This window comes from Macaca mulatta, chromosome 14, assembly GCF_049350105.2.
Source record: "Macaca mulatta isolate MMU2019108-1 chromosome 14, T2T-MMU8v2.0, whole genome shotgun sequence".
NCBI classification, from domain to species: Eukaryota; Metazoa; Chordata; class Mammalia; order Primates; family Cercopithecidae; genus Macaca; species Macaca mulatta.
The window spans coordinates 47,745,129-48,255,531 of NC_133419.1; the positions used below are offsets into that span (position 1 = coordinate 47,745,129).

The following is a 510,403-nucleotide window of genomic DNA, read 5'->3' on the forward strand; positions in this document are numbered from 1 at the left end:
AGTCGTCCGTTGTGGCAAAGGAGCAGAGAGAGCCGTCGGGGCCCGTCAGGTCTACGTCGCGGAGCGGTGGCGACAGTAGCTCCATATCCTGGCGGTGGCGCGGCACCGTCCTGGCTTCGCCCAACCCAAGCGGCAGAGAGTGGCCGGAATTTTCTGCCGCTCGGGAGCCCTGGCTGTTGATAGTAAAGTGCTGGAAGTGTGAATGACCACCCACTGTCCCCCACCCCTCCCTGTCCTGTCCCGCCCGATTTGTGGTTAAGGAAAACGGCGGCAGCGCCCTAGGGCTTCCTCACCCCTAGCTTCGCGCCAGGCGCCCTGGGCTATTTATCCGTGGTAGCCTAAACGCCCCGGAGCCCAGGCGGGCAGCTAGGGGCGGGGGAGCCCGAGGCCAATAGGAACACAGCGGGGCGGGGCTTGGGGAGTCCCCTGGGTGGCCGCAGGGGCCCGCAGAGTGGCCAGCCAGCCCGCCCCTCCACACTGGCGCGCGCTCTCGGTTCCCTACCGGGCAGGGAGGGAGGGAGCGACTGGTAGCCTTAGGCGGCTGCACTTGGCTCTCCGGCACGCCCTTTCCAAACCTCTCCAACACCCGACTGCTGTGTCCGCGGGAAACGCTGGCTGTGCGCGCTCACCTCTGAGCTGACTTTTAATACTCCTCTGCCCCTGATTTTTGGGGAACCCATGGGTAGAGCAGCTGTAGAAATCAGGTCGTGAGTTATTTGGAGAGAGGCAAGGGATTGGGGGCATAGAGCTGAGAGAGTGAGACTGTGAAAGAGGGACCGAAAGAGGTTGAGAGACACGCAGAAAGCAGAAAGCTTAGAGTGTCAGGGGCAAAGAAACGCACGAGTGCAACAACAGGCAGAGAAACCCCGATAGTTGAAGTGGGAGAGCTCGAGACAAACGGGTCGTAGAGGCTGTGATATTCCACCAGTCCCCGACCTGGGAGTTGCTCAGGAGGTCGTGGGCCCAGTCCTTCTTCCCTAGACGCTTAGAAACCCCGCCATGGTTGTACAGGAATCAGAGATTGCTGCTAAAGCTTCGCGCCAATCTCTCCAAACTCGGATCCTGCCCAGGTGAGGAATCCCGTCCATCTAAATCTGCATGTTTCCACAGCAGGGTTGTCCAGTGCCATGCCTGGGGTCTAGGCTGAGCTGCCTCTTCAGCTGGGAAGAAAACCCTTCTCCTCCGTTCTTGGCCCTGCCTCACCCGCGGTGCTGAGTCAAGGAAAGTGCATTTGGCCAAGGTCGCAAACTTCAGGACCTGGCCTGAGAATCTCACCTCATCTCACCTGAAGTCTCTGAGAGTGTGATTTGCAGACCAGTTGAATCCAGACTTCAGAGTGTCCCCACTGTGTGATTTTGTGGAAGTCCTGTCTCCTTCCTTAGCCTCAGTTTCCAGTTATAGATTTGGGAATGACAGTAATTTCTTGGAGTAATTGTGGTGGGGATGAGAGTCTGAAGAGACCAAGGATGTGGAAGCCCTCAGGCAGTGATGTAGAGTTATTCGAGCAAGGGGCTTTCAGAGTTGGATGCTACGTCCCCAAGGCTTACAACTCGTCCATGGCACCATGCCCTGACAGAGTCCCACGTAGTCTCCAGGCCTCAGCTCTGTCTCTTTCCTGCAGCCTCACTGGAAAGGCTGGAAACAGGAGGAGGCAACCACCCCATGGAATGTGGGAACTCTGGCTCCCATACAAGCCTCAGCATACCGGCCACCCCCGTGGGGGCCTCTCAACCTCTTCCTGAATATGCAGTTCACACAGTCCTCTCAGCACTCTGGCTAGGAATCTCTGTTGGCCATACATCCCTGCCTGGATCTCCCCTCCTGGAAACCAGAAATTTAAGCAGGAGTGATCTTTGTGCCTTTCCCACTAACTTCTGGAAGGCTTCCTAGCTGGCGGTTCTGGACCTTAAGAAGTCCTCCCCACAAAACCTGGAGGGCTCTTTTGGGGTCCTACCTTCTTCACTTCTCTGCTGCTGGTAGTGGTGCTGAAGGTCTCCCTTCATGAAGTACTCACCTCGCTTTACTCCATAGGACCACCTGTATTTGTTCATTCAGTAACGTCTACGTCACGGAGCAGCAGTGATGATAACTCTAAATCCTGGCAAGGGCAGCAAAGTCCTGGCCTCACCCCACCCAAGCCGCAGGGGGTCACCCAGAAATCCACATATTGTTAGGTATCCATTATATGCCAGTTACAGTCCAAGTGTGGGGCTAGAGCAATGAACAAAACCAAGACTCTGGCACTTACATTGTCAATGTAAGCAGGGTGACAGACAATGAACAAATAACAAGGAAGTATGTGATGCCAGGAGTTTAGAAGCTTATGAAGAAAAAGCAAGGCAGGGGGACACAGTGACGAAGATTATGGAGTGATCAGAGAAGGCCTCTCTGCTACATTTTAGCAGAGACCTGAATTAAGAGAATTGGAAGCAGATACCTGGAGATATATAGGGCCAGACAGAGGGATAAGCGCGTGCAAAGTTCCTGAGGCAGGACTCTGTTTGGCAGTTTCAAAGTATGGCAAGGAGGCTCATATGTCTGCAGCAGGGTGATTAAAAGGGATAGTGGGAAATGAGGTGAGAGAGAGAGAGAAAAGGGATTATATTCTGAGATGGAAAGCCACTGGATGGCTTGAGCAGAAGAGAAGAATATCACCATCTGATTTACATTTTAACAGGAGCAGGCTGGTTACTGGAGGGAAAGGGCAGAAGGAGGGAGACCAATTAGGAGGCTATTGCTATAATTCCAGTGAGTGGAGCTGGTGACAAGTGGTGGTTGAATTCTAGATATATGTTTTCAAGATGGAGCTAGCAATATTTACTCATGATTGCATGTGGGCAGTGAGATAAGCAAGGAGCTAAGGATGATTCCTGCAAGAATGGAGCTGGGAAGACTAGGTTTGTGGGTGGTAGATTAAGTGTCCAGGTTTGGGCAAAATTTGAAATGCATATTGGATATCCAGATGGAAGTGTGGATTAGGCAGGGGGATTTTTGAGGCTGGAGTTCCTGAGGAGAAGTCTGGGTATGAGGAAGAGCTGTCCACTCTACCTCTAAGACCTGTCTCAAGTCTGTCCATCCCTAGTGTCACCATCCTGGACTAAACTGTCACACTGCTGCTCTGGATGACCACAATAACCTGGCTGCCCTCCTCACTTCCTCTCTAGTCTCAATATAATCCATTGGTTACATAGCAGCCCGAGTAGACCTTTACAGTGTAAATGGGATTATGCCATCCTTCTGCTTCAAATTCCCCAGCAGCTTCTTGCATTTAGAGTAAAATCTCATCTCAATCCCCTGGTTTATCAGGCCCTGCATGAGCTAGCCTCAGCCTGTGACTCCTACACCTGGAGCCACCATCCTTTTTGATTGCTCTACTCCAGTTAGTCTGACCTCCTTTCTCGTCTTCTAACACTCTAAACAGGATCCTGCCTTGGGGCCTTGTCCTTGCTGCTCTAAACTCATAGCATTATGCCCTGGGTTTTCCCCAGGATTGACTGCATTTTATATAATAGATTGTCTTGCCTCCTTGGGACATCGCTGACCATTCCCTCTAAGATAACTGCCTCCCATACTCTGGGTCACGCCACCCTGTTCATTTCCTTCCAGGCACTGCCACTCTTTATAATCTTCTTCATTAGTTTCGTCTTGACTGACTTAGCCCCATGAAGCCAAGGACATTTTGTTCACAATGACATTTCCAGAAACCATCACAGTGGCAGTCACACAGTAGGCACCTGATAAATGTCCAATGAATGAATGAGTGGCCTCATGCCCTTTGGATCTCTGTGCATATATTTCAACTTCTTGAACTGTGACATCAATGAAGATGGTTGAATTTCTTCAAAACTTGGCAGTCACATACATGATTAGACATCCATGTTCTATTACACTTGCTTTTCCCAGGAAAGGCTCAGACCCCATATGCCTGGGGCATGTTCTCTTACATTGGGCATTATACATGGCATGCTGCAATATTGTAGTGGTATACTATAGAGAGATTTGGCATCTACGATGTGTCTTCTTATTGTTTTTTCACTATACTCACAATGAGGAATGTAAGTAATTGTTATATTGATGATTTAGAAACAAATACTTCTTCCTACTTGCTCAAGGCTCAGCAGAAAGCCTGGTGCATAGTAGGCACTCAATAAATATTTCTTGGGCAAATGAATGAATGAGTCTACTTAATTGAAGAGTACTCTGAGATTCCCAGGTGAGCTATTCAAACCACTTATCTATGCAAATCTAGATTTTTCCCAAATCTGAATAAGCTAGAAACTACAAAATAAATTGGATGCTGAGACAAGTGATTACAACTTTGCTTTTTGTGCTTTGTGTTTATAAAAACTTCTTCAGGACTGTCATCAAGTTGTCTTTACAATAAATAAGTAAATGTTATATGTTTGAACTTACCAAACACATTTAATATTTTATCACTTGTGGCTTATAAATCTAAACTGCTCTGACAGTTTTAAGCTTGATTTGTAGTTACATCTTCTTCCATAATTAGGAAGTGCTGTTTTAAAGCACACAGACATTCTAGTGGTAAAATGTCATTTTTATATTAGGCTTTCAAGTGGGATTTTTGTTTGCTACCAGGTTTCTGTTGCTCAAAAGAAGATTGGAACTTACTGAACTCAGTGACCATTTCAGACCTCTCCAGGCCTGGCATCCACACCTGCCTGGAATCACCCTTCTGGTTCTGTCTCCTCTTTGGAGAGAGGTTTGTCAACACCATCATCTCATCCCTGCTGCCCACAGAGCAGGGAGAAGTATGTTCAACCTCGAACATGTTGTCCTTTTAGTACCAGTGCTGGGTTGGGGGCAGAGGGAAAAAGGATACCAAGTTTGGAAGCTGAAAAAATTCAAACTCTTAAACTGCAGAGTCTAGTCAACGGTGCCCTTTGTCCACAGGTGCTGGACTTGTTCTGTGAGGGGCCACTAGCAATGGGCTGAGGGATTTTGAGGGGGTCCCCTGGCAGCCCCCTCACCCCTCAACGCAGGCCTGACCAGAATGATAGGCTCTGTGCCTGGGGGCAAGTGCACACCTCACCCTGGGCTTGGTTTCTGCTGTCTTCATGATGAGGGGCTCCTTTGGTGGGGAGTGGGGAGGGAGTGCTGCCTGGGCTGCTCCTTCTCCCTCTGCCCTTTCCAGTCCTCCCCACTCAGCTCCCTTGGCTGGCCTGCCCAGGGGCTATAAATGGAGAGCTGGCTTCTGGAAAGGAATGTGGGCCTGGCTGGGCCCCCACAGTGTTGTGCCCTCAGGGAGCGGCCCTGGGGCTCCCGGCAGCCTTTATATATATAGCCTCTGGAAACCCAATCCAGCCTGCACCTGCCCCAGTCTTCACGCACCCTGCCCCTGCCCAGGCTGGGCCTGTGGCTCTGCACTTGGGCCGACACAGGCTGCGTATCTGACCGGGAGGTGGGGGCGCCAAAGGGCTAGAAGGTAAAAGCATGAGTGGGCCTGGTGGGGCAGGGCCAGATCCAGGTCCCCTCTCTGTCCCCAGCCTTTCCCTTCCTGTTCCTGGGTCCACCCTGAGTGCCCCTGCTCCCCTCTGTCCCCTGCCAACCTTGCTCCCTGGGAAAGCCTAAATCTGCCCTCTACGTGGGTATAGATCCTTCTCTGGGCCCAGTCTGGGTTGGTCAGGAGGGACTGAGATATTGCCAGGATATAGACATGGTCCCAGATTAGGGACAGGGTCCCAGAGATTCCCCACAGATGGCCACATTTCCCGCTTTGGGGGTACTCTCCGGCCTCTCACAGACAAGCAGGGCTTGGGAGTCTGGCAGCTGAGCTGGGAGTTGAAGAACAGGAGTCCGCACTGTGGAGGGAGGGAACAGGAAGACCACCAACAGCATGTGCCCTTCCCTCCCAGTGTGCAGGGTGTGGGGGCAGGGCACAACTGGGGGGGTGGGGATAGTCCCACTCTCAGTTGTCCAGTCTATGATTCATTCACTTATACAACAAACATTTATTCAGGTGCTGGGAATGTGGTGGAGAACGAAACAGACCATGTTCCTTGTCCCTGTGGAATTGACACGCTGGCGGAGCAAGGCAGACAATAAGCAATACACATAATCATAACTAAAATATATAAATGTTAGAAGGCGATACAGGCAGAAAAATATTACAAGCAGAACAAGATGAGCAGGATTGAGGTGCCAGGGTGAGGCCAGCTATAGTGTTAAATAGAGTGGTCAGGTTGACAAGGTAACATTTGAGCAAAGAGTTGAAAGAGGCTTAGGAGTTAGCCGTGTGGCCATCGGGGAAGAATGCTCCCCGCAGAGAGAACAAAATAATTATTGAGCACCTTCTATGGGACAATCGCCTCTGCTAGGAGCAGAGGATTCTGTGGGTACAGATAGGCATGGCTCCTGCCCTCCCAGGATGGATGCCTGGTGCTGTGGGGGCTGCGGGTGGGGCATGGGGGTGGCATGAGATAAAGTTTGGGGATGGGGTTTGATGGGCAATTTGTTACTTCTCCTTCTTCTTTTTTTTTTTTTTTTTAATTGAGTCAGAATCTCACTCTGTCCCCCAGGCTGGAGTGCTGTGGCAGGATCTTGGCTCACTGCAACCTCCACTGCTGGGGTTCAAGAGATTCACGTGCTTCAGCCTCCTGAATAGGTGGGACGACAGGCACGTGCCACCATGCCTGGCTAATTGTTTTGTATTTTTATTACAGAGGGAGTTTCACCATGTTGGCCAGGCAGGTCTCGAACTCTTGACCTCAGGTGATCCACCCGCCTTGGCCTCCCAAAGTGCTGGGATTATAGGCATGAGCCACCCGCACCTGGCCAATTTGTTACTTCTAATGAAAGAATATCTTACAAACCAAGAGATTCTTGAAGAACTAGGTATAATAGGCTAGAGCTGTTTATTCCCCTCTTTAAGAGGTTTATTAAAACTCCCTCCAAAACTGACGTAGTCCTTAAATTTAAGAGGGAATTCTCTAGATGTGATTTTTAAATTTAATTATAAATTCATCTAGAACTAAGCTTTAGCCCAATTCAGGATGTGAGGTGAAGGTGGGCTACTACCCAGGGAAGAGGCTGAAGGGCCCTGGATGTGACCCATGTGAGCGTGGAGTTGTGGGGGGACCCTCCCTGCAACCTGCCCAGCTCTTTCCCCTACCAGGCTCCACATGCCACGTGCACCTCACATTCCATGCAGCCCTCACAATGTCTGTCGCTCCGGGTTCTTTCCCGGGTAATAGGAAGCCAGGTGAGTGAAAATAGCAGGAGTTGAGACTGCTCAGCAGGTAGGGGAAGCTGAGGCCAGGCTTAAGAACCCACTGATGCCTGGGCTTTTGGAAAGACCTGAGGCGTTCATTCATTCATCCAGTCTCTCTCCTTCAAGCTTATTCTTCATGTAATTAAAGCCTTTCCATGCCTCAGAGGTGAGCCCTGTGGTCTTTGTGGGGCTGGATTCCTGGGGTTGGAAATACACACTCGCTGTTTACTAAACAACACAAATAAGGTGACAATAACTTAATGACTAGAAGTGTTCAAGCAGGCAGGGCTCATGAAGGTGCTAATTATTCTTCCAGCCTAAAGACATTAGGCTCCTGGGGTGAGGAGGTCTATATGAAAGGAGAGTTCACTACCTTCACATTTGAAAGCACCAAAAAAAAAAAAAAAAAAAAAAAAAAAAAAAAAAAAAAGAATTCAATTTGCAGCATGAGGGATTTAAGTCAGCTGTAAAAACAATATTACCAACCTATGATCTTCCTCAAAGAGCACATTGTCCTTGAGTTCTTTGAGGAAGGCAGCCTCTCAAAGCTGCCTTCTCCTTTATGCACAAAAGGACTCCTGAAAAGCCAGAGGATGTCCCTCTGTCTCCTCTGCCTATGACACTACACAGGAGGTTGTGCCATGGGTCCAGCATGTGAATCCAGGACAGAGCTGACAGGCACATTTTCTTGGAAGGACAATCTGTCCTCACCTGCATTCTTCCATATGCCTTTGTGGTGTCATAGCTATGTGCACCTGATAAACTGCAGACAAGTCACATACAGTGCTCACCTTACACTGGGCACAACTCTCACAGAATGTACAGTGCATGCTCCCTGCACACCTCTCTGATAATGTACACCTCATGCTCCCTGCACACCTCTCACACAATGCACACCTCACACTCCCTGCACTCCTCTCACAGAATGCACACCTCACGCTCCCTGCACTCCTCTCACAGAATGCACACCTCACACTCCCTGCACTCCTCTCACAGAATGCACACCTCATGCTCCCTGCACTCCTCTCACAGAATGCACACCTCATGCTCCCTGCACTCCTCTCACAGAATGCACACCTCATGCTCCCTGCACTCCTCTCACAGAATGCACGCAACACACCCCCTGCACGCCTCTCACAGAATGCACGCCTCTCACAGAATGCATGTAACACGCTCCCTCGACGCCTCGTACAGAATACATGCCACACACTCACTGCATGCCTCTCACAGAATGCACACCATGTGCTCCCTGCACGCTTCTCACAGAATGTACACCACATGCTCCCTGCATGCCTCTCTCATAATGTACATCTTTCACATAATGTATACCTCTCACATAATGTACACCTCACAATTCCTGTATGCGTCTCACAGAATGTACAGCTCACACTCCCTGTATGCCTCTCACATAATGTACACCTTATGCTCCACCTACCTCTCTCATAATGTGCATCTTTCACATACTGTACACCTCTCACATACCGTACACCTCTCACCTACCATACACCTCTCACATACTGTACACCTCTCACATACTGTATACCTCACATACTGTACACCTCTCACATACCATACACTTCTCACATACCGTACACCTCTCACATACCGTACACTTCTCACATACCGTACACCTCTCACATACTGTACACTTCACATACCATACACCTCTCACATACCGTACACCTCTCACATACCGTACACATCTCACATACTGTACACCTCACATACTGTACACCTCACATACTGTACACCTCTCACATACCGTACCCTTCTCACATACCGTACACCTCTCACATACTGTACACATCTCACATACTGTACACCTCACATACTGTACACCTCTCACATACTGTACACCTCTCACATACCGTACCCTTCTCACATACCGTACACCTCTCACATACTGTACACATCTCACATACTGTACACCTCACATACTGTACACCTCTCACATACTGTACACCTCTCACATAATGTACAGTTCACTCTCTCTGTCCACCTCACATACCACATATATCTCAAGCACTATGTATGTCTGTCATGTGCCATATCTACCTCACACTCCACAAATATGTTACACACTGGGTACATCTCTTACATTGTGTACATATCCCACTCCATGTACACCTCACACACACACACACATTTCACACTCCGTGTTACCTCACATACTATGTACAAGTCTCACATGGTTTATACATTACATGCCATGTACACATAATACTCCAGATACACTTGACACTCTATGTAAACTCATATGCCGTGTAAACCTCCAACATCAGTATGTCCCACATATGGGACATTTCCTCTCTCACACCATGTGCATATTACACATATTACACCTCATATACTGTGCGTGCTTCATACTCCATGCACACCTCACACATGTGTATACCTTCCATGCTGTACACTCCTCATCTACAGAACACACACACTTCACATGCCATGTGCACGCCACAGATGTGTCCCACCTGTCCATATTCCTGCGCATATACCTAAGTCAGGTACGTTCACAGCTCGGTCCCAGTGTGAATGTTTGTCTCCACCTATGTGCCTAAACATCCCCTGGCCCATCCAGAAAGAAGACACAAAGGGGCATATATGCCATGACATTCATCTCTTCTTCGTATTTTCCAGTTTGAACTTTTCAAGCTGAATCTTCCTACCTCAAGGAGGTCAGACCTCCCTCTAAGGGCTGAGGGAGGAGCAGCTCAGGGCTGAGGGGAGAGCTGGTGATGAGGACATGGTGATGGGGTGGCACATGTAGCAAGATCCAGAGGGTGGCCGTGGGGACCTGGAGAGGGGGCTAGGCTCTCCACCCCTCTCCTGTTGCCTCCTTTCTGCCTCATCAGCCCACCTGCCAGCCTGGGGGGCACCAAGGGACTGGGATTAAGGCACACACAGCCGTTGGGCTCTGGGACAGACACCAGCTGCAGCCCCCAGCAGCTGCCCCAGCCACATGCCTCTGAGTGGAGACCGGATGCCTTGGAGAAGCCTGATTCCCCCGGCTCCAAAACCTGCTCATCCCTGGCCAAAAGCACCCAGGACAGGGGTTTTCTGGCAGAAGAACAGAGGGCAGAGGGTCTCATGACTGATGTCCTGGCTGCCTGCGAGTCTGTGGTCTGCCTCCGTCCTACATCCCGTCCTGCCACCTCCGTGAAGCTCTCCTGGATTGCTGCTTTCCCCCTGGCTTGGGAAGGTGATTTATGGTCCATGTGCCTCAACAGACCTAACCTCCCCCAACCCCTCAAGCATTCCCCAGACACCCACTCTGTTTCTAGGCCCCAGGCTAGGTGCAGCAAGATCTAAGGATGATTCAGACAGTGTCCCCAGCCTCAGAGAGCTCTGTCTACTGGGGAAAGAGCAATCCATAAATGAATAATCAAAACACCCTGCAGGACCACCCAGAGGGACCAATGAACTCTCCTGTGGACACCCGAGGAGAGTTCCCCAAGGAGGAAATACTGCTATCCTTCTTCTAGGTTACTGAAGGATGAGTAGGAGTGCCCAAGAGGGGTGGGGGTGGGGGGCTGCTGTAGGGAAAGGCTTTCCGGGCTTAGAGAACAGCATGGGTGAAGGCCTGAAGGTATGACAACATGTGTTGGGATGTTCCTCAGGTGGCTGACACTGGATCCAGGGTTCCTTGGATCATTTAAGACCTCTTGCTTCAGACCCCCCAAGGTGTGTCATGGCAGGGGTAGAGGACTGCAGTGAGAGGCTAGAGACTACATACAGTGGAGAGAGCCCGGACCAGAGCAAGAAGACCAGGGTTTTCACCTCCCTGTGCTGCACCCTGCTGCATGACCCTCTCTCAGCTCTGTCCCCTCCTGGGTCCCACTTCTTCACATGTAGGATGGAGGCATTGGATGCCTGACTCCATATATACTCAGGAACCAGGGGGTCTTGCAGAGTGCCTGCTTCTCCCTGTCTTCTCAGCCTCCCTCTTGGGCATCCCTTCTCTGGGCAGGAGGGCAGCCGCCCATCCTCTGACTCCATCCACGTGGCCCACATAGGGCTGGGTACACCACACAGGCCAGCCCTGGGGTGAAGCAGAAGCTGTGTGAGGCGAGGGCCCAGCATGAGATCAGAAGCCTGTTCCCCAGACTGGAAAGCAGTTAACTTGGGAGTCCCCACAAAGGAGCACTGGGGGACCATGAATATCATAGTCTTTTCTTCTCCCAAATATGGAGCACAACTTGCCTGGGTCCATCTGAATTTGGCCTAAGAGAATATGGTGCTGAGCTTGCCCAACATGGAGACTGGACCACCAGTGCTGCGGCTATGTTCCTCAGGTATCTCCACTGGACTTAGGAGTCTAATACATCTGGATTCAAATGCTGTGTCTGCTCCTTACTTACCTTAAAGGGTAAGTAACTTCCCCTCTCCATGTCTCATTTTCCTTCAGCTGTCAAATGTGACTGGGTTCTAGCACCTACGTAGGAGGATGTAAGGGTTCAGTTGCCAAGGCATACACAGTGCTTGCATCACGCCTGTCTCAGGGCACACAGTAGGAGCTTGGGAATTATTCTTGCTTTGCTTGATCTCTCTTTGGATGGAAGCTATGGGGATGGAAGTTATGGGCAAGCAGTGGGTGGGGTGGGGATGAGGATGTTGGCAGCCTGTCCTGGTTATTTTGAACTCTGGACCTCTTGGAACTGGGGGTCATGGTGGGGTTGGGGGCAGCTGGAAGTGCGGGTGATGATGCAGCCTGTGAAGTGTAGCCTGCAGCAGCAGGCGTCACTGTCTCCACCATGCACACGGGCAGCCTGCCAGCCACCCCCAAACAAAGCCTGACCAAAGGGGAGCAGAGCAGGCTGATGACAGATGCAGAGAGGCTGGTGCAGGCAGGGCCAGGACCAGGGGTTGGGGGAGGCCCGAGGATGCAGTTCTTTGCTAAGGCATGCCCAGAGAAGGCTGAGGTCCAGCAGAGTTCACATTTAAGCAGCTAGTCTCCCCGCCCTGCCCCAACACCAGTGGCATTTATCATCGTTGCATGGTGTTGGAACCTGAGGCCCAGAGAGGGTAAGCCACTTGCCTAGGGTTCACATATGCTTAGATATGGAGGTTCTGGGACAGAAACACTTATCTCTTGCTTCTACATATCTGGTTAACTCTGAATCCCAGATCTTGGAAACAGGGAATGGGCTTCCTCAGGCCCCTTTATGCCCAGGAATCTCTGAAGGAACAAGGATGAACTTCCGCCACCTCATGCCTTTGAAGCAGGGACATCCCCACCAATGGTGGACAAAGGCAGGCACAGGACCCCAGGGGTTGGCACTGATTTGGTTTCTCCGTGATCAAGTGGTGGCTGTTTCTGCCCTGACCTCTGACCTCTGGCCCATTTGACTCAGGGGTCTTGGATCTCTGTTCCTCCTTAGCTATCATGGGATGGGAGCTCGGAGTGGGCTTGTCCCAGGAACTTGGGAGAGGCAGGGAGGTGGGGAGAACATGGGGAGAAAGAAACATCTGGTCTTGGGGCCTTGCTACTCTCCATCCTTTCAGGCCTTTCCTTGCCTCTTCTTCCATCCCAAGCCAAAGCTTTTCCACTCTTTCTTATGAATAATTTTGAACATAGACAGAAATAGACACAATAATACTATGAACCCCATTACCATTTCCCATAACCATTAGTCCATGTCCAAACCCGACCTGTCAATGCCCTGCCTACTTCTTCCCCTAGTATAATTTTGAAGCAAATTTCAGACATCCCATAATTTCATTTGTATATATTTGATTATGTATGTCTAAAACATAAGGACTTCTTTTTAAAACATAAGCACAATATCATTAGCATACTAGAAAAATTAATAGTAATTCCTTATGCCAGCAAATATCCAGCCAGATTTCCATTTGTCTCATAAATTTTGGTTGTTTGTTTGAATCAGGATCCAAATTGGGTCTGCACTGCAATTGTGATTGGTTGATCTGTCTTTTTACATATAAGTTTCCCTCCATATCTTTTTTCCCCTTGCAATTTGTTTATTTTTAAAAAACTGGGAAACTGGGTTGTTTGTTCTGCAGTTTGTTATAGTCTGGGATTTTTAGATTGCATCCCTATGGTGTGTTTTAACAGGTTCACCTGTTCTCTGTATTTTCTGTAAACTGCTGGTTGGATAGAGGCTTGGTCAGATGCAGATTTGATTTGTTTGGGTAAGACTGCTCTGTAGGAGATGTTGTGTTCTTCCCTTACGGGCGCATAATGCCTAGGTATCTTCAACCAAGTTTCTAGAGCATCTCCACTCGCTGGCTACTCCTCCTCTTCTCCTGCTTTCACATTCACTTGCTAAAGACAGGGAAGTGGATGAGACATCTATTCATCAAAACAGCTACCAACAACCTTATTATTGCTGGGGGGACATTTCTCCCTCCTTGCCTTATAGGATGCCCTTTAAAGTCACTGATGACTATGTCCTGTTGCTCATAATGTTCCATTCCCTTAGTTTCCAAGACAACATCCTCTCTGGTTCTGCTTTGACCGTTGACCATTCTTTTGAAGCCTACTTCCCAGTCTTCCCATGTTCCATCTGCCACTGAAGTGATCATGCTCCCTCCAGGTTCTGACCTTTGGCCATACTTCCTTCACTGTCTGTGGACTCATTATTCATTTCCAAGACATATCCACCACCTGAACACAGACAAATTTATTCACATCCATTTCCCTAGCAACCCTTCACCTGCAAGCCTCAGACTCATGTATCCAACCGTCTATTTCACATCTCCACCTGAATATCTCACAAGCTCCTTTAATTCATCATGTCCCCAAATGTGCTCACTGCCTTCCCCTGGAATCCAGCCTGTCCTCAGGAAATTTTTCTCTCTCATTCAATAGCACCACTACCTCCTCTGTCACCCAATGTAAGAACCTAGGCATAATCTCCCACCTCTTCTCCCTTGTACCTTCATTTAATCGGCCACTAAGTCTTACTGATTTCATCTCTTAAATATCTCTTGAAGTCATCTTCATCTCTCTGCTTCAATTACCCTGTCATAGGGTGGCCCCTAACAGCCTTCATCTCCACTATTGTGGCAACCTCACAGCTGGTGTCTCTGCCTTGTCTCTCAGTCTCCTTTAAGTTGGTCCCAACACTACCCCTGGACTGATGACTCTACAATAGAAATCTAGCAGTGTCCCCCTTGCATAACCCTTTCACAGCTCCCCACTGACTCCAGAATAAAGTCCTAGTGTCCTGGCATAGCATTCAAGGCCTTTCAGAATGCATCTCTACTTATCTTCTGGCCACATGGCTCAGTGTTCCCTGGGAAGTAATATGGGTTCCTCCAACAGGATGACTTACGTGGCCAAAATTCTGCTCTTGCCATTTATTTCCTTCTTCCAGGAATTTCCCCTCTCCTTTCATGGCCCACTCTGTCACTTGTCCTTGAAGATTCAGTTCAGAATGTCTCCATAAGGAAGATTTTCTAATAGCCTGGCCCCAGATCTCTGGCTTCCAGGCTGATTCAGTGCCCTCTCTCTGTCCTCGTGTCTCAGTTTCCTCATCTGTAAGGATGTATTGTATGAATGAAATACATAAACATAAGTAAAGAATGTAAAACAGCAAACACAGTAAGTGACTCCATAATGTTATTATTATTGCTTCTAACATGACATTTTCCATATTAGATTAACACTATTTTCTGGTCAGTCCTCCATCCTATGCTGTGATTTCTCCACATGGAGCATGCATCACTCATTCATTTGTTTGGTTAGAGACACAACAGAGACAGCCAGTTGTCCCCCAATATCCATACCTCACTTTTTTAACATAATGATATAATTTTTACTTGGAAACGTGGTATATTAGTCAACTTGGGCAGCCCGTAACAAAATACTACAGACTGGGTGGCTTCAATCTAGAAATTTATTTTATCACAGTTCTGGAGTCTGGAAGACCAAGGTCAAGGTGCTAGCAAGGTTATTTCGCCTGAGGCCTCTCTCCATGGCTTGCAGACAGCCACCTTCTCACTGTGTACTCACATGACCTTTTCTCTGTGCATGCACATCCTTGGTGTCTCTGTTCTTATTAGGACACCTGTCATATTGGATTAGGGCCCCACTTTCACAATTTTAATTAACTTTAATGACCTCCTTAAAGACCCTATCTCCAGATACAGTAACATTGGGGATTATGGCTTCAACCTATGAGTTTTCAGGGCAGGATACAGTTTAGTCCATAACACACGGCCATCTAGCAGAAGACTACATTTCTCAGATGCCCTTGCAGCTAGCTGTGACCATGTGACTAAGTTGTAGCCAATGGGGTATGAGTGGGAGTAATTTGTGTGCAACTTCTTAGTTACGACTTTTGAGGGGAAGGAGTTGGCCTTCTTTCCCTCTCCCCATTGGTTGGTATGTGGGTGATTAGCTGGAGCTGGAGTGGCCATCTGGTAGACAGAGGAATGGCTCTTCCTCAAAATGTGCACATCCTAATCCCTAGAACCTGTGAAAACATTATGTTACATGGCAAAAAGGACTTTGCAGATGTGAATAAATTCAGGGTCTCGAGATGGGAAGATTATACTGGATTCCTGAGGTGGGCCCAGTGTATTCACAGGAGTCCTTATAAGGGAAAGAAGGAGGCAGGTAAGTTAGAGTCAGAGGAAAATGTAACTATGGAAGCAGAGGTTGGAGTGATGTGGCCATGAGCCAAGGAATGCAGGTAGCTTCTAGAAGCCAGAAAAGGCAAGGAATGAATTCTCTTCTAGAGCCTTCAGAAGGAGCACTGCTCTGCCAACCTTGATCTTAGCTCCCTAAGAATCAATTCAGACTTCTGACTCCAGAATTGTAAGATAATAAATCTGAATTGCTTTAAGCCACTAAGTTTGTAGCAATTTGTTTGAGCAGCAATGGGAAGCTAATATACCACCTTAGATCATGTGATGGAAGTTGCAGATTGAAGATCCACAGAGCAATGAGAAAGAAAGAGAATCTGGGTGTCTGGTATTGTCAAGCTGCCACATAAGTCTTTAACTACCTACCTGGAATTTTATGTAAGCAAAGAATAGACTGAAATTTTTAGGTCTTTTTGTAATCACAGTCATCTAATCTGTATCCTACTGATATGTCTACCTATGATGGGTCTGGCAACGACATGCGCCCTAGGCAGTAAGGTGTATATTGTATGTGGTAAGTGAGGTGGCTGGGATATGCCCAGGAAATTATGTGAACACAAAAAAGGAGGCAAGGAGTATTTGTTTTACTAAGCTGACTACTGCTAGGTAAATAAGAAGTGTTCTTCTCATTTTGCAGATAAGGCCAAGAGGCTGGGTGGCTGTCTCCCAGGGAGACACATGGCATGTTCCTGAGGAGGAAGTAGAGGTTCTGGGGTAACCTCTAGGGAAGATGAGAAGTGAGTGCCCCTTGCAGGGAAGTGGTGGGAGTCAAGTGGGCTGTGGTGTCACACTGCCTAGGGTGTACTCATGACTCTGCCACTGACTGTGTGACTTCGATAAGTCCCTCAGTCTCTCTGAGCTTCCATTTCCACATATGAAAGGTGGAAATATTAACTTACATTTTTAAAAGTGCTGTTGTGTGACCAGGCGTGGTGGCTTATGTCTGTAATCCCAGTACTTTGGTAGGCTGAGGCTAGTGGATCTCTTAAGCCCAGGAGTTCGAGACCAGCCTGTACAAGATGGTGAAACCCCACCTCTACAAAAAATACAAAAACATTAGCTGGCCATGGGGGCATGTGTCTGTAGTTCCACTTGGGAGGCTGAGAAGTGGGAGGATCACTTGAGCCCAGGAGGTTGAGGCTGCAGTGAGCTGTGATCATGCCACTGCCCTCCAGCCTGGGTGACAGAGCAAGCCCCTGTGTCAAAATAAAATAAAACAAAATAAAATAAAATAAAATAAAAAGTGCTGTTGTGGATATGAAATAGGAGAATGCAGGAAAAGTGTATCTAAAGCACAGAGCTAGGAACATAGTGAGTACTCAGTCAGCAGCTACTGGCTGGGCATGGTGACTCACACCTGGAATCCCAGCATTTCAGGAGGCCAAGGTGGGAGGATTGCTTGAGGTGATCCAGCTTGAGTTTGAGAGCAGCCTGGTCTTGAGTCTGGGCTTGAGTTTGAGTACAGCCTGGAAACATAGTGAGACCCCATCTTTACTAAAAATAAAAATATCAACTGGGCATGGCAGTAAGCACCTGTAGTCTCATCCACTTAGAAGGCTGAAGTGGGAGGATGACTTGAGCCTGGGTTGAGGCTGCAGTGAGCTGTGATAGTGCCACTGCACTCCAGCCTGGGTGACAGAGTAAGACTCTCTCTCTCTCTCTGCCTCTCTCTCTCTCTCCTCTCAATAAATAAATAAATAACCAAACAAACCCAGCAGCTACTGTTAGGTCTTACCTGCCCAAAACTCAATGATCAGACCTACCTACTGAATGTTGGAGAGATCTAACACCCATCAGCCTCTGTGAATTCCCAATATTTAAGCCCAGGTCTCACACACACAAGCTTCTACAATACTTATAGCTGCAATTTTATAGTCTATGCCCAAGTAAGAGAGGAAGAGGTGAAAGGGTTTGCCCTGCTGCCCCTCCTTCCATCTCCCTCTCTTTTGTCCTAAAAAGATGAAGGCCACATGCTGCATGAGTCCAACTATAGGACATTCTGGAAAAGGCCAAACTATGGAGACAATAAAAAGATCAGTGGTTACTAGGGGCTGAGGGGATGGAGGGTTGAATAAGCAGAGTGCAGATAATTTTTAGGGCAGCAAAACTATTTTGTATGATACTGTAATGGTGGATACATGTCATTATCACTTTGTCAAAGCCCATAGAATGTACAACACAAAGAGTAAACCCTAACGTAAATTGTGCACTCTGGGTAATGATGATATGTAGTTTCATCAATGTTGGTTTATGGATTATAACAAATGTCTCACTCTGGTGCAGGATGTTGACACTGGGGGAGGCTGTGCATGTGTAGGTGCAGGGGTATATGGGAACTGTCTGTGCTTTCTGCTCAATTTTACTGTGAACCTGAAACTGCGCTGAAAAATAAAGTCTATTTTTTTAATGGCATGTATCTGTTATCTATTACCATGATAATTATGTGTAATAAAGCACTCTCCAAAATCCAATGGCTTCAAATAATAAACCTTTAGTTTCTGAGTCTGCAGGTTGGCTATTTAGATTGGGCTGTTTTCCTAGGCTCTACTGGGCTCACTCACATGCTGTACTTGACTGGCTCAGGCTGGTCTTGGCTGAGGAACTGGGCGACTCAGCTGTGCTCCACAGGCCTCACCTCCAGCAGGCTTGCCTAGGCATGTTTTCATGGTAATGGTAGTGGTGCAACAGTGCAAGCAGAAACACATTTCCCAAACCTCGGCCTGATTCATATATGTTCATATCTCATGGGTCAAAACAAGATACATGGCTGAACTCAGAACTGAGACGTGGAGAAATACACAATATGCCTCCAGATATGAAGAGCTGCAAAATCATAAGGCAAAGGGTATGAATACAAGGAGGAGTGAAGAACTAAGTTCATTAATGTAATTGGTCCACCATATGGAGATAATAGTACACCCATCCTGAGGGGTGCTGCAAGGGTTAGATATGGTCAAATATATGTGTTTAATATAGTGCCTGGCCCATAACAGGAACTTATAAAGTGGTTCATTCCTCCTTACCTACAGGAATCTTTGGATATATATGGGACTTTTCAGGTGGAGTAGAAGGTATTGAGAATGACTGGCACCACAGGAGCAAGGGTTAGCACATGATTTGTGCTTTGCTCAGTAGAGGTACCAGTGGGAGCCTCCGTCATGTATCTGCTATAGCTGTTTCTTGGGGTAGGTCTTCAACCATAACAAGCATGATGCCACTGGCTGGCAGATACTCCCTTATCATTTACACAGTCATATTCATCAGAATAGATTTCCTGCCAAGTGAGAGGAGTCACTGAAATCCTTTCAGACCATTAGTTTCCCTCCTGCTATACAAACATAAGTCCCCAGACAAATGAAAATGGATTCTCCTGCTTTTTGAGCAATACGATGATGACAATAACAGCAATAATATTAACAGCTCCCACCCACTAAGCAGGAAAACAGATTTTGATTCTGACATTAGCTCGCCAAGGTAAGTACTATTACTACCCCAGTTTTACAGAGGAGGAAACAGAGGCTCAGGCAAGCTATTCAGCTGGTAGGTGGCAGAGTTGGGATTTGAACCCATGCCTCTCCAAGGCCAAAACACTACTCCACCTTTTCTTCCTGACTCGACTTATGCTTATTCTGCTGATCTCAAGTCAGAGGTCCCTTGTCATTTGTGTTACTTTTTGCTAGCTCACTTCAGCCACCCTACCCAGGTTTCATGTCACATGCTGACAGGGACTGAAGATCCGCGATGAGAGGGTCATGGCTGCAGGGAATTTTTCCAGGTCTGGGCAGGTGAGGCAGAGACCCCAATTTCAGGACCAACCCCTCCCAGAGTTACACTTGAAACCTTCCCCTTCCCCGGAAGGCCAATGCCTGCTGGGCATTTCTGGGATAGCCTGAGGGCTTGGCCAAAGCCAAGGCCTGGAACTGGCCCTCTTCCCAGGGCCCTGACCTCTCACGGCTTGTACGTGGGGGTCAGCGAGAAGCAGGACTCCAGGAAGGAAGACAAGGCCCCAAACCTCAGGACTCAGTTGGAGAAACCAGAGAAGGCCCCAGAACAGCTGACTCTGGGCGCCACGTATTGGAGGCGGTCACCCCTCCCCCACACTGGCTGTGCTGTGAGTCACGGGTTTTAAGCTGAGCACTCTGGGAGATTAACCAGCTTTGTGACCAGCTGCTGGAGGAGGATACTTGGCCGAAAGAAGCAGGATAAAGTTACCCTCTCAGAAGTTTACAGGAAGGCCCATAAATGCCCCCAACTGCTGTGGGGCCCATGTTCTGGGGCGTTCCTGGGTGTTACCCCTGGGCAGACCCTCAGTGGCAGTGCTCATCCGCCCTGCTCCTTGCCCACCAAGTAGGTTCTACTAATCTGGCACTCACTGGGGATATCTGCCACTTGGGGCCCCATGGTTCCAAGAGGGGTGTTGGGCCATGGGCCTTCCTTGCCCAGATGACAGATATTAGGAATAGAGCCTATCCTGGAGTCAGTGGGAGGAAACTGGCTCCTGCCTGGCTTAGGTTTGGGGCAGAGGCTGGTGGGAAATGCCTGAGCGAGATGGCGGCCCCTGGCACACAGGCTGTCCCAGCCAGGGTGAAAGGGACAGGAAGAACCCCATCCCAGGGCCCTAGAATGCAACATATGGAGGGGCCTCGGAGGGCCTCGGAGAGGGAACTGGGAGGCCTGGCTTCTAGCCCGGCTCTGCCTCTGACCCTTTGGCCTTAGTGTCCTCATCCACCAAAAGGAGAACTTGTCATTTTCAAACTGTGTTCTCTGGAGTCCTGGGCCATTCAGAAGTGCTATAGGGATTCCACAAATGTTGGATTAGAATTTTGGACCAGAAGTATCCACCAATCATCATACATACCTACCCCCTTATTTCACAGATTTGTATTAACCAAAATAGGCTCATTTTTTCCTCCACCGATTGACCATTCATTCAACAATTCTTTCACGAGTGCCTACCGTGTGCCAGGCTCTTTTGTAGCTGGTGAGTAGAGCATACTTTATAAGAAATAACAGTAATCCACGTGAACTTCTAAATTAATTTATGGCAACAAAATGGCCACTCTGTCTGCTTTACATATTGGGGTTTCACCTAAGAATTTATCTGAAGACAAGACTCTGCTCCTAAATAAGTTTGGCTTGGGATGATCTCCTGGGTGCCTTCCTGTCCATCTGGCTCCATTCTCAAAGCACTAAGCTGCCAGTCCCTTGGGGGAAGATCTAGAAGAGGTGAAGATGAGGCACTTCAGCCCCAGGGTACCCACTGGCGTGGGGGTTTCTCCACATAGTGGAGAGGCCACCGTCTGAGTGAGGCCTTGTGTGTCCTCTGTACAAGGGCCTGAATGGTACACGGGCAAAAGGGGGACATTGGGTGAAGACTCTGCCTCTGGATCCCAAAATGGGGCATTCAGGAGAGCCCAACCTGGCTCTACCCCCACCCCATTATCCTACCAACAGCCCAGCCCCAGCTAGTGCTACTACTGATGCCAACGTCTGCTCTGTGCCAGGCACTTTACATACATCCCCTTAATCTTGGCAGGTGGGTATTTTTAGTCATATTTTATAGATGAGGAAGGGAAGGACCTACTATAGGCAAGCTGTGTGCTGAGTGCTGGGGATACAAGCAGAGAGAGGGCCCATTCTAGTGTAGTGGGAGATACTAAGAGTCATATCTAACACATGCACTACTTACTATAGGACAGGAACTTTTCCTAAGTCAATCTCCTCAATACCAGCATATTATTATCCAGCCCATTTTATAGATGAGGAAACTGAGACAGAAATACTAGTGTCCTAAGGTCACAGAGCAAGTAAGAGCTAAGATTTGAACCCCAGCACTTGGGCTCCTGAGCCCATGTGTGTAACTACCCTTCTGTGCCCTCTAACAGCCAAGGTAATATTCCTCAAGCATTCCTTCATTCCTTCACTGGGGCCATTGAGAGGACAGGACAGTCCTTGCTATCCCACAGCTCCCATGCTAATGTGGGAGGCAGAGGTATAACAGAGAGTCACCACCTAGGGTGAGAAGAGCAGCACCTGGGGTCAGCGCTGGAGGACAAGGACATGGAAAGATGTGGGGTGTGAATCTTGGCTCTGCCACTGACCAGTCAGGTGACCTCGGACAATGGATTTAGCCTCTCTGAATTTCTACTGCCTCATCAGAAAGATGAGGATGGTAATACCTATGTTTCAGGATTGATTTAGATTAAATAGTCAATGCACATACAGTGTCAAATACTGTGCAAAGGAAGACAATAAGTGCTTAGTAAACGGTAGCTATATTTATTAACAAAACTAAAGAGTGGGTGGGGAAAAGGAGGACGAAGAGGATTCTGGAACTTGTTTCTCTATGAGCTCTGTTCTTGGCCAGAGGCTGGCCTTCTGTGCCCAGCCCCCTCTCCATCCCCAAGCCTGTCCGGGCACCTGCTGTGGGTCCTGGCATCCCCAGGCAGGGCCAGGAAAGGGCCAGGGTGAGGCCAGGAGGGCGGGTGAGGACAGCCCAGCCCAGCTCCTCACTGCTGGGGAGCCTGGTGTGGGGGCAGGGCTGCTCTTGGCAGCTATGTGTTCCCTGGATGGAGAGAAGGCCTGTGTGTCTATGGGGGAGTGAGTAGAGGCAGAGGCAGCCAGACCCTCCTGCCTCTTAGAAATGAAGGTTCTAGCAGCCTCTCTCTAGGGGTTCATGGTAGGGGCAAGGGCGATGGCTCTGCCTGCCCAGTGCCTCAGCTCAGTGCACATATCCCTGCTGCTTATGCCTCCAGACCTCGTCTGGGCCCTGCCTTTGTTCTCATGCAGCAACTATCTCCAGGAGATGGAGATGTCATTGGAATAGCCGGAGCCAGGTGTGATCCAAGGTTCTGCAAGGAAAAGGAAGAATGGTGTGGAGTGGGTTGCTGCAGGGAAGGCTTCCCAGTGGAGGTGGCTCCTGAGCTCTAGGGAAAGGGAAGTGGGTGTCCTTCCAGGCAGAAGGAACAGCAGGTGCAAAGGCCTGGGGGCTCATCTACAAGATTAGATAAAACGTCTCAGTTCCAACACAAATTTTGTTCAGATCCAATTATTTTAGTAGGAAAGGGGACATGTTAAAGCATGTCTGGGGGCCCTGAGTTAGGCCTGGGATGAGGATGGGCTTAGGGAGTAGGCCTCGGTTTAAGGAGGGCAGGAAGCCAGGTGCCAGAACTTAGGCACAGTCTCCATCTCAGCACCAGAGGTCTGAGGCCCTGCGGGATGGATGGCTGAGACATTGCTGCTGGGAAGGAGCTTGTAGGGGGTCTTGCGCCCTAAAGGTGTGTCTGCAAAAGGAACTTGAGCAGCAGGTCCCAATGAAGGTGGAAGCTCTTCCCAATACCCCTATACACACTCAGAATATGGAGGTGTCCCATAGACACTCTGGTTACAGAGATACTCCGAACATGGGCTAAGGTCCTGGACAGTGACACACGGTCCACATAGGGTGATAACAGGGATTGTCATATCAGAGAGGCACCCTCAGTTAGACCGCCGGGACCACACCATCACACAGTGACAAGAGCTCACAGGGCACACAATCAAGTGTCCCCTCGCCCCCGCTGCCCCTGGGGCAGCCTCACTCCTGGGACCTCCTGGAGCTGGGCGCAGCCAGTGGCCATCAGCGCCAGCCGCAGGGCCCCCCGCAGCACACGTGCACTCGCCGCCCGCAGCCGCATCCCGCGCACACGCCGGCGGGGCTAACGAGCCCACAGCCCTCCAGGGCGGGATGAAGCCAGTTGTCGGGCGGGGCCGCGGCGGTCACACAGCATTAGCCCTGCGGCCGCCCCGCCAGGTGCGGCCACTGCCCCTAATCCCTCGCCCCGGCCCCGCTAAGCCGGGCCTGAACGACGCCACAGCTGGGGGCGGCCGGCCACGCGCCTCCCCTCACCGCAGCCCCAGCCCGGCCCCGGCCCCGGCCCCGGCCCGGCCCCTCCCTGCGGCCGCGCGCCCGCTGCGGGACCCCTCCCCACGCTCTAGCGCGGCTCCCACCTCCTCGCCCGGCCCGGCGCTCTCCAGTCCCTCCCCGCCCTCTGACCCTGTGCTCGCACCCCCGTCTCTCGCCAGCACCCCCACGGCCCTGCCCCAGATCCTCCCCGCTTTGCCCACCGGCCTCCATCTCTGTCCTCAGGCCCGCGGGAGTCACAAGCCCCATCCCAGACTCTCCAACGCTGAACGTGCAGCGCCCAGCCCTGCCCTGGTGCCACCACCTGCCAGCTCTGTGCCTGCCCCTCCACTAGATCATGACTTGGACTCCAGCTCCCTCACTCTCCATGCCTCTCACTTGCGGGCTGTGCCCTGCTCAGCTGGCCAGACTTTGGCTCCCTCCCTACCTGGATTTGTGAAGCCCCAAGGTTCATCTCCTCCCTCACCACACTTACCCACAGCCTCCACCTGCTGACATACCCAGGCAAGACTCCCGTCCCCTTCAGGCAGCCAAACTTCAGTTAGAATCTTCTAGCTCTTACCAGACCCCTGATGAATCCCAGGATCTTCGCAGGTGATCCCAGGGCCTCCTTGAATCACAGTTGTACTTATCTGAAAAATAAAGAAGTGTAATTTAGATGACCTCTGAGGACCCTCTTGCCTTTCCTACCCCAAAACACTAGCAAGGTCATGTACTTCCCTTCATCTGAATATTAAAGACAGATGAATATGGAAGAACAGCCACTGGCCATGTGTCCCCACCAGAACCCTTCACATCCCTTAGCTCTCAGGGTCTGAGCTAGCCAAGGCAGCTTTTAGCCTCTGGCGTAGGGTGGGTAATAGGGAACAGGGTGGAACCTGGTTGCTTAGGTCTGGGCCAGGACTTGGTGTCTCTGCCACCTTGGGATGGATGTCTCCTAGAAGGGTGTGTCTCTGAGGCTGGCCTGCTGGGGGTCCTGGCCTCAGGCACTGCCAGCATTAGTGCTGATGGACAGCCTCAGCAGGTGGGAGCCGGCTAGTCCCCCCCGACAGCCCTGCCCACCTGTCACCCTCTTTGCTCGGGTGACCGGCTGCCTGACCCACTGACCAACTTCTTGTTGCTTCCCAGCACCCTGGGCACTGTTCTCAGTGCCCCACTCCTCTCCCTTCAGCTTTTCCTGGCAACCTCCTGACTCAGAGCACACGGCACACACGTATCATGCATATGCACATTCACACTGCACACATAGTCACATGCTAATATAGAGCTGCATGCATGCACACCCCACATCTGAGCCTGCTTCATGCTCATGCAGTCTGAGCCAAATTGCTTCTTTCCAGGTGGAGAATTTTGGCATTGACATCTCTGTGGCAATAGGGCCACATGGTTAAAGCAAAGGCATTAAGTCTGGATCACCGGATGCCTGTCCTGGCTCTCTGATACCCTAATGTGTAATCTTGTCAAGTTACTTAAATTTCCTGCACCTGATGTTCCTTATCTGTCAAATGGAGCTGATTATATCTCATAGGATTTTGAGACTCAAATGAGAAGATCCATGGAAAGTGCTTAGAACAGTTATCAGTACCATGGAAATTTACAATACATGTTAACTGTTAGTAGTAGTATCCAGGAGGGGCTGAGGGTCTCCTGGGAATACCTTGATAATATTCCTTTAGTCATCTCTGGCCATAACTATTCAAATGGTTACAAACAATCCTGATCATATTTTTCTTCCACTTATGAAGGCTGTATCAATTGCCCAGATGAAACCAGGACATGCCATTTTCACAGCCTTATCTTTATCTTGATAATGATTGTTGATTCTTTGCTGTTTAAAAGTCAAGAAAACAGGTAAGGGTGGGCCTAAGTTGTTTAGAGAACTCTGGGCTGGGTCCTGGAGCTCACACATCATCCCTTTGGAATCTGTTCTAGACCCTCTCCTCAGATCAACATCAGCATCCTGGTCTGTGTGTCTTGGGATCCACCTTATTCTTTCTGGAAATGAAGGCAATGTCTGCCTCCTCTCATCCCCCAGATCTCAAAGGTCACCAGCAACTTCCATTTCGCCTCATGTGCTCCCAGGACTCAAGGTGGGATTTCTCAGGCCTAAAGAGAAGAATGTACTTGGCAGAGCTCTGAGCTCTAGGACAATCTCTCCCCACGTCTCCTTCTTCATTCTGCTCCAACCAAACCTAATTCCATTCTTGGCCACATTTGAGAAAGGAATGCAACAGCTTGAGGCTCATGGACCCTATGGAGACAATAGCTGCAGATGAAGCTGGAGAGTTCTGCTTCTCTTCTACCCTCGGCCCCAACAGAAGCCTTCTTTGTTGCATTTCTTACCCTGAGCAAAACTCAAGAAATCCTTTTCTGCTGCCATTAGTATTTTCCTAAGTCTCACTCCATTGGGTCCTTTCCTTTCCTGCTCCCGTTTCAGAAGCCATCTCTTCGGTTCAGCTTCAGGCGTTTGTCCTATCTCTGATTTTGGTGTATAGTCTCTATATATTATTTATTGTAACTATTAGAGAGTATTATAATCTCTTTTATAATCTTTCCTATGTTAATCATCTATTACTGTTTAAATTTAGCAGCTTAAAACAACACATTTATAGTTGCACAGTTTCTATGGGTCAGGAATCCAGGAGCAATTGAGCTGCAGTCTGGCTCAGGTCCCTCACAAGGCTGCAGTGAAGGTGTTGGCTGGGGTTGCAGTCATCTCAAGGCTTGACCAGGGGAGGATCCATGTCTAGCTCATTCACGTGGCTTTTGGCTGGAGCTGATGCTCCTTGCCATGTGGGCTTCTCCATGGGGTGACTCCCAACATGGCAAATGACTTCTCTTAGAGTGAGTGAACTGAGAGCGTGCACCCTAAACAGAGCTGCATCTATTTATAACCTAATCGTGGAAGTGACAACCCACTACTTCTGCTGATACTCATACTCAGAGGGAAGTGATTACAGTGTGTCCGGAGGCAAGGATGACTGGGGACCATCGCAGAGGCTGCCTACCGCATTTCCTACCTGGCTTCTCCCTGTACTCTTGTGCCTAGCACAGTGCTCTCAGTAGATGGTTAGCACTCAGTACATATTTGCTGAAAGAATGAATGCGAGCATCAAAGGACACTCTGCAGAGTTTATATAATTCTATATTGTTCTCTCAGGCTACTATCCCCCCTACCCCTGGCTTGTCCCACACTTTTCTTTTTTTCTGGGAATCATTTGCATTTAAATTTTAAACTTATTTTACCCTTGAATAGCACATTTGCTCACAGGAGCCTATTTACCTTCTCCCCCCACTTTTTGAGAGTTGCCTTCCAAAAATGGGGACATGCTTGGCATATATCTCATGTGGATAACCCCTATGGTGAGCACCTATGGATAACCCCTATGAATAACACCTATGGATAACCCCTATTGTGAGCACAAACTCAGAAATGACTGGGCTACTTTCTTTATCTAACTGGTCAGAAGAAACCTGTCTTCATCTAACCTGTCTTCATCTAACTGGTTGAAAGAAACCATTCCCCATGTCACATCCTCCCATGTGTTCACACCATGTGCACTTACCTTCCCTCTTATGGCTTTCAGCCTCTTGAGCTTCCTGGGTTTTGTATGGGTCTGCCTTCCTGGTAAACAATGAATGACCCCTCACAGGGTAGGAACAATTTAGCAAATATTCAATGAGCACTCACTGAAGCATGCATTATGTGCTAGCACTGGCCTGGGGACCATGGAGACAAAGGAGTAACTCATGGAACCTCCAGCATGTGGATGGAACAGGTGCTTGGGAATGCTTACTCCTTCCGGGAGATCAAATTGTTAGCAAGTCTACCCAAAATAATTCTCAGATGCTGTAACGGCAGAATTTCTAGGAATGGCTCCCAAGACTCCACAATCACTGGAACCTGTAAATGTGATACTCCCCTGACCGTGCTATGTTGTATGGTACAGTTGACCTTAGAGAGGGGAGATTATCTGAGGGAGTCTAATCTAATCTCTTGAGTCACCAACAGCAAAGAACTCTCTTAGGCTGGTGGCAGAAGGGGAAGTCAGAGAGATTCAGAGCATAAGAAGGACTCGACGTGCTGCTGCTGGTTTGAAAAAGAGAGGGCCATATAAGAAGGAATGCAGGTAGTCTTAAAGTGCTGAGAGACAGCTAGCCAGTGAGGAATACAGACCTCAGTCCTATGACCACAAGGACAGTAATCTACCCACAAAGTGAATGAGTTTGGAAGCAGATTCTTGCAATATGTCTCATGCCTACCCCACAACACCTTGATTTCAGTCTTGTGAGACCTTGAAATTAGAACTCAGTCAAGCCCTCCCAGACTCCTGACTTACAGAAATGTGAGCTAATAAATGGGCATTTTTTTTAAGTGGACAATTCAGTGTTTTTAAAAATATAGCGATAAAATTATACAACCTTCATTTCTATATAATTCCAGAACATTTTCATTGCCCCTGCCCTCAAACAAAGCCCATACTTATTAAGTAATCACTCTACATTCCCCTAGCCCCAGAAATCAGTAATCTACTTTCTGTCTCTATGCATTTGCCTATTCTGGATATTTCACATAAATGGTGTCGTACAATATGTGGCTTTTTGTGTCTGAATTCTTTTGCTTAGCACGTTTTCAAGGTTCATCCAAGTTGTAGCGTGGATCAGTGCTTCAATTCTTTTTATGATTGAATAAATTCCATTGTATGGATATACTACATTGTATTTCTCCATTCATCAGTTAAGGGACATTTGGTTTGGGCTGTTTCTACTTTTTGGCTATTATGCATAAAGCTGCTATGAATATTTATGAGAAGTTTTTGGGTAGTCACATGTTTTCAATTCCCTTGGGTATATACCCAGAAGTGGAATGGCTGGGTCACATGGTAACTCTGTGTCCAACTTTTTGAGGAAGGGTCAGATTGTTTTCCAAAGTGACTTCATTGGTTTAAGCTCCCACCAGGAGTGTACAGTGGGAATACATCCACACCAACACTTGCTATATCTGTCCTTTTTATTAGAACTATGCTAGTGGGTATAAAGTAGAATCACATCATGGTTTTGATTTACATTTCCTTAATGACAATTGATGTTTTGTGGGTATCATTTTAGGCCACCAAATTTGTGGTAGTATGTTACAAAGCAATAGAAAACTCATCTAGGTGACTTCTTTTACTGAGGTGGTAAAAATGGAAATGGAGCAAAACTTGATTTAAAAAAAAATAAGCCATTTGAGTTGAGTGGCCAAAGAAGACAATAAATGACATTTTCATAAGGCAGACCTGGACTGCTGCGAGTGTGAGGACAGCATCCAAAGTTAGGGCACAGGGCTAAGTCAAGAACCAGGGCAGTTTACTCAGCTATGAAGGTACGAACAGCGCAGCAGACATGGAGTGAGCCAGATGAATATTGGTAATAAGCTGCTTCTGGTGTTTTGCCAGTTTCCATTTGATCAGCAATAAGTATGGTTGTATTAAAGGTGCCTCTAGGTCTGAGATATGTTTGATATTCAGCCACAAGTCCCTTGTAGCAGGACATCCAGATATATGGAGACCCCATCACTTCTTAAAATACATTTCTGGGCAAGCCCTAGGACATGTTTCAATATCTCAAACTCCATTTCTCTGATGTGCCCAGGGGAGCTTTAGAGGACATTCCTCTCCACTTTACAACTTTGATTGATTGACTCCATTCATTCATGAATGGGCCAAGTTCTGTTCTTGGCCCTGAGGATACAGCAGTGAACAACATACAGATCCTAAGAGGCTTACGTTTTAGGTGGCAGAGTGGTCAACAAGCATAAAGTCAATACAACAGTGAATTATATACTTGAAGAGTGTTGGTGTTAAGCAATTTAAAAAGAAAAGAAAAAGCAAACCAGGGTAAAGGAGCTCAGGATCCAGAAGGTGGGAAGGTTCAACTGCAGTGAAAGTGTGGTCAGGGAAGGCCTGCTGAGATTTGAGCAGACTTGAAGACAGTGAGGAGTTGGGAATGGTGGATATCTGGTAGAAGAACATTCATGGCAGAGAGAAAAGTTACAACAAAGGTCCTAAGGCATGATCGTGTCTGTCAGGCTTGAGACACAGCGAGGAGGTTGGTGCACCTGGAGCAGAGCAAGGAGGAGAGTAGAGATGAGGTCTGAGTGTTAGTGGAGCCAGACCATGCAGAGCCTTGCAGTCATTGCCAGGACCTTGGCTTTAGGTTAAGAAATGGGGGCCTTTGAAGACTTTGAGCAAAGGGTTACGAGCCCTAACTTAGATTTTTAAAAGGAGTCCTCTAGCTACTGTGCTGAGAATAGATGGGGTGGGGGTGTGAGATTGGGGCAAGGGCAGAGGCAAAAGGACTTGTAGAGATGGGTTGTACTACACTAACCCAGCTAGCTGCAAGACAGCCATAGCTTGGTTGACCATAGTGACAGGGGCGGGAGTAGGAAGTAGTCAGCTTTTCGATATAGTATTTGAAAGCAGAGCTAATAGAATCTCATGACAGATTAGATGTGTTAGGAGTAGAGAGGGGAGACAAAGAAAAGATTAAGACATAGTGCCAAAGGTTTTACCTGAGCCACATGAATGATGGAGTTACCCATAAGCTGAGATGGGAAAGGCTGTATATATAGTGGATTTGTGGGCAATCAGGAATTTAGTTTTGAATAGGTTAAATTTGAGAGGTCTATTGGATATCCAAGTGATGATACCACATAGGCTGATAGATATGAGTTTGGAGTTTGATTGAGAGATCTGGCCTGAGGATAGCTGTTTGACAGTCATCAGCATATAAATGATACTTAAAGCAAACCCAAAACACAATCCTTGGTGTTTTTGACATATAGGATTGTTTCCCTTCCCCTGAACAAATTCATTTTCTTTGTGCCCATGAAAATTTCTATGTTGTTTCTGAGGAGCAAGTCTTATCCTACTACATCTTGGTTAAGTTGGAAAGGTGCATTGACTTTGCTGACTTAAAATCTCAAGCCCTGGGGATTTATCATTCTACTCTAATCTCTGTCACTACATTGTTCATCAGCCTCTTCTCCAGGTGACATCTCTGAAAAACAGGGCAGCATCCCCACATTGCCCTTCTTTCTGAGTCATACTTGTGGATGCTATGCCAGAGTTATTTGGCCATCTTTCTCCCTCTTCCTCCGTTTTCAGTTTGTTGATAGTTTGGAGTCAGATCGGAAAGCTCTTGGTGTGGGCCCCAGCATACCATCTGTATAGGGAGTGTTAGATGGTGTTTTCAATTCAGAGAGTTATAGGATTTTAGGCCAGTCCTGTAGACCATGCTCTCAGGGGCAGGAGGTGAGGCTAGCTGCCAGAGATGCCTCTGCTGCCCAGCCCCTCAACACAGGGATTTGGGATGGGCCCCTGGGTGAGGTGTTCCTGACCCTTGTCGGCTGGCTATTCTCTGCCCATTTCAGGAATGGAGACACAACAGTCTGGGGTGGGTGCGGCATGTGAAATAGACGGGATTGGAAGTCAGGTCGTAATAAGAAACTGACATCTGGGCCCCCTGTCCTGTATCACTCTGGAGTAGAGATTTGGGGTCTCCCAGAGTCACAGTAAAAGTGATTGAGCTGGAACACCCCTAGGAGCCTGGCCTGGTTCCTCTCTATAAGCCCCGTGCCCTTTCCCTCCTCTGGGTTCTTGCTTCCTTCTTCCCGCAGGCCTGATTGTCCTGGCCTCCTCCTCCCCTGCTTCAGGAGGAGAGGGGCCAATTCAGGGCCCTGTGACTCAGGCGCGGGTTGGGGAGGATGTTTTGGATGCCGCTCTGCTGACGCTGGTGCCCTCTGTTCTTACATCCTCCTTAATTTACTGCCTGAGGAGGGGGCCAGGGCTCTGGAGAGGGGATTAGATGGTCCACACTGATCTGAGGCAACAGCTGCTGGGCTGGCGGCCGAGGAGTGAGCAGTGAGCAGGCGGTGGGGGAGGCTCATGCCTACATCAGGGCCGGAAGGGAACTAGGCAGGCATCCGGATGGTGCCCTTAGGTAAGAGTGGCTCTGGAGAAGGCTGCCCTTGGTCTGAGGGGTGGGGCTGCAAGGCCTGTCTGGCCAATAAGGTCAAATCCAAGTGTCACAGAAAGAAGGCCTAGAAGGCCAACTGGTCAACCATCTTGCCAGCTTTCTGGAGAATATTGGGAAGCATTTTCTTTAGCCTCCTGAAACCCAGAAAGGAGACTATTGACTCTGGGGCCCTGGTCCAAAGAGAAATCTTGCCAAGCTCTAAGCTGTCATGCAGTCGCATGAGAGGCCCCCTAGAGTCAAAGCTGTTCCACAGCAGTTGGAGCGATCTCGTCCACCATGCTGGTACCCTCCTCTCATTCACTCTCCACTCACAAGGCGGAAGGCAGACTACACAGTGGCATTTCCATTTGACAGATGGGGCAACTGAGACCCACAGAAGTGGAGTGACTTGTCTCAGGTCACACTTGGGGTTGGTAGGATGGATATGATTACAGCCCAATGCTCCTAACTAAACTGCTCTGCTTCTTGAATAGCAGTGCAACACATTGATATTTGGCACTGAAGGCCAGCATCTCTTCTTCCTTCTAGTTCATAATTCCAGGTGATAGCTTTGTCTAACAGAAAATGGCCCAAACATGGGAGCCATAAGCCTGAACTCTTTGAATCAATTAATGTTCCCTTTTGGAGACTTGGTTTTCCCATCTGTATTATGGATAATATCTTGAATAGCGCTATGACTGTCCTCAAAAGCGTAACAATCTTGTCTTAATCACTCAAAGGACAGGAAAGACGTTGGGGATCATTAAAAACATTGCAGCCAAGATTTGGGCTCTGGAGTCAAAATATCTAGGATCAAGTAAAATCTCTGCCACTTACTAACTTTATTTTACCTAATGAGTTTCTTCCCCTCTTTGAGCTCAATTACGTCATTTTCTGTAGACAAGAGATAATAACACCTATCACACGTGACTGCTATGAGGATTAAAAGACAATGAATGCTAAAGGCCTAGCATAGTAAATGCTAAATAAATTATAGAAAGACTAGTGGTAATAGTACTTCTTGCTTATTGATACATGGAGCCACTGAGATTGAGTCAAGAACTCCTGGGCTAGTGGATAGTTTAGAGCAATGCTTCTCACTCCTGCTGACCAGTCAGGATCATTGCATTGGAGACTGATGCTTAACAAGGTTCCTAGGTGACCCTCAGGATCTCCCGAGGTTGGTAATCACTATCATAGAGGACCTGCTTTGATGGTCAGATAATTGCTGTATCAGTTGTTTGTAGGTAAACAGGTGCTCAGACATTTAATAGTTTAAACACTTTCCCTGATTGGCACTTTCACTACTAATTAACTCCTGAAGAGTTCTTCCTTTTCTGGGTCATGAGCAGGAATTCCCCACTGGGGGTTCCCAATTAATGAAGTTTACTCAGCTTGGGGGCCTCTGGGAAGCAGGCAGGACTAATTATTCTCTACCACCCTCCTGCGCCGAAAAAAACCCTGGCCAAATCCTCTCCCTATCCTTCATCAATCTTGTCCTAGCTTCCAGCTGGCTTGCATTAGCTCTGGTTTTTGAGCCCCAGAGCTGCGGCTGTAGTGGAGGGGTTGAGCCAGTCCAGGCTGGATGGATCTGTTACCTGATCCTGGGTCTGTGCCGCAGCCAGTTCTGGAATCTGGGGCAATGTGATCCTGCCCTGCGGGAGCCCCTAGCCAGGCCAGGGATGCCATGGTGGGGCTCAGAACATCCTGGCTGTCCAGAGACCTCTGTTTAAGCCCACAAGGATAACATCCACAGACTCTCAGAGCACCTCCTGTCTAAGCCCCTCACCTTAAAGAAAAGAAAGTTGGAGCCCAGATTGGTGAGGCACCTGCCTAAGGTCACATGCTTGTTCACAGCAGAGCCCTGGTCTCTCTCCTCCTAGTGCAGGACTCTTTTCCTGGCTTCTCTTGGAGAAGTTTGTCTGCAGACCTATTGTCTGCATGATGGGATTGGATATGGAGGCTCCTGCTTAACCCTAGACACCCAAAGCAGAGGAGGTCAGGGGAAGGAGGGTTTTGGACTAAAGCACATGATTCTTTGACCCAGATTAAATAAGTCAAATTTCAGGTCATTTAAAGGATAAATTTGGAGAGTTACAAGAATGGAAATATGGAAACAATTGAGATAAGGGTGACAAATAAGTTTTTAAAATACCTTTTGTAGATACTGTCATTTTTTAGTGCAATCCAAGAACACAGATGTTTTGGCTGTGAAACATGGAGACACTCTCCTCTGGAATCTGAGTTTGCTTTTTACCATGTCCTACTTGCTTCACCCAGCAGTAAGGAAACCCAGACCACGAAACAAACTTTTATAGAGGAAAGTTTCATTTTGTTCTTCAGTTGTTGAGGGAAAGGTCAAGATAGTTCTCCAAAGACTGCGCTTTTCCACATCATTCCATTTTTCAATGCCTGGACTTTTTTGTATCTCACTCAGACCTACTTCTCCTGTACCTTCTAAATGGTTTGAGCCAAATCTCTAGGACAAGAAATGGTTCTGTTAGAGTTCTGAGGGCGAGGACAGCGGGGGCCATATCGCTATCTGGTCTTGGTCTTGAAAGTATTGAGATGCCAGGCAGCTCTTATCTAGAGAAGGTGAAATGGCCACCTTCCCTTGGGGCAGCCTGGAGCTCAGAGCTGGCTCCTGGCATGAGTCTTTGAGGGTGTGAAAATGTGCCTGCCCTTTAGTAAGAGTGGTCATTTGTTGAGAAAGGACCTACCATGTCCCAAGGGCTTTGCAGACAATTATTTTGTAAGGTAAGTATTTTAATCCCTATTACACACTTGAGGAAATGGAGGCTTAGGGCAGTCAGGTGACATGTCTAAGGCTACTAACCTACCAAGTGGCAGAGTCAGGGTTTGCACCCAAGTTTATAGGATTCAAAAGTCAGTAGGTATTTCTTCAATGCCTTTTGGGTAGAAGTGTGGAATAACATATACCCCAGTTTGGGTGAGGTACATTGGTTCCTGTTTCTTCCTCCCTTTGAGTTTATTTCCCTATTGTTCTCTCTCAGAGTTCAGAAAATTGTTTAGGAAGGTTCTGTTGAGTTTGTGTAGCTTCTGGTGTTGCATCACAAGCCCCTGGCCTGCCCCTGATTTTAGCCACAGCGGTAGTGGACAGTTCTGCGCGAGCTTGGACTCAGTCTCAATGTCCTACCGCAAGCAGGAGCCAGAGTCTTTCCAGATTCTGATTTGAGGTCTTCCATGCCACAGAAGCTTGCTTACAACCTGCAAATGCTGCCCAGAGGCACAAGGCAGTTAACTTCCCTAGAAACAATTTTCAACCAATAAGGGAGGGGAGATGGTGGATAAAGACTCCAGGTATCACCTGCCAGGTGCACACTGCTGGAGGCATTCTATAAACTTTTCAGAGATTCCAGAAGAATTGAGCCCCTACACCTATAGACATGATTCCAAGGAAACACCCTCATCTTAGATTTTCCTACCTCCCTGTCTCACTCTCGCTACTCCTATCTATCTGTGTCCTCAGATCACCTTCCAAGTAGATCACATACAGCAAGTCCTTGTCTCAGGCTCTGCCTTCTGGGCAACTCAAACCAAGATGGTGTGCCTATGCCAAGAAGGCTATTTGAATTGGGGGGCAGCACCATGAAGGGTGGAGGGAGTGACACCCAGTGACATCAGTAGGAAAAATCTTTTCTACTGGTAAGGTAAATTCTAAGGATTGCAGCAGGTGGGGCCTCCTTTCCTTCTCTGGAGATTCTCCACATATCAAACTCCTGGAGCTCCTGAAGTTTCTTTCCAAGAGGGAGGCATCCCATGGTTTGTGGGCCTGAAGTGATGTGATTTCTTGACATTTGTGGCAGTAGGTGGGATCCTCACTCAATATGGTGATTTAGGAGGGGGTTAGAAACGCCTCTAGGCTCTTGGTAATGGCTTCCCCGGGCTGCCAGTTGACTAGTGCGACTGTCTCAGGAAGTGACTATCAGCAAGGCTGTCCCGGGATGACAACTGACTGCGGTTTCAGTTAGTCAGTTTCAGTGGTCACAGAGCCTGGATCTTGCATGACATGGGACAGGAGGCTGTTTTACCTGGTAGTATCTTTGGACCTGATATCCAGTCTCATCCTAAGCCTCTGTATAAAAACAAAGCGGGGGAATTTAACCAGGCGGAAAAATCAATTTGAATGCTTACAGAGAAACAGTAAGGCCCAACACTGCTGCCTCATTTTCACGAGGTGAGTCACTCAAACCGTTGACCTCATGGCTGATCTATGAGCAAAGGCGCGCTGGCAGTTGCTGCTGGCAAGGGAGTGGCTTCAGACCTGTTTCCTGGAACCCTGGCGCCAGGCAGAGCCCAGAGTGGCCTTTTGCCATTAGGTCAGATCACCTCTCCGAGGAGCAAGTTCCCAACACAGAGATGCAGGCTTTCTTGTGACTAAGTGATTGGTCAGTTTCACTGAATAATCCCCTTTTCTCAGTTATTGACTGGCCAGTTTAATCACCCATCTGTCACAATATGTAGCTCTCATTGGTCAGGTCCACCATATGCTCTCCAAAGCCCTTGCTCTCTGATTGGTAAGTCCTACCATCCAGTCAGCTGAAATGACTCTCTGCTTGGTCAGCTCTCATAAACCTTCCATCCAGTTTCTAGGCTAGTTCCTGCTATGATCATCTGAATCCATGCTGCTCTCATAGATCTAATGTGAGCATTCCTATTTCATTCCTTTTCCCTGTCCTGTGGGTTTAGAAACAAAGGTTTGCAGGTGAAAAAGACCTGGGTTTGAATCCTAGCCCAGCCACTTATTAGTTTCATAACTGTAGACAAACTATTTAACTTTTCTGTGCTCCAATTATAATAGCTAAGAGCTCTGGAGTTAGATGGGTTCAAATCACAGCTTTATTATTTGTGGGTCGTGTGATTTCAGATGGGTTACTTAACTTCTCTGAGCCTCACAGTTTTTGGCTATAAAATAAGGATATCAGTAGTACATACCTCAAGGACTTGTTGTGAGGATGAAATGAAATAATGATTGTAAAGTATTTGGCACATAATAAGTTCTCAATAAATGTTAACTATTTTTCCTGTGTGTTTAGAAGGAAGGAAACTTGAAGACCAATAAAGAGCCAGCCTCATCCTCAGGTAGCTAAATATTCAGTTCCAAAGGTTAACCAATGTGCAGACCTGGATGATGGTCAGGACAGCCCCAGCATCAGGTCCCACCTGGGCTTGTCCCTGACAAGGGGCAGGCAGACATTCCAGGTGTGAGCCAGAGGCCCAAGAGGGGCAGCAGGATATATAAGAACATTGCATTAAGACCAGTGACTCTGCAAGACCCACATGAGTCAGAGCGGGCAATACTATGGGCTATTAATTATGCTAAAGCACTCAATAATTAGCATGAAAGCATTAGCAAAGAAACAAACACCCACTTACATAGGATTCAGATATAGGATCTGGATTCAAGCAACACATGACTGCAGAATCAGGATGTGTAACAATTATTACAACAAAGGAGGTAAGATCTAAGGTACCTTTTTTGTTTGTTTGTTTGTTTTTTGAGACCGAGTCTTTCTCTGTCACCAGGCAGGAGTGCAGTGGCATGATCTTGGCTCACTGTAACCTCCTGGGTTCAAGCGATTCCCCTGCCTTAGCCTCCTGAGTAGCTGGGACTACAGGTGTGCACCACCACGCCAGGCTAACTTTTTGTATTTTTTAGTAGAGATGGGGTTTCACCACATTGGCCAGGATGGTCTCGATCTCCTGACCTCGTAATCTGCCCACCTTGGCCTCTCAAAGTGCCAGGATTACAGGCGTGAGTTCTAAGGTATCTTAAAACGCATCTTTGCACTGTTCTATTAATATGATTATCTGCCAGTTGCCCAATAACACTTAATTGCCATCCTACTAGTCTTTAATTGGTTAAGCAGTGACAAGACCAAAATATATTATACTGATAAAGATAAAAGCATCAGTGGGTTTACAAAAAGGGCACAAGAAATAGTTATATTGGTCAAAATCAGCTTTTGGAATTCAGACTTGATTTTGACAAAGAACGTTTCCTTTGCACTTGTTACTCTAAAATATTTGGATTAGGCTATAACAATATAGCCTGTTTTTATGTGCAAATAATAATATTTTGTGTGCCTTTAATAATATAGCCTGTATTATTTTTATGTGCAAAAATAATATATATATATCTGGTCAGTATATTGTGAGGCGCTGTGAAAACTGGTTCTCGCCTGCCCTTTGCCAGAAGAATCTGAATGTTTGTATGAGTATTAGCAAGGACAAATGCTATAGTAGTTGCTAGCCCTTTGAGACTTGGCTGTTTGTTACCTGAAAGTATATCGAAAACTTTGTCAGAACTGTATGGCAAGGATCATCTACAACTTAAACAATAAACCCTCCTGATACATGTTTTCTATTCTAAGTGGTTTGGGTTTATACCCTACAGCATTTCTTTTTCTTTTTTCTTTTTGACACAGAGTCTTACTCTGTCACCCAGGCTAAAGTGCAGTGGCACAATCTCAGCTCACTGCAGCCTCTGCTTCCCAGGTTCAAGGGATTCCTTGTGCCTCAGTCTCCCAAATAGCTGAGATTATAGGCAGATGCCATCATGCCCGGTTAATCTTTTTTTTTTTTTTTTGTATTTTTAGTAGAGATGGGTTTCACCATGTTGGCCAGGCTGGTCTCGAACTCCTGACCTCAAGTGATCCACCTGCCTTGGCCTCCCAAAGTGCTAGGACTACAGGCGTGAGCCACTGCGCCCAGCCTCAGTCCTATAGTATTTCTCCCATTAACTTTCAGGCTGTTGGGCTGAAGTAGGAAAGGAAGAAGAGATGATGTAAGGGAAGTCCCTTTAGACAGAAGGGGAAGCAGAGAGCTCTTCCTGAAAGGATAAAATAAGATCAGGATGCTGCCTTAGTCCAGGCATACAGGTGAGATGAGAGAGGATGGATGCCCTGATAAAACCACACACTCCCAAGTTTGAGGAAATGCTACAAGAGTTTGTGCTGTGGTTGCATTTTCTCCCTGCCCCACTCATATGCTGCACATTGTGTCTAGACTGATAGCCCGAAGCAGCCTTCACATGCTTTGAAAGAGATCCAGAAGCATCTGCATGGCTGCGGCAAGCAGAAAAGGTGACGAGAATTAAGAATCGGCAGGCCTGTCTAAAGATTGCCATGGTGTGGAAGTCCAAGGACCTCCATGGCTTGGAAGTCGGAAGACTCCCATTATAAGAGGCTGGGAATAGGTGGTCCAAAGCTGGGGTTTAGGTGGGAGCTGTTGCTGAGTTTCAGAGGGTCAGTAGCTTGAGCAGGAGCCGAATAGCAAAATGAGATGGCTATCTTTCAGAATGTAATCACTGAGTCATTTGCCGGTGCTGAGGGCACAGACTGAGACTGGTCAGCAATGGATAAGGGAAGGCGGAGGTTCACTTCTAGAGACTAGGTAGACTGATCTATCCCTTTCCCCCAGGTGAGCAGGCGCCATATGGCTTAGACCACAGGTCCTCCTCCATGCCATTGTGGTATGAGGCACTCCCTTTTCTTGTCAGTGCCTCTATAGCGTTCAAGGGGAAGAGAGGAAGGAGTGAGTGATGAGTACCTTGAAGACCTGAAGTACTCACCAAAAGAGTCTGCATTTACTCCAAGGCTATTTTAACTTGAAGAGTTGGAGTGTACAATTCTTCCCCCACCTTCAGTTCATTTGGAGACTTTAAAACAAGTTGAAAACATATAGAGAACAATAATGTATTTTCTAGCATAGTTGAGTTGTAATGCATGAGTTATAATCCTGTTACAAAATGTACAGTGGACAACATCCTTGTCCTAAAGGCTATGTAACAACCAACTGTTTTAAATCACACTTCCCACATCGTAAAACTCTCTTGTTTGAAAGGATAGTACTTTATATCTTTTTTTGTCATATGCTCCAAAGCATGGATGGTTCTCTGATCTGCAGATTCTTTGGGGGGAAAGGATTATAGTCCATCATTTTTCATCCTGTAATTGATACAGCAACTGCCCATTGAGACACAGGGTTTCAGAGGCCAAATACAGCTACTGGCTTTGTTTGCATTTCACCAATCCCATTAAAAGATGGGAGAAAAATCCAGTGTGGCAGACATACCAAAGGAATAAAAACAATTCTCAAGTAACCCTCCAGAATTATGATCAATGCTGCTCTGTGCAAAATCATAAAAAAGGCAAACGGAAAAAATTAAAATTGAATTTGCCAAGAGAGTTACTTTGAAATATTACAACCCGAGTACCTGCATTTCTGTTGTGTGTTCTGCAGTTTCAACAATTCCTAACACTTTTGATTTTGGCAGAATGTTCTTTCTCCAAATTAAAAATAAAGACCCTTTGACCAGGCGTGGTGGCTCATGCCTGTAATCCCAGCACTTTGGGAGGCTGAGGTGGGTGGACCACCTAAGGTCAGGAGTTCAAGACCAGCCTGACCAATATGATGAAACCCTGCCTCTACTGAAAAATACAAAAATTAACCAGGCATGGTGTCATGTGCCTGTAGTCCCAGCTACTTGGTAGGCTGAAGCAGGAGAATTGCTTGAACCTGGGAGGCGGAGGTTTCGCCACTGCACTCCAGCCTGAGCGACAGAGCATGACTCCGTCTCAAAGAAAAACAAACAAACAAACACAAACAAACAAAAAACACCTTTAAGGAACAATAGGAGGCAGCACTCAACTTGTGAGGGTAGCACAGTTTAATGAAAAGGCTCAAAAAGCTGGAACCTCCGCCTCTCTCCCAACAGGAATTGCAAAATCAAAGCATACTCTTTGTCATTTGTATAAAGCTCTTCATAGCAAGATAATATTGTTTGATTGTTATATTTTTTATATTTGTTTTACTTTTTTTTTTTTTTTAAGGAAGCGTATTTTGTTTTCAGCAGTGAACCAATGCAATCATTGGTGGTTAGTAATGTGCCCAGTTATTATACTAAGCTCTCCATATTGTGCTCAGTGCTGGATGGAGGTATGGCGAACATCACATTGTGGTCTGTTCCTCCTGCCAGAAGGTCTTGTTATTCCTCAAACGTCTGCTTGGAACTCCCACCCTTGTAGTCCTGTGGGCTAAGGACTTCATAAAATGTGCTCACCTGCACAGTGCAAGCAACACAAGAAAGACGTAGACAGGAGAGGAAGGTATGAGACAGCCACAGATAGAGAGAAAAACACTCACTGAGAATGTGCTGGGCACTGTGCTGAGCTCTTTATAAGCATATCGTTGCTATTTAAAAAGAACCTGTTTTATTGAAGTATAATACACACAGAGAAAATGCACATAAATGTACAGCTTGATATATTTTCACAAAATGAGCACAGCTGTGTAATTTAGCTCCCAAATTGGGAAACAGGCCATAACAACACACACAGAAGCCTGAAAGTGTCCCCTTCCAACACTTCTGACTCTACCAAGGGTACTACTATCCTGACTTCTAGCACTTCAAATTAATTGTGTCTGGTTTCTTTCAAAAAAAAATTTTATATTTTGAAATTATGTTAGACTTACAAGAAGTTGCAAAAGTTGTACAGAATGTTCTTGTGTACACTTTACCCAGCTTCCCCCAATGATATATTACAAATTTTTTCAAAATTTATTTTTTATTTTTTTGAAATGCAGTCTCACTCACTGTCACCCAGGCGGGAGTGCAGTGGCATGGCCTCAGCTTACTGCAACCTCCGCTTCCTGCCTCAGTCTCCCCAGTAGCTGGGATACAGGCACCTGCTGCCATGCCCAGCTAATTTCTATGTCTTTAGTAGAGACGTGATTTCGCCATGTTGGCCAGACTGGTCTCGAACTCCTGACCTCAGGTGATCTGCCCACCTCGGCCTCCCAAAGTGCTGGGATTATAGGCATGAGCCACAGTGCCCAGCCTATATTATAAAATTATAGTATATCATCAGACAGGAAATTGATGTTGATACAATACTACTAACTTTGCTACAGACTGTATTCAATTTTCACCAGTTTTTACATGCACTCATTGTTTTCAGGGTACAGTTCCATGAAATTTTATAACATGTATAGATTCATGTAAATTACCCACCACGATCAGAATATAGAAATATTCCATTACCACAAAGAATTGTGCCTGGTTTTGAGCTTTATCTAAATGGTACCATACAGTATAACTTGATTCTTAGGGTAGGCACAAGTTTATCTTGGATAAATACCACAAATGAGTTTTCCAAGGTGGTTATACTGACTTATATTCCCAGTAGCAGTTTACGGAGTCCTGGTTTCTACATCCTTAGCAAATCTTGATATTTTCTATCTTTTTTCTAGCCATTTAGTGATATTGAATGTGGCATTGTGTGGTGGTTTAATTTGCATTTCCCTGATGAGTAGTGAAGTTGAGTACAATTTCACACATTTATTGGCTACTTTGATATTATTTGATATTAATTTTTTGAGAAGTGCCTGTTCAAGTCTTTTGCCATTTTTTATTGTGTTGTCTTTTTTATTTCCATTATTGATTTGCAAGAGTTTGGATATGAGTGCTGATATGGTTTAGATTTGTATCCCCACCCAAATCTCATGTCAAACTGTAATCTCCAGTGTTGGAGGAGGGGCCTGGTAGGAGGTGATTGGACACAGAAGTGGATTTCCCACTTGCTGTTCTTACGATAGTGAGTTAGTTCTCGTAGATCTGCTTGTTTAAAAGTGTGTAGCACCTCTCCCTCTTCTCCCTCCTTCTCTGATCATGTAAGATGTGCCTGCTTCCTCTTCACTTTTGGCCATGATTTTAAGTTTCCTGAGGCCTCCCCAGCCATGCTTCCTGTACAGTCCGTGGAACTGAGTCAACTAAACCTCTGTTCTTTATAAATTACCCAGTCTCAGGTAGTTCTTTATAGCAATGTGAGAACAGATTAATACAAATGTTTTGTTGAACACAATATCTTCTCCCACTCTGTGCTGCTATTTTAAAAATAGACTATTTTAAAGAGCATTTTTAGGTTTACAGAAAAACTGAGCAGAAAGTAGAGAGTTTTCATATAGCCCCAGCCTGACACATGGCCAGCCTCTCTCCCAGTGTCAACACTCTGCACCAAAATGATACATTTGTTACAATAAATGAACCCACATTGACACATCAATATTGCCCAAGGTCTGTAGTTCACATTAGGGTTCACTTTTTGGGTTGTACATTCTGTGGGCTTTCAGATGTATAATTACTTGTATCCTCCCATTATAGCATCATACTGAATAGTTTAACTGCCCAAAAAATCCTCTGTGCTTTACTTTTTCGTCTCTCTCTCTCCCCAATTGCTGGAAACCATTGATCATTTCACTGTCTTCATAGCTTTGCCTTTTCCAGAATGCCACATAGTTGAAGTTGTACAGTATGTAGCCTTTTCAGATTGCTGCCTATCACTTAGTAATATGTGTTTACAGTTTCTTCATGTCTTTTCATGGCTTGATAGCTCATTTCTTTTTAGTTCTGAATAATATTTTATTGTCTATTTATCCATTCACCTACTGAAGGACATGTTACTTCCAAGTTCTTGAAATTAAGAATAAAGCTGCTATAAACATCCATGTGCAATTTTTGTGTGGACATAAGTTTTTAACTCATTTTAGTAAATACTAAGAAGTGTAATTACTGGATCATATGGTAAAAGTATGTTTAGTTTTGTAAGCAACTACCAAGCTGTATTCCAAAGTGGCTGTACTATTTTGCATTCCCATCAGCAATGAATAAGAGTTCCTGTTGCTCCACATCCTCACCAACATTTGGTGTTGTCAGTATTTTGGACTGTGGCCATTCAAATAGACGTGTAGTATTATCTCACTGTTTTAATTTGCAATTCCATAATTGCATAAGGACATATGATGTTGAGAATATTTTCCTATGCTTACTTGCCATCCTTGTGCTTTCTTTGGTGAAGTGTCTGTTCATATCTTCTGCCCATTTTTTTAATTGGGTTGTTCATTTTCTTATTATTGAGTTTTAAGAGTGCTTTGTATGTTTTGGATAACAGTCCTTTATCAGCTAGATCTTTTGCAAATATTTTCTCCCAGTATGTGGCTTGTCTTCTCATTCTCTGGATGTGTTGCCTTTTCACTCTTTCAATGGTATCTTTTGATGAAAACACATTCTTACTCTTAATATGGTCAAATTTTATATTCTATTCAAGAAAATTTTACCTACACCAAAGTCACAAAGATGTTCCATACTTTACTTAAGAAGTGTTACTATTTTACCTTTCATATTTCAAATTGTAATCCAACTGACATTGATTTTTGTGTATGGTGTGAGGTGGGGCAGGGTAGGGGGTGCGGTCAACGTTCTCTCCTTTCCCTGTGGACATCCAGTTGACCCAGCACCATTTATTGAAAACATCATCATTTCCTTATTGCACTGCACTGGTATATTTGTCATAAGCCAGGTATCCATATATGTGTGAGTTTGTTTATTATAGATCTTTTATTCTTCACAACAATTCTTTGTAAGAGGTGAGGGCTCAGGATTCAGGGCACCTGTCTTCCTGATCTGCTCAACAGAGACCTTGCCCAAGACTGCCTGGAAGCTGGGGAACTTCTGTGATTGCAGTTAATTTTGTAAGCTTTGGAATCCTTGTTGTGTGGCTTTGAACAGGTTGGTTGACTTCTCTGAGCCTGTTTCTATAGGTGTAAAATGAAGATAAAAAATAACAGTGTGACCTGATACTTGGGAAGTTTAGACAATTAAATGTATATTATTGTTGCCTGTTATCTTAAGAATGATAACAACAAGGACAGAGTGCTTCCACTGCATCCTCTAAGTGTCTTAGTGCCCTACCTCCCTTGTCCCTAAGCTAATGTTCTTGTGAGGACAGAAGAATGAAGAAGGTTTGAAGGGCTGCCTCCTAGGGAGAATCCGCTGCTTCCCATCCTCCGGGCTTCTACTTTCGCTGCATATTCTTTTCCCACAACCTCTGCTCCTTCCTGAGACCATCTCTAACCTCCCCTCTTAAGACTTTGTTAAGTGTTGGCATTTCCAAGGCAGGCATGGGATGCAGGAGCAAAAGTAAGGTGTGGCAGTCAGAAAATCCTAGTTCTTAGGCTCGGCTTAGCAGTTAATCTGAGCCAAGATTGTCTAAGATAATCTTAGATAAACTGCTCCCCTTCCCTGACACATAGATTATCACACACAGTGAAGTGGGATCATTCCATCCTGTTCTCAAGCCTCCTTGGTGCTCATATTCTATAACTTCTTGATGAGACACATCATTTACCCTGGTTTCTGGTAAGTTCCAGGGTAAGTTCCCAGAGAAGATGCAGAGGAGCTTATCCCATGCAAGGGGGCCTATCACTTTCTAGAAAAGAGCCAGGCAGCCTGATTGCTTTCTTTCTTATTTGTCCCAAAGAAAGAATAAAAAACACAGACATATCTTTATGCACTATGATGTTCACCACACCATTGCTTATGCCAGTGAAAACACTCAGTTTGGAAATAATTGCCTTGCCTTATTGCTCCATCCAAGGCCAGCCAGGCTGGTCCTCAGGATCCCAGATTCAGTACAGATAAATAAATCTAATATTGACTTGGCTTCAAGAAGGCAGTCACAATACCTGATATAAAATCATTCAGTCGTTCATCAAATATTTTTCTGTCACCCATTGTGTTCTATGCCCTGGGCTAAGAAGTGGCTATAGAAAGATGACTCAGACACTGTTTCTGCCCTTAAGGAGTTCACAGACTAACCAAGGAAGAAGAAATATAAGGGGTGAAGTAAAAGTCAATGTAAGTGCTGCCCTAGGGACATGTGCAAGGTGTCCTGAGAGCCCAGGGAAAAGAGAGAGTTATTTTCCTTGGGGAATAAGGGAAGACTTCCAGGAGGAAGTGGCATCTGGGTTTTCCAGATGAGAAACTGGAAAGTAATTTCAGGCAGTGAAAGCAAAGGTGTAGAGAGGGATTCTGTCTGTGCAGTTGAATTGTAGGGTGCATAAGCGTGGCAAAGTGCAGAAGAGGGAGGAGAGCAATTAGGACAGTAAACTGGGGTCACATGTGGAGGGTCCCGAATACCAGGGTATGGAGTGTGGGCTGCATCCCATAAGCTGAATGGGCTGGGGAAGGGGGCAGTAGGATAGCAAGAGAATGATGATTCAGAAATGTTTTTGAAAGACAGATTGGGGAAGGTCAAGTATGGAGACTGAGGAATCAGGTGGGAGCTGCTTGTAGTTTTCCAGAAGAGGAAGGAAGAGGCGTGGGGACCTAAGGGCTGAGGATGGAGGGAAGAAGAGTCCGAGTGCCATTTAAGAGGTAGAATCCAAAGGCCCTGTGGGCCAAGAGGATGTGAGAGGTGTGATAAGTCGCAGGTTTCTGACTCTGGCAATTGCGTGTCCTTTACTGAGACGGGAAAAGCAGGAGGAGGAGAAGCTAGGGGGATAAGGGCTGTGGTTCGGATCGCGTTGAGTTTTAGGTGCCTAAGAAGAGATATCAGGAGGCCCATGAGTGGATGGGTCAGGGCTCAGAGAGAGATGGAGGCTGTGAGCTTGTTTTGGGCCTCATCAGTCCAGAGTTGGTGTTCAAAGCCTTTGGAGGAGAAGAAATGTGTATTGAAAGAAAGGACCTAAGGACAGAACCAAGAGGAGCCCCTATTTTTAAGGAAGGGAAAGAAAAGCAATGAAAAAGCAAAAGGGGAAAAGCCAGTGAAAGAGGCAGAGAAAGAACCATCCAAAGAGATGAGGAGAGAATGGTGTTCTAGGATGAGGAAGGAGGAAAGAGCAGGAAGGCAGGAGATGTCACTACGTCCTATAATGCTGAGAGGTCCAGGCAGCTGAGGACCGGGAAGTGTCCATTACATGCAGGAATGAAGTGGTCAGAGCAGGGTAGTTTCCACAGGGTGTGGAGAGTGGAATTCAGACGGCAAGATGTTGAGTGGGAACTGGGGAAGTGGAGGACGGTGAACGGAGACAGTGTCTTTGAGGAGCTGGACTAGAAAGAGAAGGGAAGAGATGGGCAGTGATGACAGTGATCAGGCATGACAGAGGGTTGAAGGAAGCTGTGAAGCATGATGGTGGTCACCATCCTCTTCCCACCCACTGCCAGCCAGGGATCTCTCTCCTCTTGCTGGGCTCCCCACAGAAGAAAGTGCCTGGGTCAAATGTCTGTCGCTTTCCCTTTGGGTGTGTGAGTGTTTGTAGTGTGTGCATGCCTGTGTGCAGACAGCTGTAGTACGGAACATTTGGGTCAGAGCTCGGACTCCCCACCTGGTCTGGAGGCAGCCCTGGTCAGCCCCAAGATTCTCAAGAGAATATGCCTGCTTCTTTTTCTCTAAGATGAGGACAAGGAGCTGGAGGCAGGCTGCGGACCATCAAAATCTGTCAGCAGCCCCTGTAAGTCTGCCCACCATCTGGGCCCTATCAGACGAGTGGGGCTTTTCCTACATTAATCTCTGATGAGCTTGGCCCGGCTTTCATTTCAAAAGGCTCCACTTTGTTTTCTGTCTTCCACCCAGCCCCTTCTTTATGCCCCCTCCCCAGAACAGGACTAAAAATTATGCTTTCTCCCTTCCTTGGTTTCCCAATGCAGCTGGGGCCAGAGAAAGCTTTGAAATTGGAGCAAGGCTCAGGATGAGGAAAGAGGGGATGCTGAGTAGGGGTGGGGAGGGGCTGGAAGTGGAAATGGCCAACAGAGCCCCTGAGGGAGGGGCAGAGAGCAGAAATCTTTTTGGTGACCAATTCTGACCCCTCAGGATCTCCGATCTTTTTCTTCTCATCTGCCACCAAATATCCATCCATCACCCCAGTCCTTCCTCTCTTTGTCCCACATCCCTGGAAACAATTTCCTGGAACTTCTACTCCTCCCATCCCCATGTGTGTCTGCAGACCAGGCCAACTCTCTTTGTGTGTCAGGGAGTGAGTCTGGGCAAAAGCTGACCTGTTATGCTTGAAATCAGGGGCTTTCAAGGCCATGAGCCAGGGGTTCTTGAGCTTGTTCTTCTATCTTCCTCCTTCCACATTCATTGTACAGTACAGGAGACCAGTGTTGAATGACTCTGTGCCAAATGCAAAATAGGGTGTTGGCTTAACCAGTGGACAGAGTTTGATGTATCTCAGAGTCCAGGTATCCCGGAAGGTCAGAGCTAGGAGACACCTTGGAACATGTAGTACAGCCCAATTACTGTATGTAAAGGAGTGCTATGGCCCAGGGAGGAAAGAGTGATCACAGAGGGAGTTGGTGGCTGGGCCAGGATGAGAACCTGGCAGTGACACTCCCATTCCTGCATCTGTCTAGTGTGGGTCAAGCTACAGGCATAAAAGATGCTCCACGGGTCATAATTCAAGGACCGAGTTGTATCCACAGTCAAAGGGGGCCAGGGTTGTTGTGAAGATGTCTCATGATAGATCTGGATTCCACAGATTGGAGATGAGGGGTGGGTTGGAGCCAAAGCCAAGGACCAGTTTGTAAGAGGATTGGGGAATGACTGGAGGATAAATGGCTCAAAATAAAAGATAGCACGGGACTGTAAATGACCTCCCAGTTCCCAAACTACTTTTGAGACTCTGTGAATCTTGTTAAATGGTTGCACCTGAGTTTTCATGAGATTTGACTATATGGCTATCATTTATGCTACAGTGGACCCTCTTGGTTTCTACCCAGTTCTATCAACCCTCTCCTTCACAAAGAGAAACCCAATTTTATGCAGATATCCACCTGTCCTCTGCGTAGTCATGGGCTTCAGAGAAAGTTGAACTCACCCCCAACATCAGGGGTAGATCCTAATTAGTCTAAGCCAGGGATTGGCAAACTTTTTCTTAAAGGACTAAACAGTAAATATTTTAGGCTTTGAAGACTTAAAGACAACATGAAAGCTATTACATGGGTAATTATATAACCATTACACTGTAGCCATTTAAAAATGCAAAAACCATTCTTAGCTTATGTCCTGACTTCGTTGGTCCATGAGCTATGGTTTGCCAACCTCTGGTCTAAGTAAATAAGCATAGGGTTCTTCTGGTAACTATTATTGGTCCAGAAATGGGCATGTAACCTAAAGTTGCCCAATAAGACTCAAGAGAAAGATGTATATTCCATAGTGGGGGAGAAATTATTTTTCTCTTTCCCATTAAACTGAATAAATGAAAAAAAAACTTTCTGCTGGCAGCTACAACTAAGAGGTAACCACATTATTAAATGGAGTAAGGCAAAGCTGAGTAACAGAAAGAAGCTGAATCCTTGGTGACATGATTGTATTTGTATTTTTAATAGAGACAGAGTTTCACCATGTTGCTCAGGCTGGTCTCCAACTCCTGGGCTCAAGCAATCCACATGCCTCCCAAAGTGCTGGGATTTCAGGCATGAGCTACTGCACCCGGATGAAATTGACATCTTAATGATACTGAGTCTTCCAATCCAAAACCACATTTATTTTGTTCTTCCTTGATTTCTTTCATTAGCATTTTGTAGTTTTATACATATACATCTTGCACATATTTTGTAAGCTTTACACTAAGTATTTCATGCTTTTTGATGCTCTTGTAAATGGTACTTGCTGTCGACTAAACTACATCCCCCCTCACCCCAAATTCATATGTTGGAACCCTAATCCCCAAAGTGACTCTATGTGGAGATGGGGTCTTTAGGAGATACTTAAGGTTAAAACAGGTCCTATAGGACTGTGGGCTTAGAAAAAGAGAAAGCTCTCTCCCTCTGTCTTCTCCACTCCCACCCTTTCCACTTGCCCCATGTAAGGACACAGAGAGAAGGCAGTTTTCTGTAAGCCAGGAAGACAGCTGCCAACTGGAACCAAATTGGTTTTCCCTTTGATCTTGGGCTTTTCAGCCTTCAGAACTGTGAGAAAGTAAATTTTGTCTTTTAAGCCACCTGATCTATGATATTTTATTATGGAAGCTTGAACTAATACAGTACTTATTTTAAATTCTATTTTCAAAATATTTATTGATAATATATTGATGTATCCTACAATCTTGCTAAACTCACTTATTAGTTCTATAGTTTCTTTGTCTATTCTTTAGAATTTTCTTCAGAGGCAACCAGGTCATCTGTGAATTAGAGATGGTTTTTATTTTTTATTTTTCTTTTCAATCTGTATACCTTTTATTTCTTTTTCTTGATGTTCTTCACTGTCTAGAACTTCCAGTACAATGTTGAATAGAAGTGGTGAGAAAAGACATCCTAACTTTGTTCTCGAATTTAAAGGGAAAGCATTCAGTCTCTCATTAAGGGTGATGCTACCTTTAGGGTTTTTTTCAGATGCCCCTTATTGGATTGAGAAAGATTTTGTCTATTCTTAATTTACTGAGACTTTGTATCATAAATAAATGTTGAATTTTGTCTCATGCCTTTTCTGCATTTATTGAGGTAATGTTATGGTTTTCTTATTCTTCTGTTGATGGCAAATTACAATGATTTTCAAATGTTGAACTAACCTTCCATACTGGGACCCCACTTGGTGATGATATACTACTCTTTTTCTTTACTACCAGATTTTATTTTCCAGTATTTTCTTGAGGGTTTTTATAACTATGTTTGTGAAGAATATTGGTTTGCAGTTTGTTTTGCTCATAAAATTTTCTTGTGGTTTTAGAATGAGGATAATGCCTGCCACATAAAATGAGTTGGGAAGTATTCTTTCGTCTTTAATCGTCTAGAAGCGTTTGCATATAATTGTTACTATCTCTTCCTGAATATTTCATAGAATTTGCCAGTGAAGCTATCTAGTCCTGGAGTTTTCTTTGTTGGAAAGTGTTAAACTATTAAATAAATTTCTTTAATAGAAAGTGTTATTCAGATTGTCTAATTTTTCTTGAATAACATTTAGTTGTTCATATGTTTCAAGAAATTTTTGTATTGCTTTTAAGTGGTTAAATTTATGGACATTATATTCTCACAATAATGCTTTATTCTCCTTTAGTGTCTGTGGGATCTGTAGTGATGTCCCTTCATTCATTTGTGATATTGATCATTTGTATCATCTGTCTATTATTGATCTGACTGGCTAGAAGTTTATCAATTTTATTGCTCTTCTCAAAGAACCAGCTTTGGATTTCCTTAATTTTTTTCTATACTGTTTTCTTTTTAAATTCCATTGATTTCTGTTATTATCTTTATGATTTCCCTCTTTCTACTTGCTTTGATTTAATTTATTCTTTTTTTTTTCTATTTTTTTAAGGTGAAAACTTAGAAAATTGATTTAAGGTCTTCCTTTTTAAAAAACATAGGCGTTTAATGCTATAAATATTAATTACACTGTACTTTACCTGCACCCCACAAATTTCAGCATATTGTGTTTTGATTTTCATTCAATTAAAAATAACTACTAATTTGTCTTACAATTTCCTCTCCGACCCTCTTTGACAATAAATGCATTGATTAATTTACAAATATTTGTGGATTTCCCAGATATTTTGTTATTAATTTCTAGTTTAATTCTGTATTTTAGGAGATTTGACTTTATATAATTTAAATTTTTTTTTTTTTTTTTTTTTTTTTGAGACGGAGTCTCGCTCTGCCGCCCAGGCTGGAGTGCAGTGGCCGGATCTCAGCTCACTGCAAGCTCCGCCTCCCGGGTTCACGCCATTCTCCTGCCTCAGCCTCCCGAGTAGTTGGGACTACAGGCGCCCGCCACCGCGCCCGGCTAGTTTTTTTTTGTATTTTTTTAGTAGAGACGGGGTTTCACCGTGTTAGCCAGGATGGTCTCGATCTCCTGACCTCGTGATCCGCCCGTCTCGGCCTCCCAAAGTGCTGGGATTACAGGCTTGAGCCACCGCGCCCGGCCTATAATTTAAATTTTTAAAGCAATTTCTTGAAGTTTTTAATGACTAAGAATATATTCTCTCCTGGTGACTATTTCATTTGCACTTGAGAAGAATGAATATTCTGCTGTTGTTGGGTTGAGTTTTCTTTAAATGTCATTTAGGTCGATTTGATTGGTAGTGATCAGATCTTCTATATCTTTACTGATTTGCTGTCTACTTATTGTATTGATTACTGAGAGAGGAGTTTTGATGTCTCCAACTATAATGATTGATTTGTCTATTTCTATTTTAAATTCCATTTTCATTTCATCCAAGTTGTTAAATTTGTGGACATTATGTTTTTCACAATCGTATTTTATTCTTCTTTAGTGTCTATAGAATTTGTATTGATGTCCCTTCATTAATGGCTGATGTTCCTCTCTCCCTTTTGTTCTAGATTAGTTATGCTCCAGGAAAGTCAATTTTATCAAGCTTCTTAAAAAACAAAATTTTGTTTTTATTGGTTTTTCTCTATTGTTTTTCCATTTTTATTTCATTAATTCTGACTTTATTATTTTATCTTTTTTATGCTTACTTTGGACTTAATTTTATTTCCTTTTTCTAGCCACACAGAGTGGAAGATGAGATCAATGATTTAAGATTTTCTTCTTTTTTAATACAGGCAATTAGTGTTATAATGCTAGATGTATCCCACAAATTTTGACATGTTGTGTTTTAATTTACAATTACTTACAATTTTCTTTTTAATTTCTTCTTTGATCCATGGTATCTTAAAGGTGTGTTGTTCTATTTCTGAGTATTTTGAGGCTTTCCAGAAATCTTTCTATTAATGGTTTCTAACTTAATTCCATTGTGGTAAGAGAAAATGTGGTATCATAAAAAGATAGTATTCTTTTAAACTTACGTAGACTTGATTTATGGCTTAGAATATAGTTTATCTTTGCAAATATTCCATGTCCATTTGTAAAGAATAAGTATTCTGCTATTGTTTGATGGCATGTTCTATGAATGTAAATTAGTCCAGTTGGTTGATAGTGTTGTTCTGATATCCTGCCTACTTGGTCTATGAATTATTGGTAGAGGAGTGCTGAAATCTTCAACTATAATGATAATTATTTTTTACTTCATGTTTGTTGAAGCTCTGTTATTATGTACATGCAAATTATTGATTGTAGGTTTTCTTGATTTATTGACTCTCTCATCATGAGATAACCTTTTAAAAAAATCTCTGAGAATATTCTTTGCCCTGAAGTCTGCTCTGATATTAATATATTAATATATCTACTTTCTTATGATTAGCATTTGCATGAAATTTCTTTTTCTACTCTTTCATTTTTAACTGACATGTGTCTTTATATTTAAACTGTTTCTTGTGTCAGATATAATTCGACCATTTTTTAAAAGCCCAATTTTAATCTCTTTTTATTGGATTATTTAGACCATTTATTTTAAACATAATATAACACTGTAATATAATACTATGATAACTGGGTTTTAATCTATCATCTGGCTATGTGTTTTGTATTTGTTCTATTACTCTGTTTTTTTTTTCTTATTTACCTTGTCTCCTGCTTTCATTTAGAGGAATTATTGTTTATGATTCTCTTTCATCCCCACCATTTGTTTATTAGCTATAGTTCTTTTGTTTAAGTGATTGCAAAACAGTTTAAAATAAGCATCTTTAACTTATCTTTATCATATCACATTCTACCTTCAAATACTGTTGGAGGTATATAATTTATATATTATATATAATATATAATTTGTATGTAAATATATCATAGTATAAGTACAGAATTAAATGAAGTATGTAATAATGGCTCATAAAATATTTGCAAATATACTTCAATTAAGTTCAAATTGAAGTATATTATACCTTCATATAATATTCCCCATTGACTATTAAACCATTGTATGTATAATGGGCAACAATATACATTATACAACCTTACAACAGTATATCTCCATTCCATCCTGTGTGTTATTGTAATCATACATTTTACTTCTTCCTATATAAATTACCATATGGAACATTGTTGCTTTTGTTTTAAAGTGGGTTATTTTTTAAAAAACATATTTTCACTGAGGTATAATTTAGATAATATAAAATTTACCCTTTTTAAGTTTATGGTTCAATGACTCTTAGTAAGTTTACATAGTTCTGCAATCATTGCCACAATCAATTCTAGAACAATTATATTACCCACCCATCCCCAAGTGTTCCTCCTGTCCATTTGCAACCAATTCTATTCTCATCCCAAGCATCAGGTACCCACTGATCTGATTTTTGTCACTATACGTTTGAATTTTCTATAAATCTCATATAAATGGAATAATACTGTATGTAGTCTTTGGTATGCAGCACCTCATGCTTAGCACAATGTTTTTCAGTCTCATCCATGTTGTTGCATGTATTAATAGTTCATTTCTTGTTTATTCTTGAGTAGTAATCCATTGTATGTGTGTATCATATTTGTTTGTTTATTCATCTGTTAATGGAGATTTGTGTTGTTTCCAATAAGGACACATTATTATGTATAATGCCCCCTTGAAATTTTGCATGCAAGTCTTTGGGGGACACAAATTTCCATTTCTCTTGTGTATCTACTTAGGGGTGGAATTTCTGGGTCCTATGGAAAGATATGTATCACTTTTTAGGAAATGTTTAAAATGGCTGTACTATTTAAATTCTTACCAGCACTATATGAGAGTTCCATTTATCCACATTCTCACCAAAACTTGCTAGGTCAGTCTTTTAGACATTTTTATAGACATTCTAGAGGGTGCACAGTGTTACCTCCTTGTGGTTTTATTTGGAATCTCCCTAATAACCAGTGATGCTGGGAATCTTTTCATGTGCATTCATATGCTTAGTTGCTATCATACAGTCAGGTGCTGCACAGCAATGTTTCAGTAAATGATGGACTGTATATACAAATGGTGGTCCCATAAGATTGTAATGGAGGTGAAAAATTCCTATCGCTTAGTGATGTTGTAGCTGTCATAATGTCATAGTGCAACACATTATTCACATGTTTGTGGTGATGCTGGTGTAAACAAACCTACTGTGCTGCCAGTCTTATGGAAGTATAGCATACACAGTTATGTATAGTGCATAACACTTGACAATGACAATAAATGATTATGTTACTGGTTTATGTATTCACTACATTGTATTTTTATGATTATTTTAGAGTATACTCCTCTACTTATATATTTAAAAATTAACTATAAAATAGCCTTAGGCAGGTCCTTTAGGAGATATTGCAGAAGGAGGCATGGCTATCATAGGAGATGATGCTCCATGTGTATTATTGCCCCTGAATACCTCCAGTGGGACAAGATGTGGAGGTGAAAGTGATATTGATTATCCTGCCCCAGTATAGGTCTAGGCCAGTGTGCATGTTTGCGTTTTAGCTTTTAATTTAAAAGTTTTTTAAGTAAAATATAAAAAAAACTTTCAAATGGAAAAAAAGTATAACTTAAGGATATAAAGTTAGAAAATATTTTGTACAGTGTGTTTGTGTTTTAAGCTTAGTGTTTTCACAAAAGTCAAAAAGTTAAAAAAGTTTATAAAGTAAAAAAAAGTTACAGTAAGCTAAGGTTAATTTATTAAATAAAGAAATATTTTAAAATAAACTTAGTGTAGTATAAGTGTACAGTGTTTATAAAGTCCACAGTAGTATACAGTGATGTCCTAGGCCTTCACATTCACTCATCACTCACTCATTGACTCACTCAGAGCAACTTCCAGTCTTGCAAGCACCATTCATGTAAATGTCTTTTACAGCTTTTAGATGTACCATTTTTTGTCTTGTATACTGTAGTTTTGCTGAATCTTTTCTATGTTTAGATATGTTTAGATACATAAAAATGTACCATTGTGTTACAATTGCCTACAGTATTCAGTACGGTTATACTCCGTACAGGTTTGTAGCCTAGGAGGAATAGACTATACCATATAGTCTAGGTGTGTAATAGGTTATAATATCTAAGTTTGTGAATACACTCTAAGATGTTTGCACAACAAAATCACCTAACAATGTGTTTCTCCGAATGAAACCCCATCATTAAGAGATGTATGACTGTATCGTGTTTGGTGAAGTGTCATTTCAAATTTTTGCTCATGTTCTTATTAGTTTCTTGACTTATTATTATTGTATGGGTGTATTTATGGACTCTTTATTCTAGTCCATTGACCTTTATGTACATTCTTAGGCCCACACCATGCTGTCTTGATTAATGTAGCTTTATAATAAGTTTTGAATAAAGTAGTTTAAGTTCTCCAGCTTTGTTCTTTAGGTATTCTAGATCCTTTACATTTTCATATACATTTTAGGATCAGCTTGTCACTTTCTACCAAACAAGCTTGCTGGGATTTTGATGAGGATTTAGATTGAATATACAGATAAATTGAGGAGAACTGCCAACTTAACAATACTGAGTCTTCCAATCCATGTACAAGGTATCTCTCTCTAGTCATTCACATCTTTTAAAAAGTCTCTCAGCAATGCTTTGTAATTTTCAGCGTATAAGTCTTACATGTTTGTTAAATGTATTCCAAAATATTTTATTCTTTTTTATACTATTGTGATTGCAATTATTTTCATAATTTAACTTTTAGGTTGTTTGTTGCTATCATATAGAAATGCATTGCATCATAAAGACACATACATGTGTATGTTCATTGCAGCACTATTCACAATATCAAAGACCTGGAATCAGCCTATCAGTGGTAGACTGGATAAAGAAAATGTGGTACATATACACCATGGAACATTATGTACCCATAAAAATGAATGAGATCATGTCCTTTGCAGGAACATGGATGGAGCTGGAGGCCATTATCCTTAGCAAAGTAACACGGGAACAGAAAACCAAATACCAACCACATATTCTCACTTACAAATGGGAGCTAAATGATGAGAAAACATGTACACATAGAGGGGAACAACAGACACTGAGGCTTACTGGAAGGTGGAGGAGGGAGAGGATCAGGAAAAATAACTAATGGGTACTAGGCTTAATACCTGGGTGATGAAATAATCTGTACAATGAATCCCCATGACATAAGTTTACCTACATAAGAAATATGCACATGTATCCCTGAACTTAAAAGTTAAAAGAAAAACAGAAATACAATTAATTTTTGCTTATTGAGGTTGTATTGCATTACCCTACTAAGTAGGTAGCTTTCTAGTCATAGTTCTAATAGCTTTTTGTGTTGTAATTTCCTTATAATTTTATACATAGACAATCCTCTAATTTCTAAATAAAGATAGTTTTTACTTTTGTCATTCCACTCTATGCCTTTAGTTTTTTTTTTTTCTTACTTTATTGACTGGTAGAACTTCCTGTATGATATTTAATAGAAGTGACAAGCCATAAATCCTGTTAAGTTTACAAGCTTTCTGGATAAATATTTAGTCTTTGGTTATTAAGTGTGATATTAGTTGGAAGTTTTTTGTAGATGCCTTTTGTTTGGTTGAGGACATTTCCTTCTATTCCTCGTTCTTTGAGAGGTTTTTGTTTTCATCAATGAATGCTGGATTTTGTCAATGCTTTTTCTGTGCATATTGAGATGATGATGTAGAATTTGCTCTTCATTTTGTTAATATGGTGTATTACTTGATTGTTTATTACTTGATTTTTAGATGTTAAACCACTAAGACGCATCACTAAGATAAATCTCACTTGGTCATAGTGTACAATCTCTTTTATACATTGCTGGATTTTGTTTGCTAATATTTTGCTAAGGAGTTTTATATCCATGTTCATGAGGAATATTAGAATGTTGTTTTGTTTCTTGTCATGTCTTTGTCCAACTTTATAAAATAAGTTGAGAAGCATTCCTTCCTTCTGTCTCTTCTGGGAGAGTTTATGTAAGATTTGTGTTATTTATTCCTTGAATGTTAGATAGAATTCACCAGCGAAGGCATCTGGGCCTGGGGTTTACTTTGAGATAATTTTAATTATTAATTCAATGTCTTTGTTTGATGTATGTCTTTTCATGTTTTCTATTCTTTCTTGAGTCAGTTTTGGTCATTTATATCTTTCTTATAATGTTTTCACTTCATTTAACTTGTCTAATTTGTTGGCATGAAGTTATTCATAGTATGCTCATCTAATTCTGTAGGGTCTGTTTTGATGTTCCCTCCTTTAATCCTGAGTTTAATAATTTGCATATTTCCTCTTCCATTTTTGGTCAGTCTGGCTAAAAGCTTATCAATTTTGTTGATTTTTTATTTTTTGAGACAGGGTCTGGCTCTGTCATCCAGCCTGTAGTGCAATGGCACCTTTTCAGCTAACTGCAACCTCCACCTCCAAGGTTCAAGCAATACTTCCACCTCAGCCTCCAGAGTAGCTGGGACCACAGGCATGCACCACCACGCCTGGCTAATTTTTGTATTTTTGATACAGACAGGGTTTCACCATGTTTCTCAGGTTGGTCTCCAACTCCAGGGCTCAAGCAATCCTCCCACCTCAGCCTCCCAAAGCGCTGGGATTACAGGCATGAGCCACCACACCCAGCCTGTTGACTTTCAAACAGTATATTTTTATTTTCATTTATTTTTCTATTACTTTTCTGTTTTCTATTTTATCAGTTTCTGCTTTGATGTTTACTAACTTCTTTCTGCTTAGGATTTGATTCAGCCTTCATTTTATGGCCTTCTGGAGTGAGAAGCTTAGATTATTGATTTTGAATCTTTCTTTCTAATGTGTGTTTAAAACTATACATTTTCCCCTAAGAACTACTTTACCTGCATTCCGTAATTTTTGGTATATTTTGGTTACATTTTCTTCCAGTTTAACATATTTTCTAGTTTTACTTGTAATTTTTCCTTATTTTACTTTGAATGAATTTTCTTACTTTATTTTATTTAAAAATGTGTGTTAATTTTCAAGTATCTGGAGACTTCCAAGATTTTTTTCTTTGGTTGATGTTTTACTTAATTCCATGATGATTGGGGAACATACTTTGTATGATAACATTCCTTCAAAATATATTGAGACTTATTTAATAGTCTCAATAAAAGTGTTATTGAACACTTGAAATGTGTTTATTTTGCTGTTGTTGAGTGGTGTGATCAATATATATTATTTAGGTCAAATTGGTTAACAGGGTTGTTTAAGTCCACTATATCATTGCTGATTTTCTGTCTAGTTTTTCTACTACTTTCTGGTAGGAATACTAACATTTTCAACTACAACTATTGAATTATCTATTTCTTCTTTCAATTATGTTAGGTTTTCCTTCATATACTTTGGGGCTGTGGTGCAAAATGCTTTTACATATATAATTGTTGTACTTTCTTAATGCATATTATCATTATGAAACATCCTTCTTTGTCTCCAGGAATATTTCTTGTCTTAAAGTCTACTTTTGCCTATGTTACTATATCATCTACAGCTTTCTCTTGGTTACTATGTGCAGAATATAAAAATTTGTACTCTTTCCTTTCAAATTATTTGTTTCTGGTTCCTGTCTCTTGCATTCAGCATATACATAGCTCTTATTTTTCTTATCCAGTCTGACATTTGCTGCATATATATGTATATGTAAAATAACTGTATATATCAGTTTTACTGCAGTATAATTTGCATCTCACACAATTCACCCTTTTAAAGCATACCTATGGTTTTTATTATACATTTTTTATTATATTCATAGGATTGTGCAATCATCATCACAATCAACTGTTGAACATTTTTATCACCCCAAAAGAAGCCCAGTACACATTAGTAGTCACCCTCCATTTCCCGCAACACGCCCAAGCTCCAAGCAACCACCAATCAGTTTTCAGTTTCTACAGGTTTACCAATTATGGAAAATTTATATAAATGGAATCATGAAATATGTGGTCTTTTGTGACCGACTTATTTTACTTAGCATGATGTTTTCAAGGTTTATCCATATTGTAGTATTTATCAGTATAGCATTCCATTTTATGGCTGAACAATATTTCATTGTGTGGAATTACATTTATGCATTCATCAGATGGTAGACATTGAGGTTGTTTATACTTTTGCTATTATGAATAATGCTGTTGTGAACATTCATATGCAGTTTTTGTGTGGACATATATTTCTAATTATTTTTGGTCTATACTAGGAGTGAAATTACTGGATCATGTGGTAACCTATGTTTAACATTTTGAGAAACTGCTAGATTGTTTCCCAAAGTATCTGCATCATTTTACATTGTCACCAGCAATGTATGAGGGTTTCAGTTTCTCCATATCCTCTTCAACATTCGTTATTATCTGACTTTTTGATTACAGCCATCCTAGTGGATGTGAAGTGACATCTCACTGTGGTTTTTATTTGCATTTATCTGATGACTGATGATGGTGATCCTCTTTTCCTGTGCTTCTTGGACATATGTTCATCTTCTCTGAAGAAATGCATAGTCAGATCCTTTGCCCATTTTTAAAAACTGGGTTATTTTTTGTTGTTTATTATTGATTTGTAAGAGTTCTTTATATGTTAGGGATATAAGTCCCTTATCAGACATAATAATTAGCAAATATTTTCTCCCATTCTGTGAGTTATCTTTTTACTTCCTTTATGTTGTCCTTTGAAGCACAAAAGCTTTCACTCTGATGAGATTAGAAGTACCTATTTTTCTTTTGTCAGTTGGGCTTTTAGTGTCATATCTAGGAAAGCTTTATTTAACCCAAGGTCATGAAAATTTACTCCTATAGTTTCATCCAATAGTTTTATTGTTTTGTCTCTGACACGTAGGCCAACAATTTATTTGGAGTTGATTTTTGTATATTGTGTAAGAAACAGATCCAACTTCATTCTTTTTCATGTAAATATCCAGTTTTTCCATTTGTTGAAAAGACTGTTCTTTTTCCCAGTGAATTGTATTAGCACACTTTTTGACAATCAATTTACCATAAATGTGAGAATTTATTTCTGGGCTTTCAATTTTATTCCATTGATCTATATGTTTACCTTTTTGTCTGGCATGGCTACAATTTGAGGTGCACTGGTCAACCCACATATAGGCTGATGGGCAGAGTGTGAAACCTTGTGAGTTTTGAAATGGTTAGGAATAACTTCTATCCAAATTGTTGGGTGACCACTAAGCTAAGCTACTCTAAGTACATCATATAAGTGGAATCGTACAGTATTTGTCTTTGTGATTGACTTATTTCATTTAGCATAAAGTCTTAAATTTGCATCCAAAGAGTAGCATGTGTCAGAAAACTTCTTCCTATTTAAGAATGAATAATATTCCATTGTATGTGCCTACCACATTTAGTTTATCAATTCATCCATTGATTGATGCCTGGGTAGTTTTCATCTTTTGGCTATTGCCAATAATGCTGCTATAAACATGGTGTACAAATATGTGTTTATGTCTCTGCTTTCAAGTCTTTTGAGCATATGCCCAGAAATGCAATTACAGGATCATATGATAATTCTATTTTTAATTTTAGGGAAACTACTATCCTGTTTTCCATAGCAGCTGCACCATTTTACATTCCCACCAGCAGTAAACAAGGTTGCCAAATTCTTCATATTCTCACTGACACTTGTTTTCTAATTTTTGTTTGTTTAAATAATAAACATCCTAATGGGTGTAAAGTGGTATGTCTTTGTGATTTTGATTTGCATTTACCTAGTGATTACTGATGCTAAGCATCTTTTCATATACTTACTACTTGTATATCTTCTTTAGAGAAATGTGTATTCCAGTCTTTTGGTCATTTTTTAATTGTGTTGTTTGTTTTTGGTTGTTATTGTTGAGCTTTAGGAGTTATCTAGATATTCTGGAATCAGTTATTATTTCTTAGGATACTTTTTCTTTCCCTTCTGTCCTTTGGGATTTAAATTTATGGAGTTTAGAGCTCTTCGTATTGTTTTATAGGTCACTAAGGGTCTGTTCATTTTTTTTTTTTCAGTTTTTCTTTTACTCTGTAATTCATTTTGTGTTTTTTTGTTTTTGTTTTTTTGTTTTGTTTTGTTTTTACCTTATTTTTGAAACAGAGTCTCACTCTGTCGCCCAGGCTGGAGTGCAGTGGCACCATCTCGGTTCACTGCAACTTCAGCCTCCTGGGCTCAAACAATTCTCCTGCCTTGGACTCCCAAGTAGCTGGTATTACAGGTGTCCACCACAACACTCAGCTAATCTTTGTATTTTTGGTAGAGACAGGGTTTTGCCATGTTGCCCAGGTTGATCTTGAAGTCCTGACCTCAAGTGATCCATCCACCTCAGCTTCCCAAAGAGTTGGGATTACAGGTGTGAGCCACCTGTTCTTGGTCATCACTCTGTAATTCTTTTTTTTTTTTTTTTTTTCAAGATGGAGTCTCACTCTGTCACCTAGGATGGAGTGAGTACAGTGGTGCCATCTTGGCTCATTGCAACCTCCGCTTCCCAGGTTCATGTGATTATCCTGCCTCAGCCTCCCCAGTAGCTGGGATTACAAGTGTGTGCCACCACGCCTGGCTACTTTTTGTATTTTCAGTAGAGACAGAGTTTCGTCATGTTGGCCAGGCTGGTCTTGAACTCCCGACCTCAAGTGATCCACCCACCTTGGCCTCCCAAAGTGCTGGGATTACAGGCATGAGCCACCATGCCTGGCCCCTGTAATTCATTTTGGAAAGTTCCTCTTGTTACGTCTTCAAGTTCACTGATCTTTTATTTGGCACTCTTTAATCTGTTATTAATCTCATTTCATTTAAAACTTTATATTTTCATCTCTAGACTTCCTATTTTATTTTTAAAAATATCTCCCATTTCTGTCTTCATCATGCTTATGTTTTTCTTTACATTCTTAAGCATATGTATAATAGCTACTTAAAAGCCCCTGTTTGCTAATACTGTCATCTTTGTCATTTCTAGGTCTGTTTCTATTGACTGTTTTTTTTCTCCTTGTTATGGGTCACGTTTTCCAGATTCTTTGCATGTCTAGTAATTTTTAATTGGATTCTAGACATTATTAATACTATGCTGCTGAATGTCTGAATTTTTTCCCTTAAAGAATATTTAGACTTTCTTACGTCTTATAGCTACTGTGTATCAGCATGGTCAATTTGAGGCTTTTTTCAAAGCTTAATTAGGGCTTCTTTAGGGTAGCCTTTACTCTAGGTGTAGTTTAATCCTTCTTCGAAATTATGACCATTTCTGGAGGCTAAATGAAGTCCTGGGATGTTCAGTGAGGTCTCTTTACTTTGGATGGTAAGATATGTAATGTCTCTCAGCTATGCAAAAGCTCCAAGAATTGCTCAGTTTACAGTTATCCACTGGTTCTTTGCCTATCTTTACGGATATTCAGCCTACACATGTGCAACTTAATGTTCAGCCACAGCCTTAATATATGCAACTTTCCGGAGTTCTTTTTCTACATGGCTCCCTCATCTGTGGTATTCTGCCCTACAAATTTCAGTTGCCTCAGACTTCCTGAATTTGATCTGTCTTCAACTCAGTGAGACCACCCTGCTCTGCTGGACATGCCCTTCCCTGTTTCTTGTTCCAGAAAATGATCCAGGCAGAATTTGGAACTTTCTAGTAAGATTTATTAATACTTAACTTATTTCCCTTCTCTGTGGGATCCTAGCCTTGCACTGCCTGTTGCTCACATCTGAAAACATGTATGTCATGTATTTTCACCAATTTTCTAGTTGTTTACAATTGCAGGGTAGGTTGAGTACCAGGTACTCTTTGTGGTGGAAGCAGAAGTTATATATGGTTTTAATTTCTAGAAACTTTTTTTCTGATGGTACTTTAACATATTAGCCTCCTATTTTTTAGATACAGTATCCTCATGGATCATCCTGGGAATATTAATTAGAATACTGTTCATGCTTTTCCTTTTCCTTGAATTGATTGACTTTTCATTGAGGGTAAGTTACCCTGCCATTTCAACTTGGGCACCATTTTGCCATTGTCCATTCTTTTCAAATAGATAATGAGTTTTAACTGGCTGGTAATATGTATAATAAAATTCTGGATTAATTAGAATTGGTACTGTGAGGGTTTTCTTAGCAGCTATGTAGGCAAGTGGCTGGAGGAGACATACCATAACCATTCACTCACAGGTGATGGTGGTTTCTGTGGTCATGGTCCTCTGATGGTGGGATCACAGGGATATTTACCAAAACTGATCTCCTCTAATCTTCATGTATTTCTCACAATTATTGTAATTACTGTTCCAACTTCACAGTTGAGGAAACTGAAATTCAGGGAGGTTCGGTAATTTGTTAACATCACAGAACTCATGAGTAAAGCAACCAGGATTAGAGTCTGGACATCTTTCTACCTATACACTATGCTGCCTCCCATTTGCTTTATAACTTCCAGAAATTTCATATTTCTGACCTATTTGTGGAACTGCTTCATGTTTTCCAGTACAGGTGCAGATATTTTCTAGTGTTAAAATTTCTTTCGTTTTTTCATCTGGCTTTTGTGAGTATTTTGAGAGTATTCATGACATTAGTTTGTGTTTTCTCTTAATCTTGAGCCCACATTCTTTCCATATTATAAACTGTTTCCTTAAGTTAAATTCCTCTTTAAGTTAAAGTCCTCAGTGAGATGACTGAGAAAAAGGAAAAGATATTTTTGAGGGACTTAATATATACTTTGTAAAATAAAATTAAATGTTCATAAATTTTATGAACCATAAATGTATGAACCAATACATTCCTATCAACAGTGCATCAAAATGCCAGCTACTCCATGGGGTGTAGTTTTTAATTGGTGTCTCTGGAAGACCCAGACTTTTAAGATGTTTAATGGTGGAATTTGAGGCACAGTGACACATGGGCAGAGGAGATATTTTTGGGAGCAATTTCTGCCCTGTACCTCCCAAATCCCTCACAGACCCCCTTTCTCCTCAGGCAGCCCCTCCTGCACATGCTGGGGGCAGGGCTTGGGCTTGGGGCACCTCTGCCAGGATCCCACTGATCTATGTTCTTGCTTGACACTCAGCAGCTGTCGTGGAGGCGTGGGCTGCAGGCGCTGTTCCCCATGGGCCGTGTGCAGGCCGCAGGCCGGGGAGCCTTTCCCGCCTAATCCGAGGGGCACTGGCAGTGGGGAGGGAGACAGCTGGGTGTAACTGATCTGCAAAGGAATGGAATGGTGCAGGCCCCCCAGCACTGGGCTGGGCCGTCTGCAGCCTGCCTGTCCCAGCTGCTGAGCCTTAACCCTTCCCTCTCTTATTTCTTTCTCCCCTCCATTGGGAAGTTGATGTCACCCAGCTTAGCCAAGTCCCAGGAAGCCCCTTGAGAAGTAAGCTTCCCTAGCTGAGTCTGTACACCTTGGAAAGGATCCAGCTAGGTGATAGTTACCGTCAGGGGGCTTGGGTCCTACCTGGGAACTTCCTGTCTCAGATAGAGACGGGGCTTTTGGAAGACCTAGTGGGCGACTCAGATAGTAGAGGCTACAAGGTCAGCACAGGGAGGCCCACCCTAGGTTGGAGCTCAGGGAAGACTCTCTGGCAGAAGCAATGGAAGGGGCATTCGGTTTGGAGTCTGGTGCTGCCTCCACCATTGCTCACTTTGCAGTGAGAACCTGGGTAAGTCACTGTCACTTCCTGGTATCAGTTTCCTAATCCCGAAAATGAGGAGTTTAAAGATATTCCTCAAGGTTTAGGAAAGAAGGTTCATGGTGGAAACAATAGCTCTATTTATTAAATGCCTACCATAGGCCAGGACTCTATCTATAAACATTCTCACCATCACTTTGCCAGACTCTCATTTCCATTTTAGTGATGAGGAAACTAAGACTTAGAAAGTGTAAATCATACAGCTGTTCAGAGATAGAGCCTACTCCACAATCCAGGCCCTTTACTAGATCCCAAAGATCAGCTCCAAGGATCCATAAATGGTGACCTGCTTCAGTCAAACAGAGGCAAGATGGCACATCTGGATAGGGCTCACAGAGGCAAAAGTTTAGCAGTGAGCCCTGAGTCTGCTGGATGGAGGGTGGGCTAGGACTGGGTCCGGCTCTTTGTGCCTGCTTTTCTCTTGCCCTGGGTCCAGCTGGGCTGGGATTCCCTGGCTCAGCCCAGCAGCCTCACATATTAGCATAGCCTCTGCAGTTGTCCAGTCCTTTCCCATCCATGATCTCACTTGACCCTCTTGCCAACCCTGTCGCAGAACTTATTGCTCCTCCTCACGATGGGGAACTGAGGCTTAAAATTTGCCAATGTTCTACAACTGCTAACTGACCAAAGAGACTAGGACCTTCTTTCCACTGCTCCCTCTGGCTTCCAGGAAGAAGGAGCCTGGAGTAAGAGGGAATAAGAGCTCCCAGGCACCCAGCAGTCTTCTTAGTCTCTTTCTGGGCTGAGAAAGTGTGAGTGTGGGCTCTGGAGTTAAACAGGTGTGAGTTTGAGTCCTAATTCCTCCACTCTTAAGCTGTGCAAGTCGCTTACCTTCTCTGCGCCTTAGTAGCCTCATCTGTTGTGAATGAATGTTGGGGGAATAAATTAATGACGGCTGGAGCCAGATCTGCATCTCCCCTCCCTGAGCAGAGCGCAGACACTGGTTGGCATGGGAAGCCCCAGTCAAGCAGAAACTAGGACTTGGGGGCTAGAGGCCAAAGGGAGGACTCCTAGGGGCTGCTGTGTTGTAGCTGCTCTCCAGGCTAGGCAGGAGCTGCCGAGGGAGAGGAGAAAAAGGGCACTCCAGGTAAGGCAAAGACATAGAGGCAGGAATGGACATGGCATGGGAGGACCAGCTACAAGGTTTGGGTTTGGCTGGCTTGGGAGAGGTGGGGTCTTCATGGCCAGTGAGAAGCAAACCTAGAGAATGGTTTATCTCTAGAGAACGAGTTGTCCAAGGGTGCAGGGGCTGGATCAGTTACCCAGCATGCTGCCTGCCCATCTCCACCCACCCCCACCCAATCCCTGGGGTGCTGTGTTCTCTGGGCAAAGGGCTGGAGACATCAGGGAGGTGGCAGAGGGAGGGGGAAGCATGCAATCCCAGCTCTGGAGAGACAGCTGTGCAGGCCTCCTGCCTGCTGCAGGGGATTAACTGGCACCGCACAGTATGTTGGGGAGCACCTGGCTCCCCGGCTCTGCCCACCCCTGCACCCTTTAACTCTTTGCTGTCTGGGCTCCACACCCTCAGGCTTAGAGGTATGTTCACACTTATTCTCCAGTGTCCTCAGTGTTCCATGCTGGGAACACAGAGATAAAGAAAGACCTAAGGCGGGGTCTGCCCAGCCAGAGGTATCTGTGTCATCACTGTCCCTCCTCATGCCAGCTGTGGCCCTCTGAGACCCTGGCTTCTCTCCACAGCAAAGCCTTTCTCTTTCCACTGGCTTCTCCAGGGCATATGGTCAAATCACTGCCTTCTTCAAGTCCTCCCCTAACTCATGCGCTATCTCTTCTTTTCCAGCCACACTTCCTAGTGTTGTCCTCCTCACTCTCTCCACTTCCTCACAGAGACAGCACTGCCCACCAGACCCATCTTCCTGGGCACACAGCTGGACTACATTCCCCAGCCTTTCTTGCACTGAGATGTGACCATACAAGCCAGTTCAGGCCAGTGGAACCCGAATGGAAGGGAGTGAGGCACTTTCAGTCCTGGGCCCTGCAAGCTTCCAGCACATGCTCTCCCTGCACCTCGGCTGGCTGACGCCTGAGACCATAGAGACTCTGGGAGGTCCGTACTGAAAGTGGTAGAACCTCAAGACAGAGGAGCCAGGATCCCTAAATCATTCTGGACACAAAGCTCTAGCTACCCACTTATTTTGGGTGTTTTCTTTAATAAGAGGAAGGAATAAGCTTCTATCATGTGTGAGCCTCAGAAAAGATCTGACTTGCTGTGTGTGAAAAAAATAAGTGAGGAATTTGGTCTCCTCTCCTCTACCTCCCCATGTGGGACAACCCAGAAAAGCAGGGAAGAGGGATCTGGAACTCGGAAAAGGGGTTGGAAGGGGAACAGCTCTGGTGAGGGGAGAGGAACAGGGTGTTATCAACGAAGCTGAAGTTAGACATGTAGCGTTTGACTTCTAATTTGAAGTTGTTTCGGAACCTGTCGTCTGCCTTCCCCAAGCCACTATGACAAGTGTGCAAGACTCCAAGGCCTTGTGTGGTCAGAGCCTTGGGAAAATGTAAATGAAAGGACCACACATGGGTGAGGAGGCCAGGGGGACCTGGGCCTGGGGAGGGGGCCTGTGCAGACAGTGCCTACCAGAGTGACAAGGAAAGGGTTAAGGGGTCTGTGAGCAGGATTGGCTCTCCTCACAGTAAGGGTAGTAAAATCAGCATGTCGCCTCCAATTTGCTCCGGCCTGACCTTGAACGTGAATCATTCCATCACAATGTCCTTATTGATTTCCACAGGAAGAGGATTAAGCCCAGAAAATCGGGGCGGGAACTTGAGCCTGCACCACGGAGAATGGGATGGTTCTGCAGCTCAAAACTCCTCGTGTTTGCAAATACGTCACAGGGGGTTGCAGGCTGGGCAGCCGCCCTGCTCGGCCACCGATCTCTCAGTGGCTCCGCTGGTCCTGGGCTTCTGTTTCCTCACCTGTGTGTGGCCGCTGGGGTTGCCTCAAGCTTTAAGTAATGCACAGAGTGTGGGAAGAAATAGGAATGAGGGAGATGCCACAGATGTCCCTAGGGCCTTCAGTCTGTTCTAGGCTCTTCTGAGGATCTCCTGGGATCCAAAAAGGCTATTCTAGGACCAAAGTTGCCACTGAACCAGCTGGTGGCTCACCAGCCAGGAAGGACCTTCCTCAATCCTGAAAATTGTTGAAGGGAATGAGACCTGTGTGTGTGTGTGTGTGTGTGTGTGTGTGTTGTGTGTGTTGTGTGTGTGTATTACCCACACAGATGCATAAAGGAGGGATCATTCTGTGTGAACCAACCCACAATTTCCTGTCATCATTTAACATATCCTGGAGAGCCCAGCAAGTCAGTACCCAAAAGGGTTACATAATATTTGCGAGCATGGTTGTACCAGGTTGCTTGATCCTTCCCTACTGACAGGCATTTGCAGTTGTTACTAATTTTTAACACTCAGGACAATGCTGCAATAAACATCCTGGCGCATGCCTCTGTAGGAAGTCTTTCTTTGGTGCTATCTGTTTCCTATTGCTCCTGTAACAAATTGCCACACATTTAGTGGCTTAAAACACACACGTTTATTCTCTTACAGTTGTAGAGGTCAGAAGTATGAAATCAGCTTCACTGAGCTAAAATCAAGGGGCCAGCAGGCCTATATGCCTTCTGGGGGCTCTAAGAGAGAATCCAGTTCCCTGATTTTCCAGCTTCCAGAGGCTGCCTGGATTTCTTGGCCAGTGGCCCCTTATGCCAACTTCAAAGTACATCACTTCAACCTCGCTTCTGTCACCCCGTCTTTTCTCTCTGACTCTGACCTGCCTGCCTCTCTTTTATAAGGACCCTTGTGATTACACTGGGCCCACCTGGATGACCCAGGATAATCCTCTTATCTCAAGATCCTTAATCACATCTGCAAAGTCCCTTTTACCATGTAATGTAATATAAATATTCGCAAGATACAGGAATTAGGACGTGGACATCTATCTTTGGAGGACCACTATTCAGCCTTCCATAGCTGCCTAGAAATAGGATGACTTAGTTAAAGGAGATGTATATTTTACATTTAAATCACCATCTACAAATCGTATCTATTTGATATGAACACTCACATCAACACTGCTGGCACTGGCTTTTTGGAGGGCAGTGAACAACACTAATTAAGGTTCAAAGTCTTCACTGTTTCCTGCCTTCCCCACATTGGAAGGCAGGGTTGGAGATTTTCCTCTCCTTAATCTTTCACTAAATTGTCTTACCCTGAAAGAAAAAGTCAGTCTCCCCAGGAGAGATCTAGGAGACTAGGACTGGGAATTTTGACCAAAAGTTTAGAGTGAGAAGTTGGCTTCCAGTAGAAGGCAGGAGGGGTTGCCTGAGTGGGAGTGGAGGTGAGGTGGCCAGGGGGAATATCCAGGCATGCTGGGACTCCAACAGTAGGATGTGATCACCAGGAGCTATGGCCATCTGAGAGGACACAGTGGGAGTACAGCAAGAGGGCTGAGAACTGCTGCCAACTGGAGCCAAGGAGGGCCAGGTTACTGAAACTAGGTCACCAAAAATGGGTCGGATGTGGGGAACAGGCATCTGAAAGCCTGGAACCACCCTCCCGAATCGAGACTGCAGGAAGACGTTTAGGCCAAGGCTGGCTGACTTAACCTGGTGCCCTCTGCCTCTGTCTACGCAACAGCTGATGAAGAGTGGCCTGTTCAAAAGCTGCTTTCCCATAACTGGACATAAACAGATGGGAAGGGTCATGAGGTGAGGAATGAACAGCCAGGAACACTATATAGCCAGCAATGGCTATAAAAACTTCCTTATGTCTCAGCCAAAACATCTTGCCATATAATGGAACCAGGATTTTAAAACCAGTTCACTTTAACAGCCATGTTCTGTTTAAAGTCATGGTCTGTTGAAATCAGAGTTCAAAACTCTGAAAACTATTGATTTAGGGAGTGTGTGTAGCTAAGGAGATAACCGACTACAAGCCATGGATCATCGTCCCTTATAGAGAAATTTGGAAGCCTTGTCCCACCCATCTCTGGCTGTAATGATGAGAAATTAAGAAGTGTGATGTGTGCATTTAAGGCTATAAATGTTTCTCTAAGTACTGCTTTAGCTGCATCTCACAAGTTAATGTGTCATAATTTCAAAATTACACAGATCAAAATGTTGTCCAATTTCCATTCTGATTTCTTATTTGATCCATTGATTATTTAGTAATGTGCTGCTTACAAAGCCATAAAGCTTCATTAGGAAAATTCATTTTCATTAGGAAAAGACTCAGGGTCCATGTTAGCAGACAGATGTACCATAAGAAGAGCTTACTTATGAAATAAAAGCCAAGCCTTCAAAGTGTTCTTTCAAAAAAAGATGTTCTACCCTCTCTAGGCAGGGTGAAGCTCTTGCACTGTAAGCACTGACTCCTCTACGAGTTTTTTCTATTATTGAGGGGTGCTTTCCTAGCCCCCTCCTTCTCCTTCCCACATGGGACAACCCAGGAAAGCACCCTCCCATTTTCTCCTTAGGTGTCCCAATGGTCCTTCACAGGTGAAGTGTCACTGAGAGCCTGTCCCTGGGTGCTCCTTAATCCTACCACAGCTGACATGGTTGCAAAAACGTACTGAGCTCATTGGGAGAACAACAAGGAAAGAAATACAGAAATGTTAAGAGGCCAATATGAAACCTACTCTCTGGGTCTGCCTCATCCACATCTCCTGTGAGAAGCATCTGTCTCTGGGCCCACAGAACCAGGATCACTCCTCAGTCCCTCGCCTGGGTGCCAGCTCCCCAGCTCCCAATGTCCTCATCTTTCTCCTCATCCCCTTCCTCTAGAAGCCAGTCTCCAGTCCATTCAATTCCAACCAGCAAACACCCACCAATGGTTCTGCTGTGAGTGGGGCATGGTGCTGGGATGGATGGGGCAGAAGTGGTGCTGATGTCCAGGGCCATAAAATAGAGTCGTCTCTTCGCAGTGGATACTCCTCCAAGTTCAAAGTAAACCTGGCTCCCTCAGAGATGCTCAGAAGCCTGAAGTCTTCCTGTGGTTTATTGATACATAAACAGAACACAAATATGCGCACAAAGAGGCTTGGAAACAGCAGGGGGCCATCCTGGCACAGCCTCCTCACCTCAAGGGGCGTCCAGCCACATCTTCGGACACACAGGGCAGTGCTGGAGCCTGTACAACGTCATGTTCATGCTCTTGGGATCCACATGGCACAAAGTGGCACAGGGGTGGGAGACTTGCAGAGTAGGGTGTGGAAAGGGGCTCTGGCCCTGCTTTAGGGGACACTCTGGTTCAGTGACAAGGCTCTCACAAGTGCTCAGGGAGGCTGGGGCTGTGTTTTCCACTGACACCAACAGACACTCTCTTGCTAAACAGTCCCGTGGAGCACAGAGGCTGGCATGGGCTGAGCCACAAAACCCATAATCAGGCTCCTCTGAGCCCGACTCTGTCATGGCCTTGGAGAAAAGGTGCACTGCAAAGCCTGGAGCTGCATTTGCAGGCTAAAGGTACCCCCTCAGCAACCTAGGGTCTCAGAGGCATGGGCCGTCAACCAGCATCCTAAATAAGCAGTGCTGGACCCTCGCTGAGGGTTTCACTCCCCCACCACCACCTCACAAGGCCGGCCTGCCTGCTGGGAAGGTTGCCTTGGGGTAAGGGTACAGGCTTGGGTCTTCCAAATCCTTTCCTGAATTACCATCTCAATACCAGGACACCAGGCACCTTTCTTTGGACTACAGGGGACATGAAGGTCACTGAGCTCACTCTGACTTCACAGATCTTGGTGAGACAACCTGGGCCCTGGAATCCACCATCTTTGCTTTTGGGAACTCCTTCTGGGCAGCTATCTGCAAGCCTGAGTGTTGCAGGTATAACCCTCTTTCCTTTTACTGTGTCTGGTTTCTTCTGTAGTCAAAAAGGCCAAGAGAATGGGCCACTGCATCCTGCCCCTGTGCTTGGTCTTGGGTCCAGCTGTGGTTCCCATGTGAGCACCATGCACCATCCCACCTTCCCACAGCTCTCACCACCCCCCACCAAGAGCTGTGGCCAGGGTCACAGAGGTTCAGAGGGTGCTGCTCCTGCACCTAAAGCCCATTTTCCATCTCAAGCCAGGGACAAAGGTGAGCTCCCTAAGCCCTCAGATATGGCATTTTCCCACATGTGGAAAATGGGGAGCCCAGAAAGGGAGCCAGGATGGGAAGGGGTGACCCTTTCTGGTTACTCCTGTGACCTCTTCCCACCATTCCATGCTCAGCATGTACCAGATTTCTACCACCTTTAATACCCCCATTCACATTGGGCCAGCTGGAAACACGAAGTGGGGCCGGCAGAGGTGGTCCAGCTAGCCCAGGCCCCCAGGCCTCAGGACCACTGGCAGGCACAGTCGGTGGGCTCCTGCACGGTGTAGGGCACCCAGGTGGCATTGGTGGCACAGAAGAGCTGCACAGAGCGCCGCTGCAGGCCCACCTCGCGGCAGCACTTGCAGAAGCGGGCATAGGTGTTGATGTTGTAGTTGTAGATGCTGGCGGATGGGCACCTCCCATCACAGGACACTAGGTTCACCTGGAAAGGGGAGGCCAGTGAGGTAGTCTGTGGCGCTCACACCCCCAAATCCCCTCCATCCCCATCTTTTGCTGCCCCACTGCCTTGTGGGCACCACGCACAGGGGTGTGGCTCCTGCATTCGTTCTTGCGGATGGTCATGCGGATGGTCACCTTCTTGCAGGAGCGCCCATCCTCCTTACCTGGGGGGACAAGGGGATAAGGGAGCTGTGGCCAAGACCAGGCTTCTTAGGGGCAGTAGGATGGGCCAGCCCCAGGCAGTTAGTGTCATGCTGGAGGGTCTCTCTTCCTGCGTTAGCACCCATGCATTAGTACCCCTCCCCTTCCAGGGAAAGCCTTTTAACCCAATGCCCTGGAAGGAGGCGGAGTTAGGAAGGCACAGACAGAGCAGTGTGAGCAGGTGAGACAGGAAGGCCAGCAGGGCCCCCTTGAGGACTCTGTGCTAGGGCAGAGGAGCATCTGGAGACAAGTGAGGTATATATTTTTATACTTGTTATTCTGTATCTCCCACTAAATGTCAGCTCCACAAGGCTCTAAAGTGCCTAGAACAGTGCCTGGCACATAGTTGGAGCTCCACTAATATTTTCCAGGTACATGCACTCACTCTGTAACCCCAGGAATCCCTCTAGAAATGGAATGGAATCTTTTCTTCTGGTCTCTGAGCCTCACCACAGAGGTTTCCTACTACACCAGCTAGATGGCTTCTGGCCAGAGCTAAGTCCACTTTGTCTTCCCTCTCTGCTCCAGGAGGCAGGAGAACTAAGGGCTGTCCTGACATGGCCCTCTGGGTCCTGGACTGAGACTGGCTGAGTGACCAGCAAGAGCAAAGCAGTGGCGGTCTGGGACGTTGGTGGGCGCCAGGTGAGCGGGCCCTGCTGAAGCTTTCCCATGCAAGCCCAGCGAATACAGCTCACTACCCAGCATGCACTGCAGGCCCAATGGCCTGTGCCAGAGGTGGGGAGCAGGGGCCCACCCCCTCCCTTGCCCCCAGAGCTCGGGCCACCTAGCAGAAGGGACATTGCTGGACATAGCAACGCGGCTGCCTGCCTCCAGTCCAGTGGGCTTCCGAGAGGAGTACCTGAGCGACAGTGGACACTAACCCGTGGAGGAGAGGCGGGACTAACGGGGACCACGGGAAACAGGGTCCCCGGGAAACCTGGGGAGAGGGACATGGGGTGCAGGTCACATGGGGGCACACGGGACATTCAGGGAACATGAGTTTGTGGGTCAGGGATCAGCCGATGAGGCCTCAAGTCCGACTTTCTTGGAGTATATGAAATGCACATAACAGGGCCCCAAGTTCTACTGCCTTCTGGAGATGGGGTCTGAGCACCCTAGGAGGAGGGCAGGCACAGGGGAAAGATATGGGTGGGGGATTGAAGGTGGTGCAAAGCAGAGGCTGACTGGGATGTGCATATGCACATGGTTGGGGGCTACAGTTCTGGGTGGTCAGGGCTCCAGGAGCCAGGTATCAGGACAGGTGCACAGAGCTCACACTCAGACTGTCAGGGACACTGGAAGGTCTGAATCCCACCCAGGAGGCTCCTCCAAGACCAGGGCGTCTGACCACGGGAGAATTCATGTGGGAGCATCTGGGCTGGGAGCCTTGGCAGGGGCAGGAGAAGGCAAAGTAACTGGTGAACTACTGACCTCCTGAATGCTATGCCCCAATGTCCTCTGGCTCTGACAAGGAGCAGAGGCTTTGTATGAGAACAAGGACACAAACATGGCTTCCAGCCTTCTGCATATTTGCGCTAGTGCCATGAGCCCCATGGTGGGGATGTTATCCCTTCATCTACTCAGCCCAGAAGAGCTATCATTTTAGGTTCCAGGCCAGGAACCTGGTCCTCTGTCCCCTGACATGACACCCTGTGCCCCCATCAAAGCCCCCCACCCCTGGGCCCCCACCGTGCTCACTCACAGGTCCTGCAGCATCCTTCCAAGGAAGGTACCACGGAGCCCCCAACCTAGAGAGAGGAAGTCGGGAGAGGTAGGTGTGGAGACACCTGTCCAGGCCAGGAACCAAGATCCCAGAAACAGGCAGAGTACAGGAGTCTTGACTCTTCTCTCCCTGTGATGCCCCAGGGCAGGAGCACAGGCCCCTTGCCAGGCCATGGGAGAGCCACAGGGGCTAAGCTGGCACTAAGGCTGCACGTGGCCCCCTTGGGGCAGGAGCCCGGGTCAAGATGGTGCAGGGCCTCCCATCTTTCCTGGGGCAGCTACCCTCATGCCTTCCACTGCCTACCCCACTGCCAGTGCTTCCCAGCACAAAGGGTCAGGGAGAGGAGGGGTGCAGGGGTCACCCACTTGGGTCAGTGGCCTGGGCTCTACCTCAGCCCTGGACAAATCATCCTTTTCCTCTAGGCTTAGTTTTCCCATCTCTAAAATGGGGGCAAGTATCCCTTAAAGCCCTCCTCCTCTATAGTGAAATGGGTAAAACAATGGATGGGACAGTTCTTTCTACATAAGTGTATGTTGGGGGGCGGGTCTCAGTATGTGTGTGCGATTTTGTGAGCATATACATGAGTATCTGTGTGTACATGTGCGATTTTGCACGTGTGGGTGTGTGTATGAGAGTATCATTGAATGTCTGTGTATATTTGTTTTCTAGAGAAGAGTCAGAAATCTTCAAATGTCCACTGTTAATCTTAGGGACTTTAATAATTCAACAATAACCCCAAGCCTTCCAGAAAATCCTTTTCTCTGAGGTGTGCCCATACTGACAGCTGCCCATGCTAGTGCTGGACATCCACCAGCCATCAGAGGACTGAACTGCATCTGCGTGGCATGTGTGTGCAAGAGTGTGCTTATATGAGTGCTTTGAGGTGTGATGATGCGTGGTGTGTGCATTGGCATGCCGATGTGAATGTCCCTGGAGGGTGTGGTGTGTGAGTGGCTGGTGGCCTGTGTTGGTGTCTGGCTGAATGTGCCTAGAACATGTAACAGTGTGTGTTTGTGCACACCTGCATGTGGTCACGTGATGTGTGAAGAGGCAGGGTGTGATGTGGTCAGAGCAAAAAGAAATGCAGAGAGAGATGTGGATTTGGGGTGGCAGTGCAGGCATAGGCTCCAGGGAGCCCTTCCTCTTGCACTCCTGCTCACAGGACCCCCACCCCACTGCCAGCGAGACAGCTGATGCCCCTGGCCTACAGCCTCAGTGGAGAAGGAGGGACTAACCTTGGCACACTCGGTCTCATTGAGCGGTGGGCAACTGATGGGAGAGCGGACGAGCACGGCACCCAGGGGAGTGCTGCTGCAGTGGTGGCGAGCGCAGTCTGCAATCCAGGATGCCCCAGGCTGGAGGGCACAGAAGTGGGTGATGGGGGCTGTGGCCAGATGGACAGCCTGAGCAAACCCATAGGGTCTGGGAGCCTGTTTGTACCCAGCCCTGGCCTGGGAGCCAGAGAGGGCCCTAGTCCTGGTGTCCCCTCCTGGGACACCCTCCTAGGTGGGCAGCGAGGGGGCTGCTTACCAAGAACAGGGAGGTGGTGCCATTGGGGAAGGTGAAGAGACAGGACACATTCCTGCAGGAGCCACAGCAGGCAGCGAGGTCCCGCGGGTGCTGGTACTCTTGGTTCTACAGGCCAGGGCGGGGTGCGCCTCAGCCAGTTGCCCACCTCCACCCTGGCTCTTCCACTGCCTGCTTATCTATGAGGGACCCCAGAGTCCGGAAGGGCCCTTTGTAGGTACTCGGGAAGAGGAGCTCCCAACCTCCTTCTGTCACAGTCAGCTAATCATCCCTGTATCTACCCTGAGCCTCCCTTACAGCAAAGGGCATCTCCACCCTTTCCGAGACATTTCTGCTAAGTAGGATGCCAGTTTTCATTCCAGACAGACCTCCATTTGAGTCTCAGTTCCTGTAGGACTTTTGACAAATGACAGAGTCTCCCTAAGTCTCAGTTGTCTCCTCTGAAAAATGGGAATAATTCTAACCCCCTTTATCCAACTCATATTTTTTAGCCCTTACTAGAAGCCAGTCACCATCCTAAGTACTGGGCATGAAGAAGTGCTCACCAAATAGTAGCAATACAAGCATGCAAACCAAAGGGACAGGGAATGTGCCAGGCATTCCATAGGTACCTAATAAGTGTGTGCTCTCTCTGTCAACACCCACCCTTGCCAGGCACTAAATCTGTCCCTTACTGTCCTCCTCCTGGCCTCTCCCAACCCAGTCCCTTTCTTGGCACTTTCTACAGAGGTCTCTGAGGGCCCCTCTGACTTGTCTTGGAGGCTTAGGGCAGCTTCAAGGGCCCCTCTGATTCCTGGAGCACACAGGGTCTGCCAGGCTAGCTCTCCTGACACCACCCACCCCACCCTGGGCGACACCCTACCGCCTCGCAGTGGATGTCACACAGCACGGAAGTGGTGTTGATCTGGTAGAAGCTGGTGAGAGGGTCGAGCACGGCGGTGCAGCGGGAGGTGTGGCACACGCCGTCTGCTGAGAGTTCCACCACTGTCTGGCCGGGTTGCATCACGCCCAGCTCGTGGCTCAGACACACTGGGGCCTTCACTGGATGGGCATGCAGGGTGGCAACGGTCATCTAGAGCCCAGGCACCCATGCCCCCCCTGCCTGGCTCTGCCCCGAGGCTTCCCCCACTCACCACACTCGTACTTGGCGCAGCCACACACATTGTCCACGCTGTGCATGAACTCCTCGTCCAGCTGGGATTTCTCCCACTGGGTGGGGCAGAGGCAGTCAGCACCCTGGAGTGGGGGCCAGCCTGGCCCTCAGGAGCAGTCTGCCACCTGGGCCCCTCTCTATGTCAGTCCCTCCCTGTGGTGGGCAGGAGGGGGCTGGCAGGCCTGGGGCCCTGCAGCATCCTAGAAGCTCAGTCCAGTGTGACTCCCAGGCCTCCCCGATGAGGAGCACTGTCCAGTGTCCCCCCCTTTCTCAGTGAGGGACAGAGCCCTGGGTGGCTCACAGTACTTCTCACCTTTCTTCAGCAATTTTAAGGAAGGGGGAATGGGGGTCAGAGTGAGAGGAAATGTGTGCTGGGGTGTGAGGGTTACATATAATTCAGAAAAGGACTGTAAACATGACTTCACATTTCTTAAAGTATTTTCACTTCCCTCAGTGGCCACGCAGCCTGGTGGCTAAGGGCATTGTCTCTGGAGACAGATTTCCTGGGTGTCAGCTCTGGCTCTGTGATATACTAGCTTCATGACCTTAACCTTAGCTTCCTTGTTTGTAGGATTGAGAAAACAACAGAATCAACCTCACAGGTTGTTGTGAGAATAAATAATACACATGAAAGGTCTAGGAAAGTTCCTGGCACTTAGTAAGCTCTCAATAACATTAGCTACCATCATGACTGTCATCATCATCATCATCGCCATTATCATCTTCACCACATCATCATCCTCACCATCCCCACCACCACCATCGTCATTGCATTATCATCACCACCACCATCGTCATTCATTATCACCATCACCATCACCCTCACTGTCCCCACCACCACTGTCACCATTGCACTATCACCATCACCACCACCGTCATCATCATGGCATTATCACCATCACCACCACCATCATCCTCACCACCACCACCACCATCACCATTGCATTATCACCACCACCACCACCACCACCACTACCACAACCACCATCATCCTCACCATCCCCACCACCACCATCGACATTGCATTATCACCACCTCCAACACTACCACAACCACCACCATCCTCACCATCCCCACCACCACCATCGACATTGCATTATCACCACTACCACCACCCTCATCCTCACCATCCCCATCACCACCACCATCACTGCATTATCACCATTGTCACCACCACCATCATCACTGTCCCCACCACCATCCCCACCATCATCCTCACCATCACCACCATCATTGTCATTGAATTATCACCATTGTCACCACCACCACCATCCTCACCGTCCCCACCACCACTATTGTCATAGCATTATCACCATCGTCACCATCACCACCATCCTCACCAACCCAACACCACCATCATCATTGCATTGTCGCCATCATCACTGCACTATCACTATCATAGCCACCACCATCCTCCTCACTGTCCCCACTATCATTGCCACCATCAGCATCATCACTATCATCTTCATGATAATTTTCATCATCATTGTAGTGAATCCTTACCACAACTCTAAAGCATGATTATGTCCATTTTACAAAGGAGGGCACCATACCCGGAAAGCCAGTGGCAGAGCTTGGGACAAGAATGCTAACTTGCAACCATGGGTTCCTTGCACTAGATTAAAGGAGCAGGTTCTCTAGAGGAGGGGATACAGAGGAAAGGAAAAGGGAGCAGACCAGGGGGTGTTGGGGGAAAAGGGTCTCCATACCAGATGGCACCGGGGCACCGGGATTGTGTCACAGTCACACTCTGAAAAACACAAGGGGCCAGGCCCCACTTCATTAGGGATGTTCAAGTAGAAATCCCCTGGATACCCTGGACCTCTCACTGCTGGCACAACCCGTCTTCTGAAGACCCAGCTTCAAGGCTTGGGAGAGAAGAGAAAGAGGCCCAAATCTCAGCTTCCTTCCATCCCTGGGGGCAGGAGGAGGCCTGCAGCTCCTCTGGTTAGGCAGGTGGGCAGTGATGGATTCGGAACACCAAGCTCTCCACTGGGTGTGGAGCAAGGATAAATAGGCAGATGGGCCAATCACAGGTTTCCTTTTGTCACCTGGATTAATCCCTCCACCTGGTCCAGAGCCTATTCTTTTATTTTATTTTTATTTTTATTTCAGATGGAGTTTCACTCTGTCGCCCAGGCTGGAGTGCAGTGGCGCTATCTTGGCTTGTTGCAACCTCCACCTCCTTACAGGCACCTGCCACTGTGCCCAGCTGATTTTTTTTTTTTGTATTTTCAGTAGAGACAGGGTTTCACTATCTTGGCCAAGCTAGTCTTGAACTCCTGACCTCATGATCCACCTGCCTGGGCCTCTCAAAGTGCTGGGATTACAGGTGTGAGCCAACGCGCCCTGCCACAGTAAGGACTTTTTAAGATGGAAACCCTCTTTGGAATGAGAAACTTGATTTTTCCTTCTTTTACCCTGGAGAGAAAAGGCTATAGGAACGTTCAGCACTTGGAGTGCGGATGCAGGAGGAAGCTGATTCTTGTGGCTTCTTCTAGAGACCCTGCAGGGGACGGATCTGAGAGGAGTGGACAGTGGTAGGCCAGGCTCCCCCAACCCCTCCTCAGCAGGGCCACTGGATCTCCCAGTGGGGAGGCTGTCCTGACCACGGACTCACCACAGGATTTGTAGGGGCAGCAGCGGTCAGGGCTCCACACCTCCACCAGGGCAGTGCCCGGGCCACACTGCACTTGGGGACAGCGGAAGCTCTCACACACTGTGGGGGAGGAGAGGCAGGCAACATATCAGTCACAGGCACCTGGGGGTGTGAATCCTAAGAAGGGCAACACTGGCTAAGGAGGGGCTACCCCCAGCTACTCCTTAGTGACCCCCACTGTCCTCGGAGCCCCAGGGAAGAGTCTGGGCACCCAAAGTCTCCCCAGGGAGCTACTTCAGGTCGTGGTGCTGTGCCTGTGAGGCACTGGTGACATGACAGGGTCAGAACCTCAAGCTCATTAAATTGGGCCTCCCCAGTCTGCAGTCACCCTGCAAGAGGTGGTCCAAGGAAAGCCAGCCACTAGGGTAAGGTCTGCTGACAGGGAACATCCCGCTCTGTCTAACACAACCTTTCCCACCCTGTGGAAACTTCATCCACTTGGGGCCCACCTGAGCCTGCCCTGCTTCAGCTGATGCTACCCTGCAGGGCCCACACTTCCTTTCTTCCTTGTCTTCAGGCTGACTTTTCTCAGTTCAGGATTCCTCAGCCATTCTCATTTGCTGAGAGAACAAGGCAAGGGGTGAGGGAACTCCCTGGGTGCAACACTTTGGTGGATAGGGGAGGGGCAAAGGTCAGCACGGAAGGTGAGGATCTGAAAACTCTAAGAGCCACTTGATTTACTAATAAAGTTATTGTCACAATCAAGGATTATCAAATGATGTTCCAAAAATTATGAGGAAGGGCATTTTTATGGTGTCAAAGGAATAGGTTATCTTCTGGTTGGAAGAGGAAAAATGTAAGATGGAGAGATCTTAGGATTACAGTATCACCCTAATCTGGGCCAATGTTAACATCGATTCTAGTGGCTCAGCCAGATAGTGTGTGGCACCCGATGTGATGTGCTATGAAGCTTATGCACGCACTGTCTAGCCCCAAATTTTTAACTTGAACCCATCAAGCCTTAGATGGAAATTTCAGTTTTAGGAAGCACAGAGGCCCAGGGAACAAGGAAAGCAGCTCCAAAAGACAGCAACTGGCGAAGTCCAGAAGCGGGGACTCTGCAGGGTCATGGCCTGGACTCTACAGTGGGAGGTCACACAGGAAAAGGGACCTGTGCTAGGTTAAGAGAGATGTGAGGCACATCATTATAATGCATTGTCCGGGACTGAATCCTGGACTGGACAAACAGGAAGAAACATGGACTGGGCATGAGACAAGTTGAAAACGTATTAACGTGGAAAGGTAGAGATTGTTCACTGAAAACAGCCAGTTAAAAAAAGAGTATGTCCAGGATGAGATGATTTTGGTAAACCACATCTACATAAAGCCATAGAGAGAATCTGGAAGGATATGTATCCACTAAAGCATTGGCAGTGGAATTATCTAGCAGGTAGGAAGGTGGTATTTCATTTTCTTGCATTTAGTTGGAATTTGTACTTTCTACAAGGCATATACAGTGCTTTTGTAACAGTAAAAGTATGATGAAGACTGGGAGAAAGTGATAATATCAACAGCCTCTGTTTTTGAGCACCTACTGCATACCAAGGACCATTAGGTCCTTCACATAAATTATCTCTAATTTCCACAACAGCCCCTCAAGGCAGATACTAGCATCACCATTTTACAAATGAGCAACCTTGGCTCAGAGAGTAAGGCACTTGCCCTGGGCCGTACAGCTGGTAGACAGCCTAACTGAGGTTCGGAAACCAACTGACTATGCCCATACTCCATCCACCGGACTAGGCTGCCTCCCGAGAAACATGGGAAGAAACGTGAAGAGAAGGAGAAAAGATAGTGAATCTCTCCTCACGTCTGTCTGGCAAATACCGTGGCAAGTGGGCCAACCAGCTCCTGGTCAGGTGCAGCCAGGTAATCTGGGTAACTCTCAGGGGATGGGAGCCTACATTGTTTCGGAGGTGGCTCTTGACATTGAACCAATCAGGGTAGCCCTTGGGTGTCCTGGTGGAGGCCCCTCTCCTACTCTGTGTAAGAAAAAACCTCATGCTTCTCCTATTATCAGTGTGCAAAGCAATTTTTGTAAATTGAATAAAATCTAAATCGAACCATTTTGTTCATTTTCATCCATTAGATTTACTTACAGTCCATAATGCTGGCTGCACTATGCTTAACAAGTTACTACTGAGGTACTATGTACACAGTGCACTCTATATCAAGGTACTATGAACACAGTACATGATATGCACATACTACCCATGTCTACGTGTATGTATAATATCATATATACAGGTACCAGGCCCTAGAAAAATACTGGGAAAAGTATACTTTTATTTGTCATTACAAAATAACAGAGCTTCAGAGGCTTTGCAACACAGGGCCTTCTGTGATACAGCCTCCAGGAGCGGGCACTATGGTGACACAGTGGCGAAAGGGACCCTGAAGGGGGGCCTTGGGTGAGTCAGGGAATGAAGACTTCTTATCAGTGCTGTGGGGGATGAAGGGACCCAAGTATTTGCCTTCAACCCAAGCCTCTGTCTGGTCCTTGGGGGCCTCCATGGAGGGGACAGACCTGGACCTCCCACCCTCCAGCCTGACAGTGTGACCTGGCTTCTTCAGGTGGGCCTGCACTCGTCCTGGCTTCAGCTGCTCGGCCCTCCACAGCTCACCACCTGGGAGCACTCTGTTGCTCCCTGTCAACCCCCATTAGTCCCAGGGTGGGGACTCTGTGAAGGGTCCTTCCCGCCACAGCCAGCCATGTGCCCAGCCAGGACTCACCACACTGGTACAGAGGGCAGCAGAGCTCTGTGGTGTTCCTGTGCACGGTGAGCGCCTCCCCTTCTTGACATTCGGGGATGGGGTCTGGACAGTCGCCACAGGCTGAGGGGGAAGAGGGCCAATGCTGTCACAGCAGTCCCCTCATAGGAGCTTGGCACACAGCACGTTGCTGGGGGTGGGAGCTCCTCAACAACCCAGGTGTGGTAGGAGCTAACTAATGGCAGCATCACATGGTCTCATGTGACTCATTCTGGAATCAGAATCTGGAAGTTCTCATGTCCACCCAAACATTTACACGGAACAAGCACCTGTTTCCTCTTGCTCAGTAATCTAGGAGGAACACAGGGTCAGTGTTCTCTTCCTCCCACCCTGTTTCCTGGACAGTGAGCTTGTCCTTCTCCCTTCTCCCACCCCATTTGAAGACCCCCAGCTTTCCTGCCAGCTACCCAAGGACACAAGGGTGAGGCTAGCAAACTGTGATCCGGCTGTGTGCACTGGCGTCTAGTGGTGGCGACCCACCGCAGAAGTAGGAGGTGCAGCAGGAGTCCCCCAGGCGGCCAGCGATCAGGGTCTGGTCCTGTCGGCAGCTGGGGACAAGCTCTGCCTCACAGAGATGTGGGTCACACTCTGGGGAAAAGGCCGGATTTAGGTGCTGGGAGAGGAACCTGCCTGGCCACACCTGAGCCCCTGCTCCCAGAGCTGTCCTCCCCACACTGCCCTCAGTCCATCCCCCACCTTCCCCGCCCCAGGCCTCTCACCACAGCTGTAGCTGGGGCAGCAGGAGTCCTCCTGGAAGTGGGTGAGGAGGCGGTGGCCTGGGTGGCAGGTAGGGGCGAGGCCCTCACACAGGGTCTGGTTACACACTGGCCCCGGGGACCACAGGGCCTGTCACCTCAGGGCCGGATGTCCCCACTGCTCTCCAGTGGAGAGCACTGAACAACTGCCCAAACCCTGGATGCCTGGCCCACTCCTCCCCCGACTGCTCCTCCCAGCCCCCAGGACCCACACTCCTAGATGAGGCCTTTGAGGGTCACACGAGGGTTCAGGGCTGGGACAGAAGATTAGCAAGAGCTGATATCCATTGACACGTGCCCCATCTCACAGCAACCCCAAAGATGGGCCCGATCATCAGCTCATGTTCTGGGAGAATGAAAGAAGGCACAGAGGATGTGAAATGATTTGCCTGAGGCCACAAGGCTACAGGTGGGGAAGGAAGAGTGGCCAGGCTGCCTGGCTCCACAGCACTCCCTGCACTGACTCCTGCACCTCTGCCCCTGCCCCCAGGCAGGGCTCTCCCCTCCTCCCAGCTCACCCCCTACAAGACATTTGGCTTTTCCTAGGCCTTGTCCTATCTATCAGGGTTGGTGTGCAGGGCTGATGGATAGCTGTTTTACAGCTGTTTTAACTGTTTTACAGTTGAGATCCAAGGAAGTAAAGGCGGACACTCACCACAGACAGTCCTCAGGCAGCAGGGGTCCTTGGTAGGCAGGAGCAAGGCCACCTCCCCAAATCGCGGGCAGCTCTCAGGGCGGGGATCAGGGCAGCCCAGATCCACCGGGATGATGGTGTCTGGGGCTTGGCACTGGTGCTGGCAGCAGCCGCTGAGGGAGCTGTTCCAGGTCTCCCCCAGGGCCCTCGGCACCCCCATGCTGTCAGTGCAGGCTGCAGAGGGGAATGGAAGGGTTCGAGGTGAGGAAGGTGAGCCCAGACCTTCCCAGGCTAGACTCTCCCTGGGATACTGACCACCCCTAAGCAGACCTGAAAGGATGCAGATGGGCCTCAGCTATGGGTAACAGGTGGTGAGACCAAGGCTGGCTTTGGAGGCCCCTGCTCAGGGAGGGGAGGAACCTACCACACTTGGCCTCTGGGATGCAGAGTGCAGAGTGGCGCCGGTGCAAGATGGTGCCCTCGGAGCAGACGCAGCCCTCGCCCAGCACCTGGCAGCGCTCTGGGTCCAGAGGCCCTAGTATCCCATCCTGGCATGTCTTGGGTGGCTCACAGGCCGTCACACATGCCTGGTATGTGGAGTCGCTGGAGCACAGGAAGGCTGCAGGGGCACAGTGGGCACCAGGCCTACCTCAGACCCCAGGCAGGGCTCCCCACTGAGGGCCGAAAGAACAGGAGGGGATGAGGAGGGGGCTCAGAGTGTCATCAGCACCTCAGCAGAGAGTACATAAGTCAAAGGGCTTGGTGACATCACCTCCTTCCTTAGATCAGGACTCAGCAAAGTACAGCCCACAGCCTAAACCCAGCCCACTGTCTGTTTTCACAAATAAAGTTTTATTGGAACACAGCCATGCCTGTTCATTTATATTCTTTCTAAGGCTGTTTTTGTACTAAAAAGGTAGAGTTGAGGACTTATGACTGAGACCATATGGCACACAAGGCATCAAATACTTACTTTCTGGCTCTTTACAGAAAAGGTTTGCCAATCTCTTGCTCTAGATCAGTGTTTTCAAACTTTCTGGATTGTAAAAAGTAGATTTTACATTGTGGCCCAATACACACAAGCATGTAGGACAGTGGTCCTCAAACTCGACTACAAAAGAATCCCTAGGGAGTTTTTGAGGTATCATTGTGGGGACCCCACCCCAGGCCAATTGAATCTCTGATTGTGAGGCCCATGCCTTTTCAAGTTCCCTGAGTGATTTCAAAGGGTATTTAGGATTGAAAATCGCTTCTATATAAAATAAAAAATCTCTTTTACAAAATAATACTAAACTTTCTATGAGCAATACACACTGGTATTTTCTATTCTATTCTATTGTATTTTTTAAAATGCTGGTGCTGACCCTCTAAATTGATTTCATACCCGCTGAGTTGGGATCCACACTTTGAAGAACACAACCCAAGAGGACTTTTGTCTTTTCCTCTTTTACCTGTCATATTGTGGGTGTGACCTTCCTGTGAGCCAATCCCAGCCTTTCTGGATGTGTTTACATTTATAAATCAAGCTACTCTAGCCCAGGCCACCCCAGTGGACCCCACCAGTCAAACCTAATTGGCGGAGGAGGAAGCAGATCTCATTTCCTTCCTGCAGGAAGGAGGGGAAAGACTGGAAGAAGAGAAAGGTGAGCAAAAAGGAGGCAGAGGGAACTAAGATGTGCAGGACGGTGTCCGTGGGGCAGGTCTGTGTGAGCACTTGGCACACATTCCCCCACATCCTCAAAACCACCCTGGGCGGGGGCGATGGTTACAGTCTCCACTTACAGAGAAGAGACTCAAAGAAAGCAAATACTAAAATAACAATACAATTACTATGTGTTAATATATTCATAGGACTCATAATAAATATGTGTTCATTACTATGAAATGTATTTTTATACAATATAAAAATTAAATGTAAATTAAACATATAAAATATTTATAAATTTACTAATGTACATATATCCATGAATGATTAAAGCTAGAAAGCATACATGAACTTGGGTCTGGGAGCCTTTTCCCACTTTAACAGGGGATGGGAGCAACAGTCACAATGGAGGGTCCCCCTGCCCCGCAAACTCACGGCAGTAGTCAGAGCGCCGCCATTCGATGCACACGTGAAATTTGTGGCACATGGCCACGTACACAGTCAGGGCCACGCAGGGCTGCTGCACGTACTTGGTGTCCCGGATCCACAGCTCACAGAATGACTCCGGAGGCACCTGGGCATATGCATCAGGCAGTGCTGCTTACTCGGATGTCACACATCCCAGTGCCCAGCTCCTCCCCTCCCTGCCTAGAAGGAACAATGAGCCTCTGCAGGTAGGTGTTGCCATCCCCCGACAGCCCAGGAGGTGTCCCCAATGCTGGACCCAGCTGGCACATACAAAGCGGTGGCAGGCACTGAAGGTGCGGTTGGACACCATGCGAAGGCAGGGCGAGCAGTCAGTTGTGGCGCAGCTGTCTGGGCGGAAGCGGGTCTGGCCCACTGCGGTCAGGGAGCTGGGCACCTGCCAGCTGTCCAGAAAGGGAGCAGGGTCCTCAGCCCCACCCACCACCGAGCCATCCTTCAGGGTGAGGTCATTGGCTGCATCTCCATCACAGATACCTGAAAGAGGCCAAACAATCCCACCAGCCACGATCATCACTACCACTCCCATGTCGTCAGCTCTCACTTTTTGTATTCTTCACAGTTCTTTGAGGTCAATAATACCATTATCCCCATTTTATAGGTGAGGGAAATTATGTGAAAGGAAACTAGGAAACCTGCTACAAAAGAAAATGTCTTTGTACTTAGGAAATATACATGTATTTAGGGGTAAAAGGATACAATGTCTTGAAGTTATTTTCTAATGGTTCTGAAAAATGTGTATATATATATATGGATTGCATGTGCATATAAAAATGTATACACACACATACAGAGAGAGAGAGAGAGAGAGAGAGAGAGAAGGAGAGAAGGAAATGGGGCAAAATGTGAACCCTGGTAAATCCGGGTAAAAGGTGTACACTACCTTACGCTATCTTTGCAGATTCTAAATTTTTATAAGTTTTGCTATATTACAGCAAAATAAAAAGCTACTCCCCAAAAAATCTGCTTTACCAGTGATTGCTAGCTAATTATAACAACAGTTTCCTCTTTTTCCTGGGCAGTCAGTGTATTTTTCCCAGACACCCTTGCAGCTGGGTGAGATCATATGATTGAGTCCCAGCCAATGGCATGTGAGTGAAGGTGACGAGTACCACCTCCAGGCCTAGTCCATAAAACCTTCCCACCTGTCTCCTCTCCTGTGAACTTGGAAACTCATGTTGACATGGCAGAACCAGAAGATGGAAGGAATCTGGGTCTCTGAATCATTGCTATCCATTTGGGAACTTACGTACGCAGGAAATAAGCTTCTGTTGTGTTAAGGCACTGAGATGGGGGCAAGGGTGAAGTTTATCGGTCCTAGCTTTTAATGTGACCTAAACTTCTGGTTTCATCTCCCACCTACCATCTATATGCTCCAGACACACACTTTCCTGCCCACAACTTTGCTCAAGCTGCTCCCTCTGTCTGAAATACTTTCTCAGATGTCCTTCCTTCAAGGATGCCTCAGATGCACCATCCATGACATTCCAAAATCTGTGTAACAGTCACTGGCTTGCAGGTCAGCCTTTCATAAAAGATTGTAGCTCTCTGAGTGCAAAGACTCATTTTCTTTTAGATTCTCATTTGTCTCAGCAACCCTCAAGTTTGTCTAGCAGGATGCCCAGGTGTCAAATGTTCATTCAAATAAAATGGAGATATAAATGATCCGACTTCTGTTCTAACACCACTCTGTGAATATAGAGCATGATTAAAGGCAAACTCTTATTAATATATTATTAATGGTTCCCATGGTCACACTTTGGGTCTTGGCTTTAAGTCAGTGAGGGATGACACAAAGGTATCCCAGGGAGGAGTCAGCTCACCAGGCTACTGCTGACCACAGTGCTCTTTGCTGGGAATGAACAGAGGAGAAGGAAGAAATGATGAGAAAAAGATGGTGGTAGTGATGGTGATGGTGGTGGTGGTGGTGGTGATGGTGGCATGAGTGTAAGAAGTGTTTGTGTTAAGAACAGAAGCACCATAAAACAGGGATTTTGTCTGTTTCGTTCACTGTTTTCTCCCCAGTGACTAGTACATGGCAAATATGTGTTGCACAAAGAATGAGCATAGAGCTGAACTGCATGTGTTAGTGCATGTGTGGAGGGCATTTGGATGCAGAGAGGCATGAATGTGAATGTGTGAATGATCACCAGGGGTGCAGGTGGAGGATGGAGGGTGTACGTGTGTGTGTGTGTGTGTGTTATAAGTGTTTTTTATCTCACCCATTATCACAATCATGGTGGTCTGTCATGGAGTGCCCCATGAGTGTCCATGTGCTTATGCCCCCACAATCAGCAGCAGCCCACATCCAGGCTTGTCTGATACCTCTTTTCCTTATGAGAATACTTCAATCCCTTAGGGCATGCTCTGCAATTATGCTATGGTCTGAAGAGCGTTAGTTCTGTGTATTGTGGCAGCTTTGCTGTGTGCCCTTAGGTAAGCCCCTTAATCTCTCTGAGTCCCCTTTCTTCTTTAGTTCAGTGGGGATACTAATGGCCATCTCTCAGTGCTGTTGTGTGGATGACCAGGAATAAATAAGATTAGAATGTGAAAGTGCTTTGTGAAATGCTCAGGCTCATGCAGATGGAAAGGATTATCCGACATTAGAAGGCTGTGAGGGAAGCTGACAGACAATCCCGGCTGAAGTGACAACTTGCTGAGTCCAGAGCCCTCTTATATCTCCCTATTGGCAGCTTTGGCCCCAGGACACAAGACATTAGGCCTCCCTGCCCTGGCAGCTCTGCTGCTTCCACCTCTGGCCTGGTATTCTGTCCCAGCCTTTCCTGCTCCAGGAGGAATTATGTCTGGGGGCAGAGGCGGAAGTGGGAATCATTCCCTTCCCCCAAGCTGGGTCCCACCTCACCGCACAGGCCATGGCCTTGGGCGCTGCTGGCTTTGCTGGCCTCCATGATCATGAGTCCTGAGCTGTGGAGCCACTGGATCTGGAGGTGTGAGGGAGTCAGGATCATGTACATGTGGCCTGTGTCCTCAATTCTGAACCCATATCTGCTCACAGGTGGCCACACAGGCTGTGAGTCCACAGTCACCTTGGGAGGGAATTCAGTGTGAGCACAGCTTGTCCATCCATCCATCCATCCATCCATCCATCCATCCATCCATCCATCTGTTCATCCATCCATCCACCCATCATCTGACAAAAATTTATTAGGCATTGCTATGTGCCAGGCTCTGTTTCAGGCACAGGCAGCCAAATCACAGTCCAAAGTGGCATGGGAGGATTCTAAAAATATTTTTATTGGAAAAATATAATGAAACAAGAAATGCAACAACAGGAGGCAAGCTGCATCTTAATGCCCAAATAAACACAAATCCTGAGCCCTTCCAATCACTCTCTTCTTTCCTGATTCTGTTCAGATCATTTCTTCTGGAAGTCTTTCTTGATCCTGTTCAGATCATTTCTTCTGGGAGATTCTCCCTAAATTCCCAGCCTTGGGGTTACATACCCCTACTCTGGGCTTTCCTCATCTCTGTGCTGACCATTAAGACAGAAATCTATCTGTTTCCACATCAAGATCTCCAGTGAACTGAGTTTCTTAAGGGTAGATACTATGTCTGATTCACCTTTGAATCCCCAACACCTGCCTTTGGGCCTGACGTAAATTGGGGCTCACTCAATATTTGTTAAACATGCAACACACTCTAATTCTCATGAACACTTTAAATTCAAGGCTACAACCTCTTCTGCATATTAAGAAGGTTAAATTTGGATGTACCATAGGTTATTATAATAGTTTTACACTGAAAAAAATGGGATATAAGAAGATTAAGATTTTAAAGTATTTGTAATGAATTAATCTCCTCCCTTCAAGAATAGACTGTTTTATATGCTCCTGAATGTCATGTGGGTCAATAAAGAAATTATGAAAAAAACTGAAACATTTCTTGAAACAAATGATAATGGAAACACAACATACTAAAACCTACAGGATACAGCAAAAGCAGTACTAAGAGGGAACTTTATAGCTATTAGTGCCTATATCAAAAAAGAAGAAAAACTTCAAATAAATAATGTAACAATGTATCTTAAAGAACTAAAAAAGCAAAAGCAAACCAAATCCAAAATTAGTAGAAGAAAAGAAATAATAAAGATCAGAACAGAAATACATTTGAAATGAAAAAAATACAAAAGATCAATGAAACTAAAAGTTTGTTTGAAAAGATAAACAAAATTTACAAATCTTTAGCCTAACTAAGAAAAAAGAAAGAAGACTCTAACAAAATCAGAGATGAAAAAGGAGGCATCACAACTGATACTACAGAAATTCAAAGGATCATTAGCAACTACTATGAGCAGCTATATGCCAGTAGAAGAGAAAATCTAGAGGAAATGGATAAATTTCTAAACCTACCAAATTGAACCACAAAGAAATACAAAATCTGAAAACGCTAATAACAAGTAACGAGATAGAAGCTGTAATAAAAAGTCTCCCAGTAAAAAAAAGCCTGGGATCCGATGGCTTCACTGCTGACTTCTACCAAACATTTGAAGAAGAGCTAATACCAATCCTACTCACACTATTCTGAAAAATAGAGGAGGAGGGAATACTTCCAAACTCATACTATGAGGCCAGTGTTACCCTGATACAAAAACCAGACCAGCACATATCAAAAAAAGACTACAAGTCATTATTTCTGATAAATATTGATGCAAAAATCCTCAAAAAAATACTAGCAAGATGAATTGAACAATATATTAAAAAGATCATTAGTTGCGACCAAGTGGGATTCAACATATGCAAAACAATCAAAGTGATACATCATATCAACAGAATAAAGGATAAAAAAACCATATGATCATTTCAAATGATGCTGAAGATGCATTCAATAAAATTCAACATCCCTTCATAATAAAAATCCTAAAAAAAAAACTGAGCATAAAAGGAACATATCTCAACATAATAAAAGCCATATAAGTCAGGAAACAACAGGTGTTGGAGAGGATGTGGAGAAACAGGAACACTTTTACACTGTTGGTGGGATTGTAAACTAGTTCAACCATTATGGAAAACAGTATGGCGATTCCTCAAGGATCTAGAACTAGATGTACCATATGACCCAGCCATCCCATTACTGGGTATATACCCAAAGGATTATAAATGATGCTGCTATAAAGACACATGCACATGTGTGTTTATTGCGGCACTATTCACAATAGCAAAGACTTGGAATCAACCCAAATGTCCATCAGTGACAGACTGGATTAAGAAAATGTGGTACATACACACCATGGAATACTATGCAGCCATAAAAAAGGATGAGTTTATGTCCTTTGTAGGGACATGGATGCAGCTGGAAACCATCATTCTTAGCAAACTATCACAAGAACAGAAAACCAAACACCGCATGTTCTCACTCATAGGTGGGAACTGAACAATGAGATCACTTGGACTCGGGAAGGGGAACATCACACACCGGGGCCTATCATGGGGAGGGTGGAGGGGGGAGGGATTGCACTGGGAGTTATACCTGATGTAAATGACAAGTTGATGGGTGCTGACGAGTTGATGGGGCAGCACACCAACATGGCACAAGTATACATATGTAACAAACCTGCACATTATGCACATGTACCCTAGAACTTAAAGTATAATAATAATAATAATAATTAATAAATTTTTAAAAAAAGGGGAAAAAAAAAAAAAACAAGTTGCTACAACAATACATCCCAAAACAAAACCAAAAAAAGCCATATATGACAGAACCACAGCTAGTATCATATTGAATGGGGGAAAATGAAAAGTCTTTCCTCTAAGATCTGGAACACGACAAAGATGCCCACTTTCACCACTGTTATTCAACATAGTATTAGAAGTCCTACCTAGAGCAATCAGACAAGAGAAAGAAATAAAGGGCATCAAAATTTGAATGGAAGAAGTCAAATTATCCTGTTTGCAGATGACATAATCTTATATTTGGAAAAAAGCTAAAGATTCCACCAAAAACCTATTAGAACTGATTTTAAAATTCAGTAAAGTTTCAGATTACAAAATCAACATACAAAAATCAGTAACATTTCTGTATGCCAACAGTGAACAATCTGAAAAATAAATAAAAAAAGTAATCTCATTTACAATAGCCACAAGAAAAATTAAATTATCTAAGAATTAACTTAACCGAAGAAGTGAAAGAGCTTTACAATGAAAATGATAAAACACTGCTGAAAGAAATTGAATAAGTCACAAATGGAAAGATAGTCCATGCTCATGGATTAGAAGAATCAATGTTGTTAAAATGTCCATATTACCCAAAGCAACCTACAGATTCAATGCAATCCCTATGGAAATATTAACGACATTCTTCACAGAAATAGAAAAAACAACCCTAAAATATACATGGAACCATAAAAGACCCAGAATAGCCAAAACTATTCTGAGCAAAAAGAACAAAACTAGAAGAATCACATTACCTGACTTCAAATTATACTACAGAGCTATAGTAACCAAAGCAGTATGGTACTGGCATAAAAATAGGCATATAGGCTGGGTGCAGTGGCTCATGCCTATAATCCCAGCACTTTAGGAGGCCAAGGTGGGCAGATCTCCTGAGGTCAGGAGTTTGAGACCAGCCTGGCCAACATGGTGAAACCCTGTCTCTTCTAAAAATACAAAAATTAGCCAGGTGTGATGGTGCACACCTGTAACCCCAGCTACTTGGCAGGCTGAGGCAGGAGAATCACCTGAACCTGGGAGACAGACGTAGCAGTGAGCCAAGATCTCCAGCCTGGGAGACAGAGTAAGACTCTGAAAAACAAAAACAAACAAAGAAACAGACATATAGACTAAATGGAACAGAATAGAGAACCCAGAAACAAATTCACACAACTTCAGTGAACTCATTTTTGACAAAAGTGCTAAGAACATACACTGGGGAAAAGACAGTCTCTTCAATAAATGGTGCTGGGGAAACTGGATATCTGTATGCAGAAGAATGAAACTAGACCCCTGTCTCTCACCATATACAAAAATCAAATCAAAATGGATTAAAGACTTAAATCTAAAACCTCAAACTATAAAACCACTACAAGAAAACATTGGAGAAACTCTCCAGGACTTTGGTTTAGGCAAAAATTTCTTGAATAATACCCCACAATCACAGGCAACCAAAGCAAAATGGACAAATAGGATCACATCAAGTTAAAAAGCTTCTGCACAGCAAAGAAAACAATCAACAAAGTGAAGAGACAACCCATAGAATGGGAGAAAATATTAGCAAACTATCCATCTGATGAGGGATTAATAATTAGAATATGTAAGGCGCTCAAACAACTCTATAGGAAAAAATCTAATAATCTGATTTAAAACTGTGCAAAAAATTTGAAATAGACATTTCTCAAAAGAAGACATAATTGATGAACATCGATGCAAAAATCCTCAATAAAATATTGGCAAACTGGATCCAGCAGCATATCAAAATCTTATCCACTACGATCAAGTAGGCTTTATCTCTAGGAGGCAATAGGAGGAGTTGAATATATACAAATCAATAAATGTAATTCATCACATAAACAGAACTAAAGACGAAAACCAATTATTATCTCAATAGGTGCAGAAAAGGCTTTTGGTAAAACTCAACACCCCTTCAGATTTAAAACTCTCAATAAACTACGTATTAAAGGAACATATCTCAAAATAATAAGAGCCATCTATGACAAACCCACAGCCAACATCACACTGAATGGACAAAACCTGGAAGTATTCCCCCTGAAAACTGGCACAAGACAAGGATACCCGCTGTCACCACTCCTATTCAACACAGTATTGGAAGTCCTGGCCAGAGCAATCAGGCAAGAGAAAGAAATAAAGGACCTCCAAACAGGGAGAGAGGAAGTCAAACTATCTGTTTGCAGGTAACATGATCTTATATCTAGAAAACCCCATAGTTCTAGCCCAGAAGCTCCTTCAGCTGATAAACAACTTAGCAAACTCTCAAGATACAAAATAAATGTATAGAAATCACTAGTATTCCTATACACCAACAATAGCCAAGCTGAGAGTCAAATCAGGAAGGCAATCCCATTCACAATTGCCACAAAAATATACAATACCTAGGAATACAGCTAACCAGGGAGGTGAAAGATCTTTACAAGGAGAATTACAAAACACTGTTCAAAGAAATCAGAGGTAACACAAACAAACAGAAAAACATTCCATGCTCATTGATAGGGAGAATCAATATTGTTAAAATGGTCATACTGCCCAAAGCAATTTGTACATTCAATGCTCTTCCTATCAAACTACCGATGACATTCTTCACAGAACTAGAAAAAAAACTATTCTAAAATTCATACGTAACCAAAAATGAGCCCGAATAGCCAAGACAATCCTAAGCAAAAAGAACAAAGCTGGAGGCATCATGCTACTCACTTCAAACTATACTTCATGGCTCCAGTAACTAAAACAGCATAGCACTGGTACAAAAACAGATACATAGACCAATGGAACAGAATACAGAGCCCAGAAGTAAGGCCACACACCTACAACTGTCTGATCTTCTACAAAATCACCAAAAACAAGCAATAGGGAAAGTACTCTCTATTCAATAAATGGTACTGGGATAAATGGCTAGCCATATGCAGAAGATTGAAATGAGACCCCTTCCTTACACCATATACAAAAATTAACTTAAGATAGATTAAAGACTTAAATGTAAAAGCCAAAACCAAAAACCATGGAAGATAACTTAGGCAATACCATTCTGGACACAGAAACGGCAAAGATTTCATGGCAACGATGCCAAAAGAAATTGCAACAAAAGCAAAAATTGACAAATGGGATCTAATTAAACTAAAGAGCTTCTGCACAGCAAAAGAAACTATCAACAGAGTAAACAGACAACCTACAGAATGGGAAAAATTTTTGCAAACTATACAACTGACAAAGGTCTTACATCCAGTATCTATAAGGAACTTAAAGAAATTTACAAGAAAACAACAACAAACAAAGTACCCCATTAAAAACTGGGCAAAGGACATGAACAGACACTTCTCAAAAGAAGACTTACATTTAGCCAATAAGCATATGAAAAAGGCTCAACATCACTGATCATTAGAAAAACGCAAATCAAAACAGCAATGAGATACCATCTCACACCAGTCAGAATGATTATGATTAAAAAGCAAAAAAATAACAGGTTCTAGCAAGGTTGTAGAGAAAAAGGAACACTTATACATTGTTGGTGAGAGTGCAAATTAGTTCAACCATTGTGGAAAACAGTGTGGTGATTCCTCAAAGACCTTAAACACAACTACCATTTGATCCAGCAATCCCATTACTGGGTATATACCCAGAGGAATATACATCATTCTATCATAAACACACCTGCACACATATGTTCATTGTAGCACTATTCACAATAGCAAAGACATGGAATTAACCTAAATGTCCATCAATGGTAGACTGGATAAAGAAAATGTAGTATATACACGCCATGCAATACTATGCAGCCATAAAGAAGAATGAGATCATGTCCTCTGCAGGAACATGGATGGACCTGGAGGCCATTATCCTTAGCAAACTAATGCAGAAACAGAAAACCAAATACTGCATGTTCTCACTGATAAATGGGAACTAAATGATGAGAACACATGGACACATAGAGGGGAGCAACAGATACTGGAGCCTACTAGAGGGTGGCGGGTGGGAGGAATGAGAGCACAAAAAAATAACTAATGAGTTATTACCTGGATGACAAAATAATCTGTACAACAAACCCCTGCGATATGAGTTTATCTATATAAGAAACCTACACATGTAACCCTGAACTTAAAAGTTATAAAATAAAATAAAAAATAAGACATCCAAATGGCAAACAGGCACATGAAAATGTTCTTAACATCATAGATCATCAGAGAAATGCAAATCAAAACTATAATGAGAAATCATCTCACTCCAGTTAAAATGGCTTTTATCCAAGAGACAGGAAATAACGAATGCTGGTGAGGATGTGGAGAAAAGGGAACCCTCACACTTTTGGTGGGAATGTAAATTAGTACAACCACTATGGAGAACAGTTTGGAGGTTCCTCAAAAAACTAAAAATAGAGCTACCATATGATCCAGCAATCTGGGTATATACCCAAAAGAAAGGAAATCCATATATTGAAGTGATATCTGCACTCCCATGTTTGTTGCAGCACTGTTCATGATAGTTAAGATTTGGAAGCAACCTAAGTGTCCATCAGCAGATGAATGAATAAAGAAAATGTGGTACTTATACACAGTGGAGTACTCTTCAGTGATAATAATATGAGATTCTGTCATTTACAACAACATGGATGAAAATGGAGGTCATTATGTTGAATGAAATAAGCAGGCACAGAAGGACAAACCTAACATATTCTCATTTATGTGTGGGATCTAAAAACCAAGACAATTGAATTCATGGCCATAGGGGAAGGGTAGTGGAGGGGTTGAGGGAGAGATGGGAATGATTAATGAGTAAAAAGAAAAATTATAAAGAATGAGTAAGACTTAGTGTTTGACAGCACAACAGGATGACTACAGTCAATAATAATTTAATTATGTATTTAAAAATAACTAAAAGATTATATAATTAGATTGTTTATAACACAAAGGATAAATGCTTGAGGGCATGGGTATCCCATTTTACATGATGTGATTATTACACATTGAATGTCTGTGTCAAAATCTCTTATGTACCCCATAAATATATGGGGTACAACTACCATCTACCATCTACCCATAGAAATTAAAAATTAAAAAGGATTAGACTGTTTTATGCAGCAAATTATGCAGCACATGAACTATTATGTAGAGGGAGCCTCAGCCCAGCAGTCACAAAGAAAACTTTGTGACCCTAGGAAAGCCCCTGGCTCTCCTAGCCTGAGCCTTCCTATTCGTAGAGACAGGGGATTGGGCTTCATGATCCATGAGCACTCTCTGAGTTCTGGGAGTAAACATACATATCTGAAGCCCAAGAGAGGAGCCTCGCCTGCATTCACAGGACTTGAAGTCCAGGCAAGGACAAAGAATAAAAGGTTAAAAACTAAGGACTTAAGCCTCCATTTCTGACGAAGGTGGAGTAATAGGAACTGGATTTACTCTCTTGCCTTAAATGATCAAACAAATTGACTAAATATACAAAACAACAGTTTTCCAATGTGAACAGTTGGCAATGCAGGAGAGTGATCCCTGAAAACAAAAAATGGAAACAAATGAGGCAAGCCTTATTATTGCCAAAGGTTATTACTTAGAGAGTTTAGAGGCTGCAGTGCAGGGAGCAGGAACCCAGGCAGAGCCTGGTGGTTTCCTAGAGTTTAGAAGACAAGAGATGGACGTTCATAAAGGCCAAGGTAGCTAGAGTTTGCATGGCAGAGAGAGAGAGAGAAAGAGAGAGAGGGAGCTCTGAAGCTTTGCAGAATCCCCCTCCAACCCTGTCCTGACCCTGTCCTGAATTTTCAGCTGAATATTGATCAATGTATGCAGGTGAGAAAATTACCTGAGACTAGAAAAAGAACCACCTGAAAGGAACAGACAGAAAAATCCACAGAACTAGAACCACCTGAAAGGAACAGACAGAAAAATCCACAGAGCTAACACAGGGCTGAGAATAGTTGGGGCTACCACCAGCTAGAATAGAAAAACCTCCTAATATGTAGAGTATAAGGTAGGGTATGCAGAAGGGTATTGCTTTAGTAGCAGGGAATTGGTATGTAGGATAAAGAATAAAATCACACTCAGAATAAAGGCTACTTTGGCTTTACCTAACAAAGCTTAAAGGAAAGCCTCAGAAGGATCAAACTGTTTCCAAGTAGCATAACTACTACAAAGCTCAAGAATATTTTCAAAAATAAAATGAAAGAATATCCAGCATCCAACAAGGCAAAACTCACAATGTCTGGAATTCAATTTTAAAAAATTGTCAGGCATGCAAAGAAGCAGGAAAATACAACCTATAATGAAAGAAAATATCAATGACACACATGGTAGATAAGGAAATATAAAGTTATTTTTAAAATTGTTTTAACTATACATGCTGAAGAAACTAGAGGAAAACAGAAGAAAGTGAGATGTTCATGATATGAAAAGACCCAAATCAAACTTGTGCAGATGAAAAACATCATGTCTGAGATGAAAACCACTGAATGGAATTAATATGCTTAGACACTATAAATGAAAAGATTAATGAACTTAAAGATAGAGCAATAAATACTATCTGAAATGAAGCACAGACTAATAAAAGACCCAAGAAAATGATGAACAGAGAGCATAAGTGATCTGTGGATCAACTTCAAGTATCCTAATACACATGTCATTGAAGTCCCCAAAAGAGAACTGAATTACCAGGCCTATCATAACCAAATTGCTTAGAAACAGTGATAAAAGGAAAATCATAAAAGCAGCAAAAAGGGGTAGAAAAAAACTACATTATGTATGAAGGAACAAAGAATGACAGCAGATATCTTATCAGAAATAAGCAAGATAAAAGATAGTGGAACTTCATAACAGCACTATTCAAAATAACCAAAAATATGGAAACAGCTTAAATGTCCATAATAAATGAATGGATAAACAAACTGTGGTATATACATACAATGGAATATTATTCCAGCCATAAAAATGAATGAAGCATTGATACATGCTTCAATGTGGATGAACCCCCAAAACATGGAGTTCAGTGAAAGAAGCTAGACACAAAAGGACAGATATTGTCTGACTCCACTTATATGAAATATTCAGAATACGTAGATCCAGAGACAAAAGGCAGATTGGCAGTTCATGGATGGTGAGGAGAGGTGAATAGGAAGAAACTGCTTAATGGGTATGGGGTTGCCTTTTGGGGTGATGAAAATGTTTTGGAGCTATACAGAGGCAATGGTTGCACAATATTGTGAATGTACTAAATGCCATTGAATTGTTCACTTTAAAATGCTTAATTTTATGTTATGTCAATTTCTCCTCAATAAAAAAAAGACAGGAGCAAAGTCTTGTAAAGTACTGAAAGAAAAAATTATCAGTCTATAATTCTATACCCAGTGAAAGTATTTCTTAAAAATGAAGGAAAGACCAAGACTTCTTCCAACATACAAAAGCTGAAAGAATTTATCACCAGTAGATCGGTACTACATGAGTGTCAAAGGAAGTCTTTCAAGCAGGAGAAAAATGATACCAGATGCAAATCTAGATTTACACAAAGGAATAAAAAGCACAAAATGGTAAATACGTGGGTAAATATAAACTTTCCTTGCTTTAAAAATCTCTTTAGAAGATAAATTAAATGCTTAAGGAAAAACAATAACAATTTACTGTGTAGTTTATAATAAATATAGAAGTAAATTTTATGACAATAACACAAAGGCTTGATGAAAGGAATTAGCAGTATACTGTTATAAAGTTCTTATGGTGTATGTGATGCAATATAATATTATTTGTAGCTAGTCTGTGACAAAGTAAAATTACATACTGTAATATCTAAAGCAACCATTAAAGGAGAAAAAAAAGTACAGACAATAATCCAACATTGGAGATGAAATGGAGTCATTAAAAACAATCCAAAGTAGGCAAAAAAAGGAAGAAGGAGGGCACAAAGAACAGATGTCACAAACAGAAAACAAATAGCAACAATATATAAACATCACCATGTTGAGGACCAAATTAAACATAAATGGTATAAACATCCCCAATTAAAAGGCAGAGATTGTCAGATTGGATCTTTAAAAACTGAAGGCTCAACTATTTACCCCCCGCAAAAATCCCACTTTTGTTTGTTTGTTTGTTTGTTTGTTTGTTGAGACAGGACTTCACTCCTGTCACCCAGGCTGGAGTGCAGTGGTGCAATCATGGCTCACTGCAGCCTCAACTTCCTGGGCTCAGGTGATTCTCCCACCTCAGCCTCCTGCATATCTGGAACTACAGGTATGTGCCACCATGCTTGGATAATTTTTTAATATATATATTTTTAGTAGAGATTGTGTTTTGCCATATTGCCCAGGCTGGTCTCGAACTCCTGGGCTCAAGCAATCCACCCGCTTCAACCTCCCAAAGTGAGATTATAGGCATGAGCCTACATGCCGGCCAAAAATTCCACTTTAAATAAAAAGCCACAAATAGGTTAAAGTAAAAGGATGAAAAAAGATACATCTTAGATATACATATTAGGTATACGTGCTAACACCAATCAAAAGAAAGCTGGAGAAGCTATTACAGGCAAGTCAGACAAAGTGTAATTCAGAACAAAGACTTTTTACCAAGACAAAATGGCCATTTCCTAAGAAGAAAAGAGTTAATTCATCAAAAGGACACAACAATCCTGAATGCTATGTACCTAAATAACAGAATTTCAATATATGTACGTAAAAACTGATAAAACTCCAAGGAGAAATAGACAAATAAACAATTATAGTCAGATATTTCAACAATCTCTCAATAACTGGGAATAAACAGGTAGAAAATTAGTAAGAATTTAGAATACTTGAACAACACTATCAGCCAACTTGACCTAATTAACATTCATAGAACACTCCACCCAATAATAAAATACACATTTACTTGGAGTATATTCTTGGGCGTAAAATAAATCTTACTAAATGTAAAAGAATTTAAGCTAGATAAATTATGTCTTATGAACACAATGAAATTAAATTAGAAATCTATAACAGAAAGGCATCCGAAAAATTATAAAATATTTGAAGATTAAATAAAACACTTAAAATAATTCATGGGTCAAATAAAAATCAAAAGGGATATTTAAAAGTATTTTGAACTGATTGAAAAAGAAAACACAGCATACCAAAACTTGTAGGATGCAGCTAAATCAATACCTACAGGGAAAATTGTAGCACTAAATGCTTACATTAGAAAAAGAGGCCGAGCACGGTGGCTCACAACTGTAATCCCAACATTTTGGGAGGCCGAGGCAGGTGGATCACGAGGTCAGGAGATTGAGACCATCCTGGCTAACACGGTGAAACCCCGTCTCTACTAAAAATACAAAAAACTAGGTGGTGCCTGTAGTCCCAGCTACTCGGGAGGCTGAAGCAGGAGAATGGCGTGAACCTGGGAGGCAGAGCCTGAAGTAAGCCGAGACTATACCACCACACTCCAGCCTGGGCAACAGAGTGAGACTCAGTCTCAAAAAAAAAAAAAAAATAGAAGAAGAAGAAGAAATGTCTCAAATTAATGACATAGGCCTCTACCTTAACAAACTAGAAAAGAAGAGTAAATTAAACCTAAAGTAAGCAGAAGAAAGGATATAATAAAGATAGCAGAAATCAATGAAATAGAAAACATAAAAATAATAGAGAAAACCAATAAAGCCATTCTTTGAGAAGGACAATAAATTTGATAAGCCTCTAGCCAGGCTTGTCAGGGAAAAGAGAGAAGACATAAATAACTAATGTCAGGAATTAGATACGGCACATAGATTCAGATCCTACAGAAATTAAATGTATAGCAAGAATATATGATGGACAACTTAATGTTTATAAATTTGACAACTTGGATGAAATGGACAAATTCTGTGAAAGATGCAAACTACTCAAACTTACCAAAGAAGAAATATATAACCAATATAGCTCTACATCTACTAAAGAAATTGAACGTGTGTTTTAAAATCTCCCCAGAGAAAAATCCAGGCTCAGATGGCTTCACTGTTGAATTCTACCAAATGTTTAAGGAATAAATACTACCGAGTCTATATACTTTTCCAGAGACTTAAAAAGGGGAGAATACTTTCCAACTCATTATATGAGGCCAGTATTACTCTGCTACCAATAGTAAACTATCATATTACAAGAAAAGAAAATTTAGACTAACACCCATCATAAGGATATAAAAATGTATAAAAAGGGTAATATAACAAATGAAGTTAATTTCAGGAAGGCAAGACTGGGTTAACATTCAAATATCAATGTAATTCATCAAATTAATAATCTTAAAAAGAAAAACAATGTGATTATCCAAATAGGTATGGAAAAAAGCATTTGACAAAATTCAACATCTACTCCTGGTAATAAAAAACTCTCAGAAAACTAGGAATAAAAGAAAATGTTCTTAACCTGATGAAGGACATCTGTGAAAAGCCTACAACTAACATCATGCCTTACAGTGAAAGATTGAATGCCTTCTCCCTAAGATCAGACAAGGATGACTGCTCTCAACCTTTCTTATTCAGCATCACACTAGAGGTCCTAGCCAGTGCAACAGGTGAGAGAAAATAAATTAAAAGCATACCCATTGGAAAGGAAAAAATAAAACTGTCTATATTTGGAGAGGACATAATTGCCTATGTAGAAAAACCCAAAGAATATAAGAACTAATAACTGAGTTTAGTAACATTGCAAGATACAAGCTCAATGTGCAAAAATAAGTTGCATTTGCATTAGTAATCAGCAGTTGGAAAGAAAAACAAAAACAACAGAATTACTTACAATAGCACCAAAAAATATAAACTATTTAGGAATAAGTCTATCAAAGTATGTGTAGGATCCTCACACTGAAAACTGCAAAACACAAATAAAAACATCAAAGAAGCCATAAAAAAATAGAGATGAACCATGTTCATGGACTGGAAGACTCACCAATGTTAAGAATTATTCTTCTCCCAAATAATCTATATATTGAATGAAACTCAAAATCCCAGGAAGACATTTGGTAGAAATAAAAAAGCTGATTCTAAATTTCTACGAAAAGTTAAAGGCATTAGAATAGCTAGGCCAGGCACGGTGGCTCACACCTGTAATCCCAGCACTTCGGGAGGCTGAAGCAAGAGGATCCCTTGAGGCCAGGAATTTGAGACCAGCCTGGGCAACATAGTGAGACCCCATCTCTATACAAAATTTAAAAATTAGCTAGCCATGGTGGCTACATTTGTTGTCCTGTACTTGGGAGACTGAGGTACGGGGATTACTGAGCCCAGGAGGTCAAGGCTGCAGTGAGCTATCATTGCACCACTGTACTCTAGTCTAGATGATAGGGCAGGACCCTGTCTCTAAAAAAAAAGACAAAACAATACCACCTAATTTTAAGGGTAATCAAGACAGTGTAGCATCAGTGAAAGGACAGATTAATAGGACAAAATAAAAAGTATATAAATACTCCCAAACATTAATTTTTTTTTTTTTTTTTTTTTTTTTTTTGAGGCAGAGTTTCACTCTTGTTACCCAGGCTGGAGTACAATGGTGCAATCTCAGCTCACTGCAACCTCTGCCTCCCGGGTTTAAGTGATTTTCCTGCCTCAGCCTCCTGAGTAGCAGTAGCTGGGATTATAGGTGTGTGCCACCATGCCCAGTTTATTTTGTATTTTTAGTAGAGAAGGGGCTTCTCCATGTTGACCAGGCTGGTCTCGAACTCCCGACCTCATGATCTGCCCACCTCAGCCTCCCAAAGTGCTGAGATTACAGGCATGAGCCACTGTCCCTGGCCAACTGGTTTTTAAATAAACGTTCAAAGACAGTTCAATGGAGACAGAATAGTCTCTTCAAAATGGTGCTGGAAAAATTGAGTATTCACATTTGAAAAATGTATCTCAACTCATACTTTGCACCACTTACAAAAATTAACCTTAAATGCAACATACACATAAATACCTAAAACTATAAAACTTCTAGAAGAAAACATAAGAGATTCTGTGTGACTTTGGGCCAGGTTCATTAGGTACAACACCAGTATTATGATTCATAAAAGCAAAACTGATAAACTGGACACCATCAAAATAAAAAACCTTCGGTCTTTTGAAAGACACTAATAGGTGAATAGAAAACCACTGGAAAATTAGATTTATATCTGATAAAGGGATCATATCCAAAATACACAGGAAAAGTTCTCAAAACTCAATACAACAACATGATCTTTAAAATGTGCAAAAGACTGGAACAGATACTTCACCAAAGAGCATATACCATGGAAAATAAACCCATGGAAAGATGCTCAACATCTTCAGTAAGCAGAAAAATGCAAATTAAAGCCAAAATGAGGTTCTATTTGACACTTATTAGAATGACTAAACAAACAAACAAACACAAACCACCAAGTGCTGGCAAGGATGCGAAGCTCCTGGAGCTCTCATCCATTGCTGATGAGAATGCTAAGTACCCGCTCTGGAATACAGTTTGGCAAGTATTGAAAAGCTAAATACGTCCTTCCTGTTCAACCCAGAAATCTACTCCTGGGGGCTTTATCTACACAAAACCTGTATGTAAATGTTTACAGCCACTTTTTTTGTTATTGTCCCAAACTGGAAACAACTCAAATATCTTTCAACTGGTTAATGGATAAACTATGGTACATCCATAAAATGGAATACTATTCATCAAGAAAAAGGATTAATATACTGATCTGTGCAACAATGTGGATGAATGTCACCATATACTCTGGTCAATTTATACGACATTCTGGAAAAGGCATAACTATAGGGGCAGCAGACAATGGTTGTCAGCAGGTGTGGGAGGGGTTGACAACAAAGAGGCAGGAGGTAGTGTTTGGGATGATAAAACTGTTCTATATCATGGTTGGAGGTGGTAGTTACGTGACTGTAAGTGCTTGTTACAACTTGTAGAATTGTATACTAAATAGGGTAAATTTTACTGCATGTAGAGTATATGTTAATTTTTTAATGGAAAAATTTTATAAACTAAGAAATGAAACTCAGGGAGTTTTCTGTTCAAGCCTCCATCCCATGGGAAATCTACTGTCTGAAACCCCATTCCTAAGAGTGCCACAAATGTGCCGCACCCTGTGTTCAAGGGCAGATTCCAAAAGGAAGGCTGCAGATTGAGGCTCAGGAAGTGGGGAGTTACAACTCTGGGACCTGAGGAGGAGATAGATCAGTTCCCCTTGCCCACCTGTTGGGAGGAGCAAAGGTGGCCCTCTGAAGAGGATGCCCGTATGAAGGTGGGCTGTTGTTGGATACCCCGGCCTCCTTGACAAAGGTGGACTTAGTGAGGCCAATGAAGCTTAAATTCAGGGCTCCTCACTTCTTGGTAGGGGCCCTGGTAGTAATGTGCTCATGTGGCCATAGGTTTTTGTAAAAATTGCAAAAGTGAGATATTTTAGCCACAAATATTTAAACCCACTGTCTCTTGCCTTTCCGACTTTTTCTCTGTCACAACAATATCCCATCCCTCCTGGTATACTTCCTCCCCTGACATTGGAGTGGCCACAAGCATTCTAATTATAATCACTTCCAAATATACCTAATTTTGCATTATTTTTTAAAAAAAGGTCCCCTCCCCATCCCTGCCCTGAATCATGACTCAGCCTCACAGCCCCTCCACCCCTGGATGCCCTGCCCCTCAGCTGACTGTGGCCCTGCCCTGGAGGCTGGCTGTTTGATGCACTCACCTTTCGGTTGAAGCGATCAATAGTGACCTGATGGGCCAAGTGAGTCACGTTCAACATCACCAGACAGAATGGGGGCCAGTTCAGGTGTCCCTGCAGAGAGAACCCAGCCCTCATCAACCTAGAGCCCTGTCCTCTGCCCCCCTCCAAGTAAGTGGGCACAGCAAATGTGAGTACAGTCTCCCCTGACTCCCCCCTGCACTATGCCAGGGGCTTCCATCAGGCTGGGCAGATGGTGCCCAGGATCCCATGGAACAGTTCTGGTTCCATTTGACCTCATGCAAGTCCAGACCAAAACAGAAAAAAGGAAGGAAGGGAGGGAGGGAGGGAGGAAGGGTGGCCAGAAAGGGAGGGAAAGAAGAGAGAAGAAAGAAAGAAAGAAAGAAAGAAAGAAAGAAAGAAAGAAAGAAAGAAAGAAAGAAAGAAAGAAAGAAAGAAAGAAAGAAAGAAAGAAAGAAAGAAAGAAAGAAAGAAAGGAGGGAGGAAGGGAGGGAGGGAGGGAGGGAGGGAGGGAGGGAGGGAGGAAGGAAGGAAGGAGGGAAAGAAGGAAGGAAGGAAAGAAGGAAAGAAAGAAAGAGAAAAAGAAAGAAAGGAAGGAAGGGGAGACAAGAGAGAAGAGAAGAGGAGAAGAGAAGAGAAGAGAAGAGAAGAGGAAGAGGAAGAGGAAGAGAAAAGAAGCTACTTCTTTCCACCTGGCTTATGGGGACATCCTAGTAGGAGTTCCCTGCAGCCAGCACCTATGACCTCGGTCCACACCATTGGAGTGACATCCCAGTTCCTCTGCACTTCCGTACCATCCCTCCTACATGGCAGGAAGCTGGCACAAACTGGGAATGGAACAGGCTGGGACCAGGAGGCAGCACACTCCACTCAATTATTCCCCCAGCCTCCCAGGGAGCTGTCACCTGGGAGGCCCTGCCCATTCCTGGAGACAGAGGGAGCTCAGGGGGGCTTCCACATCTGTCTTTGCCTCTGGAACCCTGGCTCACTGCTCCATCTCCCCTCTTATCCTAGTCCAGTTCCTAGTCCCCAGCAGGGAGGGAGGTATGGGGCAGGCACCAGGTTGGCACTTTTGCAGTCCAGTACATGGACGGTGACCATTTCATCTGGGCTCTGGCTGAGGACGTAGATGGCCTCCTTGAACAGAGCTACGTGGCTCCCATCGAAGGTCACGAAGCTCAGGTCAGGGAAGATTGAGCACCGGCCTGGGGGAGGGACAGGGCACAAGAAGAATCGGTGGATGTCTCCAAGACCAAGGCCGCCTAGGAAGATGGGGCAGGTTCCTGGTCCTCTTCCTGGATGGATGCAGAGGCCTGGAGTCTGGAGGGTGGCTCAGACCAGGCATTACACAGATCAGAGGTCACAAGCGTAGGAAATCTGCCAGGTCGGGGTCCCACAGGAGGGGAGTCTGGGGCACATAGATCAGGGGTGGCGGTCATGCTGGGGTAAGGATACAGGGAGGATGCAGGAGGCTCCGCTGATCCCATTGACTCACAGGCACACTCCCAGAGTGGGCAGCAGCGGTCCCCACCCACCCGCACGGCGAGGCCCAGGATCCCACAGCGAGGGGGAGCAGCGCCTTGGGGACAGTGCTGGGACTGATTCACGCGGATCAGCTGGCCCTCCAGGCAGATGTGGCGGACGCAGTCCTGCTCGGCAATTGGCTGGGTACAGAGTGGAGGAAGTGTGAGTGCCCATCGAGGAGCTACAGCCCACCCTGCAAGCCATAAGGGCACCCAATCCTTCCCACATATAGGCCCTAGTGGAGCAAGGGACCTTCTAGGGAAAGATGCCCTCACCCCCCACCCACTGACAAGCCATCTGGGGCCTGGCGCTGTGCTTAGTGTGAGCTCGGAGGTCAGGGAATGATTCTTGGAGACCTCTACAGATCTGCGTGGCCTGCGCTGAGAGGTCTGGGTACACAGGCATGCATATACACTAGTTCACACTCACAGAAACCCTAGCATACCTGCGCAAGCCTGCGCGCGCACACGCGCACACACACACACATACAGATTCTCACAAAGGCACAAAGATGCACATGAGGATGTCTCAAACACCATTCATCACACACACAAGAACACATGCAGACACACAAGCGCTCATACTGTCTCACACATGTGAACACAAACGCACACAGCAGACTCACAAAAGGCACACACCAGCACACACATTGTCACCTGGGCATCACACTAGGCCATCCAATCAGCCCCCCAGGGCCTAGATAGGCCAGGCGGAACCCTGCTATGGCATTGGGGCCAACAGGAGACTGGATAATTTTTCAGGGACCAGGAGCTTGGGGCAGGAATGAGGATAGCAACTAAAACTCCATCTAGCAGGGAAGGGGGAAGGGATGAAGGGTGGGGTCACATAAGGGGGAACAGAACCCTGACAAATCACTCACAACACAGGTGGTGGATGTATTGGCCTCAGTGGTGGTTGCCAAAGCCTCCGCCAAACCCTCTACGATGCTCAGGGCTGGGGCTGAGCGCCCAGATGGTTCTGTGATGGCCTCGTCCACGGGCTCTGCTGCGAGGTGAGCCCCTGCCGAGGTTCCATGGGCCTCAGCCAGCTGAGGCAACAGAACCAGCGTGCTGTCTTGGGGGGCCGTCCTGGCAGAGACGCGGCTCAGGGGATAGGATGTGGGCACTGGCAGAGCTGTGCCTGCCTGGGCTCCCTCGGGCTCAGTCACCAAGGGGGTGAGAGGGTGGCTCGTGGCAGGCATGAGCTCTGTGGGCCCACCCTGGGCAGAGCCATAGATGGAGGTGGGCAGAGACACTTGCTGGGATAGGATGGCCACCTTCCCTGTGGTGCTCTTTCGTGAGACAACAGATACCGTGGAGGCCATGCCCTCAGTCACAGGCAAGACTCCAGAGGTTGGCAACGTGGCTCCCAGCAGCAGGCCTGGAGCTGTGCCCGCTGCCGAGGGTGCTATGTGGGCAGGTGGGTATGCCTGGGTCATTGCTGCGGGAGTGAAAGGCGGTGCTGGGCTAAGTGTCTGAGCAGGCAGAGTCATGGCCTGTGACTGGAGTGGAGTGGTGATGACAGAGGCTTTGGGGCCAGGGGTGGCCACTGGGGCAGATGTGCCCACCTTGGCCAGGGGCAAGCTGGTGTCGGGAGGCAGGCCAGAGAGGAACTGGGATGGACCAATTGACTCTAGGGACACGAAGGGTGTGGCTCCCAGCCCATGAGCAGCTGTCGACAGGCTGGCGGCAGTTGGGGTCTCTGGGGGCAGAACTGGAGACCTGGTGGCCGTGGTGGTATGCTGGGCTGTGCGGGGTGGTGCAGTGGGGAGTGGGTGTGGCTGTGGGGAGGCAGGCGAGCCCATGGGCTGGCTGTGCCCGGCTTCGCCCTTCTCTGTGGACAGCACCATCTCCGCGCTCCTGGTTGTGAGGGGACTGACAGGAACCTGTTCTGCTGCTGTTCTAGCCACAGTTAGAGGGGTGCTGGGACTTGAAGCACTCTGGGCCTGGGTAGGCTGGGGGACCCCTGTCCTGCTTATGACCTTAGTTACTGCAGGTGTCAGCACAGCCTTGTGGGATTCTGAGGAGGTGGGGGACCTGGAGATGGCTCCAGGGGAAGCCACAGGTCTGGAGGAGGGACTTGCTGTCAAGGAGGGCTGTAGGGGTGTCGTCCTGACAGGCAAGGAGCCATGGCCTCGGACTGTCACAGCCTTGGTCATGAGCGGGAAGCGAGGGGCAGGGGGTGAACGGGAGGAGACTGTGATGTTGGGGCTTCCTGCAAAGATCACAGTCACCCTTGTTGTCTCCACGGCACCTGACACCGTGCCGGGTGTGGGTGTCTGCAGTGCAACAGGGAGGGATGAGGACTCTGGTGTGTGGGGGACGGCCAGGAGGCTGGCAGTCACTCCCTTGCTGGCTGGGGCCTCTGTGGGGCGGGCAGGGAGTTGAGAGGCAGTGAGCCCCAGTGGCTGCTGCAGGGTGGACTGGGTGGGGCCTGGATACACCACTGGCTCTTCAGTGGCTGCCACTGGTGGGTTCAGGGCTGTGGGGAGTGGGGCAGCTGGGGCCAGGGCTGGCCTGTGGGTGGGGCTCCCGGGGCTTTCCTGTGACAGCTGTGGCTCCTCGTCATTGGGAGTGGGCAGCCCTTGACTGGGAGGGAGGGTCTCATTGCCAAGGGCCTCTGTGGGAACCCAAACTGCTGGCTCCACACCTGTGGAGACAAGAGAAGAGGCTCAGAAGGCGGGGTGACTGCTGCCCCAGGGGGTCATCGCTGGGCAGGGCTGTGGTGTGGGGCTTGAGGACTGGCACCCTTGGTGATGGGGTGAGGGCAGCTTCTGACGGCCAGAAGAAGTCAGCAGGTCTGAACTCTGCCCGACCTCAGACCCTGACCCCAGAGCCAAGAGACCTCAGGTCTAAGTCTGGCTGCACCACCTTCTCACCATGTGACCCCACTCTGCGCCTCATTTCTCCTCTCTGTGAAACGAGGCGAATAGACCAGATGAGGCCTGTGCCTCCCCTCTGCCTGTATCTCTTTCCAAAGGTCCCTGTGCTGATCTTGCTTCTCTGGGACCTGGGAGCTTTGAGGCATGACTGCTCAATGAGACCCTAGGGACTTAGAGGAAATCTGAGGGAAGGACGAGAAGTCCGGGCCACTTACAGTCCTCCAAGTAGACACATCTCTGTGTGACTTCATCCAGGACCTTGGGGGCAGGACACACAGGGACACAGCCTTCTACCCTGAGGACAGAGCAGGGAGCAGGTTAGTGGCCTGGAATACAGGGAGAGCCACCTCTTTTTCCCTCGACTGAGCACAGGCCTTATCCTTTCTTATGACACGCATGTGTGCACACATGTGCTTATTACATGTAGACACACATGACCCTCCTTAGAGATGCTGTCACACATGTACAGGAGCACACACACCCAGTATGTATGCAGCACACTCCTGCACACTTCTACCCCTCAGACCGAGAGGGAAACACACACACAAGCAAGGTACACTTCTGCACACACTCATGTACATGTTCACATGTGTCTCGGCCTGGGCACATTCTCACGTGGTCTCATGTACCCCCTCCATCCTTGCAGGACACCTAAATTTTTACACATACATGCAAACACACCCACAGAGACTCCCACAAACATCAGTGAATACGCCCTCACACATGCACACAGCTGCACACAACACCTGCATACATGCAACTGTGTACAATGAATGCATAGTTGTAGTAGTACACACACAAACACACACAAGGCTCTGCTGCACGCACATCATGCACAAATAGATACTCACATATGCTCACATATGTGCATATATGGAAAGACAGTCACCCTGGTACACACATCCCCATACACTCAACATGTGAAACACTCATACACAAGTGTATGTGAGTGCACACACACACTGGTGCACGCACCTTGACTCCATGCCCACGGCCCCTGACATCTCACCTGGGTACATCCCGGCAGCTGGCTGCCCATGGGTCCCGGCAGGTTTGGAAGCAGGAGCTGGCACAGGCATCATAGCGCCACTCGCAGACGGGATAGGCAGCCCCCGAGGGCTTGGCATCTAGAAAGTGAGATGGGGTAGCAACTCTGGGTCAGGTGAAGACACAGAGGAAGTCCCAGAGCTTAGCCCTGTCGCCCCATTCTGTGGAGGGGATAAATGGAGCCATGCAGGGAAAGTGAATGGGGAAAAAACCACGCTAAGGAGAAACTGTGTTCACCGTGGTTGGTGTGAGTGCCTGGGGTATCCTGGGGACGGGGCTCTGGGAACTGAATGCAGGACTGAGGACAGGGAAGGACTGAGGACAGGGAAGGACTGAGGACAGGGAAGGACTGAGGACAGGGAAGCTCTGGCCCTGGCAGTTGGAGTGAGGCTTCGAAAGGTGGCCAAAGAAGAGGCCTGGACCCCTGATCTCTCCCTTGGGATGCCCTGCCACCCACCCTGCCCCTCTGGGACCTTGGTGCCCAGGCTCTCCCCGCATCCCAGGACACAGTAACCTCCTCCTTGCCCTGCCTCTAGCAGAGCTATTGTAGACCTCCATGGAGGCAAGAGGCCCTCCTTTGCGGGGTGAGGGAAGGCACTGGGGGATCCCTTCCCCTCTAGCCCAAGGCCTTCCTCGGCACCTGGCCCCCGAGAGCTTGCAAGGGAGGTGGTTTTCCCCAGGCTCCGCCCTCTCTGTTCCCAGAGGGCCCCCTGAAGAGCCTCTTAGGGTCTGAGGGTGCAGGTCGTTAGAGCACCGCCCTCACTGCCCCTGCAGCTGGGCTAACTCTTAAACAGCACTGGGTGCTACCCGAAATATCTCACACGGATTTACTCATTCAACCTTACCATCGTCCTATGAGGTAGGTGCTATTATTACCCCCACTTTAGAGAAGAGGAAACCCAGGCACAGATGATGCTGGGAAAATGACAGGTTTTCAGAGGAGATGTTCTCAAAAGAGGCCCTGTGACTAGCACCTTGACAAATGAGGGAAAAGTCTGCAGCCTATGGGGGGCTTGGAGGCAGACAAGTAGACCCCAGGCTACCTCGGCACAAGTGACCAGTTTCTGAACACACAGCCTGAGCAGGGAGGTGTGGGTAGGCTCCGAAGCAGGCTCCAGGGAGCAGCCCCCACCAGCAGCTCCTCCAGATGCCCTAACCTGAACACTGCTGCCAGCTGTGAAGAAACCTGCTTTTCCAAAAGCCTGGAGAGTGTAACTTACATTTGGGGAGCACCTACTATGTGCCAGGCCCTGGGCAAAGCCCACGAGACACAGCCAGTCCTCACAGCACACTTAGACAAATATCCCCATTCCACAGGTGAAGAAACCAAGTCAAGGAGATAGGGGTTCTCCTCCAAGTGTCTAGGACCGGGGTCAGGATTTGAACCCAAGGCTGTCCAGCTTCAAAGTCTGGGCTCATGCCCCAGTGTCTTCCAGAAAGGGACACAAATATTCCCATCATGAGCAAGTCTTGTCATCATGGCCGGTGATAAACCTGTCCCACGTCAAGTTCAAGGGCGGACTCGCTAACCGCTGAAGGGAAGAATGAGCTCACCCAGCCTTGGCTTGGGTGGGGTGGGTGATGAAATGAGGAGGCTGGCTGAAAACACATTTCCATATGTGTACATGCAAATGGATCCATCCACAGACACAAGTACCCCCAAGCCCCATGCAAGACAGAGAAAACAGTAAAGAAACTCCAGGGTTTAGGCAGAGAACAATATTTTGGGGACAGACACAGCTGGCAGGGCAGGCCCTGGACCCCCTTGGCCTCGGTGGAAGTTCGGGGAGTCACCCCACCCCTGTCCAGGGGCTTGGGCCTTCCATTCAGAGATGAGGCTGCTGGTCCCCAGACCTATCCCCCTTGTGACAGTCCTTGAACTCATGGGGCAGGCATGTGACCCCAACAGCAAGAAAACTGAGCCAGCGGCTACGCGTGCTGCAGCCAGAATCACACCTCCCCTCACTTCCACAAAGGCTGCTATATTTTTAGACCGTGTAAATGGCCTGTGGCAGCAGGCAGGACCCAGGACATTGGCTGGACCCCAAGCACACTGTCCGTGGCTCCCTAGGCCGTTAACATGGAGGCCGGGCCACCTCTCGTGTCAGGGTGGCACCCATGTGGCCCCCTGTGCCAAGAGAAGGAGGATTCTGCCTCTTAGGGGCAATTGGAAGGGTGAGGTGGGGACAGGGTGGGAAGAGCAGTGGACTGAGAGGGCCAAGGGGCCGAGGGCAATGGCAGGGGGTCACCTACCCAGAAGGCGGAAGAGCGTGCCCCGGCGGAACACCTCTGTGTGTTCGTACAGCCGCAGGGCCAGCACCGGGCCCGATGCACAGAGGAAGGAGCTGGGCTTGGCCAGGGACTCCAGGGCCACCAGGCCTGCCTGCCATGTGCCCCGGTGCAGCAAGAAGGAGGCATGCTGTTGGAAGGCGTCACGGCCCTGCCACTTAGCCAGTTCCAGAGACCCGTTGGCTGTGACGTGAAGGAAGAAGTTGGGTCTGTCTGCTGCCTCCAGGGATACCACATCTGGGTCTGCAGAGAACCACACGGAGAGGGTCAGTGCAGGCAGAAGTCCAGACTGGTGGGCTGCGGGGACAGCATCCTGGCACACATCTGCTCTCTCAACAACTCTGGACGGCAGCACGCCTGAAGACCAGCGGGCCTTGCCGCCTACGCCGGCCCCCGGCCCACCTACTCTGTCTGCCAGCTGTCCCTCTGCTCACACTGTCTCTGCCTGAGGGCGAGTGGAGGCTTAGAGATCCCCCAACTGCTGAGCCTCGGGAAGGTAACTGAACTATCTCCTTCTGTCCCCCTTGCACCCCTCTTTCCATTCTTCCCTCCTTCTGCAAACATGTTTGAGTGCCCTCAATGTGCCAGGCACCATTCTAGATACCCAGGATCCAGCAGCGAATACAACAGAGGCAGCTGCCCTGATGGTTGCATTGTATTGGACATGTGGGGCAGGCTGGGGGTTGGTGATTTGTCAGGCTATAGGGTCCCTGGCTTGGTCTTGCTTCTCACAGGATCCCAGAGGGCCAGCATTGGCAGCCCTTCGTCCAACCCACAGATAGGGAGAGAGTCCCAGAGAGAGCTTGCCTAGAGACCCAAAGCTCGTCTCTGTCCTCCCTCTCCGGTCTCCATAACTGCCCAGTTCTAGGGCATGCGGCTTGATGCCCAGTGGGCAGTTTCCCCTGCACAGGGCCTTATGGGTCTCCTCAAGTCCCAAATCCACAAGCAGGCGCAGGGGGTGAGCACGGGGCCGGAATTCCAGCTTACCACCCTGGCTGTGATGTGGGCAAGCACATTCATGCCTGGGCTGTTGGAGGGATCATCAATGAGGTGTGTGTGAAGCACCTGGCACAGCATGGTGCTGGGCGGGTGCATCTTCAGCCCCTCCCATGTGTCCCCTGTGTCCCCAGGAGGGACGACAGTGTCCCTGTTACACCTCCCTGGGCAGCTGCGAGAAGATGGCAGGTAACGGAGACAGGCTTCATTATTCATGTTAATAATCACAGCTGCTGTTTACACATGACTTACTACGTGCCAGGCACTGTGCTAAGCAAGCCATTTGCCTGCAGGTTATAAAATTCCTACGAGAACCCTGTGAAGTGAAAAATTCCCTCATTCAGCAGCAAATATTTACTGAGTACCTGCTGTGGGCCAGGCCATGTTCTAGGCACTGAGGCCACAACAGGGAGCAAAATGATGAAAATTCTTGCCCTCATGGAGCTTGCCATCCTGGCAGCTGTGGGGTGGGGAGAGAATACATTGCTGTGAGAGGTTAAAAGGTGGTGATATTACTATTCCCACTTTACAGAGGAGGGAAGAGAGGCCCAGAGTCACACTGACAGTGGATGAGGGAGGCAGGGCTGGACGCAGGCAGGCCGAGGCCAGAGCCCAGCATCTTCACCGCCACAGGGCCAGCCCCACCCATGGGATGCAGGCGCCGGCATGGGCAGCCCAGCGTGGTAGGGCACTGAGTGCTAGCCCCAGCCTGCTCTACGGGATGCGTGACCTCAGGCAAGTCACTTCTCCTCCCTGGGCCTTGGCTTCCTCCTTCATGAAGACAGGGTTGACCTGGATCAAGGCTTCTCCACTGTTTTCCCTGCTGTCCTCCTAACAGGGCAGAGACCTTGAGGTGCAGAGTCCGGGGCTGTACTGTAAATATTCGATTGACTTCGCCTGCCATCCTCTGTATTTCTTCTTTAATGCCTCGGTTTGGAAGGCAGTATGGCAGAGGAGTTTGAATGAAAGACTCTGGAGCCAAACGGCTGGCACCTGTCACTAACAAGCACTGCGCCCTAGGTAAATCACCTAACCTCTCCGGGCCTCAGCTCCCTCATCTGTAGATTGGGAAAATAATAGTCCCTACCTCCTAAGATTGTCATGAGGATTAAATGAGTTGCTACACATGAAGCACTTAGAACAGTGCCGATACATGAGAAGTCCTACAGAAGGGCAACATATGATTATTAATAAATAAGTAACCTCCCCCCCAAAAAAATCTTCAGGTAACACTAGCACCGCAGGGACCTCTGTCAGGCTGTGGTGGTGACTCCCCAGAGTGGGAAGCCTGGGCCTCGGTGACTGCTGAGTCCTCCCCTCCGTGACATTTCCTGCTCTCCACTTCTTCGCATAACCATCTTTCCATCCTTTAAGGGACACCTCCTCCATGCAGCCACCCTAGGTCCCACCTGGAAGGCACCTTTCTTGGCTGCCCAGGACCCTGGGTACAGCCCAGGAGAAGCAGTATGGGATGGGAGAGGGAGGAGCTTGGGTCCCCACTGGGCCCATGAGACCCACGCCTGACTCTGAGATGGAGCCTGGACTGGAGTGCCTCTGGGATCCTGCCCCCAGTGACATCCTCTAAAGCCAGGTGACTCCAGGGACCTGCTTAGCATGCCCATAAACCTAGTGGAAAGGCAACACCCCCTCTGGACTACACATAACCTACTAGACTAACATACTGGATGGAGAACAGAAAAGCCTCACTAAGCAGATGGCCTGCCACATCTGGAAGGTGGTGACACCTTTGTCAGGCAGGAACGCACGGATCTGGGGATCAGAAATGTGTAGGGAGGAAGTGCTGTCTTTGGGGGTGGTGCTTCTGGCTCTCCTGTGGCCCAGTCCCTGATTCCTCACTCCCAGGCTTTCTTATGCAGCTACATGATTCTGCCAGGTACCACCTACCTCCCCCAGGCTCACACCGCCATGAACATCACCTACAGCTAGGGATGTTGGCCATGCCTGGGGCTGGGCAGGAGCCAGGATGTCCCCTCCCCTCCTCAAAGCCCTTCCATGGCTCCCCATTGCCCTCAGGATAAAGTCCCAACTCCTGAGCTTAGCTTACTAAGTAAGGAAGAAGTTTCCCTTCCAGACTCCTTCTTGCTCTCAGGGGAACACCCTGTATTTTAAGAAGCCTCTCCTGACTCTAAGACTGAGTTGGGGGCCCCTCCCCAGTGTTCTCACAGGTGCTGTGACTGCCTTTGGGCATGTCTGTCTCCCTGATGGGACTGTGGGCTTCTGATGCGCAGGGACTGTGTCTCTTGTATCCCTGATTTCCCAGTACCCGGCTCTGTGCTTGGCATGGGATTAGGGTTCAGTGAAAGGGAGAGAGGCAAGAAGAGACATTGAGAGAGAAAGGGAAGAGAGGAGGGAAGAAGGGAGAGATGGGGGGAGGGTGAGAGCGGAAGGAGGAAGGAGGAGGAGGAGCATGAGGAGGGACAGCTGCTGCTTGGCTTTTCTGGAACAGCTATTGCATACAGCAAGGTATAGAGGCACACCTGGGCCTTGGCTGCCCTGGAGGTTAGGGGAGCAGATGGAGAGTGTCTGCAGAGAAGAAGCTGACCTAGAAGAAACATCTCAACTGGGAGAGGGGCACTTGTCAGAGCCCCCATTTCCCCTGCCACTACAGATATTTAGGGCCTCAGCACTCACCCCTCCTCCAGCACCCTCCTCCCTCCCAGAAGAGCTGGAGTGGGACTGAGGTGGGCCTTACCGTGGGCCTTGGCCTTGTACAGAGCAGCTGTCAGCAGGAAGCTCACAATGTCCCCTGGCGCCACATCCTTTGTCCTCACTAGAACTATGTCTTCGCCCACCGCCTTCATGGCCACCAGGGCACCACCGGCTGCCAAGCTGGAGAGCTGATAGGGGCCCTTACCTAGCACTGGAGAGAAGAGGCCCCGTGAGCAGCCTGGCCCCCCTGCCTGCCCACCTCCCATACCTCCTGCCCCACCCCTTGGCAGCAGTGGGGTGGGAGAGCAAGCTACCAAGGAGGAACTCTTGATGGCGTCCTTCATCCCAGAGCTCAGGGACCTTGATGACCCTGAGAAGGAAGGGACAGGATTCCCAGGCTGCCAGCCCCTGAAAGGAACTGACCCACTGCACAGTGCCTGAATCACTTCACAGAGAGCCAGGGAAGAAGGCCACCCACAGGGAGCACCTGGGCCCCCAGTGTCTCTCCACAGCCTTCCCACTGCCTGAAACTTCACCATTACAGCCACTGCTCTATTCAAGGTGCCCTCGGGAAGAAGACAGCAGACCAGGTTTCTGCCCACCCCAGGCCTGAGGGACGATAAACATGTTAGTGTTTATCTAATTATTTCAAACACGTATCACTTTTGAGTCTTTATCATTCCTGTGGTTGTCAGTATAGGTTGGCACAGAACATGGGCTTCCTGGACAATCACCTTGTAGGGATCTTCCTGCCTCTGCTGTGTCCCCGCTCTCCAATGCCTCCTCCCTACGGCTGCTGAGCTGCCCTCCCAGCCATGCCCCCTGCTGGGGTGCACCAGTGACTCTCCATGGCCCTCAGGACACAATCTAAAGAGCCCAGCTTGAATTCAGAAGCCCTTTAGCTCTCAGCCCCTGCCCACCTCCCCACTCCCCCCACGCCCTGGCTCCTGCCATGCTGAACTTCTCTTGCTCTTTCTGGAAGGAGCAGTGGTGTTATTTCCCAGCTCACATCTCATCACACCGTTCCACCCACTCAGAGTAGTCCTCCCCGTTTTGTGCCTGGCAAACGCCTACTCAACCTCTGCGGCCCAGCTCAAATGTCACCTCCTTGTGACGCTCTCCCTGCACCCTCTCCTGCCACACGGCAAATGTTGTCCCTCCTCCTCTGTGTCCCACCAGCTCTTAGAGTATGGCACATACTAGTTACAGCTCTTCGGATGAGGATCTGGATGGGAGGTCCACATCTGTCACCCCCACTAGACAAGCAGTGCTGTGCTGGCAAATGGCTAACAACGAGCTCTCAAACAAACAAACAAAAAAAAGTGGTTTGTAGGTTTTCGGATTTCGATGGCGTAAACACTCCCACGAGGGGTCAACTGGAAACTACCAACTGAATGAGGAGTTAGGAACACAATGGGTGCTAGAGAGGCGGCGTGAGCCCGCTCCGCACACCGCTGTGGCAGGACTCAGGGACCACTGACTTCCCAGCACCCAGCGGGCCAGGACCAGACCAAATGCTAGTAGAAGAACGGAGCAAGGATGGGTGAGTGGGTGGGTGGGTAGGTGGAAGATGCTAGAAACAGCTTGTCCTTTGCCAGTTACTGCCACCCAAAATGCCACGGAAGAGAGAAAACGGAGCAGCTTCATCTTGCTGAAATGTCTTGCCTGATGTCAGACAGATCCTGTCTCTCCCAGGGACCACAGATCCCCCATTGCAGGCTCATCCCTTTACCAGTTGAAGTTCTGGGGCCATCAAGAGCCCCTGGGCACTAGTATTTTGGCAGAACTGCAGTCCTGTGGATGCTCATGCTACACCCTGGTCTGGGCCTCATCTCACAGGTCCCCAGATGGTATCCTGTCTCCAGTCTCTCTCTTCCACTTCACCCACCACGCTCAAGCCAAAATCTCATAATGCAGGCAACTGAGGACAAAGCCCTGGGCCTCTGCCCACATAGGCCTGCTCCTGGCAGCACAGTCCCTGGAGGAGGGTCGGGGAGTGGAAGTCAAAGGCGAACAGCACGGAGGACCAGATGAGCATTTCACTCTGCCAAGGTCTGACCCTGGCCCAACTGGATGAAGTTCAGTGCTAAAAACTACTCCTGGGCAGCCCTTCTCTATCCCACCTACCCAATCCTGGTGATTAAATTGATGAATTGGCTCTAAACTGGACATTAACCTCCCCTGGGTCTTTGGTTATGACCTGTGTTTGCACCCTCGTTAATCTAAATGTCAGAGCGTCTGCCGGAATCCTGCGACCTTGGTTGAGTTTGAAGATGAATATGTCGGGCCACATGTTTTGTTCCACTCATACTCAGAAAGGGCAGTTTGTGTCTGCTTTTGCCAAAAGCAAATCTTCGGGGAACCCAAGGTGATGTTCTGTGGCTCTGATGAGCTAGATTATGAAGGTGGAGGAGCTGGCGAGTTGGTGGGAATGGGGTTTTTCCTTCCTGGTGGGGCTGCCCTGCCGAGCACAGTCCCTGGGAGCCGGCCTGCCTGGGCCCGGGACAGGGGCTGCAGGAACTGCTGAGGACAGAGGTGCAGGATACCCCTGGGCCCTGCACTGTCAGGGCTCTCTCTGCATGATGGGGGCCCTCCCAGCGCGGGTCAGGGCTCTTCCAGGGCCAGCAGCGCCTTGGGATGGCTGATGCTGTGTGGCATCAGGACAGGGCTGGCAGTGCCTGGGCCCCTTAGACTCTGCGTGGGGAGGAGGGTCTTACCTTTGTTAAAGAAGTCACAGTCATACGCTGAAAGAGAGAGAACAGGGACGTCCTGAGAGCCAGCCCAGAGCCTGGAACAGACAGACAGAGCCAAGGCCCCCAGCATCCCAGCCTCCCTTCTTCCCCAAGTGCTGGGCCTGGCCTGCCTCCCACATGTCAAGATTTGGGGATGGTCATGGATGCAAATGTCTTAAGTGAAGTAAATAGAATGGCTCCTCTCTGGGCCGACAGCATGAGGCTCAAAGACTGGCCCACAGTAGGCACCTCAGCGATGTGTCAGGTAAATGAACAAATGAATGAATGTTGGAAAGAAGCAGGTGTATTTTGTGTGGTGCCAAAGAGCAGGATTAGAACCAAGGGGTGGGAGTTTTAATCAGAAATGTTGCAGAAGGCCCCCAGAGGGATGCAAGCACAAGACGGAGGTTGGTCTTCCAAGAGCCTTGGGTGGGAAGGGGACCAGGAGCCGCCAGCATCACCGGCTTCTTCAAGCCGCTTGCACTGCAGAGGCGCTTCCACCAGCCAAGCTGTAAGAAGCTCCTGCAAGCGTGGGCTCAGCGCGCCCTCTAGTGGTCATCTCCAGCACCACACCCTGTTCCCCGGCCCCTCAGCTGCAGATGCTCAGTCCACTGGGGAGTGCCCAGGACCTTGCGGGAGACCCCTAAAGCCAGCAGCAAAGCCATGAAGAGTCAGGCAGATAGACCTGGGATAAAGCTTAGGAGCAGCATGCTTCACACGTAGGCATGGTCTGAAGAGAGCCACCGACTCACTCCACACCCCAGACCACAAGGTCAATGCATCTGGGGTCACCCTCCAGAAAGAGCACGTAGAGTCAGGAGACAGGCCCGCCGTGTGGCTGCGGGCATGTGCCTGCCTCTCCCTCCATCTGCAGACTCAGAAGGCTGAACCAGAAAATTAGAAAATTGCCAAGTTTCTGGTTTCCAGGGTGTACCCAGTCAAGGAGTGGTAGCCAACAAGAGTCATTAAAAAGCCAGCTCTCTAGAGTTAGACCTGAGTTCAAATCCCACGTCCCTCACTCATCAACTGTGCATACTGAACCAAGTCACTTAACGTCAGTGAAATTTAGTGCCCTCCTCTAAGGTGGGATGGCTACTGGCATCTGCCCCATAGATCTGCCAGGGCCTGGACCAGAGTAAGGCAAAGTGCTCATCTTGGATGTGAAATTTAACGGGCTACCAAAAATCTCAGTAATCAAGATAAATACTATTTTAATGCAATATTTTAAGACATCAAAATTAATGCAAAAAAACCACATGATAAATAAAATATCAAAATTTAAAAATAAAGACAAGATCATTAACAGTCTCCCACTGAGTCTCCCACTGAGCCAGAGTAGAGACTGAGACCAAAGGAAACATTAATACTATTGAGCCTTTGAAAGTTTGTTCACCACAGTATTTTTGCAGCAATTTTTATTTTACAGAAATATTACATCAAAATATTATTTCTCTTGATTACTGCATTTTTGGTGCCCCCTCAAACCTTGTACCCCAGGTAAGCACCTCAATCACCTCCCCCTAGTCTTGAATATTAAATGAAGTAATGCACATAGGCACAAGGCCTGGCACGCAGTGGACCCTCAGCAAGTGTGCTTCTGCTCCACCTTCTTCCTTTGGCATCTTGCCTGCAGGCGTCAGGGCTCAGGACATGTCAGTACCCAGGTGTCCATGAAAAAATGACAACCTCCGCATTAGCATAGGTCACTGTGCCAAGTGCTGTACACACAATGCCTTGTTTAAACCTCACAGCACCCTACAAGGTAGATGCAGCTATCTTCACCCCTCTATTACAGGTGAAGAGACTCCCAGGCCAACTCGGTGGAGCTGGGTCTGAACTCAATCAGTCTGACCCCAGAGAACAAGGCTGTGTAATGGCCATCACACCGCAAGGCGCGGTGCTTGCACCAGGAAAATCCTTTGGTGTGCGCGAATAAATAAAAAATAAGAAATGAAGAATTTAGCCTTCTTTATGTTTTCTTTCACCTTTTAAATATTAATTTTTAAATATGTCTACGTATTTTACATGAAGAGTATATCTATGGATGCATATCTATGTATGCATATGTATGTGCACAAAATGATTTTACTTGATGGGGTATGCAATGAAAAGCATTTGCAGACCACCATTGCTCTGAATAAACTGATCATCTGTGCTGCCTCTGATGGGACCTGCGAATCTCAGCTGACAAAGGACTTCTATATTCATCACCCCATTTGGTCCTCAGAGTCAACCTGGGGGCAGGCCTATTCCTGTTTCTCAGACGAGAAAATTGAGCCCCAGAGAGGTTGGGTGACTTGTTTGAAGTCACACAGCTTACAAGTGGTAGCTCTGGGTCTAGGCTCCTGACTCTTCTAACAAAGTGGCTATGAGCACGGGTTCGCATTGGACTCTCTAGGGATGAACCTTGGCTCCACCACTAACCTTCAGCAGGTTACTTGATCTCTCTCTCTAAGCTGTTTCTTCAACTAAAATAGGAAATACATAGCCCTGTTTCAAAGGGTAGTTGTAAGAATTCAATGAATAACATGCCCAAAGCAGTTGGTGCTTGGTACATTCTAAGTACTCAGTAAATGCTAGACAGACTGCCAGTACCCCTAAGGTATGCCCACAGGGGACACTCTGTCCCTCGGGTGATTGTCTGGGACACTCACGGCAGAGGCGGGGGGTTCGCCAGTCAACAGCCACCCCGTGCTGGCAACACTGGTGGGCATAAGCAGAGACGCTGGCACAGAAGCACTCACAGTCACCACCCTGGCTGCAGCCACATGTGTCCGTCAGGCAGTTTGAGTAAAACCAAGTGACATCAACCTGGAGAAGGTCAGAAGTCAGAGGTCAAAGGACAGATCCCAAATGTCAGATCCGCAGCTTGTCAGCTGATGGCTACCAGCACCAACATGAAGGGACCACAGGACAGGGTGAGTTGTCCTGTCTCATGAGATGTGAAGGGAGAAGTACAAGGAAACGAGAACTCCATGGTCCAGGCAGATGCCCACTTTTGAGAACTAAGCTCTCTTCTCTCCTGAGTCTGGCCTGTTTGATCCAGGAGCCGAGAGTGGCTGAACAGGGGTAGAGCCTGAACTGCCTAGCCAGGGCCAGAGACAGCCAAGGCCAATCTGACGGCAGCCTTCAAGGCTTGCAGGGTGCCATGCAATGCTGAGCCCCAGCCTCCTCTGCATGCACCGAAGCAGAACAGGCAATAGGTGGTGCCTCAGCATGAGGGCTTTGGGTCCACCATTTAGAAGAACTTCATGATAAGGAGGAAGGGCCAGATCAAGATGAGCTTGAAAAGGGCACAAGCTCTGTTTGCCTGGTTGTCTGTGCCTGGTCATCTGGGGAAATATGACGGACTCATCTGAGCCGACTGGAGGCAGTGGAACAGCAGAGGCAGATCTTCTCTGGAGATTTGAGCTGTCTCCTCTGAGACATGGGGGAGTCTGAGAGCTGAAGGGATCCCAGGAAGGTGGAGGGGGTGCTCGGGAGGAGCCGAGGCTGGGGTCCACTCACCACAGGGTGGCAGATCTCAAACACCTCACTGAGCAGGATGCTGCACTCCTTCTTGGCAAATGGTTCTCGGAGAGGATTCAGGACACATGTATCCCGAGGATCGAGGGTGTCTGGGCACTGAGGGGCAAAGGCAGGGCTGTTGACCTCCCTATTTGCCAAATGCCTGTTGCCTGACATGACACATAGATTTTAGGGTGGCCGCCATGATCCTTGCCTCCTGATATTCATGTTCTTGTAAAATCCCCTTCCCTTGAGTGTAGAAGGGACCTATGCCTTGCCTCAAACCAACAGAATATGGCTCAGGTGATGGGATGGACATGGCCATGTGTATGTGATCACACAATTCCCAACATGAGATCCCAGAGCCCATCTTGCTGGAGTCTCTCCCTTGCTGGCTGTGAGGAAGCAAGCAGCCATGCTGGGGGACCCCACATGGATGGAAGTGTCAGTGGTCTCTTGTTGCTGAGGGTGGTCTCTGGCCAAAAGCTGGCCCCAAAATAATGGAACCTTTAGTCCTACAGTTGCAAGGAGCTGAATGTAATCAACAACCATGTGAGCAGGTGAGGATGCAGTTCCTTCCCCAGTGGAGCCTCCAGATGAGAGCCCAGCCCTGACTGACACCTTGATTGCAGCCTTGTGAGACACTAAGCAGGGAACCAAGTCAGGCCGTGTCCTAACTTCCTGGCCCACAGAAACTGAAATAATACATGAGTGTTGTTTAATGCCACTAGGTCTCATAAAATTGTTACATAGCAGTAGATAACTAATACAGATGTGTCCGATGTCTGCTGAATCTCTTTCCTTAGACTACATTTTCACTAGAGAACCCCATGGTATGCCGAATAGGATTAGCAAGAGAGAAATATGATGTGTATGGGGGTGTGGGGACAATAAGGGTTAGTCACCCACTGAGCTTCTCTAAAATGGGGGTGTGTTAGGGTGCACTTTTCAGAGGCTGTGGGAACAGCCTTGTCCCACCTCAGGATTTCAGAGTCTGTGAAAACAGCCCTGTCCCACCTGGAACAGTTGAGCTCCAGGACATGCCCAACTGCTCCCCCTACCCCAGTCTACATAAGCTCATCTCCGTGTACTTCCCAGCAGGGCATTAAGATCACTAAGTCTAGGAAAGGCAAATATATAACACTCACATCACCACTCTCCCCTGCTGCTCTCATGGCAGACATAAATAATCGATCACAGTCCTCCTTCCAGCTGAGCTTGACACAGATCTTGGATGTTTCTCAATATAGCTCCCAAGCAGCCTCTTTTGACCAATCAGAGTTGTCACATGAAGTGAAATCTATTCATCAGCTCTCTCTTGGCCCAGTCCCCTCTCTTTGCAGAGGATTGCAGAGATGGGATGTACTCAAGGTCACCCAGAAAGTCAATAGATGACCCAACAAGAACCCAGGTCTCCTGCTCTCAACTCAGAGCTGTTTCCCCCACAGCTCACAGATTGACAGCCTCAGTTGGACATCTCTCAGATTGTCCCTTGGGGCAGACCCCCTCATTTCTATCTATGCTAGTGTTGCCCTTCCTCTCAGAGATCTTATCTCTGATATATTCATCTATTTAAGCATGGCCCAAACTTTAAGTGCCAGCACCAGTCTCATCTCCTTCAGGAAGACTTCCCTGATTGCCTCAACCCTCCTCAGTCTCTCTTGGTCTCTTCTCTGTGTCAGACCTAGTTCCAGGCACCGGGGGGCATCATGATGAGTGACCATCTCTCCTGGGACAGACTTTATCACCTGCTCAACCTTCCACCACCCTGCCAGGGCTTGGTCCAGGGTAGGGTGGGCAGCTGGATTTGTGAGACAAGATGATGCATGATCTTTGGGCCATAGGACAGAGTCTAGGGTTAGGGATGCAGTCAGAGGCTGAGAGAATATTGCAGGAGAAACCTCACACCAGCATCCCTCTTCCCTGACCTGGGGCCAGGTTCAGTGCTGGCAGTGCCCATCTGAGTGAGGGGCATAAGCCAGCCTGGAGGAGAGGCTTTACCTCAACTGCAACCCAACTGCTGCCAAACTCCTGGGGGTTAGTTAGCTCTAGGTTCTCCGGGGTCCTCATCTCATTGATGGTTTTTAAGTCAAAGTTCCCACAGAGGCCTGCCAGCTGGCCCTGAAAAGAGAGAGGACACCATGGTCAGTTGCAGGCATGCCAGGGGTGAGCCACAGGCAGAGGGATCCCCATGAGCCCAGGAGTCTATCATGGACCTAGAAGTCACTGCTGAGGTCACAGTTTGAAGAGGGATGGAGCAATGTCAGAGGAGAAGGGGCCCAGAGCAGGGTGGAGGAGAGAACAGAGGCATGCTCTTCTTGGCTCCTCAGAGAGGGTACAGCTCACCCAAGGACACCCAGGGCTTGGCTCAGCCCCAAGCAGGAGCAGAGGGTCACTGTTCATGTAAGTACCTGCCACTGAGGCCCAGCCTGGATGTGCACTGTGGTTCTCTGGTCCCACAAGAGGGTGATGTGTTCCCGTGGGAAATGCACCAGTGTGAAAAATCCCACTCGCCATGTGTGGACCTCCTGCTTGTCATCCAGGAAGCTCTCTGGACTCTAGAGGGACAGAGATGGTCACTCCTGAGCCCAAGTGCCTCCCAGTGCCCAGGTCAGCTATGCCTGCAGCCAGGACCTCACCAATGCCTCTGCCTCCCTCATACCCTGCCATTGGCCTCTGTGTTCCCGACCCTGGCCAAGAGGAATTCAGTCTGGGCTCCTAACTCAGTGGCTCTCCAAGAGAAACTGCTGTGGTAAGGAAGCCAGTCCTCAGCCCTCTTCTGCCCCAACCCCTGGTAACCTGTAAATTGTCTACACAACCTTCACAGGCACTGGGCCTTACAGGATTTCCAGAGTCATCATCAAAGACAATGAGTGAGCTCCCAACGTTGATAGAAATAAATTTCCTGCAGATCATGCCGGAGCTGTAGCAGTTCACATTCTCTACAATCACAGAGAAGCTGACATCTGACATGCTCTGAGGAGAGAATAAGCGAGTCCAATAAAACAAGGGAGAAAAGAGATCCTGCCGAGAGGTACAGAGGTGGAGGAACACGCACTCCGGAGCGGCTTTCAATCTACTTCTACTTTGTGTTTGCTGAGCTGTGTGACTTTGGGCAACTTCTGTTCTCTGAAGCTGTTCTGGTTTTGGATGCCTAGTGTAGTGCTTAACATGTAGTGACTCCCCAAAATATCTGACGAATTTATGTATTAACAAATATACAATAGGGATGATTGTGTTGATAGGGTATGGGGAAGAGGCACTGTCTCACATACATCCTTGATGCTAGTGTAAGCTTTTTGAAGGGGAATTTGCTGGCATCGAATATTTTAAATGTACATAGCTTTTTATACAGCAATTCCACTGCCAAGAACCTGGGGATACATCCACACAGGTATTCACTGCAGCATTTAAATATTGGAGACAACCTAAATGTCCATCGATGGGGAAAAAATAAAACAAACTAGAGGGCGGTATTCTGTAGAATTCTACACAGCTGTTCAAAAGAAAAAAGTGTGTACAAACTATATGAAATCAAGTCCAAGGTATCCTATTAAGTGAAAAAAGCACATTGTAGAATCCTATTCACATAAACTAAACAAACTGTGTGTGTGTGTGTGTGCGCGTGTGTGTGTGTGTCCATGTCTCACAGAAAAATGGTCTTGCAGGATTCATCCCCGACTGGAGTGGTTATTCAACAGGAGACAGGAACAGAAGAAATGGGAAGGGGAATATTTGTTTTTAATATACACTGCAGTAACCTTTAGAACTTTTTAAATAAAATGAGGTCAATAATCTTTATCTCGTGGGGATTTACTGCAGTTATGTGAAAGACCCCAGTACAGTGCCTGCCCTGTAGATAGGATTCCTTCCATAAAAGGTTTTGGCATTGTTATTATTATATGTTATTTTTATTATTGATGTCACTCTTATAAGATGAGATAGGCTATTAGCAAAACCAAGGTCCCCTGGGTGTGTCTGTGACACTCCTCCACCATGGCAGTGCCCCTTCCTCCTGGGGTAGGGATCCTGCCTTCACTGTGCCCCCAACATCACCAGTTTTCTTCCTCCAGGTGAGCTGAAAATTATAACCTGTGACTCCTTTAAGCACACCAACTCTCCAGTCAGATTTCTTGGTCAAACTTGACCCCAGCTCTACCACTGACTGATGGGGGACCTTGGGCAAGTTACCTGACTTCCCTTAGCCTGAATTGTTACATCTATACCATGGGATCCATAAACTTTACCTTGCAGAGCTCCTGTGATATTTAAGTGAAATAATCCACAAAATATGGCCCAATAGACCCCTAGGTATATAATAAAAGCTCAAAAAGCATTGGCTCTTGCTATTATAGACAGAAAAAAGCACTGGGACCCAATACAGCAAGATTATAACAGTGAGCAGACCGGCAGTGTGGTACCTCGGGACTGGTGAACTCCATCCAGCCTTGAGCTTGCATCTCAGCACTTCTTCTAGTCTCTAGACAGCCCCAACTCAGGGCTTAGATTCCCAACCACCCAATTCTGCATCGGACTGGAGTCCAGAGCACCACGGTGCCCTGACAGGTCTGCATGGAGCCAGCTGGGCAGAAACATCTGGGAACTCACCTTGACCAGGTGCACTTTGCATGCCCCCACGAAGTCAAACGGGAGCCCATCAAATGTGCGGTAATGCCGGTCGCCATAGGCAGTGCAGGTGGAGGCGCAAGGGTGGAGGGTGCACTGGAATGAGCCCCGCTGGCACACACTGAAACACACAGGCCCAGACCAGCTCGTAGAGCACACCCACCCCATACCTGAATACTCATGACAGAGCCATGGCCTATCGAATGCACGCGCACTGTCTCCCTTGGCAAAGGGGTCAACAAACACCAACCTATAACAGGAGTCTCAAGGGCAAGATTGTGATTTCATGCAGGAGACACCAGGGCTCAGAGAGGTTACAAGACACAGCCAATAAGTAATGGACCTGATATTTAACCCAGATCTATTTAACTCCAAAGTCCATATTCCCTTTACCACTCCGTTCATTCACTTACCAATTCATTCAACAAATATTAGGTGCCTACCATATCCCAGGCATTATTCCAAAATTTTGTGATACATCAATGAATAAAACAGCAAAAAAAGAAAACCGTCTGCCTCTGGGAATGTTTATTCTAGAGGAAGAAGAGATACACTAAATAAAAAGTAATAAGGCAGTGCGAGTATGTACTATAGTGCATTAGAAGGCAATGAGTGTTATGCGAGAGCAGGATACAGGTCACTGGGAATGTGGGTGGAGTGGGTTACAATTTTAAATAGGGTGGTTGGGGCACATGTGAGTAGAGATGTAAAGGAGGTGACAGAGTTAGTTTCATGGGCATCTGGAAGAAGGTTGTTCCAAACAAAGGATACAGCCTCTCCAAAGGCTCTGGGGAACACTTGGGAGACAACATGGCTAAAATGGAGAGTGTACGGGCAAGAGAGTAGAAGAGGAATTCAGAGGGGCAATGGAGGGTCAGGTGACATGGGTCCAATAGGGCCACTATAGGAAGGTTAGCTCCTGCTAGGAATGGGAGCAGGGGGTGGGCATTGGAAGACTTGATCATGGGAATGACACTATGTGATTTATGTTCCACTCTGGCTACCGTACTGAGCCTAAGCTCAAGGGGGTCAAGGGGAAGCAGAAAGACCAGTTGAGTGGCTACTGCAGCACATCAGGGAAGAGATGATGGCAGCCTGGAGTAGGGTAACAGCAGTGGAGAGACTGAGAAGTTGTCAGATTCTGGGTGTATTATGAAGGTAAAACCAAAGGGATTTGTGGACAGGTTGGATATAGGTAGTGAGAGACAAGACACGAGGTTGACTCCAGCTTTTTTTGGCCTGAGCAACTAGAAGAACGAAGTCTTCATCAACTCAGATAGGGGAGGCTGAGGGAGAAGCAGGTTTGAAGGGGAAGATCAGATGTGCTGTTCTGGATATGTTAAGTTGAGACCTCCATTAGACATACATATGGTGATGTCAGGTAGGCAGTTGGATGTGTGAACCTAGAGTTGAGAAGCATGGATTGGACTACAGGTAGAAATCTGGTAGTCCTCTGCCTATGGATGGGCCTTGTAGCCATGAGATTGGGTGAGTTCACTAAGAGAGTGAGTATAAATACAGAGGAGGAGAGTTCCCTTGGGTTGCTCCAATATCAAGATGTTGGAGAAGAGGAAGAACCAATGAAGGAAGCCGAGAAGGAACAGGAAGAGAGGTCAGAGAAAAAGCAAGAGGAGGTAGTGTCCCAAAAGCCACACGAATGAAAGTATCAAGAAGGAGGGAATAATGGACAAGTGATCAACTGTGTCAAATGTTGCCCACGGGTCTAGGAAGGTGAGGACTGAGAAAAGAAAACTGGATATGGCAATATGGAAGTTACTGGTGACCTTAGTAGGAATAGTTTCGATGGAATGATGGAGAAAATGCCTGACTGAAAGGGCTTAAAGGGGAATGGGAGAACAGGAAGTTGAAGCAGCAAGTATAGAAAAAGTGTTCAGGGAGTTTTGCAATAAAAGGCGAGCAGAGAAATGGAGCAGTTTCTAGGAGGTTGGAATTTTTTCAAACAATATATTTTTATGCAATAGGGATGAGCCAGTAGAGAATGTAAATTGCTTATATGGGAGAAAAGAGGGAGAGATGCTGCAGTGATGCCCTTGGGTGGGCAAGTGAGGAGCTAGGACCCAGAGGACAAGGGAAGAAATTGGCTTTAGATAGGAACACGGACACTTAGTTCATCTGTTGTACAGGCAAAATACTTGGGTATAGAGCTTGGAAAGTTCTCTTCTCATGGCTTTAATTTTCTCAGGGAAATAGGAAGCAGGATCATCAGCTGAGAATGAGAGGGAAGGAGGTGTCAGGGCTTTAAGGAGAGAAGAGAAGGAGTGGAATAGTTATCTAGCGGGATGAAAGAGCAAAGGAGACCCAGGAAATACAGTCCGAGAGCCCATCAGCTTTAAGGGCCTTTTCCACCCTTCTGAGCCCATCAATTTAAAATGAGAGCTGGCAGTGGGGTTTTGCGCATCCCTCCAGTCACATTCAGCTGCATGGATGCAGGTACAAAGGAAGTAAAGGTGTGGATGTCACCAGGGTTGTGGTTTTGCCAAACAAGTAGGGCAAAGCAGGAGGAGGAAGAGAAGTGGGGCTGCATTCAAGGAAGTAATATGGTTCCGGACCACAGGTTGAGGTAAAAGGGAAGGGGAGACATTGAGGGGGTGAGAGGCAGCAGAGAGGTGGTAGGGACCATGGATGAGAAATCCCTGTGGGGTTGCAGGATTGAGGGAGTCAGAGAGGGAGTGGAGTAGAAAGACAGAAGGTGAGGTGAGACTCACTGGGATATGGGCTGGGTGAGTTGTTGGGAATGGCAACATCTACAAGATGACCCCTCACTCCACTAGGATGGAGAAAGATCTTTGCAAGAGAGGATGAAGAATCTGAGATGTCGGAAGATACTAGAAGCACCTCTAAATGGATACCAAAATCTCCAAGAAGTAAGGAAGGAGTAGAGTTGGCAAGAGTCACAGAGCTCAGTGCCAAAATATTTGGAAGTAAAGGGGCATGACCCTGGGCTCCGTGTCTGACAGCAACAATGAGGGGTAGGCTTTCTCCAATCACGTGCCATAGACACACTCAGTCATGCACTGAGTCCATGCGGCTTCCTGAGTATGTGTATCCATCCTGTCATTCACCTACCTACATGACCTACGACTCAGCCATAAATGCATAAATGCTGGAAATACTCCCACTGTGGCTGACCATGCTGCAGACCATGGCGACATGGAACGCAGAGCTGGGAAGAGATGGGCAGCCGGGCTCCCTCCTGGTAAAGAGATCACAGCAAATGCTCAAGTCACACCAGCGCAACACATCTCCAGCACCCACCTCCCCATGGGAGAGCAGCTGGAATCTGGGCCACAGTGGCAGGTCCTTCGAGAGCAAATGTCGAGGTTTGTCCGTGTATTAGGAGGTAGAACTTTTACAACTGAGTTAAAAAGTAAAAACTTGCCCGTCTATCTCCTAGTTTTCCATGGAAGAGAGGACACCCATCCTATGGCCAGTCAGCCTCTCCTATGAAGGCATATGCCTCTTCGAGTCAGGGTTCCAAATTCTAAATAATCCCAGCTCTTCGGCCTTGGCTCCAGACTCCTCACCACCTCTGCCTTGGTTCTGATTTATGAGCACAATGCACTCACAGGAGAGGATTCAACGTAACTCAGCTATCCCCTGCCTGAGGGTGAGGGTGCTGCTACAGTGTCTGGAGTCTAGTGAAGTGATGGAAGCGAATCCATCTCAGGGCCTGAGCACCCCTGGGCAAATCCAGGCCAGCCATCCCCAGTCTCTCACCTGATGTGCCTGGCATACCTGGTCTGCTCTGGCTCACCACAGTCACAAAATCCCAAGAAAAAAAAAACGAGCACACAGCCTGTGCAGAGGTCTGTGTCTTAACATTATACCCAGGGACTTCTGGGGTCAGACAGCCAGGGCTCCGACCCTACAAGTGCACTCTGATGTATCTGAGGAAACCAGTCTTGGAGCAGATGGGCTTGACCGTGACCCTGCTTCTAACACAGAAAGAAACACTATGGCCTTCCTCTAGGCCAGAGGAACAGGGTGGTTTCAATCCCAGCACGGGACAGGGACTGGGGGCCATGCTCCAGCTACCCAGATGGGTCTCTGAGATAGAACCTCTCTGAGCTTCTCTGCTGGGCCCTGGAGTTCCAGTGCCAGGGGCTTCCTGCTCACCTCAGGCCACCCCTAGCTGGTTCTCGAAATTGGAACAGTGACTGGTTTTACTCTCCAGCATCAGGGCACATTTATAATTTCTCATCCCCTCCCCCAGCATTCTCTCTATCAGAAAGCTGAGTCTATCTACTGCCTACCCACCGCTGTGTGTCCCAGAACAGGCCCTGCAGAACCAGCCCCGAGTCTGTTTCCATAGAATCCAATCCAGGTGCACACAATCCCACATACACATACTTACATTACTAAACAAATACCCTCACACATACTTTCATACACAAGAATGTATCTATTCACAAGCAAACACAATGCACACTTACATAGATATTTACACTTACATGTGAATACAAATACGTATAGCCATTTTACACATATAGCCACACTTTTCACATACATGTGCACACATTTTTAAATGCCTCCATATGCACAAAAGTATATATAAACACACCTGTCTACATATACAAATTTCTAATTGTATATATTCACTGACATATTGAGTTTGTGAATGCCCGTCTTTTTATATACATCCATGCACATGCATGTTCACATATGCACATATGCATTTTGGATTTGCACTCACACTCATATGTTCATATAAATATGCGAACAAATTGTCATGGTTACAAATATGCATGTATACACATTCACATACATGACTGAGCAAACATATTTATGTAAAAACAAAAATATTCCTTTGTATGCATATACTCCTATGTGTACACAAACCCCTATACCACACACAACACACAAACACACAACATGAATACAAACATAACGAAAGGGGAATGCTAGACTATACTCTTGATCATGCACCCATATCCATGCCCCCTCCCAGCAAAAAAGCAAAGCCTGCTTGGGACCCTCACTTACCAGGTATGGCAAGGAGACATCACCTGGTCCCCAGGGAAATACTCCTTTCCCTTCCAAGTGCAGGGGCACTCCTCTGGCAGGAAACATGCATCCCCGTGTCTGAGCAGACTGTAGGGACACAGTAAGCAGGCGGTCAGGAGAGCTCCCTGCCCATAGCTGCCATCTGTGGAGGACCCTGCCTCAACCTGGATGCTCGGAGGTGGCTTCCAGCATTTACCCTAGAAGAGACTGACTGTGTATTCACTGCCCATCCTGCTGCTGCCCAATGAGGTTCAGAGGGACCTCAGTAATTGGAAAAACCAGTAACGGACTAGGTCCAGCCTGAAAGTCTCTGTCATCCATCAAGAAGCGAGGTTTATCTCTACCAGCCATAGCCCTAGTGGCCAAGTGGATGCCAGCTGATCCTTAGGCACTAGTTGTATACTAATGAACAGGCCATGGATATGGGTGCTGACCCTCCTACCCAGGTTGTTCATGGAGCTCTCAGATCACAGGCCCCAAAGCTGCAGCACTGCCATCTTCTAGTCTGGTTTCCATGAAATCTGACCACTCCCAGGCCGGAGCCAAGGGTGCCTCAGGGCATTTATTAAAGCTCTCAGGCCACAGCATCATGCTAGATCCAGGCATCAACAGGATACAGCCTGGGGCAGGGCTAAGAACACAAACTTTGACAATAAATAATTTTTCATTCAAATCCAGGATCTACCTGAAACAAGTTACTTAACCTTCCTATTTTATTTTTCAAAAGAATACAAGCACATGGGTTAAGGAGGTAAAAAGAAAGGGTGCTATAGGCATTATACTGAAAGGAGTCCCTTGTTAGTTGCTCCTGTATCCAGATTTTCTGCCTGGAGGCACTTTCTGGACTACAGTACAGGATGATGGAATCCAAGCACAGCACGATGTCTCACTGAGAAGAGCAGACAGAAAATGGGGTTCAGGGCTTCTGAAGTGGCCAGAACGTCCAGGTCAGGATATACAATGGAAGGGATTAAAATCAAAGTTCTAAATTAGAAATGCAAGAGCAAACTAAATCCAAAGTAAGTAGTAAAATAAATGAAGATAAGAGTAGAAATTAGTGAAATAGAAAACAGAACAATAGAGACAAATCAATGAAACCAGATGCTGGTTATTTGAAAAGACCAATAAAATTGACAAACTCCTGTGTAAACTGAATGATAAAAAGAGGGACAGGAATACTCAAATTACCAATATCTAGAACAAACAGGAGACAATGCTACAGACTCTACAGATAGTAAAGGGAAAATAAGAAAATATTATGTACAATGTTAAGTGAATAAATTTGACAACTTAGATGGGATGGACAAATTCCTTAAAAGACGCAAACTATAAATATTCAGCCAAGAAGGAACAGGTAAACTGAATTAGCCCAATACCTTGAAAGAAATTCAGTTTGAAGTTAAAAATCTTCCAAGACTGGTAAATTCCACCAGGCATTTAAGGAAGAAATAAATACAAGTTTTAAACAAACTCTTCCAAAAACTGAAAAGGAAAGCATACTTCCCAACTCATTTTCTAAGACCAGCGTTAATCTGATAACAAAATCAGACAAAAACATTGCAAGTATGGAAAACCACAGACCATAGAATATTAAATAACACATCAGTCACAACTGGGGTTTATTCCAGGAATGTAAGACTGGTTTAAGACTTTAAAAATCAACCAATGTAATTTGCCACATTTATAAAATAAAGGGAAAATATCCTATGATATTCCAATAAATAAAATCAATTGACAGGCTTGGTGAGGTAGCTCATGCTTATAATCCCAACACTTTGGGAGGCCAAGGTGGGAGAATTATTTGAGGCCAGGAGTTCAAGACCATCCTGGCCAACATGGTGAACCCCCTTCTCTACTAAAAATACAAAAATTAGCCAGATGTGATGGCCCATGCCTGTAATCTCAGCTACCCTGGAGGTTTAGGCATAAAAGTCACTTGGACCTGGAGGTTGCAGTGAGCCAAGATCACAGCACTGTGCTCCAGTCTGGGCGACAGAGTGAGACTCTGTCTCAGAAAAAAATAAAAAATAAATAAAAAATCAATTGACAATTCAGCACCCATTTATTATTTTTTAAAAAAATTGCAGCATAATAGAAATAAAAAGAAACTTCCCTAATCTGATAAAGATCATTTGCAAAAAAAAAACTACAGCAAATGTTAGAATTAACGGTAGAAGACTGACTGCTTTACCCAAAACAAGACAAAGGCAATGATTTTTACTTCCATCACTTCTATTCAAAAGTGTATTGTAAGTCCAATACAGCACGATAAGGCAAGAAACATATGAGCTGTAAAAATTTAAAACAAAGAAGTAAAACTGTTTATTCACAGATGACACGATCACTTACTGAAATCCTAAAGAATCTGCCCAAGAAAAGCCACTAGAACTCATAAATGAATTTAGCAAGATTGCAGAATACAAGTTCAATATGTGCAAATCGACCGTATTTCTATATTGTGGCAATTAAAAAATGGAAAATTAATAAAATAATACAGTTTATAACATCAACAAAAACAGCAAATACCTATGAAAACTTCAATGAAAAATGTGTAAACCTTTACATGAAAACTATGAGATATTGCTGAGAGAAGTTAATGAAGACCAATAAACAAGAAAATAATACCATATTTGTGGTTTGGAGTACTTACTGGTGCTAAGATGCCAATTCTCCCCAAATTGATCTATAAATTCAACACAGTTTCATTCAAAATCTCAGGCGCTTTTTTTTTTTTTTTTGGTAGAAATTGATAAGGTGATCCTAAATTTACTTGGAAATGCAAAGACCTAAACAACTTTTTGAAAGAAAAGTAAAAAGTTGAAGAACTCTCACTTCCTGATTTCCAGGCTTACTATAAAGCTTCATAAATCAAGAGAGTGGATATTGGCATAAAGACAGACAAATAGATCAATTGAACAGAAAATAGTTCTGAAATAGACCCACGTGTATACAGCCAATTAATTTTTCACAAAAATGCCAAAGCAATTACATGGGGAGATGAAAGTCTTTTTTAAAAAATGGGGCTACAACCACTGGATGTCCATCAAAAAATAAAATAAAATAGACCTTGACCCCATTTTGCAACATGTGTAAAATATAATAATTTTAAATAGGTCATAGGCTTAAATGTAAAAGCTAAAATTGTAAAACTGGCCAGTTGCAGTGGTTCCCACCTGTAATCTTAGCATTTTGGGAGGATTTCTTGAGGTCAGGAGTTTGAGACCAGCCTGGACAACACAGCAAAACCTCCATCTCTACAAAAAATTTAAAAAATTAGCCAGGTATAGTGGTGCACACCTGTAGTCCTAGCTAGTCAGGAGGCTGGGGCAGGAGAATCGCTTGAGCTAAGGAGTTCAAGGCTGCTGTGAGCTGCGATGGCACCACTGCACTCCTGCCTGAGCAGCAGAGCAAGACCTTGTCTGTAAAAATAATAATAATAATAAATTAATGATTTAATCCATCACATTTAACTGTAAAACTCCTAGAAGAAAACATAGGAGAATATCTTTGCAACCTTGAGGACTAACTATAAAGAAAAAAATGATAAATTAGACATCATCAGAAATGAAGGAGATTTTTAAAAGAAAAAAATTAGACATTATCCAAATTAAAAACTTCTCATCAGGAGTTTTTAGATACTTCAAGGCATGTTAAGTAAATAAATAGGCAGACTCACACTGGGAAAAAACATTTGCAATACATATGCCTGACAAAGGACTTGTATCTAAAATATATAAAAAATTTTTACAACTCAATCAAATGAAAAAGACCAAATTAAAAAATGGACAAAAGACCAGAACAGACACTTCACAAAGAAAGATACACAAATGGCCAATAAGCATATGAAAAAGTACTCATAGTCATTAGGGAAATACAAATCAAAGCCATAATGAGGTAGGACCATGTACTTGCTGAAATAACAAAAATGGAGAAGACTGAAAACACCAAGTGTTAGTGAGGATGTGGAACAGCCAGATTCTCACACACTGGAAGAGGATGTGGAACAGCCGGATTCGCAAACACTGGAAGAGGATGTGGAACAGTCAGATTCTCATACACTGGAAGAGGATGTGGAACAGCCAGATTCTCAAACACTGGAAGAGGATGTGGAACAGTCAGATTCTCAAACACTGGAAGAGGATGTGGAACAGTCAGATTCTCACACTGGAAGTGTAAAATTGTCCAATCACTTTGAAAAACAGCTTGACAGTTTCTTATATAAATATGAATCTATCCTAGGACCCAGCATTTCCACCCTGAAATGTTCATCCAAAGGAAATAAATAGCAACCTTAGTCAAAATAGTCCCAAACTGAAAACAATCCAGATGTCCATCAATGTTTGAGCAGATAAATAATTGTTTTCTTTTTTGAATCTTGAAAATTTTATTGCTGAGCTAAAGAATCCAGATCCAAAAAAGTTTGTGAGTGTGTATGTGTGTGTGTTTGTATATATGTGGATCTTTTTACATAAAGTTCTAGAACAGAAATAACTACTGTATGTGACAAAAAGCCAGTGTCTGCCTAGCACTAACAGGGGTAGGATTGACTACAAAGGAGTATGAGGGAAACTTTGTTGGTGATAGAAATGTTATATATCTTAATTGTGATGATATATACCTAGATGTCAAAATTCATCAAACCATACACTAAAAATAGGTACATTTTATTATATATAAAGCCTTTGCAGATAAATAATTGTGCATCCATATAATGGAATTCTACTGGAATAGAAAAAGGAACACAGTACTGATAGATGCAACAATGTAGATCAACCTCAAGAGTTAAGGAAAAGAAGCCAGGCCCAAATGGGTATATAGTGTATGATTCTATTTACATGAAGTTCTAGAACAGGCAGAACCTGTCTATGCTGATGTGAAGCAGAGCAATGCTGGTGGGGGCGGAACTGGCTGGAAAGGACTGACAAAAGTCTTGTATCTAGAATAGATAAACATTATATATTCTACATTAGGGAATATATAGGGCACCAACATTAGGGAATTTTCTGAGTGACAGAAATGTTCTATATCTTCACAGGAGTGTGGGTTATAAGCAGGTATCAATTTGTCAAAGCCTAACACACGGTATACTTAGGATCTGTGTAATTTACTGTATATAAATTATGCATCACTTCCTAAAAAAAAAAAAAAAAAGAGTGAGGCACCAAAAGCTGACTGGAGGCTCCTTATTTAAGGAGGACCCACCATTTTGTTGAGAAACCCCCAAAATGTCAGTTTCTGTTGTGTCGTTCTATTGGCCCAGCCAATTTTCAAGAGAAGAAATCTCTTTCATCTCTGGGCTGGGAGGCAAAAGTCTCCATTTGCTGGGATTCCACTTGTTTTCACTGAATCTCCCTGTTTCCACGATGCATCTCACCCCTCCTGGTGCCTCCAAGACCAAAGTCTCTGATTTGGTTTCTCTTGATACTCTCCTTTCTCCTGCTGGATGGGGCTGGGGTAGTGGTGTGACCCCAGTGGAAGCAGTAGGGGATCTGGAGGCTGAACTCCTCCTTGCACAGACTTGCAACCCAATCTCCTGTCTCCCTCCCCCCACGCTCCCTTCTATTTATTCCTCTTGGATGAACACTTCAGGGTGAACTGCTGGGTGCTCTGGTAGATTCATGTTTATATAAGAAACTGCCAAACTATTTTGCAAAATGCATGTACAATTTGTTTCTCCTTGGCCTTCCCCTCTGGAAGGCCAGTTTCTACACATCCACCCACATTCCTTCTTCAAAAACTACTGACCTCTCCACTCTTCTCTCTTTGTCCCTTGGGATTTATACCTTTTAACCCCATTATCATTTCACTGTGGTTGTGGGAGGAAGCAGGAAAGAAAAAAAGCACGTGCTTAATTCACTACGTTTTACCTGAAGCCACTGTAACCTTTCTAAGCCTCTTTTTTTTTAAGCTTAAAACAGGAATAATGACAGCTTCCTCCGAAGGTCATTATGAGAATCTTACAGGCCTGGGCACACTGCCTATCACCTAGTAGAAACACAATATGTATTGGTCTCTTGCCCCTCTCTCCCCCATAATTGCATCAGATACCAGTGAAGGGCTGGCTCACTGCCTTCCTCCTTCAGCCCCAAGCCCTGTCTCCAGACACTCCCTGAGGGGTCTTCCCTCAGGAAGAGAACCTGGGTTTCCTCTCCAGTGGTCTCCAACCCACTGCAGCGCCCAGCGTGCCAGATACCCCAATCAGTGCTTCCACTGCGTGAGCTCATTGATTCCTCACAGCGGCCTGTTGCCCACCACCCATTACTCCCTCCTTGCCCTTAGCAGACCTGTCTGCATCTCTGAGCACCTGCTGTGTGCCCATAATGGGGAAGACTCAAGGCTTTGGCCTCGGTCCTCAAGGAGCCTTCAATTTGCAAAGTACCCTCTCTTTACCTTGTAGGGGACCTTCTCACTCCAGGTACCCCTCAGGGAGGTTATTTGCAAATGCATGGGATCTAGATGAGAAGAAACAATGCTATCTGCTCACATAGTGTTTACTCTGTGCCATTTTACAAATGAAGGAACTGAGATTCAGGGTAATTAATTAACTCAGTCAGGAAGTGGTAGAGCCAGGGTTCAAGCCTGACTCCAGAGTCTGTGCTCATTGTGCCTCACTGCCTAGTGGCCCCAGGGCCCTTGGCTCAGACCCCAGATGCAAAGAAATATAGAGGTGCACAGACAGCCACAGACCGTTCTTTGGAGATTCTTAGATACATTATGGAGAAGGGCATGGCGGCCGGACAGTCGGAACTCTCATACACAGAGGTGATCATGGTTACCAAGGGTCCTGGGTAGGGATTGTTAAGGATGGTTGGGCATCTTTGGGAGCCCTATCCCAGCAAGAGGATGTTCCAGGATGGTAGGAAATGCCTGCCCTTCCCTTACAAATTGAGACTGTACCAATTTCACCTTGACAAGCCCCTGAGGCATGTGTGTAAGCTCCTTAGAGAGCCTTTGATACGGCACACAATGGGTCATCGGCCAAACTGAGCCCAGAGCCTGGTCTCCCAGTCTCCATTCCGGCCCCCCTTCCACTGTGCCTCTGTGGCCTTGCCACCACTCTTGGCAGTGAGTGACCCTCGGTTCCTGACCGCAGACACCCTGGCTTTTCCTGACCTCAGGCCGAGAGGCAGGCTGTGCACACAGGATGGTGTCACAAGGGGCCTTCAGCGACAAAGATACTCCTCACATGCCACTCTGCGGCCCAAGTGGCAGCAGGTGGTCAGGCCTAGGGTCGCTTGCAGGTTCTCTTTCAGGCACTCTTGCCTGAAAGGGGCAGGCTCACAACCCACATTATGATCTCTGCGTAGGGGACCAGATCCTGGACCTCATGTGCTCTGGGCCAGCGACTGGGCTTGGAGTAAGGAGATTTGGGTTTGAGTCGTGGTTATTTGAGCACCACTTCCCTAAACCCTTCCCCTGGCCTCAATTTCTTCATCTGCACAATGGGAATCATGGTCCTCCCTACCTCTTTATCATGGATGCTCTGAGACTGAAGGAGTAACATCAAAGTGTCTTAGAAGCAGTAAAACTCCAACTGACTGTCCCCTTCCCTTCCTACCCTAGAAGCCCTGACCTCCATCTCATTTTCCTTGGCTGCCAGGCCTGGGCCACAACTCCCAGGCCACTAATCTCTGCATAGGCTGAAGGGCACAGTCTGGTGTTGCCGAGGCACGGGATGAGGTGCCAGCTGTCTTCTCAGCCCAGACCTGGGAATGAGAACGGGCAGAGCTGGGTGCAGGCCCTGGGCCACCTCAGTGTACACAGCCCACGCAAGGCACGCCCACAGAGCCTGACTCATGCAGCTCTCACAGCTTTAATGGCAGGGTTTGGGGGACCTGGGAATGAGACAGTTTTCTCTGGGTGGGGTCTTCTTTTCTGAGTATTTTAGGGGCATCACCCTCCTCCTGAGGTCTCTGATCACAACTGTGCAGAGGAAGAAGTTGAGAGCTGAACCTGGGTTTCCTCTCCAGTGGTCTCCAACCCACTGCAGCACCCAGCGTGCCAGATACCCCACTCAGTGCTTCCACTGAATGAGCTCATTGATTCCTCACAGCAGCCTGTTACGGTGGCAGGCGTGATGATGGTTCCATTTCACAGATGAGCGGCCAGGGCTCTCTCCTCCAGGTCACGCTCCAGGCTGGATCACCAGCCCCTCCTCTTTCCCAGACTCCTCTCTGGCCATTATGGCTGTGGCTGGCCAGCCCGGGCCAGTGCCTTCCTACAAGGCCATGTGAGATTTTCCCTGCCCCTACTCCACCCTGTGACCCTTGGTTCTGCCACCCTTCAGAGTTGCGGGCCCACGACACCATGGGTACCTACCCATGGGGACAGGCGCAGCCCGAGAGGCAGGGGCCACGGGTTGACACGCTCAGGTTCAGCAGCTGCTGCTCACACGTCCTCTCCCTGCTCAGCTCCAGGTCTGTGTGCAGGTCGCTGCAGTTCACGAAGACCTGGCCTGCTGGGCAGGCAGCAGCTGGAAGAGAAGAAGATGGGAGCGGAGGCCCTGGGGCCTCTGTATGGGCTCCTGGGCTACAGGGACAGCAGCGGGAGGATGAAGGGAAAGATGGGCTCAGAAGCCTCCTCCCGCCCTGGCTGCTGCTGGACATTGCTTGGTTTCCCAGGTACGCCTCACAGAGGGAGGGATGGATCTGTGCTGTCTGTCACACAATGGGACCACGGTCACCAGGACCCATCGCTGCACGTCCCCCATACCAGGTTGCTCCAGGCGCTTCCCCCGCATCATTATATTGAATCCTGCAACAACTCTAGGAAGTAGTATCGTCTCCCATTTTTCCAAATAAAGGAGTGAAGCCACTTCTCCTCCTCCCCAAAGTCATCATAAAGTGAGAAGTGCCCCAGAGGGACAAGGAGAGGGGCTAGAAAGAGGATGACCAGTCTGGCAGGGGGGCCAGAGGACTCTGAATGACAAAGACAGTCACAGTCCTTTTACCACTATTTCTGTGACATGAACACGCCCTCTCTCCCTGAGCCGTCAGTAAGATCTGCCCTGCACATTCATACTGTGTGAGTGATCTTTTTTATGAAAATTAATAAAACGGAGCTGAGTTCCATGCCCAGACTGCGATGAACCAGAGAGAAAGGCATAGGCACAGGAGGTGAGATAAAAGTTCCAAAGAGCCAGAAATCCAAAGCCAGAAGTGACCAAAGGAAAAGCGCTTCCAGGATTATGCACAAAACACGGGGAGGATGCAGGAATCCAGGTTATATGCCAAAGAGGAAATGAAGGCCCAGAGAAGTAAAGTGGGTTGCCCAGGGCTGTACAGTAAGTGAGTGCTGGGGAAGATGTGGACCCAGGCTGGATGATTCCGGAGGCCCTGCTCCTAACCACCTACTGTATGATTATTCTCCGATCCCTTCCTCTATCCTAGGAAGCCCTCCCTGAATGCTCCAGCCCCCAGGCCCTACCCCACCTCCCAGCCTCTCAAAGGTTGACCCCCGACTGTTCCACCCCATCCCTATCTCTGTTGCCTAGGAGGGTCTCAAAAGCCCAGGCTGTCCTGCCCACCTCTGTGACCCCACACCCAGCACTGTCCTGGGCAGAGTCCACCTCAGTAGATACATGACAGCTCAGACAGAGAAAATTGGGACCCAAAGGAAGTCAAGAAACTGCCCAGATACTCAACGTGGTTGCCCCAGGTGGTTGCCCTGAAGGAAGACAAAGTCTCCGCCTCTCCTCTGCAAGCAGCAGGGACAGCCACTAGGGTTGGGCTGAGGCTGGGACAGGGTTTCAGGTGCCACGCTCCAAACTGGAGTCTTTGCCAAGAGGGCAAGGAATACAGAAGTCCCAGTGTAGGGCGAAACCTGGAGTGGGCTCGCGACAGCCTGATCAGTGCTCCACTCCCCACTCTCTTTCACCATGTGGAGCCCCTAGAAGGGCCTCACCCCTCCAGCCACCCTTACCTGGGGCTCTGCTATCACAGCTCATGACTCCATCTTTGCAGTGGCTGCAGAGAGAGAGAGAGGCCCCGGGGTTAGCTGACTGAGTCACTGCAGGATCCAGACACCCCATGTCACTGCACTCGGGTCACTGCAGAGTTCAGACAGACATCCTCACTCACTTCCCCCTCCCTGCACAGAGCAGGGCTGGGTGTCCCTTCACAGACTCAGCTGCACTGTCTTCAGTCAGCAGCCTCCCTTTAAAGAGAGGACAAGAAGACTGCTCCCTACGGAGCTCACCAATGGCCCAGGGATGGGATGTCACTGTCTCCGGGGGAATAGTCCACTCCCTGGAAGTGGCAGGAGCACTGGTTCCTAGAAAACAATGGGAGCGAAGCAAGGTGAGCAGTCTCAGGAGCTGGGGCAGGGACTGCTAAGGACAGGGACCCCACCTTCAGCCAACCAGGGGCATAAGGACACAGGGAAAAGTAATGGTATCTACAGTGACATGTGACACATCTCCAGCGAGCGGAAAAGCCAGTCTGGCACCAGGGATAGAGGTCATGGATGGGTCCCAGATTCAAGCTTTGACAAGGACAGTCACTGGTCTCCAGACACTCCTGCAGTCAGCCTCATTTGGACTGAGGAAGGGAGGGGCAGTAAGAACAGGAGCACAGCTCCTGAGCCCAAGCCATGTCAGGAACGGGGCAGATATTCAGCTGGTGCTGCCTCCTGGCGCAGGTGTCCTGGTTACTCACGCCCAGCATCTATTCCAGTTGCTCAGTGCTGTACTGGTTGTTAAGTACATTGACCTCTGGCCAGGGACACCCAGCCAGGCCCTCCGCATATATTATCTCATTGATTCTTTGCAGGGATTCTACGAGGTAGGGATTCTTATGCTGTCTTGCTTCTTTTGTGCAGGTCATCTAAGGGCAAAGGCTGTTTCCTCCTCACACAGCTCCCACAGAACCTGCCGATTACAGGCATGTGCAGGTCTTGGAGCACGGCAGTGAGTCACGGACGGGACGCCGGAACTCCCCAGCTCCAGTGCTGCTCAACAACCACCTCCCTCTCCCTACGTAAGCCACACAGACCCCCTTTGTTGGCAACACTCAACATCAAGGGGTGAGAGCCGCCAGGGACATGTCTGGATCTCAAGGGAGGATTCTGTAGTTTGGGAAGGCCTATGAGTGATTCCTATTTACCCTAAAGGGGCCTCTCTCCAGCCCTGCCACCATTTGAAGACCACCAATTGAATATGTATCATTTTACAGATGGAGAAACAGAGGCCTGGAGGGGACCAAGGACCTTGCCAGTCACCCCAGGATGATATGGGGTTGCTGCCTCCCACTATCCTCCTCCTGCTCTGCCGTCCAGCCACACTGAGAACAAGCTGGGCCTTGGGCCACCCCCTCTTCCTGGAGCCCCCTTCCTCACTCTCTCAGGTCTCTGCTCAGACCTCACCTCAGCAGAAAGGCTTTGCTTCCAGGCCTACCTCAATTAACACACCAGGAACGGGACTCCCTGCTCTTACTCTGCCTTACTTGGCTCAACAGCTCTTGTTGCCACCTGTCCATTAAGTGTCTGTTCATTTATGTGTCTGTCTTGCAACCCTAGAATGTGAGCTCCATGAGGGCTGGACTCTGCTTTGTTCATTGCTGAATTCCCAAGTCCTAGAAATGTCTGGAACATACCGGAAAGTAAATAGATTCTGTGGAAGGAGAGGGGAATGAGGAGAGAGAGGGCCCTTGGGCTCTGTGGGGTTGTTGTGTCTTGTGACGAAGCTGCTAGAATGGCCCAAAGGCCAAGGCTGAGGAGAGATCTGGGAGGCAGGCCCCAAGAAGGCAGCCCAACCACCTTACCCACCAAGGTCTGGCCTGCAACCGTGAGGGAAAGCAGGGACACGAGAAGCCCAGCCAAGTTCCCCAGTCTCAGATGCCCTGGAGTCCCCCAGCCTCACCTGCCCACCCAACTCAGAGGTCAAGCTGGCCCACTCACCGGGGGACACAGAGGTCAGCCTGGGTGTCCAGATAGGTGTCCAGTGGGCAAGCACAGCCCTCCACACACTCGTCCCTGCTCAGGTCATCGCCACCATCAACCCCACAGGCCTCAGGGCTGGCCAGGTCCTGGCAGGTTTGTCCACAAAGGGCCACGCAGGGGCTATACTCCTTGGTGGCCTCACAGGACAATGCTGCAGTGGCGGGGGGGGGGGACATGCTTTGTCTCCCTCATCCCCACAGTTGTGTGGAGTGGGGCTGTCATTCTGATGAGGAGAATGGAGATCCAGAGAAGTTAAGACATTTGTCTGAGGTCACACAGCAGGTCAAGGTCAGAGGCGGGCTCTGAACCCAGATCTGACTCCAGAGTCCCACTGCCTACCAATACGCTGGAATGGCAAAGCAGCGGGTGGGCCCTTCTACAAAGTTCAGCCTGGAAGACCACTGGCAGGTCCTTTCCTCCAAAAGGCATTCCTCTGAGGTAGTGATATTGGGGAAGGGGTGGAGATTACCACCCGCTAAGGCCCTGCACCCACCCCCGTAACTCACGCATAGACACACGCACGAGCCCAGGTGTGTGGACACACACACACACGCTCCCACCCCCTCACTCCCCTGGCTGTGTCACACACAGGTTGTGGAAGTCAACCGTGCTCCCTCTAGCAGCCTGTTTTGCTCCCTTTGTCCCAAGACTCAGGACTGCCCTCTCCTTGTGTGGCCACCGTCCCACTCCTCCCAGAGTCTCCTACACATTGTGGGATCCAGTAGATCTACTGAGACCATCAAGTTCAGCTGTTCTCAACCCAGGCTGCACATCAAAGCCACCTGGGGAGCTTCTGAAGATGCTGATGCCTGGGCCCCACTGCCAGATATGTTGTCTTCATTGATACTCCATGTGGCCCAAATGTGTGAATCTTTTGAAAGTTCCTGTGGTAACTCTAATATGCAACCAGGGTTAAGAACCAGTGGGCCTGTCCAATCCCTTCTGGGGAGACTTTGGTTCAGAGAGAATCAGGGCTCTGCCCGGGGACACACCGCAAGTCACCTGCAGGGCTAGAACAGAACTCAGGCCTCCTGACTCCCAGTACAGTGCCTTTTTCGTTTATTCAACAAACATTTGCTAAAAGCTTACTGAGAGTCAGGCTTTGTGCTAGAGCTGGGGGCACAGAGGTGACAAAGACATGGGAAGGAGCATAGCCCAGAGTCAGGGTAGGGACAGGTAGGGGCTGGCTCATTACACTGAAGTCGTGTGTGTACTCAAACCCCAGGGCAACAGCCAGTGGTCTTTCAAAAGGTGCAGTGCAAGGTGGCTCTGACCAGAGTGGTGGAGGTGGTGACAAGTGGGTGAATTTGGGATTAGCAGGACTGACAGGACTTGAGATGGACTGGAAGTAGGGGTGACAGACGCAGTCTTAAGTCACAGGTCACAGGTGTTATGCCTCAGTGACGGAGGGGATGGGGGCCATTGGCAGAGACAGAGGGCACAGGAGGAGAAGCAGGCTCTGGGTGCCGTCAGGCTGGAGGAGACTGGAGGGCATCCCAGTGGAGAGTTTCGGGGGCAGGGGACACTCAAGTCTGGAGCTCTGGCTCCTCCAGGCCAGTCTCACATGGGTGGGGCACTCACCACAGGCTGGCAGGCGGGTGCGGAAGTCAACGGGGAGCCCGTGGCGCCGGCACAGGTGGGCGTAGTGGGCCAGCGTGGCACACAGGCAGGGCTGCCCGCAGCGGCAGGCGTCCCTGCGGCACTGCTCAAAGTAGGGCACTGGGCTCAGGAACGCAGAGCAGGGCGCAAACAGCTCTCCTGTGAGCACGCTGCAGGCCTGTACTGAGTAGGAGGCTGGGGCAGGAGGAATAGGAGCCAGGCGGTCAGGGGTCAGTCTACCTGGTGTCCCAGGATTTAGCCTCTCTCTCTCCCCAGGGCTCAGGGGAGTGTGTGTGTGTGTGTGTGTGTGTGTGTGTGTGTGTGTGTATGCATGCACGTGCAGTATGGATGCAGGCAGCTACTTCAGTGTACAGCTGGCTGGGAAAGTATGGGTGTGGTTTAGTACACCTGAGTGTGAATATGCGGCTTGACAAAAATTTCTGGAGCTTACATTCTGGTCAAAGCAGACAGTCACTAAAAAATTCATACAGAAACTTCAAAGGTGAAGAAGCTAAGGAGGGAGAGAAAGCTAAGAAGCAGCATGGGGAGTGTGAGGCGAGGCAGGAGGAGCAACTGCAATTTGAATTCAGGCAGTCAGGAAGGCCTCAGTGAGGGGGTGAGGTTTGAGCACAAATCTGAAAGAAGTAAGGAACTGAGGCATGTGTGTGTCTACAGAAAGAACATTCCAGGAGAGGCAACTGCAAGTGCACAGGCCCAGAGAGAAGAGCAGTCCTGACTGTAGAAAGAACAAGAAGGAGGCCAGGGCAGCTGGGGCATGGCAGAGGGCAGTGGGAGTAGGAGGTGAGAAAGGAGAGATGGGGGGGCATGGGCAAAAAGGGTGGGGCCTGGTGGGGCCACGGGCCGACTTCTGCTTTTGCCCTGAGATGGAGAAGCCAGTATAAAGGTGTGTGTGTTTATCTGATAGTGGAAGAATATGAGGCTTCCTGCCTGCCTGGCCCTCACTGTCTCTCCTTTCCCCTCCCTGCTGCTCCTCCTTTTCTTATCACTCCTACAAATTTGGCCAGCACCCTCCTGTCTGGAGTTCCCTTTTCATCTCTCTTAAAGCAGTCCTCCCCAGCCCACTCACTCATGCCTTTCCTCTTCCTCCACCAACTCACCGGCTTGCAGGTGCACATCGCAGGGGTCCAGTGGGGAGCCAGGGATCAGCGGGGAGCAAGCAGAAAGCGTTTTCCAGGAATTGCCAAAAAGTTGTGGGGTGCTCTCAGGTACACCCACCGGAGACCTGAAGCCATGACATAGCCATATTCACACACTTGCCCATGTGGACCGAGGGGCACAAATAGCATAGATCCAGGTCAGCACCTACTTGCTCATATACACACACATAGTCATAATCTACACATCCATATACACACCCTCAGAGGAGCACATGTATTCATCCAAATACATAACATGTATATGCACACACTCTCAACACACACACAGAGCACAAATATATGCCAGACATGCATATAGCCAAGGTGATCCACACACAGCCACATTCAAACACATAGAGTTATGGATGTACACATGCACATGCACATGCACACGGCACACACACACACACACACACACACACACACACAACATTTAACAGGCCCCAAAAGGGCTCAAATTGGGCTAGGACCATACACTTGGGGCGGGGAATGAATATGGCTTCATTCCCCACCCCCAACTCTTCAGGTCAGAAAAAGAAACAGGGACATCATGAAGAGTATCAAACCCCATGGGGGTAAGACTTTTTTCCTCCCCCCTCCTCCATGGGCAGTTCCTGAAAACTCCTTGGCTCGCCCTTCGGCTCTCTCAGTAGGAAATTGTCACACAAGGGACAGTGAAGGGAGGAAGGGGGAGGAGCATGTTTCCTAGACATCACAAGTCTCCAAGAGTCACCAAACCCAGGTGTAGGTGTTGAGTGGAGGGAGGTCATGGTCTCTATGGGGCTCAGGTTCTGTCTGGCACCCATGCCCATATATTGTTCCAGGGCAATGAGTACACCCATATTAGGTAGGGCAATATTCTTACCCAGAAGTCACATTTAGGAAAGTGGCAAACAGCATACACACTAAACCAAGGTCTCCTCCTGCTATTTGGCCAGCTACCCTAACATCAGCCTTACCAGGCAAAGCACAGTAAGAATGCCACAGTTTTAAATGTATATGCATTGAAAAGCTCTGAGCTTTATTTTGTTCTTGTTCTTCACAGCAAATCTGAATTCTCTTTTTTGGCTAAAGAATGCCTCCCCTGTTTCTTCTGCATTCCCTAATACATGTAACTCGAAGGACTGGCTAGAAACTCCAGCCTTTAAAATCAACCCTTTGTTCTCCTTTCGAGGAAACTTCCCAAGTTCCTAACCTATGTCTGTGCCCAAATATGTCAGCTCACAGTAAACAGCCTTTCCCTGAATATTGGGAGGCTCACGGGGTGCAAACTCAAGAGCCTTCAAGTACCAGATAGGAAAGGTATATGGGTTATACTTGCCTGGTGGGTTAGAAAGTGGGAATGTTAGTGTCCTTGGCTCACTAGGGGCTTACGCTCATCTAAAGGTGGTGTCAACCTCAATTAAAACAAACAAAACCATGAGCCAAATCAAAGTCCATCCGAGGTACTCGGTTTTAAGACCTCATTCTAAAACAGCATTCCTCAAGGTATGGCCCATAGATCTCCCATACTGGAATCTTAGGGGTGCTTATCAAAAATAGGATTCCTGAGTCCACCCTAAATCTTGACGAGCAGGACTCAGGAATCAGTGTTTTAACAAGCTCCTGAGGTGATTCCACACATAGAGGACTGTAAACCGCTGCTTTAAAGAAACATACTCAAATGTAAATGTAGAGAAATAAATAACTAATGGTGCATGCTGGGCACAGTGAAGGCCCATGGGAGAGACATTTAAGCAGTGCCTCTAGATACCCAGCCCTAAGGGGCCCATTTCCCCTCTTCTTCCGGTTCCATGGCAGGGCTACGTACAGGAAGTCGTCCTGCGTGTTGCCATTGAAGGTGCCGCAGAGGCCCACGGTGTCCTCCACCCATCGCTGGTCCACCTGCAGGTACAGTCGGAGTCCTTCACGGTCGTAGAGGACCCGCACGCCCACATTCGTCCTCACCCGCAGGAACACGGAGGACAGCCTACGGATCTCAAAGGCGTCTGGGCACAGAATCCAAAAGGGGAGAGTGGGAGGGCAGCCAGTACACACCCCGCCCACCACCACCACCTGCCTGGCGCGCTCAGACTCCCACACCTGGCCCAGTCTTCGCCCCCACTGAAGCCATGCCTGCCATGAAGCTAGTTTGGGGAGGCTTGAGGAAACCCTGTTCAGTGATGAAATCAGGACCCAGAGATAACTTCCCATGGCAGCCTGGGCTGAGAAATTTTTTTTAGCATCAAGTGCCAATTAAAGCTTTGCTCCCACGAAGGAACTGGTACACGTTTCCTCCTCTAGCAGAAGGAGGATTCTGTAACTACCCATTCTCTTCACAGTGGCTACAACACAGTTTTATTATGGAAGCTTATGATACAATTTTAGATTCAAGTGTAACAAATTTAAATTTTAGATTTTATTGTAGAACATTTTATACCCTTTATGGTTTATATTTATTTCCGCAGCCTGTTGACACCCAGTGCATCCCCACTCCTCCCAACCTTGAGCCCCTGTTGTTTTCTTTCTTTCTGGTGCTAGGTTTTTATTTCTTAATCGTTTTGCCATTTTTGTTACATGCGTTTCTTATGAGCTACACATAAATTCCTTGTGGAATCAGACAGTATAACAAGTAGTTAATAAACAAATTATAAGAGTCAGGATGGGAAACACCCACGCATATGCTCATGTTAGGAGAAGCCATCATACTACTAGGAAGCCCACTGTCCTGTTGAGGTGGGAGAAAGACACATTTTTGGAGTCCACATTTTTGCAACCAAAGTGTCCCCTATCCTGATCTACCCAGTACTAGAATATGAGTTTTTGCCAGTGTAGCAGTCCTTTTAGCCAGCGGAGCCTGGGAAGAAAGGTCCAAACCCTCAGTTCCCAACTAGGTCTGTTGTCTACCCCAAACTGTACCATCTGTGTATGGCGGGATGATCTTGTACTGGTCAAACAGAAGGATATCCCCTGCCTGGGTCAGGGTCACCTGCCTCCGAGGGTCCTGGTGCAGAATCACTGACACTGACTGGACACAGGCTCCATCTTGGTTCTGGAGAGATAGAAAGGTCAATGGGGCAGTATTGGTCTGACCATCCTGCTGGATACAACAGAGCCCTCTAGGGACAGAGACCCCAGCCCAGCTTGAGAGACAGTTTCCTCAGAATGACAGACAGAGCCCCAGGGATATCAGGGATCATCCAACCAAATGCCCTCGTCTGGGAATGAGCAGGCAGAGGCTCAGGTTGGAGAAGGTTAGTGGCAGAATGTGATAACACTAATAAAAATGATAGTCAACTCTCAGGTTATCTGAAGACACAGAGCAGAGATGGAACCCAGATGGCCCAGAGTCCAGCCTGAGAAACACTGGCCTCCCCCACCTCATCACAACCCAGAACTTTAATTTCATTGCTTTATGGGTATTTTTATAATTCATTTCATGTGTCACATCCTGCATTCCACTGACAGGCAGGCAGGAAATGAGGTAATATTCTCTGGCCTCAGGTTCTCTATCTCTAAAATGGCCACACATTGGGCCCCTTTTATACCTCCCTCCACAGGAAAACATCCACACGATCATTCATTTAAACACTTAACTGAGCACCAAATATGTGCAAGTCATACTGTATCAGACTTTATGGATTCAGTGATAAGACTAAGTTTCTGTCCTCATGGAAATTACATACTGTGTGGCACACAGACATTAAATAAGTAATTACAAAGTTGATTATTCAATTATAATTGTGATCAGTGCTATAAGCAGGTGTAGAGTGTTAGAAAAGCATATGACTGAACCAGACTTAGTCTGCAGAGGTAGGAAAGGCCTTCCTAGGGAATGATAATAACATAAAATTATCATAATAATAAAAGCCATAATAATACCACAATATTATTAGGATATTACAACCAACAATTAACTTTCATATGGAATTAGTATGTGCAGGTGCTGTTCAAATCTGTTTATATATATTCACTTGCTGAACTCTCATAACAATCTGATTAAGAAAGTATTACTAACATCCCCATTTTGCAGATTAGAATACCAAGGCTCATAAAACGGTGACATTTGAGTTGAAATCTGAAGGATGCATGGAAGCTAGCTGGGCAAAGAGAGAAGAGGAGGAAGGAGACATCCAGGCAAAAGGAACAACTTATACAAAAGCTCTGTTATGGGAAGTCGTTTAATGCATTCAAGGGCATAAAGAAGACCAAAGGGACCAGAACCCATCAGGCAAAGTGGTTTAAGATAAGGTTAAAGGCTGGGCACAGTGGTTCACCCCTATAACTCCAGCCCTTTGGGAGGCTGAGGCGGGAGGATGGCTCGAGCCCAGGAGTTCAAGACCAGCGTGCTCAACATAGAGAGACCCTGTCTCTACAAAAATAAAAAATAAAAATAATTTTTAAAAAGGTTCAAGAGGTAGGTAAAGGCCAGCTTAGGCAGAGCCTTGAAATATTTTTAGACTTTATCTTAAGTCCAACAGCCAACCAGAGAAAGTGAACCAGGAGAGTGACACAGTGAAGTGACAGAACGATCAGGGCTTGAAACTTTAAAGAAAGACATTGTGGCCGGGCGCGGTGGCTCACGCCTGTAATCCCAGCACTTTGGGAGGCCGAGGCGGGCGGATCACAAGGTCAGGAGATCGAGACCACGGTGAAACCCCGTCTCTACTAAAAATACAAAAAATTAGCCGGGCGCGGTTGTGGGCGCCTGTAGTCCCAGCTACTTGGGAGGCTGAGGCAGGAGAATGGCGTGAACCCGGGAGGCGGAGCTTGCAGTGAGCCGAGATCGCGCCACTGCACTCCAGCCTGGGCTGGGCGACAGAGCGAGACTCCGTCTCAAAAAAAAAAAAAAAAAAAAAGAAAGACATTGTGCAACAAGCCACAAGCATCCTTCTGAGTTCCTGCCCAGGAGGACAGGAAATCCCTGAAACAGTTCAAAATCATTGTGTCTAAAACATCATCTTCTTTGTTCAACCCACTCATCCTCTAGTCCCCTCTGGACATGTCACCTGTGTGGGAATAAAGCCCACACCCTTTAGTCAAAAGTTTCAGGTTCAAATCCTAATGTAACTGAAAGCTGTGAGACCTTAAAGAAGTCACTTAAATTCTCCAGATCTCAGTTCTCTCCTCTGCAAAATAGAGATACAACAACACTTGGTTGTACCCAATCCTACCCAGTTGGGTACAGATTTTTAAATGTGCATAAAATATTTTGGAGGTTGCATTTACCTGCAAAAGCCCACAGAACTTTACTAAGAGTGAAACTTGCTGTAGGCAAATTCTCACAACCATGTAGGAGGGGATCCCAGCATGAAATGTAGATGACAACAAAATAATCTAACTGCATTACAAATGTATGAAACAAAACTCAGTGAAAAGAGTGGGAGGAAAGGTGTTGACATAAGTAACTTTGTAAATAAGTGGAATTTATAAGACTAAAGGCAAAAGAAACTGTGCACGAAAACTGTACTTTAGTTGATACAGTTATTTCCTATAGAGATATACATTAATAATAGGAATATACATGTATACTGGAATTGAACAATTAGGTAAATGGATGGTGTATGGTGAAGGCCAGGTTTCTTACTGTTAGTGTGAGTATTTACAGATAAGCAAGAGGAGGAAGCTAGAATGATCCATGTGGAATGGATTAGAATTGGATGATCAGTATGAAGTCATGTTTAGCACATATAGAGACAGATGGTTATATAGAGAAATATTTATAGTTATGGGTATATACAAAGATAAACATGGTTATGCATATACAGTCAGCTGTCCATATCCAGGGGTTCTGCATCCATGGATTCAACCAACCACGGATTGAAAATATTTGGAAAAAAATATGGATGTTCACGTCTGTACTGAACATGTACAGACTTTTCTTACCATTATTCCCGAAAAATATAGCATAACAACTATTTATATTAGCATTTACATTGTATTAGGTATTATAAGTAATCTAGAGATGATTTAAAGTATACAGGAGGATTAGCATAGGTTATATGCAAATACTATATACCACGTTACATAAGGGATTTGAGCATCTGTGGATTTTGGTATCTGTGGGGAGTGGGGTGCTAGAACCAGTCCCCCACAGATAATGAGGATATTTCCTTTCTCTGTCAGCTAAGAAGGCTTAAAAGAAGTCATACCCCAGTAACAATGAGCACATCTCATACCCAGATCTTGATTCTAATACCATTGTCCAATAAAAGGAACCAGGAGAGCCTAGTAATATTTTTGGAGAAATGGATGATACTAGGACTGGGACGGAAACTATACATGATAGGCCTGGTGCATCTAATAGGCCCAGAAAGTAAAGATGTGAATGCACACACAGACACTCAAGCTCCACCACCACCAGCATATACACACACAATGATGAAGGTATGTCAAAGGGACACAGGAGTCAACTGAATGATCTCCCAGTGCCCAAAGCTGGAACAATTCAAGTAAGAGCATAAAGGTGTAGTGGATTATAACTCAAAGTATAAAATAAATAGCCATAAGTCTATGCTGATATAAATAAGTAAATGGGAGAAAAGAGACAAATCTCCCTGGCAGAAAAGTTCTAAACAATGTATGTAGATTCTCTGCCTTCAAGGAGGGGGAGCATAACTTCCCACTCTGTAAGTGTGGGCTGCCCATAGTGACTTCCTTCCAAAGAGAACAGTATGGAAAGCGGGGAAAAGGAATAAGTCTACAGTGGAGAAACCTGAAAAATACTACCTACACCAGATGATCAAGGTCATAATCAACAGTGATAAACCGTGTTGATCGTACATACCATGGATAAGATGTGATGAACATGGCACTTTACCTCTGTGATCTTCCTCCCAAAAAACCATAACCCCAGTCTAACCATGAGAAAAAAAAAATCAGACAAATTCCAATAGAGGGCCATTCTCCAAAACACCTGACCAGCATTCTTCAAGCTTTCAAGATGATCATAAGCAAGGGAAATCTGAGGAACTGTAACATCTATGAAGGGCCTAAGGAGACATGATGACTATATGTAACCTGGTACCCTGGATCAGAAAAACGACATTAGGTAAAAAACTATAGAAATCTAAATAAGGTATGCAGTTTGGCTAATGGTAATCTATTAACATCGTTTCATTATTTTTAACAAATGTACCCTACTAATGTAGGATGTCAAGGGAAACTGGTTGTAGGATAGACAGGAACTCTAGGTACTATCTTGGCAATATTTCTGTAAAGCTAAAGATGTTTTAAAACATAAAGTCTACTTTAAAAAAACCTTTGAGGACTGCAAACACTGCATAGATTCTGGGGTGGATGTGTTAAAACGCTGTGATAACTTCCAACCCTAGGTCAGGCTCAGCTCTGCCTCCTGCTGGCTGTGGATTCTCAGAAATGCCCCAAGCCTCTGTCAACCTGTCTCATTATATTTAAAATGGGGAGAATGATAACTACAACATGGGGTATGTTAAGACTTAAATCACATGTTGTTTGCAAAGTAATTAGTCAAAGTTCAAGGCACTGTGTAAATACTTTATCATTGTCATTATCATCCTCTCTGTGAATGTCCCCGCGCCACTCCATGCTGGTCACCCAAGACTGCAGTCATAGCTTCATCTTTAACTTCTCTCCCACACACTCCCCACTTCACCAGACACAGTCAGTCAGTTGCCAAGTCCTTCTGCATCTGCTTTAATGGATCCTGGAATATTCCAACCTTGTTGTTTTTCTCATATAATCTAATCAACCCTTGGAGTGCCCTCCCTCTCCTTACCCAGGCAAACTGATTTCTATGAATATTTTTAGGCTCACTTTTTAGGTCCCTCAGACCAAATGCCACTTCTATCGTGAGGTTTTTTCTGATCCTTTTTTCTGACCTGCAGGACTGTTCCTTCCATAAAGCTCCCCTGTGACGGCACTGATCGTGTTGTAGATTATATGGAAGCTGTCTAAAGACTCCCTACAGACCACAAGAGCCTGGAGATAGGATCAGGGTCTGATTACTCTGCGTAACCTCATCATGCCCAGCACAGAGCTGGCACAGGGCTGGCCCTCCATTGGCCCATCACATGGGTGAAGTCACAAGGAGGAGAGCTGGCCCAAGGTAAAAAGAACCTGCTATCAAGAGGCACTGTCCCGCAAAGAAGAGGGTTGCCTCAGGCCAAGGCTGGCCCACCACCTATCAGAGACCTGGTAGAGAGAAGGGCTGATGGCCAGGCGTGGTGGCTCACATCTATAACCCCAACACTGGGAGGCTGAAGCAAGTGAATCCCATGAGCCCAGGAGTTCAAGACGAGTCTGGGCCACATGATGAAGCTCCAACTCTACCAAAAAAAAAAAAAAAACAAAAACTAGCCAGGCGTGGTGGTATGTGCCTGTGGTACCAACTACTTGGGAGGCTGAGGTGGGAAGGGACACTGAGTCTAGGAGGTTGAGGCTGCAGTGAGCTGAGACTGCGCCACTGCATTCCAGCCTGGGTAACAGAGTGAGATCCTGTCTTCAAAAAAAAAAGAAGGGGATACTGAGTAAGGGACCCTGAGGCCCAATAGCCCCCAGGATTCTGTGAGTGGGAAGGAGCCGCTGGGCTGTGCCTGTGTGTCCTGTCTTGTCTTATGCCACCCTCAGGATGTGATGGGAATGACCCCACTTTTGAGGAAGAGCAGCCTCCTGACTCAGAGAGCAGCCAAGCCAGGGCCGGGCCATTCTCTAGCAGAAAGAAGGTAGGGGGACACTTAGGCCAAAAGGAGAAGAAAGCCCAGTCCTCTGCCTCATCCAGTTCAGTCTGTGTCCCCAGGGCCATGGAGTGACACCTTCAGCTGATGCCTGCTCACATTCAGGGTCCTCAGTGCTAGGGGCTGGAGCAAGGCCAGCAGGGAGGCAGGACTGTGGGGCAGCTGCCCTGGCTGTGGGTGTGAGCTCCTGCTGTGATGCACAGGGAGGAGCTTGGGCACAGCCCAGACTGGGGCTTCCAGGGTTGGCTGAGCATGATCAGCCCAGGGACAACAGAGTCTCTGCTGAGAAACAAACAAACCCCCATCTACCCCAGACTTGCACGTTGGCCATTTTCTCAGTTATGTTCACAGGTGACTGACACAGCTCATGAGTCATGTCCTCCAGGAAGCCCTTCTGGATCCACTTCACACCTCTGTCACCCAGTGCCCAAGTAAAACAACAACAACAAGGAGTTCCCCCGTGGAGATCCACCCTGTGCCCTCCATGTTCTCACAGCTGGCTATAGCCCAGTTACAACAGTTCACTTGCCTGCCTTGCTCACCAAACTATAGGGCCCAGGGAGGTGGAGCCATGTCTAATTCATCCCAGTCTCCAAGACCCAGCTCAGCTTCTGGCGCAAATAGGTATTCAATGTTTGCAGAAGGAAGGACAAAAGAATGGAAGGAAAGAAGCAAGGAAGGAAGGAAGAGAGGGACGAATGTTGAAGATGCAATCCAACGAAGCAGAGAAGATAAAAGTTGAATTAAACCAATTTTAGAGATTTTTTTTTAAAAAAACACTGAGGTCCACTCCATGATCAGAAATTCCAGTTAATAATTTATAAGGAAGAGATTTTTGTGTGCCATTCACACTGGTCTTTCTAACATTGTTTTGAGCTTATTTCAGTAAATATTTTGGGATTTTTTTTTTGTAAAATGAGTGTAATTTTCCTAATACAAGTGTGCAACAACAAAAGAAGTTGCCTGCATGCCAGTTCAAATTGTTCGGTATAAGGGTGCTCTTTAAAGACACAGAGTTATCCTAGAAACTTCGTTCTTTTTTATTTGAAATTTTAAGTCAAGTCCTTTATAAAGACCATAGCAGTGCAAAATGGTGTACTTGTAAAAAAATTGTGGAATGTAAAATGTTTGAAAATTAATTTTCTTTGTGTGTGAAGACACGTAAAGTATGGAAGGAAACCAACCATCAAAACTAACTTTTTGTAGATAACCATTACATTTCTTTGTGTGTGTGTGTGTGTGTGTGTGTTTTGTTGTTGTTGTTGTTGTTTGAGACGGAGTCTCACTCTGTTGCCCAGGCTGGAGTGCAGTGGTGTGATCTCGGCTCACTGCAAGCTCCACTTACTGTTTCAATGCCAGCAGGTATTCTAAAGGGATTTGTTTCATAAATTAATTGATTTAAAAGTAGTGCCAGTGTTACACTTTCATATGTACATATATATACACATGAATATAATATATATATTTAGGTAGTAAAATCCTAAAACAAAAGCCAAAAACCCACTGAGGCCCGGGAAAGGGAAGTGACTCAGTCAGCAGAGGTGCTTGGGCTGGAACCCAGTCTTCTCCCCAGAGAGAAGAGGCAGAAGGTGGGGGCCGTGGGAAGACCTGAGCCCTGTCCTAAGTCCCAGTCTCTCTCGGGGGCAGTAGGCAGGAGTAGCTGGGTGGATCGGGCCTGGGGAACCCCAGCTCTTACCAGGCCACATGGGGCGTTCTGCAATGTCACGGTGAAGGTGCCCGAAGAGCGGCTCTTGGCCAGGATGTACTGACACGTGGCGGGGAACGTGTACCGGCGGCCGTCAAAGGTTGTGAAGTGAATGTCACCAGTCACTGAGCACTCAGCTGAGAGGTAAAGAAAGACCATTGAGCCACGGGAGCTGCCCCAGGGGAACTCTGCCCTGCAAGCTCCAAGCATGAGGAGGACACAGCACCCCGCCCTCCAGAATAAGAGCAGTGTAAGGAATGAGGCCTGGCCTCTGAGAGCCCTGGGCAGTGGGAGACGCAGGTCTGTTCCCAGAGAACTCTCTGAAGACAGGCACAGCCCTGCCCTGGGGATCTCCCTCGGAGGGGAGACCAGGGCCTGGCCTTGAGGACCAGCCTTAGTCCAAGTCCTCCTAGCTCAGGAAGGTCCTTAGATATACGGAACCCATGGAAAAGCCTTCTCCTTTTGGAAAACCCTTCCTGGCAGGGGCTGGAGCCAGACCTTAATCCGGCAAAGTGATTCTGAGGAAACAGGGGCCCGGGCTTAGCCAATGGAACTGAGTGACACCCCCACCCACAGCAAGCCTGGCCCCCAGAGATTCCTTGCCCAAACACCAGACTGGTGGAAGGGAGTCTAGTACAAGGTGGGGGTCAGACATACCTGGGCAGACAGCTGTGCTGCACTCCCACTTGCCTGCGGTGCATGTGCTAAAACACAGAGACCGTGGAGGCAAAGGTCACCCCTCGAGGCCTGGGCTAGATGCTGGGAAACTGCAGGGCCCACAGCCCTCAGTCTTCCCATCTCTAAAATGGGTGGTAGAGATTTCCCCCATGGATTGGATCTCACGAGATTCCCCTGGGACTCAAAGGTACTGAGTGAGTGCCCTGACGCCAGCCATTAGCACTCCTAGACCCCAGATGGGCAGCCCTCGTGGAAAGTGTCAGTGGCCATGCCCCACACCCCACTTCCCAGCAGCAGACACAGACCAAGCATTGCAGTCTTCCTTCACCACAGAGCCAGGTGGGTACAGAGTCCCATGAAACTCACAGGGACACTCAGCTGGTGCCACGCAGCCCCCATCCTCGAAGATGAGCCCTAGAGTGACAGCAAAGGGCCAATTAACTCACCTCTGCCCCTGTTCACAAACCATTTGTGGCTCCCCAGGGCCTGCGATAAAGATCCCCTTGTCTAACTTCTTTCATCTCCGAACCCACTTCCAAACTTTCTCCTCCATGAATCCTTGGCTCAGGCCAGAAGTGAGCACCTGATGAAAGAATCCCACCTCTAGACCTTTGCTCAGAGAACTGCCCACAACCCCATTCCCAACCTGCACACGAGCTTCTCTTTACCACCTCTCAAAAGCCTGTCACCACATCGAAAACAGCTTAGGTACCAGGCACCACCTCCTCCAGGAATGACTTCCCTGACAACCTCTCCCCATTCTGAATTCCTGTAATTCTTCTTGTCTGAACCCCTGAGCTGGCCTTCACCACATCATACCCTAGACTGGTCATATGAGTGTCATATCTCTGAAACCAGATTCTGGTTCCCAAAGTCAATGCTTTTATCTTTATATTTTTTATCTCAACCATCCTCCTAGCCAAGTGAGTTGCACACTGTAGATGTGCTGCAAATTTATATACTGAAAAACAGATACAGTCCCCATACATAGACCAATGCTTAAACCAATGTATATGTATATATAAACCAATGACCTGTTCTCATACACACCTTAAGAAGCGCAGTTCTGATTAATTTAAATATCCCTATGAAATCAAATGTCTTGACGAATCTCTCAAGAGGCTGCAGTTCTGTCCCCACCCTCACTTCCCTTAAATCATTTATTCATTTGTTGTTTGCTCCCCCCTTCCCTTCCCTTCCCTTCCCTTTCCTTTCCTTCCTTCCTTCTTTTTCTTCCTTCCTTCCTCCCTCCCTCCCTCTCTCCCTTCCTTCCTTCCTTCCTTCCTCCCTCCCTCCCTCTCTCCCTTCCTTCCTTCCTTCCTTCCTTCCTTCCTTCCTTCCTTCCTTCCTTCCTTCTTCCCTTTCTTCCTTCCTCCCTTCCTCCCTCCCTCCTTTCCTTCCTTCCTTCCACAAACAGGCATCTTCTGAACTCCTGTTTGATGACCATCTGTGCCAGGCCAGAAAGATGGTGCCAGGCACCTACGTCTGCCCCTAGCATACCATTGGGGCAATAGCAGCCATCCACACAGGCGATCTCACTGTCCACGCAGGATGCCCGGGGCTGGCAGGAGGCAGGGCAGCAGGCGATGCACTCATTGTAGGTAAAGGCCTTCTCCTTGCAGTGCACAGCTTGGGAAGGAGGGAGTCCATGGTTTGTCAGTTACTGGCCCCGGCTCTGCCAGGACCCAGCTCCTACCCAAGGCTGTGTGGTGGGGATGGGATGCAGGGCTTTGATTTTCATGACTCCCTAGTCCCAGAGGGAGCACTGGGTGCCCAGGAAGTTGACAAGGAGAAGGAATTACAAGGGGAGGCTCTGAGAATCACCCAGGCTAGTCCCTCCCACTCTGAGCCTCAGTTTTTTCATCTGTCACATGGTAATAAAACCTTGGGGCTGAGAGTTCTGACAACTGTGATTCTGAGCAGGACAAGACATTGAGCTGAGGCCTGAGAATGCCACCCACAGCCTGAAGCCCTCCCTGCCCCACTACTGGGCTGCACCTACTGCATTGCCGGAGCTGGGTCCTCCAGCCCTGCAGGGGCCGCCCTGCCTGGGCACACGCCCGGGCATACTCTGCAAGTGCCCGGCACCAGGTGGCTTCATCGCCCATTGATCTGTGCAGAGAAACCAAGGGTCTCACTGGAACAAAACCCAAAGTGCCACCAGCCCGCCACCATCCCATAGAGACTGCCAGGGCTTCAGGGCACCTCTCCTCTCCACCCAACTGGGAAAGGCTGCCCAGGAAGGCATCTAGGTGAACAGATGCCTAGACTTGAGCCACAAATCCTGGATTCTAGTCCCAGCATTGCCACTAACTTGTTGTGTGATCCTAATGGGGTCTGGCCCCATTTCCAGGCTTCAGTTGAATGGGATGACTCTGTCCCACTTAGGCAGATAAGAATTTCAGAGCCTTGGGAAGCAGATCTGGCAGTGTCTGGGATCACCCAGCTTGGTGGCCCATGTGCTGAGCACTCACCCCAATACAAGAGGGTTCCCCATAGCCCACACCACCCCTACTCACTGGCAGAGATCACTGGTACAACTGGCTGTGAAGGGCAGAGGGCTGACATAGGCATGGCAGGCATCAAACGGGGGCCGCAGTAGAGCCTCACACTGCTCATACACGCCCTAGAGCAAGGGACCAGGAGCCAGGGCTGGGGGCTGGCAAAGCCACATACAGCCCCACAGAGAACCCCAACTCAAACTGGAGAAAAAGGGAGAGGAGGGCAGCGAAGAGAGGGATAGGGCCAAGGGCACCAGCCAGTCAGGTCCCACAGCCAGTGGCTTTTGAAGAATTGGAGAGCACGTCAGGCTCTAGGGTGGCGGAGTCTTTCCCCAAGCTCCAGACCTGCATGGTTCCTGGGTTCTGCTGCAGGCACGGTGGGCGAGGCAGGGAGGAGGTTGTGGGCCCTGGAGGCTGGTTAGGGGCCTGCTCCTGCCAGCTGTGCACAAACTCAACCACGTCGTCAGTCAGCTTCCCTGGAGGAGGGAACTGACATCATGGTGGGGCAGCGATGGGGTTGGGTGTACAGGAGGGACAGAAGGCTCTAAGGGAAAGCAGATCCCAAGGGATGGGTAAGGAGTTTTGAAGAATCCGGTCTCCTGAGCTCCCATCCCAATCAGGCTTTCCCAACTGAGCCATTCTCCTGAAAAAGCTATTTGGTAGTAATAGCCAAGAATGCTCAGGAACCTGTAGTAGCTCCCTATGGCTCCAAACTCAGGGGATGCAGCACCACGCACTGGAAAGAGAACTGGTGTGTTAGCCTGAACAAGTTCCTGTGTGTCTCTGAGCCTCATATTTGCCATAGGGAACATAATCCCCCAGTGAGATTGATGCAAGGACTACTTGAGATGATGCATGTAAAGTGTTTAGTATGGTGTAGGTGTTCAAAAGGGGTCACGACCCTTCTGGCCAGAGCCACCATGATTTGGCCCTGAACGCTTCACTCACTTCCTACCACTCCTCCATAGGTGTCTTTAGCTGGGCCAATTCTCTCCCTGGCTGTCTCTAGCCCTCTGCTCCCTGCCTACCCACCCCATCCCCCACATTGCAGGGTCAATCCCACCTGCAAAGTGTCCATTAGATACCTACACAACCCTAGTGGGAATTCTTATTATGACTATTTTTGCAGATGAGGAACCTGAGGTTGACAGTAGTTTAAGAACATGCCCAAGGACACACATTTGTTAGGAAGGGGCCCTTGGGCTTCCACGGGGTCTTTAATACCATGACCATGACCCCAGGGCTCTGTTCCAAGTCCCCTCCAACTCCTCCCAGCCTGACCTGTCCCCCAATCCCCACCAACACCTCTCAGAGGCCACCTGTCTGCGCCTCACCATAGCTGGTCACCAGATCATCCTGGGGGTCAGCATTGTTGTTCCCACACAGCCCATGGGTCCAGCCCAGGAACTCTGGACTCATCTTGATGTAGACAGCTGAGGCACCGTCCCAGGCCAGCGTGAAGGCTGACTGATGCCGCACGATGACGTAGCCAGCAAGCCGCTGCAGACGCACGCTCCCCATTACATGAGGCAATTGGACCCTGCAGGGCACATCCCAGAGCTTCAGGGTATCCACAACACCTCCACTAACCCAGTCTCTTCACCGAAGGAACACCCAGTCCCTAACCCTTGATCCAATGCTCCCACTTCCCTTCCCCATGAATTCCCAGAATTCCCAGGTGCCTGGAAGTATACCAGTAGACATGGATTCCTTTGTCTTTAGACGTTTTTTAAAATGGCAATTTCCCAGGCAGGAATAAATCTTAGAGTGAGTGACTCCAAGTTCCTTTCTCCCAGACAGGACAGAATATAAGCAAACATCTGCTTTATTTTTTTGGTGGGGAGCAGGAACCAAGTGGAAACAGAAGCCAAGAGAGGAGGAAAACTAGGAGTGCAAGAAAAGATGGTGGGCTCCAGCAGGCTTGACCACTTTCCCAGTTTTTCTGGTACAGGGACCGCTAGCCAATCTGGAATTTGGCAACCTTCAACTCAGCAAAATATCAGGAAAGGGAAACAAAAGTAGTGTCTAACTAGCCACAAGACCCATTTACCAACTCTTCATTCACAGGATAAACCTATAGGCCATCAATTTTACACTCAGCCCCAGAACAATTGGTTGGTTATCCAGTTTCCAGATCTGAAGCAGGAGATGAGGACAGGGAGAAGTGTCATTACAGGAAGACCCCATGACAGCAACAAGAAGTGACAGTGGACATCAAGGAAAGGAAAGAACAGTGAGGAAGAGATGCAAGAAAGATTTCACAAAGGACCACAGTTGTGGCAATTTAGTGTGGGAGCAAGGGGTTCCCACTCCTCTGGTGGTCCCCCAGTCATCCCTGATGGCCCAGCAAGATAACTGACATTCACAATGACCCTGTGTCATCAGAAATGGGTAAAAGTGTGCTCAGAATCTGCTGATAGAAGGTAGAAATTGCATGATCCATTTGGGAAGATTTGGGGAGGGAAAAGTAAGCGTGCTTATCATGACAAACTCTCAACTCGCTGGAAAACTCTATTTTCCTGAAAGCCTGCTGTCTGGAAATCCGCAAGATCTGAGAGTTCCAGGGAAAAAAAAATCATTCTGCAGACCCCACTGGCAAGAAACCCAGTGACCTGCCCATATGCTTCCGCCCTGATGGTGGAAATTGCTGTTTGTCCCCAGAAAGCAATTTCCTTTGGGCTTGAGAAGAGCGGATGCTCACCCATCCACCACCACCAGTGTCAGAGATAGGACAACTTGATGTGGAAGGTGTTAGAGTTACCTTGCGCCTCCATGGGTGACTTCCTTGGCCAGATGGATCTCCTGCTCACCCGCAAAGAAGAGGCTGACAGCCTTGGAGCAGGTGTAGGGGGAAGAGCCGCACTGCGGGTCATTGTGCACCTGAGTAGGGAGTTCAGAGGCTGGTTTGCAGGCTTCTGCTACCGGCCTGACCCTGAGATTCACACCTTGTTGAGTTTCCATTAATGCTGATGGCCTGTCCCCTGCATATCAACCACCTTTCCTCTGTGATTTTGCTCAGTCCCTATATATCACAGAGGGGAGGCAATGGATTCACACAGAGGTGAAGTGACTAGGGCCACACACACAGAGAACTAGGAAATCGCAGAGCCAGGATTCTAGCCCAGATCTGGATGGCTCAGATCCCAGGGCTCTTCCCAGTCAATCATTCCATCTCTCTATGCCTATTTCTGAACTTTTTTGTTTATTCTACCCAGGATATCCCATCAGATTGAAGCCCAACAGACGTACTCCACCATCTCACACTCATACAGAACACAAACACACACATCTATACACACTCCATAAATTTCTCACATGACACTCTCAGTGTGCACACTATACACACACTCCCCTTTCCCCATGCCCCTGGCAGGTACAGATTGTAGCTTTCCCCTACACCTATAGGCACACATCTCACTCCTGAGCTGCTGTCACACACACACACACACACACACACACACACACACACACACACATCTCCTCTGCCCCCGTTCAGACAGAACCCAGACTTCAAAGGCCATAGACCTAAAGGACAGGGTGGGGTAGAGGGAAGAGTTTCCCAGGGCTTATCCCTGCCAAGTGTGGAAACCCTTCCCAGGAACGCATCTTCCACCAGATTACTGTTCAATGTGATTAAGCAGGCTGGAGCCACTTCAACTACAAGTGGGAACTGCGAAAGCTACCCCATGGTCTAACTAAAGGGTTTTCAAGCTTTTGTGACCACGACCCACAATAAGAAATACACATATAACTAAAAGTTTTACAAAATAATACTAATCCCTATTATGCATAATGCATTCTTACAATATTTTCTATTTTATTTGCCTCATTTTTTTAATGATGGTTGTGATTCTTTAAGTTGATTTTGTAACCCATGAATGTATGGCAATCCATTGGTCTAAGTAATTGTCACATGATGGATCATGAAAATCCTTGCTATGTGATAGGCCGAGGCAGAGAAAGGAAAATTGGTGGCAGTTCCCCACCCATCCAGGGCATGGTCCCTAGGGCAGGCTCATAGGTCCATGCCTGAGACAGAAGGCTCACAAATGGCTAGCAGAGGGGAGACACTGAACACTGGGGTCTCCCCATACCCCCAACCCCTTGACCCTAACTCAGTACTGACCAAGGTGCCCTCCAACAGAGCTGGTTCTCCAAAGAGACTTTCCTCCAGGTGGAGGGGTATTGAGCTGTGGCTGAAGGTGGCTCCCGGTTTAGCACATGGACTAGGAATGAAAATCAGGCCTGCCTGACAGTGGCTTTCACACATGTGTTCCCTTACTTCACAAACCTTTACTGAGCACCAATCCAGGCACAGAAAGACATGGCCCCTGGCCTAGAAAGCTCAAAGCTGGTAGAGAAAACCAACCCAAAACCAGACCTTTGTAAGAGAAATACAATGACAGGGTCATAATGTGGAACTTTGAGTTACCCAGTGAGGAGCTCCTCAGCCAGCTTGGAAGGTCAGGAGATCCAGGAGGGCTTCTTAGAGGAGGTGACTCTAAACTGAGTCATCCAGGACCTCCCTCATTTTTCTGAGGCACTCTTCTTTCTTAGCACCCAATGATGTTTTTCCCCAGAATGTTCTCAAGTCTGCCCACACTCTCCTACTCTTCACTTGGCTAACTCCAATTCATTCCTTAGATTCCACTTAAATGTCACTTTTGCCAGGCACGGTGGCTCACGCCTGTAATCCCAGCACTTTGGGAGGCTGAGTAGGGTGGATCACGAGGTCAGGAGATCAAGACCATCCTGGCTAACACAGTGAAACCCCGTCTCTACTAAAAATACAAAAAGAAATTAGCGGGGCGTGGTGATGGGCGCCTGTAGTCCCAGCTACTCAGGAGGCTGAGGCAGGAGAATGGTGTGAACCCGGGAGGCGGAGCGTGCAGTGAGCCGAGATCGCGCCACTGCACTCCAGCCTGGGTGACAGAGCGAGACTCCATCTCCAAAAAAAAAAAAAAAAAAAAAAAAGTCACTTTCTCCAGGAAGCTTTCCCAGGTCACCATCCTTCCCAATAAACAAGATTGGGTTTTCAGGACTTGTTCATTTAGCATTTGGCATTTCTCCTCGGTAGCATTCAGTTGCACTTGAAATGAGTCATCTGATTTGATGTCTTTCTTCATTAGACTATAAGTTCTGTGAGGACAAAGACTATATCTGTGTTGTTGTCTACAGGGCCTCCCACCACCAAACCTTATGCCAGAAGAGAGTACAGTATGCACTTAGTAAATGCTTGATGAATGAGTGGCTCAATGAATGAATGGCCAGAGTGAGTGGGTGAGGAAGAGCTGTGGAGCCCCTAGGTCCTTCCAGGTGCAGACTGCCTAGGTGGGAGCTGGGGGGCGATGCAAGGAGGAAGGTGCCAGTCTCTCTAACTATGACAAGTAGAGCCCAGGCCAGCGCAGCCTTCAGAGCCTAGGGAAACCTTCCTGAACAGACATGGCAGGGGAAGCCTCACCTGGATGGAGAAGCTCTGTCCCTCAGGCTCATGGCGCCCCACCAGCGTGTAGCTGCCCTTCCCAGACAGGTAGTAGTAGAGCCCATCAAATGTCTCCACGTGGTGCTGCCCCCACGCCCGGCAAATGCTGTCCCTCTCAGGGCCGGCATTGTACACTGAGGGAGAGAAAAGGGAACCTCTCTGTGTAGCTACAGTGGGCACCAAGCCAGAGGCCAGTGGGGTCCAGCCCTGGAAGTGCTGCCCCTTTTCCCCCTAGCTTTCCTTGCACCCGTGGTCCCTTCCCAGGGGTGGGGTGGAGGCCAGACCCACCCATCTGGCAGCGTGGTCCAGTGGCATTGAAGCGTCTGCAGTCACAGAAGGCCGGGTGCACACACTCGCCTCCATTGAAGCAGGAGAACAAGTCTGCACAGGGGACACAGAGGCATTGCCCCATCAAGCTGAGATTGCCAGAACCCAGGGAGGCAGCCCTCTCAGGCTTCACAGGACCCAGACCCCCATGATAGGCAGCCCCAGCCCCAACATTCCTCAGCAGCTAGCACAAGCTGGTGCCTCAGACCACAGCCCTGCCCGCTCCCTGGCAGGCAGGCGGGGTGGGGTTGCAGGGCATCTGCCTTCGATGTGCATCAAGTGGGCCCCAGGCCAGCTGCACCTGGGCCTTCAGTTCCTAGAGCTGTTCCTGGTTAGCAAGCCAGGCAGGCGGAACTGAGAATGGGGAGCATGTGGGGTGAGCAGGGGGACTGCCCAGAGATCTGCAGCTGCTGCTCCTCCTCACTCCACACACTCAGGGAAGAGGCCACGGGGATAACCAGGCAACAGAGGAGAGGCCTGTAGTAAGAACAACCATAGATGAAGAGAAGACAAAAGCAGAGCAGAGGGCGGCGAGGGAAGGAGCCATGATGTGAGAGGACAGGTGGGGGACACAGGACAGGTGGGAGACACAGGACAGGTGAGGGACACAGGACAGGTGAGGGACACAGGACAGGTGGGGGACATAGGACAGGTGAGGGACACAGGACAGGTGAGGGACACAGGACAGGTGAGGGACACAGGACAGGTGGGGGACATAGGACAGGTGGGAGACACAGGACAGGTGAGGGACACAGGACAGGTGGGGGACATAGGACAGGTGAGGGACACAGGACAGGTGAGGGACACAGGACAGGTGGGGGACATAGGACAGGTGGGGGACATAGGACAGGTGAGGGACACAGGACAGGTGAGGGACACAGGACAGGTGGGGGACACAGGACAGGTGAGGGACACAGGACAGGTGAGGGACACAGGACAGGTGAGGGACACAGGACAGGTGGGGGACATAGGACAGGTGGGAGACACAGGACAGGTGAGGGACACAGGACAGGTGGGGGACACAGGACAGGTGAGGGACACAGGACAGGTGAGGGACACAGGACAGGTGGGGGACATAGGACAGGTGGGGGACACAGGACAGGTGAGGGACACAGGACAGGTGGGGGACACAGGACAGGTGGGGGACACAGGACAGGTGAGGGACACAGGACAGGTGAGGGACACAGGACAGGTGGGGGACACAGGACAGGTGGGAGACACAGGACAGGTGGGGGACACAGGACAGGTGAGGGACACAGGACAGGTGGGGGACACAGGACAGGTGGGGGACACAGGACAGGTGAGGGACACAGGACAGGTGGGGGACATAGGACAGGTGAGGGACACAGGACAGGTGGGGGACACAGGACAGGTGGGGGACACAGGACAGGTGGGGGACATAGGACAGGTGAGGGACACAGGACAGGTGGGGGACACAGGACAGGTGGGGGACACAGGACAGGTGAGGGACACAGGACAGGTGGGGGACACAGGACAGGTGAGGGACACAGGACAGGTGAGGGACACAGGACAGGTGGGGGACACAGGACAGGTGGGAGACACAGGACAGGTGAGGGACACAGGACAGGTGGGGGACATAGGACAGGTGAGGGACACAGGACAGGTGAGGGACACAGGACAGGTGGGGGACATAGGACAGGTGGGGGACATAGGACAGGTGAGGGACACAGGACAGGTGAGGGACACAGGACAGGTGGGGGACATAGGACAGGTGAGGGACACAGGACAGGTGAGGGACACAGGACAGGTGAGGGACATAGGACAGGTGGGGGACATAGGACAGGTGGGAGACACAGGACAGGTGAGGGACACAGGACAGGTGGGGGACATAGGACAGGTGAGGGACACAGGACAGGTGAGGGACACAGGACAGGTGGGGGACATAGGACAGGTGGGGGACATAGGACAGGTGAGGGACACAGGACAGGTGAGGGACACAGGACAGGTGGGGGACATAGGACAGGTGAGGGACACAGGACAGGTGAGGGACACAGGACAGGTGAGGGACACAGGACAGGTGGGGGACATAGGACAGGTGAGGGACACAGGACAGGTGAAGGAGGTAGGAACAGACACAGGACAGGTGGGAGGAGAGGCCACAGACCTAGGACAGGTGAGGTGGGCCATGGACACATGACAGGGAGTAGGGTCTACAGAAAACACAAGATGAAGGGCAATGCCACAGGAAGTAGAAAGAAGCCACAGAACCAGGGTGAGATGGAGGGGGAAACGACCACTAAATAATGAAGCACAGTCTCACTGGAGTCAGCCTGTGAGAGGGGAGTCCTGGGCCACGGTCATAGGAACCGGACTATAGAGAGGAAGCTCTCCTCAGGCAGGGAGGAGAGTGCAGAATGGCATGGTGGCCGGGGCCGGGGTGGGTGGAAGGAGACGCCAAGCAGGAAAAAGGGGTCATGGAGGCCTGAGGGAAGCCCCACTGCCCTCTGCCCTTTCAGGCCTCTGCCAGGGCCCACCCATGGGCCACAATGAAGGTGCCACTTACAGGATGGTGCACACTTGGCCCGATGGAGCCGCCTTTCCCAGGAAGACATGGCCACAGAGTCTGGGGCTTCAGCCTGCTTGTGAAGACAGGAGGAAGAGAACACATTGAGGGCTGACCTCAGGTCGGGTTCCCGGGCAGGGTTCCTGGTGACCACAGCCCTCCTTGTTCATCTTCTAGAGGGAGGAGCCCCTGCCCCTCAGTGCCCCAGCCACTCCTCGCCTGGCCCGAGGGGCAGAGGAGAAGGTTTAGGCCTGCCCTGGGCTCAGAGGAACAAAGGCTCAGCTCTTACCTTCCCAAGTGGCATCTCTGTGGCAGACCATGAGGCCCGTAGCTAGAATACATCCCCTCCCCTCCGTGCCCCAATACCTGCCAGCCTCCTCTTCTTCCCTTTCTCCCAGTAAACCCTCGTGTCCTCCACAGCCTCACACACCATCCCCTTGTCTGGATAAGGAGCATGAGGCAGAGCTAAGGAACAAAGGCAGCCCCTCACCCCAGGTCAGGTGAACATCTCACTCTCACAGCCACCCCCACCCCAAACTTCCTTTGGGGCTCTTCCAAGAACAGCAAAACCAGCAGCCTACAGACCAACACCCCCTGTCCTCACAACTCAGCTCCCACAGACCAACACCCGCTGTCCTCACAACTCAGTTCCCACATATCAACACCCACTGTACTCACAACTCAGTTCCCACAGACCAGCACCCACTGTCCTCACAACTCAGCTCCCACAGACCAACACCCGCTGTCCTTACAACTCAGTTCCCACATATCAACACCCCCTGTCCTCACAACTCAGCTCCCACAGACCAACACCCGCTGTCCTCACAACTCAGTTCCCACATATCAACACCCACTGTACTCACAACTCAGTTCCCACAGACCAGCACCCACTGTCCTCACAACTCAGCTCCCACAGACCAGCACCCGCTGTCCTCACAACTCGGCTCCCACAGACCAACACTCGCTGTCCCCACAACTCAGCTCCCACAGACCAGCACCCGCTGTCCTCACAACTCGGCTCCCACAGACCAACACCCGCTGTCCCCACAACTCAGCTCCCACAGACCAACACCCGCTGTCCTCACAACTCAGCTCCCACAGACCAACACCCCCTGTCCTCACAACTCAGTTCCCACAGACCAACACCCGCTCTCCTCACACCTCAGTTCCCACAGACCAACACCCGCTGTCCCCACACCTCAGTTCCCACAGACCAACACCCCCTGTCCTCACAACTCAGCTCCCACAGACCAACACCCGCTGTCCTCACAACTCAGTTCCCACAGACCAACACCCGCTGTCCCCACACCTCAGCTCCCACAGACCAACACCCGCTGTCCTCACAACTCAGCTCCCACAGACCAACACCCGCTGTCCCCACACCTCAGTTCCCACAGACCAACACCCGCTGTCCTCACAACTCAGTTCCCACAGACCAACATCCCCTGTCCCCACAACTCAGTTCCCACAGACCAACACCCCCTGTCCTCACACCTCAGTTCCCACAGACCAACACCCGCTGTCCTCACAACTCAGTTCCCACAGACCAACACCCCCTGTCCTCACAACTCAGTTCCCACAGACCAACACCCCCTGTCCTCACACCTCAGTTCCCACAGACCAACACCCGCTGTCCTCACAACTCAGCTCCCACAGACCAACACCCCCTGTCCTCACAACTCAGCTCCCACAGACCAACACCCACTGTCCCCATACCTCAGTTCCCACAGACCAACAGCCGCTGTCCTCACACCTCAGCTCCCACAGACCAACAGCCGCTGTCCTCACAACTCAGCTCCCACAGACCAACACCCCCTGTCCTCACAACTCAGCTCCCACAGACCAACACCCGCTGTCCTCACAACTCAGCTCCCACAGACCAACATCCCCTGTCCTCACAACTCAGTTCCCACAGACCAACACCCGCTGTCCTCACAACTCAGTTCCCACAGACCAACACCCGCTGTCCTCACAACTCAGTTCCCACAGACCAACACCCCCTGTCCTCACAACTCAGTTCCCACAGACTAACACCCCCTGTCCTCACAACTCAGCTCCCAGTCAGGACTCCTGCCCTGACACCTCAGGTCTAAGGAGGAGACAGGCCAAGTGTGGCTAAGAAGCCCTATTTTCCAGACAGAACTCCCAGAGCATGGTCCTCCAGACATAAACCGCCTGAAATCAGGACTGTCTAACAACATGGGTGTTCAGTCACCACATGGCTAGATGACTTAGACACTGGCCCTTGGGAACTCCAGTCCAAGGTGTCTGATGTCACCTGGTACAGGCATCCTGGGCACAGTTGGCTCCTCCTCCCTCAGAGGCTCAGCCTCATTTGTACGACATCCCCAGAACCATGTGCCAAGCATCGTGTTAGGTGCAGTGAACAGGGCAGAGTCCCTGCCCTCGTGGAGCTCATGTGCTTGTTCACAGGGCCAACAAGCCACAAATCTCACTGTAGGTACTTACCTCACATGTCATCCTCCCTCGTTGTCATCCGGCAAAGGACTTGAACGTAGGAAATATTCAGACCCTTGTTGCCTAGAGCTAACCTCAGCTCTTGACCTTACCCTGGCAGGCACAGCCTGGCCACCTCGTCCCTGACGCTCACACCCTTCATCTTCAAGATCTTTCTGACATCTTAGCCAGATTTCGGTGTCTTCACCTACATTGGTCACTGGTTCCTGGATTCTCCCTAGCAATCCTTACCCAGCCGACCCAGGCCCAGCCCCAGGAGTCAGGCTTCCCACCCGGGTACTAACCTATCTTACGGGGCCCTCAGAGACGACAGGAAATAGGAGAGGGCAGGGTCACAGGAAATAACCCACATCCTGTAGCCACCAGAGAGCTGTAATTAAACTCAGTCTTCGTGTCTTCAGTCTGCACTCCCACTTCAGATGTGGCCTCTCAGATAAATGAGTTATGAGGATGAGACAACCCCAGATGCAAAGAGTCAAAGCCATTTTCTAAAGGATTCCTTAAATCCTGTCCAAATGATTAGCCTTCAGGGGCTAATCAATCAGGTACTCTTAATCATTTTCATGCCATGAACCCCTTTGATAATCCAGTGAACCTATGTGGACACCTTCTCAGGATAATGCTTTTAAAAACACAAAATAAAGGATAAGGTTACAAAGGAAATCACTTATATCGCATGTCATTTTATGAAAATATTTTATAAAATGTGTAATTTAGTGATATTTGTGCTTCTTTAATAACTCATTAAATAAAAGATCTAGCAGTGGGCCTTATCCCTGCCAAAATTTTGAAGTAATAATGAACATAAATGATATCTTGAGATAGCAACAACTATAAGTGGTTGGAAAATATCTATGATGTCTATTGGTGACAGTCAAAAACACTGCAAATACTCTTGTGGTTTGTAGACTATAATAATAACTGAAAGGGATGCTGAATTTCAGTTGGATTGAGGTTTCTGTAAGTAACAATGGGTTTTTATTTTCCCCCACCCAAGTTCATGGACCCTGTCTACAAGAATTCTCTAGAAAATGGTTGAGCTCTGTAGAAGCAGGACAGCACTGAAGTGAAGATTGGCTGCCTACTGGTCTGCGGCCCACCCCCACTTCTTGAAGAGGGCATTCCAAACAGGAGCCGTTGAAGTATCCCTGGTACATGGGCCTCAGTCCCCCACCCCCCAACTCCTGTCACCTTAGAGGGAGGCCATTTTAATTCCTTGTTGCTCTAAGGAGCAGTGTGAGAAACCTCCCCAGGTTGCCTCATCCACTCACTTATGACCCTTCCCCAAGGAAAAGGGGGGATGCCTACCCTGGAAACCAGCACGGGAGGATGCCTGCCGGGAACTGAAGTGTTGGAGAAGGGTCATCTCCCCCACTAAAACACAGGGATTCCTGAAGTCCTGTGTGTGCGGCCTGGCTCTGCCAGGAGACTGCTCCACCAGCTCATTGTGAGGCCCCCGCAAGTCATCCACCCACCTCAGTTTCCCTACCTACAAAAAAAATGACTCCATTACCTTCCAACTCAAATGGTATTTGACTGTGATTCTAAATCTTAGGGCCTGAAGAGAGGGCAAAGAAGAAGTAAAAGACCCAGGAAATCCACATCAGAGAAGAAGCACGCCCAAACCATCCCCCCTCACTCCATCTTGGGGCCTTCATGTCTACTTCCAAAGGGCAGGAGTTGGGACTCATTGCTGTTATAAACGATTCTCCCCAACCTGCTGGCTCAAGGGGCTCCCCAGAGCTGACCACTGGGGCTGGGGCACTTGAGCAGAGGCTCAGTTGCTTTGGGAGACCTAACTGCCGGTGGGTGGAATTTATAGTCCATCTGTAGTTATAGAAAGAGGGAGACAAATGTGGGCCAGGATTAGAAAGTAGACCTGAGTCACCTGATCCAGAGACCAAAGAAGTTTGCCAAAGGGAGAAAACAAAACTGCCGCCTCTTCCACAAACACAGAGGACCCTGGGAAGATGGGCAATGGAATGGTCAAGACTCAAAGCATAGAGGCCGGGCTCAGTGGCTCATGCCTAATCCCAGCACTTTGGGAGGCTGACACAGAAGGATCATTTGAGGCCAGGAGTTCAAGACCAGCCTGGGCAACATAGTGAGACTCTGTCTCTACCCAAAATACTGAAAGTCAACCAGGCCTGGTGGCACACACCTATAGTCCTGGCTACTCAAGTAACTGAGGCAAGAGGATCACTTGAACCCAGGAAGTCGAAGCTGCAGCGAGCTATGATTATGCCACTGCACTCCAGCCTGTGTCACAGAGCAAGACCCCGACTCAAGAAAAAAAAAAAAAAAAGGAAATAAAAAGGCTCAAAGGATAAGAGTTCAGGGCTCTGCTTCTCAACCAAACCTTCCTTGCACCTTCCACCAGGTGGCCTAGTTTTCGTCTTGCCTGCATTCCTGAGGCTCTGCTCAGGGTATGGAGAGGGGCCTCTGACACGGTTGAGGGCCTTCGCAGGTCAGTCAGGGAAAAGAGAACTCTATACTTCTAAACGTTCATCTTTCTAGTTTTACCTGCCAGAAGGGAGAGCTCAGCTCTCTCCTGAAAGAGCCCTGGTGCCCACCTCTCCCAAAATAAAAAAATAAAATAAAAAAAGAGTGGGCCACAGACCCCCAAGAGATTAAAAAGAATAGAAGGGATTTATGAACTTGCACACCTCAGACACATACCAGGAACCTGTTTGTTCCCTTCTGAACAACTCCAGAGACCCCTCCTGTAATCTGCAGAGCTCCCTGCCAGCCTCAAATCCAGACAGACGTGAGCTCCTGCCCAATGAAGCCCCCTCCCCAGACCCCCCTTACCTGGTCTCCCATGGCAAGGGTCACCTCCTGGTGGCTGCTGCTGGAGGCAAAACAAGTCTGGCATGGATCACGAGCTAGGATGGATTATGCCCCCCTGCAGTCCCCAGGCCTATCCCACCTTAAGTGCTAAAGCCCTGGGGTGGCTGATGCCAGAAATACAGATGGGAGCTGTGGGTGGGGCCGCCACAGCTCAACCTACTCACCTGGGTTCCCCGGCTGGCTCTGGCTGCGGCTCTGCACTGCCCCATGGAGCGGGTGCTGCGGCTGGGTAGGGGGATTATTCTCCACTCAAATTGTGCTTCTCTTTGTTGGGGCCTCCCATCATCTGGCTGCACTGCTAGAAAGCCTCTCCCACACTACTGGGCATTCCCCCACTCTCCCTCCCTGCAGCCTTCTCAAATCCTTCCTCTCCCTTCCTGATGACCCTTCTCCAGCCAGGATCTCCCCCTTTCCTCTCACTCTTTGGCCCCTAGCACTCTCTAGTTCCCCATCTCAGGTCTCTTCCACCCAGCCTCGCTTGAGAATCTCCCCTCAAGGTCATAGGCCTGCCTCTGTTGGCTTCGGGGTCCCTCCTACCCTGACCGCTCCTCCTGGGGGTCCCTCTGCTGTCCCTCAAACCTCTCTTTCCTCCCTCTCTCCAACCTGCCCCGGCCCATTCCTCATTCCTTTAACATTTCTCATTCCTCGAGCCCCCAACCTCCCTGAGTCCACAACCCTCTCACCGAGACGCTGCACCCGCAGGGACTCGGCTGCCAGCTCACCCCAGGGCAGCCAGACACAAAGCAGCCAGCAGAGCACAGACGCCAGGACTCCCATAGGGACGTGAGGGGATCAGGGGACTTGAGCGCAGGGCCAGCCTCCCGAGGTGCCTCCCCGGGCCAAGGCAGGGTCACACCTCCACTCTGCAGCTGAGGTCCCTCTTGCTCTCATGCCCCAGAGCTCCCTCAGCCCCTCCTCCCAGGCTCTCAGCTCCTCCCCGAACTATAGAGTGACAGGAGTGCCCAGCTTATTACCATAATTTAGGCTCCTGTCCATAACCCAGCCTCTGCTCTTCTTGGCCTGTGGCTACGCCTCCCCAGGGGAGGTTGGATTCAAATTATTCAGCCCTAAATTCTCTAGGGGAGCAAAGAGGTAGCCTGTGCAAACTCCAGCTCCCCTTACCTGGGTCCTGGAAGCCCAATACCAGAGACCCAAGATGCGGGTATGAGTCTGACCCTATCCTCTCCTTTTACAGAGGGCCATGCTGCGGCCCTGGGACATGCCACTCAGGGGTCAGTGGTCAATAGCAGAGCCTGTGGAGTCCTAGCCTATGTCCCACCACGCCCCACCTCAACTTCCACCTGGGTCTCCACATCCCTATCCTATGACCAGTTTTGAGCACCTCTAAGGAATGAATCATGCCTTAGTCCTCTGAATGCCCAGCACAATCTCCTGCCCTAGCTCAGGAAATGACGACTGAATAATAAATGTGTTTCATACTCCTATGTTGTTGCCACCATCAAGGCCAAACTTTGACAAAACAACTTTATATGTGTGAACAAGGTCCACTGTCTGCCCAGGAGGAATTTTAAAATGGTGAAAACATGGGACTGAGCACCTGGGGAACCTGTACATCGTTCACTTCATCAGCACTTAGGGAACACCAACTAAATGCCAGGTCTTACATAGGATGATGATGTTGGTGGTGGTGGTGGTGGTATTGGCCCCAGTAGACTCCTAGGCAAGGGCATAGATTTGAGATGCATTCATTCATTCATTCATTCATTCATTCATTCACTCAACAAATTTGTTTGGCATTGATTCCATGTCATGCATTGTTCTAGGCATATAGTGGTAAAGAAAGCACACATAGCTATCTTCACACAGGAGGAAGCTAGGGGCACAGATAGGAAGATGAAGAGGAAAGAGCTAAGGATGCAGCCTTAAGGAACACTGGTTAAGAAATAGGCAAAAGCTGATTGTCTCCAAGGAAGCTTGAAAAAAAAAATTCATGGAAAGGAGAACTAGGTCTCAATGCTATTCTCAAAACAAAGCAGGGGGCATTTTAAGGTGGAGGGAGTCTGTGGGGGTGATGACCAATGTAAAATAAGGATTGGGGTGGCAGGTGAACAGCATTCTCCTGGGTAAGAACATTCACTCACCTCTGCCAGGATTCTAAATACAAAATAAACAGCCATATGACATTCTTTTTCAATGTAGAGAATCAATGAAGTAAGTCAGAGGGCAATGCATTTTGTGTGGCCTTTTCTGGACCATTCAAAAATCCCACAAGTCTTTCCCTTTTATCACTGACTTAATAGTTAATACTAAGGTGAGAAAACAGATCATATTTTAAGGCTCTTCTTCAAGAGGGATTTACATCTTAAACTAGGCAATAATTTAGCCCAAACAAAAATAGTGTGCTTGTAAAACTTCAGCTATTGGGGAAAGGGATGCAGAGGGGTGTTTAGGTGCCCCAAAGTTACAATTTTAAGTGGTTACCTGATGTAAGCTGCTGTCCATCTCCCTGCCCCTGCGCTTGACAGGGTGCAAAGGGCGCAGGTGCCTCCCTGGGTTAAGTTCAGGCACAAGCCCCATACTTAACAGCCCCTGATTTACACGTTTTTATCACCCCTCTCCTAGCCCCTCTTTCCTTTCATTCCTTTCCAGGCCTGGTTCATCCTTGTCTTTGCACCCAGCACCAGACCTAGGAGTTAAGCAAATGTTGACCAAATTGAATTAAATGAACCAGAGGGTCTGGGCCCTGGGTGAAGGTCAGCCATAGATCAAAATGTCACTGCCAGGCTCCGCCAGGCTTCGATGGATATGGGAGTGTGTTGGGTTTGGGTTTTGTTTTGTCTTGTTTTGTTGGGAGTGGAGGTGTTAGGGAAGGTGGGAGGGGAAATCACTTGAGAGGGCCATTCCCATACCCACTGGTTCAGACCCCTGCGGCCCACAGTAAAACCTGGCCCTGCCCCCAAGGAATTCACAGAGCAAGGATTGATTTCTCCCTGGTGGAAAAGTGCAGGAGGAAGCTAGGACAGAAGGTACGTTGAAGGTGAAGGCGTAGCAAGGGCTGACAGTCCAGGAGGGCCATGAGCCCTCCGGAGTATCCAGAGAAGATGGACTAGATTGCCCCGCCCCCTGCCCACCCGTGTGAATAGTTTCCGGATCTCTCTATTCCAGTCATCACAAAAAGTCCCAAACCTCCTCCCTACATCTCCACGATCTTCTTCCTCAAACGCATGTGATCAGGTACCACGTCAAGAGAAATACCAGCTTGAAGCCCAGCTACTGCCACCACAGGCCCATAGGCACACTGGGTCCATTTGCTCCCAGGCTTCAGGGGGAGGCGACGATTGAGCACCTGCAACTCTAGCCTCGCAGCGGCCCCGCCCCACAGCGGCCCGGCCCCGCCCCTCCGCGCTCAGGCCGCGTCCCCAGCTCGGAGGGCGGCTGGCCGGGTCGCGGTCGCGGTTCCTTCCAGCTCCTGGCAGCCGGGCACCCGAAGGAACCGGTCGTTCAACGACACAGCTGGACCTGGCCCAGCCATGGACCGAAAAGTGGCCCGAGAATTCCGGCATAAGGTCAGAGCTGTGGGGCGCCCCAGGCTTCTGGGACTCCGGAGTCCTGGGCGCGGTGGGTAAGGGGTGGACACCCCGGCACTGCCCCTCCCTTTTCCGGCCCCACCTGATGGCTCTGGGTGGGCTGGGACACCCGAAGGTCGTTTGACTGGCAGCAGGGATCCCCAGTAAAGTGAGGGAGGGAACACGGGGACTCCGGGCTCAGGTACTGCTAAACAGATCGATCTTCTGCCAAGCTTTCTCCCTCTGCCTTCCAGGGGCGGGGACGTCTCGGGGGTTTGAATTCCTTCCAGTCTTGGCCGCTTCTCTGAGGTGCCCCCTTTGTGGGCAAGTCCCTCTCCTTCCTAGTGCCCCCAGCTCAGGGCTGATGAGGCTTGTGGAGAGAGTCTGGGGCAGTATCTGAGAGGTGAGTGTTGGGAGAAGGGAAACTAGACGTCTCTCTCTCTGCCTTTTGACCTCAGAACATGAGTTAGAAGCATTTCAGCCCTGCCTGCCTAAGGGCGTTTCTTAGGGCCTGAGAAGTAGCTGAGGAGCTGGTGCTGACCCGGGTGCGGTGGGGAGGAAGGGAGGAGGTATTGAGGGCGTGGGAGCTGGGCTCTGGCCAGCCAGATCCTTCAGGCAGAGCCGGGTCCACCCTGGCGTGTCCCAGTGAGGGGCCTTACTGGTGGTCTGGGATCCGAAAGGACCATCACTGGAAGCGGCTGGATTTTACACAGGGCATTTCCAGAACAATTCACAAAGCTATGCAGAATCTGCTGAGGCCCTGAGACCAGAGAGGGTCATCAAAGATATCCAGCCGACCTCTTCACCAGGCCTTAGGATGCCTCTGAGTCTGGGGATGAAGCCACGGAGGGTTGGGGGAGTGGGGGTGGAATCTGGATCTCCCCACAGGCCCTGCCTAAGGGGCAGGTAACTATTAACAACTGTGTGACCCAAGGCTCTCCCAAAGACCCCAGGGGGGCAGTGTCTTTAGACCAAGCCAAACCTCTTCCTGGTCTGAGGACTGAGCTCAGGTAGGGAAGGTCAGGGTCCTTAACCCCTTCCTTCCCATAGAGAGGCCCATAGGAGCCCAAGGAGCCAGCCAGAGTAGGGGCCGCAGGGGCTTGGGGCCAAGGGCCCAGGGTCAATTATTCATTTAATAATCATGTTTTGAGCATCCTCTCAGCGATACCCAGTCTGTGCCCTCAAATTGCTGGTGGTGTAGGTGGGAAGCAGACTCTACTCTGGTAATTACCCATGTCTGGGTGCTGCCTGTTGGGGCCAAGCTTTTGTAGGGGCACAAAGGGACAGCTCAAACTGGCAGAAGGCTCCTGAAAACATGGTCTTGGGCATCCCTGGTCCTGCTCCCACGGGTGGGCGATAGCTGGAAGTTCAGTAGGAATTTAGGGGCTGGCGAATGCCAAGGGGAGCTTGAGACAGCATTCACCGGTACATCCTGTTGCAAAGAGACATGTCGGAAGAAATTTCAGCCGCTAAGGACATTTTGTGAGTGTAGATTTCAGGCAACCCAGTTTGAAGGAGCTCAACCTTCCGTCCCCCAACCCAAGACTCAGGGTTGAATTTCACTTTCCTGCCCCTGGCCTGAAATAATGTCAGGTCTTCTGCCTTCACTCTGTGGGGTACCTACTCTGTCTCTTTTGCAAGAATCGTCTCCTGGGTCCCTGGTGTCTGATGCAGACCCTGGGTTTGCCCTGTTCCTCTTCCCCAGGTCCCACAGGCTTCAAAGGGCCTCCGACCTCCATGTTTCCTCTGCCCTACTCTTCCTCATCACAAGAGTCATTACTTATTAATATCCCTGTGTGCTGGCAGGGCAGGCGCCATGTGCTAGGCAAGGCCCAGGCTGGACTTTGTGCCTTGCTGCCTTGGAGACAGCCACAGCCTTCCCCTCCCAGGCTGGGGATCATCCAGGAACTGGGAGAGAGGATGAAGCAGCAGGGGATAGAGAGGAGGCACTCAGATATGCTGGGAGAAATTTACAGCTTGCTGTTGTTTGCTTTGTAGGGGTACCTTCCTTAGTGTTTTGGAGGAAATGGTTTATGATCTAAATCCTTGGTTGTTGGAGGTAATATTTAAGGTAGTGTGTTATAATGGAAAATGCTGTGTGACCTTGAGCAACTCAATTAATCTCTCTGTGCCTCAGTGCTCTTATTTGTGAAAAGAGATAACAATATTTAACTAATAAGGTTATCATGAATGTTGAATGAGATCTACATGTGTGTGGGGAGCTTAAACAGACCCTAGCACTTAGGGAGCCCTCAATAAATGTCCACTGTTATTTATTATCTGGAGTTAGCAGAACTGGGACCATATCTTAGCCCTGTTACTGTCAGGAAGACCTTGGCCAAGCCACCCACTCTCCCTGAGTTTTAGTTTCTTCAGCTGTGAGATGGAGTTTGTGGTACTTACCTCACAAGACAGACAAGACTGACTAGCAATTAAAGTACTGGCTGCTCTGGGCCCACAGTAACCACACTTTTTCCAACTGATACCTGCAGAGTGTCCAGTGTGAGCCAACAGACTCCAGGCATCAACTCCTTTTGATTTGTGAAGTTACCCCAAGGTTGCCAGGAGCACTTGCATGCCCTTCCAATAACTAGTAGCAACCTTGGGCCAGGATTTGGGGGAGCAGGGCTTGGTCAGAGACTGTTTTCTCCCTCAGAGAAGCAGCTTTCAAAAGGAGACTGCTCCTCTGTTCGCAGCACCAGCACATGGCAGGAACTTGGTTACTCATTTGCTTAAAAGTATTTATTGCCTCTTCAGCAGTCACACATTTATGAGCATAGCTGTGTACTCTGCCTGAGGCCAGGCATTGGACGACCTGGTGGGATGAATAAGAAGATCAGAAACAGCCACCACTCTCTAGGAATTTGCTAATCATTCATTCATTCACATAGGCAATAAATATTGACTGAGTTCTCAATATATGCCAGGCAGTACTCTAAGCACTGAAAAACAAAATAATGCCCTTGCTCTCTTAGACAGTACATTCTAGTGGGGAGGACAGACAGTTAAAAGGAAATCGACAAAAGTATCGTGTAATGCCAGGTAGTGATAAATTATATGAAGAAATAAACTAAGATGGGGAGAGAGATAATAAGTAACAAGGTGGGCAGTCAGGAAGGCCTCTCTGAAGAGGTGACGTCTGAGCAGAGACCTGGAATAAGTGAGGAGAGGAGCCACGGGGATACATGTAGAAGAGCGTTCCCCAAAGTGGAAGCAGCAAGTGCGAAGGCGCTGAGGCCAGCAGATGCCTGCCTGTATGGAACAGCAAGTAGGACAGCGTGTCCCAGAGGAATCATTTGTAGATAATGGTGAGAAATGGGTCAGAGGGGTGATAGGGGCCTGATAGGCCATGGTTAGGTTGGGATTTTCTTATAGTGTGAATGATTTACATTTAAAAGGAATTTTCTGGCTGCCCTGTAGAGAATCCACTGAGGGGCCCAAGAGTAGAAGGGGGACCTCAGTCAGGAGGCTCCTGCAGGACCCCAGGCCAGAGGCAGGGGGTCAGACTCGGGTGAGAATGGGTCAGATTCAGGATACATGTTTTTGCTGATGGACTGGCTGTGAGTGTAGAAAGAGAGGCATCAAGGGTGAATTCACATTTGGGGGAGAAGCAGCAGGTTGGTGGAGACAGAGCAGGAGGTGGTGGAAACCTAACATTCCACTTTGAATGCTGTAAGTTTGAGACACCTACTAGAGGTGACTGAGAAGGCTGTAGGTCTGGCCTGGAGATAAACATCAGTAGGTCCTTGGGGGTGTAAGTGGTATTTAAACCCCTGAGACGGATGAGTTCACTTAGAGAGATGGTGCAGATGGAGAGGAGACCCAGGACAGAGCCTGGGGCACCACAACTTTTGGAGGAGAAGGAGCAGCAAGTGAGGGAGAACAAGAAGAAGCAGGGCATGATTGCTGTGCCAGGCACTGGGCAAAATACTACAAACTAGCTGACAGGTCAAGAGCCTCTGAAAAGATGAAGGGCACCGTTTATGGCCTTGATGGTGGTGATGCTTTCACACGTGCACGTCTATCCCCAAACTCATCAGGTTGTATACACTAAATATATACGGCATTTTACATGTCAGGCATACCTCAATAAAGTGGTTCCAGAAAAAGAAAAGAAGTCAGGTGCAGTGGCTCACACCTATAATCCCAGCATTTTGGGAGGCTGAGGTGGGAGGATTACTTGAACCCAGGAGTCTGAGACCAGCCTGGGTAACATAGCCATACCCCATCTCTACAAAAAATACAAAAATTGACTAAGTGTGGTGTTGTGCACCTGTAGTCCCAGCTACTTGAGGGGCTGAAGCAGGAGAATCAATTGAGTCTAGAGGCTGAGATTGCAGTGAGCTGTGGTCACACCACTGCACTCCAGCTTGGATGACAGAGTGAGACCTGGTCTCAAAAAAAAAGAAAAAGAAAGAAAGAAAGAAAAAGAAAAGAGAGAGAAAGAAAGAGAAGAGAAGAGAAGAGAAGAGAAGATGGATAATAAGAAAACAAGAGTTAAATAAAGCCTGGTACCACTGGGATGCACACTCTGAAGGCCTGGGAAGAAGTGTGGCTGGATCTATTCATCCCACTAACATCTACAGAGGGCCACTAGCTACCCACTGCTGTGGATATGGAATTTATATCCACTTATTCTCACTTAGTTTTATGTAACAAACACAGGACTTACTACTTGCCAGGCACTGTTCTAAACTCTTCATAATTATTAACTCATTAAATTAATACTAAAAAACAATTATTAGTCTCTCTTAGTGATTAAATCCCATTTTAAAAAGAGATGTTTGTACCCATTTTACAGATAAGGAAACTAAGGCACAGAGCGGTGCAGACCCAGTTGGGGAAGGGGTTCTTTGGCTCCACCACCACACTCACAACCCAGGCCTGCGTCTGGGCCACACACAGGCTTGTGGGGAGACAGGGGGGTAAAAGGAGAAAGTTCAGCACAGCTTAGAGAGTCCCATGGGGACAAAGAGTTGTTTGTGTGCACAGAGAAAGATGTGGCCAGCTTTGTGGGGGAGCCTAAAGAAAGACTTGACCAAGAAGAGGTGACATTTGAAGTGAATCTTAAAGGTAGAGGAGGAGTCCACAGAAAAGAAATACTGCTAGTACCACCACTGTTAATGGTTAACCAGGGTGGCAGCAGGGAGCAGGTGGCTCGTCCAAGGGGGAAGCCAAGAAATCTTTATGAAGAGTTTCTGCAGAAAAGGGCAGGATTAAATGACCCAACAGGCTGCACCCTGGGGCCAGATCCAGGAGGCCAGCACCCCTGAAGGGGCCAGGAGAGGGAAGGTTACCAGAACAGGTGAGAACCAGGACTGCCAGAGAGGCCCAGACAGGAGCTGCAGCCTTGGGCGGAGGAACCTGCCTAACTGTGGCCCAGCAGCCAGCCCCCAGGGACTAAGAGCCTCAGTTCCTGTCTCCCCATTCCTCTCATCTCCTGCTTGTACCTCCTGATGGCTGAACAAAGCAGGAAACCAGAGGGGAGGGGAGCCCAGACAGAGCCCCCTGGACAAAGGGCAAGATAGAGATGGCTGGAGGCATGAAAGGAAAAGATCTAGCACACATTTTGGAGACCTTGAAATGTCCCAGGCATTGTTATACATACTTTACATTTACTCACTCATTTAATCCCCACTACAGCCCAAGGAGACTTCATCAAGTGGAACAACATGCATTATTTAATTTGTTCTGACTCTCTTTCTCCCTGTTTGGCTGGGTGCATACCTAAAGTTGAATTTGCCTGAGTTAAATGTCCCATGGTTCCCCTCTGCAGCTATCCTGAAGCGTCAGTCCATATGGGGGAATACTGGGGGATGAGACTGGAGGGCACCACATGGCCAAACCGAGCTTTTGCCTCCAATATCCTAGACAAGCGGCCTGAAGATTGTGAGGGTGGAGAAGCTCCCTGTCCCCTCCTCCCATACAGACCGATAGCACAGTGCCAGAGGAACATCAGTCTTCAAACGCTCATCTAGGCAGGGCCTGCGGCGGGGGTCAGGGGAGCAGGGATGATAATAGAGATCCCCAACAGCTATTTGTAGACGGTGAGCTCCTTTAGGGCTTCTGTGCTCAATATCAAGAGAGATCCGAGAAAAGGAAAGGCTTTCTAAATCTAGTCGGAGAAAGAAGACTGGTGTCTTTCCCATAGTAGGTGTTCAATAAATGTGTAATGGACAAGTGCAAAACAAAGGAGTTATATTTGGTAAATGGATACCATGTGGTAGTTTGAAAAACAGCAGAGGTTTTGGAGCCAGCAGGCGTAGGTTGGAGTCTCAGTTCTGTCACTTCTCTGAGCCTCTATTTCCTCATCTGTAAAATGGGGATGATAATGTTCACCTCAGAGGGTTGTTAGGAGATTAAAGATAATACACGTAAAGTTCCTCAGGCAGTGGACAGTCAGTAGGGAGAGGCTGGCTGGGATAAGTGAGCCAGACAGGAAGAGCCTTAGGCTGGGAGGCAGGTGAGGAAGCTCTGGACTCTAGAAGAGGGGACTTGGGCCTCATCTGAAATGAAGGCAGGGTTCACATGAGAGGAGGGAAGCCATCCATTGTGGATAGATGGAATCGCTGGGACATACATTTTTGTGATGAATTGGAAGTGAACTAAGGGGAGGCAGACCCAGAATATATGTGCTGAGGACCAATGGAAAGGTGGTGACCCAGGCCTGGGCCAACAGGTCAGAAAAAAGGCTCTAGACTAGAGCAAATAGAGTTCACGTTTCATCAACAGACGCCACTGGGCACCGTGCGCCTGTGTGCATGACATGGTTCTGGGTTCCACAGGGAAATGAAGAACATGTTTGGAAGGAAGGGAGAAAGGAGTGTGGGAGACTGACCTACTGCGTGCCTGGCGCTTTGTATGTACCTGAGCGCAGGGTACTGGGAGAATGGTACAAAGCACCCTAGAGCAGGGGCTCCCCAAAGCTGACCCCCGGGTTGGTGCTGGCAGCATTCCAGAAGAGAGGACACTATATAATTTTTTAATATTGGAAAAGTAATTTGATTTGGACCACAGGGAAGATTACAAAGAAAAAGGAATTTAAGTAATGGTGGTATTGTTACTGCACGTTCAGGCTTTAGAGAAACTTCCATCTTTCTCAGTTTTCTTTCTTGGTGCCTTTTGCCTGAAGAGTGAGGTGCGAGTGTGTGTTTTCATTCAGGTGTGGTCAGAGAACAAAGCAGTGCTCTTCTCTCTGAGTCTCTCTAAAATATTTCTGGGTGGAGAATGATCCCTCCCTTTGCAGGATCTCCTGTGTAACTAGTTTTCAAGTTTTTGATGATTTATCACTTAGATTCATATGTAAAGAGTATTCTGCATAAACCAGATCTATTTTCCCTGTTAGCTATTATGGTCTATAGAGAATTGTTCAAATGGACAAGTCAGACATGGTGGTAGATGGAATGTTCTGAGTGAGGACAAGGAGATTTCAGTGTATCAGGGGAAGGATCTGTTCCACTGCAGCTGAGTCCCACTTGGGATGTGGTGGAGGTGACCCTGGAGAAGTGAGCAAGGGCAGAACTGAGGACAGGGTTTGACTGACCTAACCAGTGACAGTGGGTAGACATGAGGCTGAAGAGCTGAGCTCTGCAGCTGTCTCGGGAGACAGGTAGGATGAGACCTCTGGGAGCAGTGGTCAGTGCTGGAGGGCTGCTGACAAGGGCCAGGAGCCTGGGACCTGCAGACACAGGCTCCTTTCCACCAAGACCGTCTCCAAATGATCTGTACTTGCCCCAGGGAAGGGAGAAAAACAGAACCCTAGACCCTAACATTGCAAGTTACCTTACTCTTCTACCTCAATTTTCCACCTAATGCACAATAAACATGGTCTAAGGAGGACAGTTCCTCACTACTGAAATCTAATGCTACAGTAAGATACATTTCTGCAGAGGGATAAGAGAGAACTTCAGTCCTAAGGCCTCAGTCAGTAAGAGATTCCCTCTCCCATCTTCTTTCTTGTGTCACTACCCGGGGTTAGAATTGCGCTAGAAGTCTTTGGTCAAGGTGTCCTCACTCCAGCCAAAGCAGATGGGATTTTTATGCTCCCCTTAGAAAGTAGAACACTTGGGTTCAAAGAGTCCTTCAAAAGATGCCTCATTTTCTCACTCATTATAGACCAACCCAAAGGTATTTTCTTAACAGTGCAGAGGAGAGAGATTGGGCTTAGAGATAGGAAAGGAGTTCTTGAAAGCAAAGGGTGTGAAATGTTGGCCTAAAGGGACCTTGGGAGTTATTTTCCCCTACCAGGCCTGAGTCACAATCAATGGTCGTGGCATAGCAGAAAGAACATGGGCTTTGGAGTCAGACTTGGGTTCCCATCCCGGCTCTGCTTATTAGCTGTGGGACACTGGGTGAGTTGACTTAACGTCTCTGATCCTCAGTTCCCTCAACTGCAACATGATGTGAGAATATTGGCCCCAATGTGATAAACAAATGGAATAAAGCCCATGAAAAGTTCCTGGTGCCACCGCATGGGGGTTATGGGGGCAACATCGTTTCCCTTCTCCTGCTGTTCCCATGGTTACCTCCCTCCCACCTGAACCATGTGAGCACACCAGGAGGCAGGCAGAGAAATTCATTCAATACTTCTTTATTGAGTGCTTACTATGTGGTAGGCACGAGGAATTTATAACAAAATAGACCTCATCTTTCTCCTCATGGGATTTTTCTGTCCAGCAAAGGAGACAGAGGAAACAATTCACAGAGAAAATAAACCTTAAATTACAAATTGTCATCGATCTTTGACGGAATTGAAACATCTCCAGGGTGCAGGAGTGGGTTCTGTCCAGGTAGGTGAGCAGGGAAGACCTCTCTGGAAAGGAGGCAGCCAGGCAGGGAAGTGGGGGAAGCAATCCAGGCAGAGGGAACAGCACACGCCAAGGCTCTGAGGCTGGAGAGCGTTCGGCTTGTGGAAAGAACTGAAAGGAGGCCTTTGTAGCCAGGAAGACTGGTAGGAAAGGAGATTTGGCTTTGATAAGTCAAGGTAAGGAGTTTGGATTTAGGTTTGGTTTGGGGTACAAGAAACTATTGAACAAGCAAGCGACATGATTTAATTTATAAAGATATTTCTGGCCCCTGCTGCTAGGAGTGTTCAGACTCCTCCATCACAGCCCAGTGTGGGCAGCCCAGGCCTGTCTCAGGGAGCCACCCCCACCCCACAGGCCTAAGCAGAGTGGGTGAGAGAATCCATGCTATGTAGAGAGATGGGCTTTCAGAGGTGGTGCATGCAAGAGGCCAGCCTCCCACCCTAAGATTTAGTACCACCCACTCAAGCAGATGCTTCCATCTCCTGTCAACTAGCTGGGAGCTCCATTTTTTTTTTTTTTTTTTTTTTGGAGACAGAGTTTCGCTCTGTCACCCAGGCTGGAGTGCAGTGGCGCTATCTTGGCTCACTGCAATCTCTGCCTCCCGAGTTCAAGTGATTCTCCTGCCTTGGCCTCCCAAGTAGCTGGGATTACAAGGGCACACCACCACGCCCAGCTAATTTTTGTATTTTAATAGAGACAGGGTTTCACCATGTTAGCCAGGCTGGTCTCAAACTCTTGACCTCAGGTGATCCACCCACCTCAGCCTTCCAAAGTGCTGGGATTATAGGTGTGAGCCACCGCGCCTAGCCCTAGCTGGGAACTCCTTGCACTGAGGTAGGGAGAAAGCAAGGGTGCCCTTTTGGAGCAGATGGGCTGAACTTATGTAGCAACTGAAACCCAAGCTGTGAGTCAAGCCTCCTAAGTTATTCTCACCTTTAATGAAATGCTCAGCCTGATTTTATAGGGAAGGAAGTACTGCCAGATCCAGGCCAGAAATTTGCATTCTGTAGCGCCTGTTCAGGCCAGAAATCCCAAGGGCTAGGCCCAGCATGTCCCCTCTGTGGTGGGACAGACAGACTGCCCTGGTCTTCCAGAACCCTTGGGATACCCACAGAAAGAGGTAAAGCTGCTCTGGCCCTCTTCTGAGGACCAGTCAGTGGAGAGCATGCAACTTCCAGCAGCAGCCTCTCTATGAAGGGCTGAGGCCCTGGGCCCGGAGGCTGGAGGAGAGAGGGACCCAGTGACCCCTCAAGCTTCCATCTTGCTCTGTTACCCATTCTGGGGCTGAAGAGAGACCCAAAGATACAGGGTAGAGATTCACACTGAGGTAACTCAGGGAGTGGAATTCAGGGCCTCCTACTGGGATGGAAGTACTAATGACACAACTCCTGAACCTGACCTTAGAGTCCCAGCCATTGACGTCAACAAAGTTGAAATGATGTAACCTGACTCCCCCTGCAGGGCTTGTGCAGGGGCCTGGGAAGAGGGAAGGAGTGGCCAGGAAACTGACTAGTGGACAGAACTCAGGGCAACCCAACTAAGGTCAGGACAAGACAGAGTGAAGGTCTCCTGGCATTGATGTTACAGAAGAATTCGGTGGTAAGGGGCTTCTGGCGGGTGGCATGTGCTATCTGAGCGAGTGGCCCAAATCCTTCCTGAAAGCATTTATCCGGCACTACAGCCACCATCAGGTAAGACAGTGGGCTTCTTCTGGCCACGGATGACACAGCCATGGGGGTGAGCAGCAGCACTGCCATGGCAGCGTGTCGTGTCACATGGGGATTCACATATGTACATATGTGTGTGCATCCCTGTGTGTGCACATATTGCCCCACCTGGGGACGAGGGGTGCCTGGCCACATCTGGAGGGGCAGCAGTACTCCTGTGGCCACGTTGGGGTGGTCTGCATAGGTCTGATGCATTGGGGTCAGAGGGGCAGTCTGGCCTGTGGCTTCTCTCCTCTCCTCACAACTCTAGCCCTGAAAAGATGCTGGGGAGGCCGCTGGGGGTGACCTCTCCTCCCTGGGGTCTGCTATGGAGGGTGCTGAGCCTGGAACTGTGATTCTCCTGTTGGATTTTTCAGGTGGATTTTCTGATTGAAAATGATGCAGAGAAGGACTATCTCTATGATGTGCTGCGAATGTACCACCAGTAAGTGTGCTGGGTCCAGCTCCTGTGGACCACTCGGGTTCCTCTGTCTTCAGGGAGTCCTGGGATGGGTTGTTCTGAGACAGAGGAGCTCAGAGGGTGGATGCTGACTGCTCCTGGAAATCAAATGGACATAGCATTCACTCATTTCAGCAACTATTTATACAAGTACTTTGTACTTGGCTTTGTACTAGGGGCTGGGGTATACTTGTGAGCAAGAGAGATTGGTCTCTGTTCTCAGGTTGCTTACAGTCTGATGGAGTAGGCTGTCTAGTAGCCAGATAGATTCAATAGAGAGTGATTGTTGGAACAGAACAAGAAATGCCAACTGGTCACAGCCCTTGCATCAGATGTCTCTGATCACCCACTTGCTTTTTGATTCATTTTGTATACTTTATAAGCTCCTGCCACTGCTGGGCACTATGCAAAATCTGGAAATGAATTAGATCCTCTTTCTTTCCTTGAGTAACTTGTGGTCTGGTGAGGGGAGATGAATATACACTACAAATGCAAAGAACTCTAATGTAAGTTATATCAAATAACTGCTAAGTAGAGGTAAAAGCAGAAATGTGAAGAAAGGAGTTTTCCTTTCCAACTGAGAGGGAAGAGAAAGGACCAGGAAGGCTTGAGCAAGGCTTTGAAGGATAAGAAAGATTTGGGGCCAGGCACGGTGGCTCATGCTTGTAATCCCAGAACTTTGGGAAGCTGAGGCAGGAGGATTACTTGAGCCCAGGAATTAGAGACCAGCCTGGGCAACATGGTAAAATCCCATCTCTACAAAAAAATACAAAAAATTAGCTGGGTATGGTGGTGCGTGCCTGTAGTCCCAGCTACTTAGGAGGCTGAGGTGGGAAGATCACCTGAACCCAGGAGGTCAAGGCTGCAGTGAGCCATGATCGCATCACTGCACTCCAGCCTGGGCAAGACAGCAAGACCCTGTCTCAAAAAAATAAAAAAAAAGATTTGGGTAGGTGGAATATCAGAGAAGGGCATTCCAGAATGAGGGATCAGCATTAGCCGAAGTGTGGAGGCATGAAAGCAAGGGTGTGAATGGGGATAAGTAACCTGGGGGAGTAGGACTTGGGAGGACACAGAGATCGTAAAAAGCCACAAGGCTGGAGAAGCTCCACGGGACAGGTCATGGAGGGCCCTGAGCGTGCTGAAAAGAGTGGACTTTGTCCTCTGGGCAGTAAGGAGCCATCAAAGGGTTTTAAGCCAGGGAGTGCCTTACACTGAGAAAAGATGAAATGACAGTGAGTATGTGGGCAGGCAGCTGGAGTCGAAGGTCTGAACAGCGTGAGGGAGGAGGCACGTGAACTGTGGTGAGGTGAAACTGATAGAGCTTAGCAGTAGATACAAGTGGAGATGATGAGTATGTGAGGAGTCCTTAGCATCTCACATAGAGCTTTCCCCTCTGGAAAGATCCCAACATCAGAGATAGTTTGAAATCCTGGCTTCATTTCATCTGCAAAATGGGTCAACAATCCCTAGCGGGCTGGTTTCCTGGGGGCATTTTTATGAGAGAACAAAGCCTTCTCAGGCACTGGCCCAGTGTGAAGGGCTCTGGGCTTTTCAGGAGTGGTCTCCTCCATTCCTAAGCCTGGGCCCAGTGGCTGAAATGGCTTCCTCTTGGAATCCCTGGGTCCCTGAGGTCATGGCCAGGGGTGAGGCTCCAGGCATTCCCGGCATCTCCACAGGACCATGGACGTGGCCGTGCTCGTGGGAGACCTGAAGCTGGTCATCAATGAACCCAGCCGCCTGCCTCTGTTTGATGCCATTCGGCCCCTGATCCCACTGAAGCACCAGGTGGAATATGATCAGCTGACCCCCCGGCGCTCCAGGTGCAGTGGAAGCCACCAGGCTGGAGGCAGGGGGTGGAGAGGTCACCCTGGGATGGACAGAGTTCCTTGCTAGTGGGCGGGGCAGTGCTGGCAGCCAGGCTGCACCATCACCGACCTCTCCTGTGTGGCAGGAAGCTGAAGGAGGTGCGTCTGGACCGTCTGCACCCCGAAGGCCTCGGCTTGAGCGTGCGTGGTGGCCTGGAGTTTGGCTGTGGGCTCTTCATCTCCCACCTCATCAAAGGCGGTCAGGCAGACAGTGTCGGGCTCCAGGTGAGCAAGCAGAGTCCAGAGGGAGGGGAAGCGAGGGCCTCAGACCTCCTGCCTCCCCCTCACTCATCCACTAGGCTGTGTGGCACAATGTGGTCACCCACTTTTCCGAGCCTTTGGGTGAGGAAGACGCTGGCGCATCCTGACGGGTGTTCTTAGACTCATAGAAATCAGGCCGCAGGCAATTGCCTGTTTTCTTGAGTGAAGCTGGAAACCTGGCTGCTGCCTCCTTGCAGCTGCTGCCTCCTTCCAACTGCTGCCGCTGCACTTCCCCCCACCTCCCCTATTCCCCAAGAGAGGAACATGGTGACACCAGCACATGAAGTTTTGGACATGTTGCCTTTTACCAGCAGGGGGAAAGAAAGCCTGGTGCAGTGTGATGCCAAAGAGCACAGACTCTGAAGTAGGGCTAGCCGGGTTCAGTTCTGGCTTTTCTCTTCATTAGGCTGTGTGACTTGGTGGAATGACTTAACCCTGTACCTCAATTTCCTCATCTATAAAATGAGTTGCTGATAGTACTGTCTACCTCGTCAGGTTGTATGAGTAAATGAATTAATAGTACAAAGTGCTTATAGCAGGGCCTGGCACACAAATGCTGTGAGTCTGGTAAGTGAACAGACAGAGGGAGATTTAAGAAATGCCTGGAATGTGCCAGGTCACATTCTCACAAGCAGTCCTTGCTATATGCATTGAATGGATCTTTCCCATGTTACAGAATTACCGATAGAGGCTGAGAGACCAGTAAGTGGCAAAGCCAGGATTAGAAACTGGGTCTCCTGACGGCCAAGCCCAGAAATCTCTCTTCAGCAACCCAGGTGCCTCTCCTTTGGGGTCCCCACACCTCAGGGCCTGAGCAGAGATGGGCAGACCTCCAGGTCTCACTCCTACCTGAGCCCAGGGCCGTGTTTTTGTGTGTTGAGACAAAGGAGGCCCTCCCACTGTCACCAAGAGCTTCCAGCGGGTTTGTTATCAACACCCCAATCCGGGCTGCCAAGCTGGGGCTTCAAGGGGCTCAAAGGCTAATGGTACAAGACACTGGGGCGTAGGGGGTGGAAACAGGGAGCTGACAGACACTGCTTTGTTCTAAATCCCTGTCTCACGGCTCGCTGGTGGTGTCTGAAATTTCAGCCCCTTCATTATTTCTTTCCTCTGCGGCACATTTTCCAGCTCAGAAACCCAGCCAGAGAAAACACATAATGAGCTCCTCTCTTGGCGTCAGCTGAGGCCGCCTTTTTTCCAGGGCGAGCTCTCCTAGGACAAGCAGTTCTCAATGCTGCCTCGATGACTGGGGGCGTTGGGGTATTTTAATGAGACCTAGAGTTTTACCTTCCTGGATCTTTCTCAGGCTTATGAATTATCAGCCCTTTCTCTAGCTGACGGGTTCATCTCTCCTTTGTGCTGCTGTCCCTCAGATCGTTATATCATCGTGGCCCTTGCACAAAGGGCCCTTTACAGGGTTTCACACACGGCAAGAGGGGAAGGAAAGTTGATCCTGCAACCTGAGCCAAGGGCTGTGTGGGAATCATTCCGACTGAGGTTCTGGGCAAATTCCCTTTAGGAATAAGACAGGGAACTTCACTCAGAGGAGCTTGGGGGAAAATGGCTGCATCCATTGACCTGTCTGGGGTTCATGTTTCTGAGGAGATCTCATGCCTGAGGGCAGCTGGGAGAAGATGCTGGAAGGCAGGGGAGGGCAGGTTCAGATACAGCCTGGCTGGGCTAAAGACCTGTGCTGATTTGACCCGTGAGGCTGGGTCCCCAGTGGTGGACTTGGACCCTCCCACAGGACCTAGTCCTGGGGATCCACCCCTCTGCCCTTATCCCCTGCTGGAGATACTTGAAGGTTTTTTTTGTTTTTTGTTTTTTGTTTTTTCAAGAATATCCTAACTTGACCTACGTCCTCTGCCTTGCACAGGGCAGCGTGTACCATACAACTTGCTGTATATTCCAGGCCTAGAAAATTATTCTGTGTGCCTTGGTTGTCCCTGTCATAACATGGACAGTGTAATGCCTGCCTTTGTGTGGGACTTGAGGGCTCTGACAGGTGGCAAGGATCCAGAGAGGGCAGGATGCAGGGAATTGCAGCCAGGCTTGGCCGGGTGCCCGTCTTTTCTGCTTCCAGACACCTAGGAAACACCACTTGTCTATCAGGGAGACCTGACTTCAAACCCCACGACACTGTTTACTAGTGGGGTAACCTTGAGCAAGTCACTTTACCTCTCTGAGTCTCCGTTTTCTCATCTGATTAACAGAGATACAAATTCCTGACCTGCAGGGTTATCGTGAAAAATAGGTGGAAGGAGTTAGTCTGGCCACTGTCCTTGAATTAGATGTTCCCAGAAACCTAGAGGGTTCTTTAGTGTGCCCCCACTCTGGTGCCATTTTGAGCCCTTGGCCACTCCTGTCAGGTCCCTGAGAAGACTGGGGTCTGTGTCCCAGAGTGGGAAGGAAGCGTTCCTTGGAACAGTGAGAAAGTGACTCTGTGGGAGTGCTGTAGAAGGCAGGAGTTACCCTAGAGGACCCCTCGGAGGCTGTATGTCCACCCAGCCCCTACCTATCTCGGTCCACAGGGAGTCCAGCTTTCGTCCCTCACGTATGCCAGCAAGTCTCCAAAGGGTGAGCATGTGTGTTTTGAGTTAAGCCCCCAGCTGACCTGCACTGGCCTCAGACAGGAACCTCTCCAGGAGCCAGTCTCTGTTTTGCAGCTACTGGCTGTGTGACCTTGGACAAAACCTCACTTCCTTGGGCCTCAGTTTCAGCTGACATCTGAGAGTCCCTCCTGCTCTGTGGTTATTAAATGAGGAGCTCCAGAATTGATCCCCAGGGCCAGGGTGCCTGGAGGAGCCGGCAGTGTCCAGCAGGGGGCAACCTCACCACAGCGCTGTATCCAGGGCTGGCTGCCCAGGGCCGAGTCCCTATCTCACAATCCGCTGTGGCCTAAGCCCTGAGAAGAGAGATCTGAGCTGAGTATTCAGGGATCAGGACTAACTCATGATAACAATAACACTCATGTATTGAGTGCTTACTGTGTGCCAGGCACTAGCTGGCTTTACATGCACAAGTTCACTTAATTCTCACAGCAACCTTGGTATTCCTCATTTTACAGACGAGGAAAACAGGTTCAGAGAGTTCAAGAGACTTGCTCAAGGTCACATAGCTAATAATAATAAAAGAAGGGATTTGAACCCAGCACATCTGATGCCAAAGCCCTGTGCTCATCCACTGTTCTTTGCTTGCTCCCAAAATAGGAATTGAGAGGTCAGGGCCACGGCAGAGTTAAAATGTTCATCAAGTTTCCATATGGTGGGGAAAAAAAAATCGTGTGTGTGTGTGTGTGTGTGTCGGTGATGTGAGCTTGGGTCAGGAGTCACAGAAGGTCCCCACCCTGACTCACTTACAGTGTTGTAGCAATTAGCAGAAAAAGGGAGCCAACTTCCTAGGGGCGGGTTGGGACAAAGTCCCGGTAAGAACAGCTTAAAGCTGAGTGAAAGGTCACCCTTTGCATAGAATCCAGAATCTGATGGTGCCCCAGTGGAGTGAAAGGGGCACCAGGGTGAGGGTGCAGAGAGTTCTGAGATCTTCTCCCAGCTCTGCTGCACACCTGCTGTGCCCCTCACCTCTGTCTTGGTCTCTCCATCTGCAAAATGGGGCGGCAAGACTGCTTGGACATGCCACCTGAACCTGGGATCCCCCAGGCTGATGGAGGGTGGGTTGGTTGAGATCAAGGCTTATTCCAGGGGATGGCATGGCCACCCTTCCCTTTTCCGGATAGCAGTCTGGGAGCATCTGGTGGTGAGTCTGCCCCACTGCCTGATGCTCCCTCCAGCCAGTGCTCCCTGCCTCTCTCTGTGGTCAAGGTAGGGGACGAGATCGTCCGGATCAATGGATATTCCATCTCCTCCTGTACCCATGAGGAGGTCATCAACCTCATCCGAACCAAGAAAACTGTGTCCATCAAAGTGAGACGTGAGTGAGACTAGAGCAGGACAGGGCTCCATGATGGTGGGAGGGAGGGAGGGTGGAGGAGCTGTCCTAACCCCTGTGCCTTTCTCCCACAGACATTGGCCTGATCCCCGTGAAGAGGTGAGAGGCCCCTCCTCTGCAGGCCGACTCTTCCCTGTGGGCCCGGGGTCCTGGTACAGCCCTGGGGTCCAGCACTCACCATGCCAGCCCTGCTCCTGGGCCAGTGGAGGCTGGAGGTTGTAGACATGGTGGATCTGGATTTGGGGCCTGGTTCGTCAAACGTCTCTCGCTAACCACCCTTCCATCTATTTTCCCTTCCCATCAGCTCTCCTGATGAGCCCCTCAAGTGGCAGTATGTGGATCAGTTTGTGTCAGAATCTGGGGTAAGGGCCAGACCTCCTGTGATGGGGTTTGGGTGGGGTCATCTTCAAGGATGGGCGGCCAGTCCTAAAGGGAGGGCTTGCTCTAGAGATGCACTCTCAGGGACTTCACACAGGCCCCCAGGGCAGCCAGCACACTGCTGTGGGGCAGTGGCCCTCAGCCAGGCCAGGCTGGTGCAGACACATCCCCAGGGACAGAATGATGATCTGGCTGGTGTGAGTTCAGCAGTGCTCGCCCTGCAGGTCCCACGAGCTCAAGAGGCCGCTTGCACGCATGTGGACACTCAGAGATTCTGCTTCTATCTCCCTTTCAGGGGGGGCGAGGCAGCCTGGGCTCCCCTGGAAATCGGGAAAACAAGGAGAAGAAGGTCTTCATCAGCCTGGTGGGCTCCCGGGGCCTTGGCTGCAGGTGGGTGGTGGGCATGCCCCGGGGTCATTCGTGGCCAGTGCACCCCAGCAGGCCCCTATTACCCTCCCCTTCCTCACTGCTGCTTCTGAGGAAACCTTGCCCACCAGGGGTGTGACTTGTCCATGGGTGATGGTATTTTTTTGTTAGAGACAGGGTCTGGCTCTGTCACCTGGGCTGGAGTGCAATGGCGTGATCATAGCTCACTGTAGCCTCGACCTCCCCAGCTCAAGCAATCCTCCCACCTCAGCCTCCTGAGTAGCTGGGTCTACAGAAACACACCATGACACCCAGCTAACTTTTAATTTTTTTGTAGAGAAGGAGTTTTGTTATGTTGCCAAGGCTGGTCTCAAATTCCTGGGCTCAAATGATCCTCCCACCTCAGCCTCCCGGAGTGCTGGGATTAGAGGCATGAAGCACCGCGCCCAGCCTTGGTGATGACACTTCCTGGTGCCTGATTTCCCCTCTGAATTTCACGACAGGCCTGTAGGGCCCGAGGGGCATCTCTAATAGATCCCAGTTTACGGATAAAGAAATTGAGGCCTAGAGGCAGAACCATGTTACCTTGTAGGTCCTTGAGTCACTGCAAAAGGAGCCTGTTCAGCTGGTCATCTCTGTCACAGTTCTCTTATCACTTATTACCTTGTCGGCTTCGTTAAGAGGCAGACGGGGAATCCAAACAGATACTGGGCCACACGGGGCTCAAGCGTGCAGGTTCCACCGTTACTCAGATCCCAGTTCCAGCCCTGCTTTCCTACTTAAGAGCTCTGGAACCTTGGGCCAGTTACTTAACCACTTGGAGCCTCAGTTTCTCCCTCTATAAATTGATGATAATAATTCCCACATCACAGGGTGATTGTGGAGAAAGTAAAGTACCAAGCTTAGTACCTGCTAAACAGTAAGCAGTTGGTAAATACTAGCTGTTATGATTTGAGTTATTCCTCTTCTTTCCCTTCATTCACATTTATTCCATGTTTTGTGCCAAGCATAAGTGATAAAGAGTCCCTCCCTTCTGGGAGACAAGAGCCTAATCTAGAAGCCAACCACATAAACAGTTATAATATAGGGTGATAGGGACTCAAATGGAACTACATTCTGTGTCCGGGATGGCAAATAGGTGCCATCTCTAATCAATTAGTAGGAGCTCCCTGGAGTGCTGCTTTGAAAAGGATTCTAAAGCTATATCCAGGCTTGAGGGAAAGAGTGCTGTGATCAGTGAGTGATTTCTGCCACCAATCTAGGAAGGAATAATAACAGTACATGTGCCATTCCTGTCGTAAATGTCATAGGAGCACTGAGAACCGAGCAAATAGCTTGGTCTTGGGATAGAATAAGGGATCTGAGCCAGGCATGGTGGTGTGCACCTGTAGTCGTAGCTAGTCAAGAGGTTGAGGTGGGAGGATTGCTTGAGCCCAGGAGTTGGAGGCTGTGGAGAGCTATGATCACACCACTGCACTCCAACCTGGGTGACAGAGCAAGACCCTGTCTCTAAAAAATAAATTTTTTAAAAAAGAGGATCTGCTGAAAACCTTATAGAAGGGATAGCATTTGGTTCTTAAGGAATGGACAGGAAAGCGTTAGAAAGAAAAAAGAAACAACATATGAGGTATATTAGGTGAGAGATTGGGTAGGAAGAATTACAAGGAGTTTTCTGTGGCTGTTGCCCAGGGTAGCAGTAGAAATCAGGCTGGACGGGGAGACAGAGGCTGAAGAGGTAGGCAGCCGAGGGCCTTCAGTCCTGAGTTCATGAGTGACCTGTATCCTAAGCACACATTTCCCACCTCCCACAGCATTTCCAGCGGCCCCATCCAGAAGCCTGGCATCTTCATCAGCCACGTGAAACCTGGCTCCCTGTCTGCTGAGGTGGGATTGGAGGTGAGTGACGCTGGGCCGGCCCCAGTGGGGGCCCACTGGAAACTGGGTCAGACTGTGATCCCGCGGTGACAGGGGCAGGTGCCTTTCCACATGGCCCTCTTTCGGCGGTCACTGATCAGGAGGAGCCCTACCCACCCTGCAGAGAAGGCTTCACAGAGTGGGGACATTTGACCCTTCTGCAGCCTTCCATAGCTCTGATGGTTGTTGGTCGTGAGCTTGGGAATGTCATAATGATAATCAAAGAGCGGACCTTCAGGGTCCACTTGCATCGGACATTGTTCCACGCCCTTTACACTTCACAAGAACGCTGAGGATTAAGTGCCACCATTATCCCCACTTTACATATGAGGAAACTGAGACCCAGAGAAAGTATATGATTTTTCTGAAATCATGTACCTAGCATGGTAGGACTGGAATTCAAACCTAGGTGGTCTCATCCCAAAGCAGGAACCCTTAACCTCTTCTTTGGACAAGTTACTTCATGTCTCTGTGCTTCAGTTTCCTTACCTATAAGATGGGGATAATAAAGCCTTTCTTCCAAGGTTGTTGTGTGGGTTAAAGTAGTTAATATGTATACTAGAACTGTGCCAAGCACACTGTAAGTGATCAGTGAATGTTAGCTATTCTGTTATGATGATTCAACACAGCCTCTGCTAAATGAGAAGCTCAAAAGTTTCCGCATCTACAAACTGTGATTTCTAAAGCAAGTGTCATCAAATTTAGCCAAAAAAAGAACATGTAATGGTATAATATTTGATAGTTGATAAGGTAGTTATGAAGTAGGGGAGTGCCAGGGTCAGCTTTAAGCCCTCCCAGAGCTCCACCAGAGCTTTCCAACTGCTCCATTCATCAGGAGGAACTGAGGTACAGCCACTTGAAGACCCAGCATCTGACCCAGAACCCCTGGGGGCGCCCATCCTGCAGATGAACGAGTGTACAGATAGCGTAAACACACTAATCTTTTTCCACTTCCCCACCAGACAGGGGACCAGATTGTCGAAGTGAATGGCATCGACTTCTCTAACCTGGACCACAAGGAGGTGAGATGTAGGGGTCTTCACCTGCTGGCCTTTGTCATCTCCACACCCCACTTCTCACCCCCACCACCCTGAAGCCTGGGGCCTTCTGTGCTCTCTGCCTGGACTGCTCTGGTCTGTCAGGCCTCGATCCACTGTCCTTCTGTCCCCACAGGCTGTGAACGTGCTGAAGAGTAGCCGCAGCCTGACCATCTCCATCGTAGCTGGAGCTGTAAGTCCAGAACGAGCTGGTGGGAGCCCCTTGACCCTCATCCCCAGCCCCTCTGACCTTTGATCTCTGCCACACACTCCCAGGGTGGCAGGTCTCCTTCCCTGAAGCTCTGACAGAGCAGACGGAGGGAGAGGACTTCTGCCCAGCAACAAGTTTGGGTCAGGGATTGCAGGAGCCACTGTGCCTGATGGTGCTGAGAAGACCACCTGCATCTCGGCCCCCAAGGGTGTGGCAGGGGATCCCCAGGGGCTGAGCAAGGGGCCTCTTTTCTCCCACGAGGGCCGGGAGCTGTTCATGACAGACCGGGAGCGGCTGGCAGAGGCGCGGCAGCGTGAGCTGCAGCGGCAAGAGCTCCTCATGCAGAAGCGGCTGGCGATGGAGTCCAACAAGATCCTCCAGGAGCAGCAGGAGATGGAGCGGCAGTGAGTGCAGCCAGCCCTGGGTGCCCTGCCCCACCATACAACCCCACCTAGCTTGTGTCCTGCCTGCTGTGTCCCCAGCTAATTTCCTCCTCCTCCCTGGAGGCCAGTCCTCAGACCAGATGAGTTTGGTGGTGGGTCAGTGTATCCATCCTTGGCCCCTTCCTCCTTGCTGAGCAGAGACCCCTGACTTCCAAGATTCCAAGAATGTGGAAAATAAGCATCCTACTAGCAGTAGGCTCTAGCTAGCTAGGATTAGCTACTAGCTAACATTTGTCAAGTACCTCTATAAGGCTGGCGTTGTATTAGGGCCTTGTTTATGTTTCTTAATTCCTACAATAGCCCTGGGAGGTAGAGGTAGAGAGTATTAACCCCATTTTACAGGTGTGGAGACTGACACTCAGAGAGGTGAAGCCACTTGTGTCCAAAGTCACACGTGGCCAAGCTGGGATCACCCCCAGGCAATCTGGCAAGTCCCCACAGGGCTGCCCTGCCTATAGTGATAAAGCTCGTCCCTGTCCAGGACGATTGAAATGATGACCTAAGAGAATAAATGGGGTGATCAATTCATAAATCAAAAACTACTGTCAAGATCCAAACCCAAATACATTCTAGGCATTTAAAAGTATTTCATGGCTAGACGTGGTGGCTCACACCCTGTAATCCCAGCACTTTGGGAGGTCAAGGCCAGCAGATCATTCGAGGTCAGGAGTTCGAGACCAGCCTGGCCAACATGGTGAAATCGTGTCTCTACTAAAAATACAAAAAAATTAGCTGGACATGGTGGCATGCGACTGTAATCCCAGCTTCTCAGGAGGCTGAGGCACAAGCATCACTTGAACCTGGGAGGCAGAGGTTGCAGTGAGCCGAGATCGCACCACTGAACTCCTGGGTGCAAAGTGAGACTTTGTCTCAATCAATCAATGTATTTTGAAAAGGAAAGAGGAAAGGCTGTCCCCATCTCCCCCATCACAGAGTTAGCTGGGAGTATTCCGCCTGGCTAGGAGCCCCTGCTTTGCTCCTGGGGTCAGTCCAGGCCCCGCCTGTCATCGGTCACCTTACCTAAGTATTTGGAGGAGGGAGCATGAAGTGTGGCCTTCACGTGGATCTGCTTCCCTGCTCCCACAGCCCAGCATCTCTGCTCAGCCATGCCAGACAAAACCATACAAGAGCACGGGGCCTAGACTTTGTTAGATAACGTCCCCCAAAACCAAAGCTTGTCCAGGCCTCCTAGGAAGGAAGCCTGGAGAAAAATCATTTCGAAGTTTTCTCAAAGCAAGAATTCACAGTAAGGAAGAGTTCATTTCTCTTGCATAGGGCCAAACATGCCAGTCTGCATTTGTGTTTCAGAAGGAGAAAAGAAATTGCCCAGAAGGCAGCAGAGGAAAATGAGAGATACCGGAAGGAGATGGAACAGTGAGTACCTCGGCCCCATGCGTGTCTGTGCATGAACATTAGTATGCTCGGGGGAGTGTGGTCAGCCAGAGGCTGCCTCGAGAACCAGTTTACCTGGTTCTCTATCCCCTGGTGGGTCCTCCTTTATTTGTAGTAAAGCCTGTCATATTATAGTAACTGGAACATAGTCTCATATAATTGCCAAGGTGGGGTTCACACTCAATTTAGAATACAAGCTCCGGGACTTTGCTTGATTCACCACAGCTAGAACCAAGGGCTTCCCCTGGGCTCGTTGGGGCTCTCCGAAATGCAAGAGATGGGCCTATGAAGGTTCTGACTCCAGTAACAGGCATGGGGGTCTCATTTCAGGATTGTGGAGGAGGAAGAGAAGTTTAAGAAGCAATGGGAAGAAGACTGGGGCTCAAAGGAACAGCTACTCTTGCCTAAAACCATCACTGCTGAGGTGCACCCAGTACCCCTTCGCAAGCCAAAGTGTAAGTTTCATGAGCCGGGGGAGAGGCTAAGGGGACTAGACAGAAATGCTGGCCCTCCCTCCCCTCACCACCACCCCCAGGTGGATAGCCCTTGGTGCTCTGGGCTGCGGTTCCTTTATGGAGGGGCAGCTGTGGGTCAGAGACCATCTGCCCCAGCATCAAGGTAGGAGGGATCTGTCTGCTCCGCTTGTTCACAGGCCAGCTCCACATACCCAGCTCCCAGGTCCCACACAACACTGATGCGGGCAGGCTGTCAGGCTGCTGAAGAGGGAATAAGGGCCATGGCAAAAGTGGGCTAGCTCATGGGATTACCGTCCTAGTGTTTTGGGTGTCGGGTCCTCCTCCTACTTTGTTCTGAACAGGGACTGGGGTGAAGCCAGCAGCAAAAAAGAGAGGAAGGAGCTCACATCAGAGAAGGGCTCTGATGGTCCAAGGTTGATTCATAACTGTGGGAGAAGCTTACTAAGTATCTCCAGCCCCTATATCCCTGTACGTGGACCACTGTCACGCCACTCCAAGGATGGAGGCAGAAACAGGACTAGGAAGCTTCTTCCAGACACCCAGCTGTGGGCTGCGGCTGTGCTATTCTGGAGCCTCAGCTCATATTCACCTTACCATCTCCTCTCTTCATCTGTCCCACATCCTCACCTCCAGTTTCAGTCTAGGCCTCTACCACCTGCTCCCTGACCACCTTCTCAACCCCCGTTTCCAGATGCCTCTTTAAGAGGCAGCCCACACTGCCAGAGGAAAACGGAGGTCATGACAACCACAAGTCCAGGATTGCTGGTTGGGTCCTTACTCCTGCCTTCCAGCTGTTTTGACTTATAGTTGACACAGGACAGGTCTTACTCCAGCTGATTGTGCTCAGCTGACCTGGGAACCTCCAGCTAGGGGCGAATCTGGACTCAAGAGCCCAGGTTCCCCATCTCTGCTGTGGGGCAGTCATTTGGCATGTTGTGATGGGGTCTCAACAGCTCTGTCCCCAACTTTGGGTCACATCTGAGACCTATGGGAATGTCAACCTGCCAACACAGGCCATTTGCACCAAGGAAGAGGTGCAGGGTATCTGGATGGTTCCATTTCACCCCTCCCTGGTACAGGCAAGCAGCTCCCAACACATTTCTTCCTGGCAGCAGGGCAGTGTCATCTCCTGGTCCTCTCCGAAGGACAAAGCACCCTCTCATCGGCCTCCCCCATGACATTCAGTATCGGTTGAGGATGTAGCCAGAGCTAAGCTCCCAATGAACGATCCCTGTTTTAGTCGGGCAGCTAATTTGCTCTTATGAGTGAAACAGGAGCTTCAGGAGAGAAATCGATTTTAATTGCTTCTCATGGAAGTAATCCTAGTCAATTTGGTACCTTCCAAGAAACTGGGCCTCAGCTTCACAGCAAACACACCCTCTTAGGAACAAAAGAAAATAAAAACCCTTTCACTAGCTGGTTTTTTATTTAGTGCTTTTTAACCAAATCAAGCTCCTTGAATAAAAAGACGAAGAATTTTGCATTTGCTCAAGGTAAATGTAATCCTAGGCAGCTCCACAAAGCACAGGATGGATGACCCCCGCCGGCCTGCTGAGCTGGGACAGCTGCTGCCTCTATCTGTCTCCGTATGTGCCAGCAATTTAATTCTCATTTGGACCTAAGGCAGGAAATGCAGTGAGGTCCCTGAACCAGCTCACCTGCTGCCTCACTCCCTGTTCCCCAGGGGCTAGCATGGTCTAGCAGGCCTGGGCCCCAGCCAGCTCCTACCCAACCACCCTTCAACTCAGGGACCCAGTTTGCAATGGGTTATACCTGCCTCAGGTTTCCATGCCTGCAAGGGGTGGGCCCTGCTTTTTTTTTTTTTTTTTTTTTTTCTTGAGACGGAGTTTCGCTCTTGTTGCCCAGGCTGGAGTACAATGGCATGATCTCAGCTCACCGCAGCCTCTGCTTCCCAGGTTCAAGCAATTCTCCTGCCTCAGCCTCCCAAGTAGCTGGGACTACAGGCATGCGCCACCATGTCCGGCTAATTTTGTATTTTTAGTAGAGAGGGGGTTTCACCATGTTGGTCAGGCTGGTCTTGAACTCCCGACCTCAGGTGATCTGCCCATCTCCGCCTCCCAAAGTGCTGGAATTACAGGCAAGAGCCACCGCGCCTGACCCCGGGCCCTACAGTTTTTTAAAATAAAAGAACATGGGGCATCCCTTACCTAGAAAATGAAGTCACTCATCCTAATGATGTGCCTGGGACTGACTGCCCCCCAACCTGCCCCAGGGGGCTCTTAAAATTGCTGCAGCCCACCTACCCATGGCTGATCCAGCAGACCCCCAACATTTTGCCAAGCCCTGAAGGCTGGGACACCACCACGGAGGCTCCAAACAGACCTTCCCTTAGCTTAGGCAATAGGTGGTTACCTGGGACTTGAGGGGGCAGCCTTGGCTAAGGATCCAGTAGCTGAGGGATTCTTGAAAGAGGGAGATGTTTAAGAGATCTCCAACCTTCTCTCCCTACCCAAGGCCCCATCAACTATCTCCCTCACCTCCACCACAAGAGACCCCATGATTTGGAAGTTGAGGTTATTTTCCTAACAAACTATTAAATAATCATTTGTGTTCCATTGTTTTATTAAGTAGCCCTTGTTAGTAAGGGAGCATCAGGGTTCCACTGTTGGGTAAATGTAATTTGAGCCAAGAGCCAAAGAACTTAACAGCCTTTGCATAGGCCAATGGGCAAGTTCTGTTAAGCTTTTAAAATATTAAAAAGCAGCTCACAAACAAACTGGTACACTACCTTCCAGAGTCCTAGGGAGGCCAGAGTCCAAGCTGGAAACACTGGAATGGAGGGTCTGCTCTTCTCTCCACATTATGTCAAAATTCAGGTCTTCCTAACTGCAGGTGCCCCTTTTACCTTTTGGGATGTCCCCACCTCCTCAGGACCTTCAGCCTCCATCTGCTGCCCACACTGTTCAGACATCCCCTGGGGACCCAGAGCTCCAAGGCAAGGGTGATAAGCAGAAGGCAGGAGGGTCTTTCTCCCATTGCAGCCCCTTGCCCTCAAATGTGTGCGATTCTCAGATATTCCCATCCTCCTCGCTGCACTTCCCAGCCTTCAGCCCAACATCCTACAAAATGGTTCTCACGCTGCCCTCAGATCTGAGTTTCCTGTTGCTAGCCCTTTGTACAGACAGATAAACTAAAGCTACTAAGGTTGAAAGCACTGTATACACCAGCTCAGAGCAAAAAACCTTTGCTCTGCGCTCCTGAACTCTGTCCCTGCCCCTGACCTCACAACTCCCCTGGAGGAAGCTGATCACAGGTCTCCACACTCCTGAGAAGCTTCTCCAGCCTCTTGGTCTCCCAAGTCCCTTTTGGTTCATCAGCTTCCTCCTCTTTTCCCCGGTAGATCAGGGAGTGGAGCCTGAGCTCGAGCCCACAGATGACCCGGATGGAGGCACGGAGGAGCAGGGAGAGCAGGTTCGCGCCCCCGCTTTGCTCCCTGGCCTGGCTGCTCTGCTTGCCCTGCCCGCCTCCTCCTGACCACAGTGCAGACACCCAGCTTCAGGGGACCAGCATGTATGGGGGCCACTAGAGTCTGTAAAGCTCCTCCAAGCCCTAGCTTGGCCCAAGCACTGTACACAAAGCGTAGAGGACAGGACTCAACCCCGAGGGTGGTAGATCAGCTGTCGCACACCGGTACCACTGAACTGCTGGCTCGAATATTTAGATATTGCCAAATTCCTCCTCTGCTGCTCTGGCCCCTCCCCCAGGACCCCCTAGACCACTCCCAAATCCAGCAACTAAGGAGGTAGTGTCTGGTCCAGCAGGGGGTCTTCAGCATCCTGTTCCAGCACTCAGGCTGGTCCGGGGTGGGTAATTCAGCCATCGCTCTTGGCCCCAGGGAGCTTCAGATTAGGGTTATTACTCTGTGGAGCTGTGGCCTAGGGAAGGAAGGGGGCTGGTGCACTGGTTATCTGGCCTGGATGAGGATATGTTTTCTGGGGGCACATCTCCTGCTCACTCCTGCTGGAGCTGTCCTTCCCAGAGCTGTCCCAGCCACTGCCTTCTCTTTCAATGTTGAAAGTGGAGGACTTGGCCTGCACTATGAGACAAGCCAGTTTTGTTGTGTCGAACAACAGTTCTAGGCAGACACCCAGGCTCCCTTTTGTCTTGAGCCATTTCTTGTATGGAGGGACCAGACATGGGTTAGAAAAGGCCTTGTTCTCTTTCAACAAGGCTTGGTATGTGAAGACTGTGATTTGGAAAAGCTCGTCCTTCCACAAGGGGTTTTCTCTTTGATGTTCTGGCCCTGACTTCTGAAGCCAGTGTCCTGGGGAGAGGCATTTGAGAGTGACCCAGGGCCTGGGAACTGGGGCTTTTCTCAGGTGGTCTTAGGCCTGTTCTGCAACCAACGCGAGGCCAGGTAAGCAGAGTTGGACAAAGCGTGCAGTTTTGCTGTTGGATCGGCCAGTGCTGTTCATCTCACAAAGCCATGCATTGCTTGGGAACCCAGCTCCCATCTGCTGCCCATGGATGCTCTGGCTGAGCGGAACTGTGTCTCATCATTTTGTTATCTGTGTTCTTATAGCTTTTGGGTGGTTTTATCGTTACGATGGCAAATTCCCAACCATCCGGAAGGTAGGACAGGGTTGGGTGCTATGCTGGTGTGCTGCTGAGTTTGCTGTGGGTTTTGGCTTTTCCCAAACATTCCTTGTCCTGTCAACACTAAATGGTGTGACTTGGCCTGTTCACTTGGAAGGCTAACCCCATCTGCATCTCTGTGTCAGGCTGACATCAAATGGCAGGGTGCCATTGCAAAGGCAACATCGGGGGAAGGATCCATGGTGTGAGACCTACCCAAGTACCATCTGGCACTGTGTGCATCAGCGCCGGCCCTGATGGGCACAGGAAAGGGGCAGGATGCTTCTCCTTGTTTCTCTGTCAAGTAGAACTAGAGACCAAGGCCAGAAGCTTGGGGTCAGACAGAGCGAATTATCAGGGTGGGTGTACCTAGTGCATGTTATGAGACCGGCTGTGCCAGATGCAGCCTGCCTGACAAGGTGGAGATTTGCTGCCTCAGGTCGGGACAGAGACCCACTCCAAGCACAGCCCTCTCCTAGGAATATCTCTGCATGTGCCCAGGATAATGCATTTTTCCAATCTCTAGGACCTTTAATTTTCTCTCTAAATCTTATTACAATATCTCCAGGCCTTGTAAAACTCTCTTGTCCTTGTCTTTCTAAATCACATTGACATTTGATTGTGAAAACATTGCTGTTAACGTCTGTAATTGGACATTCGAGATGACTTGGTATTTGGAAGTCAGGCAACAGCATAAATCTGGGTGAGCTAAATTGGATGTTATCACTTGACCAGCGCTTTCTGGCAAGATGTCAGTCCCCCAGAAACCAGAGCTCTGGCAGCTGAGTGACCTTGAGGATAAATAACTTCTCCCTGCCTGTAAAATGGGAATATTAACTGTGCCAGGAAAATCTACCCCCTTCCTCCAGCACATTGCTATTAAAATAACAAACAGTAATATTTTTCCTGACAGAGGTAAATGCCTCTATCTAGGAAAATAGATCATGATTTGTACAGCACTGAATAAACTTGGAACAGAGTTCCTCAGGGAATTCCTTCCCACATTGTCCTGGTCTCAGAAAGGCCTTGGTCTCATAAGACTATCTGTTTCACTTGACAGGCTGACTTCGGTGGCTTAGGATGCCTCATTGGGTTAGATTTCTAATTCTTCTCTATATACTGCCTCTACTAGAACTCAGCTAGAGAGGACAAAACACACACACACACACACACACACACACACACACACACGCACACGTAGAATTTTACCCGCCCCCAAAAAAATAAAGGAGACAGATATGTCAAATCTTTTTCAGACACTAATAACATGTAAACATAAAAGAACTAGAATCTTCCCCATATACCACCTCCCATCAGAAATCATGTCCTTGAAAGTGCTGTTGATAAAGAATTAGGGCTGCCTTTCCCCTATTCCTTAATCTACTTATTCCAGAAACAGCTGGCATTTTGGTTTTCATTTTCACTTCCAAAAAAAAAGAAAAATTGCTTCTGGGTAAAATCAATAGCACAGTTGCCCCATCTGCCTCCCCTCTCAGTCTGGACCAAAAGGAATGTTGTAACTGACAGGCCATGGATGTAACTGACAGGCCATGGATGTAACTGACAGCTGAAAGGACAACAGAACCATGCCCCTCGTCCTGGCTCTGAAAACCCATCATCATTTTTTCTAGAGCCGTGACAGACTCTTTGTCTCCCAGCAGCTGGAACGCCAAGTCCCCAGGAAATGCAAGTGGGCATCTATGGCCATGATCATCTGTGCATAAATTCCCCTTATTAAAAAATAGAAAGATTCAGCTCATGCCTATAATCCCAGCACTGTGGGAGGCTGAGACAGGTGAATCACCTGAGGTTGGGAGTTCAAGACCAGCCTGGCCAACAGGGTGAAACCCTGTCTCTGTTAAAAATTCAAAAATTAGCCGGGTGTGGTGGCACATGCCTGTAATCCCAGCTACTCGGGAGGCTGAGGCAGGAGAATCACTTGAACCCTGGAGGTGGAGGCTGCAGTGAGCCAAGGTTGCACCACTGCACTCCAGCCTGGGTGACAGAGCAGGACCCTGTTTCAAGAAAATAATAATAATAATATAAAAATTCAGTGTCTTCTATTTCCACCTTGACAGTAAATCCCTCTAGGGCTCAAGATTCCCAGGCCTTTGGTCCCACAGAATTTATGCCGGGGCCTGAAGGATTCATGATTCTGACTAAGCCCTTTCATCAGAATTGCTTAAGTCACTCATACAGACCAGCCCTACTTGCAGGAGCCCACCGTCTGGCAGGGAAGGCAGATTCACACACAGCTAAGTAACCTGTGGGGGGTTAGTCTGAGATCAGTGGGAAATGCCATGGGGCAACCTGCCCTCTGCATCTGTACAGATGTGACTTTCTTGGGCATGAGACAGAAACTGACTACTACCCCGCCCAGAAGCCCTGACTCTATAATCTTAGCACTGGTAGTTTTCCTCTTTAAAAGCAACAGAATGGCCATTCTCCTCATGGTGGTCCTGGAGGAGGCCAGGCTCTTACTCTAGCAAGCTACCATTAGGCCATGTTTCTGTCTTCTCTCGGGAAATTGCTGTCTGAATCTCTACTACGATGGCAGGGATTCATCTGTCAACTGAGTCTAGTGAACAAGGTAGGCAAGGAACCAAACAGCACTCTGAAGCAGTGAGAACCATTTTCTCGAGAGGCTCATACACTGCTCTGGAGGTGGGTCCCAGAGGTGACCATTTCCAGAGCACATTAGCAGTGCACGGAGGTGTGTGTCTTTAGAAGAGGAGCTAGGAAGAGTCCTCAGAGGTCCATAATGGCCCACCAAGTCCCTCCAGCTGTGGATGAATGTTGTGTGTCCATTGCTAGGGAGCTCAGTTCCTCATTCCTGGCCTTGGAGGCTACGATGATTCAGGAAATTCAAGAGCAGATCCCCAGAAGGCTCGTTGGGGGCATGAGTGAGCTCAGTGAACAGGGGGTTTCCTCTTTGCCCCAGAAATTGCCCAGGGTGTGGGCCGTCTCTGCTGCCCCTCTCCTGAGTGTTCGCTGTGTCCTCCACGCTATGCATGATGGGGGCTGACCCTCCCTCCTGCCATGTTTCCCTTGCCCCCAGCTCATCAGGGCACCATAGAAAAACTGGGGCCTCGAAGACTCGGGTCCAAATCCTGGCACCATCACTTACAAGATGTCTGACATTGAACAAGGGACTTTACCTCTCTGAGCCTCAGCTCCTTCACCAAAGAATGAGGATAAACCTACATAGGAGATCATTGGTGTAAATCCCTTGGCACATAGGCAGTTCATAAATGATCATTCTCTTCCTGCCTTAGTCCCTGGCTTCCCTGCAACCCCATGAGAGAAGCAGCCAGGAATGCAGGCTCGGTGGGTCTAATTCCTACAGGAAAAATAAGGAGTCTATTTGCCTTTCATGTCCCTCCCCAAATCCTCTAGAACCCTGATGGTGAGTATAAAGCAGTTAAGCCATTCTCTCCGTTCTCTGCCTCCCAGTCCTGCAGTTTCCAGCTAGCCCTCAGTAAAGGGGCCCAGTTCAGAGGACACTGTGGGTCTAGACTTTCCAGGGTGAAACAGTTCAGAGTTTAAGCATGCGAGTAAAATCTGATGTCCCTGGCTCTGAGCCTCCAGGTCTGAGTGTGACTCCCACCACCTCTAGCTTAGGACAGGACCTCTACAGATGAGGCTTGCCAGCCCTCCCAGATTTTCTCTGGAATCTCCCAGGATGCATCTGTGAATCTGAACATGAGATGATGCAGAAGGCATGTGCCAGATACTGGAAAATCAACACAATGTCCTTTATTTATATAGCACTTATTTATTTTTATTTTATATTTTTATTTATATAAAATTTTTACAAAGTTCTTTCATAGATGCTATTTCATTGGCACTGGGTGGCAAGCTTGTGGGGGAGGTATTTTTACCATTTTGGAGATGAGGCAAATCAGGCCCAGAGAGGTTAAGGAACTTAGCCAAGGCCACACAGTTAGTTAGTGAACTAATAAGCCAGTCTTTCTGGCTGGTAAAGAGAATGTGTCTCCCACTCTGCAGTAGGTAACAGTGGCCTTCCTGTCCTAAACCTGAGGTCTGATGTCCAGTATGGTGAGACAGAGCTGGGGGAGGGGCTCACCATGGGATGGCTGTGTTATCTGAGGACTGGATGCCCTGTGTGCCGTGCTGTCGACACTATTTGTAATCCTTGTCATATAAACAATGCCACATCTACTCAGAAAGGAAAAGATAAGAAGAAAGCCAAGTATGACAGCCTGCAGGACTTGAGAAAGAATAAGAAAGAACTGGAGTTTGAGCAAAAGCTTTACAAAGAGAAAGAGGAAATGCTGGAGAAGGAAAAGCAGCTAAAGATCAACCGGCTGGCCCAGGAGGTACGTGTCCTGCCTGCAGGCCAGGCAAGCATCCCTAGGACACAATGTGGTCGTTTCCCATGTGCTCCCAGAGGACCAGCTGGAGTTGTTCTCCCCAAATGGCATACCAGGGTGGAGTGAGCCCTTCCCTGCTCCCCAGCCTGGAGAGAGAGATCGTGCCACCTGCTCAGGGCCATCTGAGGTTAGCTCCTGGCTTAGGAATTGAAATCAGCCTCCTTGCTCGGGAGGTGTGAGTCTGAGGCTAGCCTTTCTGACCAGATGGTAGGTCTCAGGTTAGCCCTTGATACACCTGGCTTAGAGGCTTGAGTCTGTCCTCTTCACTTTACCCCACCAGAGTCTAAGGCTAGGCCTCTCCATCTTAGGTATGGCTCTGAGGCTACTCAGAGTATGGTCTGAGGCTAACCCTTCTGCCTTGCTTATAGCTTTGAAGTTATGCTTCCACTGACCTGTCTACAAATCTGAATCATTCTGGCCTCCCTTCCCAGGTTATTGTAAGACCAGACCCCCCCACCCAACTTAGCTTGGCTCTGAGAATATGGGTCTGAGACTAACCCCTTTGTGCAGGTGGTAGGTCTGAGGCTATCTCCCAATTAATCAGGCTATGAGTCTAAGGCTGCTCCCATCAACATAGGGTGTGTCTGAGGCTCGACCTCATCATCCTGGGAATATATCTGAGGCTGTTCCCCTGAAGACATGTCCAAAGCAACCTTCCACCATGAATAATTCCTATGCTAGGTGAGATGGGTAACCTTAACTCCCCGGCTGTAGGAGGTATCATTGTTTCTGCTTCTCTTTAACGCATCCATGAATCAGAATGCCAATTTGATTAGATTATAAAACCAGAGAAGTCCTGGAAAATGTGAAATTCATTAGGTCTGACATTATGAACAAATTAGCTACAAAATTAAAAATAAGATTGTGCTTCTGAGGGCAAGGCAGAATGGAGCAGGAAAAAAAAGAGTCAAGTTAAACTCTTGGAATGTGCTGGGGGAGGCTAAAAAACACCATTCTGGGAAAATCATAAGAGCCTCAGGGTTCGTGGGGATCTGGGATCCAGCTAATCCCTCACAATACATAAGCCCCTTTTCTGATTTTGCCTACAAGTTCTGCTTAGTGAACTTGACACCCCGCCACTTTCTTCTCCCTTGCCACCTCCTTGAGGGCCAGTTGGAACAAGCCCAGGTCTCTTTCTAGATAGCTGATGCACCTCACAGTACTCTGGAGTTTTTAAAGGAGTGCTTTCATGCTATTTCTGTCCACATGTTATTCAAATGTGCCCTTTGTCCTCTCCTTTCTGCGCCGATCCTGGGTCCCAGGTGTCTGAGACAGAGCGGGAAGACCTTGAAGAATCGGAAAAGATTCAATATTGGGTGGAGAGGCTCTGTCAAACGCGCCTCGAGCAGATTTCCTCTGCTGATAATGAGATTTCAGAGGTAACAGAGCCCTTCTTTCCACACAGACCCTCCTGCTGCCTTCAGAATGATTCACTGGGGGACAGTGGGAGGTGAGATGGCAACTAGCAAATGCCACTAGCCTCACAGGTGCCCATCCATTGTCCAGGCCCACCCCTACCAGCCCACTCCCCTCTTGGGGAGGAGAGATATGTCTGTATTTCTGGGTATACTCCCAGAGTGACACTAAGTCCCAGCTCATCTGAGATAGTCCCAGTTAGGCCTGTTGTCCTGGCATCATCACTAAGAGTCCCCCTTACACTCTCAAGGGCAGTCCAGTTTAGAGGATGAACTATGTGAACACCTTACCACCCACAGATGGCATAACTTGGGGCTCTCCTGCATTTGGGTACTCTCTACCAGCAGCCTAGTATGGGCTCAGCTGGGCATCCAGGTGGCAGAGGACTGGCACCCCATTGTTCTGGTTTAAGGGTAGTGGGTCTCCAGTAGCAAGAGAAACAGAGTAGAAGAGCATAGTGCTCGATGTATTGCGAAGTGGAGCGCTAATCAGAGTCACAATTACAGAACTTCCTTGCAATCCCCCCAGATGACCACAGGGCCCCCACCTCCTCTGCCTTCTGTGTCTCCCCTGGCCCCACCCTTGAGACGCTTCGCAGGCGGACTGCACCTGCACACCACTGACCTGGACGACATCCCTTTGGACATGTTCTACTATCCCCCCAAGACTTCCTCTGCCTTGCCTGTGATGCCCCACCCTCTACCCTCCAACCCACCCCACAAGGTCCCAGCGCCCCCTGTCCTTCCCTCATCTGGCCATGTGAGTGCCTCGTCTTCCCCATGGGTGCAGCGCACTCCACCCCCCATTCCCATCCCTCCCCCTCCATCCATTCCCACCCAAGACCTCACTCCCACCCGCCCACTGCCCTCGGCACTGGAAGAAGCACTGGGCAACCACCCCTTCCGCACTGGGGACACAGGCAATCCAGTGGAGGACTGGGAGGCAAAGAACCACAGTGGGAAGCCCACCAACTCCCCTGTCCCTGAACGGAGCTTCCCACCCACCCCAAAGGTACTCTCCCTGTTCTGCATGCTATGTTTGGAAGTAGGAAGAGTGGGGAGAACTGCTGTTTCCCATGTCCTCCACTGCTCCTGGGAGTGGAGACAGAAAGAAACATCATCTCACCCCATTTTCCAGGAATGTCCCCTCCGTGTGCATGTGTGGACATCCTGCATGTATATGGTTCCCACTGATTTTGAAGTGCTGTATTGTATGATGAATGGCCTGGGACCTTTGGGGTAAGCAACAGTGTGTCCATTTGATATTCATTGCTCTCTCTTGGCTCTTCTTTGCTAGTGTAGGCTGGTAACTTTCAATGCAGGACTTGGAAGGCTATGTTAATGAATAGCCAGCACTCTGTCACATCCAGTCATTTCCTGATAGTATCCCAGAAAGCCTTGAATATGGGAAATGACTCCTGATCTAGCAGGAGAAAAGGGAGGGGAGGAGGAAGCAGGGCACGGGTAACGCTGTACCATCAAATGCAGTGTTAGGACACTCCAGTGCCGTTTTCTACGGTACTGGCCAACTGCACTGCTTGAAGTGTAACACCCAGAAATTTCTGGCCAATTTCCCGCTATAGAAAAAAATGAAGAGAGAGTTCCTAGAAATAATTTACTATTAAAAGAATAGGAATGTTTTTCTTGGATGTTAGGAAGATGAACAATGTCTTTCTGAAAAAGACATATTTCTTATTAATTATTCATAATCCAAAGACTATTTTGAAACATGCAATCTCTGAGGAAGACACGGAGCTTGGATCCCATGAAGGGAAAAGCAAAATATTATTCCGCTCCCGTAGCCATGAGGCCAGGCTTAAGTCAGTGCAAAAGCATCTCATGTCAGCTGACGGTAGCAGGGTTGCTGAGGGAGGGCATAGTCAATAGCACCTGACCAGTGGTTTTTATTAACCGTCCCTGCATGGATTTGAGTTCCTGCATGGAGAATGGGACAAGTATCTCAGAGCACTCAGGAGAGCTTACAAGGAAGGTGGGAGTGAAGAAAGTGCCAGATGCCAGCAAGGCTGCAGCTTCCAGCGGGAGACTCTCAGAGGGACCCTTTCCGGACCTCTGGTTGGGATTGTGAGCCCTGCAGCTTCGATAGGAAGAAATCTGCCTGTTCTGGGGACATCTTCCCCCAGAGCCCAGCCAGGAGCTGGTTTCTAGGGCTGAGTTAGCCTTGCACATTTTTCTCTGTAAGTGGCCTCCATCAAGATGAGCAGGCTTTTCCTCAACAAATTTGATTCCACATTGATTAAGTACCTGCCTGGGGCCTCTCTCTGTGAGGGGAAAAGGGGAGCAGTGCTGAAGAGGATATGGAGGAGATTGACATGCCTGTGCTTTCCAGGACTTTGCCATCTGAAGGATGAGCTGCTGCCCAGGCAAGCTTCTGCTATAAAATATGCATAAGCCATGTGCTATGGGAGGGATTCATTCTAACTGAAGGTTGAAGACACCTCTGTGGAGTAGAGGGCTTACGAGCTGAGCCTTGAGGGGTGGCAACACGTGGAGGATGGGAGCAAGGGCATTGTAAGTGCAGGGAACATAAATATGGCAAGTTGGAGTAGCAGGGAGTCGGACTGCCTGGGTTTGAATCCTGGCTCTGCCACTTACTAGCTAGATGACTTTGAACACATGCTACTTCATCTATCTGAGCCTGGGCATCCCTGTCCAAAAATAGGAATGTTAACGGCAGCTACCTATTCGAATCAAATAAGTTAATATATGAACACATTCTAAGTTAAGAATGGCAAGAGAGGCAGGCACATCGTGCATGTTCAGTAGACATTAACTATGGTTATTGATAGTCCAGAGTACAAGAAAATTTGGGTGAAGCTACAAACCTGGGATCTTAGCAATCTCAGTTAGTCTCAGCAAAACTTTGAGTCAGGGTCAAGATTCAAGACGGAGTTCAGATTTCTCAGATTCTTCAAGGCATCACGAAGTTCCCACTGTTAGTTCCTGATCAGAGCCCAGGGAAGGCAAAAAGCCCCCAACATAAGGAGCCTCTGAAGAACTGGACCGTAAATGTCGTAAGCGACATCAAAGCCAGGGTTGTCCCAGCCTCAAAGGCCAGGGGGTTGTTGTTTGGTTGGCTTCATCTGGCCCACCTCTCACCCTTGTACCACCCACCCTCTTCCTCCCTGCATGCCCCTGGCAAAGTGTCATCAGTGCTGCAGCAGGAAGTGTGAGTGACCACACGCCCACACAGTCGGCCCAGCCACCAGCAGGCCCCAAGTCATGGAAACAAACGCCTGTGTTGGCTTGACACTTGTGCCTGCCACATCAGCACCTGCCATAGGGGGGTTTTCAGGGCCAGATCTGTCCACAGGCACTGTCCCATGTGCTCACCATACTATTTAATCATTCATTTATTCATTCAACACATGCTTATTGAGCACCTACTATATGCCAAGGCACTATGCAGGGCACTGGGAGCCCCTGCTAGATAGACAGCTGTAGTCTCCCTTCTCAAGACAGTCTGGTGGGAAACAAAGAAAAGTAGGCACCCGCCACACCATCAGGGTGGAGATGGAGGAAGCACAGGTGCTATAATAAGGAAGAGGGGTGGAGGAGAGGAAAGCTCAAGGGAGGCTTCCAGAAGGCAGTGATGCCCAACCTAAGACCTGGGAGGTAAAGCGGAAGAAGGAAAGAGCACATGTAAAGGCCTCAAGGCAAGAAAGCCTGGCATTTTTTTGAGGTTAAAGCTAGGCAGTGTGAGGAGGGTGGTGAGGAGTGAGAGATGAGGCTGAAAAGGAAGATAGAGAAGCTCATGAAAGGCCTTGGGGGTCAGGCCAATGAGCTCAGTAGTGGATGGGGACTCTTGGGAGGGCTTGGGGCAGGGTTGTGAACTGATTTGATACATATTGCCCAAGGAGATCAAGTGGGTTAGAGCCAAGCAGACAGGTTGCATCAGCTCCCCTGGATGCTACTCTTACTGGTCCTTACTCCATGGCCTCTAGAGACTATGTGCCTACCCACTAGGAACAGCAGATGCTTCACACTGTGGTCCAGGGACTGGAGCTGTGGCCAAAGAGACAGCCCTTAAAGACAAGGGACACTGGATAGCACCCATGACCACTGAGAGAGGGGTCTGAAAGTGTGTCTCCTGGGTGACACTGGCTGCAGGCAACCCCAAGCCAGGCTCTAGCTCAAGCATCTGATTTCTTAGAGCCACTCAGTAGTTTCTGTGGTCTCAGCCCACACTGTGGCCAATGGACTTCTCATCTCTCTGCGAAGATCACAGCCCCAGGACCTCCAGCAGGTTGAATGAACCAGGCTGGCTTCGCATGTGCATGGGTGTAGATTTGCATGTGTGTAGAAGTAGCATGGCTGGCCTTGGCCACCCCACCATGACCTCACCTGGGTCCCTGTTAAACTAACTCCTATAGACATTTTGCCCAAGCCCACAGCCTCCACGAGGCCCTGGCGTGTCCACCATCTCCAAACCTGTCATGGTCCACCAGGAGCCCAATTTCATCTACAGGCCAGCTGTGAAATCTGAAGTTCTGGTAAGCCCCTTGGGTCCCCTCCAGGTTGTCTCTAGAGGAGCAGACCAGGGCTACCTCCCCTGGGCTCTGCTGTCTCTGGAGTGGAGGGCAAGTGAGGTGGGACAAAAATGCAGATCACAGATGCCATCTCTTAACCTTCTTATTGGCCAAGAGATGAGGCCACATGGGTGTAAGTGGATGTTGGCATGACCAATGGAATTTCTGTTTCCCACTTGATGGAACAGCCTGGAGCTCTGTCTAAAAGTAATAATATTCACTAAGACCTGTGAAGAGCCTACTATGTGCCAGGCTCTGCATGGCCTCAATTAATTCTCACAGCAGAACTGTGGGATGGTTCCTGTGGTCATCCTGTTTAACACTCGAGGAAAGGGAGATTTAGAGAGGTTACCAGAGGGGGACCAGGTGCCCCAGGCAGAGCCTGGACTTAATACTTACCCTCATGCCTTTCATGCTCCAAAGCCCACACTCTTACCCTCATTGCCATCTTGCCAAAACCTACAGAGATTCCAGGTGCCCTGGCCCCTGCCCTAAGGCCTGTTGTGGCCTGGCAAGAAACACCCTTGGATGGAGAACTGGCCAGAGCAGGTTCACTCCCCTTCTCCAACTTACTTCTTACCTCTCACTGGGACTGGGAGTCTGAGGTGTGGTCCTGGGGAAGTGGGAAATGTCCACCAGCCTCAGTTACTGACAGCTAAGGGAGCTGGGATTCGTGTGCACCTCCCAGAGGTGCCGACCACTGGCTGGCCTCCCATGCACAGTGAGAAGATAGTCATGTCAAAATTTTAACTTCCCTTTCAAGGAAACTCTATCCAAATGTCAAGGCAGGACAGCTGAGATATTTATTTTGGGCCTTAGCTGTCCCATCAGCTCCCCAGAGAGCTAAGTTTTTGCTCCTGGGACAGCCTGCGGATGCATCCATGTCATGGTCTCTGGCTAATGTCAAGGGGTGGTGTCTGCTTGACGACAACTGGGTAGCATCTTTGGGCATTGAGCAGGCCCTTAACATAAGCCAGACTGTCTGCTCGGGGAGGACATTGGCAGGGCAGCCCCAGGCTGGCAGGCCCGAGGCCTGGCACCAGGGGGCAGACAAGACCTATTGGTAACATCCAGTGTGGAACTTTTTTTTTTTTTCCTCTGGCAGCCACAGGAGATGTTGAAGAGGATGGTGGTTTATCAGACAGCATTCAGACAAGTAAACTGATACTCACTGTGTGTCTGGGGGTCTCCCCACCACCCCGCATCCCTCCCACTCTGTGCCACTTCTTTGTCTCTGGGAGTACCTGGTCAGGTCCACAGTGGCCCCATCTGCCACCAAGCGTCAGGCCAGAGCTGTGTCCTCCATTTCCTGTGCAGGGGTTGGGGAGGATTTCATATCAGATGGGGACCCAGGGCTTGTTAGACCCCATGCATGAGCTGAGAAAAAGCAGCAGGATCCCTGGGCACTCACCTCTTCTGCTGCTGTTTGTCCAGAGAGGAGCAGGGCAGGAGGAACCCTCAGAGGCCCACAGAGGCTAAGATGGGCCCTCGCTCCAGCCCTAGGAGAGAGGGAAGGGGCTGCTTAGGTGTCTCCCTGTACCTTCCCCTCTTCTCCTCCGGGCAGATCACAGCTTCACCAACCCTGCCTGACACTGAACCAGCGTCAGGGAAGAGATGGTAGCTGAGGTCCTCCCTGTGCCTAGGGTACTCCTATGCACAGGGGCATGGAAGTCCTTGCTGGTCCTCTGAGCGGCATTAGGCAGGCAGCCACCTACCCACCTGCCTCCCGGGGTACCTCCACAGAGCCAACCATTGGATTGGCTGTTTCATCACCAATGAAAGAAACCCCAGGACAGAGGGAGATCTTGCAGCCAGCCCAGGCTTTTCCAGCCTCCTCACTGATAACCCACCATCAGAACACAGGCTGATTTGACTACAGGCAGGGAGCAGAGGGACGGTATCAACTGTGCAGTGAGACACAGGTGTCAGCAAAAGAGGCTGCTCCCAGCCCAGGGATTTGTCGATTTAATCTTTCCAGCAACCCTGGGTGGTAAGTGCTATTCTCATACCCATTTTCTCTATGAGAAACTGAAGAAGAGAGATTTGAAAATGTGCCCACAATGGCACAGCTAATGTCAATCCCTGGATTTGAATCCAGGAGGTTGGTCTCTGCAGCCTGTGCTCTTAAACACTGCGCCATCCTGCCTTAAAGCACTGTCGTCACAAAAGAGGCCTTCCAGGACCTGGCGGTTTAGGGCACAAACAGCCCTCCCAGGGAGAGAGGCAGGGAAGTGCAGAGTCTAGGCTCCAGAGTTGGAGTCAAACCCTTGCTCCCCTGCCCACTGACTGGGTGACCTTGGGCATGAATATCACCTCTCTGGGCCTCAGTTTCTTCCTCTGTTGAATGCGGGGCTGGGCTGCCTCTTTAAGGGCTGACCAGCTGCTGTGACTTATGAGTCTCTGATCTAAATTCACACAAAACACAAGTACCTGCCATCTGGCTCATCCCTGAGAGCTTGTTCTCAGGATCATGGAGCAAGGAGGCCAGAGCCAGCAGTGCTCAGCCTTCCAGGAGAAACAGCCAGAGCAAGTAGGGCCCTCAAAGTCACAGAGCATCGACTCCACACCCTGCCCAATGATCCCGCTTGCCCGTGCATTCGCTGTGCCCCCTCCTCTGTCTGCTGCCCACACACTGACCTGGATGTAGCCTCCAAGCTGAGCTAAGCTCATGGCCTCTTGGGGTTGAGCCTGGGTGATTAAGGCAAGTGAGGAGGGATGCCAGGCAGATGCTTAGGGATCTGTCTGCTGATATTTGGTGCTCGTCTTGTGCCTGGAACTTAGTTGGTGCATTCTGAGGATGGAGGAGTCTGTGGCCTCCCCGCCATGCAGACCATGGGCCCCAGGGGACACTTGGTGTGGTCTAGGGACCTGCATGCTGCGGGTGCCTCCACTCAGACAGCGAGGCCTGCCATGGGGCTCTCCTCCGCTCCCACCTTCCATGGGAACCAGCTGTGGCTCTGCTGCCCTTGTGCTTAGCATCCTGGCCCCTCAGCCTGGGGGTGCCCCTGGCTCCCATTCGCTGCGTATGACTCCCAAGGAAGGCCACCTAGTTCAGGCACTACCTCACTATGTGTTCAGGTGCCACCTCACTGTCTTGTTTCTACAGCCTGGAGCCATTGTCCCCACAGCATTCCCCCATCAAGCCAGGTCCCCTGAGCTGTGTGTCCTCCCTTCTCCCCTAGCTAAAGGGCCAACCTGCGCTCCCCAGAATCTGGGGAGGCCTCTTGCCTTCTAGGTGAGCATTACATGAGAACACTGCCAAGCCCCAGGCAAGCACAGCTTCTTGACACCACCTGCTTTCCTCTTGGTGTCCATGGCCTCCCTCCACCATCTTATGGCTGATTTCCAGGAACAGCCTTCTCTTGAGCTGCATGGTCCCCTCCTGTGGGGTCAGAGCACTGGGTGGAGACATCCTGGGCTTCATCCCCCAGGATCTGGGCCTGCTCCAGTGGAGACTTGGAAGAGATGAGGTGGGGCCTAAAGGACTTGAGGCTGGGCTGAGACTTTCAGCAAGGCAGACGCTGCCTCTCCAGACCATCTAGAGGTCACTGGTGCCCCTGCAGCCCCTGACGCTTGTGCTGCTGAAGCAGGGCAGGGTCAAGATCCTCTAAAGTCTTCCTCAGCCTCCTGCTTGTCCCTGCACAGGAGTGCCCTGGCTGCTGGGGCTGCCAGCCTCCTGTCTGCATCCCCCACCCTGGCCCCGCCTTCCCCGGCCCTGCCCCTCACTTCTGACCCTTGGATTCTGACCATTCACCCTCCTCCTCCTTGGCCCTGACCCTCAAGGGCCTCTGCTCTGTTGCCCTAAGGCCCTCCCTTTGCTTCCAGGATTTCCGGAAATATGAGGAAGGCTTCGACCCCTACTCCATGGTAAGAGATGACTCTTCTCTCCTAGGGGAGAAACCCCAGGAACAGGGCAGGGTGGGGTTAGAGTGTTTGATAGTGGTGCATTCCGGGCCCTGGGGTCCTGGGATGAGGTGGGGCACAGAGGAGCCCAGTGATGCCCCAGCTGCTCTTCCCACTAAGGTTCCTTCCAAAGGGCATTCCAGTGTGAACTGTATGGTGCACACACACGTGTGTGTGTCCACTGTCCCCATGGGGCCTGGAACCCCCAGTTGAAGACCAGTATGGGTGGGGCTGGGCACGGTCCCCTTGCCCATGTGCTCTGTGGGGCCCAGTGTCCCATAGGTGCCTGGATTCCTCTTCCAGCCCTACCCCCGGCACCATCCTTCAGGCCAGCTCAAAGCTTCCCACTGTCTTTTTCCCTGTAGTTCACCCCAGAGCAGATCATGGGGAAGGACGTCCGGCTCCTACGCATTAAGAAGGTACCTGGGCATGTGGGGGCCGGTGGGCCGCCATCCCTCTCTGCGCCTGCCCCTCCTGCCTTGGTTCCCTGCTTCTACTCTCAAGGTCACTCCCGGGTGGCCTCTCAGGTCCCCACTGTCCTCCCCTCTCTTATGGAGATGCCCCTCTGTTGTAGGGCCACATACCCAGGCCCCATTTGGCCACTCCTGATGGCACTGCTGGTGGCCCCATGGCTTCTCCCGCTCTTACTGTGGCTCTGTCAAGAGACTCCTTGGTGCCCAGGGGTCCACAGGCTGCTGTCTGCTTGGCTCCCTAAGGTCTGTTTTCCTCTAACCAGGAGGGATCCTTAGACCTGGCCCTGGAAGGTGGTGTGGACTCCCCCATTGGGAAGGTGGTCGTTTCTGCTGTGTACGAGGGGGGAGCTGCGGAGCGGCACGGTGAGTGGGGACCAGCCACACCCAGGTGTGGGGATGATACTTTCCTCTTGGTGTCCGCGGCCTCCCTCCACCATCTTGTGACTGATTTCCAGGAATAGCTTTCTGTTCCTGGAACAGAGATTAGACGAGGCCCTCCAGGAAAGCAAACAGGTGACCACTTGGAGTGGGCTGACGGTGCTGGAGAGACGCCCTCCCACTCAGGTCCATTCATCCAACTGCCTGTCCAATCCCTGGGGATATGGGATGGTGCCGGGACCTGTGAGTACACAGCCAAGCCAGATGCTACCATGCCCTCAGCAGTCCCCAGCCAGGGTTGGAGACAGGCTCAGAATTGCCACATACTGAAAGTCACAGCATGGTCTGCTAAGGGCTGATGGGGAACTCAGAGCGGAGGGAAGCTGTGGGGACTCTGAGGGGCCCCTAACCCACCAAGAGGAAGTGGGAGGCCAGGAGCACTCCTCAGAAGGGTGAACTGTGAGCTGAGCGTTAGTCAATGTCAGCCTCACGAAGGAGAGAAAGGGCTTTTGAGGAAGAGGAGCAGTATGTGGAAACCCCTAAAACCTTACCTGTCCTTTCAGTGGTGGTAAGAGCCAAACATTTGGCCAGAACTAGCCGGAAGCTATTTGTGCCAGAAAATATTCATCTGGCTCACAGCCCTGTGTCTGAGCGTTTCATGGATATTAACTCACTTAATCCTCACAACAACCCTGAAAGCAGGTTCTGTTATTATTCTTATTTTACAGCTGAGGAAACTGAGGCTCAGAGAGGTTAAAGTATTTGTTCATGGACCCACAGCCAGGAGAAGGCGGAGGCAGGATTTAATTCGGGCAGTTTGGTCATTTTGCTTTACTGTCCAGCACAAGTGCCACCTCTGTCGGAGGTCTTCTGCAGCCTTGTCCCTTCCCAGAGGGCCAGAGGCCCCCATACCCTGTGTCTTTCTTCTCACTTTGTTTTGTTCTTTTTCCCTTATCTACAAAAACACCCTCTGCTGATGAGTGAAACCTTTGCAGACCCCAGGCACAGTCTCTTGCTTCAAACCATCACCCCTTCACCTGTCAGTGTCTGAAACCCCTCCATTGGTGATTTCTTCTTCTGTGTCAAGGAAGCTCCTGAGTCCTTTGTGGCCATTTGTGGAGATGTAGGTGCCCTTGGAGGAGGAGCCCCAGGCCTCTTACCTTCCCAGGCCAGAGTGGGGGATCCTATGAGCAGATCCCTTCCAGGCAGTCCTAGGCTGGAGCCAGGCTGTACCACAAGCTGTAGGAGGTAGAATGGAGGTGGTAAGAGGTAAGGGGCAGGAAACAGGGGAAAAGGCCCTTGGGGGCTGGCATCCAGGCCTCTGTGGGTTACTAAGGTGAAGTATGGGCATTGGGAGCCCTGGGTACAAGTCCAACTCAGCACCTATGCCCTCAGTGACTTCACACTCTAAGCTTTCATTTCAGTCATAGAAGGGGGTCCTGCCCAGCTGGGCAGCTGCCCCAACCCATCAGTGCTCACCCAGGCCCCCCCTTCTTCTTCTGTCTTCATCTCTTTGTCACCTGGTGACATTTCTGTGATACCTGCCTGCTGTGTCTAGCAGAGAGAGGAGACCAGGATAGATGGGTGACTCTCCTGGGTCCTTCCCACTTACAAAGCCCCAACCCAACCACTGCCTTATTACCCCTGAGACTCTGTCTTGGATTTGTACAAAATGAAAAGGTGAAAGTCACCCATCCCCACTTGCCCTGCACAGAGGCAACTGCTTTCTATGGTTTGGTCTTGCACCGCTTTGAACATAACCAGTCACTGATGACTTTCCTAGGAGCATGTGTTTTAAGCCTCCATGGCCGCCATTGTCAGTATCATACACCACATTCCTGTGGGCCTTCATGCCCACAAGTCTCCTGGATGATCTATTTCAATGTGACCTGGAGAATGTTCTGTGGACATCAGGACCGGGAGAAATTCCTCCAAAAAGGGCTCTGATGTCGAAGAGGTGTGGAAAACGACACACAATCTGTCTACCTGTTGGAAAGCCGCAGTGCATGTTAGCACATTAAAGACTGACAAATCCTGCAGTGGGTAGCTCTGTTCAGCTTATAACTCAGCTTTCCCCAAAAGTATTAGATCCCAGGCATCTCTTCCAGGAGCACCTTATTACAGCATTCATTCATTCAGCAAGTATCTACTGAGGTCCTATTTTGTGTCGGGCATTATGTTAAGTGCTGGGGATACTATGGTGAACCAGAAAGACAATCCCTGCCCACATGGAGCTGACAGCATGGTGGGAGAGACCATCAGTAAACAAGTAAACAAACAGATTAATGATTACAAATTGTGGAAAATGCCAAATAAGAAAAGACTGGGATGCTATGAGAGAACAGGCAAGATCTACATTTGACTGAGTGGGGGTCAGAGAAGCCCCTTCTGACATTTCCTCTCAGACCTAGAAGAAGAGAAAGCAAGGTGGGGAACAGCGACATGAAGTCTCTGCCGCAGGAGACAGCAGTGGCAGCTCAGGGACCTGAAGAGGCCAGCGTGACTGGGCAACGGGGAGGGCCGGCTGGCAGAATTGACTCAGGCCTCTTACTGTGCTGGAAATGCAGGTCTGTCTCCCTCTGTGGTAACAGAGGCTCATCATCAATGATGTCCCGGTTCTCCAGAGCTTGGGTAAGGGGATGTAGATGGGATAGGGATGAAATGCACTTTGACTAGCCACTAAGCAGGTAGCTAGTTTCCCCTCATGCTTTCTGAGTCCACATGACCTTTCAGAACCCAGGTTCAGGTCTCTTCTGCGGTCCGGCAATGACCCCTCTTTGCCTAGCCCTGGGCCAGGCATGCGTCACATACAGCCCTGTTGGCCAATCAGCCTCATCTGCCTGCAGGTGGCATTGTGAAAGGGGACGAGATCATGGCAGTCAACGGCAAGACTGTGACAGACTACACCCTGGCGGAGGCTGAGGCTGCCCTGCAGAAGGCCTGGAATCAGGGTGGGGTAAGAATAAGCCCCCTCCGTCCTTTCCTCCCTCACCTGCCTGCCTCAAACCCTGGGCTCTGCAGCCAGGCCTCACAATCAGGTGCCGCATCCCAGGGCAGGCATCTGGGGTCCAGGCAACACTTTGGTGACACCCACATACCCCATCCAGCCAGTGGTTTAAATCTGACAAGATGGGATTCAGAAAAATAAATGTCAATTCCTGACCTTGGAACCAAAAAGCCAGTGGCTCAAACAGACTCCAGAAGCCAGGGCATGACAGGTCACCCAAGAAAAACACTTAAGGTATTTTCTAAGTGCACACTGAACAAGAATCAAGAGAATTCTGGGGGCTACCAGAAAGCATTAACAAAAGCAGAGAACCCAGGATGAAGGAGGGGCTGGTGGGAATCTGCTCTGCGATCATTAGACACCCACCTGGGTCAGAGCCACTGCATAAGGTTGCCCAGGCTGTGCACTGCACAGCCTGCACAGCCTGAGGGGGTGCCCTTTTACAGACTGTAGTGTGAATGGTGCCTGCTCACGTTGTGCAATGCAAAACCTGTGCAACTGTATGCAGGCAGCCGAGCCTGAGGTATTAAGTTCAGTGCTGAGGAAGCTAACCAGATGGTCCTGGGACCCACAGGAAGGGATGTGGAGAAGAGAAGACTCACGGGTAACATGATGACTATCTTTGATTATCTGAAGGTCTGCATTAGGGCAGAGGGAGCATAAGTGTTCTCTCTGATTCTTGAGGGAAGACCTGGATTGGATGGAGGGAAGTCCTGAGGGGGAGAGAGAGAGATTTCAGCTCAATATTAGGAACTAGCTCATGGTAGAGGGGCCCAGTAATATTTCTGATACTTTTCAGGGGATACATCCAAGCCAAGGAGGGAATGAGGGGCAAGGATGGCAGTAAAAGGGATTCAGGTGTTAGAATCAAAAAGCTGGTCCAGAAGTCCCCCACTTGGTTGTGCATCAGAAAGTGCATCGGAATTACCTAGAGAGGTTGTTAAAAGTACTATTTCCCAGGACTCACCCCTGACTTCTAGGGGCCAAGTCTGTAAGTCTACACTTTTAAGAAGTTCCCCCAAGTGATTCTGAGGTTGCTGCCTGTCCCCGGTCCATAGATCGACATTTGGGAGCTGAGTGTCATTCGAGCACCTTGCAGCCCTGGCCTCTATAGTCCCGAAGCCTCAGAGACTAGAAACATCCTCAGACCATGGCAGTCCACAGTGGGGCCCACGTGTGCCCATGGGAAGAAGGTGCAGGCTGGCTGATCCTGGACCATGGGGCCCAGAAATGGGGACGGAGTGCCAGAGCAGACACACCATCCAACTGAGTGTGCCCCAGAGTCACACAGCTTCTCCCCACAGGACTGGATCGACCTTGTGGTTGCCGTCTGCCCCCCAAAGGAGTATGATGATGAGCTGTAAGTATGTGCAGCCACCTAGCCTGAAACCTCCTCTTCCTTTTCCAGAATCTCAGCCACCTTTCTCCAGCCCACCCCCAGCCTTCTCCCAGCCTGAAGGAATGGCCCAAGCACACAGCTTCTCATAGCCAGAGCTCCTAGAAAACTCCTGGACTAGAGCTTAGTCATTGTCCTTAAGCAGTGTCTGAGCTGCCTCCCGGGCAGTCTTGTCCAAATTCTTCTCTACTCTGGGGAACTGAGGCGTGAGGTCTTAGACCGAATAAGTAGTGATGTTGGGACAAAGACTCAGGATTGTTATTCCCCACTCAGAACTCTATCCCCTACCCCATTAGTAGATGGTTAGAAGGTGTCTGTGTTCATCCTTCACTCTCTGGAAGGTCTTCCTGATGTCTAACTGCATTCACTCATACTGTGCCTCTAGGCAGCCAGGGCCACAGGCTTTTGTCCCCACCTTGTGGGATCTCCAGGGAGCTTTCGCCTAGTCTGTCTCTCTGTGATTCCCTGTGTGTCTGTCTCTGTCCTGTGGATCTCTCTGTCTTCTCTTCTCCTCCCTCTCTGTCCTTCTGTCTTTTGCCCTCTCCTTCCTTCCTGTCAACCTCTTATCGGCCCCCCTCTTTCCCCTTCATCCCAGTCCCCTTTCTCTCTTACTGTCTCCTATTCTTTCTTCCTGTTTCTCTCCATCCCTGTCTCTGAGTCCCTGCTCCTCTGTCCTTGTCGTTCTGCATCCATTCTTATCTGTCTGCCTTTCTCTGTTTCTCTGCCTCTGTGTGGTGTCTCAACTCCATCCTCACCTCATCCCATCACCTCCCCAGCCCTCACCCACCCACCACTCACCCACTCACTGACCATGCCCTGCTTCGCTGTCATGGCTGGGCCTGCTTGCTCCCCGTGGCCAGCCGAGTCTGAGCTCTACACGTGTCTTGGAGAAACCAGGGTCCGGCAGCTCCTAATTCTGGAACCCAAGGGCTAGGCAGAACCCGAGGCAGGAACCCAGTGAAAGGAGAGGCCCCAGGGAGCTCTGCCTGGGAGTAACCAAGCCTGTTTTGTGTTTCTTGCTCTGCTCTGTGTGTATAGTGCTTCTCTTCCCTCCTCCGCAGCAGAAAGCCCCCAGCCAGTCCGAAAGCTCCTTGAAGACCGTGCTGCCGTGCACAGACACGGGTTCCTCCTGCAGCTGGAGCCCACGGTGAATAGGCAGGCAGGCCAGAGGGCCCTGTCTGTCCCGGCTGTGTGCAGTGGCCATCTGCTGCCCACGCTGTCAGCAGGTTCTTTGGACTGGTGTCTGGAGAGTACACAAGGCGCCATTCCTGAAGTGCTGCCCAGGGTCTGCTATTGGCCACAGTGGAATTCCTCAGACTCAAAGCCCTCCCCTCCCTCTACAGAGCCCAGTCTGTAGTACTTGCTTGGGACGCAGGTGTCCTGACTCATCACGGCCCTGGGACCTGCTTTGGGTCCCAAGCAGCACCCAAATGAGCAGGATGAAGCCCTGGGCACCATTCTCTGTGGGACACAGACAATGCCTCGAACCAGGCATGTGGGGCTGAAGGAACCCACAGGAAGCTTGGCTGGAATTGCCCCCAAGAGATGTCCTCAACAGAATGTGAAAATTCCCCTTCTTGTGAATGCCAACCGGCTGGGAGCTCCTGCTCCACCCTGGCCCCCACACTTGGCCAGAACCAGGGCTATTAAGAGGTTTTGAAGGCTGGTCCAAAGAACCCGGGTTGGTGGATTAGAGTTGCTCATGTCCTGTTGTGCCCTGTCATGGCCTGAGCCGTGCTCAGAACAAACTGTCTTCTCTGCCTTTTCCCTTACTTGGCTGTGGGCTCTATCTGTGGGATATACCGCGGAGCCCAGCTGTGGGATGTGTTTCTCACCCTGTGATAGGGGTGTGCCCGTGGACAGAGCTGGCAGGTGGCTGTGAAACTGGTGTTTGGTGTGGCCTGAAGCCACAGATGGCAGCATCTGGGGCAGACCCAAGCCTGGACTTGACTTTTCTGTTACAACTTTCCTTAAACATTAGGGCCTCATGCTCCCAAGACAGATGGCCAGCTAGACCATGGCTTCTGGGGTGGCCCGCGTGGCCCTATGTTTTCTGTCACTTGCCTTTTGCAAGGGACTGTTGTCCCTGTTCCTCCTAGTCTCCTCCTCCCCCCATCCCAGGTGTCCCTCCCGCTTTCTCCCTGGCCTCCTGTGTGCTGTGGCTGTGGCTGGTGTGTAGCCACTTGGGGCCTGCACCCAGAGGGGTCTCCAAAGGTTGGCAGAGCCTCATACTGCCAGGGTGGGTGCTCCCCGTTGTGGAGCCTTGCTCTGGCTGGGCTGAATGTGCACCCACAAGGCCTGCACCCACCTGGGATGTTTCTTCTTCCCTACAGGACCTTCTTCTGAAGTCCAAAAGGGGAAACCAAGTTCACCCCTAGAAAACAGTGAGCTCCGGCCCCACCTCCTAAACACAAAGCCTTGAGACCAGCCTTGAGAGAGGCCATACTGCACACACCAGACGGCATCCCTGGGACCTGACCCTAGCACCCAGGAATCTCAAACTCTCTTTGGCCCTGAACCAGAGCCAGATAAGGAACAGCTTGGGCCACTCTAATGAAGGCCAACATGGAGGAGAGGGAGCAGCCAGCCGTTTGGGAGAAGATCTCAGGGATCCAGACTCTCATTCCTTTCCTCTGGCCCAGTGAATTCGGTCTCTCCCAGCCCTGGGGGACTCCTTCCTTGAACCCTAATAAGACCCCACTGGAGTCTCTCTCTCTCCATCCCTCTCCTCTGGCCTCTGCTCTAATTGCTGATAGGATTGTCACTGCATACCTTACTCTGAGCTCATTAATAAAATAAACATTTCTTTTCCAGCTTATAGGAGTGAGTATGGATTTGGGCAGCAGATTCAAGGCTGCAAATCAAAAAACCATAAAGTTTGTGGCCCCTATTCAAGGGTGATAGACAGATCCCAGTGCTGTGATCTGGGTCTGACATGAAGGATGTGATCAGATGGCCAGGGCTGGCTCGGAGCAGAGGGTTGAGAAAGCAGGAGATGGGCTGGACTGGGCTTCAGTGTCTTCTCAGCAGAGATGGTAGGAGATGAAGTCTGTGTGGCAGGGATTTTGCTCAATTCCAGAAAGCAGAGCTGAAGGCAGGAGCCCCGAAGGGTCACCTCAAGATATGGGGCGCCCCAGCTTCTTTCAAGAACATCACGGCCACCAATGCTTCTCCTGAGGTCACCACGACAACATGTGAGGGAGGGAGATGGCGGGGTCCACTCCCTCCGTGAAAGTGCATCCCACAGAAGCTCGTAGGAGATGCAAGGGCTTGAGGCAGGAAGGCTTCGAGGGCCCAGCAGGCGGAACATCAAAATTCTTCTGGTGACAGGAACCAGGGCTGCTAACTCTGAGGAAGAGAGTGGGGCTGTGTCAGCAAGTCTCGCCTGACCCCATCTCTGTTTCCCCATTCCACATTCCTGTAGTAGAATCTGATCAGGCCAAATCACCTGAGTGGGCGACCCTTGAGTTAGGGACCAGTCCAATCAACTGTGGCCGGGGGTGGGGTCACATCCCACCCAACATGGCTGCTGAGGCAGCAAGGACTGTGGGCAGCAAGTCATGATCACCACCCCTACCAGAGGATGACTACGACGTCCCTCGTGCCCCACCAAACCCTGGGTATGGAAAGGAGGTGGACTGGGGTCCCAAGAGAAGGCAGTCTGAGGGAGAGTGCCTCTGTGTAAGGGGACCACAGGAAACCCCTTCCTGAGGTAGGACACTGCAGAGAGCCCCTCGGGGACACACCCACTGCCCATCCCCCAGGTTCAGCACTATGTTCAGCTGAATCCCCCACCTCCTCCCACAGTGGATGCAAACCAAGCTGGATCCCGAGGACTTGGTGATAAAACAGACAGACTTCCAACACCTCCCAGAATCATGGCAGGGGAGAGTGGCTCAGACCAAAATGCAGTGACTACCATGTGGGACTGAAAGAAATCAGTGGGTAGGGACAGAGAGAGGGAGCAGAGAAACTGCCAGGCTTTCTGATGTGCTTGATGAAGACAAAGCCACAGTGACCTTCAAATTGCTGGCACTCAGAGACAGCAGCCACACAGACGAGTTCCCTGTGTTTTCCTGTCTAGCACCTAACCTGGCTCTGGAGAAAATTCTGAAACCCAGGTAAGAGGAGGGAGCTCCTCTTTGCTGACACCCATGTGCCTGGCGTAGGCTAGACCCTTGTTTGCCCTTTCAAACTGCAACACCTGGGCTTCATGCCTGGCCCTCTCAGGGGCCTGGTGATAGCAGCCCACACTCAGATGGCATTGACTAAGTGCCAGGTATTATTCTAAGCACTCAGCTCATACATCTCATCAACAACTCCATAAGGCAGATACTCTTATTATCAACAACCTCATTTTATTAAGAGACAGTTGATATACAAAGAGGTGAGGTCACTTGCCCCAGGTCACACGGTGAGGAAGTAGTAGAGCTGTGATTCCAGCCAGGCACTCTGGTCCCAAAGACTATGCGCTCCCATTTCCACCATATGCTCTAGAGGGCAAGGCAGCTCCCATCGGAATGTCTCAAATTCCAGACTGTTGGCAGAACACTTCTCCCCACCACTGAAGAACAGTGAATGTTCTGCTGTTAGGTGGTGGCCACCTCCTCTTGTGACCTGCAAAAACTTCTACTGAGGCCTTCAGCTGGTCAGTGCCTGGAATCTTACCATTAGAAACTCACCTGCTGCTGGAGTGAATGAGTTTATCAGCGCTTATTGGGACGTGGTGAGTGAGACGATAAAGAGGCTTTGAGCTCCTGATTAGAGGAGAAGGGCAGGGAGGATAAGCACTGGGCAGGGCAGAAAGGGGGACTGAGAGGAGGTGGGGAAGGTAGATGGCATAGCCCTGAGCCAGGAGGTCACCCAGGGCTGGCAAAATGTGTAGACTATGATGGGCTTCAGCTTCCTTTTTTATGACGCTTTCTTCATTGTCATCAAGGAAATGAACTCTCATTAGAAAGTTGTCCCACATTGAACCCAGAGTGCATAGTTCTCTCCAGCAGACACTCACATTTACCAGGTAAGAAGGGAAAGAGCCAAAGAATTTGTATAGAGAATCTAAATCAGCTCCTGACTCGCTTTGGGAGCTGCAGGAAAACTGCTGGGGCCGGAGTCCGTGGGAGGACTAGACCAGACATCAGGATTCACTTCAGTGACCAAGACTGAGCATTTTAGGGCTAAAACTAGGGCAAGAACAGCCCATGGGCCAGCACTGTCTAACCAGCCAGCGAGGCAGCCACTTACCACTCATCAAATCTGACCTACAAGATGAGCCTTGTTTGCCACCCTAGACCCGCAACCCCCCATCACTGGATGCTCAGGAAAATTGAACCCAAGGAGGGAATGATTTGTTAGGATCCCCCTAAGTTGGTGGCAGAGGTGCCCTTTCTCTGCACCACCCAGTGGAAACACAAACCTAAAAAGCCTGGGAATCCGAGGATGCCCTTTAACTCTGAACTTTTGGCATTCTACGCATCTCACTGAAGTTGCTTTCCACAGCTAGTCCCCAGGGTTTGCCGAGCTGGCTTTGAGCCTCTCGCCTCCGTATCTGGGAGTCAGAGGGGAAAGGGCTGAGTTTATGGCCTCTGTGCTTCTGTGACTCTCTTTGGGCCTGTGTGGCTGGGAAGCTTGTTCTCACCCAGTTCCAGCCTAATTCCCAAGACCAAGATGTGGATAAGAATCTCTTTCCAGAGCTGAGAGCCCTGTTCTTTCCAGTCGCTGCAATGACAATTCCAGCTCTCTGGAGGCCAGGCTGGCCATGGCTCTGTGAGAACTACAGCGGGCAAGAGCAGCCACCTGGGGAAGGCAGGTGGGGCTGCCTGATGCAGGGAGAGGGTAGAGGGCTGCAATTGTCTTTCTGGGGCCTGGGGTTTGCAGCCCAGGAACCTGCCACTGGCCTTCGTAGGAATAAGATTGTTACTAACTACTAGGTGCTTACTGCTTGTTAAGCACTATGCTGAACTCTAAATGTGTGGTGACTCATTTAGTCATTACATGGAATCCTTTGAGGTAGACAATGCTGTTATCTTCATTGGGGAAACTGAGGCCCCAAGGCGTTAAGTAACATACCTGAGGTTAAATAGTAAGTAGTATAGACCAGGCAGGGCTGCTCCAGAATCCATGTCATTAACCACAGTGCTATACTGCTTCAAGTAGATGAGAAAGGAAGGATGTACAGAATCTGATTTCGTGTGCCCCTCAGCCTGGCATTCAAAGTTCTATATCCTCTGGCCCCCAGAGCATTTCTCCAGCCCCGGTTCTTGCCAAATAACTTCCTCTGCTTCTGCCACATCAATCTCTCTGGTTTCCTTGGCCTGCCATGCTCCATCGCTTCTCTGTGTCTTTGCACGTGTTCACTCTACCCTGTCCTCCTCATGCCTATGTGAACTCCTATGCACGCTTTAAGGCCTAGGTCACCTGTCCAAGGAGGGCACTGAGCCCCGCATAGACGAGATTTCAGTCAATGTGAGCACACCCTCTTGAAATGGACCCTTTGGGTTCCAAGTGACAGAAACCCAATTGAAGAGGACCAGTTAAATGAAAAACCCAGGAGTATATGATGTCAGGTTTGGCTGGATCAAGATATTAAAATGATGTATCTATTCTGGCCATCTGTGTTAGTCAGGGGTCTCCAGAGAAATTGAAGCAAGAGAGAGATTTTTATTTTAAGGAATTGGCTCACACAATCGTGGAGGCCAGCAGGGCCAAACCCTGCAAGGCAGGCCAGCAAGCTGGAGGCAAGGGAAGAGCTGATATTGCAGCTCCGGGCCAAAGCCAGTGCATTGGCAGAATGCTCTCTTCCTAGGAGGACATCAGCCTTTTTTCTTTTAAAGCTGTCAGCTGATTGGATGAGGCCCACCCACATGATGGAGGATAAGTCTACTGATTTAAATGTTAATCTTATCTAGAAAATGCCTTCACAGCAACATCTAGATGTGTTTGACCAAATATCTGGGTACTGCGGCCCAGCCAAATTGACACATAAGATTAACCAGTGTGCTGTCTCTGGACTCCTCTGTTTGGCTTCATTCCCAGATGGGCTCTTTTCACATGATGCCAAGATGGCCTCTGCTATTCTAAACGTATTCTACCAAGTAGTGCAACCCCAGGGAGAAAAGCACGCTTTTTCCTAATAGTTCCAGCTAAATCCTGAGGATTTACTCTGATTAGTTCAACATGGGGGTGTAGCCATCCCTGATTAGCCAGACCTGGGTCACACACCCACCCATGTAGCCAGGGTTTAGAGTAAGCCCATCCAGTACCACATGGACTAGGTAAAGGGGAAGGGTGGGTTCCAAAAGGAAAATTGGGGGCTGTTGCCAAAGAAGGAGAAACAGATCTAAGGCAGACACAGAGGGGTGTTCCCTGAGAACCCTTGTCCCCAGAAGTGCCCTTTCTCCTCCTTTTCACCTGTTCTTCCCCTTTCCTCTCCCTGTGACCTACACGGAAAGGGGCCTGTGGCCAAGACACCAGGGGTTCATTCCCTTGGTATGTGGAACCCTCACCAACTCCCAGCTGTCAGGGCTGGGTAGTTGGCCAACAGTTGGGAGTGAAAAATGGTATGTGATCTTGTATGACCACAGGACCCCCAAGGCTAAGATATGAGGGTTCCAGTACTTGTTCCCCAAATGTCCAGGGGTGAGAACTGAAATCTGACCTTAGTCACATTTGTTAAATCTCATTTTGGTTTCTTCAACTATAAAGGAGGTATAAATAGAACTTATTTCATGGAATTGTGAGGATCAAAGGAAATACAGATAAACTGCTTAGAAATAGTTCTTGGCCCTGAAATTAATATTAACTTAAAATCTGGGATGAATGCTATAGAAAGAGCAGCTTGGGGCACATCTCACTCCTGAGGATGGAGCTTCCTAAGGGGAGGCTCTGAGGCATAGGGTTGTTCTTTACTGTGCCCCAGCACTTACTCCTGTAGCACTTATACCTGTAGCAATTTCTCCTCTCTGCTGGAAGTCCTCTAATCTCTTTTCCTTTCTGTAGGGACCCCCAATAGACCACCAGCTGAAAGCATGCGTGTGGGCACGTACATAAGTACATGTTGGGGTTTTAGTATTCATCTTTAGTAATTTTATCCTCAGTGCATACAGGAGGTAGAACAGACAGATTTCTTGTCAGTTATCTTACAGTAAATAAGTGTGTCAGCTTCTCTTGACCCAGACCTTATCCCTGCATGATGTGTTGAAACCCTACAGGAAAAAATCTCCTCCCTCAGTGGCAGGATACTTGGTGAGAGACCAAAAACAATGGTTTTCTCCATTTATGTACAGAAGTTAGACAGCCCTCCCTGCCTCCTCTCCTGAAAGGTGAAGGGAAAAAATATAAAAACCTTTGCTTCTTTGAGAAGGAATAGAAAAAATCTTGGATCTTCACTCTAACTTTTTTGAATGTAAATACTTAGGGAAAAAAATGCTGGCGAGGATGTGAAGAAAAGAGAACCCTCATACACTGTTGGTGGGAATATCAATTAGTACAGCCTCTATGGAGAACAGTTTGGAGGTTTCCTCAAAAAACTAAAAATACAGCTAGCATATGATCCAGCAATCCCACTGCTGGGTATATATCCAAAAGAAAGGAAATTTGTGGCCAGGCGCCGTGGCTCACGCCTGTAATCCCAGCACTCTGGGAGGCCAAGGCGGGCGGATCACGAGGTCAGGAGATCCAGACCATCCTGGCTAACACAGTGAAACCCCGTCTCTACTAAAAATTACAAAAAATTAGCCAGGTGGCCGGCGCCTGTAGTCCCAGCTACTCCGGAGGCTGAGGCAGAAGAAGGGCGTAAACCCGGGAGGCGGAGCTTGCCGTGAGCGGAGATCGCGCCACTGCACACCAGCCTGGGCGACAGAGCGAGACTCCGTCTCAAAAAAAAAAAAAGAAAAAAGGAGATCGAGACCATCCTGGCCACCACCCTTCTCTACTAAAAACACACACACACACACACACACAAAATTAGCTGAGTGTGATGGCGCATGTCTGTATTCCCAGCTACACGGGAGACTGAGGCAGAAGAATCACTTGAACCCGGGAGGCGGAGGTTGCAGTGAGCCGAGATCGCGCCACTGCACTCCAGCCTGGCGACAGAGTGAGATTCCGTCTCAAAAAAAAAAACAAAACCCAAGAAATTAGTATCTGTAAGATATATCAGATATATCTACACTCCGGTGTTTGCTGCAGCACTCTCACAATAGTCAAGATTTGGAAGCAACCTAAGTGTCCATCCACAGATGAAGAAAAAAAGGTGGTTCATATACACAATGGAGTACTATTCAGCAATAAAAAAGAATGAGATCCTGTCATTTGCAACATGAATGGAACTGGAGGCCATTATGTTAAGGGAAATAAGCCAGGCACAGAAAGACAAACATCACAGGTTCTCACTTGTTGGTGGGATCTAAAAATCAAAACAATTGAACTCATGGAGATAAGAGAGTAGACGGATGGTTACCAGAGACTGGGAAGAGTAATGGGAGGCTGTGGAGGGAGATGGAGGTGGTTAATAGGTACACACACACAAAAAAGTAGTTAGAAAGAATGAATAAGACCAGGTATTTGACAGCACAACAGGGTGACTATAGTCAATAATTTAATTGTACATTAAAAGAGTATAATGGATTGTAACTCAAAGGATAAATGCTTGAGAGCCATGGATACCCCATTTTACATGATGCGATTATTTCACATTGCATTTCAGTATCAAACCATCTCCCATACCCCATAAATATATACACCTACTATGTACCCACAAAAATTAAAATAAAGAAATGCCTCGGGATTTAGGTAGGGAGAGAGCATTCTAGTCTTCCTGGCACCTTGGGACCTTAGCCTGGGGACCTAGCCCTTGCTGTAACCTTTTGGCCCCCTTGGGGAGATAAGAATTTTTTTATCCTTTAAAAAAATTGTGGTACAATACACACACATAACATAAAACTTAGCATCATAACCATTTTTAAGTACAGTTGAGTTATATTAAGTACATTCACACTGTTGTGCAACCATCACCACCACCCATCTCCAGAACTCTTTTCATCTTGCAAAACTGAACTCTGTACCCATTAAATAATAACTCCCATTCTCCCCTCCCCGTCGCCCCTGGTAATCATCATTCTACTTTCCATCTCTATGAATCTGACTATTCCAGGAACCTCATATGAGTAGACACATTTTATTATCCTTTTAGAACAGACACGTTAACTAGACACATAGCTACAGATCTGATTCTCATGCTTATATGAAGGGCAGAATGCTTCTAAGGAAGGTGAAAGCACAAATTCTTTTCCTTTATGTCATATACATTTTCAAGACTCAGGAGGCCAGGGCTTTTTACAGGAGCACTGAGAAATTCAAGGAAATGTTATTTCCCCACAGTCCACGTGTACAAACAGTATGACGGTTGCAGGCTGGCCGATGATAGCAGGTTCTCGGCAAGCACAGAAGGCAGCCACCTCCAAGGAAGCAGAGTCTCTCCCTCTCTGCCTGTATGTGGCACAGTTGACCACTCTGGCCACAGACTTTTCATTGGTCAAGGGTGATCCTGAGACCAGTGAGCCAGCTCAGACTACTGTGCAAGCCCCATCACTTACCTGACAGGTACCAAGGAGCAAAATCTTGTCTTGTATGATTCCAGAGCCTCGACACAGTCCAACAGCCATCCAGCTGGCAGCTACCTCAGGCCTGCAGCTCCTGACTCTGAGTCCATAAGTGGATTTAGGAAGGGGGACGCAGGGGAGAGGACTTTAAGCCAGCCCACCTCAGGGAAGGACCAGGAAAGTGACTATGGAAAGTGACCAGGAAGTGACTATGGAGCCCAGTGCTGAAAGCTGAGAAGCAGGTTGTCAGATAGCTGGGGGATTTGGAGGTGCCGTCCCCAAGAGGGAACAGCACAGCCTCTGGGAAGACCTGCTTTTAGCTTCCATTGCCCTGTTCTGGGCACACACAGCAGATGCTTCATAAATAAAGATTGTCAAATGAATGATGGCTGCCTATAGGAGCAGAAGCTATGTGAGGAACTCCTTGGCTGAAAGTTCTGAAGCACTAACAATCCAGTCCCCCTTCACCCCGTTATTTTCCATGACTCCCCTCAGCCTGCACCCCATCCTAGAAAGACTCATTAGTTCATTCATTGCATCTGGAAAACTGTAGCTCAGTGGCCCCTCCTTTGCACACACTGGCATACCCTTCCCAACCAGGCTGACTTCTTCACCTGTGCAGACTGGGCCAACCCTCAAGGCCATCATTTCCCCTAAAGCTTCTAGGAAGCACCCTTTCCAAGCCCAGCCAACTTTTTGTTTTTAAATAAATATATATTTCTTTTGTTTTCCCGGCCATGTGGTAAACCCCTGAGGGCAGGGACCATCAGTTATTATTCCTTAACTGGAGACAATGTGGTGGAGAGAAATGGTTCTCAAACTTTAGCATGCATCAGAGTCACCTGGAGGACTTGTTAAAGCAGACGTTTGGACTAGAGTTTCAGATTCAGTAGGTTAGGGGCTGGCCTGAGAATTTGCATTTCTAACAAATTCCCATGTAATTCCCATCTGCTGGTCCCAAGGACCACACTTTTTGAGAACCATCAGTACAGAAAGCACATGGGTTCCAGACCCAGCTTAACCTGGGTTCCAATCTAGGCTCCAAATCTTACTGCACTGTGTGAGCTAGGACAAGTCCCTTAGCCTGTCTGGGCCTCAGTTTCCTAAGGACACAATAATGCTGATTTCACAGACTTACAGAGGAACCCAGCTGGCATGGCAGGTGCTTAATAAATGCCTAGTACTGACTGTCTCAGTTACACATTGGTGCACCCACGGACTGAGCCAGGGAATTTCCCCAGTTAGGGGAATGAGCAACACCTCAACACCCTCCTCCCCTACTCCATCCCACCAGGGAACCAGTCTCTGGGGCAGCAGAGGAATTTTACATGATTTCTCTGGCTTCAGTGGAAAAGGTGATGCTTCTCTCCAAACCACTGGGGTTGCTCTTCTAAACAGAACTTCTGTAGTCTCTGTCCTCTGCCCAAGCCTCAGAGCACTCGCATCATTAAATAATTACCTCCTCAATGACACACTGGATAAAAACAATCTGCAAATTTAATATATTCACCAATTTGAAATTTTAGTGTACAAATTTTAGCTAAAAAATAGCTTTTGGCTCAACATGGGGCATGAGGAGACACTTTGGCAATGTCGTCTTACAGCAGGTAAATGCTAGGTACTGGCTGTGAGTCTGTCTCTATGTTTCTCTCACTCCTAACTCTCTCTCTCACACTCTCTCTCCATTTCAGGTTTCTGATTGCCCTGAGTGAGAGGTTCTTCTCTGGCCAAGTACCAGAGAAGGGTCTTCTACAGAATCACAGTCTCACATGTAGCCACACTTGCCTCCATTTATACAGCAAGTTTTCATCAGTGAACAAGTGGTTTAGTTTGTTTGTGCTGCTCTAACAAAATACCATAGATTGGGTGACTTATAAACAACAGACATTTATTCCTCCTAGTTCTGGATGCTGGGAAGTTCAAGATCAAGGCACTAACAGAATTGGTGTCTGGTAAGGACTCGCCTCCTCATAGGTGGCCATCTTCTCACTACAAACTGATGTGGTGGAAGGGGCAAATGAGGTCTCTGGGGCCTCTTTCATAAGGGTACTAATCCCACTCATGAGGACTCTGCCCTCATGATGTAATAATCTCTGGATGGCCCCACCCCCTAACATCATCACCTTGGGGATTAGGATTTGGGAGTGGGGGGTACATAAACACTCAGTCCATTGCAACAAGGAAGTCAACTATATACATTATGTATGGACATGCACTCAACCAGCCAAGTCTAAGAACAGGGGATTGATCATCAGAGAAATGCAAATCAAAACTACAATGAGATATTATCTTACCCCAGTTAAAATGGCTTATATCCAAAAGACAGGCAATAACAAATGCTGGGGAGGACATGGAGAAAAAGGAACCCTCGGACACTGTTGGTGGAAATGTACATTCGTACAACCACTACGGAGAACAGTTAGAAGGTTCCTCAAAAAACTAAAACTAGAGCTACCCTGTGATCCAGCAATTTCACTGCTGTGTATATACCCAAAAGAAAGGACATCAGTATATTGAAGAGATATCTGCACTACCATGTTTGTTGCAACACTGTTCACAGTAGCCAAGATATGGAAGCAACCTAAGTGTCCATCCACAGATGAATGGATAAAGAAAATGTGGTACTTATACACAGTGGAGTACTATACAGCCATAAAAAATGAGATCCTGTCATTTGCAACAACATGGGTGGAACTGGAGATCATTATGTTAAGCAAAATAAGCCAGGCACAGAAAAACAAATTTCACTTGCTCTCACTTATTTGTGAGAGCTAAAAATGAAAACAATTGAAGTCATCAAGATAGAGAGTAGAAGTACCAGAAGCTAGGAAGGGTGGAGGAGGGGGGTAAGGGAGGAATGGTTAATGGGTACAAAATTATAGTTAGATAGAATGAATAGGATCCAGTATTTAGATAGCACAACAGGGTGACTACAATCAGCAATAATTTATTGGTACATTTTAAAATAACTCAAAGAGGGCCCAGGCACAGTGGTTCACACCTGTAATCCCAGCAATTTGGGAGGCCGAGGGAGGTGGATCACCTGAGGTCAGAGTTCAAGACGAGCCTGGCCAACATGGTGAAACCCCATCTCTACTAAAAATACAAAAAAATTAGCCGGATGTGGTGGTGTGGGCCTGTAATCCCAGCTACTCGGGAGGCTGAGACAGGAGAATCACTTGAATCCAGGAGGCAAAAGTTGCAATGAGCTGAGATCGTGCCACTGCACTCCAGCCTGGGTGACAGAGTGAGACTCCGTCTCAAAAAATAAAATAAAATAATTCAAAGAGTATAACTGGATTATTTATAACACAAAGAAAAGATAAATGCTTGAGGTGATGGATACCCCCTTTATTCTGATGTGATTATTATACATTATCAAAAGATCTCATGTACCTCATAAATATATCCACCTACTCTGTATCCACAAAGATTAAAAAAATAATAATAATTAATAAATAAATAAGAACAGGGGGCTTGCTCTGCAGACACTGCATCCAGACAAGTCCCGCCTCCCACCACATCACACCCCCTTCCAAATGGATAGCTTCCACTCCCGCTTTTGTCTTCTTCATTTATCCCACCCCTGCCTAAGCCCATCCCTGTATCTCAGAAGGCTGCCCCTATAGGAGCCTGGACTCTGCCACCTTCTTTGCTGGATGACCTTGGGCAACCAAGGTTTTCTCTCTGCCTTATTCTCAACTTGGTAATAGCAAGCATACTACCTGCTTTAAAGAGAGATGGTGACTAAACCAGACAATGTAATAAATGACTTGGCACTAGGCAGGAACTCAATCAATTATTTAAAAAAAAAAAATCCGTGAGTATCTTGGGATTTCAGACAAGAAGCCCTCGGCTGACCTGAAAGTGGAAAAGCTTGACTCGAGTGTCTCCTGTGTGCTAGGTTTTCTCACACACACTCTCCATAAGAGAGAGATTATTCTTCCTATTTGACAGCTGAGGCTCAGGGAGGCTGACTGGCCCAAGGTCACACAGCTGGTCAGGGATAACGCCAGGACCTAAACCTCCCCACTACAGAGTTTGGGTTTAGGCAGGCTCTGCTCAGGGGACAGGAGCTGAAGTCCATCTGTGGAGAGGGGAGGAACATACAGGAAATGGGAAGTTACTGAGCAGTGCCCTCGCATCACCTGGCCTCAGCCCCAGCTCTAGCAGGACCCTCCAGGCCCAGACCGCTGAGGGCGTGCTGTGCCAGCCAGAGGCATCTGTCAAGGTCCTGGCTGGGCCAGAGAGCAGAGTCCTCTTTGGCTGAACCCTGAGGGACAGTCTGCAGCAGTGTGGCCCTGGGCAGGGAGCGGGTTCAGTCAGCACACCTTATGGGATTCCACAGCATTGGGTCAGACCCAGAGCTGTCCCCATGCTGTTCACACACATTTCCTTCCGTCAGCAGTGGCAGCTGTCTCCAGAGCAAATCACTGCAGGGTCATTTGTGTGCCTGCTTCACCCACAGGGGTAAGGCCCCAGGAAGCAGGGCCCCCTCACCCTCGAATCTTCTCATCTGACTCCGGACGGATGCCAGTGACAGAACTAGGCCTTTCTTTCGGGTTCTAACACAGAGAATAGGCAAAAGGCACAGATACACAGGTTTCCCCAAAGGTCTGTTCTTTGGGCCTTGCACTCCCTCCTCAGGAGTCAAAGTCTCAGAGGCAGAAAAATCCTTGGTACCCCCAGGATCCCTTTGGGAAGTGGTTAACAGCACAGGCTTTGAAGCCAGGCCTTGCTGAGTTTGTCTGTTTTCTCCACCAACTCCCCCAGCTGTGTGACTAGGGAATGGGACTTAACCTCTCTGAGCCTCAGTTCTCCCGATAGTTGTAACTACTAGGCAGGGTTACTGTGAGATTTAAAACACGTAAAGTGGTTGGCATGTACTAAGCACTCAACAACTGTTGGTGAAACAAAAAGGAGAAAATCTTATCACCCCTGCCCCCTCAATAATCTTCCCAGAAAGAGAGCAGGTTTGGGGATGACCAGCAGCTTGGGAAGGGAGCGAGGCTTGCTTGAGAAGCCCTAAGTGGGTAAGCAAGCTGAAGGCAAATACTGACTTGCTCTGGGTCACAAGGGGCATGTTTTTTAAAAAAAGATACTGTGTGGAAGAAAGGAAGAGGAGATATGAGATACACACAAAGGAGAAGACCACTGGGGGTACAGGAGAAATGGGGGATTTTACAAAGTTTCTGCTGTGAGTTGTGTGAATTACACCTCTTCCAGCTCTCTGTAAAGAGCTCAGTAAAGATTTCATTTTTTAAAATCAACGGACTGGGAGTTGGCTCTTTTAGAGGATGCAAGGAGATGCTGAGTTTGACCTTAAGTGGCCTCAAGGGTATAGAGCAACCAGGACATCCGTGGGAGTTATCCTTCTGAGTTATGTTACTGTGGTGAGGGTGATCTTGGACCAAAACTTAAGTGGGCAAGAACAAGAATGTTATTTAATTTCTATATCAAGTCTCCATCCCACTAGGCTGGCAGAAAACATTAACCTTGGGCCTTCTTGGATTTCCTTCCCCACCTCCCCACTTATGTGGTGCCAAGAGACTGGGGAGGGTTCATCTTGTTCCTGCCTTACCCTTCCCATTCAAATATGGCTGAGGGTCCCCTGCCTCTGTCATCTAGAGGCCCTGCCCTGGGACAAGAAGACTTTTCTTCAAAACAACCCTTGTATGTGAGCCAGGCACAGTGGCTCACACTTGTAATCCCAACACTCTGAGAGGCCAAGGTGCAGGGGAGGGGATCCCTTGAGGCCAGGAGCTCGAGACCAGCCTGGGCAACACAGTAAGACCCCCATCTCTACAGAAAAGTAATTCTTAAAAACCTAAAAAGCCCCTGTATGGATTTTCTGACACAGTCTACACACAGCCTGTCCTTTCTGGTGGCTGTCCCCCAGCCACCCCTACAACAGACAGGCAGGGAGGCTGGGCACAAGCTCCCTCTCAAAAGAACTTCTCTACTTCCCTCCTCCTGACATGGGGCAGGATGGAGATGAGACAGGAGATCACTTCTCCCTCCCAGGTTTCAGTTAAGACATTTTGTCTCTACATCAGTCCTCTCTTTTACCGGTTCTACAGTTTTCCATGTTCCCCTGTGGACACAGGCTTTGAGCACCTGAAGGAGATGGAAAAGGACCCATCTTTCTCAGTCAGTGATGGTCGCCTGAACTTAGGCTCTGTACTTGTTCCCCACTATTCCATAGTATAGATCACACCATGAGTTTTGCTTTTGTCTGTTTTTAACCAGCCCACTGTTGATTGTGATTTTTGAAAGAGTTCATTTCTTAAACTATCACCCCACTCCATTATGTCACCATTGTCATTGTAATGACCCTCTCTGCCAAGGTCACTGGAACACTGGCACACCTAGTCAGCCAGATAGAAACAAAGGCACTAAGGCCAGAACAACATCAGAGCTGGAAGGGACATTTTTTTTTTTTTTTTTTGAGACAGGGTCTCGCTCTGTTGCCCAGGCTGGAGGGCAGTGGCCTGATCATGTCTCATTGCAGCCTTAACCCCGCTGGCTCAAGGGATCTGGAAAGGACTTTTCTGAAGCTCTGCGCCAGTCCCTTTGCTACACCCTGTCTGAGGCCACACCCACCCAGTAGCCGGTGAGTGTGAGAATCCAATCCCGGAAATCCAGCCCTAGTTTTCATTTTGCCAGGAGAATGGCTGGGAATTCTCAGAGGGGGGTTACCCTTGCTCAAAGCAAGCTCCCAGAGTCTGACCTTCTTCCAGCCCCTAGCAAGAGAAGCAGGAGGCATCGCTGGAGGTGGGGAAGCACCAGAGACCCAGCACCTCCCCCACAGAGGCAAGCATAACCCTGTTACAGACATAAATGATTTTGTATGCGACACACTGCTCTGCGTCTGTGTCTTGGACATCTTCCCCTGCCAGTAAGCATAACTCTATTCTCTGCGCTTGCTCCATAGTATCCCATAGTACAGGCAATATCTGGTTTTTGTCTGTTTGGGTTTTGTCTGTTTGAACCAGCCCCATATTGATGAGCATTTGGGCTGATTCCAGGATTACAACCCATATATTACAAAGGAAGTCCTTTCATGCCCCCGTGCACACCTGACTCCACACTTTTCAGAGTAATTCTTCCACCCACACGGTGGGCAGTGTGGTGCATGTCCTCAATGTAGAGCTAGGTGCAGGGAAAGATGGAATTTGTCCACAGTCACAAGTAAGTTTGTGCTGGAGATGGCAAACACGGGTCCCCAAGACTCCAGACTTAACACTTTCTTAGTCCCAGGTGATGCTCCCTTAATACCAGACTTGTTGTTTATTTTAAATGACCCGGAATAAGCAAGTGTGAGTGTTGCACCAGGCAATGTGGGGTGAGGGAGAGGCCATTAAATAACCCTGATTGATCGAGGGGCTGTCGTGTGTGGTCACCCAGGGGATGAAGCAGCTGGGACCATCTCCCCAACTTGCAAAGCACATTCACACCCATGATCTCATCTTAATCCTCTGGGGTCCATATTATTATCTTTTCCACTTAGAAATAAGGAAACTGAAGTGCAGAATGGTAACTTGCCCCCAAATCACACAACTAGTAGTGGTAGAGCCAGGACTAGGAACCCCGTTCTTTGAAAGTGAATATATTATTACTGCTAAAAAGAAAGATAGCATTGCTGAAAGTGTGAAAAACTGATATTGTAACTACAAAACAAAATAACAACATTGCAGAAAATATATTTTTAAAAAAACTTGAAAGCAAGAAAAATAAACTAAAAGAAAAAATCTTGCTGGGTGACCATGGGCCGGTCATCTCATCTCTCTGAACCTCAGCTGTCTCATTTTTTAAAAAAAGGAATGATGATAAGCACAGCGACGGCAGCTAATACATACCGAGCACTGCCTTACCATATTTCCAAGTCTGACCTTTCCCTTACAGGCTTCACACAACCATACATATTTCTTTTTTTTTTTTTTTTTTTTTTTTTTTTTTTGAGACGGAGTCTCGCTCTGCCGCCCAGGCTGGAGTGCAGTGGCCAGATCTCGGCTCACTGCAAGCTCCACATCCCGGGTTCACGCCATTCTCCTGCCTCAGCCTCCCGAGTATCTGGGACTACAGGTGCCCGCCACCTCGCCCGGCTAGTTTTTTGTATTTTTTAGTAGAGACGGGGTTTCACCGTGTCAGCCAGGATGGTCTCGATCTCCTGACCTCATGATCCGCCCGTCTCGGCCTCCCAAAGTGCTGGGATTACAGGCTTGAGCCACCGCGCCCGGCCAACCATACATATTTCATACGGCTATAATCATGGGAAGCACAATTTTGTTTGCCGTTTTTCACCTGACACTATCTCGTAAACTTTTTCTATTGACTACACAGACTCAGCTAGCACCGTTCCAGCGGCTGCATTTTCCCAGGTTAATTAACCCCTGTCCCTGGTGCAGGATATTTACTGCCACCAAGTTTTCACTATTTTGGCTGATGCTGCAAGAAACATCTTTCGGCTTCAGAGAAATTCTCCAAAGTCAGAGACTGAGGCTTTCAGACCCTGGACCCTGCTCTCCCAAGGCTGTTCACCTAACCCCATCTGCCCTCTGCCTCAGGGCCTGGGCAGAGCCTCGGCCTTGCTGAAGCGTGCTGGAGGGGCTCACCAGGTTCAGCAGCCTCAGGGCAGTCTCAGTGAAGCTTGTAGGCAAAGGAGCTGAAGGGGTCTTCCTTTGGTTTCCCCTGACCCTTCCTGAGAACATGCTCATTTATGCTTCATACCCTATCTAGGAAAGTTCTTCTTAAATCTAACCCCCAAATCCCATTTTCTGTTTTTTCTACATACGATATAAACTTCTTTGGGGCACAGTCTCATGAGAATCTCTCCAGAACGTATAGGAAGGCATAACGTTGTCTGTACAATTTCATGGTGTCCTCCAAATGTTAAGCCTGTTCCAGGTCAGGTTAAGAATTTCAGTCTCCCTCCACTACCTCGCATCCGTCTGGCCAGATGCGTTTCTAAAGCTCCTCTTTTTCAGCCTGGGGCCGTCACCCATTCTACCCACTGGTCTGCCAGTCGCTGTAGGGTTGTCATGTACCAGAGGCATGAGTACAAATGATGGGGGTGGGGACGGGGGACCTGAGCAGCTGGGGTCAAGCTATGCTTCCCTGCTTGCTGGAACTGAGACCTTGGGGAAGTCATGTTACTGTTCTCCCTTCAGCTCCCTCGCAGTTTGGTTTTCCTCATCAGAAAAATGGAAGTGATTAGAACCTGTACCTAGCAAGAGTGCTGGGAGATCCTCGTGTGAAAGTGCCCGATAAGCTGTAAAGTAGTACCTAGGATTGCCCCACCTGGGACCACTTTTGAAAACGCCCAAGCCCCACCCCCCACCACCACCAACACAAGGTAACATTCTGCCCCACTTTTCTCATCCATGTGGGGCGGAGACTTGCGCCACTCTGCCCCCGTCCCTCGGCTCTCTACATCCACCGCACCACGCTCAGGTGAACTCACGCTCGGGACCCTGAACCCGCCCACTCCAGGCCATGTGGACCCTTCTCTCCTCTTCTGCACGCCCCACCCTCCTTTCCTACCCAGACTCCAGTGTGCCCACACCCCACTCCCCATCTCCGCCTGCCCTTCCCCTCGCCCCCAGCGCACGCGCGCATCGGGGCACTCACGAAGCGACCCCGGCAACATCTGGGAGCACGCGCCTCCATATCTGCAAGGCGGGCGCAGGCGTGGCAGGGCGGGTCGGGTTCCTCGCGGTCCCCACGGTCCCGCAGGTGGTGGTGCAGGGCGGGGTGCGGGAGAGGGAGGCCGGCGGGGCGGGGCGGGGCCCGGGAGGGCGGGGGCCTGAGGGCCGGGCAGGGCGGCGGAGCTGCGAGGGACAGAGGCTCGGGAGGCGCGCGGAGCCAGCGGAGCCCGAGCCCGAGCCCGCGCCGCCATGCCCCTGGCCTTCTGCGGCAGCGAGAACCACTCGGCCGCCTACCGGGTGGACCAGGGCGTCCTCAACAACGGCTGCTTTGTGGACGCGCTCAACGTGGTGCCGCACGTTTTCCTACTCTTCATCACCTTCCCCATCCTCTTCATCGGTGAGTGCGCGCGGCGAGCAGCGGAGGAGGGGACGGGAGAGCAGGGAGGGAGGAGGGGGAGGCGCTGCGCGCCGCACCGCTCGGCGTCCCCTTCCGGCCCATGACAGCCTCGTTCCCGGGGTCCCCTGTCCTGTGTCCTGCCCGCCGGTCCCTGCATTCGCACACCAGCTCATCCCTTCACTCCCCCGGTGCCTCCGATCCCGCGCCAAACACAGCTGACGTTTGTGACCCACGGGATCGCCAAGTTTTGCTTCTGCAGGGCCAAGAGCTGGGATGGGGGAAAGGGAAAGAGGAGGTCTCTGCACGCGGTGGGGAAGTGGAGAGGGGTCGGGCCTCATCCTCCGTGGCGCAGCTTAGGGAGCCGGGTCACCCCTCCCGCAAGGCACCCTCCCACTCAGCCGCAGCTGGGCCTAGGGAGGAGGGAAGCCTGTGCTTCGGAGCCTGGGATGGAGGCCCCGCTAACCACTATGCTTTCACCGGGCTGAGCCGCGCAGTGGTCCGTGATCTTTGACAGTCCCGGGCCCGCGCTCTGGGCAAGGAGAAGCGAGAGCTAGGGACTTGGATTCCCTTCCCCCGCCACCCCACCCAGGCATGTGTCTCCAGAGCGCAACTTCTCAGGCTCTGCGCAAAGTAGCTCAGACTTGCCGACCCAGCGACCCCGGCGCCCTTGCTTGCAAAGTTGGGGGCCACGGCTGGGACAATCGTGCGTGCGTGCCTCTCCACTGAGGTCCCCCCGCCCCCATCTCTCTCCAAGACTTTGGCTCTTCCAGACCAGTCAAGTCTATCAACTCATAGGGTGTCCCCTGCCTCCCCAAAACGTGTTCATTCACTTTAAGAAAAAAAGCAAATCTTAAAATTCATGTACAGCTTTGGGGAAGAAAGGAAAGATTGTCACAAAATTAGATTTACAAGAGGTTGCTGCAGAAGCAGAGTTGCTAGTTATTAACAAACACAGTTAGACAGAAATAGAAAGAAAACATACAAAATATGTGCTCGTATGTGCATCAAAAATAAAAAAAAGAACAGCATTTTCACTTCTGTTCTCAACCAAATGGTTTATTAACCTGATGACTTGTCACACAAGAAGTTAACGTGTATAATGGGGTACCTTGGCAGGGCACAGTGGCTCACGGCTGTAATTCCAGCACTTTGGTGGGCTGTGACAGGAAGATTGCTTGAGTCCAGGAGTTTGAGACCAGCTTAGGCAACATAATGAGACCCCCCTCTTTCTACAAAAAATTAAAAATTAGCTGAACATGGTGATGTGCACCTGTAGTCCCAGCTACTCAGGAGGCTGGAGGATCACTTTAGCCTAGGAGATCAAGGCTGCAGTGAGCAGGGGTCGTGGCACTGCACTCCAGCAGAGGCAACAGAGCAAGACCCTCTCTCGAAAAGAAAAAAAGGTGTGGTGGGGGGAGGTACCAGCATAGGACCAGGCTGAATGAGTTGGACGTTTAGTTTGTGTGCACCAGCCTTGGGGATTCTCATGTGTAGGTGTCACCCCCACCATGGTCCCAATGCCCAAGCAACCTTCTGGGGTTCATGCACCCTCCTCCTCCTCCAAGTGGGCAGGCATCCTGCCTCTGACTGTCTTTCCCTGCAGGATGGGGCAGTCAGAGCTCCAAGGTGCACATCCATCACAGCACGTGGCTTCATTTCCCTGGGCACAACCTGCGGTGGATCCTGACTTTCATGCTGCTCTTCGTCCTGGTGTGTGAGATTGCAGAGGGCATCCTGTCTGATGGGTGAGTGACTGTCTGAGGACTCAGGAAAGTGAATCTGCTACAGGGTACTTCCTGAAAGGCCGAAGGAGACGCTAGCTCACCTGCATTCCACAAGCCCATATCTTTTGTTACTACATCCAGCAACTCAATGTCTCCTATGTGCCAACCTCTCTGAGCTGGGCATTGGACACAAGTGAGTCCCAGGCCCTGCCATCAGTCCAGGAGAGTGGAGGGAACATGGATCTGCATGCTAAGTCCCAGTGTAATAATGCTAGAGCCTATTAGAATGCCACAATTCCAGTGGAAAATGCCAGGTCTCTTCTACAAGCTGCCGGAGTTACCTTCTTGGAAGAAAAAAAAAAATCTAAGCATGCCACCCACTCTTGCATAAGACCTTTCCTTGATTCTCAGCTGTTTCGAAGATGTGGTCTCAGATCCTCAGCCCACCATCCAAGGTCTTCACAGTCAGCCCCACCTGTCTCTGGCCTCATTCCCTATGCCTACCTTCCCTTTGGGTCTCACAGCACACTCCTCCCACCTCTGGTACAGCACGGATCATACTGTATGTTAAAGTTTATGTCTATTTGCAAAGCTGTCTTCTGAGTCAGAAAGGCCTAAGAGTTAGAATCTGAGTCTTGTTCATCTTTGTATTCACAGTGCAAGGCATGTGATAAACATAAACATTATTCAGTCCATAAACATTTATTGGGTCCTTAGGAGAATAAATGAAACTGTGTTACAAATAAATACTCTGGGAGGCAAGAGGAAGGCAGAGTTGGGCAAGTTCCGTGGTTGAGAGGGCTTTGGAGCGGAGTCTGGAAGGGTGACTAGGTTTCTGACACACAGAGGAGGAAGGAGAGAGAGAGCTTGTGGTGCCTGAGGGAAGAGAAAAGGCACCAAAGAGAAAAGCAGGTAGGGCTAGGGAGCAGCACAGGGGCTGGAGCATTAAACACAGGCTAGGGAGCGATGGAGGCTGAGGCTGGGAACCCAGGTTGGGGCATCTCAGGAGGACTGTGAATCCCAGACTGCATGTTTGGGTTGGATTTGGTCAGCAGTTTGGAAAAGAAGAGGGATGTCATCAGCATAACACTTTTAGGTGAGAACCTGAGGAGGTGTTCAGCGCAGGCTGGAGGCAGGGAGAAGCTAGAGGTATAATAGAAGTGGCACTTAGCATTGATTGCAGTAGTCTAGGTGAGCGATAACTGCAGACAGAAATGGTGTGTCCGCAGTCGAGGACAGAAGAGGAGCTGGAGCAGCCATCTCACTAAGGAAGAATCCAGTAAGCAGCAAGAATGAGAGACTGCCAGGAGAGGGAGTGATGGAGGAGAGGGATATTTGGCTTGAGTATCTGAGGTCCAGCGCCCCCTGAGCTGGAATCAGACTATCCAGACTGCACTCCTACAGCACTGCCTGGCTCCTGTAGTTGGATGGCAGGGGATAGGCTCCCTCATCCTCCCTCCCGTTCCCCACCTTCCCTCCCCCAGTGTCCCTGCATCCTGGCTTCAGCAGTGATCTCTGTAATACCTGCTTGCCTTGGAGGCAGCAGCTCTCCCTGCTTATCAAAGTCCCCAGACCAGCAAGAAGACCAGAAGGCATACTGCTACACAAGCAGGTGACAAGTCCGCCTCCACCCCCACCCCTACACCCCTTCCAAAGTAGCACAAATGCCACAGCGAGCCCTCAGATGTTAAATACTCACCAGATGGTGACAGAGGAAGACACCCCGCCCTTGGAGAAGGAAGACCTGGGTCTTTAGAAAGCACTTCTGCTGTGTACCAGTTATGGGACTTTGAACAAGTCGTTCAGGCTTTCTGGGCCTCATAAGCATTTATAAATATACGATAAAACATTTTAGATGCCAACTTAAAAATGTGTGAGAAAGTATAAGGTGTTTCAAAATTATTTCAAGGAGTAAAGAGGCAAGAGTTTTGAAGACCCGTGGGCAGAGTGGTGGCTGTTCCCAGTGTGACCATTCATGACTGCTCTCTGGCCTTGTGAAACAAGCATCATGGTCCCTGGCTTGGCTGCTTCATGGGGCTGTGGAGGATGAACTTTGAGCACGGACAGGGTGCAGAGCCGGGAGTGGCAGAGCACTGGGCAGACTGTGTATTCCCAGGATGTGGGAAACTGGAATGAATGAGTCCAGGGACGCCTTCCTGCTGGCTGTCAGCAGCCCCTCCTGTGTGTGGCTGCTCTGCTTTAGCTCAGTGCAAAGGGCCATCTCCCCCCAGGGCACAGATCAGCTTGAGCTGAGTAATTGTCATTTGGTCTTTGTGAGCTCCTACCCCTAGGGATGGCAAGCTTGAGTGAGGGCAGGAAAAGAGCAGACAGGAGAAGTCACAGACCCTTGTGATACCCCTAGTCTAATCCAGCCTGGGTTTTCAGAGCTGTCTGGAAATTTAGGGGGCAGGTGGGAGTGGAGGCTGATTAAGGCTGCCCTGATTTGATTTAGAGTGAGCCTCATTTAGTGAATAATTAAGCCATCTTAAACCTGTAGCACTTCTCCTCTTCCTTTGGGTATTATTTCTGTGCGTGATGCTCTGAATTCAGAACAATCAAAGCAGGATAAGTTAGTGAAGAAGATTTTTTAAAATAACTACAATATTTTCCCAGACCACCATACACTGGATAAAGCCCGTATATAAAACTTTACCTAATTTCTTAACTAATTCAGTTTGTATTATTTAACAAAGCAGCTAAAAACTATTCTATGAAGCCGTGCCATGAAATATTTAGTTCAATTATGGTTAATCCTCATCTTATTTTGTCTTATAAAATTTTAGCATTTCTCCCTCCTATTGCAAAAAAAAAAAAAAGCACTTATATCAACATATGATAAAACATGTTTAGATGTCAGCTTAAAAATGTGTGAGAGAGTAGAGGGTGTTTCAAAATTATTTCAAGGAGTAAAGAGGCAAGAGTTTTGAAGATCCCCAGGAAGGGCGTTGGCTGTGCCCAGTGTTGCCATTCATGACTGCTCTCTAGCCTTGTCTCTCTTGTACTTTCTATATTACTTTGAAGACCTTTTGTGGAGAATATCCACTAAAGAATATCAATATTTACCATTTCATTAAACAAGAAATGTGGAGTTTGCCTTTTCAAGTTGGTTTGGTGCTCATTGATGTTTTCAGGGACACAGTCTCTTCCCGTCTTTCCACACCATCCTCTGTGTGTCAGCCTATCTTCCCCATGGTCACAAGGTGGCTGCCTAGCTCCGGGAATTGCTTAGCATGAGCAGACAGGGCATTCTCCCGACATGCCTCTCCTTTATGAGGGAGATTATTCTTTCCTTGACATCTCACTGGCCAGAATATGTGGACCAACACCGGCAAAGGTGTATAGAATTGTATGACTGCTTAAACCAATCGCCATCCATTCCCCCTGGGGCTGGGTACATTGCTGCTGGAGCAAACCTGTGGTCCTCCTGGCACAGAATAAGGGGAAGATGCTCTTTGGTGGAGAGCCCACATTGCCTTTACACTTGCACCTCAGTCCCACCAGACCCACTGAGGTCACAGGATGGCTCTCCTCATGTCCTTCCTCCTTCTCTGTTGAACTCTTATGTATCCTTCAAAGTCCAACCTGGTGCCACCTCCTCTAGGAAGCTGTCCTTGGTTGCCCACCCCCTCCTTTGTCCTCTCTCAGCCTCTGTCCATTGGCGGTATCATTTCCCTAGCCTGCTGACTCTAAGAGTTAGCTCTGAGCATGGCAGCCCCCCCCTACCATCAGCGTCTCAAGGGCAGGGACCCTTGGCACACTGGATAGAAGTAGCCTGGTGGGCAACAGCAGCACTGAGGCATCAGGCTGTAGCAGGCCATCTGGGAGTGGAGTGAGTCCCACAGGGCTGGAGCAGAAAGGGCAGGCTGGGCAGCTCTGGTAAAGTGGCTGGAGGCCACATAGCCTGGGCCTTTCGTTCCAGGCTGAGCAGAGTGGGTTTTGCTGTCTGCAGGAGAGAGCTGTGGAAGGGCATGATCTTGACTAAGTAAAGTGACCCTCTTCACCAGGCACAGGGAAGACTGAGGCCTGGGAGGAGGCTCTGGCTGCTTCTGGGTCTCACCCCCAGACCAGGGTCCACCCACCTAGAGGCCTCTGTGAGTTAAAGTGAAAAGAATATGAGCTGATATTGACTGCCGCATTCCCCATCCTGAGGGAGAAGGCAAAGTCAGGACCTTGGAAATGCCTCTTCGTGCCTCAGTTTCCTCAACCATAAAATGGGAGACTAAGAGTACCCACTTGATGGGGTTTAATGAAGTTTAAGTGGGTTAATATATATCGCATGCTTAGAACAGTGCCTGGCACAGGGTAAATGTTCCATAAATATTGACTCTCATCAGTTTGTTATCACAGCCCCTGGGGAGGGTGCCAATGCTGACTTATGCTGTTCATGTTAAATGGGACTGTCACTGGGTGAGTTGTGGCATACAGGCCCCTGCACTGCTCAAGAGATCCCAGCGACCCTTGTGCTTAGGGCTCAGCACACAGTAAGACCTCCAGATCAAATATCCAGCTCTACTCCACGTACTGGCAGCTCTGCCCAGCCTATACTCCAAATATGCCCACTAACTAAAGGGCCCTGCAGCCTATACAGTGATGCTATAAAGGTTAAGTGTTCGGCCTTCGGAATTCAAGGCCTGGGCTGCTCTGTTGCAGTACTTAGAACGTCCCCATCCTGTCTATTTCTCTCTCCCATCTCAGGGTGACCGAATCCCGCCACCTCCACCTGTACATGCCAGCCGGGATGGCATTCATGGCTGCTGTCACCTCTGTGGTCTACTATCACAACATCGAGACTTCCAACTTCCCCAAGCTGCTAATTGGTAAGTGAGGTATAGGAGGGAGGGGCATTTCTTCAGATAATGTTTCATTCATTTCTTCAGATAATGTTTACTGAGGACTCACTATGTGCCAGGTACTGCTCTAGACAGTAGAGATTCGGAATCGAAGAAGAAAAAATATCTCTGTCTTCATGGAGCTTACAGTCTGGTGAAGGAGGACAGACGGGCAAATACAGTGAATAAACAAACAAACAAATAGGTAGTGGTGATGCTATGAAGAAAATCAAGCTGAGTAAGGGGTAGGGGCAATGGCCATGTTGCTATCTACACAGGATGGTCAGGGAAGGGCTTTGGTAAATGTGGGTGTGCAGGTATTTGGGGGAAAGTGTTCCCTGCAAGGGGAGTGACAAGTGCAAAGTCCTCTGATAGGGATAGATTTGGCAAAGATGTCACTGTGGGCAAAGCCAAATGAGCAAGGGGAAGAGTGGGAGGTGAGGGCTGGCGCCAGGAGAGGAGCAAGGAAGAGTCACAGGCTCTGGGCCTGAGCACCTGGGTGAACTGTGGCATCAATAACTGATGTGGCAGAGGAGGGGAAGGTGGGCTGTGGTGGGATCAAGTTTTCTATTGGGGGCATATCGAGCTTGAGATGTCACAGAGACAGCCAACTCAAGTGTCAAGTTGGGCTTTCATGGGGAGGTCAGGCAGGGTAAGAGCTACACTTTCAGGAGGTGGGCCTTGTAGATGGCATCTAAAGGCTGAGCCTGGGGCTGGGTGCCTTGGCTCACACCTGTAATCCCAGCACTTTGGGAGGCCAAGGTGGACGGATCACCTGAGGTCAGCAGTTTGAGACCAGCCTGGCCAACATGAGAAACCCCCACCCCTACTAAAAATACAAAAATTAGCTTGGCGTGGTGGCACACACTGGTGGTCCCAGCTACTCAGGAGACTGAGGCAGGTGAATCACTTGAATCCAGGAGGCAGAAGTTGTAGTGAGCTGAGATCGCGCCACTGCAGTCCAGCCTGGGTGACAGAGCAAGACTCGTCAAGAAAGAAAGAAAGAAAAGAAAGAAAAGAAGAAAAGAGAAGAGAAGAGAAAAGAAAAGAAAAAAGAAAGGGAGAAAGAAAACTTGAGACTGGAAGAGGTCACCTGGGGAGAGAAGAGAAAGGCTCTGGGACCAGAACTTCAGGTTTGCTAACATTTAGAGAGACTCAGGAAGGAGTGCCCACTTAGAGCTTCTGAAATGTTAAATACTGCAGGACTGGGGTCCCAGGCAGAAGCAACAGGATGATGGTTGACGTTTACTGAGTATGTGCTGTGGGGCAGGCTCCGTGCCATGTTCCTTATATTCATTGTCCCACAGGCTAATTCCCCCAGCCTCCTTATTGGTATTGTTAATATCCCCATTTTCCAATGTGGACCCTGAAACTGAGAGGTTAAAAATAATAACGGCAAATACTCACTTTGTACTTACTGTATGCCAGGCCCCATCCTACCTATGTGATATATATTAACTCATTTAATCCTTTCAACAACTCTATGAGGTAGGTACCTTTATTATTTTCCCTTTACATATCAGAAAACTGAGGCTCAGCGGTTAAATAACTAGCACTAATCTAGCTCGTCAAGGGGCACAGCCGGGAATCTAGCATCCGTGCAATCTCCTAATCATTTCTGACACTGTGTGTCTAAGGGCCCTCAGACTCTGTCCTTGGGGCAAAGGTATCAATCTGCAGGTCGGCCTCTGTATTGGGGTTCAGCCTGTGTGTCTAAGGCTGGGGCTGTACATCTGGCAGTTAGACTGTGTTTACACTGTGTCATTAAGTCAGACTGATTTTTAGGAATCACAGCATCGAATTGACATTTGGAGTCTGGCACGCTCTGTGCTAAGCCAGTGACACTGTTGTGTTCAGGGAGTACAGGGTGTTTCTTGCACTAATCACAGGTCTGCCTTTCTGTAGAAGGTGGGATCTGAGCTCCATCAGGATTATCCAGGTGATCCCCCTACCCCTAACCCAGGGCCCCCCACGTGAGTATGAATGGAAGCTGGGGGAAGCAGGTTGAGAGGGGAGATGTTAAATACAGGCTTCAGAGAGCCACCCTGCTTCCATTTCTGAAGCAGCTCCTCATCTGTAGAGAATCCTTCACTAACCACCAGGGCCTGGCTGACCAGTGCCCTCTGGAAACACCCTGTGTGGACATCCGAGGAGTTCATTTTCTCATTCTCCAGTAAAAACATAATGTTCTCTCTTTAAAGCACAAGCTATCACCCATGGATGGATTTGTCCTTTTCTAAGGAACAAAGACTAACTCCCTCCATTCCCCTTGTTAGAGTTATCTTCCCTTGAAAGGAGGCTCCACAGAGCCAGGAATTCTAGAACAGGGAAAAGTGGAAGGGACGCGCCTGTGAGCTGCAGGGACAGAGGGCAATGCATATTGGGAGAATGGCTGGCCCTCTGAGGAGGCTGATGTCTGACCTGGGTATGGAGTCCCACAGAAAGGGGACCTGTGGTGCAGCTTACATTTTTCCATGAAGGAACCATGATCCTGGAACCCAGATGAAGCCAAGGAAATGTTCTCTGAAAGTCATATTTGAGCTGAGAACTGAAGACACTAACTGGAAGAAGGGAGGAAAGAGTGCTTCAGGTAGAGGGAACAGCATGTGCGAAGGCCCCAAGGCAGAAGGAACAAAACACATTAGAAAATTCAGAAGAGGCCGGGCGCGGTGGCTCAAGCCTGTAATCCCAGCACTTTGGGAGGCCGAGATAGGCGGATCACGAGGTCAGGAGATCGAGACCATCCTAGCTAACATGGTAAAACCCCATCTCTACTAAAAAAAAATACAAAAAACTAGCCGGGCGAGGTGGCAGGCACCTGTAGTCCCAGCTACTCAGGAGGCTGAGGCAGGAGAATGGTGTGAACCCAGGATGCAGAGCTTGCAGTGAGCTGAGATCCGGCCACTGCACTCCAGCCTGGGCGATAGAGCGAGACTCCGTCTCAAAAAAAAAAAAAAAAGAAAAAAGAAAAAGAAAATTCAGAAGAAAAAGAGTGGCAGGGGTGCAAAGTGGAGGGGAGCTGGACTTTGGGTTTTGTTTGCTTGTGCCCAGGCTGAAGTATAGTGGCACCACCTTGGGTCACTACAACCTCCACCTCCTAGGTTCAAGCAGATTCTCGTGCCTCAGCCTGCTGAGTAGCTGGGAATACAGGCATGCACCACTACACTCGGATAATTTTTTGTGTTTTTAGAAGAGTTGGGATTTCACCCTGTTGACCAGGCTGGTCTTGAACTCCTGGCCTTAAATGATTAAGTCTGAACTTTCCAAAGTGTTGAGATTACTGCCGTGAGCCACCGCACCCAGCTGGAAGGTCGTACCACAGATGTTGGCCTTTATCCCAACAGCAATGGGAAGTTTGTGTGTGTGTGTGTCTGTGTGGTTTAACATAAAATTTATCATCTTAACCATTTTTAAGTATAGTGTTCTGTGACATTAAGTATATTCACAGCCGGGCATGGTGCCTCATGCCTGTAATCCCAGCACCTTGGGAGGCCAAGGCAGGTCGATTGCTTGAGCTCAGAAGTTCAAGACCAGCCTGGCCAACCTGGCAAAACCCCATCTCTACAAAAAACATAAAAATTAGCTGGGCATGGCAATGTACACCTGTAGTCCCAACTACTTGGGAGGCTGAGGTGGGAGGATCGTGGGAGGCTGAGGAGGGAGGATCACTTGAGACTGGGAAGTGGAGGCTACAATGAGCCAAGATTGTGCCATTGCACTCCAGCCAAGATTGTGCCACTGCAGCACACCAACATGGCACATGTATACATATGTAACAAACCTGCACATTGTGCACATGTACCCTAGAACATCAAGTATAATAAAAAAAGAAAAAAAATATATATATGCACCAATAAAAATTAGAAAAAAAAGAAAAAAAAAAAGGATTGTGCCACTGCACTCCAGCCTAGACAACAGAGTGAGACCCTGTCTCAAAAAAAGAAAAAAAAAGTATATTCACATTGCTGTGTAGCCATCACCACTATCCATCTTCAGAACTTTTTCATCTTCCCAAGTTGAAACTCTGTACCTATTAAACGATAACTTCCCACTTCTCCCTCCTTACAGCCCCTGGCAACCACCATTCTACTTTCTATGAATTAGGGTACTCTAGGTACCTCATCTAAGCGGCATCATACACTATTTGTCTTTTTTTTTTTTTTTTTTTTTTTTTTGAGACAGAGTCTTGCTCTGTTGCCCAGATTGGAGTGCAGTAGTGTGATCTCGACTCACTGCAACCTCTGCTTCCCTGGTTCAAGCGATTCTCCTGCCTCAGCCTCCTGAGTAGCTGGGATTACAGGCGCTCGCCACCATGCCTGGCTAATTTTTGTATTTTTAGTAGAGATGGGGTTTCACCATGTTGGCCAGGCTGGTCTTGAACTCCTGATCTTGTGATCCACCCACCTCAGCCTCCCAAAATGCTGGGATTACAGGTGTGAGCCACCATGCCCGGCCTATTTGTCTTTTTATGACTTATTTCACTGAGCATAATGTCCTCAAGGTTCATCCATGTTGTAGCATGTATTGAAATTTTTTTCCTTCCTTTTTAAGGCTAATATTCCACTGTATGGATATGCCACTAATATTCCACTGTATGGATATGCCACTAATATTCCACTGTATGGATATGCCACTAATATTCCACTGTATGGATATGCCACATTTTGTTTATCTATTCATCTGTCGGGTTGCTTTCACCTCTTGACTCTTGTAAATAGCACTGCTATGAACATGGGTGCATTGAGGGGTTTTCAACATAATCATAATAATTGCTTTATGGAGACCAGCTTGGAGGAGAACAAGATGGGGAGGAAGTGGGGAAACCAATGAGAAGGCTCTCAGGGTGCAGCGGGAATCCAGAGGAGACATGATGATGCCTGGACTTAGGTGGTATACCACAGGGATGGAGAGAAGTAGATAGATTCAAGATATTTAGGAGGTGAAATAGACAGCATTTGTTAATGGGAGAGGCATGGGGTAAGGGAGAAGAGTGGAGGGAGAAGGAGGAGTAATGGGAGCTCACCAGCAGTCCCCATGTTATGCCTCTTTCCTTCCTTTTCCCTCTTCTCTCATCAGGCATTCAGCTTTTGCTGAGTGCTGCTGTGTCTGGCAACAGGCTGAGCACTCAGCACTCAGGACAGGACTGTGCAAAAAAACCTCTGGGCCTAGTCCTGGGTCCACTGCTAATTCCCTGTGTGACCTTGCACAAGACATCCAAGTTCTCTGAGCCTCCAATTCCCCACCTGGGCAGGAAGAAGAATAAGTCCCTGCCTAAGTCATACGGTTATAATGAAGAGCAAATCAGACCATATCTGTTAAGTGTTAGGGACAAGACAGGCATGAGGCATATTTTCAAGTCAGCTCCAGTAGGCAGCTCTCACTAAGGGCTAAAGGGCTTCTGAGGCCTGGGATAGAATCTGTCCAAGAGTGGAGTGGAGGCAGGGGGACAGCCCTCAGCTGTGGAATTCCTCGAGACCTAGAGACCAGCCTGAGCTGGGGGACGTTATTCCAGTCCTGAGGCATGGGACCAGAAGGCAGATGCTTCTGCCCCCATCCTAATGTCCTCATGCAGGGACCCAAGGTGGATGGCATTGATCCCCTGGGTGAGCTCAGCCCTGGGCACAGGGTGGGGCCCAACATCTCAACCTGTTTCCTAACCCTGAGCCAGGCAGGACAGATCCCAGATTTGTCCCCAAGTGATGCTCTGGCTTCCATGCCCAGGCCCACATAGGGATAGAGGGCAGGGTGAAAGTCTTTCTCCCTCACTCAAGTCCTCTGGAGAGGGGCTCTGTGGCATGAGGCTGACCTTATCCGCATTTGGTCTAAGAGGGAGGAGGAAAGAACTGCCCGTGCTAAAATCTCCCCCACCCTCAAAGGGGGACTTCACAGGTTATTGCTGGTTTTGGTTGTTGGACGCTGACAGTGATTTACTGGCGGATTGAAGTGGGCATATGTGTGAGAATTTAGGATAGAATCTACTGATAGCTTCTGAGGTTTACCTGCCCCAGGTCTTAAATCTAGAGATAATAAAAAAATAACAGCTAATGTCCAAAGAGCACCGGCTGCATGTGAGGCTCACTGCACTAAATGCTTTCCATACATTTCTCACAAGAACCTTCTAGGTAGCACTACTATGATTCCCACTTAATGGATGAGGAAACTAAGCTCTAGAGGGCTAAGTGACTAATCCAAGGTCACACAGCTATTATCTCACCGGCTCTGAGCCCAGGTGTATCTGGCTGCGGGACCACCACCACTAACCCCTGTATAACACTGCCTCACGGAACAATGGCTGGCTTTTTCCATGTCTCCCTTGGCCCTGCTCCATCATCAGACTGTGGTGGGCTCTGGACTGTGAGGACAGGGACCCAGGCTTTCACCCTCTCTCTGTCCCTGGCTGCCAGTGCACTTGGGCAAGGTTGCATCCTGTCTCTGGGCCTCAGTTTCCTCATCTGTAAAATGAAAGGCTGGATTGAATGACCTTTAAGATTTCTCTCACTTGGAAATTCCACAAGGAAGTCATTATAGCATGGAGCTTGCATGCATGGGCTCCAGCGTCAGGCCAGCCCAGCTCTGCCAGTTAATGGGTGTGTGGCCTTGGATCAGTTATCTCGTCTTTCTGAGCCTCATTTCCTTTGTCTGAGCAATTGGGGGTGACGGCAGTGCACTTTCTTTGAAAAGTGATGGTGAGGAATAAATGAGCTCATGTATTTAAAGTGCTTATTTGGCACAGTGCCTGTAACTTAGTTAAATTCAAGAAATAAATTTCTTATTCTTCCCATGATCACTTCTTGTTAAGGGACATTTGTCTGACCAGTTTGATTTATGAGATTATTGGTGTTTTTCATAAATGTTAAGACGAATGTGCGTCATCTTAGAGTCGCACACTCTGATATATTCACACGTGCACATCCCTTTACTCGGAAGTGTACACACCCGGGCATGCTCATTCTGTCTCCTTCTCTGCCACATACTTGCACATATTACGTGAGTGTACACACATGATGCACACACGTCTCCATGATCTTCCATCTCTCCTCGGCAGCCCTTCTGGTGTATTGGACCCTGGCCTTCATCACCAAGACCATCAAGTTTGTCAAGTTCTTGGACCACGCCATTGGCTTCTCGCAGCTACGCTTCTGCCTCACGGGGCTGCTGGTGATCCTCTATGGGATGCTGCTCCTCGTGGAGGTCAATGTCATCAGGGTGAGGGTAAGCAGGCCACTGAGGATGCACCTGGGCCAGGGCAGGGTGGGGAGCAGAGGCTGTGGCCTCTGTCCTGCCCTGGGTTCGGCCCCCCACCCTGCTTCTCAGCCAAGCTGAGAGGGGGTCAACTTGTTTTACCTGCCCCCGTAAAGGGGAGTGGGGCCATGGCGGGGGAAGTTTCAGGAGAAACACTGCATCTGGCCCAGGTGTGCTCTACCCCAGGCTCCCAGAGGGAGGGGGGTGACAGGTGTGTTTGCTGAGGTTGGCGAATGACTTTCCATAGAGAGGGAAGATAAGCATCAGACACTGGCCTCTCCTTTCTTTCTTCGGTGGTGGGGGACTTGTCTTTGCTTTAATGTATTCATATCGTCACATGCATACATGAATGAGTGTTTTGTTTTCCCTTCTGTTTGCTCCCGCCTCCCTCTCTCTTTCCCACCCCAGACTCCAACCTTCCCCTTCCCCTGCCCCTACCTCCCCAGGTAGCCCAGACTAATGAACTCATTTGTCTTTCCCATGCTTTGTTTTTATTAGTATAAAACCATATGTGTCTATCTAAATAAATATCTATTCAGGTTTTTTCCTCTCAACACAAGTGAATATGTAGGTTTCCCCCTCAGTATTTATCTTGTAAGAATGGGATCATATTATGCACTGTTTTCTGCACTGTGCTTTTCTCACCCAACAAATATCTCTTGGGACTCCCTCCAAGCCATCTGATATAGCTAATTCTGTTTTCTTAATGGCTGCATAATTTTCCATCGTATGGATGAGCCATAATGTATTCAGCTATTTCTCTATGGATGGGCATTGACTTTGTTGCCAAGTTCTTGCCTTCATGAATAATGGTGTATCGAGCATACTCACATTTATGTATTGCTGCTTTTATTTCTGTGGGAGAGAGTCCAAGGAATGGCGTTGCGGGATCAAAGGGTCTGTGTATTTTAAATTTTGATCAGTGTTACATATTGCCCTCCAGAAAGATTGTAATCTGCCAGCGATAAGTGAGAAAACCCTTTCCCTGCCTTCCAGCCAGCAGTGAGGGCTTTAGCCCTTTCAAATTTGGACTGCTTGCATTTCTCTGACTCTTCTGCTTTTAGTTGGTGATCTGAAGGGCACAAGGCTCCTTATGTGTCCCCCCACCCTCCAGTGACCCTCACAGGAACCCTGTGATGCAAGCACCGTCCCCTTTATAGATGAGGAAACCTTTTAGATGAGGCTTGTCCAAAAACACCTTGCTGGTAAGTGGAGAAGCCAGGATTCGAAACCAGGTCTACATGACTTGGAGTTCTGTGAACTGTATATGAAACATGGTGGTATCCTTAGATCTGTGGAGAAGATAGTACATGAGAGATTCCTGCTCCTCCCCAGCCCAACCTAAACCCAACCCAGCCTAGCCATGGGGGATTCAAAGTCAACCTCAATGAGCAGTTACAAAGTCAGGAGGCTCTCACATTGGTGGCCAGGAAGTGTTGGGGAATCCTTTTCCTGGTAATAATTACAGGTGAAAGATGGCCCCATCTGTTAGAGATCAAGTGTGGAATATCACAAACCCAAATCCTTGCTGGGGCAAGGTAGGGAGTGGTGAGAAGTTGCACTTACCCGTCCCCCATGGCCCATGTGCCCCACAGAGATACATCTTCTTCAAGACACCGAGGGAGGTGAAGCCACCGGAGGACCTGCAGGACCTAGGGGTGCGCTTCCTGCAGCCCTTCGTGAATCTGCTGTCCAAAGGTACCTACTGGTGGATGAACACCTTCATCAAGACTGCCCACAAGAAGCCCATCGACTTGCGAGCCATTGGGAAGCTGCCCATCGCCATGAGGGCCCTCACCAACTACCAGCGGCTCCGCGAGGCCTTTGACGCCCAGGTGGTCAGTGGGGGCACAGCCACACCATCTATTCCTTGCCTTCTGGTTTAGGGTCACAGAGAGGGACCTCAAAGGGCATTAGGTCAAAATCCTGGTGGGACAAGTGGGGAAACTGAGGCTGGTGAGGGGAAGAAGCTTGCCTTAAGTCACACAGTGAACCAGGGACAGGTGCAGGGCTGAAGAGTCATAGGACAGGCACAGTTGGAATGGCCCTTACCGTTTAGGTCATCTAGTCCAATGTCCTCATCCAGATGGGGAAACTGAGGCTCTGAGAAGGGAAGTGACCCCACTGGACTCTCACGCCCCTGTACTCTTTCCTCTGGAGCTTACTGACTATAAAGGTTGGAATGTTCACTTGATTTGGAGAGCAGGGGTATTAGTGGTCTGATCCTTGTGGTAACTCTATGAATAGAGCCAGGCAGGAATCTCCCCATGTCACTGAGGAGCAAATTGAGGCCCTGAGAAAGGCCGTGACCTGCCCAGAGCTGGCCCACAGCTGGCAGGCAGCAGAGCCAGTCTCCTGACTCCCAGTCCAGTGCTCCTTCACTGCCTCTGTCCTCGCACCGGGGCAGTTGCTGAGGCAGACACAGTGGCAGGTGGTAATGAGTGAGTGTGCCACATGGCCACTTCCTCATTCCAGTGCTGTGTTCATCACATAGTCCCTGACCAGCTGTGTGACCTCGAGCAATCATCTGGCCTCAGTTTGCCCATCTAGACCATGTTGGCGTTGATAGGGCCCTCCCAATTGTGCACTTGCTGATTCCATGATCTCTTCCTGGAGTTCACCTGCTTGCAGAGGATGTGGCCACTGGGTTTCCCCAGGCAACAGGAGCAAGGGGCATCCTGGGAGGCTAGGCCCAGCCCTGAATGAGCCCTCAGCCACCCTGACCTGGCCATGGTCTCTCTGGGCAGAGGAAGGACGTGCAGGGCACTCAAGGTGCCCGGGCCATCTGGCAGGCACTCAGCCATGCCTTCGGGAGGCGCCTGGTCCTCAGCAGCACTTTCCGCATCTTGGCCGACCTGCTGGGCTTCGCCGGGCCACTGTGCATCTTTGGGATCGTGGACCACCTTGGGAAGGAAAACGACGTCTTCCAGCCCAAGGTAGGCAGCCCCAGCAGTAGGGTAAGGCACCCTCTAGATGGTTTTCAGTTGTTTCTGAGAGTGCAACAGGCCAGAGCATGTGAGCCATGGCCACACTGGAGTGGCTCCTCACACATGCACAAAGCCTATAGCAGTATCCCCACCACAGAATACTCTGCATCTGGTCAACAGAAATGCCAGGGGGCAAGCCTGTGCCCCAAGGGTGTCCTACTCTCCTCTCACCATCGCTACCATAATACCTCTTCCGGTAGTCAGGTCAGTCCAAAAACTGCAGGAGGTGCTTTTGTTTGTCCAACGTCTAGAGCTTCTGTGGCTTGGATTTGTTGGCTTTCAGTTTATGTCATCTTAGTAAACTTTAAAAATTTTGAACATCTGTCTTCTTCAGTCCTGTAAATGCTGGCACTTGAGCTTCTGCAGGGGCATCTTGGGAGCTGCTGTCAGAGCAGAGAGAAGTGGGAAACCCTCATGAGTGGAGTTTTGTCTCTCCCCACTCCAAATTTCATTCAAAGTTGCCCGAGTTTTATTAATATGTTGGACTTTTCTATTAAAATTTCTTTTTTAATGAAAGTTTCCATGGCTTAAAAACACTGGAAACTTGTTAGACTTGATTATATCCAATGGCCTTTGCAGTTGTAAAGATTCTACAAACTGAAATTTGTTGGAGCTAGAAAACCCTTCCTGGGGGTTATTTTCCCTGCGTGGGGCCATAGCATCCACTTCGGGGGCTGGGGAGACTGTGTTCTATAGTCTGTTTCTTTGCAGCCGTTTAGGTTTAAATGGCCACAAAATGAAAAACTTTTTACCCCTAATAAGTTTCAGAGTTTTAGTTGCCAAGTGAGGATGTCATTATAACATTTTAACCACAATCTGAAAATAATACGGAGAATTGGGAATTAGGGTTTTTAATAATTTATGACACTCTGCGTAACATTTTTTCATCTCATGAGCTCTAAAATCGCAGCTAGCAGTTAATCCTCAGGAGGTTTATGTTCATTTTTCTGGAAATATAATTAGTCAGCTGAACAGTGTTGGCCACAGATATGAGCTACGTCGAATCTGATTTACGCAGCAAACATTTATTGAACACTGTGCTGTGTGCCAGGCCTGGGTTGGGCTGTGGGAATATGAAAGCAATAGTTATGACAAGGATGATTAACAATATTAACAGCCACTTATTGACCACATAATACATACCTGGCTAGGTACACAAGTTATCCATATGTGATTTAATCCCTAAAACTACCCTTTGGTATGACTATATTTTGCAACAGCTTTACTGTGATATACCTCAAATATTGTACAGTTTATGAGATGATAGGTATTCTTATCCACATTTTACAGATGAGAAAGTTGAGGCTCAGAAAGGTTAAGTAACTTTCCCCAGGGTCTCTCAGCTAGTTAGTAACAGAGGCAGAATTTGAATATAAGACTCTTTCACTCCACAGTCTGGACATTTACAACCAGGAAGCTAAATTTACTATTATTATCAAGCCATCACCTCAGGCTCCAAGGATTATGAAACCCAATGGTGAGGAGAGAAATCGAAATAAATTACTTCTATGCTACATGTTACATATGACTCTTAGGAGGTATATTCAGGGAATTGTGGGAAAAGAGAGTGATTAACTTAGCCAGTGGTCATGAACAGCTTCATAGAGGAGGGGATGTTTGAATGGGGTCTTGACGGACGAGTAGCAATTTGCCAGGCTGCCATGGGAAGATTTCTTGCTCAATCAAGAATGCAAGGACCACTTTTGCTTACTTAAACTTTGATAGTTTTTGAAGCCATCTCTGGCTTTTTGAGCCTCTCTACTTTATCTGGCCCATAAAAGAGAGGGGAAGTGGCTGCTTCTCTTGTCTACAGGAGTGTCACCTTCAACGCTAGCCTGACCATAGGCTACCCCAGAATACCCTCCATTGGCAATCCTGAAGCAGCATGGAGCCAGTTGTTAATATTAGGGGGAAATGACACAAGCCAGAGCCCTTATCAGAGTGTCCACACCACTCTCTTCTTCCTGTGTTTCCCAAAACCCTTCTGGGATTCTGCTAAGGAGAGAACTCGGAGGCAGGATGTGCCAAAGAGATGGTGAGAACACTTAGAACTTTAGTTCATCTGAACTTTATCATTGCCCTTTTTTTTCTCTTTGTTTATACACAAACCCTGGGGTTTATTACCCTCTCATTGGAATGCTCTTGTCCCAGTTACTGAGCACACAAATCCCGGAGACAGATGGCCCTGCCTCAGTGGCAGTGGGCCTTATCAGATTTAATATTTGTTCCCTGCAGCCCAAACACAATCAGCAAATTTCCGACACAGAAACGAGAGTTGAAAGTAAATATAGTCTCCAGTGTCCGCAACAAAGAACTCTCCATCATGTGGTTGCCTGGGATGTGGCTTAATTCTCATTTGGGCTTCTGAGCTCGGAGAAAATGGGGGAAAGGGATCATTTACTGAGATCATTTGGTTCATCTCCCAGCCCCCAAGCCATTCTAATCCCGAGAGAACTGAGTGCTATTCTGGTCTTTATGAATGACAAAGAAGGAAGCTCCTTAGCTACATGTTGCAATGTTTCACAATCTGGGAGAGGAAGCCCTTTTTTCTGCCCAGCCTTGATCCATCCTGCAGCAGTCGGCACAGCGGGGCACCTATGGTTTATTCATCATTACTCTTCCTTCCTAAGATTCTCAGAGTTGGCAAGAAACATATCAACCTTGGTATCCACAAGGACAAACATTTCTGATGTCCTCTTTAGTTACTGAAAGTGTCTGTGACTTGCCAGATCTTTGATGCTCCTGTCACCCCACTGCCACTCCCCAGGGAAAGCTGGGACCCAGTTTGGGCTCTGCCTATGATCCATAACTCTTTCCCCCCTCCTCCTCTCCAGCCCAACCTCTACTCCCAATCTGTCACCTGCCATGGATGCCACAGATCTGTCTGGAGGGCAAGAGAATTGGATTCATAATGAGCTGCTGGTGTCTGAAACCTGCCAGCACTGCCCTGGGCTATCAGCTGAGCCAAAGGAAGAAGGAACAGTCTGGGTTTGATCGAAGGGCTAAAGCTTCAAACAGCCTTTAAATCTCAGTAGGAAAACGTGTAGGTTTGGTAGTGTGTATGTGTTTCTGAATGAGTTCCCCTAAGAACTGCTTATGGTTCTGTATGTGTATTCTGTTTGTCCCTATGTCTTTTGGTGTGTCTTTCTGCGTGTGTGTGTGTGTGTGTGTGTGCCCCTGTTTGGATGGCCATATTTGTGGCTATCATTATGAGTGACTTAATGAGTGTGTATGCCTTGGTGTTTCTGTGACTTTGTGGTTTTAGTATGTGGGCTGGCCTCTCTTCATAACCATGTCCATGCAGCTGGTCTGGCCTGGAGTACCTGCCTTCAATTCACTAGCTCCTTCTTAGCCACCAAGACTCTGCTCAAATGTCATCTGCTCCAGGAAAACTTCACCTGGTTGAATTAGATGCCCCTCCTCTGTGCTCACATAGCATCCTATCAAAGTGCTCTGTCTCTTTCCCCGACTTGATCCTCTGTCCCCCATCGTCCGACCTCTGTGTGCCCAGCACTCAGCCCCCTCCCTGCCTGACACCCAGGAGCTGCATAGGAAATGGTTCTGCAATGAAGGAATAATGCAGCAGTTACTATATATTGAGTGCTTACGCTTACTGTTTTTCCTGTGCACTGTTACATTGACTTCTCATAACAACTCTCTGAAGTCCCTTTGTAGCCTCATCTTACAGATGAGGAAACTGAAGCTAAGAGAGGTTGAGGAACTTACCTAAGGACACAGTGGCTAATATATTATGAGTCAGGACCTCTAAGTCCAGGCTCTTAACCACCATGTCAAACAGTCTTGGATGAATGGGTAGGTGTGTTGGTCTCTGGGTGGCCAAAGATAGTTTTATTCTTTACCCAGGGCCTCCCAGGGCTGGGACCTATGGACAACTCACCTTTTGGCACCTGCCAAAATAAGAAGCAAGAGCCCAAGTGATCCTCTCTCCTTTAAGCACCAGAGAACATGTGAAGGGGACCTTTCCAATCACACCTCCGGCCTGGCAGAGACAATGGGGGTCCAAACTGTAGAGTTGGGAATGCTGGGTTCTAGTCCTACCTCTGCAGTTAACTCTCTTTATCCTCCTCAGCAGTCACATTTTGCAAGCCTCAACTACAAAATGTGTAATAACTTCTGTAGAAAGTACATGGGGGCATGAAGATCATTGGCTTGATTACTTTTAAAAAATGTATATTGAGGACTACCGGGGAAATCCCTGGAAACAAACACAATTCTTCCCTGAGAGCTTGTGAAAGTGCAAGACTAGGGCCTATGATTTTCCAAAGCATTTTCTTCCACCGAGTGTCAGGTTGTAGGTCCTTAGTCTTTTCTCTCTTGCCTTGGTACCTGCAGGGTGCTGGCCAGTGCCATCATACCCAGGACCCTCTTCTAGGTAGACTCCACCAGGGCCTGCCTTCCTTGGGCAGCATGGCAGGCCTCTTGGCTAGTCTAGTACCCAATAATTTTTTTTGTTTGTTTGTTTGGTGGAGGGCGGAGTCTCACTCTGTCTCCCAGGCTGGAGTGCATTGGCGCAATCTCAGCTCACTGCAACCTCTGCCTCCTAGGTTCAAGCGATTCTCCTGGCCCAGCCTCCTGAGTAGTTGGGATTACAGGCATGCATCACCATTCCCGGCTATTTTTTTGTATTTTTAGTAGAAACACTGCTTCAGCATGTTGGCCAGGCTGGTCTCAAACTCCTAACCTCAGGTGATCCGCCTACCTCAGCCTCCCAAAGTACTGGGATTACAGGCATGACCCACCAGGCCTAGCCAGGTACCCACTTCTTAACTGAAACTTAGCTATTCCAGGTTCCATCCCTTTTAAACCAACTCTTTGAAGAGCGATCTAATAATGACCCAATGACTTATAGCTGCAGTGAGATTTTTATTTTAACAGGTCACAAAATTCTCAATCTACAAAAATCATTTTCTGACCCTAGGGTATGTTTGTTGGGGGCAGGGAGGGAGTTAAAGTTTTGCCTTTAGAGCTGCAAAACTAGAATTTGTTGTTTTGTTAAAAATGCACAAATACTGACTAGTATATTTAAGTAACACCCACAGTCTAATGAACAAACATGATCAGTTGGCTTTTCCAGCCATCATTCTCCAGCCTGTGTGTTTTCTGCTCATCGTAACACAGCATGTGTGTGGCAGTCCATGTTTCTCCAGAACTTTCATGAGAATCAGTGGTCTTGGGTGCATAGTGTTCCCAGGAGTATCATAATTACATAATCATTCCCTGTGGTTGGACATTTATGTGGGTTTTTGCATTCTCCTCTTGCTCTGGCCCCAAAATAAATGTCTGTGTTCATACAGCCATTACCTTATGTGAAATTATTTTCTTTGGGATAAATTCTCATGATGTATTGTTGCTTTAAAATCATGGACTCCAGTCTCCAGAGCTGCGTCCCTGCAGAGGACAGTGAGACAGAAGAATCCCAGGCCATGTTAAACAGGACCGAGTCTTCCTAACCCCCACATGCCTATATTTCTGACCCAGTACCAGCCAGGGGTGCATGTTTCCATCCCTGACAAGTCACAAGCCTGTAACTGACACTAGGACACTTAAGGTCAAAGGCCTGGACGAGGCCTAGACACTGGGTCTGGGATAGTGTTTTGGACATCATCCAGGTTCATGTTCATATGTTGTCCCCTTACCAGCGTGTGACCTTGGGCCAGCCACTAACCCTACTGAAACTCCTTTTTTCATGTCTGAAATGGGGCTAATAATGGTACCCTCCTCAGTAGGGTATTGTGAGGATAGAGTTTTGCAACTGATAAATGTTGTCTCCTGCCCCTTCCTCCCCGGAAGGTCAGGTCTCTCCCTGCAGCCTAATTTTAAGGCCCATTTTTCTGCTTCCAGCCCACCCCCGCCCTTCTACCTTCAACTTCCTCCCTCTACATCTCCCTCTGGTACACTGGCAAATGGGACAGAGACCCTGGGTAGGGCCTTCCTCTTAGAGTTTTTCATGCATCCCTCAGTGGTCTCCCTGTGGCTGCTTCCTGCTGCCCCCAACAGATGTAGACCCCTGTCGCACACAGCACGGGAGAGACAGTGGTGAGCAGGACCAGACAACTCCAGGGAGCAGTGAGGGCTGACTTAGAGAACCTCTGTTAAACTGAGAGGCCACCATCAGGAAGCTCTGATCCAAGATCCAGGAATTGCTGACTCTAGGGAAAGGCCTCCTGAGAGCCTGGGCCCTCTCTGCCTGATCCTGGTTGTGGATGTGCCCTCAAACTCCTTTTCATCACTTTGTTCCCATCCCTCTTTACCCTGCAGCAGCTCCCACACCCTGCCAAACAGCACGCACAGTCCAGGGCAGTGTCTGAGAAAGAGCAGAGTTCTGTCTTCATGGAAATATTGATGTGGCTCTGCTGGGGAGCAATGGATTTATCAAGATCAAAGTTTTCCTGGGAGTTATTGATGCTTAATTTGGAAATAGACACACTGTTGTTCCCTGGTATCTTTAGCAACAAAGTTAAAATGTTTGTTTTTCTTCACTGGTTGCCATCTGAGATCTTGCTGGAAGTACACAAGAGAACCTTAAATTTAACAGGAGGCCCTGGGAGCCCATCAGGCTGGCGGGCTTGCGTCTGAAATCTTTTCAGTCTCTTATAAGTGATGAGTTCCCATTCTCTCCCAAGAGCTCTACGGTGCCATGTTTTCCAGTGGCCTTTTCTGCTCCGTAATTGCTACAGTACAAGCTGTTGGTGAGTTTGGAACAAGGGAGCTGCTGATTCCATTTCTGTAGCAGAGAACATGCACCATGAGACTTGCTATGCCAGTTCAGGTTTTAGCTGCTCTATTTATTCTTGCCCCGTTCAGAATGCTCTCCCCTGGGCCTGTGGCCACAATGTTGAGAGTCATATTTGTGGGCCTGCGGTTGTAATTGGGCCCCATTCTGTTCCCTCAAGTGGAAAGATGAACAGGGTGTAAGCAACCTTCCCTGTAGTTAGAAGAACGTTTATTTGGATTTATCAGTCTGATTTTTCACTCAGAAACAATTGCATAAGACTTTGCAGGCACGGAGGGTCTTGTAATAATCATGGCAATGGTCCATTATGGCACAGTGATGTGTTCTACAGTGGTCATTTTGCTGGCAGTGACAGTCACCTCTGAACTTCTCTTTCCAACAGACACAATTTCTCGGAGTTTACTTTGTCTCATCCCAAGAGTTCCTTGCCAATGCCTACGTCTTAGCCGTGCTTCTGTTCCTTGCCCTCCTACTGCAAAGGACATTTCTGCAAGCATCCTACTATGTGGCCATTGAAACTGGAATTAACTTGAGAGGAGCAATACAGGTACTTGGATGATTATTTTTTCACTTCACCATAAGAACTATTATTAGGAATAATGTCCACGAGTGTTATTCATCCTCATGAACACTCAAGAATAATTCTGCTGTGAATTTATTTTTTGTTGCCCATTAACAATGTTTTAAAACAGTAACCATTGACAAGGCAGTGTGGGATAGTGGAAAATGTCTTGGGCTGAACTTGGGAGGCAGAGTAGCTCTGGCTCTGGTTCTGCCTTGGACTAGGTCTGAAAAGCCAACTGCTCAGCCCTTGGCTTGAAAGTGGCAGACATCACCAATTGATCACAGCACTCTTTCTGACCAAGGGTAAATGCAACCTTGGAATCCTCTCTACATGGCTATTCCAGAGTTCTGCTACCAGACCGTCTTCTTTGGGTGTGAAAAAAGGAATGTGCTTGACATACTATGTCTAGATAGCCTCTAAGACAGGGTGCCCTCTAAGATGGGATATTGGTCCATGGCCTGTTAGGAACTGAGCCACACAGCAGGAGGTAAGCAGTGGAAGCAAGCATTACTACCTGAGCTCTGCCTCCTGTCAGATCAGCGGCTACATTAGACTCTCATAGGAGTACGAACCCTATTGTGAACTGTGCAGGCAAGGGTCTAGGTTGTGTGTTCCTTATGAGAATCTAATGCCTGATGATATGAAGTGGAACAGTTTCATCCTGAAACCATCCCTCTCCCCCAGGTCCATGGAAAAATTGTCTTCCACAAAACCAGTCACTGGTGCCAAAAAGGTTGAGGACAACTGCTCTAAGGTCTATTTGAACTCTGAAATCTTGCCCACTGAGAGTGACCTATTTGGTCTGTTGGGTCACATAAGTCTAGGCTCTTGGTCCTGCCTTCTGTGGCTTCCCTGTTAGAGATTCTTGGAAAGATGATCAAAGCCAGGGAGTATTCAGGGCCCCTTTGAAGAAGGTGATGATGAGAGTTGTCCAAGTCCCAGAGTCTTCACTAGGATTTTGGTTCAGCTATCAAACTAGAGAGACGTCCTGTTTGAGAATAGTTTAAATGGGAGAGAAGTTTGTTTATTCTTCAGATAGAGTCAGGGCTGACACAGGAGCTACTCAATGATCAGAGACCTGGCTTCTTGTGTCATGTTGCTCTGCCAGCCTTCTTTTGTGACTTTCATCTCAATAGCCATGGTGGCTATTGAAACTGCCACTATATTTACATTTAAACCAGCCAGAAGAAGGGACAAGAGGAGGGGACGCATCTTCCTTTTAAAATCATAATGCTTAATTTGCACATACTCTCTTGCATCCCATTGGTGAGAAATTGGCCAAATGACCATATCTAGAGAGGCTAGAAAGAGCTTGATCTTTATTCTTGACAGCTATATATGCACTGCTAGAAATTCTCTGTGCAAAGAGGAGAATGGGCATTGGGAATAACTAGATTCAGCTATGCCTAGTGATGTCCATGAAGTTGTGGTAAAATCCTGAAGCTACCTCATTCTTCAGAAATGTTCCTCAGAATCATTAACATTGGTCATGTGGAAGCCAGGATAAGAAGCTCTGCAGAAAAGGGACCAAGAGGACAAAGATATAGCTTGGGCTGGGGACAATGTCAGAGTCCAAACTCTGGCTATCTTAGAATAGTCTGTGTGAACGGTGCCCTCCCAAGTTGTGCAGTGCACAACCTATGCAGCTGTATGTGGCAACACTGCCCATCCCCAGTGGTTTCTCATTGGGAAAGCAGAGTATTTCCTCAGGGATATCATTATGTGACAATAGTGGAAAGATCCCAGGAAAATCTAAGACCTTCTAAGACTCATGGGGTCCCAGAGCTGGGAGAAACCAAACTGTTGCTCAGTTCAGAAAACCTCACCAGAAATCCCAGCCTCTCCTCAGACCCCTCCAGTGACAGGCAGATTTGCACCACCACAAAACACAGCCACTTTTGTGGTTGGACAGTTTTGTAATTAAATATACTTACTGTGTGTATGTCATAAATTACATTTTCCAATTACACCAAAAGATCCAAAAATGGTTTTTTAATGTGTTAGCATATAATCGTTTTCATCAAATTGTTTGAATCTTTCGTGTTAATAAGAGAGATTCATTACTATGCCACAGAAAGGAAAGACTGGTTTTAATTATAGAAACAAATTAGGGGGGCGGAGTGCAATGGCTCATGACTGTAATCCCAGCACTTTGGGAGGCCGAGGCGGGTGGATCACAAGGTCAGGAGTTTGAGACCAGCCTGACCAACATAGTGAAACCCCATCTCTACTAAAAATACAAAAATTAGTCAGGCATGTTGGCATGCACCTGTAGTCCCAGCTACTCAGGAGGCTGAGGCAGGAGAATCTCTTGAACCCGGCAGGTGGAGGTTGCAGTGAGCCGAGATCATGCCACTGTACTCCAGCTTGGGCAACACAGTGAGACTTCATCTCAAAAAAAAAAAAAGTGGCTCTTGCCTGTAATCCCAGCACTTTGGGAGGCCGAGGTGGGCAGATCATGAGTTCAGGAGATCGAGACCATCCTGGCTAACACGGTGAAACCCCGTCTCTACTAAAAATACAAAAAAATTATCTGGGCGTGGTGGCGGGTGCCTGTAGTCCCAGCTGCTTGGGAGGCTGAGGCAGGGGAATGGCCTGAACCTGGGAGGAGGAGCTTGCAGTGAGCCAAGATAGCGCCACTGCACTCAAGCCTGGGCGACAGAGCAAGACTCTGAGAAAGAAAGAAAGAAAAGAAAGAAAGAAAGAGAGAGAGAGAGAAAGAAAGAGAAAGAAAGAAAAGAAAGAAAGAAATTAAGGAGAAAAAAAAACCTTTCTTTCTTTCTTTTGGAGATTTCCAGAAAATGTACCCTTACAGATGAGAGTCTGTCTTCATGGGTTAGAGAATAACCACACTTTGTGCATAAAAAGTTATTAAGCACAATTCCTGAATTATACATAATTACTAGCTATGAGTCAGTTGTGCATTTCTGTGTATGCTGGTCTTCACTTAATAAGGCTTTATTTCACAGATCACTTGGTGTCCCTACTTCACTGAAACTAGGTGATTATCTTTTAAAGTCTCATTTCACATAACCTAGGAGGTATATAGATTTATTTAAAAATGTCATTGCCATTATTTTAAACCTTACCCACGGTATATATCTCACAGAAAGACATAGAATAGGTTCATTATTTTAAATCTTGCCCATGGTGTGTATTAGCTCACAGAAAGACATAGAGTAGGTTCCTGCCTTAAGAAAACCTGACCCACAAAAAAGCCTGGGTTTGCACAAGAGGAATTAAGGGCAGGGAACCGACCTTACAACAGAATGTATAATAGAATTTTATCTGAGAGCAGGCATCCTGAGGACATTTAAGACCCAGATGCATTTTTCCTTGTTTAAGAGCACATATCCAAAAATTGCAGTCTTTCTGGGAGGCATGATCACTCTGCACGTAAAGCTTTTAGGTTCAGAGCTCGGGGAGGCCATTACCACGGCTGCTCTCCATCTGCCCTGTGAGGGTCCTTGGGGCGGCTGCGCTCTGGGGATGGTGCTGGGGCTGACTGACTCACACAGTCGTGTAACACATCAGACCTTCCAAAGTCGAACCCTTATTTTGTTTCAAGGCTGAATTATGACAGGACTTGGTCTCAGAGCACATCTCCTCCCCAGGCTGGAGATGGCCACTTTAAAACAGATGGCCTGCCCCACTTCATCATTTTTATGGCTCTGATCTGTGTTCTCCACTGGCCTCTGGTGAATCAAGAATACAACTGGACTTGAATATCTGCTTTTAAAAATAAAGAACAGACCGAGTGCGGTGTCTCATGCCTGTAATCTCAGCACTTGGGAGGCCGAGGTGGGTGGATCGCCTGAGGTCAGGAGTTCAAGACCAGACTGGCAAACGTGGCGAAACCCTGTCTCTACTAAAAATACAAAAATTAGCTGGGCATGGTAGGCGCGTGCCTGTAATTCCAGCTACTCTGGAGGCTGAGGCACGAGAATTGTTTGAACCCGGAAGGTGGAGGCTGTAGTGAGCTGAGATCATGCCACTGTACTCCAGCCTGGGCGACAGAGCAAGACTTTGTCTCTAAATAAATTAATTAATTAAATAAAATTAAAATAAAGAGCCAAGTAAGTCCTGTCCACAGGAAAAGGCCTTACTTGCTGGGGAAGTCGCCGGCTGTGCTGGAGTAGACTTGTAAGTTGGAATGGTGATACAGTACCACCTTACAGAGCTGCTCTAGGGCACCATAGGGACTGTCTGAGAAGGCCCTGGCACACTAACAGATGGCATCTGGGGTGGTGATGATGACAAGAATGATGATGAATGTGAAACACTCTGCTCTTATTTCTAGACCAAGATTTACAATAAAATTATGCACCTGTCCACCTCCAACCTGTCCATGGGAGAAATGACTGCTGGGCAGATCTGTAATCTGGTTGCCATCGACACCAATCAGCTCATGTGGTTTTTCTTCTTGTGCCCAAACCTCTGGGCTATGCCAGTACAGGTACCAGATGGGCTGAGGGGAAGGGAGGGGGACAGCAGGACACACAACCAGAATCTGCTAGTTCATGGCCAGTGACTAGGAGTGCACTGTCTTCCACTCCATGCTTGCCTATACCTTTCACACACCTGGCTGTACCACAGGCTGTACCTCTGGGTCCCTCATGCCCCATACTCTGCAAGCACTGACCATCTCTATTAATGACCAGAGATGGCAGTATCATTAAGACTTTAAAAATGGAGCCAACTTTATAAACGATAGAAAAATCAAGCCGGGTGCGGTGGCTCACACCTGTAATCCCAGCACTTTGGGAGGCTGAGGCAGGAGGATCACATGAGCACAGGAGTTCAAGACCGGCCCAGGCAACGCAGTGAGACCCCCATCTATACAGACAAAAAAGAAGAAAGAAAATAAAAATCATATGTGGAGTGCTCACAGATCTTAAAAGCTATGTTGTAGCAAAATACTTAATTACATTGAAAAGTGTTAATCATGTATTTTTAAGCAAAAAAAGTAAGTTACGAATAGTATATGTTATATGCTTACTACTAAACTGTTATGTATACATTTGTACATATTCACACATGAAAAAGAATTGGAAAACCACATGGTGGGATTATAAGTGATTTTTATTTTCTTTATGTGTTTCTAAATTCTCTAATAAGCATGTATTGGTTTTGGAAATCAACAACGTGATATTTTTAGCCTAGGCAACAAAGTGAGACCCTGTCTGTACAAAAAATTAGCTGGGAGTGGTGGCTCACAACTATAGCCCCAGCTGAGGTGGGAAGATTACCTAAAGTCCAGGAGGCGGAGGTTGCAGTGAGCTACAACCACACCACTGCACTCCAGCCTGGGTGACAGAGTGACACCTTGTCTCAAAAACAAACAAACAAAACCTGGCGTTTTTTAACCAGATGTGGTGGTGTGCCCCTTTAGTCCCAGCTACCTGGGAGTCCGAGATGGGAGGACTGCTTGACCCCAGGAGTTCAAGGCTGCAGTGAGCAGTGATCACGCCCCTGCACTTCAGGCTGGACAACAGAGAAAGACTCCTGTCTCTTAAAAAAATAATAAAAACTTTAAAACGTGATATTTTTTTAAAGCAAGACAACCTTTGGTGCTGGCTCAGGAAGAGGTACATTACCCCCCAATAATCAGAGGAGAATCGTCAGCGTGGTTGATCTGACCTCGGGCTTCATGTGCCCCGTCTCCCATCTGGAGCTCTTCCACCAGTGTCTGATCTTGTCCTATACCTGGGAGTAAATCTACACACTGGTGCTCAGACCAGAAACCAAAATCCCAGACCCATTCCCAGAGAGGGGCAGGTTCACCAGGAGAGCTTGATGTGGCAGAAAATATCTGACTTGGGTGAGACAGGCTGATTCAAATACTTAACCTCTCTGAGCCTTGGTTTCTTCATCTATGAAATGGGAAAGATGCCTACCCTCTGGAGTTGCTATGGCAATTCAGTTAGATAATGTAAGTAACACACCACGCAGAGTGCCCCGCAGAGTCTTCACTTGGTAAATATCAGATCCCTCTAACTTGCACGTTTGGTGTGAGTGAGACGTTACCAATCCAGAATCCATTGCTTCTTGGGATAAAGATTCCGTAAACCTTCATCTCCAGTGATTTGTATTGGTCCTCCTCACTTGCAAAGCTTAGAGTTAAAAAATATTAAAAGAAAAAAAGGGGAGAGGCTCCCACAGGGACACAGCTAGACAAGATGGGATTCAGGGAATCTGATGTTCTTTTTTATGGGAACAGTCATATACGCCATCCCCCATCACCACCTACCCACACCCAGACTGCCCCCGCTCCATTCTGCCAAGACAGATCAATGACTATAAAAGCTACAAAAGGGCCTGGAGATCTCATCTAGTTCAGTTACCAACCAACCTTTTATGCACAAGACTCTAAGCTGCGTGGGGTGGCTCATGCCTGCAGTCTCAGTCACTCAAAAGGCTGAGGTAGGAGGATGGCTTGAGCCCAAGAGTTCAAGTCCAGCCTGGGCAACATAGAGAGACCTCATCTCTAATACAATTTTTTTTTTTGAAACATGAAAAATGAAGATTTCTGACCATGGTTCTCTCATTAGTTAACACTTTGGGCGGTGAGGGCCTGGTGCAGAAAGACACAGCCTGGGAGGATCCTAACATGTACACGGCACTCAAAAGGCTACACAACACTTTCTGTTGTGTCCCCCTGAACAAGCAGTTTGTAAGATTTTGTTGGCTGGGCACGGTGGGTCACTCCTGTAATCCCAGCACTTTGGGAGGCCGAGGCGGGTGATTCACCTGAGGTCAGGAGTTCAAGACCAGCCTGACCAATATGGTGAAACCTCATCTCTACTAAACATACAAAAATTAGCCGGGCATGACGGCGTGCACCTGTAGTCCCAGCTACTCCGGAGGCTGAGACGGGAGAATTGCTTGAGCCCAGGAGGCGGAGGTTGCAGTGAGCTGAGATCGCATCACTGCGTTCCAACCTGGGTGACAGAGCGAGACTCCGTCTAAAAAAAAAAAAAAAAATCAGATTTTGTCTACTAAACCTGCCACATGGTTACCATTACTAGTATTTACAGTGTTGCGCATGCATCATTGCTAAGAGTGCTAACTAATATTAACAGCCCTTGCCCCATGCCTGGCCCTGTCCCAGCCCCTCTCCCTTACGTAATTTAATCCTTGCACTGGGGGTAGGGATTTTTATCTCTACTGATTTCTTACCTTTGTTCATTTATCATGAAGTGTCCTTTGGTTTTCTGTTTTTCTATATACCTTTACCACTTATGGATTTGACCAGCACTCAAGAACCAGTGTTACTCCTGGGAGTTGATACAATCCCAGCCCCATGGCAAAGAAACTCATGTGGTTAGGATTCTGTGTGCAGCCTGGTTAGCCACAGGGCACACACGGCTTTTTATAATATTGACATTAGTGCCGAAACCCCGTTTCCATGTAAGCCCTGAGGGCTCTTGTTGCTTCATAATCTTTTTTTGGTCACATGCACACAGCTTTATTGAGATATAACTCGCTCATTTAAAGCATACAACTCAGTGGGTTTTAGTATACTATATTCACAGAGTCGTGCAGCCATCATCACAAATGTGGAAGTTTTCATTTCCCCCAAAAGAAACCCATACCCATTGGCAGTCACTCCTCATCTTTGCCCCCAGCCCTTGGCCACCGTTAATCTCCACATACCTTTGAAAGGCTAGTGAAACTTTCTCAGAAGAATAAATGCTTGCTCATTTTGGCTATAATTTCAGGGCCTTCATGGGTGCCCCCTGACATTTATCAAGAACACCAGGCTAAGGAATTTAGCTATACGGGAGGTCTCTGTGTTTCCCAATCTCCTGGGTATCAGAGGCCCAGAGATACCTCCTGGGTATGTGGGCCACACAGTGAACCAGTGTAAGCTGCGTGGCGCCATACTCACATATCTCTCTTCTGTGGTTCCCCTGTGACAGAGTTCCTATGAAGCTTTTTCGTTTATTTTCTGAGAGGAGGGTAAGCCACCTTGTATTGATCTCCAACTATATGCCCGCCACAATTCTAGGTGCTTATCATAGAGGTTCATTTAATCTTCACAATAGTCCTGCAGAACGAACAGAGTCCTTCAGAGTGGGCATTATAATCACCATTTTAAAAATGAAGAAACTGAAAATCAGAGAGATTAAGTAACTCACCCAAGACTGCACAGCAAAGGGCTGGGGTCTTCAAACTCAGGGCTACAGACTCTAAAGACTATGTCTTCCCCGCTACACTAGGTTGTTTTCCTAACCTGTAAATAGGAGACATAATAATCCTTTTATTTCTCACAGTTGCTTTGCACACTCAGACTCCATGATTTCTTCCCCATGAGGGCCATTCAGACCTGTCCAGAAGAGAGGAATGGACCAAGGAGTCTTGGGAGCACCAAAGAGGAGGGGATGGGGGAGCATGAGGAGGAGCCAGGGAATAGCAGCAGCTGCAGCCCCAGCTCCCACCCCAGTCGCTGCCAGTCCCTTGGAGGTGGTGTGGGTGCAGACACCAGCTCATAAGGTGCCCTGTTAGTGAGCTTGGGGTGCCACGGGAGCCTTCTTGTTGTCTTGCCTAACCCACACTGGCTGAAGAACACCCTGATGGCCTCCCTTTGAGCACAGCTAATGAAGGACCGGATGCCAGAGATAAGTCCAGGAGGGTGATGCTGCAGGGCAGGCCGGGGAAGAGGGTACTTCATCTCCTAACATGGTCCTCTGCCCATCTGTGCCAGCATCTAACACCTGTCAAACACTGCGAGGCTGGTGGTAAAGGGGCCACTTCCCAGCCTCTAAGATACCTGCTAAGCCAGGAGGCATTCTGTGATTAAATTACAGGGCCTCCCACTTACTCCTTTATCCTTGAGGCGGTGCTGGGACCTTAATGCCAAACTAGTGTAGGGCTCTGGGACTACAGGACCAAGGCAAGCAGTCCTTTCTCTCTCTTTCTCTTTTTTTAGCTAAGGAAGCCAACACATCTTTTCTTCAAGAAAAAGCCCTGTATTTAGAGGTGTTTGCCTTTGAAGGCAACCTGAAAAACTGTCATCTTGGCACTTTGGGGACTGGCAATTTACACTTCTCATAAATATTCAGAAGTAGGCAGTCATTTATATAAAGCTAGACACAGAAGGAATTCTCTTTTCAGAGAATACCTGGCAGATTCATTAAAAAAATTTAAAGAGGCCGGGTGCGGTGGCTCACACCTGTAATCCCAGCACTTTGGGAGGCCAAGGCAGGCGGATCACCTGAGGTCACGAGTTCAAGGCCATCCTGGCCAACATGGTGAGACCCCGTCTCTACTAAAAAATACAAAAATTGGGCGTGGTGGCGGGCGCCTGTAATCCCAGCTACTTGGGAGGCTGAAGCAGGAGAATTGCTTGAACCCAGGAGGCGGAGGTTGCAGTGAGCCGAGATCGCGCCAGTGCACTCCAGCCTGGGTGACAGAGCAAGACTCTTGTCTCAAAAAAAAAAAAAAAAAAAAAAAAAATTTAAAGAAACCAAGAGCATAAGAATGAAAAGCAAATTCTGGGACCCCAGGCTGGTTTTGTCTGGCATAGGTGCAGCAACTTTGCCTCTTTGCTCAGGTATCACTTTCTTCCAGTAACAGTGAACCATAAGCCATGAGAGCCAGCAAACAGAACAAAAGATGCTGTCACAAACATTGTGCAATCTCAGCTCAGAGATTTCCATCTGGAAAATAGACTGGAGAGAGTTAAGGCTTCAACCAACCTTGCAGATAAATGCAGTTAGTTACCAGCCCAGCAACCTTCTGCTTGTGTGAGAGCCCATTATGCTAATCTCCTTTTGAAATTGCTTTGTTTCTCCTCCTTCCCTGCACCCCACTCCCCAAGACAATTTGGAAACCTGGGCACCAAGGCTTGTCCCACTCTAGGGGACTGGAGAAACAGGGATTTTGCCAGCACCTCCTGGCAGGGCAACCATCAGGTCAAAGGAAACTCATCCCATGACCCCTTCCTCAGATCATTGTGGGTGTGATTCTCCTCTACTACATCCTCGGAGTCAGTGCCTTAATTGGAGCAGCTGTCATCATTCTACTGGCTCCTGTCCAGTACTTCGTGGCCACCAAGCTGTCTCAGGCCCAGCGGAGCACACTGGTGAGTGCCCAAAGGTGTGTGTGCTGTGTCCCTCTTCCCCTCCTTTCCCCTACAGCAGCAGGTCTCCTCCCACACACCCACAGTCACTGACTCTGATTTTGAGTAGGCCACTTCACCTGTCCAAGCCTCAGCTTCTTTGTCTGGGAAATGGAGTTAATGGGGACGGAGGCTGCCTCCCGGTGGGGACAGGAGCCGGGCACGGTGGTGACAGTGTTGACACTCAGGCCTTCCTCTTGGGTGGGGAACGGAGCAGAAGCCTCTCCCCTCTGACTCGGGGACCCCTGCAGGAGTATTCCAATGAGCGGCTGAAGCAGACCAACGAGATGCTCCGCGGCATCAAGCTGCTGAAGCTGTACGCCTGGGAGAACATCTTCCGCACGCGGGTGGAGACGACCCGCAGGAAGGAGATGACCAGCCTCAGGGCCTTTGCCATCTATACCTCCATCTCCAGTGAGTTCACCCCGTGCAGTCAGCCCTGGGTGCTGCTGCCTACATGCAAGGAGAGGGCGTCAGAGCTCGGGTGAGAGGCTGTGCAGGGACAGAAGCAGGAGGCTTTGAGATTATCCGACTCAGTGGGGGAGCCTCAAACTGGCTCTGATAGCTGAGCTCCCAGAAATCAAAGTACTCTTCATTCATTTATCCAACAAATATGCATGAAAAGTCTGCTATGTGCTGGACACTGTGCTGGCCCTTAGGATACCGTGATGAGAAAGAGAGATGAGGTCTCATTCCTTATGGAACTGATATGTTATTGACAGACAGCAGCAAGTGAGTAAATGACCACACTTTCGAACTCTCCTAAGAATGAAGACTTTTTAGTAAGTCAGACTGAGCTATCATGGCCCTGGGGAAGCTATAAGGAAGCTTCAATCCCCTTGGGGCCATACAAAAGAAAAAGACTAGTTATCCTTAAGTATCAGAAGCCCAAGCTGAAGGTACTCATAGGTGAAGGGACTGAATTCATATTAACTAAGTGGTTTGGGAACCCCAAGCCAAGGAATAAGAAAAAGACCAAAACTGGTAAAAGTCCTAGAGTCCCATATACTTGAAACCATTTTACTAAGAATATAAAACATTTTTTTCTTTTTTTGAGACGGAGTCTCACTCCATCACCCAGGCTGGACTGCACTGGCACAATCTCAGCTCACTGCAACCTTCACATCCCAGGTTCAAGTGATTCTCCTGCCTCAGCCTCCCAAGTAGCTGGGACTACAGGCACATGCCACCACATCCGGCTAATTTTTGTATTTTAGTAGAGATGGGGCTTCACTATATTGGCCAGGCTGGTCTTGAACTCCTGACCTCGTGATCCACCCGCCTCAGCCTCCTAAAGTGCTGGGATTACATGCATGAGCCACTGTGCCCAGCCCAAAATACTTTTTAGAAATTGAAATTTTAGTTATTGAAATTAATTCAGAGAACAATGGTCCCCTGGCCAGAGTGAGGGCTTATGGAGATGAGGTGATCCATGGAGTCTTGGCCCAAGTTTATCTCACAGTTGATCTCATGGCTCCGTGGACCCATCCCATGGTGGTTACTTCCCAAGTGCATAATTGGGATGTAGGTATTTAGCAACCAGCTGACTTCACACTAGTTCCCTGACCTGTCCAGTCGTAAGAGTCATTTTGGCCAAGTGGAAGCCCCTGGAGAGAAGAAAACAAAAAAGAAACCAAAACCTACTCAGTGCACAGGTTATATGAATGAGAATGGCTGAAGAGAGAATTTTTGAATTAGAAGACAGATGGGTGGGGATTACACAGAATGTGGCAAGGAGAGTAAGTTGGTAGAACCATTTTACAGGTGGGAAATTAAGGCCAGAGGGGAGTGTGTTCCTGAGATCCCTCCTGAGGTTAGTAGCATGGCTCGGACTAGATCCTCCAAAGTCTCTTAACTTCTGGCCTCAGGCTATTTTCCACAAAATGCTGGGGACCTCTGTGGGGTGAAGAAGACTTGGGATACCATTTTCTCTCTTAGGAGAAAAAAATCTCTGGGCTCTGAAAGGAGTAGAATTAGGGAAGGAAATTAAGAGGGGCTACTGACCATCTCCTCCAACTAAAATTGGTTCTTTTGGTGCCAGGAAGAGATACACCTGGTGGGGGAAGGTGGTAATGGAGGGGGTGCTGGTAGTGTCTCCCAGATAGTCCCGTAGAGCAAGCCTCATGGAGAATGAGACGGTCACTCAGGTCGTCTGTGTATTCTTGGCATTCTTGCTGCCTAGAGAGAGGGTCTGATGGAGCTAGATGGCCACCAAGCTGTCCCAGTCCCCAAGACCATTTGGAAACATGGGCACCAAGGCATGTCCCTTTCTAGGGGACTGAGGAAACATCCCACAGCAGTGTTCTCACAGGATGGAGCTTGCCGTGAATACCCCAGGTGTCCAGCCTCCCTGTGTCCAGCCAGACCATGGTGTCCTATGCCTCAGGCAGGGAACGTGGTCCAGTCATCAGTGGCTAGACCCTCTACCATACATGGCACAAGCCATGGCGTTTTATGCAGAAAGTCCTGCTAGCATTTGATTTTCTGAGAATGGAGCTGTGAGCATAGCAGCCAGTCACTGTTTCCCAGATTCCTCACCAAGACACCCCAGGTTCCTGGTCTCTCCCTGATATCCTCATCCCTGACCCTGTGGTGCTCAGAGCCTCCAAACACACTCGGGCTAAGCACTCCATAGACAGGGGAAATTTGGAAGGAACATCTGGGGAGCTCAGAAAAGCCAATGTCTCCAGCCCCAGGCCCACTTCAACATTCTCTCTGTCAGTTCTGCCTGCCCCTGGCGACTGGTTATGTGAAGAGTAACCCCCTGCTTGTGTACAGCCTCCCAGTTTTGTACAGGTTTAGAGACAGTTCCCAGCAGTAGGAACAGCTGCCGAGGTGGGAGAGGGCTTCTCCTGATAGCCGGGGGACTTCCTCTCCCAGCAACAACAGGGTGGGGTACAGCAGACTTTCCATTGCTGAGATGGAGAGAGGGGAGAGAAGCATCAAGGAAAGTGGGGGCAAGGGTCCCCAAGGCTCCTGGCACAGCAAGCAATGAAGTTGGGGCAGCCTCAGGTCATGTAGTGGGGGCAGGTGACATCTGCTTTGACTGTTCCTAAGAGATATGTATTCATTTCCTGCATTCCAAACTGCAGCCTGGGACATGTTTTCTTATATAAATAGCATCAAAAGATGCTTGAGTTCCCAGGCCAGCCCACCGAAGCCAACCTAGTGGGTGCTCATTGTCCCCCAGGGCCCCCAGAAGACAAGCCATGGCTTTGTGATGGGCCTGGGGCCAGGAGGACCTAGGGACATGTTGTCAAGAGCTGAGATGACTCTGGAAAAAAGTAAGGGGCTCTGGAGTCAAGCAGGAGCCCGCCCAGGACTCCTCACCTGTCCAAGTCACCTAGAGAAACAGAGCAGCCCAGGCTGGTCCCTGGAAGAGAGCAGCAGAGGAGGGGAAAGGGGAGAGCCCTTGGGGAGAGCTTTGAAAGTCAAGTGCTGTTTGCTCAGTGTGTTTGCCTTTCTCAGGATGTGTTTTTTTCCCCCCTCCATTAGTCAGCAGTTGGACAGGGAGAGAGACGGGTGGTAGGGTGCAGGGTACCTCCTGGCTGCAGGCATATGCTTTGAGTGTGTGTTCATTTACCTCCTCTGGACTTCCTGTCTTCTGTTACCAAGGATCAAGACACAGGTCATTAGGCGTGAGATAATGGGGCATCTCTTGTTCTGACCCCTGGCGCCAGTCTTGGAGTCCTGGCGCTGCAGAGGAGCCCCAGAATCACATTTCCTATTGGGGCCCATCCTGGTGATACCAAGCTTTCAGTCTGGCGGCTCATATGTGGCACCGTCAGACTTCTGGGCAGGCAAGATTACCTGTGACTCTGTCTGATGGTCTTGCCATCAATATCACTGAGAGCAGCTGTGTATGGAGTCCTGAACTGGTACAGGATAAAACAGGGGGCTGAAAAGGGAATGGGCACAGTTTCTCTGTCATCAAAAGTGACATCCAGAATTGGTGTTTCCTCTTGAATAAAAATAGAAATGTAAGTTGCTCAGTGGATGTTGAGTGAGCCCTATTCATGTGCCCCACCCTGTGCCTAACACTGGGAAGGAGGTAAGGGAAAAACGCTAAGATGTGCTCCCCATTCTCAAGGAGTTTATGCTCCACTGAGAAGTCAGAGCTAACATGCACAGAACAGTGTGGCAGCGAGAGCAGAACCAAGTGGCCAGCTCCATGCTGGCCTCCTAGCAAGAGTGATTGCACTTCATCCTCATAACAACTTGGTGAGGTGTGTAGCTCTATTGTCCCATTGTACAGCAGAGAGGATTGACTCTCAGTGAATTGAAATGTCTCGGTGAGGTCTTCCACAGCAAAAGGCAAAACACAGAGAAGGATGTCCGTGTGGGCTGGGGGTTCACCCAGAGATTCATGTAGGGGCCATGTGGGCTGTACCTTGCAAGACGGTGGGATTTCAATGAGTAGAAGACAAAGCGGGAGGAAGCTGGAGACAAGGACTATGGTCTCTTGCTTTAGAAGTCAGTTCAATCCTTTTTTCCTTGCAGAAGCAGCATAACTCTAGGTGGTTCCTCTGTATCTGAGGACAAGATTTGTAGAGGTGACAAAGGGGTCCCAGGTCCTAGAACACTCAATATGCTGCCAGTTTGTTCTGTCCGTTGTGAGGCACCCATTCCAGAGCCCTTCCTCTGTGCCAGGCTCTATGGAGGTCCTGGATGTTAAAAAGGAAGCAGGCATAGCCCTGGCCCTCCCAGTCTTGTGGGAGACTGATCATGTCCATGAATAGTGACTGTGGTCAGAGCCACAGGGTCAGTTCCAAATACCCCTCTTTCTCTTTTGTGTTACTCACTTGACCCTGGGTCTTTCGTTTCTTTCTTCTTTCTTCACTTTTTTTAAACAAATATTTCCTGCCCACCTTCTGTGTGCCAGGCCTGGGGATGCAGTGGGTGAAGCCTCTGTCCTCCTCAGTGGAGGCCCTAACTCAGAACAGGCAGTGGAAGAAACAACATGACCTGGAGACCTGGTTCCCCTTCCTTCCCCAGCATCTCTGAAATTCTTTAGGTGGTGGTGGTGGTGGTTGTTTTCAGAGTCTCACTCTGCTGTCAGGCTGGAGTGCTGTGGCGCGATCTCAACTCACTGCAACCTCTGCCTCCTGGGTTCAAGCAATTCTCCCTGCCTCAGCCTCCCAAGCAGCTGGGATTACAGGCACCCACTACCATGCCCAGCTAATTTTTTTTTTTTTTGTATTTTTAGTAGAGATAGGGTTTCACCATATTGGCCAGCCTGGCCTCAAACTCCTGACCTCAGGTAATCCACCTGCCTCGGCCTCCCAAAATGCTGGGATTACAAGCTTAAGCCACTGCACCTGGCCTGAAATTCTTCAATATCTACCCGCCCTTCTGCCAGCTGATGCAGCCACAGTAGGCTGCTTATACATATCCTGGCCTGGCTTGGTGGGGAGCGTGGCTGAGGGAGAGTCGGGGCGCCCATCAATTAAGGAGGTAAGGATCAGTCTGACTGAAATGCCTCCTGCCACACTTCCTCAGCTGCCAGCAACTGACACTGTTAACCTGATTTCCTTCCCCCTCTGTTGACTGCACTGACTATTGGACTGAATGGGAAATAGCCCCGTGCACTTCAAAATACATTTCCCCTCTTGCAGATGCATCTTGCAATTAGGCCCAAGCTATGAGCCTACACGCTCCTCCCCTGGCCCTGAACAGGCAACAAAGCTGAAGTTAATCAGAGGTACAAATGGCTGGCTGTGCCTCTCTTACACATAGCTTCTGAAACATGCATCAATGCTTTGGAGATGAAAAGCTCCTAGTATTGCAATGCCAGGCTGGTGCCCATGAGGGCCAGACAACATTCCTTGGGCAAAGCCAGGGGGAATCGGTGATCTGATCCCAAGTCTAGTTTGTTGATTTGTTGTTTTGTTTTGTTTGGAGCAGGGGTTGGGGGTATGAAAAACTTACACGATTATTTACTACTGTAGCCCCCAGACCCAGCACAAGGCCTGGAACAAGGAGACCCTTTTTTAATAAATAAGTCTTTTTTTTTTCTGAGACAGAGTTTCACTCTTACTGCCCAGGCTGGAGTGCAGTGGCGTGATCTCAGCTCACTGCAACCTCCGCCTCCTGGGTTCAAGCGATTCTCCTGCCTCAGCCTCCCAAGTAGCTAGGATTACAGGCATGCACCACCATGCCTGGCTAATATTTTGGTATTTTTAGTAGAGATGGGGTTTCACCATGTTGACCAGGCTGGTCTCAAACTCCTGACCTCAGGTGATCCACCTGCCTTGGCCTCCCAGAGTGCTGGGATTACAGGCGTGAGCCACCGCTCCTGGCCTTGAATGGATAAATCTTAAGGGATATTTTTGGAAAGGATTTTCTAAAAAATACCCATGTCTCTACACTATTGCAGAACGGCTTTCAGTTTTGATGGCAGCCTTTCAGGCCAGCCTACATGCAACTAAACTTTTCCATAACAGCATCACACTTACACAAGAAGAAGGTTTTATAACCCTGTTTCACTTGCCGTTATTTAACATAGTTCTTCCTCCTTAACATTCAAGATCTGAGCACGATCATGTTCTTCTTTTTGTTTTTGTTTTTTTTCTAAATCAAATTGAAGTGAGTCACCTCACCTTGGGCCAAAGTTGGACAGAAATCTATTCTTGGCTTTATTCCCCACCCCTCCACCGCCTTGGAACCTTATAGAACTTTGTGTGGTTTAGGAAAATGAGAGCAAGGCCTCAGATCTTCAACCCATGACAGTTGTATGCCCAGCTCCCTGCCTTCCTGTTTCACCCCCAGCTAGGGCACAGGACCGACTACTGTGCTCAGAGAGGTGCCAGAGCCTGTAACACCCCCAGACTTCCCAGGTCCAGCCACATCCACCCCAGAGCCCCAAAAGATGATCTTCAGAGAGACCTTTAAAACACAAGCAGCTGGTCACTTCCCTCCTGACCGGAACCCAAGATGGCTGTGGTCTCGCTGAGACATGTTGGTCGTCATTGCCTCCGAGCCCACTTGAGCCCTCAGCTCTGTATCAGAAATCCTGTTCCTTTGGGAACCATGGCCGAAGAAGAGATGGAGCAGTTCTGGAATAAGAACACAGGTTCAAACTGCCCCATATCTCCCCACTCACTATCTACAGTTGGTCTCTTCCCATGGCGATGTCCATCTGCCACCACGGCACTGGTATTGCTTTGAGTGCAGGGGTCTCTCTTTTTGGCATGTCGGCCCTGTTACTCCCTGGGAACTTTGAGTCTTACTTGGAATGCATGAAGTCCCTGTGTCTGGGGCCAGCACTGATCCACACAGCTAAGTTTGCACTCGTCTTCCCTCTCATGTATCATCCCTGGAATGGGATCTGACACTTGATGTGGGACCTAGGAAAAGGCCTGAAGATTCCCCAGCTATACCAGTCTGGAGTGGTTGTCCTGGTTCTTACTGTGTAAGGCTGTAGGGCTGGCAGCCACGTGAAGAACAGAGACTCCGAGCGTCATCTTCTTACACATTATTATATTCACCCATCTTTCTGTTTGTCACTCTTATCTCCAGCGTTGGAAAAGTTCTCCTTATTTGTTAGATCCTTTTGCACTTTCAGATCCTCTTGGAGCAGTAGAGCACCTTGTAGAGCTAACAGTGGAAAAGGGCCTAGTTTTTCCCTTGTTTCTAAAGATGGGGTGGCTGAAAAATTTCCCCTTTTTTGCCCACAGCTTGCCTCCTCTGGGCCTAGAAGCAGTTATTCTCTCTCCATATTGGGCTTTGATTTGTGCTGAGGGTCAGCTTTTGGCTCCTTCCTCCTGAGACAGTGGAAACAATGCCAGCTCTGTGGCTTCTGCCGTGGGGGCTGGGGGTGAGGCTTTGGGTGCCACTGCCTGTGGGTTGCTGGCTTAAAGGACAATTCTGTTCATTGGTGAGAGCCCAGGCCATTAACACCTACGCAGTGTTATTGAAAGAAGAGAGGCAGAGGTGGAGGGGAGTTAGTCTATCCCAGCTAGAGGGAGATAAAGAGGGCTAGTTAGTTCTTGGAGCAGCTACTTTGAGGAGAAAATGTATAGCTTTTGACACAAGAGGAAGATCCAGTAAATTATCATTGAACATATTAAAGGTTATTTCTTTTTCTTACAAAACACACACACACGCACACACGCACGCAGCTGATGATTCCATTTTCCCAGCCCCGGCCCTGAAGGGGACCCAGAACTCTCTGCACAAAGGCCATCCTTCAAGGGGAGGGTGAAAGAAATGGAAAATCACATTTTCATTCTTTAGCGTCTCCATACAACAGCCAGAACTGGGCGGAAGCTAATTATATCAGAAGCATACTCCATGTTGCTGCATCAGCTTTGGGATGTTCATTTTTAAATTTATTTATAGCTTGTCTCGTTCCTCAAAGGAGTTCAGGCAGCTACAAAAATAAAGACAATAAAATTGAAAAAAAATTAAATTAAAAAAATCATGACCAGGGAAAACGTGCAATAGAATGAAGTGTCAATTATTACATTTTCTGACTGCAAAATCTCCTCCGCAGCTGATGCACCATCATTTACTAAAACAGCCCCTCTTGTTGGACATTTCCAGTTCATTTCGTCTGGGGTGGTTTGTTGCTGTTGCTGTGGTTGTGGTTTTGTTTTATTGAATTTTGTGTTAGCTGCAGCTAATACCATCTAGCTGATGGCTTTGTGCTGCTCTTGAATGATTACTCAGGATAAATTCCCTGGAGACGGATTATAGGATCAGAAGGTCTGAACTTCTGTGTGGCTCTAGCTACAAAGCACCAGACTGCTTTCCAAGAGCATTGTAGCAATTTATAATCCAACACTCAGACTATTTTTTGGCTGAAAGTCAAGTCCCAGAATGCGAAGGAGGGGGTCTTGGCCTGGAGCGGAGGCTGAGGGATGGGTGCACAGGACCCCTCCTTATTGGTTATTTATGGGGATGGGCCAGGAGGAGCAGAAGAGACGCCCCTGCCCTCCCAGTTGCTCCTTGGAGTGACTGGCCCTATAGGGGAGGGGCAAAGCTACCTCACATCTAGAGTTATATAGTTGTTGATGGTCAAGGTCCTAGGTCTAATGGGCATCCTTCTCCCTCTCCTCCTCGGCCAGTAATGGCTACACTATGTCCTATGTCCCAGATCTGGGTCCCTTATGCTATGGGAACACCAATAATATTTACACTGTCTCCTGGCAGAAACAGTGCAGGAGGGCTGTGGCATGGTAGTGGGCCCTGGAAACCATCCAGCCTTCATGAGGAAGAGCAGTTAAAGCACAGCCATGTATGATGTTGGTATTGATTAAAAGCCTTATGGGCAGATAAATTTGCCATCTGCCAGGGCCTCAGCCATATAAGGGCTCCAGCCATACATCCTCCAGGAGACTGGGACCTCTCCAATTGCAGGAGCCTTGCCTTCCCCATCAGATCAGGAATTATCCAAGGATGGGGACAATGTCCTTCCCATCTGCTTGAGAACTCCTAAGGGGCATGTTCTCTGTCTCCCCATTGTATCTGGAACTTCCTGGGAGCATAGCTCCTGTCTGCTTCCTCAGACTGGAAACCCCCTTAGGGCAGAGGCCATGTCCTTCTACCCCCTTGGGGTTCCCTGAAGTTGGGGGCCACATCTCTGATATACAATGCTTTGTATGTACTGACTGCTGCAGGATTCTTGGAGTAAATGGGCAGTCAACTTCTTGGAATGGTGTTGACCATCTGGACTTCATCAGATTGTCCAAGACTTCGCCATTCACTAGACAGGGGCCATGTGCACAGGCAGAGCCCTGGCCTCTGGCTTCTGGCTCCTGACTCCTGGTCCCTTTGCTTTAATTTGGCTAATGGCAGAACCAGACTCCTTTCTGGGCTGCCCTGGAAGAGGATCCTTGAATGAAGGAGGATAGGATGGGAAGGTGGCAGCTGGCATGCTTGCCTCTTATGCCATGGGGGGGCTGCTCTCTCTGGAAATTTAGGCCTGAGTTCAGGGCACTGTTGAGCATTTCACACCCCAGGCCAGAGGAGGGGTGAGTGTGGAGCAGGGCTCGGCTAGTAGCCCATGAGGTATGATGTGTAGGCAGCACCCGGGCCTCACAGAGCCTGTTACCCATGTTATCTCCTCTGACCTTGGAAAGAGCTGGGGTGTATGAACAAGAATTTATAAATTTACAAAAATCAGATGAGGAAACTGAGACATGGGGAAGGTAAATGACATGCCCTAGGTTACACAACTTATAAGTAACAGGGATTCTGCCCTTCTCTCACACCAAGTCCCACTCTCTTTGCTTCTTGAAGTCCCTGTGACTGATCTAAAGGCCGCAAGTTTAACAGAATAAGGAGGGGGGCTCTGTTGCCGCAAACCAGTTGCCCCACCTGCACACAGACTCTAAGGGACATCCTGCTTTAAGCTGTCCTTAGTTACTAATACCTTAGAGCGAATGAGTTTGAAATTTTCTCAAGAGCCATGGGAGATTAGGAAGCCTCTAAGCTTCATAGAGAGCCTGGCTTGGGGGACACAGGAGCCAAAGGCAGAGGAAGAAGTGGCAGCTTGGTGCCCCCAGAAACACATGCTTCTGACCTCACAGTTGGCCACAGACAGCCAACTCTCCCATCCTTCTCCCACCACTTTCCCATGGGGCTAACTTCACCCTGTTCACACACAGTGACTTAACAGCTTAAGCCCCAGATTTGGGGGCCGGGGTACCTGGGACAAGAGTCCTGAGGGAAACAGGGTGAGGAACTGGAGGTGCCACAGGGCTAGAATTCTGCCCCTAGCCTACCGGAGCTGTGCCCCACAGGCTGGCACCACTGGGCTGTGCTGCCTCCAGCCACCCAGGGCATCTCCATGTGTAGCTGTCACCCTCCTCCTGCTAAACTCATACCTGTGCTTCCTCTGCAGTTTTCATGAACACGGCCATCCCCATTGCAGCTGTCCTCATAGTAAGTGGATCCTCTCTCCATCTCTTGGGGGTAGGGTGGAGGGGGAGGGCATCTGCAGTGACAGGCTGCCCAGGTTTGGCCTTTCTGCACAGGGGCCTCAGAAGACAGGCTCCGCAGCCAGACTGAAAATAAGATCGAAAGTTTATAGAGGGTGTGGCCCCTCCTCAACTGCAGCCGGACAGGGGCCTATGCCTCCAGGCCTGGAAGACCAGAGGCTTAGCATTTAGAGAAATTAAACTTTCTTTTAAAAAATAGCTATACAAATTTTTCATTTTTAAAGTGAAACGTGTATTATAGAAATGATGGGAAATCCAGAGTAGAAAGTGCAAAGAGAATTAAAATCACCCGTAATCCCACTGGTAACATTTTTAATGTGTTTCTTTCCAGTCTTTTTTTAAGGCCTATGATATGTCATTTTCTACAAAAATAGGAATGTGCTGCGCATGCAGTTTTGTAACCTGCTCTTTTAAATTTAAGAATATGCCACACACAATTCTCCATGCCATTAAATATTACAATGGTGGCTTTCTAAAGCAGTTTCATAAAAGCTGTGTGGGAGCTCAGCCATGGGGGGCAGGCAGTGTAGGCCTTTCCTACAGAAAGGCCTGGGCCCCTATGAGCCTGCAGCGCCCTCACCCAGCCTCCCATCCCCGTCTTCTGTGATGGCTGCAGTTCCTTAAAAAGATCTACTTATTTCCCCCGGGGCCGGTGTCCCTGAGCTGTGTAGAGTTCACAGCCTGTCGGGTACGCTTGGGAATTCACTTCCAATGTGATTTATTGAGCTGGTTCCTGGCCTAGCTCTTGGCAGAAGTGTGGGTAACAGAGGCCACTGAGCCAGCCAGGTGGCAGGGGCAAAGCACTGCATGACGAGGCGATGGTTTCATAATCACTGTGTTTATGTTATCCCGATGAGGACTGGGGAGATGAGCACCCCACCTGCTGTCTGCGGAGGGGGCAGTGCTAACCTAACCCTGGGCAGGACAGGGAGGGAGCAGCGCCTACTCTCCAGCTTGAAGTCCTGAGCTTGTTGGGGATGTTTCCATGAGATGACTATGGGGATGATGAAGGTGTCTCCAACTGAGAGGCCCCCTTAGGAGCCCGTTCCCTGCCAGTCGTCTCGTTTCCCTTCCAGTGCCGAGCATTTCCAGTGTGGGAGGGACCCACACCCTGGGTCACCCTGGCCTCACTTGTGCCTCTGTCCACAGACCTTCGTGGGCCATGTCAGCTTCTTCAAAGAGGCCGACTTCTCGCCCTCCGTGGCCTTTGCCTCCCTCTCCCTCTTCCATATCTTGGTCACACCGCTGTTCCTGCTGTCCAGTGTGGTCCGATCTACCGTCAAAGCTCTAGTGAGGTGAGGGGAGGGTCCGGGCGAGGGCACTGGGCAGGCAGGTCCTGTGTCAGCCTCAGGGCTTGCTTGAGTGATGGCCAAACCACAGCTGTTTGGTCCTGGGACATACCCCCATTGCTGGGCCTTGCTGTAGCTGGTCCTGGTTGGTCAGAGGGACATTGGCCTGTATGGTTTCCCAGCTCACCATCCCTAAGCAAGGACTTGCTTACATACCTCCCAGGAGAGGGGACTCACTGTCACTTCCACGACAACTTTAAAAAAAAAAAATCAATGTTGAGCCAAACGTGAAATCCTCCTAAATTCTACCCACTGGTCCTAACTTCGCCCTCAAGAGCCACCCAGAATGAGGCTATCCCTTCCCCACGTGGCAGCCCCTCCGATATCAGAAGGCATCCACTGTGTCTGTCTTTCCCAGGCCAAGTATCCCCTACCCTTTCCACAGCCCCTGAGCCCTCCACAGCCTCAGCCAGTGAAGCAGCTTCCCCCAGGCGCCAGGTCCTGCTCTGATTGGCCCACAGCTCTTGGAGGCTCCCACTTCTGGGCTCTAGAGCCTCTGCCACTGTCCCAGAGGCGTCGCCCTCTTGGGAATGAAAGCCTGAAAGTAGACGGCTGAGGCTCTGGCTGGGAAATGCCATATCTGGAGTGTGAAGACATCCTTGAGCCTCTGAAATAGCTCTGGCTCCTTGAAAGCAAGAGCCTGTCATGCCTCTGTGGAGGGCTGGCTTGTCCTTACCCATGGCCAGAGAACCAGTCAGTAACAAATGTCCTCTGTGTCTTCAGCCTTGAGGAAGGCGACACCCCTGTCTCATGGGACCCTGGCAGGTCCTGGGAAGCCTGTCTCATGGGACTCTGGCAGGTCCTGGGAAGCTGGAAGGAAGGAGTAGCTGTTGGAATGAAGTAGCTGATAGAGAGGATAGCTTGCAGGAGGAGGCTCTAGCATGGGTTCAAAGATGGAATGGGGCATAACTCAGCAAAATTATGCTCTAAGGAGTATCTGACCAGGGAGTAGCTAGTTAAACAGGGATTCGCTCCCATTTCCATGGTCGGCTGTGCTGACTCAGTTTCTTGGCCATGGTGTTGTGGGGGTCTGATGGTCACCCCTCCTCCACCACCCACTCTCCAGCCCTATGATTCTATGTAGAAACCACAGATTTAAGAACGCTGCACCTGCCCAAAAACTGTTGCACTGATCCCAAAGCATTCACATTTTCAAACACTCTGGATCCCACTGTTTCCAGGAATGGAACACCAGAGTAGCAGAGGCCTTTTCAGTGACGGAGCTCAGGCTCTGGCTGAAGGTGGGCTCAGGACACTACCTGAAGCTTCACCCCAAGAGATGAGGGCCAGTTCCATCCTTCCCAGTCACCACCTGCAGGGGAGGGAGACTGGACAGGGGAGGAAGGCAGAATCTGGCCGTCTGCCCCTCCCGTCTAGGGGGTGGCACACAGAAAGGGTGACTCCAGGCCACAGGCTCACTTACAGACCCAGAATAACCTTGCCTTAAGGGCGGATGGCTTGTCTGCCCCAGGCCTGTTGGATATTTAGCAAAAGAGACGAAAGGGGAATACAAACAATCCTGAGCTTCCCAGAAAGCTTTCACACCTCCAGGATGGGAGAGAATGAACTGGAAGAGCGACGCTTCCAGTGCCTCCTCAGGTCCACAGGGAAATCTGGACAGGGGAGAGGGTAGGAATAGCCACCTCCCCATGAGTAATGACACCTCCCCGAGCAGGTTGTCAGGGGAATCCGATTACATAATGCTGCAAAGCAGTTAACATGGTGTCTGGCATATAGTATATGCTCACAAAATACTAGCTATTGATTCTTCACCAATCCTAGTCCTAACTAACCTTAACCCTGACCAACCCAACACCAACCATCCTTCAGTCTAATAACCCAGACTAACCAACTTCAACATTAAACTAACCCTAAAACTAACCAATCCCACCGCCAATCCAGACCCCAACCTACTCCAGCTGACTGGTCAACCCTAGCAAACCCTGGTAACACCAATTACCTGCCCCCATGCCCACTTGTCTGCCCCCTTCAGTGTGGGCTTTGTCGGACTATACTTCAGGCCTGAGAACCTTCTCAGAGCTCTCTCTCAGGCTGTGCCCTCTCCCCTCCCCTCTGCCCCTGGCAGGGGTGAGGGGTGTCTCTGTGTTTCCCGAGCAGCGTGCAAAAGCTGAGCGAGTTCCTGTCCAGTGCAGAGATCCGTGAGGAGCAGTGTGCCCCCCGTGAGCCCACGGCCCAGGGTCCAGCCAGCAAGTACCAGGCGGTGGTGAGTGCCCGGCCTCCCCTTGCTACTCCCAGCATGGTCCTCTAAGGCCCAAAACTCGGGCCTGCTGTGCCGGACATCTGCCTTTTTTCCCAGGAAGAGGGGCTCCCTTCCCTACACAGCTCCCAGCCCAGTGGGTCCTCACCTCCAAACCACCCCCAGCCCCTCAAGGTCGTGAACCGCAAGCGTCCAGCCCGGGAGGATTGTTGGGGCCTCACCGGCCCACTGCAGAGCCTGGTACCCAGTGCAGAGGGCGATGCTGACAACTCCTGTGTCCAGGTGAGTCCTAGATTCTGCTGCCCCATGCCCGGCCACCCAGCACCAGCTCCCAGAGGGAGCTCAGCACCTGAAAAGCCGGAGAGCTGCATGCTTAGTCCTCTGCAGAGGTCACCCTGCCTGCCTATAGGGTCCATAGGAGTCCAGAAACCAGGGACAACAAAGCATGAGAAGGCCAGTCTCCCACTCCCCTGCTCTGGAAGTGATCCAGGGACTGGAATCAGTGTCTTTTGGCTTTCCTGGAGGAGGGGAGGCCAGAGACTATTCACACAGGGAAATGGCTGCCTTTCTGTTCTCTCCTGGGCGGTGGGACGCACCTAATGAAGATCACGGGAGGCTACTTCACGTGGACCCCAGATGGAATCCCCACACTGTCCAACATCACCATTCGTATCCCTCGAGGTATGGCCCAGTCCACCCCTCCAGCACGCCCCTCCCCATGTCCCACTGAATAACATGGAGATAAAAAGACAAAGCTGCATTTATTGAGTGCCTGCTCTCTGCTCATTCTTGGTGGGTGCCTTGGGTATACTAGAGAAGGGGTAGACTACATTCTAGAGGCTTCCGTGTGCTGGGTAGGAGTGCAGCACTAAGGACAGGGTAAAATTGCCAGCCTTAATGTCAAACCATCCATTGCAGACAGTATAGGTAATGCACAAAAAGATCAGATGTGGGTAGCCAAGGAACGCAAGTGGAAGAAGTGGAGTTTCTGAGAATGGACAAAGTCTCTGAGGCTATGAGGCAGGAGGACTTTCTGGCAGAGGCAGCCATGAGCAAAGTATGGGGGTGGGTTGGAGGTGGGACCCAGGATGGCATTTCTTGGGACCACAAGGAGCCTGGGCTCACACTAGGAGCATGGGAAAGGAGAAGCGGGTGCTTAGGAAGGGTGGCGGGGCAGGAATTCGGAGAGGGGGAAGGACCTGGGGAGCCAGAGGAGGATGTTGATTTCCAGAAGGAAAGGCTTAAGGAGGAAGAGGACTTGTTGGAGATTCTAGGTAGGAAGAAAGAAAACAGGGGCCCCAGGTTTGGGTGCATCTGTCTGTCTATCTTTCTGGGTGATGGTTGTTCAGACTCCCCCCGGCCCCACTCCCATCTGCCACCCTCCCTCCCTGCAGGCCAGCTGACCATGATTGTGGGACAGGTGGGCTGCGGCAAGTCCTCGCTCCTTCTAGCCGCACTGGGGGAGATGCAGAAGGTCTCAGGGGCTGTCTTCTGGAGCAGGTAATAGATGTATCCTCAGGGCTCAGTTAGTGGAGGGGAAACCTGCTTTCAACCATCCTCCTTAGTTGAGGATGCACACACATTTATTGGAGGGCCCACTCTGTGTTCAGTGAGGACTCAATAAATGCTGCTAATTGTTATTCTCATCATCATTGCTAGTACGTATTCAACTCTTACTATGCACAAGTTCTTTGCTAAGTCCTTTGCATGCATTATTTCATTTAATTTTTATGATAACTAGCAAGGTCCATACTGTTCTCAATTCTCATTTATAGAGGAAGGTTAAACTTCTTGCCCTAATTCACACAGCTAATACGTGGCAGAGCTGGAATTGAAACTCAGTTCTGTCAGACTAAGAATCCCATGGTTACTCAGATGCACGGTAGTAATTTCCCAGTGTGGGAAATTACAACACCAATATTGGTTTCCAGCTTGGTCATGAGCTGCACTCACATACACACCATTGGTGGGTGTTCTGAGGATCCAGATGTAACCAATAGATGTTGATTTCTGGGCAAAGATCACTGTCTTAATTAAAGAGCCAGAATCCCAGGCTGAGTCAATCATGAATCTATTATTTATACCCACGTACTTCCAAGAAGCACTTAAAACTAGTAGATAAAAGATGCATTTAAAAATCAAAACCACAATGAGATACCATTTCACACCAGTTAGAACGGCGATCATTAAAAAGTCAGGACACAACAGATGCTGGAGAGGATATGGAGAAATAGGAACGCTTTTACACTGTTGGTGGAAGCGTAAATTAGTTCAACCATTGTAGAAGACAGTGTGACAATTCCTCAAGGATCTAGAACCAGCGATACCATTTGACCCAGCAAACCCATTACTAGGTATATACCCAAAGGATTATAAATCATTCTACTATAAAGACACATGCCCATGTATGTTTATTGCAGCACTAGTCACAATAGCAAAGACTTGGAACCAACACAAATGCCCATCAATGATAGACTGGATAAAGAAAATGTGGCACATATACACCATGAAATACTATGCAGACATAAAAAAGGTTGAGTTCTTGTCCTTTGCAGGGACATGGATGAAGCTGGAAACCATCATTCTCAGCAAACTCGCACAGCAACAGAAAACCAAACACTGCATGTTCTCACTCATGAGTGGGAGTTGAACAATGAGAACACATGGACACAGGGAGGGGAACATCACACACTGGGGCCTGTAGGGGGGTGGGGGGCAAGGGGAGGGATAGCATTAGGAGAAATACCTAATGTAGATGACAGGTTGATGGGTGAAACAAACCACCATGGCATGTGTATACCTATGTAACAAACCTGCACGTTCTGCACATGTATCCCAGAACTTAAAGTATATTTAAAAAAAAAAAAAAAAAGATGCACATAAAACAAAACCTTTTAAAAAGGGAAGAAAATAGGAGCTGAGAAATGAAGAGGGTAAAAAGATGTTCAGCAACCTGGGCAGGGGACGGCTACAGCCGTCAACATAAAATCTGGCTCTGCGCCCTCTGGTAGCCAAGGGAAAAAGGGATCTCTGGGCTTTGGAACACTCATTTAGGAATAGAAGTTGCAGTCAATCAGCAGAAGGGCAAGATTTCCCTACCAATCATTTCTAGGGGAAAATTATTCAAGGTGTCAGGTTATTCATAAGTGTGAGTACAGAACCCAGCAGGGAGAAAGACTTTGGACCCAGTGTCTGAATATCAGCATGCACCCCCATTTCCTGCATTTCCAAGATGTCCCTGAAAGGTGTGTCCAAAAGATGGCAAATTTCCCTCCTCAGTGGGGCTGTGGGCTAGCAGATGAGCCCCTTGGGTCTCCCATCGCCTCCCATCAGGAGCTGCGATGTCTTTGGGGGCAGAGGGGTCTTTGCCTCCATTCGCCATCTTACTTGGGAGATTTCTCAACATAGCCTGACTGGGAAGGCCCAGGTATTCAGTTTGAGATCTTACTGCTTTATTCCGACTGCCTCTGCAGCCTTTGGAGGGAGGAGCCCTTTTCTGATGTCCAACTGATGTCTGCAGCAAGAAGACAAGAGTCCCCAGTGCACTGTGAGCTGAAGAAAGTAACTAATATTTATTGGGCACCTCCTATGGGCCATGCCCTTTGCTAAGCGTATTGTCAACATGATCTCATCAAGCCTCCTACTGAGTTTAGGAGGGGAGTGTTGTTACCTCATTTCACAGAAGCAGAAACTGAGGCTCGGAGAGGTTGGGTGACTTACTGGTCAGTGTGTGGAGCAGAGACTCTGCCCATGTTCTTTCCCTCAAACCTGGTCACTGCTGGGGCCCCCAGGGCCTAGTCCTAAGGGTTATTGTCCAAGGTAGTGGTCCATGTAGTAGTCAGGCTGGATCTGGGCCCTCCTCCAGGGTGGGGCTTTTCCAGAAGGATTTCAGGGCTCAGACACTGGAGCTGCCCCAGGCTTGACCTGCTCAGCATGGATGTCAAAACCCACTCTGAACCTGGTCCCTTTGCCCTGCTTTCTTCTCCTCCCCCACCCTCATGCCCTCATGTGGCATCGTGCCAGCCTCAGCACCTCTCGTTGTCCTCTGTAGATGCAGCAGGCATGATTGGCAGGGGTCAGCTCTGCCCTGCCTCAGCCCCCACCTCTTCTCCAAGCTGTGCCAACCCTCAGGGTCTGACTGCTGCCCCTCTCTCTTAGGAAACCTCTGCCCCAGCCTGGGGAACACAAGGAGCCTCTCCAAGACAGAGGACCTTAAGCACTTCTTTTTTTTTTTTAATTTTATTTTAGGTTCCAGGATACATGTGCAGAGTGTGCAGGTTTGTTACATAGGTATACATGTGCCATGGTGGTTTGCTGCACCTATCAACCTGTCATCTAGGTTTTAAGCCCCACATGCATTAGGTATTTGTCCTAATGCTCTCCCTCGCCTTGCCTCCCACCCCCCGACAGGCTCGGTGTGTGATGTTCCCCTCCCTGTGTCCATGTGTTCTCATTGTTCAACTCCCACTTATAGTGAGCACATGTGGTGTTTGGTTTTCTGTTCCTGCCTAAGCCCTTCTTATAGGCCAGGCACTGTGCTGTGCAGGCACCTCATCACCTCAGTCAGTCTACAAAAACTCAGTGCAGTAGATATTATTATATCCTCATTTATCAGATGAGGAAACTGAGGTGAAGCAAGTTGCCCAAGGCCACCCAGCTGTTAAATTGCAGAAGTGGGATTTGCACCTAGGTGCTCAAGTGCATTGGTCGTCCACCATGTGCTCAAAGAGAAGGGGCACAAGAGCATCATGAAGAAAACATAGCTAGCCTGACAGTCCAAAGGCCAGCAGCCACTGTGGCCCTGACTCACACACACTTGCCTCCTCCCAGAGCCACCACATGGGTCCTCACAGCTCTGTCCTTATCAACACTTACTCTCCTTAACAGGCAGCCTAGGCCTCAGCTCCCGGCTCTATTCGAGGCTCGCAGAGGGGCGGTAGTGAAAGGGGTCTCATTTCTCCAGGATCCTCTTTGCTCTCCTGCCCGGTCCCGGTCCAGCTTCCCTCTCAAGCATTGTGAAGCACATTTGTTAGCTTGCAGCCAGCCCTGGGAAATCATGAGAATTTGTTTCCAAGTCAACTGACGCTCCAGAGTCCACAGTGACATATTCACTCGTCCGGTTGAGCGCCTAGTGTGTGCTAGACCCTGTGACAGCAACAGGAGTGCGAAGGTAACTAAGACATCGCCGCTGCCTTTTTTTTTCTTTTTTTTTTTTTTTGAGACGGAGTCTCGCTCTGTTGCCCAGGCTGGAGTGCAGTGGCGCGACCTCAGCTCACCACAAGCTCCACCCCCTAGGTTCAAGCGATTCTCCTGCTTCAACCTCCTGAGTAGCTGAGACTACAGGTGTGCAACACCATGCTGGCTAATTTTTCACATTTTTAGTAGAGATGGGGTTTCACTATGTTGGCCAGGCTAGTCTCGAACTCCTGACCTCATGATCTGCCCGCCTAGGCCTCCCAAAGTGCTGGGATTACAGGCGTGAGCCACCGCAGCTGGCCAGCCCCGCTTTTAAGGGAGGGGAGAGGAGACCTGGGCCTTAGAAGAGCACAGAGGAACCACAATTGACTCTGCAGTTGAGGAGAGGAGGCTCACTGTGGATGTGGTATTTGAGCCTTGAAGGATGAGTGTGGTTTCATCAGGTAGAAAAGGCAGGGGTGGGAGAGGGAGGTGTTCCAGGCAGGGGTGATGGTGTGGGCAAAGGCTTGCTGATATTAAAGTACATAGTTCTGTGCACCTCGAGTACTGGATGCGTGGGAGGCATTATGAAAGATGGGACTGAAGAAGTGAACTTGGCTTAGATCCCATGTACTAGGTTTGAGAAGTAAGATTTAGCCCAAAGTTTGCAAAAGAACCATGCTTGTGATAAAGGATGATGAATTGGGGAAACAGAGAAAAAGGCAGACAGACAGACTGTAGGAAGGGAGGCGTTAGCAAATAATCATAACACAGCGTGAGGTGTGCATTAATACTATTTGTTCATTCCAAGTATTGATGGAGAAGAGAGGTAGGTAGTGGGCTAGGAAACAGCTTGGGCAAATGCATTTGGAAATGAGAGACATGTCAAGATGCATTAAAATGGCAGCCTCTTGAAGGTCTTAAGTTGTTTCTGGTTCACTCATTTCGCAAATGAATTCATTTAGCAAAAGCACTATGGATACAGTGCTTACCTTTAGGAAGTAAGATTTAGCCCAAATGCTGCAGAAGGATCATGCTTGTGACAAAGGATGATGGACTGGGGAGAGAGAAGAAGAAACAGACAGACAGACTGTAGGAAGGAAGGCCAGTCTGGAGCTCCTTATAGTGGCTAGGCAGTCGTCGTCTAGGCAGATACGACTCAACTGGCTTCATCTGCTGTTTGTCTCTCAAAATCTAGACATGTGCACCGCTCTGGCTGGCCCATCTATCCTGGGCATTGAGTTAAGTGTGGGGGCTGTGTGTTGAGAGTCCCCCTCCATTACTGGCAGGAACTCCACACCTCAGACATTGAGCTCCAGGTCTGCAGGGAGAAGACATACTTGCAAAGTGAACTAAAAGCGAAACAACCTTTCACCTGGCAAGCCCTCCCGAGTCTGCATGCCTGCAGCCAGAGACGAGGGTGATGCCAGGCTGCTGCTCAGATGCTTTTCAGCCATACCCAGGCCAAGACCTAGTGACCAGGCAGCCAGAAGGAGTTCCAGGAGGCACAAGGAAGGAAGTTGGGGGATTAGGAGGCACAGAATGGAGAATGCTCTGGGGAGATGGGTGCTTTGTTGGTGCGACTGTTCATTTATTCCTCCAGTGACCACGTGAGCAGTATGGCTACACACACAGGCTCTGGAGCCAAGCTGCCTGGGCTCACATTTGGTCTCTGTGCTTTGGAAAATTTCATAAACTTTCTCTACCAGTTTCCCTTATTACCCGTGAGATTGATGTGAGGATTAACCTAGCATGTAGTAAATATCCTATAAATATTATTATTCAACAGTGTACTTCTTTGCCAGGAACAAAATTTCCCTATTCCTCTTTAAATGTACTCCAGTCTGTCTCCTGGGAAAGATTCTTGTGAGCTCCCTGGGGACAGGAACCATATTTTATTTGTCTCACTATATCCATAGTGGTTTTTGCTAAACGAATTCATTTGCTAAATGAATGAACCAGGAACAACTTAAGACCTTCAAGAGGCTGCCATTATAATGGATCTTGACATCTCTCTCCTTTCCACATGCCTTTGTCCGAGCTGTTTCCTAACCCAGTATTTCACTATCCCTCTTCTCCATCAGTATTGGGAATGAGCAAATACCGTTAGTGCATACCTCACATGGTATTATAATTATTTGCTAGCGTGTCTGTCTCCTCCATGACTCTGAGATCCTTGAGGGATTATTCCATGTTGCACCCCAGGTGCCCCATGCAGATGTGTGTTTTGTGAACCGTTCTGTGTAGGCTACAAAGGAAAAGGCCTGGCACCTGCCCTTGGGGGCTCACCCACCCAGAGTGGACAGAGGTGTGCAGACAGAGCCGCAGGGTGGGCATGAAGGGTCCATCTGCTGAAGTCCTGCAGATGCAGCCCTGAGCTGGTCCCTCGTGTCAGCAGCCTGGCTCCTGGTCTCAGAGAGAACTGTGTGGTTCCCAAGCATTTGCTTTAGAAAGAATCACCCTCCCCTCCCTGGCTCTCTGCTTGAAGGAACTGTCAACCTGGGAATTTGCAAACTCTCTCTTTTATCCTTAAGAGGAAAATGTTTTGGTAAAAAGTCAATATTAGCAGATACACTTGGGTGAAATTCTTTCCCTGGAAATAAGAATAGAGTCATTAATATCCACAGTAGAGTGACTTTAAATGCCCCCAGGGGATCAGCAGGAACCAGGGCCGTGAGGAAAGGATCAGGGTGGGGAAGAGGCTCCCACTTCCCTGTGAGGAGCTGCAATGCAGTCTCATTGGAGCTCGCTGCTGCAATGCTGTTGCCTGTGGTGGTTGGTGTGGATGCTGCCTGCCAAGAGCCCTGATTCCCCAGGAAGAGAGAAAAAGAATTCCCTCAGGACGACCCCGGTCTCATCTGCCTGTACAATTCCTGGAGCCTTTGGGGAGCTGAAGTCAGGGGCTCAAGTGCCCCTGGGTTTCCTGGAGGAGGCAGGTGTGGTGAGACAGCTGACAGACAGGAGAAGGGATGCTCTGTGGAAGTGACCATCCGGGCGTGGGAACCAGATGGCCCCTGGCTGTAGTCCTGATGCTGCCACTTGCTAGCTCTGTGACCTTGAGCAGGTTACTCCACCTCTCTGAGACAGACTCACTGTCTGGACAATGAGTAAAATTCTACCTTTCCTCTCTCAGAGATTTGGCTTTGGGACCCAATGACATCAATTGGAAAGGACCCTGTGGGTGAAAGGTAACCTTTCAGGACAGACAAGCCTGTCTGGGCAGGATGAACGGGCTGTGGAGTCCTGTATATCCTAGCTCACTCTTTGAACCTCAGTTTCCACTTTTTCCCTTTTTATTTATTACCGGGTCTTAAATGAGTGTTGGGGGTATTCGATTCCCCCTCTCCCTGTAGTTTTGTGGCCAAGCACTGAGCTGAAAAGACAATTCCTCCTAGTTCTTCAAGCCTATAACCTGCCCGCTAACCAGCTGTGAGCTGTAATACATTCTCCAGTGTCACTGTGAAGTCTGTGCCTTCACCCCCGTTTTATAGATCAGGAAACAGAGGCTCCTCCAAGTAAAAGGGCTTGCCTCAGATTTCACAGCCAGTGAGTGGAAAAAGCCTCTGGGATTCAAATGTCAGAGCCCATATTTTTCCTACTTCTCGCACCTGTTATCAAATGCTGCTTCTTCCTTTAACCTACAGTTCCCTCCTTCACCTCCAGCGTCTCAATGCTTCCCACTCTTTAAGGTTCGGTTCAGTTATGACTTCTTCTATGAGGCTCTACTCATTTTCTCAGATTTCTTCCTCCTCCAAATTTCTTTTAAAAATTATGTTTTTTCCCTGACTGTAAAAGAATGCACATTACATTAGAAAAGATACACAAGCATACAGAACATAAAAACCACCTAATATCCCCTCATCCAGAAGCTTCCAGTTTTTTCTTTATGCATTTGCATATGCATTTGTGTATACTTTTCCCAAAAATTTCTCTGGTACTTTGTCCTACTTTTCTTTTGGCCCTTATAACTTCCTGACTTCGGTACCTGTCTGATTTGCCCTACCAGAGTGTGAGCCCCTGGAAGGCAGCCTCTGTGCCCTGATTCAGGCTGCCACACATATGCCGGCTCCTAGTGAGCTGGAGGGAAGGACATGCGGTTGGGGAACTTGGAGACTCATGCTTTCAGCTGTGTGCTTCATCCCTAGAGTGCAGGCAGAGGAGGAATCGAATGCCCTCAGCACTCTTGTAAGGACCCCAGCAATCAGTGTGAGAGGGTGCCTGCCAGACATACCATTCTTTACTTTTCAGCTTAAAACAGATACAAAGCTTTGGGGTGGCTCATTGGAGGAGACTTGGGGCTACACTGGAAAGAGAAGAACTTGGATTCACACCCCGGCTTCTCCTCTTCCCAGCTCCATCACATTTGCAAACTCTGAGTCTCAGTTTCCTCATGTGTAAAATGGGGATAGGGTTTATAGGGTTGTAAGGATGAGATGATGAGTTGTTTGCAAACAACTTCTCACAGTGCGCAGGGAAGGCCAGCAATGAGAGCCAGTCCCTCCCTTTCTTCTTCCCAAATGATTAATATATCTGTTACCAACTTCCATTCATTATATAGCTCTGTCATGTGCTAAGCACCATGAGGGCTGAAAAAGATGTTCTTCCTGCCTTAAAATCCCACTGGGGATGAACGAATTACACAGGAGCTGATTAGAAAGGAAGGTACTCCATTATGAGGGCTAATTGAGCAGTGCAGACAATGTTGCAAACTGAGTTAGAGCAGGGAGAGCTTATTGTGTGCTGGGGTCCTCAGGGATGCCACAGATGCATAAATAACCACCTCTGCTACTCTGGAAGTAGTCACATCAGGAAGACTCCAGAGATAAGCTTATCTAGTCTGTGGACACAGAGCTGGAATTTGTAAGCTTTGGGTTTTTATGTCTCATGTTACCAGCTTGTCTGTAAACTGTAAATTACAGCAATCTGATGGTTAGGGAATGCGAAGTTTGGCTGGGTTAAGATAATAAAATGAGAGCACAAAGATTAGAGAACAGGAAAAGAGGGGACTGAGGACTACATACCCATCAGAATCTCCATTCAGTCACCTGACCCTTAGCGGGAGGGAAATTTCATCAGGCTCATTTCCATCCTTAATTTCGTCCACCCTGGTTCTCCTAACAAGGGGCATTTATCAGAGCTATGGCACGGGAAATCACAGGGGAGTAATGTACCACGACATTTACGAGTATGAACTTTGGAGTCAGAGCTATTTCTCCATTACTTACTGGCTGTGTGACTTTGGGCAAGTTACTTAGCCTTTCTCTGAGCCTCACTTTCTTTATCTGTAAAGTGAGGGCGAACAAAATAAACCTCCTTCATATGGTTATTTTGAGCTTTATAAAGAGACAGTAGCGACTGAGCCTGGTGGCTCACTGCCTGTAATCCCAGCACTTTGGGAGGCCAAAGCTGGAGGATTTGGGCAACATAGGGAGATTCCTGTCTCTACAAAAAAATATACAAAAATTAGTCAGGCATGGTGGTGCGTCCCTGTAATCCCAGCTACCCAGGAGGCCAAGGCAGGAGGATCACTTGAGCCCAGGAGGTGGAGGTTGCAGTGAGCTGAGATCACGCTGTTGTACTCCAGCCTGGGCAACAGGAGTGAAACCCTGTCTAAAAGAGAAAGAGAGGGAGGGAGGGAGGGACGGAGGGAAAGAGAGAGAGAGAGAGAGAGAGAGAGAGAGAGAAAACTACTACGGTGCTTATAAAAGTTCAATAAATTTTAGCTGTTTTTAGTATTATTAAAGTAAGATCTGTGTGAAAATAAAGATTTTTTCCCCCAAATGTTCATGTCAGAAGTATATATTTCATTGGCAAGTGGCTGCTTCTGGAAGGTTGAGAGGTGTCCTAGGGGAGGCGATACAGCACTGGCAAAATTGCCATCACAATTCAAGTTACCTCACTCAGTGTTTTTTAAGTTATCATAATCCACAGTATGAAAAGCATTTGACATTACAGTCCACTATATTTATGCATTTATAAACAAGAGAAAAAATCACGAAAAATATAGTACCACATGCAGTACACACTGATTTCATCTATCCCTTTTTTTTGTTTTCTTTTTCTTCTAATGCACTTGCCGCCTACTTATTCCAGACCCAGTGATTGGGTCCCTATCCACAGTTTGGAAAACACTATAAGAAATGGTTTTGTCCTCTCACTTTCCCTGTCTAAGATTTAGTTTTCCAACTATAAAATGCTCCTGATGCCCAGCCAGCCTCACTGCTGCTCCGAGTCAATGCCAGGAACGCTGATTTAGCACGTGTTATTTGGAGGGTACCCATCCAGGTGCTGTGGGAGGGACAGAGACTGAGAAGGGTGCTTTCTGACCCCACAGAGGCCATTTGGAAACCCTGGGAATGGGTGGGAGGATGAGAGGGGTAGGGATTCCTTCACCCCTAAGACCCAACGTGATGGAACAGCACTGGGGCGGGAACTAACTGGTGTTGGTCTTTCCCATTTGTGTCCCAGCAGCCTTCCTGACAGCGAGACAGGAGAGGACGCCAGGTACAGCCTTGGGACTGGGTCAGAAGTGGGTCCCAACAAAGGGAAGGGGCAGAGTGGGGGCGGGGGACTTGTGGGTGGGGAATGCTGAGTGTGGATTCAGGGGTGTGCAGCCTACATATTTTCAGAGACCTGGGGCTAAGGCCTGCATTCTCAATGAGGGCAAAATTTGGTTCTTGGGGGCGGAAAACACTCAGACATTGCAATGCTTTGTGACTGTCCAAAGTACCAAACAGATAGCAATGTATCTGTGGTGCTAAAATGTCATGGTGGATGGAGTCAGAAAATAGATTAGTGGTTGTGAGGGGCTGGTGGGAGAGAGAGGGAAGGGACTGCCGATGTGTATGGGATTTCTTTTGGGGAAGATAAAAATGTTTTGGAATTAGATAGTGGTGATAGTTGCACAACCTTGTGAATGTACTTTTAGTTTCAGAGGTTTTCTAAACCTCTGATATTTTTTTAAGTGACAGGAAAGACAGAAAAAAATATATATATCTAAAAAGGCTCAGTGACAATGGAAAAGAAAGTTGAGAAATTCAGTCTTGTTGCTCTGTGTTCAATGTGCAAATCTAAAAAATCCGAGTGAAATAGATTAATGAGGCTCTGAGTCCCTCAAAACTTTCCCTCCCCCCACCTCTCCCGAGAACATTTGAGACACCTAGGGGTGGTATGAAGTCAGGATGGGAAGGTGGGCTCAGCTTTATAAATAAGTTTAAGCCTCTGGCCTTTGCTTTCCAACACCAAAGAGGCTTCACTTTGCTGTATTTTCTCTGCCCTTTCTCCCTCTTTGTCCCCAAGTATCAGTATGTGATGACAGGCTCAGCCTCTGTAATGGTAGTGACCGTATTTCTTGAGCCAAAAATCAGACCTCATGGCGTGTGACAAGTGTGCGTGTGTGGGTGAGAACAGAGTGGCAGAATATTTGACATGGGAGCAGCTTGGGCAGTCCAGGGCACATGGCACTGCACCTGACATCTTCCCTGGCAGATCCCCCACATTCCATGGTTGTCTTCTGATGGGGCCACATGCACTGCAGATCATGCCTGAAGCCCTCACAGCTCCGTGGCCATGGGTTCCCACCCCCAGAGTGCAGGTGCTGGTGTCAGCCTGCCTGGCCTGGCCTGGCCTGGCTCTGTCCAGAGTGCTCCCTGCGCCAGCTATTTGTGCAGCTGTATCAGCCTCAGACCTCAGCCTGTTCATTCCAACCCGAATACAGAGGCTGGGTCTGGAGGAGCCACATAGTGGGCTACATACTCCCTGACCTGGCAAGTTTTCCCCCCAGAGCCTGCACCAATGGCACCTCTCCCCATTCTCCCTCTTAACTGGGTCCTCCAGGGCCCTCCTCACACACCCATGTGGTCAGGCAGCAGAGGCTTCCCCAAGATGGCCATACCCCACTCTCCACACCTCTCTATGCAGCATTTGTAGCTGTAGACTGGGTCCCGGGGATTGTAAAGGCATGCTCATGTTGGGTTAGAGGGAGCTCAGCATCTTCCTGGAGGACACGGTTCACTCCCATGAGAGCTCAGTGTGCTTTTCCTCCCCTGCTGCAGCCCAGAGCAGGAGACAGCGACCGGCTCGGATATCAGGTACCACATCCTGGGAACATTGCCCTCCAGGGTCAGCCCCCTCCAAGGCGCTCTCAGGCCCAAGGGAGCCACATCACTCTGGAGGGCAGCCCCCAGGCCCTAGCCCCAGCCCCAGCGTCTGGGGGAGGCCAAGGAGGGCCCCTGTGCTCCACTAGGTGGCTTGGGAGCTGCTGCTGTTTCTATGCATTCATTTACTCCCGTCACACAAGATCATTTTTATCTGGGATCTCTTTTTTTTTTTTTCTTTTTGTCTTCAAAATCCACATCACACAAAATGTGGCTTCCTTGGCTCTGCTTTAAAAAAAAAAAAAAAAAAAAAAAAAAGTTTTTCCATTTGGAGAATTACCTGCTAAGTTCAGTGACTTGAGGGCCACCCAAAGAGGGAGGAAGCTGAAAGTTGAGTGTTGCCTTGGTTTGGTCATACTTTTGGGCTCCTCCCTGACTAAGGAACAACAGACTGCAGGGCTGGGGCAGGCTGGGTGTAGGGCAGGGAGGGGATGAGGTCCTGCTGCCCCAGTCAGCTGAGACCCAGACCTCTCAAACCTGCCTGGGGAAAGGCAAGGCCACCAGAGGCCACGCTAAGCAGATTTCTACCAGCTGCACCTCCCCATCCCCTTGCCCCCGTCTGAGCAATCAGCTTGACAACTGCCTCTGAGAACAAGCCCCTGAGAATGCCTCCCGCACCCCTGCTCCCACCCTGCTTCTTCCAGAAAGAGAGGCCCTGTGGCCTATGCTTCTCAGAAACCATGGCTGCTAAATGCCACTGTGGAGGAGAACATCATCTTTGAGAGTCCCTTCAACAAACAACGGTAAAAGCCTGCTGGAGGGAGGCAGGATGGGGGAAGGGAGGAACTGTCTCTGGCCAGCCTACCCCAGTTCCGGGCCCCTCCATCGATCACCCACACCCAGCCATCTCACTCACCAGGCGCTTATCTGCACTCCAGCCTCTCCATATGGTGCGCCTGGAGAGGGGCCAGGTGTGCCTGAGCATCGGGGCAATCCAGCTCCCGGAGGGAAGAGGGCAGGTGCGGAGGGAAGGGAGAGAGGCCTGCTGCCTTTTCTCTAGCTGGTGGGAGGGCTAGCCAGCTCTCTCTCTGAGTCTCCATTCGCCTGGCTTCTGCACTATTTTCCCTCCAATGATAATAGTTAGGGCTAGCATCGATTGAGCTCTTATCACATACCAGGCCCAGTGCCGAGCTCTTTGTACACGGAATTTCCTCTCATGCTTACAACAACCTCAGTAGGTAGGTACTATTATTATTCCACTCTACAGATGAAGAACCAAGTCTCAGAAAGGTTAGGTAACTTACCCAAGGCCACCCAGCCAGTAGGTGACCAAGATGGGTCTCAAATCCAAAGCTGCCTAACACCTAAATACATGTTTTTCACCAAGATACTCTGATGCCTCCATGAACTCTGGCTGGCACCTGCCCAGGCCAAGGGCTGGCTGGGGAAGTATGAGAGGAACAAGCTGGGCAAATATTTGACCAGCCATCATCATTACTGCCTAAACCAACCAGCAGTGATTTTCCCTAGCAGTGCCCCAAGCATGGGCTCCGGCTGCAGCTTTTCCCACTGCATAGAGACCATGAGTGCCTTTTCATCACTTACTCTGCATGTTTGCTCCCAACCAATTCCATCCTTCTAGTATTTAACCTGCCCAAACGCTGTGTGAAGTGCTGATCTCAGCTCTTTTCAAGCTCACATGGTGTTTGCTTGCACCCAAGCGGGAGGCCCATTAAAGCCATTGCTTACCCCGGGCACAGCTACCCAGAGACTAATGACCCTCTGCAAGTGCTCAGGCCAACTCTGACCAGGCTGACCAGGTGCACCCTCTGCCTCTACCCATGCCAGGTACAAGATGGTCATTGAGGCCTGCTCTCTGCAGCCAGACATCGACATCCTGCCCCATGGAGACCAGACCCAGATTGGGGAACGGGTTAGTAGCAGCCCCTGAGGGGTTTTTTCAAAGCCAGGACCCCCAACCTATCACGCCCTGAGACACTACTCAGGAGAGTGGGTAACTAGGAAATAGGAGACGTTGAAGGCTGAAGAGTTGCCTGCAGTGAGGTCAAACATGATGTCCTTGATGATGTCCTTTGACAGGTTTTCAGTCCTGCTTGGAGGGCAAGGTCAGCTTAGCGCCCTCCCAGGCTGGGATCTTCTTCATTTGTGCCCCAGGTATATACTGAGAGCCCACGCAGCACTGTGCTCAGCCTGGGTGGTATTGTTCCTGTTCATCCTCCGGATGGGGTCCCCTCCACAAGCTTAGAGGAATAGAATTCTCCTGTGACTGTCCTCCCTTTGTGTGATTTAAATCCCTACTGCCTCTCTCTTTGTTTGCATTGGTCAGATGGTCCCTAGCACCTACAGGATGAATCTTTAAAGACTTGGGGCTCGTGCTCCCCTTTTCCAAATGAATTCAGTAAACACTCAAGTTCCTTCTCTCTGCAAGCCGAGAAGCGGGCAAAGAAGTGGATAGAGCCAGGCCTTCGTCCCAAAGAGCTCACAGTCCAGTAGGGGCCAGGACAGTGTCCCCTGAATGGCTGAGGGCATGATCTGTTCCTCCTCTTTGGTGACAGGGCATCAACCTGTCTGGTGGTCAGCGCCAGCGAATCAGTGTGGCCCGAGCCCTCTACCAGCATGCCAACGTCGTCTTCTTGGTGAGTGCATCAGCTGGCAGTTCCCTTGGGGTCCTGGTCTCTGGCTGCCTCCCAGGCCTAACCTCCACCTCCCCCCGACCCACCATCATCCAACAATCTCCCTCTCCAGGAGTAAACCCCTCCTGCCAGATATATTGCCTAATTATCCTAGTGATAGGGAAACTGAGGCAGGCAAGGAGCGCACGAATGACCCATTGCAGACTTCAGATTGAGCTCTGCAGTAGCCAATGAGGAGAGGCAAGCTGTAGTTACAGGCGGCCTGTCTGTGGGACAGCCCAACCCCTCAACACTTACGCAGCCCAACTATAAGAATGGCTGATACACGGAATGTGTGCTGCCACTTCCCATCTTATGCCCAGGACAGACATTGCTAATTGTTCACAGCATTATTTCCCATAGACCTTAACTCATCCTCAGAATCCTTCTCAACACAGCACTCCAGGTAACCACTAGCTATCAAACATGAGATAAAACTTATTCGCTATCTTTACGCTACTTTGTGTCAAGCTCTGTTGTGTCAGGTTTCTTGACTGACACTGAAGAATTCTAAGACCCAGTCCTTGGCCTCGAAGATTTAGAATCTGATAAGAGAGACAGAGCTCACCCAGTTCAAGAGGTCCAGCCCAGTTCAAAACCAAACTGTGCAGCATGAACTATGAGGAGGACTTGTCCAGGGAATCAACTGTGAGGGCTGGAGTAATCAGGGAGGGCTTCCTGGAGGAGAGCCTCAAAGGGAAAGCCGATTAAACAGAAGGAAAGAGGGAGGCCATTTGCACAGGGAGTTGGAAGAAGGAAGCCCAAGTCTCTGATTCCAGCTTTATTCCCTCCCCTCTCCCTACACCACACGCACAAGCACTCCTTTACTAAAGACACTTCACAGTGGGAAGGTTCTTAGTGTCCGTTACCATCCGACACATGCACAGCATTTTACAAAGCATTGGTGTATTTGCGATCTCTTGTGAGATTTAAACAACCCTGCTAGAGAAAAGTGAGGCGGACATTTTATTTCAGCAAATGTTGATGAAGCGTCTACTCTGTGCCAGCCACAAGCACAAGAAGTCTCAGTTCTTGGGAGTGCCATAGTCAGCAATGGACAAACAACGATCAGATCTGGCTTTGCGCCAGTGTCACGGGAAGAGAGAGGAAGGAAGGGTAGGCGTGGGGGTCAGGACAGGACGCGGAGGAGCTGGTACTTAGGTGAGCGAAGGATGGGTAGGCGTTCACAAGACAGATAAAAAGCAGAACAGTGCTCCAGGCAGAGGAGCAGCTCAGGAGAGGGCCCAGACGGCAGGCTTCCTGGGAACCTGGAATGCAGAGTGCTGGGAAAGCACAGATGGCACATGAGTCTAGAAGGGAAAGTGAGAGGTTATAAAGCACTTGGAACACCAGCCCACAGGGTTTGACTTTAGAGATGATGGGGAGCTGTTGAAGGTCCAGGAATCAGGCAGTGTAGTGATTAGATCCATTTGAGAGTGATATCTGACAACTGCCCCATTTTAAGATAAGGTAACCAAGGCCCAGGGAAGTTGGGTGAGTTGTCCAAAGCCACACAGCTAACTAACTTCAGTCCCTAGACCAAAGTTGATAGAACTCTAATGGATTTTATACTCATTGTCACCCCTCCCCGCCATACCTGTCCCTACCCTCTACTCTCCTTCTCTCCCTTCTGCCCAGGATGACCCCTTCTCAGCTCTGGATATCCATCTGAGTGACCACTTGATGCAGGCTGGCATCCTTGAGCTTCTCCGGGACGACAAGAGGACAGTGGTCCTAGTGACCCACAAGCTACAGTACCTGCCCCATGCAGACTGGGTGAGGGGGAACAAGGGGGTCAGGCTACAGGGGCCAGGGCTGGGGAGGCTGTCAAGCATCTTGGCAGGAACCAATCAGTTGTCTTGGTAGCAATTGCTGAGGGCCACAAAGCATAAGAGGCCAGCACTGGATGACTTTATGCATGCTGGGCATCTCAGGGAGACCCTGTACAGGCCAGGGGTTTGGTGTCACCCAGACCCACAGGCACTCCCCATCCTGGCCTGGGCCCCAGTGATACACTCAAGGCTGGCACCAAGAAGTCTCAGGAATAATCACGCGCTCACTTCTCACCTTCTGATTCCTGCCCTTTTGATGACCCATCCCCCTGGCCACTGGGAGTGCCCATTTGGATGGAAAAGCCATCTTCCCACCCTATGACCTTCCCGGGGTGGATGGATGCACCACCCCGGGAATCATATGGGAAATATGGAACCAAACAATAGCAGTAGTAATAGAAACTTCAGGCTGGGTGCAGTGGCTCACACCTGTAATCCCAGCACTTTGGGAGGCCAAGGCAAGAGGTTCACTTGAGCCCAGGAGTTTAAGGCTGCGGTGAACCATGATCACGCCACTGCACTCCACTCCAGCCTGGGTGACGGAGTGAGACCTTGTCTCTGAAAACTTGAAAAAAAAAGAAAGAAAGAAAGAAGAAAGAAAAAGAAAAGAAAAGGAAGGAAGGAAGGAAGGAAGGAAGGAAGGAAGGAAGGAAGAAAGAAAGAAAGAAAGAAAGAAAGAAAGAAAGAAAGAAAGAAAGAAAGAAAGAAAGAAAGAGAAAGAAAGAAAGAAGGAAGGAAGGAAGGAAGGAAGGAAGGAAGGAAGGAAGGAAGGAAGGAAGGAAGGAAGGAAGGAAGGAAAGAAACTTTAATATTATCAATAGAGTCCAATGTTGTAAAACCCCTCATTAACTAAATTCCCATACTCATCAGTAGGTAGAAAATAATTACTTTTTGATTTGTTAGAAAGCATTTAATTTTTAAGAGGGAGATCATGTGACTTTTGAGATCTAGGTCCTGCCTACACCTATATAAATTTTCCTCTGAACAATAGCCAAAATTGAGGCCGTCTCTGAGCTTCAGGCCCGTGCCGAATGGCTCTGCTTATTTTCCCCAAGACGAATCTTCCTTCCACGTATAATGAGACCCGTCCAGTATAAAAAAGAACCCAAATCACCCAAAGAAAAAAGACCCAAAGAAAAGACCCAAAGACCCAAAGATTTAAATATATATACAGATACAGAAGGTTTGTTTCTGAGTTTCTGTAGTGACCCTGGCAATACCTTGTAGTTCAGGATAATCCTGAGGAACACAGAAGTGCTAGGTTCCTTGAGGAACCAGTGACCAGGACTCTCGAGCCCCTTGAATCCCAGCATAGGGTGGGAGGGGGTGAGGGCAGCAGGGGTGGGTGTCTGAATTAATGGCAGGTCTACGTGGTGGTGTCATCGAGTGTTCCAAATAAAAAGTTTTATTGAGCCGGGTGCAGTGGCTCATGCCTATAATTCCAGCACCTTGTGAGGCCAAGGTGGGTGGATTGCTTGAGCCCAGAAGTTCGAGATCAGCCTGGCATAACATGGTAAAACCCCGTCCCTACAAAAAAAAAAAATCAAAAAATTAGCCAGGTATGGTGGCGTGCACCTGTGGTCCCAGCTACTCAGGAAGCTGAGACAGGAGGATGGCTTGAGCCAGGAAGCAGAGATTGCAGTGAGCTGAGATGGTGTCACTGTACCCCAGCCTAGGCAACAGAGTGAGACCCTGTCTAAAAACAAACAAACAAACAAACAAAAGATTTATTGATTCCAAAGAGGCATGGCCACACACACTTAGACCAGCAGGTGCTTTGCTAAGCCCTGATGGAGGCTGCCAGACCCACCGTCAAGAGGAGCTAAGGGTAGTGTACAATGAGCCTGCATAGTGTATGACAGCTGCTGCCATGGGTGGAGTCCTTGTGGGTAACAAGCCTGCCTGAGCAGGATGCACTAATTTGCTCTGCAAACCCAGCCATTGAGAATTGCCCCTCAGATGTACCGAACTCTAGGTCCCAGGAATATGTTGGTGGGTCTAGGTTATCAATACCAGCCCACTTGCAGTGGATGAGCTGGAGGCCATTTGTAGTGAGGAAAGGGATGTGTCCACCTCCATCTCAGACTCCACATTTGAGGGATGTGACCACCATTCCTCCCCAGCCAGCCCCCAAACTAGGTTTGTTTCTGCCTTTCCAGATCATTGCCATGAAGGATGGCACCATCCAGAGGGAGGGTACCCTCAAGGACTTCCAGAGGTCTGAGTGCCAGCTCTTTGAGCACTGGAAGACCCTCATGAACCGGCAGGACCAAGAGCTGGAGAAGGTGGGTATATCCAGGGGTGGCCAAGCAGCCACCCCTGGATGCGAAGGTTCTGCTAGAACCTGAACTCATAAAGGTCTTCCTATCCTTACTGCCCCAGGAAGCCCCCTAAAGGGTAGATGTGGGAGCTGGGCATGAACTTGCTCCTACCAGAGAAGAGACAGTACCTGTGCCAGGTACCCAGGGCAGAATCAGGTGGGCACCTTTGCCTTATCCTGAGATAGTCAGATACTATTTAGTTGCAAAGTTTCAGAAAATCAACTCAAACTGGCAAAGAAAACTAAGCAAAGAAAACAAGAGGGAGTTAAGGATTTTTTGACCCGTGAAACCAAAAAGTCCAGGTGTATCATAGCTTTAAGTGTGCTGGAGCCAGGTCGTCAGTGTCATCAGAAATCTGTTTCTCCCACCTCTTGGCTCTGCTGCCCTCAAAGTGGCTCCATTCTCATGGTATCAGTGAGGGCCAGCAGCAGTCTTAGGTTTACATTCTCCCAGCTCAACAACTCTGCCAGAAAAAAAGCGCCTCTTTCACCATAGTTCAGCAAAAGTTCCAGGGCTGAGTCTCATTTGTCCAGTTTGCTCATGTGCCCACCCCTGAACAAATCACTGTGGCCAGGGATGTGGAATATGAGGATTGGCCTGTCCTGAGTCATGTGCCCACTTTGGGAGCCAGACCCACCTGAATCACAGAGACTAAAAATAGGGGAAGAGTGGTTCCCCACAGGGATATGGGGGTGCTATTATCTCATGAAGGGGAAGGACTAAATCCTGGCAAGATGAATGTGTGTCTGTCTGCTCCTCCCTCAGGCAGGGACAATGTGGAAACCTGACATTGGTCATCACTAGGGTAGTTATGCCTTAACTTCCCCTTCCCCCACCAACCATATACCCTGAAGGCATTGGTCAGGCCACATCTGTCTTATAGGAGACTGTCACAGAGAGAAAAGCCACAGAGCCACCCCAGGGTCTATCTCGTACCATGTCCTCGAGGGATGGCCTTCTGCAGGATGAGGAAGAGGAGGAAGGTACAGGCGATGGGACTGGGAGTGAAATTATGGCCTGAGGTCTGATCAGCCACAGAAAGGCTAAGGTTTGGGGTTCTGGGTGTGGTGCAGTAGTGTGCCTTTGATTAAGTGGCTTCCCTCTGTGTGCCTCTGTTGTCCCCTCTGTAAGTGGGGATAAAACGCCCCCTGATTCACCCTCAGAGGGATGGAAATGTGTAGCCACAGAGTGGGTTCTTGCGGCCTGCAGAGGAGGCAGCTGAGAGCGATGAGGACGACAACTTGTCGTCTGTGCTGCACCAGCGTGCCGAGATCCCATGGCAAGCCTGCGCAAAGTACCTGTCCTCTGCCGGCATCCTGCTCCTGTCGCTGCTGGTCTTCTCACAGCTGCTCAAGCACATGGTCCTGGTGGCCATTGACTACTGGCTGGCCAAGTGGACCGACAGCGCCCTGACCCTGACCCCTGCAGCCAGGAACTGCTCCCTCAGCCAGGTGTGACCGGTAGCCTGTGGCAGAGACTGGGAGTGGGGGTGGGGGAAGGGCTGAGCCCATGGGCACCCCAGAACCCCAGCTCACTCTCTGCCTGTGAAGGAGTGCTCCCTCGACCAGACTGTCTACGCCATGGTGTTCACGGTGCTCTGCAGCCTGGGCATCGTGCTGTGCCTCGTCACGTCTGTCACTGTGGAATGGACAGGGCTGAAGGTGGCCAAGAGGCTGCACCGCAGCCTGCTGAACCGGATCATCCTAGCCCCTATGAGGTACCCCTCTCCCCTGGCCAGGCTGAGGCTGTGAGCAAGTCACTGTTCTCTGAGCCTTAGTCTTCCCATCTATAAAATGGGTATATACAACCTCTGTCACAAGTTTGTGGAGGTGACTCAAGGAGACAGTGTGTGTAAAAGTGCCCTCCTTGTGCAAGAAGCAGGGAGAAACTGGCATTTACTCAGCCAGATACTGTGACAGGCATTGTGTGTGGTTAGCTCATCTAATTGTCACCATGGCCCTTTAAAGAGAGCGTCTGCACGTCCAGGTAAAGATTGGTTTCTCCTCCCTAAGCAGGTGTAATTTGCCCATCCCCACCCATGAGTTCAGCTCCCTACCCTCCCCTCCCTCTCTCTCCCTCAGCCAGCCTCAGGTTTTGACACTGGGGGAACAGGTAGCTGTTCTATTAATAATTTCCTGTAATGGGATGGATAAAAATCTCAAAGTCCACTTGATGTCAAAGAGGTTTAAAGTTGTCACTGCCCAATTGGTTGGCCAACTTGGTTTAAAAACACAACAGGCCAACAGGTTTTCTGGCCCCTTGTCAAGGCTAGACCTCACTGTCTAACTGCACTTTTCACTTTCCAGCCTCATGAGTTTTCCGTGGCCCACAGATATGGCCGCCGAGTTTACTGACTCTGTTTGCCCCAGCTCTGTAATTCTGAAACTCCCTGGTTGGGGTTGGGCTGACTCTGGGTCAGCCAGCCAGCAGGCTGTCCCCAGGACCCTGTTCCCCTTGGCAGGTTGTCCCTCTGGAGAGGACTCTGTGTCCCAGGAGGACAGCTGCTGAGTCAGGCTGAGCCGGCAGCTGAGAAAAGCGGCAGTGGTCAGATGGGCTTGAGAACCTGAGAGGCTAATGAAAGGCCAGCGCCCCTTTGGGCAGCTGCAGGAATTCACGGGGATACAGGCCAGATATCTACAAATTGGCAGAGGACGCCAGACCCATGAATGACTCCAAAGACACTTACATGAAATAAGTAACTATCTCATTCAGTAAACAGGAAGTAAATCAATGGACAAATGAGTAACTCTTCCTCTGACTGCCTCTTAGGTTTTTTGAGACCACGCCCCTTGGGAGCATCCTGAACAGATTTTCATCCGACTGTAACACCATCGACCAGGTACAGAGGACGGTGCCACACTTTCTCCCTGTCCAGAGACACCCCGGACCCCTGGGGGCTTCTCCTGTCTGAGGCTGGGTTCCCCAGATCAGGTGATCACAGCCCTCCGGGAGGAAGCCAGTGTCCCTGATCTGATTATAATGCTGCCTCAGGGCTGGGGCCTCCCCGGTGGGAGCCTCATAATAAGGCTGAGGGAAACCAGATCCCTTTATCTTCCACCAGAGATCCCACTGGCTCTCTCTAGTAAAGTTCCAGCATATTCTGAACCAAGGTCGCTGACTGTATGGAGAATATTCATTTTTGATTCAGCCTGTGTTCTTTATTTACCATCGTACTAGATGGTATGAAAACAAAATCTTGATTCCTGCCTCAGGGAGTCTACCTTGTAGCTGGAGAGATAAGATGTGTGCCTATAATAAAGTGAGAGCAAGTCTGGGCTCAGTGCCTCACTCCTGTAACCCCAACACTTTGGTAGGCGGAGGCAGGCGGATCACTTGAGGCCAGGTGTTCAAGACCAGCCTGGCCAACATGATGAAATCCCTTCTCTACTAAAAATACAAAAATATTAGTCAGGTGTGTTGGCAGGCACCTGTAATCCCAACTACTTGGGAAGCTGAGGCAGGAGAATCATTTGAACCCGAGAGGCAGAGGCTGCAGTGAGCTGAGATTACGCCGCTACATCTAGTCTGGGCAACAGTGAGACTCGGTCTCAGAAAAATAAAGGATCAAAAAATAAAGTGAGAGCAAAACATGATGGCCGGTAGCACTCTAAACACAGTTAATACCAAAACTTACCTCACTCTCTCCCCCTCGTCTCCCTCAGCACATCCCATCCACACTGGAGTGCCTGAGCCGCTCCACCCTGCTCTGTGTCTCAGCCCTGGCCGTCATCTCCTATGTCACACCTGTGTTCCTCGTGGCCCTCTTGCCCCTGGCCATCGTGTGCTACTTCATCCAGAAGTACTTCCGGGTGGCGTCCAGGTGATGGCCTCAGGGGTGATGGGTGGGAGGTGCTTTGCAATGTGCAGTTTGCTAGACTCATCGTTATAGAAGTAGTAGGGTCATGTTCCCTCCAAAAAATAAAAGCAAAAAACAGAAATGAAGGAAATAGAAATATCCACATTTTATTCCACTAGCCTAGTATAATAGTCTGCCAACACACTCACACACTGAGGTTGACATCTGAATTATTTCCTTGGGAGATATGGTCAGGACTGGAATTGCTAGGTCATGATAAATGCACATTTTATGCCCTTCATTCATTTTGCCACTTGCTTCCCAGGAGGGTTGCATCATTCTAGTGGTCAGGCTGATTGCCAATGCATGAAATCGGAGGGTACCTGATTGAAGCACTGTTACGATAACATCTCCCAGCACATGTGAGTCCAGAGTGTAGCTGTAAGCCTTGACTTGAGGGAGCCTCTCACAGCCATTCTCATGGATCACATTTGCCCTCATGAGCTTTGGATCCATTCACACGTCTTTCCTCATCAAAATTTTCTAAGAATGTTCTCTAGGGAGTTCTTTCTGAGAGTGATTCTGCTAAAGTCATAGATTCAAAGAATTGTGGAAAAAAAATTAAAGAACCTCTAGGCCAGTGTTTCTCAAAGTGCCAATTACAACCCATCAGTGGGTCATGAAATCAGTATCATGGATCACAACCAGCATTTTTAAAAAAATGAAATAGAACAGAAAACATCAGACTGTATTCATAGAGTAACAGCAAACTTTGCCTCATGAAACCTTTGTTTTGGTCATGTAGGTGTGTGAGTACTGACTTGTGAGATAAAATATATTTCTGACTGCAGGTTGTGGTCAGAAAGGTTAAGTACCTTTCCCAAGGGCATATAGTTGGCTAGAAACTAGAGTCGAGACACTTATTAGCAATAATAAATAATAAAATTTAGATGCATTTTGGCCACAATTACCTGTCCCAAAGGATCAACATTTGTATAAATAGCTTTTTGCTTGGATGATCCAGAATGGCCCGACACCCACACGAGCAACATAGCTTGTTGACACTCATAAAATTACAGTGGCTTTCAAAGTGCTGCACAAGCTATTCTACAAAGTTCATTTCTTCTGCCAGAGAAATAGCCCTGTCTCTCTGGCACCCACTCTGACCCTGGAGATGGTTTTTCAGGGAAATCAACTTCCTGCATCCCAAATTGGCCTCCCTGTCACTGATGTGCTTGTCAAAGTGCAGCTTTGGGGAGCAGGAGGCAATTCTGCTGCCATGGAAACCTCTGGCCTTACCCCAAGATGAAACCTATCATTTCATCACATCACTGGCCAGGGTCTAAAGAGTTCCTTGATGGGGTAAGTGGAAGACGGGGTTGAATGCTTTGAGTTTGGTCTTCTGTTTCTTTGGCCAGCTGTCTCAAGGTTCAGCTTGTTCACCTGTAAAATGGAACTAACACTGCCTGCCCAGCCTTAGCTCAGCTCAAGGCTGTGCACAGAAGTACAGGGACAGATGGCCACCTGGGGTGGACAATACTCAGGAAAGCAGTAACTATGCCCCACTTCAGGCTGTGTGTAAGCATTGTACATAAACGATCTCATTCAGTGCTCACAACAGCTTGATGGGCTGGAGTCACTGTCTTCCCCCTTCACGGGTAAGAAGCTGAGGCCTGGAGAGGTGAGGCCATTCATCCACACAGCAGGAGCAGGTGGAGCTAGGCTTCAAGTCCAGGCCGAGCCCTGAGCCTGCCCTCTTAACTATTCCACTCTGTTCCCCACCATAGGGACCTGCAGCAGCTGGATGACACCACCCAGCTTCCACTGCTCTCGCACTTTGCTGAAACCGTGGAAGGGCTCACCACCATCCGGGCCTTCAGGTACGAGTCCACATTCCCCCAAGGTAGGAGTGGAACAGGGGTGGGGCCAGGGGCACAGGCCATGAGATTTGATTCTCAGGGCTCCATTAGGAAGGCCAAGGACATGTCTCTCTCAAGCCACCTCAGGCCCCAAGGCCCAAGGGATATCCACCAGCAGGGACAGGCCAGGTGGGCTCCCACTGAATGTTCTAGAGAGGAAAATTCCAGCTCTGTAGACAAGCCCAGGGCCTCTATGAGGCAGAGCATGAAAAGAAACAAAGCTGGGACAAGTCTTCATGTATCAATGCTAGAAAGGGCCTTAGGTGCAGGCCACCGTGAGCCCTTCTTTTATTAAGGAGCTCCTGTGTGCAAAACACTATGTTCAATACTGTACAGGCCAATCCCACTCATTCTGCACTGCAACCCTTGGTGCTGAGAATGGTCATTTCCACTGCACAGATAAGGAAACTGAGGTGCAGAGATGTTCTATACCCGTTCTTTGTAAGGTACCACAAAGCCCAGACTTGAACGTATTTGCTCATGCAACTAACATTTACTGAGCCCCGACCATGTGCAAAGCCCCATGCCAGGCACTAAAAAGATGAGTCAAATGAGCCACTGCCCTGCAGGCATTTACAGCCCAGACTTTGGGCAGGCCAGGATAAACCCATGTGACACGTACTCTGAAAAAAGCGGATTCAAGGGCTGTGGGAGCATAGGAGAGAGACAGTCAGGGAAGGTTTTTGTAGAGGAGGTGTCATCAGAACTAGGACTCAAAGGAGGGGCAGGAGTTCACCAGGCTGGAGGAATTCCTGAAAACTTCAGTGCCCCTACCATCCTCTCGCTATCCTGAGTGGTGATGTTGAGGTGGACAGGAGCATCTGAGGCTGCCTGGCAAGTGGAGGAAGCTGTTGTTCCCCACTCCCCAAGGGTCTGTCTGATCTCCTGGGGCATCTCTCTTTTAGTGAGGCAGGCCAGAGACCCCTGACACACATAGTTGGGCTCTTTTCTCATCTTCACCCAGAGAGTGATAATAGGTTATTTTTAGGGTGGCACAGCTGCACGAAGTGTGACAGTAACCATGAGACATCAAGCCCTGTGTCCAGGAGTAACCCTAGGGCACAAGGGCCAGCCAAGGGCCCAGAGAGGCTTACATCTCCTCCGCCAACCCCTGAAGTCCAGCTTTAGCCCTGGAAAGGTACCCAGGCCCCTCTGCCCACTCCCTGAAGCACCTAGGGCCAGTGGAAAGCCACCTCTTAGGGATCTTGTCTAGGTAAAGAAGAGCAGGACAAAGCTCTGCCCTGGCCTTGGCACTGCTCCCTGGACATCCCTCGCCCCTGGACAAGACCGTGCTGTGTCTTCCACAAAGAAGCTCCCTGGGGACTGGATTATGACTCTATAGTCTCCTCCCAGTCTCCTCTTCTCAAGCGTGAACTTCTCCCATTCCTTCACTTCCAGGTCCCTCCACATTACTGAGCCTAGCCTTTGCTCTAAGTTTTGATGATTTCCCTCTTTAAATTGGTGTCTCAGAGGGCCCTGGGGTAGAGAGATGGTGACTCTTCTAAAGTGGGCCAGATCTCCTTGTATGCAGATCCCAGCTTCCAGTAAGCAGCCTCCTATCGGGCCAAACCTGTGGTCAGCCAGAGCCACTGCTACCCAGTGAGGTCTTTCACACCCTACTGATACAGTGAATGAGTTTTAAATTTGAATGAAAGGCTTTTTAATCAACCCTGTACATGTTTAATGCATTGGCTTTAACCCAGCAGCCTGTTGAGAGCTATTACCATTTATTGATTGCCCACTTACTGCGTGCCAGGCACCGTGCTAAGTGTTGTATGTGCGTTATTACATTTAATCCTCACAAGAACTGCATAACATCGGTACGAGTCACCACATTCTTCAGACGCAGAAACGAGACCCAGAGAGGCTGGGTAATCAAACCAAGGTCACACAGACTGCGGGGGCTGGCGCTGAGCTTGGAACTCAGGTTTGCCTGACCTTCTGGGCTTTCCTAAGAGACCTCATTTTTTCCCAAAAGAGTTTCAAGAGTGCCCAGCACTGGGCTCAGTGGTGGGCTCGGCGGTTATTTTCGTTCATATAGGAACTTTCACTTCCCCATTTTATTCATGAGAAAACTGAGTCTCAATCCTGACACACAGCCAGGAAGTTGTGACATTCAGGCTCCAACCTGGGTTTACATGGCTGCGAGGCTGGGGCTCTTTTCCAGTCCTCAGACACACTGTCGCATGCCTGTGGCAGAAGCTCCCATCTCATACTTGCCGACCCTCAACTCACACAGTCCTGAGACCCACATACGCTGAGTGCCTCACACTCCTATAACGTGCACGTGCCCTGATGCACACACATCTTCAACGCGCACTTACTCGAACCCTTCAGGCATGGTTTCACACTCGCCTCAGACAGGTCACCCTCCCACACATCTCCACCCTGGAGGTATGCAGGAGCAATGCTCTCTCCCACCGCAGAGCCTCCCTTCACTCCCCTCAGACACATGCCCTCTCTCCACCCAGAGACAATCAAAGCTGAACAAACACCTTCCAGGAGTGAAAAGCAAATGCCCAGTGAGATACGTCTTGGGCGCCTTTGTGTCCTCTAAGTTTGGTCCTATCAAACCAGCGATGATGAGACAGTTTTTCTTTCATTCCTCCATCATCAAACAAGTGCTCCTGCATCTCCTATGTCAGCAAGGTCTGAGGGAAGTGGCCAAGGAGAGTGATGACCGCAGCCCAGGCTGGTCAGAGGGAGGAGGCAGGTCCATGCACAGCAACTCAGGGAAAACATGATGAGGACCCAAGGATGAGAAAGATGCCTCCAGAGTTCCCTGTACAGAGAGATTTCATCTATTTCAGAGGGTCGGGGGAGTGCCATGCATTCATCCAACAAATATTTATTGATAGTGCCAGGCACTGGGATACATTGGTGAATCAAACAGACATGGCCTCCATCTTCATGGAATTTACAGTCTATTGAGGGAGATGATTATAAACAGCTAGAGAAATGCATGTACAACAGATACTGTGGAGCAAACAGGTTTCAGAGAATAATAGAGGAAACCTACTTTATAGTAAGGTAGTGGCCAGGAAGAGCCTCTCTGAGGAGGCAGCATTTAAGGTAAGGCCTGAAGCTTGAGTTGAGCCAGCCTTATGAAGAGCAAGGGTGAAAGCCTTCCAGGCAAAGGGAATAGTGTATGCAAAGGCTCTGGGGTAGGGAAGACTTTAGTATTGTCACAGAGCTTTTAAAAGGCTGACTGGGTGCAGCATAGTGTGTGGGGTGTTTGTGGCAGGAATTAGGTTGGCAGGAGGGGGTTCTTCATCCTATAAGCAGTGGGAGGTCATTAATTTTTTTTTTTTTTTTTTTTTTGAGGCAGAGTCTCACTCTGTCACCCAGGCTGGAGTGCAGTGGGGTGATCTCGGCTCACTGCAACCTCCACCTCCTGGGTTCAAGCGATTATCCTGCCTCAGCCTCCCAAGTAGCTGGGATTACAGGTGTGCACCACCATACTCAGCTAATTTTTGTATTATTACTAGAGACAGAGTTTCACCATGTTGGCCAGGCTGGTCTTGAACTCTTGACTCAGGTGATCCGCCCGCCTCAGCCTCTCAAAGGGCTGGGATTACAGGGGTGAGCCACCGCGTCTGGCCGGAGGTCATTAATATTCTAAGCAGTGGGGAGAGGACACGGTTTGCGATTTACATAGATTAAGCCAGCCACTGTGTGGAGCGTGAACTGTAGGGAGACAGCAGGTAGACGTATTCAGGAAGCTCATGCAGTAGTCCAGGTAAGAGTTTGTGGTGGGCGGGAAGCAGGATAGAGGGGGAGGGAGGCAAGGACTCTTTTGGAGATAGACATAAGAGGACTTGCCAAGGGGCTGAATGTGAATCCAGGTGATTCCTGGGTGAGAAACCAGGTAAAGGGAGGTGCTCCTTATTAGAACGGGAAAGACCTAGAGAAAATGGGTCTTGGGGTGAAAACAAGAGTTTGGAGGAGGTAGGGACTCTGGACAGGTTTGAATAAGCAGAAAGGAGCAGGGCGGACATTCCAGAGGGGATGAAGTGGCCACGGTGGCATGTCTGGGGACTGGAGAGGCCCTGGTGTCTCCCTCTGCAGGTAGGGAGACTCCTAGGAGCTATGTGGACCAACACTGTTCCCTTAGGAGTTTCTCATTCTCCCTCCAGGTACGAGGCCCGGTTCCAGCAGAAGCTTCTCGAATACACAGACTCCAACAACATTGCTTCCCTCTTCCTCACGGCTGCCAACAGATGGCTGGAAGTCCGAATGGCAAGTGCTATTCCCCCCTACCCTGGCCCCCGCAGAGGGCTTCTGATAGCAGGGTGGGGCCAGAGCAAGAGCACACAGGGACCCAGGGATGAAAGAGAGGATAGGATACCAGATCGTGTGGACACCAAGCCTTCCTCCTTCCTCCAGCCCTGGTGGTCCTCCTAGTGTCTAGCCTGCGCTCCTTTTCCCCATATCACTGCCTGGAGGCTTGTGTATCTGAGGTGTGTGCCAGTGGCTAGAATGATTGTGAATGTGTATCTGCAATGGGTCATATGACACCCACGTTGTGTGTGTTTGTGGGCCTGCTGAGGTGTGTGTGTTAAAGGGTGTGCAGGGGCTGGGGAGTGGGGGAGCATGAGCTTGTGGGACATGTTGCCTCCTGGGGCTCCAGTCTTTGCAGCCCTTGTGTGTGTCTGATGATGTGTGCGTGAGTTGCAGGGTTGGGGTGGGGGTCTTGCTGAGCTGCTCTCTGCTCCAAAAGGGAGTGAGGTGGAACAGGGGCCTGTGGCTCCAACCCCCAAACGCCCAGGCCAGCTCCTCTCCCTCCGCAGGAGTACATCGGTGCATGTGTGGTGCTCATCGCGGCCGTGACCTCCATCTCCAACTCCCTGCACCGGGAGCTCTCTGCTGGCCTGGTGGGCCTGGGCCTCACCTATGCCCTAATGGTGAGCGGCAGTGGGCTAGGGCAGAGGAGGGGTCAGACGCCAGCACTCCTGGAGCATCTTCCCCACTGGAGACATGAGACACCCCCAGGTGTCTCACCCAAGCTCATTTGCATCTGATGCCCGAGGGACAGTGGGCAGGAAGGCTGACCGGCCAGCCCCAGGCCCCAGACAGGTGGAGGGTGGGGAGCCACATGACTGACTCTCCCCATGCCTCCAGGGGGGGTGCTGCTCTGAGCAGGCAGCTGATGGCAGCAAAAGGAATCTGGGGCCCTGGCCCCTCTCCAGCCTTAAGAAGAGCCATCCTGGTGGCTGAGGACAGAACTAAGTGACCACAGAGTATGTGCCACTGGCTTGCTCCCCACAGGTTTCCAACTACCTCAACTGGATGGTGAGGAACCTCGCAGACATGGAGCTCCAGCTGGGCGCCGTGAAGCGCATCCACGGGCTCCTGAAAACTGAGGCAGAGAGCTACGAGGGGCTCCTGGGTGAGGGGCTCAGGGAGAGGGGTGGGGAAGAGCCCAAGGAGGAGTGTATCTGGGTTGGGGACCACAAGAGAGCCTGGGGATGGGGTGGCACTTTCGGATACTAGCTGTGCCCCATGCCTGGTGGCTGAGCCCAGCCTGGCCCCCAGCACCATCGCTGATCCCAAAGAACTGGCCAGACCAAGGGAAGATCCAGATCCAGAACCTGAGTGTGCGCTACGACAGCTCCCTGAAGCCAGTGCTGAAGCATGTCAACGCCCTCATCTCCCCAGGACAGAAGGTCAGAGCGCAGGCCCAACCCAATGCTGCAGGACAGGCGTGAACAGGGGATGGGGCATGCACGGAGCTGGACGGCTTCGCAGTCACCTCATGGTCTTCCAGGGCCAAGGCCTCTCACTATTCAGACATAGCAGTCTCCTGCCCTGGGCCTGTGGGGGCCCATCTTTCCTCTCCCTCTATTCCCTTCCCCCAGTGTTACCCTCAGACCTTGTCTCCTCACTCATCCACCAAGGAGACGACACTCTGGACTCCCCCGGCTCGCACGGTCTTTGTCAGGGCCTCCCTCTCTGCGACTGGTCAGGGGCTTTCCCTAGGGCACTGCCCCTGACCTTCAGGGCAGAGACCTGGGGGCAGACAGCGAGGCCGCCCTTGTACTGGGGGAGAACCCCTGCCTATGGCCCTGGCCCTGCTCTCCTCTCATTTCCCCCTCTGTCTCTGTCTCACTTTGCTGTGACCGTCCATGTCATTCTCTGACCTTGGGATGTACCTCTGTCCCTGCCTCTCTCATCCTTCTGTGTCACTATCTCTGTCTCTGTATTGTAATTTCTGTTGGTACCCAAGGGCCAGGAAGCAATGGGATCAGAGGTGGCTCCAGTGTAAGGCGGTGCATACAGACGCATCCCTGCATACCACTCTCAGCTGCCCCTGTGTCCTCCTGCCACACTCACACCCATAGAGACACACCAGTGCCCCCAGCTCTCCTGCAGCCAAGTACCCGGCACACCCAGACCCACACCAAGGCCCAGGCAAATGGACATCCATGCCCGTACTTGCGTGCCGGTCCCGTGTGAGCCCTCTCTGGACCCACTGCAGGAAACAAGCCCAAAACTGTGGTGTACAAAGAAAAGCTGGTCAGAAAACCAGGACAAAAAGAAACCCTGTGACTTCCCACACCTGCACACACACCCAGAGCTAGCACTAGAGGCTACTCCCAGCAGCCCCAGACCCCCAGTGGCGGTGCCTGCTTCTCTTTCCAGATTGGGATCTGCGGCCGCACAGGCAGTGGGAAGTCCTCCTTCTCTCTTGCCTTCTTCCGCATGGTGGACACGTTCGAAGGTGAGTTGTAAGGTGGGCACCCCATGTGTACCCACAGCCACCAGATGAGGCCTCAGCCCTGGCACATGGTCAGATATGACAGGAGGCCCAGCAGTCACCGCCTTCCCCTGCACCCTCATTGGGACCCACACAGGGCGCATCATCATTGATGGCATTGACATCGCCAAACTGCCACTGCACACCCTGCGCTCACGCCTCTCCATCATCCTGCAGGACCCGGTCCTCTTCAGCGGCACCATCCGGTGAGCCCCACCACCCTTCAGGCCCACCCAGCCCAGGCCAGCTTAGTTCCATCAGATCTGGAGCACAAAGAGGAGGGGGCTGGGGGAGACCAGGATCCCAGAGGCGTTTCCTGCTCATGCCCTTCTCCATCCCATCAGGCCCAGGCAGGCTCTGGAAGGGGATCCCCCACCCATGGATCTAAGATGCTGTCCCCCACCTACTGCCACCACCTCGGTGTTTCTCCCAGCCAGACCTCCAACTCAGTCCACTCTCACTCACTGCCCTCTTTGCCTCCTGGGGATGCAGGCAGGACCCTGCTTCCTCCCTACTGGGGCTTTCTGTGCCACTTCCAGATTTAACCTGGACCCGGAGAGGAAGTGCTCAGACAGCACGCTGTGGGAGGCCCTGGAAATTGCCCAGCTGAAGCTGGTGGTGAAGGCCCTGCCAGGAGGCCTTGGTAACTACTCCTGGCTGTGCAGCCGGGTTGGTTGGGCACCCAAGGACCCTGTAAGGAAGGGAGACGGAAGCCCGTGTCTCAGGTTTGCCCCAAGTTTGGAGTCTGAAGCCCAGCAGGACCATTTAGACCTATTTCTCACTATTCAGCGGCCCAGAAACATCAGGTGTCTTGCCCCAGGTCACACAACTGGTCAGTTCAGGGTCTGGCTCCTCCTGCAGGGTACAGTGGGTACAGTCAGGGATCCTTGTGAGACACAGATTGCAAGCTCCCCATGCCACGGCGGCATCTTCAGCCCTGCCCTGCCCCATCCACCTGCCTGCCCAGTTCTGCCTTAGGGGAGGAGAAGAGGGACTGGGAAATCGTAGACACAGGTCACTCATCAAGTCCACTGGTGATTGGCAAAGCCTTGGTATATTTGCTGCAGTTCCTGGAGCATTGGGGGTGGCTAAGCCTTGGTTTCAGTGAATCACTCTACCAAGGCCCACACTACATACACACTCAGTGCACCACTCGGTGCCCACGCCCCCTCCCAGAACTGCCCAGGGCCACAGCAGCACACATCTCCAGGGGTGCCCTCCTCGTTGCAGTCCCTGCAGATGGCCTCCACGTTGTTGTGTCAGGTACACCAGCCCTGCACACGCCTGTGCTCTCGGACACACACCCACCTATTTGCCCTCATACACACATTTTCCAACAGCCCCCCCAAGCCATCCCATCTGCTCCACTCACAGCACAAGATTAACTCAGTCCTACTTCCTCTCCCTGGGCTGTTTTCAGATGCCATCATCACAGAAGGCGGGGAGAATTTCAGCCAGGGACAGAGGCAGCTGTTCTGCCTGGCTCGGGCCTTCGTGAGGAAGACCAGCATCTTCATCATGGACGAAGCCACAGCTTCCATTGACATGGCCACGGTTGGTCCTGGGCACCTCCATGGGACGATGGCCTTAGAGAGGGTTTAGTGGGATGCTAGGCAGAAATTTGCACAAAGTAGCCCTGAGGCTCAAGTTGCATTTAACATCAAATGCTATGTGTCGCAGAAAGTGAAAAGAGCTGGGGGACCCTGACTCTGTCTAGCCTTAGGGAATGTTACACACACACGCACGCACACACAAAAACACTACGCAAACACAAACATAAGCTGCCCACAGACCCACACAGACTTCACACTGTCACCTATCACAACAGCATGCACAGCCACAACCACAACCTACATACACACACACAGCTGAGCCCCCAACAGGCTGAGTCCAGTCCCTGAGTGCTGGGAACCTGTTCAGTCCTGTGGGGTGGGGGTGGGACTAGGATCGGGATGAGATGGGAGCTGAACCACAAACCTGGGCTCCACATCCCCCAAGCCAGGCCAGACCCCATCCACTGGGCAGGTGAGCCAACAGCTGTTGCCCCCACTTGGCAGGAAAACATCCTCCAAAAGGTGGTGATGACAGCCTTCGCAGACCGCACCGTGGTCACCATCGCGGTAAGGGGCCCATTGATGGGGTGCAGAGGGACACCCAGGGACAGGACTGGCCTCTTGTGCCTGTCATGAGTGCACTGTTCCTGGGCTTGCCTGGTCCCAATAATCAAGAAAGGACCCTGAAGCAGGCAGTTCAGGGCCAGGGGTCTGGAGGGCATGCAGGGTGCCTGGGTTGCAGGATTTGGGGCGGGGGTTTTGCCCCTGTACGTCCCTCAGACCTCCCCTCTCCGTCTCCAGGTTCCAAGGTCTGCCCCTGTCCCAAGGCCTTGTACCTTAGGCTGGGGTTACTTCTCCATAAGAAGTGCGGGAGGGATTGTGGAGGATCTCTGAGCCTTGAAGCCTGGAGGTGGGGTAGAGTTGGGACTTGGAGAGGAGAAAAGGGTGGTATTAATGGATGGAGGGCTTGTAGTCACATCCACCCCAGGAAAGTGCAGTCCCCACAGAGACAGGACATTCTGGCCACATTCCTCATCCTCCTCCTCCAAGCTGCAGGAGGGCCACCTTCTGCTGTGGCTCCCACCGCGGGAGGTGTTCCCACCATCTTGACCCGTCCCCTCCTGCCCTGCCCAGCATCGAGTGCACACCATCCTGAGTGCAGACCTGGTGATCGTCCTGAAGCGGGGCGCCATCCTTGAGTTTGATAAGCCAGAGAAGCTGCTCAGCCGGAAGGACAGCGTCTTCGCCTCCTTCGTCCGTGCAGACAAGTGACCTGCCAGAGCCCAAGTGCCATCCCATACTCCGACCTTGCCCATACCCTTGCCTGGGTTTTCTAACTGTAAATCACTTGTAAATAAAGAGATTTGATTATTTCCTACTAGAGGCCGTGAGTCTGGTGGGCAGGGGCTGGTGGTGGATGGTGGGTTCAGTAGAACCAGCCTGGCTTTGGCATCAGGCAGACCTTCAGAAGCTGTGTGAGCGTGGGCAAAAGCCTGCTTCCTTACCTGTGAAATGAGGTCTCTATTAGTCAGCCAGGCTGCCACAGCAACATATCACAGACTGGGTGGCTTTAACAACAGACATTTTTTTCTCACAGTTCTGAGGGCTGAAGCCTGGGATCGAGGTGTTGGCAGGTTTGGTTCCTCCTGAGGCCTCTCTCCTTGGCTTGCAGAGGGCCACCTTCTGGCTGTGTGCTCACATGGCCTTTGCTCTGTGGACATGCATCCCTGCTCTCTCTCTCTGTCTTAAAAGGACACCAGTCATATTGGATTAGGGCCCTACCCCTAAGACCTCATTAAACCTTAATTATCTCCTCATAGGCCCTATTTCCAAATAGTTACATTGTAGGATTAGGCTTCACCCTGTGAATTTGGTGGGACACAATTATGTCCATAGCAAGGGTGATAGCATTTCTGCAATGAGTTTATCAGATAAGTTAACAGATCTCCATACAGCTTGGTCTCCTTTCTTCTCACTTTCATTCTTGAATTAAAATCTGGATTAACACTATTTCAATTGAAAATGACAGGAACCCAATTCAAAGTCACCTAAGCAGAAACTGAAGTTATTGCAGTGTGTGACTGACAAGGCTAAGAGGTATACTACTTCAAGCATGGCTGGATCCAGGTGTTTGACATCCACCCAGGATGCGTCTTCCTTTCTGGGTTCCATTTTCCTCTCCCTCCCTTATGACAGATGGCCACTAGCAGCTCTAGCTTACATCCTGCCCCAAGGCAACCCAAGAGGCAAAACAGATACTCCTTCCCAATAGTTCCAGCAAAAGCCTGGGAGCAAATCTCAATGGATCAACTTGGGTCACATTCCCATCCCTACCCCACTGTGATCAGAGGGGTGGCACACACTGGCTGGCTAGGCCTGGATCATGTCTCCATCTCCATCCCCCAAGCAGGGGCATTCAGAAGTGAAAGGGTGGTCCTTCCGAGGGAAAGCACAGCGCATGAGCCACAGGCCAGCCAGGTGGTGTCTGGGAGACACTGGAGCCCAGACACCAGGGAGACTGAAACAGCAGCTGTCCTGACTTCCTCTGCATCATGAAACAAGGCTGCACATCTGCCCTCGGCCAAGAAATGGCAGGTGCTCATGTGCATCTCATTTTATGATCATTTGCATATCATCTGCAGTACTGGCTGCACCAAGCCCTGGGGTGCAGACCTAAGATTCTCGAACCTAAGAGTACCCTTGGCTGCAAGAGGATCAGAGAGGCACAATATAAGAAAAGCCCACCAGTTATTGGAGGTAGGTCCAGTGCAGACCCCTGTGGATGTTCCAGGAGCCAGAGAAGCTCAGAAAGGAAGAGCTCTGTAAAGCCTGGCAGGCTGCATGGAAAAGACAAAATTTGAGTTAAACATTGTGGGGGATAGGGATTGGATAGGGAGAAAGTCAGAGAAAGGGCTGGGGTGGCAGGTGGGGACAGCAGGAGGTAAGGAGTGATGGTGGAAGTGTGTTAAGAGTGTTGGCTGATCAGGGAGGTGGGAGAAAGATGAGAGCAGTAGGAAGGGCATCACATCAGAGAGCCCTGAATGCCAGGGCAAGGAGTGTGGGGTATGCCCATGGACAAAAAGGGAGAAGGGTTTTGAGCAAGAAAGGGACTTGACAAGTTCAGTGTTTGGTGGAGATGACTATAAGCAAGTGCAGGATGGAGCAAAAGGGGAGGCTGAGCCCTTCAGATAGGGGACTCACCCCCCCAGTAGGGTGAGCAGCAGGGAGGTGAGGCCTCAAGGCTGCACTACAAGGCAGAACCCAACCTTTCTACCTCTGAGATTTCCCCAGGGGCCCAGCAGCTTCCCCCACTGTGAGATCTCCCAGGAGTGGAGCCAGGGAGCAGAAAGAGGGCTCCACATGCCTACCACTACTCCAAATCCATCCCACCCTGATGGATTGAAGGGAAGTAGCGGGGGCAGGGCTGGGCCTACAGTGAAATGTTGCAGGGATGCCCAAGGTCATCCTGGCCCAAAATCCCTCTATAACATCCCTCATGGCCCACCGGCTTGACTTGGGTACCCCACAGATGTGGTTTATCTCTGGTTATTGTTATTAGAACTGACTCTCGCATATGTGAAACCAAAGCCTGCCTCTGTTTCACTTAGTGTCCTGGTTCTACCCTTTGGGCCACGAAAAACTACTAGTTTATCCTCCTTCAAAGCCAGGTGTTTCTACAATAGTGCCCAAACCCCCGGGGGACTTTCCTTTTCTGATGGCTGGACAGTTGTAGTTGCCGCAGAGATTCCCCCAGGTAACCCTGTCTCCTTGAGCTTCCCACTCTGCTCATCTCATTTTACCCTCCCCTTCCTAGACACTGTATCTCTGTTAATACAGCCCATGATCACACTCATCCTTTGTAGTGGTGTTTGCTCTGACTGCTGGTGGGTAGGGAGAGAAAGGAAAATCCAACATAAAATGCATATCCTGCCTCCATTGTGGCCCACACCCACGCTGCCCTCTCCAGCCCCTGTCTCAAGCCCCCACTCCAACAAAATGGCCGCAGATGGTCAGGGGCTCTTCCATAAGGATCTGAGCCGCAGAGAGTGGTAAAGCCGTTACTCTCCCAACAACAGAGATCTAGCAGGCTTTCCTTCCAGCTGAGAACCGGGGTCCATGCCACAGGGCAGCCTCAGGCTGATGCCTGAACAGAAACACCACCATGCCTGGACAAGAGCCTGGGTCCCCCAGTGCCCGAGGCAGCCCTAACACACTGCTCAGGCATACCACTCATGGCCTAACGTGGAAGAAGTCAGGTGACAGGTGTGAGAAAGTGTAAAGCAAGTGCCCTCGGCTCAAACCTTTAAAGGAGGGCCGGAATGGTTGAGAAGATGGAGCCGCCCAGGCTGCCCCACAGCAATAGCAGGTGTTAAACTGTGTTCCTTTCCTGCCGAGACCCATTTTTTTTTTTTTTTTATGGGAGGGAGTCTGAGCTTCCATCAGATTGTCAAAGGATTCAAGACTAAGATTAAGAGTATCCCCCAAAGAAAAGAAGCTGTGGGTTGAGAAGTCCTCGGACCGCCTAATTTTCCCCAGCCCTGGGATTTGTGGCGCCACCCCTCAGTGCCTCTTTTCCCGGGGAACCTGCAAACCTGGAGCGGCCGAGAGGCGGATAATTGACCCAAATACGGATGGAGATATTGGGGGAGGGGAGCCAGGGCGACAGGGCAGCGGCCCCAGACTGGGAAGGCGTGTCACAGATTCCTCCCAGCCCCCTACTTTCGTAGAGCGTGGGCAGGAGGAACCTCTGGGTCCCGCAGATCAGAAAAACTCCGAAGGCCAGATTGTGAGTCCGGGGAAGGGAGGCGGAGGGTGGGGGCGGGAGGGGCGGGGAGGGGTGGGACTTGCTCCGGCCCCGCCCCCTCGGCTCCGGAGCAGGTCGGGCTCCCCCTGGCGGTCCCCGGCCCAGCTCCTCTCCTCGTGCGTCCCCCTCCCGCCGTCCTAGACCCCCGCCTAGCCCAGGTCGGTCTCCGCGGACCCACAGCGGACCCACGGACGGACAGAGGGACGGGAGGACGGCCAGCCGCGAGCGCCCGGGAGGCGGCAGGGGGGCGGGGAGGCGACGGCCGTGGCGTGAGGAGCAGGAGCAGGTGCAGCGGCGGCGGCGGGCGGGGCCGGGACCCGGCGCGGAGCTGGGGCCGCGGCACGGGCGGGCGGCAGGGACCGGGAGGCCGCGACTCGGAGTCAGCCCCGCCGGGTCGCGCGCCGTGCCGGGGAGCCAGAATTGAGCCGGGTGGGGTGGTGACTCCGGAGAACGCAGGATCCCAAGGAGACAGAGAGGACGAGAGCTGGAGGGGGATCCGGAGAGCGGCGGAGGCTCTCCGAGAAGGGTGGAGTAGGACATAGGGGGCACACCTGGAGGGGAGACGGGCGGGGGTGGCCAGGACCTGAGCTGGAGCCTGGGAGCCCCGGAGGCCAGGCAGGTGAGGCGGGAGACCCGGAGGTGGGGGTGAGGTCCGGTTAGTGGGAGAGATCCGGAGGTGTTAAGTTCTGAGCTGGGCTGAGAAGGTAGGCTGGGAGGGGAGACGGGCTCTCAGTGGGAGACCCAGGGTGGTCAGCTGGCGGGGTAAGCTGAGGGAGGACCCAGGGCCAGGTGGAGAGCCGGCAGGGTTGGGGGCTCCCTAGGCGGCAGGCAGGTGGGCTCAAGGGTGAGGCTGTTTTTTTGTTTTGTTTGTTGTTTGTTTTCTGTTTTTGAGACGGAGTCTCACTCTGTCACCCAGGCTGGAGTGCAGTGGCATGATCTGGGCTCACTGCAACCTCCGCCTCCTGGGTTCAAGCGGTTCTCCTGCCTCAGCCTCCTGAGTAGCTGGGATTACAGGTGCGCACCACCACGCCTGGCTAACTTTTTTATTTTTAGTAAAGATGGTGTTTCACCATGTTGGTCAGGCTGGTCTCGAACTCCTGACGTCGTGATCTGCCCGCCTCAGCCTCCCAAAGTACTGGGATTACAGGCATGAGCCACCGCGCCTGGCCTGAGGCTGATATTAAGAAGTGAAGTGGGATGCAGGTGGAGGGGAGGAAGAGTCTGGTGGGGAGTTATCTCAGAAGTGAGGCCAGCACAGGCTGAGCGCAGCCCAAGGGTGAGAGGGTGCCCACAGAGAGGACGCCGCAGTGAGGCCCTAGGCCACGACCCAGGGGTGCCTCCGATGGGGGAAGCCCCTCCCTGGGGGTCACCAGAGCCATGCTGTCCCGCAAGGGCATCATCCCCGAGGAGTACGTGCTGACACGCCTGGCAGAGGACCCTGCCGAGCCCAGGTACCGCGCCCGCGAGCGTAGGGCCCGCTTTGTGTCCAAGAAAGGCAACTGCAACGTGGCCCACAAGAACATCCGGGAGCAGGGCCGTTTCCTGCAGGACGTGTTCACCACGCTGGTGGACCTCAAGTGGCCACACACGCTACTCATCTTCACCATGTCCTTCCTGTGCAGCTGGCTGCTCTTCGCCATGGTGTGGTGGCTCATCGCCTTCGCCCACGGCGACCTGGCCCCCAACGAGGGCACTGCTGAGCCCTGTGTCACCAGCATCCACTCCTTTTCATCTGCCTTCCTTTTCTCCATTGAGGTCCAAGTGACTATTGGCTTTGGCGGGCGCATGGTGACTGAGGAGTGCCCGCTGGCCATCCTGATCCTCATCGTGCAGAACATCGTGGGGCTCATGATCAACGCCATCATGCTTGGCTGCATCTTCATGAAGACTGCCCAGGCCCACCGCAGGGCCGAGACCCTCATCTTTAGCAAGCACGCGGTGATCGCCCTGCGCCACGGCCGCCTCTGCTTCATGCTGCGTGTGGGCGACCTCCGCAAGAGCATGATCATCAGCGCCACCATCCACATGCAGGTGGTGCGCAAGACCACCAGCCCCGAGGGCGAGGTGGTGCCCCTCCACCAGGTGGACATCCCTATGGAGAACGGTGTGGGTGGCAACAGCATCTTCCTGGTGGCCCCGCTGATCATCTACCATGTCATCGATGCCAACAGCCCACTCTATGACCTGGCACCCAGCGACCTGCACCACCACCAGGACCTCGAGATCATTGTCATCCTGGAAGGCGTGGTGGAAACCACGGGCATCACCACCCAGGCCCGCACCTCCTACCTGGCTGATGAGATCCTGTGGGGCCAGCGCTTTGTCCCCATTGTAGCTGAGGAGGACGGACGTTACTCTGTGGACTACTCCAAGTTTGGCAACACCATCAAAGTGCCCACACCACTCTGCACGGCCCGCCAGCTTGATGAGGACCACAGCCTACTGGAAGCTCTGACCCTCGCCTCAGCCCGCGGGCCCTTGCGCAAGCGTAGCGTGGCCATGGCTAAGGCCAAGCCCAAGTTCAGCATCTCTCCGGATTCTCTGTCCTGAGCCATGGTCTCTCAGCTCCCCCCACACGCGTGCGTACACACAGACCGTGTGGTATGGTATGTAGCCCAGCCAGGGCCTGGTGTGAGGCTGGGCTAGCCTCAGCTCAGCCTCCCCCTGCTGCTCATCCAGGGTGTTACAAGGCACTTGTCACTATGCTATTTCTGGCCTCAGCAGGAACCTGTACTGGGTTATTTTTGTCCTTGCTCCTCCCAACCCAATTCAGGATTGCCTCACCCCTCTCCCCTGCCCAAGGCTGCACAGGCTGTGGGAGGTGCTGGGCCCTAAAGCTGTGTGTCCAGCCAGTCCTAGCTCCCCACAATTGACCAGCCACACACTGGGCAGGTGGCTGGGGAAGAACAATCCCCTGAGGGCTGCTGCTTTGCTTCTTTGGCTTCAAGAAATGCCTGTGGTCAGGCCCCAGCTCTCCTTGGTCCCTGAAAAAGCACCCGGCTAAGGGCTGGGCCTGGCCAGCAGTTGATGAGAGCGTGTTCCCACTGGAGGATTGGTGCTGTGAAGCCTACACCGACAGGGACAGCCTGGGGCTGACGGGGCTCCCCTCCGAGGGCCAGTTTCAGGGCTGGAAGGGGAGGAAGCACGGGAAGGTGACCTGAGGAGGCTTGGCTTTGCGGAGCCCCGCTCAGGCACAGGGAGGAGGAGATGCCAGTGCTCCTGCCTTTTGCCACATTGGCCTCCTGCAATGAGGGCTCTGTGGGCTGGGGCTACTGCCCCTGCCTACTTCCCACCTGTCCCCAGAGGCTGAGGAGAGGGTGTCCTGTGCCCACCACACATGATTAGGCCTCAGGCCCAACTCTGGTCCTGGCTGTATGACAGTGGCTGCCACTCACTTTGTCCACAGGGTGGCTTGGGGTTGGGTGTCTTTGGGTTGCTGGAAAAGGTGTGGGAAGTTTCAGGATGGTGGGAGGGAGTGAGGTCCCTGAGGTGAAGAGGCCCTTGGTCCTAACGGGTTTGACCCGCGCCTGGACCCTTGGAGCAGTGTTGTGTGAACTTGCTTAGAACTCTGCCTTCTCCGTTGTCAATAAAGCCTCCCCCTCATGACCTAAACTCTGGGCTTTTCTTGCTGGGGAGCAGCAAGCATGCTGGTGGGAAGGGAGGCAGGGACTGGCAGCTGCCACCCCCTTCAAGAGGCACCACAGACCCTAGCACGGAGGCCAGGGGAGGGATGGAAGGCTGGCACCTCTTCCCCCAGCTCAGGGGGACTTTCTCCCTCCTGCCTCAGATGGCCCAGCCCTGTCAGCCTGTCTGGCCAACTCAGCCTTGGGCACTCACTAGGCTCTGCAGCCCTGGGCTCTGTCTCTACTCCCAGGGATCTGCTGGAAGGGTGGAGTGCCCAGGGAGAGGGGTAGAGGTGTCATAGGCACTAGTGTAGTAATTGGAGCCCTAACTCTCGCAACAACTGCTTGGGTTCGAATTCTGGCTCTAGCGGTATGACTTTTGTCAAGTAACTTAACCTCTCTGTGTCTCAGTTGCCTCATCTATAACATGGATGCTAATAGTACCTACCTCATAGAATTGTTTTGGGAGTAAACGAAAAACATGTAAAATGCTGAAGTGCCTGGTCTACAGTAAGTGCTCAATAAATGTTAACTATTGTGATTGCTGCTGAATCAGCTACATGATGAGAAAACTGGCCAAACAAGTGTTAAAGAGAGACGGTGCTTTTATTTTGCCCTTGGTCATGTTTATTTGCCGGGTCTTTCTTTCCACACCGTGCCCCCTTCCCAGCTGAGACCATGATTTTAGGGGCTGTGGCAATGCCTGTGACCTGGTCTCCTTGTCTCCATCTCACCCACTGCAATCCATCTGCCACGCAGCCTCCAGGGTGGTCTTAGAAGGGTGGGTCACCCCCCACCCCCACCATGAAATACCTTCGGTAGTTCCCCATCACCTCTGGGTCAAGGCTAGCTTCTTAGCCAGCCAATTCGGGCTGTGACTGCCTCTCCGGCTTTATGGCCCACTGTTTTCTTGCCAGGAGTCTGCACTTTGCCCACCCACTTCCCTGGGTACCTCGCTGTCCTATCCCTCCTGGCACATAATGTTGAGCTTCCTACCTCCCAGACCTTGCTTATGTTATTCCCTTGGCCTGGACTGCCCAGGCCTCACCTCTGTCTGTTGAAATCCATAAAAATCCAGGCCGAATGATGCCTCCTCGAAACCTTCCCTGATTTCTCTGGAAAGGAAGGTCCCTTCCCTCCGCTGTGCTATGGGCATTCTCCTTTTGCCTACGTTTAGGGGTCTGTCTCCCCATCCCCAAGTCCATGGCTCCCTGAGGTCAGGGACTGGGACTCAGCACTGTGGCTGGCTTACACGGAGTAGGTGCTACATGAATGAAAAATGAATGAATGAATGAATAACGGATGGATGGCGTACAGGACAAAGTCAAGGTTATTGCTACAGTGTGAGGCCTGCAGACAGGGCATCAGTGAGGGTCTGTCCCAGGTGGCTCCAGAGGCAAGGCCAAGGGGCTAGGAAGTTGTCGCTGCTGGTCTGAGCTCTAAGCTGCCCCCTCCTGGCACCCATGCAGTCCCCAGCGCTGATTCCCTTCCTTGCAGAGCTGACACATTTCTGGTTTAGAGGGTGAAGGGGTGAAAGCTACTCAGTCAGCCTAGCATTCTAGGAGGCTGGCTCTTGCGACTCAGCTTGGCTGCCCTTAAGGCCAAGGAGAAGGGCCAGACTCACTAATAAGGACCTGCTGGCAGCACCATCCTTGGAGCCCCATCCAGAGTAACCTTCCTCCACCCGCCAGGGACCTTAAGCTGCTGGTGAGTGTGAAGCCCACAGAACTGAGGGCTTAGCGCCACCTGCTGGCCACAAAGAAGACTTACTTCAGCAGAGAAAATCATGGCCACTGGTCCTAGGTTTTCCATCAAACCTGAGGGAGACCCCCAGCCTTAAGGCATAAAACCCAGGGCGGGGCTGGAAAGCTCCAGGCATAGAGAGGCAGTTCAATCAAGCCTCCCTCCTCCGCGAAGGTGTTCTTGCCCACTGATGGTGCTACCTCCATCTGGGGGTACCCTTTCTCTATGGCACTAGCCTCAACGGGACAAAGAGGTTCACCTGAGTGCTACTCAGCCCGGCAGGAACTTCTGTGATAATTTTGTTTGTGATATTCAGCCTCCAGGACTACATTCATTAGTCATCACATGACAGCAGAGGAAGCAGTCCAGCCCGTCCACACGCTATGTGCAGAGCTGGCTCGACTACAGGGCCCCTGAAAAGGAGAAGGGAAGTACCGCGTGTCACTGTGGCCCAGCAGGACTATGAGAGAAGCACCATTCTCCTTTGAGTTTGTAGATGAGGAAACAGGATCAGAAAGGGTGATGTCTTCGACCATTCAGGCTTCTATAACAAAATACCATAGACTGGGTGGCTTATAAACAATAGACGTTTATTATTCACAGTCTGGAAGCTGGGAAGTGCAAGATCAAGGTGCCCGTGGATTCAGTGTCTGCTGAAGACCTGCTTCTTAAATGGCTGTCTTTCCCCTGTAACCTTACATGGTGGAAGGTGTGAGGGAGCTCTCTGGGGCCTTGTTACACAAGGGCACCAATCCCATTCACGAGGGCTCCACCCTCATCACCTAATCACCTCCCAAAGGCCCCACTTCCAAATACCATCACCTTGGGCATTAGGATTTAACATGTGCATTTTAGGGGGACACAGACATTTAGCCTATAGCAGGAGGTAATTTGCCAAGATCTCACAGCTAGTAGGAGACAGGTCCAAGATTTCAGTCAAAGTCTGTCTAATGCCACAGCCCTGCTCTTCCCTCTCCCTCTTCCCCACAGCACACAGTCCCAGTGACCCAAGCTCCAGCTTTTAGTAGGGCTGCACCTTGTTGTGTCACATTCACCACAGGGAGAAAGCTGTCTCCAGACCAAGGGCAAAAGGGAAGGTGGAACTCCACAAGCCCCTGGGGCTACCTGAGATCCCAGATTGGAAACTGGCAGCAGGCTTGGCTGTTCTGTGACAGCCTAGATTATGTCCAAAACACCTATGGAGTCAGAACAACCTCATTGGCACTTTTTCTGGCCCACGTGCATGGTGAGCCCTCCATCTTCCTCCTCCTTACAGGAAGACTGAGGTCTTTGCCTTCCAGGCTCTTCTCCCAGCCAGTCAATTGGGCACATCTGCTACCCATCTGTCCCCAACTCATATCAATGGTGTAAGATGTGTCCTGGGCCTCAGTCCTGAGCTTCAGAGGGAAGGCAAGCCAGGCCACCCTCTTCCTGTGTGCTACTCTAGAAAAACTAGCCCACTCACACACTAGAACCTGCCCAGGCCTAACACCTGTGGATTCGGCATCTCCAGCCAATGTCACCATGAGACCCACCCAAGCCCCACTAATGTGCACCTCTGGCCCTTCTGCTGGAGAGGACTCACGCAGCTTCTCCAGGGCCCACGCTCTCTCCACGGGCAGGAGGCTCTGTCCATCTGAGCTCCTTCCCCACATCTTTTTCTAGGGAGAACTTTCCCAGGGAGCTTGCATTCACAGGAGGAGAGCCACCCTGACACTCCACAGGTCTCTGGGCTCCCCAGGGCCTCTGAGGTCTCCCCAGGCCCAGATAACAGACACTCTGTGTTGTACCAAGTGTCCAGATAACTTTAGAAAGAAGACATGAATTCCGTTCATCAAAGTCATGTTGACCTCAGGTCCAAAGAACAACAGATTGATTCCAGCTTGAAAGAAGCTGGGGAAAGGAAGAACAGTGGGGTTAGTCGGAGCTGGGCCAGAAGTACCTTTTGTTGTGCTGGATTCTGGGTTATTGGCAGCCCCCCTGCCAGATCTATCCACCTAGGGCACTGACTCTTTATGGGAGGGGAAGCAGGTGCTACCCACACCCTATTCTAGTTCCACTCTGGGCAGGTTCAACTCTGGAGTGATGTGAAGAGCAGGCTGCCTGGACTGGTCAACCTGGGTCCAGGAGTTTGAACTTCTCCCTTTCCCCTGACCTCAGTTCCTGGCAGGCACCAAGGCCAATGAGTGGAACGAGTAATACAAAGTGCCTGTGCATCTCCACAGCTTATTACCTTCAGTGGGGGAAGCAACAATGTTCGGGTATGCAGCACAGGTTGGCACTACCTAGAAGCTGTCTATAGCTTATAGGATCCAGTTAACCCTTTTGTTAGTCACACACCTCCCCTTCATGAAATACTGTTCCCTGCAGCACAAATATGTCCCAACCTCCTCCTCCCCAGATCATCAGCCCCCAACTGAAGCAAACCAGACTTTGGGTAGTCTTTCCTCTGTTTACTCTTGACTTCATTTGATCAATTCCAGTTTTTTTCATAATGCCATTATTATTGCGGGAAGGGGAGTAACTTCAAGGTAATCCAGAGAGAAGCAAATGCAACACAGTTCTGACTGCGATGCAGATTCCTTTTTGTTAAATGCCGACTGTCTCCTTGGTTTCCCATTCACCTGGGAAGTAGAAGAATAAAAATCATTCCATAGTTCCATCCAAGGAGGGCGGCTCCAACAGTGTGCTCTTGAGCAGGCTGTCTGGGTCATCAGGAAAAGTCACTCCAGTTACTCACGTATTCTCTGAGAAACCTTGTCATCTCTGCCATCTGTCTCTGTGTAGGAACTGCCAAAGTCCTTCAGTTCCCCATCTCAAATAAGCGGTGAATGGGTTACTTCCCTCATTCGAATCCTTCAGTCCCTCCTTGTGTCAGTTTGGATCTTCCAGGAAGCAGCTTTCAAGATGGAGTCAGAAGTACAAGTGAGTACTTAGGGGTGGCTCCATGAAAGATAAAGGAGAGAGACTGTAGCGGGGAAAGCCTCAGACCACAGTGCAGGCTGACTGTGAAGGAAGAGGCAGGGGGAATGAGGGAGGACTAAGATGAGCCTCAGGCTTCAGTACAGTAAGTCCTCATTTAATGGAGTTGGTAGGATCTAGGAAACTATGACTTTAAATAAAATAATGTAGAACAAAACCAATTTTCCCATAACCTATAAGAAAGATTTAAGTTCACAGCGTATTTCTGGTCATAAAATACATCAACATTCTAAATAAGGACCAAACACTTCAATATTTAACACTGAAATAAATGTTTACATATACATTTAAGAATGATTATTAGGCCAGGCACGGTGGCTCATGCCTGTAATCCTCGCACTTTGGGAGCCCAAGGCAGGAGGATAGCTTGAGCTCAGGAGTTCGAGACCAGCCTAGACAACATGGCAAGACCTTATCTCTACAAAAACACCAAAAAAATTAGCCAGGCATGGTGACCTGCGCCTGTAGTCTCACCTACTCAGGAAACTGAGGTGGGAGTATTGCTTGAGCCCAGGAAGTAGAGGTTACAGTAGGCCAAGATTGTGCCACTGCACTCTGGCCTGGGTGACAGAGTGTGAGACTTTGTCTTGAAAAAAAAAAATTACTAAAAACAAATAATTATTCACCCAATGATTCCAGTTCAGAGTTGTGGGTGGCCAGAGCCTATCCCAGTGGCTCAGAGCACTAAGTGGGCATCAACCCTGGAGAGGATGGCATCCGGCTGTAAGGCATGCTCACACCCACACCCTCACTCAGACTGGCACCATTTAGACACCCCAATTTACTGAAAGTGCTCATCTCTGGGATCTGAGAGGAAACCAGAGTACCTGATGAAAACCCATGCAGAACATGCAAACTCCACAGAGCCAGTGGCTCAGGTTGGGAATTGATTTTTTTTTCATCAATGTGATAACAAAATGACATCAAACAAAATGATGTTATTCTAGCACCTAATACACAACTCTGAGGAAGTCATGGCCACCTCAGATCCCCGAGATCAGCAGCTGGAGATCTCGGGATGTAGTTCAGTATTCCAGCATCAGCTCCCAACACGGAGCTCCTGCCTTGCTCAGTCAATGGCAGGAGCAGTGCGGGGAGAGCAGGGCACCAGCTGGAATACTGAAGCAGATCCCTGAGATCTGCAGCTGGAGCCCGTCAGCTGACTGCACTCCTCACACAGGCTCTCTCTCGAAGGGGGCCTCAGAGGCACATCTCTGTGGCTACCACACTCCTTTTGGTCAAAGCTCAGGTTCCTGAGGAGTTGTAGCACTTAGCTTATGCTGTGTTAACAAAGCCCGTATAAAACAGTGGCTTTAAAAAACATTTTAAATATTAAAAGTATTTTCCAAGTATTTGAGAGTTGGCTCTGCCAGCTCTGCTGATCTCAGATTTGCTCACATGGAGTCAGGTGGCTGTCATCTAATCTAGCCTGGCCTCCACTGGAGCAACAAGGATGTGGGAGCCAGCATCTCTCATCCTCCAGCAGGCTAGTCTGGACCTGTCCTTCTCTCAGCACCATTAGAAGCACACAAGGAAGCAAATGAAGACACACAAGGCCTCTTGGGGCTTACACTGGGAACTGGCACACCTTCACTGCTGTCTCCTTATGTTGGCTGAAAGACGTCACATGGTTGGAGACACTGCAAAGTTACACAGCAATGGACATGAATGCGGGGAAGGGTGAAGGATTGGAGTCATCTTTTCAAACAACTACAGAATCCAGCTGATCATAAAAGATTTGTTTTCTTTTTCCATAAGCATCATTGCTGATGTTGGGGTTATCAGCAATAAACTGATAGTTTTACAGTCTCACCAATGCACCACAATGTAGCAGTCTCTCATTGCCCAAGGTATCACCTGAAGTTCTTTTGTCTCACAACCAAGAAAATTAAGGAGCATGGAGCCCAAAGGTGAGGTTGGAGCAAAAGTTTAAAAAGTGAAAAAAGAAAGCTCCCCACTGCCAAGAGGGGGCCCAAAAGAGTGTTGCCATTTCACATTTGAATGCAGAGGCTTTTGTAAGAAATTGATGAGTGCTGGGCATCTCATTTGCATAAAGCACAAATTTGTGGTAGTTCTACCCTGTCCTCCCAGTGTGCATGCAGGCCCTTAGCTTGAGTTACTCCATGTGGCTTTGTTCCCCTTACTGCGCATGTCTCAGGGGAAGGAATTTTCCATTGTGGTCATCTCTGGGCAAGTCTCCTGTGTAGTCTTTCTTACCTAGGCAGCTGTGGACATGTCTAAGACAAGCCTCCCTGTACAAGTTCTCTTATCTGTGCCTGCAGTTTGATTTTTCAAGCTGTTCTTTTGTTTGGAAGAATTTTACCGAGGACCCACCCTAACTGCCTGCCTGACTGGTTTCTTCCTTCCTCCTCTCTCATTCCTGATTCAGGAGTGGAGACCCCAACTGCTGTTGGGGAAAGTGGACGATGACCACTCCTGGCTGCTTCCTGCTGGAAGGGGGCGTCGTTGGGGTTACAGCAGTTAGGGCTCCTCCTGAGATTGGTCTAAGGGTCCCCAGAAAAATGGCGTGTCTATGCATGGTTCCATCTGCAGCACCATTTGGAGTTTAACAGTCTCTAAGTGAGTGGAAACAATTTGAGTTACAGTATTGAATATACAAAGTCCAAACATTAGTGCAAAACACACAAGCAAAAGGGGGCCTAATAAAGGAGCTAACCAGTTCCACAAAGAAGACTGGAATCCATTCAGCAGGGATTGTAGCCAACTAGGACTAAAGCCCGCACTTTCTCTTAATCTATCAACGTTCTAATATGATCTTTAAGCACCCGTACATTCTCTTCCACTTGACTAGAGGTGTTGATCTAGAAGTGACACGCTTCTTTTTAAAAGTGCACAGGTACCCCATACTTTGGCCATAAGGATATCTAGGGCCTGTCTATTTTGCATAACTACTGAGGCTAAAGAGTTTATGGATTGTTGTTGTGCTTCTATGGCTTCTACTGTTGGCTTCTGCCCTCGTTGCATCATAACAGAAATATTAAGTACTGATCTTTCAAGGACAGGAATACCAGCAAACCAGAAGAGGCCTCTAGCTATAGAATCCCCTATCCCTGGTTTTTCTAAGATAAGATTGTCATGTGCAGGTCCTACCCAATCTTCTCTTTCAGTTAAGTCTCCATATGAGGGCATGGAAATGATAGACCTCTTTGTTCAGCTCATCTGAGATAGCACACTCGCTAGAAAAGAGGGTAGGTTAGGGATGTCCCCAGATGATGCTGCCATATCAGTGGAATTTAAACATAATAGGTCAGGAACCACTGCCATGATAGTGCAGGTTCCCTTCCAGTGCCTAGGGAGGATTAAGTGTAGCCAGGAGCCACAAAAGAAATAAAGCCCTGTCCCCTGAAGAGCCAGTGCTAAGTTGTAGCTTGTGAGAGACACAGGCAGATCTTTCTCATATCTTAGAAGCTTCCCCCTCTTGCATATAATAGGAGCATCTTTGGGATGGGGATATCCATACTCAGGATAGTCACTCATGATGCCATTTGGAATTTTACATGCTAAATGAGAAGAGTCCACCTGATAAACTGAGTTTTTTGTTTTGTTTTTTTTGAGACAGAGTCTTACTCTGTCACCCAGGCTGGAGTGCAGTGGCACAATCTCGGCTCACTGCACCCTCTGCCTCCTGGGTTCAAGCAATTCTCTTGCCTCAGCCTCCGGAGTAGCTGGGACTACAGGAGTGCACCACCACACCTGGCTTTTTTTTTTTTTTTTTTTGTATTATTAGTACAGATGGGGTTTCACCATATTGTCCAGGCTGGTCTTGGACTCCTGACCTCGTCATTTACCCGCCTCGGCCTCCCAAAGTGCTGGGATTACAGGTGCAAGCCACCACACCTGGCCGACAAATGGAGTTTCAAAAGACCAGGGACACAATACCAGGGACACAATATGTCCTGGCCAATATCTCAGATAATCCTTGTGGCAGGGGCTGTCAGTCCACAAGTCTCCTGTTCTGTTTACCTACAGATTTGTAGGCCACTACTACTAAGCATCATACAGGGGGTCTGGAATTCCATGAGGGTGCATGTCTGGGAAGGCCCAGAGCCTGCCATTCCCAGCAGGACTTCCAACCAGGAGGAGAGGCTGAATTCTGAAAGCTTCCCCGCATATGGCTTCCAATTTTCTTAGATCATCCTTATTACGTCTTTTTCTCCAAACCTCCGAGCTTTCAGTAATTACGAGTATGGTGTTATAATATTTGAGATCTCCCAGGTATGGTCCTTTTCTTCTGCTTTTAAAACAGGAGGAGGCATTTGCTATTACCTGGCCAACTTTTCCTAGCCTGAGGGTGTGAAGTTTATCTTTGGGGAAAGTGTTTGCTGGTACCAGGGAGGAAATGCTTTCCTGGGAGGAGTTAGTTACTCAGTTGAAAGTGTTCCCATACCATGTTCCATTTATGCCTGACAAGTCTTTAATGGCTAAAGGTAAAGCTAACAAAGGGAATCCTAAGACAGTAAATACCACGTCATCAAGAGGTTCCTTAGTGTTGCTGAACTGAGCAAACCGCTCAGGACAGACCCAGCAATTAGTCTTGTATAAATGGGCCATGACTGACACCGTAGAGGCTAAAGGGTGTGACGTATTACCAAACCCAGTCAAAAGTCCTAGCAGACTCGGCCCACTGGGTAGCAGCTGCTTTAAATGAGGGGCCATCATTGCTTTGGAAGTACTTAGGGAGCCCAAAGCAAGGAATTATTTAACTAATTAGTATTCTCACCACCTCAGAGGCCTTTTCTGTTCAGCATGGGAAGGCCTCTACCCAGTTAATGAAGGTATCCACCCACACCAAAAGATATTGAATACCATTTATTTTGGGCATATGGGTGAAGTCTATCTGCCAGTCCTCCCCTGAGTAACTTTCCATCCTCTGAGTGTGGTGGGGAAGAAGCCATCTATTAAAGCGATTGTTTTTAAGAGGGTTTCACAGGCATTAACGACCTATTTGACCATTTTTAGTAGATTTTCTCCTGAGAACAATCTCTGGACACATTGATGTCTTATGCTTTCCTAAGTGAAAGGCTCAGTGGAGGATTTTAAGAATCTTCCATTGGCTGGAGGCTGGCAAGCATACTTTGCCATCTTCTGATTGTAACCATCCTGAGGGTGGAAAAGTATACCCTGGAGAGGTGGCCCATTCTATCTCTGTAGGGGAATACTGAGGCTTTATTTCCCTTATGTAGGGAAATGTAGGAAGATCAGAGGCATCTCAGGTGTATTGGGACCTTGGGGCCTTCTTACTGCTGACTTTGCTCTTTGGTATGATAGCCTGTTTCCTTTGGCTATTTCATCTACCGCCTTCTGATGCCCTCTGCAATGTCTTACTGCTAATTCTCATGGGAGGAACACTGAGGATAATAGCCTGTTGACGTCTTGACGGTATTTAATGGAAGACCCATTAGCGGTGAGGAAGTGCCTTTCCTTCCAGATGGCAGCTTGGGCAAGGAGAACTAGAAAGGTACACTTGGAGTCAGTATAAATGTTAGCTGTCTCTCCTTTGCTTAGTTCAAGTGCTCTTCTGAGAGGGATCAGCTCAGCTGATTGAGCGCTTGTGCCTGGTAAGAGAGGCACATTTTCAATAATGTTATTTAGAGTGACTACTGCATATCCCACTTTACAGACTCCCTGTCCTACAAAAGAGCTCCCATCCATAAAGTGGGTCCAGTCTGGATTTTCTAGGGGAATTTTTTGAGATTCTCCCTAGCGGCATAGGTTGTACTACAATCTGTTCACAATTATGTTCAGTTTCTCCAGTTTCCTCTGGGAGGAAAGTGGCTGGGATCAGGCAAGGACAGATTTTTAACTGGACTGCAGATCCCTCTAGCAGCAAAGCCTGATACTTGAGGAGGCAGCTGTTAGCCAGAGACTCGCTTTAGAGGACAGCAAGCCTGTCACATTATTTATGTGAGGTACAAACAGGTTATTCCCCAGGGTTAACTTGGTGGCCTTTGGGACTAGCAGGGCCGCCACTGTAACTGCTCAGAGGCAAGCTGGCTATCCTTTAGCCTCCAAGTCAAACTCTCTACTTAAGTAACCTACTGGCTGTTGAGCTGGGCCTTGAACTTGAATTAAAAGTCCCAGGGCCATTCCTTTCCTTTATGATACATAAAGATTAAAGGCCTTCCCTACAGAAAGACTAGGGGCTGGTGCTTTAAGCAAGGCTTATTTTAACTGATTAAAGGCCTTTTGACCTTCAGGTTCCCAGGTCAGGAAGTGAGTTTTAGCCACTTGAATTTATTTTATAAGGTGATATAAAGGGCAACCTATTTCATCATACCTGGGTATCCATAACCTACAAAAACCCGTAATGCCCAAGCATCCCTCAGCTGTTTGAGGATTCTGGGGAGAGGAAGGGAAGAAATGGGCTTAATCCTCTCCTCGCCTAGTGCTCTTGTTCCCTTCTGACAAGACCAGACCTAGGTACTTTACTGAAGTCTGACAGGGCTGAGTCTTAGATTTTTGAAGCCTTATATCCCTTTCCAGCTAGAAAATTAAGGAGAGCCTCAGTGCCCTCTCAAGAAACTTCCTCAGTCGGGGCACAGAGGAGAATGTCATCTACATATTGTAAAACTTTAACCTGAGGATGGGATAATTCAAAGTGATCTCTTGACAATACTTGCCCAAATAGGTGGGGACTATCTCTAAATCTGAGGCAGTACTGTCCAGATTAACTGGGTTGTTTGATGGGAGGAGTCCTCAAAGGCAAACAAGTATTGGGAGTCAGGGTGTAAAGGTAATACAGAAAAAGGCATCCTTTAGGTCCAGAACTGGGAACCATTTAGTTCCCTTGGATATTTGAGTTAGCAAAGTATAGGGATAGGGATCTACTAGATGAATCGGAACCATAGCCTCATTAATAAGGCAGAGCTCCTGAACTTGTCTCCATTCCCCATTGGATTTTTGCACCCCTAATATTGGGGTGTTTCAAGGGCTACGGCAAGGCCTAAGGAGGCCTTGTGCCTTTACATTATCAATGCTGGCTTCTAGCCCTTTTCTACTTTCTGGCTTCAGGGGGTATTGTCTCTGGTTAGGAAAAAAAAAGTGGGATCCTTGAGGTGGATCCAGACTGGTATACTTGTTATAGCCCAGCCACTTCTTCCCTGAGTTTCCCAAACCTCTGGGTTAATACTGTTTTCCACTAAGGGGAGGCAGAATTTGTCCTGGAGCCATAAGGATGGTGGCCCCCATACATGCTGGAATATCTCTACCTAATAAAGGAGTGGGACTTTCAGGCATGATTAAAAAGGCCTGTGTAAACAGCAGGTCTCCCCAACTGCAGCTAATAGGTTGAGAAAAATATCAGGTTAAAGTCTTCCCTGAGATGCCCATCATGGTTGTGCTATGGGAGGAACGAAAGCCTGAACTGGAGAGGAAAACACAGAGACTGGCTCCAGTGTCCAGAAAGAAGTCTATCTTCCTCCCTTCGAACTCCAGAATCACCTGGGGCTCCTGGTTAGTAACAGTCTGAGCCGCTGGAGCCAGGGAGTTAAGCCCCAGGACCCATCAGTCCTGCTGGACCATTTGTGAGACTGGCTCTGGACTCAGTGACCTATGTCTCCTGGGGCAGTCTGCCTTCCAGTGGTCCCCACTGTATACTGGACAGGGTTGAGGTGGCTTCTTCTTGCTGCATGGGCGGTCCCTGTTGAAGTACCCGGGTTTGCCACATTGGTAGCAACTAGCAGGTGCACCTTGGGGATACTGGATTTTATACAAAGTGCCCACAAGAGTCTCTGCCTTTTTCCTCTCCTTCTCCTGGGCCTCCTCCTGGTCTCTATTATAAAAGACCAAGGTGGTTACCTTCAGGAGGTTTTCTAAGGTGCTATCTGGTCCCATGGCCTGTTTCTCTAGCTTCCTTCTGATATCAGGGGCTGTCCTGAGTAATAAACTTGTCTTTCAAAATTAGCTGTCCCTCAGTTGAATTATTTATGTGAGGTATAAACATCCCTCACAGGAGACAGGAACGTATGTTTCACTACAGCCTCTCTCAGCCTTTCCAAAAAGGCTGAGGGAATTTCATCTAGTTTTTAATCTATCATGGAAAGTTTGGGGTAATTAAGAGGCTTGGCTCTGGTCCTCCGTAAGCCCTCTAATAAGCACATTTGAAAATGTTATTTGCCACTCATCTAAGGTACCACTGGGATCCCAATTATGTTGTTCAAGGGGCACTGCCTCCCTTCCTATTGGGTATGTGAATGCTGGTTCTTTCTCACCTTCTTTCCTTATTGAGCAACTAGAGAAGACATGTTGTTCATCTCTGAATTTTTCTGCTGCCTGCAGGGCTACCTGTTTCTCTGCAGTAGTTAGAGTTTAAGAGCAACATAATATCACTCCAAGTAAGGTCAAACACCTGAGTTAGGTTTTGGAAAGCCTCTATATATCTATCAGGGTCACCAGAGAACTTGCCCAGGTCCCCCTCTATTTGCACAAGGTCCTGTAATGAAAAGGGAACTTGGACCCTAGTGGCACCACGTCCATCAGGCATTTACTGTAGGGGTAACAGTAAAGTTGGGGGTTGGGAGGGTAGAACTGGAGTTGTTGATGATGTGGCTGAAGGAGGTCCCAGAGAGTGGGGAGAGGAAGGACTGGGGCATCCAGGAACTGCATCCGAGTGTTCCCTAGGGGTTTGTTTCTCAGACTTTGGGGAATTATCATCTGTGGACTTGCCTGATGTATCTGTTAGGAGAGCAGGGTAAATTCCACAACACACACAAAGATCTGGGTTGTCTCGCAAGGCAAAGAAGGCTTGCACATAAGGAACCTCGGACCATTTGCCCTCCTGTCTGCAGAAAATATCTAGTTGTTGAATGGTATTAATATTAACACTTCCCTCAGGAGGCCAGGCCTCCCCATCCTGCAGCTGGTAAGATGGCCATGCCCGAGTGCAAAAGAATACGAGGCGCTCTTTCTTCAGAGTCTGAGTGTCAAAGGAGCTCCAGTGTTTCAGAATGCACTTGAGAGGAGTATAGGCTGAAGATTATTTGTTACACATCTAGAAAAAGAGGAGAAAAAAGGCATTCCTTAGTCTCCTTTGTCCTTCTGAAGTGACTGAGGGAAGAGAGAAAAATAGAAGGGGTGTCCCCCTTCTCCTCTTTCCTCCTGTTTCCTCAGATTCCTGGTGACCATTATAGGTGCCGCCCATGGATCCAAGTATGACCTTCACCCATGAATCCGGAGGAGCTAGCTTGTGGTCACCTGCACAAGGCTCTAGCTCTCTGCCCTGCCGGTTTCCTAGACCTACTTGGCCCATAAGGCTCCTGAGATTCCCTAGAACCCTGGGAGAGACTGTGCAGTAGTTGAATTTGGGCAAGACCCTTTAAGGAAGGGAACATCTTAACTCTATCCTTACATCCTCTTACTACCACCTGGGCAAAGTTATGAATTTCTAGAGAATGAGACCAATTGATTTCTAAACATAAGATCCCTTTCTCACTTAGATGCCAATGTAGCTGTGTGCAGAACAGATGCCTCAAAATAATGTAAAAATTGAATGGCTGTTCTCCCTCCAATGGGGATAACACTGAGGCTAAAATCTGTCTTGCCAGGGTGGCTTCCTCCTGGCTGTTGAAGGAGTTTTTCTGCTTACAAATAGGGCATGGGGCCTGATCACTGAATGAGGGACATAAGAGGTAAAGGAATCGGGGAACTAGAGGTTTTGGGCAAAGGGCTGACAAGGCTTCTCAAGAGAAAAATCCCATCCCACTAGGTGGCACTGTAGGGTTTGAAATGTTAGGAAAAAAACTGACTACAAATTCTTTCCAAGCAGCGGTCAGAAAGAGAGGCTTGGGGCTTAATAGGCTGTCCCCATAATATGCTGTCCAGTAGAAAAAAACTAGTTTGTCTCATAGAGGGAACGCTTAAATTCACTGGGCAATGCTGAGCTCTTACATGGAGGAAAAACAACCCAAAGGAGAAAAGGATATTCACTCGGGGTGAAACATCCCCCTATACAGTGCCATGAATGTCTATCATTGGGGGAAAAAGGGCCTAAGTAAAGGTTTAGGCTGAAATCTTGAAGTCCCCCTGTTTCAAGGAAATCACAAAAACAATAATTATTTGAGTTACATTCCTGGTTACTAAGGCACTTGCTGACTTTGCTTAACAGTATTATCTCCCCAGGCTATAAAAACACCCACAACATTGCATACAAATAAGGAATAGGAGACACAGTAGCTGTGAAAAGCAAGGAAGAAAATGCAGTAGAAAAGTCTGGAAGTCCTAGTGACAACACCCTGATGGGCTGTTGGGGCGTGGAGTTAGTTAGTCCAGGGGCCTTCAGATAACACTGACGAGTTGCCTCAAACAGAAACCTTCGGTTGCCCCAGGGCCTCCTTCTAGCCCATGTGACAGCTAGGCCCTCTGTGAAAGGAAACTGGATTGGAACAGAGCCAACATTCCCAACACCTGAGGGTGAAGGGGGACTGACAAAGTCCTCTCCAGCAAACCTGTCCCTTGAGTCTCATAAGGTTGGCAGCCACTCGAAAAGCTTTTAACTGGCCCAGTGTTTTGTTCAGTCTTCAGGAAAAAATCTGAGGACAAGCAGCCTCTGAAATGAAAGTAAAGAGTTTGGAGGTCCGCTCCTACTCACCCTTCCAATGTTTCCCAGCCAATGCACCAAAATGTTAGTCTCGTCAATGCACCACCATGTAGCAGTCTCTTGTTGCCTAAGGCATCACCTGAAGTTCTTTGTCTCATGACCAAGAAAATTAAGGAACGCGGACCCCAAGGATGAAGTTGAAGTGAAAGTTTAATAAGCGAAAGAAGAAAGCTCTCCACTGCAGAGAGGGGGCCCAAAAGAGGGTTGCCATTTCACAGCTGAATACAAAGGCATAAGGCACACATTTCTGGTAGCTCCACCCCATCCTCATAATGTGCATGCAAGCCCTTAGCTCAAGTTACTCCATGTGGCTTTGTTCCCCTTACTGTGCATGTGTCAGGGGATGGAATTTTCGATTGTGGGCATGTCTTGGCAAGTCTCCTGTGTAGCCTTTTTTAAATCTATGTGGCTTTGGGCATGTTTTAGGCAAGCCACCCTGTACAAGTTCCCTTAGCTGCAGTTTGATTTTTCAGGCTGTTCTTTTGTCTGAAGGAATTTTACTGAGGGCCCACCCTAACTGCCTGCCTAACTAGTTTCTTCCTTCCTCCTCTCTCAATGGCACCTGAATATCAGAGTCAGAGAAAGGCAAGAAATATGACAACAGTTACAAATATCATAAGAAACATTTGAAAACCACTTTTTATCCAGTTTTCTCATTGTCTTAGATCCAACAGGAATAAGTCCTGTGAATCTAAATGGCCAACTTTAGATAAAGAGCCATTTTTCTGGCCAGGTGCGGTGGCTCAAGCCTGTAATCCCAGCACTTTGGGAGGCCGAGACGGGCGGATCACGAGGTCAGGAGATCAAGACCAGCCTGGCTAACACGGTGAAACCCCGTCTCTACCAAAAAAGACAAAAAACTAGCCGGGCGAGGTGGCGGGCGCCTGTAGTCCCAGCTACCTGGGAGGCTGAGGCAGGAGAATGGCCCGAACCCGGGAGGCGGAGCTTGCAGTGAGCTGAGATCCAGCCACTGCACTCCAGCCTGGGCGACAGAGCGAGACTCCGTCTCAAAAAAAAAAAAAAAAAAAAAAAGAGCCATTTTTCTTAATTGATTATTCCACTTCTCCTAAAGTATTTATAATGAGATGTACTAGCTGTTGTGCAGATTTTGCCTTGACAGGCCCATAAATAATTGAGGGCCCTTTTATTATCTAAAACTATTTTAACCAACACATTTTCACAGGTCTCTTGGGCCTCTAAAGCTTGAGCTGTTTTATTTACTATTTGGGCCATAGTCAGGGATAAAAATGTTTAGAAACATGTTTTAGTTTAGAAATACCTAGTGAGGGTTAGAAATTCTTAGTCAAACTAGTGAAATCTGATGGTAAGTTATTGATCAGATAAAGTATGAGGAATTCCCCTCTCTGAGCCATAGTTTCTAAATGTGTGAGAAAAACAAGCAGCCCACACATAGTTCAGGGCCTGGTCTGAACACTCAAGTCTGGTTCATTCACAGAGATATAATACTTGCTTAGTAACTTGGAGAAACAGAGGGAGGCTTTACAACACATCACCCCAGAGTCACAAACCACCATACAAAGGTCAGATGGCATGTGACAGCTAGGTCCTCTGTGAAAGGAAACTGGATTGGAACAGAGCCAACATTCCCAACACCTGATGGTGAAGAGGGACTGACAAAGTCCTCTCCAGCAGGCCTGTCCCTTGAGTCTCGTAAGGTTGGCAGCAGCCGCCCTAAAAGCTTTTTACTAGCCCAAGACACAGGGCTGAACTTTGCTTTGGAGCCCCTTACCTTTTTCCAAAGAATCCAAATTAATAAAATTAATAAAATCAATCCAACAGCTAATGGAATAAGCCACCAAATAGTGGAAGAGACATCTGTCTTCTCAGGTTCTGCAGAGAGAGAAGGAAAATATTAACAGGAAACCTACAGGCAAGGGCCAGAGAAACCACACAACTGCTGCTGGGATCTGTGTGGTTGTGTCATCCTCCTTGTCAGAGATTTAACCACCAGCCCTCTACCACGTCTCAGCGTCTCCATTCCTATCACATATACCTCCACACACTGAACAGCGTATGTAGCGCTTGCCAAAAATATGGAAGATGAACACCACATACCACATAAGTGTGCCACCCTCATCTGCAAACCTTCTGTAATAGGACACCATCTTCTACCCCTATGTGCATATCACACAGACAACACCTCATACCATACATGCAAGGTATATTTCCATTTCATACTCCCAGTGGACACACATACCCTCCCTGCAGCCCTGCACACACCACCCACACACACTCCTAGTCCTTACTTCCAAGAATAATTCCTCTCTCCCCAGGACCATCCTGGGCCCCATCTGGCATAGCCTGACCACATTCCTCAGTGCCCCCAGTCACTCCCTGCCTTCTTTACTCCTCTCAGACCCAGGGAGATGCATTTTACCAGCAGAGCTACCCCTACCCAAGACCAGAGCTATGACCAGGGCATATGAGCTCAAAAAGCCCCACCCCACCAGCAGGAGTGGGTCTGCCGTGAACTGTGTTTTAAGGATCCAGTGTGCCTGGGGAAGGCACTGAGCATTTGCAGAACCACTCTACTGTAGCCTCCCCATCTTGGGACACAGCCCATAAAACAAGACTACTGGCCAGGCGCGGTGGCTCATGCCTGTAATCTCAGCACTTTGGGAGGCCAAGGCAGGCGGATTACCTGAGGTCAGGAGTTCGAGACAAGCCTGACCAACATGGAGAAACCCCGTCTCTACTAAAAATACAAAATCAACTGTGCGTGGTGGTGCATGCCTGTAGACCCAGCTACTCAGGAGGCTGAGGCAGGAGAATCGCTTGAACATGAGAGGCAGAGGTTGTGGTGAGCTGAGATCACGCCATTGAACTCCAGCCTGGGCAACAAAAGCAAAACTCCATCTCAAAAAACAAAAAAAGACAAGACTACTGATTCAGCCTCTACCAGCCTACCAGCCAACAGTTTACAGTGAACCTAGAGCCTGACTAGAAGGGCTGCTAGCAGGACTGGTCCCTGGCCCCTGATAGCCCCTTATCCTCAGGGAACATGGGTAGGATACTGTCCCCATTCCCCTAGCAGCTGGCAGGTTCCCTATTTCAAGCCATATGGACCATCCAAAACCCTGAAGCTGCCATGAGCTGACAAGTCGCCCTGCTCCACCTGATGACTATGGTCACCACTCTAGACCATCTTCTGCCCAGGTGTAGGGACCTAAGCTGGACTGCTGACTCTGGGGCTGAGCTAGGCCAGACCCCAGCTTGGACCTTCCAGTCCAAGCTTTCTCTCCTTCCCCTTCAGTCCCCAGCTAAGACCCCGGGCTGTGTGGGAATAAGTCTTATGTTACAGTCCCTCAAGGCAGGGAAGAGAAGAAATGTCCAGAAAGACCCTTACCAGAAAGACTCTGCCGAGGAGCAGTCAGGATAAAGTCGATGCTCACAGGAGTATGCAAGGACTCATGCTGTATCACACATTGGTAGACAGTCCCAGGGTCTTCCTGAGAGGAGTTCAGCTTCAAGTAGCTAGTGATGTTAAATGTACCATCCATATTCTTGATGGTGGGACCAGTGATGATGTTCTCAGAAATCACTACGTGATGGGGAGACTTCTGGGTCCTCTTCTCCCATGTTATATTAATATCCTTTGGGTAGAACCTACTTGACTCACACATATATTTGCCTTCATTCTCTTTCACCACCGCTTGATCCTGAAACAATCTGCTGGTTGGGGAAGCTGCCAGGGAAAAAAAAGTCATACAGAGTTGGGCCCAGCAGCCTTTTATCCCTGCCACACCTTAAGCTAACTGGCTTCTACCATACCTTCACACCTGTGCATCACTGCTCCTGTAGCCAGATAAGACAAAAAACACAGGATGCCTACTCTTTTTAAAAGATGGGGACTCTGAGGCATAGATAATGCTGCAACCATGTCCAGCAATGAGCTGAAGATTTACAATATCAGACTGGGCACTCCTGAAGGGTAGGGAGGGATTAGCTTATTATCAGCCTGACATCTGACCCATGGCAAGCCTTCAGGACACGTGAGTGACTGAATGCAAGTCAGCTTGGGCTAAATATTCTGGGTATGTCGGTGCCAGTGCCAACCGAGTGTTGACATGCTGTGACCCCAACTCTCATAGCAATTTCGTAAAGCAGAGTTTTCTTAAGCTATGTTGTGCCACAGACACCTTTCATAATCTGAGGAAAGCCTTGGAACACTGTTGTGGTAGAGACTGCTAATTGCTCTTCAATTTCTATTCTATGCACTTTTAGCTGGCCATGACATATCCAGATTAAAGCTGTATCACCCAACCTCCACTGCAGGTATGTTTGGCCATGCAAACTCAAGGTCTAGTAGGTCTGGAATTAAGCAAAAGTGGCAAAAGCAACTTCTAGGAAGTATCCTTAAATTAAAAAGATGTCTTAAAAGACTGTCTCTTTCTCTCTGTCTGTCTCCTTCATATTTCCTGCAGGATGTTTGGAATACTATGTGATGACTGGAGATGGATAGGCCATTTCCAAACACAAGGTGGATGATACATACTGAAGATGGCAGAGTGACAAGATAAAAGGATCATGGGTCCCAGATGATCACAGAGCTATCTGCCATATCTGCCGTTGGCTGGCTACATCAGTTCTGAAAGAAAAATAAACTGCCATTTCCAAAACCACCATTGACTTCCAATTTTCCCTCTCACATGAGAGGTCATCGCTCCCACCCTATAATAAGAACAAAAGCTGAACAAATTGAAAATCAACCACTTTTCTTAGATTCTTCGGAGAATTGAAGTGACAGGGCAAACTGCGACTCAGAAAGCTGGAGAAAGAAGGAGATTAAGAAAATTACAGCTAAGACAAAATTGCCTCATGCAGAAGCTGCTGGAGTCATAAACTGGTAGAAGTACTTAAGCAGTAACTCTGACAAACTAGTAAAGGATGAGTGTGGACTAGTTTGAGAATAAAAACCTCCTCAGGTTCTGGTCTTAGGGATGCTACCATACTTTCATGGGTTTTCATCCTCAGGACCCAGTCTTGGGGATGCTACCACACTGTCATGAGTTTTACTTCCAGGAACCCCAACAGATTCTCACAGTAAAGAGCCAAGAAAAATCTCCTCTTCTTTCTGGGGGATGGAAAGAAGTAATCATTTTAAAATACACCCAGATTATTCCCTCCATCTCAAGGGAAGATGTCAGAGCCTTATCTGACCTGGGAGACGAAAATTAGGCAACTCCAGCTGTCTATAGCCTTTCTGTATCACTTAAGAAGAGAGAAAAAGAAAAGGCTAAGAAACACTTCTGAAGGTCACAGTCCAGGGGCTCAGGCCACTAAAAGAATAAGATTAATTATAAAAGTATAAACAGATTCTCCTTCAACACTTTACTACCACATCAACAGGGATCCAGTATAATAACAGAAAATTACAAGTGAGAGAGCTACAAGGCACAGACCCTATTTAAGGAGTTCATAAGGAAACTCAAAGACAATAGGAAAGGAGAGAAAAAAGCACTAGAGAAACTGAAATCTCTGGCACCTATAGCTATAATAAGCATTAAACGCAACCCAGCTCCTAGCCAAATTAACATAAAGCTTCATAATAAAAGCCTGATACATAATATCTCTCTTTCAACTGAAAAATTACAAGACATGCTAAAAAGTACATAAAAACCAAGTAAACATCAGACCCAGACTCAGGTATGACACAGATTTTAGAATTATCATATAGGGACTTTTAAAAAACTATAATTAAAATGTTAACAGCACTAACAGAAAGAGCAGATAACATGCACAAACAGATGGGTAATATAAGCAGAGTGATGGAGATGCTAAGAAAGAACCAAAAGTGAATGCTAGAACTCAAAATATCATTAAAGAAATGAAGAATGCCTTGAGTGGGCTCATCAGTAGACTTGAAACTGACAAGGAGGCTGGGCACGGTGGCTCACACCTATAATCTCAGCACTTTGGGAGGCTGAGGTGGGTGGATCACCTGAGGTCAGGAGTTCGAGACCAGCCTGACCAACACGGAGAAACCCCATTTCTAATAAAAATACAAAATTAGCCAGGCATGGTGGCGCATGCCTGTAATCCCAGCTACTTGGGAGGCTGAGGCAGGAGAATCACTTGAAACTGGGAGGCGGAGGTTGCAGTGAGCCGAGATTGCACCACTGCACTCCAGACTGGGCAACAAGAGCAAAACTCCGTCTCAAAAAAAAAAAAAAAAAAAAAGAAAAGAAAAGAAAGAAAGAAAGAAACTGTCAAGGAAAGAATCAGTGAGCTTGAAGATGTTAATAGAAACTTCCCAAACTCAGAACGGTGTGGTGGCTCACGCCTATAATCCCAGCACTTTGGGAGGCCAAAGTGGGCAGATTGCTTGAGGTCAGCAGTTGGCGACCACCCTGGCCAACATGGCAAAACCCCGTCTCTACTTAAAAAACAAAAGTTAGCCAGGCATGGTTGTGCACGCTTGTAGTCCCAGCTACTCAGGAGGCTGAGGCACAAGAATCGCTTGAACCTGGGAAGCAGAGGTTGCAGTGAGCTGAGATCCTGCCACTGCACTCCAGCCTGGGAGACAGAGTGAGACCCTGTCACAAACAAAAATTTTAAAAAAAGAAACTTCCCAAACTGAAATACAAGGAGAAAAAAGAATTTAAAAAAAACAGAATATCTAAGAACTGTGGGATACTACAAAAGGTGTTAACAGATATATAATGGGAATACAAGAAGGAGAAAAGAGAAAGGAGCAGAAGAAATACTTTGAAGAAATAATGGCTGAAAATTTTCCAAAATTAATGATAGACACCAAACTACAGACCCAGGAAGCTTAGAGAATACCAGGCAGGATAAATATCCAAATATGCCTATCCACATCTAGCCATATCATATTTCAACTTTAGAAAGACAAAGATGGCCAAGCATGGCAGCTCACTCCCATAATCCCAACACTTTCAGAGGCCAAGGCAGGTGGATCACTTGAGCTCAGAAGTTCGAGGCCAGCCTGGGCAACACGGCGAAATGCCATCTCTACAAAAAATACAAAAATTAGCCATGCTTGGTGGCACCCACGTGTGGCCCCAGCTACTTGGGAGGCTGAGGTGGGAGGATCACTTGAGCTTCAGCCCAGTAGGTCAAGGCTGCAATGAGCCGTGATCACACCATTGCACTCCAACCTGGGAAACAGAGTGGGACCCCATCTTGAAAGACGAAAGAAAAGAAAAGGGAAAAGAAAGGAAAGAGAGAGAGAGAGAGAAAGGAATGGAAGAAGGGAGGGAGAGAGGCAGGGAGGGAGGGAGGGAGGGAGGGAGGGAGGGAGGGAGGAAGGAAGGAAGGAAGGAAGGAAGGAAGGAAGGAAGGAAGGAAGGAAGGAAGGAAGGAAGGAAAAAGAAAAAAAGTCACAGGGAGAAAAACACACCTTACATATAGAGGAACAAGAACAGCACTGGACTTCTTGTCAGAAACAATGCAAGCAAGAAGAGAGTGAAGTGAAATTAATTTAAAGCATTGAAACTTTAAAAAGAGAAAACACCAACACGGAATCTTATATCCAGAACAATTTTCCTTCAAAGGTGAAGTATAAATAAAGACTTTCTCAGACAAACCTTTCACCAACAGATCTGCTGTGCGAGAAACATAAAAAGAAATGCTTTAGCAGGCCAGGCATGGTGGCTCATACCTGTATGAGCACTTTGGGAGACCAAGGTGGGAGGATCGCTTGAGCCCAGGGAGTTCAAGACCAGTCTGGGCAACGTAAGACTCCATATCTTTAAACAAACAAACAAACAAACAAAAAAAGCCTTAAATTAGCAGGGCATGGTGGTGCACGCCTGTGGTCCCAGCTATTCCAGAGGCCAAGGTGGGAGTATCGCTAGTGCCCAGGAGGTCAAGGCTGCAGTGAGCCATGATCGCACCACTGCACTCCAGCCTGGACAACAGAGCGAGATGTTGCAGGAAGAAAGGAAAGAGAGGGGAGGGAAGGGGAGGGGAGAAAGTAAGGAAGAAAGTAAAGGAAGGAAGGAAGGGAGAGAGAGAGAGAAAGAGAAAGAGAAAGAAAGAAAGAAAGAAAGAAAGAAAGAAAGAAAGAAAGAAAGAAAGAAAGAAAGAAAGAAAGAAAGAAAGAAAGAAAGAAAGAAAGAAAGAAAAAGAAAGAGAAAGAGAGAGAGAGAAGGAAGGAAGGAAGGAAGGAAGGAAGGAAGGAAGGAAGGAAGGAAGGAAGGAAGGAGAAAGAAAGAAAGAAAGAGAAAGAAAGAAAGAAAAGAAAGAAAGAAAGAAAGAAAGAAAGAAAGAAAGAAAGAAAGAAAGAAAGAAAGAAAGAAAGAAAGAAGGAAATTGAGTCAATAACTAACAAAAAAAAAAAAAAGAAGAAGAAGAAAATCATGTTCAAAAAAGGAAAGCACCAGGTTCAGATGGTTTCACAGGTTAATCCTACTAAACATTTAAGGAATAAAGAATGCCAGTTTTTTACAATTTCTTCCAGAAAGTAGAAGTAGACAGAGGGAACACATTCTACCTTATTCTGCTAGCCCAATATTACCCTACTGCCAAAACCACATAAAGACATTACCAGAAAAGATAACTACAGATCAATATCACTCATTAAAATACATACAAAATCCTCACGAAAATATTAGCAAATCTAATCCAACAATACAAAAAAAAATTATATACCATAACCAAGTATTACACATATGCAAGGCTGGCTCATCATTCAAAAATCAGTTACTGTAAGTCATCATATTAACAGGCTAAAGATAAAATTATATGATCATACCAATGATGCAAAAAAGTATTTGACAAAACCCAACAGTGACTCATGAAAAACTCCTAGCGAACTAGGAATAAAAGGGAAATTTCCTCAACTTGCTAAAGAATATCTACCAAAAAATAGCTAATGGTTAGATAGCTAGTGGTTACTTTCTAACCACTTCATGGTTAGAAAGTAAAATCAGAAATGGGCAAGATGTCCCTTCTAACCACTCCTATGCAACATTGTAATGGAAGTCTAAGCTAGAATAACAGGACAAGAAAAGGAAATAAAAGATATAAAGTTAGAATGGAAGAAATGAGGCTGGGTGCAGTGGCTCACACAATGTAATCCCAGCACTTTGGGAGGCCAAGGGGGAGGGATGACTTGAGCTTAAGAGTTCGAAATCAGTCTAGGCAACATAGTGAGACCTCATCTCTATTAAAATAAAATAAAATAAAATAAAATAAAATAAAAATAAAAATAAAATAATGGAAGAAATAAAACTATTTTTCACAGACAGCATGATTTATGTAGAAAAATCTCAAGACTTGGCCAAAAAAAAAAAAACCCTGGAATGAATAAGTGATTAAAGCAAGTTGCAGGATACAAAGTTAACAGGCAAAAATCAATTACTTGACAGGAATGAACAATTGAGCAATTGGAATTTGAAATTAAAAATATAATACCACTGGCCAGGTGTAGTGGCTCACACCTATAATCCTAGCCCCTTGGGAGGCCGAAGCTGGTGGATCATTTGAGGTCACGAGTTTGAGACCAGCCTGGCCAACTTGGTGAAATGCTGTCTCTACTAAAAATACAAAAATTAGCCAGGCATGGTGGTACATACCCATAATCCCAGCTACTTGGGAGGCTGAGACAGGAGAACTGCTTGAACCCGGGAGGCAGAGGTTGCAGTGAGCTGAGATGGTACCACTGCACTCCAGCCTGGGCAGCATAGCAAGACTCTGCCTCAAAAAAAAAAAAATGTCAATTTTCCCAACTTGATCTCTAGATTCAATGCAATCCCAATCAAAATCCCAGAAAGCTATTTTGCAGGTATCAATAGATTATCAACTTTATATCGAAAGAAAAAACCCAGAGAGCTAACACTATACTGAAGAAAGGCAACAAAAATGAAGGATTAACACTACCTGACTTCCAGACTTACTACTAAAATACAGTAATCAAGACAGTGTGGTATGGGGGAAAGAAGAGAGAGATCAATGAAACTGAATAGGGCAGGGCGTGGTGGCTCACGCCTATAATCCCAACACTTTGGGAGAATGAGGCGGGTGAGATCACTTGAGCTCAGAAGTTCCAGACCAGCCTGGGCTACACGGCAAAACTCTATCTCTACAAAAATACAAAAATTTGCTGGGAGTGGTGGCACGAGCCTGTAGTACAAGCTACTTGGAAGGCTGATATGGTAGGATTGCCTGGGCCCAGGAGGCAGAGGCTGCAGTGAGCCAAGATTGTGCCACTGCACTCCAGCCTGTATTTAAAAAAAAAAAAAAAAGAAACTGAATAGAAAGCCAGAAATGGATCCATACAAATATATTCAACTGATCTTTGACAAAGAAGCAAAGGCAATTCAATGGAGAAAGGACAGTCTTTTCAACAAATGATACTGGAACAATTAGGTGTTCATATGCAAAAAAAAAAAAAATGCATATAGAATATAGACACAAACCTTACACTTTCCACAAAAATTAAAGTAAACTGCCTCATAGACCTAAACGTCAATGGTAAAACTATAAACCTTCTAGACGATAACATAGGAGAAAATCTAGGTAGCCTTGGGTTTGGTGATGAGCTTTAGGATACAATGTTAAGAGCATGATCCATGAAAGAAAAATGTAGTAAGTTCAACTTTTTAAAATTAAGAACTTCTGCTCTACAAAAGACATTGTTAAGACAATGAAAAGACAAGACACAGACTGTGAGAAAATATTTGTGAGACATCTATCTGATAAAGGCTTGTATCCAGAATGTACAAGGGACTCTTAAAACATAACAATTTAAAAAATGAGCCCAGTTAAAAAATAGGCAATCTGAACAAACATCTCATCAAAGAGGACATACAATTCCCAGTACTTTGGGAGGCCGAGACAGGCAGATCATTTGAGCCCAGGAGTTCAAGACCAGCCTGGGCAACATGACTAAACCCTATCTCTACAAAAAATACAAAAATTAGCCAGGCATGGAGATGTGCACCTGTAGTCCTAGCTACTTGGGAGGCTGAAACAGGAGAATCACCTGAGCCTGGGAAGTGAGCTGTAATCACACCACTGCACTCCAGCCTGGACGACCAATAAACACACACAAAAACAAGACATACGAATGGCAAGTAAGAACATGAAAAGATGTCCAACATTATGTCATTAGGGAACTGCTAATTAAAACAACAAATGAGATACCACTATATACTTACTAGAATGGCTAAAATCTGGGCCAGGTGTGGTGGCTCATGCATGTAATCTCAGTACTTTGGGAAGCTGAGGTGGGCAAATCACCTGAGGTCAGGAGTCCAAGACCAGCCTGGCCAACATGGTGAGATTCCGTCTCTACTGAAAATACAAAAATTAGCCAGGCATGGTGGCAGGCACCTGTAAGCCCAGCTACCTGGGAGGCTAAGGCAGGAGAATCACTTAAACCTGGGAGGTGGAGGTTGCAGTGATCCAAGGTCACACCACTGCACTCCAGTCTGGGCAACAGAGCGAGACTCTGTCTCAAAATAAATCTCCAAAAAAAAAAAAAAAAAAAGGAATTGCCAAGAAGCACTGTACTCTAGTAGATAAAGTTGTTTCTTACGGGAGTACAGGTTAACAATTAAACAAATAAACAGAGTATGGTGGGTACAAGTTTCTCACTGTTGGAGTGGGAGTTTACAGATAAGCAAGAGAAGGATCTATGTGGTAATGGATTAAAGTTGGAGACATCAATGAGAACAAATGTTTAATATAGGTACAGATGGTTACACATAGAAATATTTATAGATATGTACATATGCAGAGGTTAGTACACATACATATATTTCTTTGCTCTGTTGGCTGAGAGGATCTAGAATCCAATGATACCTCAGTAGCAAAAAGTACACTTAGTGTACTTGGTCTTGGTTTCTAATATCATTTTCCAATAAAAGGAACCAAAGTTTCTTAGAGTATTGGTTGGTTCTAGGACTAGAACCAGGAAATATACAAGAGAGGAAATATACAATATGAGTCTGGAGCATCTTATAGTGCCAAAAAGTAAAAAGTGCTTAAAATCAAACAAAATCCTTGATATGGATTTTCCAAAAATTAAATAAAACAAAAAATAAAATAATAAAATAAAACAAAATCTTACAATGATTGGGGTATGTCAATGTGACACAAGAGCCAAGCAAATGAGCTCCCAGTGGCCAAAGCTGGAACAATTTGAGAAAAAATAAAGTAGTACTGCATTATAACACAAAGTATAAAATAAATATCCTTGAGTCCTTATTGATATCAATGATTGAATAAATTCATAAATAGGAGAAAAGAGATAAATCTCCCATGCAGAAGAGTTCTTTAAAAAATTATGTAGATACTCCACCCCCAAGGAGGAAGAACATAAGTAACCCCCCACCTTAAGTGTGGGCTGCACAGAGTGACTTCCTTTCAAAGAGTACAGTATGAAAATAGGGGGAAGAGTAACTTTTCAGTAGAGAAACCAGACAAACACTACTTCAACTACATGGTCAAGGTCAACATCAACAGTCATAAGTCATGTGATTTGATGTGATGAAAATAGCAGTTTACCTCTGCAATGTTCCTCCAGAAACCCATAACCCCAAGTCCAATTATGAGGAAAACAGCAGACAAATCCTAATTGAGTGACATCTTGCAATATACCTGACCAATACCCTCACCAAACTGTTAAGGACATCAAAAATAAGGTCTAAGAAACTGTCACAGCAAAAAGGAGCCTAAGAACATATAACAATTAAATGCAATGTATTCTGATGGGATCCTAGAGCAGAAAAAGGACATTAGGCAAAAACTAAGGAAATAGGAATAAACTACAGACTTTAATTATAGTAAAATGTCAATATGGGTTCATTAATTATATCAAGGTACCAAACGAATGCAAGATGTTAATAATAGGGGAAATGGTATGCAAGATGAGAGTGATATGAGAACTCTCATACTATTTTTGCAATGTTTCTGTAAATCCAAAACTGTCCTTAAAAAAAAAAAAATCTATTAATGTCTTTAAAAGCCACTGTTGACCAGGCATGGTAGTTCATCCCTGTAATGCCAGCACATCGAGAGGCCAGGGCAGGAGGATCTCTTGAGGCCAGAAGTTGGAGACCAGCCTGGGCAACACAAGGCCCCATCTCTACAAAAGTGTAAAAATTAACCAGGCTTGGTGGCATGCACCCGAGGTCCTGGCTACTCAGGAGGCTGAGGCAGGAGGATCACCTGAGCCCTGGAGTTGAAGTGAGCTATGATTGTGCCATGCCCTCCAGCCTGGGCAATAGAGCAAGACCCTGTCTCCTATGTAGACCCTTTCTATAGATATATAAAGCCTGGAAGAACAGTGGCTATATATACGGCCATCGTCAGTTGGCTATATATATAGCCACTGTCACTGTTATTCCTCTGTCAGTTGCAGAGGAAGTGAATCCTAATTAATATGCCTCTCACTCCCAAAATTACTATAGACAAAACATTCAAAGTCTTATGTACAACTATGGAGGGTCCATGCTGGACTGAATTACATCCTCCTAAAATTATTATGTCCTCCCAGAATTCCCAGTATCTCTGAATGTGACTGTATTTAGAGATAGGTTATTTAAAGAGGCAATTAAGTTAAAAATGGGGTTATTAGGGTGGGCTCTGATCCAATATGATTGGTATCCTTATAAGAAGAGGAAATTAGGGCACAGATATTGGCACAAAGGAAAGACCATGTGAAGACACAGGGAGAAGATGGCCAGAGGAGAGGGGCTTCAGAAAAAAAACAATCCTGCTGACATCTTCATCTCAGACTTCTAGCCTCCAGAAGTGTGAGAAATAAACATCTGTTGTTTAAAGCCACCTAGTCAATGGTATTTTGTTATGGCAGCCTTAGCAAACTAATACAGCCACCAAGTTCATCCACGTATTATCCGACCATTTTATAATACAGGAAAGTGGAGCTCAAAGAGGTGTTTGGGTTTTGTTGTTGTTAACCCCAACACCATGGGAACTATAGGGCACTGCCCCGAGACACTCACCCACAACTTTAAGTTGAACCGTTCCCTGTGCCTTCAGAGGGGTGACAACCACCTCACATCGGTACTCTCCTGCTTCCTCCAGCTGGACTCCAGGCAGCTTCAGTGAGGCGTCCCCACTCTTCAGCCTCCATAGAGACACATTGGCTCCAGGTCGGAATGCCTTTTGGTGATCTCCAAAAAATTCAAAGACCTTGACTTCTTTGTCTAACGTCAGACTCTTCCGAAACCAGGTGATACCCATAGAAGTGATGTTGAGGGGTTGGGAATAAATGACTTTGCAGGATATGGTAACACTGTCATTCAGGCGTGTGGCCTGAATCCCCCTTGCCATCATCTCCACTTTCAGATCACCTGTGGCAATAAGAGAACACAATGTTCAGTTTTTCAATTTATGAACAAGTTTTTGGGATGTGCTATGGACTGAATGCTGGAGTCCTCCAAAATTCATATTGAGGCCTGACTCCCAGTGTGATGGTATCTGGAGGCAGGGCCTTTGGGAAGTGATTAGGTCATAAGGGGAGAGTCCTCATGAATGGGATTAGTGCCCTTACAAGAAAAGACATGAGGCAGGGCACGGTGGCTCACGCCTGTAATCCCAGCACTTTGGGAGGCTGAGGCAGGTGGATCGTGAGGTCAGGAGATTGAGACCATCCTGGCTAACATGGTGAAGTCCCATCTCTACTAAAAATACAAAAAATTACCCAAGTGTGGTGGCAGGTGCCTGTAATCCCAGCTACTCAGGAGGCTGAGGCAGGAGAATTGCTTGAACCCAGGAGGCAGAGGTTGCAGTGAGCCAAGATCGTGCCACTGCACTCCAACCTGGGTGACAGAGTGAGATTCTGTCTCAAAAAAAAAAAAAAAAAAAAGAAAGAAAGAAAGAAAGAAAAAGACAAGACATGAGGCTGGGCCTGGTGGTTCACACCTATAATCCCAGCACTATGAGAGTCTGAGGCCAGAGGATTGCTTGAGCCCAGGAGTTCTGGACCAGACTAGGCAATATAATGGGACCTTGTCTCTACAAAAAAATAAAAATAAATTAGCCCAGCATGGTGGTTAGCACCTGTAGTCCCAGCTACTTGGGAGGCTGAGGTAGGAGGATCCCTTGTGCCCAGAAGTTCAAGGCTGCAGTCAGTTGTGATAATGCCACTGCACTCTAGCCTGGATGACAGAGTGAGACACTGTCTCAAAAATAAATAAATAAATAGATAGATAGATAAATAAATGAAGACAAGACAGAGAGATATGTCTCTCTCCCCCATGTAAAGATACAGCAAGAAGGTATCCTTCTATAAACCAGAAATGAGGCTCTCACCAGAAACCAGATCATCCACACCTTCATCTTGGACTTCCCAGCCTCCAAAACGAGAAAAAAATTTCTGTTTAAGCCACACAGTATATATCTGTTATGGTAGCCTGGCAAGACTAAGACAGGACATTTTTCCATTTCATTTATTTAGATCTCAAATTTCTTTCAGCAATATTTTACAGTTTCCAGAGTATATACTTTCTGTTTCTTTTATTAAATTTGCTCATAAGTATTTTACTCTTTTTGATGCTATTGTAAAGAGAATTTTCTCTTTTTTTGATGTTTTCCTATTTATTTATTTAGAGATAGGGTCTTGCTGTGTCACCCAGGCTGGAGTGCAGTGGTGCTATCACTGCTCATTGCAGCCTCCACCTCCTAGGCTCAAGTGAACCTCCTGCCTCAGCCTCCCAAGTAGTTGGGACTACAGGCACATGCCACCATGCTCAGCTAATTTTTTGATTTTTTGTAGAGATGGAGACTTACTAAGTTGCCCAGGCTGGTCTCCAACTCCTGGGCTCAAGCAATCCTCCCACTGCCTCCTCAGGTGTTGGGATTACAGGTATGAGCCACTGCGACTGGCTAGATGTTTTCTATTTTAGAACAGTAGGTTGCCAGCAAGTTTACGCTTACACCAATCCAACAAAAAGTGCAAGGACAGTTCAAAATATTACATTTGCTGTTTCAAAGAAGAGTGCAACTCCAAAGAAGTCAGACTCATTACTAACAATGCAGAGCTAGACATCAATATTTAGATAAATGTCAGAAACCGAATTCCCCTTGTTGCCATCAAACATGTCCTTTCATTAGTCACACCCAACATATCTAAATAAAGTTTTCAAAATTAATGTTAACAAAAAATGTATCCAAAAACCTGCCAACTTACTCAAAGGTTTGTGCAAGTCTATTTTTAAAAATAATACATTAGGCAAACATGGTGACAAGCTTTATGTTCTATGTATCAAGGCAAAAACAGACTTGACCTACAAAATGAAGATAGGGTCAACTGTAACCAAAAAACAGTATGCTTCCCCCTGGTGGCCAACCAAAGAATGGAGGAGCCAAGGATACGAGAGAAATAGCCAGGCCACCTAGTTCTATTGTCACTCTTACAAATGAAAAGAGACTACCCAAAAAAAAAAAAAAAAAAAAAAAAAAAGAATTGGGGGGTCGGAGGGGGAGGGGAAAATACCAAAACACTAACATGTGCTTAAAAGGAATACAAACCTGAGTGCCAGACTACATAAATTTAAAAGATTTAAATCAACAAATCAAAATTTAGAAGGCAAATTTGGGAAACGTCGTCTATTTTCAGAGCGCCCAAGCGCTCACCCCGGACCTCCATGTATTTTCATTTAAAGGTACAGAGTTTAGTACCTTAATAACAGCTTAAGAGCATTCCCCTTTTTCAAGGACTAGATCCTTGGAATTTTCTGCAGTCTTGTTTCCAAGGAAAAGCATCTATGCATTTATCTTCTCAAATCAACTAGTGGTATAACCTGCATAGAGAATCTCCCGTTCTAGAGTCCTCCAACCAGGGAGGATTGTTAACTACAGCTTTACAAATTGCTCTTTTGAACTTCATTTCTGAAATAAAACCTAACGTTCTTTAAAACATTTTCTATATCAACAACCTTTAAAGACAGTCTCATACAAAGACGGGCTAGAATATCTTGCATTAAAATCTGACGAATTCCTTTGTCTGATTGGATTTTTTTTTTTCTTGTACCACTTTAAATTTGCTTCCACACAGAATAACAGCCCGGGAAATAGATGTTCCATTCTAAGGTGTAGGGATTTCTTGTGGGCGGAAATGATTTGTTAGGCGAAAGCTTCCGATGGTTTTCAATTTCACAGTGTCTTCCGGTGCCGAAGTCCAGCACCAACGCCTGGTTCTGGGGTCCGACCGTCATGCAGCGGTCGCCTCACTCCTTGTGGCTGGACGAGCCCGAATTAGCTTCCTCCCAGGAGCTGCTGCTGCTGCCACTAAAGCGCCGCCGCACAGCCAAAGGGCGTTCCTTCCTCTCCGCTTCCCAGAGACCGCGCGGCCCTTCTCCACCACCGCCAGCATCCGTGGGGACGAGGACCGGACGAAAGTGGCTGGCACCCGAGGCTCCTGAGGAGGGGGCGCCGGGCCCGGGACCGGGTGGGCGCGGCGGGAGCCCCCAGGCGCCACTTCGAGCTCGAGGAGACCCAGACTGAGGGCGTGGAAGCGCTTCCAGCCACCAGCGCCGAGTCCAGCGCAAATTTGGCTTTCGTCGCCGCCCACACTTCACTCGGAACTGTCTTATTTTCACATTGCTCATTGCAAATGTATAGAAATGCTATTCCCTCGTTTTTATTTTCATTTCCCTCTCCCATTGGGCAGTCATTCTAAGGTGTTTAACATACATTTTTGTTCTCTTTAAGGCTGTATCTTCTGTTTCTCAAACTGTGGAAAGGGTATTACATTGTATGTCCACTGCTTGGCTCTTTGCCTTCAACATCCGTTCACGCTGCTCGGCAAGCAGCAAGGGCGTGGTGTGAAGCTGCCGCCCAGCGCTCCACGGTGAGGTCCACACGCGGCTCGCCTCCACCTGCAGTGACTTGGGGCGCCCAGAGCGCGCCTCCGGGATTCCTACATTCCCCCTCCAGCACCTGGTACCCAGGAGCGTATTGTGGCCAGCCTAGTAAGGGTCAAGCAGCATCTTGTTGTTTAATTGCCATTCTTCTAGTTAGAAATGAGTTTAAATATCTCTACATACGCGTTTCAGCCTTGTAGTATCCTGTTTAAGTTAACGCAGAACATTCCCATACGAGTTCCCAAAAAAGTAAGAGAACTTTTGAAGGTCACCTCAAGATCAAAACACTCCCCTCCCTCTCTCAATAAAGACCTTACTTAGCAAAGCCAGGAGGACCCACTGATACGCGGGTGAATCATTTTCCTATTTTCCCCATTCCCTGATTTTCTTCTCTGCTCCGACCCCTTGGATGATGCAAGAGAGGAGCAGATTACCGAGGCACTGAGTGCGCGACATCCAAGGAAGCACCGTTTCCGCTCGCACAGGTGCCGACCCTGCACAGGGCAGGCCTTCAATATCAACCTGTTGCATCGGGGACTCCGCATCTCACAAAGGAGGGGCGCTTGAAAATAGAGCCTCCAGGCCCGGCGCGGTGGCTCCCGCCTGTAATCCCAGCACTTTTTAAGGCCGACGTGGGTGGATCACGAGGTCAAGGAGATCGAGACCATCTTGGCTAACACGGTGAAACCCCGTCTCTACTAAAACTACAAAAAATTAGCCGGTCGTGGTAGCGGGCGCCCGTAGTCCCAGCTACTCGGGAGGCTGAGGCAGGAGAATGGCGTGAACCCAGGAGGCGGAGCTTGGAGTCAGCCGAGGTCGCGCCACCGTACTCCAGCCTGGGCGAGAGCGACACTCCGTCTCAAAAAAAAAAAAAAAAAAGAAAAAGAAAAAGAAAAGAAAATAGAGCCCCCAGCCCCCAGGACGTCGCGGTCCCCTGGAGGGGCGCTAGGGAACCAACCGCAAGGACCCTCTGGCGCCAGGCGCCTCCGCCCCAGCCCACCCCAGCCGCCTCCGCCCCAGCCCACCCCAGCCGCCGCCGCCCCAGCCCACCCCAGCCGCCGCCGCCCCAGCCCACCCCAGCCGCCGCCGCCCCCTACCTGCGGTCATCAGTGCGCACCACAGAAGCAGGGGCGCCGCGCACGCGGAGGAGGCAGCCCTCCACGCCATCGCCACGGCAGCAGCTCTGGAATTTTTTTCGCCGAGTGGGACCAGGCGGCCCGGTAAAAACCAAGGGCCGGGGGAGCCCTCTGTTGCGTGAAGAGTTGACGGAGACACAGCCGGGATTTCCAGCCGGCGCTTTTGCACATCCCACTTCTTCGGGTCCCTTCGGCAACTGCGAAGTCTCCGGGATTTCCAGGGTTCGCACTGCAGGAAGCCAGGCGCGTGACCAGCCCCGCCCGCGCCTCACTTTCGCGCCAGGGCGCACACCGGCGGGAGAAGCCTCCCTCGTCCCCGCCCACGGCACGAGGTTGCGCGGTTACAGCCCCGGTGCCTCTCGCGAGCGGCTCTGCAGTCCAGGACTCTGGGCATCCTCTGAGTTCGCTTAGTAAATTGAGGCCGGGATCCAAGTGGCCCGGAGCGCTGCTCTAAGGAGGATGCTGACCGCAGTCAGTGATTGCGAGAGCAGGTGCACGCGTCCAGAGAGATATCTTACCGTTGGCACGATAAACTTACATTACTTTAAAAACCAAAAGCAACAAAACCTTAGCATTGAGTCGAAAGCCAAATTAAATCCCCAGGACGATTCAGTTAAACGCCTGAAGGTGGCCCTTAATTTCCCATTTCTACTAACCAAGAAGTGGTTTGCGACCTCCTGAAGCAAACCCAAATATTTTCATTGGCTGTTTAAGTTTTACCACCTCTAGACCAGTTTTTAAATCAATTTAACCGCAAAGTTCAGAACCCAAGTGGCACTGTAAAGTGTGTGCATTTGTAACGCACAACCTGCATTCTTTCCCCAGCAACCTGCATTCCATTTGTCTCATTGACCCTACTGCATTTTTCCTTCGCATCATTAAAAAGGATGTAATGTACAGAAAAGCACAGACCTAAACTCCAATGCCAGTCATGCCATCTGCTGATTATAGGACAGTGGGTAAGTGACCTCATATCCCCAGCCTGTTTACACATCTCTAAAACTGAGAAAAAGCAGGGTTAGAGATACTGTCACTAAGCAAATAGTCACATCCTCACTTATCTGCAGAACAGAGTACATGCATAAAGAGCCCAGAAGTGAGAGATGCGCAGAGGGCCCACAGTGGCAGCAACTAGCTGAGGGGCCTTCAGATTGCAGCTTTCCGGACCACCGTTTTAACAGGTAGAGATGTGCAAGGTTAAGTCTGGCTATTGCATTTTAAAAACCTAAATTATACCTCTTCTCAACCTCTGCTTCCTCCAAGGAGCCTTACCTGAGGAGACATCCTTGTCTGGTATTAGTGACATCATTAAATAACATTTCCAATGGAGGTATATGATGACTCCTTATACATGCCCAGAATAGTGATTCACAAAGTTGTGACACATACACGTGACTCTGTAGAAATTATCAAATTACACTTTTGGTAATTTTACTGTTTTAGTAATTTTTTGGTACCCTTTTTACTCTAAAGGGTAAAACTGGCAGGTTTCTCCATTTATATTTCGTTAGAATGAAAAGTCATTACCTGTGTTTTCATTTTTACTAATATCACATCTATCTGAACACATCTTTTTGTGTGTGTGTGTGTGTGTGTGTGTGTGTGTGACAGAGTCTCGTTCTATTGCCCAGGCTGGAGTGCAGTGGTGCGATCTTAGCTCACTGCAACCTCTGCCTCCCCGGTTCAAGAGATTCTTGTGCGTCAGCCTCCCAAGTAGCATGGATTACAGGTGCCTGCCACCACGCCCGGCTAATTTTTGTATTTTTAGTAGAGACAGGGTTTCACCATGTTGACCAGGCTAGTCTTAAACTCCTGACCTCAAGTGATCCACCCACCTCGGCCTCCCAAAGTGCTGGGATCACAGACATGAGCCACCACGCCCAGCCTGAACATGTCTTTTAATACTTTTGCCAACTTTTCATTCAACCCTAAAGCACACAGCAGATGCCTCACGATGCTTCTCAAACAAAACAAGCATATATCCTCAGGAATTATTTATGGAAACCTCTGACTTTCTATGTTCTTTATTGATGCATAGTATTCACAGTATTCAAATGCTGGTTGACACTGAGGTCATTTATATGACACATTACATCCAACTTGCTGTTGGAATATCACATACAATTTTGGAACCATATTGTAACACACATTGAAAATATCCAACAAGCAATCAGAATGGTAAATAAGGGACATTCACCCAAAGACATGTATCCAGGGACAGTATGGCAGAGACTGCTATTTGTCAACCAATATCTATTTTCCCCTTTTTCCTTGAAAAAGGCCTCCAATGTTTTCCTGGGCACAGGGATCTCCAAAATAAAAGACTGCATTTCCTAACCACTCTGGAGCTAAATGTGGCCATATGACCAAGTTCTGGCCAAAGTAATATAAATGGAAATGTTCTATGTGACTTCTGGGAAATGTCCTTAATGGGAAGGAAAATGATCTTCTTTTCCCCTTCCTTTTTATGACAGCAGGATAGCAGATGTAATGCCTACAGCTTGAGCAGACATCTTGCACCACAATGTGGAAACCATGCACTAGGACAAGGGGACAGCAAAAGAGAAGGGTTCTGGGTCCCTGATGACTCGTGAAACCTCTACCAGCTTTAGAATGACACTTCTGGACCTGTGGAACATAAGAAGCAAAGTCAGTATGCTACTCTTATTTAAAATGTTCTCATTTTCAGCGGAACCTAATCCTAATCACTACAAATGAGTAAAGGAGCTGAGCCCGTTTTGCTTGGAGTAGCCTGGGGGTTTAAGACATGGTACCAGTCTTGTAAGTCTCTGAAAAGCAAACACCTACGTATGTGAGTACACATTAGGTGATGTTCTTGAAGGCAAAAGCAAGTTGGAGAGAGATTTTGGCTCAGTATAAGAAAAGCTTTCTGCTGGGTGTGGTGGCTCATGCCTGTACAGCCTGGGTGACAGAGACCCTGTCTCAAAACAACAACAACAAAACAAAACAAACAAACAAAAAAACAAAACACACCTCATTCTAGACCAGTGTTGTTCCAAGTAGCTGTGCTGAAGAACTCTTTTTAAAAGTGTCCAACCTGGCCAGGCATGCTGGCTGATCCACTTTGGAAGGCAGAGACAGGACGACTGCTTGAGGGCAACAGTTCAAGACCAAACTGGCCAACATAGCAAGATCCTGTCTCTACTATTTTTTTTTAATTCTAAAAAATGAAAGTAAATACAAATAAAAAATAAGTGTCCAACCCATGAAGAACTGTCATTTTGTAAAATAAAAATGAATTACTAGAGAAATGAAATAAAAAGACATAAAAATACAAGCCCTCAATTTTTATTCTTAGATTCAACAGACATAAAATTATTTTTGAATTGCTATAAAAGTTTCCAATATCATGAGTAATGTTGGTTGGCCTCCTCACCATTAGGTAACAGCCAGGCGTAGACCAGCACCAGTCACAGACCACACTGTGAGAAAAACCAGTCTAGACAAATGCAGATTGAGAGCCATTCTATAAAACAAATGACCTGTACTCAAAAAATGGCAATGTCATGAAAGACAAAATAAAACTGAGGAGCCATTCCAGATCAAAGGAAATTAAAGAGACCTGACAACAAATCCAACACACAAATCCTGGATCATGAAAAAATTATTATAAAGGACAGTATTGAGACAATTGGTAAAATTTGAATATGGACTATACATTAGATTAATAGTATTGTAACAATGTTAAGTTTCCCAAATTCGATAATTATATGATGGTTATGAGAAAAAAAATCTTTGTTCATAAGAGATGCTCACTCACATATTTAGGGTAAGGGATCACAATGTTTGCAGCTTAATTCTGAAATGCTTCAGTCAAACAAAGAATTGGACAGAAAGAGTGACAGCAAGGTATACTAGAATTTGTGAAAGGAAAATATTTTGGGCCCCCAAAATCACTAAGGAAAACTCAAGCTGAAAAACTGCTTAGGGCAAACCTGCTTCCCGTTGTATTCAGTCACTTCTCTGCTCACTGAGATAGATGCATATCTGACTTGCCTTCTTTGGAAAGGTAGAAACTCTAAATCAGAAACTCAAAAGAATGTAACCCTTTATGTATCACCCGTGACCTGGAAGCTCCCACCGCACTTACAGCCTTCCTGCCTTTGCTTCAAGTTGTCCTGCCTTTCCAGGCCAAACCAATGCACTTCTTATATATATTGATTGATGTCTCACATCTCCCTAAATGTATAAAACCAAGCTGTGCCCCGACCACCTTGGGCACATGTCGTCAGGACTTTCTGAGGCTGTGTCATGGCCATGTCCTCAACTTTGGCAAAATAAACTTTCTAAATTAACTGAGACCTGTCTCAAATTTTCAGGGTTCACAAATTCATTATACTATTGTTGCAATGATTTTTTTCAAAATAACAAACACATACAAAAATAAATGCAATGTGTGATCCCAGATTGGATCTTAGCCCAGAAAAGATTTATAGTAGAGTAACTGGCAAAATTTGCAGATTAGTTTATAAATTGTATCAATGTTAATTTCCTAATTGTAATACCTTTACTGTAGTTATATAACATGTTAATATTTGAGGAAGCTAGGTGAAAGGCATATGGGAATTCTTTATACTATTTTTGCAAATTTTTTGTAAGGCTAAAATTATTTAAAGTTGGGCAGCTAAAACTCCTAACACCCAGTCCAGGACTTTCCACTATACCAACATCATGGACTCTGTCAATGTGCTATCTTATTAAATGGTTCTTGAATTTAAATGGAAATATTTATTTATCATACAACACTGGAGGGTAGGGAGTATGGTTATAAATGCTCTCAATGACATCTAAATGCTTATTAGACTCTTCATAACATCAGCCAGGTTTCCTCTCCATTATGGATTCTCTAATGTTGAAAAAGAGTGAGGTGCTTTTCTACATGATTTGCCACTGGTTCCCAAACTTGTCTGCATATTAGAATCACCTGGAGATGGGACCCAGGTACCAATATTTTTTATATCTCTTAGGTGATTTCAATATGCATACAAGCCTGGAAACCACTGTGATTTCCACTTCAGTGCTATCACTGGAAGACTTGAAGCAGGAGGTGGATAACCACTTACTAGCTATACTGGAGAACGGGTTCCTTCATTGGAAGATAATATCTAAGCCCTTACTCAGGCTCTATGACTGTCTAATGTTGGTGTTTTACAAATAATCCATTCTATTAACATTGTCAAATCTTTTTCCCCAGAAAATTGCAACAAATATTACATATTTTTCTAATTTTACTTTTAATATAATTACAAATAAACCTATACAAACAATGACTAGAACAATATTTTCCAAAAAATATTGCACTGGAAGAATTTTTACAATATATATTTATAAAATGAATTCAAATGTAACAAAAATGACATAAAGTCCTGTTTTTCTGATTCTCTATCGAAGTCCAATTGTTTATTTATAGTTTTAAAAATCGGCCAAATATCTAAATAAGAAAAAATAAATCTAAGTAATCTTCAAGCTAGCAAAACTTTTTCCAAAATTTAAAAATAACGTTTTTAGCCCCATATTTATAAAAAGTTACTTTTTTTTTTTTTTTTTGAGACGGAGTCTCGCTCTGCCACCCAGGCTATAGTGCAGTGGTGCGGTATCGGCTCACCGCAACCTCTGCCTCCCGGCCTCCAGCGATTCTCCTGCCTCAGCCTCCTGAGTAGCTGGGATTACAGATGCCCGCCACCATGCCCGGCTAATTTTTGTATTTTTAGTAGAGATGGGGGTTTCACCATCTTGGCCAGGCTGGTCTTGAACTCCTGACCTCGTGATCCATCCATCTTGGCCTCCCAAAGTGCTGGGATTACAGGCGTGAGCCATCACGCCCAGCAGAAAAGCTTACATTTTTAATTCAACATTTAAATTGAAAATTTTTCAATATTCTCCCAATAATTAGTAATAACAAATAAAATTCTTTAAAATTCTGACTTTAAAATAGGATATGTAAACCATCATTCTTAAATGGTTTTAAGACATAATTAATACTGGTGAAATGTGGATTATGCAGCACTGGTTTTCTTCATTAAAAAAAAAGTAATAATGGATAGCGTTTTTTTTTTTTTTTTTTTTTTTTTTTTTTCATATTTTAGTTCCAGAGGACAATTTTTTTTTCAGAAGATACTGAATGGTCTTCCATCCAGAACTATTTTAGTCACAAGCTTACACACATTTTCCATCCAAAAAGATCTTTCTATTAAAAGCTATACAAATTGGTACACAGACAGCATTTACTACACAGATACTATTTCTAAAGCTGCAAGTTTCTAATTTTCATGTGTGCTGATACCAGACTAACAGCTTTAGGAAAGATTAACCCCCCTTTCACTGTCACTGAAAGGGGGCTCCGTCTTCTACCTTCAGCCTCCAGAGCTCTTCCATTCTTAGGTCCTGGAACTGGATACACGGGCTTGGACAGAATTATCAGGAAGTCACCAGAGCCATAGCAGAAGAATGAAACAGTCACTCTAGGCATTAACTGACTTCAAATTGCTGTCCTTACAAAAATACTTAGCCTCTGTTTTATCATTTATATAAATCTTTTAGAAGATAACTCTGTTTTAATATAGTCACCTAGTCTTAATTAGTAATACAAAAGGCTCCCTTAGAGAAAAGATGAATAGCCTGGGATTGTGAGGGAAGGGACAAATTTGTTTGCAAGGCCTGATAATAGAGTCCCATAAAGCCAGTGGCTATGAAACTTTGAGACTGAAAATGGTGCTAGGACCTCTTACATGCCTCAAAAGCTTTCTCCAGTGATTAAGAAGGTGCATTAGAAATACAATAGTGGGAAGATCAATACAAAAGTGGGAAAATGGGGGAGTGCCTATAGAGAGGAAAGAACTTGGCGGGGCGCGGTGGCTCAAGCCTGTAATCCCAGCACTTTGGGAGGCCGAGGCGGGTGGATCACGAGGTCAGGAGATCGAGACCATCCTGGCTAACATGGTGAAACCCCGTCTCTACTAAAAATACAAAAAACTAGCCGGGCGTGGTGGCGGGCGCCTGTAGTCCCAGCTACTCGGAGGCTGAGGCGGGAGAATGGCGTGAACCCGGGAGGTAGAGCTTGCAGTGAGCCGAGATCGCGCCACTGCACTCCAGCCTGGGCGACAGAGCGAGACTCCGTCTCAAAAAAAAAAAGAGAGGAAAGAACTTGATTAAAACTCCGGTCATCCATGCAAAAGTAGTGAAGAATTAATAAACTAGGCTACTTTTCTCCTAACCAGGGATTGCTGAATTCATGCCCTAGTCTTTCCGTATCAAAGATGTTTCTTCCTGTATTAACTGTAAGATGAATAATGCCTGCTGAGATCTATGAAGTACTATAGATAGGTTTCTGCTTATCTTTAAAACCATTATTATTTAAGGAGGATACGAAAAAGTCAAAGAACTGAACAGGGACATTCATCAGAGCATCTGACTGCTATGTATTTGCCCCAGATGCTAGTTCACTCTATCAGAGAGGAGTAAAGAGCCAGGGACCCACCCCATGAGTCAGAAATTCTCCTGCGATACAAGCACTCTCTGCAGTTGAAACCAAACCAGGAATGAGGGCCTGCCTAACTAGCTCTAGAAAAACAGACTTTTCTGCAAAGGTACTTTTTTCCCCCAAAAAAATCAACCTTGAATCTCAATGAAACATACTATGAACATCAAAGAGAATAAATACACACACATATCAAAAGAAACAAAAAATGATACAGGATTAGGACTGAGATTTAGTTAGAAAAAAATTAAGATGCAAATTCTAAGATCATATTACTAAATGTCATAGAACAAGAATCACTACACAAAATTGATAGGGATTTTAAATGGTCATGTTTGATAGAAATGCTTCAATAAATATCTCCATAAAATTGTTTAAAACATTAAAGGACATAGTAAATACGTTTTAAAAGGGAAATCATCTATACATCACTACTTCAATAAGGAAATATTTAGAAAGTTGTCACACCATGAACAGAATGGGTAAAATTCAAAAGTAAAACAACTCCAAATCACCTTAACAATGGAGGTCAGCATGGAAGCAAAATAGGCCAAGCAACATGGTACAAAACAAATACAACATGGCACAGACTGCACATGTGCCTCATACCCCATGCACAGAAAATCTAAAGCAAGGGCAGGGATTTAATTAAATGACACATACTGTGATATCACTAAAAATGCACATTGAAAATGAACTAAAATTGAACAGAAATAACATGTTAAATGCAATGATTCATGGGAGATAGCAAAGAGAACTAGATGCAATTTTATTTTTTTCTCTCTCACTGTTAAATCACTTGGACTAGTCATAACTTTGAAATCATGTAGAAAATAAATCATTACTCATTTAAAAATTCCATTAGCCAGGCGCGGTGGCTCACACCTGTAATCCCAGCACTTTGGGAGGCTGAAGCAGGTGGATCACCTGAGGTCAGGAGTTCGAGACCAGCCTGACCAACATGGCAAAACGCTGTCTCTACTGAAAAAACAAAAATTAGCTGGGCATGGTGGCACATGCCTGGAGTCCCAGTTACTCTGGAGACTGAGGCAGGATAATCACTTGAACCCAGGAGGCGGAGACTGCAGTGAGGCAAGATTGTGCCACTGCACTCCAGCCTGGGCAACAGAGTGAGGCTCCGTCTCAAAAATAAAATAAAATAAAAATAAAAATAAAAATAGGCTAGGCATGGTGGCTTACACCTGTGATCTCAACACTTTGGGAGACCGAGGTGGGTGGATCACCTGAGGTCAGGAGTTCAAGACCAGCCTGGCCACCATGGTGAAATTAGCCAGGTGTGGTGGCATGCACCTGTAGTCCCAGCTGCTTGGGAGACTGAGACAGAATTGCTTGAACCTGGGAGGCGGAGGTTGCAGTGAGCCAAGATCACGCCAGTGCACTGTAGCCTGAGCAACAGAGCAAGACTCTGTCTCAAAAAAATAAATAAATAAAATAAAATGAAAATAAAAATTCTATGGAGTAGCCAAAATTATAAGAATTGTAAAATAAATATTGTAACACTTTAATTCTGAGGTATATATTCATAAATCTGGAAAGGTTTGGGAAATATATTACTAATTATAAAATAATAAAAAGAGGTAAGCAAATTTTCCCAGCAAAACTTAAACTATTAACTGCAATTGATTATAAACAATTAGTAAAACAAAACTTGTTGACACAGGCATGCAGAGCTTTGATGGTAACCAGAGGGTGGAGCACAGAAAGAGAAGTACACTGTCAAGGGCCGGCTGACAATCAAACTGCTACATGGCATACAGGATCATCAAGAGCATGGCTGACATCAATTAAAATATAAACTAAAAGCTTTGCTGTGAAAATTATATATATCTATAAACATAAAATAAAATTGTTTTTCTACATAATTCTATGAGCAATATTTGAAAAAATCTAAATTTCTAAAACTAAATCAAAAGTTTGATTGCTTTTGATTTGCTTTTGTCACATTAAACAGGTTGGCAGTACTAGAAACAATACATGCACATTTTTCAATTTAGTGTCTTCACCACTTGCTGATGCTGCTTTCTCTGGCTCAGTTCTTAGACCTTTAAAGAAATGGTTACTAATTCATAGCTAACAACTCATTTTTTAAATAAATTAAAAAGTGGGTAGAAAAAGATTAGAATTCTACTAATGATATTATGTCTTTTTAAAAATCAAGGAAAAGGCCGGGCACAGTGGCTCATGCCTGTAATCCCAGCACTTTGGGAGGCTGAAATGGGCAGATCACTTGGGGTCAAGAGTTTGAGACCAGATTAGCCAACATGGTGAAACCCCATCTCTACTAAAAATACAAAAAATTAGCCGGGTGTGGTGGCAGGCACCTGTAATCTCAGCTACTTGGGAGGCTGAGGCAGGAGAATTGCTTGAAACTTGGGAGGTGGAGGTTGCAGTGAGCCATTGCACTCTAGCCTGGGCAACAAGAGTGAAACTCTGTCAAAAAATAAAAAAGTAAATAAATAAAAATAAAGGAAAGGTCTGATTTCCTTCAAATCCCATACCTCAAAAGCAGACATTTTGTCACTCATAAGGAATGAAAAAGTAAATATTGTATTTTACTTAACACACCTTAGTATCCCAATTCCAAAAGAAACAAATGAATTTTAAAAGTATTAAGTTGAGGCACCACTGGTTAAGGGTGAAGGTGGACTTCTCTAGCAGGTTCTTCAGGGGATAAAAATCCTGCATGACAACGATGAAGCTCATCATCTAACTCTGGCTCTTTTCAGTTTCTTCTTGATTGTACTTCACAGCTATAAAACAAAGATGAAAACTTACGCACTAACCAGAACCCGGATGGTCAAAACTTTATTCTAAGTTAACAGATTTTTTTAACCCCTCTCTTAAAAATCACATTAACAGCCAGGAATAATGACTCATGTTTCTAATCCCAACAACTTAGGGGACGGAGGCAGAAGGATTGCTTGAGGCCAGGAATTTGAAGTCAGCCTGGGCAACATAGCAACCCCATCTCTACAACAAATTTAAAAATTAGCCGGGCATGGAAGCACACACCTAGAGTCCCAGCTATTCAGGAAGCTGAGACAGGAGGATTGCTTGAGCCCAGAAGTTCGAGCCTATAGTGAGTTATGATGGCACCACTGCACTCCAGCCTGGATGACAGAGAGAGACCCCATCTCTAAAAGAAAAAAAAAAATCATGTTATCAAAAACATTTTATAATTTTCTTTATATTTTTCCTGAGAAAGATTTGCATTTAATCTTATTGTAATACTATTCTGTTCAACGTACATAAAATAATGCTGTTGTAAACAAATCTTGGCATAAAAAACATGTATCTATGTCTCAGAGTATTTTTTTTACCACTACTTCTAAATTGTAGTTGTCTTTAGTAAGAGTTAAATATTCTAGAGACTAATCCTTCAAAATCTAATTTTAATTATATATACAGTTTGAGATTCTCAAATTCAAAATTCTGAAACCCAAAATGCTCCAAAATCCAAAACTTTTTGAGTGCCAGCATGATGCTCAAAGGAAATGCTCATTTCAGATGTCTAATTTTTAGATTTGGGATGCTCAACCAATAAAAGTATAATGCAGGCTGGGCGTGGTGGCTCACGCCTGTAATCCCAGCACTTTGGGAGGCCAAGGCAGGCACATCACTTGAGGTTAGGAGTTTGAGACCAGCCTGGCCAACATAGTGAAACCCTGACTCTACTAAAAATACAAAAATTAGCTGGGTGTAGTGACTCACGCCTGTAATTCCAGCCACAAAAAAAATCCAAAATCCAAAACACTTCAGGTTCCAAGCACTGTGGATAAGGAATGCTCAGCCTCTACTTAAGTATATTATAAAATGCACATGCTTCATGAAAATTCATATGTGAAACAAAACTTCAAATTACTAATAAATTTCACTAACTCAGCTAAACCAAAGACATTTAATAACTAAAGAAATATGAAGAAGAATGGTATAAACACAAGACCAATACTTTCTAACAGAACTGAAAAGAATACTGTTTGCAACTTTCTTAGAAATAATAGGCCGGGCGCAGTGGCTTATGCCTGTAATCCCAGCACTTTGGGAGGCCGAGGTGGGTGGATCACGAGGTCAGGAGTTCAAGGCCAGCCTGACCAATATGGTGAAAGCCCGTCTCTACTAAAAATACAAAAAGTAGCCGGGCGCGGTGGCAGGTGCCTGTAATCCCAGCTACTCGGGAGGCTGAGGCCGGAGAATCGCTTGAACCCAGGCGGCACAGGTGGCAGTGAGCCGAGATCACGCCACTGCACTCTAGCCTAGGTGACAGAGTAAGACTCTGTCTCAAATAATAATAATAATAATATTCATTCATAAATGCCCAGTACTCAAAAAAATTATAATTCCTTAATCCATAATTTTAGGCTTAGTAATTCTTTTCTGAATAATATAAATTACATTAGTTTGCTGGAAACTGTGAAATATTTCTACATTAATATCCATCATTTACTTGAGCCAAAAAAGCATTTCAAGAAATTACTCTATGTCTTATCAGTTTCATGTTACAGATAGTAGTCATCAACAAAAGGATATTCCAAACCATTTTTCTATATTGCTTACAATTTAAGCAATATAGATAGAGATTCTATTGCTTATAATTTAAGCAATAGAGATTCTATTCCATTTCTTTAAAAAACATAGCAAGCACTATTACTACATTGAGTGGTTTTTGTAGGTTTTGTAAAGCTGTATATAAGAATAACTTTCCTAACTGCTATTTAATTTTGGGATCTATTATTTAAGTATGTTTGGAGGAATATGCAATGATTATCTAAAAATCTATAAAATAAGGACTAAGAGTTTAAAAATTATTATGTGAAACAATGTAAACTTGTGAGGTGCTAGGGCAGCCTTCTTTTTTTTTTTTTTTTTTTTTTTTTTTCTGAGATAGAGTCTTGCTCTGTGGCCCAGGCTGGAGTGTAGTGGCGTGATCTCAGATCACTGCAACCTCCACCTCGCAGGCTCAAGCAATTCTCCTGCCTTAGCCTCTTGAGTAGCTGGGACTATAGGTGTGTGCCACCACATCCAGCTAATTTTTCTATTTTTAGTAGAGATGGGGTTTCACCATGTTGGCCAGGCTGGTCTTGAACTCCTAACCTCAGGTGATCCACCCACCTTGGCTTCCCAAAGTGCTGGGATTACAGGCGTGAGCCACCACGCCCAGCCTAGGGTAGCTTTTAACATGCATTCCTATCACACAGAGGTAGGAAAGTTGAATATTATATTTCCCAACCTCCCTTGCAGCTAGGGCTTCAGATATGATTGGTCCAGTCCATCAGATTCACTCACTTGAGACTTTTACTTAGAACCAAGTAACATGGGGACAGAGGCAGGAAGACATGTATCTATTTTTGCTGGCATAAAGAATGGCAGAGGTGGTGTGGCTCTGGAACTGGCAACTGTTCACAGCTTCCTAGTCCAGCAGGCAGCTTCCTAATCCAGCAGGCAGCTTCTTGATTGTTCTAAAAGCGGCAGCTCCTTCAGCAGCCTACTCTTGTGACATAATTCCTAGAAGCTCAGCCTAGGTCTGCTTCCTCAGCCCTCCCATCGATTCTGTGACCTATCTATACTCATTCACCAATTCCTTCTGTTTAATACCTAAAGAAGATTTCATTGCCTACAGCCAAGAATCTTGACCTATACAGAATTTGGCAGCTAGAAGTAAGGCGCAGCAAGTCAAAGGCCCTAAATCTGGGGTTGGCTTAGTTGAGGAGGTAGGGCTTTGGGCAGTGAGACTTTTGCCAACAGAGGTCAAGATGAGGTTGAGACTTCCTGCCACAGAGACGAAGGTGGTAGAACTTCAGAGTGCTAGCATGTGTTGGCTGCTTCTTGCCTCTTTTCAGCAAAGCCCTAAAGAGATATGTGACTTGGACTAAGGTTAACACGTCTGCAGTGATGCAAGGGAAAATAGCTTTGCTGAGAGAATTGCTCTTTGTCTACCATATAAATTGACCAAGACCCAAATCTGGAGCCCTGAAGAATTGAAAAAGTCAAGTACTACTGTACTCCAAAGTGAAACATTTATAAGTAAAGGCTCTGAGGGAGCTACTAAAACTTTCTCAACCTTTTTCAAGTACGTTCCCTTAGAATTTTCTGCCAAATAATAGGAGCCATCCTAGGGGAAGAGACCAGATTAAGACTATTGCCATTCCATGCAAGCCTACAGTTTCAAAGGATCTCAAGGAGGTATCATTCCTGTGAGAACAAAGAGGATGGAGAGCACACAGAGGCCAGCAAGTAAATGATGAGGTTCTTTGTTAAAAACAATGTATTTTACCTTGGTTAAAACTCTCCACGGAAATGACTGAAGACAACAGACCAGAAACTTACTAAATTTTTAGGAATCCACTTGGCCAAGAAACAGAACAAAACAACAACAAAAACCCAAACCTGGCTTGCAACAGATCTATACTGTTACAGATCTGTACTCTTAATTCCCAAGCCTGCCCCCAGACACAATTATAGGAAATAAACTGCTAAGGCTGCCCAGCCTCCAAGAAGGATATACTTTCCAATGCCCATGCAGACTGTGTCTGAAAATTAATGTACAATAAAAACCACCCAGAAAGTAAAACCAAGGCCCCCTGAGGACATTAGATAAAGAAATTCCTCTCAGAAAGGTGAATCAGGGGTTGCCTGATGGGCAAATCAAGGAATATATTCATGAACTACAGCAGAGAGATTTAATTATTTTTGCCAAGCAGTACTTTCCAATTGCTATGGATCAGTGGCCACTGTATTTCTAATTCTCCCCTTTTCTAAAAGATCAATTTTAGGGGTCCTGGGCATGGTGGCTCACACCAAGTGATTCCAGTGCTTTGGGAGGCTGAGGGGAGAAGATTGCTTGAGACCAGGAGTTTAAGACCAGCCTGAGCAACGTAGCAATACTTCATCTCTACAAAAAAAATGTTTAGCCAGGCGTTCGTGGCGTGTGCCTGTAGTCCTAGCTACTAGGGAGACTGAGGTGGAAGATCACTTGAGCCCAGGAGTTCAAGGCTGCAGTAAGCTATGATCATACCACTGTACTCTAGACCAGACAACACAGTAAGACCCTGTCTCTAAAAAGCTTCAAAGTGAGTTTTCCTGCACCTTTGCATTATGCATCTGGCACTCTTGGGGCAGAAAACTTGTCTTTCAGTTTGTAGGTGGCCAGAACACAAGGAGCCACACCCTAACATGACAGAGGGGACTGTCTCCAGATAGCATGGTCTTTCATCTAATATGCAATAATGGGCTGGATTTCTAGTGGTTTCTCTTCAGGGAGAGAGGGGTGAGTGTTTTCTATCTCGGAAGAAGACGGTACACAGAAATTTAGGTAGCCAACAAGGGTGGCTGAGGTTCAAATTGAAAGTTGCCTACCAAACATTCCCTCTTCCCTTCTTCCTTAGTAAAATAATCCAACTTTATCTGGTCACATTGCCACATGGACTTCTCAGCCTCCCTAGCAGCTAGGTGTGGCCATCAGTGTGACCCAGTTCTGGTCGAGACATAAGTTCAGGTGCTGCTGGTTCTGGAAAATGGCCTCAGGGAAGCTGACTCAAGCAGAGAAAGTCCAGTTTCTTGCCTTCCCCACTGCCTCCAGGAGCAAACTTGAACAGTGAGAGTGAGGTAACCTGAGGATAAAAATCATGCACTGAGGATAGCAGAGCAGAAAGATAGGAACCTGGACACCACCTACTTCTAGACTTCTTTTATGTAAGAAAAAAACTCCTATTTAGTTTAAACCACTGTTATCTTTGGTTTTTCTGTTATATGTAACAGAACCTAATCTTAAATGATAAAGTATAGAGCAAAATAAAAAAGAATGAAAAATGACCTGAAATGGTAGCAAAAATGATTCAGGTGAAGAATTTCTAGCAGTTGAGGTTGCCAAAAGTAGAAAAAAGTTACCAGGAAACACAGGGAAATACTATGGCCTTTTCAGAATTGTTAATATCAAAGAAATATTTATTGAAAGAATGATAAGCACCCATAAAAGAATATCTACGTTTATGAGTGAGAGCAATCTAATTTAAAAGCAAGAGGCAGAGTTTTCTCACTTAAATAGCTCCTAATAGTTTCACTAAATTATGGCATAAAGCCACTTAATTAAATCACTAAAGGAGAACAAAAAAAAAAAAAAAATAGAAGAGACGTGTGAATGTGAGAGCAGAGAGCAGACAGTGAGTTTGTTTTCTTCCTGGTTCTGATAGACTTCAATCCTTTAATATCTGTGTCCCCAAAAAAGTGTTTTCATTTAAAAAGTATCTTCCTTTATTTCAAATATGCTTTTAAAATATTTATTGAGCAGAGAAAAAGGAAGGGAGCTAAAAAGATGAAATAGATGTTGAGTTAACAGCTTTCTTCCGAGCTCTGGTGGACTTCAGACTTTAAATGTCTGTTGGAAAAAAAAAAAAGTTCTTATTTTAAAAGTATCTTCCTTTATTCTGAATGTTCTTTCATATACAAATATACTTGTTTTAAAAAATATGCTTAGCTAATCATAGATTACAATTTTTAAAAACATGTTCTCTGGTAAGATTAATATAATTAGAAAGAATTACAAATAATGTTGAAATAAATCATTTTACCATAAATATGGTTATCAAATCATACAAATGATACAGCACTTAAAATTTGCTGCTGCATAAAACTTTTGGAGGCATTTTCATTTTTCTGTAATCTAAATTGCTCTAAAACTAGAAAAAACACACAGAAAATAACATACTATCTTCATGACTTGAAATTATATTTGTAATAAATGTGGACTTCAATTGATACAATAATTTATTTTCCTAAATAAATAATCAAACAAAATTACATACGTGGCTCAAACTTCAATTCTCCAGCTGGCCCTGATGGAGGAATTCCTTGTTGTAATTTTTTTTGTTCCATCTGCTGTATGACCTGGTGAATAGAAAACGAAAGTTAAAAGTATAACTTGATTTTCTACCATATGTGTGACCTTTGACAAAGCACAACAAAGTAACTGAAAATTGTTTTCTAAAACAAAGATATTCAAATGATAAGATTTAGATTTGACCAGGTGCAGTGGCTCACGCCTGTAGTCCCAACAATTTCAGAGGCCGAGGTGGGAGGATCACTTGAGGCCAGGAGTTCGAGACCAGCCTCAGCAACATAGTGAGACCTGGTCTCTACAAAATATATTAACATTAGCCAGGAACACTGGCATACACCTGTAGTCCTAGCTACTGGGGAGGCTGACGTGGGAGGATCACTTAAGCCCAGGAGTTTGAGGCTGCAGTGAACTATGATCACAGCACTGTACTCCAGCCTGGGAGACAGGCTGTCTCAAAATAAAATAAAGTAATATAAAATAAAATTTAGATTAATATTCCACAAAGCAGTTTTAAAGTATTAAAATTTAAAATACTATAGCAATAGCAGGGTACTATAGTACAATGAAATATGTTACAAAAACACAGGCTTTTAACAAAGAACCTAAAATCTTTTTTAATGCCATAATCTTTTGACAAAATGCCACCTGATGATATTCCAGCTTCTGAGCCTCCAGTTGATCATGCTGACGTTGTAGCTCTTCTTTTTGTTTCTGAAGCTCATCTGCCTTCTTCTTAAGTTCATTTTCTTGTAAAGCAATAATATTTTCATATTCTTTTAGTTCTTCCTCTGTGAAGAACTGTTGCTGATCTAATGTCTAAAAGAAAAAAAATGAGGAAAGAATCTCAAAACTACAACAATAAAGTCTGATTGAGCTTTAAAATTCTATGGTTAGCAAAGTATAAAAGAGTATCTATAGGATTATGCCTTTGGGGTAAGAAGGAAGGGGAAATAAGTAATATATATGTATGTACTCATTTGAACAAAAGAAAAAACAGGAAGAGAAACTCAGAGATTCTCTTCTGGGATTGACGACTAAAGGCAAAGAGTGAGAACTGGGTAAAAGAGACAAAGAGAACGTGGAAAGAGAAATAAAATTTATCATTCCCCCCCAATCCTCACTGAAACACCATATTTTAACAGCTGTCTGCACACAGAAAAGCACAAGAAACAAACATCAGGTGAGCACTCACAGTACCTGGTTTCAACTTCGTATCACCTACAAAGACATTGAGAAGGGCCAAAGAGACAGTCTTGAATCACCTATGCCACCTCTCCCCCACTCCCTCGCAGCAGACCTGCAGCACAGAGAGTCTGTGCCCTCTGGGGAAGGAGCATAGCGACTAGGGGACTTTACATTGAACTCAGTGCTGCCCTGTCACAGCAGAGAATAAAGGTGTGCTGGGCTCCACCAGTGACCATGCATACGAGCATTTGAACCAGCCCTAGCCAGAGGAGAATCGCCCATGCCAGCAATGGGTACTGAATTTCCTGGCAAGCCTCACCATGTGGGCTGAAGTGCTCTGGGGCCCTAGGTAAACTTGAAAGGCAGTCTAGGAAAGAAGGACTATAATTCCTAGGCAACTCCTAGTGCTAGGCTGGGCTGAGAGACAGTGAACTAGGGTAGCAGGTGACCAGGGGAGATACCAGCTGGTGAGGCTAAGGGGATGCTTGTGCTACCCCTCCCCCAACCTCAGGCAGTACAGCTTGCGGCTATGAAAGTGATTCCTTTCTTGAGGAAAGGAGAGGAAAAAGTAAAGAGGGCTTTGTTTTACATCTTGGATACCAGCTAAGCCACAGTAGGATAGGGCACCAGGCAGAATTGTGAGGTCCTGATTAGGGCACCAGGCAGAATTGTGAGGTCCTGATTCCAGGCCCTAACTCCCAGGTGACATTTCTAGACATACCCTGGCCCAAAAGGAAAACTGCTGCCTTAAGGGAGCAGTCCTGGCAGGCTTCATCACTTGCTGAGTGAAGAGCCCTTGGGCCCTGAATAACCAGGGGCAAGACCCAGGGAGTATGCTCTGGGTCTCGGGCTCTGAGACGTGCTGGCTTTGGGGTGACCCAGCACATTCCCAGCTGTAGTGGCTATGGTGAGAGACCCCTGTTTGAGGAAAGCAGAGGGGAAGTAAAGGTGATTTTTGTCTTGCACCCTAGGTACCAGTTTGGCCACAACAGGGTAGAGCAACAAGCAGGCTTTTGGGGTCCCCAAGTCCAGGCCTTGGCTCTTGGACAGCATTTCTGGACTCGCCTTGGGCCAGAGGGAAGCCAACTTCCCTGAAGGATAAAGGCCTGGCAGCATTTACTGCAAGGTGACAGAAAAGCCCTTGGGCTTTCAGTAAATATTAGCAGTGGCTGGCAGAACCCCGTGTGGACCAGAGGTGGTGGTGGTAATGGCCACAGGGAGAGCGTCCTCTGCCTGTGGAAAAAGGAGTGAAGAGCAGGAAGGCTTTTGTACTGTGGTTTGAGTGCCAGCTTAGCCACAGTAAAATAGAACATCAAGTAAATTGCCAGGGTTTTTTACTCCATTTCCTGGCTTCCAGACAGCATCTCTGGACACACTCAGGATCTGGGGGAACTTGCCACCATGAAGGAAAGGGCCTTGGGCAAGGCCCAGTGCCATGTTGGCTTCAGGCTTGACCCAGCACAGTTCCATGGTGATGCCCATAAGGGTACTTGCATCACCACACCTCCAGTTCCAGGTGGCTCAGCACACAGATAGAGACCATTTGTTTGGAAGAAAGCAAGGGAAAAGAACAAGAGTCTCTGCCTGGTAATCTAGAGAATTCTTCCGGATCTTATCCAAGACCACCAAGGTGGTACTTTTAAGAGTCTGCAAAAATCACAGAATTACTAGACTTTGGGCCCAAGTCCCGTGGAATACCTGGAAAGCTTTCCGAAGAAGGACATGCACAAACAAGCCCAGAATATGAAGATTACAATAACTTTCTAACTCTTCAATGCTCCGACACCAACAAACATCTACACACATCACCACCACCCAGGAAAACATGACCTAACCAAATGAATTAAATAAGGTTTCAGGTTCCAATCCCGGAGAACCAGAGATATATGACCTTTCAGATACAGAATTCAAAACAGCTGTGTTGAGGAAACTCAAAGAAATTCAAGATAACACAGAGAAGGAATTCAGAATTCTATCAGATAAATTTAACAAAGAGATCAAAATAATTAGAAAGAATCAAGCAGAAATTCTAGAGCTAAAAAATGGAATGGACATGCTGACGAATGCATCAGAGTCTCTTAATAGCAGAACTGATCAAGCAGAAGAAAGAATTACTGAGCTTGAAGACAGGCTATTTGAAAATACAGAGGACGCAAAGGAAAGAGAATGAAAAACAATGAAAGCATGCTTACAAGATCTAGAAAACAGCCTCAAAAGGGCAAATATAGGAGTTTTATTGGCCTGAAAGAGGAGGCAGAGAAAGAGATAAGGGTAGACAGTTTATTCAAAGGAATACTATCAGAAATATTTCAACATTCAAGTGCAAAAAGGTTATAGAACACCAAGCAGATTTAACTCACGTCAGACTACCTCAAGGCATTTAATAAACTACCAAAGGTCAAGTACAAAGAAATGATCCTGGCCAGGCGTAGTGACTCGCACCTGTAATCTCAGCACTTTGGGAGGCAGAGGTGGGCAGATCACTTGAGACCGGGATTTCAAGACCAGTCTGGCCAACATGGAAAAACTTCATCTCACCTAAAAATATAAAAATTAGCCAGATGTGGTGGCACACAGCTGTAATTCCAGCTGCTCGGGAGCCTAAACCACAAGAATCACTTGAACCTGAGAGGCAGAAGTTGCAGTGAGCCAAGATCACACCACTGCATTCCAGCTGGGGTAAGAGAGCAAGACTCTGTCTCAGGTGGCAGATTTTTCAGTGGAAATCTTACAGGCCAAGAGAGACTGGTATGAAATATTTGCAGCACTGATAGGAAAAAATTATTTTTACCCTAGAATAGTATATTCACTGAAAATATCCTTTAAGCATGAAGGAGAAATAAAGACCTTCTCAGATAAACAAAAACTGAGGGATTGCATCAACACCAGACCTGTCCTATAAGAAATGTGAAAGGTAGTTCTTCAATCTGAAAGAAAAGGATGTTAATGAGAACAAAGAAATCATCTGAAGGTACAAAACTCACTGGTAACAGTAAGCACACAGAAAAACACAGAATAATATCACACTGTAATTGCTGTATATAAACTTCTCTTGACTTAAGTAGAAAGGCCAAACAAGGAACCAATCAAAAATAACTAAAAATAAATAAAATAATAACTACAACTTTTCAAGACAGGCAATAAAATAAGATATAAAAAGTACAGTTGGGAGCGGTGGCTCAGGCCTGTAATCCCAGCACTTTGGGAGGCCGAGGCAGGCAGATCACTTGAGGTTGGGAGTTCGAGACCAGCCTGACCAACATGGAGAAACCCCATCTCTATTAAAAATACAAAAAATTAGCCGGGCATGGTGGCACATGCATGTAATCCCAGCTACTCAGGAGGCTGAGGCAGGAGAATCGCTTGAACCCAGGAGGCAGAGGTGGTGGTGGGCTGAGATAGCGCCATTACACTACAGTCTGGGTAACAAGAGCAAAACTCTGACTCAACAACAACAACAACAAAAACAAAGTAACAATGAAGCCAGGCGCAGTGGCTCATGCCTGTAATCCCGGCACTTTGGGAGGCTGAGGTGGGCAGATCACCTGAGGTTGGGAGTTTGAGACCAGCCTGACCAACATGGAGAAATCCTATCTCTACTATAAATACAAAATTAGCTGGGCATGGTGGTGCATGCCTGTAATCCCAGCTACTTAGGAGGCTGAGGCATGAGAATCGCTTGACCCCAGGAGGCGGAGGTTGTAATGAGCTGAGGTCTTGCCATTGAACTCCAGCCTGCGCAACGAGAGTGAAACTCTGTCTCAAAAAAAAAAAAAAAGTAACAAAAAGTTAAAAAGCAGGGGGATAAAGTGAAAGTGTAAAGTATTTATTTTCTTTTTGCATGGTTGTTTATGCAATCAGTGTTGTCATCAATTTAAAATAATGGGTTATAAAATATTATTTGCAGGCCTCATGGTAATCTCAAATCTAAAAACATACAATTGATACACATACAAAAAAAGCAAGAAATTAGAGCATGCCACCAGAGAAAATCAGCTTCACAGAAAGGAAGACAGGAAGGAAGAAAAAGAAGACAGCAAAACAATCAGAAAAATAACGAAATGGCAGGAGTAAGTCCCTACTTATCAGTAATAATAACTTCGAAAGTAAATCAACTAAACTTTTCAATCAAGATATAGAGTGTCTGAATAAATGAAAAAACAAGACCCAATGATCTGTTGCCTAAAAGAAACACACTTCACCTATAAAGATATACAGACTGAAAATAAAGAGATGGAAACAGATATTCCCTGCCAATGGAAACCAAAAAACAGCAGGAGTAGCAAGAGCAGTACTTACATCAGACAAAACAGAGGTCAAGACAAAAACTAAGAAGAGACAAAGAAAATGATAAATGGGTCCATTGAGCAAGAAGATATAATGATTATAAACAGATATGCACCCAACACTAGAACATCCAGATATATTAAGCAAATATTATTAGACCTAAAGACAAAGACAGGCCTCAATGCAATAACAGCTGAAGATTTCAACACCCCACTTTCAGCATTAGACAGAACTCCCAGACAGAAAATCAACAAAGTAACATTGGACACAGTCTACACTATAGATCAAATGGATCTAATAGATATTTAACAAACATTTCATCCAACAGCTATAGAGTACACATTTTTCTCCTTAGCACATAGATCGTTCTCAAAGATAGACAATATGGGCCAGGCACGGTGGCTCACACCTGTAATCCCAGCACTTTGGAAGGCCGAAGTGGGTGGATCACTTGAAGTCAGGAGTTCAAGACCAGCCTGACCAATATGGTAAACTCCATCTCTACTAAAAAGATACAAAAATTAGCCGAGCATTGTGACACACATCTTTAATCCCAGCTACTCAGGAGGCTGAGATAAGAGAATCGCTTGAACCCAGGAGGCAGAGGTTGCAGTGAGCCAAGATCTCCCCACTGCACTCTGGCCTGGGCAACAGACTGAGGCTCTGTCTCAAAAAAAATAAATAAATAAATAGACAAATAGACAATATGGTAGGTCACAAAACAAGTCTTAAAACATTCTGCTGAGCATGGTGGCTCATGCCAGTAATCCCAGCACTTTGGGAAGCCAAGGTGAGCAGATCACTTGAGGTTGGGAGTTCAAGACTAGCCTGGCCAGCATGGTGAAACCCCATCCCTACTAAAAATACAAAAATTAGCTGGGTGTGGTGGCATGCGCCTGTAATTCCAGCTACTTAGGAGGCTGAGGCACAAGAATTGCTTGAACCTGGAAGGTGAAGGTTGCAGTGAGCTGACATAGTGCCACTGCACTCCAGCCTGGGCAACAGAACAAGACTTTGTCTCAAAAAAAAAAAAAAATTCATAAAATAGAAATAATATTAAGCATCTTCTCTGATCACAATGGAATAAAACTACAAATTGATAATAAGAGGAATTTTGGAAACTATACAAACACATGGAAATGAAACAGTATGCTCCCGAATAACCAGTAGGTCAATGAAAAAATTAAGAAGGAAATTGAAACATTTCTTGAAACAAATGATAATGGAAACAACATACCAAATGCAGTACGAAGAGGAAAATGTATAGTTATAACTGTCTGTATCAAAAAAAGAAGAAAAATCTCAATAACCTAATAGTGCATCTTAACTAGAAAAGCAAGAGCAAACTAAATCCAAAAATAGTAGAAGAAATGAAAAAATAAAGATCAGAGTGGAAATAAATGAATATGAAATGAAGAAAACAATATAAAAGATCAATGAAACAAAAAGTTGGTTTTCTGAAGTTAAACAAAATTGACAAACCTTTAGCCACACTAAGAGACAAAGAGAGAAAACCCAAATAAATGAAATCAGAGATGAAAAAGGAGACATTACAACTGGTACTGCAGAAATTCAATGGATCATTAATGGCTACTATGAGCAACTATATGCCAATAAATTGGAAAATCTACAAGAAATGGACAAATTCCTAGACACATACAAACTACCAAGATTGAACTCGGAAGAAATCCAAAACCTGAACAGACCAATAACAAGTAATGAGATCAAGGCCATAATAAAAAGTCTCCCAGCAAAAAAATACCCAGGACCCAATGGCTTCACTGCTGAATTCTACCAAACCTTTAAAGAAAAACTAATGCAAATCCTACTCAAACTATTCCAAAAACTAAAGGAGGAAGAAATACTTCCAAACTCATTTGACAAGGCTCGTACTACCCTGATACCAAAACCAGACAAAGTCACATCAAAAAAAGAAAAGTACAAGGCAATAGCTCTGGTGGATATCAATGCAAAAATACTCAACAAAATAATAGCAAACTGAGTTCAACAATACATTAAAAAGATCATACATCATGGCCAACTGGGATTTATCCCTGTGATGCAAGGATGGGTCAAAATACACAAATCAATATGATATATCATATCAACAAAATGAAGAACAAAAACCATATGATCATTTCAATTGATGCTGAAAAAGCATTTGAAAAAATTCAACATCCCTTTATGATAAAAACCCTCAAAAAATGGGTATAGAAGGAACATACCTTGATATAATAAAAGGCATATACGACAGACCCACAGCTAATATCATACTGAATGGTAAAAACTGAAAATCTTTCCTCTAAGATCTGGAACACAACAAGGATGTCCACCATCACCACTGTTATTCAATGTAATACTGGAAGTCCTAGCTAGATCAATCAGACAAGAAAAAGATATAAAGGGCATCCAAACAGGAATGGAAGAAGTCAAACTATCCTTGTTTGCAGATGATATGATCTTGTATTTGGGAAAAACCTAAAGACTCCACATACAAAAAAACTATTAGAACTGATAAATTTAGTAAATTTGCAGGATACAAAATCAACATACAAAAATCAGCAGCATTTCTATATGCCAACAATAAAGCAATCTGAAAAAAGAAACTTAAAAATTAATCCCATTTACAATAGCCACAAATAAAATTAAATACATAGGAATTAACCAAAGAAGTTAAGATCTCTATAATGAAAACTATAAAACACAGATGAAAGAAACTGAAGAGGATATCAAAAAATGGAAAGATATTCCATGTTCAAAGATTGAAATAATCTATGTTGTGAAAATCTCCATATTACCCAAAGCAATCTACAAATTCAATGCAGTTCATATCAAAATGTCCAATGACATTTTTCACAGAAATAGATAAAACAATCCTAAAATTTATGTGAAACTACAAAAGACCTAGAATAACCAAAGCAAAAAGAACAAAACTGAAGGAATCACATCATCTGACTTCAAATTATCCTACAGAACTATAGTCACCAAAACACAATCGTACTGGCATAAAAACAGACATACAGGCCCAACGGAACAGAATAGAGAACCCAGAAACAAACCCACACACCTACTGTAAACTCGTTTTTGAAAAGGGTGCCAAGAACATACATTGGGGAAAATACAATCTCTTCAATAAATGGTGCTGGAAAACTGAACATTCATATGCAGAAGAATGAAACTTGATACCTATATCTTGCCTTATACAAAAATCAAATCCAAATGGATTAAAGACTTAACTCTAAGACCTCAAACTATCAAACTACTACAAGAAAACATTGAGGAAACTCTCCAGAACATTGACCTGGACAAAACATTCTTGAGTAATACCCATAAGCACAGACAACCAAAGCAAAAATAGACAAATTAGATCACATCAAGTAAAAAAGCTTCTGCAGAGCAAAGCAAAAAATCAACAAAGTGAAGGGATAACCCACAGAATGAGGGAAAATATTTGCAAACTATGCATCTGATAAGGGATTAATAACTAGAATATATAAGGGGTTCAAACAACTCTATAGGAAATTATCTAATAATCTGACAAAAATGGGCAAAAGATTTGAGTAGACATATCTCAAAAGAAGACATTAAATGGCAAACAGGCATATGAAAAAGTGCTCAACATCACTGACCATCAGAGAAACACAAATCAAAACTACAATGAGATACCATCTCACCCCAGTTAAAATGGCTTTTATCCAAAAGACAGGCAATAACAAATGTTGGCAAGGATGTGGAAAAAAGGGAACCCTCGTACACTGTTGGTAGGAATGTAAATTAATACAACCACTATGGAGAACAGTGTGGAAGTTCCTCAAAAAATTAAAAATAGAGTTAACATATGACCCAGCAATCTTAATGCAATCTTAATCCAAAAGAAAGGAAATTGGTATATCAAAATTAATACAACCACTATGGAGAACAGTGTGGAAGTTCCTCAAAAAATTAAAAATAGAGTTAACATATGACCCAGCAATCTTAATGCAATCTTAATCCAAAAGAAAGGAAATTGGTATATCAAAGAGATATCTGTGTTTCCATGTTTGTTGCAGTACTGTTCACAATGGCTTAGATTTGGAAGCAAGCTAAGCATCCATCAACAGATAAATGGATGAAGAAAATGTGGTACTTATATACAATGGAGTATTACTTCAGCCATAAAAAAAGAATGAGATTGTCATTTGCAACACCATGGATGGAACTGGAGGTCATTACGTTAAGTGAAATAAGCCAGGCACAGAAAGACAAATATCACATGTTCCTACTTATCTGTGGGATCTAAAAATCAAAATAATTGAACTCGTGGAGCTAGAGAATAGAAGGATGGTTACCAGAGGCTGGGAAAGGTGTGGAGTTGGGGAGTGGTGGGGACAGTTAATGGGTACCAAAAACAAATAGAATGAATAAAACCCAGTGTTTCATAGTACAACAGGGGGACTATAGTCAATAATAATTTAATTGTACATTTGAAAATAACTAAAAGAGTATAATTGGATTGCTTGTAACACAAAGGATAAATGCTTGAGGGGATGGATACTCAATTTTCCATTATGTAATTGTTACACATCGCATGCCTCTACCAAAATATCTAAGTACCCCGTAAATATATACACATACTATGTATGCACACACAATAAATTTTAATTATTAAAAAAAAAGAAAAAACTTATCTGAATACACCTTTTCTGTATAGATTCAATTTTTGGAAACGTGTTAATGTTTCACATACTCAAGAAAAGAAAATTAAAATCAACAAGACAGGAAAATCCTAAAACTTGAATAGAAAAACAGAAGTAAATAAATAGTACTTTTATTTTAAATGAATAAAATAACCCACGGAACAGAGAGGAAAAAAATGAACTAACCCAAGTAATTTTTGATCATAGTATTTGTACAATATGCCTTCATGTTAAAAATAACAACGACAAAATCTTTTTTTTTTTTTTTGAGACAGAGTCTTGCTCTGTCATCCAGGCTGGAGTGCTGAGGTGCAATCTCGGCTCACTGCAACCTCCGTCTCCCAGGTTCAAGTGATTCTCCTGCCTCAGCCTTCCAAGCAGCTGGGATTACAGGAATGCGCCACCACTCCCCCTGCTAATTTTTGTATTTTTAATAGAGACAGGGTTTCACCATGTTGGCCAGGTGTCAAACTCCTTATATCAGGTGATCCGCCCCCTTTGGCCTCCCAAAGTGCTGAGATGTTACAGGCATGAGCTACTGCACTGGCCCCAACAACAACAAAATCTAAACAAAATTTAAAGTCTCATTTTACAGAGGCATGGATTAGTATTCTGAAACTTCTTGTACATTCTAGGATTGAGTGAATAAATGAAATATTTTTAAGGAAAAGGGAGTTAGGTTTTGCATGAAATATGGCAAAAGATAGAATGCTAAGTTGAAATCAAAGTCGTTGCACATATGTTCATTGCAGCACTCTTTACAATAGCAAACACATAGAATCAACCTAAATGCGCAACCTAAATGAGTAGATAAAGAAATGTGGTACATATACACCATAGAATACTATGCAGCCATAAAAAAGAACGAGATCACGTCCCCTGTAGGAACATGGATGAACCTGGAGGCCGGTATCTTTAGCAAACTAATGCAGAAACAGAAAACCAAATACTGCCGGGCGCGGTGGCTCAAGCCTGTAATCCCAGCACTTTGGGAGGCCGAGACGGGCGGATCACGAGGTCAGGAGATCGAGACCATCTTGGCTAACTCGGTGAAACCCCGTCTCTACTAAAAAAAATACAAAAAACTAGCCGGGCATGGTGGTGGGCGCCTGTAGTCCCAGCTACTCGGGAGGCTGAGGCAGGAGAATGGCGTGAACCCAGGAGGCGGAGCTTGCAGTGAGCTGAGATCCGGCCACTGCACTCCAGCCCAGGCGACAGAGCGAGACTCCGTCTCAAAAAAAAAAAAAGAAAAAAAAAGAAAAAAAAAAAAAAGAAAACCAAATACTGCATGTTCTCACTTATAAGTAGGAGCTAAATAATGATAAACACATGGACACATAGAGAGGAACAACACACACTGGGGCCTATGGGAAGATAGAGGGCAGGAGGAGGAGGAGGATCAGGAAAAATAACTAATGGGTATGAGGGCTTAATACCTGGGTAATAAAATAATCTGTAAAACAAAACCCCAGGACACGAGTTTATATATATAAACTATATAATAAACCTGCACACGTACCCCTGAACTTTAAAAAATTAAAATGAAAAAAAAAGAAGTCAGAGGTGTTGGATTGCAATTGGAGATATCAGTGTAAATTCATGAGTTTTAATATATATTGATAGATATGCAGAAATGAATATTATATAGGTGTGTATATGTGTGTATGTGTGCATGTATGTGTGTACATATACACATCTATATTATATACATATTCTTTTAATTCCCCAGCTCTGTCATCTGACAAGACCTTGGAAGCAATGACACTGCAGTAGCAAGGAGCACATCCAGAGCCCAGATCTTGGTCTGCAGTATCCATCTCCACTAAAAGGAACCAGGGCTCCTCAGAAAAATGGGTCACTCTGGGTTGGGTGAGGGAAAGGATAAGGTAAGCCTTGAACATCCTGATATACTAAAAGTAAGAAAGTCTCCAAAGAATGATTTGGACATGTCAGAAGGACGCAAAAGCCAGTCTGAAGAAACTCTCACTGGCCAAGTCTGGGACAATTTGAGTATGGAAACAATGATGGTAAAGATTAGAGCTTATTGAATAAAAGAAACAATGAGTCTACACCAATATAAATAGAAGGTCAAGGGGGAAGGAATAGCTTTTCATTACAGTAGAAAGCCAACTAACAAATGTAGAAGGGATGATCAGGTTAGAAAATCTCCATTTGTCTACCATCACAGTAATAATTCTAGCTAGAATCATCAATGGACATCATAATACATTCACATATTCTCAAAGTATTTTTTTTAATTTTTTTATTTTTAGAGACAGGGTCTCACTACATTGCCCAGACTGGTCTCAAACTCCTGGGCTCAAGCTGTCCCCCTGCCTCCTAAGTAGCTGAGCCTACAGGTGGGCACCACCATGCTCAGCTCTGATATGTTTAAAGAGTGTACATATTTTTAATGGTGGATTTATAAATTGGTATAAGTCTTTTGAAAAGCAATTTTGCAGAAGAATTCGCCCTTCTCTATCCCTCTACTTATATCGGTGTAGACTCGTGTCTTCTTGTTTTATTCAATAAGTTCTAATCCTTATCATCATTATTTCCATGTTCAAATTGTCCCAGATTTGGCCAATGGGAGTTTCTTCAAACTGACTTTTGTGTCTTTGTGACATGTCTGTATCATTCTTTAGGGACTTCCTTGCTTTCAGTATATCAGGATGTTCAAGCCTTAAAAGCCTTAAAAATATTCCCTGGGTCCTGGTAATGCTACACTGAGAATCTACCCCATAAAACAACCCTAATCACATAAAAAGCTTTATACAAAAATGTATTTGTAGCAGCATTTTCTTTTTAAAATAGCATTAAAAAATGAAATAATCTAAATGTCTAACCCTGAAAAAATGTTTATATACCTCCATAGCTTTTAAAATAAGGCTTACAAATATTACGTGAAAAGATTTTTGATATGATGTTGAATGAATTTTTTTTTTTTTAAAGCTGACTTCTGTCTGGGCACAGTACTCACATCTGTAATCCCAGTACTTTGGGAGGCCAAGGCGGGCAGATTGCTTGAGCTCAGGAGTTCAAGACCAGCCTGGGCAACATGGCAAGATCCTGCCTCTATTAAAAATACAAAAAAAAAAAGGAAGATCCAGGCATGGTGGTGCATGCCTGTGGTCTCAGCTACTCAGGAGGCTGAGGTGGGAGGATCACTTGAGCCGGGGTGGGTTGAAGGGCGTTGGGGCAGAGGTTGCAGTGAGCTAAGATCACACCACTGTACTCCAGCCTGGGTGACAGAGCGAGAACCTGTCTTTACTTTTCCTAAAATTATTAAAAAAAAAAAAAACAAAAAAAAAAATGCTGACTTCTTTCCAGGCACAGTGGTTCACACATTTTGGGGAGGCTGAGGCAGGAGGATTCCTTGAGCTCAGGAGTTCGGGACTAGCCTGGGCAATATAGTGAGACCTGGTCTGTATTTATAAAATAAAAAAACAAAAACTGACTTCTGATTCTCTCACTATGGTGGGCTAGACAAGATACTTTTTAAAATACGAAAGGTAAAATAATAACTTTACGTCAAAAAATCTGGTAGACACCACCTTAGTAAAATGATTAAAGCTACCGTTACCAGTTATGGGGATTCTCAACATGTGCCTTCTAATAGGATACACTGAGCATCTCTTCTGTGGTATTCAAGGGACACTGTACAACATAATAGTCTGTCCTCTTGAAAAATTGTTTCAGATTGAAGGAGACTAGAAAGACATTACAACTGAATTCAATGTATCATCTTGGATTTTCTTTTGTTATAAAGAATATTGTTGGGAAAATTGACAAAATCTCATTAAGTCTAGAGATCGGAGAAGTCTAGAGATGTGTGTAGTATTGATAATTTTACTGTAATTATATAAGGTAAATCCTTGTTTGCAAGAAATAAACACTCAAGTATTTTAGGTTAAAGTGGCATGATGTGTAATTTACTCTCGAGCAATTCAAAACTTTATATATATGTACATATACACATATGTTTATATATATACATACATATACATACGTACATACATCACAACATAATTATATGTTATACATATACACACATAGAGATTAAAAATAGAGAGGAGGGAAAAAGAGAGAAAGATAAAGCAAACATAGTTAAATGTGGTTGAAATGTATTCAGGGATTTTCTGTCTATTCCTGCAACTCTTGTAAATCTGAAATTACGTCAAAATGTTAAGTATGTAATTATCTATTGATCTTCTAGTCTACCAGACACACTAAAGGGAATGTATATACAAATAATTTTAGCATTCTTCTTCTTCACTAAAGTCAAGAAACATTTCAAATGTTAAGACAAAAAACCAATAGAAAAAGAGGTTGACTTTTCTGATGTCAAACTAAAGGGGCCAACTGTCCCAATTTGCCCAAAAATGTCTGGTTTTAGCAATGAAAAGTTCCACATCCTTGGAAATTCCTTAGTCCTGGGTAAACTAGAATAGCTGTTCACCCTTTCTCAAACAATTTTCTGGACAATTAAAATTTTAATTTAAATAGTAATCTTTTCAGTTTTTATGTAGAAAAAGACTATGTTCTTTCTTCCATCCATTTTGGTTGGTGCCTCTCAACTATTATTTTCAAAGTTGTCTAAGCATTCATTCAAACACAGTTGACTGTGTTACAAGTTGATATACTTTTCTGGAGCAATCTGCCAAGATATACTGAGAAATTTAAACAACTGTTCATAAATCTTAAGAATAGTTCTATTCCTGGGAGTTAATCCCAGGGAAATCATTATAGATTGCCCAAAAATGTGTGGAGAAATGGATAGTCATCATAGTGTCATTACAGTAAAATACTGGAATTTACCCAAAATGTCTAAATCTGGAGAAATGGATATATAAATTATGCTACAGCCATATAACTGCATGTTAGGTGGCCATTTTAAAAATCATGTTTTTGAAGAATGATATTAAAAAAGTTTGTGAAATATTGTTAAATTTTTAAAAAGTATTTCATCAACATACAAAGTCATTTATACAGCATGAAGCCATTTTAAAAAATACATAAATATGACTGGCCTGATGCAGTGGCTCACACCTGTAATCCCAGCACTTTGGGAGGCCGAGGTGGGTGAATCATGAGGTCAGGAGTTCAAGATCAGCCTGGCCAAGATGGTGAAACCCCGTCTCTACTAAAAATACAAAAATTAGCCAGGTGTGGTGGCAGGCACCTGTAATCCAGTTACTTGGGAGGCTGAGGCAAAGAATTGCTTGAACCCAGGAGGCGGAGGTTGCAGTGAGCCGAGGTAGTGCCACTGCACTCCAGCCTGGGTGACAGAGCAAGACTCTGTCTCAAAAATAAATAAATAAATAAATATGAATATATGTATATGTGTGAATTTAAAATGAGACAATACATTGTTTACATACTGTATGCTATATGTGAATATACTATATATACAAACTGCATACTATTCCAAATTAACATAATACAATGCATAAGCTGAGAATCTACCTCTGAGCAGTAAAATTATAGGTGAATTCTTATTCTTTCAATGTATCTATATTTCTAATTTTCAATAATGAATCCTATTTTATACTTTGAAAAAAAGTATAATGTTTAAAAGACTTCTAATTTTATGCAGTGTGATTATAAACAAGAAATAAATTGCTACAAGCTTTCCAAGAAATCAAGTTCATTATTTTATAGTGACATTTATACAAAAAACCCAAGATAGTAAGACTATACATGCAAACATAATGGGGAATAAAAGTTAAAAGTACAATAGACTGACGCAGAATTTGTTGAACCATACATCTCATATAGAGTAGGTTCTATTACCTCCCAGCTATCTGGCTCCAAGAATTCTTTTTTTTCTGTGGCTTTCAAAAACTCCTCCAGAGTCACCAATCTGTCTTTGTTAGTATCAACCTGATTAAAAGAAAATGTATACATAATACAAAGTAAATCTTTCTCATATTATTTAGACACTATCAACTGTCTTGTAATAGATGCCACTATATAAACATACAGAAATTAGGACTCACCTAACATCCACAGAAACTGGAGGAAAGAAAATAACAGAGCACTCAACATTATACTAGAATTACAAAATAAATATCTTTCTCTTCTATATAATTCAAATTGGAAAATATGAGATATCTATATACCTAATGCCCCCAAAACCACTAAGTTTCAGTCAGCTGATCTGAGTGGTTGACTGGTATCGTCTTCCTACTTTACCATAATATGTATAATCCCTCTTGAAGCCAAGTTCTTCAGTAAGAAAAAGAACCATTCTAGAAAGAGGACAGTTTTAGCCAAGAGTAAAGGAGGTTAAACTAAAATGCTCTCAACACTTTTTCTTAAAAAAACACAATTACGTAAATCAAAACTAAAGCTGACAACCTCTCCAAATCCTCTTGCATAGTTGTTACAGTCTGTGGCAAATTTCATTACAAAGGTGTACTGTATAATGGTCAAAGAAATTCACTTGATAGTTGGGATGTCAGCAGTCAACAGACATCCCAATTTGGCATTTACAGCTCAAAAATTCAGATGAAAGTTACTGAAGCAAAATAGTGGGATTCAGTTACCCTGCATATGATGCCTATATCAGAGTTTTTGGCTTAGAGGGAGGAGAGGCAGAGCAAGAACTACAAAGAAAGGCAAATATTTAAATGAGGGTAGCCATTAGATGGACCATGGACATCTGAGCACAGACTCAGTGGAAGTAAGACCTTGTGATGATCTAAAAAGGAGTATTCCAGAAAAAAGAAATATTAAGTCCAAATGCTCTAAAATGGGAACAAGCTTGATGAGAGGTAAACATCAGAAGGCCAGTGTGGCCAGAGGAGAGAGAGTCACAGAGAGCAAGGCAAGGATGAAGTCACGAATCTTTCGGAAATAGGAGGGATTTGGGATCATATTATAAGGGAAATTGCAAGCCATTGAAGTATTCCTATGCAAGAGAGCACATGACCTGATTTATGCTTTTAAGAGCTTATTCTGCCTACTTACAAAGAAGTGTCTGCAGTGGGGTAAGGAACAGAAGCAGAGATGCCAGTTAGGAGACTTGCTTGGACTTGATTGGTATTAAATAGTAGTGGAAGTAGGGGGAAGTGGTCAAATTCTGGATCTGTTTGAAAGATAGGTCAAATAGAACTTAACAGAGGAAATGCAGGATATGAGGAAAGAAGTTAAGGATGACTTAGCCTGAGCAACTAGACAAATTATGATTAATTTGTTGAAATGAAAAAGGCTGAGGAAGGAACAGATCTGGGTTTGAAGAAGATGTGAGTTAAACACAAGGAGAACTGTCAAGCAGATACAACCCTGGAACTCAGAGAAAGGAGACAGCTGAAGATAAAAATATTGAACTCACCAGCATACATGCAGATATAGAGCATATATAGAGACATGGGACTCCACACTACCACCTAAGGAAAGAATGAAGCTAGAAAGAAGAACACGGCCAAGGGATGGGAGCAGGGCAATGCAACATGTAGAACTTGGAAACAGGAAGAAGAGCCAGCAAAGAAGAGAGAGTGGGGTATGAAGAAATTGAGGAGGTGTGGTTTCCCAAAAGTGAAGAAACCATTTCAAGAAAGAGGGAGGCATCAAATGTTGCCAAGGGGTCAAGTAAGATGAGACCACCGGACTTGACAAGATAGAGGTCATCCAATGGGAGGATTTTTAAATGGAATGATTGAGGCTACAGCATAGATTAAGACGAAAAGGAAAGGTGAAGAATTAACAGGAAGAGGAAGAATAGACAACTCTTTGAAGAGAAACAGAGAAATGAGGCAGTAACCAGAGGTTGTTTTTTGTTTTTGTTTTTCAGTACTGAAAAAAGGGTTTGGTTTGGTTTGGTGTGGTGTGGTGTGGTTTGGTTTGGTTTTGAGATGAAGTCTTGCTGTGTAACCCAGGCTAGAGTACAGTGGTGTAATCTTGGCTCACCGCAAACTCTGCCTGCTGGGTTCAAGCGATTCTCATGCTTCAGCCTCCTAAGTAGCTGGGATTATAGGTATACAGCACCACACCCGGCTAATCTTTGTATTTTTAGTAGACACGGGGTTTCACCATGTTTGCCAGGCTGGTCTCGAGCTTCTGACCTCAAGTGATCCACTTGCCATGGCCTCCCAAAGTGTTGGGATTACAGGCGTGAGCTATCATGCCCAGCCCCCAAAAAAAGGTTTTATACCTGATATGCAGTAACATCTTTATCTTTTAGAATATTTTAAAGTAGTTACAAATTATTTTATTCATACTAAAGGCATCTAGTATAATAATCTGGATCAAAAATGCAAACTTCAGCCTGGACAACATAGCAAGACCTTGTGTCTCCAAACATTAAAAAGTTAGCTGGCAGCCTGGGCAACATGGCAAAAGATATACCGTCTCTTAAAAGAAAAAAAAATTTCGGCCTGGTGTGGGGGCTCATGCCTGTAACCCCAGCCAGCACTTTGGGAGGGCGAGGTGGGTGGATCACTTGAGGTCAGGAGTTCAGGACCAGCCTGGCAAACATAGTGAAACCCCATCTCTACTAAAAATACAAAAATCAGCCAGGTGTGGTAGTGCATGCCTGCAATCCCAACTACTCAGGAGGCTGAGGCAAAAGAATCACTTGAACTCGGGAGGCGGAGGTTGCAGTGAACGAAGATCGCACCACGGCACTCCAGCCTAGGTGAAAGAGTGAGACTGTGTCTCAAAAACAAACAAAAAAGGCTGGTGGCTCACACCTGTAATCCCATCTATAATCCCAGCACTTTGGGAGGCCAAGGTGGATGGATCACCTGAGATCAGGAGTTCAAGACCAGCCTGGCCAACATGGGGAAACCCTGTCTCTACTAAAAATAAAAAATAAAAAAAGGTGTGGTGGTGGGTGCTTGTAATCCCTGATACTCAGGAAGCTGAGGCAGGAGAATCACTTGAATCTGGGAGGTGGAGGTTGCAGTAAGCCGAGATCATGCCACTGCACTCCAATGTGGGTGACAGAGTGAGACTCCATCTCAAAAAAAAAAAAAAAAAATTAGCTAGGCATGGTGGCTCCAGCTGGTGGTCCCTCCTCAGTCTCAGGAGGCTGAGACGGTAGAATTGCTTCAGCCCAGGAGATTGAGGCTGCAGTGAGCCATGATTGCACCACTGCACTCTAGCCTGGGCAACAGAGCAAGACTCTGTCTCAAGAAAAAAACAAAAAACAAACAAACAAAAAAAAAAAAACGCAAACTCCATTTAAATATAAATTCTGTATATTTTCCATCTTAAAGTAAGATTTATTGCAAGAATTAAATAATATATAGAAATAATATATTATCTTAAACTTTTAAAACATACCTCATTCATTACATGTTCCCTCATTCTAAGCCTTTCTTCTTCCATTTCTACCATATCATCCTCTTCATTTTTAGGGTCATATACTTTCTCCAACTAAAAAGAAAAATTTTAAATGAACATGAAAGGAAAGAAAGTAACAAGAATAAAAAAGAAAGAGAACAAGAACACTGAATACTTAATAAACTCATTTACCTCTTTAGTAAATAGGGCTTCTAATTCTTGCTCATCCAGGAATCCATCACTATTAACATCTAAAGTTTAAAAAGTTACAAATGTAAAAAAAGATTTTAATACCTCAGAAAATAATTAAAATACAATGATTTATAAAAGGTTTACAAAAGTAGTACTGATGTGAAGCATCAATAGAATGCAGAAAAATATTTCTTCTTTTTCATGAAGCTTTAGATCAGCTCAACTGATAAATATGCTATATTTATTTGTAACTCATAATCGTTTGTGAGGAAAGCATATCTTGACCATTTTTTCCAAAAATATAAAGTAAAGCAATATTCTATGAGAGTAGAAGTAAAATGTAATATTATAGTATAAAGCCTATCAGATATAACCTAGCTAGTCACAGTATACAGTTTTCAGTTTACAGAGAACTTTGCAATAATTCATATGACTCAACAGTAAAAGCCAGTATAAAGACACAGCTACTGATCTAAAATTTTATACTGCAGGTGAGCAACAAAGACTATCATATTACCCTAGAAAAACTCTAACCATTTACTCTCACTAGATAACTCAATAGCAGACCTTGGCAGAAATCAATTAAGAGGAAAGTAAATATTTTTTCAAACAGCAGATATAAATATTAATATTTGTATCAAATTGTTACCATGTAATTTGAAAAATGTCTTGGGGTCAAAGTCATTAGGATCCAATCCATCAGTCTCTTCCCATACCTCTTTTAGTTGATCTTTGCTTCCCTGTGAACCAATTTAAAAAAAAATTGCTCAAAACAAAATATAATCTATCTGTACAGACTCAAAATATAAATTTGAGGAACTTTGCATAAGAATCCAGATTTCAGTACTAATAACACGATAAAATTCCGCTGATACAAAGAAGTATCTTTATCTAAAAATGGTTTCATAAAGTCACAATCCTTACTGGATGATTAACTTTAGGGTGATTTTCATGCTTTTTCTTCATTTCTTCAAATTTAGACTCTTCTTCTTTTCTCTTTTCTTCATTCAATGTTTTTAAATATTCTCTCCTTTCATGTTCCTTCATCATTTCATATTTTTTAAATTCTTCATGTCGAGTCTTGTCATAGTTTTCCAGATCACTTGTTGCCTGAAATGCAATAATGCATTTAAGTTAAATAAAAACATGCATTTGAAAAATGTAAATAAAGCCATTCTTGAATATAGCATACTCTTGAACAGAAGTGGTACAGGAAAGCAAAAACATACTGGACTCCTCTTTTTTAATTCTACCATTTCATTTTAGTCAAGTTCTTCAAGTTCTTTTTTTTTTTTTTTTTTTTTTTGAGACAGAGTTTCACCCGTCACCCAGGCTGAAGTGCAGTGGCATGATTTCAGCTCACTGCCACCTCTGCCTCCTGGTTCAAGTGATTATCCCACCTCAGCCTCCTGAGGCCTTGAGTAGCTGGGATTACAGGCACTTGCCACCACCCCCGGCTAATTTTTGTATTTTAAGTAGAGACAGGGTTTCACCATGTTGGCCAGGCTGGTCTTGAACTGCTGACCTTGGGTGATCCACCCACCTTGGCCTCCCAAAGTGCTGGGATTACAGGCGTGAGCCACCACGCCTGGCAATTTTCGTTATTATTATTACCAGAGATGTAGGTATTCAAATAAACTAAAAGTTCAAAGCTAGCCCCAACTTTAAGAAACTCCTCATAAGGAAGTAGTATATAAGTTGATTTCAAAAAAAAAGAAGAAAGGAACTATATCAAATCTAGACAGTACAGAAAACTTAAATAGCTTCTAACCATTGAACTAATCTAATACTTGCCAGGTTACAACTAATTCCATTCACACATAATATGAGAGGTCCACAAACTCTTATCTAAAATCTCTGAGGCCAAATGTGCTTCAGAATTTTCTACCTTAAAGAAACGGAATATGGCATATATGCCATATTATGGAATATCCCTGTAGCATCTGTAATCAAACAGCCTAGTATTTCTTAAGCAAAATCTATAAATACTCACACTAAGTAGGTTAAATAAAAACTGTAAATAGTATTACTGTCGTTGGTTTATTCAGGTCAGGTTTCAGTTTTTACAGCTTTTGGATTTAGGAATTGTGGATAAGGGATTTTAGACCTGTATGTACATATTAATATCTGTATTAATAAGGGTTAAGCTACCTTCCTTTAAAGATCTTCAACAGAATATATAAAAGTTATATTTCCATTTCATTGGGTTTACTTATCAAATTACAAAACCTCAAAGGCACAATAAAGACAAAACTTTTTGGAATTATTCTCACCGCTTTGATTAGCATATCTAAATCTGTGGATTCAAACTTGTCAGGATTCAGGTGGTTTAGGTGATCAAATTGTTTTAGAAGAGCTTGGTGGTCCATGCCTATATCTGAAAGAAAATGAGAAAACTGTAAATGATCAATTTCTAGAAGCTAGAAAAATTATAATAATTATACATAAGAAAAAGATTTCATATTTATTCCTATAGGATTTTATGAGGAAATACAAAGTTTTAGAATAAAGGCTTATATTTACTTTATGAATATTGCATATGTTATTCTAGTCAAAGGCAGTGTCCTTGAACCTAGAGTGGAATACAATTTGTGTATTTTTAAAAATTCTCTCTCCTTATTTTTATTTATTTTTATTTTTTTTGAGACATGGTCCTGATCTGTCACCCAAGCTGGAGGGCAACGGTGCAATCATGGATCACTGCATCCTTGACCTCCTGGGCTCAAGCAATCCTCCCACCTCAGCTTCCCAAGTAGCTAGGACAACAGGTGTGCACCACTATGCCTGGCTAATTTCTTGTTTTTAATTTTTGGTAGAGACAGGGTCTCACTGTATTTCCCAGGCTGGTCTTGAATTTCTGGCCTCAAGTGATCCTCCCACCTCAGCCTCTCAAAGTCCTGGGATTACCATGCCTGGCCTTATGCATATTTTATTTATTTATTTATTTGTTTATGATGGAGTCTTGCTCTGTCACCCAGGCTAGAGTGCAGTGGCACAATCTCTGCTCACTGCAAGCTCCGCCTCCCGGGTTCATGCAATTCTCCTGCCTCAGCCTCCCGAGCAGCTGGGACTACAGGCACCCGCCACCACACCCGGCTAATTTCTTGTATTTTTAGTAGAGACAGGGTTTCACCATGTTAGCCAGGATGGTCTCGATCTCCTGACTACGTGATCCGCCCGCCTCGGCCTCCCAAAGTGCTAGGATTACAGGCGTGAGCCACCGCGCCCGGCCTTGCATATTTTAATGTTATATCTAAAACGACTACTTGACTATCAGCATAGTTAATAACAAACCCTTTTTAATTATCTTAAAACTACTAAATATCTTGCTTTTAATTAGATAAACTCTAATATAGTGTCCTTATCAAAGTTTTAAGTAGAATTTCTAAAAATAATTGCTCTAAAGCTTACATGAAAGAATTCCTTGTATATTGCTCCAATGGATCCCTTATGAAACAATAAAAATCTAATTTAGGTAAATTCCTTTTAATTATGACTTATTTTTAAGGAAATATCAATTTTTTTAACTTTTAAAAAACAAGTTACGGGCTGGGCGCGGTGGCTCAAGCCTGTAATCCCAGCACTTTGGGAGGCCGAGACGGGCGGATCACGAGGTCAGCAGATCGAGACCATCCTGGCTAACCCGGTGAAACCCCGTCTCTACTAAAAAATACAAAAAGAAAACTAGCCGGGCGAGGTGGCGGGCGCCTGTAGTCCCAGCTACTCGGGAGGCTGAGGCAGGAGAATGGCGTAAACCCGGGAGGCGGAGCTTGCAGTGAGCTGAGATCCAACCACCGCACTCCAGCCTGGGCGACAGAGCGAGACTCCGTCTCAAAAAAAAAAAATAAAAATAAAAATAAATAAAAATAAAATAAAAAACAAGTTACAATTTACTACAGTGAAATGGGTGAAGTGATGCTGGATTGTTTCAGTTGTATTACATAGTGGACACATGTAATGGATACACAGTGGATATACACACAAGACAGCTCACCAGAAACAACACAATATGAGCCCTTATAGAATTGAGCAAAATGGGTACATTGTCGAAGTTGGAAATCAGCTCTCACTTAGGAAGAAGGAATATACAAATATGGAATGGTGAAAGGCAAGAAAGAAATTGGTAGATACGATGGGAATTAGCATTATCTGTGGGAACTCAGCATTTCTAAAATATGTACATTTAACATGTATATGCACATGTTTCACATGTATATGAATATGGATGTGTGTATATATGTGTATATGTGTATAGACATGCAAGTTTCCTAGCTCTGTGCAATTAAGGTGCCAAGAAAATACACTCCAGTAGCAAGGAGTGTACCTAGTGCCAGCTCTTGATCTAAAATATAGTTGCCTATTAAGAAAAACCAGTGCTCCTCAGAGAAATGGCTCATTCCACAGCTGGGGCAGGGTAGGTACGAGTTGATCCTGGAACATGTTGTTATGCCAGAAAGTGAAGAATGCTAAATCTGGTTCAACCAAGTTTTCACTGAATTCTAAGTATGGCACTGTACTAGCAGTTCTACTTATGAAGAAAATACTTGTTTTTTAAGACTAAGCCCTAAAAAAATATGACCAGACAGTGAAATATATAAAAAGACCCTTAACCTCCCTCAAAATAAGATAAATATATATTAAAACTGCACTGTTATACTATCTAACAGAATGGAAAACTCCTAAAGTTTGATGACACATGCCATTAGTAAGGTTGTGAGGAATTATTGCTGGTGGATATATGTATTGATACAACCTCTAGGGAGGCAAATGTGGCAATATCTATCAAAATTTCAAATATATATAATTTGATTTGGCAATTCCACTGTGGGGAAATTATCCTACAGATAATCTTATATGGATACACAGTGACATATATACAAGATAGTTCACTAGAAATAACCTAAATGTCAATTGACAGGGGCCTGGCTAAATAAATTATAGTATATCCATATAATGGAGTTCTATGCAGCTGTAAAAAAAAAAAAAAAGAGAGAGAGAGAGGCGGTCTCTATGTACTAATACAGAAAGATATTCAAAATATATTATTAAAAGAAAAACAATGTACAAAAATGTGTATTTCCTTTTGCATAAAAAGAGAGGGACAATAAAAAAATTTTATTTGTATTTGCTTATATACAAATAAAGAAACTCAAGAGTCAGGCACAGTGGCTCATGCCTATAATCCCAGCACTTTGGGAGGCTGAGGCAGGAGGATCACTTGAGACCAGGAACAGGAGTTCAAGACCAGCCTGGACAACACAGCAAAACCTCATCTCAATGTAACTTAAAAATAAATAAATAGATAAACCCAAGAAGGATGGTGCTAGGGGACATTGGGAACTGACAGAATACAAAAGTATCAGGTAGATTTTTGCTCTATATTTTCTACATTTGAACCACGTGAATGGGCCAAGCATGGTAGCTCATGCCTGTAAACCCAGCACTTTCAGAGCCTGAGACAAGTGGATCACTTGAGCCCAGGAGTTCAAGACCAGCCTGGGCAACACAGCCAGACTCCATCTCAATAAAAAGAAAAAAAAAAACTGCCTACTTTAAAAATTACCCCCTCCCTAAAATTAAGACTATGTAAGCCCTTCCTCAAAGTATCAGATATTTCAATTCATACTGAACCAATGAGAAAATATTCCTTAGTTTCTAAGTTATATCAGACTGTTTTCTTTCTTTTTTTTTTTTTGAGACAGAGTCTCACTCTGTCACCCAGGTTGGGGCACAGTGGCATGATCTCGGCTCACTGCAACCTCCGTCTCCTGGGTTCACACAATACGCCTTCCTCAGCCTCCCAAGTAGCTGGGACTACAGGCACATGCCACCACACCTGGCTATTTTTTGTATTTCTAGTAGAGATAGGGTTTCGCCACATTGACCAGGCTGGTCTCAAACTCCTGACCTCAGGTGATCCACCCACCTCAGCCTCCTAAAGTGCTGGGATTACAGGCATGAGACACCATGCCCAGCCTAGACTGTTTTCTTTATGCAATGAAATTCAGTACCCATCTTGGAATGAAGAGGATACTGTTAAGACTGAGGGGATGGAAGTTGTCCCGGGGATAGAAATCTCCACACATCTTAGGCCTGGCTTCAAGTATGGAATTACCGTGCATGCCTAAGTACCCCAAGTAGCATGGCATGATTCAATTTACTTCTCACTGATATCCTTAATTTCAGGATGATGAGTATTTGGCATTTGTTTTCTAAGATTATACATTTAAAATGTAGATTACTACACTCTTTCCCAGAGCCAGAATCTCTGGAGGTGAGATCTAGCAATCTATATTTCTAAAAAGATTTCTCGGAGATTCTCATGCATGCAATCTGAAGTTTTAGAACTACTATTCCAAGAGTTAAACGTTCAGATGTTTATTAATGACAACAAACCACCCAGATAACCAACCTATGGGAGGATATCACAAGGATGTATGAACAAGCTTGAAAGATCTCCCACTGGCTAAATATACTCCTTGATTTTGACTCATAATTAGAAAGTTCATTCCAAGGTAATACAGGAAATTCACCTATGCTGCCACATAGTACTTTTGTGATTTTATTTTCTACATTTAAATCTTTAATTCATTTACAATTATTCTGATAAAGCATTATAAGAGATATGGCTTTAACTATACCTTTGTCCAAATGGCTAGCAAGTTATACCAAGACTACTTAGTTAAAAATTTGTTGGGTGTGGTGGCTTACACCTATAATTCCTGCACTTTAGGAGGCCAAGGCAGGAGGATCATTTGAGGCCAGGAGTTCCCTCAAACCAGCCTGGAGAACACAGTGAGACCTTGTCTCTACAAAAAAATTAATTAATTAATAAAAAATAAATTAGCCAGGCATGGTGGCACACTCCTGTAGTCATAGCTACTCAGGAGGCTGAAGTGTGAGAATCTCTTGAGCCCAGGAGTCTGAGGGTGCAATGAGCTATGATTGCACCACTGTACTCCAACCTGGGCAAGAGTGAGACCTGTCTAAAAAAAATAAATTAATAATAATAAAAATAAAAACCTATCTTTATCCCACTAATAATAAGATGCCACCTTTATATTAAACTAAATTATATTGTGTATTTAACTCTACTTCTGCAATGTCTATTATGTTTCACTGATCATTCTACTTTTCTGCCTAAGCCATACAGTTTTAATGACTGAGGCTTAGTGACATAATTTAATATTTAATATTAAAGATTTAATAGATATTAAAGATTCGATTTCTAATATCTAGTCCTTCACTGTTCTTTTTCAGAGGTATCTAAGTTTTCTTACTTGTGTCCTTTTTCTTTTTTCTTTTTTTTTTTTTTTGAGACAGAGTCTCACTCTGTCACCCAGGCTGGAGTGCAATAGCGTGATCTTGGTTCACTGCAACCTCTGCTTCCCAGGTTCAAGTGATTCTCCTGCCTCAGCCTCCTGAGTAGCTGGGATTATAGGCATGTGCTACCACGCCCAGCTAATTTTTGTATTTTTAGTAGAGACAGGGTTTCGCCATGTTGGCCAGACTGGTCTTGAACTCCTGACATCAGATGATCCGCCCACCTTGGCTTCCCAAAGTGCTGGGATTACAGGCGTGAGCCACCATGCCTGGCCTACTCATGTCCTTTTTCACATGCACTTTAAAAAATTCACTTGGCTAGTGCCAGAAAAATAATGTATATATTTTTAGTTGGATTGTGTTTAAATTATACATTAATCTAGAGAAAATTGACATGTTTATAACATTGAGTCTTTGCCTCAAAAAGCAATTGTGTCCTCCCACTTGTTCAAGTCTACTTTTGCATCCTTCATGAGTATTTTAAAGTTTTTGTCTGTCGGTTTTGCACATTTCTGAATAGGTTTATTCTGGACATTTTATCTCTGTTGCTATTGTAAATGGAGTCCTCTTCTTCCATTCTGTGTTCTAACTGGCTGTTATGTACATATGGAAAATATTGATTTCTACAGATTAAGTTGACTATTATTTTCCTATTGAGGGGCTCAATTTTCCTATTGTTTATAGTGAATGTTTCCATTAATTATTTTCGGTGTTCCACATATATATAAACATCATATCATCTGTGAAAAAAGATGGTTTTATCACCTCCTTTCCAATTACTTTACCTCCAGATTCTTTTTATTTGTATAAATGTTTTGGCTAGGTCAGGCATGGTGGCTAATGCCTGTAATCCCAGCATTTTGGGAGGCCGAGGCGGGTGGATCACCTGAGGTCAGGAGTTCAAGACCAGCCTGACCAACATGGTGAAACACTGCCTCTACTAAAAATAAAAAATTAGCTGGGAGTGGTGGCAGGTGACTGTAATCCCAACTACTCAGGAGGCTGAGGCAGGAGAATCCCTTGAACCCAGGAGGCGGAGGTTGCAGTGAGCTGAGACTATGCCACTGCATGCTCCAGCCTGGGTGACTGAGACTCCGTCTTAAAAAAACATAAAAAATACAATAAAAATTTAAAAATTAAAAAAAAATTTTGGCTTGTACCTCCAAAGCAATGTTATTTAGTGGTGGTTACAGTGGACAACACTGTCTTGTTTCTAATTTCAGTCAGGATACATACTTGTGCTTCCCCACTAAGTATGATGTAACTGAGTTAGATATAGCTGATTGTGTTACAGAAGTTATCTATTAATTAGTACTTTATTACTTTAGATTATGAATTGGTGTTCAATTTTGTCAAATGGATTTTCTGCATCCATGGAGACAGCCATATGACTTATAACTTTTTTTTTTCTTTTTTTTTGAGACAGTCTTGCTCTGTCACCCAGGCTGGAGTACGGTGACGTGATCTCAGTTCACTACAACCTCTGCCTCCTGGGCTGAAGAGAGTCTCCTGCCTCAGCCTCCTGAGTAGCTGGGATTACAGGCACGTGCCACCACACCCAGTTGATTTTTGTATATTTAGTAGAGATGAGGTTTCACCATGTTGGCCAGGCTGGTCTCAATCTCCTGATCTCAGGTGATCCACCCGCCTCGGCCTCCCAAAGTGCTGGGATTATAGGCGTCAGCCATCATGCCCAGCAAGATAACTGTAAGATATCCTTGCATTTCGGAAATTCTATTTCATAGGTATTTAATCTTCTCATAGTCTAAAAGAATAAGAATTCTAATATTTGTTCCAATTTATCATTTGTCCTTTGACTTTATGACTTTTTTTGATACATCAAAATTTTAAAGATTTTTTTCTCCTTAGGACTATTTATATGATGATTTATAATATTAGATTTCCTAATATTAAGTCAATCTTGTATTCCTGAAATAAATCCAACTGTTATGAGATAGTATTCTTTAGAGACATAATAATTTTGATTTTGGTATCAATATATAGCAAGAATGTGGAAGCTTTCCGTCTTTTTATATTCTCTAGAATAGATTAAATAGAATTGACAACCTGCTCTTTAATGGTTTGACAGAATCACTCAAATCATTAAAGAGTAGACAGATAGTTTCCTTAATGAAACTATCTTATTCTGAGAGCCAGACATGGTGGCTTGCATATGTAATCCCAGTAACTCAGGATTACTTGAGGCCGGAAGTTTGAGACCAGCCTGGGCAACACAGCGAGACCGTATCTCTAAAAAACATAATTAAAAAAACAATTAGCAGGGCATGGTGGTGCAGGCCTGTACTCCTAGCTACTTGGGAGGCTGAGGTGGGAGGACTACCTGAGCCCTAGGAGTTCAAGGCTGCAGTGAGCTATGATCATGCCCCTGCACTCCAGCCTGGGTGACAGAGGAAGATCTCGTCTCCTAAAAGATTTTATTTAAAAAAAGAAAGAAAAGAAATGGTCTGGATCCTGTGTTTTTTTCTGGGGCTAGATCTCTGAAAAATTTTCTATTCCATGTATGAAAATTCTTCTAATTAGATTATCTTTCTCTGCTTTCTTTTGGTTTCCTTTGATATTATTTTTCCTCCTTTAAACCAGTTGTTTAATTCATTACTTTTCATTCTTCCTTTTCATTGCTATAATTATGGCTAATTACATTGATTTTTGAATGATATAAAATGTATTATCTATTCAAAACATTAAATTCCAAAAATTAAGAGAAGCCAAATCAATACTAACAAAATTTTGACTAGAAGAACATAGATGGCACGTACTAATATAAACTGACCTCAACAACCAAATACTAAAATTTTCTAGCCAGGCCTGCTGGCTCATGCCTGTAATCCCAGCTCTTTGGTCAAGGTAGGAAGATCGCTTGAGCCCAGGAGTTCAGGACCAGCTCGGGCAACATAGCGAGACCCTGTCTCTCTAACTAACAAAAAAATTTAGCCAGGCATGGTGGCATACATCTGTGGTCTCAGCTACTCAGGAGGTTGAGATAGGAGCATCACTTGAGCCCAGGTGGTCAAGGCTGTAGTGAACTGTGATTGTGCCACTGCACTCCAGCCTGAGCAACAGGGCAAAATGCTGTTTCAAAAGGAAAAAAGAAAAATATATATATTCCTACCTTTTGTTTAGCACTTACCTTGAAGGGAATCCAACTTAGCTTTAATTAACATTCTTAACCTTCCTACTTCTTGCCTTTTCAGTTCATCAAGTTTTGTCCTCACATGGTGACTTACTAAATCCAGTTCTTTGCTTAGCCTCCCACTCTGTTAACAAAATTAATAAATTAGTTTTATCTATTACATTTCATTTTTAGACAAATGCAACAGCTTAAAAACAGGGTTAAAATACATTAGTGATAAATACTTTTGACTAATTTGGATACATTTAATATTATAAAAAGAATTTCTTTCAAAAGATATTAGCTTTAGGGCTGGGCATGGTGGCTTACACCTGTAATCCCAGCACTTTGGGAGGCTGAGGTGGGCGATCACCTGAGGTCAGGAGTTCGAGACCAGCCTAGCCAACCTGGCGAAATACCGTCTCTACCAAAAACACAAAAATTAGCTGGGCATGATGGCGCACGCCTGTCAATCTCAGCTACTTAGGAGGCTGGGACAGAAGATTCACTTGAACCCAGGAGGCAGAGGTTGCAGTGAGCCAAGATTGCGCCACTGCACTCCAGTCTGGGCAACAAGAGCAAGACTCTGTCGCAAAGAAAAAAAAAAAAAGGCTACGTGCGGTGGCTCATGCCTGTAATCCCAGCACTTTGGGAGGCCAAGGCAGGCGGATCACCTGAGGTCAGGAGTTTGAGACCAGCCTGGCCAACATGGTAAAACCCCGTCTTTACTAAAAATACAAAAATTAGCCGAGTGTGATGACCCATGCATATAATCCCAGCTACTCGGGAGGCTGAAGCAGGAGAATCGCTTGAACCCAGGAGGCGGAGGTTACAGTCAGCCAAGATCATGCCATTGTGCTCCAGCCTGGGCAACGAGAGTGAAACTCCATCTCAAAAAAAAAAAAAAAAAAAGATTAGCTTTAACTCTAAAATCCAGATGTCTGAAAAACCATGTAATTTAGAAAAGCATCATTAAAGCACAAAGCAGAAACTCAAAAGGTTAAATTGTAAAATGGTATAGCCACTTCAAAACAGTTGGCAGTTCCTCAAAAAGTTAAACATAGAGTTACCATGACCCAACAATTCCATTCCTAGATATATAATTAAAAGAACATGTTAACACAATAACTTAAACATAATATTCATAGCTGCATATTCATACTAGTCCAAAAAAGCAGAAACCTAAATGTCAATATCAATAATGAATGGATAAACAAAATACAGTATACCAATACAATGGTATGTTGTTTGGCCATAAAAAAGTATAAAATCCTGACACATGCTACAACATGAATGAACCTGTAAAACATTATGCTAAATGAGAGAAACCAGACACAACAAACCATTTATTCTATGAGTCCATGTATACGCAATGTCCGGAACAGGCAAATCCACAGAGATGAACAGTAGATTTATTGTGGTTGGGGAAAGGGACGCAATTAGGAGTTACAGCTTAATGGGCACACAGTTTATTTTGGGGACAATGAAAATATTCTAAAATTAGATAGTGGTGATGATTGCATGACTCTGCGGGTATATTAAAAAACTACTGAAATGGCAGGGTGCGGTAGCTCCCACCTGTTACCCCAGCACTTTGGGAGGCTGAGGTAGATGGATCGTTAAAGCGCTGGAGTTTGAGACCAGCCTGGCCAACATGGTGAAAACCCATTTCTACTAAAAATACAAAAATTAGCCAGGTGTGGTGGCACATGCCTGTAGTCCCAGCTACTCAGGAGGCTGAGACAGGAGAATCGTTTCAGCCGGCGAGGTGGAGGTTGTAGTGAGCTGAGATAATGCCACTGCACTCCAGTCTGGGTGACAGAGCAAGAGTCCATCTCAGAACAAAACAAAATAAAACAAAAAAACAGACAAAAAGACACTGAATTTTATGCTTTAAAAAGATAAATTTTATGGTATATGAATTACATGTCAACAAAGTATTTATTTATTTATTTATTTATTTTATTTTATTTTATTTTATTTTATGAGATGGGGTCCAGTCTGTCACCCAGGCTGGAGTGCAGTAGCATGATCATGGCTCACTGCAGCCTCAATCTCCCAGGCTGAAGCAGTCCTCCCACCTCAACCTCCCGAGTAGCTAGGATTACAGATGCATGCCACCATGCCTGATTAATTTTTGTATTTTTTGTAGAGACAGGGTTTTGCCATGTTGCCCAGGCTCGTCTCGAACTTCTGAGCTCAAGCAATCCACCCACCTCAGCCTCCCAGAGTGCTGGGATTCCCGGGAGCCACTGCACCCGGCTTCTTATTTTTTAAAAAAGTTAAGTTGGTCAGCACCATTAGGGCTAAAAAGAACATTTAAATTAAAAGTCAGTTGGCCTCTATAAGCATTAGTCATTCCATATATAAAAGCTTTTCAAAATTTATCTTTTTTTTTTTTTTTTTTTTTTTTTTTTTTTTTTTTGAGATGGAGTCTTGCTCTGTCGCCCGGACTGGAGTGCAGTGGCCGGATTTCAGCTCACTGCAAGCTCCACCTACCAGGTTTACGCCATTCTCCTGCCTCAGTCTCCCGTGTAGCTGGGACTACAGGCGCCTGCCACCTCGCCCAGCTAGTTTTTTTTTTTGTATTTTTAGTAGAGACCGGGTTTCACCGTGTTAGCCAGGATGGTCTCGATCTCCTGACCTCGTGATCCGCCCGTCTCGGCCTCCCAAAGTGCTGGGATTACAAGCTTGAGCCACCGCGCCCGGCCCAAAATTTATCTTTTTTAGGTCCCCTTTGATTGCTTTCTTCATAGATGAGTGATTAGTAGGAAAACTAGGAGAATATACTGTTACAGAATCAAAAAGAGCAGTATATTTCAAGGAGAGAATAGTCATTATTATTAGATAAAACAATGGTTGTCAAAATGTAGTCCCCAACTGGAGCAGCATCACCAGGGAACTTCAGAAATGCAGGCCCTAGAGTTACTGAATTGGACACCCTGAAGGTAGGAACCAGAAATATGTTTTAACAAACCCTGAAATCTAAAAACTATTGAGATAAATAAAGGAGTCTGGTAGAATGAGGAATCAAAGGTGTTAGGATGTTCACTAGATTTGGCAATTAAGAAGTCACGGATGCCCTCCATGAAGGTATATTCAGTGGAACAGTGAGGGCAGTACCATAACCTTTCCAGTTAGGGAATGTTTGGGAAGTGAAGAAATGTAATATGATTTTCCTTTCAAAATGCTTAGCTGAAAAGGAAAGAGAGGCCAGGCACGGAGGCTCATGCCTGTAATCCCAGCACTTTGGGAGGCCAAGGCAGGGGGATCATTTGAGGTCAGGAGTTTGAGACCAGCCTGGACAACATCTCTACTAAAAATACAAAACTCCTATCTCTACTAAAAATACAAAAATTAGCCAGACAAGGTGGCCCACACCTGTAGTCCCAGCTACTTGGGAGGCTGAGGTGGGAGGATCGCTTGAGTCTAGGAGGCAGAGGTAGCAGTGAGCCAAGATTGTGTCACTGTACTCCAGCCTGGGTGACAGAGTGAGACCTTGTCCCCCCCAAAAAAAAGGAAAGAGAAAATTCTAACTTTTTTTCTTCATTTTTTTATGAAACGAGAGTTTTTCTTGGTTATTTGTGATGATTCTACTGGTTTGGGTTTTATTGTCTAGTTTTACTCATTTTTTTTGTTTTGTTTTGTAAGAGATGAGGTCTCGCTCTCTGTCATACAGGCTAGAGCAGTCATATAATCATGGCTCACTGCAACCTCAAACTCCTGGGCTCAAGTGATCCTCCCACCTCAGCTTTCTGAGCAGCTGGGACTACAGGCACACATCACCACATCTAGCTAATTTTTTATATTTTTGGTAGAGCTAGGGGTTTCACTATATTGCCTAGGCTGGTCTTGAACTTATGGGATCAAGCGATTCTCCCACCTTGGCTTCTCAAACTGCTGGGATTACAAGTGTGAGCCACTGTGCCTGGCCTCAGACAATTTTTTTTTTTAATTTGAAGGATAATTTTTAATTTAATTTTTAATTAAATTAATTTTAAATTTTAATTTTTTGTAGTGACAGGGTCTCGCTATGTTGCTCTGGCTGGTCTCAAACCACTGGCTAGAAGCCATCCTCCTGCTTCAGTCTCCCAAACTACTGGGATTACAGGTGTGGACTACTGCGCCCGCCCCTCTTTTATTATTTATTTATTTATTTTTTTTTTAAGACAAAGTCTCACTCTGTTGCCCAGGCTGGAGTGCAGTGGCACAATCTTGGCTCACTGCAACCTCTGCTGCCCAGGTTCAAGCAATTCTCCTGCCTCAGCCTCCCGAGTGGCTGGGAATTACAGGTGCGTGCCACCACACCCGGCTAATTTTTCTATTTTTAGTGGAGACAGGGTTTTATCATCTTGGTCAGGTTAGTCTTGAACTCCTGACCTCAAGATCCACCTGCCTCAGCCTCCCAAACTGCTGAGATTACAGGCTTGAGCCACTGCACCCAGCCCCTCATTTCTTTTTTATTGTGTAACTGTTTAACTTCATTTTGGTTCCCCCTAACCCTTCACAGAAACAGGAATTGAACGTGAAAGGAAGAGAGTTATAAAAATATTCCCTGCACCAATCTAGGAAGCATATTTTCTTCTTTGCCTGAATATCTCTATGTAGTATCTCCCACGATCCACATTTTCTATGTTACCCCAAATAATGCTCTTACTCCTGATACAAAGACATTAAGAGTTCTACATCAGATATATTCAGCATAGGAAACTTGTTCCACATATCGAATTAATCCTTGAGAAGAAGAGTAAGGTTATCCTCATAGACAATTCCGGGGAACTATTAGCATAACACTATTACCTTTTCCCCAGAAAAGTTCACAACTTCAAAGAGGAGAGCTGTGAACTAAATGCCACACCTGAGCGCTGACAGACACCACAACCTAACGGGAGTCAGTCTTTCAAAGAAGTTCACACCAAGATCAGAAACTAAAATAAAAGGTTTGTTTGACCCAGAATGAGTCTTTCAAACACAATTCTCTTATTCTGATTCTAGAAAAAAGGCAACGTAAGTTTTTAAGAAAGTAAAAATTAAATAAATAAAGGTAACATAAGCAAACAAAATTATCTTAGGAGACATTATTGAAATTTTTAAATTAACTGGATTTTTTTTACTCACTGAGTCTAAGATAAACCCAGCTAAGCTGATTCATTTCCTTTTAAGGAAAGACTTTACAAGAATCTCTCACGTCAGATCTCTACAACCCCCTTTCTTATTATGAGTACCAAAGAGCTCACTATGGCTAGAATTATGTCAAATAGGGTACTTAGGACAGAGTCAAATGGTTAAACCTCTCTGATTGATATAATACATAGCCCATTATTTCTTCTGTTAATCTGGACCTGATTAAAACACCAGAACCTCGCCTATTCCAAACTTTTGAATAACTTCCTGCTGTTCTCAGATAATGACCCAAACCCCTTAACATGATATACAGGCCCTCTGTCATTGAGGTTGTGACTCTTCCCAAACCTCATCTTTTGGCCACTCAGGCCTCCATTTCCCACTCTGGGGTCTAGCCACAGTTACTGCTTCCAGTTTCCCGTATACCTCTTGCCTCTGTACCATTGCACCTTTGTCTGGGATGCCTCCCAGTCCCTCTACTTTTCTCACTACATCTTTAAGCTCTAGCATAATCTCTATCAGGAAGAATAACTTCCCACCTCACCCCACTGCTTCATATTAGATTATGTGTCTGTCATCTGTATTTCTAGATTAAATACTCATCATATAATCCATCTTATAATCTATTTCTGGATATGATTTTCCCTTGAGGGTTCCTTAAGGGCTGGGAATAAATCTCATCTTTGTATTTCTAGTACTTAGCTCAGTGTCTGGCATGTGCAAATGTTTGTTAAATATTTAAGCCGAGCGTGGTGGCATGCGCCTGTAGTCCCAACAACTGGAGAGACTGAGGTAGGAGGACAGCTAGAGCCCAGGAACTCAAGGCCAGCCTGGGTTATACGGTGAGACCTCATCTCTAAAAAAATTGTAAATTAAGACACATATATGTATATATTATTTAATTGCATTTACCTTTATTTCCTCTATGTCTGCTTTCTGGAGCTTTTCTCTGAAGTGTTTATCTGTTTCCAGCACATCAATCACTTGCTTGAGATATTCATCATAATAAAGTCCAGTATCCTTCAAATTAAGAAACCAACAGTAATGCTTCTGCAGGTTTTTCCTTGTTTGAATCTAAAGAGGTCAATCCTGAGAAACAATTTCTAGCAAATGGCATTGAGACACACTTACTATGATAGTTTCAACAAAGTGAAAAAGCTGTATTTCTGAAATAAATAGTTTTATATCAGAACCAATATCATCTTTTATTGTTACATAAAGGTAGATTTTTCTTTTTTACGACACTCTGTAGTCCAGTAGATTTTCTATATGGTTCAGACAATGAAGATTTTACCATTTTGGTTTCTCCCCATTGTTATCTGTCTCTGCTTTGAATATAATACAGTGTTTTATTGGCTAGTTAGCTCTGTGTCAGAAATGTATTACAACTAATTCTCCTATTTAATATACTAACTATATTAAATAAATATTGTCTAAGGGTAAGCAGCATATGCTTGTCCAATACTCTTTTCACTGCTATTTCAGAAATAGTTTCCAAGTGTACAATTTTATAAGTCATAAATATTACCAATATTTTCATTATAATTCCTCCCATTTCATTTAATTATAATTTCACCTCATTTTACCTCATTTAGTTAAAATTATAATTCATTTCATCTAGTTATAATTCCTCCTATTTCACTTCATGTCACTTACTGGTGGTTCTATCTTTGCACTTTCCACAGGGTGAATATTTTGTACTTTTGTCTTGTCTATGTCTATAGGCACAGCTTCAAGAGCAGTAAGTAGACATGTAATCAAAAGAAAGCAATACTGTAGCAGGATGGTCCTCCACCTCATCTGAAATAAAGAAATAATTATGGTAAAGTCATGAAAAGATGTTTTAACACTATATACAAGCATTCCAAATGTCACAATCATATATTTAATCTCAAGAGGTTTAATAAAACAAAAAAATCATAGGAAAGGGAAAAAATAGATTATAACTTGTCAAAATTAATGCTTAAAATAAATCACTAAAGAAAATCAAGGGTGAAATGTTTTTGTAGCCAAAATTAAAAAGACAGAATACAATATTTTAAAGTTTATACTGTTTTTTGTTTGTTTGTTTGTTTTTTTGAGATGGAGTTCGCGCTTGTTGCCCAGGCTGGAGTGTAACGGTATGATCTCGGCTCACCACAACCTCTGCCTCCTGGGTTCAAGGGATTCTCCTGCCTCAGCCTCCCGAGCAGCTGGGATTACAGGCATGCACTATCACGCCTGGCTAATTTTGTATTTTTAGTAGAGACGGGGGTTTCTCCACGTTGGTCAGGAATGGTCTCGAACTCCCGACCTCAGGTGATCCACCCGCCTCGGCCTCCCAAAGTGCTAAGATTACAGGCATGAGCCACTGCACCCTGCCTATACTGTTTTTACACTATAAGAAAACATTTGGTTAATTACAAAAGCTTCAATGTAGCCATGGCCTTTTTTTTTTTTTTTTTTTTTAAAGGCAACACATTTTACCCACAAAATACCATTTGGAAAAGAACACATAACCCCATTTTCACCACAGCCCTAGATGGCACATACACAGGAGAGTGACACATTTTACAAATGAAGAAATTAATTATTAAACCAATTCCCTTACAGAGCATTGTCTTGCCATTAACAAACCACTAAAACTCACATTTTACTATCTTTATACCCATTTTTTTAAGCATCTTTATTGAGATATACTTCACATGTCATAAAATTCACCCATTTAAGTATAGGATAATGTCTAATCTATAAAGATGCTACCCAAAGTTTAGTTCTCAATCTTACAAAATCAGATCATCTGAAAGCACATCAGAAATGCAAATTCTCAGGCTGTACCCAAAACCTCTGGGGTGGGGGCCAGGAACCTGTTTTAACAAACAGGGGGGTCCAGGGGGTTCCTATGTATACTAAAACCTGAGATCCACTCTTCTCTAGGATACTAGAATCTCTAATAGGGTAGTATACTTCACAGAATGTCACCTCACTATGAATCACCTCCTCTTCCCCACAAATACTTGTAATAACAAAAAAGGTTTATTCCTCATTCATGCTTCATGTCCACACATACATAGGTGTGCATTTCGGGTTTTTTGAGATATAACTCATAAGCGATAAAATGTTTTAAATTATACTATTCAGTGTTTTCTAGAATATTCAAAAGGCTGTGCAACCATCTCTACTATCTAATTTTAAAACATTTTCATCATCTCAAAAAGAAACCCTATAACCATTAGCAGTCACTCACTGTTACCCTTTTTTCCCATCCCCTGGCAACCACTAATTTACTTTCTAGCTGTATAGATTTGCTTATTTTGGTCATTTCATATAAATGGAATTATGCAATATGTAGCCTTTCGTGTCTGCCTTTTATCACTTAGCAGTATGTTTCCAGGTATAACCACATTGTAACAAGTATCAGGACTTTATTTCTTTTTTTTTTTTTTTTTTTTGAGACGGAGTCTCGCTCTGTCGCCCAGGCTGGAGTGCAGTGGCGCGATCTCGGCTCACTGCAAGCTCCGCCTCCCGGGTTCACGCCATTCTCCTGCCTCAGCCTCCCGGGTAGCTGGGACTACAGGCGCCCACAACCGCGCCCGGCTAATTTTTTGTATTTTTAGTAGAGACGGGGTTTCACCGTGGTCTCGATCTCCTGACCTTGTGATCCGCCCACCTCGGCCTCCCAAAGTGCTGGGATTACAGGCGTGAGCCACCGCGCCCGGCCTATTTCTTTTTTATAGCTGAATAGATAGTCTATTGTATAGATATGCCACATTTGTTTATCCATTCATGAATTTATGGACATTTGGATTGTTTCTTTCAGGCAGTTTTGAATAATACTTCAGTGAACATTTGTGTTCAAGTTACTGTGTTAACAGGTTTTCAATTCTTTTGGTTATAGAACTAGGAGTAGAATCGCTGAGTCCGTTTGGTAACTCTAAGTTTAACTTTTTGAGGAACTGCCAAACTGTTTTCCAAAGTAGCTATACCATTTTACATTCTCACCACTTATATATGAGGGTTCTAATTTTTCCATATTCTTCCATGTGTTTTTGTCACTTCTGCTGCTCTCCTCTTCTGCCAAGTCTACCATAAAGAAGAAGAAAAGTCAAGAGAATGTGTTTGTATACATGAGTGTGTGTGTGTGTGTGTCCTAACAACACCTGACAACAATTTTTTTTTTTTTTTTTGAGACAGAGTCTCGCTCTGTCGCCCAGGCTGGAGTGCAATAGCCCGATTTTGGCTCACTGCAACCTCCGTCTCCCAGGTTCAGCAATTCTCCTGCCTCAGCCTCCTGAGTAGCTGGGACTACAGGTACTCACCACCTGTAGTGAGTTTTTTTTGTATTTTTAGTAGAGACAGGGTTTCACTATGTTGGCAAGGCTGATCTCGAACTCCTGACCTCAGATGATCCACCCACCTCGGCCTCCCAAAGTGCTGAAATTACAGGCATGAGCCACTGCACCTAGCCTCTGACAATATCTTGAAGCTACAAAGTCACAAAAAGTTTCTGAGAAACTACTTTAAAACTCTTAACTGAATTTATGGTTCCTAAAGATTTAATTGATCCCTAAGCTTTATTATAAATAACAACAGAAACCATCTATTGAATGTTTACTATGTACCAAGCAGTATGCTAAACTTTTAAAAAATATTAACACATCAACTCTTACAATGACTCTGTGAAGTCAATATTATTATCCCCATTTCAAAGTACAAGAAACTGAGACATATCACTTCTAGTTCACATAGCAGTCAGTCACACAGCCAGAGTGTAGACCTGGGGGTGACTGACTCCAAAGCCTATGCTGGCTTTCCAGGAGTGGTTCTCAAAGTATGGTCCCTGGGACAGCAGCATTGGCATCACCTGGGAATTTGTTAGAAATGCAAATTCTCAAGGCCTACTCCATATTTTCTAAATAAGAGGCTCTGGGTATAGGGGGCCTCACAATCTGTGTTTTAATAAGCCCCAGAGGTGATTCTGATACATGCCAACATTTGAAAACCACTGCCCTAGAACATACTGCCTCCCTTTGCTCTATTATTTACCAACCTCACCTACAATGAGAGACAAAGAGAATGCCCATCTCAAAGGTAAACTTGGATCCTTAAAAAACAGAAAGTGGGAAAAAAGAGAAATAGAAAGTGGGTTTTATACCAAGCAGTAAGGCAGAACTAAATTTAGGTCTGTATTCTAATTCCAGCTGCACCACTTACTTGCTATGTGATCACAGGTTAGTCAATTAACTTTTCCCACTTTAGTTCCCTCATTTATAAAAATTAAAAAAAAATTTAAATAAGAAAATTTAACTTGAACTTAGTATTACTTAAGTACTTAAATTATCTATTTATTCTTCTGAGTACAGATCTTTCCCGTTACCTAATCAGAAATACTTAAAAAAAAAAAAAAAAGAAGAAAAGTTGCTTGCACTCAACCATTCATTTAAAATGATTAAGTTATATGACTTGTAAATGCCTTTAAACTAAATATTGCTTATTCAGCTAGCTTAAAATTATATTGGTAAAGCAAGTGGCAGGCCTGGGTGCTGAGATACAAGGATTAACAACAAGGAAAATCAACTAGCAAAGAAAGTTCATATCTAGACACAATAAAAATGATATAAAGCCAGGAAAGTTTCACACTTTGGAAACAAAATACGGAACATTATCCTCTCTAATCAAACTGAGAATTTGCTTCTGTGGAAGCAGAAACAAAGCTCCTCCTTGATTTTAGGTTTAGAGATTGTCAGACTTACATTTCATTCAAGTTGCATTTATTTTTAACTTTTGCAAGAAAGAGGACAATGAATTGGGACCGCCATTTCAAAGCCAAAAACTTTCACTTTTTGATAATTTTAAAGGACAAAAGACTGATTTTTTTTTTTTTTTTTAATGCAGTCTTACTCTGCCACCCAGGCTGGAGTACAGTAGCATGATCTTGCCTCACTGCAACCTCTGCCTCCCGGGTTCAAGTGATTACCCTGCCTCAGCCTCCAGAGTAGCTGGGATTACAGGTGTAGGCCACCACACCCGGCTAGTTTTTGTATTTTTAGTAGAGACAGAATTTCACCATGTTGGCCAGGCTGGTCTTGAACTCCTGATCTGCCCGCCTCAGCCTCCCAAAGTGCAGGGATTACAGACAGGCATGAGCCACAGTGCCTGGCCCAGAAGATTGATTTTTTTTTCTTTTTTTTTTTTGAGACAGAGTCTTACTCTGTTGCCTAGGCTGGAGTGCAGTGGCGTGATCTCAGGTCACCACAACCTCTGCCTCCCAGGTTCAAGTGATTCTCCTGCCTTAGCCTCTTGAGTAGCTGGGACTACAAGTGTGCGCCACCATGCCTGGCTAATTTTTGTATTTTTAGTAGAGATGGGTTTCACTATGTTGGTCAGGTTGGTCTCAAACTCCTGACCTCGTGATCTGCCCGCCTTGGCCTCCCAAAGTGCTGGGATTACAGGCGTGAGCCACCATGCCCGGCCAAGACTGATATTTTTAAGGAGAAGTCTGTTTAAAAATAAAATACAACAGAACTGATTAATAGTAAATACAGCCAGAAACAAGAAGACACATATTATGATTCAATTTATATAAATGTTGAAAATAGGCAAATCCACAGAGAAAGAAAGCAGATGACAGGTTGTTGAGGGTTGCTGGTGGAGGCAGGGGAAAATGAGAAACAAGTGCTAAATGGGTACAGGGTTCCTTTTTGGGGTGATGAAAATATTCTAAAATTAAATCATTGAGATGGTTGCATAACCTTATGAATATACTAAAAAACAGTGAATTGTACACTGTAAAAGAGAGAATTGTATGATACATAAGTCATATTTCAATTTTTTAAAAAAGAGTGAAAATAGAGCAAAAAAAATCCAAGCTTATAAAATGTGAAAAATTTTAAAAATATAATTTATGAACCACTATTAACCTTCTAGTCATGTTTATAATTTTTCAAAATTATCCCATTTTCTATGTTCTTAATGATTTTTGTTTGCTTGTTCTACAATCACTAGAAAAGCATGTGAAAATCTTACATCATGATTTTGTCTGTTTTTCCTTATAATTCTGTTAATTTTTATTCAAATATTAGGTATACATAAATTTAAGATTTTCTAGCTTTACGGTAAATTTAACCTTTTGTCTAATGACTGACCTTTATATCCTAACCATATTAGTATAATTTTTTTACTGTTTTTTGAGACAGGGTCTCAACATGTTGCCCAGGCCAGTCTCAAACTCTTGGGCTCAAGCGATCCTCTTGCCTCAGCCTCCCAAAGTGCTGGGATTAGAGGCATAAGCTACTACACCCAGCCTCAATTAATGGAATATGAAAATTATAATTGGCCACATAGCAACAGCAACATAGTCTTTGTTATGTGTATATGCATGAACTTTATTATAGTTATTATTATTGTCATAACTTCAGATTGAGTTTTTGCATTGTTGGTGCTTGTCATTGTAAATACCTTCACAAAGATTAAGCTGTGATTGGGCATTAAAATGAAAAGTTATTTTGTAAGCACAGAAACAAAGCAGCTGATGTTAGTGAAGCAAATACTTGTTATTAGGGGAATAACAGCAAGTTTACTTTTTCTTATAGAGGAAGAACTAAGTGCTTTACCTGACTTTAGACAGGAAGATACCTGCAAGGAGACAAAGCCATGTTACGTTTTGTTAGTAAAACACAACAGGATTACCTATCAGCAGCCAAACAATGCAGACGAAGACAGCAGAAACCAACGATGCCTCCAATAAATAAAAAAAACTGAAGGAACATGAGGCTGAATTGATGGACTCATGCAAATGTCAATTTGTCAGAAACTTCCTAAAATTACTGAATAGAAGCTGCAAAACTTCCAGCAAAGTATAGTTTAAGGAAAAAAACAAAGCTGAGTTTAGTCAACAGGAAATTCCGACAACATCCTGATGTTCTTTTACATGCCTCAAAATCTACATTAATGCTAAAAGTGGTAAAGAGATTGATACAAGAATGGTCAGAAAATAACAAATCACTGTAACATTGCTGTAAATGCCTACAGCCAAAAGTTGTTGCCATATTAAACATTAAATTATAAAATGATCTCCCCCAAGATGTTATATTAAGCATTTTTAAGAAGTAGGGGGTTGATGGATGGTGGCTGAGCTAAAGGAAGAGTAGCTAAATCTGATTTGAATGTTGATGAGCCCTACATAACCTGACAAGTGTGTTTATTAGTTTAGTTCTTGATACATTCTGAGAGTGCGTATCTCAATAAAGAATATGTTGCCTGAAAAGTAATACAAGTTGGTGTGATTCATGAAGGCCAGTCCTCCAGGTCTTCATCAACAAATCATTTAAGAAGAGTCTGAGGAAAGAATATGAATCTGAAAACTTCCTGTCATCGTCTTCTGATAAGATGAAGAAAGCACCAACACCAAGCTTGTAAAATTAGTAGAGGGGGCTTGGAAGAAAATCTCTGGCAAAAGGGTAAGAAGAGGCCAGGCGTGGTGGCTCACACCTGTAATGCCAGCACTTTGGGAGGCCAAGGCGGGCAGATTGGTTGAGGTTAGGAGTTCAAGACCAACCTGGCCAACATGATGGAACCCTGTCTCTACTAAAAATTACAAAAAATTAGCCAGGCATGGTGGTGCATGCCTGTAGTCCTAGTTACTCAGAAGGCTGAGGCAGGAGAAGCGCCTGAACCTGGGAGATGAAGGTTGCAGTGAGCTGGATTGCACCACTGCATTCCAGACTGGGCAACAGAGTGAAAACCCATCTCAAAAAAAAAAAAAAAAAAGTTATGTTATTAAATAGACTTTAAGGGCCAGGCACGGTGGCTCACGCCTGTAATCCCAACACTTTGGGAGGCTGAAGTGAGTAGATCACCTTAGGTGAGGAGTTTGCAACCAGCCTGGCCAACATGGTGAAACCCTCGTCTCTACTAAAAATATGAAAATTAGCCCGGAGTGGTGGTGCACGCCTGTAGTCCCAGCTATTCGGGAGGCTGAGGCAGGAGAATGGCTTGAACCTGGGAGGCGGAGGTTGCAGTGAACCAAGACTGTGCCACTGCACTCCAGTCTGGGCAACAGAGAGAGACTCTGTCTCAATAAAAAAATAATAATAAAGAAAGAAAGAAAAAGAAGAAGAAAGAAGGAAGAAGAAGAAGGGGGGGGGAGGAGGAGGAGGAGGAGGAGGAGGAGGAGAAGATAAAATAAAATAAATAGGCTTTAAGATTCTATTGGGCTGGGTGCAGTGGCTCGCACCTGTAATTCCAGCTACTCAGGAAGCTGAGGTGAGAAGATTGCTTGAACCCAGGAGTTCTAGACTGTAGGGAGCTATGATTGTGCCACTGTACTCCAGTCTGGGTGACAGAGACCCCAGGGTGGGATAAAAGATTCTATCAATATTAAGACACACCATTGTATACTATACCAAAAAAAATGCTGTCAATTAAACTATACCACTGTGATTTATCACTTACAATTCTATTTTATGTTTGCTGAAAGTATTTTTAGGCATATCATAGATTTTTCTCACATCATTTTTACACACACATAAAGAAATTAAACAAAATAAATTGATTAAGGTATTCTAAGGACTTCTTCACCTTTGTAGTCCAAGTCTTTTTAAACACTTTCTTGAATTGTTACCCTTTGTGTTTTCCCATACAACACTGTTCTCTCTACCAGAGAGAGGAATGGTGATTTCTTCAAGCCATTTTTGGTTTTTGTTTTTTGAGACAGAGTCTCACTCTATTGCCCGTGCTGGAGTGCAGTGCCGCAATCTCAGATCACTGCAACCTCCACCTCCCGGGTTCAAGCAATTCCTGCCTCAGCCTCCTGAGTAGCTGGGATTACAGGTGTGTACCACCACACCAGCTAATTTTTGTATTTTTAGTAGAGATTGGGTTTCACCATGTTGGCCAGGCTGGTCTCAAACTCCTGACCTCAAGCAATCTCCCCACCTTGGCCTCCCAAAGTGCTGGGATTACAGGCGTGAGCCAATGTGCCCTGCCCTTAAAGTTGATTTAATAACATATCTTTTTTTTTTCCTTTTTGAGATGGAGTTTCACTCTGTTGCCCAGGCTGGAATGCAGTGGTGCAATCTTGGCTCACTGCAACCTTCACCTCCCAGGTTCAAGCGATTCTCCTGCCTCAGCTTCCTGAGTAGCTAGGACTACAGGCGTGCACCACCATGCTCGGCTAATTTTTTGTATTTTTAGTACAGACAGGGTTTTGTCATGTTGGCCAGGCTGGTCTCGAATTCCTAACCTCAACCAATCTGCCCACCTCAGCCTCCCAAAGTGCTGGGATTACAGGCGTGAGCCACCATGCCCAACCTTAATACCCTATCTTGATTTTTAAATCTACCACCTTCTATAGCGTTTTTTCGTTTTTTTGTTTTTTGAGACAGGTTCTCATTCTGCCGCCCAGGCTGAACTGCAGTGGTAAGCTCACAGCTCACTGCAAGTTTGATTTCTTGGGCTCAAGAGATCCTCTTGCCTCAGCTTCTCAGGTAGCTGGGCCCACAAGCAAGCCACCATGCACGGTGATTTTTTTTTTTTTTTTGGGTAGAGATGCGGTTTCATTATGTTGCTCAGGCTGGTAGGGCTTTCTATTTATCCTGCCTCTCTCACCTTTTAAATTTATTTTTGATTGATGGAGAATGTTTTCCACTCGTTTCTAATCTGTTAGTGCTTATTCTAGACATAACTAGGACAATTAATTTAAACACTTTACTTAATAAGGCCTCAATAAACACCAACTGCATTTAAAAAAAAAAAAAGTTAAGTATTCCAGCACATTAGGCAAAAAAAATGACACAAAAATCTCTTTAAATGCCAAGATGTCAAATGTGTCTGCATTAAAGGAATAACAGTAAATTTACTAGGTTTACAGATTTTCATGAATGAGAAAATATACAAATATCCATATAGAAGAAAGAAAGATGAGTAATAAGGACAGGCAACGGGAAGAAGGGGGACTAACCTACTTTTCTTCCACTATCAGGTCAGTAAGAATGACCTTCTCCTTTCCTTTATCACCCTCTTCTTTCATAAGAGAGATACGGACCTAAAGAGGAGATACTGGGCTGAACCAGACTGAAACAGTAGACTCATCCAAACCAGGACAGGCTGATAATTTACTCTCTAAAGTAGGATGGTGTGAAATTCTAAATTTTGTAGTCATCTCAAGACAGAATGGGAGGCACTGACCCCAAAAGCATCAGAGCCTCAGGTAAAATTGCAAAGTAAGCAGTTCTTAAGCTTCTCTTAGTATTCAGTAGATATAATTTCCTTAAATTTTAAAGTCCTAAAAGAAAGCTAATCTCTTCCCCTGTCTCAACCAAGTCAAAATTTCTATTCTGCTGGGCACAGAGGTTCATGCCTATAATCCTAGTACTTTGTGAGGACAAGGAGGGTGAATTCCTTGAGCCCAGGAGTTCAAGACCACCCTGAGCAATATGGTGAAACCTCTGTCTCTACAAAAAATACAAAAATTAGTTGGGCATGGTGGCACACGCCTGTAGTCCCAGCTACTTGGTGGGGGATGAGGTGGGAGGATCACTGGAGCCTGGCAGCACTCTAGCCAGGGTGACAGAGTGAGAACATGTCTCAAAAAATAAAATGTCCATTCAAACACAGAGGCACATTTCTTAGCTACTGATTTATACCAGTAGTTATAAAGACTAAGTTTGCTTAGTGTGTGTGTATGTGTGCATGCGCATGTGTGTGCATGTGCGTGTGCGTGTGCATGTGTGTGTGTGTGATGGTTTCCTGTTTTGATTGTTGGGCAAGATATCCTGGAAGTGGTTAAAAAGAATTACCATAGATAACCGGGTTGAAAAGTACAGAAAACTGAAGATTTTCTCTTTTCTTGGAAGTAGTCCATTTCTCCTTTATTATGTATCTTTTTTTTTTTTTTTTTTTTTTTTTTTTTTTTGAGAGAGAGTCTCGCTCTGTTGCCCAGGCTAGATTGCAGCACTGCAATCTTGGCTCACTGCAAACTCTGCCTCCCAGGTTCAAGCAATTCTCCTGCCTCAGCCTCCTAAGTAGCTGGGACTACAGGCGCGTGCCACCACACCCAGCTAATTTTTTGTACTTTTTTTTAGTAGAGACGGGGTTTCACCATGTTAGCCAGGCTAGTCTTGATGTCTTGACCTCGTGATCCGCCCGCCTCAGCCTCCCAAAGTGCTGGGATTACAGGCGTGAGCCACCGTGCCGTGCCTCCTTTACGTATCTTTTTCCATCTTCCTCAATCCTCTTCTTTTGCCCCTCTTCCTTTTCAATTAAAGGCTGAATTGAAGAATGTTTCCTTTAACCTATTATAAGTAAGTATGTATGTATGTATGTATTGAGACTTTGTTTCTAAAAACAAAACTAAACTAATATTTATGTATTAAGTAATGACTATGGTACCAGATACTATACTAGAAGACAAAGGTAAGTGAGATCGACATAGTCCTTACCCTCACAGGGCTTCAATCTAGTGAGGAAGATAAGCTATTAAATACAATCGCAATTTTTAAAATGCTGCTTACAAAATAATGCATAGCATGATCCTTTTCTGTTAGTTAAAAAAATTTAAAAGTCATGAAAATGGTATTCACCAAACAGACATTCTCAGTCAGGTGATTTATAATGTTAAATGTCTCTTAAAAACAAAACTGGGTTGTTTTTATGGTCACAAGTCTCCTGATTATTTTGTTTATTTGAGGTCAACGAGTCTAGATCAGAAAAAAGGAAACTGCAGCACTAGCAGCAAAAGAATTACTGTAGTTTGTGCCTACCTAATACAACCAAAAAATGTAAAAACTTTCAAAAATACAAATATACTGTGTAGAAATAAAATCTTAACTTACTGTCTCCCTTCTAAAAACTCTAAAAGATTGACTGAATCTTTAGAATCTTTCTCACTCTAATTTCCATTCCCTGAATTTCTTTCTCTCAAAGCTATTTATTTCAGTTTACTTTTTGAAATAGAAACAATGACAATTGAACCATTTTGCATGACAAGTATAGGGTATATTTATATACTATATATTATAAATATTATATATTATAAATACATACATTAAATATTATATTTATATAACATTCACCAAGAAAAGTCTGGAAAGGGCCGGGCGCAGTGGCTCACTCCTGTCTATAATCCCAGCACTTTGGGAGGCTGAGGCGGGCAGATCACCTGAGGTCAGGAGTTCGAGACCAGCCTGGCCAACAGGGTGAGACCCCATCTCTACTAAAAATACAAAAATTAGTTGCGTGGTGGTGGATGCCTGTAGTCCCAGCTACTCATGAGGCTGAGGCAGGAGAATTGCTTGTACATGGGAAGTGGAGGATGCAGTGAGCAGAGATCATGCCATTGCACTCCAGCCTGGGTGAAAGAGTAAGACTCCATCTCAACAACAAAAAAAAAGTCTGGGAGGAAATAAAATATTGGTGTGGCTACATAAGTTAAGCAAGAACTAGTAGTAAGAAAATTTCAAGAGAACTAACAGTTAAGTAGTTAAAAAAGAAGAAGGAGAAAGAAAAAGAACAAACTACTTTTAGCTAGCAAGGAAGGCAAGTGTTCCTCATGTGACCATGAGGTGAAATGTATCTTGAGATGAATTATATTTACTTTCAATATAAATTTACTTCCTGATGATTAGTTATGTGATACCCTTGGGATAACTTACCTCTGTCATTTTAGTGCCTTGCTTACAGCAAGTAGCTCAATAAATGTTAGCTCTTTTTAACACAACCATAAAATGTACAACAACCATCTATTCAGCATTTATGGGTAATTTTTAAAAATAACCAGAACAAACATACAAATAAGACAGAAAGGCTTCTACAATGAATTAAGGGCTAACAGTAAAAACAGAAACACAATTTATTAGATGACAATTATTTCCTTCTGTAGTTAATAGTCAGACTTAAATTTCTGCCATGGCAAATTACAGAAGCTTCTATGAGTGGTTATCACAGATTACAGATTTCAGAGCTGAAAGATAAAAAGATTCATATCATGGCAGAGACTTCTATTTGCTTGCCAATATCCAAATCTTTCCTTCCTTCTCAGTAACAAACGCCCAGTTTTAAAGAGAGCAGCCATGCATTCAGCTACATTTCCCTGTTTTCTTATAGCCTCAGCCTTGGTTCCGGAATTCTCCTTAAAGGAAGAGGATGCATCTTTCTTCGCCTATGCTTTGCTGCCTGGAACAGGACAGTGATGGTTAGAACTCTGGCAGCTATCTTGGACTTACAAGAACCAGTGCTACAAGAACATCTTAGGGATCACTGATAAAAGAACTGAAAGAAGCTTAAGTCTCTGATGACTTTATAAAGCCACTATACCCATCCTAGAGTTCTATTTCAATTATTATTTTATATAAGAAAGTAAATGTTGCATGTTTAAGCCATCTGTGAGTCCGTTTTTGGTTTTTCCTTTTTTGTATTTTGGTGGTGGTGGTAGTGGTAGTCATTTTTCTTTGCAACCAAATACAATTCTTGAGTACTTACGTTCAGGCAGGTAAATAATTTTTATCTCCTTTTTAGAGATGAGACAACTGAGGTCCGGAGAGATAAGATGACTTGCACAATACCAAAATAGTGAAGAGATGGGTCTTGGCTCCTAGCCCAATGTTTTTTCACTAAAAACTGACTCGTAACACGTTCTAAATGTAAAAAAAAATAAAAACAAATAAAAAGACACAAAATTACAAAATTTAGACTTTTTACAGTGGTAACGGTACATGATAATGTATGCATTTGTCACATAATGTGAAAAGTGCCAAATTTTTATGATGTGGAAGGAGACTAAATTATATCATATTCCAGTAAGGAAGGGAGAAAGATACGTGAAATAAACAGAATCAAAACCAGAATAAACAAAGATGTTGGCCAGGCACGGTAGCTCCTGCTTGTAATCCCAGCACTTTGGGAGGCCAAGGAGGAGAGATCACCTGAGGTCAGGAGTTCAAGATCAGCCTGCCCAATGTGGTGAAACCCCATCTCTACTAAACAAAAACAAAAATTAGTCGGGCACAGTGGCAGGTGCCTGTAGTTCCAGCTATTCAAGAGGCTTAGGCACAAGAATCGCTTGAACCTGGGAAAGGGAGGTTGCAGTGAACCGAAATGATGCCACTGCACTCTAACTTGGGTGACAGAGTGAGAATCTGTCTTGGAAAAAAAAAAAAAATATTGATTTATTATTCCCCAATTTTACTGTATTCCTCCCCTCCTGAATAACTAAGAGGAATTCAGATTAAAAACTTATTTTTTTCAGCAATGAGACTTCAAGATATAGGGCAACTTTTCCTGTTAAATCCTTAACTGGAATTTTTCTTTACTCTTACCACCACTTTAAAAAAATTAACTTTGTTCCTAGTTTGCCACAGAGATCAATAATAAGATGAAATATCTCAAATTCTTTTTTGAAACTCCATCAAATAACATGTAAAACACAAAGCAGCTCATGTGCAAACTCGTTAGTGAACATAAGCAGTTATTTCTAAGTAGTCTGTTAAAAAAAGCAAATAAAATATTTTCAAATTTTAAGGACACAGGTATTTCTTTTCTTATATATGGTATATTTAACATAATATAATCTATGCAGGAGAGTAATCATATGCATGTTGTATTTTGGAAAGGTATATGATTTTTATTGACACAACATGGTAAAAAATAAACACGCAAACAGCAGATTAAATCCTAACTTCCCCTATTTACTTGCAAGCTACTTCTTGCCTCTGAGTCTTGATTTTCCTACCTAGAAAATTGAGCTCATACCTCTTCACAGGTTTGTTGATGGGAGGAAAATAAGAATGAATACAAAGTAACCAGCACAGTGCACGACAATGGTAATTGCTCAATAAATATTAATGCCTTTCTTGTCTTGAAAAGGAAACACAAAGAAATATGAAAATCTGTTCTGTAAACACCCAAAGTGGTAGAACTTAAAAAGCAAGACCAGGTTGGGCGTGGTGGCTCACACCTATAATCCCAGCACTTTGAAAGGCTGAGGCGGGTGGATCACTTGAGCGCAGGAGTTCAAAACAAGCCCGGGCAACATGGTGAAACCCCGCCTCCACAAAAAAAATCAAAAAATTAGCTGGGTGTGGTGGTGTGTACCTGTAGTCCCAGCTACTCAGGAAGCTGAGATGGGAGGATTGCTTGAGCCCAAGAGATCGAGGCTGCAGGGAGCCATTCATACCACTGTACTCCAGCCTGGATGACAGAGAAAGACCCTGTCTTAAAAGAAAAAAAAAAAAAAAGTAAAAAAACAAAACAAAAAGCAAGCAAGACCAGTTTGACATACAACTTTAAAAGTCGTTTTAGTTTTTGTTTTTGTTTTTGTTTTTTGAGACAGGGTCTGACTCTATCACCCAGGCTGGAGTGCAGTGGCGCTATCTCGGCTCATTAAAACCTCCACCTCGGTGCGGTGGCTCACGCCTGTAATCCCAGCACTTTGGGAGGCCGAGGTGGGCGGATCACAAGGTCAGGAGATCAAGACCATCCTGGCTAACGTGGTGAAACTCCGTCTCCACTAAAAATACAAAAAATTAGCCGGGCGTAGTGGCGGGCGCCTGTAGTCCCAGCTACTAGGGAGGCTAAGGCAGGAGAATCACCTGAACCTGAGAGGCGGAACTTGCAATGAGCCGAGATTGCGCCACTGCACTCCAGCCTGGGTGATAGAGCGAGACTCCATCTCAAAAAAATAAAAAATAAAAAATAAAAAAACACCTCCACCTCCCAGACTCAAGCCATCCTTCCACCTCAGCCTCCAGAGGAGCTGGGACTACAGGCACACACCACCACGCCTGGCTAGTTTTTAATATTTTTGGTAGAGATGGGCTTTCACCATGTTGCCCAGGCTGGTCTCAAACCTGTGAGCTAAGTGATCTGCTCACCTTAGCCTCCCAAAGCCTAGAATTACAGGCGCGAGTCATCATGCCTGGCCTTACAGTCATTTTTGAAAGGCCACATTAGAGCTCTTCTCTGAACACTGCCAAAACCAAAGTCCTGATGCAGTTATAGGCCAATGAAAGCAATGCATCCAACATAATCTCTTCCTTCCAATCTTAAATCAGAACTGTAGCAAGAGACTCAGGCTTCCTTCTCTAAGGCACTATCTTGTGCTAGGAAATGTGGATTGCTTCTTACTATCAGTGTTACAAATCTAACAATAAAACAGGGTAGGGTGAAGAAAAATAAATGGCTTTTGAGTTTCTCCATGGCACCAGTGTCAAGGGCCACAGATAGCCTGGTGCTCACCTCCATTTTCCCTTTGAAAATGAAAGTCAATGGGAAAGTGAGGTTCAAATAAAATATCAAGTGTATGACCAGCTGAGCTGGACTACAGCTTTTCCCTGACCAAGACATTAGTATAGATCTTAGAGCCTCTGTTGTCTACATCTGTAAAAAAGGACACTCATCAAGGAAACACTATTTTATCTCCTTTTTTCCAGTCTTTTTTTTTTTTTTTTTTTTTTTTTTTTGAGACGGAGTCTCTCTGTGTCGCCCAGGCTGGAGTACAGTGGCCGGATCTCAGCTCACCGCAAGCCCCACCTCCCGGGTTTACGCCATTCTCCTGCCTCAGCCTCCCGAGTAGCTGGGACTACAGGCGCCCGCCACCTCGCCCGGCTAGTTTTTTGTATTTTTTAGTAGAGACGGGGTTTCACCGGGTTAGCCAGGATGGTCTCGATCTCCTGACCTCGTGATCCGCCCGTCTCGGCCTCCCAAAGTGCTGGGATTACAGGCTTGAGCCACCGCGCCCGGCCCTTTTTTCCAGTCTTAACAATGGGTTGGAGTATCCTAGATTATAGGCTTATGAAAAACAGATCTGTATCACTCAATAAACATATTATTAAAATTATAATCTCTTTATTATTTACATATGCTGTACTTCAGATAATTAAAATACACTGCCAAAAAAAAAAAAAAATCTGCCAAGGCCAGGTGTAGTGGCTCACGCCTGTAATTCCAGCACTTTGGGAGGCCGAGGCGGGCAGATTGCTTGAGCCTAGAAGTTTGAGACCAGCCTGGACAACATGGTGAGGCCTCTTCTCTACAAAAAATAAAAAATAAAAATGAGCAGGGTGTGGTGGCATGCGCCTTTAGTCCTAGCTACTCAGGAGACTGAGGTAGGAGGATCACTTGAGCCTGGCAGTTCCAGGCTGCAGTAAGCCATGATCACACCACTGCACTCCAGCCAGCCTGGGCAACAGAGCAAGGCCCTGTCTCAAAAAAAAAAAAAAAAAAAAAAGGCTCTGCCAAAAATAAAATCAAGTAACTACTATCTGAACTTCTATTAGGCTGCTTTAGGATTTTAGAATCAGAGAATTCTAAGATCAGAAATAATCTTGGAGGTACAGTAGTCCTCCCTAATCTGCGATTTCACTTTCTGCAGTTTCAATTACCTGAGGTAAAACAAGATATTTTGAAAGATCACATTCATATAACTTTGATTACAGTGTATTATTATTGTTTATTCATTTTATTATTATATATGTATAGCAAAAAACATAGTGTATATAAGGCTTGGTACTATCTGTAGTTTCAGGCATCCATTGGGACCCTTGGAACATATCCCTCTAGGATAAAGGAGGACTACTGTAATCTCATTCAGCCCTACTTTTATAAAAGGTTATAAATACAGAACAAAGTTAACTGACTTTGGCCAAGTTCATTTGGCAGAGCCTGTACTGGAATCTGGCCATGAAATTCTAACTAAATATACTTTTCACCACATCATGGTTGTAAAAAAAAGTTTTGATTGAAAATAATTAAAATGATTGAAGTTTTTCCTTGAATAAATTATTTGAAATGGTTAGTTGCCTGTTTTTCGTTTTGTTTTTGAGACACAGTTTTGCTCTAGTTGCCCAGGCTGGAGTGCAATAGCGCGATCTCGGCTCACTGCAACCTCTGCCTCTCGGGTTCAAGTAGCCTGCCTCAGCCTCCTGAGTAGCTGGGATTACAGGTGCCCGCCACCACATCTGGCTAATTTTTGTATTTTTAGTAGAGATGGGGTTTCACCATGTTGGCCAGGTTGGTCTCGAACTCCTGGACTCAAGTGATCCACCCGCCTCAGCCTCCCAAAGTGCTGGGATTACAGACATTAGCCACCATGCCTGGCCTAAAGGATTATTTTCAATACATTTTTAAATCCTGCACTTGATTCTGCCAGCAACCCAGTACTCAAAAAGGTATTTTGTAGACCCCAGCCTTCAAAAGGGTCCTTAGAAAGTGGAAAGTAATTTCAATATTATTCTAAGTAATGCAAAATTAGTTTAGTATGTGTTCAGAGATTCATAACATACCCCAAAACAAAAAAGACATCTGAATTGATGTTATTGATATTAGTGCCCATAATTAATAGTGTTTTGAAAAGTACCCTAATTGTCTTAATTGTGCATTTTATCTCAACTGTTTTTCACAGAGTACAAACCAATTTGGCAAAAAGCATGCTGAAAGGATATATACAAAATGTGTGATATGAACAATATGTACGTACCTTGGGAGAGCAAAGAAAGGTAAACACAACACAGACAGATTCGACTCTTAGAAGATGGGTCGGCCAGGCACGGTGGCTCACATCTGGTAATCCCAGCACTCTGGAAGGCCAAGGCGGGTGGATTACCTGAGGTCAGGAGTTCGAGACCAGCCTGGCCAACACGGTGAAACCCTGTCTCTAATAAAAATACAAAAAATTAGCTGGCTGTGGTGGTGGGTCCCTGTAATCCCAGCTACTCGATGGTCTGAGGCAGAAGAATCCCTTTAATCCAGGAGGTGGAGGTCGCAGTGAGCCAAGATTGGGCCATTGCACTCCAGCCTGGATGACAGAGTGAGACTCCGTCTCAAAAAAAAAAAAAAGAAAAGAAAAAAAGAAAAAAAAATGGGTAAAATGTGGATAGACAGAGAAGGGCATGAGTAAACACATGGAGACAGAAATAAATTTTTGACTCCTTTAAATTTCTCAAATTGTCTAGTTAAAAAAAAAAAAAAAATTTGACCCCCTACTACAAAGGTAGATGAGATCAGGGAGAGCCTGAAGACCATGATGAGAAATGGAAGTTTCCATGTCCATCCTAATTATAACAGTGATATTATTTGAGATTTCATTTCTAATTCTAAATTTCCAAAATTTTAATTTTTGACCCTATTAGCTCAGGAAGATTTGTGGAAATATTGTTCAACATTTGTTGAACTTATTCAAGTTTCAAAAAACAAGAACATTCCTTAAAGCATCTCTCTCATCAATTCTTTAAACTTTCCCATAGGGAAAGTCCACAATCTCCCTCAAACAAAATTCACTATCAGAAATATTTGCATTTAACCTGCCCCTAGTTTTAAACCAAGGTAATAACTTTTAGTGTTCATACTCGTCCATGAATTTAACAGAGCCTTCTTAGCAGACTTAGATGGTAGCACTAGCTTGTTCAATTGCATAAAATGTACATTATTCAATTTAGGAGTTTAGTGGACACAGAATTTCAAGAGGTTCTGTCTCTCAAAAATCATAATGGTTCCCGTTCATTTTCATTCCCTCATATTCTCTCTCTCTCTCCCTCTTTCCCTCTCTCTCCTAGCCATTTGATACTGTAAAATAATTGTCATCTAAGACCGTTGCAAACATCAACCACAGTAACCACATTTGCTCACTGAGTTACCACTTAGCAGGTGCAAAAAGGAAGTACTCTATTTCTCATCTCCTAAAACCAAAAGGGTTCATCTCGTACCTAATTTGTAACTTAAGGGAAAAGGATATCACGACTGATACTAACTTTCTCCTAAGTGTCAGAGGTTGCCGGCTTAACCAGACCGGAGAAGAGCAGGATCCCCGGGCCTAGCTTTGCTCAGCGGCGCAGGGAAGCATCCCCTGGAATTGGTGGGTGTCCCTCCTCACTAGTGGGCACCCGCTCGTCCATCGACCTGCCCAAACCCGACGGGACCCCGCCAGGGTCTCGGCTCGGCACCTACCCTCTCCTGCTCCCCGCCAAGAGCCAGCCACCCTCCTCGACCCCGAAGAAAGCTCGCGTGCCCTGCCGCGAGTGGAGCAGAAGGAACCCAGCGCCTCCGGCTGGCGCTGAGAGCCCCCTTCCCGCCGCTGCCCCGCCCACTGCACGGCCCCCGCCATCCTCACTGCTCTGGCAAGGCAGGCGAAGACCTGAGCCTTATCTCCGGACCCCCCCCACCCCCCAACCTCCCGCCACGCTGCTCCGCACCGACCGCGCGGCCACCGGCCTTACCTGGCCGGTTCTCGGTGAGCAAGGCTGCGCCTGCGGCTTGCGTCCAGCGCACAAACCTGTCCTCCAGCCCCTAGCCCACCGCTCCGCTCTGCCCGCCTCCCGCCGCGCGAGCCCGCCTCCTGGCTGCCATGGCGACAGTTCCCACACCCTGAGGCCGCTGATTGGTCCGGTTCGGGATTGCTGACGACGCCGATTGGCGGGAGCAGGGACACGGCCGCTCCGTGGAGCCTGGAGGCGGGCGGTGGGGAGCGCCGAGGCTATGGAGCCTGGGGGGAGGCTGAGCCAGGAGGGACGTGGCGCTCTGAGATGCGGGCTCGGGAGGCCGCGCCTCTTCCTTCCCTAGCTTTCCCGGAGAAGCCTGTGGAGCAGGACCTGGGCGGGTGAGGTGCCGTCCCGAGACCCGGGCAGAGCCCCAGGGATCGCCTGTCTCTTGGCCGCTGGCCTGCGCCTGCAGCGCCCACGCGGGTCAGAGAATGGCTGTCAGGCCCATTCTCGCCCACAGGCCTCGCTCGGCTCTGACACCCCGGTCCTCCGTCTTGGCGGGAATCTTACCGGCATTTGTAACCGCACCCACCCCCGTTATGCTGGGCCTTCGGTCACTGTGGTTGAACTGTTATTTACCCACATTTTCTCTCGTCGATTCGCAGACAGCTCTTTCCTCTGCATCCTCCCCCAGAGAACAGACATCTGCTCCAAACCTCTCATTTTAAAGTGGGGAAACTGAGGCTCAAAGATGCACATGGGTAGCTTGAGGTTTCCAGAAGCTTTTGGAGCCACAGGCTGTTTACGAAGTTTCATTCTGCCAATTAGTTTTTTTCACCTGAAAAATTGGTATCATATACCTTAGGGTTATTCACGAAGATTGAATGAGATAACATTGCCAGGAAAACAGTACAGGCCAGGCATGGTGACTCACCCTGTAATCCCAGCACTTTGGGAGGCCAAGGCAGGAGGATGGCTTGAGCTCAAAAATTTGAGACCAATCTGGACAACAGTGAGATCCCATCTCTACAATAATATTTTTTTCTTTTTTATCTTTACCACAATGATGTTTCAGTCTGAAGAAAATATTTAAAAATTTGCCAGGCGCTGTGTCACACATCTGTACTACTCAGGAGGTGGAGGCGGGAGGATCACTTGAGCTCAGAAGGCCGAAGGTGCAGTGAACCATGATCATTGTGCCACAGAGTGAGACCCTGTCTCAAACAAACAAACAAAAAACACACACACAGAGTACAGAATCTGCCACACAGTGTGTTAGCAATGAAAGCTTCTGTTATCTGGAAGTATTACCAAGCAGATTGCCTCTGTTGCACAACTGGACTCTGTGTGCCCCTAACTGTATGATTTGCGAGTTATTTAAGTGCTCTGTGCCTCCATGTCCTTGTCTGTAAAATGAGGATAATAATAGTACCCTCCTACTTACAGCATAGCAAATAAATTTAAAAAGTGACTGGCACATTGTAAATTTTCAATAAATGTTAATTAACTATTCTCAGATTAGTGGCTGAGCTGGGACTATAACTTAGGTCTCTGGATTTCAACCCAATCGTATTTATTTTTTTATTTAGAGACAGGGTCTCCCTCTGTTGCCCAGGCTGGAGTGGAGTGGCGCAATCTCAGCTCACTGCAGCCTCAACCTCGCAGGCTCAAGCAATCCTCCCACCTCAGCCTCCCAAATAGCTGAGACTACAAGCGCACACCACCACGCCTAGCTATTTTTTTGGCATTTTTGGTAGAGATGGATTTTTGCCATGTTCTCCAGGCTGGTCTCAAAGTCCTGGACTCAAGTGATCTGCCTGCCTCAGCCTCCCAAAGATTAGAGGCGTGAACTACCACACTTGGCCTCAATTATCTTTACTAACACTTCTCATCCACATACATAGATCAGTACCTCAAGGTTAAGCTCCTTTTTGAGGTTCAGGAGAAGAGGACCCTTGTCCATTTTATTTATCCTTTTTGAAGTTCAGGAGAAGACTACACTTGTCTATTTTATTTAAATCAAGATCTTAATCTATCTGCCTTATCATCATGAAAGTCTAAGAATGTTGTGGCACTACCTCAGCTGAAGGGTTAAGCGCAAAGGCAAATGTAAGGAAATAGTCATATTTGGCTCTAATGGATAAATTGAAGAGTAAAGGCACTAGAGAAGAAAGGATATTCAGGAGGATATTCAGGTTAGCGGTATAGGAAAACTAAATTTCAATTTGAAAAACAGGGGAAATTTTATTATCTAGGTATTGGTTATATATAATTAGTAACCATTGGTAGTGTCAGATCAGAAGACCATACCACATCCTAACACTACAAAACACTAGAACTAGACTGTAAACACATTGAAGGCAGGAACTATCTTGTGCATGTTTATTAGCTATTATCTAGCACAGATGAACACACAGTGCCTGAATTAGGTGTTAAAACTTAGGATAGGCCAGGCAGATAGGTGGCTCACACCTGTAATCCCAACACTTTGGGAGGCTGAGGTGGGCAGATTACTTGAGGTCAGGAGTTTGAGACCAGCCTGGCCAACATGGTGAAACTTTTCTGTCTCTACTAAAAATACTAACATGGTGAAACCCCGTCTCTGCTAAAAATAGCTAAGTGTGGTGGTGCACGCTTGTAATCCCAGCTACTTGTAAGGCTAAGGCAGGAGGATCGCTTGAATCAAGGAGGTGGAGGTTGCAATGAGCCGAGATTGCGCCACTGCACTCCAGCCTGGACAACAGAGCAAGACCCTGTCTCAAAAAAAAAGACCTGTGTTGGGCCCAGTGGCATATACCTGTAGTCTCAGATACTCAGGAGGCTGAGGCAGGAGAATAGCTGGAGACCAGTTCTGGGCTGTAATGTGCTATGACAACTGGGTGTCTGCACTGTTTGACATTAATGGGGTGAACTTGGCTGGGCACGGTGGCTCACACATGTAATCCCAGCACCTTGTGAGGTTGAAGCCGGCAGATCATCTGAGGTCAGGAGTTCAAGACCAGCCTGACTAACATGGCGAAACTCCATCTCTACTAAAAATACAAAAATTAGCCAGGCATGGTGGCAGATGCCTGTAATCCTAGACACTTGGGAGGCTGAGGAGTATGGCTTGAACCTGGGAGGCAGAGGTTGCGGTGAGCACTGTTGAGATTGCACTGTTGCACTCCAGCCTGGGTGATAAGAGTGAAACTCTGCCTCAAAACAAACAAACGAACAAACAAAAAAGTGTGAACTCCTAGGAGCAGGAGACTCATGCAGGGCAGGAAAGCACCAAAATTGAGGGTTCTTGGCTTCACCCAGGAAAGAATTCAAGGGTGAGCTGGTGGTGTTAAACAGCAACTTTTATTGAAGCAGCAGTACACGGCAGCAGCAGAGGTACTGCTCCTTGCAGAGTAGGGCTACCCTGTAGGCAGTGTGCCCAGAGCAGCAACTCAGAGGCAGTTCTGCATTCCTGTTTATACTGATTTTATTTTATTTTTATTTTTATTTATTTATTTTTTATTCTTTATTTATTTATTGAGACAGAGTCTCATGTTGTCACCCAGGCTGGAGTGCAGTGGTACAGTCTCAGCTCACTACAACCTCCACCTCCCGGGTTCAGGCGATTCTCCTGCTTCAGCCTCCTGAGTAGCTGGGATTACAGGCACCCACCACCACGCCCGGATAATTTTTGTATTTTCAGTAGAGACAGGGTTTCACCATGTTGGTCAGGCTGGTCTCAAACTCCTGACCTCAAGCAATCCACCCACCTTGGCCTCCCAAAGTGCTGGGATTCTAGGCATGAGCCACTGCATCTCGCCCTATACCCACTTGTAACTATATGCAACTTAATGGGCAGTTTATGCAGAAATTTCTAGAATGAGGGTGGTATCCTCCAGGTTGTCAGGTCATTGCCACAGAAAGGGGCCATAACTTCAGGGTGTTGCCATGGCAATGGTAAACTGACATGGCACACTGGTGGGCATGTCTTATGGGGAGGTGCTTCTGCTCCAAACCTGTTTCAGCTAGTCCTCAATTTGGTCCGGTGTCCAAGCTCTGCCTCCAGCGTTGAGTTCTGCCTCCTGCCTCAGTACCACCAGGTTTCCTAAGGAGGCGTAAACAGGTCCAGGTTGGAAACAGAGCAGGTCAGAAATTCCTTTGCTGATCAGTAGTGGGATCACGCCTGTGAATAGCCACTGTGTTTCGGCCTGGGCAACATAGCAAGACCCTGTCTTGCCTAAAGCAGTTCATTTGTGTGCACAATTTAGAAAAAGCTGCTTTTAGAACCAGATAAATTGAATGGGAGACGTTCTTTATGTTTGTCCTGGTTTCAGTCAACTAAAACCCTTTTTTCCCCCTTTTCTTTTAGAGATAGGGTCTCACTATGTTGCCCAGTTAGTCTCGGACTCGTGGCATCAAGCAGTCCTCCCACCTCAGCCTCCCAAAATGCTGGGATTACAGGCATGAGTCACTGCACCTGGCCTACGCCTGTCTCTACAAAAAGAAATTTTTTTTAATTAGCTGGGAAAGAATCCACAGACCCTTTGAAAGATGCAGCAGGCTGCAGCCTACTCTGTGAGACAGGTGAAAAACTGTAAGTTCCCAGAGTGTGAGAGGGGGAGAGTCTTCCTCCAAGCACACATTCCTACCAGGGAATCTGAAAATCTAGTCCACAGGAGAAGGCTTCAACCCTACCCAGAGCTGGAATGGATTTAGGGAGTGGCATGAAATAAATAAACGTAGAAACAGTAGTGGGAAGTGCCTTGTAGGCATTCCCAGTCTCCACTTTGAAAGGAGGGAAGCCATTCCTGACTGTATCTTACAGGGGTCCTCAGGGAAGTCAAACTCAGGGAGGGGTCACAGGGTGAAGGAAGCTCCCAACTGAATTTTATGATATAATCTGGAGTGGGGATGAACTCCCTTGAGCAGAAACCAGGGGGCAAGCGAGAAGTGTGCAGGAGACACAAGCATACATGCTGGGTGCTCAGCCTTACCAGCAGATAGGGAAGGGCATGACCTGAAAGCTGTGGTTTCAGGTCACAGTGTGCACAGACTGCCTGGATCTAAACTCGGTGCTGTTAGCAGGGCACTGAGGGAGCAAGACCAGCCTTGCCAACTGCATGGGAGCTGAGTTAGGCTTGCTGCTGCCTGCTACTCCCCACTCCCTTTGTGAACTCATGTGTGGCAGAGGCAGTTATACTCCCTTCTGGAACAAATGGAAACACATCCCACAACACTGCCAAAAGCAATCTACAGATTCCATTCAATTCCCATCAAAATACCATCATCATTCTTCACAGAACTGGAGAAAACAATCCTAAAATTCATATGGAACAAGAAAAGAGCCGCATAGCCAAAGCAAAACTAAGCAAAAAGAACAAATCTGGAGCCATCACATTACCCAACTTCAAACTCTACTACAAGACTACAGTTACCATGGTGGCCTTCGCCTGTAATCCTAGCACTTTGGGAGGCCAAGGCGGGTGGATCACCTGAGGTCAGGAGTTTGAGACCAGCCTGGCCAACATGGTGAAACCCTGTCTCTACTAAAAATACAAAAATTAGCCGGGTGTGGTGGCAGGCGCCTGTAATCCCAGCTACTTGAGAGGCTAAGGCAGGAGAATCGTTTGAACCCAGGAGGCGGAGGTTGCAGTGAGCTGAGATCGTGCCATTGCACTCTAGCCTGGGGGACAAGAGTGAGACTTTGTCTCAAAAAAAAAAAAGACTATAGCTACCAAAACAGTATGGTACTGATATAAAAACAGGAACATAGACCAGTGGAATAGAATAGAGAAAAATGGCCAGCCATAATGGCTCACACCTGTAATCCTAGCAGTTTGGGAGGCTGAGGCTGGTGGATCACTGGAGGCCGGGAGGTCAAGACCAGCCTGGCCAGCATGGTGAAACTCTATCTCTACTAAAAGTACAAAAATTAGCCGGGTGTGGTGGTGGATGCCTGTACTCCCAGCTACTGGGGAGGTTGTGGTGGGAGAACTGCTTGAACCCGAGAGGCAGAGGTTGCAGTGAGCTGAGATCACACCACTGCACTCCAGCCTGGGTGAAAGAGTGAGACCCTGCCTCAAAAAGAAAAAAGAAAAAAGAAAAAAAAGTCAAAAAACAATAGATGTTGGCATGGATGTGGTGAAAAGGGAACACTTTTACACTGCTGTTGGGAATGTAAATTAGTACCACCTCTATGGAAAACAGTATGGAGATTCCTCAAATAACTGAAAGTAGAACTACCATTCAATTCAGCAATCCCACTATTGGGTATCTACCCGAAGGGAAAGAAGTCGTCATATGAAAAAGATACTTGCACATGCATGTTTACAGCAGCACAATTCTCAAGTGCAAAGACATGGAATGAACCTAAGTGCCCAGCAACCAACAAGTGCGTAAAGAAAATGTGTTATATATACATTATGGAACACTACTGATTCATAAAACAGAACAAAATAATGTATTTTGCACCAACTTGGATGGAGCTGGAGGCCATTATTCCAAGTGAAGTAACTCAGGAATGGAAAACCAATTATCATATGTTCTCACTTATAAGTGGGAGCTAAGCTATGAGGACACAAAGGTAGAATGATGTAATAGACTTTGGGGACTCAGAAGGAAAGGTTGGGAGAAGGGTGAGGAATAAAAGACTACATATTGGGTACAGTGTATACTGCTGGAGGACTGGGTGCACTAAGATCTCAGAAATTATCACGGAAGAACTTATACATGTAACCAAAACCTACCTGCACCCCAAAAACTATTGAAATAAAACACTTTCAAAGATTAAAAAATGGCCAGGCACAGTAGCTCATGCCTATAATCCCAGCACTTTGGGAGGCCAAGGCGGGCAGATCACCTGAGGTCAGGAATTCAAGACCAGCCTGGCCAACATGGTGAAACCCTGTCTCTACTTCAAATGCAAAAAAATTAGCTGGGCATGGTAGTGCACACCTGTAGCCCCAGCTATTTGGGAGGCTGAGGCAGAATCGCTTGAACCCGGGAGGCTGAGGTTGCAGTGAGTCGAGATCATGCCACTGCACACTCCAGCCTGGGCAACAGAGTGAGACTCTGTCAAAAAAAAAAGAAAAGGAAGGGAAGCGGAGCGGAGGGGAGGGGAGGGGAGGAAAGGAAAGGAAAGAAAAGAAAGAAAAGAAAAAGAAATACCACCTCGCAGAATAAATAAAACCCCAGCATTGAAAGTCTTGCTGCTAGGAACAACGCATGCTTTGGAAGCACCACCCTTTGTGCTTTGTTGGGGGAAACCAGTTATGTGGAAGCACTTGCGGATACTCAAGAGTGTGCATGGGAAGGAACGAGTGTAACATGGGCAGGGCAGGGACCAGTGGACTTTTTGTAAGCTTTCAGCTCAATAAAATGAACCTATGTGGTAAAATAATAACAATAAGTAAAGCTAAAACTTGAAGGTTTAGCACTGACAGAGAATCTCCTGGTGGGAAAGAGGTCTAAAGAACATGGGTCGGACTCGGTGGCTCACACCTGTAATCCCAGCACTTTGGGAGGCGGAGGCAGGTGGATCAGTTGAGGTCAGGAGTTTGAAAGCAGCCTGACCAACATGGTGAAACCCCATTTCTACTAAAAATTAAAAAAAATAAAAATGAGTAGGATGTGGTGGTGCATGTCTGTAATCCCAACTACTCAGGAGGCTAAGGCAGGAGACTCGCTTGAACTCAGGACATGGAAGATGCAGTGAGCCAAGATCATGCCATTGCACTCCAGCCTGGACAAGAGAGTGAGATTCTGTCTCAAAAAAAACAAAAGCAGCAACAACAACCACAAAACCATACTCACTACCTTGTATATTCCAACTGTTCTATAATACTAATTAAGACAAAAAAAAGAAAAAAAGAACATAGTCACTACCTTGGACAAGGGAAAATACATAAGCTTTAGCATGAGAATTGAACCCCAACCCTGGCTCTACTGCTTATTACATGTGCCTGGTTTTGAGTTAGTTCCCTAACTCTAGGCCAGGTGCATTTTCTAGCAGAGTAGTTGTTCAAGTCTGGAAAGAGTGAATCTAGGAGGTATAGTGGTTAAGAGCGTGAACAATGAAACCTGTCCACCTGGATTAAAAACCCAGCTCCATTCATATTAGCTAATGGCCTCCAGCAAGTCACTTAACCCCTCTCTTTAAAGCACAGCTTTCCCACTTGTAAAATGCAGGCAACAATAGTTCAACAATAATAAGCCTCATATAGTTGTGGTAAGGATTAAATGAGTTTATATTTGTAAAGCAGAGGGTGCCCGGAGCAAAGTGCTTTATTAATGTCTAATAATATATTGGTCTCCGTTTCCCAACCTATAACCTGGGGATAATAATGCTGAACTAACTGTAAGGATTCCAGTGATACGTGTAAAGTGCTAGAAAGGTGGCCAGATGCAATGGCTTATGCCTGTAATTCCAGCACTTTGGGAGGCCGAGGCAGGCAGATCACCTGAGGTCAAGAGTTGGAGACCAGCCTGGCCAACATGGTGAAACCCGGTCTCTACTAAAAACACAAAAGTTAGCCAGGCGTGGTGGTGAGCACCTGTAGTCCCAGCTATTCAGGAGGCTGAGACAGGAGAATTGCTTGAACACGGGAGGCAGAGGTTTCAGTGAGCTGAGATCACCCCACAACACTCCAGCCTGGGCCACAAGAGCGAGACTCCATCTCAAAAAACAGAACAAAACAAAGAAACACCAAAAATAAAAAATAAAAAACCCAAAATAAATAAATAAATAAATAAATAAATAAATAAAAATAAAGTCTTAGTGAGGAGATGTCCAGTAGCTTTTATTTCTGTTCCCCACCTCGCCCCTACTTCTGCCCTGTTACCTTGGAAATCCTGGCTGATTACTGCTACCTCTGTCTTCAAGTTGTCTCTTGCTCAGCTTGGTGTAAGTAATTGATTCCTTGATTTCCTTGATTTCAAGAGATTTCTTGATTTCCTTTGGTTCAGCTGAGAAACTCAAAATGTGTTTGCTGGAGGCCAGAAGAAAATAAAAGTGAAACAACCCCAGAGAACCAGCTGACGCCAACCGACCCGTATTACATCTCTTGCTACTCTAGGGTGAAAACAATGGTTTCGAGGAGATTCTGGTTTTCTAAGACTTCAGTTCCCTTCTTACTTCCTCTTTTAGGACCCTGCAGAACATCAACTGGCCAATTAGTTACAAAATCAAATTCTTCATTGTGTTAAGAAAAGGGAAGAGGGGCTGAGTGCGGTGGCTCAAGCCTGTAATCCCAGCACTTTAGAAGGCCGAGGCGGGCAGATCAAGACCAGCCTGGCCAACATGGTGAAACTGCGTCTCTACTAAAAATACAAAGATTAGCCAGACATGGTAGCACATGCCTGTAATCCCAGCCACTTGGGAGGCTGCAGCAGGAGAATCACTTGAACCCAGAAGGCAGAGATTGCAGTGAGCCAAAATCGCACCACTGCACTCCAGCTTGGGTGACAAAAAAAAAAGGTAAGAGGGAGGGAGAATACTTACTTCCAAGAGATAGTAAGTAGTCAGAACCTAGAAAACTCAGGGTAAACTTTTCTGGGGAGCTAAGACTTACTGTTGTTGTTGTTGTTGTTTTTATTAAGGTCAAGATCAGGGATGAGCAAACAATGGCCCTTGGGTCAAATCAACCCATTACTTGCCATTACTTGTTTTTGTTGACAGTCTTATTAGAACACAGTAAATTTCAACATCTGTCCATCTTGTGTATGTGTTATCTATCGTCTCAGGCTGTTTTCACACTACAATGGCAGAGTTAAATAGTTGTGACAGAAACTGTATGGCTCTTGGCCCCTTACAGCAAAAAAAAAAAAAAAAAAAAAAAAAAATTACTAACCTCTGGACTAGATAATTCACCCAGGATCATATTTTCAGTATTCTCAGTGCAGAAATTCCTTACCTTCATCAAATCCACTAATGCATGGCTTCTCAATCTTTAATGTGCATTTAAGTCACAGCAGGAACTTATTAAAATGTAAATTCTAGCCAGAGGTCTGGTGTTGAACACCTGTAGTCCCAGCTACTTGGGAGGCTGAGGCAGGATGATCACTTGCTTGAGCCCAGAAGTTCAAGGTTACAGTGAGCTATGATCACACCAGGGCACTCCAGCCTGAGTGACACAGACTGAGACACTGTCTCTAAAAAACAAAACAAAACAAAATGTTTTAAAATGTAACCGGACATGGTGGCTCAGGCCTTTAATCCCAGCATTGTGGGAGGCTGAGGTAGGTGGATCTCTTAAGACCAGGAGTTTGACACCAGCCTGAGCAATACGGCAAAACTCGTCTCTATTGAAAGTACAAAAAATTAGCCAGGTGTGGTGGCAGACATCTGTAGTCCCAGCTACTTAGGAGGCTAAGGTGGGAGAATCACCTGAGCCTGGGGAGGTGAGGCTGCAGTGAGCTGTGATGGCACCACTGCACTCCAGCCTGGGTGACAGGAGTGAGACCCGGTCTCCAAAAAATAAAATAAATCCAAAGTCTGATTCAGTAGATCTGCAAGGAAGCCTGAAATTCTGTTTTCTGACAACCTCTGAGGGGTACCAATAAGGCTGTTTCCTGGATCCACTTGATCCCATCAATTATCTCATCATTCCTGCCCCCCCACCATTACCCAGCTTAATTACTCTGGTTAATCAGTAAAATCACTCCCATACAAATATCAACTTCCTTGCCTTTCTTTCCCTCTGCTGCTCTCACCTGACAGAAACCCAACCTTGGATGAACCCAACATATACCTTCTTCTTGTTTGTGCCATGCAGCTCTACATTGCAGGAGAAAAATCACTGGACCTATGTCTCCAAATTCACGGTCATCAATCTCAGACAGACCCTAAGTACTGCCCAGCAACTTTCTACTTTCTCTCTCCCACACCCATAATGACCATTCCATACCTTTCCTTACTCCTCAAACCTCCCATTCTTCCTTCACACTCATTTCAGAGGTGATCCTGAGTCAGCTTTGTTGAGAACCTCTTTGTATCAGTTAAGGAACTCCTGTTTTAAAGCAGGATTTCTCAACACTAATGACATTTGAGGCCGAGTAAGTCTTTGTTGTGGGGAGCTGTTCTGTGCGTTACAGGATGTTAGCAGAATCCCTGGTCTCTACTCACTAGATGCCACTAACATCCACTGCCAGTTGTCAACCAAAAATATCTCCAGACATTGCCAGAGATCCATTGAAGAGTACAATCTCCCCTGGCTGAGAACCACTGGTTTAAATAAACAGAAACCAACTCCAGCTGGAGATTTATTGAGAGGCTAGTGGAGTAACTCATAGATAGACCTTGAGTAGGATACAAATCCTAGGGGCTGGAGATCTTCAGCCTTCTTTCTGGAAGTTGTCATTAGGTTAGTTCCTTCTGTCTTTGGGTATTCCTGATTAAGTTTCAAATTCTCAGTAGGAAGAATCTAAGTCCTGTTTGGGTCAGGTGTTCACTCCTATAGCCTGGAGAATAGAGTCTGTGACTAGCATAAACCTAGGAAGAGGTATTCAACAGGAAAAAAGTAATAGCCACCATACTTCCTTTGTATTATGTATCTATATTCTGTTAAAGTGACATAAAACTGGCTACAAAGACTTCAATAAATTGGAGTTTATTTTTCTATGATAAAGAAATACATCTGTTGGAGGCAGTTTTTGCCCTGTGTTCAGCTGCTAAGTAATATCATCATAGCCTCTCTGCATTCCTCAGCTCTGACTTTTCATCTTCAAGCTTATTGCCTGAGGTTGAAAGACAGCTAGCATACTTCCTAACATCATGAGTCATGACCACATTCAGAAATAGGAAACAGGCTGGGCATGGTGACTTACCTCTGTAATTCCCGTGCTTTGAGAGGCCAAAGTGGGAAAATCACTTGAGGCCAAGAGTTCGAAACCAGCCTGAGCAACATAGCAAGACCCTATCTCTACAAAAAGAAAAAGAAAAAGAAAAAAATTAGCTGGGCATAACAGCACTTTGAGACCCCATCTCTACCAAAAAAAATAAATTAAATGCAGAAATGAGCCAGGTGTGGTGGTGTGCACTTGTAGTCCTAGTAAGGAAACTGAGGTGGGAAGATCGCTTGAGCCCAGGGGCTCAAGGTTACAGTGAGCTATGATTGGCCACTGCCCTCTGGACTGGGTGAGAAAGTGAGACCCCATCTGTACAAGAAAAAAAAAAAAGTGAGGCGGGGCCAGGCACAGTGTCTCACACCTGTAATCCCAGCACTTTGGGAGGCCAAGGTGGGCAGATCACCTGAGGTCAGGAGTTCAAGACCAGCCTGGCCAATGTGGTGAAACCTGTCTCTACTAAAAATACAAAATAAGCTGGGCATGGTGGTGGGCGCCTGTGATCCCAGCTACTCAGAAGGCTGAGGCTGGAGAATCACTTGACTCTGTCTCAAAACAAAGGAAAAAAGAAAAGAAAGAAAAGAAAAGAAATTGAAACACTCAGGATAGGAGATGGGGGGATGCAAGGAGGCAGCAAAAGAACCTTTTATGTAAGAAGTTCCTTCTCCTTTTGTTAGTAAAGGAAAAACTGTCACAGAGCCACCCCCACACACCACCCTACTCCCACCCACCAGCTCCAGCAAACAAGCCTTAAAGTTCCATTGACTAGAAATAGGTTATATGACCATTCTCCTGGTACAAGGTACGATAGGAAAGTTAGTGTCTGGCAAAGAAAGAGGAATGCAGTCATCATGACTGGCTTACACCAATTACAACGAATCCCCTAAGTATGGACACACTGCTACCCCCACACCAAATTTTGAGTTCTATTAACAAGGAAAAAGAGGGTCTGGCTGTTAGGCAATCGTGCAGTTTTTGCCACATCTTCCCGATATAAAATCCCCAAACACTCATGATTCTGTACCCATGTCCTCTTTCCTTCCTTCTGTAACAACAAAAGGCAGTCCCTTTACCTATACTCTGAATTCCATTCCCCTCACCTCTCAAGGACTTCACTCCTTTATTTGGCTATTGCCTTTCCTTCCTATATGATGAATCTTCCCCTGGTTACAGAATCACATTCCAGGCATACAAACATGCTATAGGAGTGTCTTCCATCTTTTAAAAATCCCCTTCCCTATGGATAAAGAAATGTGATAATGCAAGCAGAGTAAAATTTTAAGTAGAAAATTTAGCAATTTTACTGCAAAATTCTTTCAACTTTTCTATATGTAATTACATACTTTTTATAATGTAATGTTGGAAATAAAAGCTGTTCCTTGACCCCAAATCCCCCTCCAAATTTCCCTGCTTATTGTTCAAATTCATTGAAAAAGTTCCTTCCCCTAGTTGCTCACCTCTCTTTTCCTCTTATTTATACTAGTCTGGCTTCCCTTTTCTCCAACAGTATACTGAAGTTGCTCTTTTTTTTTTGAGATGGTGTCTCACTCTGTCACCCAAGCTGGAGTGCATTGGCACAGTCTCGGCTCACTGCAACCTCTGCCTCCTGGGTTCAAGCAATTCTCCACCTCAGCCTCACAAGTAGCTGGGATTACAGCCACTCGCCACCACCCCTGGCTAATTTTTGTATTTTTAGTAGAGGCGGTGTTTCACCATCTTGGCCAGGCTGGTCTTGAACTCCTGAGCTTGTGATACATCCACCTCAGCCTCCCAAACTGCTGGGATTACAGGCATGAGCCACTGCGCCCGGCCTATTATTTTTATTTATTAAATGTTTTGTTTATTTTGTTTTGTTTGAGACACAGTCTTGCTCTGTCGCCCAGGTTGGAGTGCAGTGGCACAATCTCGGCTCACTGCAACCTCTACCTCCCAGGTTCAAGTAATTCTAGTGCCTCAGTCTCCTAAGTAGCTAGAATTACAGACATGAGCCACTGTTCCTGGCCGAATTTTTTTTTTTTATTTCCTCAAGACAGAGTCTTGTTCTGTCATCTGGGCTGTAGTGCAGTGGCTGGCTGCAACCTCTACCTCCTGGGTTCAAGCAATTCTCCTGCCTCACCCTCCCAAGTAGCTGGGATTACAGGTGCCTGCCACATGCCCGGCTAATGAGATTGCTTTTATTAAGGTCACCTTTGAGTGGACACTTTTCTGTCCTCATCTTACTCAACTGCCCAGCAGCACTGTTTGCTGCTGACTCCTCTCTCAAAACACTTTCCTCTCTTAGCATCTGACACCACTCTCTTCTAGTTTTCTTTCTACCTTTCTAGATAATCCTTTTCAGGCTCATTTGCCATCTTCTTCTTCATTACCCAACTTCTAAAAGATAGAATGTCCCAGGGTTGGTTCTGGGACCTCTTATCTGTCCACAGAAAATTTTTTTTACAGGAGCACTATTGGCATTTTATGTGAGACATTTCTTCATTGAGCAGGATTTCTCGTGCATTGCACAATGTTTTATATTCCTAGATTCTACCCACTAAGTGCCAGTAGTATCTCCTTTGTCCCTGCAATCAACGTGACAACCCAAATTGCTTTCAATCTCTAGAAAAGTAACACTTCTCCAAGTGAAGAACAATCTCCTCTTTCATTCGGTGGTGTGAGCCAGTCCATAAACCATACACCTACCATGTACAGTATATGTAAATTCTCAAATATCTCTGGCCCAAACTTCTCTTAGGAAATTTAGACTATCTTTAACTATCTACATTTTTATTTGGATGGCCTGTTGTGGAAGGTCAATAAATATTTGATGAATTAATGATCTAATTAACTAACTTAGTCCCTCTTTTTTTGTGTGTGACAGAGTAAGACTCTGTCACAAAAAAAAAAAAAAAAAAAAAAAAGCTGTAGTACAGTGGCATGATCTTGGCTCACTGCTACCTCTGCCTCCCGGGTTCAAGCGATTCTCCTGCCTCAGCCTCCCAAGTAGCTGGGATTACAGGTATCCACCACCAGGCCCAGCTAATTTTTGTATTTTTAGTAGAGACAGGGTTTCACCATGTTGGCCAGGCTGGTCTTGAACTCTTGACCTCAAGTGATCCACCCATCTTGGTCTCCCAAAGTGCTGGGATTACAGGTGTGCGCCACTGTGCCCAGCCTGTCCCTCTTTTGTCTAACACTAAATTGCTGATCTTCTCATGCCCGTTGTTCACTGTGGGAGACCAGGAGATGTGCTGCTCAGACCCCCTTTCAAGAAAGGACCTGTTGCCCAGCTGTAGGAGTGTGGTTAGCTGAGAGTCTCTAGCTGTTACTGGCTTTAAGGTCTACCTCAGCTCTACAGCCAAAGTCACACTCTTCTTAGCATGTAGTTAAGTCATACTCTTCTTGGGCCGGTTTCCAGCCAATGAGTGGGCAAGGTGGTAGTTCATGGGTCTAGTCTAACACAGAACCCCTCCAACCGGAAATTTTTGCTCAGGAACCCCTCCATTGAGCTGGCAGAGACTTTGTCAGGTTTACATCATTATCTGCAAACTCTCCCTGCACAATTCTGCTTCTGTCCTTTTTCCTACACAGGTATTACTCCCCTGATAAGCCTTTGGCACACCTAACTCTGTCCTAGGATATGCTTCCCAAACAATCTGCTCTGCACTCTCTCTATCCTTCTCATTTTAATAATTTGTATGCATTCAGTTGATCAAGCTAACCCCCTACGAGTCATCTCTGATTCTTTGTTTTCCTTCATACCACATATTTACTTCATCAGCGTCAAAAGGTTCTGTTGATTCTACCTCTAAGGTACATAATCAATCTCTCTCTCTCTCTCTCTCCCCCTCTCCCTCTTCCTCTCCTTCTCTCTAATAACCCAGTCTCAGTTATCATCATATCTCAATGGAATACTGTGAATAGCCTCCAAATTACTGTCCTACTGTCAATTTGGCATCCATTCTTCACGCAGCAGTTGGAGCAATGCTTTAAAACATAGCACTACTTGCCACGCACGGTGGCTCACACCTGTAATCCCAGCACTTTGGGAGGCCGAGGTGGGTGGAGTTCGAGACCAGCCTGGCCAACATGGTGAAACCCTGTCTCTACTAAAAATATAAAAATTAGCCGCGCGTGGTGACACGCGCTTGTAATCCCAGCTACTTGGGAAGCTGAGGCAGAAGAATCGCTTGAACCGGGGAGGCGGAGGTTGCAGTGAGCCAAGATTGTGCCACTGCACTCCAGCCTGGGCAACAGAGTGAGACTCTGTCTCAAAAGAAAAAAAAAAGGGCACTACTCTACTTGAAAATAATGTGTTCTCACTTAACTTCTTACCATGTCTGTCAATCCTCTGTATGATGTCTCATTCATCTTTCTGTCCAGCCTCATTCCTCACTATTCTCCTTCTCTATCATTATACTTTAACCATGTTGGTTTTTCTGATCTTTGAAACTATTTCCACCTGAGGCCTTTGCCGAAGCTGTGCCCCTTTCAGCACATCACTATTCCCCCAACAGTTTGCATAGCTGGATTCTTTTCATTCATTGGAAGTCAAATGCCACTGCTTCAAAAAAAAAAGCTACTTAGACCATTTAATCTAAAGCCATTTTCCTCTCCTCCCTCCTATTACTCTCTCTAATTGTGTGTGTGTGTGTGTGTGTGTGTGTGTGTGTGTGTGTACTTTTTTCCTTAATTGCTTTTTGTCTGTGTCTTTCACTAGACCATAAAATCGATGAGGGCATAAACGATATTTGATTTGTTTATGCCCAGAGCCTAGCATATAGCAGGCAATCCATACACATTTGTTGAACGCATGAAACTCATCTAATTATCTTAGGTACTCATATTGTTGGGTTGTTTTCCTCATAGTGTTTTGGCAAAGGGATTTAATTTTTGTTTTTATTGTTTTCTTTCAGAAAGAGAATAGGGCCTAGCATGGAGACTCATACCTGTAATCCCAGCACTTTGGGAGGCTGAGATGGGTGGATCACCTGAGGTCAGGAGTTTGAGACCAGCCTGGCCAACATAGTGAAACCCCACCTCTACTAAAAATACTAAAATTAGCCAGGCATGATGGTGCGTGCCTGTAATTCCAGCTACTCAGGAGGCTGAGGCAGGAGAATCTCTTGAATATGGGAGGTGGATGTTGCAGTGAGCCGAGATCATTCCACTGCACTCCAGCCTGGGCAACAGAGCAAGACTCCATCTCAAAAAAAAAAAAAAAAAGGTTTATAATATTCTAAGGACAATAATCCTACTTCCTTTTAGCAATCTTACCAAATAAATTTAAAAAATAAATAAATATAAAGAATAATACATTAGAAACATAGGAGGAGGAATCCTGAAGCATATATCCCACGGATTATAAAAATGTAGTGAGAAAAAATAAGTTATGGCTGGGCGCGGTGGCCCATGCCTATAATGCCAGCACTTTGGGAAGCCAAGGCAGGTGGATCACCTGAGGAGTTCAAGACCAGCCTAGCCAATTTGGCAAAACCCTGTCTCTACAAAAATACAAAAATTAGCCAGGCATGATGATGGGTGCCTGTAAACCCAGCTGGTCATGAGCCTGAGGCAGAATCGCTTGAACCTGGGAGGCAGAGGTTGCAGTGAGCTGAGATCACATCATTGTACTACAGCCTTGGCAACAGAGCGAGACTCCATCTGGAAAAAACAAAAACAAAAAACAAAACCAAATAATTTATAAGTTCAGTCATACTGCAGTGAGGAACATTATCAAATAAATATTGAGTGCTACACTTATATATATTATTTTTCATCCAAGAAAAGACCTTAGAGAGGCTTTGCAACGATCAGATCAATTACATAGATCTTGTTTCCTAACCTCTGGATTTTCATTCTATAAACTTAAACAAACAAACAAAAAAAACTCTTACCACCCCCAAGGAATAGGCAGTATATACAGTGAGCAGTCTTTTCAGGTAATTCCTGTAATTCTTCACTATGATAAAAGTTGGGCCGGGTGCACTTGCTCAGGTCTGTAATTCTAACACTTTGGGGGGCCAAGGCAGGAGGATTGCTTGAGCCCAGGAGTTTGAGACCAGCCTGGACAACAAAGTGAGGCCTCTGCTAATCAAAAAATTAGCTGGACATGGTGGTGTATGCCTGTAGTCCCAGCTACCCAAGAGGCTGAAGTGGGAAGATCACTTGAGCCCAGGTTTAGCCTGCAGTGAGCTGTGATTGTGCCACTGCACTCCAGCCTGGGAAACAGAGTGAGACCCTGTCTCAAAAAAAAAAAAAAAAAAAAAGCCCTGAAATACTTGGAAAACTGAGTTTACATTTTTTATTCACTCTAAAACAATCTAAATCACATATAAACATCAACTTTTGGCTGGGCGCAGTGGCTCACGCCTGTAATCCCAGCACTTTGAGAGGCTGAGGCGGGCAAACCATGACCTCAGGAGTTCGAGACCAGCCTGGCCAACATGGCGAAACCCTGTCTCTACTAACAATACAAAAATTAGCCAGGCATGGTGGTACACACCTGTAGTCCCAGCTACTTTGGAGTCTGAGGCAGAAGAATTGCTTGAACCCGGGAGGTGGAGGTTGCAGTGAGCCAAGATCAAGCCATTGCACTCTAGCCTGAGCAACAGAGTGAGACTCTGTCTCAAAAAAAAAAAAAAGAAAAAATAAATTCAACTTTTATGACTTTTTTTTTTTTGAGAGAGAGAGAGCGCCTACCTATATTGCCAAGGTTGGAATACAATGGCGATTCACAGATGTGATTATTGTGCACTATAGCCTCAAACTTCTAGGATCAAGGAAAGGATCCTCCTGCCTCAACCTTCCAAGTAGCTGGGACTAAGGGCACACACTACCATGCCCAGCTGTGATTCTTTTTGAAAGCTCTACTGATGCAGACATTCTCTTATGACATCACGAACTTACCCAAATAATCTTATGCTTTTTGGTGATGCTGTAAAAATTGTATCTTCCCACTCAATGCAATCCTGGGTTGCAGTCCTGAGATGAGATTAACACATGATGTCATAGGGGGATGATACAAAGAGATGTGCAAAGGCTTGCAATGGTATGGAGGAATGAGTTGTTATTCCAAGGTGTTAGAGCAATTCATGATGTCATAGAGGCTGTAGCCAAGCAACCCTCAAGAGTGGAGGGGAAGACTGTTCATATAGTTTCATATAGTTCATGACATCACAAAGACAGGGCTCAGGACATTACAAAAACTTGACATCTTAAAGGGATGGTCAGACTCTGAAATCACCAGTGGGAGGTGCACAACAGGAAAAGGGTTGGGCCCATATTTGGGAAGTCAGTGATCAGCGATGTCATAAGGGAATGGAGCAGTCATTCATTCCTTCGAGCATGAACACATAGAAAAGTTTGAAAGTTTTAGGACAAAGATTATAGACTACTGCCCAGGGGTGGGATCTCGCCCATAGACATGTTTTTTTGGCCTGCACACAGGATTTTGTGTGTTTCTTGCCCAGTTAATTGCTGAATTTGGAATTTCTATAATAAAAATCAGGATTTCTGGTTTCTTTTCAAAAATGTTAGAGTTCTGACAACCTTTGGTCTACATTCCTACCTGGGAACAGCTGGCTGGAGCACACTAACAGCTTCCTTTTTTTGGGTGAGGCAGGTACTCTTAGTTTACCACAGTCCTCATTTAGTTAGTTTTACTCATATTATCCACCTAGCACTTGTGGGCATTCAGGTTTGTGACACTGGTTTGGGGAATTCCATATAACAAAGAGGTAAGGTAATGTCAGGAAATACGTTGTAGGAGGGGAAGGTAATCTATGACAGGAGAAGCTATGTAGACCTTAGGAAATTCATTGTGACAAGGATAGAAGCAGTGGGATATTGATACACTGCTATTTTAGCCCCAAGAATATTCTGATCCTGCCACCCTTGACTTCTGAGAGTATTTTGCCCCCATTGTGTTGAAAGCATTAAGAATATGCCACCCCAAAATACACTGCTCTGGCATATTGACTATTTTGAATTAAATATATATACACATATATTGAGATCTGAGAAAAACAGTCGCACACTGTTGCCGGGGCTAGAGTGCAGTGGCGCGATCTCGGCTCACTGCAATTTCCACCTCCCAGGTTCAAATGATTCTCCTGCCTCAGCCTCCCAAGTAGGTGGGATTACAGGTGCCTGCAACTACTCCCAGCTAATTTTTGTATTTTTAGTAGAGACGGGGTTTCACTATATTGGTCAAGCTGGTATCAAACTCCTGACCTCATGATCCATCTGCCTCGGCCTCCCAAAGTGCTGGGATTACGGGCATGAGCTACTGCACCCGGCCTGAATTAAACATTAAAAAAAAAACAAAAACAAACAAACAAAAAAAACAGCGAATACAAGATCACTCTGACCTTCATTTTGTTTCTTTTTTTTTTTTTTTTTTTGAGACGGAGTCTGGCTCTGTCGCCCGGGCTAGAGTGCAGTGGCCGGATCTCAGCTCACTGCAAGCTCCGCCCACCGGGTTTACGCCATTCTCCTGCCTCAGCCTCCCGAGTAGCTAGGACTACAGGCGCCCGCCGCCTCGCCCAGCTAGTTTTTTGTATTTTTTAGTAGAGACGGGGTTTCACCGTGTTCGCCAGGATGGTCTCGATCTCCTGACCTCGCGATCCGCCCGTCTCGGCCTCCCAAAGTGCTGGGATTACAGGCTTGAGCCACCGCGCCCGGCCCATTTTGTTTCTTAAAAGCAAGAGATGAAGTTCCTATGTGAAAGATGCCCTCTCTATAAACCAACAAACATTCTTATTATCAAGAACAGGAAGAAAATTCTGCACAAAGGAACCTTTTAAAACTAACCCTTATCTTCCTAGTCACTTCTCTACCCAATGAGCTACCCTAGTCCAAACTCTTTTGCCTTATCACATTTTCACAGTTACTATTCTTTGTCCAAAGTCCAATTCAGTATATAAGTGATTGACTCTCACTGCTTCTTTGTGTCTTCATTTCTTTATGAGGGCTCTGGTGCCATTTAAAACTTGTATTAAATAAATTTCTATGCTTTTCTCCTGTTAATTTGTCTTATGTCAATGTGATTCCCAGGCCCAGCCAGGACCCTAAGAGGATGGAGGTAGAGTTTTGCTGCCCCACAGTGTATTCAAGAGTTTTATTGTGCATGCATTAATCATGGAATTAAACTGAATCAACAAAATTTGACTCATAAAATACTTTCCAAGAAAATTCACTGATATTGACATAATTCTTATTATATGTTTGTTGTTAAATATCCTTGGTGTTGACCGGACATGGTGAATCACACCTGTAACCCCAACAACTTGAGAGGCCAAAGCAGGAGGATGGCTTGAGGCCAGTAGTTCAAGACCAGCCTGGGCAGCATAGTGAGACCCGCAACTCTACAGAAAAAATAAATACATAAAAAGAACAAAAAACCCACACAAATCCTTGGTGTCAAATATCCTTGGGTCAGGTTTAGAAGAAATCTTATTACTCCCCAAGTGGTATAAACCATGATATTTTCAAAAGATCCATAATATCATCAACAATTGTCCTTGAAACATCCCACTCTCTTTACTGCCTGCATGCCTCAGCTCAAACTGCTCCTTTTCTTAGAAGGCCCTTCTCTTTCACTGACCTCTGAATTATTCTTCAAATAACAGTGGAGAAATTACTTCCCCAAGCCACACTCTCCTAGCATTAAGAAACAACTCCTGGCTGGGCACGGTGGCTCACGCCTGTAATCCCAACATTTTCAGAGGCAGAGGCAGGCAGATCACGAAGTCAGGAGTTCGAGACCAGCCTGGCCAATATGGCAAAAGCCCGTCTCTACTAAAAATACAAAAATTAGCTGGACTTGGTGGTAGGTGCCTGTAATCCCAGCTACTCAGAAGGCTGAGGCAGGAGAATGGCTTAAACCTGGGAGGCAGAGGTTGCAGTGAGCCAATATTACACCATTGCACTCCAGCCTGGGCAACAGAGTGAGACTCCATCTCAAAAAAAAACAAAAAAACAAAAAAACAAAAAAAAACAACTCCTCCTCCTACAGAACTTTGAAGACATCTTTATTATGAAATTTATCACAGTGGAGTACCTTTTTAAACAATTTTATCACTTTCCTTTGGTAGAATTAAAGATTGTGAGTTATTTAAAGGTAGTATTTTCTTTCTGGCAATCTAAAGTCATTTAATAAATATTTGTATAGTGAATGTTCATAAGCCAGTATAGGTCAAAAGTTTATGGGGTGGGGCCATGATGAGAAATGCTACTATATGACAAAAGTTGCCATATGAAAATGAGGCAGAATATGATGTCATGGGGAAAATCTATGCAAGCTTATCTGATGACACTAGTCTGGATGTGCTGACTACAACAGGAAGAGGAACTGAGCCCTACATTTGATCACTAGGGTGGCACAAGCTTCTAGGAAATCCTCCCATGTCCAGATCATCCTGAGCACTTACCACAGTGCTTGGAAGAGAATAGACCTACAGTGAATACCTACTTGATGAATAAATCAATGAGTGAATGAATATGAGAATAACCTAGCATATTCTGGGCTCTAAGCAATCCTAAATCAGGCTTCCCCCACCCCCCGAGATAGTCTCTCTCTCTGTCACTCAGGCTGGAGTGCAGTAGCACAATCAAGGCATACTACAACCTTGACCTGCCAGGCTCAAGCCATCCTCCCACCTTAGCCTTTGGAGTATCCGGGACTGTAGGCATGCACCACCATGCCTGCCTAATTTTATTTTTTGTACAGATAGGGTCTCTCTGTATTGCCTAGGCTGGTCTTGAACTCCTGGGCTTAAGTGATCCTCCTGCCTCAACCTCCCACAGGCTTTGGTTCTGAATTAGGTTCGTCTGGAGTGGTTCAGCTCTGTTGCAAGCTGTTCTTTGTTGAGCCAATGTCTTAGTTGAGGTCAAGCGTAGTTGTCTACGTCAGCACAGTATTCCCCCGCTTATATGCAATTTCACTTTCCTGGGTTTCAGTTTCCAGCATTCAAGTACAGTCCAAAAAGATTAAATGGAAAATTCCAGAAATAAACAATTAATAAGTGTTAAATTGTATGCCGTTCTGACTAGTATGTAGTATGATGAAATCTCAGCCATCCTGCTCTGTCCCACTCCAGATGTGAATCATTGCTTTGTTCAGTATATCCATGCTGTATACACTACCCATTTATTAGTCACTTAGCAGTCATCTCGGTTATCAAATCGACTGTCACAGTATCACAGTGCTTGTGTTCAGTAAGTCTTATTTTTCTTAATAATGACCCCAAAGCCCAAGAGTAGTGATGCTGAAATATTGTTATAATTTTTTTTTTTTTTTTTTTGAGATGGAGTTTCACTCTTGTTGCCCAGGCTGGAGTGCAGTGGCCTGATCTCAGCTCATTGCAACCTTCACCTCCTGGGTTCAGGCGATTCTCCTGCCTCAGCCTCCCAAGTAGCTGGGATTACAGGCAGGCGCCACCACACCTCATGTTTTTGTTTTTGTTTTTGTTTGAGATAGAGTTTCGTTCTTGTTGCCCAGGCCAGAGTGCAGTGGCCGGATCTTGGCTCACTGCAACCTCCACCTCCCAGGTTCAAGCGATTCTCATGAACACATACAATCATGGTCCCATGATTTTAAAATGGAGCTGAGGGAGGCCGAGACGGGCGGATCACAAGGTCAGGAGATCGAGACCATCCTGGCTAACCCGGTGAAACCCCGTCTCTACTAAAAAATACAAAAAACTAGCCGGGCAAGGTGGCGGGCGCCTGTAGTCCCAGCTACTCGGGAGGCTGAGGCAGGAGAATGGTGTGAACCCAGGAGGCGGAGCTTGCAGTGAACTGAGATCCGGCCACTGCACTCCAGCCTGGGCGACAGAGCGAGACTCTGTCTCAAAAAAATAATAATAATAAAAATAAAATAAAATAAAATAAAATGGAGCTGAATAATTCCTATTTCCTAGTATTTACCATACTATACGTTTGAGTGTGTGTGTGTGTGTGTGTTTGTGGGTGTGTGACAGGGTCTCACTTTGTTACCCAGGCTGGAGTGCAATGGTGCAATCACAGCTCACTGTGACCTTAATTTCCTGGGTTCAAATGATCCTCCCACCTCAGCCTCCTAAGTAGCTAGGACCACAAGCTAATTTTTGTATATATACTTTTCTTTTTCTTTTTTCTTTTTGAGATGGAGTCTCGCTCTGTTGCCCAGGCTGGAGTGCAGTGGCGCGACCTCAGCTCACTGCAAGCTCCGCCTCCCGGGTTCATGCCATTCTCCTGCCTCAGCCTCCCAAGTAGCTGGGACTACAGGCACCCGCCACCACGCCCGGCTAATTTTTTTGTATTTTTAGTAGAGACGGGGTTTCACCGTGTTAGCCAGGATGGTCTCGATCTCCTGACCTCGAGATCTGCCCACCTCAGCCTCCCAAAGTGCTGGGATTACAGGCGTGAGCCACCGTGCCCCGCCTATACTTTTCTTTTTTAGCACAAAGTCTCGCTCTGTCACCCAGGATGGAGTGCAGTTGTGCCATCTCAGCTCACTGCAACCTCCACCTCCTGGATTCAAGTGATTCTCCTGCCTCAGCCTCCAGAGTAATTGGAACTACAGGTGTGTGCCACCATGCCAGGCTAATTTTTGTATTTTTAGTAGAGATGGAGTTTCACTATGTTGGCCAGGCTGGTCTCGAATTCCTGACCTTGTGATCCACCCGTCTCGGCCTTCCAAAGTGCTGGGATTATAGGCGTGAGCCACAGCACCTGGCCTGTACTGTATCTTTTATCATTACTTTAGAGTGTACAAAGGTTGATGCAAAAGTGACTGAGGTTTTTGCAATTAAAGTTACGGCAAAAAAATCAGGCACGGTGGCTCATGCCTGTAATCCCAGCACTTTGGGAGGCCAAGGTGGGTGGATCACCTGAGGTCAGGAGTTCAAGACTAGCCTAACCAACACAGTGAAACCCCATCTCTACTAAAAATGCAAAATTAGCTGGGCATGGTGGCACAAGCCTGTAATCCCAGCTACTTGGGAAGCTAAGGCAGGAGAATGGCTTGAACCTTGGGAGGCAGAGGTTGCAGTGAGCCAAGATCGTGCCATTGTACTCCAGCCTGGGTGACAAGAGAGAAATTCTGTCTTAAAAAAAAAAAAGGTAATGGCAAAAACCACCATCACTTTTGCACCAACCTAATACTTCTACTTATAAAATAAAAAAGTAAAACAGCCTCAGGCACACCCTTCAGGAGATATTTTAGAAGACAGTCTAGAATATCCAGAAGATGATGCTCTGTGCACATTATTGTCCCTGAAGACCTTCCAGGGTGACAAGATTTAGAGTGATATTGATGATCTTGACCCTATGTGGGCATAGGCTAATGTGTGTGTTTGTGTCTTAGTTTTTAACAAAAAAGTTTATAAAATTAAAAAAAAATTGTTTTAGTAGAAAAAAGGATTATAGCATGACAATATAAATAAAATACTTTTGTGGGCCAGGCGCGGTGGCTCACGCCTGTAATCCCAGCGCTTTGGGAGGCCGAGGCGGGCGGATCACAAGGTCAGGAGATCGAGACCACGGTGAAACCCCGTCTCTACTAAAAATACAAAAAATTAGCCGGGCGCGGTTGTGGGCGCCTGTAGTCCCAGCTACTCGGGAGGCTGAGGCAGGAGAATGGCATGAACCCGGGAGGCGGAGCTTGCAGTGAGCCGAGATCGCGCCACTGCACTCCAGCCTGGGCAACAGAGCGAGACTCCGTCTCAAAAAAAAAAAAAAAAAAAACTTTTGTGTAGATGTACAATGTGTTTGTGTTTTAAGCTAAGTGTTATTACAAAACAGTCAAAAAGTTTTTTAAAAAATTTTAAAGTTGGTTGGGTGTGGTAGCTCACGCCTGTAATCCCAGCACTTTGGGAGGCCGAGGCGGGAGGATCACCTGAGGTCAGGAGTTTGGAACCAGCCTGGCCAACATGGTGAAACCCCGTCTCTACTAAAAATACAAAAATTAGCCAGGAGTGGTGGGAGGCGCCCGTAATCCCAGCTACTCCAAAGGCTGAGGCATGAGAATCGCTTGAACCTGGGAGGCGGAGGTTGCAGTGAGCTGAGATCATGCCACTGTACTCCAGCCTGAGCAACAGAGTGAGACTCTATCTCAATAAAATAAAATAAGATAAAATAAAATTTAAGTTTATAAAGTAAAAAAGGTACACTTAGCTAAGGTTAATTTTTTATTGAAGAAAGAAAAATATTTTTTATACATTTAGTGTAATCTGAGTGTGCAGTGTTTATAAAGTCTACAGTAGTGTACAGTAATGTCCTAGGCCTTCAAATTTACTCACCACTCTTTTAGTCCTGCAAGCTTCATTCATGGTAAGTACCCTCTGCATGTATATCATTTTTTATCTTTCGTATTTTTACTGTGCCTTTTCTACATTTAAATACACAAATACTTATCATTGTGTTACAATTGCTTATAGTATACAGCAACATTCCATACAGGTTTGTAGCCTAGAAGCGATAGGCTATACCACATAGCCTAGGTGTGCAGTAAGCTAACCATCTAGGTTTGTATACTCTATGGTAAGTACAGCTAGGTAAGCACACTCTGTGATGTTCATACAATGATGTACAACAAATTTCTCAGAATATATTCCTGTCATTAAGCGACACATTAAAACTACCTTTGCAAAATTATGACTGAGACAGTGAAAGAGATCTAACTTTACCAACTCCATCTTGCTTCGAACCTCCAAGCCATCCTTGTTCATTCCTGGGCATAGGCTCAAATAACTTTGGCAGAAACTCAGTTTGTAGTTTATAGTTTAAACAAAGATGGTAACAGCTCTTTCCCAAAGCAGACCTCCTTCTTGCCTAGGGACTAGATTGCTTTTGTAGGACTAACATTAGCCACAAGATTAGAAATTTTGGTTTAGGAGTCATACAGTTGGAGGCTACAAGGTTCAGATCCTCCCTAAACTGCTCCTAAAATCAGTGTTTGAGGTATTTTGCAGACCCTGCACTTGATGGATCAGCTGGCCCCACCCAGATCAATAAACTGGCTCAGTTGATATTGTGGCCCCCCCGACCTAGGAACTGACTCAGCACAAGAAGATAGCTTGGACTCCCAGTGATTTCATCCCTGACCAATCAGCAGTTCTGGCTCACTGGCTTCCCCCGACCCGCCAAGTTATCCTTAAAAACTCTGCTCTTCTGCGGGGCGTGGTGGCTCACGCCTATAATCCCAGCACTTTGGGAGGCCGAGGCGGGCAGATTGCCTGAGGTCAGGAGTTCGAGACCAGTCTGGCCAACATGGTGAAACCCCATATCTACTAAAAATACAAAAAAATTAGCTGTGTGTGTGGCGGGGTGTGCCTGTAATCCCAGCTACTCAGGAGGCTGAGGCAGGGGAATTGCTTGACCAGGGAGGTGGAGGTCACAGTGTACCAAGATGGTGCCACTGCACTCCAGCCTGGGTAACAGAGTGAGATTCCGTCTCAAGCAACAACAACAACATCAACAACAAAAAACCACGCTGCTCTCCAAATGCTCAGGGAGACTGATTTGAGTAATAATAAAACTCCGGTCTCCCATACAGCCAGCTCTGCATGAATTACTCTTTCTCTATTACAATTTCCCTGTCTTGATGACGGCTCTGTCTAGGCAGGGGACAAGGTGAACCCCTTGGGTGGTTAAAACATGACTGTTTATATAGGGTTTAGTACTAGCCAAGGTTTCATTCATCAACTGGGGGTTTGGGAACTTATCCACCACAGATAACTAGGAACTACCCTAGTTATTTCATCCCTGGAATTAGAAACCCAAAAGAGTTCTGTAGTGACTTCAACATACCTATACATCAGAACAAGCTCTTTATGAGAGCCTTGAAGATTTTCTTTTCTTTTTTTTTTGAAACGGAGTCTCACTTACTCTGTTGCCCAGGCTGGAGTGCAGTAGTACAGTCTCGGCTCACTGCAACCTCTGCCTCCCAGGTTTCAAGCCATTCTCGTACCTCAGCCTTCCGAGTAGCTGGGACTCCAGGTGGGCGCCACCACGCCCAGCTGACTTTTTAGTAGAGATGGGGTTTCACCATCTTGTCCAGGATGGTCTCCTCCTGACCTTGTGATCCACCCGCCTCGGCCTCCCTAAATGCTGGGATTACAGGAGTGAGCCACCACGCCCGGCTTCTCTTCCCAATCTCACCAGCTCCACTGTTTTTCTTATTGTCCCCAACACTTTCCATTGCAGTAAAATCTAGTGCTTATATGCCATGTTTGCTCAGTCTTCCTTCTCTTTCCCTAAATGTATCCTTTGGACTAAGATCCTCTGACTTTTTTCACTCTTCTCTCAATGTATATTCTTTGTCAAGGCCGAATCAAAATTAGTCCTATGTAGGAAGTCTTTGACTACCTATCCCAAAGCCTTTCTCTGTATAGGAAGGTAATCTTGGTAATTTCTCACTTAATCAAACCCAGCCCTTGTGCAGTCCTTATCCTTCTCGGGTCCTTGGCAGCATTTGATGCTGTTGGACAGCCTCTCCTTGGCACTCTCTCCTCCCTTGTCTTCCCTCATGGGGTTTTCTCAATTTTTTTTTTTTTTTTTTTTTTTTTGAGAGGCAGGGTTTCACTATATGTTGGCCAGGCTGGTCTTGAACTCTTGACCTCAGGTGACATGCCCGCCTTGGCTTCCCAAAGTGCTGGGATTATAGGTGTGAGCCACAGCACTTGGCCATTTTTTTTTTTTAAGACAGTCTCACTGTGTCACGAAGGCTGGAGTGCAGTGGGGTGATCTCAGTCCACTGCGACCTCCACCTCTCAGGTTCAAGTGATTCTCATGCCTCAGCCTCCCGAGTAGCCTGGATTACAAGTGCCCACCACCACACCAGATGAATTTTTGTATTTTTAGTAGAGACGTGAATCACCATGTTGGCCAGGCTGGTCTCAAACTCCTGACCTCAGGTGATTCTCCCATCTCAGCCTCCCAAAGTGCTGGGATTACAGGCATGAGCCACTGCACTCAGCCCAGGTTGTCTCAACTTCTTCCTTCCTCCCTGACCTTTCCTCCTGTCTCCTCCTCCACCTCCTATCACCTAAACATAGGGAATCTTCAATGATCTCTTTGGGTTGAGCAGACTTATTTATCAGCAATGCCTTGTATGTTCCTTACCTCCCCTTCCCATCACACAGTACTAACCACTATAAGATCACGGCTTTACCTCCCCTTCAGTATTTGCACTATTTCTAGTGTTTGCCACACTCATCTGACAAGGAAAGAGGCAAGCTAAGAGCACACATGGGTCCCTGAGGGTCCCTGAGGCTCACAGGTATTGAGGTCTGCTCTGGAAGATGCCTCGTGAGCCCTGGTGACCAAAGTCTCAGCATGGAGTGCATTGGCCAGTGAGGAGTGTATAGCCTTCAAAGGACCACTTGGAGGCTGCCATAGTTTCCTAGAGGTTGAGTGACTCAGATCCCCAAAGACTCAGCAGTCACTCAGCCAGAGGGAATGGGCCAAAGCAACTCCTGGCACTCAGACTTTGAAGCTGTTCTGGGAGTCAGGTAAGTTGGAAGGCAGCATGATTGTGTCAGCCCAGAAAACTTAGTTCCTTAAAATTACGAAAGTTCTATAGTAGCTGACTTTGCCTTTTCCCTACGTTAGAAAGAGAATCCATAGGCTTTTGGTTAATATGAGATACTACGATCAAGAAAGGCAGCAGCTGGAGTACAGGCCTAGGCCCTCAGAACATCCCTTTATCTTTGGAGGAAGGACAAGGCTCCATTTGTGAGCCTCCATTTGCAAGAGTGAGTGGACCTTGTTGCTCCTGCCAAGAACTGGGAAAACTCTTAATTGGAAAGACACCAAGCTGTGGCTTTCTATGAGAGCAGATCCTGACTTGGACTTCAAAGGAATGATCCCCAGAAGGGTTAGTTAAATATGTGTGTTGAGGATTTCAAAAAGATATGAATGCTTACTATGTGTCAAGCCCTGTGCTAGTCACTTTATGTATGTGTGAGAAAAGTAAGTTAAGACCAATTAATTGTTTCATCCTCCTAGGGATGAGCACACCCATATACTCTACAACCAGTAAAAAGAATAAGACAATTCTGATATGTAATAATCTTCAATATGGGCTGGGCGTGGTGGTGGCTCACGCCTGTAATTCCAACACTTTGGGAGTCAAGGCGGGTGAATCACCCGAGGTCAGGAGTTCAAGACCAGCCTGACCAACATGGAGAAACCCTGTCTCAACTAAAAATACAAAAAATTAGCTGAGTGTGGTGGCACATGCCTGTGATCCCAGATACTCGAGAGGCAGAGGCAGGAGAATCATTTGAACCTGGGAGGCGGATGTTGTGGTGAGCTGAGATCACGGCATTACACTCCAGCTTGGGCAACAAGAGTAAAACTTAGTCTCAAAAAAACAAAAACAAAAACAAAAAACAAACAAACAAACAAACTTTTATATTTTTAAATTAAGAAATAAATAAGTAGAAACATTACGTATATATATGTTCATATTTGTGAATACAAATACACATACACATGGATGATCCATCTAGCACCTTAGTTTCTCAGTTCCTTAATATCTTGAATTATTGCCTTATATGAACATGACTAGAAAAAAACAGACAATCATGCTAACTGATCTAATTTTAAATGTATGACCAGCTGAGTGCAGTGGCTCATGCCTGTAATCCCAGCACTTTAGAAGGCCTAGGAAGGAGGACTGCTTGAGGTCAGGAGTTCAAGACCAGCCTGGTTAACATAGTGAGATCTCATCTCTACAAGAAATTTTTAAAAATTAGCTGGGCATGTTGGTACACATCTGTAGTCCCAGCTATTCAGGAGGTTGAGGCAGGGAGGATCACTTGAGCCCAGAGGCTGGAGGCTACAGTGAGCTATGATTGTACCACTGTACTGCAGCCTGGGCAACAAAGTGATACCCTGTCTCAAAATAAATAAATAAACAAAAATGAATAAATGTATGGCCAGAATCCTCAAGTGGACCTTCAGTGGTATATAGCCACCCTAATTTCCCTAAACCAATTCACTCTCCCACTCTCCTTAGTATACCATTTCACTCCTTCTCCTTCTCAACCTCTAATACTCCCCCTCACTCTCAGCTGATAACATTGCTCTTCATTTCACTGAGAAAATATTAGGAACCAAAGAGAATTTCCACATCCTCTCATCAATAAAATCTACTCATTGGCCTACATGTTTCTCTACCTGTATACTGTGTCTTCCCATTAACAGTGGATACTTCATTCAAGTGCCCACCTAAGGCCAACTCCCCCATTTGTGTGGTGGCTCTAACCACCTCTCCCCTAACTAGTTGGATTTTAGATTCATTGAATGGAATTTGAGATCCCATAAATCCAAGAAACTAAGACTTAAAGGCAAGTGTATGTGACAAGTTAAGGAAACTAAGTTGACTCCCAAGTGCAAGGCAGGGGTAGAGGTCCTCAGGATTTTTCACAGGGAGATCAACTGGGCTAAGGATTATGAGGTCTGTTGGAGGGTGTTGGAGGTTTTAGTAATGGCTATGCCACCTGCTGTGTGAACTTGGCCAAGTTACTTAGATTCATGGAATTGGGCAGGGGGTGAGGAGGCCACAGATAAGACCAGCAAAATTACCTTTTGACCCATGGAAGCCCTCTATAACATATTCCCTAAATCAGTCAATGTTCTCACAAACAACAGAAATCAATTGAGCTAAGCAGAAAAGAACTTGATTAAAATAATATTGGTGGTTCACAGGATTTCAATAAGGACAGGAGAATCAGGATTGAAGATTTTTACAGCTACGGACCAAGCTCAAAATCACATCCTAGAGCAATCTGATGAAGACAGTCCAGCTGCTACTGGGCCTACTGGACATCACAGCTTACACGGGCCATCCCCCAAAACTAGAAACTAGACACTGGGTGCCTGCCTCTGAACCTGCTGCCATTGCTACCTCTGAGAATGAATGGAGCTGTGATTCTTGGAGCCACTTCTCTAGAAGAGATTCCACACAGCCCTTGCTAAGGAAGGAATCTCTTAGATCCCCAGCTTCATACCCACTGTCTTTTCCTAAGGAAGCTGCCTCACCCACAACCCTCTGCTAAGGGAAGGTGTGGGAGCCAAGGATATTGCATAGAGACCGCTATACTTGAGCAAGCCATAGGACCCAATTTAAGAACTCAATCCATCTGGCACAGTGGCTGATGCTTGTAGTCCCAGCACTTCACGAGGCTGAGGCAGGAGAATTGCTTGAGCCCAGGAGTTCAAGACCAGCCTGGCCAATATAGCAAGACCCCATCTCTATTAAAAAAGAAAGAACATTTAAAAAAATTAGGCCAGGCACAGTGGCTGATGGCTATAATCCCAGCACTCTGGGAGGCCGAGGCAGGTGGATCACTTCAGGTCAGGAGTTTGAGACCAGCCTGGCTAACATGGTGAAACCCTGTCTCTACTAAAAAATACAAAAATTTACAGAGCATGGTGGCATGTACCTATAGTCCTAGCTACTTAGGAGGCTGAGGTGGGAGAATTCCTTGAACTCAGGAAGTGGAGGTTGCAGGAAGCTGAGATCACACCACTGCACTCCAGCCTGGGTGACAGAGTGAGACCCTATCTCAAAAAAAAAAAAAAAAAAAGAAAAGAAAATTTTTAAAAATTAAATTAAATTTTAAAAGAACTACAAACCCAGAGACTGGCCTGTGACCTATGAGATGGCTCAGTGCTCATAGCTCTGACCAATGGGCCTAATAAAAGTTACCTAAGGCAATCTGGCTCTCTGTGTCTCAAATTTGAAATTTGTTTTTTTTTTTTTTTTTTTTTGAGACACAGTCTTGCTCTGTCACCTTGGCTCACTGTAACCTCCACCTTCTGGGTTCCAGCAATTCTCCTGCCTCAGACTCCCGAGTAGCTGGGACTACAGGCGTGTGCCACCACACCTAGCTTTTTTTTTTTTTAATTATTATTTAGTACAGACTGGGTTTCACCATGTTGGCCAGGCTGGTCTCGAATGCCTGACCTCAGGTGATCCGCTTGCCTCAGCCTCCTAAAGTGCTGGGATTACAGGCGTGAGCCACTACGCTTGGCCAATTTGGGAAAATGTTAAGAGATTCACCAGTTGGCAGCAGGGGAAAATATGAAAAGACACAGAGAAACAAAGAGAGCTGCAGAAATATCATGAATGGGGTAATAAGTAAAAAGCGATGATAAAATAACCTTGCATTCTGAAGGATGGTTGGTATTAGATTTCTGTGAAACTCTCTCCCCCTTAGTGCTGCATGTATCCACCATTTGAGAACTACAAACAAGGCCAGGCGTGGTTGCTCACGCCTGTAATCCCAGCACTTTGGGAGGTGGAGGCGGGCGGATCACTTGAGGTCAGGTTATGTAGCTGAGCGTGGCCAACATGGTAAAACCCCATCTCTACTAAAAATACAAAAATTAGCTGGGCGTGGTGGCTCGCAACTGTAGTCCTAGCTACTCAGGAGGCTGAAGCAGGAGAATCGCTTGAACCTGGGAGGTGGAGGTTGCAGTGAGCAGACATGGCACCACTGTATTCCAGCCTGGGTGACAAAGCGGGACTCTGTCTCCAAAAAAAAAAAGAACTACAAACAGTTGGGCACAGTGGCTCACGCCTTTAGTCCCAGCCTGCCTGGGTGATGACTACAAAAATTATTAATATATTAATATTCAAACCTTCACATTAATACATTATACGTTCAAACCTTTTACATTAATACATTAACTCTCAAACCCTCTAATGAGAGCTCAGTTTTTCCAGGTTGGTTCCTAGACCTTTTGAGATGGAGTCTTGCTCTGTCACTCAGGCTGGAGGGCAGTGGCATGATCTTGGCTCACTGCAACCTCTGCCTCCCAGGTTCAAGTGATTCTCTTCAAAATTCCAGCTACCTCCCATGTAGGTGGAATTACAGGCATGAGTCACCACACCCAGCTAATTTTTGTATTTTTAGTAGAGACAGGGTTTCACTATATTGGCCAGGCTAGTCTTGAACTACTGACCTCATGTGACCCACCCGCCTCGGCCTGGGATTACAGGTGAGAACCACCGCGCCCAGAGAGTTCCGAGACTTTTATGTTGCAGAATCAAGGAAAAGAGTAAAGAGAATCAGATGGAGAATGAGGAATCTGTTTCTCCGAGTCTGAAATTTTCTTGCTGGAGAAAATATTGAATGGAGACTGAAGGAAAGGCTGGGGCAGAAGGGTCTTCAGCTACATAAGCTAGTCGAGTTCAAAGTTAAGAGTGAGGGAAAAATTGAGTGAGAGAATAGTTGCTCTAAAAGTGAAGAGTGCTGAGTGAGGCAGAGGTACGAAGGAAACTTAGATTTTTTTTCTGTATCCTTTCCATTTCTAATTACATTTCTACTGATGGATTTGTTTCTTATAATGTGACAGAGACCAGGCTAACTCGACTAACTGGACCACACAGACCTTTGTTGGGTGGCTTGCTGAAGTCAAGACACTTCGAATGCCTGATAATAGCGAATATTCTATTTTTTTTTTTTTGAGACGGAGTCTTGCTCTGTTGCCCAGGCTGGGGTGCAGTGGCGCAATCTCAGCTCACTACAACCTCCGCCTCCAGGGTTCAAGCAATTCTCCTACCTGAGCCTCCCAAGTAGCTGGAATTACAGGCATGTGCCACCACGTCTGGTTAATTTTTGTATTTTTAGTAGAGACGGGGTTTCACTATATCGGCCAGGCTGGTCTCAAACTCCTGACCTTGTGATCCGCCTGCCTCAGCCTCCCAAATTGCTGGGATTACAGGCGTGAGTCACCGTGCCTGGCCGTGAACATTTTTTAGATGGTTTTTATTAATTAATTGAAATTGTGCCTACTTATACTCCCTCACTTTATGGTGACATGTTCTTGTACAGGTTACCTTCTCTGTGCATCAATTTCCTCCTCTGTAAAATGAGAGTAAGAAAAATACCCATATTATTGCTCAGATTGTTGTGACAATTATCCAGTAGGACAGAGGTAAAACATGGCATCTGGAAGAGGGTCATCTCCCAACAAAGGTCTGCAATTATCATCTCCTTAAGGACCCTCATTTTACAGATGGGACATTTGAAGCAAAGAGAAGTTAGGCATCCTGCTCAAGGATAGGAGCCAGGACTTAAAGCCAGGCTTCTGCCTCCAACTCATCCTCTTAGCTATTCTCTCTGTGCTGCCTAAACCAGTTCTGGCGCCAAGGCCTCTGCAGCTACCACTGCCTCCAGAGAGGATTTTCTGGGTCCTCCTTTTATCATTAGCTTCAGATTTAAGCTGTTTAGTGCATCAGAATGGCTGAGGCTAGCATGTGCTTGGAATATGAGTATCTGCCATTTTCAGCTCAGAGTGGGAAGTGACTCTGCCTCTTTCAAGTCTCACCAAGATTCTCCTAACCTAAGAAGTGAGCTTAGAAACTGAGCAGCCAATGGCCAGGTGCAGTGGCTCATGCCTGTAATCCCAACTTTTGGGATGCCGAGGCAGGCGGATCACCTGAGGTCAGGAGTTTGAGACCAGCCTGGACAACATGGTGAAACCCGTCTCAACTAAAAAAAAAAAAAAAAACGCCAGATATGGTGGCCCAGGCCTGTACTCCCAGCTTCTCAGGAGGATGAGGCAGGAGAATCACTTGAACCCGCACGCCGCAGGTTGCAGTGAGCTGAGATTGCACCACTGCACTCCAGCCTGGGTGACACAGTGAGACTCCTGTCTCAAAAAAGAAGCTGAGTAGCAAAGGGAGAAATGCCCACTCTTACCACTTTGTAGTCCTTTCTCAAGGAGAAAGCGAAGCTTGGTGGTTAGGAGAATAGAATCAGGAGCAAACTGCCTGGGCTTTGCTCCTTACTAGCCATATGTCCTCGGGCAAGTTACTTATCTCTCTGTGCCTCAGTTTCCTCATTTGTAAAATAGAGATAATAGGTTACTTATCATAGAGTTCTTAAAAGGATTAAATGATTTAATATTTATTTGCAAGTACTTATAACAGTGCCTGGCACTACTAAGCATTATATAAATATTACATAACTATAGAAATCATAGAAATTTAAAAATGAGTCATTTTGTCATGCAGTTTATCTCTTTTCAAGTAATATGTTGAGATACACTAATGTTAAATATATAATAACTTCAAAACTTTCTCAAAGGAAAAAGGGTAGGGAGGGATATATTTAGAAAACATAGATGGGGTTTCTTTTCTCTATGGTTCCCTTCCACATCCCTGAGTTGTGTGGAACTATGGTTGAGGATACCCGACATTTCTACTCATGTGCCTATGCACAGGACTGATTTATGTTTGGCTACTATTATAAGATCTCCTTCCATACCTGCCTTGTCCTCCGGAGATGCCCCTCCCTAATGCTTGAGCCAATTCCTTTGCCTCAGTCCTGCTCCCAGGCCCTACACGCATGGGATCTCCAAGATGCAGAATACCTGCCTTGCTAACTACATAGATGGGCCAGGCATGGTCTCTGCTCACAGGTCACTCGTATACCAAGAGGATCAGTACTGTTTTGTCTTGAAAACAGGCATTTCTGCTGTGTATGAGAACTTGACCATCTTTCATGGGGTTCCCTAGAAATAATTACATCCACACTTCTGACCACAATCAGTTACTTATGACTTATATTAAGCTACCCAGGGAAACAATCATTTCCTTAGAAGAAGTTATGTTATGACCAGCCTGACCAACATGGTGAAACCCTATCTCCACTAAAAGTACAAAAATTAGCTGGGCATGGTTGTGCATGCCTGTAATCCCAGCTACTCGGGAGGTTGAGACAGGAGAATCCTTGAACCCAGGAGGCAGAGGTTGCAGTGAGCTGAGATTGTGCCACTGCACTCCAGTCTGGGTGACAGAGTGAGAACCTGTTTAAAAACAAAACAAAGCAAAAAAGAAGTTATGTTAGCTTAATGTTTTATGTAGTTTATTTGGTTACAGTTTCATACATATAGCAGGAAAGCTCATCTCCAGAAAGAATTTCAAGCTGCATGACATTCTGTGCTGGAAGTCAGACATCTTGGAGTCTAATCCTAACTCTGCTTCTCTGTAACCAGGGGTGAGTTGCTTCACCTCTTGGGTCCCCTCTTATTTTTGGATGCTCTTTTTGATGGTAAATACTTTTTGATGCTCTCAAAATCAAAATCAGGCTTTTACTGAATCAATGAAACATGGGGACTAGGTACCAACTAGTCCAATCCCTCATTTTACAGAGAAGAAAACGGAGGCTAATGTTGATAAAGTGGTTCACCATGGTCAGACATCTAGCTGAAATCAAAGTGAAGACTATGTGATGAAGAATTATGCTTTGTTGCTTGCTAGACCCCAAGTCATTGTGTGCCTGTTGGTTATTATGAAGCAGTCAACAATATTGTGCTTAGCTTATTACACAGTTTTCCCCCTTTATTTAGACAGCTCCCTTTGAAGAAAAGAAAGGCCTTGGATTTGTTGTGATTTGCTTTGAGGGATTACAAGCTTTTATCTTAAGTTTTTTGTAATAATTAAAACTTTGAACAGCTTTAAACATCAAAACAAGTCAAAGCCTTGCTCTAAGTCCCTAGATATAGAAAGCCTAAACAGCAAGCATTAGGTTCTGAATTGGACATTTATGATCTTCAAAATAGAGGGGATGGTAAATATTATGGATGAATCCTTGTTGAAAACAGAGGTACGGTCAGGCGCAATGGCTCATGCCTGTAATCCCCACACTTTTGGAGGCCAAGGCCAGAGGATTGCTTCAGCCCAAGAGTTCAAGGTTGTGTTAAGCTATGATTGGGCCATCATGCATTCCATCCTGGGTGACAGGAAGGAAGGAAGGAAGGAAGGAAGGAAGGAAGGAAGGGAGGGAGGGAGGGAGGGAGGGAGGGAGGGAGGGAGGGAAGACAGCATCCTAGTGTCTCTCTGTGTGGAGGAAGGGGAGGAAGAGAGAGAGAGAAGGCAGGAAGGAGAGAAGGAAGGAGGGAAGGAGGGAAGGAAGAAAGTAAGGAAAGGAAGGAGGGAAGGAAGGAGAAAGAGGCAGGAAGGAAAGAAGAGGAGGGAAGGAGAGAAAGGAAGGGAAGGAAGGAAAGAAAGAATGAAAGAAAAGTAGAAGTGTAACTGGAAGTGCTGATGGTTGTTTGCAGCTTTGCTGCTCTAAGTGTGGCCCAGTAGCAACAGTAGCAATTGAGAGCTAGTTAGAAATTTGACATCTTAGGCTGGGAGCAGTGGCTCTTGCCTGTAGTCCTAGCACTTTGGGAGGCTGAGGTGGGTGGATCACTTGAGGTCAGGAGTTCGTGACCTGCCTTAGCAACATAGTGAAACCCTGTCTCTACCAAAAATACAAAAACTAGCTGGCTGTGGTAGCATGCCTGTAATCCTAGCTACTTGGGAGGCTGAGGCAGGAGAATCGCTTGAACCTGGGAGGCAGAGGTTGCAGTGAGCCGCGATTTCACCACTGCACTCCAGCCTGGGCAACAGAGCACGACTCTTTCTCAAAAAAAAAAAAAAAAAAAAGAAGGCATCTCATGCTCCCTCCTAGACCTAATGAATCCAAATCTACATTGTAATAAGACCCCTCAGGTGATTTTTCTTGGCACTGTCTATATTAGTCTGGTAGGGCTGCCACAACAAAATTCCACAAACTTGAGTGGCTTAAACAACAGAAATTTATTTTCCTGAAGTTCTGGAGACTGGAAGTCAAGATCAAGTTTTCAGCAGGTTTGGTTTCTTCTGAGGCCCCTCTCCTTGCCTTGTAGATGGCTACTTTCTCTTTCTTTCTTTTCTTTTCTCTTTTCTTTCTCCTTCCTTCCTTCCTTTCTTTCTTTTTCTTTCTTTCTTTTTCTTTCTTTTCTTTTTCTTTCTTTCTTTCCTTTCTTTCTCCTTCTTCTCCTTCCTCTCCTTCTTCTTCTCTTCTCTTCTCTTCTCTTTTGAGACAAGGTCTCATTTCCATGCCCAGGCTGGAATGTTGTGGCATGATCTCAGCTCACTGTAGCCTCAACTTCCTGGACTCAGGTGATCCTCCTACCTCTGCTTCTGGGGTAGCTGGGACCACAGGCATGCACCACCATGCCCAGCTAATTTTTTTGTACTTTTTGTAGAGACAGGGTTTCATTATACAGCCCAGGCTGGTCTTGAACTCCTGGGCTCAAGTGATCAACCCGCCTCAGCCTCCCAAAGTGCTGAGATTCCAGGTATAAGCTTCCGCGCCTTGCTAAGATGACTCCTTTCTCTGTGTGTGCATCCCTAGTGTCTCTCTGTGTGTCCTATGAGGACAACAGTCAGATTGAATGAGGCCCTTATAACCATCTCATTTTAACTTCGTCACCTCTTTAAAGGTCCTATCTCCAAATACAGTCACTTTTTGAGGTACTGAGGGTTAGGACTTCAAAATATGGTATGTCAGTGGGGATAGAATTCTGCCCACAACAGTGTCTAAAGCAAGTTTGGCTTGATCTGTCCTTTCCTTTGAAAGTCCCCAGCGTGACCAGAGCCTCAGAGACAGACTTGGGCTGCCCAAAATACACAAGAGCCAAATGCCAAATGCTAATCCAGTCATCAACAGAGAGACATCACTGTCATAGGACTGACATATTTGAAAGCTGCATGCCCTCATTTCTCTCTGTTGACTTACCTAGGAGGTCAGATCCTCCACAGGTCACCAAGTAAACTTGGCATGTTTACCCCTTCTCAATGACACTGTATTCCTCTAGAAACCTTAATGCGATCCATGGTGTTGACATATTACCAACCTGGGAAACCCTTAGTGTCCTTCATTCATTTCTTAAAAGCAATCCTGTGTCTCTCATTTTCTCAGGTTGGGGCGCATATCCCAGTAACCCCCAAACAATGTGACATAACTCACCTGATCTTATTATTATTTTTGTGTGTGTGTGAGATGGAGTCTCACTCTGTTGCCCAAGCTGGAGTGCACTGACGTGATCTTGGCTCACTGCAACCTCCGCCTCCCAGATTCAAGTTATTCTCCTGCCTCAGCCTCACTAGTAGCTGGGATTACAGGCACGTGCCACTACGCCAGGCTAATTTTTGTATTTTTGTTAGAGATGGGGTTTCGTCATGTTGGCCAGGCTGGTCTTAAACTCCTGACCTCAAGTGATCTGCCCGCCTCTGCCTCCCAAAGTGCTGGGATTACAAGCGTGAGCCACCTCACCCGGTCTCCATGATCCTATTTAATGCTCACAACAACACTATGCAATAGATACTATTATCCCCATTTTACAAGTGAGGAAAGTGAGGCTCAGGAATGTTAAGGAACTTATTTAATGTTACACATTTGGTAGTAGGAGGTCAGAATTTGAGCCAACTCCAAAGCCTGTGGTTTTAGGTCTTGCAATATATACACCACCTCTGTGGCCTTTTCCTCAGGGATCTCCAAACCTGCTTTGCAAGCTATTATTTACAGACTTGTGACTGACTTGTTTTACTGCTCCTGCACGTGGTTCATATGTCATATGTCAACCTCATCATTATGATCACTATCATCTTCATCATTAACATTTGCTGAAAGCTGTCATGTTGCCAGGCAATTTAAGTTTAAACTCTTAAGGTATTTGTTTTAGTGCTGGAAGCTGGCGGAAACAACCATTTTGCTCAGTTATTCACCATGCACAAAATCTGAACAATTGGTCCTCTGGTTTCACCCTTCATGCTTGATGCCTTCAAATATCAAGATAAATCCTTTTAGCCAAAATAAAAATAAATCCAAAGGAACTTAATCTGTGGGCCTATTACTGCTCAGTGTTGAATGACTGTGCTTTTATTCTAGTCGGACTTCTTTTAAAATTTTAAAATGTGGCTGGGCACGATGGCTCATGGCTGTAGTCCTAAGCACTTTGGGAGGCTGAGACAGGCAGATCACCTGAGGTTAGGAGTTTCAGACCAGCCTGGACAACATAGTGAAACCCTGTCTCTACTAAAAATACTAAAATTAGCCAGGCGTGGTGGTGCATGCCTGTAATCCCATCTACTCAGGAGGCTGAGGCAAAAGAATTGCTTGAACCCAGGAGGCGGAGGTTGCAGTGAACCAAGATCGTGCCACTGTACTTCAGCCTGGGTGACACAGTGAGACTCTGTCTCAAAAAGAAAGAAAGAAAGAAAGAAATTAAATTAAATTTTAAAATGCTTTGTTACTGGAATTTACAGTTTTGCTGCCTAATCTTCAGATCATGGATTTTTATATCAGTCAGTAAATGAATGTAAAGGAAGACAGATTATTTTGTATTTGAAGTTTGGTTAATATACTTACCAGTTTGGTCACTTTGGGAATGTTATTTAACTTCAAAGAGTCTCAGTTAATCTCCCTATTACAATGGGTTAATCAACTTTTTGTTTGTTTTTTGGGTTTTGGTTTTTTTTTTTTGAGATGGGAGTCTTGCTCTGTCGCCCAGGCTGGAGTGCAGTGGTGAGATCTCAGGTCACTGAAACCTCTGCCCCCAGGTTCAAGTGATTCTCCTGCCTCAGCCTCCTGACGACCTGGGATTACAGGTGCATGCCACCAGGGCTGGCTAATTTTTGTATTTTTAGTAGAGACAGAGTTTCACCATGTTGGCTGGGCTGGTCTCAAACTCTTGACTTCAGGTGATCCACCCACCGTGGCCTCCCAAAGTGTTGGGATTACAGGCATGAGCCGCTGTGCCTGGCTGATGGGTTAATCAACTATTAAGAGTTTTTATTTTTTAGAGGTACATACTGAATAAAATGATATGATGGCCAGGAGTTGCTTCATGTCATCCAAGTGTAAGGGAAAGTGGGTGGGTATACAGTTGAAACAAGACAATATACTGATAATGGTTGAAGTTGGGTGATGGGTACACAGAGATTCTAAACTATTCTGCCTACTTTTCTATATGTTTGAAATTTTTCTTTTTCTTTTTTTTTTTTCCAGAGATGGAGTCTTGCTCTGTCTCCCAGGCTGGAGTGCAATGGCGTGATCTTGGCTCACTGCAACCTCCGCCTCCCGGGTTCAAGCGATTCTCCTGCCTCAGCCTCCCAAGTAGCTGGGACTACAGGCACATGACACCACGCCTGGCTAATTTTTTGTATTTTTAGTAGAGATGGGGTTTCACTGTGTTAGCAAGGATGGTCTTGATCTCCTGACCTCATGATCTGCCCGCCTTGGCCTCCCAAAGTGTTGGGATTACAGGCGTGAGCCAGCGTGCCCTGCCGCACTTTCTCTAAACTAGCAAAGAGACAAATTTGGAGTCAGTGTGACTGAAGCTCTTACTTTTCAATTGAGTAACTTGTTTGGTCTGCTCTATAACTAACGTGTCAACAATGCATAGAGTACTAGTTCAGGGTTAAGAACTGACTCTCTGGTAGGAAGACGGGGGAAGTTCTGATTTGTAACATTTGCAGGAGTAAATACATACACCATTGCCAATCTTGCCATGTCACTGAGTGCAGAATTGGGAGATATGCAGTTACTGCATACCATTACATAGGATTTCTACCATACAGGTGTAGTAGATATAAGTAACCTCAAAACATAGATCACAGTGAAATGTAGCAAAAATAATTAAGAAGTGATTAAACATGATTATCATGTTTTTGCCTTTTTTTTTTTTTTTTAAGACAAGGTCTGGCGCTGTCTCCCAGCTAGAGTGCAGTGGCACAATCTCAGCTCACTGTAACCTCTGCCGCCCAGGCTCAAGCAATCCTCCCACCTCAGCCTCCTCAGTAGCTGGGACTACAGGTGTGCACCACTATGCCTAATGTTTGTATTTTTTGTACAGATGGGGTTTTGCCATGTTGCCCGGGCTGGTCTTGAACTACTGGGCTGAAGCAATTTCCCCACCTCAGTCTCCCAAAGTTCCAGGATAACAGGCATGAGCCACTGTGCCTGGCCACATAAGTTAATTCTTTTTTTAATTTTTATTTTTATTTATATATTTTTGAGACAGGGTCTTGCTCAGTTGCCCAGGCTGGAAAGCAGTGGTGCCATCATAGCTCACTGCAGCCTTGAACTCCCGGGCTCAAGAAATCCTCTAGTCTCAGCTTCCCAAGTAGCTGGGACTACAGGTGCATACCACCTCACCCAGCTAATTTTATTTTATTTTATTTTTATAGTAGAGACAGGGTCTTGCTATGTTGCCCAGGTTGGTCTTGAACTTCTGGGCTCAAGTGACCCTTCTGGCTCGGCCTCCCAAAATGCTGGGAATCTAGCCATGAGCCACCACGCTCAGCTGAGAAGCTTACTGTTAAAGAGATCCACTGTTCACTTTGTTGAGGGCAATCAAGAGGGGAAAGTTTTTTACACAAGGAGGATTCCAGCCCTTTGTTAGAGCCAGCAATACAGCCTGAGAGGTGAAGGGTTTAATATCCAAGGAAATGACTGAATCAGGATTCTCATCAAGAACATCTTAGCACATCCTCAAGGTTCTATAGGTATTTAAAAGTTCCACAATGTGCTGTGTGATGATGTGCTATTGAGAGAGAGAGGGAAAAAAAGACATGCCCAGAGCATAGGCTGTTTTCTTTGTGGTATGTCAGAGGACAGAGCACTTCTTACATAAGAGAGCTAATAAACATATTTTGGACCCTACTTATAGCATTTCTAAGCCATTTTGTCCTGGGCATCTTCTAAGATTTTACACCTTGGAGATACAGAGACAGCTCACTTAAAAGGTTTTCTCTTTCTGTCATGAACCATACATATTAAATCTGGATGGGTAGCAATGTAATCATTTCCCATCCAAGATGGCTGCATTCAAATGAGGCCACTAAAGAGTATAAAATAGATCATGATCATTTAAGAGTTTAAGAGTTTCAGTCTGAATATGCATCCTTGAAGTAGCATTATATTTCAGCCTTAAAAATGTTCATATCCTTTGACTTTGTAAAATTCTGTATAAAGGAAAGAATCCCAAATATGCAAAAAGTTTTATGACAGCCGGACGCAGTGGCTCATGCCTGTAATCCCAGCACTTTGGGAGGCCGAGGCAGGTGGATAATTTGAGGTCAAGAGTTCAAGACCAGTCTGGTCAACATAATGAAACCCCATCTCTACTAACGGTACAAAAATTAGCTGGGTGTGGTGGCAGGCGCCTGCAATCCCAGCTACTCAGGAGGTTGAGGCATGAGAATGACTTGAACCTGGGAGGCAGAGGTTGCAGTGAGCCGAGATCGAGCCACTGCACTCCAGCCTGAGTGAGAGAGTGAGAGTGAGACTCTGTCTCAAAAAAAAAAAAAAAAAAAAAAAAAGATGGCCAGATGCAGTGGCTCACGCCTGTAATCCCAGCACTTTGGGAGCCCGAGGCAGGCGGATCACGAGGTCAGGAGTTCAAGAACAGCGTGGTCAAAATAGTGAAACCCGGTCTCTACTAAAAATGCAAAAAAGTAGCTGGGCGTGGTGGCGGGTGCCTGTAATCCTAGCTATTCAGGAGGCTGAGGCAGGAGAATCTCTTGAACCCGGGAGGTGGAGGTTGCAGCGAGCCGAGATTGCACCACTGCACACCAGCTGGGGTGACAATACGAGACTCCGTCTCAAAAAAAAAAAAAAGAATTTTATGACAAAGTATTTACCAAAACATTATTTGTAACAGTAGAAAATTGGTAAAAACCTAAAGGTATAATAATAGAAGATATATTAATTATGGTATTTCAACTGGATGGGCTATAACGCAGGCATTTAAAAAGATGTTTCTGAATAATTTATAAACCCCTAGAAAAACACTTAATAATATAACATTGTTATTAAAAATTAAGACATAGGCTGGGTACGTGGCTCACATCTATAATTCTAGCACTTTGGGAGGCTGAGGTGGACAGATCACATGAAGCCAAGGGTTTGAAACCAGCCTGATCAACATAGCAAGACCCTCTCTCTACAAAAAATAAAAAATAAAATTAGCCAGGTGCAGTGGCGCATGCCTATAATCTTAGCTACTTGGGAGGCTGAGACAGGAGGCTCACTTGAGTCAAGGAGGTCAAAGTTGCAGTGAGCTATGATGACACACCATTGCACTCCAGCCTGGGCAAAAGAGCAAGACATTGTCTCCTAAAACAAAACAAGGCTGAGTGTGGTGGCTCACGTCTGTAATCCCAACACTTTGGGAGCCAAGGCAGGTGGATCACTTGAGGTCAAGAGTTCAAGACCAGTCTGGCCAACATGGCGAAACTTCGTCTCTACTAAAAATACTAAAATTAGCTGGGTGTGGTGGTGGGTGCCTGTAATCCCAGCTACTCGGGAGGCTGAGGCAGCAGAATCCCTCGAACCGGGGAGGTGGAGATTGCACTGCACTCCAGCCTGGGTGACAGAGCGAGACTCTGTCTCAAACAAAACAAAACAAAAAAACCCTACAAAACATAAAATTGGATATACAATATGATTGCAACACACACACACAAACCTAGGCTTAATTTTTTAAAAGTCAGGGGGAGGAAATAAACAAAAATGTTAATAGAGGTTAGTTACCTTTGGTTATGAGAGTACAAGAGGACTGGAATTATTTTCCCTCATTCTTTTTTTTTTTTTTTTGAGATGGAGTCTCGCTCTTTTGCCCAGGCTGGAGTGCAGTGATGCTATCTCGGCTCCCTGCAGGCTCCGCCTCCCAGGTTCACGCCATTCTCCTGCCTCAGCTTCCCAAGTAGCTGGGACTACAGGCGCCCGCCACCGCACCTGGCTAATTTTTTGTATTTTTAGTAGAGACGGGGTTTCACTGTGTTAGCCAGGATGGTCTCCATTTCCTGACCTTGTGATCTGCCCACCTCGGCCTCCCAAAGTGCTGGAATTACAGGCGTGAGCCACCGCGCCGGCCCCCTCATTCTTTCCATATGTATTTTTCAATCTTTTTTGTAAAGAACCTACTGTGTATTTTCCTGTTGTTTCTTCATCTGTTTTATTGCCCTGTGTAACTCTTAGAGCCCTGGGCAGCAGTGTCACAGCAGCTGTGCTGTGGAAGGATTAGTATAACACCAAAGGAATGGAGAACCCAAGGAGGACTCATCCAAAGCTAATATTAGACAATGTTTCTCATGCGAACTTTTAATTTGCTTAGAATTTGTAAAAGTTACATAAGTCCCTAAATGACAACGAAGTAGCAGGCTTAGAAAACAACCTATCCACATTAAAGGAGACTAAGAACAGAGCTCCAAGATCAGAGCATCTCCAGGAAAACATGAACTGTCTGATGTTTGACTCTAAAAGCCTGCAATGAGAAGCTGTTGGAGTTTATGGGAAGAATTAGCAATAGATATATAGAAAATTAAGCCAGGCATGAGCCACCCCAACACTTTGAGAGACTGAGGCAGGTGGATCGCATGAGGTCAGGAGTTCGAGACCAGCCTGGCCAACATAGTGAAACCCTGTCTCTACTCAAAATACAAAAAATTAGCTGGGCATGGTTGCTGTAATCCCAGCTACTCAGGAGGCTGAGACAGGAGAATCTCTTGAACTGGAGGGGCAGAGGTTGCTGTGAGCTGAGATTGCCACATTGCACCCCAGCCTAGGCAACAAGAGCAAAAAACTCCGTCTCAAAAAAAAATAAAAAGAAATAAAATAAAATTAAATTAAATTAAGCAAATGTTAAAATGAGGCAATTATTAAATCTGGGAAAAATAAATGTTAAGGAAACATAATTTATGTACAATACATGGCTCAGTAGTAAATGATACTTAATCATATTGAATTAACTAAACATGTTTACATAACTATACTGGAAAAAAGGGAGGAGTGGAACAGAGTGATTGAAGGATGCTAAATCTTTTTCTGCCATAATTACAAAATAATAATAATTTTAGAAGATAAATTAAGAAATAACACTATTAGGCCAGGCGCAGTGGCTCACGCCTATAATCCCAGCACTTTGGGAGGTTGTGGCAGGTGGAAACCCCGTCTCTACTAAAAATGCAAAAAGTAGCTGGGTGTGGTGGTCCATGCCTGTAGTCCCAGCTACTTGGGAGACTGAGGCATGAGTATCACTTGAACCCGGGAGGCAAAGGTTGCAGTGAGCCAAGATCACACCACTGCACTCCGGCCTAGGTAACAGAGTGAGACTTTGTCTCAAAAAATAAAAAATAAAATAGGGTGGGCACGGTGGCTCATGCTTGTAATCGCAAAACTTTGGGAGGCCGAGGCTGGTAGATCACTTGAGGCCAGGAGTTCCAGACCAGCCTGGCCAACATGGTGAAACTCTGTCTCTACTAAAAATATAAAAATTAGTTGGGCATGGTGGCGCATGCTTGTGATCCCAGCTACTTGGGAGGCTGAGGCAGGAGAATTGCTTGAACCCGGGAGGTGGAGGTGGCAGTAAGCCGAGATCATACCACTGCACTTCAGCCTGGGGGACACGGGGACTCTGTCTCAAAAAATATATATAAAATAAAATAACACGATTAGCATATTACTTAATAATGTGGGTTCATGGACCAGAAGAACAACTAAAAGTATTGAAAATGGCTGTCTGTAGGGAGCAGGATCGGGGGACAAAGAGGATAGGATAGGGCTGAGGACATTACAAACCTTGTAGAACTGCATTATTTGACTTTTTAACCTTATGCAGATTTCATGTTGATTAAAAAAGAAACCACAGAACCACAATGAGATACCACCTGACACCCATTAGTATGACTAATATAAAAAGAAAGAAAATAGAAAATAGTAAAGTTTTGATTAGGATGTGGAAAAATTGGAACCCTTATTTTCTGTTAGTGGAAATGTAAAATGGTACAGCCACTATGGAAAACAGTATAGTGGTTCCTCAAAATATTAAAAGTAGAATTACTATACAATCCAGCAATTCTACTTCTGGGTGTATGCCCAAAAGAACTGCAAACAAGGTCTGAAAATTTTTTTTTATATATCCATGTTCATAGCAGCATTATTCATGATAGGCAAAAGGTGGAAGACAACCAAGTGTCCACCAATAGGTAAATGGATAAACAACGTGTGGTATACATATGCAATGGAATATTATTTAGCCTTAAAAAAGAAAGAACTTCTGAGACATTTTACGACATGGATGAACCTTGAGGACATACTGCTAAATGAAATAAGCCAGTATCACAAAAAGGCAAATACTGTATGAGTCCACTTATGTGAAGTACCTAGAGTAGTCAAATCCATAGAGACAGAAAGTAGAATTGTGGTTGCCAGGGACTAGGTGGGAGGGGGAAATGGGAGTTATTTAATGAGTACAGACTTTCAGTTTCTCAAGATGAAAAGAGTTCTGGAGATGGATGGTGGTGATGGTTGCGCAATGATATGAATGTCCTTAATATCACTGAACTGTATACTTAAAAATAATTAAGGTGGTAATTTTTATGTTATATCACTTTATTTTTTTGTTTTTTTGAGACAGTCTCATTCTGTTGCCTAGGCTGGAGTGGAGCGGCATGATCTTGGCTCACTGCAACCTCCTCCTCCCAGGTTTAAGTGATTCTCCTGTCTCAGCCTCCTGAGTAGCTGGGATTACAGGCATGTGCCACCACGCCCAGCCAATTTTTGTATTTTTAGTAGAGATGGGGTTCCGCCATGTTGGCCAGGCTGGTCTTGAACTCCTGACCTAGGTGATCTGCCCACCTCAACCTCCCAAAGTGTTGGGATTAACAGGCTTGAGCCACTACACCTGGCCCATAAATGGGTAAATTTAAGCTGAGTCTTCAGCCTCAAATAATCTTTACACAAATTGACATTCTGTGCCTTGAAAAGGAGTCAAAAAAGTGAAAGTTTTCTATTGTGACCTGTCTCAACTTCAGATTTATGCCCTGAAGTCTCAGGAAAGAGCTGCTCAGGGATTCCAAAGGAAGGCGGAAATACAATACTTCGGAAATTAGACGGCATTTTCTTTGAAACAGGAATTTCTTTGCCTGAACCTCCCATTTTTGTTTGTTATTTTTCTTTCTTTCTTGTGTTTTGTTTTGGATTTTTTGTTTTGCCTTTAATCAACATGGACCTGGCTCCCTCTGCTGGAGCTAAAGTAAAATGCTGCTTTAAAAATCAATTCGGGGCCAGATGCCTTGGCTCACACTTGTAGTCCCAGCACTTTGGGAGGCTGAGGTGGGTGGATCACTTGAGCCCTGGAGTTCCAGACCAACGTGAACAACATGGCAAAACCCCGTCTTTACAAAATACAAAACTTCACCAGGTGTGGTGGTGTGCGTCTGTAGTCTCAGCTACTTGGAGGCTAAGGCAGGAGGATTGCCTGAACCGGGGAGGCAGAGGCTGCAGTGAACAGAGATGGCATCATTGCACTCCAGCCTGGGAGACAGGAGTGAAACCCTGTCTCAAGGGGAAAAAAAAAAAAAATTAGCTGTACACATGAGTCCTAGCTATTTGGGAGGCTGTGGTAGGAGGATTGCTTGAGCCCAGGAGTTTGAGACCAGCCCGGGCAAGATGATGAGACCCCCATCTCTACAAAAAAAGTTTTAAAAAAATAGCTGTGTGTGGTGGCAACTGCCTATAGTCCCAGCTACTCAGGAAGCTGAGGCAAGAAGATCCCTTGAGTCCAGGAGTTGAGGCTGCAGTGAGCTATGATCTGGCCACTGCACTCCAGCCTGGGCGAAAGAGCGAGACACCGTCTTGCTCTGGTGATTCATTACCATTGAATCTCTTGAATTATATCAATATTGGGTACCGAATGTCTCCTGTGTGTACAGCAATATTCAGGGCCCTGGAGGAGGCTAAGAACTGCCATGTTTCTCCCCTCAGGATCTATGGGTTTATTGTTTTGTTTTGTTTTGTTTTCGAGACAGAGTCTTGCTCTGTCACCCAGGCTGGAGTGCAGTGGCACAGTTTCGGCCCACTGCAACCTCCGCCTCCCAGGTTCAAGCGATCTTCCCACCTTAGCCTCCTGAGTAGCTGGGATTACAAGCATGCGCCACCACGCCTGGCTAATTTTTATATTTAGTAGAGACTGGGTTTCACCATGTTGGCCAGGCCGGTCTTGAACTCCTAACCTCAGGTGATCCACCCACCTCGGCCTCCCAAAGTGCTGGGATTAAAGGTGTGAGCCACCATGCCCAGCCATGGATCCGGGGTTTTTAAGGGAACATGGATGCTGTATACAGCGATTAGCATGGTGTCTAACATGTAGTAAGTCCTCTGTGGATGTTCACTTACTTCCTTTTTCCGCCCCTGAGTGCGGCTTCTGTTCAGGGCTAGAACCTCTGATCCAGGCCTGGTGGAACTTTTTTTTCAGATGGATTCCTCCTGGCCTCTGCTAAATTGTCAATACCATGAGAACAGGAACCAAGTCTTATTCATGCTCCATCCATAGTTCTTAGGATACCTGGCACATGAAACACACTCAAAACATTTTGCTGAGTTAATGATGTCTCAAGGAAACTTACTCTACCCGTTGCTTGCTCCCATTGTTTAAAAAAGGGAGGTGACTGGCTGGGCGCGGTGGCTCATGCCTAAAATCCCAGCACTTTGGGAGGCCGAGGTGGGCGGATCACCTGAGGTCAGGAGTTTGAGACCAGCCTGACCAACATGGAGAAACCCCATCTCTACTAAAAACACAAAAAAATTAGCCAGGCGTGGTGGCGGGCACCTGTAGTCCCAGCTACTTGGGAGACTGAGGCAGGAGAATGGCATGAACACAGGAGGCAGAGCTTGCAGTGAGCTGATATGGTGTCACTGCACTCCAGCCTGGGCGACAGAGCAAGACTCCATCAAAAAAATAAAATAAAATAAAGGGAGGTGACGCCAGGTATGGTGGCTCACGCCTGTAATTCCAGCAGTTTGGGAGACCGAGCTGTAATCGTGCCACTATACTCCAGCCTGGGTGACAGAGCGAGACCCTATCTCAGGAAAAAAAAAAAAAAAAAAAAGGAGGTGAAATATATCTTCCTATGACTTGTTTTGCCTAATCTAAGTGGTTCTCAATAAATGTAAATTCCCTTTCTACCTCCCCTTCTTGTCCTTCTATCATTGCCCTTATTAAAAAAAAAAAAACTTAGGCCGGGCGCAGTGGCTCAAGCCTGTAATCCCAGCACTTTGGGAGGCCGAGACGGGCGGATCACGAGGTCAGGAGATCAAGACCATCCTGGCTAACACGGTGAAACCCCGTCTCTACTAAAAATACAAAAAATTAGCCGGGCGTGGTGGCGGGCGCCTGTAGTCCCAGCTACTCGGAGGCTGAGGCAGGAGAATGGCGTGAACCCGGGAGGCGGAGCTTGCAGTGAGCCGAGATCGCGCCACTGCACTCCAGCCTGGGAGACACAGTGAGACTCCGTCTCAAAAAACAAACAAACAAAAAAAAAAAAAAACAAAAAAACAACTTTTCTTCTACCTTCTTCTTCTTCTTCTTTTTTTTTGAGACAGTCTTGCTCTGTTGCCCAGGCTGGAGTGCAGTGGTGCGATCTCTGCTTACTGCAACCTCTGCTTCCCGGGTTCAAGTGATTCTCCTGCCTTAGCCTCCTGAGTAGCTGGGACTCCAGGCATGCACCACCATGCTTGGCTAATTTTTGTATTTTTAGTAGAGATGGGGTTTCGCCATGCTGCCCAGGCTGGTCTCGAACTCCTGGCCTCAAGTGATCAGCCCACTTTGGCCTCCCAAAGTGTGGAATTACAGGCATGAGCCACTGCACCTGGCCTCTTCTACCCTCCTCTATTCAATTACTGGAGGCCTGCAAATGAAACTGACAAAAGACCAAGAAGAGAGTTTATGCATGCAATGCACATATATGTGGGAATGCTCAGTAATGAGTAACACAAAGAGGTGGCTAGAATTTGTGGCTTATGGCTGGGCGCAGTGGCTCATGCCTGCAATCGCAGAACTTTGGGAGGCCGAGATGAGTGGATCACTTGAGGTCAGGAGTTCGAGAGCAGTCTGGCCAACATGGTGAAACCCCTCTACTAAAAATACAAAAATTAGCCAGGCGTGGTGGCACACACCTGTAGTCCCAGCTACTCGGGAAGCTGAGGTGGGAGAATTGATTCAACCCGGGAGGCGGAGGTTGAAGTGAGCCAAGATTGCAGCATTGCACTCCAACCTGGGCAATAGAGCGAGATTCTGTCTCAAAAAAAAAAAAAAAAAAAAAAAAAAAGAATTTGTGGCTATATCTAACAGTAGAGGAAGGAGGAGGAAGAAAAGGACAAAGAGATTTTTAAAGGAAATGTAAGTGGGGTTTTTTTTTGTTTTTTTGTTTTTTTGAGACAGAGTCTCTCTCTGTCGCCCAGGCTGGAATGCAGTGGTGCAATCTCAGCTCACTGCAAGCTTCCGCCTCCCGGGTTCAAGTGATTCTCCTGCCTCAGCCACCTGAGTAGCTGGGACTATAGGTGCGCACCACCACACCTGGCTAATTTTTGTATTTTTAGTAGAGTCTGGGTTTCACCATGTTGGTCAGGCTGGTCTCGAACTCCTGAACTTGTGATCTGCCCTCCTCGGGCTCCCGAAGTGCTGGGATCACAGGCGTGAGCCACCACACCCAGCCACAAGTGGATTTTTAAGAGAACAAATGAGAGTTAAAGTTTGTGATAATATGTGGCCATATAACTAAGTCTTTCTGCCTTCTTCAGGGCCATAAAACTTCCCTGGAGGGAGAATTCATGATAGCCTCATTTCTCAGAAGTTGCTGCTTTTAGTCAGATAAGGGAAGCTCCGAGAAGAATTCTTTATGAATCTATTGAATCTCAAATGTGTTCTGCTTACAATAATCTTTATACTAACTCTGGAGTTCTGAATTAGTATAAAGGTTCTTGCACCCTCATGAATATGAGACTATTTAAATCCCTTGCTGATATCCAGATTCTACTGCCTGTGCCTTCAGTGTTCCCCTAACAATCTATTAGCCAAATAATTTAAAACTTACAAAGTAACTGGGGAAATCCATCTTGAAACATGAAACAAAGAGGTATCGAGGCCTTTAAATGTGCTGAGTGACTAGGTTCAGACCAGATAGGAGTAAATTCAGGAGTTTCAAAAAGGGAATATTCCTTGGAGTTAGAAGAGGTTTTCTGCAGTTCCTAGGCTCAACAACTTATTCATGCATCTGAAGACCTGGATTGCTGGGAACAGTGGTTCATGCCTTAATCCCAGCTACTCAAGAAGGTAAGGCAGGAGGAGGTTGAGGCCAGGAGATAAAGACCAGTCTGAGGCTGAGCATGGTGGCTCACACCTGTAATCCCAGAACTTTGGGAGGCCAAGGCAGGTGGATCACGAAGTCAGGAGTTTGAGACAAGTCTGACCAACATGGTGAAACCCTGTCTCTACTAAAAATATAAAAATTAGCTGGGCATGGTGGCAGGCGCCTATAGTCCCAGCTACTCATGAGGCTGAAGCAGGAGAAGCGCTTGAACCTGGGAGGTGGAGGGTGCAGTGAGCTGAGGTCATGCCACTGCACTCCAGCCTGGGCAATACAGCAAGACTCCATCTTGGGAAAAAAAAAAAAAAAAAGACCAGCCTGAGCCACACAGTGAGATCCTGTCTCTTAACAACAACAAAAAAGCAAAGAACATGGTACTTACCCTCATGGAGTTCACCCTCTAGTTGAGTAGACATATAACTACCAAAGGAATAAATTAAGATAATGACGACAGAATATAGCGAAGAAAGTAAGCAGGGTGCTGTTTATATGTGAGGTAGTGTGGGACAAGAGTCAGCTTTAGAGAGGATGAGGGTCAGGAAGTCTCTCTGTGTAGCTGGCAAGGAACTGATAAGGAGTCTGTCAGGAAAGAACATTCCATGCTGACAGAGCAGCTAGTGCTGAGGCCCTTCGAGGAAGATTTGGCAATGAGGAGAAGAAGGAGTAGAGAATAGCTTAAGAAAAAGCAAGGGTGGGAGCGGTTTGCAGCATGGGTTGGAGGAGAGAAGCAGTGGAGTATAAAGAAAGAAACAAGGCCAGGTGCGGTAGCTCATGCCTGTAATCCCAGCACTTTGGGAGGCCGAGGCAGGCAGATCACCTGAGGTCGGGAGTTCGGGACCAGCCTAACCAACATGGAGAAACCCCATCTCTACTAAAAATACAAAATTAGCCAGGCATGGTGGTGCATGCCCGTAATTGCAGCTACTCGGGAGGCTGAGGCAGGAGAATCACTTGAACCCGGGAGGTGGAGGTTGCAGTGAGCTGAGATTACACCATTGCACTCCAGCCTGGGCAACAAGAGTAAAACTCCGTCTCAAAAGAAAAAAAAAAAAAAAAGCTAGGTGCAGTGGCTCACGCCTGTAATCCCAACACTTTGGGAGGCTGAGGCTGGCGGATCATGAGGTCAGGAATTTGAGAGCAGCCTGACCAACATAGCAAAACCCTGTTTCTACCAAAAATACAAAAATTAGCCAGGCATGGTGGCGCACACCTGTAATCTCAGCTACTTAGGAGGCTGAGGCAGGAGAATTGCTTGAACCTGGGAGGTGGAGGTTGCAGTGAGCCAAGATCGTGCCACTGCACTCGTGGCTGGTGGCAGAGCAAGACTCCATCTCAAAAAAAAAAGAAAAAAGAATAGAAACAAACATGAATTCCAATGCAAAATTTTTAATGAAAAATATGCAATAATAGTGTTTAAGGGTACATGTATGTCAACATCTTTTGTTATTCCAAATATTTGAGCATTACTTTATATCTAAGCATATACATGTGAGTACATGCTCAAACATATAATTCCTATGTTTCTAAAGTCTTTGAAGCAATTTATAGAAATATAACATGAAATAAATTAATGGGTTAAATAATTGGTGTGGAGGAAAGAAGGCAAGCAGGAGAAGGAAAATAAGCTAAAACCAACTGTTATGACACACAAAACTGCATATTATATAGTTCTAGACAATAGCTAGACCTGGGCCATAAATTTGATTCTGAGCTTCCAGGGACAAAGCCATAGGGAAATCTGAACAATGATTGATGAAATTTACTTTCCCTTTGGAGTCTTGCTCTGTTGCCCAGGCTGGAGTGCAGTGGCACAATCTTGGCTCACTGCAAGCTCCGCCTCCCAGGTTCACGCCATTCTCCTGCCTCAGCCTCCCAAATGGCTGGGACTATAGGCGCCTGCCACCACACCTGGCTAATTTTTTGTATTTTTCGTAGAGACAGGTTTTCACCATGTTAGCCAAGATGGTCTCGATCTCCTGACCTCAGGTGATCTGCCCGCCTCAGCCTCCCAAAGTGCTGGGATTACAGGTGCGAGCCACCGCGCCTGGCCAAAATAAAGTAGCTCTTAAGAGAAATATAGCTTCCTGGTAATAAGATCCGAGAGAAATTTTCCCTAATTATGAGTCACTCTATAACACAGTGGTCAAAGTCCTCAACAATATCTTTACAGTAACTACAACAGCAAGATTCCTAGGGCCATCTCTTACAACCAGCTTTGGTGTGTAAAACCAAAATGCAATTCAGCACAAGCAATTCTACAAGAGACAGGGGCAATCCAGCTACATAGCTTATTCTAATAGTCATAAATAAGGGATAACGTTTACATTGTTTAGAGAAGTGGATAGATTACTTATCTTTCAAGTAGTCCCCAGTGAGTGTTATTTTTTTCACTTGAGTTTTTGATGAATAAAGTGCAGAGAAAGTTTGAAGTTATTTTTCTGGTATGAAACTAGAATGGAAATGATTTTGCTGCTGAGTAATAGTTGATTTAGCACTCAATGGAGCTGAAGGTAGGACTGACATTCTTTCAGAACAATGAGGCATCTAACAGTGTGATAGCCCTAAAAGAAGGCCATCCTACTGCCATTTGGAAATGGGCCTAAGAAGTTATATGTGCAAAGACAAGACTTTCTTCAGAAAATAGATCTAGACTCACTTAAACACATGGACAAGTGATGTCTCAGGCCCCAAAGTTCTTCCACACAAATGTAGTCGAGGTCATTCTAGCTCCCAGAAGTCAAGAGAATATCTTAATAAATTAGTTAAGAAATTTACTTACCAGATAAGGGCATTATTTGTATGCTATTTAAGTTTTCTGACAACAAATCAAAATATTGGAGAAAAGTTACCAAAAACAATATTTGAATGAAAAAAGAGTTGTTCTCAAGTCATGCTTTCTGACAATAATTATGCAGAAAGACTGGATGGTAATAATACCATATCTACAACACAAAAATAAAGGACTTTTCCTTCTTAACAAAAGACCATGAACTAAGCTCATCTAAAAGTTGTTACAGTTTGTTAAGGAGTACCTTTTGAAAAAAAAAAGGAAGTTCTCTCCTTGAACCAATAAAGTTATCTGATCTGCTGGCATGACAAAGACTGGCTAGCTGGTTACCAAACCATTTTTTTCCCCTGTGGGACCAGAGTTCAGCTACATTTCCCAGCTTCCCTTTTAGTTAGTCATGGGCAAGTAGTTCTGACCGGTGGAATCTGATGCATTTAACCTTCAAATGAAGGTACAAGAAACCTCAGAGTGACCCTGATATACTGACGAGAGCAGACTTTCATCATTCTGAGTTTCTCAACACCCAACCTTATATTGGGCTTATGTGGAGAGAAATACTCTCGTATTGTGTTAAGTCATTGAGGTTTCAAAGTTTATTTTTACAGCAGCTAGCATATAGTCAATATAGCATTTAACTAATAGTCAAGAATTATACTTCTAGGACAGGCGCAGTGGCTCACGCCTGTAATCCCAGTACTTTGGGAGGCCAAGGCGGGCGGATCACCTGACGTCAGGAGTTTGAGACCAGCCTGACCAACATGGCAAAACCTTGTCTCTACTAAAAAATACAAAAATTGGCCGGGTGTGCTGGTGGGCACCTGTAATCCCAGCTACTGGAAAGGCTGAGGCAGGGAGAATTGCTTGAACCCGGGAGGTGGAGGTTGCAGTGAATTGAGATTGTGCCACTATACTCCAGCCTAGGTGACAGAGTAAGACTCTGTCTCAAACAAACAAACAAACAAACAAACAAACAAACAAACGAATATACTTACATTTCAACTGTTCTGTACAAAAAAAAGTCTTTTAAAAAAGAAAAAAAGAATATACTTCTACTCTATCTTAGAGTAAGTCTTTTTTTTCCCCCCTGGCTGCTGGGTGACATGCAGGCCCAAATAAGTGTAATTTTTTATTTTTTTTTTTGAGACGGAGTCTCGCTCTGTCACCCAGGCTGGAGTGCAGTGACCGGATCTCAGCTCACTGCAAGCTCCGCCTCCCGGGTTTACGCGATTCTCCTGCCTCAGCCTCCCGAGTAGCTGGGACTACAGGCGCCCGCCACCTCGCCCAGCTGGTTTTTTGCATTTTTTTTAGTAGAGATGGGGTTTCACCGTGTTAGCCAGGATGGTCTCGATCTCCTGACCTCGTGGTCCGCCCGTCTCGGCCTCCCAAAGTGCTGGGATTACAGGCTTGAGCCACCGCACCCGGCCAAGTGTAATTTTTTATAAGAATTTACCTCTACCTCTCTGCACTTCAGTTTCCTTGCTTGTAAAATGAAGATATTAACAGCACTTACTTCACAAGTTTGCTCTAACAATTAAATATGTTAATGCATGTAAAGTACTGTACTTCTAACAGTGCCTGACAAATAGTAAACATTTCATTCATGTTAACTATCATTGTTATTATTACAAATCTTCCTAGTGGTATTAAGATGTAGCTTCCATGTAAGAATATCCCAAATTTTTTCTAACTCATTCAGACTGCAATTACAAATGATGTCACATTTATGTTTCTATCTGCATAGTGCTGATCCATGCCTCCATCACTGTAGAGATTCAGTACATTTCTCAGCACCCTGGGTTGTCTCATACATGCTCCGAAATTGTTTTTCCTCTCTGACCTCCATATTGTTGTCAGCCCACCATGTTTGAAGCTCCTGGGGCAGAACTGGGGGCAGAATGAGGAGAGCTTGCTACCATGAGTATGCTGATCCTGCCCAGAGATCCTGCCTCTCATTTGTCCCCAAGCTGCAGACACTCAGAATGCCAAAATAGACTTCTATCCACTTGTAATTGTTTTTTTTTTTCCTAAATTTGCTTTAACTTTGGAATTTTGTGTAATAATTTACCTCATTTGGGGAAACATTAGAAACACATCTAAAAGATTACCTCAGATATCACAGAAACAAATTTTACTTCACTTATTTTTTCATTGTCCTTTTTTTTTTTTTGAGACAGAATTTCTTTCTTGTTGCCCAGGCTGGAGTGCAGTGGTGCGATCTCAGCTCACTGCAACCTCTGCTTTCTTTTTGGGCTATCACACTGCATTCTCCTGCCTCAGCCTCCCAAGTAGCTGGGATTACAGGCATGTGCCACCACGCCCAACTAATTTTGTATTTTTAGTGGAGACGAGGTTTTACTATGTTAGTCGGGCTGGTTTCAAACTCCTGACCTCAGGTGATCCACCTGCCTTGGCCTCCCAAAGTGCTGGGATTACAGGCGTGAGCCACCGCGCCTAGTCACTCATTGTCCTTTATCAATCATCAGGCTTATCGGAAGGGGAGACCAGTTCACACCACTGAATCCCTCTTCCCAGTAATTCCTGGTCAATTACCTGGGTCTACTTCTTGTCCATATACTGGGTCGCTACCGTATACCTAGAAACTGCTCCCAGGCTTGGTGGCAGGGATTAATAACCTGGGGGTATATAGACCTGTCTCACCCAAAACTCCCTTCCCCAAAGAAATCAATGGAGGGAATTCAAGAGGCCTATGAACTTGAATGGGAAGGAAAAAATATCATGTCTTCATCTTCACTAACCTCAAATAGAAACTTAGCAATTCCTTCCCTTACTAATGTAGGCCACAAGTCATAGCAGTACTAGCTATATCTGTAACTTTGTCACTAACAGATATCCCAGATATTTCTTTTCTTTTTCTTTTTTTAAAATGGAGTCTCGTTCTGTGGCCCAGGCTGGAGTGCAGTGGTATGATCTCAGTTCACTGCAACCTCCCCCTTCTGGGTTCAAGCAATTCTCCTGCCTCAGCCTCCCAAGTAGCTGGGATTACAGGCATGCACCACCACACCTGGCTAATTTTTTATATTTTTGGTAGAGATGGGGTTTCACCATGTTGGCCAGGCTGGTCTCGAACTCCTGACCTCAGGTGATATGCCTGTCTCGGCCTCCTGAAGTGCTGGGATTACAGGCGTGAGCTACCGTGCCTGACCACATCACAGATATTTCTGTCATATTATTGCAGTTAAAAATATCTTGAAACATCATTTGTGTTCATATTGCTATGAAATTATGGTCGTCATTAGACTGCCATTAGATCTTTTTATTTTATCAACAAAAAAGCATGTATATTTTATCCCATATGCTGATTTAATATTTTGAGAACTGTATTTCACTATAATAGGTTTCCAATTCTATTTTAGCTTTGTATGTAAAAACATTTTTCTGAGTAGGGGGTCTATAGACTGACTGCCAAAAGGGTCCATGGCAGAAAAAAGGAAAACCTCTGGGATTTGGACTTGATTGGATTTGACACTTACCTCTACAATCCCATGTATTTTTCCTTATTTACTCTCCTCTGTAGTCCCAAAGGACAAACATTCGGACCCACTGACATGCATTCTCCAAGGCAGCATGGTAAGATGATTAAAAGCTCAGACACTGGAGTCAGCCTGCCCTACTCTACCACTCATTAATCATGTGACCCAGGCAAGTTACTTAACCTCTCTGTGCCTCATCTTTTACGTGTGAATTATAATTGTCCCTCATAAGGTTGTTCTGAAGGTTAAATGAGTTAATCTATTAAATGTTGGTTGGGTACAGTGGCTCATGTCTATAATCCCAGCACTTTGGGAGGCTGAGGTGGGCGGATCACTTGAGTCCAGGAGTTCAGGACCAGCCTGGGCAACATGGCAAAACTCTGTCTCTAAAAAAATATACAAAAATTAGCTGGGTGTGGTGGTGTGCACCTGTAGTCACAGATATTTGGGAGGCTGAGGTGGGAGGATTACTTGAGCCTGGGGAGGTCAAGGCTGCAGCAAGCTATGATCATGCCACTGCACTTTAGCCTGGGGAACAGACTGAGACCTTGTCTGAAAATAAAATAAAATAAAATAAAATAAAATAAAATAAAATATCTAGCACAGAGCAAGCTCTCAGCAAATGTTAGCTGCTCTTCCAAGTACCTATCACCTGTTTCTTTATGACATTTCTGGGGAGGGGAAGAGGAGAGGAGAGAAAAGAGTAGGTTGGCTATTCCTCTTGTGAGTCACAGCCTACACATCATACTTTTATGGTGCACAAAATAGACATCCTTTTTAAAAGCACACCAAAGAAACAGTTGATAGTTCTTTGAAATTTTTCTAACTTAAATTTAGGTTTTATATAGTAACTTACAACTGAATTTAAAAAAATGATTCAGTGCAATACAAATGCTCCTCACCACTGGCTTACAAAGCAGGGCTTCCACTGAAATATTAGTCTTTCATAATTCATGCTCAGGCCAGATGCAGTGGCTCATGTCTCTAATGCCAACACTTTGGGAGGCCAAGTGGGGAGGATTGCTTGAGCCCACAGGTTCGAGACCAGCTTGGGCAATATGGATAGACCCTGTCTCTAAAAAAATTATGTTAATTAGTCCAGTGTGGTGGAGAGCACCCATAGTCCCAGCTACTCAAGAGGCTGAGATGGGAGGATTGCTTGAGTCCAGGAAGTTGAGGCTGCAGTGAGATGTGATCATACCACTGTACTCCAGCCTAGGTGACAGACTGAGATCCTGTCTCTCAAAAAAAAAAAAAAAAAAAAAAAAAAAAAAAAAAAAATCATGTGAATTTCTATACAAGAGGTGAGTCTTGGCTATGTTGTTTTAAGTGAAGGGGAAAAGGTATTAAATACAAACGGAAGTAATTTCATTCAGTCACTTAACAATTATTAGGTTCTCTGAGCCAAGCACTGCTCTAGATGCAAAGGAATTAATGGTGAACAAGACAAAGTCCCTGCTGTCATTGAGCTTACATTCTAGTGTGGGAAAACAAACAGCTAAAATAAATAAGAAAAGTATCAGGAGGTAGTCAGTGCTTCACAGAGCATTAAAATAAAGTCTTGCTATATATATAGGGACTAGGTGAGTATTTTAGACTGGGTGGTCAGAGAAGTTCTCAGGAGGTAACATTTAACCAGAGATATGAAGGCCAAAAAGGAGCCAGTCATACTCAAAGGGACAGCATTTCAGGCAAGGGAATAGCTAGTGCAAAGTCATTAGAGCAGGAGTGAGCTTGCATATTCTTGGCTGTTTAGGAATAGAAAGAAGGCTGCTGTTGCTAGAACACAGTGGTCAAGGGGCAGAGCGATACGGGAGAGGTAAACTGGATCAGGTCTGCAAGGCTTCGGAAGCAAAGGGAAGGTTTATTCTAGGTGCAATGGAAAGCTACTAGAGAGTTCAACCAGTTGGTGAGGTGATCTGATTTACCTTTTATTATCTTTATTTTGTAAGAGACATGGTTTCCCTTTGTTGCCCAGGCTGGAGTGCAGTGGTCCAATCATAGCTCACTGCAGCCTCAAACTCATGAGTGCAAGGAATCCTCCTTCCTCACCTTTCTGTGTAGCTGGGAGTGCATCACCATGCCCAGCTATTTTAAAAAATTTTTAGAGATGAGAATCACTATGTTGCCCAGGCTAGTCTCAAACTCCTGGACTCAGGCAATTGTCCCACCTCAACCTTCTTAGCAGCTGTGATTTACAGGTGATTTATCATTTCATTTTATTTATAGACAGGGTCTCACTCTTGTCACCCAGGCTGGAGTGCAGTGGTGCGATCATAGCTCACTTCAGGTTCGAACTCCTGGGCTCAAGTGATCCTTCTGCCTCACCCTTCTGAGTAGCTGGGACTACAGGCATGCACCACCACACCCAGATAATTATTTTATTTTTTGTAGAGATGGGGTCTTGTTATGTTGCCGCGGCTGGTCTCAAACCCCTAGCCTCAAGTGATCATCCTGCCTCTACCTCCCCAAGTGTTAGAGTTGCAGGCATGAGCCACCCACCCAGTGATTTACCATTTCAAATCACGCCAAGAATTGCATGGAGTACAAACTTAAGGGGTTAAGACTGAATGCAGCAAGACCAGTTAGATGGTGGCTTAGACTAGGATTACAGCAGTAACATGGCAAGAAGGGTCAGGTTTGGCTTTAGGAGGTATTTTGGAGATAGAGCCAGTAGGAACTATTAACTGGGATATGGGAGAATAAGAGGAATCAAGGATGACTCCTGACCCTCTGGCCTATGTAACTGGGCTGATGGTGCCAAATATTTAGGTGGGTAAATCTTGGGGGCAATGAGGGGATGCGGAAGTAGGGAACAGATACAGGGTGATAAATTGAGAATTCTCAATTTGTGCTCATTTTAATTTTGAGTTGCTTATCAAACATCCAAATGAGGTAGACAGTTACACAAATCTAGAGTTCAGAGGACGGGTCAGGAGCTGGAGATAAAAATTTCAGAATGATTGACTTAGGAATGGTACTTAAAACCATGGATCTTGGTGAACTCACCTCACCTAGCTGAACCATAAAATCAAAGAACTAAAAAAAAAAAAAAAAAAAAAAAAAAAAAGAGGTCAGGCACGGGGGCTCATGCCTGTAATCCTAGCACTTTGGGGGGCCAAGGTGGGTGGATCACCTTTGGTCAGGAGTTCAAAACCAGCCTGGCCAACATGGTGAAACCCTGTCTCTACTAAAAATACAAAAATTAGCCAGGTGTAGTGGCACACGCCTATAATCCCAGCTGCTCGGGAGGCTGAGGAAGGAGAATCGCTTGAACCCAAGAGGTGGAGGTTGCGGTGAGCCGAGATCAGGCCACTGCACTCCAGCCTGCGTGATGGGAATGAGACTCCCATCTCAAAAAAAAAAAATGCTGAAGATGAAGTATTAGAGCTCTCCTACCTTTGGAAGTCTGATAGAAGGGAAGGAGCTGATAAGAGACTAAGAGGTAAGCAGGGAGGTAGAAGGAAAACTAGGGGGATCTGGTGTCATAACAACCTGGAGAACAAAGTGCTTCCAGGAAGGAATGGTCACTACAGTCAAACACTGCTGAGTGGTCTGGAAAGATGGGGACAGACTTGACCGGACTTGGGCAAGATGTGGGTCACTAGTGACTTGATAAGAGACATTTCAGTATACAGAGGATATAAAATCACAATAGAGTAAGAAAGTAGGGTCAGCAAGTACAGGTAGTTCTTCTGAGTTTCATTATAATAGGAAGCAGGGAAGAAGGCAGAAGCTGGAGAAGGTGTAAGGTTAAGGGAGAGAGGGAAGTTATGTGTGTAAGTGTTAAAGGGGGAGAAACCGGGTGGGGAGGCTTCAAGAAGAGAAAACATAGACATCAACTTTATTTTATTTTTTTAAAAGATTTATTTTAAGTGATATTTTCACTGTGCACAGAATTTCAAGGTTGGCATTTGTTTTCTTTTAGTACACTTGATCCTTGAACAATGAGGACATTAGGAGAACTGACCCCTACACAATTGAAAATCTATGTGTACCTTTTGGCTCCCTTAAATTTTTTTTCTTTTTTTTTTTTTTTTTTTTTTTTTTGAGACAGAGTCTCGCTCTGTTACCCAGGCTGTAGTGCAATGGTGTGATCTCAGCTCACTGCAATCTCTGTCTCCCAGGTTTAAGCAATTCTCCTGCCTCAGCCTCCCGAGTAGCTGGGACTACAGGTGCGCACCCCCATAACCAGCTAATTTTTGTATTGTTAGTAGAGAGGGGGTTTCACCATGTTGGTCAGGCTGGTCTCGAACTCCTGACCTTGTGATCTGCCTGCCTCGGCCTCCCAAAGTACTGTGATTACAGGTGTAAGCTACCGCACCCAGCCAACATCAACTTTAAAAACATAGACATAAACTTTAGTTTTATGCAGACTAAATATACTACATACCAAAATTACCAAGCTCTCTTATGCTTCTTTTTTTATTTTACTTTAAGTTCTGGGATACATGTGCAGAATGTGCAGGTTTGTTACATAGGTATACACTTGCCATGATGGTTTGCTGCACCTATTCTTTTTTAATTTGAAAGTAATACATGCCCATGGTAACAAAGTCAACCTGTACAACAGGAGTATATAGTAAAAAGGCTCCCTCCTATTGCTGACCTTCAGGCTCCCAGTTCCTCTTTATATACGTAGCCACTATTGCCAGTTTCTTGTGTATCTTTCCAGAGATATCCTATGCTATTACAGCACATTCCATTTTTTAAACATAAATACTGGCATGCCATAGATTACTTGGCAACTTGCCTTTTTCCCTTAATAAAATATATTGGAGATTATTCCATATTGGAAAATTTTCTTATTGGTACCTCTTTTTAACAGCTGCATAGTATTCCATTTTATGATATACCATAACCTATTTACCCATTCCCTATTGATGGGCATTTAGTTGTTTTCACTCTTTTCCTATCACACGAGTTTTATGGTGTGGGGACAAGAGTGACTGTATTTTAGATGCTAATCTGCCATGTGACTCCTGACTAACCCCCAATCCAGGAATACCTACCTCCAAGATGTCTAGTTGATTTATTACTCTTTATGTAGAAACACCTATTCACTGTAAGTTTTGTCTTTCCTTCAAAACCACCCCTGATGTCATTGCATAAATCACAAGCTATGAGATCCATAACCATCTACACATTTCTCCCAGAGCATGTATGATTCAAAATATAAGCCCTGGATTAGGGAGTTTGTGGTGTGAAGATCTACCTGTCTTGTGGCCACCAAAGACCATACTTTTGTCCGTAAGCTCCCTAATAAAACACTCTATACCGACAAACCAGATTTGTCTCCCTTATTCTTTGGTTTCTTGGTTCCTTTTGTGTCTGCGGGTTGCTTTGCATATATAGCCCTTTCATGGAACATATGGATGGAATTGTGTACCCTCCCCCCAAACTCATATGATTAATTTCTAACCCTTAACATCTCAGAATGTGATCTCATTTAGACGCAGGGTCTTTACAAAGTAATTAAGATAAAATGACATCATTAGTGGGGGCCCTAATCCAATATGACTAGTCTCCTTAAAGAAGCAGAGATTTGGATAGAGACATTTAAGGAGGGAAGATGATATGAAGACAGGAGACAATGACCATCTACATGTCAAGGAGAGAGACCTGGAACAAATTATTTCCCTGGCAACCCTCAGAAGTTGGGTCCTCTGAAAGAAGCAATCTTAGGCCAGGTGCAGTGGCTCACACCGATAATCCTAGCACTTTGGGAGGCCAAGGCGGGTGGATCATCTAAGGTCAGGAATTTGAGACCAGCCTGGCCAACATATTTAGACCCCATCTCTACTAAAAATATAAATATTAGCTGGGCGTGGTGGCGCGCATATAGTCCCAGCTACTTGGGAGGCTGAGGTAGGAGAATTGCTTGAACCCAGGAGACAGAAGTTGCAGGGAGCCGAGATCGTGCCACTGCACTCCAGCCTGGGTGGCACAGTAAGACTGACTCAAAAACAAAAAAAGAAGGAACCAATCCTGGTGGCATTTTGATCTGAGACTTCTAGCCTCCAGCATTTTGAGACAATAAATTTGTTGTTTAAGCCACCCAGTTTGTGGTCCTTTGTTATGATAGCCCTACCAAACTAATATGAAGATGGTGCTCTAATGAATATATTCATATGTATGTATTTTTCACAAAGATGCAGGTATATTGGTAGAATTCAAAGAGGTAAATGTATCACCTTTCAACCTATGATACTTTACCTCCTCTTCAAATTTCCTCAACTAAATAAATTATATTCCCCAAGCCCCTCTCACCTAGTCATAGAATGGCCAACAGCAGACCCTGAACACATTAACTTCTTTCATGCCTCTGTATTTTTGTACACATCCTTTGCTTTTCCTGGAAAGCCCTTTCTCCTGAAATGCTCCTGAAAAACTTGAATACAACTACTCATGTACTGCCTCTTCTGTGGAACCTACTGTGGTAGGCAGCCACTAAAATGAACTCCAATGATCCCCACCTCCTGCTATTCACACCTTTGTGTATTCGTCACCTTTGTGTATTTCCCTTTTCTTGAACGTGGACTGAATTTATTGACTCACTTCTAATAAACAGAGTATGGCAGAAGTGTAAGACCATTTCTGAGATTAGGTTACAAAAAGACTGTGACTTCTTTCCATGGGTGCTCTCTCTCATATACTCTTGGTTCTCTTGCTCTCTTTCTTGGTCACTTACATTGGGGAATGTCAGTTCCCATGTTGAGAGGAAGCCCTGGGGAGAGGACTGCCTATGTCGGGAGAGATCAAGGCCTTCTAACAACCACATGAGTGAACTTGGAAGTGGATCTCCCCCCATTCAAGCTCTTAGATGGGATTGGCAGCTGACAGCTTGACTG

General features: G+C 46.5%; 7 protein-coding genes, 2 long non-coding RNA genes and 1 pseudogene across 56 annotated transcripts in view; 4 read left to right on the top strand and 6 right to left on the bottom strand.

The window, feature by feature from the left end:
* Positions 1-317, bottom strand: part of MYOD1 (myogenic differentiation 1) — a 2,587-nt gene extending 2,270 nt beyond the window's left edge. The window contains exon 1 of the mRNA XM_015114759.3: positions 1-317. This exon is cut by the window's left edge and continues 545 nt beyond it. Within this exon, the coding sequence (XP_014970245.1) occupies positions 1-85 (85 nt within the window). The 5' untranslated portion in view covers positions 86-317.
* Positions 318-70,987: 70,670 nt separating this feature from the next.
* Positions 70,988-175,547, bottom strand: OTOG (otogelin). Of its 10 annotated transcripts, none has more exons than XM_077963156.1 (57): positions 175,322-175,547; positions 174,803-174,863; positions 174,600-174,636; positions 169,311-169,383; positions 166,748-166,840; positions 166,439-166,593; positions 163,739-163,857; positions 162,312-162,517; positions 161,323-161,453; positions 160,996-161,102; positions 160,479-160,588; positions 159,977-160,105; positions 158,782-158,890; positions 158,456-158,502; positions 157,790-157,935; positions 150,299-150,431; positions 149,211-149,388; positions 147,362-147,486; positions 146,226-146,438; positions 144,603-144,795; positions 142,905-142,979; positions 142,629-142,672; positions 141,027-141,180; positions 132,687-132,794; positions 127,665-127,803; positions 125,898-126,032; positions 125,468-125,614; positions 125,058-125,177; positions 123,057-123,173; positions 122,204-122,360; positions 119,535-119,561; positions 116,861-117,028; positions 113,116-113,394; positions 110,825-110,942; positions 110,031-110,110; positions 107,815-109,583; positions 106,906-107,074; positions 106,470-106,615; positions 105,414-105,503; positions 88,959-89,142; positions 86,352-86,572; positions 86,048-86,186; positions 84,392-84,586; positions 83,989-84,201; positions 83,298-83,402; positions 83,059-83,166; positions 82,540-82,641; positions 79,768-79,866; positions 78,857-78,897; positions 77,128-77,203; positions 76,857-77,035; positions 75,998-76,102; positions 75,703-75,822; positions 74,447-74,492; positions 73,626-73,681; positions 72,628-72,707; positions 70,988-72,526 (listed from the first exon to the last, which is right to left on the bottom strand). In XM_077963156.1, exons 1-56 carry the CDS (start codon positions 175,413-175,415, stop codon positions 72,675-72,677), a joined length of 8,523 nt encoding a protein of 2,840 aa, XP_077819282.1. In that variant the 5' UTR covers positions 175,416-175,547; the 3' UTR covers positions 70,988-72,526; positions 72,628-72,674. The 10 variants fall into 10 exon arrangements, with proteins under 10 accessions (XP_077819282.1, XP_077819277.1, XP_077819279.1 ...); XM_077963151.1 differs by having other exon boundaries at positions 73,604-73,681; positions 175,322-175,545; XM_077963153.1 differs by lacking the exon at positions 166,748-166,840 and having other exon boundaries at positions 73,604-73,681; positions 175,322-175,544.
* Positions 175,548-177,762: 2,215 nt separating this feature from the next.
* USH1C (USH1 protein network component harmonin) lies at positions 177,763-228,356 on the top strand. Of its 8 annotated transcripts, none has more exons than XR_013403977.1 (27): positions 177,763-178,165; positions 189,056-189,123; positions 190,818-190,961; positions 191,093-191,231; positions 195,086-195,194; positions 195,287-195,311; positions 195,517-195,574; positions 195,886-195,980; positions 197,768-197,852; positions 198,833-198,892; positions 199,044-199,100; positions 199,380-199,522; positions 200,870-200,935; positions 201,284-201,408; positions 204,791-204,861; positions 210,213-210,365; positions 211,682-211,798; positions 212,364-212,846; positions 212,973-213,073; positions 216,226-216,345; positions 217,487-217,537; positions 220,207-220,248; positions 220,650-220,703; positions 221,021-221,120; positions 223,982-224,091; positions 225,447-225,502; positions 227,872-228,356. XR_013403977.1 is itself a non-coding variant. In XM_028833588.2 (27 exons), exons 3-27 carry the CDS (start codon positions 189,113-189,115, stop codon positions 227,882-227,884), a joined length of 2,487 nt encoding a protein of 828 aa, XP_028689421.1. In that variant the 5' UTR covers positions 177,922-178,165; positions 178,420-178,568; positions 189,056-189,112; the 3' UTR covers positions 227,885-228,356. The 8 variants fall into 8 exon arrangements, 5 of the variants coding, with proteins under 5 accessions (XP_028689422.1, XP_028689423.1, XP_014970246.1 ...); XM_028833588.2 differs by lacking the exon at positions 212,973-213,073 and adding an exon at positions 178,420-178,568 and having other exon boundaries at positions 177,922-178,165; XR_013403976.1 differs by having other exon boundaries at positions 212,364-213,073.
* Positions 228,357-245,980: 17,624 nt separating this feature from the next.
* ABCC8 (ATP binding cassette subfamily C member 8) lies at positions 245,981-330,437 on the top strand. 15 transcript variants are annotated; one of them, XM_077963166.1, is made up of 39 exons: positions 245,981-246,183; positions 247,787-247,928; positions 252,603-252,724; positions 259,782-259,948; positions 261,574-261,816; positions 262,726-262,914; positions 270,102-270,266; positions 274,585-274,740; positions 280,237-280,371; positions 280,659-280,821; positions 291,254-291,294; positions 292,500-292,645; positions 294,818-294,923; positions 295,017-295,199; positions 295,523-295,598; positions 296,312-296,417; positions 306,561-306,596; positions 308,147-308,182; positions 308,893-308,991; positions 310,037-310,121; positions 310,765-310,845; positions 312,520-312,657; positions 314,873-314,998; positions 315,918-316,017; positions 316,244-316,485; positions 316,585-316,751; positions 317,804-317,873; positions 318,697-318,854; positions 320,618-320,710; positions 324,886-324,988; positions 325,540-325,653; positions 326,018-326,138; positions 326,285-326,415; positions 327,392-327,470; positions 327,604-327,712; positions 328,046-328,149; positions 328,927-329,060; positions 329,564-329,626; positions 330,110-330,437. In XM_077963166.1, the coding sequence occupies exons 1-39, from the start codon at positions 246,036-246,038 to the stop codon at positions 330,167-330,169; spliced, it is 4,737 nt and encodes a 1,578-aa protein (XP_077819292.1). In that variant the 5' UTR covers positions 245,981-246,035; the 3' UTR covers positions 330,170-330,437. The 15 variants fall into 15 exon arrangements, with proteins under 15 accessions (XP_077819292.1, XP_014970253.1, XP_077819293.1 ...); XM_015114767.3 differs by having other exon boundaries at positions 330,194-330,437; XM_077963167.1 differs by having other exon boundaries at positions 306,564-306,596.
* LOC144334280 (succinate dehydrogenase cytochrome b560 subunit, mitochondrial pseudogene) lies at positions 287,229-287,963 on the top strand (annotated as a pseudogene).
* Positions 330,438-335,003: 4,566 nt separating the features above from the next.
* KCNJ11 (potassium inwardly rectifying channel subfamily J member 11) lies at positions 335,004-338,067 on the top strand. The gene is given in 1 exon segment (NM_001261615.1): positions 335,004-338,067. A coding segment is annotated over 1 exon segment (1,173 nt). The 5' UTR covers positions 335,004-335,240; the 3' UTR covers positions 336,414-338,067.
* An 8,959-nt stretch (positions 338,068-347,026) lies between these two features.
* Positions 347,027-372,059, bottom strand: NCR3LG1 (natural killer cell cytotoxicity receptor 3 ligand 1). Of its 2 annotated transcripts, none has more exons than XM_077960398.1 (5): positions 371,083-371,293; positions 366,785-367,135; positions 356,194-356,532; positions 354,577-354,677; positions 347,027-351,221 (listed from the first exon to the last, which is right to left on the bottom strand). In XM_077960398.1, the coding sequence occupies exons 1-5, from the start codon at positions 371,177-371,179 to the stop codon at positions 351,207-351,209; spliced, it is 903 nt and encodes a 300-aa protein (XP_077816524.1). In that variant the 5' UTR covers positions 371,180-371,293; the 3' UTR covers positions 347,027-351,206.
* A 1,780-nt stretch (positions 372,060-373,839) lies between these two features.
* On the bottom strand, positions 373,840-382,453 carry LOC106993326 (uncharacterized). The gene is made up of 3 exons (XR_001439536.3): positions 382,316-382,453; positions 381,869-382,053; positions 373,840-374,412 (listed from the first exon to the last, which is right to left on the bottom strand). It is a non-coding gene; the product is annotated as an uncharacterized LOC106993326 (long non-coding RNA).
* Positions 382,454-387,562: 5,109 nt separating this feature from the next.
* Positions 387,563-444,622, bottom strand: NUCB2 (nucleobindin 2). Of its 17 annotated transcripts, none has more exons than XM_015114772.3 (15): positions 444,527-444,622; positions 442,792-442,891; positions 437,799-437,953; positions 424,998-425,141; positions 424,254-424,361; positions 418,236-418,362; positions 410,038-410,141; positions 408,689-408,874; positions 408,414-408,504; positions 407,765-407,823; positions 407,573-407,665; positions 404,078-404,167; positions 388,782-388,952; positions 388,102-388,183; positions 387,563-387,674 (listed from the first exon to the last, which is right to left on the bottom strand). In XM_015114772.3, exons 4-15 carry the CDS (start codon positions 425,139-425,141, stop codon positions 387,667-387,669), a joined length of 1,263 nt encoding a protein of 420 aa, XP_014970258.1. In that variant the 5' UTR covers positions 437,799-437,953; positions 442,792-442,891; positions 444,527-444,622; the 3' UTR covers positions 387,563-387,666. The 17 variants fall into 17 exon arrangements, with proteins under 17 accessions (XP_014970258.1, XP_014970257.1, XP_077819299.1 ...); XM_015114771.3 differs by having other exon boundaries at positions 442,792-442,968; XM_077963173.1 differs by lacking the exon at positions 444,527-444,622 and adding an exon at positions 444,258-444,319.
* A 525-nt stretch (positions 444,623-445,147) lies between these two features.
* Positions 445,148-456,410, bottom strand: LOC114672316 (uncharacterized). The gene is made up of 6 exons (XR_013403979.1): positions 456,311-456,410; positions 454,399-454,636; positions 453,328-453,474; positions 448,504-448,592; positions 445,443-445,722; positions 445,148-445,346 (listed from the first exon to the last, which is right to left on the bottom strand). It is a non-coding gene; the product is annotated as an uncharacterized LOC114672316 (long non-coding RNA).
* Positions 456,411-510,403: the final 53,993 nt, after the last annotated feature.

Bases quoted from the DNA above. Each gene is read 5' to 3' on its own strand.
- OTOG (XM_077963151.1), bottom strand. From the start codon at position 175,415: ATGGGAGTCCTGGCGTCTGTGCTCTGCTGGCTGCTTTGTGTCTGGCTG. The intron at 161,103-161,322 runs GTCTGGAGCTTG...CCCTTGCTCTAG, and splicing joins AGAACCCAGGAACCATGCAG to GGCGTGTATGAGCAGTGTGA. The intron at 144,796-146,225 runs GTGAGTGCCCCA...CCGCCACTGCAG, and splicing joins CACCCGCCTGCCAGCCTGTG to CATTGTCCTGTGAGGCCACC.
- USH1C (XM_028833589.2), top strand. From the start codon at position 178,130: ATGGACCGAAAAGTGGCCCGAGAATTCCGGCATAAG. The intron at 198,893-199,043 runs GTGAGATGTAGG...CTGTCCCCACAG, and splicing joins CTAACCTGGACCACAAGGAG to GCTGTGAACGTGCTGAAGAG. The intron at 200,936-201,283 runs GTGAGTACCTCG...GTCTCATTTCAG, and splicing joins TACCGGAAGGAGATGGAACA to GATTGTGGAGGAGGAAGAGA.
- ABCC8 (XM_015114767.3), top strand. From the start codon at position 246,036: ATGCCCCTGGCCTTCTGCGGCAGCGAGAACCACTCGGCCGCCTACCGG. The intron at 306,597-308,146 runs GTACAGCCTTGG...CCCCTGCTGCAG, and splicing joins GAGACAGGAGAGGACGCCAG to CCCAGAGCAGGAGACAGCGA. The intron at 327,713-328,045 runs GTGAGCCCCACC...TGCCACTTCCAG, and splicing joins CTCTTCAGCGGCACCATCCG to ATTTAACCTGGACCCGGAGA.
- NCR3LG1 (XM_077960398.1), bottom strand. From the start codon at position 371,179: ATGCAACAGGTTGATATTGAAGGCCTGCCCTGTGCAGGGTCGGCACCT. The intron at 356,533-366,784 runs GTGAGTGTCTCG...TTTCCCTGGCAG, and splicing joins GGTTCAACTTAAAGTTGTGG to CTTCCCCAACCAGCAGATTG. The intron at 354,678-356,193 runs GTAAGGGTCTTT...CTCTCTCTGCAG, and splicing joins TCCTCGGCAGAGTCTTTCTG to AACCTGAGAAGACAGATGTC.
- NUCB2 (XM_077963178.1), bottom strand. From the start codon at position 425,141: ATGAGGTGGAGGACCATCCTGCTACAGTATTGCTTTCTTTTGATTACA. The intron at 424,362-424,997 runs GTAAGTGACATG...CTTAATTTGAAG, and splicing joins GTGCAAAGATAGAACCACCA to GATACTGGACTTTATTATGA. The intron at 408,875-410,037 runs GTGAGAATAATT...ATTGCATTTCAG, and splicing joins TAGATATGCTAATCAAAGCG to GCAACAAGTGATCTGGAAAA.